At 38.5% G+C, this 536,995-nt stretch overlaps 1 protein-coding gene and 1 pseudogene across 7 annotated transcripts; both read right to left on the bottom strand.

Moving 5' to 3' along the window:
* Positions 1–72,941: 72,941 nt before the first annotated feature.
* Kif16b (kinesin family member 16B) lies at positions 72,942–376,945 on the bottom strand. Of its 7 annotated transcripts, XM_046434424.2 has the most exons (27): positions 376,777–376,941; positions 341,099–341,168; positions 338,374–338,487; positions 332,494–332,610; positions 330,557–330,654; positions 329,727–329,836; positions 326,370–326,512; positions 324,791–324,959; positions 324,478–324,609; positions 322,981–323,156; positions 316,736–316,801; positions 313,798–313,857; positions 235,665–235,784; positions 234,800–234,851; positions 232,977–233,114; positions 218,637–218,719; positions 216,922–217,010; positions 184,607–184,639; positions 184,216–184,269; positions 181,426–182,766; positions 177,431–177,583; positions 175,258–175,354; positions 174,494–174,544; positions 157,053–157,175; positions 137,027–137,116; positions 111,173–111,256; positions 72,942–74,249 (listed from the first exon to the last, which is right to left on the bottom strand). In XM_046434424.2, the coding sequence occupies exons 1-27, from the start codon at positions 376,821–376,823 to the stop codon at positions 74,091–74,093; spliced, it is 3,969 nt and encodes a 1,322-aa protein (XP_046290380.1). In that variant the 5' UTR covers positions 376,824–376,941; the 3' UTR covers positions 72,942–74,090. The 7 variants fall into 7 exon arrangements, with proteins under 7 accessions (XP_046290380.1, XP_046290397.1, XP_046290387.1 ...); XM_046434441.2 differs by lacking the exon at positions 137,027–137,116; XM_046434431.2 differs by lacking the exon at positions 184,607–184,639 and having other exon boundaries at positions 376,777–376,940.
* LOC124089560 (U6 spliceosomal RNA) lies at positions 346,049–346,145 on the bottom strand (annotated as a pseudogene).
* Positions 376,946–536,995: the final 160,050 nt, after the last annotated feature.

Raw genomic sequence — 536,995 nt, forward strand, 5'->3', positions numbered from 1 at the left:
TACCAGGGATTAAACTCAGGGGCAGTTGGCCACATCCCTAGCCCTATTTTGTATTTTATTTAGAGACAGGGTCTCACTGAGTTGCTTAGCGCCTCACTGATGCTGAGGCTGGCTTTGAACTAGCCATGCTCTGTCTCAGCCTCCAGAGCTGTTGGGATTACGGGGGTGCCCCACTGCACCCGGCTAAGATTCTGCATTTCTAACAAACTCCAAGGTGAGGCTGGTGCTGCTGGTCCAAGGACCATATTCTGAGGAACAAAGAGACCAGAGAAGTGGTTCTTATTCTTGGTTCCTCTGATGACTCCCAAAGGGAACTGCAAAAACCCAGTTGTCTAGGTCCACTTCAGAGATTCCAGTGTAACTGAGCTGGAGGGTGACCTGGCTATCAGAAGTATATATGCAGCTGGTACCAAAGTGTAGCTTAGGTAGCAAGGCAGTGGTCTAAGATACACATCCTGGATTATGAGATCCTGCAGAGAGGGGTCTATGGCTCTGACATCTCTTCCACCTGGAAGGCTTTACATAGAGACCATGGTGGAATAAGCTTTGTTAGCAACATGCTTAAAATAAATATGAGTCTAGGAGGTTAATTTACCAGTCTCCCTTTGGGACCAGCACATTTGAGTCGGTGGCTCCCACAGACACAAATGAGAGGTCCCATTTGTGTTTTTGATGTCTTATATCTCTGATCTAATTTAAACATCATACACAAACATTCTGGGAAGAAGAAGATACAGTCTTCTGCATTCTCCAGATAGGAGATCTAAGGCCAAGGTAGATTAAATATGGGGGTAAGGCTCTGTTTCTGGAAGGGAAAAAGTATTCTATCTCTATCATATGAAACAACATAAACACACTATATGCTTGGCAAAATCTTAACAATTTATGTTCCTGAAGACTTTGTGGGCAGCATGTGATTCTCAGAGAGCCCTAGAGTATTGTTCCCACCTTGGAAAACAGATACTGTTTGACTATCAAGGTTCTAACATATGTTGGAAGAAAATAAATACAATTTTTAAAAATGAAGTATGTTCTCCAGTTCCATCATGCTAAGGGAAATAAGCCAGACTCAGAAAATCAAGAGTCAAATGTTTTTCTCTCAAGTGTGGGATCTAGAGAGAAAAATTTAAAAAGAGAGATATCTCATGCAAATAGAAGGGAGAACAATAGAGAAGCAAAAGGAGATCCAGAGGAAGGCAAGAAGGAACAGAATAGTAAGGAACAAAATTGGCCAAATTATGTATGGTACATCCTTGATCGAATATACCACAATGAATTCCACTTTATGTATAATTATAATACACAATTAAAATAATAACAATAATGATAGACAGATTGGAGTCCAGTAGAGTAGGAAAGGGGATCAGAGGAGGGAAGAGCTGGGAAGGAGAGGAGAAGTACTGCAGAATGAGACTGGTCAAACTGTGCTATGTGCATGTACAAATAAGTCACAATGAATCACACTTTTATGGACAATTATAGTCTACTAATAAAAAACATTAACAAAAATAAAAGAAATGCAGAGTGGGCAACAGATTTGACTAAGGACACAGTAGAGAAAGAGCTGTTAGATGCAGTGCTTTCCTTGGGCAAAATAAGGCTTCTATTCCCCAGGCTTAGAATTGGTGACAGTGATACTCCTTTTCTGATTCACTTTTAGAAACCTATTTTAGATCTACAGTTACATTTTCCCACATAACAATGTATTGGCAACTTGTGAACTTTTATTATGCTGTTGAACTTCTATATGTGAAGTTATCATTCCCTCCACTTATTTCTATGCTGTCTATGACCTCTAGAAAATAATTCATGAGTACTGAATAATGAGATGACCTTGAAAACATCAAATGAACATCCCAGTGTCCAGATCATGCTGGGTAAGAAAGGATTGAGGATTTCCTGGTATAGCAAGCTTCCACTGCACACATTCTTATTCCACCACATTGATACATATGTTGATGAAATAAATCACTGTAAAAGGATCATTACAATGGGAAGTCCAGATCCAGAGCTCCTTGTAGGTCAATTTTAACCAATTGCCACCAGCATGTGAGTGCAGATTGGATTCACAATGTTGGGGTGACTGTCAGCTTGTACTCAAACTTCAGCAAATGCATTCCATGAATTTGGGAGACTCATAGGAAGGTTTTGATACATATTCAGATGTCCCAAAGGGCACTGTCATTGCTCTGCCAAATCCCACTCTTCTCTGACATTGAGCCACTAAGTACTACTGGTTTGCAATGTTGCACCAGGATACCTGCATGGAAGTAGGATCCCAGGATGATGGCCAAGAATTTCCTATTTCTGGGTGCATATTTGGCTCCCTGGAGTTTCCATGAATGTCTAGGACAGAAGTTGGGACCAGGCCAGCTACTTGTGCCCCAGTGTGATCCAGTATTTCACTCTCTTTGTCTAGAACCCAGGTACCATGGGGGTGCGGAATACAAACCAAATTTGAGTTCCAGTCACCATGTCTATTCACAGTGTCTACTCCACTTCCACATTATCTAAGATTCCTCTTAGACTCCTTGTTTATAATGAGTTTTCTTCCAAGAGAATCCAAACAAATAAATGTCAGCTGGGCTATCTCACTAGTCTATCAGTCACGACCAAACCTTATGGACACGCTCAATGGATACAACTGAGACCAAGGCCAAGATCAGTAAAAGCAGAAAAGTGTTCTGCCAGAGATCCAAAACGATAAATGGAAGAAAGACCATTAAGGCCTCTTTCTTTTTTTCAAGCCAGTGAGCACAAAATTTCTAGAACAAAAGGAATCTACCATCTTATTATAGATGTTTTGGGGATCACAATTAACTTGCCAAGTGGGAAAACCCAAATCAAATTATTATTCAAAAAAACAAACTGAAAATGAAGGCATTCCCAGATGCTTTTGACAAGGGGCAAATGGGCTACTAAATCAAACATTTCATAAATAAATTAGCAAAACGCATTATGTAACACTAACATTAATGACACACACCAGATTGCCAAGGTTCTTAATCAAATCTTTTCAATCTAAGCCTTTATATTGTGAAAGGGTCGCTTCTTACAGACAGCTCATAACACTAAGCAAGTCTCTCCAGTGACGTTCCTGCCATCACCAAATGTTTTCCTTCTGATCTGTCTCCAGGCCTGACATTTTTGCAAATTAAACTGGATTACATTATCCATGATGGCTTAAATTCAATTATCCAAATAACTAACCAGCCAATTCCATGACTAAATTATACACCTGCTGCCTGAACTTTTTGGGTTTGACAATGTACTGGTTTCATTTCTATTTTTAAAAAATGTAGAAGTAGATCTGGATTTCTCTTGGAAGAGAACCTAGGAATTTGTCTTTCCTTTTAAGAATTATTTTAGGGAGACAAGGTCAGATCCTCATTATAAGAGATTCAAACAAGTTAGAAATGGTCAGAGGCAAGAGACGAGTGTCCTTCTCTTTCCCATCCCTATTCTCCCAACATCCTTCCAGTCTGCTTTCTTGGCTGTTTACTTAGGTTTCCAATATTACATAACCTCAAACAAAGCCACAAAAACATCTTTCCCTTTGTGAACTTATCTAAGGAAGGCACATTCTATTTTTAAAAATACGGTTACATTGCCTTTCCCTATAAGACCTCATAGGCTTATATTCCAACAGGGTGCAAAGGTGCCATTCCCCTTCACACTCATCAAAATTTCATATCATACTTCATGTTATACATCTTTTAGCTTTTTTCATACGACAGATCAAACCTTCATTATATTGTATTTGATTTCCAGGGTTACCTGAGAGCATATATCTTTTCAGATTTATTAGACCCTCTATACATAGATTTTAAACTTGTTATAGGAAGTTAAAACTATTTTTTTAGGATATAAACAAAAAAATCATAAAATTAACAACTGCAAGCTTATGTGTTAGTAGAAAATTGAATAATGAATGAAGATGGTATCATTGATTTTACTACAAATAATGAACAAAGAATGCAAGACCTAAGAGAAATATGGTTTCAAGTTTATATTTGAATAAAAGAATAAGAATACAGAAGTAGGTCTTAGATTTGGAGGAAGCTCTGAAAGACAGAGAGTAAAGATGTGGAGAGAATGGAATGGTTGGGGCCTTTTGATCACCATATTAATTTTCTGTTGCTGCTATAACAGATTATCTCAAATTTAGCGGCTTACAGCAATGCAAAATTATTGTCTTATTGTTTGTAGGTCTAACCAGGCTAAAGTCAAGATGTCAGTAGTCTGAATTTCTATCTGTAGTCTCTAGAGGAAGCATTTTATTTTCCTGCTCAATTATTCTGTTGGGAGAGTTTAGTTCCCTGTGATAATAGGACTGAGTTTCCCATTTTCTTGCTGGCTGTAAATGAAGGGCTATTTCCAGCTCCTAGAAGCTGATGCATTCCTTGGTTCGTGGCCACCTTCCTACATCTCCAAAGTCAGCAATGACCAGTTGAGTTCATCTCATATCACCTCTCTCCGATCCACTCTTTTGCCTCCCTCCTCCTCCTCCTGTAAGCACACATGTGATTGGATTTTGCTCAACTGCATAGTCCATGCTGTTCTTTCTGTTTTAAGGTCAGCTGATTAACAACCATCCTTCCATTTGCAATCTTAATTTCCTTTTCCCATATAACATAACAGATTCACAGATTTTGGAGATTTGGGATAGATTGTGGGGAGGGGGAAGGCGGATTGTTCTGCCTACTATAATTGGCTTAATGAAATGTTCCTGGAAGCCTCCAAGCAATGATATAACACCATGAGATTTGTTGGCTTTTGTCCCTGACTGCTGAGTTAAAAGAAAAAAAAAACTTACCTCAAAGCTTATGGGGTACTTTGGAAGTCCCTCTGATTCAACAAGTTGCCATATGTAAACGATAGTCTCCCTTTCTGTTTCTCAAGACCCTCTTCCCTATCCTCCAGGTAGTGACGATCATCAGTTTTTTCACTGTGGTCTTCCAGTGTTCCAAAACCATTCCCTGCTTCAGGAGAAAGTAGAGAACATAGTACTCCCTCAGTCTGTGACATACTTCATCACCTGGGGCCCCAACAGCCCTCTTCTACTGCTAGGTCTCCCCATATCTGCTTCTTATGAGTTTTAGGAGTCTAGGGAGGAGCTAGGTACATAAGGATGCTCCTCTCTTCTCTCCTTTGGTGGATGAGGAAACTTGGAAAGATTGACACTGGACAGACCATAGCTCATCAGACATGTACAGATGAGTCTGATTCATATACATGCATGTACATACACTATACACACATATTATATGTGTATGAGTGTGTATATATATGCATATACATATATAAGAAACAGATACACACATGATGACTCGAATAATCTGATTTTCTTCTAAGGTGTTCAAAACCATATTTTTTTCCATTATTTATTCTGAATTGGTCTGCACTGGGTACATATGAAATAATAAAGTCTACACTGCAACATTTAGGTTCAAGAACAAAAGTCTCTTTCTCAAGTTCATCAGGACAACTGCAGCCATCTATGCTGGTATGCAATAGTCCCAGTCAGATAATTACCATCATCATGTCTTGTTCAAAGATCTTCTACTCTAAAGAGACAGCCTACACCACAGCAAGAAACACCTCGGCTGAGATGCTACCCTAGTTACCTTTCTAAAGAGGAGCAAGGAAAAACCCTTAGAAGTAACAAAGTACCCAGGGCTTCCTAATAAGCATCCTCCTCCTCCATATGGCATATGTTTCAATATGGCAGTACTGTTGGGACTTCCATTCTGGAGATGAGTCTCAAGGTTAAGGCATCTTGACCAGAAGCCTAACTTGACAGCTGTTCTGCCACATGTGCTGTGATAGAAAGCTAAATGAGAGAGGTCTTTAATCCAGCTCACCAAGGAAATGAAGTTAACTCAGACTTTGGGGGAAATTGAAGAACCACATGGTCCTTGATGGAGCTTCCAGGTTTACCTACTACTTTGTTTCTGGTTTACCCATAAACAAAGGAACACTCAACAAGAGGCAGTCACTTGTTGAAGGTTATGCAGCTGGTTCTCATCAAAGCTAGATCATGGGACTCCCAGTGACTCCCTCATCCTCCATAACATGCTGCTGTTTGTCACCCATGGGTTCCTATATTCATTAGAGATGTCACAAAGGAAATGTTAATTTGTTAAACTCTAGCAATCATTCATTAAGTATATGTGTATCAAAACATCACATAGTATATCTTAAATGTGTATAATTTTAAGAAGAAAAAAAAGATGGCACATGGAGTACAGTCTTTTAGAACCTCTTCTTCCCAAAACTCCATGGGAAGCAACAATAGGGAAATAAGATTATAAAATAATATACTCTTGAAAATAGATGGATTGGTGTTAATTAAATTTAGAAATCTGAATCCTTAGCCAAATATAATCTAAAATATGTCACAGAACGCCACAAAGGTTTAGGAATTGTTTACACCAAGTACCTTTGTAATGGTGAGTTCTTAGTGAAGCAAAGAAAAGAAAAAATAAGTTTGGTTTCAGGGTGATACTAGCTTCATAAAAGGAGTTTGGAAGGGTTCCCTTCTTTTCTGTTTCATGGAATAAATAATTTGAGGAGTATTGATGTAAGTTCTTCTTTGAAAATCTGGTAGAACTAGGCTGAGAATCCATCTGGTCCTGGGTTTTTTGTTGTTGTTGTTGTTGGTAGACTACTGATGTCATCTTCAATTTCATCCCTTGAAAGTGATCTGTTTAAATTTTCTATGTCCTCTTGATTTAATTTGGGTAGGTCATATGTCTCTAGAAATTTGTCAATATCTTCAAGATTTTCTGTTTTATCAGAGTATAGATTTTGAAACTAGCTTCTGATTATCGTCTGTATTTCAGTGGTATCTGTAGTGATATTTCCTTATTCATTACGAATTTTAGTAATTTGACTTTCTCTCTTTTTCTTTATTAGCATGACTAAGGGTTTATCAATTTTGTTTATTTTTTCAAAGAACCAAATTTTTGTTTCATTGATTTTTTTTTATTTGTTTCAATTTCATTAATTTGGGCTCTAATTTTAATTATTTCCTGTCTTCTACTTGCTTTTGGTGTTGATTTGTTCTTCTTTTTCTAGGACTTTGAGATGTAAAGTTAGATTACTTATTTGGTGATTTCCTATTCTTTCAATGTATGAAAATCAAGTTAAGAGGCAGTTAGAAGACAGATCTTACTTATTGGTACAGCAAAGCCAGTGGCCCTCCCTCACTGCAATGGGAGAATGGCAACTGGGAAGCGAGAGCTAAGGTTTACAGATGTTGCATAATAGATGTGATTGCAGAACTGGAAGAGAGTGTGATGAGACCAGGTGTCCAGTGACCATCATTAGTAGTATTAACAATTATTTACCTTAAATATTTGTCAGGTGCCAACTCCCAAAATAAGCATAAGATATAAACCATGAAGATCTACACCAAAGATGACACCAGAAAAATGCATAGATCATCCCTTTTTCTCCTGGTGATACCGAATTAATCAAAAAGCAATTACCCTGGTGTGCCTGAGTTAATCAAAGGAACTTTATAAGAAGGTGGAGCATCAAAGAGAGACTCCTACAGGGCTGAGAGAAACCAAGCAGCCAAGCTATGAACTATATATGGGGGCATGGGGCAAGGAACTGTAAAGTCTCTAGGTTCTGAGAGTGGTCCTCAGTTGGTATCTATCAAGAAGGGAACCTGGGAGCTGGGTGGTGGATTGGGATAGAGCACCTGGACTCAATACCTAGCAGAAGAAGGACAAGGAGAAGGCTTGTCACAAGGAAAGGCATTCTGCCACAAACCAGTGAACCTGGAAACAGACTCTGAGAATTGGTCCCAGTCAACACCTTGACTTCACCCCAATCAACCAGTCTGAGTTGGCTGATTTCTTTACTCAACTCAGATTTTCAAATCATGAGAACTGAGAAAAATGGATTGTTATTGTTTTAAGTCACTAAGTTTGTGCTGATCTGTTATAAGGCAGTGGAAAACCAATACTTATGAGAACTAGCAGTAGAAAAAAATAGCCAAAAAAAAGAATCAGGCAGATGGAGGGCACAGGGCAAGCCCATCGCTGCTGTAGCAAGAGAGCATTTTTCATCTTGTATTCTCCACATTTATCCCCCAGTTCTAATTAGAGAGAAAACTGCTACATGTTTGATTTTCCTCGCTCAAATGGAAATAGGCTTTGAACATTACTTCTCTCAGTGTGGGAGGGGAAGATACAGACCAGACTCTCATCCCATTGACTGACCCCTAGGTAGGGTTTGGTTCTATCAAAAGTGATCTTGCTGAAGGCAGGATGGTCTGTACAATATGATCCTAAAATAAGAGGGGACAGAAATATGAATCTGAATCAATATCCTAAGACAGGAAACTAAAGACAGAAAATCCTGGAGCCCTGACTACAGACTGGGCAAAAGCAAGGAACTAGAACTAGAGTCTGAAAGCAAAGGAGGCCCTGTACCATTTCTGAGAAGTGCCATGGCATAATGGGCACCTTGGTCACCACACGAATGGTGACTAGGTGAGGGCCATCCCAGATTGCTTAAGTACAGAGTCACTGTGGGACTCTGCCAAGCTCTGGCACACAGGTTTGGGAAATATACAAGGCAGGCCCTTATTAGTTCCATGGAACGCTTTCTAGAGGTCAACTTGGAATCTGCAGGTGGGAAGTAGGCCAAGACTTCACACACCATGGCTCGTATCAGTTGCGGGTAGGAAATGCCTCTCTGTCCCCAGAAGCCAATTAGTGTAGGTGGGCCTTACTAAAATACCCTGATGGAGGTCTCTGTGGATCTCCAAAGAGGTCTCCAAAGGAATCATCACAAAGACAATTCATAATCTTGGAAGTGTCTCTTGTGGTAAGAAAATCCATCCTTTAAAAACAATGAAATAGAAGATGGAAGGAACTTTACTGAGAACCCATCCTAACCCCCTCACCTAAGGAAAATTATGTTCAAAGAGGACATATGACTATGCAAGGACCCAATACCTACCTTAAACTGTAAGACGAAAGTTACAAAAATAAGAATAAGGTAGAGATCCAACTCCATGCTTTGCAGTGCTACAATCCCAAGCAAATCACTTCACATCTCTGAACTCAACTCTCCTCATCTGTAAAAATGAATATAATGAATACACCCATGATATCTCTATGAAAATTTGATAAAACCATCATGGAGTTGACCATATTACCTAAAGTGATGTACAGATTTAATGCAATCTCCATCAAAATGCCGATGACATTTTTCACAGAACTAGAAAAAATAAAAACAGTTTTAAATTTCATATGGAAGAATAGAAGACCCAGAACAGCTAAAGTAATTCACCATATCCAATTTTAAGTTATACTGTAGAGATATAATAACAAAAACAGCATGATACTGGCATAAAACAGGCACAAACTCCAAAAATGGAATAGAAGACTCAGAGACAAACTCACACAGATACAGTCATAGATTCTTGACAAAGATGTCAAAAAACATAGGTTGGAAAAAAGATGGACTTTTTATCAAATGGTGCTAGGGAAAATTGAATATTCATATATAGAAGAATAAAGCTAGATCCTATCTCTCACCCTGCACAAAAGTCAATTTTAAAAAATGGACCAAAGACCTAGTAATTAGACTAGGAACACTGCAACTGCAAAAAAAAAAAAAAAAAAAAAAAAAAAGGTCAACACTCCAACATATAGGGGCAAGGAATGACTTCCTTAATAGGACTCCTAATGCTCAATAAATACCAAGACTTTAAAAATGGGAGAATGTCATAAAATTAAAAAGTTTCTGTACCACAAAAGAAACAACTAAGAGCATGAAGAAAGAACCTACCAAAAGGGGGAACATATTTTCCGGTTACTCATTTAACAGAGGATCCAAATATATGATGAAATGAAAAAACTTAATGCCAAAAAAAAAAAAAGCCCCACAAATAACTCAATCAATAAATGGGAAATGATCTAAATAGATACTTCATGCAAATTACCAACAAATATAAGAAAATAAGTTCAACACCTTTAGCAATTAGGGAAATGCAAATTAAAACTTCACAGAGATCTCATCCAGTTAGAACAGCAATCAAGAATAAAATAATAATAAGTGCTACAGAGGATGTGGGGGGAAAAGAAAGAGTTTCACACTGTTGGTGGGATTATAAATTAGTAAACTGCCATGGAAATCAGTATGGAGGCTCCTCAAAAGACTAGGAATGGAACCACCATGTGACCCACTATACCTCTCTTCTGTATTTATAAAAAAAAATTAAAGTCAGCATACTACAGTGATACATGCATATCCATGTTTAAAGCAGTACAATTAATGGTAGCCTAGTTTAGAACCAATGGATGAATAGATAAAGAAAATGTGGTATATATACACAGTGGAGTTTTATTCTGTCATAAAGAACAAAATTATGTCATTTGCAGGAAAATGGATGGAGAACATTATGCCAAGCAAAATAAGCCAGACTCAGAAAGTCAAGGATATGTGTTTTCTCTCATATGTGAAAGCAAGAAAAAAAATGGGGGTTGGGGGATGCTAGCATGGAGTGAGCTCATGAAAATAGGTGACTTATAGAGAAGAGGAAAGGCACAAGGGAACAGAGTAGGGAAGATATGGGAGAATTAAATTGATTAACTTATGTGCATGTATAAATAGGTCACAATGAATCCCATTATTATGTATAATTATGAGGCACCAACAACTTTCTTAAAAAGACAATAATCATGGAGAAATCAGGGCATCATTCTGATAGAGAATGTTTCTATATGTTTTTTTGTGGTCTTAGAACCAGCTGTTCTTTCCTTTCTATTTTTTGGACCTATTCCCTAGAATCACCTTGGAAGAAGCTAACAATACTGATTTCTTTTTCTTTCTTTCTTTTTTTTAATCTGCCATCCTAAATCCTCATCCTCTCCTGGCCCAGAATAAAACATGGCTAGTTTTCCCAGTGTCCCACAATAGCCTCTGGGCCTTGTAAGAAAACTCGTAGCCCAATCTACAGAGTAGATGCAGGAAACATCAAAGCCCAAAGTCCCAACTCTGAAGACAGTGAAAGACAGGCTGTTTTGAAAGGATTGGTTTGCTAGATTGCAGGATGCTTCAAGCATGCTAAACAGGAACCCAACAGCAACAATGAGAACAAGACTCAGGGCAACAAAAGTGCAACCACTAAACCTTCATGATTTCGGAGCTCAGGACACACAAGTTTATCACTATGGCACTTTTTATGTCCATGGATTTATAATGAACCTAGCTGTTTGCAAATCAGTACTATTCATGGCCATCGCTTAGCACATAGTGCTGGCGTTTTCAAAGCTGTTATCAAAACTATTTTACCATAAAAACTAAAAGAACCTTTAATAAGTAAAGGAATCTAGTCTAAATGCCCCAGTACCACTGCCATTTTCAATAGACTAAAAATGGCTCATAGCTGTCAGCTAATGTGCTCTTATTATGGCACCACGGTGAGGTCACTTGGGCTATTTTTTTATTTTTTTTTTTCGGGACAGAACTCAATACAGAAATTCCAGTGATTTATTTAGCTCAAGTGTATTGAAATCTTAACTGGCTTCTATCCCCTATCTGCCAGTCCAGAGTAATTTTTGCAATATTTCATCTTGGATCCCAGTTTGCTCGCGCTCTCTCTCTCTCTCTCTCTCTCTCCCCACCTTCTCTCTCTCTCTCTCTCTCTCTCTCTCTCTCTCTCTCTCTCTCTCTCTCCACCTTCCCTCTCTCTCTCTCTCTCTCTCTCTCTCTCCACCTTCTCTCTCTCTCTCTCTCTCTCTCTCTCTCTCTCTCACACACACACACACACACACACACACATACATACATATATACACTATTGAAAATAAAAGGAACTCCCGAGGAGCCAACTTAGGTATTAATATTACTGTTACATAAAATGGTAGTATGGATAACAATCATATTACATAATTGTAATACTTTCTATCGTATTTATATTTTATAGAAAATCACCTGTTTTCTATCCTCTGGTAATCACTCTCACCACCTACTGGCACTTTAAGGACCCACTCCTCAGCTTGGAGTCTCCCAGACAACAGCCCTGAGATGAGGATTTACACAAGAATGATTTATGGGAAAAACACTGAAAAGGATGGGAAAGAGACCTTGATGGGAAGGCAACCGATTAAAAGGCCTTTCAAACAAAAGGTGTTTCAATGAACAGGTTACTGAACTGGGCAGCAGGGGCTCAATCCCTCTGGGGAACTCTGGGAGACTGCATAGAATACGCCTCCAAAGGGTGACAGAGCTGAGGTATTTATCTGCCAACTTCTTTTTGTCATGGGTTCATGGCTGCTCCATGTAAAGTCCTGTGTACTCTGGCGTGCTCCCCACAAAGACTATCACCAGCAAACGCTCTCAGGTACTGGCAACAGTCACAGCGATAGGGCAAGCAATATGGACAGGCACTGACAACATGTGTCATGCTATATATATAAATCTCATCATCTCCAGACTCTCCCAAGTGGCCCTTCTACCATTCATCTCCTTCCTAACAGTCCGACCATTCAGCACCTGGAAGATCTCACTGGTTGGCCTCTCTGTAACCTGCCCTTGGGCACCGTCCTTAACAGGGCCAATGCTGCCAAACAGAAGAGGGTCCAAGGCAGAGAGACTGTCAATGAGAGGCGGGGTGGGGGGGGGGATTTGAGAATATTTGCACATATATAAGGACAAGCCTTAGAGATGGGACCCATGTTTAAAAATGAAATTCATTTCTGTTTCTCTAACAGGGTCCCTTTCATGGAAGGGTCCACTCATGTATTGAATGTAAACCTTGCAGCTCAACCACTGGAGGCTTATTTTTAAAACTGACTTTTCTTTTCTTTATTCTTCTTCCTCACCCCCTCCTAACTGCAGGGAAAACAAGATTAGCATTCTCCCTGTCCTAAAGCTGAGTGATCTGTTCTTCTGCTTACTGTCCACCTGAACATTCCCAGAAAGGAGAAAACAGCTCTCTGAAGGGTACCGTTAAACATTAATTACATCTACTGATAATATCTAATAGCCCCAGTACCCCCTTTTTAAAAACCCCTCTGTTCACTCTAGCAGTTAGAATGGCAACCTCCATGACCTGAGTCTGTTGCGTTTCTCCTTTGCTAGCAAAGTCATAAAACTGTTTTCTTTTTGTGAAAGCCTTGTCCTTGTTATTGGCATGGGGACAAAGACCAAGCTTTCCGTATTATTTCCTTATACATATAGTCTGAAGATAATTGTATACAATAGTTTTTATAATTTTGTTTTATGATGAGCAACTCTCCACTTGAGGCACCTTATTGGTATTCTAAAAGTTGGAGGTTTTAGAGCCCTTTGTATTTTGATTTTCAAATTGAGGATGTTCAGCTTTTGCATTCAGTGGTTAATACTGTGGATACTCATGATCCACAGCTTGAAACTGGAGCCCAGATCTCCTATTTTCCACCCCAAAGTTATTTCAACAGTGGGTCATGATATTTTCCATGAGCCAAATCTATTAGCCAGATTCTGAAAGGAGTCCCCCCAAAAGCAGCTCCAAAATGTTTCAAGTTAATACTAGACCTTGTACAACCACCACTCCAAGCCCAGCAGGAGAGGCTGGGTGCTCAGAGAGCCAAACCATGCAGCACAAAATAGGTGGTTGTTTTCAAGAGGAGCCTGTCAACATTCTGGGAGGGATCTGCAAGGGCTATGTTCCAGCTTGGCACCCAAAAAGCAATGGCAGAGACACACAGCTTCATTATAATTCCACAGACCACCAGCCAGGGAAGGAGAGCCATGTGGAATTGATTGAACACAATCAAGGCCCAGAAGATTTTAATTTAAAAACAATTCGATTATAAAAAGAAAAGAAAACGAGATTTGGAGGGGAAAAAATGGTGGAGTGTGCATGGGAGCAAAAATGCTTGCATACGTATGACTAAGAAGAGAGACAATGTGAGAGAGAAAAGCATAGACAGAAATGGAAGGACAGAGAACCAAGTGGAAGAGAGAATGAAAGAACAAATATAAGGGGTGGGGAAGAAGGAGTGAGATAAATTTTCAGTTGAGATTTTTAGTTCTAAACAATAGAAAATAAGTGGGGTTCATTCAGATGGAAAATGACCTATTGTCAGAATGATTCAGATAATAAAAAAACAACAATAAACAAACCTTAGGAGAATACAGGAATGAGGCGCTCAGCCCCCCAGGTCTAGGCAGCAGGAACAAGTGGGCCATCTCTTCAGATGTCTGCACTCAGGACCCACCATTTTCTCTGATTACCCCACCAAAGATTAAATTCTTAGGAGAAAGATGCTCATCTATTTTGATTCTGTGACCTACCTCTGGTTGAGGGTTTAGGAGAAAGGATATTGACATTCTTACTTAGATGCCACAGAAGGAGGGTAGGGATATTAAGTCAAAGAGATTCCAGGCAGGAAAAATGCATTGCTGTTCACCATCAAAAGGGAACCCCAAAGAGAAAAAGGAAGGGGAATTCAAAGGGGGTTAAGAGAGGATCAGTTACAAACCTGGGGAAAACTTGGGAATGGGAAGAACAATAGGTGAATGAAGAGGAAAAAAAATGAGTAGAAGGTATGAAAATTACATATGGAAGAGAAGCTACATAAAAGAAGGAAGAAAACCAGCTTCTTAGAGGAAGTGAGGAGTCAGATAGGAGGAAGGCAAGGGGAGAAAAGTTGCATAGGATGGAGATTGTATGGCAGGGAATCACTTGGGGCTCACCCATAAACCCATCATTTCCCATACCTGAGAAGTAGATGGCAAGCAGAAGGGGTCCCAGGCCATCATGAGAGATTTGACGTACTCCAGTTGACAAGGACATCCACTAAGTGACTTGGTTCCTGTGATTGCTCTGGTTCCTCCTCTGCATAACAAAACCACCCAAAACGTAGAAGCTTGAAACAATTTATTATCACTTCTTATGGTTCTTTGGTTTGACTGGATTCAGCTGAGCCCAGGTTTGATCGGGACTGCATTCATCTGAAGGCTCAACTGGGCTGATATGTTCAAGATGACTCATTCACACGCTGGCAGATGATGCTGCAGGTCAGGTGGAAATGTCAACTGAAATATAACCATGTGGCCTTGGGGTCTCACAGCACGGCAGTTGGGTTCTGAAAGGCAGTAATCCCAGAATGAGCATCTCAGGGGCAGCGAGAGGATATTATCAGACAAGTTAAGGTAAGCCTGGAATAGGCATCACATATGCCATATGCTATTGGTCCAAGTAATCATGGACCATACCAGGTTCAAGAAGTGAAAAATAGATTCTTCCTCTTGCTGAGACTTTGGAAAAGTTACACTGCATAAGAGTAGAGTAGGTCAGATGACTCTATAGAAAACATAATCTGCCACAGATATCCAGCCTCTTGACTATGAAAAATGATTTCTTTGTCTCTGAACTGTTTTAAGCCTCTCTGAATTGTTTGCTGCCAATTAAATATGAATTGTGAACTTTCCATCCCATGTGACCTTCCAGAATGTCATCATTTCACCTGCAGTTTGGTCAGAGAAAATGCTATCTTTTGCTAGACTCTGTGACATCCTTGTTGAAAGTAGGGTCCAGTTGAGAGCACACCCAATCTGTAGAGAGCCCACATAAGACAGATGTTTGCAGTATCATCCTCTTTTCATTATTCATTCATTCATCCCATCAATATTCTAGTTCCAGGCACCATGGAAAGTGTTCAGGATGCACACATAAAAGGCATAGTCTCTTGTGCTCAAGGGTCGGGCGCCATGAGAGAGATTCATTCATATCTTATAGGAGACCTAGGGAATTGAGTTTAAATTCAACAAATAGGCTTAAAATTGCATATTTTCAAAATCACTCTTAAAAAAATCCCTTAGGAAGTCATCATTTTGTATACTATCTTGCAAAAAAAACCCAACACAGATGTTTTTCATTCATTGTGGGAAAATGATTGTTGTTTTATTTTCCTAAGCACCAAATAAAACAGCTTCTTTGCATGTATGAGGCGCTTTTCTCCTTCCCTTTCTCACTGCTCTCACCCTCTGGACTGAAATGACCTGCTAGTTGGTCCCCCTGCTTCCAGCCTTGCCAGCCTACAGCCAGAGCAATTCTGATTAAGCTGAAGTCAGGTCACTAGATCACTTTGCTCCTCTGTTGGAATTGAAATAATATCCAAATGCTTTTCCATGGCCTTACATGATGTGACTCCCATCTATCTCTGCAGCATAATTTCTCACCACGTTCCCTTTCACTCCTGATACTCCACAGACTGCTTCCTTCTCCGTGCCAAACTCATTAAGGCTTAAGATTTTTAAGTTCTCTGCTACTTCTGCCTGGCTCTTCTTTTTTCCCCCAATTAGTCCCATTAATCCTTTCACTTCATTTGATTCACTGTTTAAAAAGAATTTGGCAGGAAAACTCTTGCCTGAACACAGTATATAAAAGAGCATCCTCTCTCATCTTCTGTCCTCCTTATCTTACTTTATGCTTCTTCATAACATTTTTTTTTCTAACTGAAATTGAGCATCTGACTCCTTCACTGGAATGTAGCCTCTATGAACGCTGGGTTTTCATCGGCTCTGTATTTTGGTGTAATCCCAACTCCTAGTATAGTTATTGGCACATCTTATTCAATGAATGTGTGTTGAGTTAATGATAGGATGGATGGATGGATGGATGAAATGGGTAGATAGATGGGATGAATGGATAAAAAATGAACATGTACAGGAAGCTGTAGTGTGCCACTCAGATCACTTTCTCAGGAAAGAGGCACCCAGTTCTCTAGCTATAAGAAGTATTAACTTCTAGCTGTCCCTCTGCAGTAATTGCTGTTTACTTAGGAGAGCTACTTTGCCCAAGGTTAGAGCCTCTTGCCAGTAGCAGCTTCCTTCTGTGGACTGGTTTACTTGGAGGTGCACAAGTGCATAGGCCTGCTCCCCCGCCCGACTCAATCTGGTATAATCTTCAAACCTCAGTGCCTCACAGCACAGTTTAATTTCTTGTTATAAAATTCTTCTCTCTTATCTTCTGTAGATGTAGTTCCCAAGATCATTCCCCAGTAAATCTCCTAACTAAAAATTTTTATCCCAGGGTCTATTTTCAGAAGACCTGATCTAAGATGATGCAGTATATTGTATTCACATGAACTTTAGGGTTCTCATACCATAAGAAGCACATAGGAGTTGAGAAAAACTAAGATGTTTGCAGATTAGCATTTTCCATGTCACTTTCATCCTAACATACCTTCTCACAAGCAGAAATTTTGGCCACATCACATGAACTCTTGCCCCTCTTTCTCCTAAAATCTCCCCACGTCTCCCTTGATTTCTCTCTCCACACAGTTTGTAGAGTACAGCTTGATTATATTAAATGCAGATGACAATATAGTCCAACTGTGCCCACTTTGACCAGGAAAGGTATCTAACCAAAGGTAAATGGACAAGCTTATTGTAGAGTCCAGAAAAAAAAAAAAAAAAAAAAACTTCTCCCCAAGAGGAACATGTTAGACTCTGATTACTTGAACTTGGAACTGCTAATGGCAGAAAGGTCAGAAGGAACTGAAAAGATGCTCCAAGAGAAGCCAAGAGGCATTGAGTGAGACAAAGTCATGAAAAAGCTGAAGCATTAGAAAGCAGAAATACATGACAAGGAAAAAAGTTCCAAAATAGAGCAATAATATAAAGTAGAGTATAAGAAGAACTCAACTTTTAGAAGAGGAAGAACAAAGAAATAAAGAAGAAGAAGAAGAGGAGGAGGAGAAGGAGGAGGAGGAGGAAGAGAAGGAGGAAGAGGAGGAACAGCAGCAAAAAGAGTATAAATATTTAATTACATGATAGATAAGTTGCAGGAATCTAAAGTAGAGCGTGTTAACCATAGCTAGTAATGCACATTTGTTCACTTGAAATTTATAAGAGAACAGACTTTAAGTGTTCACACACAAACAAAAGGTAACTATGAGTGGCAATAGGTGTGTTAATTTGACTGGTAATCAGTAAACATATATATGCATATATTCAATCATTACATTGTCTGAGAAAAATCAAGAAATTTCATGTAATATTGTTTGTAGTAAACAATTACAAGAACTTATCAAGTGGTCCATCAGTAGGGAACCAGTTTTGGTTACATCCATATTACAGGGTGCTAGGAAGTCAATAATAAATCTGCCCTATATGTTCTAACATGAGCTATTTTAAAATAAAATAAATGACTGAATAATATTTAAAATAAAATTTTAGTTCCTATTAAAAAATAAAGAAGAAGCAGCAAAAATAGGAGACTCAAATTAACAGGGTATTAGAGAGAATGTACAATGCTAGGGAGTTGGTTGCATAAATCATTTAAAAATAAGTCTAGTCAAAGTGGCTAAACCACTTTGATTCAAAAACAGGTCTATTCTATTCTCATATCCCTAATCAGTCTGATACTTACACCTGTTTTGTTATGGCTGAGGTCTGCTCTGCAATCCTATGTCCTTACCATCCATCAGAACAAGACAGGGAGTCAAGTGGAGGGCCCAAGCTGAAGTCAGTGTCACAGTTTTACTCTTGGTTCCAAGTTGAAAGTCCCTGACTGATCCCTGGAGTACTCCCATAGTCCAGCTCTCAAGAGAGTTTGCTCCCTGCCAAACTCCTGTTCTGAGAGAAGGACTGCTGATCAGGCAGATCCTGAGGAAATCAAATGATTGAAAAGAAGAGTCATCTTGTCATCTGCTCTGCTAGGCCATATGGATAAACAGAAACCATCTCGCAGCAACTTTCCTCTTTCCCATAGACCATCCAAACATCCATTTACCTAATCGTGCTTCCTTTATGCACACATACATATATATTTTACTACTGTGCCATCTGTGTTATCACAGTTATGGTCCTGCCAGCATTTCCATAAAAATGACAGTAAATCTTTCTTTTCTGAGGTTCATAAATAGACTATAAAAACTGGGTTTGAGCTGAAACGTATTCCCAACCATTTCTAGCCAAGACACTAATAGGTTTTGTTAACAAATTAAGCAAATATCAATTTACTTGGCAAGCTAAAACTACAAAAGTTTATGAATTCCAAAGGCAAATATGCATTCATAAAGCATAAAAATAAACTAAATCCCAGCATAACTAAGACTATAGACTTACCCTTAATGTTAATAAGTCTGCAAGCCATTTATTTGATTGATTTAAAATGTTAAAAAAAATCAGGCTAGTACTGTATAATCTGCACATTTTTACTAATTGCATTTGCTAGAGATATTTTTATAATAAGCTATAGAAATGGACAATGGCTACCTTAGGCCATATGGAAACCCATCAGAAGGATTTGCAGAATCTCACAGTATTGCTGGGAAGGGAGGAGAGGATGCTCAAGAACATGGATGGGAAACAGGATTAGGGCTGTGGCTCAGTGGTAGAACGCTTGCCTAGCAGGTGAGAGGCCCTGGGTTTGATCCTCAGCACCACATCGAAATAAATAAATAGAATAAAGGTATTGTGTCTAACTACAACTAAAAAAAAAATAATAAATTAAAAAAATGTATGAGAAGCAGATCCAAATAGTCTTTGTAACATAAGAGCTAACTTGTCTGGGGTGAAGGCATTCTAACCCTTTCACCTTCTGCATAATTACAGTCTGGATTCAAAAATCCCAGGAAAGGCTGTGGCCCCACAGTCAAGCCTTAGTCACACAGCTGAACCTTGTTTGTACAATGCTCCTGGAGTTGCCACAGTAGTAAGCATCTCTAGCTGCGGAGTTTATCACTGCCAAGAAAGAAACAGAGACAGAGACAGAAAGAAGGGAGGAGGGAGAGAGACAAACAGAAAGACAAAGGCAGAATGGGCAGCATGAGAAAGAAAAGAGAGAGAGAGAGAGAGAGAGAGAGAGGGAGAGGGAGAGGGAGAGGGAGGAAGAAAAAACCACATGAACATTCAATACTGGAGAATCGGTTGAATAAGCTACCCTACAAATACACAATGAAATATTACACAATCATTAGAAGCTATTATTGGGCAAATATTTAATAGCTGGTGTTGAGTAACAAAGCAGGTTACCAAACAATGCAACCAATGTAAGCACATTTTAATAGTAAATAAGTAAACTAATTAATTAATAAATAAGCATGGATGCCTAGGGAAAAAAATCCATGATGGGATTTCAAGTTATTTTTAGCTTCTTGTTTTAGCTAATCCTTGTGATTTAAGTTTTTAAAAATAGATGTATCTTGCTTTTGAAAAGATGATTTTAAAATGAGTATACTTTACAGGTTTTAGAACCCTAGTCGGAACCATTGCAGGAAATGTAACAAAGTTGTAGAAGTTGGAGGTACAGAGTAGAATAAAGACTGGAACTCAGAGACTCAGTCTGAAAGTCCTGGCTGTCTTCTTTAATACCATGGGTGTTCTTGTTACCTAAGAAGGGTGGAGTCATCTGGATGTTACTTTTGACAAAGGGGGTAAACACTGGGGCACCCAGCATTCGTCTTATAAATCAGGCCAGCTTCCTTGCTTGCTATAGCTGTGACAGCTGCCTTTGAAGCCGGTTGAGCTTAGGCTTTTTCTCCTCTTTTGCAGGAGAGGGTAATTAAAGTGCTATTGGATATTCTGAGTATTGTATTGGAATTGCTGAATGTTATCTTTCACATGCCATTTTGAAGTCATCTCTGTGTCTGAAAGGTCACTACCGCTGGCTAAATAGCATTGATTTCCAGGCATTTACAGATGTACATGACAGCTTCTGAAAGGGGCTTTCATGGATTGAAGAACCGAGGCATTGGTAAATATCTCCTCTGAACAATGTGGGCAGAAATCATTATGAAATAAAATAAGCCTGGAGGCGCGTTTCACTAGCAGATCTGAAATGGAGACACGCTTTCCAGAGATGAAGGCTGTGGCTGCAATATCCTCAAAGCCCACCCACTCGGGCCACAGCTTAGAGGCTGACATATGGATGACCCGACACCAAGATTGCCATGAGAAATAAGCTCCTGCTTGCAGCTCCTCCCTCCATGTATCCAAGGGACTGGCTTCATAATAGACAAGTAAATTAGGCTTAGGGATCTGCAGGGGTGGGACAGAGGCTCAGGGTAGATAGATGCTGCTTTTTGCTGTGAATTCAGAAAGCAGTCAGATTTAATTTCAATGCTTTTAACTTGAGACACTTCAGTTACAGCCTAACATCATTTCAGAAAATCAGGTAAGCCACGAGTCCTAGCATCCAAGATGGTGGTATAAAGCCCACAGTGGTCTGTCTCATGGTGCCCCATGTATCTTTTTTTCAGGGATCAACCCTCATACACCACAGTCATACATTTGTTGAAAGCTTTGGCTAAGGATGACATAATGGATATTGCCCCCATTGAAAGGGCCACACTGAAGGACCAAGCAAGTCAGTCGGCTAATTCTCCAAACTAAATGCCAAAATGCATCAGATGAAATCTGTACTCCAGTGGATGTGACTCCTGCCGACCAACAGTATGGATTTCTCTTGTTTTGCTTTATTCTTAAGTGTTTGGGTTAGGGCAAAAATTGCAGAATTTTTCCTCGTGCAATGTCAAGTCTTTGATAGGGACAAAAGGAACCTTGGCTTTAGTGTCAGACCCGGATTCCAACACCAGCTTCTCATTTCCAGCCACATCCCCTCAAAAATGTCACTCAAACTAGTGTTTCTCAAAGTATTTTCCAAGTGCCCCCTTGAGGTTCTCTGAGAACCTTTAGGAGCTATGTGGAGTCAAAACTATTTTCATAATCATGCTGATATTATCTTTTTCACTCTCATTTTCTCCTGAGTATGAAGTGAGGATACAGGACAAATGATGCTGCTATCATTCTGATGACTCACAGGATGTGTGTTGATGAATTCTTGTATTTTAAAATTTTTCTGTTTTAGGAAAGAAGAGACCAGAATTTTGAGTGAAATAAGACTCAGAGAGAAAAGTGTCATATGTTTTTTCTCATATGCAGAAGCTAGAAGGAAAAATCAAAACAAACAAACAAGAAAGGGATTCCGCGAAATTGGAAAGGAGACTAGCAGGGAAGAGAAAAGGGAGCATGAGGAGCAAGGAGGAGATGGAGAGGTATTGAGGAGTGACATTCATCATGATTTTATATGTGCAAATACACCATTCTGTAGAATTAATACATACCAATAAAATATAGTTGAGGATAAATTCTGCTCTTCTATATATAGCATAGTAGGGTTACTATAGTAAAAAAAATAACCATACTCTTTAAAATAATGAAAAACATTTTGAACAAAAAATAAACAAGATATTCTGCCTTAATTTTTAACATGATCAATATTGGTAGAAGTAATCCACAAAAAACAAAAGCTCTTTTGGATCCTTAGTAAGTTTTAAGAGTGTTTTTGAGAACCACTGATCTAAGTTCTGTGCCTCTGTTTCCCAAGGTCATTAAGAGCCTATTGTGAGTATTAAATTAGAGAACGTACATGGCATTGGGAACAGTATACCAAAATCCATCCTTCCCTACTCAGATATGGCCTTTGTACCAAGTTGATCTGAGCACTCAACTTGACCCTTAAGGGAATGAGTACAATGTCCACTTAGAAACACCCACTGTCCCCTTGATAATACCTGGCCTTTTGCAGTCTCGGATTTAGTGCTCTGGGGACTTTTTCTTCATTACAATTTCCTGCCTCAACCTCCTACCCCTGGCTTCTCTGAGAGCCATTTCTGTAAGTAGTGAGGGCACTATACTTTATTATTCAAGTGTTAACTATCTAACAGTCACCATTAGACCACATTCCTATGGGAAGGAGGCAGGGTATTTTCTGAAATGAGTAGTCATTTCTGGCATCAACCATTCCAAGACGTGGAGAGGTCTTAGACAGCAACCAGGTCTTGCAGAGGAATGCCTCGGTGTCTCTCTGCATCTCACACCCATGGGCCAGGAGAGTTAGCAGTAGGCATATCTTTGATGGCTCCTAGAAGTGGGACAAAGATGGATCCTGGCACTTGGAGAGAAACGAGGAGTCTGGCAGAAAGGACCTTCAGTTGGCAGTTTTGTGCACTCCTATTAATCCCCAATCCCTCCATATTAAGTTTTCAGGGACTCATTGGTTCTTAAGAAAAATACAACCTGCTACTTGCCCCATCCTGTCATATTTGCAATCCTGACACATCCATTTCCTCTACAAGAGGTCCACTTTGTCATTCTGCACCAGGAAAAAAATTGAACAAGTCTGGAACCAGAACCCCACCCCCCCAGACATTACTCATTTCCAAATACACCATTCTGTATAATTAATATATAGCAATAAAAAATAGTTAAGAATAAATCCTGGTCTTCTGGATATAGCATAGTAGGGTTACTATGGAGGCAATGGAGTGGAGTCAGAGAGAAACTTTGGTCTCCATAGGTATTTCTTAAGCAAGAAGAGCAGGATATGTGATTGAGTCGGGAGGTTGGGACAGGGAACTGCTGGAGATAACCAGGGATTCTGCCTTGGAATACTCCTCTATTGAGAGGCCATTCATTGAGACAAGAGTAATGGAAAGGGAGATAGATAGGAAGGGAGGAGGGGGTGCTGTTAGAAATTCAGGTCTGCAGCTCCGGCTAGAGGAGTGTTAAGGTTACAAGATGGCAGCTGGATTGCACAGGGACTGGGATATCTGGGGAGAGATTTCTGAACCAAGGACATCAGAGCTTACAGCTGGAACAATGAAGCCAGCAGAAAAGCAGCATCTGTTTGGTAATATTTTCCAGAGTCTCTGTTGTTGATCCTCATTGTCAATTCTTTTCCTGACTGCATATCTGATGCTCTGACTTGATTTCCCTTTTGGCCTTCAAAGACACCTCCCACCAAAGCTTAAATCTCTCCTTCTGCTCTCTGAGCCATACTTTCAGTGTTGCCCTCCCTGAGTCCACCAGGGAACATTTAACACATCCAAGGCAGATACCCAGTGGCTGTTCTTGCCCCTTTGTTCAGCACACATCCTTTTTTTTTTTTTTTTTTTTTTTGCAAACTCCCAAGCCCAGCCCAGGAATCCTTTATTCTTCCTTTACTACATAGCTGTATTAGAAACTGAGGGAGCGGTGAGACCACACAGGGAGAGCATACAAACCAGAGGAGGCAAGGATCCCAGGAGAATGAAGACAATAAAGAAGCCATTAGCGAATGTGAAAAACCCTTCTTCTAGCATGTGCTTTTCCAAGTCCTGTTTTCAAGAGAATTATCTTAAACCGCTAAAGTAGAAAACTGTGTTGTTTTGGTAAATTTACATCAGAGTAGTTCTTTCACCCTCAAAGTGAATCAATTCAATGCAGCAAATGTTATTACATTCAAAAGTCAAACATAACAACAGAAACAACAATAACAATAATATCTGCAGCCTGCAAAGAGGTTTGTGTCTCTCTAACAATTATTTGTGCAGATGATTTCATATTCTAAAAATATAGATAGTCCCTTGTAATTCACTATTGACTAAAATTTGTTGCTTAGCCAGTATTTTCTAGGGAGATGAGAAATGATACTAATTGAGGTCAATAGTTTGTTTAGTTCAGATCACTTGCTAGTTTTTGCTAAATGATGAGTCAATCAAGATATATAGCAAAGTTTCTTTTTTTGCGTGGTATTGAAGAGTCAGAGTTCTGATTTATCCGTCAACTCTGACCTAAGTGACAATTTGTAAATTCCCTATGATGCTCCTTGTCAAGAATCTACTTGCAATGGATGGAGTTAAGTTATACTAGTCAGAATTGGCTAGATGATGCTTCAGTGACAAATAATCCTCAGACTTCAGTGGTTTGAACACAAAGATAGATATACAATGCACATGTGTTGCTTGTTGATGGAGGGGTTTGCTCCACATGTATTCAGAGACACAAAGTAGTACCAATAGCAGGAGTTACATATATGACATTCTATTCACATTGTAGTAACCCACGATTTACACAACTTGGTTTAAATTCAATAGGGAATTGAAAATAGAAAAGTATTTATGAGTGAGTGTAATATTGAACAAAATAGACATATTCTAAGCTTATCAGCAAAATATACTACATGAAGACAAAAGCAAGGACAGTAATAAAATAAAATGACTCCAGAACACACCTTGAAATTTTGAATTATATGTTAGAAATACGATATTAGGTGGGGGGAGACCACATAGTAATTCACATCTTATTTTACCAATGAGATTCAATGTGACTTGAATGTGATTTGCCCACAATCATATAAGCAGTAGCCTTCTCAGTTCTCATCTTGTAGTCTTTGAAGTAAAAGCCTACAATGGCTGAATTTTAAAACCACAACAATTATAAAGGCATACTCTACATGAAATTATTTTTCATGAAAAATTACCAATTACTTCTCCATTCTCTTTGTAAGGGGCTAGTTGCCACTTTTTCCAATGGGAACAAAATCAAATCACCACTCAGAGACTCCATGTGCTCCACTGTAAACCTGAACAATCTAAATAGATAAGCAGCTCCCTATGGCATTCTCTGTGAGCTTGTCCTTCAAGCAAAGCCTCAGGGTAAAGCCTGAACTTATGCTTGGATAAGATATTTGAAGTCAAGTAGAAAGGTTGGCAAATATTAAAGAGACTTAAGAGAGCCCTATTCACCCTGGAGTTTGCAATAACCATGTGTTCTTAATACTCCACAGAGGAAATGGGAAGAGATGGGAAATTAATTGCAGACCAAAATATCTTGACCATAAACTCTGCATAATTAATTTCCCTTCTGAGGCTGCTTAATAATCAAAAATAGAAATGTCAAGCTGGTGTACATGTCTTTGTCACAAGACCAATAACTCATGGAATCAAAGATATCACTAAGAATCACAAAGAAGCAACAACAATATAATAATATAAATCATGAGAAGAAATAACAGCTCTGTTATGAGATCTGAATGGTCATGGTCGCTCTTTTAATAATACTTTGATTAAAAAATCAAACTTTTCTGAGTACAGTAATAAACAGCCAATGAGGGATCACCCATTGTCTTCAATGAGGATAAATGTGAGTAATCTAGTTGAGAAACAGCCCTATAAACTCTCAGGGAGTCAGAGGCAAATTAGCAAACTATGACATCTTAGAATGACGTCTTAATCCCTCAGCACACTCAAAATTATGATCTCCCCTCTTTCCTTAACTTAGAATGTCATGATTTGCTAATTGGGAAATCATGCTCCAAATGCAATTCTGCTCCAAAATGGTCCCACTGAAGGGCCTTCTTCTAGACCATCTGTTTGATGGGCACTTTGACATAGGCCCTCTGATGGAGCAGCTCATAGGAACTCAACCTCTGAAAGTTAGCAGGCTTTCCTTTGAATGAAGCTGAAATGTGTCCCTTTAAAAATTCTTCTATCATTTGTTCTTAACTTTGTCCCCTAAGAAAAAGCCTTCCTCTTCTTTTACTATTCTTTTAAGTATTTTAAAGTGGTTTTTACATTTACACTCAAATTTTTATAATACATAAAGTGAGAGCCGTAAGAACCTTATGCATGTTTCAAGTGTAGTACTTGGGTAGCCAGACCATGGCTCTGTGGTTTACTGTCTACAGAGAGTTTGTCCTAGGAGATCGCACATGCTGTCAGATGTTAGAAGTTGACGCTCTACTTGGATGAGTGTGTTTCCTGGAAAAGACATTTGAGAAAGAGAAGAAGCAAATTTGGGGAAGCTGAGACGTTAAGGGTGCAGCTATTGTAGAAGAACTTTAATCTTCTGGATGTTATGAGTAGAAATTTGCCTGCTATAATAAAGATCAATGAGCTTACTGCCATGTTGTTTGTTTTGCTAGTTTTTTGGGGGTGGGGGTTGTGTTTGAGGAAATGAGAACACTGACCACAACAGGGAACTACACATATTATTTCTTGTTTAGATTTTATTTAATAATCATTTAATGTGAAGTCTAAGTAGACCTGAAATGAAGTATGAAAGTATGAAACCCAAGCAACTTTAGCAAACAAGCACCCAAAGATTATAGGATAAAAGAAAAGATTGCTTTCCTCACCTGAAGAGGAGATTGGAGATTAAAACAAAACACAAAATCAAATCTATAAGAGTTATCTGAATTGGCAATTGATCTTCCTGCTGTCTTGCCAAACCTAGACATAAAGCGTTCCATAGACTGTATTATTCATATCAAAGATCATATGCTTGCCATCCAACAAATCAATCTGCACAGGATAGATGAAAAACCAAACATCATTTGTGTTGGTCCCACCATTTATCATGAGTAAGATCCAATAACTCATATAATTCAGCAAGAATCAGTAAATTTCTTTCATGAATGGACTTGCCACCAGGACCATTATGACAAATGAAGTCTCCACCCTAGCACATAAATACAGAATAATTCTGTGAAACCATGAAACTTAGAATCAAATCCTTTCACTGAGGTACAAAAAGCAGTGACATTTTCTGCTATCTTTTGGAATTTGGACTGGAAACAGCTTGAAGGAGATATATTGTGGGTAGTGTGGGGGTCTCTATCAATGTTAATGTGTTGAATTATGCAAGGGGGTTAACCAAGTCAGGGAGCAAAAATAAAGTGGATGGGAAAGACTGGGTGCTCTGAGTGATGGCACCTACAAAATGGGAACCCACGCTTATTTAAAAGAGCAAATTTGAAAGTGCATACATGGAAAACTCTACAAGTACGTTAGTGCATTTCAGGCACATCCCTCACAGGAGTGAAGAATGAATATTATAATTGTACTTAAAAATATACTAGAGTAGAATTAGAAGTTGAAAGTATAGAATATCTTACACTAGGCATGTTTTACAGAATGCCTTTTCTAAATAGCAGCTGCTAATCTAAGTTTTGTTCAATTTGCAAGCAGGTAAATTAAGGTGTGAAAATATTAACCACCCTACTTAATCCCTCAGCACACTCAAAATTATGATCTCCCTTCTTTCCTTAAACATCTTCTAAACATGACTAGGGCCCATGGAAACCATGTTATCCAATCCTCATATCATTCTGACCCCAAGAGCTATATCTGTCTGGGGACACTTATTTTTTTGGCTTTTCTCATGGAACATACACAAGGAAATTCAGAATTAAACTCTCCACACACCTATATAACTTTTGATTCTGACTGAATCCCTCCCTGGAACATTCACTTCCACAAACAGGTGGTCTCTAAGCCTGAATATTGTCTTCATCGGGTTATTCTCCCTTTCTTGTCAGGGTGCTATGTGCCTCAAGTAAGCTGAGCCATAAAATTCATTTTCACTGAGATTGAATTCCATTGAACACCCTTTCTAATGAGTATAAACCATACTTTCATGTTTACTTGCATATCTAGTAATTTGTTATTGTATTCTTAATATCATGAATATTTTGTTGTAACAACACTGGATTCTGTCATGTTTCTCCAAAGAATTTTGTATTTATTGTAATTTTAATGTGTTTGTTTTATTTTAGTAGGCACTTAACTTGTCCATATTCAAACTCTAAACTCTTTTCTTTCTGAAGTGGGTGTCAGTCCAAACCTCAGATTAGTTCTTTTAATTAATGAAGATGGGATACCTGGATTCTCTCCCAGGCATCCAAGCTTGTGTGGTCAGCAAGAAAACTGGGATGAGTGTATATAAAGAATTTGGGTCTTCCTCTTTCTAGTTCCCATCTTGTCAGGACTCTTTTTTCTCTTTGAAGTGGCTAGAGTAGTCATGAACTTTGTCTTCTAGTTCTTCAAATTAGTAAAACTATAGGTTTTCATCAGTTTTTAGCCCACCCACACAGTGCTTCATGTGTAGAAAGAACCTCTCCTCAGGCTAAAAGTGGTATATATGGAACATTCACTCAATGCTGACCTCCTAATCCTTTCTTTCAAGTGTAGCACCCAATCCAGTTTTTGCCTGCATTACTGTGCCTTTAGTATGTATGTATATATTTATAATTCATGTTATATTACTCATGTTTTTATTCTTCATTTACATTTAGCTTCAAGGCAACCCAGATTTGAATCTCCACAAGTTATGCTAGTTGTGTGACTTTGAGACAGTTTTCTAAATTATAAAATGAATATAATGATTCCTATCCCATAAAATTATTATGAGTAATAAAAGTGAATATACCAGTCATACAATAAAAGTTTTTCTCCCTACTCAGCCATAAATGAGCATATATTGATTGCCAAATATTGATTATTGAATCTATCAGGATATGAGCGAATATTGAACACAACTGATCATATATTGACTATTGAATCTATCAGAATCACATGAGGGGATTTTTGTTTGTTTTGCTTTTTAATGAAGCATTGCAAGATCTACAGAAGAAATTCCAAAGTCAGGAATGGAACATGTATTTTTGTGGTATTTTTATGATTTTTCCTCTGGAATATTTCTTAAGACTGCACAATTATTTTTGTTAATCAAATTGATTAACAATGATGCACTTTTCTTTGTTCTGCTGAACATATTCAAGAATTTCCTGAACAACATTTATAGTCTATGAGTAAGTAATTTGCTATAGAAGTTCTTGTGTCTACTTAAGGATGAAAAATTAGAACAGTATCATAAAACTATCTATAATAGTAATAAACCTATAGGACTGAAATGCAACACCGAGAAATATTGTCAGAAATAATTTGGAGTTTGGAGAATACAAACAAAGCTTGTTAACAGGAGACCAAACTAATGTACAATGGATTATAGGAACCAAATTATAAATAGGTCCATAATTTCTTACTTTCTTTTGCTTGGAAGACTTTTCATATTATGTTCATAACCCCTAATGAATTGCAGTCATGAGCTGTGTACAATACAATGGAGTAATTTTAGAGTTGCTTGGTAGCTGCTGGTCATGAGGGATATATATAAAGAAGTGCCTGTACCAATAGGAATATTTACTGGAACTGGTTTCTCTCTTAGTCTAGTTGCTTTGAAAGTTCCATTAGTACTATAGAGAATGGCCACCAATAAGTGAATTGCCAGTGCCTTCAAAGTAAATTAGTGTTCCCTGTGCATTTAATTAAAGTGGACCTCATTTTATCATCCTCAAGGGGAAAATAATATAACAAAAAAAAAGTCCTTATGTGTAGACATTGACTCAAATATGTCTCCCACTTGGGTCCTTAGAGTGATCCAGTTGGCTGCAGAGTTCAGAATTTCTGGAATAGCATATAAATTCAGTGTTTTTTTTTCTCTCTATGGAATGGACATGTCAGCTCTGAGTGGGAATTCATATCCCTGATATGATATAGGACTCACACTTCCTTATAAAGTCCAGCTTGCAAAGCCATCTTGTTAAATTGTAAAAAAATATTCATGTGCACCTCAAGCTGATAAACTTGAAAAGGGAGAAGTCCAATCAGGATGTTATCCTAGCTCATCGATGGGCTCAAGTCATTAAACACATCCTCATCAGAAAATACCATCATGAGACTTGTTAGTTCCATAAACATCAAGAGCAATTATTTCATACATGGGCTGAATTACTGCTCTGGTCTGCAGCTGGGCTGACATGGTATACCGCTGATCTCACAATAGCAAGTATTTCAGTCCTGAGGCATTTTATGACCTGACCATGTACTTCCTGCCTGATTCTTTTCACAAGGAGCATAACAAATGACCACAGAACTCTGTACCTCAGAGGATTGCAACTATCACTACCCATTACCCCACCTGGGAAACAATATTAAAACTGCATGCTTGGACCTCACTCTCAGAAATTCTAATTTAGTCTGGAGTGGAGCCCAGGTATAATATTATTTAAAAGCACCCAAGGTAATTCTGCCATCAAGGTAGAGAGTCAAGGCAGAGAACCCTTGTTCTCTTCAATTCTTCTTTCTCTGTCTGGGGTTGGCAAAAATGAGCCTTCGTATGTTTCAAGAAGTTCTTTTTTTTTTCCTTGCCTTTTTGGGTTAATTCCTATAAAGACTATTTTTATTTAAATATAAGAGAATATCCATCACTCACATATGATTCCATCTCTTTGACTTTCAGAATGTCAGTGGACAGTGTGTGGACACAGAAATCCAAGGGGCAGAATACTTTAGAGGGGTGTCCAGGCTTACATCACATCTTCTGCTCAAATCTTTGAGCTGTGCAGATAAGTCAAGATAAATGACAGGGAAAGGGGAAGGTAATGGTGTCTGCAGAATAACAGGCATGGGAGGAGGAAATACAGTTATTAAGAATGATCAAGGGAAATATCTCTGGTTATAGAGTTAAACACAGGCTATGGACATTGGGTACCATATCCACTATAGGGACCAAGAAAATAATGGGCCATCTTTAATTTGTTGTTCTTTAATTGTTACAGAGTCATCAATGTCCAGAGGATTTTCTTTCTCCCCTCCCCTCAAGATACCATGATACTAAGTCTGAATTTCTCTTCATCATTTGCTTATATTCCATACCTATACATAATCTTTACCCCCAAAGATTTGGATTGGATTTCACAGAAGCTCCCTCGGTGATAGTCAAAAATCATGTAATGGGGCTGGGGTTGTAGCTCAGTGGTAGAGTGCTTACTTAGCACATGGGAGGCACTGGATTTGCACAGCACATAAAAACAAATGAATAAAATAAAGGTATTGTGCCTATCTACAACTAATATATTATATATATATATATATATATATATATATATATATATATATATATATATTTAAATCAGGTAATGCCTTATCCCTGTTGACACTTAAGAAAGCACAATAGCAACAAAAATGAGACTCACCTCAAAACCCTGGTAATACTGAGCATCAAATTTACTTCTGACTCTAAGTTTATCAGAAATACAGGTTACAGCCAAGTGGTGTTTCTTCAAAGAGGTCTAAAACTGTCCACAGCCTCACAAAATGTCTGTTCTCGCCTTCATGAGGATTGTTCTAGTTCAGGTTTCCCATATGAGGTTAAAGAACTACATATTGCACATCACCTGGAACATGAAGCCATTTCAGCCATGGAGCATCCCCTGTTTATACCTGTCCCTTTTTATATCTTACCTGTGAGGGCACCTGACACAGCACAAAGATAATGCAAGTGCAACTCAATGTGAATCACTGATCTTACTTAATTCAAATTTTAGTTCTAATTCAAAGTTACTAAGCAATAGCAAGACACACCAATGAACAGCATATAAATTACATGGTTCATGCTACATGTTCTATTGAGTCATGTCCCATGAATCCATGAAGTTCAGATTTATTTACAATAAGCAACTGACTCAGTCTAGGTATATCCTATTAAAAGGAGCTCATAAAAAGGATGCTCCTTTGTCTTTCAGCTAGTATATACTGTTTGTGTATTTTCCAGGAAGTTTGGTTATTAGTGATCTGCAAGGGAATTTGTTTGTTTCATCTCTTTCTTTTCTAGGTGTCCCAAGTAAAGGCCAAAACTAGAGAGCAGACTTGCTGCTCACCCTTCTCTTTCAAGTGTTATGGTTCAGAAAATGATCTCCCAAAATATGTTGCTTTGGGAGTCAAACTGAGAGTATCTAGGGGACCAGCAAATTCAGGAAGGGGCTTTCTCTAAAGCTCCCTTATTGACTTAAATCCTGATCTACCAAAAACCACAATTGCCTTCCATCTTCTTACTGAAATTTCTTTAACCAAAGAAGATTAAATTTATCATGGAGCAAAAAACTCAAGTCAAACACCACTCATGGAGTCCAGAGGAACTTTGTCCCAGGCCACTGTCTGTTCTTCAGACTCAATCATCTCCCCCAGATTTAATTTATTACCCCTCTAAAAGTGCCCACTGCCCCCACTTCCCTCTATCCAATGAGGAGGGTATTTAAGCTTCAACCATCTGGCCCTTCATTGACTCACATTTTGTGTGGCTCCCATACTTATGCACACATTGATAAATTTGGGTGCCTCATCTCCTGTTGCTCTGTTGTCATTTTATTTTATTAGACTTAATTGTTGAGGTTTCAGAGGAAGTTTAAGCTTCCCTGTATCAGCACTGATAAAAATTTTTTAAAATGTTTTATGTCTGATGCCATCTTAGAGGAATCAGGGCAAGATTCTCAAGTATAGCAGGAGAAATTGAAACTCAAAAACAAACAAAAAATGAAGTGACCACTCTAGAACTTTCAAACAACTTAGAATAAAGAAACATGAGAAATTCAGCTCTTGGTTCCTAATATTCTGATTTACACATTCCCTCTGGGTTGTGATTCTTTCTCAAAATAAGATGTGGACTACCCCTGATATATAGGTAGATATAGATATAGATAGATATATAGATATAGATAGATATATAGATATATATTTATATATTGATATGTATATATAACATATTATAATATTGCATATTTTCTATCTTATACATATACATATGTACATTTATATATATATATATATATATATATATACCTTTATATCTATGAAGAAATTATTTCCGAAGTGCTACTTTAAATGGTCAGCACTGGATAATGTACTACATGTTATGTTAACTACTAAGAGCAATAGGTTCTAGAGTCCTGAGCTGTGTGGATAATAGAGGGGCAGAGATATTTTTCCAGTCATCGCTTTCAGGGAGAAGGCACAGTTCTGAAGGTTGTAAATAATAATTATTTCTTTATGAAAACATGATGTTCCATCATTCAGGATGTGTAACTTCATCTTGCCATGTTCATCTTTGAATCCCTGCTTCCTGGCATAATGTGCCCTACACATAGTAGGTTGGGCTAAATCATTTTTATTTGGAAATCCATAACAAACCTTTGAAGGAGGCAGTTCAGAAATAGTTATCTTTACATTGCAAATGAAGGAAGTAATACTTATGGAAATTAAATGGCATTTCCAAGTTTCACAGCTGGTAAGTATCTAAATCAGAGCTTATGCCCAGATCTCAATGAACTCAGAAAGATTTTCTTTCCCTGCATCTGGGGCATGTGAATACTATGGCCATGACTTCTTGTCTCTTTTCACAGTTCCAAGGTCAGGAATTTTACTCAATAATCTCTTCATTGTTTATGTAACCTTTGCCTCTAATAATCCCCAGCTCAATTCTTGTTATTTGAGATGCAGACACTGAAAATGTTTTGGAACCTTGTAGTCAATGAGGTTGCAAGATGAGAAATGAAGACTGGGTGCTTAAAACAAAGGTTCCTGCCACTGCACAGCTGTGTGCCTGGAACCAGTCCCTTACCCTGCCAAGCCTCTTTCCTCAACTATGAAGGAAAGGGACAGAATAGTTTGTCATTATGTCCCCTTTGAGTTCTAAAAGTCTCTAACGACTCCCCTATTGCTATTTTATTCCTAAAATATTCACCTATTTGAGAGAGTATTTCTCAAAACATGGAACTTATATTTTCTATCTTCATAAAGAGACAGTTTCAATTTACTAACTGGAAGCTCCCCTGATGAATGCAAAGTCATCATCTTCAACCACTTTCTGAATTAATCCAGAGTAGAGGGATAAACCTCATCTTAACTCAGAAAATGACTAACTCGGTGTTGAATCCCTTCTGTGTCTTTCAGATGCATCTTCTTTAATCCAGAAATGCATGGAACCAGAAGACACATTTAATACAACTTTCAATTCAGGGTAAGACACGGTCACTCGGGGCTCCCATTAACAAAAGAAAACCTCTTTAAAGTCTACAGAGGAGAGCAAGGAACTGTCAAAGTATCATGAAAGAAAGAGGAAAACAGAGGGACAAGAATGAGATACAGGGCAAGGGGAAGGAAAAGCAAAGGAATAAAAAGGAAAAGGGAAAAGAAAGAGAAATTAAGTTCGTGAAGTGCCTAACCTATGCCGAACAAGTTATCCATGTGGTTGCATTAGTTTCTCACAACATCCCTGTGTAACAGGTTCCATGCCCATTGGGCAGTTGAAGAAAATAAAGCTTGTGGTGAGCTGTGTGGGAAATGGAGGGGTAGACAGATATTTGGGGTGGGGGACGGGTACCAGGGATTGAACTGGGGGGAACTTGACCACTGAGCCACATCCCCAGCCCTGTTTTGTATTTTATTTAGGGACAGGGTCTCACTGAGTGCTTAGCGCTTTGCTTTTGCTGAGGCTGGCCTTGAACTTGAGATCCTCCTGTCTCAGCCTCCCAAGCTGCTGGGATCACATGTGTGTGCCACTGTGCCCGGCTACACAGATATTTTTTTTTATTTATTTTTAAAATAAATAACAGCAGAAGGTATTACAATTATTGTTACCCATATAGAGCATAATTTTTCATATCTCTGGTTGTATATAAAGTATGTTCACACCAATTCTTGTCTTCATACATGTACTTTGGATAATGATGTCCATCACATTCCACCATCATTGCTAACCCCCTACCCTCTCCCTTTTTCCCTCCCACCCCTCTGCCCTATCTACAGTTCGTCTATTCCTCCCATGCTCCCCCTCCCTACCCCACTATGAGTGAGTCACCTTATATCAGAGAAAACATTCAGCATTTTTGGGGGGAGTGTTGGCTAACTTTACTTAGCATTATCTTCTCCAACGCCACCCATTTACCTGCAAATGCCATGATTTTATTCTCTTTTATGGCTACATAGATATTTTTTCAGGCACTGCTTCCAGGAAGAAGGGGCAAATTAGAGATACAGCAACACAAGAAATTTAGCCCTTGCTTCTTGATATTCTTCTTTATGCTTTCTCAAGAATAGTCAGATAACAGCAACAGTCAGATAACCCATGTCAATCAAGGAGGGGAGGGGAAGTTGAGGCAGCAATAAAGGGATGACATTGTGGTGAACTAAAGAGGGCTTCCTGCCCTGATGAGAAAAACTTCCAACACTGTTACCAGCTAAATCAGAGATGTCTGCTGGCCAAAGCCAGCCACAGACTGCCAGTTTTTGACCTCTGGTAAATGAAGGCTGGTATATAGAGGAACTGCACTTCAAATGTGTGCTTTGGCCACGATGTGCTGCATTTTTCATCGGCAGAGGCCAGGATCAATGTTGTCAAGGTTTATTTTATTTCTGTCCCTGTTCCTAGCCACCCAGTGGAATCAGCATTTCCAGATCCTGCAAGTACTCCATCATGAACTTGCCCAGGCACTAGGTAAGTGATGGGGATGATGGAAACACAACTACTATTTTTTTCAGGACCTTTAAGCACTGGATCGAGCATAGCTAGGATAAGATATCCAGAAGCCTTTGAGGGATCCTTGTTCTACCCACTTGCTTTTATCAGCTTTTTTGCCACTGTGACCAAACAAACTGACAAGAACAGTTTTAGAGGAGGAAAAATTTATTTGGTGCTTACAGTTTCAGAGGTCCCAGTCCATAGACAGTCAACTCCCTTGCTCTGGGCCCGAGGTGAGGCTGAGCACCATGGCGGAAGGGTATGGAGGAGGAAAGCAGCTCAGAACATGTCAACAAGGAAGCAGAGAGAAAGTTCTGCTCACCAGAGACAAAACATAAACCCCAAAGGCACAACTCTAGTGACCTGTCTCCTCCTGCCACACCCTACCAGTTAATCCAGGTCCACAGATTAATCCACTGATCAGGTTAATGCTCTCATAACCCAATCTAAATGTTTTTGCATTGTCTCACACATGAGGTTTAGAGGGACACCTCATATCTAAATCATAATACCATTTATGATGACCCCTAATGATTCAGGGGTTGGTTCTCCCAGAAATGCCTTTGCTTAAAATTATGATCATCTCTAATAGCTAGATGAGACCACCCTTTTGGAAAAGAGGGAAGACCCCAACAGCCCTAGCTCAGCCTCTATCTAGAGACATCACGGTCAACCCAGACTCCTCCCAGGTAGCCATCCTCATCAGCCAAGAGCACCTGAGAGGGGTAACATGCCCTCTACTGGTTTAATTTTTCAAAAATGTATACAACTGAGCCATTTGCCTTTATAATAAAACTTTAAGCTAAAAGCTACATTTAGATTTTTGAAGAACCAACCAACCAACAAATAAATGTCAGCATAAGAAATCCTGCATGGCTCAAGAAATTGCGATCGCACCCTAAAATTCTAGGCACCCAAGAATCCTGGAGGCCCTTTCTCCAAATTTAAACAGAGTAGTAACTATCAATCCACCTAGAGGTATCGTTTATGAATCATTAACTTGTGATACATACATGAGTGCATTTATGTATTCTTATAATCATCAGCAATTCAGGGTTGAGGAAAGAGACCTTTGAGTGTCCTTTGGAGTAATGCCAGTTTTCTTTATCCCAACTGCACAGCTAATGCTCAGGGCATTAGTTTTAAGACCTGGGCGACAAGACCAATTGGGCAAATACAGAAAATGAATTTGAGTTACCCTCACACCAATAGAGCCCAACCTTGCCAAAAAATTCCTGCTTAAACATTAACTATTAGTCTATAAATCTAAAGATGACATAACCTCACTGGAATATAAAAATTCAAAGACAAGTCTCCATGTTTTGTGCTGTCAGTATTGAACAAGATGTGGAAGGCGCCGTTCTATGAGAAAATGGAGTTTTCATACTACTGGTCTTGGCTTCACCTCCTCCTGATTACAGGCATAAAATAAGAACTATCTTGTGAGTGGGCAGAGTTTGCTAGACTTCAAGGATATATTGATATGTCAGCTATATTTCATACAATCTCCTGACCAACTATTTCCTCTTTCCTAATATAAGAAAAACCCACTTGTAATTAGGCTGTTAATTGAGACATAAGTTTTTGCTAAAATGTTAATGTGATCCTCGAATACCCACTATGTACCAAAACTTACATCAGGTCCTACACATGTATCCACAGTTTCTCAGGCACCTAAGGAAGGTCAGTGCTTGAGCCATATCACAGTTCCCCAAATCCATCTTCCCCTAGGACTAATCAGTTACTTCACAGACAGATAACCATAATAAGGACCACAACAGTGGTTGCTCGACCTCTAGCTACCAAAGGAAACAAAGACAAAGCAATGACTTCTACCTGTGATATTTCCCCCATGGCCAGCACCATGGAACGGAAGATACTTTGAGCACAGTAGAAACTGCATATCACCTACAAGATGGGTGCTCTTCAGGGTAATTTCAATGAGGCAAATCCATTAACCATTGGATATAAAGTAGAGCAAAACCTGAGTGGAATGCTCAGGTTTCATTCTTCTCAATAGTCAAGTCAGTTACATTCTTCTCAATAGTTATTGCTAAAGCGTCTGTGACTTGGCCAATTCTTGGTCCTATGGACAAGAAATTCCTAAAAGGGAACAAAAATATGATACTAAACATGAGCTTTTTCCTCTACATTTTTCCTACACAAACTTTCCCTCCTTGGAAATGGGCTCTGTGGAGGACAAAAGGAAGATGGATTCTGGAGCCAGAGAGGACTGGTTGTGAATCCCACCTCAGTCACTTAATCTGAGTGACCTTGGATAAGTAGCTGACTTCATCTCACTGTGTTCTTCAGTTGTCTGATTTACAAATCAGGGTTAATGTCTTAAGGCAGGTTTCCTAAGAGCAGATTCCACAATGAAGATTTGTATTATTAAGGAAAGTGCTCCCAGGGTAAACTGGAAATTGAGTGGGAAAAGTAGGAGGGAAAGGTGGAGAAATCAAAGCCAGTGTGGGACCTCAAGCAAAAGTTCAGAAAAGGGTAGCTTCAGCCTAATGCTGCAAAGGAACTCTGGACTAGAAATTATGCTTGAGTTGGCACTAATCAAAGGAACTGGAGCTTTTAAATCTCGGTATCTAGTTAGTCCTTGGCTAAGGGCCTTGGGAAAAGAGAGAGGATGTAAATTCTGAGGTCCTCCTGGCTCTTCAAAGCAAACACTACTAACCCAAGTGAAATCCAAGAGTCATCCACAGGTGCTTCTAGTTGGAAGCAAGAGCACACCCAAACCTGCAGGTGCATGAAATGGGTGAAAAGGAATTCCTGATGATCTGTGTGGACACCAATACATTTCACCAAAACTAGAAATACCTCTCTTGCTGCACCATTATTAGCATCTATGCACGTACATAGTGCCTGACACATAACAGGTATTTGATTTAAAAAAAAATGCATTAGTGCTATTCTTGTTATTACACAAAGTTGCCCTTAAAATTTTCCAAAAGATAGTCTAGCTACACTCTCAGCTGGAGGGCTTGAGGGCTCTTCTTGGTGACACATGCTGTATTTTGCCCACCACGTTAGCATTCAAAGGCCGGTTTCACATCATGAGCTTTCTCTAGTTGGAACCATGTTTGTTTCCCAGTCTCACAACCACTGTCCTTTTTGGACCCTTTCCCAGGGTCAACAAGTCCCCATTTTCTGCAGAGTGGGATGTTCTGTAGAGAGGTGGATAGAAGTCAACTCAGACTTGAGAGCTGACCACTCTCCCAGAGATGCCACTGGGCTTCCCGCTGGACTTTCCAGGGGCTTAAATCCTCCTCTCTCATTAAATAAACACTTGGCCTTTTCAAGTTTTGCCTATTTATCTACCTCCCCTAAGGGCAAGGGATTCCTTGGAATGACCCACAGTCCACAAAAGGGCTTTTTTTTCCCTTTGTATCTGAGATCTCACCCCAAGAGAATTTGTGCAGCATCTTCCTCTGTAGGGAGCCTAGGACACCCACAGAAACAATGTAGCCTGGGCTTGATTTAATTAATCTTCCTTAACAATCAGCCTTTTCCATGTGCCTGCCAGGGGAGCTCATCTATGAAGGGGCCTCCCCTCTGTGACTAATCCTCTATGTTAAAAGATTGTGCTTTGCTCCAAATCTACCTTTTATATACATCCATTCACAAGAGCTGCATCTTCTCACAATGCCAGACGAGCCCCCTTGGCCACACTACTCTGGAGCTTCATTTTGTGGACTGCCATCATCCCTGAAATTAATCTAAAAGAGGCCTCTTTTACAAGAGTGGCAGCAAATATCCGATTCAATTTACTTTCACCCAAGATTTCCCAGGAGTCATGCCGAATGAGATAATCAATGATGATTATAGGGCCTGGCCTGCCTCACTGAGCCAGTGTGTTAAAAGGAGGGGGAATTTCTGCTTCGGTGCTCACCCAAGTCAGGTGCTAATTCAGGCAGATCCATTATTTTTCTCATCGGCTCTAAACCATATGTGCTGCAATAATCATGCTGGGTAGGTAGAGATGATCAGTCCTCCTACCTAAGAAAAGAGAATTCATTTTTGTTTCTCCTCCCATCCCAGAACAACAACAACAAAAATGTACACAGCATCTGGCGCAAAAATGAGTAGGCTGTTCAAACCAATGATACCGAAGAGATTTAATTTAGATGAGCTAAACTTCCTTGTCTCAGCTGGACAGTCTAGTCAATGCCTCTGCTATTAATTCAATCAAAAGAAAGTATTAAATTACTTGTTGCTGCCATCTTAATCCTGAGATGACTGTTTTCTTCTTGACTGATCATTCTGAAAGAATACAAAGTCCAGGGAAGGAAAGCAGAGGCACATGACTGAGGAGCTAAAGATGTCCTTCAGACTCCCCACACCTCTTCCTGTCCTCACCTCTCTTTCTGGCCTCTGCTAGTCTTGTAACAGCTTTTTTTGGAGGTAGGGATGTTCTTGGGTTATACACATTTTTTTTTAACAAAAGCTGTCACTAAAAATGGAAATAAACACTAGGTATATTAGTTACCTATTGCTATGCAACAAATTACCCCAAAACTTAGCAACTGGAAAAGACAAGTGTGTATGATCTCGTCATTTCTGCAAGTTAGGAATCCAGAACCATCTCAGTTGTGTGATTCTGGCTGAATCACACCTCTCATGGGGTTGTCAGGGTAGCAGAATGCATTGTTGGAGGAAGACCAGCCTCTGAGCTCACACACTCACTCACATGGCTGGAGGTAGGCCTTAGCTCCCAAGCTCACTGTTGTCAACTTTCCCACAAGGGCTGCCTTGCAACACAGCAGCCGAATTCTCTCAGAGTAAGCTTCCCAAGATCTGAAGGACATCTTTAGCTCCTAGAGTAGGAGAGTAGGAGAGAGCACTCAAGATGGAAGCCACAGCCTTTTTATGACCTAATATCCAAAGTGACACCACATCATTTCTGCTGTATTCTATTAGTTAGAAACAAATCCAAAAATCCCACCTATACTCAAGGGAAGATCAAACAGGCATGAATACCAGGAGGCCAGGTTATTAGAGACAATCTTAGAGATGACTGTAACAGATGAGAGACCTGCTCTGCTGGAGAGATCATCTGAGCATGAAAACAGAGTAGTGTTGTTCTGTTTGATGCAGATTTGAGGCAACTCCAGTGGGGATTTCATTTTAAGGATGCAAAGAGTGCTGTATATAACTTCAGGGAAGAAGGAAGGGGTATTTTCATGTATACAAAATTGATCTGGATTCTTAACACCAGAATCGGAGCTATAAGCAGGTTTCTCCTTCCCAAAAATTTCACCAATGGAAATTAGCTAAGGATGTACATGTTGGACTAGGTGCTGGCTAGATACAATGCCTACATCACTAGCAAACCCAGGAACTACAGGTAAGGATCCAAAAAGGCCAATAGGAGAGGAGAAGAGAGATACAACCTAGGATAGAGAGAAATCAGTGGTGATCAAGGATTTGAACAGGGAATTGATAAATGCTGAAGAAACTGGGATGAAAGACCATGGGGAGGAAGTTTCAGCCACCCTAACTGATCCCAGCCCCAAGTCCGTCTCCCAGCTGAATCAGGGCTCCCATTTGAGACCAAAAGAAGAATCACACTGCAGGCCACAGAAATATAGTAAATCTTTGTCAAGGTCAAGATGAGTGTTACCCAAAGGTCTATTTTTTAAAACATGGTCTCCATGGAGGAAACATTGGGAGACAGTTGAGACTTTGAAAAGTAGGACCTTGTGGCTAGTCCTTAGGTCATTTGGTATGTGGCCTTGGATGGGGTTATAGGACCCTGGTCTCTTCCTCTTCCTGTCTCTCCCTGCTTCCTGACTGATAAAGTAAGTAGTCTGTTCTGCCATGCACCCTGCCAAGAAATGCGGCCTCTCCAGAGGCCAACAGAAATGGGGCCACTCAATTATAAGCTGGAGTCTCCAATTTGTGAGCCAAAATCAATCTTTTATCTTTATACATTAATTGCCTCAGGTAATTCATTATAATGATGGAAATTTGACTAACTCAATCATTTTTAAACCATTAAGTTTGGGAATGGTTTGTTTATTCTACCGTATTTAATTGACATATAATTGGTACCTGGAAGTGAGTGCTGGGCTGATGTTAAAAACAAAAAACCCTAAAATGTGTGACATAGGCTTGTGACTGGGCATGGGCAGAAGTTAAGAGAGCCCAGAAGAAACTATTAGTAGATCCTGGAAACATTTTGAAGAAACTGCAGTTAGAGTCTGGAAAAAGGTGGATTTAAGTGATGATTGAGGGACAATTGGCAATTACTTTTGCCTAAAGTAAATTGAAAGAGATAAAATGTATGATGACCTTATAAATATGGTTAAGGAGATGAGGCAGAATTCTGAAGATGGTGATTGGTTTTTTCCTAGCTGAGTATGATAAGGTATGAGAAGAAGGTATGAGAAGAACTAAAGAAGGAACTCGTAATAGGAAGAATTTAAAGAAAATACAGAAAGCCTATTACATGCTAAATTGACAAATAACATTTGTATTTGTCAAATGTTTTTTTCAACATTTCTAATCTTTTTCTTATAGGCAAAAGTGTCTCAGAAGAAAAAAGTGACTTTAAAATCATAATTGAATCAAGAGTGTGTACTTGATCCTACAAAAAAAAAAAAATGAGTGGTATTTAATAGAACTTCTCAACTACACAAAAGGGTAAAAGAATTTTAAGAGCCTCAACCTATAACACTTCAAACTCCATCCAAGTAGAGAGAACTATTTGAAATATAATTGTGGATGTGACTTTTTAAAAAAATAATTATGATGTGGTACATAGAAAACCTAAACATTTTTAAAGGAATTGTAGCAACTTAAAGAAAACAAACAAAAACAGGCCTTTGGCCCCCACGCCTACAAGTAGGAAGTAGGCTAAAAAAAATAGACTATCTCTTATGGAACAAAAATAAATAAATTCAATGGGTAAATCCAAGAGCTTAGAAGGTGAATTTAAAAGCCAAGCAAAGGGACTGATTAGGGAATAGAGCCAATCAAGAAATATTCCCTGCCGCAGGAGTAGAGAGCTCTGATAACATATTCTGTCTAGATTTTGGGATTTCTATGCACCAGTAACTGCTAGGTGCCTCTATTTTCCCCCTCTGGCTGTTACTTCCTCTGGTCCTGTCCCCTGAATTTTAGAAGCTTTGCATTCACATGTTTCTAAATCAAGAGTAGCTGTGCATCTGGGAGGCTTCATCTGCATCCAAACCAGTTGCAGATCACAAGCTCCAGGATTCTGAGCCTGATGCTGTAACTGGGTAAGACATTTGAAGGCCAGGAAGGATTTATTTTGCATTTAATGAGTATCAACAACTGTGGACAGAGGGGAACTGTGGTAAGTTACATATGGCCACAGAATCTTGGCAGCAACTCTCATCAGGAGGTGGAGTCTAGCCTGGCCTTTGAGTCTAGCCTGGGCTGGTAACTTATTTTGCCTAGTGGAACATCAAGAAGCAAAACTATGTGAGTGCCCATGTCTAGTCTTCCAGGTGCCTTGCAGCTTCCACCATTATCTTCTTTGAGTCTATACTGACCTTGGTATAATAAAGTGGATCCATGAGGAGAACAGAATACACACAAAGAAACATCAGGGTGTCCTAGCTAAAAAGTACAACTGCCAAACAGATGGGGAAAGCCATCAGGAACCTTCCGGCCTCACTGACTCTCCAGTTGGATACAGTCCCATGGGTGAGCTCAGATAAAACTGGCAGATGATCAGCTCAGACAACTCAGTGAATTATGAGAAGTTATAAACTGCTGTTGTTATAAGCTGCTAAGTGAAGAGGTGATTTGTTACACAGTAGAGTTAACTGGTATACCCTCATTATCACCAGAACAGTCAGACAGACAGACAGACTCAGGTAGGCAATCCTGTGGTCCCAAGAGGCCCCCAAGTCAGAAAACAACACCTGCCCAGTGCCTGTTGTTCTCTCTCTCTCTCTCTCTCTCTCTCTCTCTCTCTCTCTCTCTCTGTCACATAAGAACTTTAAAAACAGCTGGTATTTTTTTATTCCAGAGGCATCTGGACGCTGTGAAAATGGCTGAATTAACTACAGACAATTCTTTGATTTAAAGTGGCTATTCTAATAAATCATGAGCCCCAATTCCTCAAATCAGGACTTCCTAAGAACTAGGGGAAATTGAAATCATGCAGTTCCAGTGGATGATGCTTAGTACAGGGCTGTAGTCTTGTAAGTTCACCCACTCGGGTTGCCCTCACGGGAAACTGTTCTCACTTCATCAGCAGGTGAGCAGACTGGATGAATCTGGTGACTCACGTGTTCTGGGATGCCATCAGGCTATCCTTGTGTCTGCCAAGAGGGGTGTGCTGTCTGGACAATATGGTTATCACAAATAAATCCTCATCCATATTTCCCTGGGATCAAGTCTACCCCATGAATCAGTATGCAGCGTGAAAATCCACTGAGACGTGAGGGACAGCTCTGTCACCCTGCTCGGCTGCCTGGTAAAATTCCACTAGCTTGTCAAGATCCAGCCCCAGCACTGCCAACTCTGGGAGAACATCACTTGCTTTAATTCCACTCCCCCGTGTGGTAGAATAATAACTCCACAGACTGCATCCTTAACAGTGTTGTGAATCATGGCTGTACTGCCTGGGGGCTGTCTGTGCCTCCATCCCACTGACTTGGGGTCACTTAAGGAGAACAAATTCTGCTGTAATCTTGGTGCACCTAGTGTGCACCTGACACATGGAAAACAGTGGGTGAAGAGCGGCTGAATGCATTCATTCAGCAAATATTTATCAAATTCCTACTTTGTGCCAAGTACTTGTTCTGATATCACAGCAGGGAACAAAACACACCAATTTCTGTCTTCAGAGATCTTAATTTCCACTCGGAGGGGATAAACAATAAACAGAAAGTAATAAGTAAAATATACAGTTTATGAGATCACAAATGCTATGGAGAAAAATAAAACAGGAGAGGAAAAATGAGGAGGAGCTGTTTTAATAGAAGCTTAAATTTGAGTGAAGATTTAAAGACAGAAGGATTTAGCAAAGTGAGACTGAGAGAAGACTGCTCCAGCACAGGAAATAGTCAGTGCAGAGTCCTGGGGTCAGGATGTGTCTGGTTTATTTGGGGCAAGAGCAAGAAATTCAGGGTAGCTATAGCCATATGAGGTGGGGTGCTCCTGTTAGAAGATGGGGTGAAATTGGTAATGGGCGTGGGTGCTGTTTGTGCAGGGATATGTAGAACAAAGGCAGGATTTATTCTGAGACAGAAGTCACTGTAAGATTTTTGAGCAGAGGAGTGACATGGATTTTTAAAGGATAAATTTCACTATTAAATTCAGTAAAAAAAAAAAAAAGGATGATAGAGAGGTACAAGAGGAAGAAATTAGAAGGCAATCAGAATAACCTACATGAGAGATGATGGTGGTGTGGACCAGGGATGGCAGGGAAGGTGGTGGAGAGTAGTCAGGTCTGCGTAGAGGTCAGGAGGCCATGTTTGGATGTGTGGAGTTGGATGTTTCTGTCAGCTGGAATGTGGAGGAGACCCTGGGATATTTGATTCTGGAATCCTTTGAGAGGAAATGTGAGCCAGAGACATAAATTTGAAGGAACTAATAAACTTGAGCACCTTATTTTACTCTTGATTTTTATCTCCTCAACAGTAAATTGAGGTGGAGGGAGAAGAGATTAGATGAGATATTAGAGCAAACGATTATCTACAATTCTTTCCTGTGCGAACACCAGTCATTTATCTAAAAGACAACTCAATGTCCTACATGCTCCTGTCTTTGGCATTCTGCCTTTGCTGGCCTCTCCACTTCTGATTCCATTTTTCAGGCTTGTGCAAGATGTCACTCTTTCAAACAGCCCAGATGTAGCAGGAGAGCAGCTGGTGGTGATGGATGCACTGCACGGCTCTTAGGTACCCCAGGCTTCTGGCTAAAGAGACAGCTCAGTAGGTAAAGGGAGGTACAATTGTTCTATCACCAGAAGGCAGATGAGAGACAGCAGTGGTGCAAAGGGCAGGCCCCTTGTAGAGGAAGCTGGTGCTGCCCAGTGGGCAGAAGCACAAACGACTTTATTCTTTCCAATACCAAGCAGGAGGCTCTTTGCAGGATTGCCTTAAAAATATGTGTCCTGCTTAACCCAGAACAGTCTATTGATGTCTTTTGTTCCAGTGTATTAACAGCCTCTCTGTGTACTCTCAAAATCACCCCAGTTTGAAAGACTTATTTCCTGGTAACCATTTTATAAGCTTACCTCTTAATATCTTTTTTTTTTTTTTACCCCCTGAAGAGTCCTCACATACTCTTTCCCAGATGACCTAGAACTTTCTGACTTTTGAACATTTATGAATTAATTCGTTTTCCATGAGCCAAGGAAACATAGCAAAACCTCTAAATTCTCTTCTTATTGCTGCCCCCAATTCCCAACCCACAGGAGAGCAAGGGATGGGATCCAGGCAATGATGTGCATATGTGACTCTCCAAGAATCAGTGGGGGTCATTGTAGCTCTCTAGACTATGGTCTCACCTTTCCTGAGCCCAGCTCTCTTAAGAACCTTGAAACTGACAGTATAAATGTTTCAGGTCACCTACACAGTGAGGACATAGATCCACACTCTTAGTACTATATCCATTCATATCATTGTTCTGTATGCAACAGACCCTTAGAAACTTCCTCTGTGCACAACACTTATGGGGGATGCAGGAAAGATTCACACAGAATCCTGCTCCTTGGTCTAGTCCAAAACAAACATTTGCAGATATCACCATGACTTGATATAAAAAGTTAGACCAAAAAAAAAGGTCTAGCTGGTCACAAGGCAATCTAGTAATATAAAACCCTTCTGTGCTTTAAGCCAACATTGTGTGTATTGATTATTCACTCCACAAACATTTTTCGAGTGTTATTTATTGAGTACTAGCCACTTGACCCACTTCATCTCATTTAATCTTCAAGGCCATACTCTGAGGTCAATATTGCTATTTCAGCTTGGTAGATGAGAAGCCTCAGGCTCAGAGAAGTTAGATGACTCACTGAAGGTCGCATGGTGGCAGAACAAGGGTTGGAATCAAGGTCTATTTCATGCTCTTTCCAGATGCCATCTATGTGCATGGCACTGTCAAAGCCTTCTGAAGGCCTCAACTCTGCTAAATGGGAGAATCGTCTCCTCAGAACACATTGCTGGGATCTTGTAGAAGGACACACATCCACGTCATCTCTGGCTGAAAGTCAAACTGGCACTAGGGAGAGAGGAGTGAGGCATGAACCTCGGGCACAAGATCCAAGAGGGCACCAGAAAATTTAATAAGCAAGAAAAATCATATTTTAATGCCTTGTTTTAAAAAATCATCAAATAATAAGTTTGCATTCTTTGACCAATATAGCTCCATTTCTCCATCCCCCAATAAACTTGTAGATAGATACAAAATGGAAAACTTCTAGAGAGCTAATGAATAGCTCAGTGCTCATAATTAATAATAAAGTATACTTGAAATTTGTTAAGAGTGTGGATCTTACGTATTCTCATCACATGCATACACACACACATACACAAAAGGTAATTTTGAGGTGATGGATGCATTAATTAGCTTGATTGTAATAATCATTTCACAATATAGATTCATACAAATTTTTATTTTTGAATTTTACCTTTATATAAAAAAGAAATAAAGTTGGCAAATGACAGCCCTTAGGCCAGCTGCCTGGGCTTGTAAATTAAGGCTTTATTACATTTCCCATGTCAATGCAGGTCACATCCACTGGTCCCAGGTAACTGGTTTCACTTTCAGAAAAGACAGCTATCTTTGCCTTTTAAGCCTGGAGGACAGAATACTTGTCTGTAAATAAAGGCCACATGCAAATTAAGTTTCTGGACAATCACAAAGAGTGACACCAGGAGGCAGATTGCTCTTCAACTCCTCCTCAGAGGCAGAACAACCCTAAAGTGATTTTCAAACATGAATAGGAAACAAGCAGCCAGTGGTGGGGAGAGCCTGGGGAAAGGGACCAAGAGGTGAAGGACAGCACAAGGTGACTAGTCCTGATTCCCTGGAGAGATCTAGGCCTGCTACTTCTCCACCCATAAGTGTGATGTGAGCTGTGGCTGTTTTTATCGTGCATACCCGTCAGCAGCCTGGGCTCCACCTTACACAGGCAGTGTGACTCCCGTGCTGATGTTGAGCAATTATTAATGGAGAAAGAGAGTGCCGGGGCCCCCAACAGCCATTTTTAACTGTGGACATTATTGCTCAATTTTGAGCTGCACCCAGGGACTCATAAGAGGAAGACATAATGCTTGTTTGTGGAACTTTTATAGCTAATTGACATTTTTTCAGTGCTCCCCCGACAGCTGTAGTTACTCCTGATTGGAAGGGCCATGAAAAGTATCAAGTTGGGCACTGTCTCCAGATGGGGTCGTATTTCTGATATACCACCGGAAAAAAAAAAAAAAGGAAAAAAAAGAATAAATAAAAAGCCTTCAAAATAAACACACTCAGAAGTGATAAAGAGGATGCCGAAGTGATTGGCAAAAGCAGCTTTCTGTGTTCAAAAATAATGGATGCTGTTTTCATACTCATTGAGGATGTTTTATTACCTGTAGCTATCAGAATTCCTCCTTTTTGGGTAACATTTTCCTCCTTCTACATCTGTTCTTTGCTGTACAGAGAAAGGGGAAACATGGAAGGAAACACATTTCTCCCTTTCTAGTCAATGTGCCTCTTCTCATTCGGAGGCTCCTCAGACCACTATTGTTGGTGCTAGCAGCAGAAACCAGTACTTCTCTTTTCCTGGCTGCTCAAAGTCAAGTTCATCAGACAAACATGAATTGAATCTTACTGAGAAATCAAATGAATGCTAGAAATTTCATTTTCATCTCTGGAAATATTCACATACAGCTCATCCAGGATTAGTAACTAGGATTGCCCAAGATTCACCGACAGAAGAGGGGAATCCTTGGTATTAATGCTAGTTTGGTTTTGTAGAGACTGAGTATATATAGATCAATTTACTGTCATTGGCTCCATCCTAATTTTCTTGACTTCAAAAAGCTGCCTGTGCATTGAGTTCATTGAAGAACATTATTTTCAGGATAGTACAATATTCCAGATGGTTGGCCATCTATACCGATCAATTATTCTGGTTATATGGACGAATATATCACATCTCGCCTATATCCAGGTTTTCTAACCCATATGTTTCTTGATTGAAAACATATCCCATGACAAATCTAAAAAATCATAAATGGCTACATTTGGATGGCCATATTTCATACCCAATGTCTACATATCAAAAAACTTATGCATTTAACTCACAGAAAAGTCTGTCAGGAATTTGCTCAATTCCAGACCTATGTTCGCTGCTCTATAGAAAATTTGAATGAATTTTGAGATTAGATGTCCAAGCCAAGAGGAAGAGGGGCCTCTATAAGCAAGCATAGTGATGTCAGAGAGATGGCACAGAACAATAGCCTAGTAGCAATGAAAAATATATTTTATTCAAAATAATTAGATGAGAGTGCTCAGTGAGCCCTATACACCAAGGAACTCAATACAAATGTCCTGTGGACATCAAAAGAAAATGCCATTCAGTAAAAGGAATGTCCCTGAGATATCCAGGAAGAAATTGTGATTTCTGGAGCTGTTTAAGAAGCATAAAATGACACCTTTTAGAAAATTTTATAAATCAAAATATTTGTTCTTATTATAATTAGTGGAGAGTAATTAAAGGACAAATCCTCTGTGTGAGGCAAGTTTCTTTGGGTCTCAAATAAGAATCCCAATTCAAATTACTTAAGCAAACAAGGGAATGCGTTAACTCCCCAAATGAAACTTCAAATTTAATCTGGGTTCAGATCCGTGGTCCAATGGTGTCATCAAGGCTGTCCACTTTTTGCCCTGCTTTCCTCTGAAATTTTCTTTCATTCAGTCAGTTCAGCAACTCATGGACAAAAGAAAGCTTATTTGTCTCCACAGTTTCAGTTTAAGTCCTGGGGAAGAGTTCTTATTGGCCTAAATTAGATCATGTGCCATCCCTAACCAATCACAATGCCCCGATTGTACATTCCTAAATAATGTACCCACATGGGAAAGAAAGGAAGATTGGTCTCAATTCCTGTCTCATTCTTAAAGAAACAGGACAGTAAACACAGAAGACACATTAAAGAAACAGAAGACACCATGTGCCTGGAATGCCCCTTTCAGTTCCTAGGAACCTATTCAAGTCAAGGAACACAGAGAGCAGGCTCAGGCCAGAATGTCTCCATGTCACTGTTTCTATAGCCTAACTTTTTTTTTCATTTTTTTCCAAATTGTCTTTTTTTTTTTAATTATAATCTCTTATTTTTTTATTGGTTGTTCAAAACATTACAAAGCTCATGATATATCATCTTTCATACATTTGACTCAATTGGGTTATGAACTCCCAATTTTACCCCAAATACAAATTGCAGAATCACATCGGTTACACACTCACATTTTTACATAATGCCCTATTAGTAACTGTTGTATTCTGCTACCTTTCCTATCCCCTACTATCCCCCCTCCCCTCCCCTCCCATCTTCCCTCTCTACCTCATCTGCTGTTGTTCAATTCTCTCCCTTGTCCCCCCCCCCTTTCCCCTCACAACCTCTTATATGTAATTTTGTGTAACATTGAGGGTCTCCTACCATTTCCATATGCTTTCCCTTCTCTCTCCCTTTCTCTCCCCCCACTCGTCTTTGTTTAATGTTAATCTTTTCCTCATGCTCTTCCTCCCTGTTCTGTTCTTAGTTGCTCTCTTTATATCAAAGAAGACATTTGGCATTTGTTTTTTAAGGATTGGCTAGCTTCGCTTAGCATAATCTGCTCTAATGCCATCCATTTCCCTGCAAATTCTATGATTTTGTCATTTTTTAGTGCTGCGTAATACTCCATTGTGTATAGATGCCACATTTTTTTTTTATCCATTCATCTATTGAAGGGCATCTAGGTTGGTTCCACAGTCTAGCTATTGTGAATTGTGCCGCTATGATCATTGATGTGGCAGTATCCCTATAGTAAGCTCTTTTAAGATCCTCAGGGAATAGTCTGAGAAGGGCGATAGCTGGGTCAAATGGTGGAGCCATTCCCAGCTTTCCCAGGAATCTCCATACTGCTCTCCAAATTGGCCTCACCAATTTGCAGTCCCACCAGCAGTGTACAAGTGTACCCTTTTCCCCACATCCTCGCCAACACTTATTGTTGTTTGACTTCATAATGGCTGCCAATCTTACTGGAGTGAGATGGTATCTTACGGTGGTTTTGATTTGCATTTCTCTGACTGCTAGAGATGGTGAGCATTTTTTCATGTACTTGTTGATTGATTGTATGTCCTCCTCTGTGAAGTGTCTGTTCAGGTCCTTGGCCCATTTGTTGATTGGGTTATTTGTTATCTTATTGTCCAACGGCATTTCTTGTAGAAATAGATAAAGCAATCATGAAATTCATATGGAAAAACAAAAGACCCAGAATAGCAAAAGCAATTCTAAGCAGGAAGTGTGAATCTGGAGGTATAGCGATACCAGAGTTCAAACTGTACTACAAAGCAATAGTAACAAAAACAGCATGGTACTGGTACCAAAACAGGCAGGTGGACCAATGGTACAGAATAGAGGACACAGAAACCAATCCACAAAATTACAACTTTCTTATATTTGATAAAGGGGCTAAAAGCATGCAATGGAGGAAGGATAGCATATTCAACAAATGGTGCTGGGAAAATTGGAAATCCATATGCAACAAAATGAAACTGAATCCCTTTCTCTCGACATGCACAAAAGTTAACTCAAAATGGATCAAGGAGCTAGATATCAAATCAGAGACACTGCGTCTGATAGAAGAAAAAGTTGGCTACGATCTACATACTGTGGGGTCGGGCTCCAAATTCCTTAATAGGACGCCCATAGCCCAAGAGTTAATAACTAGAATCAACAAATGGGACTTACTTAAACTAAAAAGTTTTTTCTCAGCAAGAGAAACAATAAGAGAGGTAAATAGGGAGCCTACATCCTGGGAACAAATCTTCACTCCTCACACTTCAGATAGAGCCCTAATATCCAGAATATATATATATATATATATATATATATATATATATATAGCCTAACTTATGAAACCCCTCTCTCTTTAGGGACTGTTGTGGAACTGAGGGTACTGTATAAAGGATACATGCCACTTATCTAGATGGCTGCCTCTGGACAAAATGCCATGAGGAATAGGAGGCATTCTCTTCTGGGGTAATGTCATGAGGCACAGGAGGTGCTACTTGGTGAAACACCATGAGGGATGGGGTGTTCCTGTCCAGCTATCACCACTGCACTCTTTAGTAAAGTCTCCTATCCAGCCTGTCACCACTGATCTTCTCCATAAACGTTTCCCTATAAACTTTATGTCTACCCTCCATCTTTGGGGTGTCTTCCTTGGTCTCTCAGCAACCTATCCCACTGCCCGGGCTGTGGACATTACAGATCCATTGGCACATGGGCTGAGCAGAGGTGGTGTGGACACCCAGAGGCAAGTCTGGAAGCTGATAGAAGAAGGATAGAATTCTTTTTTTTTTTTTTGAGAGAGAGAGAATTTTTTAATATTTATTTTTTAGTTTTCGGTGGACACAACATCTTTATTTTACTTGTATGTGGTGCTGAGGATCGAATCCAGTGCCCTGTGCATGCCAGGTGAGTGCACTACCACTTGAGCCACATCCCCAGTCCAGAAGAAGAAGGATAGAATTCTATACTGATAAAAATGATTGATATTTAACAGACATGAAAGTACGAATTTCTAGAAATGACTCAGTGTGTGAGACTTTAGAGACACAGACTCTGAGATGGAGAATTAAGTGCAGGTGGATTCTTGAAGAAAGCTCTTAGTACAGCCTTGGAGATGAAGGAAAGCTGGACTGCCCAGAGGGAGGACTTGGGCTTTGTCCAGATGTAACAGCTTCAACCCATCCCAGAAAGAGCCCCTGAAACTGGCACAGCCCCTCCAAGTTACCCTGAGCTGAAGCAGAGGGGCAGACTTTTGCACCTTCTGCATTGACCAGTTACAACCAGGGCAGCCTGAATGCACCAAGCTCAGGAAAGGGAGTAGGTAGCAACTGTGGACCAGATGAGCCGTGCAGTACTCTGGAGCCCTTTGTGTTGAATTTATGGAGAAAAGGAATAACTATCACTTACTGAGCACATATTATGTGCTAGTTCCATTCTGGGTTCTTCTATTGCACATGGGAGTCTGTGAGTATAAAAGGGTGAGAATGAAGAGTCTCTGTAATTAATATTCCATAATTAAGAAAAGTATGAGAAACTTAAATGGTAGTTTGGGGATTTTGCCTTAAGAAATTCTCTCCAAATTTGGGTTACAGAACCCATATTAATAGCAAAGGGAAAAGAGACATGAGACTTCTATTAAACCAGTTCAAGGACAAGAAAAAGAGCTGTCCTTTAAATGTGAGCCCCAGGGGCAAGTAAAAATGTGTTTCTGAAAGTGTGTCGAGGGAAAATCAATTCCCAAGAAGAGGGAGGAAATTAAGGAAAAGTCTTTTAAACAGTGTAATCACAGAATTAGCCTAATTTGTGAAAGTTTCTTTTAAAAAAGAGAATCACAAAAAAATCCAGAAAATTGGATATAAAGAAAGGGAAGGAAAAAAATAAAAAAGAAGGTGTGAGGGTTCTATATAAAGACCAGGGAGATGAATATGGCAGGAGAGACCGGTTTTATGTACAAATGGTTTCTAAAGTCCTCTTGTTTCCCTTGCTTATCTTTTCTTAGAAGGGTTATTAGCCTGAAGTTCATAACTGAGCTGAAGAAGTCTCTGGATGCCTGAAAACTGAATATAAATTGTGTTATGTGGCCTCACCACATGTACATTTTTCTGGGGAGAGAATCTGTTGATTACAGCAGATCATTAAAAGTGACCATAATTCCACAAGTGTTTCAAAATCAATATTCCAACCCAAAAAAAGTGACTGTAGTGGGTGAGTAGTTTTAACAGAAAGAGCAAAAAGGATTTAGTAATATTTTATTTTCTTTCTGAGTAGATTTCTCATTTTCATGGTTCCAATATTAAAAATATATAAAGAACATTCTGTGAAAATTTTCTCTCTGGCCCCTGCCCCCTGTCCTCCACATAGTGAATACACACACACACACACACACACACACACACATCATTTATGGGTATATATGTATACTCACATATATACATATATATGTTATATATACATACTTATATATGTATGTGTATTTTTAACCAAAGAGTAGTGTGCTATGTCCATATATCAACTTTGATTTATTTTTTCACTTTGATTTATTTTTTCACTTCTGTACTAGGTATTCAAGGGTGAGTAGTAGAATATGTTATCACAAAATATGCCAGTTTGACATAAGCATTTTTTTGTGTTAAAAGCACTTGGAAGAGGCTGGGATTGTGGCTCAGTGGTAGAGCACTTGCCTAGCATGTGTGAGGCACTGGGTTTGATTCTCAGCACCACATACAAATAAATAAAATTAAAGGTCCATTGGCAACTAAAAAATATTTTTTAAAAAAAGCACTTGGAAGTAGAAGATATAGGAAGGGCATTTGTATCTTCCTTTCCTTTCTGGAACCCTGAGATGAAATTTCTTTACCAGGATAAAAGAAATATTCTTGGATGGGAAATGATACCTGAGAGAATTCTATATGAATGTGCCGCAGTCCGGCTGCAGCAAAATAACCGGGGGGTGACGAACAACTTGTGTAGATTGATACAGCAGGAGTGGAAGCCGTTTATTGTAGGACAACAGAGGTATTTATACATTCCACACAGCTTATCTTAATTAGCATAAACTAGATACATCAGTCAACCAATAAGAAATCTCCACACTTAATGGCTCGCTGGTGTTACTTCACAAACCACTCCCTCTGGCATTTTGCCAGGCGCCATCCTGACTTGTTTACAGACTCTAACATGAATGGACCTTGTTAAAACAATGCCAATCTTGCTGTAGCTCCCCACATGGTTGAGTTACTGTTCCACAATTGCCTCTCTTTGTTGTATGTGATATAAAATCATTTCAGTGTTGCCACCTCATTGGGTGTTCATTTCCTTATGAGGCTCCCATGTCACATAAACCTTATGTAAATCTGTATGCTTTTCTCCTGTTGATCTGTCTTATATCAATTTAAATCTCATCTGGCTGAAAACCCTAAGAGAGAAGAGTTACCATTTTGCCTTCTTTATAACATAAAGGTCTTCCTCATTATTTCTTAGTATTTCTATTCATGGATGTGCCATAATTTATTTAACCAGTACCTCAATGATAAACAACTTGCTTATATAAAAATATTTTACTTATATTGACTTCATTATATAAACTTTATTGTGCATAAGTTGGTACATGTGAAAATATCTATAAGAAAAATTATTTAGCGGGGCATGATGATATATGCCTATAATCCCAGTTACTACAGGGACTGTGGCAAGAAGATCCAAGTTCAAGGCCAGACTTAGTAATTTACTGAGATCCTGTCTCAAGAAATAAAAAAGGCTGGGATGTAGCTCAGTGGTAAAGTGACCCTGGGTTCTATCCTTTTGTTTTTACAAAACAAAACAAAAAACAAATAACAACAACAACAACAAAATCCCAGGGTAAGTGTTTAAGTAGCAATCAGGTTAAATTAGATGTATTTCTAAATATTTCAGTCTCATGACCTACATTTGTAGACTCAGATTCATAGCATTGGTAACGACTCCAATAATCGTACGCACAGTCCCTGAAGGAACAGTGTGCATCAACACAGTGGCTGTCAACGGAGGGCGCCTGTCTTGTCAGGAGATCTCCTTCTGAATTTTTAATTAGTTAATTTCAAATAGTATGTTTTACACAGAGGAAGTCATTAAAGCTGTATGTAGCAAAAGAAAACAAGTCCAGGCTATGGCTTGTTATGGCAGGACTGACATATGTGGTAATTATGTCCAAGTTACTGCAGGACGATGAACAAACAGAGACATTCTCCTGGCTTCTGCCTTAGCTCACTGCTATCTGCCTTTGTAGCACACAAAGCTCAGGAGCCACTAAGCAGGGATGCTAACTAGGTGGACTTGGTGAGCAAAGGCCAGGCCAACAGAAAGAGGGAGAGAGCAGAAAACTTTTCGAGGAAGCATATACTATGCATATTTCCTCACGCATGTTATATTTAACCTCCAAAGCAGATCTGAGAGCCCCTCATAAGCAAGGAACCAAATCTACATGGTATAAACATCTCTACAAAATACAGAATCAAAACAGGTACCTAGGGCTGGGGATATAGCTCAGCTGGTAGAGTGCATACCTTGCATGCCCAAGGCCCTGGGTTCGATCCCCAGCAAATAACAACAACAAAAAACCCCATGGGTACCTAATCCTTTCTGAACACCCCCTTGAGTATGAAGGTCACATGACACAGCCATCTAGATTATGTGACAATTCATCAGAATCTGAGGTGAAACTCCATTGTCACCTAACAGGAATATTTTTCCAGCAAAACACAGAAATATTTTCACTGAGAGGTATATGAATATTATCTAAAAACTCTGTCACTTCTTGTCCAGAGTATTTTTGATGCAAAACAGAAAATTTTTTTCCAAGAGAGATATGAATGTTACCAAAAGACTATGCCACTCTAGTCAGGTTTTAACAACTATTGAAATTGCATCAAACTTGAGCGAAAAGAGTTCTGATTTCAGAGCACTCTTAGGGTTGAAATCACGAATTAGAAATTATGGACCTTATTTTTTTCCCTTTCTATGTCATTTCCCATCATCCTTTCTTCTTTGATTCCTTCCTCATTCTCTTCCTTCCCTCAGTCCTTTAGTTCATCCACCTCTTATTTACATGAGTGTGTTCTGTGAGATAATAATAGGTCTTCTTTTTATTAACAATCACTTCTTCTCCCATCTCAAAGAAGTCAACAAACAAAAAGATTCCATGATCGTATCATTTGTGAAAAATTTGGAAAAAAAATTTCTTGACTGCAACACTATATACAAAATTTCAATGTCATAAAATGCCTTGCAAATTTCCGAAAAAGGAGATGTGATATATATTAGACTGTGGGCACCCATAGTGGGCTTTTGAAGACAGTGCCCCTCTTTCTTAAACCATCCATGACGTGAGTTCCCCGTGATCCTTCCTTATCCCTTCTCCATATCTAGAACCTCAGGGTTAATCTCATATATTAACTTGGGAAAAATTAGCTGAACCCTCTAAGGATCTCTGCTATAATGTTGAAAACTGATCCTTAAATTTATCTAAAAAGATGTCATATTTTAGGAATCTTTTCCTGCTAATATGATCAAATTCTTAATCATTTATCATAAAGTAGAAGTTCTTTATTAAAGGAAAAATGAATTCTTTATCCACATCTATTTTACATTTTATGCATCACAAATGACTAATCATTTTAAAAACTGGCATGTGGCATTTCCTTAAGCGATTTATCACCACATTTAAGTGAGACATGAAGCTCTAATAACACATGCTAGTTGGAAATACAGATTCGTTCTGTGTTTTGTAAGTCATATATTTAAAATCAACAATACTGAAGCTTGTCATCAATTGTGGGTCCATATTTTTGGAACTATGTGAGACATATAGATGTACCGATACACACATATATAAAGCCTATGGAAACTTTTTATGAACATAACTAAAGAAAATCATCAGAAAGTATAGAAAACAGAATGTGTTTTTGGTTTGGCTTTTACATGTAGTAATGGCTACAAAAATAACACATTGAACACACCACAGAAATTCCAAAAATAGAATTTTTACCATGATCTAAATAGTAGCTCAGTGTTCCAAGATGGCAAAATCAGGAACTGTCAGATATCTTACAGTCCCGATTTGAAGAGGCACCCTTCACCTCTGGTCAAAGCAAGCCTCTAGGTGAACCCAGATATATGATGAAAGAATGGAAAATCATACTCTCAGAGTGCAGATAGGACAAGAGGAATTGTTCTGGCTATGTATGGAAAAGATCTATGGGTATGAAACATTTAAAGGCATTTGATGGTAATGTCCCCCAGGGAGACTACACCAGTGACATTCCCACAGAGTAAGTCAGAGTATCTGTTCTTCAATGTGCTCTCTAGTTGGTTACCAGAAATCTCTTTAAGGCTTTAAAGATATATGGTGTCCCAAATGAGAGGCCAATGGTGACTTAATTTTAATTATTTAATTTCTAGTAAAGTAAGCATGAGTGGCATATCCATTGGCCACTTAAAATTTAACTGGTACTAATTGTATGTTTGTATCCTTTGTCATTGTAAAACTTAAGGAATTTTAAAAAGCTATTTAAAAATGGACGGGTACTCTTTTGTTAATTTCAGAGAGCTGTTTACATATAAGTTAATTCTTTATCATATGTTGCAATTTTTTTTCCAGTTTGTGTCTTACGTTGTTTCTGATGTAAAACATCATCTGCATTCTTGCATACCAACATCCTTGTCACTTTTAAGCCCATCTAGTCTAGATTCTTCTGTGCACTCTATCCATCAGGTATGCTTAGGGTGAGTTGCTTGACTGACCAGCACCCTGTGGAGTATCTAAAAATGTCAGTTTATGAAGCTCACTCAGGGGAGTGCGGGGTGACTTGGCTTACCATGGGCTCCATTTCTGAAGTCAAAACTTCCCACTAATCATGTTAGATACATTCACCATTTGGATTGGATCAGATTGAATCTAGGAAAAGTAAGTACAAGTTCAGGGTGTCTCAGCAGTTATCACAACAAAAGGGATTGTTCATCATCCTGTGAGGGATCAAGGTAAGCCTGTGGCTGAGTCCCTGGAGTGGCCCATTGCTGTTTTCATCCAAGTTTCAGAGCTGAACCTGGAGACCATCAGCTCTCTGTTTCCAGGTCCAGTGTCTAGCCCAGCACCTCAGAAGGACAGGGTTCACCTGGCCCATAGAGAAGGCAGGTCTCTCAGCATTTTTTCTAGACCCGAAGCAGATTGATCAGTGGCTTAAGGGACCTGTGAGGTCTGAAGGGCAATTCAGTCCTCTGTGATGTGTTTCACATGGTGAGGTGACAGTCTCCAGCTAGCCAATCAAATGCTAACCTAACCTAGGTGCTGTGATGAAGACTTTTTGTTGTTGTTTGTTGTTGTTGTTTTTAATGTAATTAAAAACTTCTAATCATCAGTTGACTCCAAGTCAGGGAAATTGGCTTGGAGAATTTTTGTGGGCCTGACTGATGCCATTGGAAACCCTTAAAAGGAGGACCAAGGTCTGAGAGAGAGAGAGAGAGAGAGAGAGAGAGAGAGAGAGAGAGAGAGATTCAGTTGGCAGCTTTGATACCCTACCCATGCTCTTCTTCTCTTCCTTGATGCTCTCTGATGGATTTCAGATTTGCTTAGCCAGACCACAGCTGGGGTCATCTCCCCACTGCTTCTGTAGTGGAAGAACATTAACCCTGAAGACTCAGCTTTACTCTACAGCTTCTAACTGTGTCCTCTTTGGGACATGACCTTCAGCTCCTGAAATCACGCCAGTGGCCAGGATTTCTTAGCACATCACTTGGGGATTCCATGGATCTTGATTTAAATTGTGTCCCTGGATGGAACAGCAGAGAGAACAGCAAGGAGAAAGGGAATGGGCTAACCGGAAGCCTCCTGGGGAAGTGGAGAAGGACTGATGGACTCACTTGTCTATCTGAGGGAGGGTCATATGAGATGCAGCTGGAAGAGTCAGGAGTTAAACTTGGGAACTGGGAAGAGCTTGCACCAAGCATCCCAGGGCATATTTTCCCTTGCCCTGCATCTGTTTTGTCATTTGAGAACCTAGACTATTTCTCATTCCACACAAACCTCTGGCTGAGAATCCCCTCCTGAGTCTGAGCCTCTGCCAAGCCACACCCTCGTCTCCCTCCAAAATCTGATTTCATGCTCCAGTGTGCCGTGACAGTCCCTGGGCTGCGCCCATCTGGCTGCAGTTTGCAGTTTCCAGACTTCCTAGAAGCTCAACTGTCTCTCTTCCATGTCCTGCAGACATGCACACACATCCGGTGCATCTGGAATGTCTGTGAGCCTCCAGTTGTAAATCTTTCTTTCCCTATTTGCTAGAATAGGAAATAGCAAATGCATTTAGGAGACTGGAAACCGTTCCCTCCCTTTGGGGGTGGCATGTCCAGTCTGATCCTACTGCCTCAAGAAGGGTCAGCTGCTCACATCTTCACTTTTCCTTTCCTCTCAAACACTGCCAGGGAGTTAGGCCAGATGGCTTTTACTTCAACTTTGCTTTGGAATCACATTTGATACCCATTCCATAAAATCTTCAGACCCTTGCAGATGCCCAACTGAGATGCCTGTCACTTGCTGTACCCTAAATTTTCTCACTTCTTCCTCTTTGTACCCTCTAGTCTGTTTCCAAGCAGCAGCCTGGGGGATTCTCTCAAAACGTTAAATCAATCACTACTACCCCTCACCCCCCAAAACCACGCACCAACTCCATTAAATAACCAGTGAGCATACCCAGCACTGCACTTGGGGAGCAGAGAGGAACAAGAAGAATATGACCCTGTCCTCCTAGATTTCACACCTGGGAGGGGGTGAGCCAAGAAAACAAAGTAGAACAGAGGGTTTTTAAATGTCATGGTATTTCTTTCTGAGTTCTAGAGGAAGTCCAACCTCTAACCCCAGGCTTTTCTGACTTGGCCCTGGCAATCCCAGCTCTCCCCCTTCCCTCCATGCAGCCCTGCCACCTGGTCCCCTGGTGTCCCTCACACAGGGAGGCCATGGCTTCAATCTCTGGAGCTCAGAACACCTGGCAAGACCCTCTCTGTCACTTTCTTGTTGCATTCCTTCTAGTGCTTCCATAAGACTTCTTCCTAGGATCTTGTAGGAGTTGGAAGAAATCCTTCCGAAACCCTTCTTTCTGTAAGAATCACTCTGATGTAATCCAAGTCAATGATCTTTACCATGAGATGGTGGAAACACTTTAGACACTCATAGAGATGGGCAGGAAAAGGAACAGGAAGAGAGGGGAGAGAGGGAGGATGGGAGCCTGGTGGGAGAGGGAAGAGAGCTCTGGGAATTGGCACGCTGGATGAGCCACTCTTTCCACCATGTCTTCTGCTACATTTATTAGGCATCTTGTGTATGTTGAATGGGTCAATGGAATGGTTCCTGGAGACAGATAAGTGAACAAATTCTTGTCCCCATCCCAGGCCAGGTCTAAACTTACAAAATGGGATTCTGGAAGCTGAAGCTATTTTCTCTTTTTTAAGACTAAGTTTTTTGTACTGCTGCAAAGAAAAAAGAAAGAGGCATGGTGTGGCATAGAGTCAGTCAGTCAACACACTTTACTGCATAGTTCACAGATGGCATAATTCACTCTTTCCCACATACAGTTCTGTGTATGTGGGCACAACAAACACATCTGGTTGTGTGATGACCTGACCAGACCCTCAGTCCCAAAACAGTCCCTCGGGTTGCCCCTTTGTGGTCAATCTCTTCCCCACCTCACCCCAACCCCGGGCAATCTCTGAAATGTTTTCTGTCCCTATGGGTTTGCCTTTTCAAAATTGTCACATAAATGGAAACTTACAGCAATGATATTAAATCATAATTATCAATTTATCGCTCTAGCCAGTTCTATGATACTTTTCCCCCACTTTTCTTTTGCTGCCTTTTTTCTTTAATCATTTCTGCATCAGACAATGACGTAAATCAAGTTCTTTACAGAAAAAAGAAGTCAGGCTGTCTTGGGTGTCGCAGCTTCTTACGGAAAAGCTGCAACTCCCGAATGAGCTTTTACCCTGAGGGCAGGTGCCCAGGCAGCACCAGCTCTGTGGCCGTCTAGCCCCTAAAGCATTGGCAGTGGATGTCCAGCTCAGCTAGACCCTTCCTCTCTCTGAACTCACTGCTTTAGCTGATGTGGGCAATGGAGGCAGCCTGGTGTCCCCAGATGTGGAGGGGGATCCCCAAACTGGGGCAAAGCTCTCTCTTGCCCACCCTTCCCATGACTGACTTGGCTGAAAGGACCTTGGAAACAGTTTATGCATTTGAGAAGCTTAAGCTTAAATGCCTTCATGGCTAATTTATTTCTCCCTTTACTTTTCTCCTAGGATGTCATGTGGGAGGTAGGAGGAGGGTTTCAGGAAGAAGCATTCCCCAAATTTCAAAAGACATTTTCTCCTATTCAAAACCGTCCAATATATTAGGGTGCAAAGACAGCGCTTAGGGCTGTTCTTTTGTGTGTCCTTTCTGTCTTTCCTGCTTTCAGAGAAGGAAAGACTTAAACTTAACTAGTAGAGAGTGAATTAGAGATCCGTCAACAGGGTGGTGGAAGAAGATGAACCTAAACAATGACACAAATTTTCTGAATCATCTGCATATCGCCATTCCCTCTTCACTGAGTGGGTGATGGCCAGTTACTGAAATCAAAATATGTTTTGCTCTATTCAGACTTCTTTGTCTGAAAAAACCTCATTTTAGTTGAGTTTCCTTGAATTTGGAGGTATGGTTTTGGCTTGTCTCCACTGATAAAACTTTGACAGTGTTTCTCAGATAATTGACAGACTATTACAACTCCTGGCTCCTGGCACATTCACTAGGAACAGGATGAAGCTTTTTTGTGATCAGATGTATGTATTCTCAAGTGCTTGTTACCCCACCCCCCAAATGATGGGCAGTCAGCGATACCAGGAAAGGTAAGGAAAACAGATGCAGTTCTTTGAGTTTCTTGAATACATCCATTTCAAGAGGAAGACAGACAATCACTAGCCCAGCTATTGTGGCTGAACAGAGGAGTGAGATACTAAAACAAACAAGTATGAAATGTTCATTTCACTTTGGCACAGATGGTCCTTGGATGGTTCAATTTATGATCTTTCAACTTTATAATGGTACAAAACCAATATTCATTCAGTAGAAACCACATTCTGAATTTTGATCTTTCCCTAGGCAAGCAATAGGCAGTTCAGCTGTCAACCAGCCACGTGACCATGAGGAGAAACAAGGGATTCTCTACAGTGGTCTGGGTGGCCAAGCCAGGATGTTTGGTAGGTTGGGTGTATTAAATGCACTTTTAACTTATATTTTCAATTTACAATGGGTTTACTGGAATATAACCCCATTGAAAGTCAGGGTGCCTTTATTTTAGATGTTTAAGCCAGAGGGCGTTTCTATGTCATCAGAATAATTTCTTGTGATACTGGAGTCTTTGGTCAGTTCTCTTCTAGAACTCCTTTCTTATATCACCCCTCCATTCCTGGCTCCCTCACTTCTCTGGGTATACTACCTCCTCACACTGCTGAGCACAGAAACTCAAATATGAAGACAGTTCTTGGATTCCATGATTAAGCAGAACTGTTCTGCACATTAGAAAAGTAGAAAGACCTGTCAGAAACTAGGAAAAGCCAGACCAAGAGTACATCTCCCATGTCTTCTCATGGGACATCAATTACCTTCAGGAAATAGCTATTCTCAAGTTCTCAGGCTGAGAACAATCAGGAAAGCAGCCACTGCAGTCGCTGAAGGTCAGTGTCATGGCTTAGTGCCAGGCTTGACATGGCTGATCCTGCATCTCATGGGAATAACCACAGGGAAGTAATTTCTCAGGTGAGTAGCACTTCAAATCACCTGAGCAGAAGAGATGAACCTGCTTACCTTGAATTCTGTGGGAAACAGAAACAATGTCAATGAAGATTAGGAAGGATACTATTGCCAACCTCAAAAAGAGTACAAGAAACTACTGCCTTAAATAAACAGCACATAGTCTCTGGGACCGCAAACCCAGGACTTTAAATTTTACTCACCTGACGAATACTCTAGAAATGTTCTCATCTTATGCCCTCAGGGACAATCTAGAGTGTAGCTATGCCAGCCATGGCCATGGAATTAGAGTGAATCTTCCCCAATCCATTTTCTTAGTCACCAAGGCAACTTTCTTGGTCCTTGAGGGAGGAAAAGAGGGGGGGGGGACACCCAACTATTGTTTTGACTCAGGAATGTGTGTCTAGGAATGCCTGGGTGTCTTGTCTTTTTAAAGCAATCTTTGAACACTTTTTACCTTCTCAGGAAACTTATCCTGTGGCAAAGTCTGGGTGGAGCAGGAGATGTCCATGACATTCTCCATGTGACTGGCATCACACTGCTCAGGTACCACATGGTCATGGATAGATACTTCTTCAAGAAAAGGATACATTCTCTTGAGCCACTGTTGTGGTGTGAACTGATAAATACAATCAATAAGACTGTAAGTTATAGGTTATAGATTAGTAAAAAATATAGATCATAGATATAAGATTTTCATAAGTGAGATGCGACAATTATAAAGCAAGAACCGTCATAAACAGGCCTAAGACTCCATTTTGCTGTCTTCTGTAAAAAAGAAAAAAACTGCTGTAAGAGCTATTTCTAAGAAACTGAAATGAAAGCTGTTTTCTTCTAAAAATTGTCTTTTTGTACTTTGTACCCCACAAATTGTACCCTACTCAGGATGCAGCGGTGGTCATGGTGAGCTACATCCTGGGTTTGAATGCCCTTGTGGGTCTACATGACTTTGAAGTAGATTTTCGCCCCACTGACCCCAGCCCAAATTCAGGATGGGACTGTCTAGCATCTGCTTAAACCCAGGACTGTGGTCAACTGAACTGCAAAAGTAATGCTTTTTTTTTTCTTCTGCTTATCACTTGCTTGCTGACTGGAAAATTCCAGTCCTGCCTAGAGCCCACAGGTCCCACTTATTAATGTTTTAATCTCTATGATTGGCTAGCTTACATGACAATAAGCAAGTCACTGAGTTGTGTTTTTTGTGCTTATATTCTCTTTGGATGGACCAGGAAGCTGCTGTCCTCCCCAGAGCTTGAGTCTCTGTGGTGGGTGACAGTACCTGGCCAGGTAAATAAAGCTCTCTTGTGATTTGAATTCAGGTTTAGAGTGCTGAAGACTGTTGGAGGATGAAACACGATGGTGGGCCACGGGTGGCAGGATGATTGTGGTTTTCTGGAAAACTAACAGGGCACCTGCCATCCCTGAGACTGTCAGTGAGGAGCCCTGCCTAGCTCGCTGAGGTCATAGTCCATGAGTAAGAGGATGGTGCATGGAGATAGTGCAGATTTAGATGCAGAGAACAGAGGTCCTGTGGATTAACTCTCAGGCCATGGTGTTCATGACTCAGCAGGTGACATACACAGGAACTTCAGAATGTCCAATGATGGGTTGTGGTGGGAGTTAGGGTAAAACCATAGCTTTTGGTTTCAAATCAATATTGAAGTTGACCAATAGTTGATGAGTGTTAGGTCCAGGTTTCCCTGAAGCAAAAGCTCAGTGTGCCAATAAGTAAGCCCTTCCCTCCTGGCTCCAAGCCCAGCCTTCTCCATTCTGCTCTGGGATGCTGGGACCGAAACCTGCAAACCTTAATTCTGCTTTGCCAGCTGCTCCCTGTTAGGCTCTGCCAAGACAGGGCATTAGAGGGACACCTCAGGGCCGGAGGAAGGAAAAGAGAATTGATCCTATTTGTTCTCTGTTCCTGTCAGCATCATCAATCCCAGGAACACTTCTGTTTGCTTCCTTTTCCTGATGAGATGGCTTCCTGTTCTCGTCAGTATCACCTCATCCTCACTCTTCCTCCCCACATTGGCAGCAGCCCTTACTAGAAGCAGCAGCTGGATCTAGTCTGTAGTTTTTCCAGTATTGACTGATAGATTTCATTGTGCCCTGGTGCTCAGAGAGGCAGCACCCCCTTCCCAGGGCAGCCCCACAGGACCCTCTTCCAGCTGAGACACTGATGCCAGCAGCCAGTACCCCCTTCTCTAGTTTCAGCACTACAGGGGCTTTTAGTCTTAGTAATTCCAACCTTCTTCCCACATGTTCCCCCATCTCTAAGGGAGACAGCTGCTTCCTTTAGTTACTACCTCTGTGACACTTTTGAGTTTCCTTTCATTTTTTATTTTTTGGCTAATTGTAATTATTTCAAACTCTTTTTGTGAAATCACTGGTGTGATTCCTGTCTCCTGTTTCTCCAGGAATGACGTAGTCATTATTTTCCTCTAATCCAGGTTGTGGTGGGGGGCCCGGATTTAACACCGGACACTGAAACTTAGGTTCCAATTAGCTGTCACTTGGGTGAGTCACAACTTCTTTCAAGCTGTTTTACCTTTAGTAAAACTAACAAATCATTTTAATCAGCAATGGAGATGGTAACCCCGTACAGAGTGTAGCGTGCAGATGTGCTAGGTGCAGCCTGGTGCCTGTGTGGGTGTTTCACAACACAATCTGAATTTCCTTCAGTGGCACGTGTGTTCGCCATTCACATTTGTATTCTGTTTAGCCCCTGAGTGGATCCTGGATACAGGTTGTTTCCAAGGCTCTTTCTAGTTCTGACACCCTTTAGTTTCTGGCCAGATACAGGGCTGTCCTGCTCATGACTTTTGGTTTTTCTGGGAGCTTGGAAGCTGTCCTATTAGATAGTACAAGTGATGACATCATCTCTGCCCAGTCACAGAAACAGAAAACAAATACCAGAAATGCTGCTGTCCTGAGCCATTCAGACTCCCTAATATTGTGCTCTTTGGGGTCAGCTTGCGGTGTAGCCCATTCCTCATCTGCAGTGGTGGCTGCCTTTCTGGAAGGTTTGCAGAAATAGATGAAGATTTTCCCTCAGCACTGAAGACTATTGGAGGATGAAACACGATGGTGGGCCACTGGTGGCAGGATGGTTGTGGTTTTCTGAAAAACTAACAGGGCACCTGCCATCCCTGAGACTGTCAGTGAGGAGTCCTGCCTAGCTCACTGAGGTCATAGTCCGTGAGTAAGAGGATGGTACATGGAGATATTGCAGCACTTTACCTGATTGTGAAAACTAGCATCACATGCAGCTGGAAAGATCTAAAGGGCCCACCTCCTCCTGCCTCTGGCTTTTCACTTAAATAGATTTGTACCTGGGCAAGAGTTACTTACAGAGAGTACTCTTGAGGAGTCCCCATCTCCATTAAAATCAACTCTTGCTTTAGCATACACATATACTTGATTCCAAAAAGGGGTTTGAGCCAGAAGAACACATGTGGGCATCTTCAGCATCAAGGGTAAGGTGCATGGGTTTGGCTGTTTGGGAAACACTGGGACCACTATGTACAACCTTTCTTCCTCTATCATGCTGCTCCTTGACACCTGACATTTGTCCTGGGTCCTGGGTCCTCTTGTTTTCGTGGGAGACTGTCATTGGTACAGCGGTAGCCAATAGTGGTCTATCCTCTATTGGTGATGCTGTCATTGGAGGGGACCAACAATGACGTCTCTGTTTGCATCAAATATCAAAGCTAGTTCACTAAGTGGCCCAGTGAATTCATGCATAAAGTCCAGTAGTCCTTTTGACTGACAGCATTGAATTCACACAAATTGGACCATACTGAAAGTTTCTGAAGACTCTAGGTAAGGTATCAACCTACAAGTCCCTGTGGTCAATAGAATCTGACAAAATTCACTGAACCATATTCTCAGGGTGGCTAAGAGGCTTTGGTATTTATTCTAGCAAAGGGACTTCCCTGTCAACCCCCCAAAATAGATTGAACAACCCATTTCTGATGGAGATATATACATATATATGTATATATATAAAATAAATTTTATATATATATATATATATATATATATATATATATATATATATATATAAAATAGTAATTTATAGGATCGCCTACTTAATTATAAATAAACAGTCTTTTAGTTGAGGCCCAGAAGGTGCAGAGATGGTTTAATTCCTGGACACCCCTGATTAAGCAGACATAATGTTCCTTGGCAATTGCTGCTTTCACAGCAGAGATCTATGACAGCGAGGTCTGTGTGGGACTCCCTGCTCCTCTGTTCACAAAGCAAGGATTAGGTAGGAGCCCCCAAACAGGACACACTTTATTTGGGCTTGCTGACTACTGGAGTACATAAGTTGGGCACCCCACAGTGGACATCTGAGGGTCCAGGAGACCATGCTTGCCTCAGGTAAGAGTTTCTGAATTCTTGGAAGCCTAGACACACAAAAGGTCCAAGCACAGGAGAGTCAGTCTCCAGATGGCACAAGGCAGCATCGGTCTCTGATCTGGTTAACATTTAAAGGATGAGTAGTGTATGCTTAGCACTTGGCCCTGTGCCAGGTCAGAGAAGATGCTCATGCATATGGGTTGAATGGACGAGGCTTATGGGGCACCAGTGATGAGCCTTCTGCTAACAAGAACAAAGGCGAACACAGCTGGCTCTCTATGCATTCTGCCTGTCACACTCTCTTGGTGAGGTCCTTGATACCAAGCATGTGACCAGGGGAGCTGCAACAATGGCCAGTTGGGTCTGACCCTTCACTACTTCTATGGTGGGAAGGAGGCTGGGGAAGTGGCCATGACATGAATTTGTATAGGTGACTTCAAGTAGGATAAGTATCATCCATACTTTATGAACTTGCTGAGGTCAACTTCAAATAACTTTTTCAACTTGTTGTGCTTGTTCCTCTCTCCAGCTCTGAAGGGTCTGGTGGGTATGGAAGGTTTGGGAGGAGAATGGCAAACTGTGCCACTAACTACAAGATGGGGACCAGGTGGGAGGTGTGCAGTAGTGCCTGCCTAGCTGGAGTGTTTTCTGGTTAGAGCCATGTGCATACGTAATAGGTCCAACAGAGAGCAAGCTCTTAAAATAAGTGCTGTGGGAACACTCCAAGCCCCAACCCCGGAAGGGAGTGATGTGCTCTTTGATCAGGATTTCTTCACATGTGGTTGTACTGGAGACCTGTAGGCATGGAAAATGCTTTAAAGACCTAACTATAACTTTCCCTATTCATTTGTAAAGGATAAATAGTTAGAATTTTAATTACTTTGCGACTGAAAATTTATAGCCATTGTGGATCAATTTTTCTTACAATACATGCCAAAAAAAAAAAAAAAAAGAAAGAGAAACAAAAAGATAAGCCAGGCATGGTGATGCACGCGCGCGCGCGCGTGTGTGTGTGTGTGTGTATGTAATCCTAGGAGGCTGAGGCAGGATGATCACAAGTTCAAGACCAGCCTCAGCAACTTAGTGAGACCCTGTGTCTCAAAATTAAAACCAACCAACCAACCAACCAACCAAACAAACAAACAAAAAAAATGGGTGCTGGAGGGTGTGGCTCAGTGGTTAAGCATCCTGGGTTCAATCCCCAGTACCCAAAATAAAAAAAGAAAATTGATTTACGATGGAGGCATGCCACCCTCCCCTTTGCCATGGCTTCTGGCTTTTATTTTTAGAGGAGCTAATGAGAGTTTAGACATCAACTCAAGTGCAAATTAAACAACAACAACAAACAACTCTTAATCACCACAAACTGGTGCTATTGTTCACTGTGATTCTTTCCTCTGAAGATAGTCCAGGCAGCTTTGAGGGAGCAGCTGCAGCCTGCCCTCCTGCCATCCTTCTTTCCTTCCTCTCTTCCTGCAGAAAGTAAGGAATGATGGAGTCTCAGGAATCACAACCCTGCAGGCTGTTCTTCAGCGAGACACTCTCAGGCACAGCTCTAAGTGCTACTGGAAAGACACAAACACTTCTGCAAATATTCACAGTGCATAAGGATTTGTGACACTTTGAGAAAAATAACTCTGCTTTCAAGAAGTTGAGGTTGTTTGACTATGTGTTTCACATATTGTTTTTTCTTCTAGGTTTAAATTCTGGAGAAACACGTCTCTCTTTCCAGAGACTTGCCTTAATGTTACCAGTTTTGTAAACTGACCCTGTGGGATTTTGACATTTTCCTTTATTCAGTTTTCCACTTTGTACCTCGTGTACTTCCCACCTGCAATGCACAACTTCTTGCAAACACATCCACTTCTGTCTCTGGGGGAGATTCTGCCCTTTCAGCAATGGGAATGGTATAAAACCAAGAAGTTGAATCCCAAATTTCCACAAAAGTCAGAGAGACCTTTGGATAAATATCTTATTATTCCATTTTCAAATAAAGGGTACCAAATTAGTATAGTCCAAGAAAGTACATTTTGTCAAGCACGTGGTGCATGCCTGTAATCCCAGCGACTCAGGAGGATGAGGCAGGAGGATCACAAGTTTGAGGCCAGCCTCAGCAACTAACTGAAGTCCCAAGCAACTTTGCAAGACAGACCCTGCCTCAAAATAAAAAGTAATGAAAAAAAAAGGGCTGGGGACATGGCCCAGTGGTTAAGCAAGCACCCCTGGGTTCAATCTCTGGTACCAAAAAACCAAACCAAACCAAAACGAACCCCAAAACAGAAGTACATTTTGTATTTGGTCCTTTTGTAAAAGACATAGAATACAGAGCCTGCTAGAGAGACATGGGATAGCCTTAGGAGACAGTACCAGAGCCCAGTGGCAGAGTTCCATAGTGGTTAAGTTCACAAAAGTGCTATCTGAAGGCTGCAAGGATGAACTCACATCCTTGAACCCTCTCAGTTCCGTCAACTGCTTTTCTGTCCTTCCTACCATTTTTAGAGTTTAACAGGATAATGAACCACCAAATAAACAATCATTCTGAAGGTAACAACCTGGTCATTAGCAACATCAACACTCCTACTCCCAGGTACTGTTCTAGGAACCATTTGAAATACGATGCTTTGGAAATTTATAATACTGGGTAGATGTTTTTCAACTTGGAAATCCCTGTTTGCAAAATTCAAAACTGTACTTCAAAATCCCTTTCCATCTAAGAAATTGCTATCTGAAAAAGCAGTTTCAATAGAAAAAAGAAAAAGTCAATAACAAGGCCCTCTTATTATACATGGAAAGAGTCTGTCGTTAAAAAGGTGGAATATACACACCTTAATTTGTCAAGAATGAGCCTCCCTAGATTAATGGTCTTTGTTTCCCCACAACGTAAGTCACTGCCATGACATCTGAAATAAAATTGAAGTGGTTATTTTGTCATAGTTATTGTACCTGAATTTCCTTACTCTCCTTTCATTTAAATTGGGGCGGGGGGACCTTTACGATAAAGTCTCATCTGAGCCACTCTTTCAAATATGTGTTGATATGGGAGAAGGTCTCCTGGGGCATAAGTGTTCAACTATCAACCAATGACCCCTTTAGGCAACTTTTGTAAAAAAAAGACTGTACCTGAGAACCTAATACTACTGTTTGGAGCAGAGATAACTGAGTATATCTTTGCTCATGTTATGCTTAAGTTGCTACCCACAATCTCTTTAAGAGGATGAAGTTTGCATTTTGGCAGGCTTGGAAGAATAGGAGTATGACCCACATCACAATAGAACACTGTTCTCCATCTCTCACAGCTGGGTAGAGGAAATAGGTCATGTGACTTGGGGCTGTGAGAGATGTCCAGAAAAAGAGAAAATCTTCTTTTAAAAGTTGAACCCAGGACACCAGTCAATGTGCTCCAATTCCAAAAATGGGAAATGTAGCTCCCGACAGCTCCTCAGAGGGGGCCTGTATCTTTTGAGTTCATGTGATATTGTAATCTGTGGAAGCGTTTGGTTGCTTCTGCCCAGATTCAGATGAATATGCTGTCTAGAGCTCTGAGTGGAAGCCAAAATTGAGCAGAACTAGCTTGAATTTGCATAAAAATGTAAATGTGTATTAAAATGTAAATTTGAAGTGACCTTGGGACCAGCTACCCTGTTCATTATCTTCAAAGTATCTCCACACTGTGCACCAGAGAATCTCCTAGATGCTAGTCATTGGTGAGCCAGCATGACTTGGTTATTCCCTATTACCTGCCAAAATTAATCACAGGGTTAAATTTGAATATAATTCAGAAATAGCAAGGTCTGAGTGGGAACTGGACTGAAGGTTACTATATTACTTGTGATTTTAAATAAGATTGGTGCAAGGAGGGAATGATAACACTGCTTGAAAAAAGAATTCTGTTCAAGCACCTTGGATTCATCCAACTGACTACAAGAGCCTAAGTTGATAGCTTGTCAATCTGAATTGCCTAAAGGGGTCAGGTTGGTATTACTGATATTTGAGGCACTCTGAAAGTACAGTAATGCAATACACAATTGCTAATTTTCATTTACTCCTTTAAATTAGTCCAAATGAAGAAAGTTTCAATTTTGTCATCCTAACTCACCCATCTTATCTTTATTTCAGAAGGAATTTATTTGTTTAGATGTGACTTTTCACTTGCTTTTCAACTTTCCCTCATGTTTTATTCAGACTCATTGCCTCTAAGATTGGAAGTATGCATCTCACATTTATACACTAGGAACTATAATTGGCCCTACTGAAATTGTTTATTCCTCTGCTGCAACCATGGGCCAAAATGGTATCTAGAGGTCATTCAGTGCATAGGCTGGCATCGATTTCAGATGCAGAGACCAAGGTCCAGAGAAGTAAAAGGACACATTTTTGTTTTCACTGGCTTTATCCAGAGATAGCCAGCACTTGGAACTCCAGACACAATTGTGATTTACTTCAGGTGAGGACTGGAACATAGGATCTTATGATTACTGCATTTCTTACAAATGCATGTCTATTTTTTCTTTCCAAATGTCCTGGGTGATTTCAACAAAATACTTGCCACAAGCCCAGCCACCAAAACAGGCCCAAAAGGGCAAAAGATAGATTATCTGGTCAGTCCATTGACCCAGCAAATGATGGGCAGATTTAGTGCTTGGGCTCCTTTTAAATAACTGACTTATGGTTAATTATTATCTCCCCAGCTTTTATCTTTAATCTTCAGTTTTAAATTCTTGGTAGTAATTGCTCCTAAACCTATGTGTATAATGCAGACAGAAGCAAGTCCTTCTGCAGCAATAAAAAAAAAAAAAAGTCCTCAAGTTTTTTCACACTAAACTATGATTTTTAATTAGTGCAATAATAGTTCCTCCTTATAGGGATAATTGCATCTTTAAGCATATTTGAGGTTGGAGAGCTCTGTTGTGCAGGCATATTCTAAAAGACTGAATGTAAATATGTTTTGTTCACCATTCATTTGTGACTTCAATCACTATTATAACTGCATCTTCTGCAATAAAAATGCTAAATTATACATTATATATCTTTCCAAGCACATTAGACCAATTTTTAAACAGCCTAGTAAGAATGAGCATGTCACAAACTTAAAGCCAAAGTGTAGATATTATCACTTCATTTAATATTGAGAGCAATTTAATTTAAATTCTGGAAAAGCAAATACCTTTAATAAAGTTGGTGTGAATGATTATATAGTTTGATATAACTATTGTACAGGAGTGTGTACACATATAAATCTATAGATAGAATTATGTACATTTCAATATATACCACATATATATTTTAATTTTGCCACTCATATTTTTCTCTTTAGTAAAACAAAGCGATTTTACTGTACAAGGATGTGCAATGCTACATTAAGTCCTGAGTAATTTAAGGGGTTAGTAATAAAGTACTCTAAATTCTAGTCTTCAGCTAAAGATCCAGTAGATACTGTAACAGAAACGTGAACAAAATAATATTTAAAAATATGCATCCAGTTTTGCACTTATTTTGTGCTTAGCAGAAAAAGCTTGAGAATGCACAGCAGCCATTGAGATTTGGGATAATGTCCTCAAACATTCAAGGTTAAACAGTGTCCTGTTTGTAGGGATTTACAGAAATTTTAAGTGATGTCACCTACATCCAATTTGTCAAGCATGGAAGAGTCTAGTTATGATTGGACCAAAAATTCCCTTTACAGAATATGAAATTCTATGTAAACATCAGTGTTTAGGTATTGTATAAAATTTCTGATCCAAATGAGGAAAAAGAAAAGGAAAAAAAATACAGTAAAATAATTTAAAATGCTTCTCTTGGGATATAGTCAGTCACACGGAAGTGATATAAAAAAAACCCAGAGTATATTTTGGTGATGGAGGAAACTAGAGGAAAGTCATTTAAGAGTGGTCTGGCAAGCCACCCACTCTGGGAGGTCCCAGGTTGGCTTGGCTCAGGGAGCTCAAGATAAAGAAGCCACATTCATCCTGCCACGGGGGACGGATGCTGCTGTGTAATAAGGAGGAAGCACTATGGGAAAAGGCCACATTCAAGTGCAGTGGAACAGTAACAGCTGCCTGTCAGGGTCACCATCAGCAGGCAAAGCGTCCCATTCCCAAACTGAGGCACTAGGTATGATGACGTGAGGCGTTCGAGTTGGCTGCTGCACGTCTGCCTTGGGCGGAGGGAGGCAGCCGGGATCCAGCCTTGCATCAGAGCGGGCTTCAAGGAGAAGGCACTGCGTTGGTGGTTCCTTTGTCATCCCGGCTTTACCCCGTCCCATGGCTGCTGTAGTCAAAGACTCCTTTCTTGAAGAATGGTGAGAACTCACAAATGGTGTGTTTTGAAAGGGTCAGTCCCACTTTGTTGATGTGTAGGGGTGATGTTGCAGATTGGAGCATCACGCTGAAAAAGTCCCTGAGGTATTTCTGAGGAAGAGACAAGAGTTAAGAACATGGTCAAGATACCTCTGGGTAGAGTCAAGGAGAGGAGAAGCAATGTCCAAAAACAACTTCATGTCTACCTGGATGCATATGTTTATTTCATAAATCAGACCTAGGGGTGGGGGTAGGGGGACTCCGAGGAACACCAGCATCCAAGGAAGATCCTTGAAGCCCTCAGCATCAGACCAAGAGAAAACAGATTGTGATATCCATAAACACAATAAAACATTTCTTTGGTTCAAGGCTCTGATTCATAGCAATGCCACCAGGTCTATCTGTAGACAACACTCAGAGGAATACAACAGTGCCTGGCCCTGGGGATCTGCTGTGCAGCAACAGTGTCATTAGTTAGTATCCTATTTCTAACCCCCTCACCCCAGTTGCTCATGAAATAGACAATTAAAAGGAAGAAAAAAAAAAAAAGAAAAAGAAAGGGCTGCCCGTCTGTGCAGTTAAATGTCTGGCTTATTGGCATTTTTAAATTGCACAATCTGTATCTGCTTTGAAGCCTTCTTATAATGTAAAGGGGAAAAAATAGGAGGATCAGCTCCAAGCATTGATATTTACAGATCATTTTGTAAATCCAATAATCATCAAGAAAAGGAAATTCTTTCTAAGGTGAACAGCTCAAGACCTCTTGTTCTTGCCCTCCCCTACTGTAGGTGATTGTCACATTATCTGCCTTTCTTGGCACCAAGAAAGCAAAGCAAAGCATTTAGTAGGCTCTAAAATGCTTAGGGTAAAATCAGACATGGGTGCTGAAGGGATGAGACTAGTTAATGTATTTTAGATCTGGCAAATCTCATCTATAACAGAACATGGGTGGAGAGAAGGGTTTAGACCTAAACCTTATTACTCAGTTTGTTTAGAAAATAAACTTAGAAATTAACCATAATTCTGGACTGTAACAAAAATTTTGTTATCTAAGAAACATGACCTAATCCTTGAGCAGTCATTTCCAACTAGGGGCAATTCTGCCTCACAGGGGACATTAGACAATATGGGGAGACATTTCTGATGGTCATACTTGTGTGTTGCATGATACATCTAGTGGGTGAAGGTCAGGAATGCTGCTAACAACCTACAACCCATAGGACAGTCCCTAGAACAAATAATTATCTGGCCCCAAATGTCAACAGTACCACAGCTGAGAAAACTTACCCTAGAGAAAGTAGAATTCAGCTATATCTATGGATTGCCCACCTGAAATCAAAGAATTTCTGAAGGAAATCACTCAGCTGAAGGAAAGTTTATTAGCTCTTTCTTAAAAATAATACAAGAATTACAAGTAACATTTGTATAACTTAGGTTTCTACAGATCTTCTAGTGTCTAATTTTTTATACTTTATAGAAGTAAAACTGATATACAATACACTGCATTCTTTTTTTTTTGAGGTGCTAGGGGTGGAACCCAAGGCTCATGCATGCTAGGTAAATGCTCCAAGCTATGTCCCCAGACTTGAAACTGCATATTCTTTAAATATGTAATTTGATGAGTATTGTTACAAGTAAAAAAAAAAAAAAACAAAAAAACCACAAACCAAGAAAATGAACATTTGCATCACCCCCAGAAGTTTCCCAAGTCACTTTATTTTATGTGGTCATCATACACTGCCTAGAATTACATGTCCTTCTTTTTTTTTTTTTTAAAGACTCAATTTTTATTTTTTTTTAATATATATATATATTTTTTTTTAGTTCTCGGTGGACACAACATCTTTGTTTGTATGTGGTGCTGAGGATCGAACCCGGGCCGCATGCATGCCAGGCGAGCGCTACCGCTTGAGCCACATCCCCAGCCCCTACATGTCCTTCTTATAACAGCTATTTTCTAGACAAGAGGCTGTAGCTAGGAGACATGAGAAAGGCTAGTAATCAAGAAGAGACCTGGAAGCAAGTGCTCTTCACTCAGACCTGGTTTACTGGCTCATTATTCCTAACATACTATTCTCAAAGTACCCTTTCTAGAAGGATCCTGAAACTGACACAAGGTAGAGGTGAGAAGTGCCAAAACCAGCTGCTGAAGAATGAACATCTATCTTAACCTTGGTAGTTATTAGCACCAGAGAGACAAAAAGGAAATTTGACTTCAACTTTCCTAGGAGAGGTGAAGCCAGATTTAAAATTAGGTAGTCAGTGTAGTTAGGTAAATCGGGTCTAATATCGAGTAAGATCTAAAATGGGGGCCATGTTGAGAATGAATTCCGGGAAACTGCAGGACAACTCATGGAATGTTAATGAAGTCCCGAGAAAAGCCCTAGGCCCAAAATCCATCTCAAAGAAATGTTAATGAACAGCCCCAGCAGATTTGAAGATAGCCCATCCCAAAGAAGTGTTAATGAAGTCCTTCCTGCCCAGATTACTTCTTTGGCCCACCTGTGTCACAACCCTCGGGCCTTCCAACCTACATTCCATCACTGAAAGAACTATAAAAAGGGGAAGCAACCGCACTTCCACGGATTCCACCTCTTGGGTCCCCTTCTTCCTCCGGGAGAAGTCTTTTCTGCTGTGCTTTAATAAACTTCTAATTTCTACTCTGACCTTGCCTGGGCATGCTCTCTGGTGTTATTCTTCAACACTGGGGAAGCAAGGACTCGTCACCGGTCAACAGCGGTAACAGAGGGACCCTGAGAATATCTACTTGTAGGGGACTCTGACTTCCATCAAACATGGTTAACAGCAAATACTGTAGACCATACTTGAGCAACCAAAGCTTGTTGAAATCTATGTGGATACTTGATTGTTTTTGGCAAACCAAGAGTGAAATGCTACAGAATAGGATGAGGAGTTCCTCACTTGTGCAAGGAGCTGTGACTCTTCCACAATTTAATGAGGGATGGAGAGAGACTTCTTCCTGCATAGGCATTGTCTCTGTAGCTCTTGGGTGGCTCCTGCTTCAGATACCCCAGGCTTTGCATTAACATGCAAACTAATGTTTACCACAAACTTGCCTTGGAGATGAACTCTGTCAGACAAGGAGGCAATTTAAATCTGGGAACAGATGTTGTATCAACATTTGTCATAATTAGTTCACAAAGTAGAGTCCCTTTAAAGGGCTAATAAAACCTGAAGGGTATAATGAGAAGTAAAAGTTAAAAATATAAATAAAAGTAAAAGAGAAGTATGGGAGACACCTTACCAAACACAGCCTGGCCATTAAAAGAGTACTATAAATCAACTGCAGGTAATGCCTTTCTCTTTAAATAAACTTATTAGCATGGCTTGATGAAAACTCCAGCTAGAAAGATCTGATTTGACCACTTCCAAACATTACAAAAGAGTTTTTCTCTGCAAAACAAATCTCTTGCTAGCATGAGTTTCAGGCAGCTTGGTTTCCTTTATGTGAGCTGCTTCCCAGGTGCAGAGAAAGCATTTGTCTAAAAAATAATCTCTGCAGTGACTCCATTTTGCTCCCAGGTCTGGAGGACCAGGCATGACCTTTGCTAGCTGTGTCCAGAGACAGCCACATGCTGGAGTGGGCTGAGCACATTCTGGTGAACCACTGAACCAAGGGACAGAAGATGGTGCTAAAATTTCAGAAGGTTCCTGAGGTCACAGACAGTATCTCATTCTTTGCAGTCTCTGATCATCCATGGCACACTGCCAAGCTTAGGAAAAATGCTAAGAAACCTTGATGATTGATTTCGATGAGTTAATTTTTTTTAAGTTGAAATACATAGATGGAAAACAGCTCACATCATGAGTGTAAGGCCTAATGATTTTTCACAAAATGAACATACCTATGTGATTGAAGCCAGATTTAAAATTAGGTAGTCAGTGTAGTTAGGTAAATCGGGTCTAATATCGAGTGAAATCTAAAATGGAGGCCGTGCGGAGAATGACTCCGGGAAAACACAGGACAACTCATGGAATGTTAATGAAGTCCCAAAAGGCCCTAGGCCAAAGTCCACCTCAAAGAAATGTTAATGAACAGCCCCCAGCAAAAAGGTGCTGACTCAGAAGTCCTTCCTGACCAGATTACTTTTTTGGCCCACCTGTGTCCCACCCCTCGGGCCTTCCAACCTACATTCCATCACCAAACCTATAAAAAGGGAAACACATTTGCCCGCCAACTGGATTCCACCTCTTGGGTCCCCTTCTTCCTCCGGGAGAAGTCTTTTCTGCTGTGCTTTAATAAACTTCTAATTTCTACTCTGACCTTGCCTCGGCGTGCTCTCTGGTGTTATTCTTCAACATTGGGGAAGCAAGGACTCGTCACCGGTCAACAGCGGTAACATGATCGGTATCTAGGTATAAGTAAAACGATCTCTCCAGCCCCAAGGCAGCCCTCCTCATACTCTTCTTCCATTTACAGTCCTCTCTCCAGGATGACCACTATCCCAATTTCTAGCAGCACAGGCTAGTTCTGCCAGTTTTTGAACATTACGTTAATAGAATATACAAGATATACTTTCCCCCCGGCATTAATTTATTTTTTAATTGGTACAATATTGTTATACATGAAAGTGGGATTCATTGTATATAGTCACACATGCACATAGCATAGTTTGGTCACTTTCATTCTGCAGATCTTCCTCTTTCCCATTCCCTTCTCCTCTTTCCCTCCTCCCTCTCCCTTGATCCCTTTACCTCACTGTTCTCCCTTCTATTTTCATGAGATCCTCCTTTTTAAAAAATTCTTTATTTCTCTCTAGCTTCTGCATATGAGAGAAAACATTTGACACATACAGTATATGATGAATGTCACATTTGTGAGATTAGTCCACACAACTTGTGTGTGTGTAGTGGGGCTTGTTCAGAAACCTTGTTTGGAGAGTGTTCCATATGTGGACATACCAACTGATCAGCTTTAATAGAGGGACATACAACAGTGACAGTTTGGTCTTTCTGTCTGACCTCTGCTTCAATAATGAAACCCACTTTCACCTATTACTGGTGTCTGGTGAGTCACATTTATCACTATCCTAATATCCTCATTTCTCATTAGGGTTTGAGGCTCAATTTAAGGTGGGCCAGTGTTCTAAATCCTGGCTATTGTATATATTTAAATATAGTAAAATTATATAAAAAATGCTAACACATATTTAATTAGTGATTTTTTTTATTGATTGTTCTAAGTTTTCCATAGCTATAGCTAAAGTAAGAAATGAAAAGTTCTCCTGTCAATTCTACCCCTTTTTTGTGGATCCTAAGAATTCTAGCTCTCCCTAGTAAGTGAGAATTATGTCTAGGAACTGAGCTGCATCCCTAGGGTAGCATACTTTATAAAAGAGAACCACAAAAATTGAAGGACATTAGGAGTTCAATTGACTTATTAGGAGTCAAGTGACTTATCAGGGCCAGAAATGGGAAGGTAGGAAAAGGGTTTGTAAAATCCATTCCCCAATTACTGTATCTCACTTTTTTTTTTCAGTTGAACACAATACCTTTATTTTATTTATTTTTATTTTTATGTGGTGCTGAGGATCAAACCCAGTGCCTCACATGCGCTAGGCGAGTGTTCTATGGCTGAGTCACTACCCCAGTCCTGTATCTCACTTTTGTTGGGTCCACAGCCTTCCCTTCCCCCTCCCCTTTCCATGGTGGCTGTGGGTGGGGACTTTCCACCTGGCTGAGGACACTGGAAATGGCCACTCAGAAGCTCACATGGGCAACACTGTGGTTCAGGGGGCTGAAGCAATCGCCCTGTTAACTCACATCAGCCCTGACTGACCTCCACCAGACATGATGTCCCTAAACTCAGCTCCACCAACCTACTGTCAGCAGCTGCAATTTAGATGGCCTAGGCCTTCCTACCTTCAGATTTCCTCATTAGAATTGCTCTTGCCTTTCCTGCTTGTGACTTCCCTGGCCCTCACCCTTTTGCAGACAGGTGAACCTTACCTGGGAGCTCCCCCCAATAAACCTTTTTTGGGTGCGCCTTATTCTTTTTTTAAAAAGAATATATATATTTTTTTGGTGTAGATGGACACAATGCCTTTATTTTTGTGTGGTGTTGAGGATGGAACCCGGGTCCCGCCCATGCTAGGTGAGCGCTCTACCACTGAGCCACAACCCCAGCCCCTGGGTGCCTTATTCTTGTTGCGTGGTTCCTGATCTCATGTGCCCTTTCTTCTTTACAACTTCCACAGAACATTTTCTCTATTATAAAAAGAAATAAAAGCAGCCATAATTAAATTTCTGTAGCCTGTTAGGGATCACAGAAGGCCTGCAACTTCAGACTACCCTGGTGGTGGGTGATGGCATCACAGCCCATTCTGTTAAATGCCCAGTCTTGGGGCCACTCAGAACAGCAATGGAAACCTTGTACAAGAGCAGAATAAGCAAGGGTCCAGTGAGGACCTGAGAATGAGTGATCAAAGGAAAGGGAAGAGGCCCAGAGTAAGGAAGCTACAGAGACAGAAGGGGGCATCTGGGGGACAAAAGAGGAAGGGGTGGGATGGAGGAGAGAACAAAAGAGGTGGGAGAGTGAAGGAGGAGAGCACGACAAATGGCCACAATTTATTTGTTTACAAGTTGGAAAAAAAGACTTAAGAACAAAAGAAATATATCAGACACATTTATCCAGGTTATTTACTTTTTGCTATTTGGACCAACATTAAAGTATAAAGAAGGCATTTTCTTATCAGTGCTTTCAGAAAATCAAATGCCCAGTAAGCCTAAACAGTATCCTAAAGTCCTGAGTTTTATAAGCTGAAGAGCCAGGACTCAGGGCCAAATCTCCCAACTCCAGAGCCTGATCTGATCCACCAGGCTGCTGAGTCCCTCCTCTGTTCAGCACCACTGTCTCTCATGGAGCAAGTCTGCCTACTTGGGGCATCTCACCTACATACGTCATATACCTGCCTTTCCCAGGCCTGATGGTGCTCCCATGGTGACAAGTGGGTACTGGGCTCTTTGGAGTTAACATTCCACAGAGACTTGGGGAAAGAGGTGAGATCCTATACTCTTCTACACAGGGTCATCACCATTCTGTTAATGTACTGATATGTTAGTGCCCTGGTGAACACTGGCCATGTCCTGACTGTCCTGTATCCACTTTTCCTTCTAAAAAAGCATCCAGGTCTCCTTCTGAATCAGGATAACTAGCTGGTGATTTTTTTGCCATTGTTATTCTGGGATAGCAAACAACTAATGAAGCTACCACTTGGAGTCTGCTAAAACCAAGAGTCCTTAGGGACAAGGTACTTCCGATTGCATAGCATTGTCATGGAGCATTTTCTTTCTTTTGTGTGTGTGTGTGTGTGTGTGTGTGTGTGTGTTGGGGGGAGGGGTACTGGGAATTAAACCCAGGACACTCTGCCACTAAGCTGCATCCCTTAAACCAGCTCTTTTTTTTCATTTAGAGAAAGGCTCTTACTAAGTTGCTGAAACTGATCTCAAACTTAGAGTTCCCCTACCTCAGCAACCTGAGTCACATGGGGAGGCTGTGCTTATATGTACCATAGTGTCTGGCCTTGGAGTATTTTCAAGAATGAAAGAAATTCAGAGACCTCAGTGGAAATCTTGAGAGCTTTAAGATAGCCTGTGATCTCTGTCTATTCCCCAGCCTTAGAGTTAATGAACACAGTTTCTTATAATGGCTATACTCCTTCATTTACAATAAAGCTCACTGCTGATGCTCCTCAAAGCATGGACAGGTGGCAGACACATGGTGAATCAGAAGAAACTATCCATGTACAATTAAGCTCCTCCAGGATTGGTCTGTTGTTGCATCAGGTCTATTGTCTCATATGAAGGCACCTGCCCATGGCACTCTTCCCTGGAAAGAGGCTGATCCTGGGAGGTTTTTTTGAATAACATTTAAGATTGGGGCAGCATTCCCAGTCAAGCCTTAGGAGGGAAGGTTCCTTCCCCAAACCCTCTGGAGGCTGAGGTGGGAAAACAAATTTGAGACCAGCCTCAGCAACCTAGTAAGACCCTTTCTCTAAATTAAAAAAAAAAAAAAAAAAGGGCCAATCCAAAATTCTACCGCCATTTGAAAATATAACTAAACATTATTAATCTTTTGAACCAAACCATAGGTTAATATAGTCCACTGGCTGTGTTAATGAGTTTGAAAGGCAAAACACAATCCCTCTAGCAATACAGGGTAATCCAGCAATAATTTTTATTTTCATTTTTTCCTGGATGCAGTATATTGATTAGATTTTCCAAGCTAAAGTTCTAGAATGTGCTGCTACATGCTATTTTATTTTAGAAATTCTTGATGAAGTTCATTATATTAACATGATCCATGTGTTACCCACAAATTTTAGTCTGAGCTCTGGCTGAAAAGAAACACACTGGAAATTATTGGAAAATTGTGCAAAATCTGGACTTTACACAGTCTTCTAGGATTTCCTTTTAAACTCTAGATCTTCTGAATGGAATCTAAGTCTGGTCACAGGTACTGATCACAGGTTCTATGTCCACCCTGGCAAAACCTCTGACATCAGCAGGGTATTTCATGGTGTGGCTCCTTCTTACAGATATTCCCTTTTAGATATAAAATTGGAAAGAATGGAAGGAGTTTTAGTCACCTTTTTCACTGCTATGACCAAAAGCCCTGACAAGAACAATTTCAGAGGAAAGAAAATTTATTTGGGGCTCAGGTTTCAGAGGTCTCAGTTAATAGTTGGCCAACTCCACCCTCTGGGCCCGAGATAGGCAGACATCATAGCAGAAAGGTGTGGAGGAGAAAAGCAGCTTAGGACATGGCCACTAGGAAGGAAGGAAGGAAGAAAGGAAGGAAGGAAGGAAGGAAGGAAGGAGGGAAGGAGGGAAGGAGGGAGGGAGGGAGGGAGGGGGAGAGAGAGGAAGAGGGAGAGAGAGATATGGATGCTCATCAGGGACAAAATATAAACCCCAAAGGTACACCTCAGTGACTGACCTTCTGTCTACAATACCACATAGTTAATTCATTCAAGTGGAATAATGCACTGATTAGGTTAAGAATCATTCTACCTCTAAGATTTCTTGCATTGTCTCACACATGAGCTTTTGGGGCACATTGCAACCAAATCATAAAAGAAGACTTGACACTAGGGGAGGAGGGAAGAGGGATGGAGTCCAACATAGCAAAAAATGTGCAAGGAAGCAAGAGCTGCATGTGTAGAGATCTTCATTTGTAGGGATGTGTAGGGTAGCACAGGATTGAAGCAGAACACAGAGGGCCTTGAATCTGTATGGCCAGTAAATACTTTGTAAGAAGTGTTTTTTTCTTTTCTTAGTTCATATGCACAGTGACCCTAAGATACCAGGGAGGAGGAGGGCCTGAATGAGTAGCTTTTGTTTACAGATGAGGAAACTGAGATGCCAAGAGGCAGTGACTTAGCCAAGGTCAATAGTCATTAGAGACTGACAAAGTAATGGGCTCTTCAAATCTGGGAGAAATTGAATTTTTTCAAGATTTAAGCCCTTATGCCTGAAATATAATGGGGTGTTTCCTCAGGACTGTCAATACCACACTCAGGTAGGCTCCTAGAATTTTCCTTGAATTTCAATCAGCTGCTATGTATGTATGCACACGCATGAAAATAAGAATTAGGGCCTTCTGAAGCATTTTAAAGATCTCAGCCTTCTTATCTATTGGCTCCCTCCCCTTGATTTTAATTAGCAGTAGGATAAAGTCATGATCATTTCATGTTATTAAAGTTTCTGTTTTAATAAGCCTCGTTTCTATAACTGTGGCCAACTGCTTATTTCATGTGCAATATATCACCCCAGCTGTGTCATTCTAATGATTTCCCCAGCCATCTCACTATTGTGGAACTTTCTACTTTTTATAAGATTTTAACATAAATCCATAATTTAATTTAAAGTTGTGGAAATTATTAAAATTGAAATGTTCTTTAAAAATGTAATGGGGCATTATCTGCCTTTGCGTTGTGACATATTAACAGGGAAGAGAGTTCGGTGGCATTCCTCATTCCCAGAAATCATTAACCACTGTGGCAGCTTAAAGACAAGCATCAGTCTTATAAAACTTAGAGGTTTCATTTACCTTGTAGCCTTTGGAAAATCCATCGACTGATGAGTTCTGAAGATTGAGCAAGTCTGAATGGAGATACCTTGGGATGTTTCTAGAACTGAGAGGGATCTGGTCACCACGGGCCATATGTCATGGATCGAACCCATGCGGTCAGTATGATTCACTCAGCAGTCAAGTCTTCCCAGTTCTAAACTCCCATAAATCCGGGACTGAAATCCTCTTACTAACTTTTTAAAAATCATCAAATTTGGCTGCATTGCATCAAATATGTCAGGCTATTTCTCAACATGTCCCCAAATGATCTCCACACACCAATGAAAGTAAGACAGTTTGATGCAGGCAACCCAAGTATCCAGCACAGTTACTGCAACCTAGTTGTTCTCCATGAAGCAGTGTGCCAGGCACAAGGGCTTGAATATACACACACACACACACACACAGCTTGTCCTCACAGGCACATGTGCTGGCCCTTACAATTCATTGTTCAGGATCATTCCTTGTTCGTTCCTGTGTGTGCTTTGCTCCCATCTTCTAATCCAATGTATTTTTTAATGATTGGGTCAAGGTTGCTTTTTATTGACTCCTTTCCCTTGACTTCATTCATGCACCCAACAAACTCTTATTGAAAGTTTTTCACATGCCTGAACTGGGCTAGGTGCTGGGATTCAAAAGTGAGTAAGACTCAGTTTTGTCCTGAGTAACTAAAAGTCCTGTTAGAGGGATGGGCAGGTAAAGCAATAATTAAAATATGGCCAGAAGAAAACAGGAAGGAGAAGCTTTTGGAGCACTTAAGAAAGGAACCCGCCTAGTCCTAGGAACTGGTATAAAACCTGAAGGGTAAGAATTCAGCAGGTGAATAAACTGGAGGAAGATACAGTAGACAGTTCCAGGCAGGGAGGAGAGCAACTACGAAGCCTAGAGGTGGGGAATCAGAGCTCTAGAGTCCTGGCAATAACCTAGCATGAATGGACTGGCCAACTGGCATGGCCTGTTCAGCTTGGGGGATGCACTCTGGACCTGGGACTGTTTCCTGGGTTAGCATTCCACCAGTCCTCATGCTGGGGTCCCATGTACTGTGTGCTGGAATCTCTCTTCTCTTTGATCCATGGAGCTCTGCTGGCTGCCATGTAAAGTGATGTTGATGATACCAGAGAACTCCCAAGAGCCTCAAAATACCTGCTAATTCCCAACTTCTTCCTCCTCTACCATCTATCTGAAGGTACCCTGCGCCACTGCACAACTTCATATGACACTCCCTGGGTTTCTTGCAGCATGACACTTGCACACTTTTTTCCACCTTTACTGGTTTACATCACCTTTTCCATGAAACTCAGGATAGTCTATGTATGTCTTTATAGGCTAAAACACAAACTAAAGCTATTTTTTAATTCCTTATATGATAAAAGAGAAACTTCCTGCTTTGCTCCACCCTGATTTCCTGGGATAGGCCTCCCGAGATGGTAGGCACTCTTTACCTAGTGCAGGGCAGGTGACTTTCACAGTAGGTTTCATTCTCTGCCCAGTAACATCTAATCCCTGAGTGCCTCTCTTCTCCCAGAGAGCCTGGCCATCTCAACTTTGACAGCTGTCTGGAGGTGAGGCATCTTCTTAGACTGAGACTATACACTGTTCAGTGACTAGCAGTTACCAAGAACAGAGTGCACAGTGTGTAGATGGTACCAGCACAGGCCCTAGGGAGCAGTGAGGCATGACTTCCAGCCAGGGTAGCAGGTACTGGGAGAACAGGCCCACTTGGTCTCTATACACAGTTAAAGGATGCTCCAGCAGTATTCACAGATAGTATGAAAACAGGCGGCAGGGTAGATAGGACCTGTGACCTTCTATTAGTTTTCTCTAGCTGCATAAAAATAACCACAAACAGTGGCTTGAAATACACTCATAGTTCTGCCAGTCAGAAGTTCTGGCACAATGTGGCTGGGCTCTCTGCTGAAGCTTTCATCAAGTGATATTGAGGTGTTTTGCCATGTCAGAGTTACTGACATAGATTGGGCTCTTATCTGGAGGCTCTGGGGAAGAATTGCTTTCAAACCCATTCAGGTTGCTGGCCAAATACAGCTCTTTGAGATTGTAGAACTGAGGTTCCCATTTGAGGCCCCGTTGCTGTCAGTTAGGGACTGCTCCAGCTCCAAGACCACCCACGTTCTAGGACTGTGTCTACTTTCTGAAACCAGAAATCATATTCCCCTCATGCTTCAAATCTCTGCTGTCTTCTGCTACAGGCCAGAGAAGACTATGCTTTTAAAGGGCTTTGGGATTAAATCAGATACACAGGAATGATCTCCCTTTTGTCATGTCACAGAGTAATCACAGGAGTGAGTGTATCTCATCAGACTCACAGGTTCTGTGAGTCTCAGTCAAGTGGGGAAAACTACACAAGGGTGAGGGTCATTGTGAATCTCCCCAGCATAGGCATGCAGTTTCCCCACCCTTGGTCTAAGTTGTAACTGGAATATAAAACACATGGCAGAAAGGTCACAGCAGAGCAGGTAGCACCTGGAAGAGAAACTACTCAAGAGAGCCCATTCACATTTGTTGGATGGGTCCGCAGCATGTGTACCCTCTCATCTCCCACATTTGTGCCCATACACCTGTGGTACAGTGTGTTCAGTGTGAAGTATTCAATAGAAGCATTGTCTGGTGGTGAAAAGATGGATGTGTCTACATCGTCTAATCCTTTGCCATAGGTTACTGTAATGAACAGCACAGCTCCATACTATAGTTGTAAAGTACAAATGCCTTCTAATGCTTGAGTTCTAAGCACAGAGCATACACTAATATTTGTTTTTAAAATTGACTTAAAATTTATTTTTCTTTTTCTGGTTGAAAAGTTTCACATACACATATACACACAAGTACAAAGAAAAAAATTTAATGTGTGTGTATACGCATGTGTGTACATTCACTTTAGTGAAAAGTCTCCCTTTCTTTTTCTTTTTTTTTTTTTTTTGAGAGAGAGGGAGGGAGGGAGGGAGGGGAAGGGAGAGGAAGAGGAAGAGGGAGAGGGAGAGGGAGAGGGAGAGGGAGAGAGAGAGAGAGAGAGAGAGAGAGAGAGAGAGAGAGAAAGAGAGAGAGAGAGAATTTTTTAATATTTATTTTTTAGTTTTCAGTGGACACAACATCTTTATTTTATTTGTATGTGGTGCTGAGGATGGAACCCAGTGCCCCACACATGTCAGGTGAGCGCGCTACTGCTTGAGCCACATCCCTAGCCCAAAAGTCTCCCTTTTAACTAACCTCTATCTTCCAAAATCTCCTCTAGGATCCCCCAAATTTTACCATTATTTACTGTTTTTTTTTAATGGGTGTTTTCCAGAGCATTTTATATCTACATAAGCAAATGTAAATATAGCTGCCCCCACTTCAACTTACACAAATAGGGATACAAAAGAGATGCTCTTCTGAACTTCATCTTATTCATTTAACAGTTTATACAAAAGATAATTCTCTACAAGTTCATAAAAAGTTATTCATTCTGCAAGTGATTTTCTAGCTCATTATTAATGGACAGGTAGGCTATTCCAATCCCTGTGGCAGTTCTATAAGATCATAAACCATAAAAGGGAGAGGATTTTTCACTACTTTATCCAAAGGATGCATACTAAATATTCAACATGGTGTGTGGCACATAGTAGGTGCTCAGTAAGTTTACCAAATGAAAGACTGAAGGATGGAGAATATTAAAAATAACATTTTGATAAATAAGATTTTATCTTGGCAAGTAGGTCACTAAACCTACAGGGTAAATTCTTAAAGTGAATTTTTGGGTTGAAGGGTATGTGTGTTTTTAAGATTTTGATTAATATTACCTAATTATTCTCCATAGGCCCTGTATCTATTTATAATCTCTCCAGCAATGTTGGAGAGGAGGCAGTCAACATTTCTGTTTGACCATACTCAAGAGTTTGAAAAAAAATCTTTGGAAGATCATCCAATCCTTTTTCCTGTCCTCATAAAATCAGCAATATTGTAGCTAAGGAATCTTAGCTAGATCCTTTGATTCTTTAACAAAGGAAGGAACTGCAGAAGGTAGGTTGGATTAGAAATCTATATATCCTTAAATATCCAGTCATCTTTCTGAAACAATTTATCCATGTCTCTGTGAAGGATCATGTCCAGTTGAGTTTCCAAATGCCCAGAATTCCCAGTTACACTTCAAAATAATCTTAATCTGAAAGTGGAATCCATTTTTGGGCAATATAAACTTTCAAATATGGGGAACAAGGTCAAGGAGAGGTAAAGGTGGCCCTAAAGGAAGTTGGTTGGGGAAGTGGTATGTCTAAGGGTTTGTTACGCTAGTGACCCCAATTATCCATGCTTCCTGGGACTCACATTCTTGTGTGGCTCTCCCTCTTGAATTTAGGTGAAGCCTATAACCTACTTTAGATAGTAGAATGCACCAGAGGTAATGCTTTGAGTGAAGAAGCCAACCTGGGTTGGATGCTCCAATACTCTGGCTGAGTACCATCCTTATTGAAGCAGGATTGGAATGTAGGCACATAAGTGGTTTGACTGGGTAAGAGCTGAAGTGGATCAAATATCCAGCTGATTTGAGAACCACCCAGAATCATAAGCAATAAAGTGGCGGTCATTTTGAGTCACTAACTTGTGAGGTATTTTATAACACAAGGGTAGATAACCAAAATATATGGGTTTGGGAGTAAGGCAGGAAGATGAGGGAATAAATGAAATCAGTCAAGGTGGAATGAAAAAAAGTTTCTTTGGTTTTTATTTATAATTTATGATTAGGCATAAATTAATGTCCTATTCTACTTCATGCCAATATCTTCCAATCCTTTTAGTATTTCTAATGAATAATTCTGTTTTAGCAGATACTTCTTTTCTACCAGCTACTTTTATTATCCTAGGTTTTAAAGTAAATACTTGAAATAAGTAGTCCTCATTTGAAATACAGCATTTATTTCTTGATGTCATGGAGAAGTCTGAGAGCTCCCAGTTAAAATTCATCAGGGTGAAAATGTTAGTCTGTGATTACAGAATCAGAACTATTCATTATAGCTATTCGGAGAACCTTCTTTATGAGTTTAATGACATAAGCATATTGTATTGAATTATTATGGTACTGCATCAATTGGATTCATAAATTTAATATACTCAGTCTGGTTCACACATTCTAATAAAACCCAGCAAGCTTTAAACATTTTATAAGGGATGTGTGTTTAAAGTCCATGTGATATTCAATTTTTACAGGTTGACATTCTTGCTTGGAGTATTAAATAGCTTTGATGATCATGATGACCCAGTGGGTGGCAGAAAACCTACTAACAGACCAGCCACATTAGAGAGACAAAACCTGCTTGAACATAGAATCTGACTTATCTCCTCTCCAGAGCAAATTCCAAGCCATCTCATTTTCCCAGCTCATAGAGGGGAAGAGTGGGATTCCATTTATTTGTACCTGTGAGCCAGGAGTTAGGACATGTGACAGCTGTATGGGAAGAGGCTGTGGGCTTTCTGGGATATTCCCATGAATGCCACTTCACTTGATTGAAAGAAAAAAAAGGCAGGGGGTGGGGGTGGGGGAGGATGCGTGGGAGGAGTCCAGTTCCCAGTGCTCACTGTAGGTCTTTAATTTGTTACTGTGTTTGGTTCTAGGTGAAGGAAAGGTTAACAGGCTCAACTTCGGTGTATAATAACTCAACAAGGGCAGTACTGAGGAGAGGGCCAAAAAGAGAGCCCTGGGGGCACACCCTGGCCTGTTTGGACTCTGGTTTCACAGTGTGAGCGAGCTCCTTGGACACTCAGCCCTCTGCAGCCACCGCTAGGCAGGGAATGTTATAGCACACGTATCTGGAGTCAGCCCTAACTCCTCTGCATCTCAGTTTTCTCATCTGATTATAGTATCTTCTTCTCAGGATTAGAAAATTAAATGAACTACTCTTTGTGAAGTGCTTGGCATAAGGTCCAACTCACAGTACTTAGGTAATAAGTATCTACATTATTATCTGTAATCTATGTTGCATTGTCCTTGGGGAGCCAAGAGGCAGATGTTCATCTTCTCCTCTTTCAGACATTTAAAACACATGGAATTAAAATGTGAAATATATGACTTAAATGTTTTCCCCTTCAAAGAATAGAAGAAGACAGTAAGAAATTGGATTTTTTCCCCTCCAAATCTCCTTATATTGGATAGCGGCAGACCCTTTATTTCAAGAGCTGCTTTAGAGCAACAAAGAGTTAACATGTTTTCAAAATGGGAAACTACATTTAAAAATAAATTGAAAATCTAAATCATACCAGGTAAATGAATTATCCCCCAAAAGTTGGTTTTAGGACAAATTTTAGATACAGATATTCTGAAAACTATATATATTTGGGGAACTATAAAATGTAAAAGCTACTATTGTTTTTATTTCCAAGCTCATGGCTCCTTCTAGCATTCTTCAGAATTTCCTGACATTCTAAGATCTAGTGACTGCTCCAAATGACCAATTTGACTGAAACAGACTTTCAAGTGAGAATCTTGTCCTGGGTACCTCTTGGCCACAATGTACTTAAACTCAAAATAATCAGGCACTAAAAGACTTGTCACTGAATCATTTGCTGGCATCTCAATCTCCCTTTTGGTGGAGCCACAGACAGACATGGATGCAGCTATACATGGATGCAGGAATACTGGATGACTTGATCCCGCCTCTCCCTGAGCTGTGGCTGTGGTTGAACAGAACAAGTCTTCCCTTTAATATCTGACCTAAGGTAGTCTGTATGTTGATGGCAAATTCCCTTTGGTTAAAATTCAGCTGGCCTTGGCTATCTGAATAACACTGAGTTCCTGAATTCAGGGCAAGGGGGCAAGTTTGGAGACTGGGGTGGGTTGGGGGAAGACCTGTTGCCTTCTTTTTTGTTCTTTGGACCAGGGGTGCCTGATGATCCCTGTGGAACTATTTGCCTTGAAGATTACCCTCCTGCTTTGGGGGTTATTCTTCAGTGTTAGGCCCTGCTCTATGTCCCTGGGGGAAGCCATGGTCAAGCCCCAGGTGTGCAGAGAACTAAGGCACTCAGTGGTGGGCCCATGACCCCACCCAATAGAGAGGATTAGTCAGGGGTCAGGATTATCTGCACCAATGATCCCCTTCAATGGGGACAATGACTGAGGCCTAGCCATGTCAGGGAAGACAGCAGCAGGGAGAAAGGTAGTTCAACTTCTCAAAGGCAACATGTCTAACTCTAAGAAGGATGAGATGAGGTGTGAATTTCACACAGGAAAATGCAAATAAAAACCCCTTTTCTAAACAGATATTATGTAGAGAATCATAGAGAATTATGAAGCTAAATTCAAAAATACACATTGCTAATGCATGTATATCCAGTATGGTACGATGCTCTTAAAGACACTATTCATTAAATGACTATGCACACAATGGCTGTGAGGTAATGCTAACAAGGCTCGATAATGAGTGGCCCCTCCTCAGGACCTTACCTTGTAGAGTACTTCACGTTCACAATATCTTCTTCTTCCTTCCTTTCCAAGGGAAGGTTACTGAATTACTCCAAAGAAAGAAGTATACTGAGTCATGATTTATGCTTTCAAATCAAACTTTGGAAACTCTTTAAAACTGTCCTGGCCATCTCTTAAAATTTGAGAAGCTGATTAAACATGTGCTTACTCAGACATACATGTTTGGCCCTGTTAAACACTGAAGCGAAACCCAAATCTGTGTAAGCATCCATTTTTCAGTCATCAAAACCTTGAAGACCAGTATCTGTTTTCACCTGCAATGTGGTGAAAGTAGTGCCAGAAAAGTTGGAAAGAAGCAATGGGTGGAAGTGGATAGAAAGAAGAGTCCAAATCAAAGGTAAATCTAACCAGTTGGAAGATCTTGGAAAAGGCTATTGGGCTTTTAATCTAAAACATAATGGAATAACTGGGGCTATGTTGACACCCACAGTTTCTGCCACATGAAAATTGCCCTTCAAAGTAAGAAATGTCAGTGTGTGTTAACTAAGCTATTACTTGAATGTGGCTTAGATTATTTCAAATAAAAAACTGTGAATAAGTACAATTTTGTGAACTGGAAAATAAACACTATAAATAGAAAAGGAAAGGTGAACATACACTAAGATGCGTAAGCACTTCAGATTCTGGAGCTTTTAAGAGCAGAAGCAGCCCTCCTGTTGTCACAGCATTTAATCAAAGAGCTCTGAATTTCAAGCCCTTCAATCCACTGGGGCTGTGTTTCCAGCTGGCTAAAAATCCATTGAGAAAAACGCAATGGTTTCATTTTCTACCATTTTCAACTTTGATTACCAAGTGCTTTTTTGACTCCAACATCAGTTTCTTAATTTTACTTATAAATAATATGAAACAGGTGATCTCAATTACAAAATAGATTAGGTAAAGCTTTAATTTAAAAAAAAATGGTTGCCTAGAATGAAAATTATATATGTAAATGTAAATGCATTTCAGGGAATTGCTGGGAACAGAAATAAATCTATTTAAAATTGGGTGGGAACTTCACACAGGCAAACAATAAAGCAAAAAGTTGCGTGGAATTGGAACAAAGTGATGTCCTTATCCATTTGTTTCCCTATAAATATTATCTCAAAGGGCTGCAACATATGCTGAGATAAATTAACATTATGAAACGTGACACACACAGAAAAAAAGTGATTGTTAGAGGGAAAATAGCTAACTGAATTCTAAAATAAAAACACAATTTACAAAAGCAACAAAGGACAGTATGAGGTTCACCAGCAAAGGCCATGACAAGCACCTTTTATCTACGGAAAACACAATTTATTTGGGAAACAAATCTAAATAAATGGAACTTAGGGGAACTGAAGCATCTGAAAGAAGCTTAATGCAAATTGGATAGGGCTTCATAAAAGAAAAAGAATGATTCCCAAATGCTGATATAAATAGTGAGCAGAGAATTTAGTGGAGCTGGGACAGAGACTGTGGCTCTTAAAATACATGAATGTGCAAGAAGAATTCTGAATGTGTCTGTTGGGCTGTTGCAACAAAGAAAATATATGAAGAGGACTGCACTGACATTAATAGAAATAAATAAATAAAATTGACTATTTCAGAAAGCAAGAAGTTTGGCTTTTGAGTTTATAATAGTACTAGATGATGCAAAAGTAATAACCAGAATCTTAAAACACACAAAGAAGAAATAAGGAGGACCAGGAGAGAGAGAGAGAGAGAGAGAGAGAGAGAGAGAGAGAAGAGAAGAGGAGAGGAGAGGAGAGGAGAGGAGAGGAGAGGAGAGGAGAGGAGAGGAGAGGAGAGGAGAAGAGAGAAGAGAGAAGAGAGAAGAGAGAAGAGAGAAGAGAGAAGAGAGAAGAGAGAAGAGAGAAGAGATACAGGGAAAGGGCAAGAGATGGAAAATAGAGTAGACAGGAAAATAGGAGGCCCAGACTAGGAGGTTCAATACTGAAAATATGGAATTCCAGAAACAAACCACAGAAACAACCTTGAGAGGAAATCATCAGCAAAGTCTCCCACAAATGAAGGCTATAATGAAGGATTATAAGGAAGACTGAGCATCATGGGATATAAGAGCCCATGGAGGTCCCACAGAATTGATGGGGTGCTTACAAAGTAGATTTCTGAAAGTTTAGAACATTGAGGAAAGAAATAAGCTCCTACATAGAAGCCTTCAAAGCTTCTGGTTAGAGAGAGGGAAAGAATATGGCATTCAGAAAGGATCAAAAATCAAAATGGCTCTGAATTGCTTAACAGCAGTAACAGAGTTAGAAAATGACTGGAGCAATTCTTTGAAATTCGGAAAGAAAATGGTTCCAACTAACATTTTACATTCAGCCAGTGAGTAGATAAATAAAGACATTTTCAGACACCTTGCTAGAAATTTCCCTCTTACACATCCTTTCTCAGAAAGCCACTAGAGATGAGTTCATGGAAATGAGGGAGAAAACCAAGAAAGAGGAAGACATGGGGTAGAAGGCTGAGGGGGGAATGGCGAGAGACCCAGTGGGGGCTACAAGTGAACACCACAACTGTCCACCCTGGCCATGGTCAAGGGAAAATAACACACAAAGCTTGTCAGCCTATGGATGGGACTTGGGTTATTGGTGGGTAGGAGGACCTCAGCTTTGGTCATAAAGAGGCATCCCTTGCTTTCAGTGCCTGCTAACCACACTGGCAAGACAGGACAAGGCAGGGAACAAGGCCTCTCACTCTTGGCTTCAGTTGCTGTTTCTTCCCCAGTGCTAACACATTTTGTTTTCATTGTCCAATTATATGATGAGGACTTTTTGATTCACAGCAAGCTTACATGTTTTCCAAAGAATAAACAATCATTTTAAGGGATTTAAAATGCAAGTTTTATTGCAATTTTAGGTGGTAAGAACTTGGGGGAATGTGGCTGATACACTAAGCCTAAGCAAATCCATCATCAAAATGACTTCAAAGCCTCTGGAGAATATAAAGAGAAGCCCATAAGCTCCAATATTGCCCACTCTCTTAGCTATTATCTGCCAGGCCAGTCTATGGCAGCTCTAGGAGGAGACAGGCATAGATGGCTGCCAGCTCTGAGGTCTCGGGGGGACTAGGCTACACTACCTTCATTTTCAGAACTTATTTTATGTTTTTACAACACAAGTGGACTCATATTTTACCTCATTGCAGTAATTATATAAATATATGCAATATTTAATTATATCTATAGTTGACATCTATACACACCTATAGACAGGTATAATCTATATTCATATACCTTTATAACTATGATTATGATTATACCTACAATTATATCTATGCAATATAATTTCTAGATAATTACATTTTTATATCTATATAATTATATTTTGTCATAATATGCTTGATCTTTTTTATATTTATTTTTTAGTTGTACCTTTATTTTATTCATTCATTTTTATGTGGTGCTGAGGATCGAACCCAGGGCCTTGTATGTGCTATACATCTTCCCTCCCAGTGAATATTCATCAGATACTGACTGTATTTAAAATAACTCAATTAGGGGGCTCTAAATGACATTTTGGTCATTTGATGGTGCCAGGAAAGGACTAAGAACCTCACTGGTGGGTGGGCCATCCATTTATCTACACACAGGATGGTATGTGTACCGAGAAAAAAAGAAATAGGTTCTGGCAGAAATGAGCAACTATGGCTGAATCAACAGAATGTCACTGGAAATGAATGGAGTAAGCATGATGCTATCATATACCTGATTCAAAAAGGGTCCCAGATTCTAAAAAAATTTTAACATACCTCAGGCATTGCTGGAAGGTGGCCAATGTTTTTTCCATCATCAGTGATTGCACCTCATATCCAGCTATTCTTTCCTCTACTTTTCAGCTGTTTTTCCATCTGACACTTCTCCTGGGGCCCAGGAGCTAATTAAGTGCTTCAGTTTAAAAGACCTTCCCTTCTCACCCCTGTGGTGCCACAGCAGGAATGTGGGATGTAAGGCACAGCAGAGTGAGAAAATATTAAAAGGGTATTTAATTAAGCAGAGTAAGCACTAAGGTCAACAGCAACTGGAAGCTAACATCCATCTCTGAGCAAGGAGGCGAGCCACCTTCAGGTGTGGGCGACAGGGAAGCAAGGTAGCCCAGGATGCTCCTTTTGTCTACCTGACTTGTGATATCTACTGCTTCAGAGGCAATGAAACATTTAATAAAAGAAAACAAATAGCAATGCCTCTCTGTATTTAGGAGGAGAGTAGGAATAACTTTCCTGCTGTTTAACACTACAATGCTCAGGCTTCATTTCATTTTGCTTTTAAAATTAAGCAGGGAAATGAAAAATACTCTACACTGAACTCATATAGAGATCATACACAGCTCTTAGTCTGCCATCTTGAGCTCTTCTGGGTTACTTTCATCTAATGCTACTTCCATAAATAGGAAAGAGTTGGAGAATCCCTATCATGTTTTTGCCAAGCCCCAAACACCTTGTAAATGAGCGAGGGAGCTGGGGAGATGACAGATGTTACCGATTTAACACTAGGGCTGCACATGAGGTGGGATTGTAATTGGGATTGATATTAGAATATCAAAAGCCCAACAAATGGAAAGATTACCACTGCAGTTCTATCTGGGGTGAAAAGAAATAGCTTCTATGATGGTTAATTTTATGTGCCAACTTGATGGAGTGCCTGTGTATTTGGTCAAACACTATTCTGGGCATGTTCATAAGGATGTTTCTGAGTCTGAATAACATTTAAAAAGGTAGACTTGGTAAATCAGACTGCCTTCTTCAATTATCTTCCAGTTAATTGGGTCTCATCTACTCAGGCTGAGGCCTGAATAGGACAAAATGGCTCACTTTCCCTGCAGTAAAGGGAGCACTTCCTGTCTGACTGCCTTGAATTGGGACACCAGTCTTTTCCTGCCTTCAGAATAGAACTGAAACACTGGGTCTTGAGCCTCTCGGCTTTTAACATATACTATACTCTCCTGGTGCTCAGACCTTCAGACTGGGACTGGTAGTGTATCATCTGCTCTGGATCTCCAATTTCTGACTGCGGATCTGGGGATTTCTCAGTCTCCATAACTATGTCTATGTATCCATTCTTTTTTTTTTTTTTTTTTTTTTTTTTGTGATTTTTCCAGAACTCCGACTAAGAGAGTTTCCAAACCACAATTAGTGAAGTGGTAAAAAGCACTATTTCAATACTATGGGATTAGTGGAGAAATATAAAATTCACAAATGCATTTAATTCTAGATTTCACTGTTTTGCTAAGATTCATGTGCAGGGTCTTGGGCATCCACCCCAATTTCATGACTATTCCCTAGGTCTCATTCAACTGAGTGACAAACCATCTCTTTAAGACTTTTCTTGTCTAAGCTGCCTCTACATCCTTGCTCAGGCCAAAATCATGTCTTACGTGGAAGACAGTAATAGTCCAGACATTGCTCTTCCTGCTTCCAGTCTCCTCTGTTCCCACCATCCTCTCCACAGGAAGACCTCACCCTCTAATCCTTGCTTTTAACTTTCCTTTGGCTCTTCACTGGCCTCTGGAACAGGCCAAAGTCAGGAAGATGGCTTGTGAGATCTGGGTCTTCCTTTCACATCTACCCTCACCCACCAACCTCATCTTCTCAGAGTAGATTCAGATTCTTTGATCCCACCCTAGTCATGAGGAATCAGAATATACTAGAATAAAGCCCAAGATTCTGTATTTTACAAAAGTTGCTCAAGATAATTTCAAATATTGGTCAGTTTTGGAAACCATGCTTTGGGAATCATACCCACTAATCTTACGAAAAAAAGTCTGTGACTATTGCTACAGTTATGACAATGTCTTAAAGTTACTTATTGAGTTGTCTGCTCTGAGAGGACTGTGAGTTCTCTGAAGACATGGTCCATATGACTGATTTCAGGCAGGACAGGCTCAGTGCAGGCATGGAAGAAGTTCTGAGCATGAACAGTGACAGTAATAGTCGCTAGCATGTTTTAATAAAGACAGTAAAGACCCCAGCAGAGAGAGACCACTATCATCAGGTGCTCCTGTGAAATGCAATGGGAAGTACAGCACCATCTGTAAAAGGCTCCTGCCAAGAAGTCAGACTGGAACCTGATCAAGCCTCTGGTTTAAAGAAATGCAGGATTAGAGGAACACAGGGCTGGGCTAAGCAAAACCCCAAACATGAGGAGTTTAACAGATGAATAACAAAGTGTCAACAATATATAAATGGGGAGAAAAACAGGGAGGGGACTCCTGAGAGATAAATCAACTAATGCCATGTGGATATAATTTAGGTCTTAGTTCAGACATGTCTATTTTTTAAAAATGAGAAAATTGGTGTGGCCTAACACTGACTTGTTTACACTGAGAGATTAATTTGGTATGTGTGTGTGTGTACATGAGATAATATAGTGCTTATATTATTATTTTTTAAAAGTTTCCCCGAAAATAGAGAAACAACATATTAAAATTTGTGGGACCATATGAAGGCAGTACTTCTTCTTCTTCTTCCTTCTTTCTTCTTCTCCTTCTCCTTCTCCTTCTTCTTTTTTGATTGAACCCAGGAGCACTTAACTACTGAGTCATATCACCAGCCCTTTTTATTGTTTGTATGAGACAGGGTAGACAGGGTATCACTAAATTGCTTAAGACCTTTCTAAGTTGCTGAGGCTGGCTTTAAACTTGCAATCCTTCTGCCTTAGCCTCCCAAGCCGCTGGGATTACAGGCATGCTCCACATTGCCTGGCAAGAAGGCGGTTGTAAGAGGAAAGTTTATAACATTGATTTCCTTCATTAAAAAATTAAAATATCCCAAATAAATCATCTAATGTTACACCCCAAGGCCTTAGAGGAAGAAGAACAATATTAATTCTAAACTCAGTAGATGATTGGAAATAATTAAGAATAGGACCAAAATTAATAAAATTGAGAATTAAAAAAAATATAAAGGATCAATACAACAAAGAGTTGGTTCTTCAAAAAGATAAATATAAGATTGATACACCCTTAGCTAATTAACCAAAAGAAAGAGAGAAAAGACCCAAATAAATTAGAGATGCAAAAGGAGCTATCACCACAGACACTTCTGAAATGCAGTGGATCATTAGAAACTACTTTGAAAATTTATACTCCAATAAACTGGAAAATTTAGAAAACACTGACACATTTCTAGAATATACGTCTTACCTAAAAGATAAGTAATAGCCCAGACATTGCTCTTCCGGCCTCCAGTCTCCTCTGCTCCCACATTCTCTCCACAGGAAGACCTCACCCTTCCACTCCTTGCTTTTAACATTCCTTTGGTTCTTCACTGGCCTCTGGATCAGGTCCAAAGTCTAGGCCAAACTTAATTAGAAAGATATAGAAAACCTAAACAGACCAATCTCAAGTAATGAAACTGCAATAACAATTAAGTCTTCCAACAAAGAAAAGCCCAAGGCCAGATGAATTCTCAGCAGAGTTCTACCAGACCTTTAAAGAAGAACTAACACAGTCTTTCTCAAATTATTGGGTGAAATTGAAAGGAAAGAAACACTCCCAAAATGCATTCTACAAAGCCAGTATAACCTTGATGCCAAAACCAAACAAAGGCACATCAAGTAAAAAAAATTACAGAAAAATGTCCCTGTTGAACACAGATGCAAAAAATCCTTAATAAAATCTTAGCAAACTGGATAAACAGTTGTAAAAGTTCAAAAATACATCAAGAAGATAATAAATCATGATCAAGTGGGTTTCACCCCAGAGATGCAAAGTCGGTTCAACATATGTAAATTAATAAATGTAATTCACCACGTAAATAGAATTAAGGATGAGAGAATCATATGATCATCTCAACAGATAGAGAAAGGCCTTTGATAAAATCCAACACACATTCATGTTAAAACTAGGGGCAAAAGAAACTTATCTAAACATTATAAAAGCTATGTATGACAAACCAAAAGCCAACATCATTGGAAAAATGGAGAAAACCTGAAAGTATTTCCTCTAAAATCAGGAACAAGAACAGGATGTCCATTCTCACCACTCTTATTCAATATATTCTTAAAATTCTAGCTAGAGAAATCAGGCAAGAGAAAGAAATTAAAAGGATATAAATAGGAAAAGAAGCAGTCAAATTATCTCTGTTTTCCTCCACCAGAAGATTAGTTCTAGAGCTGATAAATGAATTCAGAAAAGTAGCAGGAAACAAGGTCAACATTCATAAATCAAAAGATTTCCTATATTCCGATAATAAATCTGCTGAGAAAGAAATCAGGAAAAACTATTCCATTCACAAAAACCTGAAAAAAAAAATGCATCCTAAAATACTTGTAGATGGAATGATTACAATGCCTGCTATTTGTGTTAAAATAACTCTGTGTGTGTGTGTGTTTGTCTGTCTGTCTGTCTGTTGGTCTGCCTGCCTGCCTGTCAAGAGATATAAATGAAAAAAAGATTTGACACACTCTGATTAAAGTTACAGGCTGGGTGAAGGGGAAGGATACAATGGGGTTTATTGCATTGCACTTTCTGGTTTTGCATAATTTTTATATGTTGCCATAGAAAGTAAAGAAAAAATGTGTAGGCTACTTGTTTCTATAACAGGGTACCTGAAAGTCACTTTAGTCCAATAAAGCTTGGAAGGTTGGAAAGGTTGTATAATATAGTAGAGATCTGTTGGGAAACAGGAATGCATTCTTTGATTCTAAGAACTATTTTAGCAACCAATATTACCACATTTAACATTCTCAGGTAAAGGCAATGTCTCTTTCAAGCCAAGAGTTGCTAAGAATTGCCAAAGAAAGTCACTCTTGTACTAAAAGAACTGAAGCAATGTCCTTAAATGAAGATGGTTCTCTTATTCATGGGAAAATTCAAGTATATTTGGATGCTAAAATTAATATGCTCCTGAGTCTACATACTGACAAATTATTTTAACTTTTATGTCTGATAGTAGTAAGGGAAATCTAGTTTTAGTGCTGTAAAAATTTAAAAACTAGAGGCAGGAGCAAAATACACTGAGATTTCTTAAATGACCCTTGAAGAAAACATTTCTGCCAATTATGCTGACAGTGCAAATAAGCGTAAAAATAGGGGTCCCTTAGAATATCCTAAATGATATTACAAGACAGAAGAACATGAAGGTCCTCTGAAAACATCAAAGTGGAAAAAGTCCTTTTAGTAATAAATGAAAATGACAAGGGAAAAGAACTTTTACAACTATTTATCCAGTTATATCAGTATTCCACCTGGCCTTTCACCTCATTAATGGTTATGTGTGATTATAACACATTTCTTTGGAGCTGGGGTTGTAGCTCAGTGGTAGAGCGCTTGCCTAGCAAGTGTGAGGCACTGGGTTCGATCCTCAGCACCACATAAAAATAAAGAAATAAAGGTACTGTGTCCATCTACAACTAAAATATATTTTTTTAAATAATACATTTCCTTTTCAACTTCTGAGTTCAAATGTTTTAATTTGAAAAGGCAGTCCACTTGTTGGGCACTTCATTAACTTCTAGACTCTGAAAAGTATTAATTCACATAGATGTTGAACTTGAGTCTGGGTAGAATGAGTGAATACAAAGATTGCTAGGTAGAAGACAGATACACAGTGACTCTCAAATTTCAGAGTAATGAGGGAGTCACCCTAATGAAATATAAACTATTACGCATTAGCAGTGGAAAAACATGTATGAAGTATAACTTGTTTATAAGATGACTGTTTTCCTTCCAACAACAGCTTAACATGATACTTGCAAGAAAAATGACTTATAGGCTTAAGTCCTTCCACCCATCCACTCACCTCTCCATCATCATTCCCTTCTTTTTTTAGCAAAGTAATAAGACAATTAAAAAAACTGGATGAAGGATAGAAGTGAAGAGGGAATGAAGGGATAAAAGGAAGAATGGAAAGAGATTAGAAATGCATGATGACCATATATATATTTGTACATACAGGCTTATTTTAGGTCCACAGAAAAACTGAACAGAAGGGATGTAGATTTTCTATATACCTACATGCCTTTGACCCATAAATGCATTCTAAATCCCACACCATTGGATACATTGGTTGTATTTATTCGAATCAATGAGCCTACATTGATATATCATTAACACCCCAAAATCCTCTGTTCTCTGCCATTCATTCTTGCCTATCTCTGGAAACCCACTAATCCTTAGTCTCTACAGTTTGCCTTTTCAGAATGCCATATAGTTAAAATCATATAATATGTGAACTTTTCAGACTGGCTTATTTCACTTAGTTATATACATTTAAGTTTCCTCCATGCTTCATAGCTTCATAGCTCATTTCTTTTTAGTGTAGAATGATATTTAGTTGTCTAGCACGAAATATCATTTTAATTTAAAAAAATTTTAATTAAAAAAATTTTTCCACCTACATAAGGACATTTTGTTTACTTCCACAATTTGGCAATTACAAATAAATCAGTCATAAACATTCATATGCAGGTTTTTGAGTGAATATAAGTTTTCAACGTCTTTGGGTAAATACCGAGGATTGAGACCACTGGATTATACGGTAAGAGTATGTTTAGTTTTGTAAGAATCTGCCAAGTTCTTTCAAAGTACCTTTCCATGTTGCCTTTCAACCAGCACTGAATCAAAGTCCCTGTTGTGCCACATCCTCATCAGTTTTTGTTGTCATGATTGTTCTGACTTTTGGCCATTCTAATAGGTATATAGTGGTAACTTATGCAATCTGCGATTCCTAACGACATATAATAAGCATCTTTTTGTTTGCCATCTGTATATGTTCTTTGATAAGGTGCTGGTTCAGATCTTTTGCCTATTTTTAAATCAGGTTGTGTTCTTCTTTTTGAGTTTAAAAAGTTCTTTTATATTTTTGGGTAACAGTCCTTAATCAGATATGCCTTTTACAAATGTTTGTCTAGTTTGTGGTATGTGTTCTCATTTTCCAGAAAGTGTCTGTCATAGAGTAGGGGTTTTTAATTTTAATGAGGCCTATCAATTATTTATGTATAGAATAGGCCTTCCGTGCTTCATCTAAAATGTCACAGCTATACCCTTATTCTCTTATGTTATCTTTTAGGAGTTCTAGAGTTTTTCATTTTACGTTTAAGTCCATGATACATGTTAAGTTAATTTTTGTGAAAGATATAAGGGCTGCATCTAGATTCATTGTTTTGCATGTGCATGCACATGCTCTTACCAGTGCATGTGTGATTCCAACATCATTGGTTGAAAAGAGTAGTTTACCACCTTTGTTCTTCTATCAAACATCAGCAGATTATGTAAGTCTATTTGGGGGCTCTCTATTCTGCTGCACTGATCTTTTCTGTCTACTCTCTCACCAATCAAGATAAACAGTGTCTTGATTAATATAGCTTTAGAATAAATCCTGAAGTTGGACAGTATCAGTTTTCTGACTTAATTCTTTTCCTTCAATATTGTGTTGGCTAGATTAGGTATTTTGCTTCTCTATATAAACTTTAAAATCAGTTTAATAATATCCACAAGATAACTTGATGAGAGTCTGGAACAGATATAGTTGAATTATGAACATATTAACAATGTTGAGTCTTCCCATCCATGAATATAGAATATTACTCCATTGATTTATTCTTTGATTACTTTCACCAGAGTTTTTTAAAAATAGTTTTTTAGTTGTCAACAGACTTTTATTTTTATTTATTTATATGTGGCACTGAGAACTGAACCCAGTGCCTCATACATGCAAGGCAAATGTTCTACCCTGAGCCACAACCCCAGCCCTCATCAGAGTTTTATAGTTTTCCTCATATAGAGCATGTATATATTTTGTTAGCTTTGGAGGTAATGTGTTATTAATTTCAAATTCCACTTGTTCACTGCAGATATATAGAAAAGTTACTGGCTTCTGTATTTTGAACTTATATACCACAACCTTGTTATGATTATATCACTTTTAGGAGTTTGTTTTTTAATCAATTCTTTCAGACTTTTTACATAAACAATCTATTACCTGTGAGCAAACACAATTTTAAGACTTCCTTTCAATTGGTATATGTTTTATTCTTTTTCATGCTTTATTGCATTAGCTAGGACTTAAAGTATAATTTTTTAAGTTACTATATGACAACTACAATGCAGTTTAAAAAATAGTCATTGTTTCTAATATTTGTTATTATGTATCAGACACCTACCAATAATTTTACTTGAGTTTTTCATTAACAACTATATGAGGTGGGTACTCTTATTTTCACATTTTATGATGAGGAAAGTCATTCATTAAGTAACTTGTCTGTCCAAGATCACTCAGTCAGTAAATAACAGAGCAAGTATCAACAACCAGGATTGAAAGATTGTGTTGCCTTTAACCTTTATCTTATATCAATTATACTTTACCTTGTGTATGCCTTTAACCTTTATCTTATATCAATTGAGGATATATTATATGCTATGTTTTCTATTAGTACTTTTTCATACTATTCTTTCTTGATTACCTTGACAACTCTGAAAGGTAATTGTTTTAATCCTTGTTTAGCATTGAGAACAAGAAAGTTCAGGGTGGTCAGTAACCTGCCCAATTATATACTGCAGTGTGAGAGAATTAGCATTCAAACCTAAGTTTAAGTATGTGCTCTCATTTTAAATTTTTTGTCAGAACGAATATATGTCATGTGCTATTTTTAATACAGGTTTAAGTGGCCATTCAAAACACAGTAACTGAGGACCAGATACTGTTAAGGACCAGATACTGTTCTAGACAATGAGGAAGTAAAGGTAAACAAGGCAGTTGGAATCTGTCCTTACCAAATTATCTTCTAGTAAAATGTGCCCTCACATAAAAACATAAATACTTTAAAAAGAAGGACAATCAATCAATAAACATGTGCTAAGTGTTGTAGTAAAGAAACTAGGGAATCTGGTGGGGACTGCAGGGATAAGGACTGCTTCTACTTGGTGGTTAGAAAAGGCTTTTTCTGAGGAGAAGATATCTGAGCTGAGGGAGATAGTTCAAGCTCCTAGATGTTCTGGCTGACTTAAATCACAACCAGTAAAGAAACAAAGCTCCTGATTGCCAGCTTAGAGTTTTAGAGTGGGAGCCCAAAGATGAAGAGCAACTTTCCATTTATACATAAGTATATCTTATGTCCCCGAGCTATTAGTCATTATGCCAGTACAGAAAGCCATTTTACAATGGAGAAGGAGAAAAATAGCAGGGTAAAACTATTTGATGACATGTGGTGAGTCCTCCCTTTCCTACATCTGGGTTTGGAAGTTGTTATTCTCCTTGGAAATATTTATTTTAATTCTGCTATCCTCTAAACCAGTGACTACTCATGGAAAATGAAATGGGATTTTTCCCTTCAGTTGGAGACTTCTACTAATGGATGAGATCATAAAATCACAACTCAATGTGATAAGATTTTCATTGTATAAAATGATTTCTTGACATTTAGTAGCCCCAGGATTATACAATTTACAGCTTTTCTGATTCTGTGAAGAACCTTTTTTTTTTTAATGAAATAGCCCCAAATTCCAGCTCAATCTCTTCTAACACTTCAGCATCCACTTAACACTCTTTGAAAATGCTTTGCTACTGATGATTGTAGTAATAGACTAATAACAGAAAATAGTCCCTGCTAATGTGAATAAGCAGATAATCAGAAGAAAAGCCCAAACAAAAGAGAAAGAAAGTGGTTCTTTCTATGGAGTGTTTCTTTAATTGTGGACTATGTTTGATAATAGTTCTATTATTATACATTTTGCAAGATGAGTAGAGAATAGATGGAAAGAATGTTAAATTAAGCATGGAATTGCTAAGTATCTTTTTGATAGCTAAATGAATGAGGAAACTAAGAAAACCTGAGGAATTCTGCCTCCCAAAATTTACTTTGAAACTGAAAGGCTCATTCTATAAAAACGTCTAAGCCAAACAATTCTATTGTTGGAAATTCAAGGTTTGAGGGTAAAATGAAAGTGAAGCAGAATGAGAAAGTGTTGTTAAGAGAAACTAGACTGTGTTGCAAGTACCATTATCCAAAAAGTGAACCTTGACTGTGGAGTGTAGTGGGGATAGATCAATACTGACAGCCATTTCTAATACCTATATTTAGCAAATAAAGCATTTGAACTACTGAGACTTCCATGGACCATAAAAACATCTAAAGAATACCAATAATCCCATTCCACAGACATGCCTGAATATAGACAAAAACACAAATATTGTACAGATCATGAATATAATCAAACATATCTTTGTCCATGCTAATAAGGATAAGTACCACTTTTTGTCATATTTAAAACCTTACCCTGTTCCTGCTTCCCAAGTAAGAATTATTAATATGCTAATCACAGAATGACCCCAGCATTCAATCCAGAGCAAAGGCCTACTTTCTTGCATAATGTACCAAATCACCTAGGACACACTCAAATCCTCCTGCAACTTTTTAACAGTTTTTTACTGAGATGCACCTATGGTTCCCATGGTCCCCCTAGAAATCTTCAAAGATTCCATGACTCTTTATGAACAAAAGTCCTAGGAAGCATTTTAATATGATAGATAGAGCAATTACAGAATGGATTCTGCAAAAACAGGCTCCAAAAATTGTTGACCAGATACTATTTGTGGGAGTAGCTAATACAAGTTCATCAATAAGAGATCAAATTTATGTTCCTCCACTTATTTTATTTTCCTTTGTTGCAGGAAGTCAATAAATCTAACATTATTTTAAAAATAAGTGTATTCCTGGAGGTCTTTGACTGAAAAGCATTGACATTTATCTATTTTCTTCACATGCAGAAGCCCAGGGGATACACTAGGTCATCTGGGGATTCCACAGAAGGTAGCCTTGCAATCAATAACCTTGTAGATATGCAAAGAAAACTAGCTGTACACCACTGTTGAACCTGGAAATTGTTGAAGCCATGCAAATCTGGAGGAATTGTGTCCTTTTCATATGATGCTATGCCTCTCATTTTTTTTTTTTTTTCACATTGTACAATAGCTCCACCATGACCAAATCCTTCAAAGGAGCAGAACCAGGACTGAAGACTAGGAATCTGCTCCCAGGCTCACACTCTTAGCTATCACATTACTTCTGGCCTATCTAACAGTGCTTCAGCAAATGAGGTGAAAATGGGAAAGAAAAAAGAGGTGGCTTTGGGCTGTTGTCTGCTCTTGTACTTTGAAAATAAACTTCCTAGACATTTTTCAGGTTTTTACTTCCAAAGGTAAATGGATTATTCTGGAAAGCTTTATGGTTTTAGAGGATTTCATATGTTTTCCTTAATTACAGTTATTCCCTAAAATGACAGACTATTAGGATGATTAGTAGAATGTTTTCAAGTAGATAATGTTCTCTGAAATTAGTAACCCAAAATGCACCTCTCATCAATGAACAAAAATAAAACAAAACAAAACAACAACAACAACAAACCCTCATTAATTTGGAGGCTAATTTGGGCAGACTGAATGGAATGGCAGTGGAGCTTAATTAACATTGTGGTGATAATCTTAAAAGGTGGTGTTTCTGCAAAAGCGATGACTTTTTTTAAACAGAAAGATCCAACCCATTTAACACTTACAGGAGATTAGTCAAGAGAAGGGACTTGTTCTAGAACACACTTGATTGTGAGCTAAGGCTTTGCCACATACTAGCTATGGGACCTTTATCTTCTCTAAGACACAACTTCCTCACCTGTAAAGTGGACAGAACTCTACCTCATCATCTGCTTGTGAGAGGCAAATGGCCTGATATTATAAGTATTTTCACTCATGCTTTGCCCTTAGTAAATACCGAATAAGTATGAGAAAGCAAGTATTATACAGATATATATAAAATTGCTGATATTTCACCATTTCTGAACTATAGAAATTGCAGTTTCTTAACATTCAGCTAAACAGTTATTGTATCTACCTTCAAATACAGATCAAAATAACCTATCAGGCAGAGACTGAGTGTGTTAGGTCCCTGTTACCTACACTGCTTTGTCTGCTGACATGTGCCCTGGACGATAGCCAGGGACAGAAGGAATGTGCAAGCCTGGGAAGCACAGCACATGTGGTGTGAGCATAATCCTCCAATGTCTGAAGACAGGGTCTGCCCTCAAAGTGCACAGTCACCCTGAATTGGCCAAGAAGGCAATCTGAGGTCCATGCAAGCTAGAAATCTTCAAAGATTCCATGACTCTTTATGAACAAAAGTCCTAGGAAGCATTTGAATATGATAGATAGAACAATTACAGGATGGATTCTGCAAAAACAGGCTCCAAAAATTGTTGGCCAGATATTATTTGTGGGAGTAGCTAATACAAGTTCATCAATAAGAGATCAAATTTATGTTCCTCCACTTACCATCAGCACATTCCCACCCCTACTTTTGATGGTGCTATATGTTAAATGTCTCACTTCTGGGCCTCTGCACCATCACCATTACCACTAGACACACTACTAATATTCCTCTCTACAATGCAAGAAAATTAGTCTCTAAAGCGTCTTATGATATAGATTTTTGGTCCTGACCATCATTTTAGAAAATAATTATTTTAACAGATTTAACATTTATCATTTGAAAAGAGTCAGTATAGTGTCTTTACACTTAATGTGGCAACATTTCATACCTTTTTTCTGATAAACTCAAAACATAAGGTCCAAATCTTGGAATTATTTTAATAACAAGGAAGATCAAAACAGAATTAAATACTTGCTTAAAACACCACTTTACACAGATCCGTGAGGGTGACAAGGCTTATAAAGTTTTACTTCTGGACTTTAATAATATTTCAGATAATTCCTTTTAAGTAAACATCATGTATATTAGCTCGTGCAGATGAGTCCTACTCAGATTCACTTTTCTTTTTTTTAAATTTTTTTTATTGGTTGTTCAAAACATTATAAAGCTCTTGACATATCATATTTCATACATTAGATTCCAGTTGGTTATGAACTCCCAATTTTACCCCAAATACAGATTGCAGAATCACATCGGTTACACATCCACATTTTTACATAATGCCCTATTAGTAACTGTTGTATTCTGCTACCTTTCCTATCCTCTACCATCCCCCCTCCCTCCCCTCCCATCTTCTCTCTCTACCCCATCCACTGTAATTCATATCTCTCCTTGTTTATTTTCCCATTCCCCTCACAACCTCTTATATGTAATTTTGTATAACAATGAGGGTCTCCCTCCATTACCATGCAATTTCCCTTTTCTCTCCCTTTCCATCCCACCTCATGTATCTGTTTAATGTTAATCTTTTCTTCCTGCTCTTCCTCCCTGCTCTGTTCTTAGTTGCTCTCATTATATCAAAGAAGACATTTGGTATTTGTTTTTTAGGGATTACACTTTTCTACATGAGTTTATATTATACCTCCAGACAAAATACCATATAGGAATTTAAGCATGGTTTTAGAGGGAAAAAATGTTTCTGTTATATTTGTATTCTTTAAAAATATCTCGCCTTGTCTCCAGAATATATTAAGAATTAACTAAATGTGTGGTAAGTTATGTAAGAAGTTCAGGGAAAACAGCTATGTTAGTTTTCACATAAAAATACCCTAAGTCAAGGAGTGACTTCTGATACTAGAAGATCAAAAGAAAAGTCACAATAGTTATAGGAAATTAATGCAAGAATCTCAGATTAATTTTCCATTAAAGTGAAGATGAATTATGCTTGCTTCTTGAAAAGAAGATAATGTTCTAAGATTAACATTCAATAGTAGGTGAAATGCACTTCTCTTTAGGTGTGGAATTCTTTCTATACAGGATAACACTGCAAGTAAGTAACAGTCACAGGTGACCAGAGGGGATTGTTAGTACTTTTGCAGTACTATCATTTGGATAAGTGCCTATATATTATTTTTTTAAATTTTTTAGTTGTAATTGAACACAATACCTTTATTTTATTTTATTTATTTATTTTATGTGGTGCTGAGGATTGAACCCAGTGCCCCGCACATGCTAGGCGAGAGCTCTACCACTGAGCCCCAGCCTCAGCCCCTAATGCCTATATTTTAAAGACTTCGTGTCCAGTTTGGACTATGGGGAGGTAGCAGAACCTTTAAGAAGTGGAGTCTAATAAGAGGAAGTTGGTCATTGGGGGAGTGCTCTTGAAGGGACTACTGAGACCAGGGCCCTTTCCCACTTCTCTCTTTGCCATGAGGTAAACACCTTTCTTTACCATGTGTTCCCTCCATCATGTACCACTTTACAAAAGGGCCAACTGACAATGGACTGAAGCCTCTAAAACTGTGAGCCAAAATGAACCTTTCTTCTTTTTATATCTATTATCTCAAGTATTATCTTATAGTAATGGGAAGCTGATTAACACAAGGAAGGGTTTGCGAGAGCCCTTTCTGATGATGATTTTTAGAAGTGTGTAAAACTTCCAAAACTCAGTTCTGAAGTTTTGAGGTCTCTTCAAATGTATAACTCCACAGTCTTACTCAAATGCCTATAAGCATGGTCATACTCTGAAACTTGTACTTCCTTAGATCAGTTCTGTATTGTGGGTCTCAAAATCCTGGAATGTCCCCTAAGGACAGATGATTATCAGTCTTCAACTTTTCCAAGTGCCTTATTTTCCCCTCACTGGAACCTCCAGCTTCTAGATATTTTCCTAATCCTTTGGTACATTGACAGTAGTGGAAACCATGGTCAACCATTTTTACCCAGGTGTCATTAGAAGAATCAGCCTAATTTCTATGTAGCACTTCACAATTCAGAAAGGGCTCTTGCAAACCCTTACTTGTTGATTTCATTTCTAACACTGTAGGTCTTAGATTCCTCTTAAAGTAGTAGTGAAGGGAACTTTGAGAGGCCCCCTGAAAGCATGCAGACACAAAATTTTTGTAAGATATTTGTACTTTTGTCTCCTATCTGCTTAAACAGCACAATGGCCAGGGAGTGACCAATAATTGAGGACTATCTGTGACCATATCTCAGTGAAAACAGTTGGTCCATGCCTTGGCACAAAAACTCAGATTCCAGCCAAATAAGCAATTATGTCCCCCCAAAAAACAAATTAAATGAAGAAATCAACAATGTGTATTGGCAGTAAGGCAGTCAGAAAAACAACAGTTGTGTTAAATTGAGTTCTTATATGTAGTTGGCTTGAAAGATTAAGTTATAATAAGTCCAAAGAAGCCTAACTATAACTAAAATAGGAATGCATTTTTTTGCTTCCAACTGTCTTGAAAAAGTAACAATGATGCAATACTATAAATCTTCAGTTAATTAATTCCAAGTTTTCTGCAGCAAGCTTTGCACCTCAACCTATATTACATACCATCTGTCTATGGTGAATATTTAGTTCTCACTAACATCCTGCTTTTCTACTCTCAGTACAAATGTATCTTTTAAAAATCAGAAAAAATGTTCTGCTAGACCAGAGAGGGATAAGGACTTGTATTTCAAATAAACTGATAATAGTGGCTTTATAATCGATTGCTGCCATCTCCTGTGTTAACAAAGCAGCACCTTCATAAGCGTGAACAAAAACAAAACTGTTTAACAGGAATAATTCCTATCAATCAGAAGGCAAATTTTCTACACACAGAGAGGAAAAAAATGCTTAATTCTCTTACCTCTAAGTGACTTCGCCTCTCAGCAATCACACGTTCATCTTTGTTTCCAAATAGTTTCTTTGGGGGGAATTCAAGGGCAGCAAGCTGAAATACATATTTTACAAGAGCTGTGTTAATATTAAACCTAGGATCTTTGGGCTATCATTAAGTTATTATTTGGAATCTCTATCATGGGGAAACAAGAGGCTGAAAGGTTAAAGATGGTGGGTCTTGCATCAGTTTGCCACCAACCATGTGACTTTAGACAGACATTGCAATCTTGGGTCAGTGGTGGAACCTGATTTTTAATACTGTCTCATATCATGTATCAGACTCTGTGCCATATGGTGTTCTGCAATTTTTGTTTTTTAGAATACAAGTTTGTTCTTTCGCTCCTCTTCTTTTGTGTTGAGATGAGAATTTGAAAACTCAACCTACACACTACCAGAACATTTTGTAAAATAGCTCTGAGATGACTGCTAAGGTTCTCTAAACATTCTATACTGTCTTTTTTTCAGTTCCTATTGCAAATGAAGACTGCCCATGTGAAAAGAGGGCTTCTTGTGGAAGCTTTCACCTTATTTTCCCAAAAGTGAAGGTTCAGAATAAGTTTTAACCTAGTATTGAAATTTCAGTCATTTTTCTTATGCTTTTATTCTGGAAAGTATAAAAATCATAATAAAAAGATAAGTTTTATTATAAGCTCCCAGGCTACAAAGGACTCTATAATCTGGTCAGAAACTGCCCTACCTGCTTTGGCAGAATAAATGTTAAACAGAAAAAACTGCTCTGTTGATGGAATTCACCATTTCCTTCCCTTCTTACCTTGTCGAATCCAGACAAATTGAAGCCAATGAAGCATTATTAAGAAAAAAATGAACATTTGTCTCACAATGTAGGACATAACATGACACCAAATTCCTATTTTATACCTATGCAAATATATAAGTTGATTTATATTTATATGGCCACAGCAGGAGTAAAAAATTAAGGATTAACACCTGTATATGTAAGATTTAAAAAACATAGTACATTAAAATATACTAGACATACAGAAGAGTACATATATAATAAGGGGACAAATTGATGAATTTTCAAGATCTCGATACACTATGTAGCTAGCAGCCAAGTGAAGAAATGAAACACTGCCCTCTCCCCAGGAACCACAGGTACTCCTTCCAGTCACTCCCTCCCACCTCTGCAAAGTCAATGCTAGACTGACTGACTTCCAACAGCATAGTTTGATTCTTCCTATTCTTGAACTTCATGTAAATAGCATCATGTAATATGAAGTCCTTGGTGTCTACCTCCTTTTGCTCAAGATTCCGTTTGTGAGATTCATCTGTCATGTTATGTGTGGCGATAAATGCTCATTCTCATTGCTGTACAGTATTCCATTATGTGAACCTTCTACAACTTATTTGCTCATTCTGTTGTTATTGAGATCTTTGTTCATTTCCAGGTTTTGTCTCTTATCTATCTATCTCCCATCTACTTCTGTTGGTTATACTCTTAGGAGTAGAAATGATACTGGGCCATTTGTTACACATGTGTTCATCCATATTTGTAAATTTTGAATGTTTTTTTTCCAAACTGTTTTGTTTTGTTAATTAACTGACAATTCCTTTCAGAAGTGACTGAGAGACTCAGTTGCTCCAGGTCCTCACCAGGGCTTTTTAACTACTGTCTTTTCTATCTTAGCATTTCTGGTGGGTGTGGAGCAATTTCAATTATGGTTCACATTTGCATTTCTTTGATGACTACTGATGCTGAACATCTTTTCATATACTCATTGACCATCTTGTTAGTCACTTTGGGAAGTGTCCATTCAAATATTTTGCCCATTTTAAAATTAGGTGTCTGCCTTTTCCTTAGTAATTCTCTGTGTCACATTCTTTTTTGCTTTTTAAAATTTTTTATTTGTTCTTTTTAAGATATACATGACAGTAGAGTGTATTTTGACATATTATATATACATGGAGTTAACTTATTCTAATTAGGATCCCATTCTTGTGGTTGTATATGATGTGGAGTTTCACTGTGGTGTATTCATATACGAATATAGTAAAAATGGGAATGAACTGGATATAACTTTTCACACTCTTAGAGGTGCCCTTGATAACTTTTTCAAAGTTAATTGTCAGTTGGGCTAATGTTTGCTCCTTTCATACTCCAGTGCTTTTTATTTTTGTCTTGTCTTGGTACTATGGATTGAACACAGGGCTGCTTTACCACTGAGTTACATTCCTAGCCCTTTTTATATTTTATTTTGGGACAGGGTTTTTCTAAGTTTCCTGAGCTGGTCTTGAACTCGTCATGTTCTTGCACTGCTGGAATTACAGGAGTGTGCCACTGTGCTTGGTCTCCAGTGCTTTTTCTACCAAAACAGAGGAACACTGGAATAGGTGATGCTAACACTAAGGGATGAAATTCCTCTCCTCCTTTTCTCACCAATGTTCTGATTTTGTTGGAACTCTTGATCACTGCCTAGCAGCCACCTATTCATATTGCTGATTTAGAACCCTTAAAGAAAAGTTGCTTTCTTTAATCTTTATCCTAGATCTCCAAAGCCTTCACACCAGCTTCTATACACTGCAGATATCCTTTATCTCATTGTCATTAAAGACATAGAGTCAGTCCTGATCTATTCTTCATCTTGACTTTGCAACCCACAGGTAATTTTAAAATCAGTTTCAGATAAAATGCAAATTCACTGGCACTGAGATAAGACAGACTCAGTTTGAATCTCAGTTTGACCAACTAGCTAATTAACTGTATTTCTCTGAACCTGAGTACTCTGTTAAAACACACACACACACACACACACACCCCAAATCTGATGGGTTTCTGTGAAGATTTAGTACAGAATGGTGAACAGACCTTACCCATATTATCAGTTGTCAGAGATGGGTAACAACTAAGAAAGCATTATGCCTGTGTGCCCTCACTCCCTCTCTCGATCCACTGGGCTGGTAAGGTAGCTTCAAGGAACAGAGGGTTTTCTAGAAACTGGCCTTATTGGCACAAACACTTTTCCTCATGTTGTTGTTCAGAGATTACAGGTACATCAGGGCTCAACTTCTGAGCTTCATCCAGCCTCAATTTCATCTTATACAAATGTGCTCTCCCCTGACGCAGGGATGCTGAAAGCTTGACAAGCATACTTTTGCAGTTGATTGTTTTGTAATCTTTTATGTGGCTGATGAGGTGAATTATTTTGTGAGGAGAAATGGATGGTCACATTCATGGACTCAATCAGAAATGGTGCACTGAGAATTTAAGGTATCTGAACCAGGTAAGGAGCAACCATTAGAATTTCCTTGAGTGTACTCCCTGGATGGAGGTTAATATTTTGTCTATAAATAACAAACATATGAAACAACCATGTATACAACAAACATGTATATGAAGGTATATACAGTGTATAGAAACTGTTGATGTGAAGACTTTGGAGATCTAAGATTAAAAAAAAAACTTTTCTTCAAGTGTACTACACCAGAAATGGCTTTAGTGCACTTAAACATACTAAGTGACTAGCAGATGGGGAGCATGTACAGCATGGATATGAACATACGGCTTCTAGGCAGTGATCAACAGTTTCAACAAGAGCTGCCAATGGAGAAAACTGTACCCCAACAAGGGAGCAGGAGAACCACAGGGGCTGGCAATAGCAGTGAGCAATGGCAGAAAGGGAGAGGGGTCTAGAGATGAGCTCCCTGGAGGCCCATCCTAGGACATACAAACCAAGTTAGCTCCGATCACCTTACTCTTCTCTAGCTAAAAGATAAAAATAATGATAGCTCTCCTTATATGTAGTTAAAGGGAGGAAGGAAAGGAATAGAAGCAGAAGTTCTATGTGATTTAGGAGAGAAATGCAAGCTGCTGGACCCACATCCTATTAGTGGGGTTGGGACAAGAACAAACTAAAGCAAAGTCAAATCCATGATGCAAAATATATAGAAAAGAAATGCCTCCATTAAAATAACTATGTTTATGACAGAAATAGCTTTCTAGTTGCAGCACAAGAGAACAGATTCCCTCTGACAGTGTGGAAACTACCTACATTTCTCCCTTTCTGAGAACTTACCAGTGATGTTTAGGTCTTCCTATCTATTAATTTAGGTTGGGAGATATAAAATTTCCAATTCTCTTAGTTAAAAAGTATTGGGTATAAAGCATTTCATCTAAGTATGCCTTGATTAATATTTTGACACTTTAAAGTGACTACTGGGGGTCACTTAAATTTCCATCAACTGTATTTTCTGCTAAGCAAAAGTATTCTCATTTGTTGGGTTGCTGAATGACTATATCTAAGTAAATTTATTTCAAAAGAATACTATTCTCTCCCATATCTATAATTTTGCTTCCCATAGTTTCAGTTATACTCAGTCTGAAAATATTAAATGGAAAATACCAGAAATAATTAATAAATTTTTAAGTTTCATACTATTCTGAGTAGTGTGATAAAATCTCACTTCTTCCTGCCCAAGCTATGAATCATCACTTTGATCAGTGTATCCACACTGTATATGCTACCCATCTGCTAGTCATTTTGCAGCTATCTTGACTGTTACTAGATCAATTGTTCCAGTATTGCTTGTATTCATGTAACCCTTATTTTACTTAATAAAAGCCTAAAAGCACTAAAGTAGTGATGCTGGCAATTCAGATATACTAAAAAAAAAATCTATAAAGTTCTTTCTTTTAATAAAAAGTTAAAAATTCTTAACAAGAAAAAATGTATGCTGAGATTGTAAGATTAACACTTTAAAAGTATGTGAGAGAGATGGAGGGAGGGAGAGGGAGAGAGAAGAGGTGAGAAATTAAGAGCAAGAACACACATAAACACAATAATTTAACTTTTATTACAGTATATCACTCTAATTGTTCTATTTTATTATGTTATTATTATTAATCTCTCACTGTGCTTAAAAGTTAAACCTCATCAGGGCTGGGGATGTGGCTCAAGTGGTAGCGCGCTTGCCTGGAATGTGCAGGGTGCTGGGTTCGGTCCTCAGCACCACATAAAAATAAAATAAAGAGGTTGTGTCCACCGAAAACTAAAAATAAATAAATATTAAAAAATTCTCTCTCTCTCTTAAAAAAAAAGTTAAACCTCATCATAAGTATGTATATATAGGTGTCAGTACTATTTGTGGTTTCAAGCAACCATGGGGATCTGGAAACATGTCCCCCAAGTGTTACAGGGGACAATTAATAGTTGCTGACATAGAGCATTTATAGTCATATTCCTGATCCCACCCTTCAGCAGAAAAAAGAGACAGTCATCTTTATTTGGATTGGCTTTCTTGTTGCAAATAAATAAACATCTAAAAAAAATGGGGAAAGACAGAGGGCCGTGGTGCCGACCTGCAGTCTAACTAGAGTGGGAAGAAGGAGAACAGAAGCAGGAACTGCTGTTTCATTCTGAAAATGACAATAATACAGTAAAAATCCTGTGAGAAGCCCAGGGAAGAAAAGAAGCCTAGACTCTCGCCTTCTACAAGTGCAAAGGTATTGCTTCATTTGTTTTAAAACGGAACAGCAAAAGCAACCCTCTGTGGATTTCATTTATGAATTTTGAATTAATTAAACTACCTAAAATGTTTTAAAAATAAACAATTTATCCAGATAAAAAAGCAATTGGCCAGGACAAATAATTATGCCTGGAAGACCAAACAAAAAAATAAGAACAAAAAACTTCCATTTGTTGAACATTCTGCTGTCTAAAATGCAACATTTCCAACAAATTAAGACTATATGAGAGAAGTTTATACAGGGAGTGATCCTGAATTATCCTTGATGCCTCCACTCATGTCCCACAAACATTGTCATCTTTTGTTTGCTTGTTTTGGTTTCTCACATTAAATAAAAACTTCTAAACAAAATCAGCAATATTATCTGTACCTTTTCATTTCTTCTCAAGTACTTTGTATTTACACATTTTCACTTTTATTGCCTCATTTTTCTAATCTAGCAGAAATTATAGATTTGATTTTCATGAGAAGTACTGTTAGGAACAATCTGTAGGTGGAGAGACTCCTCTTTGATTTCCCTTGTAACCTGTGAAAAAGGAAATACAGTGTCCTATATATCAAAATCTTAAAGTCCCTGAAGTTCTATAGTCTTCTCAGGCATTCCAACTGCACTGGGATCACTCTGTCTTTGACTTTACATGATCATTCTGGGAATCTACCTATGTTGTCTCCTTCTTCCAAAACCATAAGCCCCATCTAATCATGAGAAAACATCAGACAAATCTCAAATGGGGACATTCTGTAAAAATACTGATCAGTTACCATCAACAGTGTCAAAGCCATTTAAAAAAAAAAAAAGTATGAGAAACTGTCACAATCAGGAGGGTCATGAGAAGAGGTAAGTAAATGTAATGTAGTATTGTGGATGGGATCCTAGAACAGAAAAAGAACATTCAGTGAAAACTAAGAAAATATGAATTAAGTGAAGACTATGGCTAATAATTATATACCAGAATTGGTTCATCAGTTATTTTAAAGGTACTCTTCTAATGATAAAATATGTTAATAATATATATTAATTATATGTTAATAATTAATAATTAATAAATTATTCTGCACTATTCTCATCTTTTTACTGTAGTCTAAAACTATGGATTTCTTGTTTCTGAACATATATGTAAGGAACTTGGAAGTCATCACTCCTATTCTTACAGCATGAAAAAAGCTGAACCAAACTGAAAATCAACAACTCTTCTCACATCCAGGAAAGAAGTGAAGTCACAGTGCAAGCTACTGACCCAAACTGGACAGAAAGATGGTGGATACAGAGAATTACAACTTATCTGGCATAGAAACCCATAGCCGGAGTCAATATTGGTAGAAACACTTTGAACTGTAATTCAGGAATTGCTGGAGGCTCAGGATAGACTTGTATGAATACTAAAAATGGCTGAGGGGGTGGATAATTTTAGGGGGCAGGTCTCCACACTTTTGTGAGTTTTATTTATTTATTTTTATTTTTTTTTATTGGTTGTTCAAAACATTACAAAGCTCTTGACATATCATATTTCATACATTAGATTCAAGTGGGTTATGAACTCCCATTTTACCCCAAATACAGATTGCAGAATCACATAGGTTACACATCCACATTTTTACATAATGCCATATTAGTGACTGTTGTATTCTGCTACCTTTCCTATCCTCAACTATCCCCCCTCCCCTCCCCTCCCCTCCCATCTTCTCTCTCTACCCCATCTACTGTAATTCATTTCTCTCCTTGTTTATTTTCCCATTCCCCTTACAACCTCTTATATGTAATTTTGTATAACAATGAGGGTCTCCTTCCATTTCCATGCAATATCCTTTTTCTCTCCCTTTCCCTCCCACCTCATGTCTCTGTTTAATGTTAATCTTTTCCTCCTGCTCTTCCTCCCTGCTCTGTTCTTAGTTGCTCTCATTATATCAAAGAAGACATTTGGCATTTGTTTTTTAGGGATTGGCTAGCTTCACTTAGCATAATCTGCTCTAATGCCATCCATTTCCCTGCAAATTCCTTGATTTTGTTATTTTTTAGTGCTGCGTAATACTCCATGGTGTATAAATGCCACATTTTTTTTTATCCATTCATCTATTGAAGGGAATCTGGGTTGTTTCCACAGTCTAGCTATTGTGAATTGTGCTACTATGAACATCGATGTGGCAGTATCCCTGTAGTACGCTCTTTTAAGGTCTTCAGAGAATAGTCCGAGAAGGGCAATAGCTGGGTCAAATGGTGGTCCATTCCCAGCTTTCCCAGGAGTCTCCATACTGCTTTCCAAATTGGCTGCACCAATTTGCAGTCCCACCAGCAATGTACAAGAGTACCCTTTTCCCTACATCCTCGCCAGCACTTGTTGTTGTTTGACTTCATAATGGCTGCCAATCTTACTGGAGTGAGATGGTATCTTAGGGTGGTTTGGATTTGCATTTCTCTGACTGCTAGAGATGGTGAGCATTTTTTCATGTACTTGTTGATTGATTGTATGTCCTCCTCTGAGAAGTGTCTGTTCAAGTCCTTGGCCCATTTGTTGATTGGGTTGTTTGTTCTCTTATTGTCTAATTTTTTGAGTTCTTTGTATACTCTGGATATTAGGGCTCTATCTGAAGTGTGAGGAGTAAAGATTTGTTCCCAGGATGTAGGCTCTCTATTTACCTCTCTTATTGTTTCTTTAGCTGAGAAAAAACTTTTTAGTTTGAGTAAGTCCCATTTGTTGATTCTAGTTATTAACTTTTGTGCTATGGGTGTCCTATTGAGGAATTTGGAGCCCGACCCCACAGTATGTAGATCGTAGCCAACTTTTTCTTCTATCAGACGGCGTGTCTCTGATTTGATATCAAGCTCCTTGATCCATTTTGAATTCACTTTTGTGCATGGTGAGAGAAAGGGATTCAGTTTCATTTTGTTGCATATGGATTTCCAGTTTTCCCAGCACCATTTGTTGAAGATGCTATCCTTGCTCCATTGCATGCTTTTAGTCCCTTTATCAAATATAAGATAGTTGTAACTTTGTGGATTATTCTCTGTGTCCTCTATTCTGTACCATTGGTCCACCCGCCTGTTTTGGTACCAGTACCATGCTGTTTTTGTTACTATTGCTCTGTAATATAGTTTGAAATCTGGTATCGCTATACTGCCTGATTCACACTTCCTGCTTAGAATTCCTTTTGCTATTCTGGGTCTTTTATTTTTCCAAATGAATTTCATGATTGCTTTCTCTATTTCTACAAGAAATGCCGTTGGGATTTTGATTGGCATTGCATTAAACCTACAGAGAACTTCTGGTAATATCGCCATTTTGATGATGTTAGTTCTGCCTATCCATGAACAGGGTATATTTTTCCATCTTCTAAGATCTTCTTCTACTTCTCTCTTTAGGGTTCTGTAGTTTTCATTGTATAAATCTTTCACCTCTTTTGTTAGGTTGATTCCCAAGTATTTTATTTTTTTTGAGGATATTGTGAGTGGAGTGTTTTTCCTCATTTCCGTTTCAGAAGTTTTGTCGCTGATATACAGAAATGCCTTTGATTTATGCGTGTTGATTTTATATCCTGCCACTTTGCTGAATTCATTTATTAGTTCTAGTAGTGTTTTTGTAGACCCTTTTGGGTCTTCTAGGTATAGAATCATGTCACCTGCAAATAGTGATAATTTAAGTTCTTGTTTTCCTATTTTTATGCCTTTAATTTCTTTCGTCTAATTGCTCTGGCCAGTGTTTCGAGAACTATATTGAATAGAAATGGTGATAGAGGGCATCCCTGTCTTGTTCCAGATTTTAGAGGGAATGCCTTCAATTTTTCTCCATTCAGAATGATGCTAGCCTGAGGCTTAGCATAGATACCTTTTACAATGTTTAGGTAAGTTCCTGTTATCCCTAGTTTTTCTAGAGTTTTGAACATAAAGGGATGCTGTACTTTGTCAAATGCTTTTTCTGCATCTATCGAGATGATCATATGGTTCTTATCTTTAAGTCTATTGATGTGGTGAATAACATTTATTGATTTCCGTATAGTGAACCATCCTTGCATCCCAGGGATGAATCCTACTTGATCATGGTGCACAATTTTTTTGATGTGTTTTTGTATCCGATTCGCCAGAATTTTATTGAGGATTTTTGCATCTAGGTTCATTAGAGATATTGGTCTATAGTTTTCTTTCTTTGAGGTGTCTTTGTCTGGTTTCGGAATCAGGGTGATGTTGGCCTCATAGAATGAATTTGGAAGAGCTCCCTATTTTTCTATTTCCTGAAATAACTTGAAACGTATTGGTATTAATTCTTCTTTAAAGGTTTTATAAAACTCTGCTATATACCCATCTGGTCCTGGGCTTTTCTTGGTTGGTAGTCTTTTGATTGCTTCTTCTATTTCATCCATTGATATTGGTCTGTTCAAATTGTGTGTATCCTCCTGACTCAGTCTGGGCAAATCATATGACTTAAGAAATTTATCAATGTCTTAACTATCTTCTATTTTATTGGAATATAGGTTTTCAAAAGAATTTCTAATTGTCTTCTGTATTTCTGTAGCATCTGTTGTGATATTGCCTTTTTCATCCCGTATGTTAGTAATTTGAGCTCTCTCTCTTCTTCTCTTCGTTAGCATGGCTAAGGGTCTGTCAATCTTATTTATTTTTTCGAAGAACCAACTTTTAGTTTTGTTAATTTTTTCAATAGTTTCTTTTGTTTCAATTTCGTTGATTTCCGCTCTGATTTTAATTATTTCTTGCCTTCTGCTACATTTGCTGTTGTTTTGCTCTTCCTTTTCTAGGGTTTGAGATGAAGTGTGAGCTCATTTATTTGTTGGTTTTTTCTTTTTTTGAGGAATGACCTCCAGGCGATGAATTTCCCTCTTAAAACTGCTTTCATTGTGTCCCATAGATTCCGATATGTTGTGTCTTTATTTTCATTTATTTCTACGAATTTTTTTATTTCCTCCTTTATGTCTTCTGTAACCCATTGATCATTCAGTAACATATTGTTCATTTTCCATGTGATGTAGGATTTTTCCTTCCTTCTTTTATCATTGATTTCCAGTTTCATTCCATTATGATCAGATAAAATGCATGGGATTATCTCCACCCCTGTATATTTACTGAGGGTTGCCCTATGGCATAATATATGGTCTATTTTTGAGAAGGATCTATGTGCTGCTGAGGAAAAAGTATATCCACTTGATGATGGTTGATATATTCTATATATGTCAGTTAAGTCTAGGTTATTGATTGTGATATTGAGTTCTATAGTTTCTTTATTCAACTTTTGTTTGGAGGATCTGTCCAGTGGTGAGAGAGGTGTGTTGAAGTCACCCATAATTATTGTGTTGTGGTCTATTTGATTCTTGAACTTGAGGAGAATTTGTTTTATGAACGTCGCAGCACCATTATTTGGTGCATAAATATTGATAATTGTTATGTCTTGTTGGTGAATGGTTTCTTTTAACAGTATATAATGTCCTTCCTTATCCCTTTTGATTAACTTAGTCTTGAAGTCGATTTTATTCGATATGATGGCCACCCCTGCTTGCTTACGAGGACCATGTACGTGGTATATTTTTTCCCAACCTTTCACCTTCAGCCTGTGTATGTCTTTTCCAATCAGTGCCTCCTGGAGGCAGCATATTGTTGGATTTGTTTTTTTAATCCATGTTACCAGCCTATGTCGCTTTATTGGAGAGTTTAAGCCATTAATGTTTAGAGTTACTATTGATATATGGTTTGTACTTCCAGCCATGTTTGATTATTTATCTTTTTTTTTTTAATTTAGTTTGTTTCTCCATGATTAGCTTTCCCCCCCGACCTCTGTCTTTACTGAGGCACTTCCCACTGATGGTTTTGGTTATTGTTTTTCATTTCTTCCTCATGTAGTGTTTTGCTCAAGATGCTTTGCAATGCTGGTTTTCTGGCTGCAAATTCTTTTAACTTTTGTTTATCATGAAAGATTTTTATTTCGTTGTCATACCTGAAGCTTAATTTTGCTGGATACAGAATTCTTGGTTGGCATTCATTGTCTTTCAGTGTTTGAAATACGTTGTTCCAGGATCTTCTCGCTTTCAGCATCTGTGATGAAAAATCCATTGTTAACCTTATTGGTTTGCCCCTGCTTCCTTTCTCTTGTAGCTTTTAATATTTTCTCTTTGTTCTGTATATTGGATATCTTCATAACAATGTGTCTTGGCGTTGGTCTACTGTGATTTTGTATGCTCAGTGTCCTGTATGCATCTACAATTTGTATATCCGTTTCCTTTTTTATTTCTGGAAAGTTTTCTGTAATTATTTCATTCAGCAGGTTACTCATTCCCTTGGTTTGAATCTCTATACCTTCCTCTATCCCGATGACTCTTAAGTTTGTTTTTTTTATGTTATCCCATATCTCTTGGATGTTTTTCTCGTGATTTTTTACCAGCCTTTCTGAGTTGGCTAGACTCTTTTCAAGATGATATATTTTGTCTTCATTATCTGACATTCTGGCTTCTACTTGCTCTACTCTGTTAGTGATACTCTCATTTGAGTTTTTAATTTGGTTTATAGTTTCCTTCATTTCTAGAATTATTGTTTCATTTTTTTTATAATCTCTATCTCCTGATAAAGACACTTAACTTCTTCTTTTATCTGTTTATATAATTCATTTTCAGTGTGTTCTTTCACTGTTTGAATTTGCTGTCTCATATCCTCTTTAAGGTTCCATTCCATCTGTCTAAGGTATTCCTTGAGTTCTTTATTTGACCATTTTTCTGATGACTCTAGGTCCTCCTGAATATTTAGGCTGTCCTGCATTGTTTGTACTCCTTTTCTTCCTTGCTTTTTCATGCTGCTCATGTTACTTCTTGTTCTGTTTGACTGCTGAGTTACTGTTTACTCCTATAAATTTATTTGATGCTTGGGAGGAAAGGTATTAGGAGGGAAGGGAAGAAGTCACTGTTGCCGCTGGTTTCAATGAAGTTATCTCCTCCGCCGCATTTTGGTGACGTCAGTTCTCTGCCATGTGTTATCCCATGCAAATGGCGACAGTTCGTTTCCCTTTGCCGGGTGACCAATGCAACGGGTGGGTCCTGACTGGCTCTCCCAAGCCCCGTTTCAATCCTATGGCCACTGCCTATGAAGGCTCCGTTGGCATTTACCTCCGTAGGTTCAGAAGGGCCGACCAGTTGTTTCAGCGGGATTGCTGAGTCACTGCAGTTTGTCTGCGAGAAGCAGGCGAATGGGAGCTTGAATTCAGCCGATCCGGGCTCGGTGTGTGTTCTGAGAGGCCCAGACTGTTCGCCCCAGATCCACGTCAGCTCAGCATTGCCTAGTGATCCTGAGCAAACAGCATTTAGACGGTTTACGACTCCCTATGCCCGCGCAGCTGAAGAGGTCAGAGACTGGATCTCTCCGTGCCTGCCGCCATGTTGGATCTCCTTTTGTGAGTTTTAACTCCAGTAACTACCATAAGGTTCTCACTGTGCAGATGGGAGAAAAAATCCATATAGCATATGGCAGGAGGCAGAAAATGCCGTTCAGCAATATTACCAAGAGTTCTGTACCAGAACCTAACCACCTTGGGTTTTACCAGAGTCCAGCTGATAGCGTGTGTGTGGTATGGCCAGTAAGATTTACCAGATTGTGGTGGGGCGAGAGGCCCAACTCAAGCTCACTAAAGACTTAGACTTAACACAATAATTTAGAGTACTCCCCCCACTACACATATATTACTGTCACAACAATAGGAATGCCATGTGACAGAGGATCCAAACTGAAAGAACTGCAAGTCTCAGACTTTATGTAAGGAGCCTCCAAGAAAGCCCAAGACCACAGAGGAAACAAAAGCAAAACACCAGAGGAAAGTTCAGCACCTGAAACCACAGCTACAAATAGTAAGCACAGCCTATACCTGTCAAACAAAACCTCACACTAAAGGCCAATCTACAATTCCTTTTCCCAATACATCATGGCAAGTTTTCAACACAAAATATTACATGCTTACGCTTAAAGGTAAAAATGAATGTTTTGCTTAAAGACAAAACACAGTCTAAAGTTATTTTAAGACTAAAAAAAAACTAACTGAAAAAAAATTGGTACTTTTGTACTCTGTCCCCCGAATCATCTATCCCCAACAAAAAGTGAGCAGGCAAAACTCAAGAAAGAAATGAAGAGACAAAAACATTAGTGGAATGAAAGCCCTAGCAGAAGGAACAAAAGCAATTAGCAAAATAAAAACACAGGATAGCATAAATATACAAATAGCAAAATATAATAATACAAAATGAAATGTGCTAAGAAACAAAAAATGTGACCCCAGAAATTTACAACTAACTAAACTGTCTTTCAAGTATACATGCCATGGAGAGACATTCTCAAACAGATAGGAACTCTTAATATACATCAAATGACCAAAAATATACAATCAAGAGACTGCACAGTATGAAGATCTCAGGAATGAGGAAACCATAGTAGAGTAAATACTGCTTCTATTTAAACTCATACTAAGAGGTAATTATGTATAATTTATTCAAAAAAGGACAAGAATTCTATATATTTTTGACAATGTAAAAATAATGACTTTAAAAAATGGGAGGTAGGAGTAAATAAAGCTAATCTTATCTCTGTCAGAATAGTCATGATTATGAAATATTAAACACATCATCTGAAAACCAGTGGATTTATAATTTTTAAAATGTTTTTATAATTTTTTTTCTTAAAGTCATACACATTTTAGAGGACATATCTTGTAATGGAGAAACTTTAATTTGAAGTTCAGCAAATTGTATGGTTTTACTTCATTTTCTTTCACTCTGTTAAATTCAAGTAAAATTAAATTTAATGTCTATACTTAAAAATAGCATATCTAAAATGAACACAATGTTTTAAGGTCATTTTATTCTTTTCCCCTATTCTTCTATCACTTTAGATCCTTTTTATCAATTTATGTATCCAACCTTTTATCTGTGCCTATTCATTTTCTAAATGAATACTTAAAATAATGTTCATTAAATGGTAACATTAATTATATTTAGAGAATGACTTTGGGTAATCTGCTGCTTTCTTCTTGTATTTCCTTGTATTATGTGAAATTTTTATAAATGAGCATGCATCACTTTTATAGAAACAGTAAAAAGTGATTATTCTTTTCCCAAATTTAATGGAACAGTTAAATTAACACCATATGTCTTTTTCTTTTAATAACCTGCGATTTGGGGCAATTGGATTTCAAGTCTCTGCAAATAACTGGTTGAACCATGTCGGGCAATGTGTAAAACCTCTCTAGTTTCTAGTTTCATCATCTGTCAAAGGGAAGAAACTGAACTGAGATGTTTTAAAAGTCTCCTTTCAGCTCTGAAATTCTGCAACTTGGATTCTGATGATTAAAATCTCTCAATGCTATGTTACAAGTAGCACTTAGATACTGTGGAGATATTTTACCTATTATCTTGGTTGTGCTGTATGGCTTTTGAGGAGTGTATCTTACTTCCTGCAAAATCTCCATATACTCATTTGAAGCAATGTTCAGATGTGTGCAGGGAAAATGGAGTTTAATATAATAACAAAACAGGTTACTTTTCAAGAAGTTATAGAACAGAAAAAGGACAGGCACAAAGGGGATGCAGTATTCATGAGAAAAACCTTCAAAATGGCCTCTTTTCCTGCTGTAGTCATTAACCTTAGAGCAGGAGTGGGAAATGATGTAAAGAGGTTTGAGTTCTTGTGGGAAAACTATATTTTAGCATTAAAAATGATGACTGAAGTCAAATAAATGGGATATTTGTGGGAGATATCATAAACCTAGAGAGTACTGGAAGAAATTTTAACAACAGCCCTATGGCCTACTTTGCATAATTATGAAATTTGATTATGCAGAATAAAACACAGGAAACAAACAAATGAGGATTAAAATAGCACTTTTTTTTTTTTTTGCTCTAAGAGAAACATAATGACAAGCTTGCTCTGCAATTCAGTAAATAAAACATATTCTGGAGACAAAAGGGCTGAAATAACAGCCATTGGAAAAATGAAGTCAGTAATTTTGAGGTCCACTCATTTCTTATGGAATTTGTCTTTCTCTTCTTCAATACACGTGGAACCTAAAAACTCAAGTGATTCACTTCTAAGTTTTATGTTGAAAAATAGATATGAAGAACTAGCAAGAGAGTAAGATAATCAATTAGTTACTTTAAACTAATGCAACCATTTTATATATTATTTGTGAATCCTGGGTTTAGAAAAATGGAAGCACTGAGAATCCATTCATCTAACAAGTTCAGTAGCTACACGTGCATTTATGCTTTTCAGAAATACTTTCAGCATATCCTCTGCAGTATTTCTTAATGATCCCGGAAACAGTGATATTTTCATCTACAAGTTGTTTCTTCTCTGATTCCCAGTGAACTGACATAGTCATCAAGTCTCCTGACTTCAATGTTTATTACATTAAAAGAAGTTTGCTGCCATTAAGAAGGCAAATTAAATATAATTGGAAAGTTTGCTTTCATTAAAAGCTTTTCTCTCTTAGCCAAGTTCACTTTTTAGTTTAGCTAGACCCTATATTAAGTCCAGGTGGTCTTGAAGGCAACAGACTGCACAGGTTTTAATAAATGGCAATGTCATTACTTTGGATACAAATAACAGCAGTCATAAATATAGAAAAGAAATTAAAATGAGGAACAAAAGCCTTGCTTATCTTCTAAGATTTTTAACAATAGCTAAAACTGGATTATAAATCACTGGAAAAAGAAAGATTGAGAACTAATAAAGTTGTGGAGTCTTTACTAATAAAAGAAAAATACCTGACTTCTGTTAACACTTGATAAAAGTGTAGTTTATTGCCATTCCTATTTACTAGTCATTTTCTTTACTCCAGTGATACATGGCTACTTAACTACTACTCAAGTTTTACAGAAGGGAGAAAAAATTTTAACATGACACTCTAATTGGTCACATCAGCTATAACCTGTCTTTTGCAAGTATATATACCTACATATAACTGGCAGTTTTTGAAACATCTGCACACTGCAAGTTTGTGGCTGTAAATTTCAGCCACTCCAGCTTCTGAGAAATGAAAATAATGAAAACTCATCAAAAGGCTGCCATAATTCTCACAGCTGACTAGATGGAAGCATTTTTGACTACTCAAAATTAATAGCAGCTCCCAAGGCCTTAAAAGAACAGCTGTCACTGAGAAATATACTCACAAACAATAAGCAATTCTCTTCTAAGTTTGATTTGTTAGTGGCATGAAGCAGCAATTGTTCGGGATAACCTAAATGGGTCATTAAGAAGCAATGAGTTACCTTTATACTATCAGAGGTCTAAAGCCCACACGGCATAATACTTATGAGCCACCTGCTCTGTGCCTCTCTTAGGACTTGTCACATACTACATTGTTCTGAAGTATGTGTTGTATGAAGGAGCAATGTAGAAATTTTTGTTGGTGGTCCAGGGAAATCAACAATTAAAATTAGAACACATCATTAATGCAAGCTGCTATCCTCTTCTCACCAAAGTACTAAAATCAAGTACCTTGGAATCATCCTAGGTATAAAATCATACTTGGAAATGTAGTTAGGATTGCATCAATTTCCAGTTATATTTGTATAAAGATTGTATCTTTTCCACATGAAGTTCTCATTCTTCCCAAAGCCAGTGTCAATTTCATTCAGGCATGAGCCAGTGAAAATAGATCTGAGAACATTCATGTATGCGGCAACAATTTTTGAAAGAACATCCAGATCTGTGAATATTAAATATTGCAATTTTAAGAATATGAAGTTGAACCAACTCAAAGGCTTATATTTTCCATCTCTTAGTATGATGCTAATTGTCTCTTTCAGGAACTGAGGCATGCCAGGAACTTGTCATTGTAATGACATTGAATAGAAGAAACAAAATTTCTAGTAGTCTAGTTAGCATCCATGGGGACTTGCTATGTAACTGATTTTTATAGGGAATGAATTTTCTCATTTTTTATTTCATCTAGAGCATTCTGTAAATTTCCCCTTGTAGAATGAATACTGTCATGAAGAGGAACACTGTCAGACAAAGAATAAGGAATCAGGAGACAGGAACCTTGCCCACTCTTAGGTCTTGAACAAAACTCTCTCTAGGTGTTTGGTCCCTCTTGTCTAAAATGAAAACCTAGACTACACATTAAGTCATTATGGTCCCTTGGCAGGTGGAGCCTGTTGCTGTACAAGTTTCCTTACTTGCTGCAAAGAAGAATGATAAAAGTCTACATCTGTGGTAACTGAAGAGACATTTCTTCGTCATTGTTCAGGTCTGAATGAGTCTGTTATTAATGTTGACAATATTCAAGATTATCTGTCTCTAGATATCACTTCTTTAGTTTAATGATCTATAATAATGAAAAATCAACTCAAGTTCACAAGGTGAATGCAAAAGAAAGGACAGGAAATATCTAATCAGTGGTCCACTGAGCATCCTTTGGGTGATGCTTTTCCCCAAATACATGGTCCTGAGACCCACCTCAGGTTTATTAAAGCAGAATTTCCTAGTTGAGGGCTTGAGTTGACATATTTTGGAAAGGCTTCCAAGGTAATTCAATGTTCTTTGCTCCTCCACCTATCCTTGAAAGTAGTGATTTAAATGCTGTTTATCTATTGGGTGGAGAAAATAGTATAATACAAACCACAAAGTGAGAAACCTGGGTCCCTGATAACATACCAGGTCAGAATGCTGGTGGCCTTCTATTTTTGGCTATATAGCTATTTGCTATTAAAAAATTCAAAGAAGCTGAGGGCTTGGTGTGAATAAATTTATCTAAGGCTTACCGGATGCTCCCTGTGGCTACGGTTGGTAGCGTTATAATTTGGGTGGTGAGCAGATTTGCAATTTTTATATTAAATTTGGAATGCTGGTTATAAAACAGTCTAGAATGCATTTCAATGAAAGATGGAAAATAGCTATCAAAGACAAATATGAAGCCAGTAGCCAGCTTTTTTTTTCTTGACTTTCTTTGGTGCTGCATTGGGGAAATCATTTGGAGAACATAGAAGGTGATAAATGGTTTCATCAGCGCAAACTGAAAGTCCACATACAAATTAAATAATCTCTTGCCTAATTATTTCCTTCCCTCCCACTGGTATTTACTGGGCACCCAGAGAATGCTAGCTGTGAGACAGAAAAATTGCTGTAACACAGTAATCTTCCATTTTCACTCGAAGGCTCTCAAAATATTTCTCTCACTCAGATTTGTAAGGAGAAGGAAGCCCCTTTAGGGATGCATCTGATTGAGGCTGACTGTGTTTGACACTTGGGTACTCTAGTGACTCTGATTTTTTCACAAATTGTGATGACTTAGTTATGACATAGGCAGGCAGCATGGACTATTCTAAGAAACATATACTCTCACCAGGCACGGACATTAAAAGTTCCCTTAGCACTTGTTTTGACCACATTTTGGTAGACAAAATGCCCCATTTTCATTGTTCATTCTTTGACCTCTAAGCAGACCAACACAAAATTGCTTCCAAATCACTTCTAGCTAAGAACATTATAAAAAAGTCCTCAATGATTAATTCTAAATAACCCCTTTCATTCTGAGAAGATTCTCCTGAGAAATTAGGCACTGGTCTTTGTCTATTCCTGCAACTATAACAAAATACCTTAGATGGGGTAATTTGTAAACAAAAGAACTTTATTGCTCCCAGTTCTTGAGGGTGAAAAGTCCAAGAGCAAGGGTAAAGCAGATTGGGTACCTGGCAGCTTCCATGTCCTCACATGGTGGTAGAGGCACCTTGTGTTAGGGCACTAATCCCTTTGATTAGGGCTTCACCCTCAGAATATAATCACCCCCTAAATACCTCATTTTAATACCAACAAATTCAGAATTAGATTTCAGATATGAATTTTTGAGACACACAAACATTCAGTTCATAGTAATTTCCATGAGGCTGTAACACTCAGAAGGGAGAACTCCTTGTTAAATGTACTAAAATAAAGTCCTTTCAAAAATTAGACAGCATTGCTGAACTTCTGAGAATCAGTAGCTCTTTCAATGACTCTTTGACTTTCCTGTCCCAAGTCATACTACTTTCTTAAAAACATTCAGAGCCTATAAGACCATTTATCCAAAACGCCATAAAGGGACACTAGGTCTTTACTATTTATTTTAATGGTTAAAAAAGGGATGTGGTTTTCAAAGCTTTCCTTTTTCTTTTCAACTTCTAGATGGGCTAGGTTTCTGTCTGGAGGACTCCCAGACACTGTGATCTGGATTCACCAGTAAACCTCATGGACACTAGACATAAATAGTAACTCTACCTCCTCCTCAGAGAAACAAAAAGGGAACACTTAACAGGATTTTGTTTCTGAGAACCATAACTTGATTGATATTTAAAAGGCTTATTCTCACTTTAATAAAGTCAAAAAAATACATAGTTTCCATATAGAAAGAAGAACACTATAGAAATGGTCAGCATGATAAAATTTCAAAGACATGCTAATCTGGCAGATGCTGCACAATACTTGATAGTTGATTTCAATAACTTATTTTATCTGAGACTCTCACAATCTTTTACACACTGGCTGTGGCATTATCATTTTACAGATGTGGAATTTGAAAACACAGGATTTAATTCGATTAAGATTCCATATGAGGTCAATGAAAGGCAGCAGAGAATGAAAACCAGAAGGAGCTATTGTCTTGCATAATACATGTCAGTATATCAAGAAAACAAATTAATTTGAAACAAAAGGAGAAGCCTATTTGAAATCTGAAAGAAACTGCTAAGGTCAAAAAAAAAAAAAAAAGAATAAGTAAAAATAAACCAACAATTTTAACCATCCAGAATAATGTAGCATTCCCAGTGGGAAGAACTCGGCCCACTCATACAAGCACACCTGAAAACAGAAAATGAGCATGCACTTGCAAACGAGCTAAGACCATGAGCAGCTAATTTGGTCTTCTGTATAGAGGGCAAAGAACTTAGTTTTCTTTTTTCCTTCATAACATTTTGTTACTATACAATATAAAGCATATTACAGTTTTCTGCTTTTTCCCTGCCCTCCATGCCTCACTTGTAGGTTGATAGAAGCCGGGGGTCTTGCCTTCCAAATCATTCATTTACTTTGCTTGTAATAACCCTAAGTTCCTTCTATTTTCTTCAGAGACATATATTATGTGATCGACAGCTCCTCACAGCTTTAACTGGCCTGCCACCCAAGTGTACATAAAGTGTCCCTGAGGGGTCTTCAGTTGACCAACACATTTTATGGAAAAAATTATAGCAAACATGAATCACAGGAATGTGAGAAAACAGGGAAATTAGAAGACTCAGTTGAATGGTGGCTAAGAAATTCTTAAAACCTTATCCCAAGGGTGATGATCTTAGGGCTCTCAGCCTACCCAACTCCTGTGTATTCATTCCTGAGCTTGGATTTTCATAAATTAAGTCTTTCAGGACATTTGAGCAATCGTTTTTTTTTCCTCCCCCACAGAGAAATTTTCAAATCAGAAGACATGTAAGCATGTTCAAGAATGTTCAGAGAAGTTGTCCTAACAGCAAAAATCGGAAACTACCCAAATGTCTAGCAAGAGGATTCTGGAAACTTGATAAGGTGAAAATGCCAATTTTGTTACTAGGCAATACTGTTCATGGAAAAGATTATCTCCCCACCACCTCTTGATAAAGTGCTTCTGGACAGGGAGAATGAGAGCTAGATGGTGGGAAGCCTAGCTGTAGGTGAGATGACTGATAATTCCATGTGCTTCTTGTAGAGGCTGCAAATTCTGCCAGTGGAGTTGTCACACTCCACTGGTAACAGTGCTGGTTTCCTGTGGCATGGGGAAACTAGAGAGGTTCTTGCACCTGCCCAGATGGGTCTCATCTCCATGCACCTAAGCTATTACTAGGGAGAGATGGGACGAAGGCTCCTGGACAACTCTGTAGAATGCTGCAGAATGCTGGGAGACCCTCACCAAGCCTCTGCCCTATTGGCAAGCAGTGGTCCCTGTCTTGTATCCTTTCCAGGGACCTTCATGCAAAGTATGGCTTATAGAAAGCGTGTGCTTCTGAATTTATAGTTGGATCCAGGAAGATCTCCTGGGAAGTGCTGCAAATGGTATCTCTGAGGGCTAGATTAAGGCTCACTTTCACAGTCCCTAGATATATCTTTGAATAATGTCAATCTTTTATCATGAACATGTAGTCTATTTAGAAAAAAAAAAGATTAGAGAAAGAAAAAGAAAAAGAATCTCCATAAAAGGAACTGTCACATCAAACTATTTTAGAGTATATCCTCCAGGAGAGAACATGGCTAAACTCCAGAAGAAAATGTGAAAGAACAGGATATAATTTCAGATAAAGTTGCAAAAGATTATAAGCTGTGACAAAAACTGAAGTTTTAAGGTGACAAAAGATTCTCTACCTTGGTGTGCATATTACAAATTCTTTGTATTTTGAATTTCACTGTGCTCTTCAGTATTTTTCCAACTTGATCTAAAACTTGAACCTTGTATGACTAGGAAAATTTAATACATATCATTTTTAAAAAAACACATTATCATCGAACATTTTGTTACTCTTGGTATGAAGAGAGTAAGATTAGTTCTCTACTTGCACAGAAATAATGAGCATGATCTGGTGAAGGAGCTAGGTAAAGAAATGATGTTCCCACCTGGCTATCAAAAAGTTGTCTGTGGGAGGAAATTTTCAGGATCCTTCTGTATCAACCCTTTGGCTTTCCTGAAGAGGTTATGTCTTTAACAAGTCAAGTGATTTCTAGGATGTTTTCAGGCCAAGTAGGCTATTTGAAAGTAGTTGATTACTTCAAGATTAACATTACACAATGACAGCAATAATACTTGACAAATTCCCAATAAGCACATTACTGATTTCAAGTCCCAACATACACTTAGCAAGCAAGATAATATGAATCTGAGCTGTACAAAAGAAACTCCAAATTTACAGAACAATATATGGATGATATTCAATTTTGTATTTCAACTTCCTTTTGAAAATGTTGAATCACAATGCTCTTCTCCTTTGAAATGTTTAATCTAGATCTAGAAAAACATGCTACTATGTTTTAATAGATCATGTGCATTTTAAAACCAAATTTTAATATCATTGTTGGTTTAGAAATGGGAAATGGAGTCAAACTGGTTTCAAAACTGGCTTCTACTCATGGTTGTGTGCCATGAAGCATGTTATTCACATCTCTCACTCTCAGCTGGTAAAGGCCCCTACATTCATAGTACTGTCAAGAGCACCATGAGATGCTAAGCACAATACTAGGCACAGGGTAAGCACTCAGGAAAGGGTGAGGAAATGGGTCGCAGTTGTGGCAAATGAAAGGCAAAACACCATCAGCAGTTTCTCAAGGGCTTAAACCAGCATGCCTTCTTTCAACACACAGTGTATTTTAGGAGCTTACTACATAGTTTCAAATCACTTATCATCTATCTTTTCTCTCTGAAATAATATGCACATGTGTGTCTCACAGTTCCTTTATATAACTAATTTTTTCTGTCCTTCTAATAAAGTAATTATAAGTTACAAACTTGAACTCCACATGAAAATGCAATTTTCATTCTTGGTTACCCTTTCAATTCTCAGTATGTCTTCAGGAAAAGGGACTTCTGTTAGTAGAAGTTATGAGTCTAATGGTTTTAACGCTGAAACTTGGCTAAAAATTGAGACAAAAATAAAAGAATTTTTCTCACTTATTGGTGATCTAAACCATGCCTTCTGAGAGATCATTCATAATATTCTCTTTAATCTGTAGGCATACTTCATTCATCTTCCTTGGAACTTCCAAATAAGTGTTTAAAATCAAATTAAATATCTAAAACAGACTTCTAGATGTAAGCTCTCAACTATCCCAACAATCTGTGTCTATATGGCCATTAAAATGATCTTTTAAAAGTAAAAATTGGATCACTTTCTTATTTGAACACTTTGCAGTGCCTTCCCATGCACTAATATAGGTCAAGGCCCTACTTGATAGGTCTCTACCTAGCCCTCTCATTCCTACTACCACTCTTGCCACTTTTCACAGGCGTTTTAGTCCTAAAACACACCAAACTTGCCCTTGCCACCATGAGCCTTTGTATTTGCTGTTATTTCTACTTAAAATGTATCTACCTCTAGATTTTCATGCTTGCTTCATCTCAACATTCAGGTTTCAGCTCAACCCTCACTTATTCAGAAAGGCCTGCCTGGCCTGTTGCCTCAAAAGTGCCCACTGTCCAGCTCTTATACCATATAATTAGACCCTGTTTCATTTTCTATAAGGCACTTAATATTATTTGAAATTGCCTTATTTGTTTATTCTCTTTACTTCATGAGAGGACAGAATGTGGCTGTCTTGTTCACATCTGTATACAAAGTATAGAGTTGCTCTTGTTGTGAGCAATAAATGAAGCCAGTTTAATTTTCTTCATTTGATGGTCACTTCATTTTTTAAAGTATGTTTGTTATACACATTTTCCCCCTTGAGAAAATTTTACATGTAATAATCTCTTCATTATTTTTTCCTGGCATCAAGAAATCTCTTTGATTTTCAGATTCACATCATTCTTAATCGCATAAGTTTTCTTCTATTATATCTTCAAAGATTGCTTATGTTATATTTATTTAGTTTTCTTTAAAAACACTAATTAGAGAAGTATACTGATGCTTTTCAAACTCTTTTGAATATTTCAATTCATACTGAAACTAGAATGCCATCTTGTCAAAGAGCCCAAACTGAAAAGAAATTATACTAAAATGCCCAACAACTTCTGCTCCATCACCCTGATATTTGTCATGGAAGGCAAGCAACTTACTTAAATTGGCAACTACAATGTGGAATGTTTAATTGTCAAGTATTAGTGATTATTTTTCCTTATTTTGAGGCTTTTTCCATATGATTTTAAGATATATAAGAGATTTTTATTTTTATCCACTACTATTTTACTGAAATCTAGAAAAGTGTGTTTATATGGGATAGGTTAAACTAATATTAGATTTGGTATGAATATAATCATAGGATGAGTGGGAGTGTATGTGTGTGTGTGTGTATGTGTAAAACTTGCATCCTTTTCTTTCTTTTTCTACCTATTACTCTGGGAATTCAGTGATGTTAATACAATGTGCAAAAACTACACATTATTAAAGAACTGATGTAGTAACTCATAGCCAGCTAGTTAATAAGCTGCAAAGTTCACTTTCAGAAAAAGCTGCTCTTTACATTTAATATGTATATAATATTTCTACTTTTTATTGTTAATATTAGTTTGAGACATGGAGGGTAAATTATAGAAATGAACTCATAGTTTGAATTTTATGTGTTTACTGCTGGAACTGAAGCCTCTTGGGAACACTAAACTGTAATTCCTACCTGAATCTTCTTCAATTTTATCAGAATACTAACTAGTGTGAAAGCTGAATAATAGAATTTAAAACACAACTCAACTTTACCTGAACTCAAGGTCCTTCTACACATCAAGGAACCTTTATTTATAGGTATTTCTCTTTGTATTCTAAGTCAGATAAAAAAGGGCAGAAGCCATAATGTTAAGGAAATATTATTTAATATGAACCAAATTAGGGACAAAAGTCTGACTAATTTATTTTTAGGATGTCATAAACTATAAAAATAGTGCTGAAAATCAATAGTGAAAACAGGCTAATTAGACAGTGATTATTCATTGATTTGCAGACAGTTAAACCCAAATTTTCAAAGAGATATACATATACAGACTTCCTATAGTCGAAGTAAAATCATTTTCATCCTTATCATTAGGAAAACACAAATCCATTCTAGGAATGCTTTTCTTTGCTTGAAATTATTTCAAAAGCTAATATTTCTCTAGAAAGGAAAAGATTGCTTATATCAATACACCCTGGCATCTGGTCTCATACATAAAATACTTTCTTGTTTCTAGATAAATTCATATTGCTATCTGTCCCCCTTCTCCATATTTGAAGGCAAAATAATGCTCATGTCTCAGTTTCTCATTGAGTAGACATCTAAGCATGGATGTAGTTTTCTTTAAGAGACAAAATGGAAAAATCTATACTAATTTATTACTATTTCGTTTTAATAGGTTTTATAGTTGAGAAGTTACAAATTGATTGAAAAATTTATTTAAAATTATCATAAAATTTATGAAAAAGATGGAGTTAATTTATTACTATTTTCTAAATCTTGTACTCAAAAACCTTTAAACAATGTAGAATATAAATAAAAAACAAAAACTAAAAAGATATATTTGATAGATGAGTAATTAAAATAAAACTTGGTGATACAAGCTAATACTGAGAGAGAGAGAGAGAGAGAGAGAGAGAGAGAGAGAGAGAGATATGGGGGACATTGCTAATCAATCAGCTCATTTACTTTATGAAATGAATGTTCTTAATTGGAGATAATAATTTCATAACTTACCTCTGCATACTTTAATTTCAATGTTTTATGCATTTCTCGAAAACGACTGTAACGCCTGAATACAGTCCATGTCTCATCTAGGACAGTAATCTATTAACCAGGCAAACAAAAATGAATCAGCATTAATTAGAAGAAAAAGTAAAAATTTAAAAACATAATTTAAAAATTAAATTAAAAGTGATCAGCATGTAAAATTCTCTAGAATTAAAAACATTAATCTAGTTGCATAAATAGAACTTATAAATAATAATTGCACTCTATTAAATGTGCATCTTTGGATCTCAAATATGGGTACAAGCAGCACGTGGCAGATGCCAGAGGGGCCAATGGTAACTTATTAATCAGTTACAAAAACTGTCCTTTAATTCTTCACTTGGGTTGGAGAGAGAAAATCCCATAGGATGACTTTTTTGGTACAGTAGTGTGCCCATACAAAATTTGTCACCAGAGTCTACTACAGTATACAGGAGGAGAAAAAAGCTAGAGAAGGAGACTCAAAGAAAAGAGGAGGGAGAAGAGGCAAGAGGAGGAGGAGGAGAGAAGACAAAGTGGTAGACAGGAGTGGGAAGAGGACAAATAGAAGGAAGATTATTACTGCATCTCTGTGATTATTCATTTAAATGCACAATATATTTTGCCTTCTTTAGAGGAACAATTATCAATCCAGCCCTCAGCTATCTGACTAGGGTGAAATCTCTGTAGCATATCAACTTATCATAGTAAGAGAGAGGCTGGCAGACGACATTGTCCTTTATAAACAGACCTAAAGCACAGGCTAATGAATCTTGAATTCCTAGCTCCATTTCCCACCATTCTGAGTTCCTGACCTATGTACCCAACCTGGAAGACACTCTTCTTCGGATGTTTCCAAGTTGCCATATTTGACATATTCTCCTATCTCAATTCTGGTGTTGTCCATCTCAACACATTTCACTACCATTTACCACTCCATGCCAGCCAAATGGGGATGCTGAAGCCAACCCAGAATACCATTCTCTTAACTTAGCCAATTCAAACAAGTGCTCGGTAGTGCTCCTTTTACTTCCTAAGAATTTCTTGGAGCTCTACCCTTCTATCCTTTGCCATCACTAGCATCTTATTCTAGGCTATTGGATCTCATGTAAATTTTGCAAGAGTCCCTCCTGATGTCTACATCTACATTTGCCCCTTCCAATCCCTTCTCTGAACAACTATCAAGGGATCTTTTTTTCTACTTCCTTCCTTAAGAATACTTAATAGCTTCACTCCTAGAAAAGACCTAATTTTTTTAAACCTGCTCTGACTACCTATAGCACACTCACTTTAGGGGTCTCTCTCCTCAGGTGTTTACACTCCTGCTACACTCCCTGAATGCACATCGTCTCCCACCTCAGGGCCTTTTAATCGGTTGTGTCCCTGTATGGGAAATCTTAACCTGCATATCAGAGAAGTGCCCTTCTTAAAGACAATAGTTTAGCTGAATTCTCCTGCATGTAAATCCCAGGGGCATCATAGGAAAAGAAAAGCAATAAGAGGAGAATACCCAGGCAGGTAGTTTTATGAGAAGGATCAAGTTTTGAATCCCAGTCCTTCTTTGGTTCACTCTTCCCAAAGTCTTAAATGAGATGATTTGGGGGTCATATGAGAATGTACATTTTTTTTTAATATTCATCATTCTGATTCTGTATTCATTTGCTTTAAAATAATGTTTTGATTGTGGCAGGTTTTTATGAGTTCCTTGAAAAAGTTATTTTCATAAGGAAAAAAAAAGGTGAACATATTCCTGTAAATTAGTAAGTAAACACATGAGTACATGTGCTCTGCTGCTGTGGTAAGTTTTCAAGGACTGGTAGGTTCAAGTTACTAGGGCTTGGGAAACATGGCTCTTGGCAGCAAAGCTGGTTGCCCTTCCTCTTCAGTTCCCTCCTCAATAGACCCAGAGGCATGGCCAGCACAACAACTGGGATGGGGACTTTCTCAAGACCAGAGCACAGCAATGCACAGTTTTAGCTGGACACAAACTAGGGATCCAAAAGGGACCTGGAGGTTGCAGGGGCCTTCTACCTTCCCATGTTGCTGGTGTTCTCCCTGCTGCCAGAAAAACCCTAAGAGTTGAACCTCAATGTACCCTGGGAGGAGAAAGATTCAGGATAGCTCCCAGGTAAGACCAAGCTGTATTGTGACGGGATTGCAAACAAAGTTACCAGGAGAAATGTAGGATTCTCACGTGACCCAGACTCTGATGCCCCCTGCTCCCTATCCTCCTTCTGAAATCTTTCCATAATATTACTTGGACTCATGGTTAATCATCTGCAAAATACCTTAGATACTCAGCCTCTGCTGTGAATACCCCCTTCAATTTCGCTTTAACTGAAAGCTGGCTCTTCCCCAAGGAACCACTTGCCCACTAGCCCTCTCAAATAGAAGCAATCAAAAGAATATTTCCACAAGCACCCTTGACCAGGTCTGCTCGTTTATCACCATCTGTTCTGTACTTCATTTTTCTCCTGTTACCAGGCAGAAGATGTACTAATGCTCCTAGTTAAGGTCGACCCTGAGGAACACTGGGCTCCAATCCTTTTGCCCTCTGAAAAGCATGGCAATTAAAAAAACTTAACCATTTTCTTTTCTCTTCATTACACAAACATGTTTCCTCTATTCCATTATTCCCATAAACATCTAAACAAGTTATTATTTCTATCATTTAAACTTTCTATCTTGATCTTCCTCTTCCTTCCTGTCATCAATACATTTTGTCCTTTCCATTAAAACAAAACTCCTTTAGAAATATTTATTCATGTCACCATCTCCTTTTTTTTTTTTTCATTATCACTTGGGTCCACTGCAATCTACTCACCATTCCACCCAAATTATTCTTACCAAGGTCATCAGTGATCTCCATATTGTAAAGTCCCCTGGTTAATTCTTGGTCTTGATCTTACTTGACCTATGGGGAGGGCTTAACATAGCTAATACCTCTCTTCTAAAATCTTTTTCACTTGGCTTCCAGGTTGCTACACTCTCTTCTTATCCTATTTTTCTTTGCTGGGATTTCTCATCTCCCTGACCTCTAAACATCAAAGAGTCAGAGTTTAATCCTGGAACATGTTTTATTTTCTACGTGCACTCCCTCCTTTGGTGATCTCATTCATCTCATAACCTTAAATTTACATGCTATGACTCCCTGGATACTCATATCTCTCCCCTGAACCCAGACTCATATATCCTACTGCTACTTAGATGTCTTATATGTGCTTCAAACTTAACATGGTACACTTATCAAAATTAATCTTACTCAAATCCAATTCCCTTCCTTGTCTCAGTAAATGAAAATACCATTCTTCTGCTTATTCAACCCCCAAACATAGCATTGTCCTAAATGTTCCTCTTTCTCACACCTCATACTGTCAGCAAATCCTTTCTGCCAATATGAGACTCTGGCTCTTTCTTACCACCATTACCATCTTTAAGTACCATCATCTTCGGCTCAATTCTTTTTAGCAGCCTCTCTGTTGATTCCCTTGCTCATGCTGTTGTCTCCCTTCCCACTGTTCCCTCATTCTTTTCTCAATACAGTCAATAAAGTAACCAAAGTGATCTCATTAAAAATTCAATCTGATGAAGCCATTTCTTTGTTTGAATGAGACACCTTCTCAGGGTCCCATCTCACTCAGGCACAAGTTCAAGTCACTGACCTAAAAGGATCTTTTCCTGACCTCATCTCCAATCACCATCTTCCCATTCTCTCTGAAATCCTTGCTTATTCTAGTATACATCAAACATACACACAGCAAATATGACCACAGAGACTTTGTGTGTGCTTTGCTCTTTCTGGAATGTTCTTTCTCAAGTTTTCATATGACTAGTTCCCTTAGTTCCTTCAAGTCTTTGCTCAAAAGTCACTTTCTTAGTGATGCCTTTCTGAGCTATCCTATCTCAAATTGCAACCCCCTTTTCCCATTTCACACCACTTTATTCTCTTCTCTAATTTCTTCTTTTACTTAGCACTTCTGATTACCAAACATGGTCTAGGTTTACTAAAATATCTTGATTTTTGGTTCTCCTCCCCCCTAGAATGTAAGTTTCAGGACAGGTAGCTTTTTATCTGTTGGTCACTGCTCCTTAGAAGAGTATGTGACACATAACTGGCATTCTGAATGAATAGTCGAAAGACTGAGCCCCATGATGGACTTTTCTTAAATATACTTCCATTCTTAGTGACTTGAACTAGAAATGTTCCCAACCACACACTTTTAGCAGAAAAGGCTTTAAAATGACGTCGAACAAAATTAGGGCAAGGTAAACTGCACACCTATCTTGTGGGGCTTTAACCTATAGGCTTCTTCCTCTTTGCTGCTATCACTGCTCATTAACATTGAACGATTTTTTAAAAAAAATCTCTTGATTACTGAAATGGCATTTCAAACCTACCTCACAATATTGGGAATCATTCTTCTTTCCTATGGTAGTCCTAGGATAGTTCCTTTACAAAGGACACCAATTTCTGTAACAAACCACAGGTGCCAAATACTAGGAAGGACAGGATGCAGCTAAGTGGCTGAATAACATTGAGGCATAAGAAGATAAGACAGCAAGAAGAAGATAAAATCCCTTTCTAAATAAGGTGTCCCCACAAAGCATTCAATACACCCCTTTCTGCTTTCTTGATAGTAGCCTCCAGTGCTTACAATAGTAGATGAGATGCTTCTATTGTCTGTTGTAGAGCTGGGAGGAGAAAGAAAAAGATGGCCCAAGGGTGAGAGGGCTAAGCCCATATGAAGCTTTGTAATGTATGTATTCCTTTGAACTGGTCTTAATGAAGTCAGGAAAGGTGCAGAGTGGTCTGTTGTACCCATGAGCTCAAGGAAACCTGCATTTATTGAATTGGAAAGGAAACTCTCTGGAACCATCAATATGATGAATGTAGTGAGTTCTCAAAAATATTGAATGATAAAGATCATTACAGGCGTATTATGGTTAATGAAAGATTTTGCCTTGTATCTTACTTAGTTTAATAACTTCACATACACATCTCAATGACTTCTGTCCTCAATATTTCAGTTCACTGTCTGAAACAGTGGTTCTCCAAGAGGGATACCAACAAGCAGCATCTGCTTCAATCAGGAACTTCTTAGAAATGCATATTCAGAAGTCTTACATTTACTGAATCACAGGTTTTGAGGAGGAGCTAAACAATTTGCATTTTAAAAATCTCCTATCAGGGATTCTGATGAAGGTTAAAATCTGAGCATCCTTGCTGAAATTCACTGCAAGTGTGGCTGCTCCAAAATTAGATAGCCATGCTCCAACAACCTCTCAAGTCCAAACCCTTAGCAAGGCATTTGGAGCCTTTTCTAGGCTGACCCCAGCTCCCAGTGCATTAAAAATCTCACACTCCAGACACCTTGTCAACACAGAATACAGCATATCTGTAGGTCTTTTGAATATCTTCCTACGGCATACATCCCTTTCTGCAAGGGGAGGGTCGCTGTCCAGCCTCCAGGGCAGGGTTCACCCCCCAATTCCTGTCTCAGCAGTATCCCAGCTCTTCCTCCTTCCTAAATCAGAGCCTAAATCACTGATTCCCTAATATGGATTAAATGAACAGTAGCAGTAGGCAGGTAAAGTGTGGTTGGTAGAAATCGGTTACTACAGGCATGCATCTGGGGGTTTATATTTTGTCCCTGGTGAATAGAACTCTCTGCTTCCTGTTTCCACAGGAGTACTTTGTCTCACCTCAGGCCTAGAGCAATGAACTTGGCCTAGAGCAATAAACTTTCACTTGTCTATGGATTAAAACCTCTGACCCATGAGTGCCAAATAAACTTTTCCTCCTTTAAAATTGTTCTTATTGGGTCTTCTGTTCAAGTGGCAAAAAAGCTGACTAAAACAGACACTAATTATATAATTAATATTGCACTAAATAATTTACATATCAAATGTTAATTATATGTCTTTCTACCTTACAAGATTTTAAGACTCCTAAGGGAATAAATCCTCTGCCTTTGGTAGTAATTGGCAAGGTGTGGGGGTGTGTGAATTCTCATTGTAGAGATAAACCTATACTGAGAACCTACTATGGAACTTAAGATTATTTTGCTTTTGAAATCAGATAAGAATTCAGGATTGGTTCAGATCATTCAAAGTGGAGAATGCGGGGGCTGCTGAAGTCTCGGTTGCAGATGCTCTGTTCTGGTAATCTCCTAAAAGTACGTTGTTGTGGTTTTTTTTTTTTTTTTTCTTTTTTCTAAGAATATGGTGTATTCTCAATAGATTTGTAACACAAATTTACAATGAAGCATAAAGAGATTTCCAAAGTCTTCACCTGAGAATTTCACTTGAGATTTTCACTTGGATTCAGGTTAAATACAGTATGAGAAAGTCTCAAGCTTCCTACTTTATATACTGAAGTCTTCCCTTGTCTATCAGCATATAAACAAGATGAGAACAATGATGATAAATGAAGCTCATTAGCAATCATCTCAGAAATGGAAAGTAAGGGAAATATAATTTCTCTGTAGGAAAATGGTCAAAATCCCATCTCTGTCACTGAAACTCACCATTTCTTAAGCCACAGAAGTTTGGAAAAGATATGCAGAAAGGCAAAATGTACATTAAAATCCTATTTTATCCCAAATTAAATCGGGCATGGGGTAGAATATTAGTCTAGAGGCAAGGGATAGCAGGTCAGTACAACTTATATATCAAACCTAAAATATTCAATTATTTTCTTTAATGTGGAGAATGTGAGTTATCATTACTGCATATCTTTGAGGAACAAATTCATTACTTCTCTCTGAATAATTTTGCTGATACAAATCCATCTTTCCTGGGTCATAAAATGATCAGCTGCAACTTAAACACCATAAACATGTCTAAAAGATGGAGTGCGTTTACTTATAAACAATTCTAGATTGAGTGCTTCCAACAAATTTATGTTACAGACATATTTTGCTGGTTTAAGGATTGTGTTGCTTTTAAGATCTGTCATCGATATATATTTGGTTGTGTGCATCTATCTGTGTGAAAAGCAGAATCAACAGCTTTTCATCCACAGGAAAACCTTCTGACTGGCCCCCATTTAAACAGTTACTTGTAGAATTCTCTTCAAAAACATCTTTTAATGACTTTTGGGGGTGCTACCTCAAGTACATATATTTTTAAAAATCTTTGTAATTAGCAATAGTTTGGAAGACATTGTTTAATACTGATCTGATATGTTTAAAAAGTTTCTTCAGACTTTTGCAAAATAAAGTTTTATGCAATGATACAACTATAAACATATTTGAGGAAACATAAAATATATTCCAAATGTATGTATCTGTATAGTAACAAGCATCAATGCATAAGATTGAACTAAAAGCTCCTCAGACATGGAAAATGAAAACTAATATTATCCAAACTCTCCCCAAAGTAGGGGAGGCAAGACGATTTATGGGGTGTGGATAGACTGAAACTTCTATTTACATTTATCTTAGTCTTTTTCTTTATTTCTATTTCTGAAAATGTATTACAATAAATAATAGGTACAATTAGTGAATGTTTGCTTTCTAAGCAAATAAAAATATATTGGCTGTGCCTGATCAGTAAAGTTATGGCTGCAAAAAGTTAAGTTCATGAAGTCCCCATTATTTTCAAGATGTCAGAATCCAATTTATTAATTCTACTAAATCTTTTATGCAGCAACAAAACTTTAAATGTGTTTGGAGAAACATAAAATATATTCAGAATGTATGGATCTCTATGATAACATGCATTAGTGCATTAGGTTTATTAAAATCTCTTCAGACAACTGTTGGAAATGGAACTAAGTCTGGTGTGATAAATGAAGCCAACATCCCATTAAGCACAGCAATATCCCATAGAGATGACAGCCTGCCATAGATTACTCCCAGTTTTGATCTATCTCCAAGATCACCAAATCTGTCATCAAGGACCAACAGCACCAATGCTGTCTGATTTCCAGTGTGTACACATATCCCATGGATCCTGAGTCTGCTGGTGTCTCTAGTGAAGTCTCCCAGGTTCCTTCTTTCCTTTTAGTTTGGACACTCATTGACCCAGGATGGACTCTGGACCATTCTTCCTGCCCTTGGAGTGAAAGCACCTCAAAATTCCTTCTGAGGGAGCCCATCAGAAAAATCTCCCAAGTCAGGCAGCCTATGGAGTACCTTGGCCTTCACTGGGAGGCCCAGCACTGCTGCAGACAACCCCTAAGGCAGGCAAGATGCAGTTTCATGAAATGTAAGCTATTTGACTCAGCACAGTTATACCTTGAAAATTCTTTCAGATTCTCTGTGTGATGAGCATTTCAAAAATGTTCTAGATTCTCAGTCATCACAATGGTCTTGTTTTACTGGAACAATTAAGGTCCCCAAGACCAACTCCCTGAGAATCCTTTCAAGACCTTCCCAAATGCTGCTGTTATGACATTCATTCTCCTTTCTTCAAAACCTTTCTATCTCCACTTAATTTCCTTATTTATTTCAGCCTGAGAGTCCCTAAGGTTAGCCTCAAACTCTATTACTTCCTGATATCAACATATCACTTATACTTTTCTGCCCTTAGTGTTCTCATGACCTAGAAGTTTCTCTCATCTCCACTCAATGAAATCTAGCAATTCCTCTTAAAGAAAAAAAAATATGTCTATCTTTTTAGTTTGTTCTTAGTTATACATAACCGTATAATGTTTTTTGACATATTATACATATAAAGAGTACAACTCCCCATTCTTTTGGTTGTACATGATGTGGAATTACATTTGTCATGTATTCATATATACATATAAGAAAGTAATGTCTGATTCATTCTATTATCTTTTCCTATTCCCAGTTACCCTCTATAAGCCCACCTGTTCTATGCTGTTTGATTTTTCTGCATGTGATTCTCTTCCCTGAATCAGCTATTCCTTGAATGAAGTAATTATTGATTTTCTCTGTTCCTCAGTATATTAATATATCTAATATGGTCTTTTAAAAAATTACAAGCATCACATAAATATGTGCTAAATAATAAATAAATGAATAATAGAGACAAGGGAGCTCAAGGTCTCTTTTCAGTAAACAAACATTTTAAAACTACATTTTCTAATTCCTTTTCTCTCTTGAACTATGTGCAGTAGAATGACCTGCATTTTTGTCCTTTTCTGACTTAATCTATAACTGTTTAAAGTTTTTAGCAAGTAGGCATTGGGGGAGATAAGGAAGAGGGCAAAGAATTGTGGAGCAAAGCATTTATCAAATTCCTTTTGTAGAGAACATTGTGTTGATTTAGAAGAAACACTGTGATAAATGATTTGGGGATAAGAATGGGTGCAGATGAGTATGAGGCTCATAAATGACACAACAAGAAACAAAAGGTAGTGTCTAAATTGACTTTAACAGCATGGATTTTATTAACCTAGACTTTCCTGTTCCAGAGTACCATAGTCCTTTAGGTACACAGCTTGGAAATGAGAGCCAGGCCAAAGGGGCTGGTGCTGAATTCCTCCACTTAGTAAGGCACAGTTGGGGCTCCCAGAAATATCTAGGAAGGATAAATGAAAAAGCTGGTACTATGGGAGGACACAACTGTCTAATGGGATATTTTAAGTTATTTGCTCAGACATGTGCAATGTATATCCCTTCTCACTCCCCAAGGGAAACTTCAGGAATGTTCACTTATTTTTCTTTCTGGTGAATCCAGAGGAGGGCTGTGCTTTGTTAGCCAGGTAGACACAAAGGAAAAGAGACTGTGACATCAGCCATCCAAGGGTTCTGGAGACAAGGGAATAACTGCCATCTGGATCATTTCACCAGCTGTATAACTAATTGCTGAACTGAGAAGGCATCCTCTCTCTTCTGCAGTGGGTCCTACCAGCTAGGAGCATAACCAGTTGCAGAAATTCTGTCTCAGGCAACTCAGGGAAGAGGCTGGTCCCAAAGATGGTGTACTGTACAAGCAAAGATGAAGCTAACTGCAACCCTAGATTTCCCCTTTCTGTTGGTAACAGGAGTGGGAAAACAATGGAGCTTGTAGAATAATAAAGCTCTATACAAATAGAAGCTCTATATAAATAAAAGATTCTTCAGTCATATTGTCCACGAAAATCTAGATATTCCTTCTGTGCAGACACTTGACAGACATGTATAGAACATGTTTCAGAGCATTGGGCTAGTGAACCTGGTCTGAATCTGTGTGCTATGAAGAAATGAGCTCAATGGCTGAGTACTAAATTAACACCCATATTCTGGACAGCTATGAAGTGGTCCTAAATCAAATAATACTGTGTTACTTTGGCTAAATTACCTTCTATCTGGCCTTTCGAACCCAGCCTTCTGCAATAACCAGAAATAATGACTTCTTCATGCTAGAATTTCAAAGAATTTCAGCATCTTCAAAATAGGAGGTAATACTGCTTATTTTTGTACACTTACTTTACAGGGTAGACTGAAGATAAATTTGCCAGAATGTACAAAGGCCCTGAAACTCTGAGAAGATGGACACCTTTCAAATCTATGATCATTACTGATAAAGTACTTCTCCCTCTAACACCTCTGTGAAGCAGGTGAGGAGTAGGGGGAATTATTCTACTTTAAAATTGTGAGAAATGGCAAGAATAACAGCCTAAGCGTTTTTCCTTTAAATTATGTAAATACTGAGAAAAAAAGCAATGGATGTAAACTCTCCATCAGTCATCACTGGAGAATGAAATAATGAAAAGCTCCGAATCAACACAAACTTGGATCTTGGCTTTATCCCAGTCACTTATTAGCTATGTTACTTTGGCTAAATTACTAGATTCCTTCAGGTCTCAACTTTTTCATCTTTAAAATGGACTCATGAACTTAACCTGCATATGAATCAAAAAAGTGTGAAGCAACTAGAAAAGTGCTATATGCTTGGAAATGGTAACTCCTGGCTCCGAGATCATGTTCCTAAATAAAGATATCAGATTATGCACCGTTGAAAGATAAGGGTTCTCATACACATCAACTGCAAAAGGAGGAGTTTCGCAAATGATTTTGTGATTTATTTAAAAACATTTTATTCTAGGAAGAGATGTAAAACTTCAAAAATTCTGAAGTCAAGGGAGACAGAATAAACATACTCATAGAAAACCAGAAATTCGAGTGAAGTAGAAAATTCAAAGTACAGCTATAAGCTAATGACTACTTTCTGTCTGTGCTAGTGACTCAATCTCATTTCTTCTTAGTCATTTCTCTTAGAGGCAGCATTTACTTTGTGAAGATAAACATGAAGGTCTAAGTAAAGGCAATATAAAAAATTAGTTGGTTTGGGTAAAAACCAGGGAAGGTAAAAACCACATTCTTCCTCATTTTTCAGTAGAAGACAAAGTGCTTAAAGAAATGAGAGGGGTGCTTAATAAACAAAATCTTTTAGATTTTAGAATAAAATGTGATCCCTCAAGTTCTAATGTAAGTTCTTTTGTTTGATTTTTATGTTTAAAAACAGCATGCAGACTAAATATTTGAATCTGGATGGGCCACAGCATTTGCAGCACGCCATTTGTCTCAGCTATGCTAATACACATGCAGGGAGGTAATCTATCAGGCTACTAATAAGCACAGATTCAGATGCCAGCACACTACTCTTTCTGAACATTTATATTCTATCAAGTTGGGAATAAGTCTTTCTCAAAGATATATGTGTATACAGTTTATCTAATAGACTGGAATGGCTCTTATTTCTGTTCTGCCAAATAAAGAGAAATGTCTCTCACTGTAAATGTGATTACTGCAACTCCCAAACTGCAAATTTCCTGGCCATTTCTTCTTCATGATTCCTAGCAGGTCTATCCACCATCAAATTCTGCAGGTCTGTCAAAGTCTTAACAATAGCCCCTCTTGACAAAGTAACTGTGACTTGGTCAAAATTCAAGATAAAAAGTTAAAACAAGGGGTTGAGGATGTAGTGCAGTGGCAGAGTACTTTTCTAGCATGTGTGAGGCACTGGGTTTAATCAAAATAAAGGCATACTGTCCATCTGCAACTACAAAAAAAAAAAAAAAAAGTTAACACACACAAAAATAACAGCCAATCTTGCAAAGAAACAGGATTTGAAAGTGGCTACCACATCTAGTGCAATACTAAAACATGTCCTCAAATTCTAAAAAAAATGTAGAAAGTATTTCTATTTGGAAGGTACATTTTAAAAAAGAAGGGGGCATTTGGGACCTGAATCTACTTAATAGCTGTGTGACCTTAGGTAAGTCACTCATAATTTCCTAATTCATGAAATATAAATAATACTCCCATTTTGGTACATTTTCCATATTTGTGGAAATGTCTAGTAAAATGCCCAAGGCATAGAATGTGCTTGACAGATGTTAGTTCCTTTCCTTCAGGAGGGGATCCAAACAACTGCACACAGAAATCAGCCAAGAACAAACTCAGAGAGGCTCAGTGAGTAAAAGGTAACATGAAACACAGTGTGCTATTATATTATTTGAGAATATCCAACTGTGCTGTGGAGCATGGATGAAGCTCCTAAGACGGGCCAAGCATGGTCACTAAATAAGCAAAATTTATAGGACATATCAGAACAGATAAGAAGTGAGCAGGAAGCTTGTGAGACACAACGAAATTCATAAAGTCCACTAAATTAAAGGCTGCTGGTTGTTAACCTACAAGACATATATGGAAGATAGATGAATTTACCAAAAAATGTGATATGATGGAACAGACAAAAATGCTACTCTGAGACAGAAAGGGAGAAAAGTGCTAGGTCATGATATGTCCCCTCTGGGTTGACAGTTGTGTCACTCCTGAATTGACCACCTTTGGTGATAACCAGCTTGATCTATTCTGCCTTATTAATGTTCTACTGGAGAAGTGCAGATAACAACCAGGGCTGTCCACGGCATGCCACTGGCCAGATGTATCTAAACCTTGTCCCCCATGGAGAGGGCACTAAATCTGGGGAAACTGTCTCGGCCATGGCTTCTTGCTCAAAATTCTGTTCTGGTCCTTGTAAGCAGATATCAGTGGGAAAGGCTGAGGTAGCAAAGAGAGACAGGATAGGGGTAAGGCAGAATGCTCTGTCAGCCAATCCCTTTTTCCTTATTCTAAGGGTGTTTAAACTGACTTAATAAACCACGAACAGAGATGGCATTTGGTCTTCAAGCCTTTCTGCACTGTGTGGGTGAACTTTTTCACATCCATGGGGGCTACCAGCTCGAGGTAACTTATTCCATGATGGGGGTCCTGAGGTCTATGGAGAAATAGGGAGCACAAACTGCAACTTCAAGAGAGCTTCTGTCCTTATAAGAATGTCAGCCTTGGTTCCCATGTTTTCTGACTTTTGACAGAAACCTGGCAGATCTGGATTTTTATGTCAAGTCTCTCATGTTTAAATGCTGACATCTCATGGAAAATTTCAAAAATCTCTCTAGGCCAAATAAAAAATATCTTCTGCCACATTTGCTCCTGCTACCTTAAGTCAATACAGTTCTTCAACTGTGTCACACCCTGGCCCTGTGGTCCTTGTCATGTGATCCTCAATTGCAAAAGTAAAATTCTAATTTGAACTGGCACCCTTCAGATTTGCAATTTACCACAACTCACTTTCAATCGTTTCTGTTCAGGGAGGGCTCAGCAGATGTGAGACCTCTCTTAGCTAAGCATCTCCCAGCTGTAAGGCTGGACAGACTGATTAGAAGGAAGGGCTCACAAATCTAAAGTCACATGACTGAAAGAAAAATGACTGCCACTGACAGGGATTCTTTGTAATTGTCTACAGATGGTCTACACATTTGGCTGGAATACTTCCTGGAGGTCATATTTCCTCACTGTCATTCATTATCCATGTCATCGCTGCTTCTCCCCACTTCTCAGGCCACCAATCAGAGCAAAATGAGGCAGCACGTGGGGGCAAGAGGAGACTGCTCCTATGGTGACTTCAGAATCAGATGATTAGGATTAGAGAAGGTTTTGGGTTGGACATTGTGTGTTTGAGATAAGTTGTGTGTGTGGACCTATAACCCTCTGGCCTGAAAGTGGACCAAAGTGACACCGGTCAAAAGAGCTTACCTCAGGCTGAGAAAAGGCAAGGGCCCATACTTTCCTGATCAACAGAGGAGTGTGAACACATTGTTCTAGATGAGACTAGAACATGGGCCTCTATATGCAAGGAGACAGAGAATGTCCAGGTGCCTAGGATAATATGCAAAGAGTGGACAGTGAGCCCAGAGGTGCACCTCTCTGTGAACAAGAGCCAAAACAAAACTAAATTAACCTATGGGTGCCGAAGACTGCCCAGAGCGAGGTTGTTTGTGTGCCGGTGAGCTGGAAGGTAAAGCTGAGAAGGTAGAAGGGGAGGCAGGAGAAAGAAAGTTGGGAGGGACCAGCATCCTTGGACCCGACACAATCCAGAAGCTGCATGCACCCACACTTTCACTACATGACTAAGAGCCAGCCGCCACGCCATGAGCAGAGCAATGGGCAATCAGTAACTGATGGAATCCATAGATACACATGGAGCCCAGGAGCTTATAGGGGGGCTGTTCACAAAGGGTACTCAGTCACTTAATCACTCCTGAAGCTCTGAGCAGGCCAAGCCTAGTAAGAACACCAGGCTCACATGAGTCACATTGCTGGGCAATCTGTCCTGGGTGACCATTACCAGTCAAGCGCTGTGCAGGCTGGGATTCAGTGCTATGCAATACTGACAAAGGCAGGTTATGCTTCCAGAGGAAGACTGGTGATAAACACAACAATGACAGGAAAAAACAGGACTGTGAGCTATGACACGGCTGCTAAGAGAGCACACTGGTGGTAGTTGGAGAATGGGGAACATTACTGCATATGTCACCATTCCAGAAAGGGGATGGGAAGACACCATCTTGTAAAGATCACCTTTTTTATAGAAATAGAAACTCTCAAGAAACAAAATATAAAAATTACACCAGCATTGGCTTATTTCTTTATACTACCATGTTGCTGTGTAAATTAAAATGCAAGGAATTTAAAACAATGTCATATTTCTACGACAAATGAGTATGACAACCTCTGTTAGCCTTAACTACAGATTTCCCTGGCTGGTGTTTTGTATCATGTTAAAATGTAATTTAAAAATTAAATTTTATCCACTCTAGTCCTAGCTAACTGAAAATGGCAAGTATAATGCATTGTAACTGATTTCATGTATCAATCACCAAAAAGTTTAGAAGAGGGAGTTTTAAGATGACAGCTGTCTTCAGTGAGAGGTATTACTTGTGGCAGCTGCAGTTTAGGAAAAACACATATTTTACAGATATATGCTACTGACCAGCAGGTGACATTCAGTAATATTCAGTGCCAAATGTCCTCAGCTCAGAGAAGCCAGACAGGGCCTTCTTCTGCTTCCTGCCTCATCTCTGACACCTGTTGGCAGGAGGTGCATTTCTTTATGTATATGGGGACAGAGTCCCAGAAGGATGTGCTATTAGGATTTATTGGACGGGTTAACTCCAAGGAAACAGAAACTGACATGACCTGGGGGGTTCCTAGGCACAGCTCCTCCAGGGTTCAGTAAAATAAAGGGAAGGACAACTTTCTGCATCATCAGGAAAGAACATTACAAAAAAATACCAACAAAAGAAAGGAATGCAACAAATTGGGATATATCCATACAGTAGGATGCTCTCTGGATAGAAAAATAAAAATGATCACTGTACTAATTGTATGGATGAATCTCTAAAACATCACGTCCAGTGAAAGCAGCTAGATGTAGAAGACTACTGCTGTGAAAGGCCACGTTCTGGCAGGCTGGATCAGGTTCAGTGAACCTGTAGCTGGAGAGAGCACATCAGTGCTTGCCTGAAGGCTGCATAAGGATGCTAACTGCAGAGAGGCATGAGAAATTCTAGAGTGCCTGAAATATCCTAAATCTAGATGGGGCAGGTTCCACAGTGTGCACTTTTCACTGAACATAAATGATGCCTCAATGGAGTAGATTTACAAAGTTAAATGAGACTGAACAATAGTAACCTATGTACTTATCTATCTAAAAGTTAATAAAAGAAAGCTGTTGTTAGTCCACCAAAATAAAGCAAATAAAAAAGACAGTCTTTTTGAATTAAACATGGTTTAATGAAAAGTTCCGTTATTCTCCTTTTAAAGATCAGTGACCAGAACCCCCTCAGGACCCATCAGGGATGAGAAGATGAGCATTTGTGAATGCCTGGTTTTCTTACTGCCCTCCCCTGTGCCTGACCTGGAACATCTCCCTAATAAGCTCATGACTACTTCATTCCACAATGAACAGAACCATGAAAAGTACCAAATTAGAAATTAAAATGAAAATGGCCAATGAAGAAAAAAAGACTAGTAAATCCTGGGGCTAAGGGATGTAGTTTGGTGATGGAGCACTTGCCTAGCATGTGCAAGGCCCTAGCTTAGATCCCCAGCACCACAAAATAGTCCAATCTAGGAAAGGGTGAACAGAAAAGGATAGGAAGCAGAAGGGATGCAGTGGGCTCAGGGAAAGCTGACAGAAAGAGAATACCAGCAGCCACCCCTCTGCATGCTTCAAGCATTTCACATACATAAACTCACATTCCTCACACCAACCCAGCTGGGAGGGTTTTATTATCCCCATTTTACAGATGAGGCATAGTGAGTCCTCTCTGTTTTATACCTGTCTTCTTCCCAGATTCTCTAGGGCCTGCCAAATCAGTGAGTGGAGGCTCATACCTTGTATGTTCACACAGGGGTTTCTAAGTGAACTGGCAGTGACCACCAGGAAGCCATGCAGTAATCAGGGGTCCCACATCAGCAAGGCATCAAGGCCCTGTCCCACTGGTCACAGAAGGCACAGTGGTTCACAGTGGGCACTCAGAACCCCAGACAGCCTTGAAGATCATTAGGGAAGGGTGATGTCAAACACAAATTGACTTTTTAAAAAAGAAGCAACAAAGATTGTTCTAAAGGATAAAGTACAATAATATAAAATATCTATGTACATTAACATCGGATTTTCCTTACAAAAGCCTAAAACTGTTGAGTCTATTGTCAAATAATACTTTTTACCTTTCAAATAATACTTTTCCTAAATGCCATTAACTCAACAAGAAAGAATAACTAGCATCCAAAATATTACCCATAATGAGACTATGTATTCTAGAAAACATGTTCTATACATGGTATATCTTAATGGATGGAAAAAGTTTGCAAACATTTTTTTTTTAAATAAAAAACAGTTAAAATGATTTTAACATAAGATCTTAAAAGTAAAAATTTATGAAAAAATACTCATAAAGTTGTTTCTTCAAAACTGTTTATAGTATTTCATAGTACTTCTTATATGGAGGTACAAAACTGCATGTCCACAGAACCACTAAAATCTCAACGAAGGGCTAAAGTTTCAGTAACAGGTGCAAGACAGCTGCAGTTCTATTTCAATAATGACAATGGATGAATTAATTATCTGTGGGTTTTCTTTTAGGCTTTCTTTAATTTTAAGTTCAGAATGCTAAGGGAGAATAAGATACTCCCCCCACCAAAAAAAAAAAAAATCCCAAAACTTTAGACATAATTGCACATCAAAAGTCACTGAGGGGATAGCAAGGGTTAAATCTTACACATTCTCTAAACTTTTTTGTTTCTATTAAATTTTAATAACAGATATTTATACAGCACTTAGTATGTGGCAGGCACTATTTCAAGTACTTTCATATATAAGATTACATACTCCCCACTCATCCCAGCCTAGTGGGTTTTACTGTTCCCATTTAACAGATGAGGCAAAGCTAGGTTAAATGACTTGTTGAAATTACTTGGAGGATACAAGGCACGATACTGGCACACCTAACCATTCTAATAGCTGCACTTTGTCCAAAGCAAGTCTGCACTTGCTCTGGGGAGGGATAGTATATTCACGTTTGTTTCTAATACTAAACCCTGATACCTCAGTGACAGGCTGTCCCCATGAGAATGAAGTCTCTGCTCAAGTGCATGTGTAGACATTAGGAGACCAGCCCCATTGGGAGAATTAGAAATTCTCCAGGCTAATGCTAACAGTCCAGCCTTCATGCCAATGATTATAATACCTAGGATGTGTACAAAAGGAAGCAGAAGGATAGCATACTTTCAGAACTGGCTTTGGTAAGTTCAAGAAAGCAGAACTCTTTGGATTTGGATTTTATGTATTTTAAAGTATAAGCCTAGACTCTGAAAGGCCCCATATGGTTTTCTGTATTTGGTTTCTCTAACTTGCTTTGACAATAGCATCATCACAATTTTGGCCAGATTTGCAAACCACCTGTGATAGTGTTTACTTCTAATATTTATTTAAGTCAACTCAGTTTTAAAAAAAATATATTAGTATTCAAGTTATATACATGAGGTCAATCTAATAGTTATATTTTATCCACTAGAGCAACATAAATATGCATGTAAACTAAAATCTTACATGTTTTCATAGCTATTAGTTCTATGATTTGGACAATTCTATAATTCTGGGATGGTGAAAGCCAGTCTTTATCCCCAATCAAAAATTTGGAAATAATAAAAACACCCTCAAAAACTGTCTATTAAAATTTAATATATAAAACTGTCATTATATATGAAATATGTATACATATATACATATCATAATATATAATTACAAATGGAACTTCACATAGATATATACATATAGAAAGGTTGAGAACAAATGTAAAGGAACTGTGTAGAAATGAGGCATTTATTAGGTTAGGGACAATAAAAAGTAATGGACCAAGAACATGGCATAATATTTGTGGTTTCTCAAATAAAAACCCACAACATTAGATCAATAAAGTTAAAAAAAAATTACACAGGCATCATGTCTTCTCAACAAAAATCTTGAATATATAAATTACTGTCCAGTTGCATTTTTTTTAAAAGGAAAACTCAGTTTGTAGAAATACATATCTAAAAACCTGATTAATAAGAAGTTTTACTGTTTCTTCAGATGCCTACCTAAAGGGAGGGATCCCCCAGAGCCCAGGGGCTCCTGAAGTCCATCAGGAAATGGGCGAGTGAGAAGGGGCTGACTCAGGATCCCTCCTCCCTCCCTGTCAGAAGCTCCAGGATTATCAGCTTTACAGTTCTTCCTTAGGATATTCTCTAAAGAAAGGTAAGATATGATTGGAGACCACTAGTGATGTCCAGTTTCCTCATTTTATCCATGAGAAAACTGAGTCTCAGAGGGGTAAAAAGACTGAGGGTCACTCGGCAAACAGTGGCAGAATCAGGCTCTACAGAACTTGGTGACCACATTCCGATTCTGCTGTTTACCTGAACAAAACTACCTCCAAGGACATCCTTATGTATCAATACATCAGTGACCCTAGGGGACTTCATTATATTGATACCTTTGTTTATCCTTGAAAATGAAGAAGTGTGATTTATCTTTAATTCACTGAGGAGGGGATGGTAGCCAGCAACAATTAATGAAGTGTTATGAGTCAATGGAAATAAATTAGAAATAAGATGAAGTCATTATTTTGGAAAGCATGATGTAAGGAAACAGGCACATCTCTTCTTTAAAAATATAAATCAAAGCACACCTGAGATAGATTGGTAACACCTCTTAATTAAAATCAGGAAACAACAATAAAAATAGGAGCAGTAATAATGACAATAGCTATAATTTGTGGTTTATTATATACCAGTCACCAGACCCAACATTTTACATGTACTGATAGCCCTGTAATCTAAATATTATTATTCCTATAATAAGCCCATGGGTAGTGTGACTGTCCTGGTTTGCCCAGAACTGTGGAGTCTCTTAAGAGTATAGAACTTTCAGGGCTGATACCAGGGAAGTCCTGGGTACCCTGGAATGAGCGATCATCCTAATATGAGACAGGTAGGAGGCAGAAACTCCCTTGTCTATGTGATGCCCCACTGATATGATCTTCTATAGGAAACCTTATCTCCTTATGGCACAATCTATAGAGTTTCTCAGACTGGTTTAAAGGGTGTGACTAATATCTTACAAAACAAGATATTTACATGAGCTTCATTTTACAAAAAAAGACAGAGAAAGCATTGTACAGCTTCCGACCTCCATTCCTCCAGAAGAGTAGAGAAGGGACACTTACCTTGACCTCAAACTCGAAGTGCTCATCCTTTCCTTGCCCACAGAGGACATAGCGTGGAATACTAATCTTAATTGGGTCCTTGAGGTCATCTGGATTTGCTCCCAAAGAGCGGGAAACCATTCGCTATCAAAGAAACATCAGATAGAGAGAACAAAGAGAAACCAACATCACTCTGCTGCAAATACCCTGCTTGGGCAGGAGGGAGAAAATGTGTTTCAAGTAGAGAAAAGAGCATCAAACCAGTAGTTTATTTAGAAAAGGGATGGTTTCCTTTGAAAGAGAAATGCAAAGCCTCTCTTGTAACAAAAGACCATTTTTTTAGGTATACCATTCCAAGAAGTTAGGGCAAAAGCACTTCAAAATGTTGTTTGTCTTTGAAGTTACTTCCAATTTATAAGAACAAGTGAAAACAGGAACAGATTATATATCCCGACTTTAAAAAAAAAAATCGGTATACACCAGATTCTTTTCTTAAAAGTTTTGATTATCTGACAAACTTTTTTTCTTCACTATCAAACTGCTGTATTTAAAGCCTCAAAAGCTGGAGATTTTATTCAAATTTATTTTATCTTTAACTTCTAGCCATTTTTATAAGGTACCGAAGTGTGGAAAGCTTTTAAAACACAATGAAATTAACCCCAAGTATTTTCTTTAAGCTTCATTTGATAAATAACTGACTTGGCTTTGACAAAATGTTAATTTTTTTTTTTGAAATTTTAAATTGGTCTTTTAAAAACTGTTTTTTAACCTAAATTCTATTATATTTTAAATTGCTGCACTATAGTTATACATAAAGGTAAAATCCATTGTGATATGTTCATACATAGACAGGGCATCATTTGATTAATTTCATTCTGCTGTGCCTTCTCTTTCTCATCCCTCCTCCCTTCCCTTCTTTCTTCTTCCTCTACTACACTGTTCTCCCTTCTATTTTTATGATGTATCTCTTTTTTTGTTAATTCCTTACTTACCTCTAGTTTCCACATATAAGAAAAAATATTCAAATCTTGACTTCTGAATCTTGGCTTATTTCATTCAGCATGATGTTCTTTAGTTCCAATCATTTACCAGTAAGTGACATAATTTCATTTTTCATTATGAATGAGTAAAACTCCATTGTGCACATATACCACATTTTCTTTATCCAATTATCTATTGAAGAAAACTTAGCTTGATTTCATAAATTGCTTACTATAGATTGTGCTGATACAAACATTTATATTCAGGCATCATAATAATCTGCTGATTTTAATTCTTTTGAATAAATACAAAGGAGAGCAATAGCTGGATCATATAGTGGGTCAATTCCTAGTCTTCTGAAGAATCTCCATACAGCTTTCCAAAGTAGATGTAGTAATTTGCAATCCCACCAACAACATATAAGTGAACCTTTTGCCCCACATCCTCACCAGAATTAATTATTTATACTTCTGATGACAGCCATACCTGGAATGAGATGGAACCTCTGTATTTTCGATTTGCATTTCCCTGATTGCTAAGGATGTTGAACATTTATCATATATTTGTTGGCCATTTGCATTTCTTCTTCTGAGAAATATCTGTTTAGTTCATTTGCCCATTTTTTGATTATTTTTAATGTTGATTTCTATTCACATATATATTTTGGATGTTAATCTTTTTTTGGAAAAGTAGCTGGCAAAGATTTTTCTTCCATCCGAGAGGCTCTTTCAGAAATTTTAAAAATTTGAAGCCATCTCACTTACTGATTCTTTATTTCATAAGCATTAGAATTCTTATTAAGGAAGTTGGTCCCTGTGCCACTACGTTGATTGTTGACCCTATGTTTTCTTATACAGCTGCTGTGTTTCTGGTATAACTCATAGGTATTTGATCCACTTTGATTTTGAGCAGGGTGAGAGACAGAGATCTAGTTTCATTTTTCCACATATGCATATCCAGTTTTCTCCACACCAATTGTTAAAAATGCTATTTTTTCTCCAATGTATGTTTTTGGCACCTTTCCCAAGGATAAGATGACTATACCTATGTGCAATTGTCTGTCTTTTATTCTATTGCACTGTTCTTCATATCTGTTTTGATGTCAACACCATGATGTTTTTATAACTATAGTTCTATGCTATAATTTGAGGATCAGGTATTGTGATGTCTCCAGTCTAACTATTAGTGCTCAGAATTGCTTAAGCTGTTCTGGGTCTTTTATTCTTCCATATAAATTTAGAATTATTTTTCCAGTTCCATGAAAAATGTTACTGCTATTTTTATGAAGATTGCATTGAATCTGTAAACTGCTTTTGGTAATACAGCCATTTTCACAACATTAATTCTGCCTATTCAAGAAATGGTAGGTATTTCCATCTTCTAATGTCTTCTTCAATTTCTTTCTTCAGCATTCTATAATATTCATTGTAGAGATCTTTTACCTCCTTGGTTAGATTTATTCCCAAGTATGTGTGTGTGTATATGTATGTATGTGTATATTCATTCATTCACTCACTCACTCACTCATTCATTGAGGCTATTGTGAATGGAACTATAGTGAAAGCAGCCTATTAAAAAGTCTCATAGTCAACAGTGGGAGAAAGATGAAATATAGGAAACCTAAAAAAGCAAATAAATAAAATGCCCCCCCAAATGTGTAACTCCTCAACAATTGAATCCTTAAATATCAAAGGGGAAGAAATGTCAAAGAATTCAAAATGCTGATGGTTAAAATGATCAAGGGAGTACAAGAAAATATAAGAAGTGAACTAACAGAAAATACAGGAAGTAGAAGATCATTTCAATAAAGAAATAGATATTATGAAAAAAACACTAGATATCCTGGAAATAAAAGAATCAATAAATAAAAATAAAAACTTCAATGGAAAGTATCACATTAGACCATGGAAAAGACAGATTTTTTAGGCCTTAACGTCAAGGTATGCAATCTTAAAACTCAAGTAAGCAATAAAAATAAGAAACCATGACCAGAATACTCAGGAAATATGGGACAACATGAAGAGACTGAATCTCAGGATCACTGGCATCGAGGAAGGAAGTGAGAAATAAACTAAGAGCATGCATAATCTTTTCAGTGAAATAATATCAGAAAAATTTTTAAACCTTGTGAATGAGATAGACATCTAAACTCATGATGTATTAAGAATCTCAAATGACAAGATCAAAAAATCCTCTCCAAAATACCTTATAATTAAAATATCTGATATACAAAACAAGGATAGAATTTTAAGAGCTGCAAGAGAAAAATGGCAGGTCACATTCACAGGCAAAGCAATATGAATCATTCATTGCTAACCTCTTAGCCCAGGATTTAAGAGGCAGGAAGGTTTGGAATAATATATGCCAAGCTCTGAAAGACTGCCAACCAATATTGCTTTATCCAGCAAAGAATTGAAGATGAAATAGAAAACTCCCTTGACAAATTGTTTTGTTTAACAAGTACATGTTTAACCATCTACTTTTTTATGTATATAATTTTTTCTTTTAATTTCTTTATTGGTTGATATTAGTATAACATTAGGATTCATTTTGACATAATCATAAATACATGGAATATAATTTGCTCCAATTCAGTCCTCAGTACTTACCCTTATCCTCCCCTTCCTCTCCTGCTGTTCCTTTCCTCTGCTTGACTGACATTCTGCAATTTACTTAATTTTTTTATAAAAATTAGTGTCTTGTGGATATGCATAATGGTAAGATTCACTATAGTATATTCATATAAGTACATAGGAAAGTTAGGTCGGATTCATTGTGTAGTTTTTTTTTCCCTTATCCCATCTCTCCTACCTTTCCCTCAATCCCATTTTTCAACTCCTCTCGTCTTTTGATTAACCATCTGCTTTTTATTTTTAATTACATATTGGTCATTTAACTAACTACCATTTGATTTTATAAATCATGCTTTGATGACCATCTTTGTAAATGCTTTAATTGGTACATTATAATTATACATAGTGGTGGGACTGTTGTAAATATATTCATATATGCACATAATTTCTGTAAGACATCCCCCAGTTCTTCCTTCCTCCCCTTCTCAGTTCTCCTCCCTCTACTTTTCTTCTATACACTCAAACACACACACACATGTGTGTGTATTCTATTGGTATATTATGATTTTGGTACATTTTATTTCCCCATTTTTCCCCTTTCTCTCCCTTCCCCTTTGTCTACTTTAGTGATCTCCATTCTACTTTGATGGTAAATATTTATGGTCTGGGTGGTGAGAAGTCAGAAGGGTCTGAGGAAGAAACATTATAAAAAAATAAATCTTCAAAATGAGTTCTCTTGAATGTGAACAGGAAGAAATCTCTAAACAACCCTCATTTCTTGCACTAACCTGGGGCTTTATAAAATATAAGAAAATATGTTTCTGAAGCAGTATCAGTAATAAAATAATTAAAATCATATAGTTGACTGTTATGGAACAATTACTGTGCCCATAAACTAAAGTTTATATGTACCAGCTTATTTAATCCTCATGATCTTCCTGTGAGGTACTAATGGCTATTACCCTTATTTATTAAATGAGAAGCCCAAGACTGCATGGTGAGGTCACCTGATGAAGGTAAGTGCCAAGATTTGAACTTGTTTCAACCAGAGCCCATTTTTGTCACAAAACTGCTCTTCTGCAATATGAAATTTTAAAATAGAAATAACAAATAATTCAGACACAGAGAATTTAAGAAGCTGTACAATCGCTCTATGATTATGCAGTAAAAAGAAAACAGTGGGTAATCAGCCCTCTTTCTCCCAGGAAGAAAAGAGCCCTGAGTCCCCAGACAAGTGTTAACATGGAAGGCCCCACCTAGCTACAGCTGTGAAAGCTCAGACCTCTATCTGCATAAGATGGACAATTTGGTTCAGAGTGTTGATTTCAATCAAACTAATGGTGTAAACATTTTGGCATGATGTGAAGTTACCAAAGTCTTTTAGAGCATCTTAATATTTTTCCCAGTGGCTAGTCACCCATAAGAACCACTACTGATCAAAATGGTGGTTGAAGACCAAAGTATAAATTATTAAAGGGTTTCTTGATATGAGCATTGTTAAAGTCCTTTCCATTCAACTTCAATGCATTTCCAAATTACTTTAAGCATAGGTTTTTCTTGAAACATGGCACATGTTTATGTATTTAAAGATAAAAAAGGGAGAGAAATAATTTAGTGGTTTTATTTATAGGAACACATTTAATGTTAAAAAATGTCTTTGACCTACAAATGCCATGGTTTAGCCAGGAAGTTTTTGCTCTGCTTCTTAATCCCTGGATCCCTTCTATGTCTTGCTTAATAATATATTTTTAAAGTAGGAGAATGTCCTTAGAATACAATCCTAGTTCTGAGATTTGGACTGGGAAGAAGAGTCATTGACCCCTCTGTACTTCAGTTCCTTATCTACGTTAAGAAGCATGATATTTATCAAAATCCAAGGGCATGACACAGATCCAACCATGAACAAGATGGGTGTCCTGCTCTATGGGACTTACAGTTGGAGGCAGATTCTGACAAGTCAACTGACAATAATATCAAGATTATAAAACTTTGGTGGGGAAAATAGGAGAGTGATAAAATATGTACACTGTTATCTAAATATTGTAAATTTTACTAATTAACAGTTGCAGACAAAACTTCAGAGGCATAGTTTGTGAGCTGCAATGGAAACTTAAACTTTACTTTCCAAATTCCTATGTTCACCTCTAGAATATGCAATTAAACATTACCATCTTCTACTTAAGAAGCATGAATCAAGCTAGGCACCACATTACAAGCCTTTAATCCCAGAGGCTCAGAAAGCTGAGACAGGAGGCTTGCAAGTTCAAAGTCAGCCTCAGCAACTCAGTGAGGCCCTAAGCAACTTAATGAGACCCTGTCTGTAAATAAAACATAAAATATAAAAAAAGCTGGGGATGTGGCTCAGGGGTTAAGTGCCCCTGGGTTCAATCTCTGGTACAAAGAAAAAAAAAAGGCACCAACTATATGTCACATGGAAAATGTGTATTCACATTGAATACAAAATGACTTTTGCAAAACATTTGCAATTTCTAAGACCTTCAGTTTCCCTCAACTCCATTAAGTTATAAATGAAGATTTAATGTTTCCATTCTAGATAGATTTTACTCTAAACATAGAATTTGCTACCTCAACTTTCTCTTTTTATAAGTGAATTTCCAAAATGGGCTAAAGCTGCAACTGATGGTCTGGTTACTACATGGGCATTTTATGAATGGAAAAGTTCTCTAAAAATGCATGTTGTGAAATCAATCCCTAATGAAAAGACAGTAGCCTAAGGCTCTGGCTCATACGTTGTCTATAACCCTACCACCACCCAAAAAACAAAAACAAAAAAACCTGCCTTGGACAATTTCACTGGGCATATTAATTGAATAAGGATCAGTTAATGGGAATGACCAGATCTACTAACTTCAATCCAGGACAGCCCTTTACACACCAGCACCAGCATGTGTACCTCAATGAATGGTTCTAGCTAGACTGGTCACTAGAACCCATCAGGATTAGATGAGGAAGTGCAGCATATTCCTTGCTGAGGAGATATTCCTGTTGTCATTACTCAGCATGCTGAAGACCAGAAAAATTGCCAGAGCCTCTGCTATCATCCTTGACTACAGTTTAGCTCAATTTCACTGATTTCCTATGAACTAAATATTAACAAGTATACAGAAACCAACTCCATCAAAAATGAACAGCTGAAATATAAGGCAGAGATCTGAAGATATTTGAGCGAAATTATAATATGGAAAAAAATTTAAAAGTATGAATTTCCATCAAATCATTGCTGCAGTGTAACTTTAAAAAATTATTTTAAGAAGTTAATTTCATGAGAAATGTAGAATTCTCAGAAAACAGTGTAAAAGGTTCTTGATATCCTACTAAACTATCTTTATAACGAACAGGAAAGTAAAGGAACATAAATGTCTCTGAAATTTATTCTTGATTTGAAAGTGGCTATATTTTTAATATCTTTAGTTTCATACTAGACATGTAAATATGAGCTATACCACATTACACCCCATTGTTTATGGGAGCTTTTAAATATCTATGACATTCTTTATTTTAGAATCAGTCAATTTTCCTACATGCAGCAAAGAAGATTCTTTGACTCAGGGGGAAGCTGGTGACGTCGCATCCTAGGAGAAAGTGAAGAAACAAGAAAGGCTGTCCGTGTGGGAACCACTCTGTGCAGCAGAACTGGCATTGATAAATTTGAAAGATGTTACAAGCAATTTTAAGTGCACTATGAAGTGGTTCTATTTAGAAATAGGAGGGGTACCCAACATAAGAAAGACCTTTTAAAATTAAATACAAATAAATATTTTTATGAGAACCTTAAAGCAATAACATCCTGTGTCAACAAATGTACTGTTGTTGTTGTTGTTGTTTTTGGTTGTTGTTGTTTCATTGTGGATCGAACACTGTAGTCAGATCCTTAACTCCAAGAAATAAGCAAAACATGGGGTACATTGTAATTATTCAGATTAGAATCTTCCTTTCCCATTCAGGGTGTCTCCTTCAAAAGCGATCAATTGAGGAAATGAACAGGAAGTGGATTTAATATCTACTTGGATCACTATCAGCTAGGCAGAGAGCATGGAACATTTCAGTCCTACAGGGAGTCATCAATAGTTCCCCCTAAACACTCTAATTATGTACCAGATGGTTAAATTCAGTTCATCCTTTGACCATGAAAAGGTCAGACCTAAGAACTGCCATCTAATCGCCTTGAGCCCATATTCAAGCTTTACTTCTAAAATACAGACAAACCAATTTTTTTCATTTTCTTTTTTAAAATCATATTTAACAAAATAACTGATTCCTAGCATAATGTTATTCCCACCTTAGCACATGTGTCTAATTACCCCCTTTTTTTCAACCACACATGACACAGTGATAGTTTGTTAGAACTCATGCATCAAGTACTTATTATACTCCAGCAATTGGAAATGGGGATTTGGATGGTAAGGGCAGTGACAGTAGGATCTCAAATGTGAGCCATGTTATGAGAAAGAGAATAAAGATAACCTGTATGAGTGAGTGCAAATCATGAGTGTGTCCTATAGCCAAGATATGTTCATATTAATTTCCCAAAGAAGCCTATCTGTGCTATAAAGGGTGTTGTCTTAATACTATGCTATCTCTGAAGGCTTACTTAGTACATGCATGTCTTGGATTTGGCCAAGATATATGCCCCACATGCTAGCTCCAGGTACATCTTCTTCATCCTTGTCAGGGACAGCAATTAATAGACTGGCATGAACAATGCTAACACCTTACTCACATCAGAAAACATAAATATAAGTTTTCAAATACAGGATAAATTCTTTAATTTTGATATACTCTTATGGACAAATTACCCAGAAAATGATAAACTGTGTTAGACAGAGATGGTTATGGAACACCTTGAGCTTAGCTGATATGCAAGCCATGATTCTTACTAGAATTGGATTTCTTCTATCCAGATCTGAGTTGACTAATATTGTTTCAAGGTATAAAAATACTGGGTAATCTGAGGAATGTTTCAACTTTAAACTATTAAAAATGGCACTATTTTGAGATGTCTAGATCACACAAGACTAGCTCCATTAAAAGGTCATCATCTTGGGATAACTCATAAATGAACAGTTATTAAAAAGATTATTAAATATCGGGTCTAGTACATCTGGCCAATAATATGGCAAAAATTGCTAAATGGCTTTCATCATCAAATGTCTTAAGTTTGAAATCCTGAGGAGGGAAAATCAGATGTCTCCCTTCTAGTTCTATTATATGTCTTTAATCATGAAAAGTGCCACTCATCTTCACTAGTTTTAGTTCCAAACTGCATTAAATTCTAAGGTCCAGGAGAAAATAAAAAGTGGGAGGGGTGGGGGCACTTTCCTTTTTCAGTTTTCTGCAGAGGATATTATTTAAATTTCCATCTAAAGGAGCAACATTGAGCACGTGAAGTTATCCTGTATCATATTCACATTATGCTTGTGTCCACACTTTTCTTTTATAGGAGCTAAAAGTACAGAAACAAAGAGATGTGAGGCTCATACAAGGAAACAATGGAATCGGAAAGAAACTTGTAAAGCAATCCTTAAAAACAAGAATAACAATAATAACAAAACTCAAGCAGAAAAAAATCTTTAATGTCTACATATTATAAGGGGAAAAAAACAGGTAAGAATCAACATAGCTAACACTGCTAACATAAACAAAAAAATAAAATACAAAACACAAAAAGTTTGCCCTCAAGAATAACAGTGACTAAGAGGTGATTTTGGCATTGTGGAAAAAAATATATGCTCTGGAATAAGAAGGTGTCATGGTTTAGATATTAGGTGTCACCTAAAAGCTCATGTGTGACAATGCAATAATATTAAGAGATGAAATGATTCCAGGAAGTTGAGTTTAGGAATAAAAAGGTACAATATACAGGCAAAAACTCTGCACTTAGTAAATCACAATATATGTAATAGTTGGAATTGTTTTCATAATAGTAATGCTCTACATCCTCAGCAACAGATTTTAACCAAATAAGGGCAGTGGATTAATTTACAATAGAATCTCTTTCCTTCTCATCAACTGGATTGTTCAGTTCTATTTCTTAAAAAGGAAGTTTTAACAAATTACAAAGGTGCATCCTTAACACAACTTTAGACAACAATGGTTCGAAAACTATTGTGCAGGGAACAGTGGGGACTAAGGGCATTAAAAAGAAGGAAGAAAAAATTAGCAGAGGCAGAGAGAGGATCATCCAAAGGGTTGTGATATAATACAACATACAGAATAGACTGGCTTTATTTGTTACAGAAGGTGCTTTGGCTAGACAAGACTGTGAGGATGAATAGCAGTATAAGGAGATTACAGAAAGAACAGCCTAGCAATAAGAGCAATCTGCCATGAATAAACTCAATCAGTGGTAGGAAGTGATCAGCCCATTTCATGGAGATATTCAAGCATAGACTGAATTAGAAAACAGTTGAACCAGGTAACTTTAAAGTTCCTAGAACATATGTTCTTCCCAATTTCTGAATGTTCCCAATAGGGAGAAATCGGATAAGTTTTAAGTTTTTTGAGCCTTAACTTCAAAAAAGCTTTGGGAACTTTGACATAAAGCATCGATGGCAGACCAAATTTCTGGTCCTAATTCTTTTCTCCTCATAGTGGTAACATCCATAGTCTTGCCAGAGCTTCTTAATGGATAGACTATACTTCCTTGTTTTTTGACTTTGGGTTCTGTTAGTAATTCATATTGGCCAACAGGAAGTTAGTAGACAATGATGCCAGCAGAGGATTTCATGGCTGCCCTTTTGTACTTCTTTCACCATCATGATGACTACTGTTCCCTCAGCACAAACCCCCAAATGAGACAAACGGGGAAGAAAAACCTTCACTGAGCTGAAGATGACTTTTATCCAACAGCAGAGCCACTTTCATCTATTTGCAAACCAGCAGTGGAAAAAAAAAAAACTTTTTGGTATGGGACTTAGTGTTGGAGTGCTGTTTGTTACTTGGCAATAGCTGACTGATAAAACATTTGTTACAATAGAAGTTTTGAGGAACAAGGTGTCTAAATTACATATTGGAGACTGTTCAACTTCATTAATAAAATGACCTCATCAAAAAGTGGCCCATTCAATAAGACTGCCCAGCTATCAAAAAAGCATGAATAAACTTAATTTAAATCTTTTTATCATACAAAGATTTAAATTGTCTGGGAAAAAGAATGTAATTAAAATTGCTGTAATTATTACTGCTGGAATACTTAAGTGTTCTCTTCCAACAGGAAGCATGCACATTTTTAAAGAAATGAGATTGGGGAGATAAACTGTTTTGAAATGTTTTTTCAACAAAGTCTAAATACATTCACTCTGCCTGTGAGATAGGCAGCTGTGAGCAAAATGGGTTTTAATCAAATTTAGATGAAATAACCATTTCAAAAGTACTCAAAGAGATCTTTGTCTAGAACGTATCAACAAGTCCCAAAATGCAAATGTTTATGCCTATATTACAACAATGCAAGTGCCACACAACCAAGTATGTATGAACCTATTACTTCCTGATTCAGAAACTCCTAACAACTGAGATGTTACATTATCAAATACCTAGAGTTATACCTGCTCTACTACAGAGTGTCTTTGGTACAGAACTCCTGAACAATGAGCCAGAAGGAGGTTGTTATGGCTGACATCTTGGTAGATAATGGTAAAAACAACTCCACTATTTTCTACAGGCATTATAACAATCTTAATACCTACTTCACAGATAGTAAATCAAACTCATTCCCAAGGACCATATTTTATCTCAAGGTACAGAGTATGCCTAGCTGAGAGATGTAATACATAAAATTTGAATGCTGTAGGTTGCTTCTATTATGTAGTGAGATTCCCACTGTAGCCTACTTGGATCATAAAGCAGACTGGAAAAGCCATAATGATTAACACAAACTTATGCAATGCTCATATTTGCTCTATGTTCCAGCTATGAGAAATAATAAAGACCTTTATTTTTAACATGGTAGAATTATGGTTTTGTACCTATGAGGACAAGCAAGTCTGGTTTGTTTAATATTTAACACTCTTTGTAAAAATAATGTATTACTGTATATTGCTACCTTTTTCAATTGTTAGCCCTATGCTGGCATTTTAAATTCTACTCTCTAGTCTTAATGATCATTAATTCTGGTTATCTTATCAGGGATGTATAAGAAAATATGGAATGGGACACTTTAAGACAAAGTAATGGAAAATAAATTAGTTGAGAAAAGTGAAAGAATACATGAAAATAAATTAGTAGAAATAGTGTTGATATTAAAAGGTATCCTGGTGATTTTAAGAATTTTTTCCAAGACCGAAAAAGATTCACCTTGTTTTAGTCAGGTTTTATGTTGCTGTGAACAAAATACCTGATAAAAACAACCTAGAGTCAGAAAAAGTTTATGTGGGGCTCAATTTCTGAGGTCTCAGTCCATAGACTGCAGACTCCATTGCTCTGGGTCCAAGATGAGGCAGAACATCATGGCAGAAGGACCCGATGAAGGGAAGTTGCTCAGCTCATGGTGAAGCCAGGAAGCAGAAGGAGGGGGAGGATAAAAGAGGTCAAAGGGAAATTGTCACCTTCTAGGGCATACCTCAGGGACCCTCTTATATTCCACCAGCCTACAATTACCATCCAGCAGTCCATTCAAGCAAGAATGGAATGGTTAGGTAATAGCTTTCATAATCTAATCACTTCACCTCTGAATATTTCTGCATTAATAGAAGGTTTAGGGGGACACCTCATAGCCAAACCATAACACCTCTATGTAGAGTTAAAAGCCTTCAGGTATGAGGCAATAAGGTATGCATGTATGAAAGAGGGGTGCTTTGGAAATGACAATAATCCACCTAAAAACAAGAGAATTCAACTGACTCAAAATCAAAAAGCCTCCATTGGTCTAGAGCAAACAAAGCTATAGCACCAGTCTGTGGATCATAGCATATTATCCAACCAAGTGCTTGTGTTCTCCTCTTCACTTCCCTAGAGACTAGAGGAGAAAAAATAGGTGAAAATGTAGAATCAGCTCAGTAACTTGTCATTAGCTCTGATGATGGAAGGAGGGAAGCTATGCACTTCCTGGTCTCAGAAGATGGTAAGTTTCAGAGTGGGTTAAATTTTGCGACTGTCCCTGTCATCAAGAAGGGGTACATTCGTGGTGCACATTTCCCAAAGATTTGACCAGAACAGAAAATGTCCTTTGGGTGCCAGGGCTAAAATGAGCAGGTGAGTAAAATCACTGATTCACTCAACTGTGCACCACACTGCAGAGTAGCTATCATGGCTGAGCATGATCCCAGCTGAGAATGGAAGTAGACTGGATGGATCAAAAGAGGCAGAGCTCCTCCCTTCTGAGATTCTGGAATTTAGCAGAGGTATGAGAACAATGGCCAAGCAACTAGGGCCAGATGAAATAAAAAATAAATATAGGATGTGTTATCCCTGGTTGCTCACAGTACTACTGAATCCTATAGACAGAAAGGGTGGGTAAGAAGAGAGAGAGATCTTGTAGGGGAGAGCTAGGAGCCTCTGAGAGAGGATGCTGACCACTGACTTGCTTAGTGGAAAGAAGATCCTCCTCAGGCAGGTAAAAATGTGAACTTGCTTCAGACCAGCAGAACACCTCTTTCAAATACAAATGATGGGTTTGGTGTGAGGCAAGAGGGAGAAAAGCCAGGGAAAAGTGCTGAATGCACTTTGGAGGCAACCATATGTTTATTTGACAAGACAGTAGAAAGAAGCCATTAGAAAAAGCTAGACTTTAAGATGACAAGTCTTTCTAGGACAGAAATACAGAAATTCAGAGAAAGAACTAGAATGTGATGGAAGTTGGGGTTGGAGACTAGGAGAAGAGTACTAAAAACTACTGACAAGTCAGGAGCTGAAATCACACTGGTTGAAAGAGAATAGTCGAGAAGGACGAAAGAAGGCAAGAAAAGGCAATTAGTTGGGGAAGACAACAGTGTAGGACAGGCACTGCTGGCTCCACTCCATGTCCCGCAGTGATGGGAGGACATGTAAAACCTGGGTCCTTACAGGAAGCATGGTGTAGCACTAATGTGTTCTGCCACATCACTGTCCTAATCACAGCTGGAATGGAGGATGTCAATGAAGGTCACTGCCAGACTGGGCACTTTTTCAGGCAGCACAAATTAGCCTGCTAGAAGCTAGCAGGCCTAGACAGATTCCAGTGCACCAGACTATAAATCAACACGAAGCCAAACAATCAGAAATGCTTTAATCATCTGACAAATGATGAGGTGGATGCAAATTTGCAAGCCTGAGTTTTAAGAAAACAAAGCAGGTGGTCATAAAGATATTTTATCAGTCCTCTGCAATCAGGTATTTTCATTTTATAGCAGATATTTCAAATATTTACATTAAACTTCGGAGGTCTGCTTTTTCCCAATTCCAATTTGATTAGCTACACCAAGATATTTGTATTCCCTTGACTGTTTTCCCTTTTATTAAAGATCTCAGAAAATGTACTGCATCTTTAAAAGTCTCCTTCCTAGAGTCTTGTCAAATGTGAGATTAGCCAAAGAGCTTCATCTTGAGAATTGAAAGTCAGTTTCCAGACTTCAGGTGCCCCATGCTGACTACCCTGGAGATGCAATGGGTTCATAAACGACTGGACACCTGGGCCTTCTTGAAAGGGTGCAGAAGTGCTATTTCCTGAAACTGATGAATGCCTAAGTTTCTGCAAGAAGACAAGTTCTACTGTTAATAAATTTTTCTTCTCTGGAACAACAACACACCTGAATTCACTTAAAGCACAGCATCTGATCACATCAAATTGTGTACGTGGAGGAAGTGTGTTCAGAGATGGTGTATGTGGATAAAACACACGATCTTCCCTCATAAGCACAATGTGGGTATTCAGAAGGACAAGTGACTGACACTGGTCATTGCTGGGCTCGCCCTCAACCCTGACCGTTGTGTAGAGCAGTAATTGAACCTCTGCCAGAGAAAGGATATTGACTCCCACATTTCCATGAAGAAAGTAAACCATGTCAACCAAGGTAGTCTGGAATTTGGATGACAAATGGACTCCATTTGCCAAAATTAAATCAGGGATTTCTGCTTTCCAATCCAGAGAAAGCTGAACTAGATCTTGTTGGAGTAGAGGATGATTCTCAAAGGCAGCAGCTTCAGACTTTGACATCAGGACACACAGGAGGTCACGGCATAACTGTTGAGAGAGATTTTTGTTGTAACTAAACACAGTGAGCAGAAGGGCCTCCGTGGATCCCAGGAATCGAATGCTTTGCCCACCAAAACCAATCTGAATTTCTTGTAGTCCAGAAAGAGATAGAACATGAAAGATGTCCATTGAGCCTGTGTGCTTATCTGACAGAACCAAAGAGTATAAAGTTGACTGAAGGAGGAGCAAACATGCTGGCTGGGGGTCAGGTTCTATGCAGTTAGCCACAGCAAGCCAGTAAATGCCTTTGATGTCCTTCACATCACCTATAGGTTCTGGCAGAGAACAAGTCACAACCTCAAGAAAGTCTTTTAAAGAGTATTCTTGAAATTTCAGCATTTGGTCTGGGAATTGCACAAGGGTCTGCTTAAATGCAGAGCTCTTTCTAGCATCTTCTGAGTCAAGGCAGAAAACTGAACTTGGCAAGGAACCTGGTAAAGCTGCAGATGTGAAGGTGGAGGCCCTGTAAGGCTCTGGGCTCTTTTCTGGCCTCAGACTCCTTGCCTCTTTGTTGCTGCTGCTGCTGCCAACCTGAGCTTCAGGAAAACAATGAGATCCGGATGGCACCACACGTGACTTCAAAAGCATGTCCAGGGGCAAGTGCTTCAGAAATGGCAAACTTCTGATGAATGTTGTCACATGGGAGGTGAGCCCACTTGGGTCACACAGAGTCCCCACATGCTTGGCTTGGTGAATCATCTTTGTGCCAGTCTGTAGCAGGTGACTGCTAGTATCTTTATAAAGAGCTGAGAACTTGTGGTAAAAATATCCCAGCCTGTTGTTTCCTTCTGTCCTAATAGTTATCAGCGATGACGGAGAGCTATTCTTTTCAGCAGATAACTCTTTCTCATCTTGCTGTTCACAACAAAACTCAGGGGCCGTTGTGCTCTGAGAAGCACTCCCAGATGTGCTCTCTTCATGAGAAACACTTTCAGAGAGGACAAAGCAGAGCACCCTGCTTTGCCTGGCCTGCTTGCTTCTGCTATTTATAGACACTTGTTGGGACTTCTGTAGCAGCAATGTCCAGCTGGACTCAGTTCCCAAGTTGTGTTCATCTTTGTGAGTCATCAACTCACTGAAATTATCTGACTTACTCTGAAAATCTTCTCCATCATTGGTTACGTTTTCCTTAAGGAAAAAGATTTCAGGTAGATGAAAACATTTTGGTTCAAGATGGCCAGAGTACTCAGGACAACAATATTTGTAACCACTGTCCTGCAGTTCCTTGGGTACTAAGGACTGATCCCTTCTTTCTTGTGATGTTGAGGAGGAAGCTCTAGAGCCTAAGATTCTCTGTTGCATGGGATGACTCCAGTGACTGCTCTGATCCTCCTCCCTCCTCTCTTCTCTAATGATGCTAGAAGTACCAGTGGCATCTTTGGGCAGAAGTGGGACAAGATATTGAGTGGGCCAAAACCGATTTTTCTGTTCAAGATGTCAAAAAAAAAAAAAGTTGAAATGGGGATGTGGCACCATTTCTGTGATTCTTTTGCACATGATGATTCCTGTAGTCATTAGTTTCATTGAGTGTATTAATTCAGAGTTTAAGTAGAAAGCCTAAGCTAGCTGTATTGATTGGTATGATTTAAGAATAGATGATCTGATTTATACATAGCACATTAATTTCCATATTTATTATTTATAAATTGCCAAGTATTTTGATACAAGCATATTGTATAGGATTGATTCACAGTATCCACTTGTTGGTCTAACATTTCATTTTCTCTAAAGCAAATCCTAAGACCTTATTCAGTGTTTAAAAGGTCATTTATAGTTATGAAAATAAATGCAAGACCATATGTCCAAAATGTAAAAATATTAGGGCATACTTAATTAGAATTAGAGGGCAAGACCAAAAGCAATTCACAAGTATTCCAACTCAGGTCTGATTTCTCTTTTTGGTTCATTTCATGAGAATCTTGTGTCCTCTCTGGCTAAGTCAGCATCACCACGGAAGGCTTACTGCACATTTGCTCTGTGTCAGGCACCACAGAAACAAAGAAATAAAAGGCTGCACCTGGGGTAACCTGCTAAGGGAATGGGTATTCAGAGGAGGGTAATATCACTCCTCAATGCTGGCAGGAGGGGGTGGCCAGGGCCACATTCACCCTCTTGCTCCCCATTCAGTAATGAATGTAAATCTTTGGCAGAGAGATTTCTACCACTTAGCAGGGTTTTGTTGTTGTTGTTGTTTGTTTTTATGGGAAAATGTGAAGGACATGCCCTTTCGGGGAAGAAAATACAAGTAAAATCTTACAAATTGTATGCCCCCCAAAATTGTTAGTTTGATAATCAACCAGAGAAATAAGCTAATTAACCAAGTGTATTTCCTTTATGCTGTTGCCAACTCACAGTCTACAAAACGAACAGGGTTTTTAAAACATTAAATAGTACTCAGTTTCATTTCCAAACCCCATATCTGATCCTGATTATATAATTCTGTCTTTTAAATGCAGACCAAGGAAAAGGATACTGTTACAAATGAAAAACTGGGCAAAGCTCCACCAAACCTGCGTGCTGTTCAAGAAAGTCAAAGCAGTTTTCAACCTGCAGGATTCCGTTTAATTCTAAGTCTATATAATAGCTTGCCTTCCCTATTAGCCATTAATCTCACTGGGACTTCAAAATTCTAATTATGCAACTAAACATTAAGAAAATTTAATCACACAAGCATGCCATAATTTAAGGCGACCCTATCAATCTGAAAAATCATTACCTACCTCATATTTTAGCTTACGTTGAATGGTGCCATTGTGAAGTTTCTCATTATCCTGAAAATAAATAAAAAGCCCTCTATATTAAATTATAGCATGTTCATAGAGGAGAGAAAAACTGATTTGATTAGACATATTTATGGGAATAAAATTCTATAGAAACATACTTGTCATTCAACAATGACAACCCTTTTACAGAATTTACGTTCCCAAGATAAACATGACTATTGATCGATCTGTCTGAAAAAGAACTGAACCTAAACGGTTCAATGATCTTAAAGTTCTAATATTGAAAGCAAGATTTCCTTAGGATATTTCTTAATTTGCAGGTTAGAAATGAATTGTCTTTATTTTGATAAAAATCACCTGTTGCAAATACTTTTCTTCTCAAGGGGAAAATATATTTGTCCTTGAATAGTTTACAAAGTAAATTAAATATTTATGGAAATAGGTTACATTTGAGAGAAAACAGAAAAATGTTACATCTAGGATGTTTATAAATCAAAGAATTAGAAAACTTTATATTCACTTAATAAAGGTTTTCTCAGAATCACAAAATTGCCAACTAAAATACTTGAATTAAAAAGATTCATAAACTGTTAAGCCCCATCCAAGCAGTATTAGTACTTTTTTTTTTTTAAATATTCAACATCTGAATTTTCTCTTGAGAAGTGGTCATAAAAGACCCCACCACCATTCCCGCACCACTCATTTATCCACAAGGTCATCTTGAGAAATGAATGACCACTAACTTAGCTCATTCAGCTTACCTTCATCATATCTGCAGATGTGTTGCTGGCATGACCAATAGCATGATGCAAATCCTGAAGACGTCTTTGGACCTCTTCTTCAATGTAAGCATTGATCCTGAAAGTCATGGAGTCAAGACAAATATAAATGCTTCTAACCACACAAGGTTGCTATATCTTTCTTTCCTAAGCCCCAAACAATAGGGAGCTTTCTCATTCTAACTGCCAAACAAAAAATCAATTTGAGACCTCACACAGTTTTTTCTTTCCAGGAAATCTAGAGCCATATGTTCACTGTTTATTTTTTTTCCACCAAATGAGAAAGAACTGGACAAATAACAGAGCATTGAGTCTGGAAAGGAGACTAAGCGACCCCATCCAAGTCTACTGATTTCCTTAGCGGAAACCTGCTGCAGGATGGGGGAAAAAAATCACAGTCCCTCACTTTAGGGACTCATCTGTTCCTAAGGCAGAACAGTGGGTTTCCTCACCCAGAACAGACTGACACAGATGATAATTATTTCTCAAGCACAAGGTCACTTATAAGGATTACAAAAAACAAACAAAACAAAAAACAAACAAAAAAAGAGGTCATAAGATCAATACTTGTTTATTATTCAGCATCTATGTGTAAGACAGCAATGCTTGACATTCTTGCATTATTTCTGGTCAGTCTTATCTCTCCAGATGGGTTATCTGGAGCTGTCCAGTAAGGTACCTTAAAGGTTTCACCTCCCCAAAACCTCCAAACAGGGCCAAGACAGAGAAGAAGCCACAAACGGTTGACCTTTGAAGAAGTTGTCAAGTCCTATCTGGTGTCCCATAGAATGTAAGTGAAGTTGTATTATTACTTAATACAACCATTAGCCTTAACCATCCTAGTGGATGCCAGCTCGATCTCTGGTCTGCATTTAAGTCATTCAATACAGAAGCACCAGAGAGAGTAGGAAATTTCAGCCACACCAAAGGTCTTTCCAATTGCTCTGTTATAGGCTCATCTTCTCCAATGCTACAGACACTGATTAGAAGGAATTTTTTAAAAAAATTAGCTGGTTTTGGCTGGACATAGTGGTGTACACCTATAATCCCAGTGCCTTGGGAGGCTAAGGCAGGAGGTCACATGTTCAAGGTTAACCTCAGAGACTTTGTGAGACTTTGTTTCAAAATTAAAAAAAAAAATTAAATGATTTCCATATTTACATCTTGGAACATATGCCAAATAAATTTACCTGATTTGTGTTTCTAAACATATGCATAATCCTGTCAATATTTCTGTACTACCACTCAACAGAGAAATAATTTTCTGAAATGCTGGACAAGAAGATTAATATTTTAGATAGAATGGCCTAAATAAAGTACAATATTACCTTTCAGTATTGAAAACAAAATCATGTGCAACTGAACATGACCCAAGGGTATTCACAAATTATCTCCCCTGACCGTCAATAAAATTTGAAACTAGCCCCATGAGGCAGATGGGGGACAGACCTACACATAAGGAGCTACAGAGGCTCATGTAATTCTGACTACATTTTGATATCCAAATACTTATTTCCTAATCCAGGCCTCAGAACTTCCCAGTTTGAAGTGTCCCCATGATACAGATGGGGAGAAGGAAAATGATCGCTGCTTTCTTTAAGGCAAAGAATGATTAAGTTGATTTATCTGGGAGCTCCACACCACAGAGCAATTCACAATGCCATCTATATTGAAAATCATTTTATTACAGTAACATCAGATATATATTTATTATATTCATGGTCATTCTGAATATACTAGTACAGTTTTTATAATAAACTCCATCTAAGTATAATCAATACTTATATAAAGTAACGGCCAGCACAAGGTTCTTCTCAGTGTAATTCAATGAATTCTGTTTTTGTGCTTTTCATCATGGCCTTGCATCACTCTGGTTCTGGATGATCTGGTTTCCCTGCACCTTCTCACACAAACCATCTGCATCAAGATACCTTGGATTTGGCTGACTTGGTTCTCAGGTGCTGATTTAAGTTCAAATGACACTCCATCCCTGTCCCCATCATCAGGCATCAGCTGATAAAGACAGAGAACTTCTCAGGCATAGGTATTACTGTAGCCTTTGATAGATCCCTCTACATGCAAAATGGCCAATGCTGGTATGTGCATCACTAAATCAAATAAAATCAAATCATTGCATCAGTTTAATATTGAGTACCTGGCATCCATCAGGGGAGCCAGGTGAGATTTTTCAGCACTGGGTAGCAAGCTGAAAGAAGCAGCCTTCCTCTCCAGGGTCCCATGGTCACCTCTTTGAACACTGTCTCCCTCACAAATCTTCTGCTTTAGTTGCTGGATTTCATGTTCTAACCTACAAAGATGGGAATCACATGAATTTGTTCATTAACAGAATTTCTGGAACACATTCCTTCTGCAAAGCATTGTTTTAAAAAACCCAGGGTATTCAGACAAAAACTCTACATGCAAAGAGCTTTACTTTCTAGTAAAGGTGCTGCACACTTATAAGACAAGGTATGAGGTAAAAATAAGTCATAAGAAAGATCGAAGACAAGTGCTGCCACAGGGATTCAAAAGTTGAAGAATCTGACCAAATAAGGGTAAAGATAACTTGTACTACCTTCCAAGCATATCCTTGGAAATAGCTGTGAAGAATTCTGATTCCTTAATTCCTGCTTCAATAAGAGCTGGTTGTGGAGTACATAAGAAATTCTGTTGAATACTTCTCTTGACAAAGAAATTTATGCTTCAAAGAGCTTTCAGAAATCACCAATTTAGGAGGAAATTCATGGTCAGGCAGTTCTAAGTTGACTTAAAAAGACAGGGATAATATGGGCATCTGGAGTGATGGTGGAAGATGTTCCAGGTGCATACAAAGCAACACAAATGAAGGAGCTATGCCATGAAAACCAACCACTTTTGTGAGGGCAGAAGAAGAGGGGAGATAAAGAAGAGAAGACAAATCTAGGAAAGCAGATTGAGTTCTTTGACAAATTAAAATAACTATGAATCTTGGTTATTTTAATAACAACCAAAAAATTATCTCCAGTGAAAAGTGATACTTCTAATATGAGGTCAACTATGTTTACAGCCATCCTCCCACTGATCTGGCCATGCTTGAATCCAGGGCCATCAGGCTAGACTAGGGCCAAGCTGGCCAATAAATCTGGCCCCAGGGAACATAAGACCCAGTCACTACATGAAGGTGGGCAAGTTATTTCAATCTAGATCTCAATTTCTTTATGAACCAAATAGGAGTCAATTAATCTTTCAGTTCATTCAGCTCCAAAAATAAAATGCTGACACACCAAGGTGCCGCCAGCCCTCTGAATCTAAATTTCAGTAGATAAGAGGGCAAGAAAGCTAAGAGATGACTGGGAAATAGATCCATTATCATTTTGCGTGACACAAGTCCTATGTGACACAAGTCCTCAGTGGCTACATAAGCAAAGCAGGTTCAATTTCCCCATCTGTTAACTGGAAATGATGGTACTCTCTTCCACGAAAGAGTAAACGACAATGCACATATGGCATTAAAACACAGTCTGTGTTAACACAGGATCATTCTTTCTGGCTGGCATCATGAGTTATATTTATCATTATGAAAGGACTCTGATAAAAATATGTGATTAAATATGGGTACTGACAGTTTTCTTCTGTTGTCCCTGCTATGGTGGCAAGAGGGTTTTTCTAGTGGGGCTGCATGATACATGTTATTGGGGCTCTCAGAATTAGCAGGTAGTAGAAAAGAAGACAGTGAAATAAATTAAACCTTGTTCATAAAGTACTGAGAAGCCAATGGGAAAGCCAAGCTCAGTGTTCTGTTGTCCAATCTGATCCCACATAAATTTAATATTTCACACTTGTGGAATTTCACAAGAGGCCAAGTCAAGCTGCACAGCTAATCCTGACTTAGTCACGAGAACCCAGAGAAAATAAACACAATGGAAACACCCACAGCAAGCTCCAGGGACAGTACAGACAAAGCACAGAATCCAGAATTCACTGGCCCGAATTAGATCTTAGCAAAGTCTATTTCACCAAAACTCATGATGCTCAGGGCCTCCTTTGTGTGGCTTCTGAAGGAATGTTGATACTAGGAAATCCTTCCATAAAAATCACAATCTTACCTCCACTCTTATAGAGAAGTAACACTAAATCGCTGGTTGACAAAGTCAGTAACTTCAAGCTAAAAACTCGTGATGCATTCTTATTGCAAACTGCAGGACACAAATTGAGAGCGTGCCCTCCACTACTTCAAATTTCCTGAGGTAGGAGCTTTGTCCAGCAATTTCATTTACATAGCACACCTGTAATCATTTTCTTAAACCATTCACCCATTTCTCTGAAATAATAAGCTTTTTTATTGTTATTTTGTTGCTGTTTTGCCTGAAGGGATTACCAGAGAGCTATTATAAATATGATCCACAGTATAAGCCAATCATTTGGAGGGAAGTTGTTTTGACCTTTTCAGGAAAGATGATGGGCTACAGTAACATTTTTTAGTAGATCTAACTTTGTCATCAGCAAGTGACCCCATGCCTTTGTCAAATGAAAGCTTAAGTCTTAAGGTAGTAGACTGCTTCAGTTGGAGCCCCTATCAGAAGGTGGCCATGGATGGGAGAGGGCAGGTCCAGGCCCTCTAACCTGGGCTTTGGTTAAGGTCTCAACTGCTCAAAAGGTTTGGAGCTAAAAGAAAATACACAGACCTCTGATCTCAACCAACCCCTTGTATAGGTCAGGACACTGAGGCCCAAAGATGAAGGACATTGCCCAACGTCATCAATGTCACCCAGGCAGGAAAGGGCTGGGCCAGGGTATGATGTCTCCTTATAAACCTCCAAACCAGGTGCCACTGGCCCCTCTGAGAATCTTAGCATCATCTGTACAGAATTCGTGTATCTATTAATTTTAAGAACCTACTGTCTGATAAGCATGGAGACAGGAAACAGGCACAGAAAAATAAATATTCTTTAAAAAATTTCTAGTTTCCTAATTCTATCTTTTACAACACCCAAAACAGTAGTATATCACCAAGAATGCTTGAATATTACACTGTGTTCAAAATCAGCTGGAGAGTTTTGTTTGGTATGGTTGTTTTTTAATATAGAGTCCTTGATGCCTCCTCTCAAATATTTGAATCCTGAGAAGTAGGAGAAGTACTGGAATTTAGTTCTCCTCAGGTTGTGGGAATCAGTACATTAGATGTAATGCAGGAATTTTAGGAATGTCACTTTATTGTAACAAGTGCTAGCTCTAGAAGATGTGATGACATTACTGAGGAAGGGCAGGTGTGGGAACAGGGAAGGACATGAGGGAGGAAAGCAAAGAAGAGGGAGAGAAGGAACAAGGGGAGGAAGGGGAAGAAAAGTGGGAAGGAAGGAGGAATGCAGGGAGGAAAAAAAGAGGGTAGAAGAAGGGACAGAGGGGGCAAAGGAAGGGAATGAAAGGGAGAGAAGACAGAAGGGGAGGAAGGAAGGAAAAACAGAGAAAGAGAGGGAGGGGCAGGGAGGGGGAAGTAAAAGGGGAATCATGGCAGAAGTTTTCTTTGAGCAGTTGAGACCTTAACCAAAGCCCAGGAGCAATGGGCAAGGAATTTAATTATGATTTTTTTAACTTTAGGTCTATTGTTCCAAAACAAGGATCCTACGAAATGAAAGAATGTTTAAGAATACTTTTCTCAGGTTTGGTAAAAATAAGTATTTGCCTATGTATCAGAGAATATGTTTAATAATGCTAAGTGAAGTTAGCCAATCCTAAAAAAACAAATGCCGAATGTTTTCTCTGATATGAGGTAACTGACTCATAGTGGAGTAGGGATGGGGAGCATGGGGAGGAATAGAGGAATTCTAGACAGGGCAGAAGGGTGGGAGGGAAAGGGAGGGGGCATGGGGTTAGCAATGATGGTGGAATGTGATGGACATCATTATCCAAAGTACATGTATAAAGACCAAATTGGTGTGAATATACTTTGTATACAACCAGAGATATGAAAAATTGTGCTCTATATGTGTAATAACAATTATAATACATTCCACCTGTCATTTATTTTTAAAAAATCAATAAAAAATTTTTTAAAAAAGAAATTATTATATAAAAAAATCACTTAAAAAAAGACAGAAACTCCATGAGGAATAGAAAATGAGCATGATTTGGTTCCTATTGTAACCCATGTTCTCCCTACTCTACTCTCACCTCTCCTGGTCCTTCTCCAGGACCTCCTGCTGAGCTTCCAGGACATCGGTGCTACTGTTGAGACTAGCAAGCTTCTGCCTCTGCTCTTCTGTCTCCAGGCCCAGGGTAGAGCGCCTCTGCAGAGCAGAGTGCCTTCTCTCCAGTCTGGCCACTGCACGCTCCAGTGCCTCTCTCTGCTGCTTTTCCCGTGATTCTAGAATCTCCTTTTCCTTCTTCCTCACTTTTTCTTCCTGTCGTGCCACATTGGCAGTGAATTCAAAGGTGGCCTGGAGCTGCTGCAGCTGGCTTGCACTGGCTCGGTATTTCGCGAGCTGCTCTTCTTTTTCTTCCATTTCTTTTTCTACTTGATAAAGAGTGTTGTCTAAGCCCAGAGGACCTCTGTCAAGGATTTCAAGCGCTCTCTGCTTTTCTTCCAACAGAGCTGGCAGATGAGTTTGCAGGAGGTACTGTAGCTGGCGTTCTTTATATTGTAGCCTGTACTCTGCTGGCTTTATTTTCTCTAAATCTCCAGCCACATGTGAGACACTTGTGACACTAGCATCATTTTTTGCTAACCACTTAGATTGCTCCTCATTTTCACATTTTAAGCGCTGGAGGGTTTCCTGCTCTGCTAGGACTTCTTTTCTCAGGAGGTCTTTCTGCTGGACCAGGTCTTTCTCCAAGTTAGCTAGTTTGACAAGCTGCCTTTTCTTGAACTCCAAGAAATGTAGGTGAGCTTTTTCCAGATGCTCATCATCTTCCTCCTCCCCTCCTGCCCCAGCTTCCCTGGCCCGCAGGAGGGCTTCCCTGATGTCTTCCAGGTCCCTCTTTTCCTCCTCTGCCCGTTGGACCTCACTGCATCGCAGCAATGGAACCATCTCTTGTTTCTCTCGCAGCTGCTCCTCCAAGTGGGTAACAAGCAGCACCTGCTCCTTCTCCTGCTCCTCCAGTCTCCTTTTCTCCAGTTCCAGCTTGGCGTGCTGTTCATCTTTTTCCCGCTGGAGACGGTCCAGCTCTTGGAATATCTGAATCTTCTCCGCCTGCTCACTGTTGTTGAGTTCTTGGAGTCTCCGGAGCTCCTCTTTGACACGCAGAAAGCTTTCTTCCTCTTGTCTCTTCTTCTGCAGCTCAATTTCCTGCTGCTCTCTCAGCCGTTCCTCCTCAAACTTTTCCTTCTCTGCTAGCAAATCCTTGAGCTTGTTCTCAATGTGGAAGCTGCGGCGTTTGAGGCTCTCCTCCTGCTTGCGGATTTGGCGCTGCACGATTTCTGTCTCTTTGCGCTGGGTCTCCACCTCCTGCTGCATCCTCTCCAGCTCTGCCTTGTCTGACTTCTGCTTTTCCTCCATTTCTTCTATGAGTTTCCTACAATGCAGACATTGACCGATCATTATTTGATCACTATGTTAAATGTTGTTCTAACTTTTCCCTAACTGGAATGTTCTAAAAATGCATACGCAACACAAAGCTAAATTCTCCATTAAAATAAAAGAGGAGAAAGTGTCCTTCTTTCAAATTTTCAACAGCATGTCATCTGTCCAACATATCTGCCTAGTCTCCTGAAGTAGCCTCTGATATAATTTCTTTGTGGAGCTTAGAATCATAATGTGTTATGCATGATATAATTTTAAAAGCCCCCTGAGCTCAAAGAGAAAGAACCATGTCCAATTTAAATTTAAATGTGAATAATTTTATTCAGCCCAATGACTAAAACTTAAGACATTCAGTAACAAGATGACATTAAAATACTCATGCTGTCTTTAACTCTTGGAATTCGAATAGCAAAGTAGAGATAATAATTCATTGTTTCAGCTCAAATAACTACTTGCTACATAGTATTTAATCACTAGTTTAGGTAAACAGTAATCATCAAATGGCCCCAAATATTTGCTTATTAATGTATAACACTGAAAATAACTGGAGTCTCCATTAGAATGCTGAAATGCACAATTTTAGGGGTTACATGTGTGTTTTCTCTCAGAATACAAAATCCTCACTGAGTGCTAAATCAGATTTTAGGCATTGGCTTTGGCCTCCAAAGCAATGATACAGAATAAGATTGTGTATACATGGGCCTGATTCTTGTCTCACCAAACATCTTCCCTCTATGTTGCTGGAAACTAAACTGATTCATTTGTAACATTTACAATACAGATTCTAGAAAATAAATGGCTAGTTTGAAGATTCCCTATGGCCTTAGCTTCTACTCCAATATTTATCCACTTCTTCAGTTGTTAAATAGGATGGTTAAAAAAAAAAGGGAGAAAATACAGTTTTATCAACAAAGACTATTTCAGAGCATATAAACAACTTACCAAATCAATCAAATAGCCAGAAACACACATCCCTGGCCACATCCCACAAAAGAAAAGTGAGCAAAACAGGCAAATTATAGATGGGAAAATACATACAGACAAACAATATAAGGAAAAGTGTGTGTAAAGTGGAGAAGTAATAAGAAAATTTTGATCTTGCATTCATTCACTCTTTGATTCTTTTGGCTTTTTAAAAATTCAAGGAAGACTATTGAGAGAAGACATGTTTTTGAGTTAAGCTGAAACAAATATATATTTGGTGTACTAACCTGGTATATTAAATCTGCTTTCTGACTCTACTCCCCCTTTCTTACAAGTATTTGAAGATAAACTGCTTAAAAAACTAAACATGAAGTAAACTCAAACAGTTAAAAAGAAACCACCTACAGCCATTAGATACGTAAACGACAAAGAGCAAGAGGGAGGGCTGAAGCAGACACATAGGAAGTCAGTGCAGGCAGCAAACACAGGAGTAGAACTCAAATCCAACATGCCTTACCTTTTACTTTCTAATTTTTCAAGTTCTTCACGCTGTTGTCGCTCAAATTCAAGTCTAATAACATCAAATAAAAATAAAGTCACTTTTCTGAAAGTACTTTTCTCCCTCTTTATACATTCACATAATACAAAGCATCAGTTTTCCAAGTATTATTTTTAATTACCATGGATTAGCAAGTTTAAAACACATTCTTTGCTCTATGACTATAATTAGAAATTAGATGTACTTTTGGGTGCTTGAACACAGATTAAAGAGAACAGATTTGACTTAAAGAAAAACAAGTGAAGCACCTCTGAATTTTGAAAAGGAAGAATTAAATGTAACTTGTAAATGATAAGCATGTCTACCCAACTAAGTCACTGATGAGTATGTAAAAATGGAGAATCTCTACCTTAGACAGATGGGTCCTTTTATGGGGAAAAGACTGCCAGGGAGGTAGAGAGAGAGAGAGAGCACAGACATCAATTAAGAAAATTTAGCAGGAGGAAACATAAGGAGAAAAGCAGTAAGTCACTTATAAAGACAAAAGCCATGCACAAATTGAAATGCCTTCTTATAAATATTCCACTTTCCAACAATTTTATAAAGTGAAACACTCCAAAAAGTTCACTGTTCTGTTTTGTGCACTTCTCATGCTAATCATAGTACTCATAATAACCGAGTAACAATAATCATTGTTAACAGCAGTTGTATTTTTATTGTTTCATAGATTGTTACAGTACATACAGGTTCATCAAGATCCTCCTATAATTAATGGTTACATGACAGACGATTTACTGGAGATTAGGAGCTTGTGACAAAAATTCACACTGTGCTAGAAAAACAAAGTAATGCAGGTTGTTGGGAATTTTAAAACTTACTAAAATATTGAGAGCACAGGTTGGCTTCTCAAATATTAATTATTGTGAGGTTTCACTATTCATATTAAACAGCATGAACTATAATTCTTAAACTTACACATTTTCTTGTTATGTAGGTAGCAGAGAAATACATTAAAAAACTGAACTATAGAAAAATTCATTATAAATTGTGTTCCTTGGATAACGTGTAAATCCAGATTGGCAACAGAGTTACTTTTATAATGATCAAACATTTCAAACAGATCTCTTTCCAATTTAATTTGGGCTGTTTTTGAATGTAAGATATGTGGTTGCTTTTGTAAGCAAGAGTTATCTATGATGTAGCAGGTGCTGTGCTGGTTTACACATTAAGTCCCTTTGTCTTCCCAGGAAACATTAAGGGAGGAGAATATCGCCATTTTACAGAAGAAGAATCCAAAGCTCAGATATGTTAAAGAACATGTCCAAAATTATAGTGGTAATATGTGGGGAGCCAAGATTTGAACCCATAACACCATGCTTCCAAAACACCCTCTATTGACTCATTTTAAGAGAAGTGTTCTATTTTATGGTATAAAATAAATACACTAGCTAGGCACAGTGGCACAAGCCTGTAATCCCGGCAACTCAGGAGACAGAAGCAAGAGAATCTCAAGTTTGAAGCCTCAACAACTTAGTGAGACATTAAGTAACTTAGTGAGACCCTGTCTGAAAATAAAAACTAAGAAGGGGTAGGTATATAGATCAGGTGTCTGTAAACTGCCCTTGAGTTCAATCTCTAGAACCAAAAACAAATAAAAGAATGAACAAAATATTAAATCCTTCTTTGAAACTTGGTAGAGTTACATTTATCCTAGTGTCACATGATGATAATCTGCAGCTTACTATAAATATTGCCATACAAAAGAAGTCAGTCACATAAATATGAAGCATTTGCCATCCATGGAGCCCAGTCTAAATTTCATTATATTACATAGGTACAAGGCTTCATTAAAATTAAAATATGATCATTCTCTTTTATTTAACAACAAACAGAACCTTGGTCAATATTTTCAGTTTAGTATGTATAGACATATTTATCAAGCAAAAATGTCTTACTGAATAAAATACTTTTAAAACCCAGAGAATTACCCTAATACAATTACCTTTATTCTCAATTTTTATTTTCTGTGAATAATAGCCCATCAGTACACTTTGACAATGTCACATGTAGGTGGCACTAAGCAAATGTTACCTTGAGAGATGAAAGTGTGGATGAAAACCTCCCATCTGAGGATTATTTCCAAGATGCAGGTACTGTGATTGACACTCATCATGCACCACCCTCATTTTGTTTTCTCAACCTTGAAAGGTTGATGCATTTATCACCCTTATTTTACAAAGCAGGAAACTGAGGCTTAGCGGATATGATGAGCAGAGTCCAAGTTTGCTAGTAAATCAGTGCTGCAAACCACTACCACTCTTGCTAAGGAACAGCATGGCCTCAAGTACTCAAGGAGATCATAAAAATCTGAGTTATAATAGCTAACGTGACATTTTAACTGAGCCCCTACTTTGAAGTTTTAGGCAATGTGGAAAGCCAGAGCGTACAGTAGTCTGTAAAAGAGATGCAGCCTCTGGCCTGGTCTGTGACAGTCTGTGTGTCATATGCAGAGAGAAAACTGATCCCAGAATCTAGTGGGACCTAGAGTCAAGGCAAGCTCCCTGCTTCTAAGTATTACCTGTGCCATTCTTTCTCTTTCATGATCTGGGAACTCAAGAAATTCTCAATAAAACCAGATCTTGGTTTGCTGAGGGAGAAGTGGAAAGAAATGAAGCAGAACAAAACAACAGAAGCCAATCAGGAAAGGACACTGAAAGTTATATTAAAGATTTTGAACTTAACCCTAAGGATGGTAGCAGAAAAATATCTCGGAAAAGGGTTGTTGAAGAACACATACACTGGCTGTTTTGTAGAGAACACATGGAAGGGGAGCAATATGTGAATTCATGAGACAAATGAAGAAACTTGTAGTAACTTAATAAATTAGGAGACTTCTATGAAGGCAGGATCCACTATTTATAATAAGGGATATCCAACTGGAATAAAGAAATGAACATATCTTTTGATATGCAGGAGGTCAAGCTGACAAAATTCAGTAACTGGTTGAATTTTGGTAGGGGTGGTGACAAGAAAAAAAGAGTAAAAGATGAGCCTCAGGTTAGTGGCCTGGATTCAGAAAGTGTGGAAAGGAGGAACATAACCACCAAGAGACTGAGCTAAAGGGTCAGCAAGTCTGAATACAAATTCCAGTGGTTGTGAGACCACACATGAGTTACTTAATCTTGGATGTTTCATTTTCTTAGAAGTTAAAGGAAAGAACAGACCCTACCTAAGAGGGTTGTGGCCAGGATCAAGTGAGAGGACACATGGAAAATATCTGTTGGCACCTGTGCATGTTAGGTGTTCTGTGTCACCATCATGCTACAGTCTACTCTCAATGTTACAGTGAACTAAGGTAGGAAGGAGAACTGGGGAAGGAGGCAGTGTGTGTTAGGGGAGGAGGGAACTGTAGTATGAGCAGTAGTTATGCTAGTACTTAGGGTAGATGAACCCAGGACAGTTGTTAATGCCCATTGAAGCTACCAACCAATTCCCTCCACAGTTAGCACTGCTCTGAGTACTTAAGACTTAATTCCCACAATGACCCTACTCTGCCTTCTGGAAGATAAGTGCAGTTTCACATATGTTCAATTCAACAATTCCTAAGGGTCATCCAAATGGAGATGTCCAGTAGGCAATGGAAGACCAACAAAGACAGCTCCTCAGGCCCTTATTAAGGATGGGGATAAAGACTTTGAATTTGCCAGAGTGGGCTAGCAACTGAAGCCACAAGAGGGAGTGAGGTTACCCAGAACACACAGCAGAATGAGAATAAAGAGGCTTAGTGCAATGTCAGAAAGACCACTTATACACACACACATACACACACACACAGTAGTGATGGGCAGAGAAGGCTGGGTCCTCAAATGAGGCTAGAGATAAGCAGTCAGACACACACAGACATCAGGAAAGAGGAGGTCCTTGAGAACACACAGAAGAGGGTACTTCCAAAAAGAAAAGGAATCAGTGGTATTAAATGTTCAGGAATGTCAAGTACAAAAGAACCCAAGGAGCACCCCTTGAACTTAGCAACATGGAGGTCACTGGTAATCTTGAAGCAACCTTTGTCAGGTTTAGGGCAGACTGAAGTGGGCTGAGAAATGAGGTAGAAGAATATGGAGGCTGTGAGTATATATGCGGTAGAGAGTTTTCTCAGTGATTTTGCTTGTAAAAGGGATGTAGTAATTTTAGGAAGATGGATGTTCATTTTAACAGATGAAAGAAACTTGTATCTGTTTGATCCTGGAATAAACAAGCCATAAGGAGGGTGGGGAGGCGGGAGGGGAAGAGTCAGAGAATGGGTGGAAAAAACTGGGAGGAAGCAGAAAATATCTGATGGTCAGAGGTTTCCAAAATAAGAATAATAATGACTATGGGCAAGGGATTTGGAATTACTTTGGTTCAGATAAAATCTTGGCTCATATGTGACCGTGGGAAAAATCTCTCAACCTTTCTAAACTTGTTTCCTCACCTACAGATGGACTAAGAGGGAGGATCCAAGGAGGAAACACATAAACACTAAGATGTTAAAAAATATTAACTATTAATCCCATAGGATTCACAGTACAGGTACGAAAGTTACCATGAGAAGGAAAAGGGGGTGTTCTGCCACTGGGACAGGAAGGGAGGGATGCAAGATAAATGTAAAGCAGAAATGGGATTTGAGGGTGTTGTTCTCTTAAGAAGTCTGTATTCTCTGCGCAGTTAGAAACAAGGTCCTAAAAGTGAAGAGACATAGTGATGGAGTTAGAGGTGTAAGGGTCAAGGACACTATTTATAATAGGTGATAGGGCAGTAGGTAAGGGAACTGATATAAAAAAATGAAGGAAAACAGGGCTGGATGGGCATCAGTCAAGCTTTGAGATATGGGGGGAGAAAGTTCAATGGTCCTAGAAGTGGGACCCAGGAAAGTATAGAACAGAAGGACCATCTGAGCTATTGGGAAGAGGATGGCCCAATTGTTGGCAGAAGAACTTGATTCGATATTAATCAGGAAATATTAAATGAGGACAAGACTTAAAGGAAAGAGTAGGAAATCAAAGACATATCCAGAATAATTACTATCTAAGAAAAATGTTGCAGGATGGGTAATCCATACACAATCATCCAAGATAACAGCAGGACATAGAAAGATAGTGAAAGACTTTGAAGGAAGTATATGGAAGGGGAGCAGATGACAGGTGTAAGGAGGAGCAAAGAGTGGGACAGGCAGATGCCACACAGATGAGAAATGCTCCACAGGGCAGAGGAAGCAGCTGGGAGCACCTGGGAGGAGGACCTTAGAGTCTCTGGTTGATGAAGTCACTGGCTTTCCTTAAAGAACACTTTCATTTCATAACACTTGACTGGGAATAGAAAGGGTGATAGAGTCTTGGATTCAAGGCAACTGCCAACCTCAGATGCTTGAGGCCACAGCTTATGGCCCCTCATGAAGGGTAAAATCTATTGAAATGCAAGATCCAGAGTTCAGAAATCAGATAGAAATTCCCATTTTAATTCTTAATGAAGAAGTATGACTTCATTTCTGAGACCTGTTTCTGAATAGGGAAGAATTTGGTTGTTTTCAACTGAAAGCAGTATGCCTTTGGTAAACAATGAGTAACATTTCCTGAAAAAGAGAATAACAATTAAAAGATACTTAGTCTTAACTTAAAACAAGTTCACAAACAGTATGAGGAGAAAGTCATAATTATAAAGTTAGGGGTTATATTTTTAAATATGAGGGGATATGAGCTGTGGCAGATATAATGTAAGTATTACATATTTACTAATTATACTTTAAAATAACCCATTAAATTATTTCAAACAGCATACCACAGTAGATTGTAAAATGTAAAAGTGTCAGTATCGAAAAAGTATATAAACTATAATTGTATTCAAATGTGACTTCTTTAAAAATAAGTATAATTCACTATCTTTTCTGGAATTAACATGGCCCCAAATGCTAATTTCCAAAATGGTATAATTAAAAGGAAAACAACAAAAAGATATAATTTTTGTAGCTGTTTCAAGCATTTTAAAATGACCGAAGTGCACATATTGTGTTAGGTCCAACAAAAAAGCTCAGCATACAACCTATTTTTATCAGAAATACTCTCTTCTTTTCATTAAAAGACATCTAGCATTTTTAGGTGTAACTGCACATCTTGCAATTTACATTTCTGTTATCATCGGCAATAGAAAAAACAAGGGGGGGGGTAGGAATTTCTCAGCTCACACCATTACACTGAAAGTGAGACTGTGATTAGGAAGGAAGGAAGGAAGGAAAGAGAAATGTAAATGAACTAAAAACATAAATATTTGCAACCTTGTGGTGTCCTGATGGTGGTTAATTTAGTGCCTCTGATACCATTTCACTTTCTAAAAATAGAAAGGTGACTCCCCAAGTCCAGCCAGCACTTCATTGAGGATGGTTAGGGAAAGTAATGGAGCTGAGCTCCAGCACATCAGGCCTGGAAGGGAGATCTCAGCTGGCAACAGAGAAGAGCTGAAGCAGTCATAGTGGTAAAGTCCCCTGCATGAACGTTTTACTCTATTTTCTCAGCAGATATTTACCAGGTAAGGAAAAATTCTTGGTCAGTGGATAGACTTGGATTTTCATTAGGGACTTTTAGGTTACAGTCAATGCAGGATAGATTTCATGGGTATACAACATGTGCAGTTTGTGACTGAGCTATATGGGTCCCCTACACTTGATTCTCTGCTGCTGCCATCTTGTAATTCTTAGTAATGGTGGAGCCAGAGGCTCCATGTTTTCATTATGTAGCTGTTTCTGACCACACACATGCTTTCTCTGAAAGAACTATGGGCCTCCAGCCTGGAATGCTTGGTGGGACTCCTCAGTTCAGATTCTGATAAGGAATCAGGAAAAAGTCTAGAATGCAATGGAAGATGGTTTATCTTTCCCTGATCCTTCACTGGGTCTAGGTTCTTAACACAGTGGATTCTACAATAGTTTAGGCCAAGATCACTGACCTTCTCAACACCCTATAACTCCTCAGAAACTTTCAATCAGTCTCAAATCATCTTACAATTGGGAAAATCCCAAGGAAGACTGAGATATCTTAAAGATTAAAGAAAAAAGTTTGGATTTCAGTGCTGGTGTTTGTGCTGGTACTATCCAGTCTGACCTTGAGAACCTGACATTCTATAAATGATCTAAAAGCTAAATAACAAGGCAGATACTCATCAGGGTAAGCTTAGGGAAACTGATCAAAGAAAGCACCTGGCCATTCATTCAGTTGTTGATTCTTTATGGAAAGGCTTTACAGTCCTTCCTCTGGGTATCAGCTCTTATGTTAACTTTCACTAGCAAGCTAAGAAAAGCTGCTTTGCAAAGATGACTACAATTTCTATACCACTCACTCTAAATCACCCTTTCACTGCCAGGTTATTTTCCATGTCACATGTCAGGACATACAACAGGAAACTGCTGACAACTACAAATCAGAGAATGCGAATCAAGATGTAGGGGGAGAGGAAGAGTTTTCAAAATGTAACTTAATATAGAAGATTGTGAAATTAAATCCTTCTTAGCTAAAATTTGATAGTTTATAACATAAATATCAAAGGTACTCTGGGAATAGTTTTCTAATGACTTTTAAATTTCCTACTCTAGAAAGTACTAACACTTGCCAAAGAGCTAGTCTTAAGTGTTTTGTATTTCAAATGAAAAGTACCCAAAGAAACAATGATTGCTAAAAAAAAAAAAAAAACAGTAAAATTTGATACCATAAGCATTTTAATTGAGTCTGTTTTCAGCCTATTTCTTATAATAGTGGTATCTTTCTCTAATAAAACAATCAGAACGGACATTCAGAGATATTTCCAATAAAGCCCTAATATCACAGGCACTTTGAACTGGATGGGAACTCGAGATCACACACTCAGCTCAGTACACATCCCTGTCTTCTACCCGCTCCCTCCTATTTTCCAGGCCAGGAGACTGAGCCCCACGTAATATCAGAGAGAAGTCTAAGGTAACTTTCTTGTTAGAAGAACTAAGAGTAGAAAAGCTCATCTCCACCTCCACTTTAACATCTATCCTAGAATTCTTTCTCACCTCCTCTACCAAACCATAGTATTTTCTATCCCAGAAAGAGCCTTCCATATATTAAAAATAATTCATCTTTCTAAAATATATGATTCCACTGGATGGACCAGAAGAATGTGCCATAGACAATATTCCTGATATTTCATCCAGCCACGTATTTTGTGTGTCCAACAAACCTTTATCAAACTCCTACTAGATACAAAGCAGGACTCTGGGGAGAACACAAAATGGAAAAAAGTGCCTTTGGACACTCTTATGAGAGTAACTATAAGTGAAAGAAAACATGACATACATGAATCACAAAAGGTGATGTTCCTAAAAGGCACAACTTTCAATGGAGGATGGGTTACAGCTTTAGGATGAGAGGAGGCCTAGTAGAGGAGGTTTTAGCTGATGTGGGCCTTAAAAAATGGACAGAATTATAATGGGCACTGTACACTGAATTGGGAGCAAAAGTACAGAAGAAAAATAAAGGAAGACAAATGAGAGATACAATGAAGGAAACAGTATAAAACCTCATTTGTCTACTTCTGAGATTAAACAAAGGAAGTCATGAGTAATGCAACTGGGAATTTGGACTCTAAGCAGAATGTTCAAGCTAAGTTCAAGCTAAATCTCAGGGGCAAGCTTCCCTTCTACTGCCCTGTGCAGACCTCTGTCACGGCTCTGGGAAGGACACTCAGGAACTGCTGAGTGTCCATTAATTCACTCATTAATTCACTTGTTCAATATGCCATTCCAGGCACTGTTCTAGGAACTGTGAATTCAATAAAAGAAACTAATTCTTTGCACTCATAAAACTTTTATTTGGTTGAGGGACAGTTAAGTAACAAATAATGAATATATTATGTCATAGGTGCTATGAAAATATAAAGCTAGAAAAGAGGGTATGGGGAAAAGAGAACATGAGGAGAGAGATGCACAAAGAAGGGTCATTAGGATGCATCTGTAGCCACCATGAGAGGGGAATCAGGCAAAAACCAGAAGAAGATATATGAGGCTCACTCGGATCCCAGTAGCACAAATACAGTGAAAGCAGTGAAAAATAGCAGAGGGGGGATATAGGAAAACAACTGAGCTCAAGATGGAGCTAGGGCCTTACAGGTCACAGAAGGTGGGAGCTGTCTTCTCCTCCACCAGGGCTCCTTGAGGACAGAGCCCCTTCCATACCTTGGGTGACTATGTATGCTGAGGGCTGTCTGCAAGGCACAGAGTAGGTGTTCTACCAATGTCTGCCATAGATAGAGCTCTAAAGTCAGTGGTATGAACTTCAGAGCCAGAAACCCAATCACAAGGAGTCACAGAAGACCTGAGAGGAGGAGATGGTACCAGCCAAGGCAGGCCTCCTTTTGCCTTGAGAAATAACAAATTGTAACACTCCTCATCCCCTCATGATGAAAACAATTCACTGCAGCAAGTTTAGAAAAAACGGGTAATTAAAACAGTCCTATACCAGGATTGTTCCATCTTGGTATCAGCCTTAAGCCTTGACAGCCATATATATCCACACACAGCCAAAAGCCTACAATAAAATTTACTTAGTCATCATTTCCTCCTAATACATGCCTGGGACAAATTCCCATATCATTAACTATTACTGTATGACATAGTTTAATATCATAAAATTCTATAATATAGATATACCAAGATTTATTGACAGAGTCTCATGGAGATGGACACAGCCAACCACTCTGATAAAAGTTTGGTTAGTTTAAGAAAGAGGTTAGTTTAAGAAAGAAAAAGCAGTGCACATTCATAGGCAGCAGAAAAAAAGAGAGGAAAGAAGTCTGAAAATGTAAAAAGACTTCAGATATGCCACAGTTCTTCTGTGGTGACAATATATCACAGAAGCTTTATAAGTCTGCTTTACATATTTGTACGCCTTTGACACTGCACCAAGAAAGACAACATGCCAACACACCTAACCAGACACTGCTAGAAAGGTGGGCCTCTGTCTCTCCCACAGGGCTGACAGCAGACTGGAAGTATTCTCTGCTCTGTGTGTGTATTCCCATTCCCAGATCCCTGTGGCCATGCCTTTACCCTCAGCCCTAAGGTCTTCAACTCAATGGCTCATGCCTTTCTTCCCTTATTGTCTCCCTGAAATTTCTGCCTTCAGTCCTCCCCCATGCTTTGATTTAAGCAACAACTGCCATCAAATAAAGAATTCTGGGTGTGGATTTAGCTGACAAAATATGAAAGTAGGAGATTTATATAAGAGGATTAATAGCAATATTATCAACAACTTAGATGGGAAAAAAAGCTGAAATAGTTTGATGTGTTCCTAATAATAAAGCAAAATTTAAATAAATTATGACATAAAGACAGAATGAAGAATCATTGCCAGTGGCCTGGGACAAAGTTTATGATAATATGTTAACAGAAAAAAAAAGCAGAAGACAGGCTTGTATTCCTAACATGACCTCAAAAATTTTTAAATACTCTATATGATGTGTGATGTATAATTAAATGGACATACTTTAAAATATAAGCAAATAGGGGCTGGGGCTGGGCTTCAGTGGTAGCACACATGCCTGGTATTTGTGAAGTACTGGGTTCAATTCTCAGCACCACGTATTAAACAAAACAAGATCTATCAGCAACTAAAAATTATTTTAAAATATATAGGCAAATATTACCAATGCAAACCAATGATTATTTCTTGGTGGAAGAATTATAAACATTTGTGATTATTTATTCATTTCTGAGTGTTTTACTTTTTTGGTAATAGCATTTCCTTTTATAATGAGAAAAAATCACTTGCATTTTTAAAATCTACTCTGATTGTAGTAAGCACTTCACATCTGTTTTGCTTCTAATAAACTACAGCACATTTCTATTTATTTCAAACAATGATGACAATTAACCTTCATAGGTCATAAGATATAGGGGTTGCTGATAGTGACCAAACATTTGAGGTCACTGAGTTGGGAAATTGTTATTCAAGGTTGGAATTATGGTCTCTGATAGAAGGATGGGGCTGGACATGCCTCACCGGGGAATAATTGACCCATACACATGTTCAGGAAAGAATTACTCCTCAAACACCTACTTGGAAGAGAAAAATCAAACCTTTTCACCTATCATTACATGCATAGATCAGGAACAGACACATAGTTGTACCAACAGACACAATTACCAACTGTTTTAAGTGGTAATAAGGAAAGATGAAGAATGGAATGAGTGAAGAGTCAAGATGAATTTTGGATTCGGGTTGGTAAATCCTTTTTGAGGAAGTGACATTTAAACTCAGACCTTAGAAACTAATGTAGGAGTACGCCCTGTGAAAGGCTCATGGATACCTGAACAAGTGTTCCGAAAGGAGGAAAAGGCATATGCAAAGACCTTGGAACAGGAATGAATGTGTACAATGGAGCCCTTGACAGAATCAGCAGCAACAGGCTCTAATCAAATGAGTTAACAAGGATCAGAGAGTTGGTAACATGTAATCAAGTTAATCTGTTACTTCAAAGAATAACCATGCTGTCATATAGGACTAATAGGGAATTCACTGTCTTCCATCCTTGCCCACAGCAACCATCCATTTCACTAAGAAAAGTCCCATTTGCTCAGGTGACCTTCAAAACTGACTTTGGACAGTGCGATTATAAAATGAATGAAGCACAAATGCAGCCCACTCCTCAGAAAAGGCAATCATAAGTAACCAAATAAAGATAAAAGTGTTCTTTGAATTGAACAGCTCATCTTTTCGCCTACTTTGGAAATAGAAAGCACATGGTGCTCATCATTTAAAGTGGCTCACAGTGGAGTAATACTCAGGACAAGCAAGAAAAACAACAACAACAAAAAACAGCCAAGTCAGTAATTAACACTAATTTCAGTTAATGGAGGAAGAAACCCACTTCTTTCAGTTGCTTTCACCACAAGTTCCCTGAGACTGTATCTTAACAAGCCATTTAAGACAATCTATAGCAATTGTAAAGTTAGTAAATGGTCCATAAAATATGAGACAACTGAGACCAAAAACTGGAGAAGAAACCAGCATTTCAGCAACTGAAACATAAAAAAAAATTGTAAGGCCCAATAAAATAAACCAACAGAGACAAACATAGTAAATACATATCAGCTAAAACTCAGGCTAACCACCAATTACCAGCTAACATAAATATTGCCAACAACATGTATAAAACTTCCATGCTTAAGGCCAGTGAGGAAAAAGAAAAAAGATAAAACAATTTACAAAGTAGTAGAAAGCAAGAGAGAAGTGTGGGTAGCAGGGTATACTGAGCTTACAAGAGAATGTTATCTTTCATCCCAAAACATGCAGGAGGGACCATTTGAAAGCAAAAAATTTGTCAAGAATATTTCCAGCTATGATCAAATTCTGTTTCTGAAATTTCTCTCATATTGCTGTGAAGGGGAAAAAGAAATACCTCTTAGTTCACATTAGATTTCTATTAAGTTCCAGGTAGGATGCTGGGCACTCAGCAAACAACAAACTAGATTCTTTTGTCTGTTTTCTAGAAACTTACAGTCATCTACCATGAAGCCAAAGCTCAAAACAATGAAGGATGCAACCCTGTTATTGATGTCTTCTTATTTTCTCCCTAATGTGATGCATTTGTCCTCTCAGATTAATGAAAGGAGGGAGAACAGGAAGAAGAAAAGGAAAATGGGCAGGGAGGTGATAAGGAAGAAACAAGGATAGAGTGAGAGATGGGAGGGAAAATTAAACTTTTTTTTTTTTTTAATGAGTATGGCCAGCTGGTGAGAAACTCTTAGTACCATCTTGGTGCCTTGGGCTTTTTGAATCTGAATCCTAGAACAGTTGGTTCAGAATCAGGTTCCTTCTAGCTTTACATTCCAGGACTCTGCTTCAGTTCTTGAACAGGAAGCAGCAGGAATGTTGGTTCCAAGCTTATACAGCATTCTGCAACATCAGGTAACTCAGCACAGAAGAATCATGCCCAGGGAATGTTTCTGAAGAGAACCACTGCTGCAGGAACCCTCAATTCTATTTCTTGGGAATGAGCTTAGAACTTTGCAACATTTTGTGTGTTGAGGGGGGCAGGGGGGCATCACATATAGCATCAATGGGGATGTGTTCAAGTACCATGTATAATAATATGCATCAAGAACATTAAAACCACATACATTTCTGACCTAGAAATTCCACTTCCATTCTTCTTTACAAATTTCTTCATCCCAATAGCCTATGATAGCAGAAAATTAGAAGACAAAATGCCTACCAAAAGAAGCAAAGTTCAGTAAGATATGAAATAGCCACACAGTGGAACATCCTAAGGATGTTGAATTGATATAGACAGTTATGATAAAATGATATAGAAGAAAAAGTAGGCCCTAATCTTCATCATGTGGGGCTAGGCCCCAACTTCCTTAATAAGACACCTATAGCACCCTATAGCACAAGAATTAAAATCAAGAATCAACAAATGGGATGGATTCAAACTAAAAAGTTTTTTTCTCAGCAAAAGAAATAATCTGTGAGGTGAACAGGGAGCCTACATCCTGGGAACAAATTTTTACCCCTCACACATCAGATAGAGCTCTAATCTCTAGGATATATAAGGAGCTCAACAAGTTAAGCACCAAAAAACTAAATAATCCCATCAATAAATGGGCCAAAGACCTGAACAGACACTTCTCAGAAGAAGACATGCAATCAATCAACAAATATACGGAAAAAAATGCTTATTATCTCTAGCAATCAGAGAAATGCAAATCAAAACTACTCTAAGATACCATCTCACCACACTAAGAATGGCAGCCATTATGAAGACAAACAACAAGTGTTGGTGACCATGTGGGGAAAAAGGTACACTATACACTGCTGGTGGGACTGCAAATCAGTGCAGCCAATTTGGAAAGCAGTATGGCAATTCCTTGGAAAGCTGGGAATGGAACCACCATTTGATCCAGCTATTCCTCTTCTCAGACTATACCCAAAGGATCTAAAAACAGCATACTACAGGGACACAGCCACATCAATGTTTATAGCAGCACAATTCACAATAGCTAAACTATGGAGCCAACCTAGATGTCCTTCAGTGGATGAATGGATAAAAAAAAAATGTGGCATTTATACACAATGGAATATTACTTATCACCAAAAAAGAATAAGATCATGGCATTTGCAGGGAAATAGATGGCATTAGAGCAAATTATGCTAAGTAAAGTTAGCCAATCCCAAAAAAACAAATGCCAAATGTTTTCTCTGATATAAGGGAGGTGACTCAAAGTGGGGTAGGGAGGGAGAGCATGGGAGGAAAATTACCTCTAGATAGGAAATAGGGGTCGGAGGGAAAGGGAGGGAGAAGGGAAATAGCTAGGATGGTGGAAGGAGAGGGTCATCATTATACAAAATACTTGTATGAAGATGTGAATTTGGTGTCAACATACCTTATATACAAACAGAGATATGATAAATGGTGGTATAAAGGTGTATTAAGAATTATATGCAAAAAAATAAGACAGCTCATGTATAATGGCATAATTTGGTGTGAACATACTTTATATACAGAGTTACGGATAATTATGAATGTAATGCACTCCACTACTGTCATGTATGTAAGAAATAAATTGAAAAAGAAAAAAATAGTTATGAAAGAAAAATAAATACTAAAGGCCAAAAATTCTTAGAAGTCCAGTATAAACACATCTTGGTAAAAAGGGTAAAATGCAAATATTCATATTTACATAGCATATAAACATATCTGCATCTATCTAAATATTTATAAATATCTATAAATAAATAGTGGAATAGCCAGGGGTATAGGTTAGAAAATACAGCACTATCTTAACTCTGCAGTAATTTCTTTTTGCTTTCTTGTGATTTCTAATTTGCTCATGATGGACACATTAAAGTTAATAATCCCTCATCCATCCTCTTCCTCTGACCACTGGTGACTACAGACCATCTTCAAAACTGAGGTCCTTCCATGGTTGCCAAGGTCAGTGTTGGTCCTGGTGCCATCCAAACCTGACCTCAGGCAGTGACACTCTTTGGACAAAGCTCCCTAGACAGCTTACCAAATATAGGTCTGACTCTGACTTCTGATATATTTTTTTTCATCTAACAAGGCTTGAGACCTAGGTGTTTCTTCTCTTCAGAATTTAATTATTCAAATTTATCCATTTAAATGGACTCACTACTGGTTATTGCTTAGAGGAGGCTAATGTGCCAGTAAAATATCTTTTATTTTCAATACTGAAATGAACTTGGAATGTATCTAATTTTGCTTCAAGCACTTTCAAGAAGCTGTGAAAGCTTCCACACCCTGCCAAATTAGCTGCCTGTTTGCAGTCTCAGAGCAAGGCAGAGGAGGCCCGAGCAGTCAGCTTGGTTTCTTCTTAAAGATGCTGTGCCAGCTGAGAAAGAATGTTTCCCCTGCAGGGAAATTATTTGCTGGCAAAGACCCTGGCTTGGCACTTCTCCAAAGTGGAGCTAACTCCCAAAGGAAGCCACCAGGCTGCTTTGCCCCATCCAAAGATTCTCTGGCACTAAGTATCACGCATGTGTGTGTACAAATTGGTTTCCAGGCAGCTTGAGATACAGGCTAGCAGTAAGTTCCAAAACTATGCCCAACTTTATATGCCCAGCTGGAAGGATAAAATATTCTTGGGTAGCAAGGACTTTACTTTTAAAACCTTCAAATCTTACTGTTTCAGAGTATATATTTTTTAAGACATGGGTAACTTGGAAAATTAATAGGTTTCCTGTTGAACAAAGAAAAAATGTTGCTTTGAAGAAAAGTTGAATTTTACTGGATATAATAATTTGCAAACCAGCTATAATTCTTTTGGAGAGCTTTGCTCTGGAAAGAATCCAATATTTTTTTATTTCATTGTAAAAAAATAAATACTTGGGCCTACAAAACAGCAAAGAAACCAAGAGATATGTTGATCTGTAATCATCAAGATAGCCACCAAACATATAGGAAGTACTCATAAAGATGGGGGAATACATGACCAATCTGAAGTATGAGGCACTTGGAGACTAATAAGCAGACACATCCTTTGGACTGAGGGGTCATCTGCTGGCCAAAACCTACAGCAGAAGGAATATGTAAGTGCCCACTAAATGAGAATCTCTCTTTGTGCACAATTCAAAGATGTAATAAGGTGCTGTTCCCACGTTCAAGAAACCTACAACAATTAAATGCACAAGTATGCATTAAATGAATTTGGAAAGAGTTATAATAAAGCATTGTTCTTGTTTAGATATGAGGTGTCTCCCCAAAGCTCCAAAGCAATGCAGGAATATTTTGACATGAAATCACTAGATTGTGAGAGAGGTAACCTTATCAGTCTCCCTCAGTGTGAATGGACTTACTGGGTGGTAACTCTAGGGAGACAGAATGTGGTTGAAATAGGTGGAAAAATGGGGTATGCCCTGGAAGGGTGCATCTTCCATGTGGCCCATTTCTCTTTCTCTGCTTCCTGGCTGCCATGAGCTGAGAAGCTTTCTTCCACTGTTCCTTCAGCCATATACTACACCATATATATTACTCTTGGGCCCAGAGTAATATAACCAATCGCTCATGGACTGAACCTCTAAAATCATAAGCCCAGAATAAACATTTCTACTTCCAACTTGTTGTCATCAGGTATTTTGGTCATAGTGACGAAAATCTGACCAACATAGGTATGTACAGACGCCCACTAAAGAATAAAGAGGAAGCATTTAGCTCAAACTGAGTATGCAGCACAGAAAGCTTCCTGAGGATGCAATTCCTATATTCAACTTAAATGATGAAAACTAGCCAAAGAAAGAGGATGTAAGGGTTTTGTAGATGGGTTTACAGACACAGAATCCTGGAGAGAGATGCAAAAGGTCTTTTACTCATTTAAACCAAAGGAGCAAGTTCAAGGTAGAAAGTGACAGAAGACCATGTTGGAGAACAAAATGAAAGATGATGACACTGGGACTTTTCACCTTGTAGAGACTAAGGGCTAGGCCAGATGCTGGGAAGAGAAAGGAGTCAGAATGAAGGGCTAAGGAGGCATAATGAGCTCCATCTTTAGGTTCAAGTTGGAAGAAAATTCCAGAGGCAGTCCATGAGCCTTCCAGAGAAGCCAGAAATCACTGAGAGATCAAAGACAGATAGAACCCTGGAATATGTGCCACTACTCCTCAGGAATGGTCCATATGGATCATTTAACAACAACAACAAATTATCCTACATGTTCTTCCACAGCAATGAGCAGTAAAATTATCAAGCGTGAAAAGGTCCCATAGATCTGCTCAGGACGGAAGTAAGGACAGCAAAAGGAAAAGAGCTAGAAAGATAGTCCCCTTGTGGAGTCAATTTGGCAAAAAAAGAAAAAAAAAGAATTCCCAAGGGATGAAGTGAGTAATGACTGCTCTCAAATGATAGAAAAGAAGGCTGGTGCTCAGAAACCTGGGGAAAGAAGAGACCTGTGAAAACTCAAGAAGAGACCTAGCATCTTTAGAAAAAAGTAGGCAGGAGGGCTTAACACCAAGGACGAGGAGAGGGAAGTGGAGGGGGGTGTATGTCCGAATGTTGGGGTTTAGAGGGATAAGGGAGAGCTAACATTCAAAAAGCATCAACTTTTTTCTATGTAATAATTAAGTAAAGACCAGAGGCTAGTTTGAGTGAAGGAGGGAATCTCAAAAGCAGCCTTGAACCAAGACTGTTATAACAAGAGGTGCCCCATCAATTCCTTGAATTCCTGTTTGTTAAAACTGGTTGTAGAGCTGGGTGTGGTAATGCATACCTGTAATTCCAGCAGCTCAGGAAGCTGAGGCAGGAGGATCTCGAGTTTAATGGCAGCCTCAGCAAAAGCGAGACACTAAGCAACTCAGTGAGACCCTGTGTCTAAATAAAATACAAAATAGAAGAGACTCCAAACCCTGCATTTATCACCAAGGCTTGTCACTGGTGATTTAAGAAAGTGAAATGTGGAGGACTGTGTGAAGACCTGGTGCCCTCTGAGGTGAACCAGCGTAGAGAGAAGCAGAGCTTAATGGAGCAGGTTGAACTGAACAGCTTCTTCTACTTCAAAGACCCCCAGAGTAATTAAAGTTTGGCATGTGCAAAGACATTGTCATTGCTGTCCTGATTTCTGACAGAATTTACTTACATGGGTCTTTCCTCCATACTGAATTATGCTCGAAGGTGACTAAGTCTATCTTCTTCAGTCAAGCCCCAGCACAAGGTTGGACAAATGACAGGTCCTTCAACACCAGCAGCATGACTAAGGTAAAAGTGGTAGAGCAATGACCATCTACGGTACTCAAACTGCATTCATCCTGCAAGCCAAGGAAGAATGTTTCTGAGGGGCCACACAGAGACCTTTTCCCACAGAGTGCCTGATTGCTAACAGAATATTCAAATGCATTGGCACTTACAGGAGGAAGTTCAAGGGCCCAGTTCTTCAAGGTTGTTCTCATTACCTTTTTTAAAAAATACCTTTATTTATTTATTTTTTTGTGGTGCTGAGGATCGAACCCTGGGCCTTGCATGTTCTAGGCCAGTGCTCTACCACTAAGCCACAACCCCAACCTATTCTCATTATCTTTCATGCCTCCTCATAACCTGTTCCTACTTTTTCATATTTGTTTTTCAGCTAAATAGCATGTACCATCCAATCAATTATTTAAGGCCAAAACTGGAAGTCAATGATCTTTTGTTTCATTATGTGCCATACTCAACAAATCATCCAGGACCCATGACTGCTTGCCCTACAGCCTACCCTTATCCTAGGTTCTGTTCTTTGCTGCCTCAGTTCAAGCCCTCACCTCCAGCATACTTGATGGTGCTCCTCCAGTGGCCTTATCACTCACTCATCAGAAAAACTCTTTCCATGCAAAGTTGCTCCTGCTGTCCCTTGTCTATAAACACATCCTGGAACCCTCCCATTGACTGGGTTTTAAATATGCAAATGGAATGGCTGAAATAATCCAAAAATCCATCCATATTAGATTTACATTCATAAGATATTTACTCTACTTAGTGGAGGAACTGGATTTTGAGATAGTCTTTCTAAATTTCTAAACACTATTTCAAAATTGGACATTCTTCAGAAAATAAAAGGAAAAAAAAAGATTGAAGAAAAACCACAATAAGATACCAACACAGATCTATTAGGGTGGCTCTTTATAAAAAAAAAAAACAAAAAAAAAAAAACAAAAAAAAAAAAACAGAAAATTATAATAGTTGGTAAAGATGTGGAAAAACTGGAACCCTTAGGCACTGTCAGTGAAAATGTAAAATGGTGCAGCTGCTATAGAAAATAGTATGATAGTTTCCTGAAAAATTAAAAAGAGAAATATCATATGATCCAACAATTCCACTTTTGAGCATAAGTTCAAAAGAACTGAAAACAAAGACTCAAGTAGATATTTATACATGCATGTTCACATCAGTATTACAATAGCCCAAAGCAGGATATGACCTGTGTCCATCAAAAGATGAAGGGATAAACAAAATGTGCATACATATAATAGAATATTATTTGGCCATAAAAGAGAAGGAAATTGTGACATGTCGATGTGGATCGGACAAATACCACATAGTTCCACTCTTCTGAAGTACCTAACATTGTCAAAGTCATGAAGACAAAAGGTAGAAAAATGGCTATCAGCAGCTGCATTAGGAGGGAATGAAAGTTTTAATTTAACTGGCACAGAGTTCCATTTGCAAGATAAGAACTGTCCTAGTCACTGGTTGCACAGTAATGTCAATGTACATAACACTGCAGTACTATACACTTAAAAATGGTTACAAGGGTAAACTTGATATTGAATGCATTCTACCACAACTAAAAATAACGTGAAGAAATTAGTTACCAAATGCACCTGAGTAGACAGAAAATAATTCTGTTGTGTTTTGGACGATGTATTTTAATCATTATCACAGATTCTGAGCATGCTTTAAAAATAATCTAACCAGAACTTATAAAAATAGTTCACATACACAATATCATGTACATGCCCGAGGAGCCTTAGCTGCACTTTCACTTCTACTTCTAATTCACACTGCCCAAATGCAAAGGCACATTTTCCCTAAAGTAGCTCTGTTCACTTATCAAAGCAAACTACAAATATCAGTGCTTAGCCTTCAGAGTTTCCCTCAGCTAATGCATCACCCCATGGATTCTTTTTAACTTCTCCTAACCTCAACAAGTCTTTCCCAGCATTCATCTGAGATATTCATGCAATTTTCCTCACCCAGAATATCTTCTCTCCAGTCTTCCTCTCCTGTATGGGTCCAGCATAGGACTCACTTCACTTGTGAATCTTGGAGGCAATTCTCCAGAGGAACTGAGGAAACTGATTTTGGGTCCACAAGGGGTGGGTATCCAGGGTTAAGTGTCTTCTTTTTGTTTTCCAAGAAAGACATTATTATAGACTTGGAACATCTTTATGTCCTCAACCATGGAGAAAAAGGCACCAGACCACAGGATTTAGAGCCCCTTTTACTTAAGGCTCTCTATAACTCTGCCAACCCCCTCCACATGGTGCACCCTACTCTTGACAAGGTTTTCCAGTAATTTACCACAGGCTAGGCATTGCTATACCATTGAGAATGAGCTGAACGAGACTGAAATTAGAGAAGATGTTGTAATAGAAAACATTACCTGGCTTCCACAAACATTGAGGACAAAAGGTTCTTGGGACTTAGGCTTATCACACAGATTCCATGATGGAATTATGTAGGTGATGTTGATATCAATAAGGATTCCTACTGGAAACCAAATACTGTTGAGAGCCACAGCTGAAGGGGCCCCAGCAAACTTCCAGCTGCCGGCTGATGATTGGCTCACAGCGGCCCCAGCAACATCTAGCTGATTGGCTCCTCTGCGGTGATGCTCATTGGGCTGTTTCCCTGCCCTTTCAGACCACGGAGCTGCTCACTGGGGGACTTTTTTGGCTCCGCCCACGTGATCCAGCCAATGGGCCTCAAGAGCAGGAGGATTGTGGGAGGTGGAGAGAAGCTTGTGTGGGAGAGAGAGGCTTGGGGAAAGCCGGTGGTGGCAGATGAGGCTCTGAGGGTTTTTCCTGAGAGGCTGTTTTGTTTGGCGTGTGTGGTTCTAAAAATAAAGTTAGTTTCTTTTGACAAGTGGCTCCTGATTGTGCCCAGCCAGACTGCGGCATTTGGTGGCTCGCACGGGGAGCGACTGAGGGTAAGTGAAACTGCTCGCCCCTGAGGGCAGGGCGAGAGGATGGGTAGCCATTTTAAGATTCCTCTTTTATTTTGCTTCACTTTTGTTTTAAGTTGCCTGTCCCTGGAGATGAGTGAGACAGAAGAAAAACCGCTCACATCTGAGGAAAAACTATTTACGTCTGAGGAACAGATAGGGAGAAAGGACAGATGCACATGTCAGGAGGATAGAAAGGCCATAATGACTTTTTGTTGTTCCCTTTTTATTTCATTCTGTCTCGGTTTTGTTTGGCGTCATCTTGTTTGGTTGTATTATAGTAGAAATACGGGATCAGAAATTAGCAAAAAACAAACTGAAAGAGTGTTAAGTAAATTGTTAGAGGAAGGAGGCATCTCAGTAAAATCAAGAGCAGTCAGGGCATACGTTGATACAATACAAAAATGTAGCCCATGGCTTTTTAAGGAGGAGTTGTTAAATATATCACAATGGAACCATCATGGTGAAGATTTAAAAAGAATAGAAAAGAAAAGCCCAGGGACTCTGCCAGTTGGCACATTGCCATTGTGGACGTTCATATCTTGTTTGCTTAGTCCAAAGCCTTCAGTTCAGACAATGGTAGAGGAAGAAGAAGACATATTGATTCAAGTAAAAGAGAAGGTCTCTCAAGTTAGTCAGACAGAGGGAAAGATTCAAGTAAAAGAGAAGGCCTCTCAAGCTAGTCAGACAGAGAAAGAAAGTGTAAAACAGAAAAAGCCATCAGGGGGAAAGTTACAACAGGAGACTGCTACTAACACCTTTCTATCACCAGAGGGTATAAGTGTCCAACCAACAGCACCACCTCTACAGGAGACTGCTACTAACACCTTTCTATCACCAGAGGACGTAAGTGTCCAACTAACAAGGCCACCTCCATATGCTGGGAGGTCCCCAACCCCCGCAGTTGATAGTTGGGATCCTGAGACAAGATCTCAAATATTAACATGCCCTGTATTTGAGGCAGGAGGGCAGCGATTTTACCAAGTTTTAAATTTCAAAACAGTGAAGCAGCTAAAAGAGGCTGTAACAACCTATGGTCCTCAAGCACCCTTCACTGTAAGCATGGTCGAATCCATTAACAACTTGAACATGACGCCAGCAGATTGGGCTAATATGTGTAAAGCTGTGCTAAATGGAGGACAATACCTGTTATGGAAGGTTGCCAATGAGGAATTTTGCAAGGAGACGGCTAGGCGAAATGCAGCAGCTGGTTATCCTCAGAGAAATCTAGATATGTTGTTAGGAAAGGGACCTTATGAGGATCAGCAGCAACAAATTGCATATGATCCTGGTGTATATGCACAAATTGCTGTAGATGCAATTAAGGCATGGAAGACTTTACAAGGACATGGAGGTTTACAAGGTCAATTATCTAAGGTAATACAAGGAGCTAATGAACCTTATGCTGAATTTGTAGATAGGCTTATTCAAACAGCTACCAGAGTTTTTGGGAATACAGAACAAGCAATGCCATTACTAAAACACCTGGCTTATGAGCAAGCAAATCGTTGGTGCAGAGATATCATTAGACCATGGAAACATGAAGATTTAAACACATATATTAAATTATGTAGAGACATTAATGAACAAGAGCAAGTCGTGGCAGCTGCAGTAAAACAGGCTTTAGATGACATTAATGAACAAGGGCAAATTGTGGCAGCTGCAGTAAAACAGGCTTTAGATGCCAGGCCAAGAACATGCTACAATTGTGAACAAACAGGACATTTTAAAAGGAATTGCCCCATTGGAGGAGGGTTTAACAAAACTAGGTATCAAAGGAGTAGAATACCAGGTATTTGCCCACGATGCCGTAGAGGGAGACATTGGGCTAATGAATGCCGTTCTCAAACCACCATAGAGGGTACTCCATTATCAAAAAACAAACAAGGACCAGGTGTTTATCCACGATATCGTGGAGAAAGGCATTGGGCTCCATTGCCAAAAAATGGACAGGGGGGCCCAATGCTCCGGGGCCCAAAACCACAAATATACGGAGCACTGGAGGAACCCAGCAACCCCATCAGGGTAGTGCCCAGGACACATTGTCCATCAGATCCCTCATCAGACAAACCAGAGGGAGCGCAGGGTTGGACATCTGCGCCTCCGCCAGAGCAGTACTAACTCCAGAGATGGGAGTTCAAATCATTCCCACAGGGGTGAAAGGACCTCTTCCCAAAGGAACAGTAGGCTTATTATTGGGACGCAGCTCTTCTACTCTAAAAGGACTTATGATAAGTCCTGGGGTAATTGATCCCGATTATGAAGGTGAAATAAAAATTATAGCCAGTTTTCCAAAGGGTATATCAGTAATTTCACCAGGAGATAGAATAGCACAGTTACTAATAATACCCAGGCTACATGATAAATTTTCCAGTCGTACTGTAGAAAGAAGTTCCAAGGGATTAGGCTCCACAGGTGTAGATTGGGTTATGCTTTCTTTAAATTTAGATTCTCGACCCATGCTAAAACTAAATATTCAAGGACATGAATTTAATGGGCTACTGGATACAGGTGCAGACCTTAGCATCATCTCTCGTCAAGAATGGCCAAAACATTGGCCATTACAACAAGCCACTCAAACGCTTCGAGGCCTAGGAGTGGCGACTAATCCCCATAGAAGTGCAATGGTATTAGATTGGAAGGATCCTGAAGGATGTGAAGGAACTATACAGCCATATGTATTGGATCATCTTCCCGTAAATTTATGGGGACGAGATGTCCTAGATCAATTAGGTTTGACATTAACAAATAACATCAACCAAAATGCACCCACTATTATGACTAGACAAAGTTTTAGGAAAAGAAAAAGATTAGAAAAACAAGAACAAGGTATAGCAGCACCAATACAAATAGATCAAGGAACAGAAAGACATGGGTTGGATTTTCAGAAAGGGCCACTGAGACAATAAAAATTACTTGGAAATCAGAAAGACCAGTATGGGTTCCTCAGTGGCCCCTGACTAAAGAAAAGATACAAGCAGCCCATGACCTGGTCAAACAACAATTAGCGGAAGGACATATACAACCTTCTGTATCTCCCCATAATATTCCCATTTTTGTCATCAAAAAGAAATCTGGTAAATGGAGATTATTGCAAGATTTAAGAGCCATTAATAATGAGATGGTTATTACGGGACCTGCTCAATCGGGGATTCCTCAATTGTCTGCTTTGCCAAAAACCTGGTATGTTTTAGTTATAGATATTAAAGATTGTTTTTTTTCAATTCCAATTCATCCTGAGGATAGTCCACGTTTTGCATTTACTATCCCTGCACTGAATCATGAAGGTCCTGATCAGAGATATGAATGGAAAGTACTCCCTCAAGGGATGGCGAACAGCCCAACTATGTGTCAAATTTATGTTAACAAAGTAATCCAGCCACTTAGAAATCAAAATCCTGAACTACAAATATTTCACTATATGGATGATGTATTATTAGCACACAAAGATAAAAACACATTGCTAGAATGTTATGCCACACTTACAAACTTATTAAAAAATTATAATCTAGAGATAGCAATAGATAAAGTACAATTAAATTTTCCAATTAATTATTTAGGAGTTCTATTATCCTCAACCATGGTCCGTCCACCAAAAATTCAAATACGAGTAGATCAACTCAAATCACTTAATGACTTTCAAAAGTTATTAGGAGACATAAATTGGATAAGGCCTTATTTAGGTATACAAACAGGAGAGTTGGGACCTTTATTTGATATCCTAAAAGGTCCATCAGATCCAAATTCACCCCGAATGTTAACGCCTGAAGCAAGAAAGGCATTAAAAATCATTGAAACATATATGGAAAATATGCATTTGGATAGAATTGATATAAGTTTGCCTTTATTATTTATTGTACTACCAACAAAAAATATTCCTACAGGAGTGTTTTGGCAAGAAGGTCCATTATTATGGATACATTTATCTTATTCTCCTAACACTATTCTTACTAGGTATCCTGAGGCTGTAGGACAATTAATACTCAAAGGAATAAAAGCAGCAAAGGGAGTGTTTGGAATTTCTCCCAATAAAATTATTACTCCATATACTATGGATCAAATTGATGAGTTAGCTAATGAGTTAAATACTTGGGCAATAATCATGTGCAAATCTAATGTTTCATTTGATAACCACTTACCATCTAATCCTTTATTGTCTTTTTGGTCATTGCATCCTGTAATTTTTCCAAAAATGACAAGAAAAACACCTATCATGAATGCTCCAAATATATTCACTGATGGGTCAAATAATGGTACAGCAGCAGTAGTTACCCCTGATCAAACTTTTACATTTTTAGTACCCAAACAATCAGCTCAAAAGGTAGAGCTTAATGCAGTTTTACAAGCTTTTGTGATGTTTAAAGATTCTGTATTTAATTTATTTTCTGATAGTCAGTATGTAGTTAATGCTATAGTATCTCTTGAAGATGCTGGTAGGATTTCCCCTTCTTCTACTGTTTTCTCTTTGCTTTCCACTATACAAAGTCTAATCTGGGACAGAAAAGATCCATTCTTTATAGGACATATCAGGGCACATACAGGATTGCCTGGAGCCCTTAGTTTGGGCAATGATTTAGCAGATAAAACTACACATGACATACATATTTTCTCTACACTAGAAGAAGCTATAAATTTCCATAAAAAGTTCCATGTCAATGCTAATACTTTACAAAAGCGCTTTAAAATAACTAAGGAACAAGCTAGACAAATAATAAAACAATGTCAAAATTGTGTGACCTTTTTACCACAAGTTAATCTTGGAGTCAATCCTAGAGGATTGATACCTAACCATATTTGGCAGATGGACCTCACACACTTGCCAGAATTTGGAAAATTAAAATATTTGCATGTTACAGTTGATACTTCTTCTGGATTTTTGATGGGCTCCCTTCATGCCGGAGAAAAAACTAAAGATGTTATAGCTCATTGCTTACAAAATTTTGCCACTGTGGGTGTTCCAAAACAGTTAAAAACAGATAATGCCCCTGGTTATTCTTCTACCTCTTTTAAACAATTTTGCTCAACATTTGGCATTACTCATATAACAGGAATCCCATACAATCCACAGGGACAAGGCATAGTTGAAAGAGCTCATCAAACTATTAAAATGTACTTATTAAAGCAAAAAGAAGGAATTGGGAAGGGGTATATATTCCCCAAAGATAAACTTAAAATAACCCTTTTTACTCTAAACTTTTTAAATTTGGATTCATCAGGACTTAGTGCTGCAGAAAGGCATATGTGTCCAAAAAATGTGCATAAGCCCAAGGTACTTTGGAAGGATATTCTAACAGGACAATGGAAAGGTCCTGACCCAGTAATTGTCTGGAGTAGAGGGTCTGTTTGTGTGTTTCCACAGGGAGAACAGCAGCCGATTTGGATTCCAGAGAGATTAACCAAGGTCCTGACCCAGTGATTGTCTGGAGTCGGGGGTCTGTTTATGTGTTTCCACAGGGAGAACAGCAGCCGATTTGGATTCCAGAAAGATTAACTAAAGCGATTTCTACAGACCAAAAAGAAGATGATTTGGCTTAAATCCATAACAACTGATATCCAAAACTCCAGTTTGGCTATTCTTACATCTGCAACAGAACCAGGATGCTTTTTTCAATATCTATTTTATTATTGCCCTTTGCCATATCATGAAGTTCTATTTTGTTTTTTGAGCTCATACAGACCTAGGTTAATGTTTTGCTGATCAGTTCTATTTTTTGACTATAGAGTTTTTAAACATTGCAATGGAGATTTCACCTGTAAAAAGTTATAAGGCCTTTACTATAATGTTATGTGTTGTATGTATTATATTATGTGTGCACACTTGTGTTTTGTGTTATATGTTTGAATGTATGTATGTCCATATATCATATATGATGAGGGCTCATGATAAAATGGATCCAAATATTTTTTTTTCACGTGATTTATATGGTTTAATTTAAATTGGGTAAACAACTGTTGAGGATTGTTTTAATACGTAAACAAAAAAGAAGGTTAACAGATCTGTTTGTTTACTTTCACCTTTCCTTTTCATTATATTTAATAATTCTCTTAAAGATAATGTAAATTGTTAAGAAAATTGTTTTCTTTTAGTGCCTTCTGTAATGTTACATAATTTTTTCTTTAGCCATTATTGCCAGAATTCCTATCTTCATCCCAGTGCTGGTGAAGTCAAAGATAAAACCAATCTACAGCTTCTACAATAGCCATCACTGAACTGCTTGCAGAACTTGCCTGGACACATTGTGAGCTCACCTGTATGCATTGTGAACTATCTGTTGGTGCAGCGACTTGTGGTAGTGTTGGGGTATTTTTGCTGATGATGTCATTGGTGGTACAATTTTTCCAAAAGGAGCCATCAATTGGCTTGATGTATCTTCCTCCCTTCTGCTTGTCATGATCGTCCAGCTAAAATTTGGGGGCCAACAGAGGTGAGGCAAAGAACCTCACCCCCCCGCTGGTACAAAGACCTCTCCACAGGTGTGGCTATATACTGGACCGGTAGTCAGTGATGGGTAAGATCTAATTGCAATGGTACCAAAGGACCATATGTACTATTGGACAACCTAAGGCAGGCACGGTCCCTAAGCCACATGCTTGTTGTTTAAACAGAGAGGGGGAGATGTTGAGAGCCACAGCCGAAGGGGCCCCAGCAAACTTCCAGCTGCGAGCAAACTTCCAGCTGCCGGCTGATGATTGGCTCACAGCGGCCCCAGCAACATCTAGCTGATTGGCTCCTCTGCGGTGATGCTCATTGGGCTGTTTCCCTGCCCTTTCAGACCACGGAGCTGCTCATTGGGGGACTTTTTTGGCTCCGCCCACATGACCCAGCCAATCGGCCTCAAGAGCAGGAGGATTGTGGGAGGTGGAGAGAAGCTTGTGTGGGAGAGAGAGGCTTGTGGAAAGCCGGTGGTGGCAGTTGAGGCTCTGAGGGTTTTTCCTGAGAGGCTGTTTTGTTTGGCGTGTGTGGTTCTAACAATAAAGTTAGTTTCTTTTGACAAGTGGCTCCTGATTGTGCCCAGCCAGACTGCAGCAAGATAGCCTCTGGCTTTCTACGAAACCCACTTCATCGTGGCATGGCTACCCAAAGTGAACATGGAACTGGGAGGAGAACCCTTTCCTAGGCACTTCCACTTGGATCATTCCCTTCCCACCAGACTTCCAAGAGAACAGGCCTCTAACTCCACTGTTTGGCCTTGAATCACATGCTATCTTGCTTTTATTTTGAATGGCTTCACATGCATATGTCCATCTTCCCAGGCACAGGGAATACTTTAAACTGTCAGCATACAATAGACCCTCAATAAACACATGCTGATTTCTTGAAGCATCTAAGTTCTACATTCCCATCTTGAGAAAGGAGCCCACTCTTGTTTCCAAGCAGCTTATTAGCTGAATTTAAACAACTATTTAGCTAGGACCCAAATGCTATCCATATTTCTTTCAATGTTCTTCTAGTTTATTGCATGGTGCTTAAGTTTAGGCTGAGGATATTTACGCCAGTAACATCAGAAAAAGGCATAAACAGCATGACTATCACTTTAATTCTGCTTTGTTTTGCAGAGTTGCTGGAGCTGACAACTTCACAACAAGGTGTCTGCTTCCCATAAATCAGAGTAGGCAATTTTTCTCCAATTATATTTTAATTCATGGATAATCATTCTCCATAGCAGGTGGCAAGTAGAAGGGGGCTGGAAGCCAGGGAGAAAGAAGGTATGATAAAGTATTAAATAATTTTTATTTGAATTTGTACCAGCAAGTATTGTAGGAATAGCAGAGACAAAATGCATCTGGTAACAGAACCCAGGTGAACAGAATGCATTAAGTGAATATTGGATGCATCCAGAATCATCTCCTCAGCCAAATGTAGTTCAGTCTAAAACAGATCGTTTCTCACTTAGATTCTCTGATTGCCTAATTCTTCATTTCGTCATAAAGCCCTCCTTCCACCTTTTGCTTGGGGATTCTGAACATGAACTTAAGATTGTTCTAAGAACTGCACTGTCATCTAGGACTTGATCTACACCACAAAAAAAAAAAAAAAAAAAAAATGCTTTCCTTTATCTAATGTGTCTTGTTCCAGTATTTGGAACACCCATGTACAGAGAAATTAATTAAACAAACCTTAAAAGGACCCATATGTCTTACTAAAATTGTACTCCTAATCTGTTTGCCAAATTTTTATTAACCACATTATGTGACAGACACTTTAAAGTACAGAAATGAGTAAGACACAAGATCTCGCACTCTAAAAGCTTCCTACTAATAGGAAAATCACTTACACAAGCAGAATTCTTATCCAATTGCCAGCTCCAGCCCATCCTCCCTGCCTGCTCCATCTCAGGACAGCATGTACCACCTGCCCTGGTGGTTTATACCTATACCTGGATATCACCTTTGATTCTATGATCTCATGTTGCTCCATCCTGATGGCTAAACTCTGATCCAAGCCACCATTATCTTTCATTTGGCTTAAGGAAACAGCTTTCCAAATGATCTCCCACTTGTATACTACATTCTCTAAGAGATATACACTCTAATTTTTATAGTAAATACACCTTTAGGCTACTCCCTTGATTAAATCTCTCCAGTGCCAGTGCCCTTAGAAAACTGACTCCTTCCAATAGCCTAATGGCCCTTCATTAGCTGGCACTTGACTACCCCCAACCTCACCTTGTACCTCTCTTCTTGCTTACTAAATCCCACTTACTCAGACCCTCTTTCCCCTTCTTACTTCAAAGTCACTGTACTTGCCTTCTTCTCTGCCTGGAACATTCTCCATTTCCTTCTTTCTTTCATAATTATCATCTCACTTTACTCAGGTCTTAGATCAAATGTCCTGGAAGGAGTGAGAACCTTTGAGCACATGGCTTAGCTCTGTGAGAAATGTCCATTCCTCAGGAAGCCTTCCCTGACCACTCCACAAACACTGCCCCAGGACATTTCATTTCATTTTACTTTCAGTATTTTTTTTTCAATTACCTGTTAATTGTTTCTGTTCTCTGACTAGCATGGAAACTGGTCTTGCCAGTACCACTGTCTTAGAATCACACTTGGTTCCCAGGAGGCACTCTGAAAAGGGTTTGCTGACATATGAATGGACATTACAAAGAAGAATGAAATGAGGACAACAGAAACACAGCAAGGTAGCATAATAAGGGGCATTTATTTTGGCTGGGAGGAGAAAAGTTGGGAAAAACTTCCAGAGGAGAAATCATTTGTATGGTGCCTTGGAGGATGAGTAGGTAGCCAAAAAAAAAAAAAAAAAAAAGCATCTCAGGCTCTGAAACTTACAAAGGAAAAGCTCCAAAGGATTTGAGGGCATGTCTGAGCAATAAAAACCAATTCTAACGTGGCCCAGAACATATGGAGGGAGGTACTGAGAGAGTTACACAGATGATGAACCACTCAATGGCAAGGTGTCAAAACTTTATTATTCAGACAATGAAAAGACCTGAGGATGAAACTGGTATACTCCAAAATGCCTTTTATAAATACTAAGAAAAACTGCTTGAATTTAAAAACAAATAACAAAAAATGGCATTACTTTTAAGAAGACTATATATTCTCCTGCATTATGGGGAGGGAAAAGGACTTCAATCCCATGTGTAAATGAAAAAGAAGGAGGAGCTCAAGACACAGTGAGCCTGTGTCTCAGATGAAAGGCTGAGTACAGAATACTTTTTGGTTTTCAAGGCATAAATAGCCACATTACATTTCCAGATGGTTTCAAGTTAAAAGGTGTCACTGCTGCTTAGGATAAGAAAGGTGGGATGTGGACTTCAGGATTAACTGGATCTTGGGCTCAGCAATCACACTTCATATCACAGAACAATCTGATTAGAAAAACAGTATTTAAGAGAAGGGAAGCATACTATTTAAACTGAAAATAACCTAAAGACCTGCATACTTTATTACATAACATACACAAATGAATGATTCAATCCTAGTCACTGTTTTATCAACAGGAAGTTGCTAAAACCATTGTAAGGGAATTAAGAACCTATGACAAAATATGATTTCTGTGCCCTACCCCCTTTATTTTGGTGATGCTAGGTCTCGAACCCAAGACCTTGTGCATGCTTGGCAAGATCTCTACCACTGAACTCCATCCCCAGTTCATAAAATATACTTTGTGAAGTATTGACTATTCAGTTGGGCTGAGAGTTCTCACATCTCAGGGGTCTCATTAATAGGATTTATCTCAGAAAAGAATTGTTTAATGAGCCCAACTTTCCTCATAAAACACGGCACAAGATAGAGAGGATGAATGATAAAGACAAAGGCAGATACAAGGGAGTGAACTGCTTGTGCTTCTACAAGTCTACAGACACACTGTTGGACCAGTTGGCTTTTTTCTTTATTTCTCCTTTAGCAAGGCTTAGGATCTGGGCATCAGCCCACTAGCCTATAAAAGGAGAAACCCAGAACTATGATCAAAGGTCTCTCCTGTGATGCTGACAAAATTCCTTGTAGGTATCTGCTTTCCACAAACCAGCGTGCTGACCCAATCTGAAGGAATGAGGACCTTTGAGCATATGGCTTAGCTCTGTGAGAAATGCTGAGTCAGAGGGTAAGAGGCCATGGAATTGGGCCCCAACCACAGTAAGGGGTAATGTGTTGCTGGAGTTAGAGACACCTGGATGCATACACTATAGCTCTAAATGAAAGTATGAGTGAACAAATGTATGCAAATTTCCCCAAATGTCACAGGAAAATAGCTGGCAAAAGAGAATGGATACAAGGTGCTTAATACAGTGGCTGGATGTAGTAAACACTAAACAATCAACAGTTCTAAAAGATGTTGTTCTTGTCAGTTGTATATACTTATTAATTCTATTATTTTATGTGAAGTTCTCTGGGGAAGAAAGATAAAATCATGCAGCCTCACAAAACTGGAAGGACCCTAAAAATCCCTTCATCCAGTTTCCTGTTTTCAGATATTTTTGTCATCACTGACTGTCACTTTCCTGATAAAGTCACCAGGAACTTGGGCAAATAGGCTGACCACTCAATTCACCATTAACCCCCTTTAAAATAGTCTTGTTTGTGTTCTCCATGATCCCCTAGTGTTTGAAAGTATTTCCTGGGCGCTATATTAGATGCCCTAAGAGTTAAGGCTGCCTCTGTTATTACAAATAACTTACAAAACAAGATGAAAGTGTATAAGCCAAAGGGATCATGTGCTGAGTAATCAAAGTGCCAACTCTAAAATATTAGACAGTTATGAAAATGATAATAAAGCTCATAACAACCCTTGCTAATGCATATTGTGTTGTTAAGCAAAAAATCAGAAAACACAATTCTATTTATGTTGTAATTATAGCTAAGTAAAAGTATGTGTGTATATGTATGTGTGTGTGTGTGTGTGTGTGTGTATAGGCTAGGAAGCAACTTGAAAAATGACTACAGCTAATGTACTAAGGAGGTGCTGTTGCAGAAGTTTTAAGTTCCAACTCGTGACTATAATGGAGCTGGCAAGGTGAATACCACAGCAGAGACAATCACAGGGAAGGAGGCTGTCCACTTACCCAGGGTTATACAGCATGACTGCGGACAGGTTCTCACAGGACTTTGAGAGGTCGGTCATGGACAAGCTGAAGGAGGACAGAAGGCCACTCTAAGAGCAGACACAGGGCAGAGTGGTTAACTTAGCAAGGAAGAGAAGGCCAGTGCTGCGGACTCACTGCTTCCAACTTGTAAGAGATAATGAGATGCACATGCTCCTGTTAGCATGCACAACAACTGGTCTATCTGAGGACAGCAGATCTGGAACCTTCAGGCCCTAGTTTAACCTCAAACCAAATCCTGAGTGAGAAGTACACAGGAGCCTGACATTCCAGTATAGGGGACATTCACCAGGAATTGCACAACCCAGATGGTCTCCTTTGAAGATTTTTAAAGTTAAAGTGGAGGAAAGAGGTCACAACCTCTTTGCCATCCTTCTCCCAGGCAGGCAGCATCACCCATTATTAGTGGCACTCACAATTACAGAATGATAAAGACCAGGGAGGCAGAGGTAAGGAAAAACCAAAAAGGTGAGAGTTAGACCTATTTTGCTTCCATGGAAAGCCACTGGCAAACAGGCTTTCTTTCCTCTGTTTCTCTAAGTTTATACCAAAAGAACCCTCAAGAGTGACTCTAGACTGGAACAGAAAAGAGGATTCAGGAGTGGGGCTATGGCTTAGTGGTACAGCACTTCCCTAGCATGTATGAGGCACTGGGTTTGATTCTCAGCACCGCATATAAATAAAATAAGTAAATAAATAAAGATCCATCAATAACTAAAAAGAAATTGAAAAAAAAAAAGAAAGAAAGAAAAGAGGTTTCAGTGGCCAGACCAGCAGCCTGGGGAAGGCTAGGGTCTATAGCTCTGTCCTCCATTCCCATCTTTGGTGAGTGCAACCCCAGGCAGTCCTTCTAGAAGAAGGCTGAGATGAGAGGCTATGTAACTTGATGGTTGAGGCAAAGGCCTCAGACTAGTTTCCTCATGTGGTGGTCTCAGAGCAAGTTAGAGAAAGTAAATCTCAGTCCAGTTTTTCCGCTCAGTTCTCTGGAACATGGGCACAATAACATCTGCTGTGCAGATAAAGTAATAGAATATACCCAGGATGTAAGCATAGTTCCTGGCTTAGAAATGTTGGCTGGGGTCTTTACTGTCTTCATCAGTCTAAGGACCAGCCATGACATCCCTAGCAGATTTCCTTCCCTCCCATCTCTTCTCTTCTTTCTTAGGTCCTCAGCTCACACCCCCCAACCCCATTCAGCAATTAAAGCACCCTCTGGATGGCCCTATCTAAGCAAGTCAAAGTCCCTCCCCATTGTCCTAAACTCCTTCCTGCTCTACTTCACACCTCAGTTAAAAACCTAATTTACTGTGGCTGATTTGGGATTTGATGAAAGGGATTCCAATATTGGGTTAATTTCTAAGACAGATGTGATAAGTGGAAGTCATTCTTCATTAATACAAAATGATACCCAGTTCCTTCGGGGGATGGGGGGGAGGCTGAAGAGAAAGAGCTGTAAAGAGCAGGTTCTCTTTGTCAGCCTGGATTCCACTTGCTTGGTCTCTTGCTCCAACACCCCATTATCTGCCTGGAAGCCAACAGTCTAGAGTCTATCCAGGGTATAGAACTTCCTCTCAAGAGGTTCTGTATTTCAGAAAATTAAACTGTTGGAACTACAGTGAACACCTACACTCCCATGCCAGGTCAGAGGCTCCCTCCTAGAGACTTTATACCCTCACCTTTCTCTTCTCCCGGAGCTTGGCAGCTTCCTTCGGATGGTTAAAGCGAAACATATTGGTCCTTCCCAAGAGTATCACAGCACCTGAAAACACACAAAAACACTGATGCATTTATAATAAGCAATGTGGTCAGCTGTAAGAAATGTAATTTTCAGTGTACTATAAAATAATCAGGGAAAGTATTAGTCACCAAAGTCCACTGACACAAGTAAGTTTATTTATGTGTGTGTGTGTGTGTGTGTGTTATTGGAGATTTAACCCAGGGGCACTCCACCACTGAGCTATATATACCCCTAACCCTTCTTTATTTTTAAGACAATGTGTTGCTAAATTATTGAGGCTGACCTCCAATTTGGATCCTTCCACCTCAACTTCCCAAGTCTCTGAGATTATAGGTGTGTGCCACCTTGCCAGGCGCACATGTTAATTTTAAACCAGGAAAAACTTTATTTTTACAGGTGGATATCTAAATACTTATAATAACCAAGGAAAAGTGACAAATGTAAGCATTACAACTATGATAAGATTTTAAATTTAATATATAGACAATTCCACTTTTGATAGTTTGAAAGCAGAACAAAAAACAGTTCTTAAAAGAGGTTTAACATCAAGCAAACATATGGTCACAAATTTAAAAAAAAATGTTTACTCATGATATGAGCAGAAATCTCAAAGAAAAGTGCTTTCAAAAGAAATCATAGGCAGAGTACAGGTAACTATTACTAACATCTCCCTCAGAATTTGGTTTGTATGGTCTATTTTCAAGGAATACACTATTTTCCATCAAAACCCCATTAAAATTTAGGTGGCCACATTAGACACTCAAGAAAAATTCCTTTTGACAACTAGAGTCCTCCTTATTTAGAAAACGACTGCTCAGCAAGCAAAAAAATTTAAGGAAAATGCACAAGGATAAAAAGTTATAGGTGAGCATGCAGGTGGATTTCAACTTGATTAAGCAAAAACCCTTTCTTTTCTTCTTTGTGGGGAGGAGGGGAGTACTAGGGATTAATATCAAGGGCACTCAACCACTGAGCCACATCCCCAGCCCTATTTTTGTATTTTATTTATAGACAGGGTATCACTGAGTTGCGTAGTGCCTCACTGTTGCTGAGGCTGGCTTTGAACTTTTGATCCTATTGCCTCAGCCTCCCAAGCTGCTGGGATTACAGGTATGTGTCACTGCGTGAGAGACAAGCAAAAACCCTTTCTAAAGTCAGGACTGTTCAATGTAGCAAAGGAGTCATGCAGGGTAGTGAGCTCCATGTCACTGGAGGTGTTTAAGAGAAGTGATCCTGCAGAAGACATTTACAATCCTATTTGGTCCCATCCATGCCTGCATGTCCATAACACCTCAGAACATACCCCATGTTCAAACTAGTCTTGCGGGGGGGACTTATTTGTGAAGACCAGATACACATAATGAAGAAAGTCAACCATGAAGGATGATGAGTATGAGTGTGTGGTTATGTGTGTAACATCAGAGTGACATGTGCAGACTAGAGTAGCTGGTAACAGACCTCTGTACCAAGAACCTAAGCTGAATCTCACTAGATAACCAGAGGCCAAGAGGAGGTGTTCCCTGTGAGGTAATAGCAGAGACAGGCTGAGCCTTAGACTGGAAGATGGCCTGCTATGCTGGGGACAGCAGAGAAAGCCAAGTCCACCCAAAGCACAGGTTGTTTAAAATGACAGCAAGAATCGACATTGGATAGAAGAAGCAGAACAGACTATGTACACCACAGGTGCCAAGACAAGAGTTTTCACCAGAAGTCAAGAACTGGTTGACAGCAATAAAACTCAGTCTATAGATAAGCTTTGTGTATCCTCTATAAGATTTCAAAGTCAAACTATTAATTGTCCAAGTTAAAAACTTGGGATTTCACATAAAACTATGTGTTTCTTTTAGCACTCCTAGGCAAATTAGAAGACACAGTGGATCTTGGCTGTCACTGCACAGAAAACTCTGTGGGCTGCTGGTGGCTGTCTCCTTTGGACAAAACACATAACCAGACTCTTGCTTGGGTCGTGTCTTTATCGGGACCCTGCAGGTGATATCATACCCCCAGATATATATTCTGGAGCTTCAGCCAGTGTTGTCTCTCTACCTATTTAATGTACTGTCATACTCTGTATGTCTCAAAGAAGTTTCAAACCAGTATAGTTAAAACCCAACTGGTTCAGACCATAATCACCTAAACTAACTGAAAGACTGGTTGTAGTTGTGGTCATTATTTAACAGAAATGGAGTCAGTATGAAAAGGAGAAGGTAGTTTTAGGAGATCCAGAAGGGCAGCAGTGGGTAGCATCCGTTCTACAATATATTTACCTCCTCATGTAAAATCACATTTGTATGTTTTCTAATAATGGAAAGGGATCATTAATATTATTAAGAAAGGTGTTTCCCATGCCTTTCACAACTAAGACTAGGTGCTATGGGCGGCAAATAAGTCAAAAGTGAAGCAATGATGTCTTAGGTATATGTATCTTTAATGTTCTTCAGATACATTAAAGATTAATAATGCAATCATATTCCAGGTGTTAATTACATCTAATCCAATTCCTTTTTTTTCCCTGTTAATCAAATGCCCAGCCATGCAAGTTGAAAATTGCTAAAATATGTTAATGGAAAAATAAAATAGCATTTCAGAGGCATATTTCAAATCGCTTTAAATCATTGAAAATAACCTTGCCACCCATGTTATTTGCATGAAATACACATAAAAAACCCTTTAAGGAGTTATAAAAGAAAGCAAAACTATCCATGACAATTCATTATTTCCATCAAAATAATGTGTGTCAATTGTATGGCATGTTAAAAGGGGCTCCATTATGAATGGCTTCCTTCTCTTTCCTCCACTGTACATTTTTACTCAACAAACACTGAATTTTAAAATGTGCTTCATTTTTACATGATGCTGGTTCATTTAATCAGTAAATACCTGATGAATGCTTATTGTATGCTAGTCATGGTGCTAAATATTACAGATACAGAGGTAAACAAATCAGAAAATGCCTTGCCCTTGTGGAGCTTAAGTAGAAAATAGGAGAGAGGGATAAATAATCAGATAATTGCATAAATGAATGCAAAACAGCAGCTGAAGAAAAGAAAATATGCTCAGGGAACCAGCAGCAAAAGAGGAGGGGATTTACTTTAAGGGAGGCTGGGGAAGGATTCCCTGAAGGAAGCAGTGCTCTGAGGATGAGTTGGGGAGAGGGGCATGTGCAAAGGTCCTATGACAGTAAAAAGCAATGATAATGATGAGTGATTAGAAGATAGTCAGATGGCTGTGGCAGAGGGAATAAGGGACATCATTGTGTAAGATAAGGCTTGAGAGAGAAAAATGGAGACAGTGGAGCACCTCAAACCTTTCAGGATATATAAAGTCTCTTTTGCTCTATGTAGTTGCAATAGAAAGACACTGTAATGGCACATGATTATGTTCGAGTTTTGGAAAGATCGTTCTTGCAATTGACTGAAGAATGACCAAAGTGCATGAGAGTAATGTGAACTGAAAAGCTAGGTGACTCTCAGGTTAAAGTGGATGGTACCTCAGGACTGGGTGACAGCAAAGAAGACAAGTAAACAAATCTGAAAGTTATTTAGGAGACAAAATCAACATGATTCAATGATGGGTTAGATACAGAGAGGAGAAGGGAGGTGAGGAAGCCGGATCCTGGGTTTTGGACCACATTGCTGGCTGGATGGGGCACCATCTACTGAGACCAGGAATACTGAAAAAGGACCAAGACTTGATTGGGAAAAGAGTCATGAGTTTGGCTTGAGACATAATGAATTTGAGCTGCCTTTAGCAAATGAAAATATGTATCTGAGGCCCTAAAAGAAAGGCCTATCCTATCTACCTACCTACCCACCTGTTAATTATTTACCGAACACCTGTACATGTATGTATGTGCACATTTTTATAAGCATATATACACATATACAAAGATATTAGATATATTAGTGTAAAAGCCTAGTGTGTGTGTGTGTGTGTGTGTGTGTGTGTGTGTGTATTTGAGAATTCTTTCTAAGAAACAAAGTCACAGATATGAGAATGTTATTCAAGGAGAAAAGAGGGAGGTAGAAGAAAAGAGGACCTAAGATCAGCACTTGAAGGATGTGGATTTAATGGCCAAGTAGAGAAGGATGAACGTGCAAAAGAAAAGGGAAGAGCCATCAGACAGAGAGAAGGAAACTCTCAGGAGCCAAAGGAAGAAGTGGCTATTGGTTCAGAGTGCTTCTGAGAGGTGGTGTGGTGGCCTTAGTTGGTAGTAGCAAGAAGCCAGAACAAAGGGACTGAGGGGTGAGAGGTAAGGGGTGCAGATCTACCAAGTGCACACAACTCACTGAGAAGTCATAGACAGAAAGATGGAGTTGGTAGTAGTCAGGATCCCCATGGGATTTTTGTTTTTTAAGAAAATTCCTGAGTATACTTAAAAAACAATAAGTGAACCGAAAGAAGCAGATGAATGAATGAATGAATGAATAAAAGGACAAATTAATGAGAATGACAATTTCTGCATGAGACCCAGAACATGTGTCTGGCCAAAGACAAGTCACTCCTTAACTTCTCTAGAATTCATCAATCTGAATAACTCCTAAGGTTCTTTCTAGGTCTTAAATTCTTTTTTAACTATGAACTGCTTCTTGCTCTGAGATTAATGTGATTAATCATAGCAGATGGACTTTCTGTGATACACTTAATTTGTAATTTTGAAAGCGTATCTAAACCACTTTGAAATATATGATGGCTTCTTTGAGATTACTTCAGAGCTTGTTAAATACCTGAAGACAGACAAATTCCAGATGGTCTTAAAAGTGAATGAAGAGAAAAATGACATTGTAAAAGGAAAATGACATTTCTAAAAAAAGAAAGAAAAGCTGAATTTATATTTCTGTGAATAAGAATCACTTAATGCTGGTTTCACATGAGATTTTCTTATTTTAATATTTTAAGCAAGCAAAAAAAGTATGTAAATATTTCCTGAGATTTCTAAGGAGTGTAGAGTAATAACTAATGTCACCATTAATTACTCTCCTCCTTAAATTTTAGATGAGATTTTCTAATTCTGTTACTGCACAAATACATACCCTTTTTTTCTACTAAATTTTGTCACAGAATATTTTGAATGATGTATGAAACACGTCATTCTGGGTTATAACTGATATACAACTGAAACACTTGGAATCCCTAAAGGCATGTAACAGTGAATTTGGAGGCCACTGCAGCAAGAAAAATAGGTGGCTTTTTGTAATTCTGCTTCAGGGCACCTCATTCTGTATTTTAATTACTTAAGAAAACATTCTCGGCACACACACAGAGACAAGAGATGACACATCTAAAGTATGCTCGGTGAAAGAGAAGTTTTCATTTTATATGTGACAGTTGGAGAAGCCAGACTTTCTAGAGGAACATGGACTTTTCTAAAATGTCGCTGAAGGACAGGTCAGGGTAAGGGAGGATGGGTTAAGTCCTTAGTCAACTGCCTGGTTCTAGTAAAAAGAAATTGCTTTTTGTGTAATAACTTTCTTCCAAGTGTCTTTAAAAATGTTTATATTGAAATACATTATGATGATGGCATCACTTGGGAATCCTGATAGTGTAATTTCTAATAACATATTACAATACATAGAACAAATTATAGAATATGCTCTGTGATTACCAGACACTTATAGCACTCACTTTGTTATTTAAGATACCTGAATTATAGTACTCTTTTTCCCTATTTCAAAAATGTGAAACTAGATGGGGAAGATTAAGATCTGACATGGTGCTTGCAATGGGTAAGAAAACTGCATGTAAATACCCAGTGATTCAAACAGGACACACAGTGTGGAATTGGGAGGTGTGGGAATGGATGACAGGCATTCTGCATCAGTCTGATACTGCAGCAGGCATCACTATGGAAACATGCCATCAGATCATGAGTTGGCATCTGTGAAGGGTGTAAATGCACAATGACACCTTACCCAAAAGCCACATAAGCCTTCCCTTGTCACCTTCCCTTCAATATTTACAATTCAAATATGGATCTACAATTTCTTGCATTGGATAAATCACTTTGACTCCTGTTTATTCTTGGTAAAGTGAAAATTGCCACAAACTTATATTCTGAGACTCTGGAGGAGAAAGAAAATTGATTTTCAATCTTTGCCACTTATGTTTCTAGCCAAATAATCAATCCATCGAGAATTACATGATGAACTGTGCACAAGCTGAGTGTAGAGCTTTATGAAACTTCAAGATGCTCCAATCCTCTTCTCAGAGAAAATTTTTGATGTGTGCATGGGTGAACAGGGCTTGAATTTTTTTTTTTCTTAAAAACTCATAGGACATGTCTCCTGTCCTTATTCAAAGAAAATGTGGAACGTATATGAAATAATTAAGAGGGCAATTCAAAACAGTGATGATAACAAGGGAAAGATTCCACAGACCTGATGGAAAGCATTATAATAACTGGTTACATTATTAATGACTTTTTTCCCATTGGCCCCTAGTAGTCTACATTTCTGTTACAAACAACCCTTTTAACTCACTTTAGGAACAACCTCAACTACTCATTTCTAGCCTTCCACACACTCCAAGCTTTCAACAGCTGTTACTTCCAAAATAGTTCTTACAAGATGGCCTCCATTGCCTGTCATCCCTAAGCTCTGACAGTTTCTTACCTTTCACTATTGCTCATCTACAAGCTACCCACTGGGCTACACAAATGCTACACTGTTCTTCAACTCTTGGCCTATGTTACTCCTTTACTGAAAGGGGAGCACTGACTCCCTTTGGTCTTCCACAGAAAACTCAATACACTTGTGTGTGAGGCCCCATCCTTGGATTCCCACTGCTTTTACTCCTCACGTTGCCCCTTTCCAGTCTCTTCACTACCCTCTTTGGCTGCAGTATATCTGTCAATTTTTCACCATATGCCATTATGATAAATGCATTCTTTCACTTTAGAATTTAGCTTGGAGCAAATTTCTCCCTTTTCACAAGTCTAAAGCCACCAGGAAGAGTTCTGGTTCTGTGTAAAATGGAACAAGCACATTGCCCTGTCTCTCCCACTGAATGCATTATATCCTGAATATAATGCGTGCAGCAATTATTTGAGGGCCCTGGAGAGTAAATAGTAGCAGGAAGATTGAAGAACAAAAGAATGTGAAGCACCATTGAACTGGTAGTGAATTTATTTTTTTTTTTTAATCCTCCAGTGTTTCTTGGCTTGATTTAAGGGAAAAAAACTCAGAAGTGGTTATTAGGGCAAAATGAAAATTCCATTAGAAGCCCTTTAGCTCAGATTAGAAGAGCAGGCAGAGGGTTGGTCCCTTGGTAGAAAGACCCAGGGAACTGGAAAGTTATTTGGGAAATAGTTAAAAGGGAACTGTTCAAGGAAAGTGATTTTAGAGTTATTCATGAACTGCACTTACCACCAGTAGTACACACATGGATCTGATCCTTGACAGTACAATGAAACTTTGAGAAATGAACTAAGAGACCACTGCTTAGGTCCCACCCTATACTCGTTGCTATTGGAACTACACTGCAAAGACTTGGAAAATTAAATCAATGTTGAAGCCAACGCCACAACCCACACAAGCTGACTACAACTCCTGGCCTGGATCAACCAGGTTAAGACCCAGAGTCTCTGAACTTAATATTCATAAAAACCATTATTATTACTCAGTGAAGGACGATTCAGGAAAATCTCAACTAGTATGGCAAAATACAATCAATGAAAAGTAATGATGAGATGACAAAGATGTTGGGATTATTTGATAAAGACTTCTGATTAGCTATTATAAAAGTGTTCCAACAAATGCTCTAACACTCTTGAAACAAATGGAAAGATAAAAAGTTTAATAAAAAAAATGATTAAAAGAAGTCAAATATTGCAACCAAAAAAAACAAAAACAAAAAAAACCCTCATTGAATAGGCTCAAAGCAGAAAAGAAGTGACAGAGAAAAAGTCCATAATGTGAAAACAGATCAATTGAAAGCCTAATCTGAAAATCAAAACGCAAAAAAAAAAAAAAAAAATACCAAAAAATAAAAATATGTAAACAGAGCCTCATGGATCTGTGGGACAATGCAAAAATATCTAAATTTAATGTTACGGGAGACCCAGAATGAGAGGAAAAAAGTTTATTAAACCAGGCTGAATACTTTCTAAATCTGGAAAATGACATACAAATTCAAGAATTCCAGAAGTTCAGCAAACTTCAAACAGGTAAATGCTAAGAAATCCATGCTAAGACATATTATAAAGCCACCTTAGAGAATTGAGGCTGAAAGTGTAATTTAAAAAAGGAACAGAAAGATCAAAGAAAATGTATGAAATGAGAAGAAAGGGGTAAAAGAGATTGACAAATGGCTGTCTCATGTGCTGAAGTCTGGGGCACTAGGAAACTGGTCTCAGTATGATTAGCTCTGGTCAGTTGTTATCACACTCAAGCAAACACCAGTATCACATACAGACTTAAAAAAACAGATCATGTGGGCCTCATACTTAGGTTTTCTAATTTTAGGATGGGGCTTGGAAATATGCATTTCTAACAAACTCCCAGGTAATGCTGATGTTGTTGATCTGGAGTCACACTTTCAGAAACACTAGCTTTGGGCTCAATCTTTAATAGCTAGGGCTTTGACATTCAAAAATGTCTGTTGACTCAGCCTCTAGGTCTCTAATTTGGTGAAGATATATCTGATGAGTGGTCAGGGACAAGCACAGTTGTGTCCACTGGGGAGTAGACACTAATATCCACTGCCTTTTAAAACATGTACAAGGTCTCTTTTACTAACTGGATACCTTGACTGAACCACTGGAAGATGTGTTTCCCTTTCTAGTTCCCCTAAAATTCTTTTTAAATTTGTCACTGAACAACTCACAGCAGCCCTCCAGCAGATGAAAATTTTATCAAAGGCTCCTCAGCTCCACTCCACAGACAATCACCTGTTCCCTCTTTCAGAGTACTTGAATAGATGCAAATATATTTTGGCACTCAAGCATAACACATTCAAATGCACCTAAGTGTGAATTTCCCAGATGCAGTTTCTGTAGCACTTCTAAAAGGAGAGATGAATGTTCAATGGATATGACAAACCAGCAAGAAAACCAAAGGAATACACTGATATGAATGGGAAAATTAATTACATTTAACAACTATCAGCTTTAAAATTACATTATCATAGAAGAAAAAAACAATTAAGAGGAAATAGTTCCTAAAATTGTAGGACAAATGATGAAATACCTTTTGAATTGCAAAGCAGTTGATTGTAGTGTGTGTGTGTGTGGGGGGAGAGAGAGAGAGAGAGAGAGAGAGAGAGAGAGAGAGAGAGAGAGAGAGAGAGAACACGAACAACCTATCAAGAAGAGCTCCAGGTCTATGGACAAGATACCAAGATATATCATGGTTAAATTCAAACACCTTCTTCTTTGCATGGAATTATTCTATGGAATAATAGTATGGTTTCATGGGAGTGAGGTGAACTAAGCTTTTGAGAATCAAAACAATTAGAGAGCATAGTGAGATGAAATGTTATATATCCTATGCACCCAAAAGAGACAAGGAGAAAACCCATATGCAAGGTTTTGTTTTGTTTTTTGTTTATTTGGTTTTGGTACTGGGCAACTGAAGTCAGAGATGCTTTACCACTGAGCCACATCCCCAGCTCTTTTTTATTTTTTATTTTGAGACAGGGTCTCACTAAATTGAGGAGAGCTTTGCTAAACTGCTGCAGCTGAATTGCTAAATTGTGATCCTCCTGCCTCAGCCTCTGGAATTGCTGGGATTACAGTCATGTACCACTGTACCCAGCCTGGTTTTGGATAATAGAGACTCTGTTATGATTTGGATGTGAGATGTCCCCCAAAAGCTCATGTATGAGACAATGCAAGAAATTTCAGAGGACAAATGATTGGGTTGTAAGAGTTTTAACCCAATCAGTGAATTAATCACCTGATAGAGATTAACTGAGTGGTAACTGAAGTGGTAGCGTGTGGCTGAAAGAGGTGGAAATTGGGGGTGTGACTCTGGGGTATATATTTGTATCTGGTAAGTGGAGACCTCTCTTTCTGCTTCCTGATAACCATGTGAGCTATCTCCCTCTGCCAAACTCCTCCACCCCATGATGTTCTTCCTCACTCCCAGCCTCGAGGAATGGAGTCAGTCTTCTATGGACTAAGACCTCTGAAACCATGAGCCCTCAAATAAACTTTTTCTCCTCTACAGTTGTTCTTGTCAGATCTTTTAATCACAGCAGTGAAAAAGCTGACTAAAACAGACACCAGCCCAAATCACACTAATAGCACTAACAAATGCTCTTTTTTATTGACAAATGTACCAGATGAAAAAAAAATTACTGTAATTTAATGTGGGGGAAATAGTTTATGCCATTTTAAAGACGGCAGTTAACTGACTCAGGTAAAAACTTGCCCTAATAGTGACATTGTGCTAAATTTAGATAAACTATTAGTTGGCATTCATGTGTGGTAAGTGATTTAGATAAAAAAGTGGTAATTACTACTTGTGTTCTTTAATAGGACACCGTAACTAATACATTTCCAACTTACTAATGAAAAGATGCATCTCAATACAAAATCAGCACAAAACTGGAAACTCATAGTGAAAAAGTAGGATGCTATTGGTAATGCCATATGAACCAAGAATCCAATCAATTGCGAAGTTCCCATGGTTATAACTGATTGTGCCTTGGGTTAACATTAATCTGAAATTTTGTTTCTAATATTTTTCTTCTACAAAAAAGGAAATATTCCTTGGATCTGTTTCAAAATTTTTTTCTCTCGTTATGCTTTTCATGAATCCAATCAATGGGCCAGAAATCAGTGAGGTCCATTCTGAGCACCAAGAGACAATGGGTCAGGAAGGGTCCCAAGCCAATAAGCACTCCAGTAAACCAGAAACTGGGGTTAGGACAACAAATGTGGGAGACCAGGATTGTTTGAACTTCAAGAGTCTAGGGCTGTAGGCATATATAACCCATGCCTGGCTTGGATGGCAAGAGATGAAATAGCATATACATATTAAGTTCCACAGGGATAAAGCACATAGTGATAATGAAAATCTGCTGTGACTTTTTGGTGCAGTGTTCTGCTCCAAAATAGCAGCTACACAGCTATTCAAAGATTCATCTTCAAGAGGCTGGGCTGTCATCTGTTAATCCAGAAGACCTGACTTTGCAGAAATCACCTAAATGAGAGCGGGAAAGCACAGAAACACTATACAGAATTTACTTTAAAAAAATTGCTTCATGGGTAAGAGCCAAGATAGTTTTCTGAGTTTAAAATTACTACTGTGATTAATCCTACTCCCTATTTGTTATGTTTTAATGATTTCAAACCCTGCCTGATCAAACCCCTTCCTTCCTCACCAGTGGTTAAACACTATTCTGAAGTAGGCGTATATCATTTCCACTCACATCTTTTTATTTCTGCCAAATATTTTCATAACCATGAGCAATAAAGCATATCATTTTGTCATAAAAATACGTTCCAAAAAAGGTTAGGTAGAGAAGTCTAATCTTAATTTCTGAAAGCTATAGATGTTTTACCTAGATAGGATCTTTCACAGTTAAAGCTTGTGTAAGTTAAAAAAAAAAAAAAAAAGTTACCATTTGCTCCTTTCAAGCACTGTCTTGAGTCACAAAGTCATCTTGCATTACACTGCCCTAGGACTTGTTAATGGCATTTATACTCAGTGCACAGCATTTTAACACCTTCAAACAAAGCATTTTTATGTCAATTTCATTAACAGTGACACTGAGGAAGCTGCTCAGCAGCACATCAGAATGCTAGAGTAACTCAAGTCCATCAGATCTGAAAATCATTGCATCATGGTAATAAAACACTTAAGAGCATGCCCCAGGGAAAGACAAATCCGACAATTAAATCTTCAATGCCAATTGGTACTACCACTTTCTTAGCACAAGTCATATTTGCAATGTTAAGATCAAAAAATTATTTCACTAACCAGAATAAGCATATTCTTAAATATATTTTCCAATTAGTTACAAGTTTAAAGCAAATAAATAAATAAAAATACCACATGGAAGATAAATTATTACTCTTCCAAGGTACGATTTACAAGAGAATTAGAAAAATAATCATATCTATGTAAGCAATTTCTTCAAATTAAATAAACTAGTAATTCCTTTTTATGGGCATGGGGAAAGTAGAGGATAACCCCCAAATTAAATGGCAAATTCTAGGCAGTGCCCATATTAAACAATCTCTAAAAGGAACCAGGGTTCCTTGGAGAACTGGCAGATTCCAGAAAAGTACAAGATGAACCTGGAATATCTTTGTCAGAAAGTAAGCAAGTGCTCACAGATACATAAGGAAAAGATAAAAGAACACAGGAGCCAGCCTGAAGAAGCTCTCACTGGCCAACCCTGGACAATTTGAACAATGAAATAAATAATGGTAAAATAGACCAAAGCCTACTAAATAAAATAGCAAGCTCTATGAATAAATAAGTGTCAAAGAGAAAGCTTTTTTAAAATGGTACTAGGGATTGAACCCAGAGGCCCTTTTACACTGAGCTACATCCCAACACTACTCCCACTTTATTTTAAGACACGGTCTCACTAAGTTATTCAGGGGCTTACAAAATTAAAGATGCTGGCCTGGAACTTGTGCTTTTCCTGCCTCAGCTTCCTGACTTGCTGCCACATTGTCCAGCTGAGAAAACTTACTTTTATAATAAAAAGCCAATAGATACAAAACAGAAGAAATGATAAAATATGACAGCCATGTTTGGGGAACCAACAGAATAATAATTAATTCAGAAAAAAAGTTGAATTGTAAAACCAGTGAATGAAACTATTATGCAGCACAGAACATTTACAATATCAAAGTACCTTCCCAATATACTTATTAATAACACGGTGGGGAAAGAATTTCACAGTGTAGAAGGCTGGCCAGCTCCATCTTAACCAAGGGACCAAAGTGAGCATCCCCAGCAATGGACAAATGAAAATCATGTAATGGGACAGGAGAAAAACACATAATTTTTCTCATTGTCCAATAAAAATGCATAAAAATAGCATAATCATGAGACAACATCAGATAAATCCTACATTTATGTAGGGGGTCACTGTACAACCTATCTGACCTGCCCTTTTCAAAATTGCCAAAGCCATAAAAGTCCAAGAAAGACCAAGGAACTACTCTGGACTGAAAGAGACTAGAGAGCTATGGAAACAAAATGCAAAACACAATGCTGGAAAGGATGCTGGACCAATAAATGACAAATGGCAAAATGTGAATGGGGTCTGATAATCAGACAGTGTTGGTATCAGTGTTAATTTCCTAAATTGGATGGTTATATTTTCGTTACACAGGCAAATGTCAATGTTTTAAAAAAAACCATACACACACACACACACACACACACATATATGTATAAGTGTGTGTGTGTGTATATATATATACACACACACACACACTTACTTAAGTATTCAAAGGTGCTAGGGTGCTGCTATAGTTTGGATCTTGAATGTTTCCCAAAGGTCCACGTGTTGAAGGCTTAGTCTCCAGCGTGGTACAAATGGGAGGTGGTGAACCTTTAAGAGGTGGGAGGTCTTCAGATAATCTAGGGATGCACCCTTGAAGGGAACTCAGGCTCTTATCTCTTCCTCTCATGCTTCCAGGCTATAAAAGGTGAGTGGTTTTGCTCTGCCACATGCTCCTACCATGATGTACTCCCTCACTATAGGCCCAAAGACATAGGGCCAATTGGTCATGGACTGGAACCTCTAAAACTCTGAGCAAAAATAAAGCTTTCTCTTTATAAGTTGCTTATCTCAGGTATTTGTTATAGTGATCAAAAGCTGACTGACACAGTCACCATTTACTTTCAATTAGTTCTGTAATTAAAATGTTCTATACCATTCTTATACCTTTTCTATAATATTGAAATTATTTCAAAAGAAAAAAAGGTATATGTATGCTATAATTATAGCTATTTATAAATAGAACATAAATAATGGAAATAAAACTATCAAAAGAAACCACAGTGGTAAAGTACTAAATTGAATGGGTACTATTTAACTTTTGAAATTTGTTTATTGTCATATTTCCATAACAGTAATAACTTTTAAGACAATTACACATATGTTCATGTTTAATTCAACAAGACAACAGATATTATAAAGAAGCCCTCCAGCAAAACAGAAGAAAATAGCATAATGCAGCCAACAGTCTTCACCCTATGCATACCTAAGTAGTAATTAATTTTAGTATGCACATGCTCCTCCACTGCCTAATTAACTTCCTTTCTTGAACAATATGTACAAAGAACTCTGAAAACCAAAAAACAGATACCTTGATTTAGATGTGTAGCCTCCGTAATTTGAACACCATTCACGGAGCACTGAGACCCACTCAGGGGTATGAGAGTCACGGTCCCCCCAACATTTTCAAAGACACAGTGCTCACTCTCTAAGTCAAGGCCATGAAGAACTAAGATGGAAAAACAAAGGATAAAGGTTAACTTTTTAAAAATTTTGCTTTTGATATATATGACAATGATTTCCAACCATTAACTTATTTTTTATTTTAAATAATCTTCCTTTTCCAAGAAAGTTTTGTAAAGTAGATATTTATGTTTAGTGGGAAAAAAAAAAAACAACTAAAATTTAGGAGTCCAGGGTATTAACTAATAGAAATAGAGACATACTCTAATTGTTACCTTGAAGGGTCTGCCCTCATCTGTATAAGGAAACAAGTTCCTAGATGTTAACTTTCTTTTTCTTTCTTGAGGAGAAAATAGTTGAATAACTTGTTTTAACTGAATTGAATTGCTCTGTTGGATAATAAATTAATTTCTTTTATCAGCCACCTAACGAAGGGCATAAGGGCTCTGTGCGTCTAGGACTACTTATGAATTCCATAATTACAGATAATGCATTCCAGGAACAGAAACCACAGGTGAACTGAGCATGGCATGGATCTCTGGAAGCTCAAGAAGATACCAGAAGCTATACTGAGATGCCTATCACCAAAACTGTGCAAATCTTAGACCACACAGAGCATGCAGTTGCTAAGGTTTATGTAATTATGTATCACTATCCTGTGTTCTTCTTATCTGAGGAATGGCCATCTGCAATATGAATGCCTGTCAAAAATAAACATACATGCTTTTAGGGAAAGTTCCTGGCAAGGTTTCAGGAGTACAGACCATGCACTTTCTACTCACTCCACAGAATATACTACTCAACTTCTCTGGTCACAGAAAATGTATTCTTATCACTTATCATCATTAATAACTACCCCAAATGTCAAACACATAGTTCAACCAAGAGGCCTGAGTCAAGGTCTACTCAAAAACACTTAATCCTGGGGACCTGTGGAATTGGTTTTTAGCTATTCCAGGCTCAAAGTAAATAGTAAATACACATAGGAATATGCTAGGCCTGCCTAAATAGTTTATGCTTTTCAAGAAATCGGGTCCATCCCATTTATTAATTCTTGATTTTTATTTCCTGCACTTTAGGAGTCTTGTTAAGGAAATCAGGGCCTAATCCAATGTGATGAAGATAGGCCTACTTTTTCCTCAGTTAGACGCAGGGTCTCTGGTCTAATTCCTAAGTTCCTGATTCACTTTGAGTTGAGTTTTGTGCATGGAGAGAGACAGGGGTTTAGTTTCATTTTGCTGCATATGAATTTCCAGTTCTCCCTGTTTCTCACAATGCACAAAACTCTAAAGTGGATCAGGAACTTAGGAATTTGTTGAAGAGGCTATCTTTTCTCCAATGCATGTTTTTGGTGCCTTTGCCTAGTATGAGATAACTGTATTTATGTGTCTATATCCTTCCTTGAAAAGGACTTAGATCTTTTATCTGTGTCTGTTAGTATATTTTCATTAACTGCTATCCCCCTGGGATAAGTATAAATGGATTTAAATAAATTTAAAAGAGTAGAAAATATATGTAGGATGACAGGAAGGTTTCATAGCTACATTTATTTACTAAATTAATTGTTCTATGTTATTCATCTGAGTTGTGATCAAAATTACAGATACATATTATGACCAATATTGTATTTGTTCTTTTTTATAATTACTACAATGTCAGTCACTCAAAAGAAGGTTCTTAATTAAATATGATTTTTAAAAAAATCATTGAGAAGAGATAATAAAGTATTACCAATATCCTGCTCTGTTGAAGCATCTTCTCTACCAACATATGTCTGACCTTCCTGGGAAGAAAAGTCAAAGAACACTTATTAGTGAAAACAGGAGAAGGGTTCCTCCACTTTCCATTTAAGCCCAGGGAACCTGATGAACAATGCTGGGGTAAGCCTCAGTGCAATCATGGCTCAGTCTCTGCAACAATACTGCAGTGGGGGATCCAGAAAATGATAACTTAGCAATGGTTAGGCTTCCATCTTGGCATGTATCAATAATTTGCTAGCATCAGCAATTTCATCAATGTTCCTGATCTAGGGAGCTTCTCCTCCAGTGTCCAGGGGGTTTCTTTACATCTAAAGATATGGTACGTGAGTAGGTCACAAAACTCAAGTACAGTACCATTCTCCTAAAGAGGGCATTAAATTCAAGATCACAGAGACAGCCATTGATTCTGACATGGAACTCTGCCATTCAGACATGATTAACCTCCTTGGAACCAAGTCCAACAATGGGCCACACAATTTTATAATTACAACTAGGAACCAGAAAACTGTATATAAAACAAACCCAATTATAGGAGCTTGTAACTCTTCTTCCTCTTTCTACCTTTTTGTTCCTCACTTCCCTTTTCCTGACTCTCTGAAGCAGAAGCCAAAATGAATGACTCATCATTTAACTTCAGAACTACATAAACATGGGAACTTCAAGTACCAGAGAATCCCAGTGAACTGCTGAAATTCCCTAAAGGGCTCAAGAACTTGTTGTATATTCTTTAATTTAATAGCTGTATTCATGGCCATAAAGCATTATAATAAACCTTGCTAGTGTCTAAAGGGAAAACTGGAAGCAAAATGAGAATGTTCCACTTAAGCAGTTTCTACCTTCAAGTGATATAAGATGATTCCAGTACTCAGAAGGTCATCATCAATGCCAATCAAATGAGGCAGTTCAGAATCCAAAACAACTCCAATCCCCTCCTTCCTAAGGGCTAGAGTTTGTTCCTGAAATCGGGAGAAAAGGAAAAGGTTACTTTGGGGAAAGAGAACATCATATTTCATATTCCTTACATTGTTAATTGATGTCTTATTTCTTATTAAAAAACTTCAAGAAAAATGGACTTTAAACTTCATGTTGAAATCCTGGCAGGTGGTAAGCAAAGTGAACCTGAAACATATAAATAAAAAGCTCAATTTAAAATTAATTAGGCTTATAACGTGATATATAACTTTTCAAGGGCAATCTCACAGCCCATTTTCCTTAGGAAAGATTTCAGGATCACCCTGAAAGATTACTACAAAGTAATCTTTCTTCCTTCTTCAGAACCTTTGCACTACTTAAATTCTGGAAGTTTCCTTAACTGCATGTTTTTCTCTCTAGTTACTATGGTGAACTATGTATATTCTTGAGAGCAACCCTTGCCTGTGCATTAGGTATCCCTGTACCACAGGTGACCTCAGTCTCCTGAATCAGCAACTTCTCCCACCTACTGGATCATTCTCGCACACATACAAATCTGCTATAGCTCTCCCACCAACAACCACTATCCTGATCACCTCCCTTGGCCCTACCTTTCCCTCTAACTACCACCAATCTCTCCATGCCCTATGAGAGAAAATCACCAGTCAAATTTCCTTACACATGTGGCTCTCCAAGTTCTTCCCATTCTCTCTTTTGAACCCAAGAGGTGGTTTTAGACCTCTACCTATACTGACACCCTTTATCTCATCCTGACTCTTGACTCTAGCTGCCATCCACATACTAGACTCTCAAAACTGCCAAGGAAGATCTCTCCCTTAGATTCTGTACTTATGTATGTGTATCTCCTATTCAATACATCTGTGGGGATTTCAAACAGGCAGCTCAAACTTAACACAATAAGAAATACAACACAAACCTGTAGACTACCACATCTCAGTAAATGCCTACCTTGAACCAAAAACCAGGGCTTTACTTTGCTTTCTTTCTTTCTCTAAACCCTATGTCTACAGTATTGATTCCTACTTTCAAAATATGCTTCATATCTACTAATACCAAACCACCTGCACCACTTCACCCTGGCCCAAATCATCATATTTCATCTGCATTACTGCAACAACCCAGGCCATCACTTATACCCCTTGTAATATATGCATAACCCAGGAGCCAAAGAAATAACAAAGCAGGTTACTCCTTTGCTCAGATCCCTTAAATCACCTCCAGTTTCACTGAGATACAAGCCCAAGTTTTCATAATGTTTTACAAACTCAAATGCTCTCATCACCCCCTAACCTGCATTTGTCTTCCATCACTGCCCTTCCCCACCTTGCTCACTCGTATCTAGGAGCCATGATTCTTTGCTGCTCCTCAAATTTGCCAGCCTGCCCCATCTTAAGGCTTGAATCACACTTTTACTTCTGCTTTTTTGACTACAGTTTCTTTTGTCATTGCTATCCCTCTCTTCCCTGAGAGCAGGGTCTCTTAATCTCCACAAAATTGACATTTATAATTTCTTTATTCTCATGTACTAGTGGATATTTAGCAGAATCCCTGGCCACTATCCACTAAATGCTAGTAACAAACCACCCTCCCCCAAAGTGGTGACAACCAAAAACCAGACATTGCCAAATGTCCCCCTGGGGGACAAAATCGGCCCCAGTTGAGAAGTGCTTCCTTAGATACATACATAATTTGACCCATCACTACTCTGCTCAAAGACACCTTACCTATTGCCCCATACAAAACAGTAAGTACCCACCTTCCACATGCTGATTTGTATCTCTTCTTAGCAATTATTACACATGTAGAAACTCCTCAACTAATATTTGCCAAATGAATGAGTGGATAGATCCATGGAATTCAGAGCATGTTACTAGTGTGACCCCTCAGGGAAGGGACCATATCTTAACATCAAACCCAACTGGCCCAAAATAAAAGATTTCCAAAATCAGGTTTTTAGGGAAGTCCAAGTTGGGAAGAAGACACAATCCAGAGACCAAAGGTAAAATTTCAGTCTTGATGTTGAACTCTGATGAATTCAGTCTGAGTCACACCTAAGAGCATGACAGTGTGCTCAGTGACTATGGAGCAAAAAGGAGCATGTTCCAAGCTATCAACAACCAGGGCTTCTGGTCATGCACATTTCTGGTGAACCTCTCCCCGGCCACCCACCATAGGACAACAATGACCAAGGCTCATCTCTATATCTCAGAACTGCACAAAACATAATTGCTATTCCTTACATTCCTGGCATGGAATAACATATTTTGGTGTCATTTAAATATTCAAACAACATGCAATCTGCCATTCCTTCAGTAAAAGAGTCAGAACTTCTCAAGCCAGTGTCAAAGCAAAACTCAAATCTTGCAGACAAGGGAGCTCCTATGAGATTCTAGGAGTGGGCAGTGAAGAGAGAAAGGGTCCTCAGGCCTTTCTCTCTACAGATATTTAAGTCTCAAATGCACACCCACAGACCTGGAGTCAATAGAATGAAGGCGATGAAATGAAGTGGCAAAAAAAAAAAAAAAAAAAAAAAAAGATGGTTTAAAAAAAATACACACATAAAAAGCACCACTTGAAAGAAAGCAATTTAATTTAACAACCATTAAATAGATACAGAGAAAATGACCACTGCATAACTTAGATTCAAGAAAAGGAAATGAAGCGTATCATTGTTCTTCAATTACTTCTCTTATCAGCCAGCTCTCATTCCATGGCTCAGAAGCTCAGGATCAGAGGTCAGAGACTTCAGTAACCTTGATTTACTATCCTAAGGCCTCTGCAAATCTTGGCTAAAATGAGCACTCTACATAAAACAACCCCTACTCCTACCTCTCAGACATCAGTAGAATTCATGCTTTTCTTCCTGCCCATAAAATTCAAGCAAAAGTGGGAAGTACGTGATTTCTTTTTCAAAGATATATATTATAGTAGAGAATTTAATCACACAGCTCCATTTTATGAAACAATGCCCCTATTGGAAGGTCTGGTCTCTCTGAACTTCTAGAATAGTGCACGCAAGCTAAGTAGCCCTGTGGCAATGAATTCTTTCAGGCTTCTAGGTCCATATAAAAAGGAGAGTGATTATTCTCATAAGTCCAGAGGCATATGTATTTTCCTTCTGAAAAAAAAAAAAGTGGACAATAAACCATCCCTTCCCCCCCACAAAAAAAAAGGCAATATTTTAAACTATAACAGTTCCTACTCAAACTAGACAAATTGCTTTGGACTACATCCACGTTTAGTTTAATGTTCTCAAAAAAAAAAAAAAAAAAAACCAACCCCACTGAAAAACACTTTTTTTCTTCCTTGATGTAAGTTTCATAGACTTTGAAAAGCACTGCAAATCTATAACTCCGGAGCCATTAGGTCAAAAGCATTATTTTTTCTGACCAATCCCCAATGTGATACACACACAAAAACATATAAAGCACATACTCACACACTCTTCCAGACATATAATAGGTAAAACATGAATTAAGAGAAAATTTTTCAAGATTGAGAGTGGGGGCAGATGAATTTATGATTAATGCTGCCCTAAAGCTCTATGACATTCAAGCTGCATTCAACTACGATATTATAAAAGTGTCACCTCATAAAACTGAGAATGAAGGTTTAAATCATTGCTCAAGTGAAAAAGTAATTTCAGACAAAAATATCTATCACGTATAAAATATTTATTGAGTGGCATCTACTGTTGTACATAATTTATGAAACACCTCTTGGATAAGATGGAATACTTAGCATAGTAGAGCTGGCCACCGTCCCCAACTCCTGGCATGCTGGATCCCAAAGAAAGAAAGAAGGAAAGAAAATACGTGGAATTGCACATATCTTGCAATGAGACAAAGCTTTCAGTAACCAAAATTAATTGAATAAAAAAAGACACTATAGACTGATTAGAAGTGTCAAAACATAAATATTATGTTCATTACATTAGCAAATAATATACTCATCCTGGAGCATGGTGGCACACACCTGTAATCCCAGCAACTTAAGAGGCTAAGGCAAGAGGATTACAAGTTCAAGGCCAGCCTCAGTAATGTAGCAAAACCCTCAGCAACTAGTGAGACCCTGTCTCAAAAAATAAAAAGGACTGGGGATGTAGCTCAGTGGTTAAATGCCTCTGGGTTAGATTCCCAGTATACCCCCCCCCCCAAAAAAAAACCACCTTTCCTTCTACCTCCAGACACTATTCAGTTAAAATACCCCTGAATTTAAAACACTTGTCCAATTCACAATAGCTAGACTGTGGAACCAACCCAGATGCCCTTCAATAGATGAATGGATAAAAAAAAATGTGGCATTTATACACAATGGAATAGTACTCAGCACTAAAAAATAACAAAATCATGGCATTTGCAGGGAAATGGATAGCATTAGAGCAAATTATGCTAAGTGAAGCTAGCCAATCCCTAAAAAACAAATGCAGAATGTCTTCTTTGATATAAGGGGGGGAACTCAAAACAGAGCAGGGAGGAAGAGCATGAGAAGAAGATTACCATTAAATAGGGATGAGAGGTGCATGGGAATGGGAGAGAGAAGGGGAATTGCACAGAAGATGGTAGGAGACCCTCATTGTTATGCAAAATTACATATAAGATGGTGTGAGGGGAAAGAAAAAAAAGAGAGAGAGAGAAATGTGTCACAGTAGATTGGGTAGAAAGAGGGGAGGGGAAGGGAGGGGAGGGGGGGATAGGAAGGGTAGCAGAATACAACAGACACTAGTATGGCCCTATGTGTAAACGTGGCTGTATAACCAATGTGATCCTGCAATCTGTACACGTGGAAAAATAAGATTACATACCCCATTTGAATCAAATGTATGATATGTCAAGATCATTGTAATGTTTTGAGCAACTAATAAAAAAAAATTAAAAAAATAAAATAAAACATTTGTCCAGTGCTGGGGCTGACACAAAATCACCTATGCTGCATTCTGGGGGCTGTGGTGAGTTGCAAACAGGGCTGCCTAGATTCTGGGGGTAATTTGACTCACTAGGAGAATCCTTTGTAACCACCATAACTACGCGTTTTAGTCATCTTTTGTGCCACTGTGACCAATATGCTTAATAAGAACAACATAGTGGAGGAAAAGTTTATTTTGCCTCACTGTTTCATTCCAGTCCATGGTTGGTCAATTCCATTGCTCTGGGCCCAGAGTGAGGCAGAACATCATGGTGGAAGGGTATGGTAGAGGAAAGCAGCCCAGGCCATGGCAATCAGGAAGTAGAGAAATTTCTGCTTACCAAGAAAAAAAATATATAAACCCCCAAAATACACCCAGTGACCTACTTTCTCCAGCCACACCCTACCAGCTTATAATTACTGCCCAATTAATCCATCAATGCATTAATTCACCAATTAGTTTACACCTTTCATGATCTCATCATTTCACCTCTAATAGTCTTGTGCTGTCTCACACATGAGCTTTTGGGGGACACCTCATATTTAAACAATAACACTGACTATTATTGCATTGAGCAGGATTCTACCTGCTCAATTATTCGTTTAATCAGAACTATATCCTTAGTATCTAGCACTGTTGCCTTACAAAACTCAATGACTTTCTTGAATAAATGAGTAAGTGAAAACTAACTGGGTTGGGCATGTAGCTTAGTGGAAGAATGTATGTTTAGCATGCATAAGGTCTGGGGTTCTATTCCCCAAACCAAAAAAAAAAAAAAAAAAAAAAATTCATCAAGATAAAAACCTATCTTATATATTTATTTTTTCCTTTTGGGAAGCCCACCTTAGAGCTAGATTTGAGTTGAAAAAACTAGGGAAACATTGGCAATGAGTCTGCTCTGCTTTAATTAAGAGAACTCTAAAAGTGGAAATTATATTTCCTCACACTGAGTATATTTGGTGAATACAGCTGCTGCAGGCATACAGTAATCATTGAATAGGTACTATTTACTTGGTACTATTATGAGTGATTTTTAAGTGTAAATTTTTTTTTTTTTTTTTAGTAAAAACACCCAGAAATTCAATGTTGGAATCTTTCTGTGGAAATTTATGCAATGGCAAATTATATATATATTGCACTAACTAGCAATGACTCACATCTATAAAGTGCATTTAACTTCTGCAACCCTGAGCAAAAATCACTTAGCAAAAGTGGGGGAGGAGTCACAAGTGGGTTAAATCAGCACCCAGCATGATGACCAGAGGGAGAGAAAATATCAAGCAGACAGGAAGACTTCTATAAAAAATACAATTATCCTGTAGCAGAGCTACTTTTAAGTTAAGTAAAAATTGCATGTGATTTTATTGAAATTTAACAGATGGCAAAGAAACTCAAATATCTGTCGTATTTCAATGAAATGTTTCTTTTTCACAAGCTATTCACTGTGTATACAAATTGATCACTCGAGTTTTGATTTTAAGCACCATTACCCAAGTTTGCACCTGTTTGGGAGTATTTGCCTCCTTTGACACGTGGATGACATCACAGCTGTGTCAACATGGAGCCACATGTTGGGTCATATTTCCTTTCCCTTGAGATGTTGAAGACATGGCTCTGTGGATTCACAAATTGAATAGTACTCAAGGAAATATTAAGCTAGTCTGACTTTTAGTCTATGACAGATAATTTGGTTTTCTGCCTGGGTGTTTAAAGAATTTTTCCTTTATCCTTGAAATTCAACAGCTTGGTTCAGATAGATCTGTGTTGAACATTTTGTACTCTACATTTTCCTGGAAAACAACACTTTCTCCTTATCTGTAGATTCAGTTTTTTTATTTTCTCTTTCATTTCACAAAGTTGTCTTATTTTATTTTCCATATTCTGTTTCATTTGTTGACTGTCTACTTTAGTAACACCAATTACTCTTCTATTATGCTTTGTCCTTTATATCTTTTAGCTTCTGATTGCTCTAATATCTTGATCATTTCATTTGTTTTCACTGACATTATACAGCATTTACTCTCTTAGTAACTTGATTTTCAGTGGCATCTACTCTTTTCCTTCCATGTTCCTAATTTTATTTATTAGTCCTATAGTGATGTTGTTTTGGACCTCAAAATCTTTCTTTAGTCTGCAATCTGCCTTTTTCCATCTCATTCTGCTTTTTATTATCATCTTGCTTTGTTTATTGAATTCATGTTTCTCATTAACTTGTTCCATGGAATAAAACAATTGTAAGGAACTACTATCCTTTAAGATCTGTTTTCATGGAGATTAGAATCTTCTGTCTTTTGCATGCTGTATTTCCTTTCTCTCTCCCTCCCTCCCTCCCTTTCTTTTTCTCAGTCTATCCATTCACCCATGGCTACAGTTAGATTTATTATGGTACTACTTCTTTCTTTACCTTGCAGATGCTTAGATATATCTTTCCAGAAAATCCCGTATGCTCTAACACAGGAACCTTGTCCAGTCGCAAAGGATCTTTCACAGTTAGAAGGCTGAGTAAGTCTGAGTTCTACCCACTTTTCTCTAGCCAGATGCAACAACAGAGAGCTAGGGGATTTCAACTAAGGAACTGTAAAGCCTTTATTTCAGTATCTGGGCTCTGCCCTCTTTTACCAAAGTTGTTAAATACCCTGACCAGGTGCCTTCCTCCTACTTGGGAAGAGAGAGGGAAGCAAGTCCACAAGCTTCCCTTTGTTTCACCAGGACTTGCTTCGAGAGAGCATCAATTCTGCCTTTCACTTTGTCCCGGATCCACCATCAGTCACTGATATTCCTTCTCAATAAGAATAGGAAAATCAAATTGTTCCTCCCAAGATTAAGGACACTGAGGAGGGTGTTAGAATCCCCCCAGACTCAGCTTATGGGGTGCAGGCTTAGAAGCATCACATCTAAATCTCCCCTTTCCCTCAGTGGCCAGCACATGACCTTCCTCATCTGCTTCCTCTTAATGATTTCATAGTCACTGCTGCAGGCTTATATGTTCGTTTTGCTACTTATCACTGTTTATTCCTTTCCTTGAATATCTATAATGTTGCCTCCAATGCCTCTTTAGCACTGAAGTCAAGAATAGTATCTTCAACAAGCTACAAAAAAGGAAGGAAACGGGGGAGCTTGAGATGTGGGAGATTTCTTAAGCAAAAACATAGAGGCTGGAAACATGAGCATAAACACAAAGAACCACTGGACATCCAGTTGAACTGATAAACCTGGAAACATGGTATGGAAAGCCAGGCAGATGGGTTACTACTTGATTCAAAGACTGGAAAACTACTGAGACTTCTGAAAATGGAAGTTGGCTGAGTCGTCAGAAGATGAACCTGACAAAGATGTGTAGGATGAATAGGAATAAAGGGAGAGGGGAAATGGTATTAGAAAGGAAGCAAGAGCTTAAGAGGCACTGCAAGTAGATGGACTGTGTGACAAACAGTTTAGAATTACTGACCTTAAGAAAAGGCATTTTCAACTGTTTTATTCCTCTTAATGAGAAATATGGAAATTGGAAAGTTGCAAGAAAATCTGATATACATGCAAAAGAGATTTATTGCTAGGGAAAAAAAAAAAAGCCTGACATTTCCTTGCAATACTTTCCATGTAGCTCAGTAAGTAGACAGTGTGTTTTTAAAGAAAAAAAAACAAAACACTAATTTGATTGGAAATTGTTGTCTATAACTTACTTTTAAAAAATAATATACAAATGCTTTTCTTGTCACAAGAAAAAAATTAGCCTGAAATCTTAAAAGCATATTACAAGCTGGCATTTTCCCAAAAACTATTGTTTCTTATGTATTATTTTCTACACAGAAAGACTTTTATCTCCTAACAGAGAAATGAAATAGTTGCCAAAATTACTGAGACTGAGAAGTCAACGAAGCAATCAACTGCCTCGACTATGAAAGTGCTTTCTACATGAAATCTGAGCAAGCCATAATGAAAAGAGATAGAGTGCCCTTCATAATCCTGCAGGAAGCAACTTTTTAATTTTTGATATGTCCCCAAAGAGAATGATGGAGTGAATACAAATAGCATTTGCAGGCATGTTCTATGTCCCTGTAAAGCTGATAGAGAAGAATCCTTCACTTGAGAATCCCCCCAGACTCAGCTTATAAGGTTCAGGCTTAGAAGCATCGCATCCAAATCTTCAAATGAAGATTCTTCAAGTAAAGGATTTGTTAATTATACCATTTGAATCATAATCATGTTTTAAAATAAAGAAGAAGAAATAGAACAGTTTATGAAAGTTAAGAACAAATGCACCAGGGATTAGCCTGTATTAAAACTAGGCTCTTGGAAGGAAAAGGCCCAGGTGGGAAGGCAATCCATGTGCTGAAAAAGAGAACAAAAATCAAGTGGGTCAACCTGGAGTCACCCTTTACCTCTCTCTCAGTCTCCAACCACACAACCAGACCATCAGTGAGTCAGACTGGCTCCATTTGCATGATGTGGCCTGAATTACCCACAACCTCCTGTCTCTACTGATGGTCTCGGCTAGCTCCCTCTTCTACCTGGAATCTCTACTGATCTTTCTGCTTCTTCTCTTGTTACCCTACAATCTACTCACTATATGGCAGCCAGAGACATCTTTTCAAAACCTCAAGAGACCAGAGGTAAAACCCTATAGTGGTTTCCCAATGCATTTAGAATTAAGATGGCCTCCACATCTCACTTAATTTTTCCCCACCCACCCCTCCGACCTCATCTTCCCTCCACATGCCTTACAATGCTCCAGACAGAGGCTCCTCATTCATATTGTGAGGCCCACCTCCAAGTGTAGTTCTGTTTACCTGGGCGATTCCCCTGACCCCAGCTCCCTGTGGCTTGTCCTTCTTGTTAATCTGCTCTTTTCACACACACTGCCTCTTCTCTTAGGGATCAGAGACACCAGTGAGAGAGATGAATGAGATCCTTACTCAGATGATGTTTACCTCCTTTGCAGGGACCCACCTCTATTCCCAGGCACACTCTATATTCTACATGGTTCACTATTTTCAGAGCACTCAAGGCTATCAAAATTATCTCATACAATGATTTACTGTCTGCCTGCCCCTCCAGAAAGCAAAAAGTGGGTCTAGATCAACATTTCAGCCCAGGGAAGACCGATCAGGATGTGGTCAGTGAGGAACAAACCACAGAACAGTCTGTTTCAGTAAGTGGCCAAGACTCTATCAGTCCTGTTTTCATTCTCCTTGCCAGGCAAAAGCAGCTCTTAAACCTCAAAACAATAGTTAAAATAGCCAAAGTTAGAATCTAATAAGGGAAACTTGCTTAAATGTTAACATTTGATTCTCAATGACTAGCATCCCAATTTAATGTGTCTAGAAAAATGTGTAGCTAGCATTGCTAAGGTGATATAGGATCAGCACCAACTGTATCATAGAAATTGAACTAGGAATGCAAAAGGCTTGCTTTTTCTATAGCTTTGAAACAACTCATAATTATCATGCCTATGGTAAAAAGAAGCACATTTGACAGAAGGTAACTAAGATTCACAAGGGCAAAACTGGGAAGGGAATGATCTGGCTCCCACATACCCTATGGTACTAACAAACCAAAATTCCTGGCATACTGGAAGTCAGCCCCCAACCAGTAAATATAATTAATATTGTCCTTTTAATGAACAGAAACTCTTGGGGCAGTTAAATTTCCACTAGAGTTCTCACTGCAAAAACATCATTCTTTATTTAAACACTACATGCTAACTGTTGGCATGCAGTTCAGAGAAGATGCTGTGTAGATCTTTTTGATGAAACAGTCCTCTTTGCTGAGCAAATCATCCAGATGTCGGTATTTAAATTATGCAAAATACATAATACCAATTAAAGAAATTATGTGTGAAAATATGCAGGAGCAAATTTCCTCACATTAATATTTAACTAGACTTTTTAAGTAGAGCAAGATCTTATGATCACAAGTACTTTAGTATATTTGACCTAAATGGAAGCTGAAAATATCTAGAAGGGTTCATCAGACAGTTCTACAAGGGCATTTCCTATGTAGTAGAAATTTTACCATATAGACAGTAAATGAAAGATTCTTTTAAGTGAAATGTTGTATCCCAGAAGGCATCAGTATAACAATGGCCTTTAACTCTGGTCTAAAAGCTGACCTGCTCTTATTTCTCACCTACCAAAATATGCAAGCTCATCTCTATTTCCCAGCCTTTGCTCCAGGGAAAAAAGTAGCTCTCCTGTTCCCAATCTGATCTTTCCTTCCCCTCCCTCAGGAAACAATTGGACTCTGTTCTGATCCACTGAGGCCCTTTCCTCTGCATTGACCACAGCTTCTGGCCTAATTACTTGGATTTTAGTTACACACAAACCAGTGACTTTATGTCCATACCTCGCTAGTTTCTCCTGCTAGACCAGTGGATTATCCAAGGAGCCCTGGTCCTTTAAATGAGTACCTCAAGGAAAGGGACTGGGGAAAAGGTTGGTTTTTGTTTTTGTTTTGCTTTAAACTCCCAGGTATTCTGCATCCAGGATTGAGCCATAAGTCTGTATTCTCCAAACAACCAACATGTCTATTCTGCTGTGTGCATTTTGTTATTCCTCAAAAGGACAAATAATGGGACATAACTCCCTCATTCCTCAGTTGGCCTCTTCTATGATTCACTCGACTAATGGCTAAAGAGCATCTGCTAATTGTCAGCTACTAAATTAGGGATATATTGATGTGTGAAACACACACACTCCTACAGGTTATCTATACCTACAACTTTAGATCTGGATCTATATCTACACTTATATGTAAAGATACACCCACGTTATATCAACATATCTATAGGTATATCTAGGCATCAATGAATTAATCTTTAAATAGACTTATCTATGTTTGCTGAGTTAGCTTTACATTGCTGTGACCAAAAATACCTGACAAGACCAACTTAGAAAAGGAAAGGTTTATTCTGGCTCATGATTTCAGAGGTTCATTCCATGGACAACTCTATTACTCTGGGCCCAAGGTGAGGCAGAACATCATGGCAGAAGTTTGTGGTAGGTCACTGGGCAGAGGAAGCGTCCTAGAAGTGTTCATATTCCTTGCAGCCCCTACACACACACACACACACACACACACACACACACCTCTCTCTCTCCCCCCCCCCCTTCCCCTCTCTGCTTCATGGCCAACATGACACAAACAGCTTTCCTCCACTGCTGCCCTTCTACCATGGCATTCTGTATCACTTCAGGTCAAAAGCAGTAGTGCACCAACCATGGACTGAACTTCTGAAACTGTGAGACAAAATAAACTTTTTCTCCTTTAAGTTGGTCATGTCAGGTGTTTTGGTCACACTGATGTAAACCTAACACACACAGAAATTGGCCCTGAGAAGTGAGGGCGTAACCATGAATAAACTGTCATTCAGAAACCCCTGGATCTGGACGGCAGGGGGAGTTTGGAAAAGTTCGGAGATACAGGTTAGAGAAGCCTTAGAATGTTGTAAAGAGAACTTAATGGGCAATTCTGGTGGGAGCTCAGAAAAGCAGAAGGCTAATGGGAGTGTAGGCAGTAAAGACTGTGCTCATGAAGTTTCAGAGGGAAACAAGGACTCTATTGGAAATTGGACTGGATGACATTCATGTTATATTGTGGTTAAAAAAAAAAACAAAACAAAAAACTTGCCTGCATTATGCCCATGGCCTGAGACTATATGAGGACAAATTTAAAGATGATAAACTAATTAATCTGGTAGAGGAAATTTCAAGGTAGCACAACATCCAGGCATGGCGTGGATATTGTGAGAATAAGGAGCAAACAGGAGAGAGAAAAAATTGAAAAGCTTGCAATTTGACCAGAAAAGTGCATGCATGCAAAACTGGGGCCGAGAAAGGTGTGGTTGTTGAAGAAATTACTTCTTAAGAGAAGTTAAGTACTTTGTACAGAGGCTATAGGAAAAATAACTTGAGAGCATCTCAGGAATCAGCAAGACCACACCCTCTGCAGGATCAAAGGAATAAAAGTGAAAACTCACTTAAGAGACCATGGAGGCACCCTGCTTACACAGGGTACCCAGAAAGTTGTTTCCTCAAGATTCAAATCACCATGCTCAACCACCCAGGCAATCAGAGGCTGCTGTAGCCATGGTCCAAGGGAGCCCAGGAATGCAGGAACAGTGTATATATTATATATATATACATCCATATGTATATATAATATATGCACATACATACATATACAAACATACATACACACATATATGTGTGAAATTTTCAGAGGTAGAATGATTAGACTATGAGAGCTATAATCTAATTGGTCCATCTTAGTTTGAATAGACTAACTGGATGGTAACTGCAGGCAGGTGGGGCATGGTTAGAGGAGGTGGGTCATTGGGCCATACCCTGGAAGGGTTCATCTTCCCTGCAGTCCCCTCTCTCTACTTCCCAGCCACCATGAGGTAAGCAGATTTCCTACAGAATCCCACATTCTGAAGTGAGGTTCTGCCTCACCTTGGGCCCAAACAATGGAGTCAGCTAACCATGGATTGAACCTCTGAAACTATGAGACCAAAATAAATATTTTCTACTACTCTAAATTGTTCTCCTTCAGCATTTTGGTCATAGAAAACATAGCATATCTATCAATGTTATAGATTGTAGATATTGTCATTAACATCCATCTCTTGTTATCTTTCATTAGCATAAATAATCAGAATTACCAAAAAACAAACATAAACCCTGAAATCTTCAGCCAGTATTTTGGTGCATCCAAAAAGCTAAGGTCCAGGTATATGACCATTTCAAATACTATTTAATTCAACAAAATCCTAAGTCATGCGGAATTTGGATAGACTTCCATAGCTATGGCAAAATTCAGCTCCACTGGGCGAGCCTAGACACTAGCAGACTGCCAATGTCTAGTTATAGATTGCATTTCCTTGCCCCTGAATTTCACTTAATAACTCAGTGAAGCACACCAGGAAATAAAATGGAGTGCCATATGAACACTGAGAGGAGTCTGTTTCCAAACTGTCCTAAGAAAAGCTATTGCTTTCTTCCTTTGGGCAATATAATAAATTAGTTTGATGTCCACTCTTCAGGGGACTCAGTACCATTAGATCCACCCTACAAAGGCAGAAGCCAAAGTCAGATGGCAATTCCAGTGTCCAGGACCCCAATTACACAATTATCCCACAGATTAGTATTTGGAAAGGTTTATAACCAGTAAGAAAAAGGGGGCTCAGTGTAATTGCCCAGAAATGTTACAGATGAAAAGCACACTGTTGGATTTCAGAGTAGTACTGTAGAGCAGGTAAACTACCAAGGCCCATTTAGACATAAGGCAACTGAGACTTTAAAGGAATAACATCATCTTCTGAAACCATGAGCTACTCAGGTGGTTGCTAAACTCAGAACAGTTCTTCTAAGTCCATGCTGCCACACTTCTTCATGCTGTCCCTATAGCCCACACATAAAAGCTCATACATTCTCATGTGCTACGCATATACTTACAATCATCCACATTTGAAAATCTCAGTTATTGTCTATTTTGCTGGGGGTGGGAAGGCAGTGCTAGGAATGAACACAGGGTCTTGTACACAGTAGTCAAGCAGTCTGCACTGAGCTACAAATATAGCTTTGAATTCTTTGTCTTCGGTGTCTACCACAAATGAAAGGGAATGTTAAAAGGTAAAGAAACACCACTTAAATATCAATAAGCTCTGAGGTATCACTATAATTTCCATGTTTAAAGCAAAGTTTTAAATCATGACACACAATAATGTTAAACTTGTTTCAGATGATTAAATATAGGAAATCAGAGGTTGACTTAATATAGTTAGGATAGAATGTGGCATATATGAAAAGGCACATGTCATGTTCTTCAAAAATGATTTTTGATAACAAATAACAATACAACTTAAAAGCATCAATCAAATTGCATAAAAAAGATCTCAATTTCTATTAAAAGTGTATGCATGCATGCATATAAATGATTCACATACATATATGCATGTTATTAATCTGTTTGGACTACTATAACAAAATACCAGAAATGGGGTGTTTTAAACAACAGACATTTAGTTTTCATAGTTCTAGAGGCTGGGAAGTCCAAGATCAAGGTGCTGACAAGGTGGGTTTCAATTGGAGGCCTCACTCTGGGCAAACAGGAGGCCATCATTTACTGGGTACTCACATGGCTTTTCTATGATGTTTGTGCAGAGAGGGTTCTCTCTCTTCCTCTTCTAAGATTACCTGTTCTCCTGATTTGGGCCCCATCCTTAGGACCTCTCTTAACCTCAATTACCTCTGAAAGGCCCTATCTCCAAATACAGTAACATTGGATGTTAAGTCTTCAGCATATGAATTTTGGAGGGAAACAATTCAATGTAGAACATGTGTGAGTGTATTTACATGTTACATGTTAATATACAGATAAGTATTTAATTTTTATAATGCATTTAACATATAGAATATATTAGAAATACTATAAATAAATATGAGAAAGAAGAGAGGGGATGAGACAGACTGAGCTTGAGTAGATATTCCAGAAAATACTTCAAAACAGAATCAGAGGTTATCTCTGGCTAAGGTTTCCTTTTATAGTTTTTTCATATTCCAAATTTCTTACAACAAACATACTTGTAATCAAAATAATATAGTGTGTTGAGAGCCACAGCCGAAGGGGCCCCAGCAAACTTCCAGCTGCCAGCTGATGATTGGCTCACAGCGGCCCCAGCAACATCTAGCTGATTGGCTCCTCGGCCCCAGCAACATCTAGCTGATTGGCTCCTCTGCGGTGATGCTCATTGGACTGTTTCCCTGCCCTTTCAGACCACGGAGCTGCTCATTGGGGGACTTTTTTGGCTCCGCCCACGTGACCCATCCAATCGGCCTCAAGAGCAGGAGGATTGTGGGAGGTGGGGAGAAGCTTGTGTGGGAGAGAGAGGCTTGTGGAAAGCCGGTGGTGGCAGTTGAGGCTCTGAGGGTTTTTCCTGAGAGACTATTTTGTTTGTTGTGTGTGGTTCTAAAAATAAAGTTAGTTTCTTTTGACAAGTGGCTCCTGATTGTGCCCAGCCAGACTGCGGCATTTGGTGGCTCGCACTGGGAGCGACTGAGGGTAAGTGAAACTGCTCGCCCCTGAGGGCAGGGCGAGAGGATGGGTAGCCATTTTAAGATTCTTCTTTTGTTATTTTGTTTCACTTTTGTTTTAAGTTGCCTGTCCCTGGAGATGAGTGAGACGGAAGAAAAACCGCTCACATCTGAGGAAAAACTATTTACGTCTGAGGAACAGATAGGGAGAAAGGACGGATGCCCATGTCAGGAGGATAGAAAGGCTATAATGACTTTTTGTTGTTCCCTTTTTATTTCATTCTGTCTCGGTTTTGTTTGGCGTCATCTTGTTGGGTTGTATTATAGTAGAAATACGGGATCAGAAATTAGTAAAAAACAAACTGAAAGAGTGTTAAGTAAATTGTTAGAGGAAGGAGGCATCCCAGTAAAATCAAGAGCAGTCAGGGCATACGTTGATACAATACAAAAATGTAGCCCATGGCTTTTTAAGGAGGAGTTGTTAAATATATCACAATGGAACCATCATGGTGAAGATTTAAAAAGAATAGAAAAGAAAAGCCCAGGGACTCTGCCAGTTGGCACATTGCCATTGTGGACGTTCATATCTTGTTTGCTTAGTCCAAAGCCTTCAGTTCAGACAATGGTAGAGGAAGGAGAAGACATAATGATTCAAGTAAAAGAGAAGGTCTCTCAAGTTAGTCAGACAGAGAAAGAAAGTGTAAAACAGAAAAAGCCATCAGGGGGAAAGGTACAACAGGAGACTGCTACTAACACCTTTCTATCACCAGAGGGTGTCAGTGTCCAACCAACAGCACCACCTCTACAGGAGACTGCTACTAACACCTTTCTATCACCAGAGGGCGAAAGTGTCCAACCAACAGCGCCACCTCCATATGCTGGGAGGCCCCCAACCCCCACAGTTGATAGTTGGGATCCTGAGACAAGGTCTCAAATATTAACATGCCCTGTATTTGAGGCAGGAGGGCAGCGATTTTACCAAGTTTTAAATTTCAAAACAGTGAAGCAGCTAAAAGAGGCTGTAACAACCTATGGTCCTCAAGCACCCTTCACTGTAAGCTTGGTCGAATCCATTAACAACTTGAACATGACGCCAGCAGATTGGGCTAATATGTGTAAAGCTGTGCTAAATGGAGGACAATACCTGTTATGGAAGGTTGCCAATGAGGAATTTTGCAAGGAGACGGCTAGGCGAAATGCAGCAGCTGGTTATCCTCAGAGAAATCTAGATATGTTGTTAGGAAAGGGACCTTATGAGGATCAGCAGCAACAAATTGCATATGATCCTGGCGTATACGCACAAATTGCTGCAGATGCAATTAAGGCATGGAAGACTTTACAAGGACATGGAGGTTTACAAGGTCAATTATCTAAGGTAATACAAGGAGCTAATGAACCTTATGCTGAATTTGTAGATAGGCTTATTCAAACAGCTACCAGAGTTTTTGGGAATACAGAACAAGCAATGCCATTACTAAAACACCTGGCTTATGAGCAAGCAAATCGTTGGTGCAGAGATATCATTAGACCATGGAAACATGAAGATTTAAACACATATATTAAATTATGTAGAGACATTAATGAACAAGAGCAAGTCGTGGCAGCTGCAGTAAAACAGGCTTTAGATGCCAGAGACATTAATGAACAAGGGCAAATTGTGGCAGCTGCAGTAAAACAGGCTTTAGATGCCAGGCCAAGAACATGCTACAATTGTGAACAAACAGGACATTTTAAAAGGAATTGCCCCATTGGAGGAGGGTTTAACAAAACTAGGTATCAAAGGAGTAGAATACCAGGTATTTGCCCACGATGCCGTAGAGGGAGACATTGGGCTAATGAATGCCGTTCTCAAACCACCATACAGTGTACTCCATTATCAAAAAACGAACAAGGACCAGGTGTTTATCCACAATATCGTGGAGAAAGGCATCGGGCTCCATTGCCAAAAAACGGACAGGGGGGCCCAATGCTCCGGGGCCCAAAACCACAAATATACGGAGCACTGGAGGAACCCAGCAACCCCATCAGGGTAGTGCCCAGGACACATTGTCCATCAGATCCCTCATCAGACAAACCAGAGGGAGCGCAGGGTTGGACATCTGCGCCTCCGCCAGAGCAGTACTAACTCCAGAGATGGGAGTTCAAATCATTCCCACAGGGGTGAAAGGACCTCTTCCCAAAGGAACAGTAGGCTTATTATTGGGACGCAGCTCTTCTACTCTAAAAGGACTTATGATAAGTCCTGGGGTAATTGATCCCGATTATGAAGGTGAAATAAAAATTATAGCCAGTTCTCCAAAGGGTATATCAGTAATTTCACCAGGAGATAGAATAGCACAGTTACTAATAATACCCAGCCTACATGATAAATTTTCCAGTCGTACTGTAGAAAGAGGTTCCAAGGGATTAGGCTCCACAGGTGTAGATTGGGCTATGCTTTCTTTAAATTTAGATTCTCGCCCCATGCTAAAACTAAATATTCAAGGACATGAATTTAATGGGCTACTGGATACAGGTGCAGACCTTAGCATCATCTCTCGTCAAGAATGGCCAAAACATTGGCCATTACAACAAGCCACTCAAACGCTTCGAGGCCTAGGAGTGGCAACTAATCCCCATAGAAGTGCAATGGTATTAGATTGGAAGGATCCTGAAGGATGTGAAGGAACTATACAGCCATATGTATTGGATCATCTTCCCGTAAATTTATGGGGACGAGATGTCCTAGATCAATTAGGTTTGACATTAACAAATAACATCAACCAAAATGCACCCACTATTATGACTAGACAAGGTTTTAGGAAAGGAAAAAGATTAGAAAAACAAGAACAAGGTATAGCAGCACCAATACAAATAGATCAAGGGAGAGACAGACATGGGTTGGATTTTCAGAAAGGGCCACTGAGACAATAAAAATTACTTGGAAATCAGAAAGACCAGTATGGGTTCCTCAGTGGCCCCTGACTAAAGAAAAGATACAAGCAGCCCATGACCTGGTCAAACAACAATTAGCAGAAGGACATATACAACCTTCTGTATCTCCCCATAATACTCCCATTTTTGTCATCAAAAAGAAATCTGGTAAATGGAGATTATTGCAAGATTTAAGAGCCATTAATAATGAGATGGTTATTATGGGACCTGCTCAATCAGGGATTCCTCAGTTGTCTGCTTTGCCAAAAACCTGGTATGTTTTAGTTATAGATATTAAAGATTGTTTTTTTTCAATTCCAATTCATCCTGAGGATAGTCCACGTTTTGCATTTACTATCCCTGCACTGAATCATGAAGGTCCTGATCAGAGATATGAATGGAAAGTACTCCCTCAAGGGATGGCTAACAGCCCAACTATGTGTCAAATTTATGTTAACAAAGTAATCCAGCCACTTAGAAATCAAAATCCTGAACTACAAATATTTCACTATATGGATGATGTATTATTAGCACACAAAGATAAAAACACATTGCTAGAATGTTATGCCACACTTACAAACTTATTAAAAAATTATAATCTAGAGATAGCAATAGATAAAGTACAATTAAATTTTCCAATTAATTATTTAGGAGTTCTATTATCCTCAACCATGGTCCGTCCACCAAAAATTCAAATACGAGTAGATCAACTCAAATCACTTAATGACTTTCAAAAGTTATTAGGAGACATAAATTGGATAAGGCCTTATTTAGGTATACCAACAGGAGAGTTGGGACCTTTATTTGATATCCTAAAAGGTCCATCAGATCCAAATTCACCCCGAATGTTAACGCCTGAAGCAAGAAAGGCATTAAAAATCATTGAAACATATATGGAAAATATGCATTTGGATAGAATTGATATAAGTTTGCCTTTATTATTTATTGTACTACCAACAAAAAATATTCCTACAGGAGTATTTTGGCAAGAAGGTCCATTATTATGGATACATTTATCTTATTCTCCTAACACTATTCTTACTAGGTATCCTGAGGCTGTAGGACAATTAATACTCAAAGGAATAAAAGCAGCAAAGGGAGTGTTTGGAATTTCTCCCAATAAAATTATTACTCCATATACTATGAATCAAATTGATGAGTTAGCTAATGAGTTAAATACTTGGGCAATAATCATGTGCAAATCTAATGTTTCATTTGATAACCACTTACCATCTAATCCTTTATTGTCTTTTTGGTCATTGCATCCTGTAATTTTTCCAAAAATGACAAGAAAAACACCTATCATGAATGCTCCAAATATATTCACTGATGGGTCAAATAATGGTACAGCAGCAGTAGTTACCCCTGATCAAACTTTTACATTTTTAGTACCCAAACAATCAGCTCAAAAGGTAGAGCTTAATGCAGTTTTACAAGCTTTTGTGATGTTTAAAGATTCTGTATTTAATTTATTTTCTGATAGTCAGTATGTAGTTAATGCTATAGTATCTCTTGAAGATGCTGGTAGGATTTCCCCTTCTTCTACTGTTTTCTCTTTGCTTTCCACTATACAAAGTCTAATCTGGGACAGAAAAGATCCATTCTTTATAGGACATATCAGGGCACATACAGGATTGCCTGGAGCCCTTAGTTTGGGCAATGATTTAGCAGATAAAACTACACATGACATACATATTTTCTCTACACTAGAAGAAGCTATAAATTTTCATAAAAAGTTCCATGTCAATGCTAATACTTTACAAAAGCACTTTAAAATAACTAAGGAACAAGCTAGACAAATAATAAAACAATGTCAAAATTGTGTGACCTTTTTACCACAAGTTAATCTTGGAGTCAATCCTAAAGGATTGATACCTAACCATATTTGGCAGATGGACGTCACACACTTGCCAGAATTTGGAAAATTAAAATATTTGCATGTTACAGTTGATACTTCTTCTGGATTTTTGATGGGCTCCCTTCATGCCGGAGAAAAAACTAAAGATGTTATAGCTCATTGCTTACAAAATTTTGCCACTGTGGGTGTTCCAAAACAGTTAAAAACAGATAATGCCCCTGGTTATACTTCTACCTCTTTTAAACAATTTTGCTCAACATTTGGCATTACTCATATAACAGGAATCCCATACAATCCACAGGGACAAGGCATAGTTGAAAGAGCTCATCAAACTATTAAAATGTACTTATTAAAGCAAAAAGAAGGAATTGGGAAGGGGTATATATTCCCCAAAGATAAACTTAAAATAACCCTTTTTACTCTAAACTTTTTAAATTTGGATTCATCAGGACTTAGTGCTGCAGAAAGGCATATGTGTCCAAAAAATGTACATAAGCCCAAGGTACTTTGGAAGGATATTCTAACAGGACAATGGAAAGGTCCTGACCCAGTAATTGTCTGGAGTCGAGGGTCTGTTTGTGTGTTTCCACAGGGAGAACAGCAGCCGATTTGGATTCCAGAGAGATTAACCAAGGTCCTGACCCAGTGATTGTCTGGAGTCGGGGGTCTGTTTATGTGTTTCCACAGGGAGAACAGCAGCCGATTTGGATTCCAGAAAGATTAACTAAAGCGATTTCTACAGACCAAAAAGAAGATGATTTGGCTCAAATCCATAACAACTGATATCCAAAACTCCAGTTTGGCTATTCTTACATCTGCAACAGAACCAGGATGCTTTTTTCAATATCTATTTTATTATTGCCCTTTGCCATATCATGAAGTTCTATTTTGTTTTTTGAGCTCATACAGACCTAGGTTAATGTTTTGCTGATCAGTTCTATTTTTTGACTATAGAGTTTTTAAACATTGCAATGGAGATTTCACCTGTAAAAAGTTATAAGGCCTTTACTATAATGTTATGTGTTGTATGTATTATATTATGTGTGCACACTTGTGTTTTGTGTTATATGTTTGAATGTACGTATGTCCATATATCATATATGATGAGCGCTCATGATAAAATGGATCCAAATATTTTTTTTTCACGTGATTTATATGGTTTAATTTAAATTGGGTAAACAACTGTTGAGGATTGTTTTAATATGTAAACAAAAAAGAAGGTTAATAGATCTGTTTGTTTACTTTTACCTTTCCTTTTCATTATATTTAATAATTCTCTTAAAGATAATGTAAATTGTTAAGAAAATTGTTTTCTTTTAGTGCCTTCTGTAGTGTTACATAATTTTTTCTTTAGCCATTATTGCCAGAATTCCTATCTTCATCCCAGTGACGGTGAAGACAATGTAAATTGTTAAGAAAATTGGTTTCTTTTAGTGCCTTCTGGAATGTTACATAATTTTTTCTTTAGCCATTATTGCCAGAATTCCTATCTTCATCCCAGTGCTGGTGAAATGAAAGATAAAACCAATCTACAGCTTCTACAATAGCCATCACTGAACTGCTTGCAGAACTTGCCTGGACACATTATGAGCTCACCTGTATGCATTGTGAACTATCTGTTGGTACAGCGAATTGTGGTAGTGCTGGAGTATTTTTGCTGATGGTGTCACCGGTGGTACAATTTTTCAAAGGAGCCCTCAATTGGCTTAATGTCATGGCATTTTGCATCCTCCTCTACTAGTGATGGTCTAAAATTTGGGGGCCAACAGAGGTGAGGCAAAGAACCTCACCCCCCCACTGGTGCAAAGGCCTATCCACAAGTATGGCTGTATGCTGGACCGGTAGTCAGTGACGGGTATGATCCAATTGCAGTGGTACCAACCTAAGACAGGAGGCTGACGCCTAGAGGTCAGTTCATCCGATGACGGGTAAGGACCATATGTTGAATTGGACTGCCTAACAGGCACGGTCCCTAAGCCACATGCTTGTTGTTTAAACAGAGAGGGGGAGATGTTGAGAGCCACAGCCGAAGGGGCCCCAGCAAACTTCCAGCTGCCAGCTGATGATTGGCTCACAGCGGCCCCAGCAACATCTAGCTGATTGGCTCCTCGGCCCCAGCAACATCTAGCTGATTGGCTCCTCTGCGGTGATGCTCATTGGACTGTTTCCCTGCCCTTTCAGACCACGGAGCTGCTCATTGGGGGACTTTTTTGGCTCCGCCCACGTGACCCATCCAATCGGCCTCAAGAGCAGGAGGATTGTGGGAGGTGGGGAGAAGCTTGTGTGGGAGAGAGAGGCTTGTGGAAAGCCGGTGGTGGCAGTTGAGGCTCTGAGGGTTTTTCCTGAGAGACTATTTTGTTTGTTGTGTGTGGTTCTAAAAATAAAGTTAGTTTCTTTTGACAAGTGGCTCCTGATTGTGCCCAGCCAGACTGCGGCAATAGTGCAATAGAGATTTGAAAAATAAAGGAGCATATTTCCATATAAAATTCTTTAAACTTATTTTACTTAATGTATTTTCATTCATTTTACTTAAAATATGTTTTACTTAACCTTAAGTCTAATTTCAAGGCTGAATTTTTTTTAACTACCTACACATGACAGTACATATTGTATGTTATACAAAATGTGGAAGCTAGAACTCTAAAATGATGAAATTAAAAAAAGGCAAACATGCATTAGCCAAAATTAATGACCAGATCGCTAAAGCACTCAATTAAGAAAATCTTCAGGTATCTGGAAGCAAAGGAATTTTCGGCCGCCTTTTATTAACAGAAATCACACTTAAAAGACCCATTTATGTTTTCAGGAAAAATCTACCAGACATCAGAAACACACTTGTTAAAATAAAATTTTAAATTCTATACATGAAGCCCTAACATTGCCTTGGCATGATGCTATGACATCACTACATCAGGGTGCCTAGCTCTACTAATTATGCAGGAAACAAACAAATAATAAAGCAAAGATCCTCCAGTTTTTTTGCAATCTGCTATTTAATCATTTTTTACATAAAATTGAAGGCAGGGGAGAAAACAATATTAGGAGACCTCCTTGAACAGGAAAAAGGGGAGTGGAAGAATGGAGGTTAATTCCTCAATTTGGTGATTTCATTTGTTTCTGGGTCACTTAAGCCAGGATCCTTATCTGAAGCAAATTTAGGAAAAATGGTGGAAGGGATGAAAAAGGAAGAAAATGGAAGAGACTGACTTCCAGTTTCTCACAGTTTGCTTCTAAAAGGGGTATGTCCCATGGTGAGGCATCCTGGTAAGGAAAGACCATCTCCTGATGAATGGGCTCCTTGCTTCTCATTAGTTAATCTGCTTCTTAAGAGGAAGCCAGAGCATAACCCCACTTACACTTTTAACCAAATATCCAACCCAATCATTAAAACCAAATTAGTATAATGAATCAAATTGTTTGAAAAGCTGCTTACACCATGAATAGGGATGGTATGTCAAGAACTCAGATCTGTAGAAAAGAGAGTTTCTGCCCCAGCTATGCAGTAAGCAAGGATGATGAAGGAAGGACCAGCACCATGCAGAAGCCCAAGTTGGGTACTTGATTGATGACTAAGTACACTGTCCTCTATGAACCCAATCAGTTAATACTTTTGAAAACTGTCTGCCGCTCAAGTCCTATGCCTTTGAGAGTTCATGTCACTTATATCACAGCACAACCCTTTATTATGAATACCAACCCCCAACAATCCCAAATGACCCAGAAAATAAATGCATATTTTGGTTGTGAAAATATTCTTGTGGTCAATCATATTTTACAAAAGTATTCCCGTAAGTGATACTTTATACTTGAAAACATGATTAATAAACCCTTGGCAAAATAAATTGTGTAGTAAATCAAAAGGGCACATTCACTCTGATTATGCAGGAAAGGATGTTTCAAAGTCCAAATACAATTTTGAATGCTGACTACACAAGGCCCTAGAAGTTTATTAAAATAAGAAACATAATCCATTTTCAAAAGAGAAATTACATTTGAAAGCTTTTTAAAAGTACAGCCTATGTGGCTAAAGTTATAGAACTTGTCAAGGAGACATGAAATTCAAATAAAACATAAATTGTGTTTGCTGATCTGGTCCATTAGTAGTCAAGTTTACAGATAAAAGGTGCACATGCAACATTTTTCAATCACACACTTCATTTCTTTTGGCTAACAGATGCAGTTTAAGTCACTTACCTAACCATCTAACTTCCCACAACCACAACCAGCCAAGAGTCAAAAGGAAGCAAGCTCTTGCCTAAGCCATCAAACACCGAAATCTTCATTGTTACATTCATTAAAGGTAACGGGGACACAGCTCAGTGGTACAGCACCTGCTTAGCATGCAGGGAAAACTGAGTTCAATGTCCCTGGCACCAGAAAAAAAAAATCTGAAAAACCTATTTACATATTGTAAACCAAACACAATCTCTCACTTTGGAAAGTTGTTTAGCAGTGTCATCCATAGTTAAATAATATCTATACCACGTGACCCAGCAATTCCACTCCTAGGCCACATGGCAGATGTGGGCCAGCCACAGCCACAAGCCAACTCAGGTTGGCTGAATATGTTCATACACATTTTAATATGGGAGTTAAAAAAGAAAAAAAAGAATGCTACTTCATGATTATGTAAACTTAGAAAATTCTAATTTCAATATACATAAGTAAAGTTTTATTGGAATATGTGTTTCATCTTCCTTCATTTATGTATTGTCTATGGCTTTTAGGAGAGGGGCTTTTTTTGTTTCTTTTACTACCACTGCAGAGCAGCTGTGACATAAGTGGTCTGGACCAAGAAAAAGAAACCAGGGGCTGAGGTTGTGGCTCAGCAGCAGAGCACTTACCTAGCACATGCGAGGCCCTGGGTTTGATCCTCAGCACCACATAAAAATAAATAAATAAGATAAAGGTATTGTGTCCAACTACAACTAAAAAATAAATATTAAAAAAAGGAGGAACCATTTACTGTCTACCTCTTTGTAGAAGCAGTTAGCCAACCTCCACACTACACATAGATGTGTTCACTGACAGATAAGCTCAAAAGCAGTGCTATTTAAAACAAAAACAAATCCCTGCTGTAAACTACTTAGATGTCCATTAAGAGTTTACAATGGGTAAATTGCTGTGTATTTACCTAGTGGAATAATATATGATCTGCCCTTTGTATGCATGTGTTCTACATCTGCAACTTCAACTAAATTCAGATCAAAAACATTCAAGAAAAAAAAATCTAGAAACTTCCAAAAAGCAAAAATAGAATTTGTAGCAAGCAGAGTACTACACTGAGTCCACACAAATGAAGTGACATGTAGGTGAACCCTGCTGTAGGCTCCCACGACTTCTTTGATTCTCAGTCTCTCTTCAGTGCTACTTAAGCATTGTTCATCTTGTATCTCAAGTACTATGTATATATAGTCAAGCCTATGATGGTTGCATCTGTACTGAGCATGAACAGATTTTTTTACCTTGCCATTATTCCCTAAACAATATAGAATAACAATGATTTATACAGCATGTGTAAGTATTATACATAACCTGGAGCTGATTTAAAGTACACAAGAGATATGTGTAGATATGTGCCTTCTTGGCACAACACCTGGCACAGGTACCATTTAATCCATGTTCACGGCTGTTTCTCTGAACATTCAAAAGAGACTTACAAACAAAATGCAGGGCAATAATAGGAAATTTGGCACTGAAGAAAGTACTAACTATGACTTCAAAATATCCCTGTATATGGGCATAAAATTTCCTAATAATGATAGTCTGGGTCATTATGGAACAGTTGAGGTACCCTGACACTACAATAAATCTCACTCATCACTCTTGGAAGTTTGTAGTTTTGGATTTTAAATACTTATACAGACCAAGAGGAATCCTTCTCCAGAGGTGTCCCCCAAAGGCTAGACCATTTTCCATGCTTGCCAAAGTATCATCTTTATTCCTGGTAATTATTTCACTATTCGTATTAACATGAAGAAGAAACCCAGCCACAACAAGTACAAAGGTACTGTTCTGCTATATTGTGCTTCAAATCATGAATATGTGTGTTGTCTATTTTCTGAAACATTTCTACTCCAAATGGGTAGTGTGTGTTTCTTTGTTCTAAGGGGAAAAAAATTCTAATAACAACAAAAAAGAATCTTATGGCAAATGCTTGACTCACAATAGCATCAGATAATGAGGGCTCTGCAGAGTCAGAAGGCAATTCCTTCTACTGATATTACACTACCACTGATTATCCATTCTGTGCACTGTTAGGTGAAAAACCAAAGCACATACAAATAGAAAACTGTATTAGTTTTGTTGGAACATAGAAAATGATCACACAAATAGTGGCTTAAAACAATACAAACATTATCTTACAGTTTCCATGGGTCAGGAGTCTAGAAATAAGTTACCTATGTTCTCTACTCAGAGTTTTATAGTATTATATCAAGGTGTGAGCCAGGACTGCAATCTCACCTGAGGCTTAGGGTTCTATTTAAAGTTCGTTCAAGTCATTGGCAGAATTCAGTTCCTTATGGTTGTAGGACTGTAGCTCCCCCACATTTTCCTTTTTTGTCAGCTATCTGCTAGGAAACACTCTTAGCTCCTTAGCCTGCAGGTGACAGACAATGGCCCTCACAAATGGAAGTTTATTTCTTCAGAGTCAGCAAGAGATTTTCTAGCTTCTATGGCAGAGTCTCATATAACATAGCCCAACAGGGTGATACCCAATCATCTTCCCACCCACACTCAAGGGGAGGGATGCTATAGGGATGTGAAAAGAAGAGGACAGGAATCTGAAGATCATCTTAGATCTCTGCCTGAAATAAAAATGAATAAAGTTTCATTTACTTCTTGAAGATACTGGTTTTTGTTGTTCTTATTTTTGTTTTAGGACCAAAGGATTGAACCCAGGTGCACTTTTCCATTGAGCCACATATTCAGTCCATTTTATTTTAAGACAGGGTCTCACTAAATTGCTTAGGGCTTCACTAAGTTACTGAGGCTGGCTTTGAATCTGTGATCCTCCTGCCTCAGCCTCCTGAGCTGCTAGGATTACAGGTGTCACCAACTGCGCTGGGCTTTGAAAGTATTTTCAACTTTAAAACTAGTATTTTTTTTCCTGAGATACTTAAAATCTGAAGTTTCATAGTATTAATGTTAGCAAAAACTAAACAAACATTTTCCTACAAAGTTTTCTTTCTAAAAACAAAAATGTACAATGTACATGCACACACACACAAACACATACACATCAGTTGCAGTGAAGCTAACATATTAAGAAATATTATTCAGTTGCAGGAAAAGATTAAGCCCTCATTTTTATTATGTCTATTATAAAAATGCCCCCAATCCTTCCCTCTTTCCTTACATTTTTCATTTAGGAATACACTCTGAAAAGTATAGAGGCAGTGTAATCTATTCATCGAAAAGCTTGTCCTTACCACTCCCTCAACTTTTCCTTCTGTACTAGACTAATAAAGACATTAGCCTGGCCAGGAAAGAGCATGAGATATGCTCTTTTCATTCATTTTATGCATAAATTTATGAAAAGTAGACAATTATGCAGAAGATACAACAACAACCCATAATATTCACCAATCAAAGAAAGGATGGCTTCCTTGGCTTTGCTTTATAATGTGCTTAGCAAAAATGAAGAAGAAAAAAAATGTTTACCAAATTCAAATCAATTCCATGGTAGCTAAGTGAGGTCACAATCATACCTATGTTCCTCTGCAACCATTGGTCTAGCACACACAGTAGCCATTTCATCAATATTTGTTTGATGAATACTGTGGGCTGTTATAAGACTGACAAATAACATGAGTAGGACCAGAGGCACAGGCTCAGTCTAAACATCTCTTTATGAAAAATAGTTCTTCTGTTCTAATTTTGGTACTTTTGTGGTTGTTTTGAGCAAGGACAATATAGCAATGTCCAACCTTAATGACGACCAGTATTTAATACAGACACAAAGATTGAATAAATGTCCTTGTGCCATGTTCTGTTTTGGACAGTGGTTCTCTTCCCAGAACAGTTCTGCACTTGGAAACTACTGGGTTTCAGGACATTTCAGTCTTTGTGGATAGGGATCATATATCGGGCAGGTCAGGAAAAGCAGGGTCTCACATTCTATTGTGTGGACTGAATCCTGGGCTCTGCTCATGGCTTGTGACCTTAGATGAGTTCTTAATCTTGCTCTATCTCAGTTTTTATAAAGTAAGGACAACAGTACTTATCTCAGGACGCTTTCAAGCTCAGTACCCTTCAGAACAGTGCCAGGAACCAAGCAAGAGCTTGGTGATTGTTGTATATCTATATCTTCATCACTGTAACACACAATATTTCTTGTCAGGGCCAAACTGCCCTTGGAAAAATCAACTTATTTCTCTTGAAATGGAGCCATCCTCTTGGAGAAGCCTTGTCTAGCCATAGACACAAGCCCAAAGATTTAATGCCGATGACTTTTTAAAACTTTGAACAGGTTGTATAATTTAAAATAATTTTTTGAATTGGTGATACATTCAGATACAACAAAATTCAAAATAAAAAGGAGTTTACAACAACAGTACTTTCTCCTATTCACATGCTCCAGCCAACCAGGCCCCTCCTTCTTTGAAGCTCTCGTGGCTCATTTCAAAGATATAGGCACAAATGCAAAAATGTTTATACGTTTTTGTATTTTTATATTACGCACACAAATATTAGTACTTCAGGGTAACATTCTATGCCTTGCTTGTCTCTATTTTAAAATATTTCTGGAGCTCATTCCATATCAGGATATACAATTATGCCTCAGGTTATATAGTTAACACAAATTTCCATTTGGGGATTACGCCCTAGTTTCTTTTAAACTAACCCTATCCATGGGCATTTAAGTCATTCAGAATCTTTCAATCACTAACTCTTGCCAAATATGCTGAGATAAATTACACTGCATATATGCTGACCCTTTCAGCAAGGGTTGAGGGAAAGAACAGCCATTCCTCACTGAGTATCACTTACACATCAGGGACAATGCAAAACCTCCTGGGGGCTTGGACTCTAAACAACTAAGTTCTGTATTAACTAAAGTTTACACACTCCTGTCTCCAGGAAGAGAGTTATTCATCATAGGTGTATTTATTATAGATTTTTTGAAGAAAAGGGACATAACAATACAGATGCTCCTTGAATTATAGTGGGGTTATATCCCAATAAATGCATCATTTGTTGAAAATACCCTAAATCAAAAATACACTGAATGCACTCAACCTACAGAACATTCTAGTGTAAGAGTATAATAACCTTTAGAATGTTGGTTGTTTTCCTAGCTGACTAAGAGCTGCAGCTCATGACTGATGCCCAGCACCCAAGAGAGTACTGTACAGAAGAGTACTAGCCTGGAAAAGGTCAAAATTCGAAATTCAAGTACAGGTTCTACTGAATGTGCAATGCTTTTGCACCATTGTACAGTCAAAAAAAAAAATCATAAGTAGAGTCATCAGATGTCAGAGACTGTCTGTATATGAGCACATACATTTATTCATTTATTCATTCTTATGTATACTTCCCCGCAAAAACAAAAAAAATCTATAATAAATGTACATGAGATAGTTAATAGTCCATAAACCAGAACCCTGGAAAGAGAGGAGGTTTTGGCCTCAGTAATAATTACATGTATGAGCATATGTATTTATTTATTCACTCACACTTATATTTATGTAGATACATACGTACACATTTTTTCAAACTCTGAAGTCATTCCAATAAAGGACTCTGTAAGAACTAATTTAATCACACTTTCAAGTAAGAGATCTGAATAACAAACAAAAGTCACAAGTGGCTTAGAATTCTAAGTGCTCTCAAATGTCCTGAGCCTTGGAGACTCTTTTCTGAAAATGTGAATTTAAATGTTCCCTTCATGTTTTTTGTCCAAGTCTGTACTTTTAGAAGGAGGACATGGGTCAGGTCCTGTTTCACACAATCCCACAACAGTGTAACTCAGAGTACAGTCTGTAAGCCATTTGTTACCATTCCATAATTGGTATAAATTAAACAGAAATGTTCAGAAATTTTAAGAATAATAGGGCAGGGTAATTTTAGGAGCATTGAATCTACTTTTATATATCTCCTCTTTCTCTTTTTTTTTAGTAATTCATTTCATTTTTATTATTGTATTCTATAGAAAGTCAGCATGAAAAGGATTGAAATTTGAAAAATAAAACAAAACTTGCATTTGACCATGGATAATGAAGGCAAGCTCCTCTTCCTGTAGGAGTTTGTCAGAATGGACAGCCTGTGAAGGTTGCTGATGCTGCCTTGATTTCTCCAGCACCTCATAAAGAGGTTGAGCGATAAGGCGGTGAAAAGAAGGTTGTCATCTTTAATAAGAACAAAATTTAACTTTATGCATCAATTAAACCACAAGAAAACGATCAGGAAAGCTAAAAATCCATGTCTTGGTTAAAAGGTAAATTCTGAAGTTTGGAAGAAACCATAAAGGAAATTCCATTGTGTTTTCAATAATAGCAATGTCGTATATAAAATGATTTCAACTGCGACAGCCCTGTGGTCATTATCAACCCACCAGATCAGAGTTAGTTTTTACTTTAATTAATCTAATGAACCGGTTGCCTGGCTTCAGCAGACATTTTTTAAATGTCACTGCATACCTTGGGGCCGTAACTGAACTGGTGGCATACTCTCCTGCACCATCTTGATTCCATTAACTCTTGCCCACGGTGACATTTTATGTCTACATCCTCATATGCCCTGATAATGTAGCCAATTTGTGCTTTATTAACCCAATTAAAATACAGAAATGTTAGGTAACGGAAATCTACAAAATCAAAACAATTTCTTAAAATAGACTATACATTTTTTTTTTAAAAGAGGAGAACATAGCTGCCAGACTTTGGTTACCTAAACAATCCATGGATGCCAAATGCTAGACAAGGAAAATGCTAATCTAATTATAAGAGAACAAACTATCTAAATCCTAAATATTGTATTAATTTGGGCTTAAGCATCTGTAAGCACACTAGGTAGAACTCCTAAAAGCTGTGCAGACTGAACAATAAGTGCCCCTACATAAAACCTGCAGGCAAAACTTGAGAAAAATATTAGGACTCAAAATAAAGTAAAATAAAATAAATCAACTCTATACTGGATCCGATCCATCCATAGTTCATTACCTCTTCTAAACAAGAACCGTAACTTTTCTAAATTAGTCTTCCTCCTACAGAGCACAGGGCAGGTACTTGAACATGAAACAAATACTTCCTTCAAAATTAAGTGAGCATTTTTAAAATCCTTCAAATCTTAGGCCAGACTTTAAAACAGGAAAAGAGGAAAAAGCTTAATACATCTCTTTAGGAGCTTATCTGATTTACCATAGATATGAGCCACTTAGAACATCGTTTCATTTTAAGTTCCTTTTCTTCTAAAAAAATTTTTTACTATGATCTAAAAATTCTACTTTTAAATTAGATAGTCAAAGAATGTTGCAGATAAGGAACAAATGACAGTGACTCATTATTCTGATATGGAAAAAAAACATTCCGGTGTTTTCTTTTTTTTTTTTTTTCATTCCAGTGTTTTCAATTGACTTCTTTCCTTCCTCCAACTGATCCTGGACAGAGGGGTGAAGGGGTTCTAGTAGGTGACCTTTGATTTCATTAGAAAATGAAAAGGCGTGATAGATAGGAAAGGTCTAGTAAAAATATCCAGCCCAAATTAAAAACTCTAATAAAATGTTCTGGTTTATAATGGCAACTGCAAAATCAATAGCAGCTGTTCTACCTTTATTTCTGATTGAAATGCTAACAAAACTAAAAAAAAAATGCAAAACCAATAATTATCTGGGACTTAGAAATCGAGGATTACTGGGCAAGATCCTAAGAGATATTTCTATCAATAAAACCATGAACAAGTAGGTGTTCGAGATACACAGCAAGGTCAGAAATAAGACAAACTTGTGACCATGCCTCTCCACATCCCCATTGCCAATTATTGGTAAGAAGAACCTCCTTTCTGAAGTAGATGAGACAATCTCACCACCATAACTCAACCATCCCCAAAGATACCTCCCTTTTCCCATCAATTTTCACTCAGTCATCAACACAGGAGGGTGGTAGAGGAACAGGACATGGTGCACTGTGTTGGCACATGGAGGAGATAACAGAAAGGGACAGAAAGAGAACAAAAGCTAACCATGTAGTGTCCTATAAGGAAGGAGTTTCTCATGCTGCATTTATACTGTTTAAAAAAACGTAGATGCTTCCATGTATTATGAATAAATCTTCCTTTAAATAAACCCACAAACATATACTCTCTTCAAAAAGACAAACCACACTGGACAAATGACTGGAAGATAAAAGAATTTGACAAAGGGCAGTCCACATAGACTAGTCCTTAAGCTTTTGTATGGTCTGGGAAAGATTTCTCATAGCAGAAAAGTAGATAGTGTCAGGAACTAAAGAAAATAGCCAAACCTGGACAACCTGCTCATTATCTAGTTGAAAGCAAACATCAAACCAAAGCAATACAGTAGTGACATCAATAAACACCTAGCAGCGTCAGTAACAACAAACAACACTAGCAAACATCACAGACAAGCAACAGCAGTCTACAGCAAGAGCCAACAGGGACTCTCCTGGCAATCTTAAGATTTTGCTTAACAAAATAAGAGGAACAGTGCACTTGAAATGTCAGAAATGAACATTTGATACACCAGAAATAAAATGTTTGACTCCATTCTCTTTATAATAAGAAAAAGAAGCTAATCCAAGAAAATAGGAGCTTAAGAAAAAAGAGAAAAAAAAGAGGGGGGAGAAAGATGAAACATCTGAATTGTGAGTATAAACTCAGAATTTACATTCTAGATTAGAGAAAAAGACAAAATCTACACTCGAAATAATCAAACAGGTAAAATCTAAAACAAGTGTGAAATGCAGCCATAGAATGCAAAGTGTCAAGAATAATTAGATTAAAAGAGTATAGAAATGACATACAGAGGAAGGAAAATGGATGAGAAGAGAAGTTGCAATGAAAGAGAAGTTGCAATCAGAGAGTCAATGGGAACAAGCTGAAGAGGCCAGGATCTAACAAAGAAAAGGCTCTCTGAATAGCAAGGCAATAAAAGGCAAAGAATCCTGCTGAAAATTCTGAATTTCAAAAATAAACTTAAAAATCCAAGTTATCAAAACAAAAAGGAAAAAAAAAAAAAAAAAAAAATATATATATATATATATATATATATATATATATATATATATATATATATATGAATGATACACAAGGACAAATTTTTCTTGGCAGTCTCAAACTCCTAAATATAACAAGTGACGTTCAGTGTTTTGAGGGTTAAAAGACCAAGAATAATTCTATACTCAAACAATTTTTCATTTGAAAAAATAATAAAAGCACCAAAAAGTTCTGCAAACTTATTCTGAAAAATATTATTGAGATGATAAGTAGAAAATAATCTAAACAAAGACTGCAAGAAAAAAGGGTGGGGCATAAGGGGTTATGATCTAATCCAAGCTGGAGTGAGCTTTGCAACCAGTTCAATGAAGAGTGTTCTCATAATTCACAAAAGTCAAACTGTGGAACCAAGTCTAGGTATCTGTCAATGGTTGAATGGATACAGAAAATTTGGTATATATACACAATGGAGTTTTATCCAGCCATAAAAAAATGAAATTAAGTCATTTGCAGGAAAATGGATGAAACTTGACAACATTATGTTAAGTGAAAAAGACAAACTCAGAAGGTCAAGGGTCATATGGTTTTTCTCACATGTAGAAAGGTAAAAAGAGATGAAAAATGGGGGCATGGGGTCTTATGAAAAAAGGGTGATCAATAGACAGAATAGGGACTTGGGGAGGGAGGAGGACAGGGAAAGGGGAAATATTGCGGAATGACATTGGTCAAATTATATTGTTATTTCATGTGCATATACAAATATGTAACAACAAATTCCACCATTATGTACAACAACAATGCACCAATAAAAATATGGGTGGGGGGATGAAGAATACTCTCAAATGTTGTAGGAAAAAAGACTTTATAGAACTGAATACATAGGTCAAAACAGTTAACAGAACTAAGTTGATGTGATTTGCTTCAATACACATTTATTGAATATTTCTATAACCAAGATACCATGAGACACGCAGTAAACCAGAAACATATTTTTAGTGAGAGTTACTAAGAAATTGAACAGCAGAAATACTAGAAGAAAATTTGAAAAATTAAGGGAGAAAAGAAAAGAAAGATAGTATCTATCTTTGAGAAAGAAAGCTATACAAATTTATATACTATGGGCAGGCTCAGCCAAGACACAGGAAGGACAAACATATTTTTTTTCTCTTTCTTTTTTTCTTAACTTTAAAAGTAATCCAGTCTACTTCAGTATTACCCCATGGTAAAATTTATAAGAGTCTGAGTTTTAACCTCTTGCTATTTTCCAGATCTTTGCTAATTTAGATCCCAACTCTCTCCCCCAACCGAAAAAAAAAAAAAAAATACCAAGCTAGAAGAGACATATATATGTACACACCTCAGTACTGGTCTTTACTTGAGATTGAATTCATCACAATAGAAATAAACTTTACCAACTCTACCATTAAACATTTACATGGCGTCCAAAGACCTACGAGGTGCCCTTCCATCTTAAATATCAAAATGTCAGATTACAGATTCAGGGTTGGTAAAGTTCTGCTGGAAAAGACTTTCAAGCATGAGGCAGACAAAGGAGGATGGGAAAGTCAAAGATCTGACAACTCTAACCACTTTCCCAAACAGGCACACGTGAGCATATTCATGGCATACAAATACACTCATCTCCTTGCCTGCCCAATAGGCCTGTGCCTGTGGTCAAGTTTTTTCATGCACCACTGTAGCACTCTTCTCCCTTTTTGGTTGTATTGTAATTACATGCTATTTCTCTTCCTGATCTGTGAGTTCTCTGAGAACAGGGACAGCTTCTCTATCAGGTTTGAAACACCAGCACCTAAAGGCACATGGTATAAGGTATATGCTCAACAAACAATGCTGAACTGAACTGAGCTCTAAACATGAGCACATGACATTTAGAAACAAACATTTTCCCATTTAAAATACATACTTTGATGACAGGAGTTCAAGACTAAAGAGACTTGAAAGTGCCGCTTTTTGGAGAGAAAGGAAAAGTAAAATGATGGGAGCAGGTTCTATCTTACCAGAGATAAGTACGATTTGTTTTAAGTGACAGGTAACCTGAGGATGTGAATAAAAGCAGTGCTGCATAGATGACAGCATTACCTTCTGCCCTTCTTTCACATTTTCAGGCAGGTTTGGATCAAACTATCTCAACGTTGTTTCCATATTATATAGAAAATAAGCTTGTCAGCACCTATTCTGCAAGCTGCCTTCCAAACTCACAGAGAATGTATATCTAAAAAATACAAATGAGAAAGATTAAAATAGAGCAAGTCATTTAGCATTGCATGTGGCTAATGTCTTTAGGGGAAACATTTCTATAATTGTAACTTCCTTATTTGGCCTTCTGATGGGAGACATTTATAGCACCAAATGTAAGATGCTGCTTGACTTGGGAGACATAAAAACACATTTCATAGAATAATGAGGGACAAGGAGAAAAAATAAAGCTCCTCTAGCTACTTGGAAAGTTTATGAAGCATACAAACTACACTTCTCTTAATATTTAAATTTTCACTAATGGTGATCCCTGATAAATCATAAATGGCCCAAAAGAGCTTTCCTAAGTAATTTCAAGATATTTTCCCCCTTTGGATCAGTAGACCATTTACATTAAACTGAAATAATTATTACCATGTTAAAAAATAAATAAGTCACTATTTCCCAAAATATTTTAGTAAATTACATTTAAGCTCTATCTTGTGAACTTAGCAAATAGAAGTGAGGAAAGAAGTAATTATTAAATAAATAATGTAATCATGCTCACCATATCCAGTTGTACTGGACTCATTGTACATTAAACATACACAATATCTGCAGAAAGGGATCACATTGTTTCATTCAGACCTTGGTTTCGTTTACCTTACTATTCGTTATTTTTAAACTAAGCTCATGTTTCTCTCTTTCAAAAGGAACTTGGGGCTCTGTCTAGTTTGTGGAAGAATGGAACTTCCCAGACATGAATCTTCCTACTTCTAAAAACCACAAATAGGAACAAGAATAAATAGAACCTCTTTGGATGTTCTGGATGTTTATTTCAAATAATATGAGTTCAGGGTACAGGTAGCAATGACTATGCTGGGGGAGGGTACAACAGGGAAGAATGGGGGAAGGAGGGGAGTGAGGGGCATTATTACTAGGGTCAGAAAACAGCAATGACTATTCACCATTAGGAGGAGTGGGCCAGGCTCAGTAGGAACTTCTCTGGGCAGTCTGAAAAGGAACAGTATAAAAGGAAGAGCACTGAGAGAGGCAGAGAGGAGAAGCCTAGAAGACGGTAGGAAAGCAGAACATTGTGCAAAGAAACTGCCCATGCCAGAAACAAGAGAAGAAGGTACATGCAGCCGGCTGAGGAACCAGGAAGGCTGCCCTGAGTTCTCCACCCTCACAGGACTCTCCTGCTAGTGATAATTCACAACACCAACAATTTAATGACCAAAAAGGCAGGTAAACTGCCAAGTCCACTATAAGAGAAAATAATAATAATTACTATTTCTCAGCAGAAAATTAATCAGAAAAAAAAGAGCTACCAAGCTAAAAAGTTGCAATAAAATATTATAAAAATTCAAAGACTTGGTTAGATAACAGAAGGAAGGGAGAAGAAAATGCACAGAATTCAGGAAGAATAAAAAGATATTAAAAACAAGAGTAAAGGGATCATAGCTCACCTGAGGGTGGCCTTCTCACTTCCATGCAGCCTGTGGCACTGGGTACTCCAAGGGCCAAGCTAGACTTGACTATGCGGCACCCAAGCTGACCTACTGCCCAGCTAACCTTTCCTCTACCCCTGCAGAGCTCCTAACTCTGTGGGCTGTACAGGGAGAAGGGCCTGGGCAAGCAGAGAAGCTAGCTAAGCTAGCTAAGCTAGCTAGCTGCAGTCAGGGCATGATAATCTCCCCTGTCCTTTCCAGAATTTTATAAGAAGAAACTTCTGGACTCCTTTTGGACTCCACCCATGTTTTGGCCCTAGAAAAGTTGGGGGTTCATGGCTGGAGGAAGGAATATTGGGTCTTGAAAATTGAGGGAAAGAATTGGTCCCTGACAATTTCCTATCCCAACACTCAAAGTATGTTTTCTTTTCAGGTAAGACAGGAGAGAAGATGACTGTGCTTACTCTTTTTGGAGTACTAGGGATTGAACTCAGGGCCTCATGCACACTAGGGTAGCTTCTCTACCATTGAGCTACACCCCAAGCTCTGTGCTTGCTTTTACAGATTTTTTTTTTAACTAAAAAAAAAAAAAAATTTGGAGGTCTTGTCATGTTGTCCAGGCTGGCCTCAGTTTCACTGTTCTTTTTTGACACCATGCACAGCAACTCTGATCATGGTTCAAGGGCATAATGGTTCAAGGGAGATAGTGGTGCCTTGCTCCCCTCCTCACCAGTGGGCTGCCTGAGGGCTTTCTGTATATGACCATGAATATAAACATAGAAATCTACAAATTTGAAATAAATAAATCTATTATCTCATAGTGCTAACACATAAAATTCAAAAGGACTTCTTTTGGCTTGGTAATGATACTCCAAAAAAAGTCCCAAATGGACTAAATTGATTTCTTTCTTTTTGTTCCCAACACCCTCCCTTCATCCCATTTATTTCTAAGTTTTTGTTCCTTAAAGTCTGATTGTTCAAATTCCTAGCTCTCTCCTGCCTTAGCCTCAGTCCTTTTAGACTAAAGACTGCAAGACCCTGGTGCTGTACCTGCTGCCCCTAAGGGCAGGCTTGGGAGCCTGATGACAGATGCTTAGGGTTTTTAATTTTACTTTTTGCCTCCAGGGGAACGCTGTTAGGGCCTTACCAGAGCTGGGGAGCACATCCCTTAGACTCAGATGGATTTTCCATTTCCTTCTGATAGCCTTTCCTGTGAATGGTGTGGGATATAGAGACAGGGAAGGGACAGTTAGAGAGCGAGACAAAAGGGGGCAGACCTTATCTCAAGCTCTTGAGCTTGGGCTTCATTTGTAATAAAGTGGAAACCCAGCACAAAAAAAGGGGAAGGGGAAGGGAGTAAAATACAAGGAAAACAGACCCTAGAGAGCATAGTGAAGGATAGAAAGAAACAAGAAGAACTTTGAAAATAAAACAGGACAAAAGTGATGAACATAACAACAAGTCAAAGGAAAAAGAACTAAATATAACCTACATGAAAATAAGAAAATTAAAACAATGGGGAAGATCAAATATTTGGGGCCTAATACAAGCAAACTTCTCTGAAATAAAGCAATACTTTCACCAGGGGCCAGCAAACTAAAACCCACTGGCCAAATCCAGCTCAATCCATTTACATATGTATCACCTAGGGCTATTTTCATAGAGCAAAAACAGAAGTGAGAAGATCTGACAGAAACCACAAAAGCCCACAGGCACAAAACATTTCCACTCTGAGTTTACTGATCCTTGCTCTAAACTGTAAATTGGAAGGTACACCAAATCCTGGAAACATAAAACACAAACTAGGGAAAGTGGTGGACATTGAAGATGAAAGGACCTTTTGTTCAGTTGGGCAAAAATACCAAGCCACTTACACAAGAAAGCAAATGAGTTTGGCAAGCAAGAGTGACATCAACATTCCATGCCAGAAACTGTTGGAGCAGTACCTATAAATAAAGGAAGAAAGAACCAGAAGTATGCATGCTTTAGGCAGTATCTTACCCTAAGCCCTTCCTTAGCAGGGGGCAAGCTCTATCTAACCAAGAACCCCAGAGAGGAGGTCTGACGGAGACCCTTAAGTATATTTCACTGCAGAATCAAGACTCCAATCAAGGAGTTGAAGGAATTGAACAATCCCAAAAAAACTAGAGAGAGATGGCCCAATACCATGTGAATGAAGTACATGGCTGCAACAGCACAGTCATACTCACAGGGAACAGCTCAGAAAAGTTGGAATGGAACCACCATTTGACTCAGCTATACCACTCCTTGATCTATACCCAAAGGACTTAAAATCAGCATACTATAGTGACATAGCCACACCAATGTTTACAGCAGCTCAATTCACAATAGCTAAACTGTGGAACCAACTAGATGCCCATTAAGATGAACGGATAAAGAAACTGTGGTATATATACACAATGGATTATTACTCAAAATTAAAAGAGAATAAAATTATGGCATTTGCAGGTAAATGGATTGAGTTGGAGAATATTATACTAAGCAAAGTAAGCCAATCCCCAAAAACTAAAGGCAGAATGTTTTCTCAGATTAATGGATGCTGCCTCTATGATGGAGTCAGGGAAGAAGGGAGACTTTGGATTGGACAAAAGGAAGGGTGGGGAGGGGTTATGAGGATAGGAAAGATGGTGGAATATGATGGACATCATTACCCTAGGTACATGTATGACTGTATGAATAGTGCTTCTCTACACAATGTACAATCAGAGAATTGAAATGTTGCACACCATATGTATATGATGAATTGAAATGCATTCTGCTGTCATGTACATTTTAATTAGAACAAATAAAAAATTTTAAAAAAGAAGCATCACATGATTAAAATGGCAGTGGAAGAGGAGGAGAGGAATCTGGAAGAAATTATAAGTTAATTTCATTGCTGTTCAATTTACAAAGCCAGTAGATACAGAATAAGCTAAAAGAACTGAGAAGTTTTTGTGAATCTACTGTCATAAAATTTACTAACACAAAAATATAGACCTCTGTAAACACAGGGAATACAAAAACCATTACTAAACAAACTATATTAAGAAAAAATCAAAATATGCAAACATACAAGTATATATATAAGCAATGTATAAGGTAACATCATAGAACTAAACCAATCATATTAGTCAATATATACAAAAAGTCTTAACTCAATAATTTTCATATTAATAAAGGAAAATCCTTTTCCATGTAAAGAGCCATATAACACAAAATTAATCAGAAAGAATCAAAATAGGTTAGGGTCAATGGTGTTCAAGAAAAATGGAAACCAAAAGAGTACATGAGTCTGTATTTTGAAATTAAATAAAGTAGAATTAAATAATGTAGACAAGTGACAGAGATGAGTGAACAAACAAAAGGGAAAGCCTAAAAGTTCAGAAATAGGGCTGGGGATGTGACATGGCTCAGTGAGGCCCTGGGTTCAATTCCTAGCACACACACAAAAAGTTCAAAAACATAGCTAACTACATGTGGGAACTGAACAAACTGATGGTATCTCAAAACAGTAAATAAAAATTAATTTGCAGGCAGGAAACATAGGTTCATTTATAGATAGAAAATTTTTAAAAATCCCAACACATAGACAAGATAGTATTTGAGGAGATAGATAAATCAATTACCCTAATTTCATCACTATCCATTGTATACATATATCAAATTATTATACCGCATCCCCTAAATAAATACAAATATTATACCAATTAAAAATAAAATTTAAAAAAGAAAAAGAAAACAATTTGTAAACAGATGTGGCATAACAACGGATAGCCATTTTGAAAAAGATAAAATAGATTCCATATTTTATATAGGATTAACTCTTAAGTGGAATAAAGATTTAAATCTAAAATATAAATAATGCTATAAAAAGTGTATGCCTTCATAACCACAAAGTAGAGTTTGTAACTATGATTCCAACTCCCGAAGCCATCAAAGAAAATATTAAATAACTTTTAAATGTACTGGTAACTGGCCATGGCGGTACACATCTGTAATCCCAGCTACTCAGAAAGCTGAAGCAGGAGGATTGCAAGTTCAAGGCCAGTCTCAGCAATTTAGCAAACCCTACCTCAAAGTAAAATTAAACAGAGCTGAGGATGTAGCTCAGTGGTAGAACCCTCCTGGGTTCAATCACTAGTACTAAAAAAATAATGAAATCCTAAAACTATTGTGTGACTATATTACATTTTAATATATATAAACACAAATCTATAAATATAAACTTCTACATCATTATGTATACAGACACATCTCCCAAAGACAAAAATGAAAACACAAAAATTGAGGGGAAAAAACTGTAATATATACTATAGACAAAGGGGTCAATATATGAAGGGCTCTAAATATTTGGGGAAAGGGGAGCAACCAAAAAGCAAATGAAAACATAAAATTTATGGAAACAAATCATTCACAGAAAAGGAAATATAATTAATTTGTCCTTAAATAAAAATTATTCTAATTTCACTTATTATCAGAGGAACATAAGTCAAAAATACTATGATCCATTTCTAATCTATCAGACCAACCAAATTTTACAGTTTGACCACACTATTGTGAGACTGAAAAAGCAAAATCATATAACTCCCGTGGAAAGAAATTCGGTGGCATCTTTCTAAATTAAGATTTATTTATCCTTGACCCAGCAGTCTCACTTTTGGAATTCTATCCTGTGAATTTTCAGGGCAAATGTGAAAGAACTTTCACACAGAAGTTTTTCAGTTACTCCTCAAGATTCTGAGTGTCAGAAAAAAAAGACTTAGACTTAAAAAAAATCAAACTAAATGTAAACACTATATTTAATGGCTTAAAAGCAATGAGCAACCCACTGTACAGAAGTTAAGTCTCTAGGTCCTTCCTCACTAACAGGAACCAGAACTCCCTAAAGAAATATCTGATTCCAACTCTCAGAAGAGATTCAACACATGCCTTGGACACCTTATTCTGACAGAAAGCAAGAAAGATTTCAAAGATTTATAAGGTTGTATACTGACATAGATTGAAAATAGCCATGAAACGTTTGTGAGAGTTGTGTCAAAGAACAACGATGTCTGTAATTGACTGAAAAACAGTGAATCTAAGGAAATTTCATGATTCTGCCATAATAATCAAGAAGAAAAAAGCCAAAGGGGAGTAAAAAAAAAAGTATCCATCATCATTTGAAATGGCTGCAAAACCAACTTCTTATTTTTAAAACTATAAAGGGGAAAAATTAGCTATTTACCCTGTCTCTTAAGGGGATCAAAATACACCCTGGTGATAAGGTGAAGCTCAACTTTAAAAAATAATGCAGATCAATACAAGAATAAGGTATGATATAATCAGAAAATCATCATTCTGAAATTTCTAATAATATAATTGATTCAGGAAGGAATTAATTATTGTCAAAAACAATAAACAGCACATGGGCTCTAAAGTGACAACACATACTCTTTATTACTTATACTCTGTTACCCAACAAGATGTAGCACATAATAAAGATAAACATAGAAAAATAAAATAAAAAGTAGCAAAAACAAAACAAAAGGACAGTGGGTTAAATTAAGAAGTGAGGACAGACTACAAACTGGCTCCCAGAAGTTCATATATGCATCTGCTTAGGGTGGGGAAACCTTTGACTCTGAGTGTACCCACCAATGTAAACAAGGAACTTGCCTGACTACCTGATGCCCAGTCTATAAGTTCAAAAGGAACCCTTTCTTCACCACAGTAGCCACAAATATTTTATGTATTTCACAAATACCCAGAGAATCGCCCCAGTCGGTTCTCCCAGTACAGTGACTTTCCTTGACAGTCCTTGACAACTCCTCCAATTATACAGGACAACCTGCTTTCTAGCACACATCATACAATGTCCTTCAATAAAGGTTAACAGTATTTTTCCAAAAGTTAGATCAAGAAAAGTATTTCTATGCAGAGATAATATGATCCAGTCCAGACATATAATTCTGATGATCTGGCTTAATCTAGGGAAAAGACTTCTGAATATATAGAATCCAACTCACCACATTTCACTCACATTAACACTTGGCAGAATCACAGTTCCTATGGGGCTCCAATTTGGAATACATAACTCTTCAATACTTAAATTCTAAAATTCAACATGACATTAATGTCTTTAGAGTAAATTGCTTTTCTGTCTTTGAAACAAAATGCGAACAGAAAAGGTCTTCAGTGATCCTGCTACAATAGTCCCACTTCTTATTTCTTTTAAGGTTCATGAGTGTGTGCATGTGCACATGTGTGCACAAACTTTTTGTTCTAAAACATTGGGTGCTCTCTAACCAACATGGAATGGATGGAATATAAGACACCCACCCTCTAGCCCCAAAGAGGAAGTAAACAGGCACTAAAAAAGATCACTAGCATCATAATGGCTAAAATATAAGTAATTTTGCCTAATCCACATTAGTAGTAAATAGTGCATACGACTGGACCTAAATGATCTGACTTTGGAGACCATAATACAATGGTACTCCTGGCTAATTCTCAATAGCACACACTCCACACTCCACACAACACATTTTTTCCCCCACATCTGGTTTGAGGAAGAATGTTAAGATGGAATCTGAATCCACTTGCCATGTTTAGTGAGCTATGAATTATGCACAGCAGTCAATGCTCATGCAGGACAGCAAGACCTGCCTCCCCACACAGCTTTAGATTACAGGGGACAGAACTGTATTTCCAATGCCTCAACATAAGAACAAATCTATGATCCCTGAAGAGCCCATTACACATCAAAACAAGGCACAGAAATACAAATCATAATAACCTTTCCCTCCTCCTTTTCTCTGACTACTATTATTTACAGGCTAGCCCCAGCAAGAGAAATAAGGAGTACCAGATTAGAATCCCAGCAATCTTTCAACTCTTGCTGAGGACAATGATAAACAACACTTTGAGTACATGTTCTGAGAGACCTTGGTAAAAGTCCACTTTAGAGATGCACTATGTTTCCTTTTGTGTGGAAATTTTTTTAAAAATCAGGAAAATGTGCTGGTAGCCCATGATTTCTACATAAAGTGAGTGGCTCATTGACAAATCAGACAGTATATATATTCCAAAAAGGATAGATAAAATATAATGTTGCACATTATATATTTCTATGATCAACATCCCTGCCCAAAAAACATACTAGGTATTGTTTAGCTAATAATGAAAGTTCAGTGGTTAACTATGCTTGAATGACATTATAAACTCATGACATAATGTCATTTCTGTTCCAGAAGATGTTACACAGTGTGTGTTGTTGGAGAAGGGAGTAGTATGGATAATTCCTGCCTTATGAACCATTCACCTGCCTCACCCATGAAAACCCTGAGAGTGGTTTGTAATCCCATCATCAATAGCAGAACAGGTCATATGTGAATGCTGTCTAGCCCTTCTCTTAGGTACAGAATGAAGCTGACTGTGAAATAATACCTTGAAAGGTCTCTGCCTCATGGAATCTTGAAGATTTGAGGCTCAATGTGTTTACAAAGAATCACAGTAAGGCCTCCCCAGGATAAGGAGTTCACCCTTGACATCAACAAGGACTTGAAACAGGACATCACAATAATCAAGGACAGCTTTGCAGCCTAGCTATGCCGGCACATTGGTACAAGATCACAGAAGAAAGATAGAAGCAAAATCCTTTTATTCTTGTGGGATGAAAAAGAAAAACTAACCTGCACTACCCAAGTAAAGCACAACCAAGAAAAAACTTCAGAATCAGTATTTTAGGAGATAGGAGAAATGGGATAGTTTTCTTTTGGCTTCATGAGGCCCTTCTACTTTAATCAATCAAGAAATCCATTAAAGATTCTGTCACAACTCAGATCAAAATGGTGTAGTTTTGCTGTGATCCACTTTACTGCCAAAATGCAGCTGCTGCGAGAGCAATCCACGAAGGCACTGATGGCTGCTGAAGATGAATATCAATTAAAGAAAATGACAGATGCAGCATAAACAACTGCCCAAATGAGCAAGTTCTGGCAAAGAAACAAAGATGCCAGAAAAATTAATACAGTCACTCTATATACAGAGAAAATGTTAAATTAGGAAGTATTTTGCCAACTCACTTTTTCTATCAAACACTGGCTTTTGTCACCTAGGCAAATGATTACCCAAAAATGGGCATGAAAATAAAGGCAATCATTAAGAAATCAAATATCATTTTAAAAGTCAAAACAGGAAGCTGCTGCTAAAATCCATGTCCTGACAACATTTCTGGTATCAATTTTTGATTAATGGTCTGATGTATATGGATAGAAGATGCATTTCTTTTCCAGAAAGCTCTTTCTTTATGAATAAACGTGTCTTAATATTCCAAAAATGGTATGCAACTTTTAAAAACATGATATTTAACAAAAAAGTCAAGTTTGAGCCAAGATTAAATTCAGAAACCAGCATACTTTATATCAAATTTTTGAAAATCAAAGGAAATCCACATAAAAATATGCACATGTGCATAAACACACACACACACACACACACACACACACACACACAATTCCCATCTCTCTACTAGCCATTGTACCAGAAAGCCAAAGAGATTAATGAGATGATTTCTGGAAAGTGCTTAAACTGTTCAGAAGAAAGGTGCTATATAAATGGAAGGTATTAGTTTTCTTATTCTAAAAGGCATTTTCATTCACTACAGGATGAAACATAATATAACTAATATCCAGTCTGCTTACTTTTAACAATGAAAATTAATAAAATCAGAAGTCTTTCTAGAACTTACATTGAGCAAACACGAATTCCCCATTCACCAACTCTAATGTTTATATTATTATCATTTTTTAAACAAGTGCCTAGAGTCATAATTTCTTCCCAAACTAATTCAATATAAATTTAATTACAGGTATACTGATATTTCTGATTTTTGAGAAGTATGCCCTCACCATTAAGACAGTCATCCACAAACATTTATTGACTAATACAGAGAAACATGAAATGTTGCCCCAACCTCAATAAGCTTACAATTGGAGGGAGATGACACATGGATAAAATATAAAAACTATGCATTAATTGTAGCTTAGTGATTGAGCACTTGCCTGGAATGTATGAGGCACTGGGTTCAATCCTCAGCACCACATAAAATAAATAAGTAAAACAAAGATATTGTATCCACCTACAACTAAAAAATAAAAATAAAAATAAAATATCATATTCAACCAACACTGTAGCTGGGGGAGTCAATGGGTGTTCTCTAAAAAATCTTCCCAAAAGCCTAGGCCCAAGCTTTTTCTACAACATAATTACAGGGGCTGGGGCTGGGGCTCAGTGGTAGTACGCTCACCTAACAATGGGTTTCAATCCTCAATACCACATTAAAATAAAAATAAAGGTATTGTGTCTACCTACAACTAAAAAATATATTTTAAAAAGTACATTCAAGGGAAGTGTTCCTAAAAGTAGTATCACACCTTCTTGGGCTCTTAAGTCGAGCACAGTGTCATCAATCCCTGGATCCAAAAGTAATCAATGCAACCTCCAAAGGCCCAAGTGTAGCAAAAGTCACTGCCTATCTTTGGTGGGACCTCTGAAGGCGGCCTTCATCCTAAACCAAAGAGTCATCAAAATGTTTGAATTTTTAAAATTATTCTCCCTCTTTTAAAATCAGCACATTGTCACTTATCCCCGATATCTTGGGCCTGTTCCTCACAGCTCCTAGCCTACTTATAATTTGATTTTTGCTAATCTCCCATAGGCTCAGAAACAAAAAATCCTATCTTAAGACTTATGCACTAAAGGGTCTCTTCCACAAGTTCCTAAACATTCCAGTACCTTTCAATCTTTCTTTGGCTTTTGACCTGTGCTCAAAGGGCTGGCTCTGTTTTAATGCTCCAGTATTTTCTAGGTCATCAAAGTTGTCAAAGGCATATGTGTCTTGTACTACTGGCAAATATCTACTTTAAAAGAGTAATGGAGAATTAAGTTGGGGAAGATAAGTAATATTGGGGAAAAAAGAGTATCTGTCCAAATGACATATATTTTACACATGTTTAAATTTATAGTATTTGCTATGAATCCAGACAAAATAAGACTGAATCGACCCATAGCCGCATACATCCTAGTAATGTACTTTTAAGATAACAAGGAAATGCCACAAGAAGCACAAATAAAAATTAAATGCAGCCTGGCTTCAAAGCAATAAAATCAGGTTGATCTAAGATTTCTCCTTAGCACTAGATGGGGGGCGGGGAGTGATGGGGTGAGGGGGGAACAGAATGAGAACTACATGAGAACAGAATGGAACATGTCTAAGCTTTAACAAAAACATCCTAAGTCCTAAAGACATTTAAACTGTCAAAGACAAAACTCAAGGTCATCTTGGGATGATACCTCTATCCCTCCAAGATACATTAAATGAAGAAGAGAAACAGTAGCCACAGTCCAATGAACTCATGGGAAGCAATGGAAATCAGAAAAAAAGAATGGAGTTCATTAATCCAAATACAGTCTAGATACAAATGGAAACAATTAAAAAGGAGACTTAAAAAAAGATAGAGTATATTGTAATCATAAATCAATAACCCAGAAATAAATTCCCAAATGTATCTAAAACTTTAGAAATTTAAAATATATATTTACTTTTAATCATAAACTGCTATAAAATCTAAAAAATATAAATATTTCATATCAAAATGTATAGGATGCTGCTGAATTCATACTCAAAGCAAAATGCATAACCTTAAGTCACTTTTCATTTTTATACCAAAGACCTAAAATAAAATTTTGGGTTTATTTTAAACCTATTTGAGATAAAAATATGAATATGCAAAATAGGTAATAAAATATATTTTAATACTAATAATATATCTTTTCTTTGAGTAGTAGCTTTCCAATCTTCTCCTCCTTCAATCCAGTTAGAATAAAGAACCCAGACTCCTCATGAAACCCAACAGCTCTACTTTTCCTTGGAAAAAGAATTAATAGGAAAAAAATAAAATCACAACTCTACTTAAAATAAGCCCCCTTTACATATCACTCCACATGAGAAGAGTAAACACACATAGCTACATTGAGCATAGTGAAGCCAAACTAAAGATGGTTTATAATTTCCACATCAAAAAGGCAAGAATATCAATGACTGAAAACCACAATTAACTCAAGACCACATTGAGGCAACAGAGAAAGACATAAGAGTTCTTTCTAAAAGTGAGACTGTTTTCTTATTGGAATACTGAATAATAGTCAATATTTTCCAGGATGGGACTTAATTAGGGTAAGCATGTCACTGAGAGTGTGCCGTTGGAAGAGTTTATCTTTTCTCTGTCTTCTTCCCCTGTCTCTCTTTCTGCTTTCCAGCTGCTGTGAGCTGAGCAGATTTCCTCTGTGAGGCCCTTCCCCCATGATATTCTGCCTTATCTCAGAACTGGAACTAAAAGGAAATATTAATTATGGGTAGTCTGAAGGGAATTAATTTCCTGATATTCAACTTCCACATGTACACTTTCGTAAAATGTATCTGAGAAGGCATCTGCAAGGCTTCAACCCTTACCTCAACTGGTTTCTTATTTCACACTTCTTTGTTTCCATTTTACAAGAGAAATGGAAGAGGAGAACATATCTGCTACCCATAAATATTTCATGGTACACTCGTGATGCCAAACAAAGAGAAAATGTGAATAAATGGTAAACTAAGCCTCCCTAATTAAGGCATATGACAGGACTTGTCTTTCCCTTCTTCTATGCATTTCCATTTTGAAAACTAATGTGGTAGTAAAATCTGGAATTTTGATCTGTGTGGGGAAGCTCTGAATTGAAATGTATCAGATTCCCTTGAGAACAACACACACAGAGACAACCACAAGACATAAAGTTATTATCAACCACAAGAAGATAAAGTTTATTTCAAGTTGGCAAAGTCAGAGGAAGGCACTGTACCTAGCTTCCAAGTATTTTAGCATTAGAAAACAGAAATGGCAGAGATGCCAGAAAAATAGTTCTTAGCAAATTTGTTTGAATTGAAGAGTGAAGTCAGATGTTCTCAAACAAAACACCTGATTTTCCTAGCTGAAATGACAGTAATTAATTCTACAATTCCACACATACATGCAAACACACACAAACACACATACACACACACACTCCCCTCTTCTCTCCCTCCCTCCCCCACCTCCAAAAAGAAAAAAATATCCATAAAATTCATGGTATAAAAATGCATTCCCAACCTTTCCAGAATACATGGAATTTAACAAGATGCTTTAAAGTGAAAAAGCAACAGGTATGATCAATAGTCTTCTGATAAGTCCAGGTAAAGCCTTTTTGGTCAACTTCCCAGAAAGTTTAAAGTATTTAATGATTAGATAACGAAGCCTGTTTTGGGAGTGAGGATGGGGGAGTAGGGTCAGATGGTTTTCAATTCTTGGCTTTCAACAAAACTGAAGGACAAATCTCAAGTTGCCAATACACAGAGTATTCAAAATAATTTCTGATGGAAGATTACTATGTGGCTTTTAGTTCATTACATAAAGACATTTCAAAAGAACTGAGGGATATTACTAAAGCAGTTCTTTATATCCCAACAACTCAATTACTTGAAAAGGTCTACAAAGGGTAATTCTGGGCCCCTCTTTCAATGTCCCTGGGAACAGGCATACATAGTTTCATGATTTAACTGAAGGAAAAGCCCCCATACCTTTTGTCAAATGATACTCTTGTAACAGCATATTTAAGGTTCAATAATTAGTTATCAAAATGTATAAAACATATGCTGCTTTGATATAGTGTGTGCCACTAATAATTATAATGATAATGCACTATGGAAGGAAGTTTTTAAATAATTAGAGCCTCATGGTTATAAGAAATATTTTAAATATATTTAAATTTATTTGCATGGTTTTATTGCAAGGGATTATAATAAAGATCAAAGAAAAACTTACAAGCATAAAAATATATTAAACTAGGAAAAAAAAATTGTGAGGCAAATTGGATATACAAGTTCGAGGAGAAAAGAGAATGATGTAAAATTTCCAACAGTTGGCTGGGTACAGGAATGTAATGCCTACAATCCCAGCGACTAGGGAGGCTGAGGCAAGGGTATTATAAGTTCAAGACCAGTCTCAGCAACTTAGTAAGACCCTATCTAAAACTAAAAAGGGATATGGCTCAGTTGTTAAGCACCTGTGAGCTCAATCTCAGTACTGATAAATAAATAAGCAAATAAATAAAATTCCAACAATTTAAAGAGACAGTATTAATGTATTTTTGTACTATAATGGTAAACACCAAACCTCTATGGATTTGGATTCTAATATACAAAAAAAGAGTGACATAAATTTTATTTTAAAATATTAACATGTAAAACCCACCAAAAATCCCATCTTTGTGCAAACATTAAATGTGTGAAGAATATATTCTGACACCAACTTATACATGTTCAAGGAGTTGCACAGCTTTGCAAAAACTCCTTCAGCCAATATTCAAGAAGTCTGAAGGCCTTGCCCTCTAATTCCTACCATAACTGCACCTTAAGACAGGCAAGCAGTTCAAGTTCTAGATTCAATTGTTTTTCTGGGGTACCCTGGCACCAACTGTGAAGTTCTTCTCCAGATGAACTAAATGCTAAATTCTCTTGTTTATTCTTTCATACTTGTGTCCCAATTGTCTAAAAGTGTTGGTTTTCAAAATGAAATAAAATGCCATTTGCCAAGGGTCAGAGATTAATTCCTTGCTCTCTGAGAACCTGTTCAAGCTGAATATTTATCAGACACAGGAGATCAGATAGGCTGAACTTTGGACTACATGAAGAGAGGCCAGAAGTTGAGTTCTAACTACCATGAATTCTGGAAATGACCTTTGCTTAAATCATTGAACTGTCAGATGCTTCATGCAGGTTCCCATCTATTGAAAAATAAATGTGAAAGAGATAAGAACTCTTGCCCTATTGCAAAAGAGGCCTCAAGAGGATTAACACATGCCTGGAAAAGCATTTCCAGCTCCTAAAAGAAAGAAATGCTTAACATTGGGGCAATAAAGAATTTTTAGTCGTCATTTATTCTAATGTATTCTCTGCCTCTAGATAAAAGCTGAACAAACCAATTCCACACAGGGCTAGGGGCTACAATGGTATTTAATTATAATGAATGGGAAGTCAAGAGGTTCTTTAAAATAAAAAACGGCTCTTTGCTAATGCAGTTTAGATCCACAGTCTCTCAAATCCTGGGAGGTGGTCAGATGATCTCAGTCCATCATGCAGGCTCTGCCCTTCAACAGTGAAACATTTTGCACCCCTCTGAAATATTGTGTGCAGACAGTGCAATGGTCCCCTGCACTACTCGTTAACTCATCTTAACATGTTGTTTTAAAGCATGCAGCAGTAGTTATTTATATTCTTATCGTAAGTACACAGTATATGCAAAATCTCTATATGAATTAGTTTCAATAAGTTAACAACTAAAGAGGACAGAAAAAAATCACTTCTAGAATCTCCAACAAGATTCTAAGACATACATTTATGTACACTCACAACACTCAATCACATCACATATTAAATTCCACATAGCAAGGCTGAAGAAGGCAGTTCTACTTCTCTCACTTAAAAATTAATAAATTAATAAAAATTTCTAACTGGAATTACTAATGGAAAAAATAGTCATTCTTTCTTTACTTCTCTTTTCCTCTTGAACTTAATGAATTTATTTAACAAGAGCTCAATGAGGACCAAGTGCTTGCCTTTCTTGCTCTTCATGCCCAGTTTCTCAGGCCTGTCTGGCACACAGTAGGCACAATCATTTTCTGCTAAACAAAAGGACCTAAGATGATATCTCACCACCATATCTTTCAGAAGTGCAAGGCAGGAAAAGCAGTTATTTCACAATTGTTTAAAAAATTAAATTTTAAGTGAGGTTTATTTAGCTTATTTATATGTAAATAAATATTATAATGGATTTAAAATTACTCAGCACAGATGAGGATTTGAATGAGAATCCATGCCTGGGGGACTGGGGTTGTGGCTCAAAGGTAGTGCACTCTCCTATCAGGGTGGGAGGTGCTGAGTTCATCCTTAGCACCACATAAAAATAAATAAATAAAGGTATTGTGTCCATCTCAAAGAAAAAAAGAAAAGAACTATTGCAAGGTTAAAGAGAGAGTGGGACAGAGGGAGGGAGAAAGAAAAGAAAAAATAACTGAGACTTGAGTTCCAGTTTCCAGTCCAGAGTACAAGACAATTAACAATTGTCACTCCATTCTAACCAGTAAAAAGCTGAACAAACACACTGAAGGATCAACAACTCTGCTTGGATCTGTCAGAGAAGTGAGGTTATAGGGCATACTGCTGCCCCAAAATTAGAGAGACAGGTGCATACAAAGAATCACAGCTTCCTGGAACAGAAGCCCACTAGCAAAAATCACTGGGGAACCCAGTACAAAGGTAGGAAAACCTAAATGGTAACTGCTGCAGAAAGTTTGGTGTGGACAAGTCTCTTAAAATCCTCTGGAGGTGATGGAAAACTGTACATACTTTTTTGAGTTTTATCTTCAATAGCCATACCAGGTTCTTAAAGTAAAGATGGAAAAAAAAATTTCCTCACACTTCCTACAAGGGAGAGAAAACTGAAATATTTTCAAGCATTCTGTTTTTGCTAACAACGCATGCCCATGGACAATCTCTTTTACCAGGGGTTTTCTCAGAGCCTGTCCTACCTGAGTTAGGATAACAACTCAACACGGTCTGCCTCCAGCATTTTGTTCCACCCAAAGGGGAAGGAGGAACTTTAAGATTCACGGACCAGAGCAGAAGCTCACCACAAGACTGAGACCTAATCACAAGACGATTCCCTCCCACAGTCTACCATCACACTACAAAAGGCCTCTTACCCACTGCAACAGATGGTTCCCTCTTGGTTTCCATACCAATAACAGTAACAACAATAATAATGTAAGTGCATTAAAAGGCAAAAACATAGTTTGAAGAGAGAAAACAATCATCAGAGTCATGATCTATATATATATATATATATATATATATATATATATATATATATATATATGATGGGAATGTTGGAATTATCACAGTAGGAAATTTTTTTAATTGACTAATATGATAACAGTATTAATGCAAAAGGTAGACAACAGGCAAGAAAAAAATGTATCATGCAAGTAGAAAGATAAATTCTGAGAAAGAATCAAAGAGAAATGTAACACTGTCACCGAAATGAAGATTGCCTTAGATATCTCATTGGTAGACTGGACACAGCTGAGAAAAGAATCTCTGTGCTTAAAATCAATAAAAATTCCCCAAACTGAAAAACAAAGATAACAAAGACTGGGGGTGAGGGAAGAAAAGAAAAGAATATCCAAGAATGGGAAAGACAACTGCAAAAGGTGTTAACATATGTATAATGAAAACAGAAGGAGAAAAAAGAGAGAAAGAAACAGAGGCAGTATTCAAAAACAATGATGACTGACAATTTCTTCCAGATTAATGTCAAACACCAAACTACGAGAACAGGAAGCTAAGAGCAGGCTGAATGTCAAGAAACTACACCTGGACGAATAATATGCAAACTTCAGAAAATCAATGATACAGAAAAACTCTCAAAAGAAGTCAAAGGGGAAAATACCCTACCTGTAGAGGAAGAAAGAATTACATCAGACTACTCAGAAAGCATGCAAGAAAAGAGAGTGGAGTGAAATGTACAGCGTTGACAGAAAAATCCCACCAACCCAGAATTCAATTCCCTGGAAATTATCCTCCAACAGGGAAGGAAAACAAAGACTTTCTCAGACAAACAAAACTTCAGGGATTTGTAGCCAGTAGACTTGCCTTAAAATAAATGTCAAACGTTCTCCAGAAAAAAAAGAGAATTACATGGATGAGAAACTTGGATCTACATAAAGAAAGGAAAATTACTGAAAATGAATAAATGAAGATAAAACATTTTTATCTTCCTCATTCTTATTTGAGCTAATAGAAACTAGTTTGTTCAAATTAACGGCAATAATGTGTTCAATCATACTTGTGCACACAGGCCTATGTGTATATATATGTGTACAGGTGAAATAAATGACAGCAATGATATCAAGGACAGAAGGGAGGAATTAGGAATATTTTGCTTTAAAGTACTCACTCTACCCATGAAACAGTTTAGGGTTATTTGAAAAGAGAGTTAGATTAGCTATAAATGCTTACTGAGAACTCTCAGGCAACTAAAAAAGAGGTATAATGGATACACTAAGGAAAAAAATGGAATCATATAAAATGCTCAGTTAAAACTACAAAAGGCAGGAAAATGTGGAAGATATAAACAGGAAGAAATATGGCAACAAATAGAAAACAGCAACAAATACAATAGATATTAATCCATCTATATCAATAATCACTTTAAATATCAGTGGTTTAAACATGCCAATGAAAAGACAGATCATCAGAGTGGGTCAAAAAAAAGAAAAAGATCCAACTAACTGTGTATATAAGAAAAGGACTTCAAATATAAAGATAAATCTAGATAGAAAGCAGAAGAATGGGGAGGGAGAAAAATATACCACAGTAACACAAATTAAAAGAAAGTGGGAGCAACAACTTTAATTTCAGAAAAAGTAGACTTCAGAGCAAGAGACAAAGAGGAACATACACCAAAAGGCAAACGGTCATCTCTGTGTATGGCATAACAACATAAAGTCAAAATATGTGAGGCAAAACTTGATAGAACTGAAGAACTAACAGACGAACCCATGTAACAGGTTGGATGTGGTTTATCCCCCACAGGCCATATGCTGGAAGGCTGGTCCGCAGTGTGGTGGTGTTCAGAAGTGGAACCCTCTCAGAAGAGGGCTCTAATGGAAGGTGATTAGGTCACTAGTGGTATAGCCCTTGAAAAGGATTAATGTAGTTCTCAGGGAATCCCAGTTAGTTCTCAGTAAGCAAGATGTTATAAAAAGAGCAAGGCTAACCACTGAATGTCTCCTGCTTCCTGTCTCATCAGGTGACTGTTCTCTGTCTCTGGCATACACTCCTACAATAATACCATCACAATGTTGTGACATGGCCAGAAGATTCTCAACAGAGGCCAAACAAATGTGGCTACTTGATCTTGAACATTCAGCCTCTAAGGCCATAAGCTAAATAGACTCTTTTTCTAAATAACCCCCTTTCATTTTTCCTAAATAAGCCCAGTGTCTATTATAGCAAGAGAAAAACAGAATAAGACAGCTCACTATTAGAGTTGGAAACTTCCAACACTTTTCTATGAGAAATGGACATACCCAACAAGCAGAAAATCTGTAAGGACAAAGTTGAAATCAACAGCAAAATCAATCAACTGAATCTAATTGAGTCTAGTTATACACTGCTTCATCCAGTAACAACAGATTACACATTCTCCTCCAGGTCACTTGAAACATTCACCATAATAGGTTATAGTCTGCATCATAAAAGACACTTTAACAAGTTTAAAAAAAAAGAAATCATATAATCTCTTCTCTCAGACCTCAATAAAATTAAACTAGAAATCAACAACAGAAAAATAGCCAGAACATCTCCAAATCATACTAGATTTAAAAACATATTTCTAAGAAACATGGATTAGAAAAGAAATCTCAATTTTTAAACATTCTGAAGTAAATGAAAATGAAAATGCAATTTATCAAAATCTATGGAATGCAACAAAAGCAGTACCTAGAGGAAAATTTATATCATCCTAGGCATATATTAGGGGGAAAAAAAAGAAAAATCATAAGTTAATCACTTAAGTTTCCACCTTAGGAAACTAGAAAAAATGCATTAAATGCCAAACAAAATATAAATTTTAAAAAAATTAAAATTACAGTAGAAATCAATATAATTGAAAACAGGAACTCAAATGAGAAAAATCAACAAAACCAAAAGTTGGTTCTTCAACAATATCAATAATAAAATCAATAAATGTCTAACCAGGATACCTAAAGGGAAGGAGGTTATCTAGAGGGAGGAAGGGAGGGAGGGAGGGACGGAAACGAGAGAGAAAGAGGGAGAGAGAAAAAGAAACAGAGAGAAGACACCAATTGCTAATACCAAAAATCAATCACACAGTTATGCACAAGTAAATCAGGGGTCCATTTGACCCAGCTACTGAGGTCAGATAACCCTCGGTAACTATTCCCATTCAGACCTCACTGAAAGACAGTTGAGTATGGCTGGCTTATCTATTATACTTATAAACTTTCTATATTAATTCTTATTTTCATTCACTAAATTTTGCTAATTATATCTTATGAAAATCTGTGATGATACAAACTCTGGAGGTAATGACATTATTTACTTAGTTTCTTGGTTACATATAGTTCAACATAATTGGGATCATTCAACAAATATCAAAATTCAAACTTCTATGCTTTGTTTAACATTAACATGAACCCAAGTGTAAAAAAAAAAAATGTATCAGCACAGCTTCTATCAACTACTGACATTTGATCTTCTAGGGCAGGGATGTGCAAACTAATGGTCAGAAGGTCAAATTTAGCACTCTGCCTTACTTTTTTTTAAATAAACTTTTACTGACACAGCCATGCTCATTTGTTTATGTCCCCTCCTGTCTGTGGTCTCCCTACACATGGTCTGAAGTAATTAAAACAGATCATGTGACCCTAACATACTTATTATTTAGTCCTTAGCAGGAAAGGTTTGCCCCTTGCAGGCACTGTGCTGAGCAACTGATACAGATTACCTTTTTTTTTTTTTTTTTTTTATTGTTGGTTGTTCAAAACATTACATAGTTCTTGATATATCATCTTTCACACTTTGCTTCAAGTGGGTTATGAACTCCCATTTTTAGCCCATATACAGATTGCAGAATCACATCAATTACACAGTGCAGTAGAAATGATTATTACCCATTTAGGGGGAGGACACTGAGGTTATACAGATCAAATGACAAGCAGTCAAGCTGAGCTTTGACACCAAATTCACTGGTTCTAGGGTGAACACCACACTGTGCTAGGTTTGAGCTGGGGGAAAACATGATTCTAATTTTACATAACTTCACTAGTACAAAGATGAAGGGCTTAAGCTCATCCCAGAAACACAGATACTCACACACTCTGAGGAAAAGTTTCCTGAATTCCATGATTATCAGTGACATCAGTGTACTAACAACATCCCCACAAGGGCATCATGCTGTTTGTTCCTATCCCCCTGAAGAACAGGTCCTACCCTTGCGAGTGGCTGCGACCAGTCAGCCAACTTTTCACTCTGCTCCTGCCCTGCCTACCTAGTCTATGTGCATTACCATGCCAATCCCCTCCCTAAATATTGGCTCTTTAACTCAGAACATATTATTCATTCTCTGAGTTAAACAGACTTTGGTGGGACAACCTTAGAGTTTAACCACAATGCATATGAATACTCTAGAGTATAAAAACAAGAGCCAAGTTCAGAGAAACTAAACAGTCATTTTTTAGAATGTCATTATATTTTAAGACAACAGGTTTCTTTAGAAGAAAACTTCTCCATTTTAATAATTGCCAAAGACCAAAAGACCAAAAAGCACTTATGTTCTAAGGAATCAATTCAAGATACAAGTTTTCTTAAGTTCTAGACACCACAACTGAAAAACACATTTGGCTTAGGACCAACTAGAAATCCTCAGAACATAATCAAGTCTGAGACAAGTGAACCCCTCCATCCATCCATCTTAAAACCACAAAGCACAAGAGTGTATTAAATGTTCTCTCGACTTTCTATAACAAGTCTGTTAATTTGCTTTAACCCAGTGTTTCCCAGACTTATTTAAAAGAGAATATCTCCTCCCTTTCCCTCTCTCTCTCTCTCGCTGTGTATGTGTGTGTACCACATTTATATAGGAATAGCTCATCAATAAAAATTTCCTGAGTGACAAGCCCTGAACTAAGAACTGGAACTAGAATCTAGAGAAGATACATATTAAACACATAATAGAAAAGTATAAAATAAATAGCATTATCCTGCAAAGAAAAATATAAGGCCAAAGAGAAAACATTCTGGAAAATGCTGCTATGGTAGATGGACACTGAACTAGGAATCAGAGCATTGTATTCTGATCTCAGCTTGGACACTAACTCTATGTAATCCTAAAGAGCCTTCAGCAAAAGATACACTGCATGTAGACCTTAGATTTCCCAATATGACATGACAAGGTTGGATAAGATCAGCTCTAAGATTCCATCCATTTTGAATATTCTGTCATTAATTCAATGTGAAATGAGAAATGAATAAGAAATTACAATATACTACTTAGACACTTCAAAAGAAATCCTGATGGCTCAGATAATGAAACTAAACGGGAAAAATGTCTTCAGAATATATGTCCAGAATTTAAATTAGCTCAGTATTTTTCTGAAGCAATAATGAAGCAATAAGAACTTTAATGGGAAATTTAGGTCTGCCATGATCTGATCCATTTTCTTTCCCTAGCCTTGGTACTTTTATCCCTGAACTCCCATGCTACAAGCTCACTCAATTTCCCCCAAAGCCCCAATTCCCCAAGAAGAACCCATTGGTTTTTCTGAGCTCAGGCCACTAGGAAGCCTTTCTTATCCAACCCAGGATTCCCAACATCAACTTAGTTCAAAGACTACCCTCAAAGCCAACCCTTCTCTGAACCCTTCCTGATATCCTCATCCATCTTCTGAAGACATGACCTATTGACCAAACCCTTCTTTGTATCTCCACCAATCATACATTGACTTCTAGTTGACCTTCTCACTTACTGGCTGTGTAACATGTTTCTTACCTACTCTAACCTCCATTTCCTACAAAAGAACAATGAATGTCCACATCACAGAATTATTATGAGATTCCAATGAACTATTACATGGAAAATGCTTAGAACAATGACTGGCCACAGCAGGGCTTATGGTCAGAACAGTCTCCTGCTTTTACTTCTTTCCTTATGAACAGAAACTTGGTTTTGTTAGAGACGTAAACATACCCAGGTGAAAAAACATCATGTGGCATACTTCTGCAAAGAACAGAGACCCAGGGCTGGGGTTGTATCTCAGTGGTACAGCACCTGCATCACATATATGAGGCACTGGATTCCATCCTCAGCACCACATAAAAATAAAGATTGTATCCATCTACAACTTAAAAAAGAAAGAAAGAATAGAGACCCAAGTTGTTGAGAAGAGCTTATCAGAGGAGTATGGTCAACTAATATATGCCCCATTGCCCTTCCTCATTCCTCCTGACATAACTCAGATGTGACAATGTGGTTGCAAAGACTTCTCAAAACCAAAGGGAAAGTCCAAGAGAATTACACAGACGTTAGCTCTGACAGACATGAACAACTAACCCCATGCCAACAGCAGCCAATCTCTGTATTCTCATTCAGTGTTAGGGCGCCTCTTCACTAGGTGGCATAACCTACAGCCACATGTACTCCCTGATCCAGTTAACTCCTATTAACTTAGCACCAATGACAACATACTTCATTATCTATTTACAAGTTTGGTTTCTCCACCAGTTGGAAAGTGTCATATTCATGTTCACACAACACCTCTCACAGGCAAGTGCTTGATAAAAGTTAACTGAACAACTGAAGTGACATCAATGGTCATCGTAGTTTGTTTCCAGTCCTTTTATAAGAGAAAAACATTACTTTGTTGTTTCAAGATTTTTATTTTTCCCTCTCAGATTAAATTGAGTATTCTTTACAGTAATGAGATATTTATAAAGTGCCACAGACAGCCTAAAACTAAAGTTATTTCTCTAACAAGCCCTCACAGAAGAGCAGCTGTCAATGTTTCCATAAGCAACTCTTATTTCTAACAACCCAGTGAAGTGGCACTAGTATCCCACTTCACAGATGAGGAAACTGAAGCTCAGAGAGGTTAAAGGAGTCACTCAAGGTCATATAGCCAGCATCTAGCAGAGCTAGGACTGGATTGCATACACTTGGGTTCCAGAGTCCATGCCTTAACTGTTATTCTCTGCTACCTCTCAATCACTATGGCAGCCCCTTCTTCCTAATTCCATATAAACAAGGAAAAATCTGGAGGAAATCTGAACTGAAAATCTGTAAAGATTCTTGACTCCAACGATCAGCTGAAACCAAGGAAGAGAATTCTACATCCACTATCCCAAGAGCCGTGTTTACTTTGCTAGACTGGACATTGTCAAATGAATGCATAATGAATGATCACAGAAACAGAAGTAATTGTCCATTTTAATTCTTTTAAAAATATTCTGAAGATGAGGGGAGGTAGAGATAAAAGAAGATATGTCATACAAAAAAGTCTTTTAAGTGGCAGATATAAGTAAATAACAAAGGAAGCTTTCTAATCGAAGCTAGTCAAAATGGCCACCCAAGACTCAGACTGGGAAAACCTCTTAGCTCTAAGTATTAGCCAGGTATTCTTCTCTCAAAGCAACCTTAGAAAACTACTTAAAAGGATGAGAAAAGAACTTCCAGGAATGTGAAGATGAATTTACATCTTCTGCAGCAATTCTCAAGATACATAGCTACACAGGACAACATTCCATCTGAATAATTAACTATACTTAATTCTTCACAATTTATCTCTTACACATATACAGCATAAGGAAAACACTAGTAACCAGTCCCAGATCCACTTAGCAATATCCGTCATGCTCTTTCAAACAACTTCACTACCAAGGACCCTGAAATTAAATATAGGCAGGGCTTGTTTCCCCTAACTACAGTGACATCTAGTGCTGAGAAACAAAAACACACCCTGTAACATAACATTTATCCCATTACCAGCACAGGGAATGCATAGTGTAAAATAGGAATATGCATTATTCTTCAAATAAATGACCTTTTCCATAATTTGGATTGCCCATTGTCTGTCAACTGTCTTCTAATCCAAAATTTAAATACTGCATAATATTAACCCATTGAGAAAATACACTTGTTTGCTTGAGGTGAAAAAGTCATTTTGTTCTTCAATGTTTTTATTTATTTTAAATGCAACTGCAGCTTTACTTATTAACAGCAGACAGAGATGCTAGGAGACTCTGCAGACATTAAAGAACTTCCTATTAAATTTAACAAAAAGCATCCTGGATTGATGTAATAATTTTATAAATACAAGCCATTTATTCAAAACCAACTTTCAAATTTTCTCAAGGAGAATAATTTAAATGCAAATGAAGCCCATTATAGAATGGATTCTGATTTAGATATATCTTATCTTCAAATTCTTCATATTAAAATATATTCTAAAAGATGCAGGCTAGCCATATCCTCTTCATCAAAGTGATGTGCCATTTTGGGTTGAAGAATATAGGTGTTTAGATACCATTATTAAATAATTAGAGTGCTAGATTGGGAGTGAGAAAATGGGACCCAGCCCTATTTCTACCTCTAAAACTTCAAGATCACATTACTTATGTTCTTGTGGCTTCCATTTCTCATTTAAAAAAAAAAAAAGTTTGGGGGATATGGGAAATGGGAGAAGAGATTAGTCAAGATTCTTTCTTGTGCCCCCTAATCTAACATTCTAAATTTTATTAAAAAGATGCTTTAATTATTGCCTGTCATTTATTTAAATCATACACAGTATCACAGCACTTTCAGGATGATATTGCAAAATAGATAAAACTCAGGCAACAAACCAGGTCTGAACTCAGTGTGGAATATGCAAAGATGTCTTGAAGACATTTAGAAGCTGACTCCTGACCTGGATCCAAGACATATTAAGTTGCATCCACTCTGAACTATACTTTCTGAACTAGTAATAACTGTCTAAAGCCTTTTAATAAAGATATTGAGAAATCATACTATGTAAGCGAGCTCTAGTGCTGAATCAGGATATTCATCAACATTCTAGGTAAGTGAAGTTTTGCTGACAGAATAAATCTTTGTTTAGGTTATAGGAAATGTGTGTCAAAAAAGATTTTCTAAAATGAGGAAAGAGCTCTAAGTAATTTAAAATACACGTGGAGTTTTTCTACTATAATTATGGATATTACTCTTATTTTTGCAGAAACAACTTCAAATATGTCCAAAAAGACACAACTGTGGCTTAGAGGCTACATCTAAAATGAGAGAAGTGGGAAGAGCAAAACCAGCAGAATGCGCAAAGAAAAAAGGAAGGAAGTAAAAAGATGAACCCAAAGACCCACCACATTGGGGATGACTCCAAATCACTGAACTGGTACCCCAGAAGGTCCCACTGAGCATTTGTGAGAAGCTGGTGACTGTGTGAGTGACAGCTCTTCAAAATGACTGAGGTGACACCTTTATATGTAACCAGAGTGAAATAAGCAGAAGAAAGCCAGAGGGGTGCTCAGTGACCCAGCAACTGAGGACATTAAGCACTGGGAAAACTCACTGATAACAAGGTCTGAAAGGAAGTCATTGGGAAAAGCATAATAATTAAAAATAATGTAAGTTTTATTCACACCGTCAAGAAATTCAAAACAGAACCACAATGAGATACCCCTAGACATTCACCAAAATGGCTAAAAGAAAAAAGATAAAGAGCCACAAATGTTGGTGAGGATGAAGAACAACTGGGCCTCATGGGAGGTGTAACTGTGACTGATATAACTACTCTGGAAAACTATTTTCAATATAAAAAAAAAAAAGCTGAACATACACCCACTCCAAGATCTAGAATCTAAGCATATACATAATAGAAACGTGCATACATTTGCCAAAAGACATGTATCAGAAGGCTCAGAGCAACACTAACTTCTAAATTAAAAAAAAAAAGTTAAAAAAAAAAAAAAAACAGGGAACAACCAAAATACAAAGAGGAAAATGAATAAACAAACTGTGATAGACCCACAGCATATAATACTAGACAACTATGCAAAGATATGGGTGGATCTCAGACATAATGTTGAACAAATGAAGCCAGTCCACAAAAATATACATTCTGTATGGTCTGTGTGTATAAAGGTCAAAAGCAAGATAAACAAAGCTAGAAGTCAGGCTAGACAACTCCTTTGAAGGGAAGAGGATAACACAGGTTACATGGCAGGGTCTCTGAGGGGCTAATAATGTTTGCTGGTTGCTGGATATATGGATGTGTTTAGTTCATGAAAATCCACCAACAGTACACTTGTAATTTGACAATGAAACACACACACACACACACATATATATATATATCACACATAACACATAAATGTCCAGACTAAACAAAGGCTCCAAGCAGACATTTGAAAAGAAAAATGGGCCTAAAACGAAAGCCCAGTGGCAAAGGACAAAAAAGGAGCCTTCAATGAAGACCACTCAAGACAGAGAAAAGAGGCAGAGTCCCTATAACAAAGATAAGAGCCTACAAGATAAATCTATACACTACCCTAGGAAACCCAAAGTCTTTCAGAGATAGAAGGAATCCTCAGAGCTCACCTAAACCAGGCCACCCCATTTACAATAGAATAAACTAAGACCAAGAAAGAGAGGACATAACTTGGGCAAAGTTACACAACTAATCAGTGATAGATCCAGGTGTAAAACCAGACCAGCTCAGTTAATAAGACTTAAATAATTATAAAAAAGAGTCATGATATCTCAAATAAATGAATTGTGCTACCACTCAGAATGCATGAGAACTCAAGAAAAGGCAAGCTTTTGTCCATTTCATTCAAATGAGAAAGACTCTGAAACACCAACACAATGCAGGTGATATCCACAGGGTGGAGAAGGGGACTGCAGAAGATGGGGGGGGAGTGGGAGCAATTGTACAGACATTTGGGAATATAGCACATGGCAGATGACACAAAGCAAAACTGTCACTGTTTTACTGTTCTCTACAGGCAGCACTCAATATTGGCAGCACTCAATAACACTTTGCAGAACTGGGCCATTTTTTCTTGTCCAAAAACACATTTCATATCTTTCTTTTATACAAACCATCATTGCAGAAAAGGGCACTAGAACAATTAACTGCAAGTAAGTTTCATATGAAGTAGAAAATCACCTATAAAAGTAGACAAGAACACACAACTGGCTGGATACATTTCGGGGGGTGGGGGGTGGGGAGGAAGGTTCCAAAGATGTCCAGAGATGGCATTAATATAAGAACAAACGTTAATAACATTAGAAAAACAAAATGACATCCAGGGATATAACCATGATACTTTGCTTAAGAAATAGGCTAGAAACAAGCCAAGACAAAAGAAGACTAAGCCCAACCATACTGGAAAGCCATGATTAAATAAAGAGCATTACAAAACACAAAGGGAGATCTGAGCCACTATTTCATGGAAAGTAAATCTTGTCTTGACATTTACGGAGAAAACAGCAGATGGGGCTTCCACAGTGGCCATCTTCTATTTTGGTTTTTAAATACTGATAAACAACCAAATTCACTACAAATAAAGGATCACTTTTAAGATCACTTTTTTGCCATCCACCTTTATAAGATAAAAAAGCAAAAATGACCAAACAAAAGTCAGTGCATTTGAAAATGAAAACAAAATAAACAAAAAAAATGGAACAGAGTAATTAAAGAGAAGTCAGTCTCAAATAATAAGAGCCAGACAGAAAAGATGTGGTCACAATCTGACAATCTGAGACCTCAAAATAGGTTCCAATGCCGACCTCACTTCATCCGTCCTTTACTGTGTACCTCCTCAGCTTCAGTTCCTTGTCTGTAAAATCAAAAAACTAAGACTACCATCTTCACAATGCTGTTGCATGGAATAACAAAGGAAATCCATACACTAATAAAAACTGTGCTGTGTACATACAGTGCCCAAATACACAAAATGAAGTTAATGCTGTGAGAAAACGGAGTTTGCATTTTAATTTATTGGATTAAAATTGAAAATTAAGCTACTGAAAAACTTTTAAATACATTTGCAACATACTTAGTATAGGAATTATTTTTCAGATATAAATTTTATAAAATCAAAATATATATCAAATATATCTAATGCAACTTTAACATCTAAATTGAGAAGAGCTGTAAATGCAAAATTCAAGCCAGTTAACAAAGACTTATTAGGGGAAAAAAATGTAAAATACCTCATGACTAATTTCTGTACTAAATATATATCAAACTGGTAATTTTTTTCATATATTAGGGTAAATAAAGACATTATTAAAATTAGTCTGCTATTTCTTTTACCTTTTTAATATGGCTTTTACCAAGTTTGAAATTGTGTATATTGCTTGTATTCTACTTCTATTAGACATTGCTGGCTTGGAACGATGGCCAACATGTAATAAGAGTGCAGTGATTTATTATCAGCTATTACTCCTATTAATATTATTATTACTAATTTCTGAATGCAAGGCAATTTGGAGAGCTAAAACAGAACACATCTCTACCCTCTGCAACTCAGAGTCTAGTGGTAAAAGGACATATAACAGTTTTACAGGGCATAATTTAAATATCTAGCTGTGTAACAAGAAGACTTATAAAGAAAAAAAATCCATGAAAGTATAGAAAACCTCTGAAACTGCCATTCTAAAAATCTGAAAAAAAAAAAAAAATCAGAATTTATGTTAATCACATCACCCAGTTGGGTAAGATCTAGATTAAAATTACACACACACATATACACATATATGAATGAGACACCAACTTAGAATGAAGGTGAAGTCTGTAGCTTGTGGATGGGTGGTTTGCTCTCTGCTGGGCCAAGACCTGATCTACTAGGGTATCTTGCCTTGTTCCCATGTAAACACATGCAAAAACTCATGAGCTGCACACATCATATCTGCACATTTTGTGTATTTTAAACCTCAATAAAAAAGCAAACTCAGCTGGGCATGGTGGCGTATGCCTCTATCCCAGCAAGACAGGAGGCTGAGGCAGAAGGATTGTTAGTTCAAAGACAGCATCAGCAATTAAGTGAGGCCCTAAACAACTTAGCAAGACCCTATCTCAAAATTAAATATAAAAAGGCATAGGGATGTGGCTAAGTGGTTAAGTACACCTGGATTCAATCCCTGGTATTAAAAAAAAATAGTTGTTTTTTTTAAGTTCCTATAAACAAATCACTATATTTTTAAAAAGTGAATTGATTCAGCTGAAATTTCATTGCCAATGGCATCACTGGATGGCTCCAAATGATTGCATCAGTATACAACTTAGGGGAGTGGGACAGTGCAAGAAGTTATGTAGGCATTTTATTCTAAGAGCCTGGGCCTATGCAATAAATACAAGACAGGTGCTTTAAAGATGATCTTCCACATACTTTAGAGCTTGTTCCCCCAACTCTTGTGAGACGCAGGGCAATTGTTTAAAAAGAGTTTCCAAAAATCAGCAGTGAAAGTGAAACAACTGTTTTTGTTTTTGTTTTGTTTTTTTTAAAGAGCTCTAAGTGATTCGAAGTGGAAACTACTTCTACAAGAAAAATCAACTTCTTATTACATGGCAAATAACCAATTTATCAGTTGTTTGGGATGAGAATCTGGACTTAGCAACTTAAAGAAGCACAATAGCAAATGCTGTATGTAGCTGGATGTCAGTCTGCTGGTAATACTAGTATAATTTTTACTTTAATGACAGGAGCAAGGAAGGCTTAAATATAATTCATTAATATAGACTGTAGAAGAAAACAACCATCTTCAGTGATATGTGTGTTGTTCAGTTTCTTTCAAGGAGATATCAAAGCCACTTGAAACTAACTCCCACCATCTATATGACATAGACAACTTGCTCAGGAAGGTTGCTTTTAGCTGGCAAAGCTGACACCATAAAGTACTAGAGAAAATGATAGAGATTTATAGCTATCTCCCTTTTGCAAGTATCAGAATATTCTGGTAATAAATATCCACAAGCAACCTAGGTCCATATTTCTTTTCTCAGCAGATGGCTACTTGCTAATTATACTGTCTTACAGATACATACTTCTTAAAACCATCACTTTTGCAAAGAAACTTAGAGCTCTGTTGCTTGGAGTTAAGGGAAAATGCTGCCATCCTTAAATAATGCAAAGGCAAAATCAACCAGGATGCTTAGGAAAAGTAATCTCTTAAAACCTGCTGTTGTGATATGAATGCAGGGCAGTGCCAACTTGCTGCTCATAGTAACTGTTGCTAGGTAGGCTGGAATAGGAAACATCAACCTAAAGGGGTCACCTGGAAAGTAAGCCAAATTGAAAACTATATATGAAAGGCTGTCAAAAAGAACACACCCATATTCAGAGCTCATTTTAAATCACATAATTAATCCAAAGGATAAAAAAGAAATGTGTTTAAATACATGGAATTCTTTGTGTGACATCTTTCAATTATAACACCAGAAGAAGCAGGTTTCTCAAGGAATTTTCACACCACAGCAGAGATATTAAATTGACCCTTTCAAACAATTTTCCAGCTGAACATAGGATTCCTATGTCAAAAAGGTAGCATTCAAACATATTTTAATTTGCATCTCTTGTTTGCCTTGAATGTATTTTACACTATAGTTCATTACCAGATTTAGTATCTACTGTGGAAAATATGACAGTTTCAACAAGATCCACACACTCTGTCCAACCCAGTACACACCAGCTATAGTGAATGGGTTGTGTACCTAAACAAGGTTTCATATACATATTTTTTTCTGCCCAACTGGGAAGACAGATATCAAAAATGGATGATATTACTACAATGTTCCCAATACTAAGTACTAACATTTTTCTCAATACTTTGCATGTACTCCTTTCTTTTCTTATGTAATAGGTACAATTACAGTTTGCACCTTCCAGTAAGAGTCTGAGAAACTAAAAGGTTTATGTAACCAAGGTTAAAAAATTATAAATGATGAATCCAGAATAATACACAAGCAAAAATCACTAGCATAGGAAGGCTGAGAACCTTCTTACTCCCAAGCTCACTGATACTCCACTACCACCCACTCTTCTACAAACTCATACTCTTAGAAATAATCCAAGGTGAGTTAAATGTGCACCTGGGTGACATTAACAATAAACCTATCTGTACCATGAAAGGGCTGCTTTTTAAGCTTCTTTGCCAGCAAAACCAAGTTCCTATAATTTAGCACCCAGTGAGTACAGGTATACATAAAGCACACTTCCATGACCAGGTAATCTTTTCCTCCCTGACTGTGACAATAAATATGCAGTAAGAGCCCTTCAGCACACATGCCTCACTGTGAAAGATCAAAAGAAAAATCCCTTATGTATTCAGAATAATTTATTGCAGAGTACCAACATTTAACAGGGTGAATTTGACTTATTTCTGAGCCTTTTGCTCCAGAAATGTTATTCAAAAGGAAGAACCAGCATACACTTGGAATACCTTTATTTATGAGCAATTCCTGCAAGGTAACAACTGCCATGGAAAATATGGTAGGCCTGCCATTATTAACAACATCAGAACTGGTTCTATAAGTAGCTCGGCATGGCCTCTGACCCTACCAAGTGCTATAGTGCTGACAGCCATCTCCCCTGTTAATTATCAAGTCCCAGTTGCAGAAAACAATGAACTTTGTTTATTACATTGCCTTTCATCTTAAAAAAACAGTTGCAAGAACAGAACTTTAGAAAAGGGAAAACATACAGTTTGGTAGAAATTAACAGCCAGAGTTGAACTTTAATGAGAGGTTGACAAATTAACAGCTGCATACTATAGAAAGTGCAGTAACATCCTTTTTTTTTTCTTGCCTTAAGATCAAGAAAGAGCCAATGAGATAGTATGTGTGAAGGCACTAAAAATGATAAAGCACCTTGCACAGGAGAGCAGGGGGGTATTGTCAATGACTTTTGTTGAGAGAGATACAAGGTCATCCACACTAGTCTGCAGATTAAAGCAAGGAGACAACTGGTATCAAATAACCCTCTCTCAAGTCATGTGTATTACATCCCCTCCACAAATCCTCCCTCCTTTTAATACTCTCATCTGTAGATGACAGGAGCACACACTCAACACATATAGTTGAAAACCTCTGGTATGGATGAAACGGTCAAGAGATAAGGAGAATAGAGGGGGGAAAAAGATGCTTATGGGAGATTTCTTTTGCAAAAATGGCAAGAATCCCCTCCCACCTTACTCTGGTTTTAGTCATAGGACTAGCTTTAGGCAATGAGATATTAGCAAATGAAATGGAGTAAGAACTTAAAAAGTGCTTAGACAGACTTATCCTCTCTTGCAGTTCTTAGGACCCTGAGACCACCATGTCAAACCTGTGGATGAGAAACACAAGGCCAAATCATCCCCAGTCGACAATGAGCCAACCACCAGCCATGTGAGTGAAGCCATCTGGAACCATCCAACTCCAGGGAAAGAAGGAGGGCATCAGAAAGCTGCTGAGCAAGCCTAGACCACAATGTCATAAAAAATAACAACAGCCTGTTTAAAGCCATTAGGCTTTAGGGCCATTTGTTAGGCAGCAAGTCTTCAAACTTGTCCTTAAACTTCTCAGAAATAGGAGGACACTACTGACTTCAACAATTATTCACTGAACACTTTTTATTTAAGAAGTATCATTATACAAGACAGTAGAATTTATGAGACATAAAAATATAAGCAAAACATAGGTCCTGATCCCAAGGAGTTTACAATCTAATGGAGAAAATAACAAGCATGGGACAGCTATAACACAACATGAAGGGGCAAACATGGCCTCCCCGCCACTCTCCAGGAATGCCTGTCATTCACATTACATATATGAACCCATTCCCCAAAAACTTCTCTAGTACTATACAGGGACTTTATAACCAATCAACCACCAGTGTTCAGATTTTCTGAGTGAGCACTGAATAAAACAAAACTTGTGTCTTCATGGAGTTTATATGCTAGTGGCTATAAATCTATAAAATGCTTAGTACGGTAAAGGGACTTTTCAGAGTGGTGTGTGTGTGTGTGTGTGTGTGTGTGTGTATGCATGTGTGCATGCACAGGTATACACATTTGTACTTAATATCTGTTTAGCCTAAATTATCTTTTTACATAAACCAAAATTTAAAAAAAAAAAAAACTGGAACTGAAAATAAGACTTACTGATTTGATAAACTCTGAGGTCTCAAACTCCAAAGAATATGGTAGCTGAACTACATTGTTTTATTTAATAAATTATTTTAGGCCTGTTCTATTAAAAATTAGAAGATGAGAGAAGAAACAAGACAACAGAAGACTATGAGAGTTTAAAAAAAGAAAACAATAGTGGGGAAATGTCTTTTAGCATTAGAATGTAATCTCCACAAAGACAGGGACTTTTTACTTTGCTCATCAGGTATACTCAGTAACTAGAACAATGTATAATAAGTAAGATGTTCCTGATAAACATGTGCTCAAGGAAGGAGGGGAAGTAAGGAAGGAAAGAAGGGATGGAGAAAAGTTTACAGAAATTCAGCAATAGGAAGTTAATGAGTTCCTAAAGGCACAACTTACACATGGCCTGCACTAATAAGCAGGTGTTGAACTAGAATGAATGAAAACCAAAGGAGAAAGAACACTGACTAACGTAATTCCCACTGCAACCAATCTCTTGTGTCACTGAAAGCTTGCAAAGTTAAAGCACTGTCTTCATGTAGATGAATGAACCACACAATCCTGTGAGGCCTAACAATGCTTTCGCCAATGACGGACTGAACACATGAAAGTGGCCGCATTACCCTGCAGTGATGTTCCATCATAGTTTGTGCTATGATGCTAGCACAATGTTGAAAGGACTTAACCACGTAGTTCTCAGAACGTGTACCTGTCATTATGTCACACATAGTTGTACTTTGCATTTTTGAAATGGCAAAAACCATATATAAGCAATACATGTGACTGCCTGAGGTCAAAATTTTCAATCAACAAATGCACGGACAGTTATTGATGACAAAACTTATAACCCATGGCAGAAACAGCTGCCTCATCCTAGATCGAAAATGGGGGGAAACCGATAATCATTAATAAATTCTTACCAGAGAACTATCTCCAGATTCAATTCTTAAACCAAAGAGAGCTCAAGATTAACAGTATTTAAAAGGGAGATATCACACACACACACACACACACACACACACAATGTTGTCTTCCCCAGGCTTTGTTTGTAGATTTTCCAGAACCAGAAGATTCAAAGCCTAGGGCAGCAGGAATCCTGAGGACCATAGGAAACTTGTTCTACAAACCTAACCCATCATGAGCCTGCTGAGCAACAGCCCCAGTTATTAGTACTGCTTCCAAATCCATTACGTTCCCCAATACATGTCCTCTCCACAAAATGGAAAACTGCAGACAGCCAGGGGAAAAAAAATCTTTTTATAGGTTGCCATAATCTTCCACAGACAAAAAGTTCAGCTGATTAATTCTATCATAAAACAGAAATAAGTTGGTTGATAGCATGCCTCTCCATGAAATTTAAACTCAGAAAATCTTAAGCCAGGAAAGGATTCCAATTTCATTTTATTATAGTTCTTGTTAGTTAAAACATTCTGAAAGAGTAAAAGGTTCTCTTCCATCAATGTGTTATCCATCCCTGCCGTAGACTTGTAGTACTCTGCCTTTCTATTTTTCCAGAGAAGGAATACCAAGATGCCAGAGTAATTTAAATCTAAATCATTTGCATTAGGATCCCATCATGATGTGAGTTCACAAATGCTCTGTCCTCCAAATTCAGTTCAACACACACTAGTTGTTTACTGTGTGTAAGATATGTAATAATTGCATATAATTAAAATCTGAAGGAAACAGCTTCAATTCAACTTACACTCATTCAAGTAGCTCACTTTCCAAGGAAACCTTCTCCTTGGATGTCTATGGCTTATGGTTTCTGTGTGTCATCCCTCCCTGATACAGTCAAAAGCCCTGTGCAGGGCAATAAAAACACACAAAAAGACCAGACAGATGCTGGAGCAATCCAAGGCTATGTTTTTAGCAAGAAAAGAGACCCTGTTTATTAAAGTGAGAAGAACAACCAAAGCTGGAGGGATTCAAAATGAGAGCACTCATGGGGCCACAAGCACTACAATGCAGCTCTGCTCTGGACAGACACTCATAGGGGCCATTTTCCCTTCAGCCACACCATCTGTCAGGTGGCTGCCAGCTTTATGCTACAGTCCTAACCGTCTGTGATTTATTTTGAAGCACAGAGCTCAAGGAGTTCTTTGGAAGTCAGATAACACACCTTGGGCATTTTTCTTTAACCATCTATAAAACGCTGGAACAGAGAAAATGAAATGTGTACAAAGCAGATAAACCAGAAAGAGGCATAAATGTGGCAGTAGAATAAGAGATAGTGGGAATAGAGAAAGAATTTTAGAATTCTTCCTTTTAAAGGATCATTTAAAAAATTCATCAGCAATAAAACATCAAGATTTGTAAAAAGTCAAGCTGAAAGGTATGTGGGAGGGGTGCTTAGCAGTCTCTTCATACATCACTTCCTACAGTAAGCAATCAGAACAACATCATGACTATGCCAAACGAGAACCAAAGCAAAGGCCCTGGAAGCCAAGGCTTGTAGAAGTTGGATTTATCACAACATTAACTTCCATGTCCCAAGAGAGTCACCACAGTGGAAGACAAATTTAACCATGAGGGAAGTCACTCTGGGACAGCATGCTGAGAAGACCAGAAAGACTGACACAAAAAGAAAAGAAGAGCATGTGAACACACCAGAGGGCCGGCAGCACAGTCGAGAGAGCAGATGTGGAGCACCACAGGCATCAGACAAGGTCTCATGAAATTGAAACCATTCAGTATTTAAACCTAAGGGACTTCAAAACAGGGAACTAGATGCTCAGCTAAAGAAAGAGCTGGAAAGCATTCTGGGACAAGGAGGACACACACACACACACACACACAACAGAGAGTCAGTACCACCATCAGATGAGGGGCAAAGAAAGAAAATGTTTCTGGAGATCAGGTCTAAGTCACCAGGCAGAACTGTAAGTACCACAATCACTCCTTGCTGGCAGGAACTAGAGCCATGGAGAAGACAGGCACCTGCCACTGAAGATTGTATACGAGGCCAGAGGGGAGGGATCTGGTTGTTTTCTCCAATCTCCCAAAGGGAGATTCATAGGACCCTAAGAAAGGGCAGCCCATAAGAGTCAGCCCCCACAGCACAGGGCAGAGCAAAAGAAGGGGAAGAATGGCTCTACCTTTCCCAGGGACATCTAAGTTAGCACTCAAACCTGAAGTAACAGATGCATCACCTGGAGACCTTTCTGAAATGCAGATTCTGCCCCAGGAAGTTTGGAGTGGGGACCCAGAGTTTGCATTTCTAAACAGCTCCAAGGTGGTGCTAAGGATGCTGATCCAGAAGCCACACTTTGAACAGACAAGGATCTAACTGATCTACGTGAAGGACAGTGCTATTATCAAAAGGAATTTAACCATAATTCTCTCAAGAATAAAAATATGCAGTCATATATGAAATTTTCAAATATAAATGAGAAAAATGGGATGGTGTATACAGAAGCATCACTAGGGTAGAAATGCTCCCCACACAATACTTCATGGTGTGTTGCCCACAAGGTCACCAGATCTGTAGAGTTCAAGGTTGTTGTTAGGGCTGAATTGTTTCAGACCAAAATACATGGTGAAGCTCTAAACCCTAGTACCTCACAATGTAACTGTATTTAAAGACTGGACCTATAATAAGTTAAAATTAATTGACTAAGATGATTAAGTTGAAATGAGGCCATTAGGGTGAGCCCTAATCCAGAGTGACTGTTGCCATTATAAGAGGTGATTAGGATACACAGAAGGAGACTGGGATGCAGACACACAGAGCAGGTCATGTGAGGACATGAGGAGGTAGCCATCTGCAGGCCAAGGAGAAGCCGCCTCAGGAGAAACCAACCATGCCAACGTCTTGATCTTGGACTTCTAGCCTCCAGATCAGTGAGCAAATGAATTTCTGATGTTTAAGCCATACAGTCTATGGTATTTTGTTATGGCAGTCTGAGCAGATTAATACAATTTACTTTTTGTTTACTGCTACTGTTTAATCCTGTAAATTTCCAATGTGTGCCTGCTAAGTTTGAAGCAGAGCCATAGAAGTTGGCTCAGAGAATGATGAAGAGATGCAGTCCAGGGCCAGCTCCTGCTCTTCTTTTCTGTTATGGACGTGTTGGCAGCAAGAGAGAGAAACCAATACTGCCTAACTCAAATGATGATGAGCACTATGCCAGATATAAAAGCAGATGCCATAAAAGTACAGAAGAAAGCAATATTTATCCTGAGAAGCAAGGGAGAGGAGAGAAGGGGTGATCAATGGGCCTCGAGGTAGATTCTGACAGAAGCACAGAAAGGCAAAAGTATCCCTAGTGACAAAGCAACACCAGCAAAAGCTAAGGGACTCCAAGAAATCCAATTCCCTACTGCACTCAGCAACCAGCATGTCACCCATCAGGTTGAGATGAAGAGAGAACCATGACAGGACTGCTCAGATGAAACTGAACAGGAGACACCTGCCTTTAAGATCCAACAAGGGAACATGAACTTCAGAAAATGAAGATTAATGAAAATGAGGAAGGTGGATTACAGGGATAGAAAGGGAGGAGATGTCGAGCACAGTAAGAGAACTCTCCCTCATTACCTATTGGCCTAGGACCTGCCTCTTTAAGTAAAATACATGTTCTGCTGTCAACTACTTTCAAAATAATGCTGAAGATTTTATCATCTCTTACCCTGCTAACTTGGATATAACAAAGAGGTTGCCATCCACCATGATTTCCAAGCTGGGAACCAAGGTATATGACATTTATAGATGAATGATACAGCTCAGTGAATCAGAAAGGAAATAGCCTAAGATCCATGTTCTGAGTTCCATAGATCAAAGCTCAGGTTCCAGCTTCTATCATCATGTTGCTCTGCTAAAACAGTCAGCACCTTTTGTCAGAGCACACATGCACCTAGAGGTCTGTCACTGTCCCTCCACCCTCATGCAACAATATTTTGGATTTTACTTATCTAGAACAAGAGAAACCACAGATTGGATGTAGAAAGAAGGGAACAAAAATACTCCTGACTTGAGCACCTAAGAGCTAAGGATACAGTGATGTCCAGGCAAATTTAAGGGACTTTCAAGAGTAATTCATATTTAAGGGTGTCTTCACCCAACACACTGAGCTTAGACTCCTCCCCCTACATGGGGGGAGGGAAGATCCCTATGTTTCTAAAGCTACTGCAAATGATACATGTTAAATCTCAAGACTTATAAAAACAGGCAATGTAAATATACAATAAAGATCATTGCCACTGATTTGAGATGAATTTCATGCAGTACTCTGTATTATGATGAAACACAGCAGAAATACAGGAGAGGATTACACAAGCCAAACAGATATATACCCATGGAATTGCAATCAATTCCAAAGAAAGTTTTCAATGAAAACATTCAAATTCTCCTCTTCTTCACTCCAGCCTGCATGTACAGTCTTCCAATAAGAGATGAAGACAACCCTTAAAGTACCAAAGGTGAGCAGAAACGACTATAGATTTAAAGCACAAATACCGGCAGAGAAATCTAAAACAGGCTTGCAAGATCGAGAGAAGGAAAAAAATCACGAAATAGCATTTGCCTTCCTCCTAACCTTTCACACCTAACATGTATCATATTTTTCCTTCTCATCTGAAAAATCTTTTTAAAAATAAATATAATTAGATTTAGGAAAAACTGGATTGGAATTAAAGGAAGATTTAGCTTCTGGCCCAGAATCACCTTATAAGGAAAAAAAAAAAAAAAGCCTAAGAAAAAGTTCAGAGGTTTCACCATTGTGACTTTCAAAATAAAATTTTGCAGGGCCATTATAAAACCCAGTATATTACTACAGTAAATGGGAATGTAGTTCAGTGGTAGAGCACTTGCCTAGCTTGTGCAAGGCCCTGGGTTTGAGCTCTGGCAACACACACACACACACACACACAGAAAAAAGAAAGAAAACCCTATAGTGTCAAAGGAGACACTGAAGCAGCAGCAGCAGATCAAGCTTATATCTTTCAATTTATTGCTACAGTGCTTCTGGTGTTACTGGGCACTGCATACAACAATGACTTTTCAAATAGCTGACTAGTGATAATTTCTTTCTTCCTTAAATGGAGATATTATTCCTCCCTCCTTGGCAAATTTTCTGGGGAAAAATACATTATACAATGAAAGTTCAAAGAACTGGGGCTTCAGGAGCTACAACACAATCTCTTAAGAGTAGATGTAACATCAAAAAAATATTGTACCTCTTTAAAAGTGTTTATTCCATACATATCTATTCTGAAATGTGAGTGAAGTCTTTGTTTGGTTTCACGCACTAAAATCTCTCAACATACCTGGGCTAAGGTGTAAATCAGTAAATCAGAGGACTTTCCTAACACAGGCAAGGCCCAAAAGCCCAGGGTTGATGTCCAGGGCCATATATATATATATATATATATATATATATATATATATATATATATAAATATATATATATATATAAAAATATATATATATATAAAAATATATATATATATATATATATATATATATATATATATATACATACATATAATCTAAAAAAGGAAATGTTGCAGAAGTACAGTATACATCTTCTGTACAAAATAGTACAACATTCTTATCATAATAAGGAGAAAGAAGGAAATTTGAATGTGAAAATTCTTACTTGGTACAGTGCTTCCTGAAACTGATAAGAAAATTACCAGGATCATCACAACCTGCTACCATTTGAAATTTGGGCACAACCTCTGACCTCATGAAAAACACTCTTATTATCCCCGATTCCCAAGATCTTTATGAAGTATAATGCTGGCTCTGCTCTTTGAGACAGTTGTTAGATACAGACAGAACTTAATTTCTAATCCAGACTGTCAAAAGTCTGCCTCCATGAACCAGTGATTGGATGCGCCATTTTGACGTGATAGGGATCCAAGTTAGGGTTCTGCCCAGACAGTCAGTTAAGCCTCATCTATCTAGACTTGTCAACATTAGATAAAGGTTTAACTCTTGAGATAGTCCTACTTCAACAGACCTTAAAACAAAGAAACAAATGAACAAAAAACTCAGATTCAATGGCCTCTGAACTGCCTTCCCTTGTGCTAAAGTCAGGCAGATGCCATCAGTGCACAAAATTTTAACCTGAACTTCAAACCTGGTGTTACCGGCCCTCAATACATGTCAGAGATTTTATACCCAAGCCGGCAAAAATACAAAAACATAAAGAAACTAGTATTTTGAAGCACCAACCATGAAAAATGGAGGCCTCTAAAAATTTTCACAGTAAGTCCTGCCAGAAATGCATACCATCACACAGTCTAGTCCTTGAGACACATGAAAAACATTTTGATAAGACATTACTAGTTTAGAAATTTCTGAAATTTAGTCATGACACACTCAAACATACTCTACAATGTTGTCAAGGAAAGTATATTTTTAATTTAATATATTGACTTTGGCAAAAGCAGAAAAACAATGTGAATGCCCCTAAAGAATAAAAAGAGTCAAGTAAAAGTAAATATCTTAAATATCAACATAATCTGTGCATGTTAAAACATACAGCTTTAATGTCTAATAAACTACTTACTTTCCCAATTCTTCAAAATCAACCAGTCAAACATAGTCACTAACTGGCTCCACTGACTTTACCTTAAGCAAAACACAAAACTGCCAGGTATGAAAAGGGGGGTAAAAAAAAAAAGGTTTACATACTTAAGCCAACACAGTAAGACTAAAACACCTTTTTATAGTCCTTACTTTCAAAATATTTTGGGTTTCATTCCACTTATTGGTCCATTCCTTGGTCAATTCTTGAACCTAAAAAGAAAGTGGTTATTTTTAATAATTAATAAGATTTTCTTATAGAAAGCTTCCAAATTCTTAGAACTTATGCAGAGATAAAGTATTATTTTTTAAATGAGCTAGCAATTTCTACAAAAGCTATATCACCAAATATAAGTCAAACAAGCTGATCTCATCCTACAACCTACATTTTGGCAAAGGAAAAAACTGACAGAAATTGTCAATCAAGTTGCCTAGAATTTTACAACAGTCTTTCCTGGCACATTAACTAAAGCTGTTTCTGTGGATTATTAACCAAAATCACAAGTTCAAGGATGACAATGTCCCATTAAATGGGTTAATTTTTCCTGACTATACTTTGGGTCCTAAGAAATAGTGATTTACTTTTCTTTCTAATTAGATGTAGTGATTAAATCACCTTGGATGTTGCATTTTCTTTTAGGAGATAATGTGCTTTTGTAGCTAATTAATGGGGTTTAAAAATCTCATTCTATCTTATAAAAAAAAAAAGGTGGTACTTTAATTGACTCTATTAGTGAAAGAAAAGATCTTTTGATAAAAAGCAGCTTCTTTCCACTCTGCTATATCTTTGGGAAGAAAACATTCCCATTGTTGATCATGGAGAAATTGTTTTTCAAAATTAGAGGACATTTCCTACTAGTTCCAGAAAAAAATTCAGATGATCCTAATGATTAATTCATTAGGAAGGAAAAAGTGATACCTGAATTGAGTGGAGGAGGAAAAAAATGAATAAAAAATGTGTTCTGTGAATAGGAATAGACCTAGGATAAAAGAGAGCCTTCGGAAAGGGGAGTCATCCTCTTAGGACCTCTTCCTTTCTGTGCCAGTGTCACTCCTGCCTCCCCTCCTTTCTCCCAGAGGCAGACACCTCACTACATAAACCTCCTGGTCTTCCCTCCAGTGAGCCACCCCACTTAACCAGGACACATGGACCCATAAAATACATCTGCCTTCACTCTCACTGCTAAAACAAGTGAGGGTGTAAGCAGCCATGAAGTACTACTTGGAAAGGGCATTCCTGTCAGCAAACTTAAGGAAAGAAAATGTGGTGCTAACAAGAACTGGAGGATCAAGATTGATGGTTTATCCAAGAAGAAAACCAAACCTCACCCACCTACACTCAATCATTCAGAGGCCATTCATTTTACTCCTCAGTTTACCTCAAGTAAGACTGTGGGGGTTACATTTTTTAAAATAATGTTTCTTCTTTTACTAGTTATTGGTGACAAACTCTACCATCTTCTTGGTGAAAAACAAAAGAAACAGAAGTGGAAGAATCTTTCTAGTTTCACTTTTTGCTCATCCCTAAAGCTATGAAAAGGCAATGTTGATTTGTCTGATCCTTCACTGATACCAACCCCAGATTCACAACAGTAATAAAAACCATGAAGATTTTAGGGTATTTTGTTTTGAAAAAAAAAAAAAAAAAAAACTTTCAGAGAAGAATATTCTTGGTATCCTCTTCCTACAGAAAAGGAATAGCCTGATATGTTGAGTTTACTAATTTATACTAACCAGAGTTTCTCACTGGCAATTAACCTGAGAACACAAAGCATTCAAAACAAATGATTCTGCATTTCACCAACAGATATATTCTCACTGCAGAAAAGCAAACCAATCAATCCTTTCCAAATTCAATCAAGTAATTCTAGCCTTAAAAAAAAAAAAAGTTTTAAAAGATGGCTTGGAATTATCTTTTCATTATATTTAAATCAAATAGTCATTTAAAACATTAATAAAAAATGCAAATGTGTGATATCACCACTAACAATGTGATCAGGTGATGAGATTTATAGCCAAGCAGATGGCAAACAATTAAAAAAGGTCAGCAAAAAACTCGACAAAGGCTTCAAAAATGTTACGAACAACAGAGGCAGTCATTTCTGTCACAGCATGTGTAATGCATTCAAATTAAAATGTTTATTGTTTTCTATTAGCTTACCAGGTATTCTAGAAACTATAATTGAGAGACAATTTAAGACTCTATCCAGACATTTCATAGCATTCAAAATTAGAACCTGAAGCACTAAAATACACATTTTCATGAGAAAAATAGGGATTAAAAAATAATTTTTTTACTACCGCTATTATCAGCTTATTAACCAACATAATTACCCAGGGAAGTGTCAACAAGTTTCTAAGTACAACCCAATTTATATCTTCCATATTGTGTATTCTTGGGTTTTTACCAACAGAATCCAATTATTTTTCTCAGTCTGTTTTAATCATTCAGCACTAGGAAGAAAATCCATTCCAAAGATTGTTCTTAATGTCTGTTTCTCTTTTCCCAGAGGGTGTTATTTTTTTAAAACAACAACAACAAAAAAAAGCATAGAACAAGGTCAGCCATGAAACTGGTTTCCAAAAAGCACCAGCCCACAAGTGTTGGCTGCAGCCTGCCTCGTCCCCTGAGAGCTGCTCTCTCTTCTGGTCACTCACTGCAACGCTTCGACTCTCAGCCAGCTTAATTAAACATGTGCTGGACATCCAGTGGAAACAAAGTAAAGAAATGACCAAAAGCAAAGCAGTGCCCATTGTGAAGTTGAGAAGACCACTGCTGTTTCATCTATTTCATGAATGTTGAGCTCCGCCTCCCTCCACCAGGGACTCCTGCCTGTTCAGATGGCCTGAGTGGTCTTACTGCTTTGTCAGGAAGGCCAGCATGTGCACTTAATCTCAGTTGACCATCATGTGCCACAGAAATCCTATTTACTAAATCACAGAGAAAAGTATGCAATACATAAAAAGGCAACTATTGTGCATCTTTAAAAATGATCACAGGATTGAGGTTGGGGAAATACAGTGTAATGAAGAAGGAAAGTAAGTACTAGAAAGCATGGACTTAAAAAATATAGCATAAGTTATCACTTACTCTTGCTTCATTCTGCTGAAGTTTTTCCTCCATACTTAAAGCTGTAGGGGAGTCTAAGAGGGCAATCTAAAATTTAAACCACAAAAGACATCAGCAGTTAATAAACAGCAGTAACATACTAGAAGAATTATTCCAAGAATATAGTAAATGATCAAAAACTTCCACAAAAAAACATGAGATATTAGTTAAAAGTGATGCCATACCTCCTCCTCAAAAAAAAAAAAAAGTGTCATTTACCACCAAAACTCTAATCCAGGGGATACATATCTCATAATAACCAAAGTCATGGCACCCTGGAAAATGTGTATTTGCAATACAAAGCAAAAGTGCAACAGAGACATTTTACCAAAATAAAATACAATCTAAATTCCTAGATTTTAAGGATTTGTCTGTTTGAACATGCAAAATACAAAATTCAAAAAGAAAGATGCCAAAGTTTTGTTCAACCACAAGCTCCTGAGGTCCATGCATGTTGAAATATGCGATAAAAACTTATTTATTTTCACTGCTAAATAGTATTCAATGTATGCCATGGCTACACTACAGTCTCTAGCCATTTCCTTATCTGTGTTGCAGAAGTGTGAAGATTGACAATGAGAATGATAAACACCAAAATCAGGTAAGAACTGGGGAGGGACGGACAGACAGACAGGAGAGAAAAACAGAAGCAGGCTGGGGCCTCATCTGAGCTCCCAACATGTCAGCTGTGACCTGAGTATTAGGAACACAGAGCTCCCTATCCTATATATCTTCCTCACTTCTTAAAATGTGACAGGAAGAAAACAGAAAGGGAGTTTCCTGCCCCACCCATCCACAATCTCTTTTCTCAATTTAGTATAAACACCTACTGTTTATTCTGGTTATATGAAAGCCTGTATTTGCTGTGTTTGTTTATTACAGGGATTGAACCTAGGGGCACTTAACCACTGAGCCATATCCCCAGCCTGCTTTTATTTTTATTTTGAGACACTGTCTGGCTAAGTTGCTTAGGGTCTTGCTAAGTTGCTGAGGCTGGCTTTGAAATTTCGATCCTCCTACCTCAGCCTCCTGAGTCACTAGGATTACAGATATGTGCCATTATACCCAGCATTTTTTAACAATTCCAATTCCATTGTATAGTTTTCTATTGTATGGACATTCTATAACGTAAGTAAGTACCCTCTTATTAATATAAATTCAGTTTTTTCTAATCTTTTGCTTTATCAGCAATGCTCTACAATAACTACCTTATACCAACCACCTAAGGTATATGTGGTTGTATCACCACAAGAAATTCCTAGAAAAGGGAATCTGTGAGTCATCTATATGTATGATTTTTTGGGGGGGTGGGAGGGATACTAGGGATTGAACTCAGGGGTGCTTTACCACTGAGCCCTTTTTATTTTTTGAGACATGGTATCACTAAATTACTGAGGCTGGCCTTGAACTTGGGGTTCTCTTGCTTCAGCCTCCTCAGTCATGTGCCAACAGGCCTGGCTATATGAATCTTCAATTGGGAAGCTCTCCTCTTCAGAGTCTCCAGCATGGTTTTCATGACTATTTACTTTTCAATTTCTATTCAAACAAACAAAAACACCCACAAGGGGCTGGGGATGTGGCTCAAGCGGTAGCGCACTCGCCTGGTATGCGCGGGGCGCTGGGTTGGATCCTCAGCACCACATAAAAATAAAATAAAAAGATGTTGTGTCCCCGAAAACTAAAAAATAAATATTAAAAATTCTTTCTCTTAAAAAAAAAAAAAAAAAAAACAAACACCCAAAAGGAGGCCTCAGTTAACAAGACTACTGTGGGCCACAATTGGCATCTGTGTACTCAACAGAAAGCAGAACCGGCCAGCAGGGGAGCCTAGGTGTTGATCTTGGTGAGCTAGATCCTTAAGATCCTTAAGCGCTACAGAGCTATCCAGCAGCAGTTATCTTTGACCCTCTGAACTACTTGCTCACATGTGAGGGATGGTCATTTCATATGGACATGTGTGGGGCCCACAGTGGTTTAAAAATCATGCACCACAGGACCCAGCATTCCTTGGTACATCCTCCAGGGTCCTGGCAAGGGACACACCCTGTTACAGGAGTCACTGCCCCAAGGGAAATCTAAAGCTATGATTTCTCAGCTGGCATTATATGTTATTCTAATCCTGAAAAAATTCCCTAACATGGGGTCTTTATAATTAGAGATATTCCCATATTATAAAGCTAGGATCCCACTTTAATCAGATTGACAGAGAATGAGGCCAGAAAGTTAACCTATTAGTCAAATTCGTCCTCCAAATTTGAATGAAACAGAAGCTTTATTATAATGTTACTACAAAGTGTCAATTGCACCTAGCAGGTTGTCTTACACACAGAAGGTACTTCATTAAATACTTTTCATTTAAGAAATGAATTAAAATTATTACCAAGCCTGTTTTGTTTATATAGGGTTGACATTTTTAAAAAAAATTAGCCCTTTATAATATGGCAAATTTTTCAGAATCCACCATTGGACTTTTTTATCTATAACTAAAGCTGAAACATTACTAATTCATTATCAGCTTAGTAGATAATCACTAACTGAGTGATATGCCTCAAAGGCTATTATGACCAAAAGCTCTTTTAGAAAATATGTATTTCCAATTTTTTTTACAAATTTTGAAGCATGTATAAAGGAAGACCTACTTAAGTTCTTCCAAAAGAAAACTAACAAACATAAACCACTGTCAATTCTTCTATGCAAGGTGTCTATGTTCAGGATTAAACAATATTTAGATTAAATTCATGTGTTATTAAACTGAGAGTGATGCTATCTCAAAAATACAGCAATATTGCCTCCCTCAACAGCATAATTAAGCACCTCTTGCCTCCCACTCTTGCCAATACACTATACAATCAACTGCACTATTGTATTTTGAACATATGTTTTGTAGGTTCAGGAAACCATTGGAAACTTTTTTTTTTCCTGTTAATTGTGCTCACATTCTTTCTTAAATTTTCTATTAGGTTGTGGTTGTTTTTATTCTTTTCTAGATGTTCATTTCATAATAAGGAAATCAGTCTTATGTTGAATGAGCTGAAACATTTTTTCCTGGTTTGCATCACACAGATTAGAGGAAATCTTCATGCTATTATGTACATATACATCTTCACTTACTTTTGTCTACCTGAGCTCTCACAGCTTGAGAAGAGTTCAAACTTTCTGTGGCAAATATGTCACTGTTTCCTGTTATTTCCAATAGTTTCATTGTTTTTTTCCTTTATGAAAGTTGACATCATATATCATTTTATTTGAGAATTTGTCATGACAAAGTGATCTTTTTTTAAGCTCATATATTCTCTTTCCTCATTGCTTTCTTTCTCCTTGAATTAACTGGTAGGCCCTTGCCTGTATTTTATTCCATTCTATTCTATTCTACTCTATTCTATTCAGCCACTGGGGATCCCAGGGGTGTTTTATCACTAAGCCACATCCCAATCCCTTTTTACTTTTTATTTGAGACAGGGTTTCACTAAATTTTTTAGGGCCTCACTAAGTTGCTGAGGCTGGCTTTAAACTTGTGATCCTCCTACCTCAGCCTCCTAAATCACTGGGATTACAGGCATGTGCTACCACACCCAGCCCTTTGCCTGTTCTTATACCAACAGATAACTGAGTTCTGCTTTGTAACCCTATCTCAGATGTATCAATATTAAAAGTTCTACATAATGATACTTCTATTATTTAAAATTTATCATTGGCTCCAGCTACAAAAATGAGCAATTTGTTGTTCTTCCATCTTCTCTTTCCCACCAACTTTTTGCTGTTTAACTTTTGTTGTTTATTTCATTGTTATACTGTTTAATTTACTTGTCTCCAAATATATACAAGAGAGATGAGGGAGTCAAGAGACATTCTGTCTCTGCCAAATTCAAAGCAGAAATACGTGAAAATATGTATTAATGTAATAAAAGAGAACAAAAACTTCATAAAAAAAAGGATATCCCAATATCCACTTTCATTACTAATCATCTGAGACGTGCAAAGGTAAAATCATTCTGTGATACTGGTATATGTCTATCAGAATGGTTGCAATGAAAAATGACAATAACAAATGTTGGCAAGATCTATAGCAATTAAAACTGCCATTTTCATACACTTATGGTGGAGAATAAATTAGCATAAACATTTTAAAAACCTGTTTGGCAGTTTCTACGTAACTACTAAAACTGAACATACGTACACCTTCTAGTGTAGTAGGTGATGCAAATACAATACATCCAGAACATATTATTTTATAAAATTATACTTTTAAAACTGATACATGACATTTGCAATAGCGAATACGCAAAATTATTAAAAGCAGAAACTAATTTTTATTTAGCTGTGCTTAAATAAATAACCATAGAACAGAATTTTGATTTCAGTGATATTCTGAAATATTGAACCATAGTAGTAGCACTTGAAATAGAATACTGTACAAATAGAACAATGTCCTCAGAAAGATTCATAGAGATTTTTAATGAGTATTTAAGTGCTTATTTTTTTTAAATAATATAATTTAATTATTTTAGAGTAAGCCTGGATTGTCTCACAATAATTTATAGCTTCAGAGTATAATAAATAACTTTTAATTGGACTCCCATTTCCAATGTAATTTATATCAAAGAATTTATCTTCAATGTGATGTAAAATAGACCATTCCATCCATTCCATACTCAGCCTCAAAACAACAGTAACAAAAATACTCCCTCAAGTACATCAGTAGTTGGGGTAGAGCATGAAATGTAAGGCACCACTTCGCATGTCAAAACCTCTCAAGACATTCCTTAGAAAATGTGTGAATGTTTTAAAAAATTAAACTTTTTCTGTTTGTTTAAAAGGATGATCTCTCCTTTTTTCCTTCATTCTCTTAAATGTTTAAGTACAAGAAGTTACACCTAGAATTTTTCAAATACTTCCTTGACATACAGTACTTTGATCCTATCAAATAATCTTTAAATGCTTACTTGAGAGGAATAATGCTTTTAAAACATTGAAAAGGGATCCCAGTAACAAAGTATATGTGGCTCAGGTTGTAAGTTTTTACATCACACGCAGCTGTACCATTGATTCTGACAACTTCCTTTCACACACGAAGCTCACATCATAAAGTAAAATGTGTGTGGAGATATTTTTAAGCACAATGAATGATTCCTATCTGGTTAATCAGGTGGGATAGGGCTGTCAGGTGTGTTTCAGGACACAGGAAGCTTGGTGAGCTTTTCCATCCTGGCAGTATTTTCATAAATCAAGCTATGTATGGGATGTCAAGAGCTTCAAGTGCTATATGTTCCTACATGGAAAACACTGCTCTGGAGACCACTTTGCAGTTAAAGAAAAATATTTCTTTTAATGATGTACTGAAGACACACATTCAGGGGTTAAGAAAATGGGATGAAATATATCTTTATTTCTAACTCCAATATAACTTGTTCTTGATTTTCTTTCAAGGGTGTCCTTTCTTCCCAGCAGTATCTAAGCCCACGTGAACTTAACTCACTATTCATCACAGAATGTAACTCTGTTTTTTTTTTTTTTGGTGGTTCAGGGGATTGAAGCCAGGGCCATGTGCATGTAAGGCAAGCACTCTAACAACTGAGCTATGTCCCCAGCCCACAGAATGTAACTCTGTATGTGTGTGCTTTGCAGACTTTAAGAAAGTTTGCTATAAAAATAAAAAAGGGATAAGGCTTCTTCACTAGAAACCCAAAAGATCCTGAAGTGAGGTCATTTCAATAATCAATAAAGACCCCAGGGACAGCAATACAGCCAGGTGACAGGTATAATGTCACACGTGTCAATGAATCACTATATCCACCTCTGTGACGGGTGATAAGAAACAGAGATTCCAGAAAGGTGTTCAAACAAGTCTTTCATTCTGCTAAAATACATTTTAAGGTCATAAAATGCATGGGTAGAATTTTAAATATTACTCTAAGCATCTCAATTTCTTTCCACTAATGGAGATTATGCCGCTAATCCTATTGCATGCTAAATTTCCATCCATAATTGATAACTATTAGATAGTTAATCATTTCAGGTTTAGTGGATAAAATCTCACATATGAAGCACATAATGAATGCAAAGGCCAATAGGAGGTTGATGTAAAGGAGAGACTGGCTAACTCATTCGAAGCTTTACTTAGCACTTATTTACTCAAATCAATACTATGAGATAATTGTCTCATTAAGATCTAGAAATAGATGCCATTACTCAAAGAAAATTATCCATAAATCTCAGAAAAACCCAACCTGATTCCCTTGAGCAAGCAGTGTTTTCAGTCTGGCTATTTCAGCTCGCAGCTCACGGATGAGTTTGACGTTGGCATCCTCATTAATGGTAGGCTTGTTGATGATGTTTTTGGCTCTATTTGCATATCGAAGAGTACTTAAGGTTTCTCCATAATTGACATCAGCAGGTGAAATAGCTGTGAAGAATGAATTCAAAAAATAATTTATCTAGCACTCCATGTTTCATTTAACACAAAGTTGGTTTGTAATTTAAAAGTCAGATTAACCCCAGGTCATTGGATAGACTAAATATTCATTGCCATAGTAATGAATATTAAAAATTATCTAAGATTTTATAGGAAAGGGTGTTCACCACACCAAATTAAATGTCATTTTGCTCTTCTCAAGTCTAGAATCAGCCATCTAACCAACTTTAAAATAGGATGAGACACCCCAGCATAGTTAAGGCAGTGGAAAATATAAAAAGAGGATTTTAACACTCTTTGAACTTCTCAAAATTAAGCAGGAATTAAAACACTTTAAATATTTCTGGTCAAGCCAACCATCTGGAAAAATCTACTAGAGCATGATAATTTTTTAAATGATTCAATAGACTAGTTAATTCTTTCTTTCTGGAAACTTTGGTTAATCCCAACCCACCCCCACCAAACCTTAAAGTCAGGATGACTGTGAAATTCATGGAGTTATACACCCAGGTAAGATCCCTTGCCTCTGCAGTTAATGCTTGGCAACTGGTAGGGTAAGGGATACATATGAAGGGGAAAGGAAGGAGAGAAAGAGGAAGGGGGAGAAGAAAATGACTATTCCCTCTTTCTACGTATTTTTCTCTATTCTGCTTCTTTCAGTTAATCAGACAAAATAAATAAGTTTCTTTATTGTTATCATTATTTGTTATATATATTGGAATTTTTCTCTCAATTTTCAATTTCAAATGTCGCATCTACTGCTTTAAATAGAAATACAAGGTTGGATTATTTTTTCCATTGTAAAAAATGATTTTCTTCTGTGAGTTAGTGAAGTTAAAAGTTTCTGCATTGTATTATAAGCAAAGAAAAACTAAGAGTTTCTGCATGATATCCCAACTTCTATAACATGGCCAGGCTACATAACAGTTAATACTATAAGATTACATATTAGGTACAGTAAGTAAATTTCAAGATTGATAAACCATTACTTTTTTAAGATATAAAAGGTATTACACCCCAATGAGACATTTCTTTTTTTTTTTTTTAATTTTTTATTGTTGGCTGTTCAAAACATTACATAGTTCTTGATATATCATATTTCACACTTTGATTCAAGTGGGTTATGAGCTCCCATTTTTACCCCATATACAGGTTGCAGAATCACATCAGTTACACATCCATTGATTTACATATTGCCATACTAGTGTCTGTTGTGAACACAACAGACCCAATGAGACATTTCCAACGTAAATATTTACAGTTCATTCACAGAAAATACTGAATGTTTAGAAAAACAACTGAAAACTCTTACTGGCAATCATGATGGTTTTAGAGTTTCCTCCAAGGCTATCTTTCAACAACCAAGTCAAAACAGAATCCCTGTAAGGCACAAAAACTTGCTTCTTTTTTACAAGAGAGTTTGCTGCATCCTGAGATAAATCAGCTAAAGGGAGGAAGGAAAGAAGGACAAAGAAAGGATAATTACTAAATATTTTTTCCTCTAATTTTGTTTCAAAAACCCTTGAGGATGTTGCCTCTGTTTGCAAGACAAACATAAAGCATAACTGCTTTGTGCTAATACAGCACCACAAGGAAAAAGAGGCAAATGGTGAGCATAAACTTACCTAAGGCAGAAATGACGTTTCCCAGAGTTACGAGAGATTTGTTAATATTCCCCCCTTCTTTGAGCCTGACCCCAGTGGCACCAGTGGCATCTGCACGCTCGCTTCCGGCAAGATCAACTAAGTGGATCTTACTCACAGTTTCACATGGCATTTCAGAATCAAATTTTGCCTGTAGTCAAATATGAAAGTAAAATTGGAGAGATACAAAGGGGCCTGATGTTTGTGATACAAATTCTAATTATTTCCACTTCTCATTGCAACTTCTCAGGGTAGATCTTTTTTCATTTTGTTGTCTTATTGGGATTACAAAAACTTCCAAAATCCAATTCCATATACAAGAAGTCTACCATATGTGATTCTTTAGCTTGCTGGAACCATCTCATTGCTCAAATCACTGTCATTCTCAACAGAGCCCCACTGAATCAGAGTGTGGCAGAATATGAAAGTAGGCCCATTCTCCTCTACAATCTGCAGCATGTCAAGCACAAAAGCTCCCCAAAATATGACAAATGTACACAATTATGTAAAAAATAATTTGATCATTATCTGATAAAACATTTTCACAATTTTTAATGTGAAATATTAATACTATATCCCTTGTTTAATTTTACCAAAATTTAATCTTTCCAAAGACTTTTAATTTATGCTTTACATTATGAACCAAAAGGCAAAACTAAACTTTTGATAAAAATGTAAACCCCTTAAAAACTAGAGACAACCATAACCCTAACTAATCAGAAATCAGGAGAAAAACTAGTAAACTATTATAAATCAAAGCAAAGGTCTAAGGAAAGATAAAGAGAGTTATTCTGACTAACCTTAGAGAATCTTTTCATTTTGCTACTCTGTGATCCCCTTCATTAATAAAATGCTGCCTTTGTTTCTGACATGTTGGTGAAGACATCACCAAATTCCTAACATATTCTTAAGCCCTAAGAGAACCCTGCATATTTTGATTCAAGTGTTCTGCTGGCCTCAGTTTTAAACTATATACGTTTGATCATTTCCCCATGTTCAAGGAGCTCTACATCACTTGATCATAATGACTCTTATATTAGTACTTAAAATGTTCGCTGTCCTTTAATATCATTCTAATAATCATAATCAACACTGTAGGGTGAGCACCATGGAGTGATAATGCACTGCACTCACTCACCTTGGCCTCCAGCTGGTCTGGCTCTGGCTCATAATTCATTATCTCCCACACAGCTCAAAACAACAAAAACTTTTCCTTAATTCAGGAAAGAGCAAGGTGTTCTTTTTTGTTTTGTTTTTGGGAATGCTCGTGTGTGTGTGTGTGTGTGTGTGTGTGTGTTTCTTTTTTCTTTTTAAGTCTAGAACATGATGGAAGCCTACTAAATATTTCTTACGGGTACACAACAGGACATTGAAAATTACTGTGATTGTAACCACGGAGAAACTCGGTGCACAGCACATGTTCAACTTTAATTAACCAGAAAATGACAGCCACCTTTGCTTGCTGTTGTTCCTGGTTCAACAATGATCAGTCCTCAGCTGGTGCTAATCAGCAAGTAAAGTCCTCAGGGATGGAGCCAGCAGGCCCCACAGCTGCCCTTACCTGAGTGAACTTGATGGTGAAGATGGCATGAGACCTGCTACTGACATCATTCATCCCAGTTGCTGCTGTGGTACGATTGATATTTCCTGCATCCATAAGTTCTTCCACATCACCATAATTCTGTACTAAATGTTTGGATAAATCTGGGGGAAAAAAGAGGGAGGTAAAGAAATCCCATTATATAGTAACTGAAAAAATTTCCTTCTATGAAATAATGCATGTCAACAAATCTGCTGAGCTATCTGAAGACCTTACCAGTTTCTACAGTTTGGTGGCATATAATGCACTCAGGAGCTGGACAAGTTGGTTAGTCTCACTGGGCCTCAATTACCCCATCTTATATTGTGTACCTATTACATAGGGTATTTAGGATGTTAGCTACTGACATAAATCTCTTAGCATTAGTAATAGCACAAAGAAGAAAAATGTAAAAGCACTGTCTTCACATAAAATCTGAGCATTTTAAAGCATTTAAAATATATGTGTGTACATATATATTTTTGAAGAGGGGGGAACATTCATATACTGCCAACTCCTCTGCTGTAGCTCCTTCCTTTTCTGTCAGGCAAACAAATATTATCAGTACTTCCATACCCTTCTAGAAACAGCTCATATGTGTATAGGCAATTGTGTGTGTGTGTAGGCAAGTGTGTGTGTGTGTGTGTGTGTGTAAATAAACCCACTTCCCCCACTTCATACAAATGGGAGCATACTTGGCTTGGGGTGTAGCTCAGTGGTGGCCCTGGCACTTGGCATGCATGAGGCCTGGGTTTAACTCAGAGAAAGCCACACAAAAAAAAGAAAGAAAATTGTATACCATAATATTATTTTTCACCCTGCTTGTCTTAATGTAATGAAAATATATTAAAGAATATTCTGAGGCTGGAGTTATAGCTAAGTAATAGTGTGCTTGCCTAGCATGTACAAGGCTCTGGATTCAATCCCCAGCACCTCAGAAACAATGCATATCATAAACATTATTTTGCAACCTGCATTTTTTTAATGCAATGATACATAAAGAACAGTCTGAGGCTGGGGGTGCATCTCAGTGATGGAGTGCCTGCCTAGCGTGTGCATGACCCTACCATTGAAAAAAAAAAACAAAAGCAATATTCTGTATCAGTTAAGGAGATTTCTCACTCATTTTTAAGGATTCAGAGCTTTCACTGAAGTATGTACTGTAAGCAATTTAACCAGTCTCCTATTGAGACTATAGAGGTTGTTTACATATTGTGTTCAATTACAAGTAATGTGACTACAAATAATCTCATACATAGGTCTTTTCAAATGTGTGGGAATGTTTCCACAAAATAAATTCTTAGAGATGGAATTGTTAAAACAAAGGGCATTTGAAATTTTGATACATTTTGCAAAACTGTCCTTCACAAAGGGCAATTTACACCTAACAGTGGCAATGTATAAAAAGGCTGTCTTCCAATACCCTCCCAATGCTCTTATCAGACTCATTTACAGCTGCCAAAGATGGGTGACAAATATCATCTCAAAGTATTTTTATTTTACTTTCTTCTATCATGAGTGAGGGTGAGCATTCTTTCTTGCTATTTAAAAATCACCAGTATTTCCATTTCTATAAATAATCTGTTTACATTCTTTTACTTGTTTGATTGTCCTTATTGATCTTTAAGTACTCTTCATATATTAAGAAAATTAATGCTTTATCTGAAATCTGAATTAAAAATATTTCCCCATTTTGTAATTTAGCTTTTTCCTGTGTTTACAGTGTCTCTGATTGTTTTTTACTTTTTACCATTTCAAATTTGACAAATTTGTTTTATGGTTTCTGGATTTTTCAAATTTTTAAATGCCTTCCCCCTCCAAGTTTCTGAAAAAAAATTAATCGATGGTGTCTTGTAGTTATTATATTATTTTTACATATAAATCTTTGATCCATTTACCATTTATCCTGCTGTAAAATCTGAAGTATGACACTAGTTTACTTTTTCTCCTCCCAGAAAACCTAATAATCCATACTCCTCCAATGTTTGTATATTTGTTAAAAACTAAATCCCCAGAGCTGGAGATGTAGCTGAGTGGTGAAGTGTTTTGCCTGGCATGCATAAGGTCCTGTGTTCAATGTCCAACATGTGTGCACACGTTCACACTCAAAAAAAAAAAACAAAAACAAAAACAAAACTAAATCCCCATAGTTATCTACATCAGGATACAGGATACCCTTTTTGATTACCAACTCTTCATATACCAGTTTTATAGGTTTTAACATTTAATAATGCAATTAAAAGAAAACATAAGGACACATGTTAAGCTAAAAACTATCAACCATAATAGCGATCATAAACCTCATGGTTGCATATATTACTGTGGGAATGGAAGGCAGAAGTGCAAATAAAAATTTAATATAATTCAGATGGGGTCCTTATGGTATACCTGGTATCTTTTTCAATTCCCCTGGAGATTAAACCCAGGGACACTTAACCTCTGAGCCACATCTCCAGCCCTATATTATATTTCATTTAGAGATAGGATCTTAATGAGTTGCTTAGCACCTTGCTTTTGCTGAGGCTGGCTTTGAACTTGCAATCCTCCTCCCTCAGCCTCCCAAGCCACTAGGATTACAGGAGTGTGCCACTGTGTCTGGCCACCTGATATCTTGAGGTTTAAAAAAAAAGGCAACCCAAAATAGGTATATCTTTAAACCCATAAACAGATCCCAGTCTGGCCTCCAATGAAACACACATGAAAAACTAAATCCAAACAAAAAAGCTTGTCTCCCTCTATGTGCAATGAAGACTCAGCTTTCTTATGCTGAGTGAGATTAGCTTCTTTACAAGGATGGCCTAAAAGCCAGCCAATTTTTTTTAAAATAAGAAGCCAAGGCCAGTTTCTTCCCCATCATTCTGCTGTATTTCCCACAAGTGACTGTGCCATACTAGTGTATCTCAACACAGATGCTGAGTGCCATGCACAGAAATCCTGTTAAAGCTCTTCTTAACAAACAATAGGTCTCACAATATCTTTCTTGCCATAAAACATCACTAGAATCAGTAAAGGTACACTGCTAAAATGCCACACTATGGAAAGATACAGGATACAGGCTTGCTTATCTAGCCTAAGAACACTGGAAAACAAATTCTGAGAGATTGTTTTAAGCCAAAGGAAATCTATTGGCAAGCCTCAGGAAATCAGTAAACATCTTGTGAAGTATGAATTCATTAGATGAACACTGTGTAATGACAGCTCATATTATTTTTACTATAATAAAATTCCAAAAGTAAACAAATTCTTAATTTTCACTATTATGCTAATTTTTTTTCGTCAAAAGCTTTATTTTTACACAAATCCTCAGGAAGGACAGGGATACAAAATATTCATTCTTACCCTCAACATAAGGTCCTTCTTTTGGATGCTCACGAACTCTTAAATTGAAGGTTTTAGATGACTTCCGTCTAAGTAGATCTCTTACACGTTCATTATAAATTTCTAAGTAGCTAAAAATTTTAAACAAAATGGAATTCAAAAAATGATTTCAGGCACTGATAACAATAACAAGACTCATAATAACAGCAACTTCAACTTATGAGAGGTAATTGTATCTCATACAATGCTAAGCACTTTGACTATTTCATTTAATCCCTAAAATAGCTCAGTAATAGGTACTTCTATTATCCCCATTTTATAGGTTAAGCAAAGGAGATCTAGAGTGATTTAAATCACTTTTCCAAAGCCCCAATACCACCAAAGAAGGCCAAACAGCCATGAGAAATACAAGTGACATATCTGCCCCCAAAACCACTGAAGAGACAAGCTCCCAAACAGGTTTAATTTCAAAGAGGAAAAGCACCAGGGCCACCAGGTTTATTTATAGGTTAGATTTAGAGTGATTTGGCCAACATGAAGAATAACACAAACCTTACTCAGCCAAAAGAATGAAGAAAGTAATTGGGTATATTCGTAAAAGTCAAAGGCTAACTCCATTTGAGATAAACATCAAATACTATAGTTTCCAACTGAGCTATGTTATTTCTGATCCAAACTGTACCCAAGAAAGTCATTGAAAAGCTAGTGTTTTCAGCTTCATTCACAACCACTATAAGTACAGGAGAGGAAAAAGCAGACTCTTTCCCTAAGAAAGGCTAGTACTTTAGCACAAACCAAGCAGCCCTGGCTACAACCAAGCTCTCACTTGCTCACGCCCCATCAAACCCTACCTGACTTCAGTCCGAAAAGATGCTTCATCCCATCTGGTGGTTTCATTTATCCGACTGAAGAGCCCTTCACAGATCCGAGGTATTAAGCCTAAATCACCCTGCAATGAGAAGGAAAAATGTCACAGCTGTCATTTGAAATAAAAATAACTGACAACTGAATTTGCATTTTGCTGGAATGGAACTGGACTCCAAGGGCCTGCATGCCAAAACCCAGCCTGCCACCCAGGGACCCTAGACACGATTTACCCTCGGCAGGACTGCTTATTCTCTGAAATGAGAGCATTAGAACCTTCTATTTCTACATGCTGAGACTTGGACAATATGTGATTATTAGAAGTGAACCAGTTAAATCATAGCTTGCAAAGATCTGGAAACTTATTCTCTATAAAACAAGACTTTGTCCAACTGCAAAATAAATGTTAAAAATATCTAGTTAAATGACACAGAAAGAGAAATATACATCAGGAAGAAAAGAAACACTAAGAAAGCTTTAGTAAGTCCTCAAGATTATTACTAGCTGTCTTAAAACATAGATGAGAGAACCATATTAAAACATGTAATTTATGTCTCATTTTGATGCAATGGCCTCCCTAGAAAAGATTTAATACATCATATCACTTTGCAATGTGGGTGTCATATTCAATAATCATGTTTTGGTCGGCATTAATCTGGTAAGCATCACAATGGTACAAGACAAGGCAAAATGTTCTCATGGAGTCCCAAACAACACCACTCCTCATGATTAGCGTGATACTTTTTTTTTTTTAAATAAACTATCATACCCTAAATATAGAAAGAACACCCAAGAAGTACTTACCTGTAAGGTCAGAGAAAAATACCTATCATTTATGAGCACTAGCTTCTAGGAATCAACAAAATTCATACACGGGTTTTTTCTCCCCAAAGGCATAGAAGGGAAGCAGGAAAAAAGAAGTGATAAGAAAAAGTAAATGCAAGATTCTTCAAATATTGTTTGCAGCTCTCATTTGTTCTGCTTTACTTTTCAGCATTGAGGATGCACAGCACGACATGTACATCATTCTACTTTAAAAGAGAAGCCTGAGTTTAAGATGTCACTCTACGTGCACTGAAGTAAGTTCATCTGGGAAGCCCTGCTCTCCTCCAACACACTACTTCCATGAACCACCAAACCTTTAGCATTGAAGATACCGCCACTCCTGCTGGCAGGAAGCCCTCAAGTTCTGCCAGAATCTCTACATCTAGAACACGTAACAGGTTTGGCAGTCACTGAATAGTGCTTTTGCTGTGACATAAGAAAACACACGCAAACACTGTCTAAATTTGGAGAAAACATAGGACAAGATAAAATTCCAACAATCCTGTCAACTTTTCATTCCTTCATAGTTTGGAGCAAGTGTAACATTAATATCTGTTAATTTACATAGATAAACTAATGAACTGTATAAACTATGTTGATACCCATATAAAGTATATGTACACTACCCTTATAAACTATATGTAGACTATGAAACTCTAACTTTTTTAATGTATTTACTGGATTTATGAAATACCTTTCAATCAAAAAGTTAGATTTATTTTTTACATTTTTTACTTGAGGGAAAATGTTCTGAATAATTTTAAAAAGAACAGACTTCAGTATTTTTATTCAAACTTTTGTGTTGGCAGAAAAGGAGAATAAATTACTTGTGGGCCCAGCATATTTTCTTGATAAGATTATAAGGCCTTTAAAAACAGAAAATGAACTGGGACTTGCATCCATTATTCATACTTATATACTTAAAACTATTTCTAATTTAAAATCTCTCAAAGGAAATTTAGTCCAACTTATTACTGACTTTTATTACACAAGAATAATCAGAACATGAAAAGCATGTTAGTACAGACCAAGTAGATAAAAAGATAATTCTATCAGTTCAGAGGAAGATAAGAAATTCCTTCCCAGGCAAACAACGTACAGAATTTCCCATCATAGTGTATGACTTTCCAGATCCAGTTTGTCCATATGCAAAGACACAAGCATTATAACCTTCAAATGCAGATTTCACCACATCTGTGCCAAGGGTTTTGAAAACCTGCAAGACAAAAAAAAAAAAAAGACACACACAAAACACAAAAGATACAATTACCATGGATTTTAATAAAAACCCCTGCAGTGCTGACAATGTTCTTGAATGCTACTTTCATCTCTTAAGGATTACACCATACAAATAAATCACTGCAGGACTGTTAACAACAGAATATGTATGTACCCTAGTTTTTAATCAAAAGTAAACTTCTAAGCAAGCAAAAAGCAACCCCATCCTCTTTCCTACTTAATCAAAGTAAACAAGCCAAAGTGATAATCATGTCTAGAAGCAAAAAAGATTTTAAAAGCATGATGATTTACCATTCATAATTATATGTTTATAAAGCTATTCATTCTATCAGAACTTCTAGAAACGAATATTCAAAACGTGAAGGTCACAGTAGCAATAAATTATTGCCTGAACCATGCTAAATCCAAGTCCTCATTTTTAAGGGTCCAGGTTCACAGAGATAAATCTCTGAAGGTTTTCCTGAAACTGAGTGATAGACGGGTATAAATGAGGCCAGGATGGCTGGATTCCCTCATGACAGAGTCCAGATGCTTTCTCCTGTTGGATATCTGCCCAGGACGGAGAGGGTGGTAGACAACCTGTGTGGGGATGGGGGTCATACCTACAATGGTCTGAGTCCATGTCCATGCACCACATAATTGCAATTTGGAGAGTAAAACAAGATGAAGTACAAATAATTCAGGAAGACAACTAATGTAAATTAGACAAACCAAGAAGTGAAGGATTCTAGTTATATCCAGCTGGGAAGGGGTGAACCAAAGCTTTATTTAGTGTTACTTCCTGTCTTCTAAGCCCAGTACACTAAGGGCACATCAAATTTTTCCCTGCTTCAAACATAGGAACATCGACAACTAAAAGATGTCAGTTATCTTCACAGCACCATAAAATGGTGAAGAATTCCTAGGTGGAATCTCCACAGTCCAAAGTGGGAACCTTACCCACTTTCTGAGTTAATTTCCTGCAGAAATGACCAGCCTGTGAGTGATGTCCATTAGCCAAAAAACAAGAGACCCAATTAGATTAACCACAAAGTCATCTCCAACTAAGGGCTGAGAGCAATATATCCTAACTATGCTACACCTGAGAATCACCTGGGACACTTCAAAGAGTTCCACAGGCCAGGCTGGTGACCCAGCTTAATGAAATGCAATCTAAGGGCTGTAAACCCAGGAATCAGTGTCTTATAATACTCCCCATGTGATTTCAAAATAAGCAAAACAGGTAAACCTGGCCATCTTCATCTCAAATCCACATTAGTAGTAGTAGTAGTAGTATAGTAGTACTAGTACCAGGAATTGAACTCAGGGATGCTTAACTACTAAGCTACATCCCCAGCCCTTTATATTTTTTTTATTTTGAGACAGGGCCTTGCTAAGTTGCTTAGGGCCTCATTAAGTTACTGAAGCTGGCTTTGCACTTGCGAGCCTCCTGCCTTAACCTCCTGAGCCACCATGCCTGGTTCATATCCAAATTTTTAAAAATCCTATTAATAACACCTGCCATCCCTGGACAAAATGAAAATATAGCCAACTGAACTTCAGCTTTCTCTAGATATCTTCCTCCCAGCATCTTGTTTGGACTTTGTTTCCTCGTTCTCAAGGAGGTGAAAGATTCACAAACTACCACTTCAATTGAGTCATTTCCACAGATGGCCAAGGTCATTCCTTCTGAGTTAATTTCTACTCATTTCAGCTTTACAACCTGATATTTTCTGACCTTATTCTCAAATTCTGATGCTGTACTCAATTTCCAATTATAACAGTGGCTCACTGGGCAGTTTCTATACAATTTCACGTGTTCATGTATTAATCCTCATGAAATTACTACAGGGTGAGTGGCATTACCAGACCTCAAATGAGGAAGGTGAAAGGGAGAGTTAGGGAAGTGAGCACCTGCAGGTGGGTGGCCAAGCCGGGACCTCACCCAGGTCTTTCAGACTCCAAAGGTTTTATGGTTATATGTCCTCTTCCCAAACCTCTAAATTGACAATGAAGTCCTAAACCCCTCTGGAAGCACTCCTCCTCAAACTTCTGTTAAGAAGCAAGACCCATAATCCCAGGGAGACTAAGGGCTCCAAACCATCAGTCTGAGATTCATTTTCATCACTACACTTGAGTAAAAACTCTAAAATATTTCTCCAATTTCTTCCTTCTAAACAAAAAAGAAAAATGAGGCAAGATCATTTCACTGGATAGGGACACCTTACAAAAAGTTCTCAGAGGATAGAAGATGGATCTTCTCTTACAGTTTGGTCTGGGGCTAAAACAATGTCATACTTATATCAAATCCAGACGTTACCACAATGAAGTTCTTCCCTAGGATTAAAATTAATACCCACCATTTTGTTATTACTTTTATTAGAAAGCTAACCCAAATGGTTTTCTGACAGACTCGAGGTATATGTGCATGAGTGCTTAAGTTTGAGACTAGTGGACATGACACCAAAAGGGGTCTAGAAATTGCAGTTCTGGAGGTGTAGAGATCAGGCCAGGCTCATTCTCAGTTTCAGGTAACCCACCCACAGCCAGCTGAGACCTGAGAAGCAGCAAGCACTAACTTTATCTCGAGAGGTCTTACAAGGAAAGACGATCAGGCTCCCACCAAAGACTAATCTAAAAATCTGCTACAGATGGGAAAAGGAGGTCAGCTTTAATAGACTGATCATTCCACTGGCAACAAAACTCTGCCAAAGTCCCTCACCTGGCCCAGGTTACCTCAAATCCACTTAGCTGCATATGGAAGCACAGACTAGACTTCACAGCTGATTTCCAGTGTAATCCAAGGCATCACCGGGCCTTGCTGGAGGAGAATTGCCCACAAGAGGGCGCTGCTAAAATAAAGACTCTCCCATCCTGCCTGCCCACCAGGAGATCTTTTAAGTATCAGGTTTCTCCAGGGTTGAATTAAGGAACAGGTTGTATGAGATCAAAGGCTCATTTTGGAGTTTTGAAGAACCATTAAGAAAATTAAACTTTATTTAATATTTTACTAATGTTTTTTATTTACATGACTATAAATTTTAATTGCTCTTTTTTTCTAATTCTAAAATAATGTTCATCTTACCTGGTATTTGTTTAATGTCAAAGGTCATCTTACCCAGCATTCATTTAACATCAAGGGAAACTTGATTTGAGCTCTGGTAATAGGCGTGATATATTTTCACAATACATTTTTACATTCAACTGATTAAAGAGAGAGCAAGTAAGCATCATGTTAATTTGAGTCCTTCCCTGATTATAGCAGGGATAGCTCACCTAGATAGTCTAAAATGTCAGCACGAACACTTTAGTCAATATTTAAAACTGGAGCCCTTTTTAGTAACAACAGGTGTTAAAATTAGGAATGAAGGGCATTCTCCTTAACAGAGTACTTTTTTTGATTCAGTATTTTTTTTATTTTTTTTATTTTTATTATAATTTTTTATTTGTTTTAATTAGTTACACAAGACAGTACAATGATCTTGACATATCATAAATTTGAATCAGATGGGATATAATTTCTCATTTTTTTGAGTGTACAGGTTGCAGAATCACATTGGTCATGCAGTCACATATATACACACAGCAATAATAATGCCTATTTTATTCTGCTGTCCTTCCTTCCCCCCTTTCCCTCCCCTCCCATCACTTCTCTCTACCCAATCTAATGTGATACAATTTTTTTACCCTCACACCTTCATACATGTATTCTGTATAACGATGAGGGTCTCCTTGCATCTTCCATGCAATTCCCCTTCTCCCTCCCTTTCCCTACCACCTCTCTTCCCTATCTAGAGGCAATCTTCTTCTCATGCTCTTCCTCCCTACCTCATTTTGAGTCACCCCCCTGATATCAGAGAAGACATTTGGCATTTGTTTTTTAGGGATTGGCTAACTTCACTTAGCATAATCTGCTCTAATGCCATCCATTTCCCTGCAAATGCCATGATCTTGTTATTTTTTAGTGATGAGTAATATTCCATTGTGTATAAATGCCACATTTTTTTTATCCATTAATCCATTGAAGGGCATCTAGGTTGGCTCCACAGTCTAGCTATTGTGAATTTTGCTGCTAAAAACTTTGATGTGGCTGTGTCCCTTAACAGAGTATTTTAAAGATAAATCTCGCCAGGCAAGGTAGCACACACCCATAATCCCAGTAACTCAGGAGGCTAAGGCAGGTTTAAAGTTACAGTAATTCAGGAGGCTAAGTCTAAATTCAAAGACAGCCTCAGCAAAGTGCTAAGCAACTCAGTGAGACCCTGTCTCTAAATAAAATACAAAATAGGGCTGGGGATATGACTCAGTGGTCAAGTGCCCCCTAAATTTAATCCCTAGTATCCAAAAAAAAAAAAAAAAAGGATAGATATCTTCCTGAATCTATTACGGCTTATTGACATGAGGTTCTACTACACAATGTTTTAACAAATGTACCTCAAAGCTTTCTTAGTTTTGTAATTGAATGGAACAATCTCAGGTTACTCACCTAAACACCTGGAAGTATTTGGGAAGACGTGCTGCACGTATACCTAAAGCACTGAAGTTATCTTTACCTGTTGAAAGAGTTTCATAATCTTGAACTCTTTTTAAACTCCAGGCATTTATTTTTAGCCTCCAGAAGAGCTAATCTTTTACCTGCTTCCCTAATCTTAACTCTTATAAAGCCCAGGAAATGTCATCTGTTCCGTAAATTAACCACCATCTGTAAACCAGTTCACTGGGTCACCAAATATTTACTTACCGTGCCAGGTCCTGCTGTCACACAATGCTCTATTTTTCTATCCCCAGGCTTTCCCCCAGCACAGCCCTCTGTCCATAGAACCTCAAATTCAGAATAAATGGGGAAAATCCAGCAGCTAACAATAAACAAGTTTAAAAAAGAGGACCTTTGAGGTTCTTCACTCATCCTGTTTTGAAGAGATTCTAGAGATCACCACACTAAACTGGCTTTTCCATTAACAAATTCCCTTTTACCGGCCCCTTTATTCCCATTCCTATAATAAAGCCTAAGTCTAGATTCCAATATCTATAACATTCAATCTCTCACCAGACTATCTACCAACACTGACTAAACCCGGTATTAACCAGTCACCTTGACACTAAGGTCATCTCCTCTCACTCACCCACTCTCATTTATTTGGCCAACATACCGTCCTATCCATTTGTCCTCTAGAACATGCCATTCAATTCCTTTCATACCCTAAGAGTTTCCAGTGGCTTCTCCACACCCTGTACAGGAGCCCCAGGTTCTCAACTCTGCTACTATTCAAAGTCAATTAAGTCTATGAACTTGAGCAAGTTACTCAAGACTCTAAGACAAAGAAAAATGGAGTTAAAATTTATCTCATTTGATTCTAATGATGATTAAACAAGACAGCACACATAACACCAGAGTGTCTGACACCAATGCAAACTAGAGCAACATCAGTTCATCTTTTCTCTCCCAAACCTCTTTCAAGCAGGCATCTCCTCTCTTTCTAATGGTTCCTATTCTCATCACTCTTGTCCCTTTCTGTTTTGCCCTGATGTTTGATTTCGCACAGTCATTCCAGTCCTCCAACTTCAATCCTTACCTTGCCTCAGAAAACCAAATCTCCACAAATCACCTATAAACCAACTACATTTTTCAAATGTTAAGGTGCATGCAAATCACTAAGAACCTTACTAAAAAAAAAAAAGCAAAGATTTTTTTAGACAAGGCATGTTTTTCTTTATATAAAAATTTTTTAAAAAATAAATATCTTGAAATATAACATCATACCATTTCTTGTGAAATGTAATCTGGACTCTTTGTATCAGCAGAATAAAAAGAAAAGTCATAGGTGAAGGTCTTGATCCGTTCTCTTCCTGAGTCCCCAGTCCCTCCTTCTGGTATCTAGAAAAGAAGATAATAATAATGATAAACAACAACAATAATAAAGAGAATAATAACAATGAAACTATAAAGAGTACTGTCATTTGACAAGTGACCCAAATTAGGAAGAAAAAAAAAAAAAATCTGTTCCTAAAATGATCACTCTCTTTTCATATTTATACCCTAAGAAGCATTTAATTACTTCTGACCTCCCTAAAAAAATTGAATAAATAAAACTTAAATACAACCCTCAATTCCCCACCCCATGATCCGAGTTCTCTGTGATACCCGCAGCTATTATTCTTGTATTTTTAAGATTAACCTACATGAACCCATTGCTCCAGTCAGACTCTGTTTTTCCATCTTCAATGATTTTTACTATTCCCTCCACCAGAGTTCACCCCAAAGCTGGGCTTTGCACAGCTCCAAGGAATGCTAGTCATACAAACTATGATGGGACTGGTACCCCTAGAGTTGTGCAATTTGGTGGCTCCTTGAAAACTCCAGGTCAGATGTCTCTCCTTCCATGAAGCTTTCTTAATGTGCTCTATACAGAAATAATTTCTCTCACCTCTGAAAAGCAAACATCTCCTAAGACATATCATGTTGTGAGTTTAAAACAGATGTATGCATATCTCTTGTCTGCCATGCTACATACTTAAATTGAACCCCGTTGTGAGCCATCCATGGGCTGCGTGAGCTATGCACATTTGAACATATGAGGGGACTGGTCTGGTGTTACACAGCCTCTTGGGCTGTGTGGTGCATGTATGCCTTTTCTCTTACTCTTCTGTGATCCTACACAGCACTTGAGATGGATGTGACTTGCCAAGATGTCAGTCAATCTGCTGACCACAAGACATCACCAAGCAAGACTCCACCCTTCAAAACCCAATCCCTTGCATTATTTGGGTGGAATTTTCTATTGAATGTCTTTCTCCTAAATAAATAGAGGGGTTTGGGTTGTGCTCTCTCTCTTGCCTCTTGCCTCCCTTGCTCCCATTGCTTCCAGCATGGGAACTGACACCTGAGGTCGTAGAGCCATCCCTGATCCCCCCAAAAGATATTTCTGTGTTTGAGTAATTTTTAGTTGCCAGCCCAGCTAGCTGGTGACAGAACCCAAAAGTCATATTTTAAAATCTCCAGGGGAGGGAGAAGGGTGGGAAGGAAGAGGTGGGGATCATGAACTGAAATCAATTTCCATGCATGTAATAAGTTTGTCGGGATGAACCCAACTGCTATGTATAACCATAAAGCTCTAATAAAATAAACAAACAAACAAATAAATAAATAACAAAAATCTTCATATGTCCCAAAAGTCTCACATACTTTATTGGACATACTCTAAATAACTTCACTAAGCACCATACTTTTCAACATGATTCACATATTACGAAGAAACAAGTGCTAAAACACTAACAATTAAAGTAATAAAACATTAAAAATCCAGGCATCCATTCTGGTTATTCAAACATTGGAGGAAGAAATGTTTGTAAAACACAAAAAGCAACAGGATGCATAAAGAAAGGAGGCGCACCAGAGGCCAGGGTCTTTTACCAAAGCATTGAGAACACAAACATGAAGCAAAGCCCAGGTTCCTAACAGCAGGGAGTAGATGAGTGATGATGGGTACAGAAAGCTGAGAGGCGCAGGGAGGGCTTAGTGTAGGCTAGAAAGGGCCAGGACACAAGAGAACTGTGCTAAGTGGAGGGGTAAAAAAAACATTCCAGTGGAGAATGCCTAGGGCAAAGGGACCCAGAGTCCCAAGGAAGCCTATCAGTTATCCAGAGCACTGCCTGACTGAAGACAGGAGCATCCCCAGCTTCCATCACTGGAGATCAAGTTGCCTGACTCTAAATATGGATCTAATAGTCTTCAATTCCTTGGACCACAAATTAATAGAAATGCATTCCTCAGACATGGCCTGGAGACTGATCTGTACTTGGCCACAGAGCAGCAGAACTCAGAAACCCAAACCTGTCTGTTAATGAAAATATCAAACGTGAAACCCATAAAGCACATTATTTCCTTATTATTAAGTCCACACCCTTGCTTTCACCCTGAGTAAAGGGCCCTCTGGGTCCTCAACAAATGGTCAAAGAAACAAACAGTATATTTTAAGGACAAAAGAAAGAATTCATCATTGGGGAAACTTGCTTTTTTTTCCTGTATGTTTTCTTCTAGAAAGTAATGCAAGTATTGTTTTTTAATCTTTCATCTCCCAAGTTTTGAATAATAGCATCAGTTCTTCTTCAAGGATTACAAAACATGATAATCTTCATTAAGAATGTTAACAAATCTAAGGGTTAAACTTCCTCAGTACTGCACAGTCTACAGCTCTACTACAAGTTCTCAGGATGAAAAGACCTGGCCTTGCTCCATACCCGGGAGCTCGAGGATCAGAGCATTTGATCTCTTCCAGATCAAATGAAACAGGGCATGGGGGAGGAAACGGCCATCCACTTTTCTGCTTCAGGGCCAGGCCCTACCCTACAGCATGCTGACGTGGCCACCTGACCTGAGAAAGGAGAGTGCAGAAATGACAGGCGTGTTGTATTGACCCACAAGCGAGCCCCACTGCAGTGTAAACATAAGCCTTCTAGAACTGGAGCAGGGCAAAGTCACTACTTGCCTTCAAGTTTGTGATTGTTGTTTTGCTTTTCTCCATTTGAATAATGAACTTGGCCTCCAAGTCCTTTTCCCTGCAACACAATAACAATATTGGTCAAGAAAAGAAAAGTTCATTTTTAAAAATTGTTTCATTAACTTTGTACAGACAGGGATTTGTTTTTAAACAGCATCTGAAAAGCAATCCCTCATAGCATTACTATCAAATCCTTATTAATACTATAAGACATGAAGACACACACAAGAGTGCTACGGTTAAGAACTACGTCTAACAATGTGTTATCAAAATCTATAAGAACTTCTGTGAAGATTTTAATGACAGAGAGAAAGAGAGAGAGAGAGAGAGAATATGAAATGACAAAAACCATGAAGCACCAAGCCTCATGAAAAACAAACAACAACAAAAAAAAAAAAAAAAACAGCCCTACCAACCCAGGTACAAAGAAAAAGATACTTTATCCCTCCGCCCAGGATGAAAACTAAGATAAAAACTACAGCAGTCACAACCAGGTACTGGGTACAGCCCCCTCCTCTCACCACCTTTTCACATTCTTTAAAATTTCATTTCCTAGAAAACAGCAGAACAAGAAGTAAAGTAATTGCTACAATTACAATTCTCCAGAATCAATGACCATACATCTATACAGTGGAGTATTATGCCACTCAAAAGGAATGAGGAAGATGTCAACATGCTGATATGGTGCAGTGGCCAGGATACACAGGTTATGAGGAGAACGTAAGGTGGAGAAAAGCACACAGATGGTCCTTGGTTTACGATGGCTTTACTTCCCATTGTTGGACCATACAACAGTATGAAAGCAATATACTTTCAATAGAAACCATAATTTGCATTTTTAATTGTGGCCCTTTCCTGGGCAAGCAATATGTGGCCCAAACCTCTGGCAATGCTGAGTAGCAGCAGCAAGCTGCAGCTCCCAGGCAGCCACTCAATCATTATGAGAGTGAAAACCACATAAAAATAAAAAGGATGACCTAAGTATTTTTCAAAAGGCTATCTATGGAGAAAGAATAAACTGGAGTATAAGGATGAGAACACACATGGTCTTCTTTTTGTGGTCTTCTCTTGTCCCCCAAGGCCCCTAAGTATCAGGGTGACTTCCAGGTTCATGTGACACTCCATCAAACAGCCTTACCCTTCCTGCCCTACTCAACATTCAGGTACCTAGTCTTGTCCAAACTAACACCTACTGACCTTGAACACATCTCCCCCTTCTGCAGCCACTGTCCCAGTCAAGTCACCACCACCACTTTCTAGTCTTGTCCCCTCCCACCTACACTCTATTCTCTGCTGCCAGAGGGAGCCTTCCAAAATACACATCTCACCATGAAGCATCTGCTTTAAAACCCATCAAGGACTTCTCAGAAACTACAGGATAAGACCAACTCTTATGATCATACCCTAACTCAAATTGTCATTTTAACACTATATTCTGCCTCACCCCCTTTCTCTGGCCAACTCCCAGCCATTCCTCTGGGCTGGGTTCAGACTTCACATACTCTGAAGAGCCTTCACCAAGCACTCTGCTTTATCCTTAGTTAGATGGCCCTTCTGCTCATCTCACCCCTGGACTGTGAACTTAAAAGCGAGGACTCTCAGCCTGTTGAGTTCACATCCTACACCCTTTGGCACAGTGCCTGCAACTCTGACATGGTCATAAATTGATTTCTGCTTGTGCTGGATTGACTGAATTATTAAATGAATGGCTCTTACCCCAGCCTACTCAGCAATGCTCATCCTCTACTACAGGGATCTCCCTACTGGCTCCCTCCCATTCTTGGTTCTTGCCTTTCCACACACTACGATATCTTCCTATCCACATCCTCAAGCAAGGCTTGCCTCAGGCTCAACGTGGCTCGTCTCCTCCTAATAAACCTTCAGAAATATCCCTCCTACCCCTACCTACCTAGCTCATCCCACTTATGAGGGTTTCATCTTTAATGATATCATGTCTCCAATTCATCCAGAGAAACAAGAACCCAGCTTCCTTCACATCCACACCTGATTCCGCCAAGCACAAGGACAATGCTCACAACCAGTCCTGAGAGCAATGACTTTTAATCCTTCAGCAGAGAACTGTAGAATACCAGGCTCTGAGAGTTCCATGGCCTCAGGTCAATTTCCTCTGACATTTAAGAAACATGGCAAATAAATCTTGACATTTTTCTTATATTGAGGAAAATAAATAATCCTAAAATATTATTTGAACATTGACTTAATAATAGAGCAAAATGAACTATGTCTCTCCTTGGCCACTTTGGTGAATTGGGTTTCTCAACCGAAAAGTCAATTATGGTCCCTTCATATAAATAAGTAATTTATTTGAAAGGCCTGGAAACTAGATCATAAGATGTTACAAATGAGCCTGCTGGAGTAAGGATACTGAGTTATAGATCAATATTGGAGGGTTTCAGGGAGGAAAGGAAAAGATTTAAAATATCCAATCAGGAAAAGAGATAAATTATGTCAGCTCTCAGATATGTGAGTAGGGAAATGTTTATTAGGAAAAAAAATACTATGTTAATCTAAATATTTCAAAAATGTTTTTGAATTATTCAGCAATTCAAATTGATTCCACCCATTCAGCTAATGGTTTTTGGTCACTCCATGATGCACAGCTAAACTGGCAATGCTGGGCTCTCCAAAGTGAGCCATTAGTTTATTTCCCCCAAGTCCTGAAACAAACCAGCATTCTTCTATTCACCTAAAAGTTAACATACTATGAACCAATATTTAACTGCCTCCAGTTTGGTGGCAAGACACTCAATAGCAATAATAAAATAAAAAACTATATTTTCAAATCAAGAGCTCCACTGGTAACAATATGGAAAGCAACCCAAGCAATACTATAAGTGGGAGAAAGATGAAGTGGTAAAACAGCATGTCAATGGTGATCAAGTTTGCAGCTCAATAAAAGTATAAACAAAGCCAAAAGAATATACACATCTATGCCTCTGAACATTTCTGAAAAGATAAATGGAAAGTCATTTGCAGTTGTAACCTCTGGAGAGAGAGAGAAAGCAGGACCTGGGGGATAAGAAAATAAACATTTCAGTGTTAGAAATACTTTAGCATAATTTGATAGTGCTTTTATAATTAAAATGAGTCATGTAACAATAAAACACCAGCAGTTCCTCAAGCTCTAGGACAAGTCCATGGGACACTCCTCACCTGACAGCCCACCCAGAGCCCTACAGAGGACAAGGCCCCTCTGGCCTTGCACTTCCACCCTCCCCCACCCCCAGGCCCTTGGTCATTCTCTGGCATTGCCTAGTTTTGCCCCTGCCCTTCTCTACCACTCTACATTCCCACCAGGCAAAATGATGCCCAAGATTCAAAACCACCCCCAAGCTCCTTTCTCAGAGAACACTTCTGATCCCTTAGGCTCAAAAAATGACTCAGTTTCTCAGCTCTACTCTATGACACTTCTTTTTATTTTTTTAAGAGTTACAGATGAAACACAGAATGCCCAATTAAACTGAATTTCAAATAATCACCAAACAATTTCTTTGTATAAGTCTGTCCTAAATATTGCATATTACATACTCACACTTCATTTTTGCCTACTAACTCAGACATCATCACCACCTCTCAAAGCCTGTGCACTCATCAGGACCTTCGAAGTTAGATGTACATATATTCACCTCCTACCCAAGCCCAAACTGCATGTGAGTGACACTTCAATACCATGTAGTAGTGGAGGTTTCAGAAACATATGTCACCTTTATCTCAAAGTCTGGCATCAAACTCAGGGAGAATCACTATATTCCCTGAAGCCCTTTCTTCCTAATGCTACACCTTGTCCTTTCTGGCTGATCCTCAGCACTTGAAACAAGATTATCAAGAGAAGTTAGTACACAACCAGGGACCGTTGACTACTCTTAGGTGCTCTCCATGAAATCATAAAAGCCTTCAGCTTAACTTCTGAGAAAAACCCAGGGGAAAGTATACTGAAAAAATAAATCCTGGAGCGGGTTTTTCAGGCAATCACCCTGACTTCATTTCAGTTTCTCAGAACAGGCCTCACCACACCACACCATGGTCAGTTAGGTCAGGAGCACCAGAACTGACATCCTAATACCAACCTTGGGTGGCAGCTGGTAAGAAGTTGGAACTGCCTCCACTCCATTGCCTATGGGCTGTCACCATGGAAGAGTCCAGGCCAACAGTGCTGCCATAGCTCACAGACACTATGAATGGCCTGCTAAATGAAATCCTCAGCTGACCCCTGCCACAGCAGAAGGGAGCTAATAAGGTGAGACTTTTATCACCTTACCAGGCCTGGGGAAGGTGTCATAAACCTAAAAGATTAGGCAAAGAGCCAACTGGTACCAGTTATATGTTGGGATCTGAAGAAAAGCCTCAATCTGAGGAAGTCTGGCATGCAAAATATTCATTAGAGTGTGCCCTTGGGAAAAACCCCTGGGAAAAGGTGGAGACAGAAAAAGGCAGGGCAGAGGAAGAAGCAGAACTGAGACACACACCCAACAACAGCCTCAACCAACTCCATGGACAGTTCTGGAGGGGAATGGCCCTTCAGAATTGCCCCAAGTGGGAACAATATGCTGTTCTTTATACCCCTGCAATGAACAGTCAGGGACTAGGCACTGCCTGGAAAAGGGCACACCACAGACCAGACCATCCTTGAGGGGCTAACAGCTGAAAGCTGTGCTAACATCACTGCAGAGGCTGGACAATAAGACCTCAAAAAGGAGAATCTGAACAGCAAACAGCATCTACCACACGGATTCCTCTTAGAAATACCATATAAGCTTGGATTCTACTCAAACTTGGGCGTCATCTGCCCTAATTGGAATGCAAATTTCTAGGGACAATTAGCTTATAATTAAACAAAAAACATCCTCTACAGGCAGCTAGCCATCTTTATCTATTATCATACTGGGACTAGACATTTTATTTCATCATCAGTATTATTAAAATATGAAACATTCACGAATTTGCATGTAGTCCTTGCACAGTGATCATGCTGATCTCTGTTTTGTTTCAATTTAGTACATGGGCCTCCAAAACCAGCAGTTTATTTTTTTTTAATTGACAAATAAAAATAATATATGCTTCAAAAAAAAAAAAAAGAAGAAAAAGAAAAGAAACACTATAGATGAACATGTGATGTAACATCAACAACTCCCCAGCAAAAAGTACCAAGCTGGGGCTACTGAGCAAGGAGGCAGATGGTTTTTTCTTCTTCTTCTTTTGGTTGAAGAAAGAATAGCCTAAGAATCAGAATTGTCTCAATATAAAATGCAACTGCCTTGAGATGTGCAGAATCATCACTGAAGAGATTTAGTCAGAGGCTAGACAATTCCTTATCTGGAACACTGTATAGAGAGATTTATATATTCATTCACTCACAAATATTTACTGAGTGCCTTCACAAGCCAGATAATACTCTTGGTATAGGGATAAAGTGGCAAACCATACAAAGGCTCAGTTCTCATGTACTCCGCATTTCGGTGAGACATTGGGGAAAATAATAATAATAAAAGCAATAATACAATGTCATTTTAGATAATAATAAGGGCTACAAGGATATAAGAATGGGTGCCTTGGAATAGGACTGACAGGCAAAGGGAGGCAAGCAGCCAGAAAAGAAGTCTGAAAGGGGGTGATATGTGAACAAAGAGTTGAATGGACAGAAGCCAGGGGAAGGGCATTCCAGGTAAAGACAATGGCAAGGAGCCAGCCAGAGGCTTTGGGGAAAGGATAAGAAGACCATAGTAAGTATAGAAGAAAGGCAAAAATGGAAAAGCCTTAAGGCAAAAGCCAATCATGTCAGATCTTCCAGACTTTGGCTAAAATGGCTAAGACTTTGAAACTGAAATGTGATAGGAGGCCACTGCACAGAAAGGCTTTGCATATAGCAAAAATCACATTTACATTTTTTTAAATACCACTCTAACAACTCTGCATAGACTCTAAAGGGATGAGAATAGAGCAAGGAGATCACAGCTACACATACAAGCGATGCTGGCCCAAAACTAGAGAACACAGATGTACTCAAGACAACTGGGCCACTTCTGAGATGCCCTAGACCTGATGACCAATAGCCAGAATCATCTGGAGAGCTTCAACTCAGACCTAACAAATAGAACTCTTTAACATAGGGATTCAGGAGTATGTTTAACCATCTAAAAGATTCTAATGATTCACCAGGTTTGGGAACCACTGCAGTGATTAAACTGCAGTGCTTCCCTGAAGAATTGGGATTTTATAAAGCTTAACTGCCTCTCAGCTCCTTCTGAGATGGTATTTCAGTAAACAGTGGTCTCATCCCCTCTTCTAAATAAAGCTCAATGCCCCTAACCCCAATTTCTGAACAAAATTTCACAACAGCGCCATGTCTTTTGGGCTCTCACTTTTGTTTTTTTTGTTTTGTTTTGTTTTTGTTTTTGTTTTTATTTTTAATTAGTGAATCTTTAATTCTACAAAATTATAGTAATGAAAAAAGTGGAAAAAATCATTCATCAGAACATTCAGCATATTAAACCAAACAGTATTTATATGTATCCTGATAATTTTATTTTTTTTTAATTTTTTTATAGTGCTTTTTTTTTTTTTTATTGTTGGTTGTTCAAAACATTACATAGTTCTTGATATATCATATTTCACACTTTGCTTCAAGTGGTGGGCTCTCACTTTTGACTTCCAGCTGGGGCTTCTCTTCTGGACCCTAGAGCAGGAAAGTTCTTTTAAAGAAGGTACACAACTATAACCTCTCTAAAGACCAAGAGAGAAGTCAATTCATTACATGTAACAGATGCCTTACTCAGGTCATGAGAACTTAATTCTGACATGGAACCCTGGTCCTAGTTGAAAAGAACTGATAGACAGTTAAAGAACTTTATATGTTACACCTAAAATTAAAAAGAATTAAATTTTGCTGCTCAAGGCTAAAGATGATATTTTAACAGGGAACTTTGGATACTCTTCTACAGGGAAGAAAACTGGGGGTCAAGATGGTAAAGGGTTTGAGAGTCAACATGAAGTTCAGGGAAATGGAGCATGTGAAATGAAATGGACTCAGAAGAGAGTAAGAGACTCAGCCTATGACCTCAACTTACAGAGAGTCACTGAAGCCCAGGAAAGTTGCATGACTTACTCACAGTTTGTTCCTATGGAGTAAGTGTTGCAAAAAGTCACAAGAATTAAGCAACTTCAAAGCCATAGAGAACTACTGAGGGTAAAGCTAGTGCCCCTCACCTGACTCAACTACATCATCCTGAAGGTGGGAGTTACAGCTCCCACAGGAACATAGTGGGCCAGTCAGTAATTAAAGGCATCACAGGAAGATTACTCCAACAGGCCAAGTCATCAAATGTATCAGGCCCTGGATGGGGAAACATGAAGCCCATGTAGCCTCATCTTCCACCACAAAGCCAGCAGCATCCGAGGTCCCACATTCCTAACTATTCCTTCTTGTCAGCCTCATGAAGACCTGCCTCTGGCCTTGCTCACTCTGGTCCTCCTGCCTGGAATGTACCTTTCTCCTCCAATTGACTTATACTTCAAAGCCTATAAATGTGTCTTCTTCTCCAGAAAGACTTCCCAGATCCCTCCCTGCCACTATATTTTGTGTGACAGTCCACAACACTCCACAGCAATTACTTTAGACCTGCTGACTATGGGGAAGCTATATGGTTGTCTTCCATTCTTTATTTACCAGGTATAGGAGTCTAGGAGCCTCCTAGATAAAGCCTAGTATTTTACACATCTCACGATACCAAGCACTATTCTGATGTAAAGGAAGCACTGGAACGAATGTATTTTGGTCGTTTTCTCTTATTCAGCCATATGCACTAGACACGGTCCCAAATATTAATATCTGACTCTTGAAAGACAGACCACATTCATGTAACTTTTGTTACCACAGACTGTTATAACTATTCTACTTTATTATTGGTTACTGTTGTTAATCCTTACTGTTTCAAATTTATAAGTTCAACTTTATGATGGGTATGTATGCATACAAAAAAATAGCATATATAGGGTTTGGTACCATTCTTGATTTCAAACATCCACTGGCTTCTGGGAATATATGTCCCATGAATACAGGGGAGATGGCTATATCTGGTAAATGAATGAAATACTCGTACTGAAAACAGGAGACTTTTCTTGAACTTAGGCACTTAAGCTAATGCTTTCAAAGTTTAGTGTCCTTTTAAAATTTTTAAATAAAGACACATTCTCCCCATAAGCATCAGATAACTTGGCAGATGTTAACTCCATAAGAAACAAAGCTCTTGCCTCTTCCTACAGATTCACAGCTTTGACCTTGACTCCAGGACCAAGTCATAGGGGATTCTGTCTCCTCTGGACTCACAAGAAAAACAAGGAAGCGCATATGCCCATACTACTCTGATATGCTCCCCCCAAACATACAAGCATCAACTCATTTCAAAAAGTGGAAGCTCAAAAGAGATAGTACAGATTTCAACACTTGAAGTACAAGAACACTGATTTCCAGTGTTCAGATATTAAATCAACTATTCAATGCCCCGAGACATCCTAGTGTAGTGCTGCAGTGCCATGAAACACAAAGAAATGTGTTTTCTCAGTCTTCATCCACACCATCACTACAACCTTCCTCCAAATTTATCTCTATTTTAGAAAAATGTTCTTAGTGACAGCTTTTGGGGAAAAAATACAATAACTGGCCTGTAAAAGGGAGACTGATTCCTTTTATAACATCACCTCCTAAATATACCAGTTAGGGGAGAGGCCCTGGTATAAATTCAAACTGAACTGAGGGACTTTTTCTTCAAAAGACTTCACTGCCAGTCATGGGGGAAGAGATGAGATCTTGGTTTCCTGTAACTTTTCCCTCCAGCACACCACCTAACATCTATGTTGCCAAGCACAGAGGTTTAACAATGGAGGAAGAGGGAAGGGCACTAGGTTTAGGGTTGAAACCTTAACTCTTAGCAGCTTTGGGACTTTGAGCACAATATATAACTTAGCTGGCCTTGGTTTTCTCATCTGTATAATGTTCTTGAATAACACCTATTACACACAGCTTCTCAAAAAGTACTCATTGCACAGCAGTGCTGTGGTTAATAAACTAGCTGATGTACACTTTTGCTGAAAGATGTGATAGAAGAAAGCAGGCAACAGGAAGCCAGGCACAGAGCAGATATTCAACCAATGCATTCATTTCCATCACGAAATCAAGGCCCAACCATTTATCCAACCAATGTTGATTGTGTCACTACTGTGTGCCAGTACTGTCTGAAGCAGTGGGGGTATACCAGTAGACAAAACCAACCAAAAGCCCTGTCCTCAGGGAGCTCACAGGCCAGCAGATACATTCATTTTAACATGACCTTTCCAAAAATAGGTAGAAATGAGAGGGAATCCAGAGAAAACACTTGTCAAAGTTTTTAGCCAAAGCCCTCATTAATGAAGAACCATTATATAGCTGATCTTATGAAGATCTTTCCAAGTTTTGTTTATGAAATGTCGTCTTCATTCACATAATCCTGAGGGCACAGTTCAAAAAAAAAGAAAAGATTATCAGAAACAAAAAGGTTCTTTATTTTTAAATACTTGTGAATTATGTCTGCTTGTTCTAAGTACATGCTGACTGTCCAATCTAAGGGCACATGATGCATACTACATCCTTCTGTCACTTCCCCAGGGCAAGCCTGCAGTGCTCACTCACATTAAATTAGAGAGAGCCACTGCAGCCAGAGGCAGGAACAGGTTGATGGACAAACACATATGTCTCTTCTTTATGAGACTCTGTGAGAATACAGAGGCATATAGTCATGGCCAGTGCCCTTTGATGGTCCATGATTACTCCATATGGATGAAACAAAAGGTTGGATGAACCTCTGAACTGGCTTTTGGGCATGGGAGGTCAGACCAAGGAGAGACCTGGCTTCTATTGGTTTCCAAGTGAACAAAGTTGGACCAAAAAGGAAGTCCAAGCACATTTTTTATATTAAAGAAGGGTAGGTCAGCAGACCTTTCCTTTATAGGATATTCTTTGAACACTGAAATGAACCCACTGCCTTCCTCAGTGCCTGATGGAGCACTGCTTAACAAAGACCTGCTCCTTGCCCTCCCCAGCTCAGCTTACACTCCTTTCAGATTATACCAGTCAGACAGGGAACAGCAGTTCTCACCAGAGATTTCAGAGGAGACTGCTCAACACAATAGCAAAAAAAAAAAAAAAAAGCTGGAGAAGCCACACTCTGCACATGTTCATCTAGCCCTCACCTGAGAAACATCAGGACATTACTAGAGGAGAGCCTATTGCTGCTAACCATTACCCAGGGATACCTGATATCATAGAGCAATGCAGATCCAGTTGCTTGCGCAGTAAACCAAACCTCAGCAAGGACTCCAACCCAAGAATTCTCCAACTCTGCTACACACAGGAACTTCTCGGGTGCTCTAAAAGCCCTGATGCCCAGGCTGCACCTCAAACCAACTAAATCTGACTCTGAGATGGGAAGCAGGCATCTTCTGGGAAGGCTGAATTCCAGTGTCCTGTCCTCTGTTTCCCTACTTGTCCTTTAAGTGTTTCAGAAAGACAAACTGTAGATCACTCTACAATCAGATGTCACTACCAAAGCCCACAGGAGAAAACTCACTGTGATATAGGCTTGCACAAAATCAAAGGAGAGAGAAAAAGAAGGACCAAGCCTGCAAAGAACAAGCTTCACAGAAAGTGCAGGGCAAGCTTCAGAACCCCAAGATCCAGTTCCAGTTTCCAAATCTCTAACTGACCAGCACTTTGACAGCCTACTCAGCCTGTCTACCTACCCCTAAAATGACAGCAAGTCTTGCCTAACTCTACCACTAACCTGACCAGGATGGGCAATGAATGACCAATCTTCCACATAGCAAACAGTTGCCCAGCATAACCAGCTGGTAACCAGCATGGTTTATGAAACTACCTTCCAGAGCTGTATCTTGGAGAAGGCCCAGATTCTTAGCTGTTATCTGCTCCCTAGAAATACCAATGTCTGGATCTTTGTGGCAACCAGGACAAGACCAGCTTTTCTACACATCCCATGAAAGGCTGCTTGTGTCTCAACAGAGGAAAAGCAAAGACCACTCAGAGAAACCTCACCAAAATACTGAAAATGCTAATATTGTAGGAGTGCATAAGGGATAATGACAAAAAGTAAATAAAAAGTTTAAATGAGAGGCATTTTAAAATATTCACTCTAAACCAGAAGTTTCAAAATGGCACCCCAGGACTAGGACCAATGCTTTAAAATGTCTATAATTAGTTGACAATATTTTAAAAGTCAGGTTTTACACAGAACCTGGGTTTCTGCTCTCTCTTGAAACACTGGTAACAAGGATGGTAGGATATGGCCCCCCTGTGTCCATGTTCCAAAGGAGAGTGGGGGAGGGGGAAGGAGTTGTACAGTGTCTCCCCAAAAGGAGTGCTCAGATCCCCAAGGCAACCTAGCCCACTCTGTTCTCCCAGTCCGGTACTCCAGACATGAGAGTGGGGGCCTCTACAGGAAACCCAGAGACAGGAGAAGGGACTAGTGCCTCTAATGGTAAGACACTACTTAAATGACTAACTGGCAGCATCTCTAAAAGATCTGACTGTGGTTCCTTGAGACCATCACCATGCACTAGCTGGTGGATTTTATTCTTTTCTCCCATTCATGGTGCCTGTAAGGGACAGAGAGCAATGAAAACACTGGCTGATGTGATAAAAACAATCAAGCTGCTTTTTACAAGATAAAATCCGATATAACCCAGTTGGAGCCAATAAGTTCAGGTTTTCTAATTTCTTATTTAGGGTTTATTAAAGAAGCCACCAGGGAAGGGGTGTTCTCTTTCTCCCTCATTTCTTTCTGTCTTTTCAGTGTGAGCTGTATCTCCCTAACTTTCACTCCATCTGAATCTGTGACAGTATTTTCACCTTCTGATGCCATCAAGGTGTGTAATGTCTGAAGAAGGAAGCTGCCAATCCCCTGGGGCTATAAATCTGAAACAATATTATCAGGTTCTGAACACTCAACAATTCATCCCAGATTCCTGGCAATTGAATATACTACCACAACTTACAGGTAGAAATAAAAGAAATAACCTGTCATCAAGCCAGAATGGCCTGAGGTAAGAAAGCCCTTTGATATCACCAGTGTTTTTTCCAATAAAACAGAGACCAACAGTACAACAGGTCTGGCCTCATTTCTGTGGCTCAGCTGACCAAATAGTCCTTGCCCAACAGAGCAAGACCCTTAGGACACCATATCAGGGCAAAGGAAGTCAGTCTCAAGTTGCACCTGGCCAAACAGCTACACCTCTACTAAGTGGACCTCATTTCAAAGGCAGGCAGGGGATGGAGCTAACATAATGTGTGGCGCTCATCGACTGAGGCCAAGAGGCCTCATCTTGAGATAACAGGATGACATCATATGCACAGTCCCACTTCTGTTGACTCAAGTCCTCAATTCTCAAGTGTCACCTTCCAGTCTTTTATGATTAATCATGCCTTTTCATTCAGCCTCCTTTCTCCTGCAAACCGACACTTGCTCTGAGCTCCCCTCATGCTTCAGCATTCCACTTCCTTTGCATTTTCTAAGCTTGACAACCCCAGTTCAGCCCTTCTAATAGGAAGCTCTCCAACACAAAGAGGTCCTTAGCTTCCTTCAGTTACACAGAAAAAGGACTTAAGAACATGGGCCTCTGAAAATAAACAAGCAGAGAAAATCACATCACATAGAGGAATCAAACGGCTGGTATCAGCCTCGCAAGTGCAATATTAATGTGTAACCAAAATGAACTTCTTTCAAGTCCTCGAATAAGGCCTCTGGACCTCCCCCAAACTGTCCCTCTACCACTCATGCTTTTTGGCTCAACCCCACTTTTGCTCTCAGCTAATATGTCTCCCTCCATGATCCTTCCCTGATGCTGCAAGTCTCAGACCCCAATTCCATGTTTCCACAAGACCTAGACAACAAAGGCTAGGCCTTCCTGGCTCATACTCCACTGTACCCCTGACTGCAGCACGGCAGTTTTTAAAGGTTTTGGAGGGCTCTCCAACATCAAAACTATTTTCATACTGATGCCTGGACACTCTTTTCCTTTTTCACTCTTATCTTGCTAATGGCAAAGAAACAGGTGCCTACGTTTTCCTGTGATTTAGTTTAATTTTTCATATGATAAACACAAATTTACCATAAAGCCAAAGTTCTTTAGGGTCAATAAATTTTGAGAGTTTAAGGGATCTCAAAATCAAAACTTTGAGACCTGCTATACTTGCACATACTCAGCAATGTATTTAAATACTTTGTGAATGATAAGTCAATCCATCAATCAGTCAATGGTAGATGGAACTTCTTTCTAGCAATTTTTATGAAAGTCACTTCTTATGAAAAAGAGAAAGAAAGAAAAGATTCCCAGGAATCAGTCCATTCTCTCTTGGCCAAGAAGGGAAAGACACAGAGTTGGGGAACAACATGTGAGAAAGAGCCAGGACCACCAATGTCCAGATTTCACACTGTCTGCAGCTTGTCTTGGTGTAATGAATTCTATACTCTGGATTGCTTAGAAATTGGCCAAGACCATTTTACCCAGCCAGCACCTCCAGGTACTTAGGAGTTGTCATCCGTTCCTCTACCCCAACTTCCTTCTTGGCAGTCACTATTAATTCGACCCCTTAATTCTCTCTGGAACCCTTCAGGATATAGCTTAGAGGTCCCTTCCTGCAGGCAGATTTCCTGGCTCCTTCTCCCCAGTCTGGATCAGGTCCCTCTGGTATAGGTTCTTAACAGAAGTGTTTGTTGTTGTTGTTATTGTTGTTGCTTTTCTATGATGTCAATCTCCCTAACTAGATTGGAAGCTCCAGAAGAACTAGAAAGTGACTGGTCTTGCTAACCATGATATCTGAGCACCCAGCACAGACAGGTGAGCTATGATAAAGGAGTTGATAAATGATATGTACATGTTGGGGTGTTTAGTTTGGTAGATAGATGACTGATGGGATTTGAGTGGTTAGGCAGTTGACTGGCTGGGTGAATGGTTGAGTAAATGGGTGGGTGGGGACAGGAAATGGGTATATAGATGACTGAATGAATGAGTTGGGCAAATGGTAAGAAGTGGATGGGTGAGTAGATTCATTCTGATGACAATGTTCTAGTTCAGAACTATCTTTGCTCAGTTTCATATCATAGGCCTCCCACACGCCTCTGGAAGCTGGTGGTCTCACTCCCAGGTTTTACATTATACAAATCTCATTGTGCTACACCTATTTGCAAAGTGGCTCCCGCTACCTAAAGAATCAGCTTACAGTTAAATAATTTTTAGAAGAATGAACAGGAACAATAATAAGGTCCAAAGTGCACAACTGGTAAAATACTCTGGAACTTCGTAGCTCTCCACTTTCCTCTTACCACCCACCTGAAGTTCGATACCTTGCATTTCTCTAATCACAGGCCAGTTTAGAGCCTCTGAATGTGTCCTCAGTCATGGGCACACTCTCTAGGATGTTTCTCTTGCCCTCAGAAGGAGCCACTAAACAACTCCCCACCCCCACACTGCCATGCCTTGAAAGCAACATTACTACCTAGAGAACTTGTGAGGCTTTCTTTGTTTCAACAAGATCATGAGCTACTTAAGAAACAGAAATCATACTCTTATTCATCCCTGGCCAAAGAAAAGACTCAGGGAATGTTCAATGGCTGGAAGATGACAAAGTCACCAAGAGAACACTGTTCTTCATCATGCTAGGCCTATTTGGACCTCAAAGCTCAACTTCCCCCATAACATGATGCATGCAGGCTTAGGCTAATACTGATCTTCCTTTTTCCAAAAACTCACTGTTCCATATCATCTACACAGCAGAACTGAGTACTTGGTGAGAAGTGGATTCTGTCCATTCTTTATTGTATTATGTAAGATTCTAGTCCACATAACCATAGTACTCATGAAAATCCTAAGAGACAAGACAAGATTATAATAGTTAACAATGACTGTGACTACTCTGTTCAAGCACTTCACAGTCATTAATTCCTTAAGCCCTCACTATAACCTTATAAATAAGGCATGAGTATCCTCATTGCACAGGTGAAGCAAGATGAGATCAGAAGATCAATAACACATATAAAATTATGTAGGTGGTTGGTACCAATGCCAGAACAAAACTTTAGAACCACCTGATAATCTTTCCTTTTCCATTCAGGCCTACATCACATCCTTCCCTGTGCATGAGCATGATGAAAAGTTTGAGATCACAGGGCAGTGAGATTCCCAAAGAAATTTCACTGATTTAATTAGGCTGCAGTCCAAAGTCAAAAGTAGTAGTTTCCCACAGGCAAAAAGCATTTAATGTCTGCTAAATGGATGAATAAATAAACAAATAGATAAGAAACAGCAAATCAATAACTACAAACATGCTTCAAAGGCTAAGAAAATGTATCAGGTTTATCCAGTACTGATTAATGATAGCTGCTCCTCAAAAATCAAAGTATACTACAAGGAAATAGAGGAAAGATGGCACAAGAAAAACAACCACAAAATTCTGACTCTTCAAAATCAAAAGAGAAAGGAATTACAGCCAAGATCAAATCAAAGACAATCAAATCAATATCACGAGCACTTGATGTGCCAGGAAAAGAAAAATAAATCCTTCCCACTGATTCATCAATTCATTTATCAGTCATCAGAAAATCTGAAAACTATTTGTTAGTAGAAGTTCAGTATAAGTTATACTGGAATTACACTGGTGGAAAGCCAGCCTTTAGACTGTTCCTACTTCTCTCCTTTACCATCCTCCTCCTCCTAACACAGGCCACTGACCTCATCAGACACTGATAACATCAGCCCACATCTCTCCAGCTCACCTTCAGTGGTTGTCCACTGCCAACAGAATAAAAGCTATTGTTCTCAGTGCCAAATGGAATTTACAGGTCACTTAGTTCTACCTCTTTCCTGACATCCTAGTCTGGTGATCAGCCCAGCAAAAACTAAGCTTCGCCAAGTGGCCTCACATCTTGCCTCCCCAACAAGACACATCCCCCACTGCTCCTCTACTCAACCCCTCTGGTCACTGGCTCTCTGGTCTAAGCTTCCTGAGGGCAGAAATCCATTCCATACTCTGTGCCTAATACGACACTCTGCTCTTTGTTTGATCAATAATGCTTGCTTAGTGAATTGTCATATGAATGATCATGATCATACACATTCACACCTCTTGCTCAAATCATCCTGTGTCCATTTTTTTGAGTTTTTTTGTTTTGTTTTGTTTGTTTGTTTTTGTTTTGTTTTTTGATATTGCACTCAGGGGCACTCAACCACTAAGCCACATCTCCAGCCCTCTTTTATATTTTAATTAAGAGACAGGGTCTCACTGAGTTGCTTAGCACCTCACTTTTTTTGAGGATGGCTTTGACCTTTCAATCCTCCTGCCTCAACCTCCAAAGCCACTGGGATTACAGGCATGTGCCATCACATCCGGCTCTGTGTCCATTCTCACCCGCTTAAGAGTCCATTACCCACCAACAGCCAAAGTGACCTTTTGACAACATAAGTTAGATGAGTGCACCCATGTTTATACTCCTCCAATGGCCCCAACATTACTTATAATAAAATCTAAGACCTTTCCATGGGTTATTAGGACCTACATGACCCACCACATGCCCCTCCTCATTGCACTCAGGACTTATGAGCCTCGTAGTATCCACTGAATATTCCATGTATACTGCTGCCACAGGGCCTTTGCAATTGCTGTCATTTCTGCCTAGAACATTCTTCCCACATACTCCCACAACTCACCACCTTACCTCTTTCATCAGTATCACCTACACAAGGTCCTTCCCTGACCACTGTTACCTATGGTTATCCACCCTTTTAATGTGCTTTATTTTCCTTATAGAACTCTGACCACCTGCTACTAAATTATAATCCTTTGTTTACTCACTAGGCCTATGCTGTCCAGCAGGGCAGTTATTAGCCACATGTAGCTTCTGAACGTTTGAATTGTGGCTAGTCAAAACTGAGTTGTACCATAAGTATAAAACATATACCAGATTTCAAAGGCAGAGAAAAAAAAGGAATGTAAAATATTTCATTAATACTTTCATATTGATTACATGTTGAAATTACAATTTTTTTTAAATACTGGGTTACATTAAATAAAGTTAATTTCATCCATTTCTTTTCTCTTTTTTAATGTGGCCACCAAAAAAAACTAAATTAGATTTGTGCCTTACATTGCAATTCTACAGCCGGGCACAGTGGCTCACCCCTGTAATTCCAGAGGCTATCAAGGCTGAGACAGGAGGATCACAAGTACAAAGCCAGCCTCAGCAATGGCAATGCACTAAGCAACTCAATGAGACCCAGTCTCTAAGTAAAATACAAAATAGGGCTGGGATATGGCTCAGTGGTTGAGTGCCCCTGAGTTCAATCCCCGGTACCCCCTTCAAAAAAAAGCACTATAATTCTACAGACTGGTATTTTACAGAAATAAGCTCCCCAGGGGCAGTCACTTTATCTGTCCTTTTCACCAATTAATCTCCAAACTCTAAACAGAACCCTATACACAGAGATGCTCATTAAAGATTGGATAACTGAAAGATCCTCTTCTTGCTGTGAATCTTCCCATCTTACAAGATCTAAGTTAAGCAACGTTCCTTCTAGAAGCCTCTTGGGATTGTCCAACTTGACACTTACCCCCAGGACCTAGGACAAGGGCCAGAACATTTGGACACTCAACAAGTCCATTAACTCAGCAAACGCTAGTTGAGCATCCACCACAAGTGGTTGTTATTATGTGTCATCTACCTCATTTAATTGTCACAGTAACATAGGAGGAGGAGGAAAGGAGTAGACTATCAGACTTGTGTTTTAAAAGGAGGATCTGAGGCCAAGAGAAGTGAAACAATATACCCAATAAGCAATACACAAAATGAGCAAGTGGCAGACCCAGAATGCAAATCCATGTCTTCCAGCTTCAGCCCTTGGCACCTGGCCTTCCACCCAAGGGCCAGGCTGGCAGCTGGCAGACAGCATCACACCCACAGAGATGATCTGGTTGGCCTACATAGTAGACTGTTTGCTTGTTTGTTTTAGCTATAATCTTTGCCAAAATCTGAGACTTTAGGGATTTTAACAGTCCAGGTTTCCATTTTCATTCAATACTTGAACACCTGCTACACGCCAAGTACATCAAATATAATCCAAGAACAAGATAGAAATGGCTCCAATGCTCATAGAGGGGTTCAGACAATAAAGCATCAAGTAATGAAAATATATAAGATACCAAATTGTGATAAGTACTATAAAAGAGAAAAGACAGAAATAGGGGATAGAAAATGCCAGGGGTAGAGGATGTCATTTTCAATGCGTTAACTGAGGAAGCCCACACTGAGGAGGTGACATTTGGATAAAATTCTAAGCAGGGAAAGGGCAAGATGTGTAGACATCTAGGAAAGAAAGACCTCCAGCAGACAGAATGGCAAATGCAGAGGTGGTGAACGGCACCACAGGTTAGAACAGAGAAACACTATCTTTCCAGAAACAGAGTACAGAAAAAATGGACACCTTCCTTTTGATGGTATAGAACTGCAGCTGGAAAGTGATTCCCAGTCAGTACTTACAGTTCCCAGCCTTCCCTGCATCCAGGCATAGCCATGTGACTAGGTCCCACCAATGGAAGGTAAGCATTAGGGAAGTATGTCTCCTCCATTAGCACAAAAAAGTGGGTGTGTCCTTTCTACCCACTCACCCTCTTCCACTGGCTAGACAGAGATGACAGTGAGGCACCAGAAGATGGAAAAAGACACCTGCTGACTGGGAAAAATTACAGTTGTGTGCTTACCGGAGCAAAAAATAAACTTCTTTGGTTTCTCTAGTTCTAAGCCACTAAAACTAAATTTGTAACAAAAGGTCTACCATGCCCTCTTACTTCGCCAATTCTGAGGCTGAGACTCTCCTGACATTTATCCTTTCCTCTGTGCTCAAAGCTTCTAATTAGGAATTACTCCAGGCATTGAGTTTGTGGCTTCTGTACTACAACTGGACTAATTCTGTCTGAATCCAATCCTTGACACAGGGCTGAGACCTGTCTTCCCACACTCACTCTGAACTCTAACCCTTTCCACCCATCAAGGATTAATCTCCACATGTCTTTTTCATTTGATTCATGAGACTGAACAATTAATTCCTCCATGGTGTTAACAGCTCAAAATGTCTATATATACTCCAACAAAGAAGGTATAATTCCTCAATCCTTTGAATGTGCAGAGCTATTCTGGGAGAAATATAATATTACATCAATGTAGGCAAAGTTGGCCTATATTGGCCTAATAACAAAAAAAGTTTAATTAAGAATGACAACTAAATGCACTGTGGAATCTTAGACTAAATCCTGGAGCAGATAAAAGGCATTATTAGGGCAATTTAAGAAATCTAAATAAAGTCTGTACATAAGTCAATAATATCATGTCAATGTTACTCTCCTAGCTTTAATCATTTTACTATAGTAACAGAAGATAATCATATTTGGGGAAGTTAGGCAAAAGGTAAAATAAAACTCTATTTTTAAAACTTGTAAATGTTTCAGAATGAAAAGTTAAAAACTTTCAAAAAGAAGACAACAACAACATGATAACTGAAAGAAAGGCATCTTAGTTAAATCATATCACATGGACACCAGGTGTACTGACAGTTTTCTCACAACTGCCCTTCTATTTGATGAAGTAGAGACGGCTCATATGAAAACATTAGCTTTAGGAAAAGGAAGAAAACAGACAAAAATCCACTTTCAAAAGCTTTATCTCCACAATTTTTTTTTTTCACTTTTGAGCTAGTCTTCATCACCTTGAATCACTGTCTTCAAAGTTCCCTAAAGAACTTTTTTTGTTTGTTTGGTACTGGGGGATAGAACCAAGGGGCATTTTACCATCAAGCTACACACCCATCCCTTTTTATTTTTTATTTGAGACATGGTATCCCTAAGTTGCTGAGGCTGGCCTCCAACTTTCAATCGTCCTGCCTCAGCCTCCTGAGTCACTTGCATATGCACTACCAATGCCTGGCCCTGAAGAACTTTTGTAAGTCTCACTCCTATGGAGCTCACCAAGACCCCAAGTAGAATCACTGTGATTACTTAGACTCTGTTAATAAGACCCAGAAAATAAGAATCAGCAGAGCAACCTGCCACAGTCTGGCTGGGCACAAAATAACCGAGCCACCACACACCTTGTAGATTCAAACAGCAACTCTTTATTCTCGAACTGTCACCGGCACTCTACACGCATGTTCTGGGGAAAATTCCACCTCCACCGGGCTCTGCATCCCAAATACTCTCTGAATCCAGCGAGAACTCAAGGGGAACTCAAGGAGCAGGCACCTGAGGCAGCAGGATACGCCCTATTCCCAGCAGGATCCACCTTAAACCTGGAACCGCCCTAAACCCGGATCTGCCCTGGTCCTTGAGCAGGGTCACCTTTCTCAAACATTCATGCAATGTCACTGCAAATGACCTGGATCCAAGGCAAGCCCATTTCCACAATGGAGAGTCCTCCCTCTAAGCAACATTGGGTAGGCTGACAAGGAAATTGCCATGCGTCATTCCTACTTGGCTATGGCTCTCAGCAGCAACCAGGTGAGACATCACAAGCCATCTCATAGTGGGTTCTAAACACATACTCTAAAAAGTTTAAAATTCTCATTCTAAGCTTGATTAATCCTCTTTGTGATCTCAAGCAATCTCCTCCAACATCACCTACCGCCCCACATTCTGCTTCCCAGAGGAAAGAAATGACATTCACTCTATACCACCCTAATTTTAGTGTCTCTCTTATTTTCAAAAATCAAATTTCCCCAACTTGTCTGGATAACAAATTCACTACACCAGTGTTTTTCAACTGCAGATCATAAAATCAATTTAGAGCGTAACAACCACATTTTTTAAAAAAATATAAAATAGTAGAAAGTAGAAAATATCAGTGTGCATTGACCTGATAAATGTCTTGCTGCTTCTATACACAGTTCTGTACAGCTTCCCAAAACACAAAACTCCTGCATTTCCAATAATATGACAAATCTTTTTGCACTAAATAAGAGGGGGCAAATATCTTAAATGAATCTTATATTCACAATAACTTTTATTAGAAAATCTGAGATGTATTTCCATGGGGGGCAAATCCTGTGGCAAACTGAAGTCAGAAACTTTTCCTGCAAAAGTATCCTTCCCTGAGATAATTAATGAGAAAAAAATAAAACATTGCAGTGCATAAACTAAGCAGATGCCACCTTAACAAAGTAAATCAAGGTCACTGTCACCTGTAATAAGATTGTGGATCAGTGGTAGAACACTAACATAGCATGTGTGAGACACTGGGTTCAATTCTGAACACCACATATAAATATATAAATAAAATAAAGGTCCATCAATGTCTAAAAATTTAAGGAAAAAAAAAAGAAACTAACATGCTGGTTTCATGTCACCCACTTCCCAAACCATATGAAGGAAACAAAATCACTTATCTGGTATTCTTGCCCAAACTGTATAACCTCAATTCAAAACATCAGAGAAATCCAAAATGAGGATCACGAAAAAAATCAAGTGACCAGTTCTCTTCAAAAATCAAGGTCATGAAAAATAAGGAAATACTAAAAAATTGTGACATACCAGAAGATACCAAGAGACATATCAACTAAATAAAATGATCCTGGACCAGAAAAAGGACAATAATGGGAACTTGTGAAATCTAAATAAAGTTTAATTTTTTTAAAAAAAATTGTACCACTATTAATTTCTTGATTTTGGACCCTGTGCCATGTAAAACATTAATATTAGGGGAAGATGAGTAATGGGTATATAGAACTTTGCATCATTTTTGCAACTTAAGTCTAAAATTACTTCAAAATAATAAAAAAGTTTTAAACACTTTTTCTGAGGCAAGGTATTCTATCACATAAATATATAAATAAACACAGCAGAGTGTTGTACCTCCAATTCTCTAACTCAAGAGATAAACATAACAGAGCATTGGGTGTGTAATGTACATGTAATAAACTTAACACAGGGAAAGAGCTGAAGCTGTCATTCTTTACCCAGGTTCCTCACCAGCTCTTCCATCTCTCCCTTCTTCTTGTATCTAACAGGAGGACTAGTAGGATTCCCTATTCCCCTCATAGGCAATAATGTGAGGCATACTAGTGCTGAGGCTATGGATTCCTAGTTTCTTGCAAACATCCACACAAAGTGCAAGGTGTACAGAGGGTAGGAGAGAGGCAGTTATTGAGGCAACAAATATTTCCTGAATGCCTCTGTTCTTCCAGACACTGGTTAGGCCCTGGGAAAACAGCCACGAACAAGATCCATGCAGTTACTGGCTCTCATGGAGTTAACAAAGAGGAGGAACAGGCAAACAAAACTACATACGTGTGTACACCATGTATAAATTCAGATAATGATAAATGCTGCAAAGCCAAAAAGCCAGACTAATCTGATACAGGCTTCTTGGAAGAAGTGACATTTGAGTCACGACCTGGTCTTTCTCTGATCCTGTTTCCTCATCCATAAGCCAAAGCTAATGATCGTCACCCTTGCAGTAGCTCATTTTAAGAATAATATTAGAGGGTTGCGGTGGTGGCTCAGCAGTAGAACACTCGCCTAGCACGTGTGAGGCCCTGGGTTCAATCCTCAGCACCACATAAAAATAAATAAAATAAAGGTATTGTGTCCAATTACAACTAAAAAATAAATATTAAAAAAAAAAGAATAAAATTAGTTAATGACCACATGGGATTTAGAATTTCTAGTAAGTGAATGAGTATCCAAAAATAATTATTAATGACCAAAATTACTTATCAAGACCATTACACTAAAAGCACTAACATTCTCAATTTATAATAAAGTATATAGAGCCCACTGATATTTATTCAAACATCTATGAATAAATCGATAAATGCAGAAACAGCTATTTTCCTCCACTGGGCAGCAAAGGAGAATAATGACTATATGGGGAGATGGAGAGAGCGGGGAACACAAATGCCCACACCAGAGCCAATAAGAATGATGAACCTCCCAGGAGGCCCTCTTTGGCAGTTGCCTTCTAGGTGCCTGACAAGATGAAGAGGTCCAAGTCCAAGGGGGCCAGCATGGACCCCCCCTGAAGAATTGACTCCATCTTTTCATAAGTGGAGATAACAAAGACATGGAAACAAACTGGAGGTTCTCAGTCCTCAGTATGGGGCCAGGTATTAACAAAACACCGTCCCAGCTTCCCTTGAGTTGCAAGTTTAACTATAATTAACACATTTTCTTTCACACACACACACACACAAAAAAAAAAAAAAAAAACCCCCTTTGGTAATATTGCATCCCACTTCTAAACCTGTGAACAGTAAAAAACTATTGAACTGATTTAGAAAAATAATCATGAAATAAGAGTATATAAAGTAAAACAATTTTAGATCAAAGGGCTTTATATTATGCAATTGGATATCTCAAATAACCTTGCAACAGTGGTCCACTTCATGCTTTGAATATAGTCCTTGCTGCTCTGCCACTGCAACTTAGTTTTTAAATGGACATTTCTTTCTCTTCCTTTGTCCCTACTCCTCCCTAATCTCTCCCCTTCCCTAATCTCGAGGGAAACAGAGCTACCTTTCTTCCCCATTTTAAGCAGATTTATCTGTCCTTGAGTACATACCCACCATAGGAACTAAGTAATCCAGCCTTTAGGGATGGTACCAGAAGATCTCAGAAATGGACTAACTCCCAAATTAACAAGTGAATTACAATTCCAACAAAGAACATGTGGAATGTAGCCTTTGAATTACCTCTTTAAAAGACCCCTGTTCCTGCTCATGGGCAGAATCACAGCCTCTGGGACAGGAGACCCCTATGTTTCTCCTTTGCTAGCAAAGCAATAAAACTACTTTTTCCTTTTTCTCAAAACCATGTTCTTGTTATTGGATTGGCATAGGGACAAGGACTCAGCTTTCCGTAACAAACTCTCTGATGGAAAGACACACATGGATTTATCTCTCTCCCTCTGGCGCACATGCTCTCTAGCATTCTCTCTCCCCCTATTTCTCTCTCTCTCACACACACACACACTCTCTCTCTCTCTCTCCACCTTTGTAGCAAAGCAACAGAAGTTTAATCTCAGATTATGTTTAGTAAACACTCTAAGTAATCAAAGAGCTTTTTTAAAATGCTATATGTTATATTCATAATATTTATACCTTGAATATTGTGCACACTAAAGATATTTTTAAATAAAAAATAAATAAGCCATTTATTTCACATTATTTTCAAAGTTCACCTAAAAGAAAGAAAAAATTTCCACATGCTCTGAACTCTAGGAGTCATCAAGAGCAACAGCCCTCCTGATGGAAGCCCACCCAAACCATCAAAGCTCTCACTCCTCATGGGAGAAACTCCCTTTTCTCTATCCAGCCAACCCCTACTTCCCTCCCTTGTCCCTTCAGCCTCCTTTCTCCAACCCCTAACTCCCTACCTGCTCTTTCTTTGTTAAAATAAAAAGACAGACAAAACACCTGTCCTCTGCCAAGCCTGGGTTTGCAAAGCCCAGGTGAGAGCTGGGATCTGAGCCAGACTGTGTGCCTCCAACAAGGAGTAAAGGAGTTTGAAAAGATGTCATTACAGGAGCCAAATTCTTCCCAGGTAAACAGGATCTAGGCTCTCTCCTTCCTTTCATCTCACCATTAATGGGAAGAGCAATCAACAGGTGCCACCTCCATGCCCTTGTGGCTCACACATATCCCCCAGCCTCCTGCAGTTGTGGCAGCACCTCACATAGCTCATTAGTCCCCTCCAGAGCCATTTAGCCTAATCTGGTGGCCTAACCCAGCCAGCTGGGCTCAGGCCTTGACCTGCAGAGCCTCCAACACTGATGAGCTCTCTCCTTCCAGAGCCTGGAACCCGGGGCAAGGCATGACAGTCTACTCTCCTGCTTTCCCCGCCCCCTGCCCACCCTCCATTGCTCAGTCCTCCACTCTTGCCTCCTTAATTGTGGCTGTTAGTAACAACAGTGATGGAAAGAAACAGTAACAGCAATGGTTCACTGATGGTACACAGTTCATCTTATCTCCCCAACAACATATGCAGCATTATTTTACAATAGTTCTCAAATGTGACCTCAGAACCCTTTTACACTCTTAAAAATTACTGAGGAGCCCAATGAGTTTTTATTAACATCAATCATATCCAGTGAAAATTACCATATTAGAAATTAAAACTAAGAAATGTTTTAAACAAAATGCACAGCCCACAGCCCCAAAACATCATTAGACATCATAGTTAATGTATATGGAAAACACTGTATACTGGTTACACAGTACTGCTATCCCCTTGCTCTCGTTTACTGTGGTCTTCTGGAAGACAACATTCACTTCCATCACAGCTGTCACCATCTTCAAGTTGGGACAGTCAGGAACCCCCATGAAAAGCAGCATTATGAGGACAGTAAAAACTCTTGAATAAAAAAGGCACATAACACCTTAGTACTACTGTGCAAACAGTTTTGACTTTATGAACCCCCTACAAGAGTCTCAACAATTCACAGCTGTCCCTGGAACACACTTGGGAGCACTGCTGTTTTATATAACAAGCAAGTAAACCTTACAGAGTAACAACAACTACCCAGGTCCCTCAGCCAGCTACTGAAGAGCTCTGGTCTCGACCTTGGTTACACAGTATTGCTATCCCCTTACTCTCATTTATTGTGGTCTTCTGAAAGACAATATTCACTTCCTTCAAGTTGGGACTGTCAGGAACCCCCATGAAAAGCAGCACTATGTAGATAGTAAAAACTCTTGAGTGAGGGAAGAGATAGTCAGGGCCCCCACCCAACTTCTCACCCCACCAAAAAGGGCAAATGCACTCCTGGACCTTAACTCACAGCCTGTTAGCTATTAAAAGCATGGCATGTGCTTTCCTCTGCCCTCCCACCTGCACTCATAGCTTGTTAGTTATTAAAAGCATGATATGTGCCTTTCCCTACCCTTTCAACTCTCAGTCTTATCAGCTGCAAAAACCAGGTGCATCATAAAGGCCAGGATTCCCCTGCCATGACTCTCCAAGGACAATCAACATAAAAGATAAAACTGTTGGGGAGTCACCAAAACAGCAAACTCCCAGAACCCTTAACTTGTTACATGATTTGTGTTTTCTTCCAGCCTCCCACCTACTAGTCTCTCAACAGCTACAGGAACTCAAACTATAGTGTAAAGATGTTTATGCAGGATGCAGCATCAATATGAGAGATGAATAATTGGTGCCAGGATGACAGCAATACTACCCTGTCCCTCAAGGTTGAAACACTGACCAAGGAAAAGAAAAACATCTTTTGAAATGCACCTGAAATTATTAACATTCTAAACTCTAGCCCAGCCCTACTACCCTTTCATTGGAGTAAAAATAGATCTCCTTCTTTGTCCCCAATAGCCAGCTTGACACTCTCTTGGTCATTGCTGTGTCTCCCTTCTGCTCCAGCAAGAAGTCTCAATAAGAATCTTGCTCCTGGAACTTTACAGATTCAATGCAATTCCCATCAAAATCCCAATGACATTCCTTGCAGAAACAGAAAAAGCAATGATGAAATTCATCTGGAAAAATAAGAGACCCAGAATAGCTAAAGTAATTCTAAGCAGGAAGAGTGAAATTGGTGGTATCGCGATTCCAGATTTTAAACTATACTATAGAGCAATAGTAACAAAAACAGCATGGTACTGGCACCAAAACAGGCTGGTAGACCAATGGTACAGAATAGAGGACACAGAGACAAATCCACAAAATCACAACTACCTTATATTAGACAAAGGTGCTAAAACCATGCAATGGAGAAAGGATAGCATCTTCAACAAATGGTGCTGGGAGAACTGGAAATCCATATGCAACAAAATGAAATTGAATCCCTTTCTCTCACCATGCACAAAAGTCAACTCAAAATGGATCAAGGAGCTAGGAATCAGACCAGAGACTCTGCGTCTAATAGAAGATAAAGTTGGCCCTAATCTTCATCACGTGGGGGCAGGCCCCAAATTTCTTAATAAAACACCTATAGCACAAGAGTTAAAACCAAGAATCAACAAATGGGACAAATTCAAATTAAAAAGTTTTTTCTCAGCAAGAGAAATAATATGAGAGGTGAATAGGGAGCCTACATCCTGGGAACAAATTTTTACCCCTCAAACATCAGATAGAGCTCTAATCTCTAGAGTATACAAAGAACTCAAGAAGTTAAACAACAAAAAAGCAAATAACCCAATCAACAAATGGGCCAAGGACTTGAACAGAAACTTCTCAGAAGAGGATATACAATCAATCAACAAATACATGAAAAAATGCTCACCATCTCTAGCAATCAGAGAAATGCAAATTAAAACTACTCTAAGATACCATCTCACTCCAATAAGAATGGCAGCCATTATGAAGTCAAACAACAATAAGTGCTTGCGAGGATGTGGGGAAAAAAGTACACTCATACATTGTTGGTGGGACTGCAAATTGGTGCAGCCAATTTGGAAAGCAGTATGGAGATTCCTTGGAAAGCTGGGAATGGAACGACCATTTGACCCAGCTATTCCCCTTCTCGGACTATACCTAAAAGACATAAAAAGAGCATACTACAGGGACACAGCCACATCAATGTTTATAGCAGCACAATTCACAATAGCTAGAATGTGGAACCAACCCTGATGCCCTTCAATAGATGAATGGATTAAAAAATGTGGCATATATACACAATGGAATATTACTCAGCACTAAGAAATAACAAGATCATGGCATTTGCAGGCAAATGGATGGCATTAGAGCAGGTTATGCTAAGTGAAGTTAGCCAATCCCTTAAAAACAAATGCTGAATGTCTTCTCTGACTCAAAATGGGATAGGGAGGAAGAGCATGAGAAGAAGACTACCACTAAATAGGGAAGAGAGGTGGGAGGGAAAAAGAGGGAGGAGGGGAGTTGCATGGAAGATGGAAGGAGAACCTCATTGTTATACAGAATACATATATGATGTTGTGATGAGAAAAAGAAAAAAAAGTGTGTCACATTAGATTGGATAGAGAGAAAGGATGGGAGAGGAGGGGAGGAGTAGAAGGGATAGGAAGGGCAGCAGAATAGAATAGACAATGATTGATGTATGTACATTCCATGTATGTATTATATGTCAAAATACATTCTGCTGTCATGTATGACTAAAAAAAATAAAAATAAAGAGTCTTGCTCCTGGAAAGAGAAAAGGGAGAGTAGTGGGGGTGAGGAACAGGAATTGAAATCAAATTTCATGCATGTATGATTTTGTCAAAATGAACCCAATTACTATGTATGACTGTAATGCTCTAATAACAATAAGAGACTTGCTCCTGTAGCAATTGTGCTTTATCTGATTCCTCTGATGAAAAAGTCCATCCAGTCACTAACACAGTGGCCTCCAAATGTGCATTTGCAGAGCTGATGATTCACCCAGATGGGTTATCTCACCTCCTAATCCCTGGATCTCCCATCAGCATCCTGAACCAACTCAAGTGGCCATCATGTACCTTCATCCACCCTAGCCAGCTCTGTGCCCAGCATTACCACCTTTGGGAAAAGTAGTCAGTCTTCCACTTGAGTATATATTGTTCCTACACAAACAAGAGGAAGTAAATACACTATTTGAAAGTAGTTATCTATGGATCGTGGAATTAAGAGTGACTTGCAATTTGATTTCATTGGTACAATCTTACACATAACACATCTTTTATAAGCATGTGTTATCTTCATAATAAAAATAGGTTTTGTTTGTAAATTTTGTTCTTTGATGCTGCCTTTCCTTTCACTACTCCACCTTAGTCTAGAATCAGATCATCATGGGCCATATTTCAGCTCTTTATGGTCACCAGGCACTTAGCCATCCTGAACTCTATGACACAAACAGTCAGGAAAATCAATGGCATGTATAAAAAGTATAAAAAGTACTTTGCCCAGCACTTGGCAAACAGTAAATACGTGTTCATTGTTGCTGTGCTGTTATTATTATTTCCATTAAATGAAACTTCTGAAAACACCAATTTTTATTGTGAAATAACACACACTTATAAAAGATGTGTTATGTGTAAGACTGTACCAAAGAAATCAAATTGCAAGTCATTTTTAATTCCATGATCCATAGATAACTACTTTCAAACAGTGTATTTGCATCCTCTTGTTTGTGTAGGAACAATATATACTGTATTGAAACCATCAGTAGATTCCGATATTTATTTATATAACTTTTACTTTGGAGCCAGGCACTGTCAGAAATGTTACTTATTCCATCACCATCTCAGCCCAATGAGGAGAGTTTTGTGAAGACCACCATTTTACAGATGAAGAAACTGAAGCACACAACTAAAGTGCCAAGACATGAAGCTAGGAGTGGCAGGGTTGGCATTCATCAAGTCCTGTTTAACCATACTGCCCAGAATTTTCCACAGTCGTAGGAATGTTCTATATGTAGGCTGTTTAACATGTGGTTATGGAGCCATTTGAAGTGCCTAGTGCACCTGAGTAACTAAAATTTTGATTTAAAGTTCATGTGGCCAATAGCTATATACTAGTAGTGAGCACAGGACTTTAGAGAAGAAAAACCCAAACCCCCATGTTTAACAAAGAAAAGCCCCTCTCAACTAATTCTACAAAAATTTCAACTGCTCTTTAAAATTACTAATAGACTAACTTTGTTCTTACCTCCCAGTCATCCCCTATCCTCCCCTCATCAAGTCTTATACCTCAGTGAAGAACTTTAAAGAGCTAGAATAAGGTAAGACAGACCTGGGTTTAAATCCTGACTCTATATGGTCCTAGTGTGTGACTTTGGGCAGGCTGGTTCACTCTTGAGTCTTTGTTCCTCATCTGTACAATGGGCTGGCAATAGCAACTTCCAAAAAGCATCCCCAAGTACTTACCAATTATTGTATCAGAAAATGGTCTCTGACAATATCCCCTCAGGACTCCATTCAAACTCCACCCTCTTGTCCCAAACATCCAGGAGAGCACTTCCCCCAGGCTCTAGAGTCCCCTAGAGGATTCATCACATCCCACCAAGTCACTGATCTGGCAGTGCCTTCAGGACCACTAAACCAGCATTTTCCTGAGGCCAAAGGCTCCTGTCATCTGTGAAACCAGTCAACTGTGAATCCTGAGGCCACAAGTACCCATACAAAGGGCCCTAAAGGGAACTGGAGCAGGCTCAGCCCAGCACTATTACCTGAGAGTTCAGTCTCCCCTTCATAAAACGAGGATTAAAAACCCTCTGTCAAGTCATTTGGCAGGAGAAGAAATGTAGCTGCCAAGCCAGAGCAATGAGCATGGGACCTGAAGGGAAGCATCTCCACAGATCCCTTCCCATCCTTAACACAAGAGTTTCTGTCATCATCACAGAACCCTGGCACTAACCAGGAACTAGTTTCTCTTTGCTACCACCTTGTTCTTGCACTGGGAAGACTTTACCTTCTGGGTCTTTGTTCCTCATCTGTACAATGAGCTGGCAATGCCAATTTCCAGAAAGTATTAAGGATACTGATCCCAGTCAGAATACCAGTGGCATGTTTTACTTTCTCTTTTGAACTTGGGAGACATGACATTAAATTCTACCTGAGTGGTTAATCAAGAAGAAAGGCTGAGAACAGGCAGAAAAGGGAAAGAATTAGGTGAATCTGACTTAGATGAGAAAACATTCACAAAGGTGGCTGGCCCACTGCCAGTCCTTGATAAATATTTTTTGGTAAAACATTTTTTAATATTTGTTTTTGAATAAAGGTACAGTCATTAAACTATAAAAATAATAATAGTAATAGCTAATTTTTAATTATTTGTTTGTTTATCTGTTTATTTATTTACTTATTTTGGTGGTGGTGGTGGTGGTGCTGGGAATGAAGCCCAGGGCCTCAACCATGCTAAGCAAACACTCTACTACAAGCCACATCCCTGGCCCAACAAGAAATCTCTGGAGCCTCTGCTAGATACAAGGTACCATATGGAAAGCTTGATCCTCAAGTATTCCCTCATTTGAATCTCACACTGCATTTTTTTTTTCACATTATCAACTGCAATGCATAGCTCCAACCTGAAATCTATTTAGTGATCTACAAACAGCATTTGTTAATGAAACAACAGAGTAAGGTAGAATAGCAAGTATAAGAATGAATTGCATATAATTCATGTACACCTCATGGGTCCTTTTTCCTCTCTACAAGATGTACAATTTAAAATGTATTTTCTCATTCAAAAACATGTAGGGAGGAAACCTCATCTTTATAACTTAGAAAGCTATATGTAACTACTATTACCATTTGATTAAAAAAAAAACCCTAAGATTTAAAACAATTAAGTCTCTTGCTCAAATTTACCCAGTTCATAAATAACAGGCAAAATTTTAGCCCAGGCACTCTGTGTTAAGACCCTAACCCTTTCAACATTGTCAAACCAATGGGGTGGAAGAGATGGCCCTGAAGGATCACCTAGATTTTTCCATAAGAAAACAAGGAAGTAAGACCAATTAGTTACCAAATTATTATTTTATTATCCCCTCAGAGGAAAATAAATTAAACCTATAAAATTGCAAAAATTGAACCAATTTTTTAAAAAAGACTAGACATAAATAAGAACAAAGAAGAAGTCACAAAAAATGTGTATAATAATATACAAATTGCTAAACTTCTGCCCCCCAAATTATGAACACAATTAAGTTTCTGCTAAAGATTTACTCATTTGAAAAGCATAGTTGTGACTTTGGGCAAGTTAACTGTGCTATAGTCTGAATGCTTGTGCCCCCTAAAATTCCAATGTTGAAACCTAGCCCACACTGAGATGATATTAAGAGGTGGTGCCTTTTCGGGGTGACTAGGTCCTGAAGGCAGGGCCCTTGTGAATAAAATTAGTATCCTCCAAGAGACTTTTTTTTTTGCCCCTCCCACCAGGTCAGGACACAGCAACAAGGTACCCTAACCAGATACCTTGTCTGCCTGACCCTTATCTTGGTCTTGCCAGCCTCCAGAACCATGAGAAATGTTTGCCGTTTTCAAGCTACCCAATTTATGGTATTTTTTATAGCCACCCAAAATGACTAAGCAGCTATGTTTCCCACTCTGTAAAATGGCATAACAATAAGTCTCCACCTGCTCAAAGCATTGCAAAGATTAGATTCTGTACCTGATACTCCTGCCAGAGAGTCAGGCAGAGAGCAAACTCTCAATAAAGGTGGCTGCTATTATGCCTAAGCAAGATAATTGCTCCTTTGCATCTGGAATGACTACTTCTGCCACATAAGCCATAAGGCAGTATAAACAAATAAACTCATCAAATCTTGGCTGGAACCATGCACTCCTGTTCCACACAAGGACAGATTACTATAAAGGCTCCTAAATCAAAAACTCAGTATCCTACCATTTTGCCCCCATTCATAAGATTCTGGCTACAACAGCATCCACACTGAGCTCCAGGCCCCTTTAATCTTGTTGGTTGCCACCCCCTGGCCTGAGGCTCCACTACTCTAAAAATTACCATCAAAAAAAATTTTTAACAACTTCCACTAATGGACAACCAACAGGAAGTTCTTTCTCCAGAACCAATGGCTCTTTTTAGGTAACTTTTAAAAATTACATAAACAAGTTGTTAATTATTCATTATAAAAGTATGCATGAGTAATGTGAAAATTCAAACAGTAACAAAGAAAAAACTTTCCATCTTTGCCTCACATATTCTTCATCAGGCCTCCTCTTTAGAGGTACTACTGTTACATTTCTTATGAATTGTCCCACACAGCTATAGTTGTGTGTGTATGTACATACATACAACTCATACACACACACAACTTTAAGCCGCTGTACTATGTGTGTATGAATGTGGACATCTTGCTTTTCTCAATCCCCTATTTTAGAGAGCTTGAAAGATCAATGTTTTTTCTAAGTGCTGCATACAGCGTTCCACCATAGGATTTAGACCTTAATTTTAAGAAATTCCCCACATTTTTACATTCACGTCATTTATAGTTTTGTTGTTACAAGCAAGCATCCTTATATATTCAGCTTGGTAGGTAGGAATATAATCCCCATAATAATTCTTAGAAATGAAATCCCCAGATTAAAGGGTCCAATTTCTAATCTTGACAATTACTACCAATTTTTCCAACATGAAAGTTTCAGAGATTTTGACCCTCTATCATTATCAACTTGAAAGTGTCTGTTTTGCCTTTCCTTTACCAGCACTGGTTCATATCTGCCAAGCACACTGGAAAAAAATTTTTTAGCTTATTACCATTATAACTTGCACATATTTTTTATGAATTAGGTCAAGTATTTTTTGGTTGACCACCTATATATCTCTTCTATTTTACTGCCAAATTCTGGATCTTTGACTCTCCCTGAAACTCTCTTTAGAAGGTTACCAGTATCCTCATCTCGAAGACCGAGGACCTCATCTTACTGTCATATCATCTTGGTAACACTTGACACCAAACACAGCCATCTTCAGGGGACCCTTCTCCCTTCCCACCATGACAGCCTGCTGGACTGGTTGTCCTCTATCTGCTGTAAGCCACTCTTCTCCCTGGAATCCTAAGAAGAGTTATACCCCAATGTCCAATTCCTGGCTCCCTTTCTTTCTCACCTAACATTAAAACTGTTGCCTATATGCAAAGTATCTCCCAGTGACAATCCTGGTCTAAGACCTAAAAACAAATCTCCAACCTTCTGATGAACACCTCTAGCAGAGATGAATCTTCTCCTTCAATATACACATAGCACTTTTCAGTGACACTTAACTATACTTCGTGTAACTCAACATATCCAAGATAGAAAGCATCAACTTCACCATGCATTCCCCAAATCTTATTCACCTCTTTGAGCATCAAAACTCAGTTAATGACTCCACATTTTTCCTCTAAACCCTCCTTCTGATCAGTGGAGCTGCCAATCCTGTCAATTATGTCAGTTAACTATCTTGGTATCTCTATCCCACCTTCCCATTTCCCCTCTAACCTAGACAACTGCTTCCTTCCGTCATGCCCCAATTCTGATGCCACCAATTGCCTGCTGAGCAAAAATGTCAATTCAATCTACCTCCACAAAGCACATGGTTTCTGGGCTTGTTTCCTGCCAGTGATCCATGAACCTGGGCTTAAGGTATATATTGTCAAGGCACTTAAATCACAGCACCTTTGCCAGAAGGCCCAGTTTTTTTAGAGTCATATCATTATACCATCCCTCCCTCACCAGACAGGGAACTCCTAGAAGACACTCATCAGACAAAATTCATTCACCTTGTATTCTGAATAGCACCCAGCACATTGCTGTGTATTTGGTAGGTGCTTAATAAATACTTCCTAAATTATCTAATATAGTTTTCTAGTATGTTTCATATTATTCCAAAGAAGAAAAAGAACAACTAATACATGAAAATCCATATTTTTAAATCATTTAAATGACTTTGGGGTCTGTTTATCTTGTATGACTGGATATAAAAAGAAACGTAAATGTTCTTTTATGGCTTAAGAAAAGACAAACTCTTCCCTAAACAGCTTTAGAAGAAACCTGAAAAAAATCACACATATTCCCTCAATAAATAAATAAATAAACTCACCCTGATTTCTAAAAGCACTTATTTTCAATGGTTCCAAATCAGAAAAATGACTTCCTACTCAACAATGGAGAAAATAGATTCAGGTAAGTCAAGAAGTATGGAAATCTCCTGATTTTATGATCTTCTGATGCCCTAATCAGCTATCAGAAGGACCAAACATTGACCTCCAGAGTTGTTAGTATGACTAAAAGGGAGAGGCCATATGGTAAGTCAAATGTCCAACAACTCAGTTTAGAAATTAATAAAAACAAATTGCTCTGTGTGAACCGTGCCTAACAATTTGCAGGACATCCCATTTAAGTATACTTCATTCTTTCAAGTTAAACCAATTTAAAAAGTAACTTTTCCAAAGTATCTTTCTTAACAGGTTATAAAGAGGTCATTGAAAAGGAAACACAGGTTCCTTTTCAGTGAATGAAAAGTGAAATAATTCTGAAAAGCATTACTTAGTAGAAACATAAAACAAGATTAAATTCTACACGTGTTCACAATTCTTGCCCTCAGCATTATTTCAAACAAGGGCAAAGTGTCCTTGACTTTTTTCCCCAGGAGTCAAAACTTTAGTCAAAGTTTTCCTATCCCCTCTTTTCATCCGAGGTTAAGAACTGCTAAGTTACTATTTATAAGTTAGGGTTCACATTCCGAAACTCTAAATCATCTCTAAGACATTAAAAAAGTAGCGTGGTTAATAGTTACAGAACTTCTGAGTGGGCACAAATGAGGGTTGCGCCTGACATCTCAAGGTGCCCCCTCACCATTCCCATGTTCCCCCCAAGTATCTCCGTAACCTTGATGCTTTTTAAGGGGAAACGAGCAAACTTCCCCAAGTTATTGGGTTGGGGACAGTTTATAGGAAATCTTCTTCCTGGCCTCTTGAACTCTTTACCCTTAGGATTCCCTCCAGGACAGAGTGAAAAAGGCAGCAAAACACGAAGTTCTCCAGGCCCCCAGAGGCCCCGGCCTGGATCAGGTGGGCCTGGAGCTTGCCCCTGACACTTAAATTCACGCTGGCCTCTCAGGAGAGCTAGAGAACAGCTTCCTCTAGGTGGGGGTAAGGCAAGGGTGGGGGACGAGCTGTCCCACTCACCTGCGATTCATGGGCCGGACTCTCACGGCCACCTTGACAGATGCCATTGCTCATCCCAGCCCGGCTCGGCCCGGCCCGGCCCGGTCCGACCCGCGGGGATTCCCACCAGGCCAGCGCCTCACGGCCGCCGGCGACTCTACCACTGAACCCGCGGCCCCCGCCCACTTCCCACTCGCCCCCGCCCCTCGGCTCGGGGCCGGACCTGGAGTCGCGCGGCGGCCCCACCTGCCAGGCCACTGAGCATGCCCAGAGCGGCTCCGGCCCGGAAAATCCGAGAACCGGGGTTTGGAGGCGGCTCCGGCGGCGCGAAGGGGCGGAGCCAGAATGCTTAGGCTGAGATGGGGCGGGGCCAGGATACACAGGGGCGTGGCAAATCGCCGGTTGCAGCCCTGCTGGCTGCAGCAGGGAAGTTTCTGAGAGCGATCATCCGCGGATGATTGCAAGAGAAAAACTCATCCTCACCCCTGAAAAACTCGGGAGGAGTCAATCACTGCCATCTAGGGTCACAATCCTGGAGACCGATTAACAAAAACAGAATTTTCAACCATTAACAAAGACCTGGCTTTACCAGCAGTGCATGAATTACAGCTCATCCGTTTTACAGAGGAACAAACTGAAATTATTTCAGAGAAGATGATGGTCAGTTTGTTAGCGGTGAACTCTAAGTCTTTCTCTGCTGGCTCTATAAATGTCCAAGCATGTGTTTTGGACCCCTCAATTTCGGGTACCAAGAAAATAAAGAGTATGAGATGTTTTAAATGCAGGAGGGAATGTTGTATTGGCTGAAATCAGATCTCAGTAAAAGTGCTTGCATTTATGTTAGTTAGCAATTTTGGTTTAAATCATAAAGGAGTTAGGAGAACCACCGTTATCTTTTTTAAAGGTTAGGACTTCCAGTGTAAGTAAGCTTCCACCTAACTCCCCTCTATTGTAAAATGAAATCTATTCATTTAATCATGCATGCATGTATTCTTTCACACAAACCCAAAAGACCACCAGTGAACCGCAGGGTCACCTGCTGGTCACATTAATCAAGGCATGACCTGTCTTCCTCTTGCTGTCCCTTTCAAGTTAGATGGGCACCAACAGCCCAGCCCTTCCTATCACTAAGAGATGGCAACTGGTAAGTCCACTAAATGCCCTGCCACTCCCTCAAAGCCAGTACCTGCGATGTGCGGGTCAACCTTGGCCCCTACATCCCTACCTGGGCCACAAAGGGAGGTTCTGCCCTCACACACTACATGTCCCCACTGGTATTTCACATTCCTACAGCATCCAGGAGTTGGCCAGCACTGGCCATTGTTCAAATAATGGGAGCCCCTCAAGAAGTGGTAGCAGGGATACTGGTAGTGAGCCCCAGCTCCAACACTATCTCGAGGCTTTTGCCTCAACTGAAAATCAGGAACTCCGTGGCCTTAATTAATGAAGTGAAATTATATGCCTCCAAACGCACAACCCACGGAGACAACGAATCATTATTCCATCATCTTCCCTAGAATTCTACAGCTAGACTAGAATCATAATAGCGTCTCCTTTGTTTCTAGAACCTTGGAAACCCTGAGCTTTCTTCCTAGCTGGCACTGAGCTGGGTGCAGATTCAACCAATAGGCGGCGGGAAAACTCGGAGTGCAGGTATCTGGAGCGGTCTTGCGGACCGGGCATGCGTAGTAACAGCCGGTTGGTTAGAGACGCGGCGGGGGGAGCCAGCGCGGCTTCCTAGCTGCCTTGGGTAGGGGCGGGGCCCGCCTTATATGGGAGCTGATGGAGGACAAACTTCGTGGCCGCCGACGCCCCCCCCATATACATATGCGCACACTTGCTCAAGGGTAGCTATTGTGCTCCTGCTGGGGACAAGACCCCAGGTGTTGGCACCCAGTTTGCAGAATACTCGAGAGTCCTACACTCGCATAGCCCGCCCGACTCTTAAAGAAACCAGTATTAAACTTTTCAGAAGGCGTTCTAAGTTACTTATGAAAGCGATTTTCTCTAACTGGGTTTTGGTTTAGTTTGGTTTTGATTAATTGTTTAGGAGGTTCCGTTCGTATATTTGTTAATTTTTTTCAAAAGGCCCGCACATGTTTAAAACTCCCCGCTCTTCCGTGACATTGCCAATTAACACAAAACAGACCATCGTAGCCGGACCTCCAACTGCACACCTGCAGCCCTTGAACAGAGGCACTGAGGTTTCATCTCACCGCAGTCCTGTAAGAACAGGCACTGATTTAATAGAATCTCTCTGTTACAGAGAGTCAAAGACGTTTCTGAAATGGAAGATTATAAGATAAGGGGTTTGCTTATCTTCTCAAACTTTAATGCGCATGCTTTCCCGTGCTTTGTAAACTTGAATGCTTACACAAATCACTCAAAAATCTTGTAAAACTGCAAATTCTAATTCGGTAGGTCTGGGGTAATGTTTGAGATGCTGCATTTCCAACCATTTCCGGGAGTGTGTATGCAGCGGATCCATGACCCACGCTTTGAGGAGCAAGGGAGTGGATGATCGCTGGCAATTTTGTGTGGAAACTTGAAAATACTGATAATGAAAAACTCACCTACGTTTTAAATCAGGGGCCCAAAAGGTCAGTGGATACCCCATTCAGGGTTCCATATCTTTTATGTATTGTTGAACGAATTGCCCAAAACTAAGCGATTTAAAAATCATTCGTTCTTTCTCACATTTGGAGATTGCTCATCTCACATGGCTGGGGGGTTGGGCTCAGTTGGGGGGATTCATGTTCATAAAGATTAGACCAGGTTTTTTTTCTGTAGAATTATTTTGCCTTCCAAGAGGGCACACCCAGCGCTTGAGCCTACGTAGCAATCAGATTACTCTATCCCCTAGGGCAGAGGCAGTCACACGGCCAATCCAGTGCCAGTGTGGGAGGGGATTCCCACCCGGAGGGCATTGAGACTCAGAAGAGACACAAAAGTAGCAGATCTATCATAAGGTCGAAGAACTTGTACAAGGAGAAAAAAAATTACATCTTTAATTGCCCCTAAGTGCATTAGTTTTAGTAACACCTAAGACTTTAATGCCACTAGAAGTCACAGATATTTGTGTTAGAACTGATGCAACTCCTTGAAATAGTTCTTAACACTTACTACTACTGTGAAGTTGTGTTAGTTGCTATAATACTGCCGCTAGAATTTGTTATTTAATAAAACACATATAAGATTCTCATAAATTCAGTTTCCAATATTTTGTTAGCTGTATTTCAGTCCTAGTTGATTTTCCTTTTAATCTTATGTTTTAAGCATTTAAAAACATTCTAAAACTTGCATTCACTAAACAATACAAAGGGTCCATGACATCAAAAGGCTAAAACCCATAATTTAGAAATTCAATTAAAGGCAACAGCAGAGTGGCAGAGACCTGTAATCCCAGTGACTCTGGAGCCAGCAGGATGATGGCAAATTTAAGAGACCCTCAGCAATTTAGACCCTGTCTCAAAAGTTCAATCGAAAGAGAGACAGAGAGAGAGAGAGAGGAATTCTACTGAACGCAAAGGGTATTTTCTATTTTAAAAAAAGTTGAATTGTGATGGAAAGGAGAAAAAGAGAAGATTTTGACACCTAAGAATAGAGCATTAAACTTGTCACAAATAAGGTAGAGTGAGGGGTGGGGTACATTCATGTGTATGCATTGGTTCTGTTTTGACATAATTTATTTTGATTTTCATTTATTGTTGAATTTTTTTCCCAGATGTTTAGCAATCTCTTTATTACCAAAAAGTTGTGAGTAATATAAAGTCCTTGAATCTTAGCTTCTTCATTTCCAAGTGAGATAGCACTGCAATAGACTGTTCATTCCACCTCAAAACATTTGAATCATCTAGAAATACTGTTATCAAAAGAAAAATACTATGTCCCCATCAGCAATGCTTTGTTTTCTTCATAGCCCCTGAAGAATAAAATTTATTTTCTCTCTCACAAACTTGACTTTTTAGAAACCTTGATAAACAGCACACTGGTACATTTAAATTGGGACTTAGGATACAGCTGACATCTCATAAACCCATCAGTTTTCCTATGTGCTAGAAGTACTGACCATAAACATTATTCACATGGTACACTTAACATCTCCTTATGGAGTGTCTTGTATCAAGGGACTTCAGTTGAATTTAGGAGATACTCAGTGAGCCAATAAACAAAAACAAGTGCTCTACAGTTTTCAAACAAATGACTCTGTTATGGTTTGGATATAAAGTGTTCCCCTTAAAGCTCCTGTGTTAATGCAGAAATGTTAATAAAGCAGTGAAACGATTTTGTTTATGAAAGCTGTAACTTTATCAGTGGATTAATCTATTAGATTTGAAAGTACTACTATACTAAGTGATAGCTATACACAGGGTGTATAAGGGTGTGGCTGGAGGAAGTCAGTGTGCCTTTAGGGTTTATATTTCATCCTCATCCCACGCTCGCTCCTCTCTCTCTCTCTCTCTCTCTCTCTCTCTCTCTCTCTCTCTCTCTCTCTCTCTCTCTCTCTCTCTCCTTCCGGGCTATCATGAGTAAAGCAGCTCTTCCCTGTCACACTCTTATACCATGATATTCTGCCTGACCTCCTGCCCAGAGCAATGAAGTCTGTCAACCATGGACTGAACCTCCGAAACCATGAACCCAAAATAAAATTTTCTTCCTCTAAATTGTTCTGGTCAGGTATTTTGGGTCATAGTGACACAGGCTGACTAACACAGTATCAGAGACAGAAATCATAGATAACAAAACCAAATCAAGTACCCTGTTCATTCTCTAAGTCATAAAACTCAAAGGTATATTGAGAACCTTCTAACATACTAAACATTAAAAGCAAAGATAATTTGAAAAGTATACTTTGGAGCCTGAGAGAAAACCTAAGCTCCAAAGTAACTATAAAAATAATCTTACTTAGCAATTTTAGTAAAGCTATAAGCAGGTAGCCATGAATACCAGCTTTCTTTTACAGCAAAGTGAATGAAAAAAATCAGAGCAGATTGAATTTAATAGAAACTATTACCATAAATCATAGTCATTTTATATTCTAAGATGAAAAAGATTATTTTCAATTGCATATAACTATATCTAAGGTCACAAATAGTTCAGAATTGATGGACTTTATAAAGTCTGTGGCAGCCTTTCAACTTCTTAAGAGGGAAAAATCAGATTTGGTTGAAAAGATAGGGAAAAATCTCATGGATTCATTAATTTTGGAGCTGTGCCTTCTAGGAGGGACAGAATTCAAACTGCCAAGAGGAGGTGAGGAAATGACTTTAGAAACAGAGGAAATACCTTGAAAAAATGCCCAGTTAGGAAAGCATATTCTACTTTTAGAATAGTGAGAAAGCCTCTTCACCTGAAGCAGAGTATGAAGAGTTTAAAAATAATTATAGGGACTGGGGCTGAAGCTCAGTAGTAGAACATTTGCCAAGCATGCACAAGGACCCAGGTTCAATCCCCAGCTCCAAAAAAAAAAATTATAAATACAGTTATAAGTTTCCCCCTGCCTTGTAATCTTTGCACTGTCACTTTGCAGATCCTCTCAACTGGACGTGAAATCTGTCTCTCCACCTCTTCAATATGTCTGGCCCTGTAGTTTGCTTTGGCCCACAGAATGCAACAGAATTGACTTCATGTTATTTCCAAGACTTTGCCTCAAGAGATCAAATGCTTCCAAACACCCACTCTAGGAACCCAGCTGTTGTCAAATGAGCAGCCCCTGCCAGACTGCTGAATGATGGTATGCATGAACCAGTCAAATCCAGCATGACAACCAATAACCAGCCAACCACCAAACTTGTGAGTAGGGCCACCTTCGACCAGCTAGCGCATGCAGCTCATCAGCAAATCAAATACTTGAGTGAGGGAAGCCCAGAATGACTAAGGTTGTCCAGACCAACAGAACTACAAAGGCAATGTGTTAACTTAAGAACAAAAACATGGATGGTTGCTGTTTAAACAAGGTATATGTGTGTATTACTTGAATCCCTCTCATCTCATATAATGAGAAAAAATAATTCAGGGGCCTTTTTAATCATGTAGAGCTGTGAGTGACATAAAAACATCTGTCATCTGGGCCCCTGCTCAAGGCTCTTTAGAGTTGAGAGTTGAAAGAGTCTTTATAGTCTTTGCAATGTGACTTTTCCCCATCCTCTGTGGAACCTGAATCAATGAAGTAGATTCACAGATGCATGTATGCTCTCTCAATACATGATCAGCATTTCCACCTCCAAATTTGGGCTCCAACTGTGCATCCAGCAAAATGCCTTCTCTCCTCTCCTCCATGCAGTTCTTTCTTTGACTCCTCTCTTCCCTAGTCCTCCTCAACTGCACCAACTAAGGTGATGGTTTCCTCATCTGAATGCTCTGCAGCATGGTTACCACTGCTCATTTGTGACTCATCAGAACATTTTAAAACTTGGTTTCCTTTTTCTCTCACAATAAGATTACGAAAGAACAAGTCTCACAGTTCTTTATTCTCCTACTAATGCCAGTTGGTAAATATTTAACTTGACAATTAGCGAAACCAACAAACTCTTTACACTATTCTGTTCTGTGTGTGGCCAGTATATAAATATGAATTTCTGCATGATGATTTCTGGCCTATTTTGTCTCTTTTTATTCCTTAAACCAAGCCATAACATAGAGGTTATGCCATTTGTTACTGTCAAGCTTAATTAAGCTCATTATAATTCATTAACCCTTGTGCTTGCTTTGTAATTAACATTGATTAACACAAACAAGTACAAAATAGGCCATCAGCACTTTCCAGAAGTGCTGATTCCAATTGTATTGGTAATTCAATACAGTATAGAAGATGGCAGGATAGTAATTTGTGCTCTCTTTACATAAGAAGATAAATGCTATGGTATAAAACTAAGCCAAGAAACAAAATATTTTATTCATCCTTTTCACCTGATTAAATCTTTACCCTTTTAACCCACCCTATGCCTGTTCAAACCTTTGGTAACATTACTGAAGGTACAGTTTCAAGTAACTTGCTTAATTGCATTTCTAGAACCATAAGAAAGGGGGAAGTGTTTCAAAACTGACAGATGGATGATAGAAGGTCCTGTCACAGCAAAGCAGCCCCTAAGGCTCATGACAGACAAACACAGGGCCAAGATTTCATTTTGTAGTTCTGGGATAAAGTCCAGGACTTGATGGCAACAGGTTAAACTGTGGAGAAGCTCCATGATGAGTGCCCCAGGGACACTGACTCTAAAACACTGAGTGACTAACCTAGAATTAAATTCCATCTGCCCAATCACGGATACCCCCTAAAAAAAAAAAATTCTGTATACCAAATTGTGTTTGGGTTCCCTTTGCCCCTGACCTCAGACATGGTGCATGTTCTGAAATCCATGTTGAACAGAAACCCTTGTGCTCACATGTGAATGTGATAGATTGCCAATAGGGCATTCGCACACATCTGAACTTCCGCATGTTTCCAGGAAGAAAGCTGGAATGCTTAGGAGCCGCAGCAATTTTTGTTCTGTATAAAATAAGTAAGTGGGACTCTGCCCTAATGCACTCCAGGGAAGGATTAACAGAATTCATATCATCCAAATCAATTGACCCTGTGCACATGAGTTGATAATGAGGTCATGGAGTTCTTAGAGTCACTGTTTCTGCCCCAGAAAGTATGCTAAAAATCGTTCAAATGCCAGAAAGGAGTTTTACTGTAGTAAACACAAAGTTATTACTGAAATACAATTCACAAAAGCCAAACTATGGAATCAGGCTAGGTGTCCATCAACAGATGGGATAAAGAAAATGTGGATGTTGGAAAGCTAACGTCACCATACCTGTTTTCGACTGACCGCAGCTCATTCAGCCATAGAACAGGTACTTTCAGGCTGCAATTCGCCTGCGGCTTGCAGACAGATTGCTAGGATTTAGTGCCTGGGTGCTTCTTAGAACCTGATCTTATCGGAGCGAACACCGAGCACAGGGCGGCCGAGTTCCGGCTCCCGGAACCGTCCCGGAACCGCCCTGGCCCAGGGCTGCAGAGCCTGCGGAGGCTGCTTTTTGGACCCTGCTCCTATCAGAGCATACACCAAGCACTAAGCGGCCGAATTCCGGCTCCCGGAACTGAGCCCGCGGGGACTGCTTCTTGGAGCCTACACTTATAGGAGCTTACACCGAGCACGGAGCGGCCGAGTTCCAGCTCCCGGAACTTCCCTGGCCCGGGGCTAGGAGCCCGCGGAAACTGCTTCTCGGTCCGGGTCCTACTGAGGGCCGGTCAGGACTCACCCGTTGCTTTGGTTGCCCGGCAAGGGGAACGAAATGCTGCCATTCGCATAGGATACCAACATGGCAGAGATCTGATGTCATCAGAAAGCGGCGGAGGAGAGAACTTCATCAATACCAGCGGCAACATAAACAGTTGGTCTCCTGGTAGGGGGGGTGAGGCACAGACACCCGAGTCTCCTCAATTTGTCGTCGAGCCAGAGGGGAAGAGACGGGCCGCCGCCAGCGCCCGGAGCAGGCCCATCGGCTCGCCAGCGTGGTGACCGCGTGACCCCAATTGGAGAGGTGGCAGAGCGGAGCCGCCACCCGCACCCGCAAGGTGGGCAGACCCGCGACCTAGTGGTACATGGGCGTGGTAGGAGGGGCAGGGCAGAGCCGACGTTCGCGCTTGCAAGGTAAACAGACCTGTGACAGCCTGGCGGGTCAGGCCCAGTGGCCTGCCAGTGTGGTACACACGTCACCCCAACTTGAGTAGGGGCAGAGCAGATCCTTCTCCCACGCCCGGATCAGGCCCTGCCAGTGTGGTGGTCACGTGACCCCAATTGGAGTGGGGGCGGAGCGGAACCGCCACCCGTGCCTGCAGGCTGAGCAGACCTGTGACCAACCTGCAGATCAGGCCCAGGGGTCCGCAGGCGTGGTAGGAGGGGCAGGGCAGATCCGCCACCCGCGCCTCCAAGGTAGGCAGACCTGCAACAGACTGGCGGATCAGGCCCAGGAGCCTGCCGGCGTGGTACACACACGACCCTAATTGGAGTAGGGGCAGAGCAGAGTCGCCGCCCGTGCCAGGAACAGGCCCAGCGTCCTGCAGGCGGGGTAGTCACGACACCCCAATTGGAGTAGGGGCAGAGCAGAGCCTCCACCTGTGCCCGAAAGGTGGGCAGATCTGCGACCGACCAGCGGGACAGGCCCAGTGGCCTGCCGGTAAGACAGACACGTCATCCTTTGGAGTAGGGGCAGAGTAGAGCCGCCGCCCGCGCCTGCAGGGTAGGCAAACCTGCAACCTACCGGCGGATCAGGCCCGGTGGCCTGCCGGCGTGGTACACTTGTCACCCCAATTGGAGTAGTGGCAGAACAGAGCCGCCGTCAGTGCCCAGAACAGGCCCAGTGACCTGCCGGCGTGGTAGCCACGACACCCCAATTGGAATAAGGAGAGAGCAGAGCCGCCGCCCGCACCTGCAGGAAAGATACGCAAGCAGTATGAAAAGACAAGGAAAGAAAGGACCACAAGCAATGCAGGTCAAAGCAACTTTAGAAGAGGTAACAGCTGCAGCAGATGGAACGTCAGATAAAGAATTCAGGATATACATGCTTCAGATGATCTGGAGTATCAAGGAAGACATTAAACAGCAAAATCAGACAATGAAAGATCACATCGACAATGAATTACGCAAACAAATCCAGGAAGCAAAGGATCAACTATACAGGGAGATAGAGGTTATAAAAAACAAACAAACAGAAATCCTAGAAATGCAGGAAGCAATAAACCAACTTAAAAACTCAATGGAGAATACTACCAGCAGAGTAGAACACTTAGAAGATAGAACATCAGACAATGAAGACAAAGTATTTCAACTGGAAAAGAACATAGACAGCTCAGCAAGACTGTTAAGAAACCATGAGCAGAACATCCAAGAAATATGGGATAACATTAAGAGACCAAACTTAAGAGTCATTGGGATACAGGAAGGTACAGAGCTCCAAACCAAAGGAATGAGCAGTCTATTCAATGAAATAATACGAGAAAACTTCCCAGACTTGAAGAATGAGACAGAATCCCAAATCCTAGAAGCCTACAGGACGCCGAATGTGCAAAATCATAAGAGATCCACACCTAGACACATTATAATGAAGATGCCCAACATACAGAATAAGGAGAGAATTTTAAAAGCTACAAGAGAAAGGAAGCAGATTACATTTAGGGGTAAGCCAATCAGGATAACAGCTGATCTTTCAACACAGACTCTGAAAGCTAGAAGATCCTGGAATAACATATTTCAAACACTGAAAGAAAATGGGTTCCAACCAAGAATTGTGTATCCAGCGAAATTAAGCTTCAGGATGGAAGATGAAATTAAAACCTTCCACGATAAACAAAAGTTTAAAGAATTTGCAGCTAGAAAACCATCTCTTCAAAACATCCTCGCCAAAGCATTACAGGAAGAGGAAATAGAAAATAACAATGAAAACCAACAGTGGGAGGTAGGACAATAAAGGGGGGGAAAATAATCAAAGAGGAAAACAAACCATGTTTAGTAACAGAAATAAACAAATATGGCTGGAAGAACAACCCATATCTCAATAATAACCCTAAATGTTAATGGCTTAAACTCACCAATTAAGAGACACAGGCTAGTAGAATGGATCTCAAAACAAGACCCAACAATATGCTGCCTACAGGAGACGCATTTGATAGGAAAAGACATACATAGGCTGAAGGTGAAAGGTTGGGAAAAATTATATCACTCATATGGACTTCGGAAACAAGCAGGAGTGTCCATACTCATATCAAATAAAATAGATTTCAAGCCAAAGTTAATCAAAAGGGATAAAGAGGGACACTACATACTGCTTAAGGGAACCATACACCAACAAGACATAACAATCATAAATATATATGCCCCAAACAATGGTGCAGCTATGTTCATCAAACAAACTCTTCTCAAGTTCAAGAGTCTAACAGACCACCATACCATAATCATGGGAGACTTCAACACACCTCTCTCGCCACTGGACAGATCTTCCAAACAAAAGTTGAATAAGGAAACTATAGAACTCAATAACACAATTAATAACCTAGACTTAATTGACATATATAGAATATACCACCCAACATCAAGCAGTTACACTTTTTTCTCAGCAGCACATGGATCCTTCTCAAAAATAGATCATATATTATGTCACAGGGAAACTCTTAGACAATATAAAGGAGTAGAGATAATACCATGCATCCTATCTGATCGTAATGGAATGGAACTGAAAATCAACGATAAAAGAAGGAAGGAAAAAGAATACATCACTTGGAGAATGAACAATAGGTTACTGAATGATCAATGGGTTATAGAAGACATCAAGGAGGAAATTAAAAAATTCTTAGAGATTAATGAAAACACAGACACAACATATCGGAATCTATGGGACACACTGAAAGCAGTTCTAAGAGGAAAATTCATTGCTTGGAGTTCATTCCTTAAAAAAAGAAAAAACCAACAAATAAATGATCTCATACTTCATCTCAAAATCCTAGAAAAAGAAGAGCAAAACAACAGCAAAAGAAGTAGAAGGCAAGAAATAATGAAAATCAGAGCTGAAATTAATGAAATCGAAACAAAAGAAACAATTGAAAAAATTGACAAAACTAAAAGTTGGTTCTTTGAAAAAATAAACAAAATCGACAGACCCTTAGCCATGCTAACGAAGAGAAGAAGAGAGAGAACTCAAATTACTAGCATACGGGATGAAAAAGGCAATATCACAACAGACACTTCAGAAATACAGAAGATAATCAAAAACTATTTTGAATCCTTATACTCCAATAAATTAGAAGATAGTGAAGGCATAGATAAATTTCTGAAGTCATATGATCTGCCCAGATTGAGTCAGGAGGATATAGACAACCTAAACAGACCAATATCAATCGAGGAAAAAGAAGAAACCATCAAAAGACTACCAACTAAGAAAAGCCCAGGACCGGATGGGTATACAACAGAATTTTACAAAACCTTTAAAGAGGAACTAACACCAATACTTTTCAAGCTACTTCAGGAAATAGAAAAAGAGGGAGAACTTCCAAATTCATTCTACGAGGCCAACATCACCCTGATACCTAAACCAGACAAAGACACTTCAAAGAAAGAAAACTACAGACCAATATCTCTAATGAACCTAGATGCAAAAATCCTCAATAAAATTCTGGCGAATCGGATACAAAAACATATCAAAAAAATTGTGCACCATGATCAAGTAGGATTCATCCCTGGGATGCAAGGCTGGTTCAATATACGGAAATCAATAAATGTTATTCACCACATCAATAGACTTAAAAATAAGAACCATATGATCATCTCGATAGATGCGGAAAAAGCATTCGACAACGTACAGCATCCCTTTATGTTCAAAACTCTAGACAAACTAGGGATAACAGGAACATACCTCAATATTGTAAAAGCAATCTATGCTAAGCCTCAGGCTAGCATCATTCTGAATGGAGAAAAATTGAAGGCATTCCCTCTAAAATCTGGAACAAGACAGGGATGCCCTCTCTCACCACTTCTGTTCAACATAGTTCTCGAAACACTGGCCAGAGCAATTAGACAGACAAAAGAAATTAAAGGCATAAAAATAGGAAAAGAAGAACTTAAATTATCACTATTTGCAGATGATATGATTCTATACCTAGCAGACCCAAAAGGCTCTACAAAGAAACTATTAGAGCTAATAAATGAATTCAGCAAAGTGGCAGGATATAAAATCAACACACATAAATCAAAGGCATTCCTGTATATCAGCGACAAATCCTCTGAAATGGAAATGAGGACAACCATTCCATTCACAATATCTTCAAAAAAAATAAAATACTTGGGAATCAACCTAACAAAAGAGGTGAAAGACTTATACAATAAAAACTACAGAACCCTAAAGAGAGAAATAGAAGAAGATCTTAGAAGATGGAAAAATATACCCTGTTCATGGATAGGCAGAACCAACATCATCAAAATGGCGATATTACCAAAAGTTCTCTATAGGTTTAATGCAGTGCCAATTAAAATCCCAACGGCATTTCTTGTAGAAATAGAGAAAGCAATCATGAAATTCATATGGAAAAATAAAAGACCTAGAATAGCAAAAACAATGCTAAGCAGGAAGTGTGAATCAGGCGGTATAGCGATACCAGACTTCAAACTATACTACAGAGCAATAGTAACAAAAACAGCATGGTACTGGTACCAAAACAGGCGGGTAGACCAATGGTACAGAATAGAGGACACAGAAACCAATCCACAAAACTACAACTACCTTATATTTGATAAAGGGGCTAAAAGCATGCAATGGAGGAAGGATAGCATCTTCAACAAATGGTGCTGGGAAAACTGGAAATCCATATGCAACAAGATGAAACTGAATCCCTTTCTCTCGCCATGCACAAAAGTGAATTCAAAATGGATCAAGGAGCTTGATATCAAATCAGAGACACGCCATCTGATAGAAGAAAAAGTTGGCTACGATCTACATACTGTGGGGTCGGGCTCCAAATTCCTCAATAGGACACCCATAGCACAAAAGTTAATAACTAGAATCAACAAATGGGACTTACTCAAACTAAAAAGTTTTTTCTCAGCTAAAGAAACAATAAGAGAGGTAAATAGAGAGCCTACATCCTGGGAACAAATCTTTACTCCTCACACTTCAGATAGAGCCCTAATATCCAGAGTATACAAAGAACTCAAAAAATTAGACAATAAGAGAACAAACAACCCAATCAACAAATGGGCCAAGGACCTGAACAGACACTTCTCAGAGGAGGACATACAATCAATCAACAAGTACATGAAAAAATGCTCACCATCTCTAGCAGTCAGAGAAATGCAAATCAAAACCACCCTAAGATACCATCTCACTCCAGTTAGATTGGCAGCCATTATGAAGTCAAACAACAACAAGTGCTGGCGAGGATGTGGGGAAAAGGGTACACTTGTACATTGCTGGTGGGACTGCAAATTGGTGCAGCCAATTTGGAAAGCAGTATGGAGATTTCTTGGAAAGCTGGGAATGGAGCCACCATTTGACCCAGCTATTCCCCTTCTCGGTCTATTCCCTAAAGACCTAAAAAGAGCATGCTACAGGGACACTGCTACATCGATGTTCATAGCAGCACAATTCACAATAGCTAGACTGTGGAACCAACCTAGATGCCCTTCAATGGATGAATGGATAAAAAAAATGTGGCATTTATACACAATGGAGTATTACTCTGCATTAAAAAATGACAAAATCATAGAATTTACAGGGAAATGGATGGCATTAGAGCAGATTATGCTAAGTGAAGCTAGCCAATCCCTAAAAAACAAATGCCAAATGTCTTCTTTGATATAAGGAGAGTAACTAGGAACAGAGTAGGGTCGAAGAGCATGAGAAGAAGATTAACATTAATCAGGGATGAGAGGTGGGAGGGAAAGGGAGAGAGAAGGGAAAATGCATGGAAATGGAAGGAGACCCTCAGAGTTATACAAAAGTACATACAAGAGGAAGTGAGGGGAAGGGGAAAAATAATATAAGGGGGAGAAACGAATGTCAGTAGAGGGAGCAGAGAGACAAGAGGGGAGGGGAGGGGAGGGGAGGGGAGGGGGGATAGTAGAGGATAGGAAAGGCAGCAGAATACAACAGACACTAGCATGGCAATATGTAAATCAATGGATGTGTAACTGATGTGATTCTGCAATCTGTATATGGGCTAAAAATGGGAGTTCATAACCCACTTGAAGCAAAGTGTGAAAGATGATATATCAAGAACTATGTAATGTTTTGAACAACCAACAATAAAAAAAAAACACCCTAAGATACCATCTCACTCCAGTAAGATTGGCAGCCATTATGAAGTCAAACAACAACAAGTGCTGGCGAGGATGTGGGGAAATGGGTACACTTGTACATTGCTGGTGGGACTGCAAATTGGTGCAGCCAATTTGGAAAGCAGTATGGAGATTTCTTGGAAAGCTGGGAATGGAGCCACCATTTGACCCAGCTATTCCCCTTCTCGGTCTATTCCCTAAAGACCTAAAAAGAGCATGCTACAGGGACACTGCTACATCGATGTTCATAGCAGCACAATTCACAATAGCAAGACTGTGGAACCAACCTAGATGCCCTTCAATAGTCGAATGGATAAAAAAAATGTGGCATTTATACACAATGGAGTATTACTCTGCATTAAAAAATGACAAAATCATAGAATTTACAGGGAAATGGATGGCATTAGAGCAGATTATGCTAAGTGAAGCTAGCCAATCCCTAAAAAACAAATGCCAAATGTCTTCTTTGATATAAGGAGAGTAATTAAGATCAGAGTAGGGACGAAGAGCAGGAGAAGAAGATTAACATTTAACAGGGATGAGAGGTGGGAGGGAAAGGGAGAGAGAAGGGAAATTGCATGGTAATGGAAGGAGACCCTCAGGGTTATACAGTGGAGGGGGTAGAGAGAGAGGAGGGGAGGGGAGGGGAGAGGTGGGGAGGGGGGAGGGTGGAGGATGGGAAGGGCAGCGGAGCACAACAGACACTAGTATGGCAATATGTAAATCAATGGATGTGTAACTGATGTGATTCTGCAATCTGTGTATGGGGTGAAGGTGGGAGTTCATAACCCACTTGAATCAAAGTGTGGAATATGATATGTCAAGAAATTTGTAATGTTTTGAACAACCACAATAAAAAATAAAAAAAAAAAAAAAGAAAATGTGGTGTATATATACACAATGGAGTTTCATGCAGCTATAATGAAGAATGTAATAATGTCAGTTGCAGGAAAATGGATGGAACTTGAGACCACTATGTTAAGCAAAATAATCCAAACTCAGAAGGTCAAGGATTGCATGTGTTCTCTCATATGTGGAAGCTAGAGTGGAAAAAGGAAAAGAAAGAGAAGGGCTGGGGTTGGGGAGCACTCACGAAAATTGAAGGGAGATGAGCAGAGTAGAGGAAAGGGACCAGAGGAAGGGAGGATGGGATGGAAAGAAGAAATACTAGGGAAAGGTATTGGCCAAATTCTATTGTTATATTGTGTGTATGTACGAATATGTAAAAAAAACCTGTCATTATGTACAACTACAATACACCAATAAAAATATGAAGAAAAAATTGTTGCTGAGAGATTTGTAATGCTCATGAAGACCCCTGAGATAGTAAAATTTATATTTACACGTGCAACTTACAAAAAAATATAACTGCCAGGTGAAAAATATGGAAAAATTGCTGAAGGCTATATAGCTTCTAAATATTACAGTCTGAACTCAGATATCAGTGTCCTTCGAACTCCAACCTCCTTCTTTAACTCTCCTCCTCGGCAGAGATGTGTTGGAGAAATTGCTAGAAATGGAAAGAAGCTCTCATAAGCAGAAGCAAAACTGAATTAAGAGACAGAAAAAAAAACACATGTATACAAAGGGTCAGCCTTAAACTTGATTGTGATTTTGGTGACATTTTTTTGGATGTCCATAGTGTTCCTTCCTGCCATTATCGACATTATCAAGCACTATACTCAGGGTCTCATATTATTTCCAACAAGATTGTAGGGAGTCACTTAATCCTAATCTTTTTTCCCAACATCCATCTCTCTCTCTTTCTCTGTAAGATATAAACTACAATAACTGGGATGCATAAATATATGAATATAAAATGTACAACTGAATAAATGTTTCATATGTATATACTATCTTTGTCTCTTTTGTTGCTATAACAGAGTATCCAAGACTAGATCATGCACAAAAAAAATAAAGATTTATTTTGGCTTACAGTTCTGGAGGGTCCAAAAACACGAAGTCAGCATCTACCTAGCTTTTAGTAAGGTCATCGCACTGCTTCAGTTCATGACAAAAATCCAAAGGGCAAAAAGCATTTCAAAAGAAACAAAATAGAAGGGGATCATAAAAATAGTTAACAACCCCCTCTGAAGGTAATTATTCCAGTCCTACCAGAGGGAGAATTCACTCTTTTAAGACAACATTAGTCTATTCATGAGTGCTCTGCCCCCATAACCCAAACACCTTCCACTAGGCCCCAACTCCCAGAACTGCCACATTGAAGAATTAGGCCTCAACATGTGTGGGTGGGGAATAAGACATATTCAAACCATAATAATAACCATGTGTTATGGTTTGGATATGAGCTCCCTCCAAATGTTCCTGGGTTCACACAGGAATATTCAGAGGTGAGGATATTGGGTTGTGAGATCTATACCCTAATTAGTCCACCCTAATTTGAGTGGACTGTCTTGGTGGTAAGGTGTAGTAGGTGAGATGGCTGGAGGAGGTGAGGCACTGGGGACATTACTTGGCAGGTTGCATTTTCACTGTGGTCCCTCCTCCTTCTTCTGGCTGTCTGCTTCAGCTGCCAAGAATAGAACAGCTTCTTTCCACCATATCCTTCTGCCATGAGGCTCTGCCTCACCTTTGGTCCAGAGCAATGAAATTGTCCTTCTATGGATGGAGACCTCTGAAACCATGTGCCTAAATAAAATTTTCCACCTCTAAGTTGTTCTTGTCAGGTATTTTGGTCAGTGATTTAAATCTGACCCATACACCATGTAACCACTTAGATAAGATTCAGAACATTTTTGCCATTTAAGACATCTCCCTCAAAATACAGGCTTTTCAATTTAAAGTCAGGCATATTGAGGTATCATATAGTAATAGTCATTGTTTTTAGTTTACAGTTCAATAAATTTTGGCAAATGCAGACAGGTATATATCTCACAACAATCAAGATATACAATGGTACTGTCACTCTCCAAAATTCCCATGTGCATTTTTGTTTCTTTGGGACCCCAGAATAAAACTGTCTTTATTCAGAGATGACATCATCATCTGTGTAGAAAAACTGAAAGAATTGCAAAAACACCTGGAACTAAAAAACAACTATAATATGTTTGTAGGATACAGAGCTAATATACAAATTTGAACACTTTCCTATATACCAGAGGTGAAGAAATAGAATTTTTGAAATTTATAAGCACAATATCATTTACATTAGGACCCCCCAAAATGAAGTACTTAGGTATAACTCTAACAAATTGTGCTTAAGAACTATATGAGGAAAACTATGAAACTATGATGAAAGAAATCAAAGAAGAATTAAAAAAATGGAGAGAAAATCCATGTTTGTAGATAGGAAGTCTCAATATTTTCAAAATTTCAGTTCTTCCAAATATGATGGTTATATTTAATGCAAACCCAATCAAAATCTCAAGAGTTATTTTGCAAATACCAACAAACTGATTCTAACATTTATCTGGAGAGGCAAAATATCCAGAGCATCCAATATGACATTGAAGAATTAGAGCAAAATTGGAGGACTGATACTACTAGTCCATGTGTACATCCTAGGAGATCCTTCCCTGTAACTAACCTCTGGCAATCACTAATCTGCTTTGTGTTCCTATAATTTATCTTTTCTAGAACATCATATAAATAGAATCACATAGTATGTGGTCTTTGGAGTTTGGTACTATGTAATACATCTAAGATTCATCTGTGTTACCCATTGGTTTTTAATTATAGCACAGACTGTTTATCTATTCACCAGTTAAAGGACATTTAAGCTGTTTCTAATTTTTGGCAATTGTGAATAAAGCCACAGTAAATGTTCACATACAGGGTTTTGTATGAGTCTAAGTTTTTATTTCTTTGGGGTAAAAACCTAGAAAGCAGAATTACTTGGTCTATGCTAAATGCATGTTTAACTATATATATTTTTTTTTTAAAAAAGCAAAACCATTCCCCCAAAATACACTGTTTTGCATTCTCACCAGCAGCGGGTAAGAGTTTTAGTTGTTCTTTATTTTTACCAGCACTTGGCATTACTAGTGTTTCTTAGCCATTTTACTATATGCATAGCACAGATTTTTGAAGCTAACAACATGTTCATACAGTTTATTGCTGTCTACAAAGACTTAAATTTGATCTTCAACATCCATTTATGAGAGCAACTTGGCTCTCTAATTGAGCAGTTGATATTAATGATTCTAACTGGAGTTACTTTCACTCGTTCAGTCCAACTTTGATTAGTGTTTTTATATCTCTAGCAGCATCTATGCCAATTTCCTTTGCACATTTATTAAAGGCAAAACTCCTCAACCTTAGTTGGTGCCACCCCACAGATTACACCTGAAGATTATAACCCTTCATTTCCTTTTGTAGTTTTAAAAACACTCAAGAACTTTCCTGGAATCGCTCTTATTTAAATGAGTTTTCTGTCCCTAAAAAAGGACAAATCCCTCCAGCTTCTACTTTTAAGAACGGATCTGTTGGGGTGAGAGGTGGGGAGGAATAGGGGAAGTACTGGGGAGTGATATTGACCAAATTATGTTGTTATATTGCATGTATGTACAAATAAGTAACAACAAACCCCATTGTTATGTAAAAGTATAATATTCTCAGGCTGAAAGAAGGGAGGGGGCAGAAATGCTTTACTGCAGCAAACAAATTGTCATACTCAGAGGCTTACTAGAGAATTCAGCCACTTTCCTTCTTTGCTCTCCATATGCACACAACTATGCATTGTAATTCTCTGATGATTTTTCTGTTTTGGGCAGAAGCACACATGGTCCGAACCTGGTCTTCTTGAATTCGTCACACAGATTCCTCCTGACCTATTGCTTCTCTCTGGATCTCATTGCTAATGCCTTATTCATTTGCATGTCTCTCCCATCTGCTGGTTCCAATAGAGTGTTATTAGCAATGAGACTGGAGACCTGTGCCACCTCCTATACAATATTTGTACCCTCCCTGGGCACTCCCCCACCAGCTATTGTCTTCTTTCTGCCTCATCAATAAACGAAGAAACATACTGGACAACTCAGCATTTAAAAAAAAACTTATTTATTTAAAATAGATAACACATGCACAAAGAACAAATTCAAAAGGTGCAAAAGGGCAGAGAGCTGAAAGTCTCTTTCCATTACCTTCCCCAGATCCCCAGCTCCTTTCCCTGGCCCTCCCAGGAAGAGATATTGATACACTTACAAACATAAAGTCAATATATTTTTATTCTTTGCACAAATGGTTACATGCAATTATGCCTTTTTGAAAAGTGCTTGTTTCATATAAAATATATATCATGTAAAGGATGCCATCTCCATAAGCCTGAATATACTACTAATATGCTTCAGAAGATTTAATTCATTCTTTTTGAGTATTACAATGTTCACTGTTGTGTGTACACTGTGATTTATTTTACCAAAACCTCTTTCAAAGTATCTAAAATAATCACTTAGTGACTTAAACAAGGTAGAAGTCTATTTCATGTGAAAGATGAGCAGAGTTAGGTGATACAGTGCTGGTATGGATAGCAACAGTCTCAGAAACTGAAGATTCTTCTAGCTCATTTTTCCTCTTTTTCTTTTCTTTTTTAGTTATCGATGGACCTTTATTTTATATATATTGCTAAGGATTGAATCCAGGGCCTCACACATGTTAGGCAAGCACTCTACCACTGAGCTCCATCCCAGTCCCCTTTCCTCTGTTTTGAGTATATTGATTTTTTCTTGTGTTTGGAGATAGCTGCTTAAGCTTCGGCTTTGATTCTGCATACCAGCCCCCCAAAATATCAACATATTTCCTCTCAAGAAAGATTCCTTGCAGGTTTCAATTATATCCTATTTTCCAAATCATACAACAGAGAATGAGAAATGTGGTCACAATATTAAAAATTTGAGATGGAAGAAGGGCGAGAATGGGCATTGAGGTAAAACGAGCAGTTTCTGCCCCAGAATTATTGCCAGTCTTTTGCTCTAACCTACAATGCTGAAGTAGGTTGTCTTTGAGAATGTTTCTATTCATACTCTGTGGGGAGGTCTGCAGAATTTCTGGGTCACAGGTATATGCATTTTAACTTTCATAGATATTACCAGTTGCTACCCTTTGACAAGGTACCAGTTCACATCCTAACCATTCTATAAAAGTGCATTTTCCCACATCCTTACTAGTCCTGAGTGCATTTGCACTTTTTGGTCTTTATCGATACGACAGTTGAAATCTGTCATTCCAAATTGTCTTGTTTGAACTTACAGGACTTTATCTTATTTTTGGTGAAGTCCAGTTTTTTTTTTCAAATGTCTAAAAAACCAATTGTATTTCCTTATCTCTGAAATTATTGTTCACTGGATTATTTTCTTATGACTCTGCAGAAATAGTTTATAAATTGGGGAAAATAGTATTTTCAGTAGTATGCATTATAATTTTTTTTCACAATTTTGGCTTTGTCTATTGTGATTTTATTTCCCTGCAGATTTCTTTTCTTGATTTTTGTTTTCAATCTGGGGTCTCACTGTGTTGCTCAGGTTGGTCCCAAACCTATAGGCTCAAGTGATCCTCCTGCCTCAATGTGTGAAGTCCTAGGACTATAGGTGCACACCACCATGCCCAGCAAGAATTCTGTGTTTTGGATTTTTTTTTAAGTTCCTTATTTCCCATCTCTCAAAGCTCACTGAATTGGTTGTTTTTTGGTGATGAGTCAAAAAAAAAAAAAAAAAAAAAAAACAAATCCCATATTTCAGCCACATTATCCAACTCTTCCTTTGGACCTGGGTGGGGCTGGGTCTGCAGCTGCATCAGGTATAAAAACCAGGGGGGCAGCAGTCACAAGTGCTGGTGGATTAGCCACAAAGGTCTTCACCTTCTCAGCAGGTGGGAAGATGGAATCAATTTCCAAAGACAAAGGATAGAGTACTGATAGTCAAATGGGTAACTGACTGGCAGACACACCCTAACAACATGGGTGGACACCCTTCAAGCAGTGAGAATACAGTGTGCTCTGTGACACCAAGCGCTCTGGCTACAGATGCTGCCATGTCAATCATACCAAATGATCAGCCCAAAGGAGAAGGAGAAAGGGAACATATCAGCATGTTTAGGAGTGTGGCTTTGCCAGCTTCTGCTTTGTCTCAAGAGCTTAATCAGCTGCATGTCACTCAGGATTTCAATGGTGAATTTTTTTTTTATGTAGTTGAATTTATCCCTCTTTAAAAATCACTTCTGGATTTCATGACATTTTTAGGAAGGTGCTTCCCATACCAAAACTATAAAATAAATTATCTCATGATTTTCTTTTTCATAGCAATAATAATTACAAGGAGCCAACAATTTGATTTATTTTAACATGACTTCTGGTTATCCTGGCCCCACATAATCATCCATCTTCCACCACTAAGTTAATATGTTGGCTGCATCTTAAAAAGTAGGCACAGGGGGAGAAAAGAGGCAGCAGTTCTTTTTCGTTTAAAATGAGCACCTCTTAATTTCACTTTCTATTTGATATATACTGACTAGCACTGATGTTATTCATTGCACTTTGGAGTTACTTATGGCAGTGTATCCAATTTGCCAGTGAGGAGAATTAAGCACTGAGAGATTCAAACATTGACTCATCTGATCAGAGCTTAGATACTGAATCATAAAATGCTCAACCACAGGGAGTTGTCAAGGATGGAATTCAGCCTTTGAGGGTTGCTATCAGCTGGTTGTACCCCCCCAAATTAATATGTTGATGTCCTAAACCCCACCCCCCAGTACTTCAGAATGCAACTATATTTAGAGATAGCATCTTTAAAGAGGTGATTAAATTTGAAGAAGACAGTAGGTCCTAATCCAGTGTGACTGGTGTCCTAAGAAGAAATTGGGACACTGACACATATGGAAAGAACATGTGGAGTCATGGAGGAGGCAGCCATCAGCAAGCCAAGCAGAGACCTTGGAGGATACCAATCCTGCTGACACCTTCAGTTCAGGCCAGAGCCTTCAGAACTATGAAACAATAAATTTCTATTATTTAAATTACTCAGTCTGTAGTGCTTTGTTTTGGCAGGTCTAGCAAACAAATACAGAGGCACATGCAACTGAATCAATTAGAAATCTTTGGTTGTAAGTCTTAATAATCTAGTCAAGTACACTGTTTTAGGTCACAGTCCCCGGACTCTGCTGCAAGGAGAGCTACATGCAATGGGTGTATTGAAAGAGCTCATGTGCAATGGGTATATTGAAAGAGCTCACAGAAGCAATATCTGTAGGGGAGAAAAGGAAACCATTCATGTTAATTTATGAATAATTGCAGTGGAAGGCTTGGTTGACCATAGAAGAATTCAGAGCTGGAATGACACTTCCAGGTTATTATAGGTTGAAGCAAAGAAGGCAGGTACCCTCTCGGTATTCTCAGAAAGAGGGTCTAACTTAAACAAGGAAGCTCTGTGTGACTGAGGGCAATTGCTGAGAGGGACTCAGCTGTGAGCCATCAGCAGCCAACTCCTCTAGCAGCAGGGTAATGAGTATGTCTGTCTTAGAGAGGAGATCTGAACACATCTACCTGAGAAGAAGGGAATCTATTGGAAGAATATGAGGGAAACTCACAGCATGGAGGAATATTCTGAAGGAGTAGGCCTCAGGAAGGACACGGCCTAGGACATGGGAAGTAAGAAGACAGGAAACAACAGGACAGTTTCTCTAGGCAGCAACCACTGAAATGAATCATCACCAACCACTGATACATCACTCCTATCAAGATTCAGATTCCCAGAGAGAGAGACCACTTGACCTGACTTCGGTTTCCTGCCTGCTCTTTGGATGGAGGTAGAACTAGCCCCATGATTGACAGTCCTGGAAGGTTATACAATGTGGGCAGAAGGGTGGCTCCTGAAGGGCCAGTTGATGCATCATTGCTAGAAAAAAGGAGATGGACAGCAGGCAGGCAAAACCAACACGTGTCCGTTGAGCCCTCTGAGTTGGAGTCTCAGATTGGGTATCCTTGGGTGAGTAGTCTGAACTCATAAAACTTTAGATACTTCATCTGTAGAGTAAGAATATTACCTACCTCCTAGAATTCATCAGGCTTAAATGCTGTATCTATATCTGTCTATATGTATGTATGTGTATATGTGAATACATATATATTATGTATTCACAAATTATGCACATATTCATGTATTTGCACACATATATGATGTACATGACATATATATACATATACATAAGCATATATAAAATGAGAGCTACCCCTTATTTGATTTGAATCTACAACTTAGACCCTCAGCAAATTATTTTGTATAATTTTATCTGTGTGCCTTTTGCTTCCCCACCTCTTCCTTGAGAGCACTTGAGCAACATTTTATTATTATTTTTTAATGTGCTAATATGCAAACTCTAGATCTGAAAAACCCTCTTAGAGATGTTCTTAATTTTTATAAAGAAAACAGTAGGGGTACAAAGATTCACAATTTTATATTCCTCATGTTAGATGAGGGAATGTATAAGATTTTGCATTTAGAAACTAAATAAATAAACAAACAAAAAACCAAGAATTAGTCATTAACGAAACAAGAAAACCAAATAAACGATGAGTTTTTCTGACACATCATCTCTCACAGGGTCTTTACAAGCAGAGCCTTCTCAGGATTTGTCGACATCAGCTTGTCCAAGTCAAGGGCAACATGAGAGCAGGATTGCCCAGGTGTCAGAACACTGAAGTTTCCCTGACAAAACTCCAGATGCTAATGAAAATCCAGAGTGGCACACGGTCCCCATTTCTTTCTTTGCTGGTCATAGAGAGAGACATTCATCATGAAACTGGGCAAAACTTGAATGGAGAAGGGGGAGGTAAAGAAAAGGGGTTGGGATTTTCTCTGATCCATCTATTTTTGAAAAGAGATCTAATTCCAGCAACCAAGTGTAAACTTCATTCCCCCACACAGCCACTAAGAGGGATGGCTTGTGCGGACGCTTCTCAGGTTGCAAATGTTTCCTCTCTGGGGTCGCAAAAATAGCTGATACATCCATTTCCCTGAAATAAATGCCATCATAGAGGTCTTCTTGTAGCTGTCAGAGGTTATGAGCAGCACTGATGGAGTGGGGTAATGACATTGCGAAGTGATTGAAAGGGTTTAGAATGTGATTTCCTATTTGGTTCAGACAAAATAAAACCATTATCTGTGCTTCATCTTTTTTAAAGAGATTGTTTCCCGAGCTCTTTCGTGCTTGAAGCCTGTTGCAGCTCCAAGGAACAATATTAGCCTGTCACAATTATAGATCAGTTCATCACCACAGTCAGCCTCCAATCTCCTTGAACTCTTTCCAGAGGAAATGACTTTTCTGGGTCTATCTTATTCCTGGTATGTCGCCTTTCAAAAAGATGCTGCTGCAGACATCTATTTAGCTGTGGAGACCTGCCTGCCATTATGGACCCAGGTAGACATTCATTTCCAGGTAGACACCTATGAGAAACCAACCCCCCTATTAGTCATGGTTAAGCAGAAATTAGAGACTTAGTCACATGGATATTGGGGCAAGTGATTGCTTAAATGGGTTATGGATATACTTAATGTTGAAGGAGTTAGAGTTCCCCAACACCTTCATATCTTTCACTAGGGCATGCTGGGCTCCATGGGATCAAGTGGCCAATCCTGCCTCTTCTCACACTTTTACCCCCTGGTAACCCAGGAAGCCAGGTGTTATATGTCTTGACCCCAGTCCACACTTTACTCAAACAGAGAAGTACCTCTCTCATTTTCAGGTGTCTGATTACTAGGTTCTGCACTTCAAGGGTTGTTTTTTTCCCATTCCAGGATTTTCTAAGCACAAGGCTTCATCCCAGCTTCCCACACCTGCACACAAGCAGTAGAAAATCCTATGGCCCTGTGCTTCTCCCAGAATCAATATTAATTCTCCTCCATAGGCGGGTGCAAATGTACAAAAACCATCAGCTTGTCCATTAGTGTGTGTGTTTTTTTTTTTATTGTGGCCAAATACAACATAAAATTTACCATTAATCTGTTTATTTATTATTGGTGTACTATAATTATACAAGGTGGTGGGATTCATCCATTTAACCATTTCAAATGTACAATTTAGTGGCATTTAAGTACATTCGAATTATTATACAACATCACCACTATCCACCTCAACAACTTTTGCTTCTTCCCGGGCTAAAATTCTATACTCACTGAACACTAAACACTCCTACCCATCCCCTTAGCAAGCACTATTCCATTTTCTGTCTCTATGAATTTAACTACTCTAATGAATCTCAAATAAGTGGAATCATGCAGTGCTTGTCTCTTTGCTTATTTCATTTACTCTAATACCTCCAAAGTTTATCTATGTTGCAACATGTGTGAGAAATTTATTACTTTCTAAGGTTGAATAATATTCCTTGTGAGTACATACCACATTCTCTTTATCCATTTATCCCATTATTCAGTTGGTGGGCATTTGGGTTGTTTCCACTTTTTGGCTCTTGTGAACACTGTTGCTGGGATCATGGGTGAACAAACATCTGTTCAAGTCCCTGCTTTCAGATCTAATTGTGTATATAACTAGATTTGGTATTGCTGCATCATATCATAATTCAACTTAATTTTTTGAGGAATCACCATACTGTTTTCCATAGTGGCTGCATCATTTCACATTCCTACTAGCAGTACACAGGATTCCAATTTCTCCACATCCTACTAAGATTGTTATTTTTTTTCTTTTTTAAAATATAATCACCCTAACAGATTCCACTGTTGTTTTTAAATGCATTGAATACTGTTCATTTACAAAGCTGCTATGAAGATGGGAAAGAGAAGGAGTATGCAAAGAAAACTAATGAGGAGAGGTCACTGAATACTGAATCAAGAAACTGAGGAGATAGCAACCACCATTACCATAATCTGCACCCCTTTTGATCTGATGGAATGGACACTCCAACATTCCTTATTTGTAGAATATGTCTTACATTTTCTCAAGTTGCAACAGGCTCAGGCTATTGTCATCCTCTTATTATATTAGCTTCCTAAAACTTATATTTATTAATAATAAGATCATTAAAACAGGCTTATGATCATCTGGAAAAAAATATTTGCAATACCTAAAAGTGACAAAGGATCGATGTGTAATCCCCCCGAAGTGCCTAAAAACAATAGGAAAACAATCAAGAAATCCAAGAGAAAAACAGGTGAAGAATATGCATATGCAGCTAACAGATGGGGAAAATTGAATTGTATAAAAAGAAAAACAAAAAAAAAAATTAAATGCACTAAAAGAAATCAGAACAGTAACAAAACAAGGAATCCCAATGTTCCCCTAAGAATAACAAAATTTTAAAAGGGTAATTTTTTTTTTTGAAAGTTAAGTTTGGGGAAGTTGGGGTGTTCCAAGAGCTTCGGTGCAGTGCTGTCATAAATGTAAACTCTTACCAGTTATTCTGTAGAGTAAACTGATGTTTCATCAATCTAAATGTATTTTAGTCAAAAGAAGCGAAAATTCTTGAATATCCCAGATAAATTCTTGGACAGATCTGCAAGAAAATGTGAATTATCTTCGCTACAACTTTGTGGTGCCAGAGTTTGGAGAGAAACACTTTAGTGTCCATCACAATAGGACAAGATACATGAAATTGGTGGATGTAGAATAACATATGATGAAACAGGAGCAATGGATTAAAGATGCCTTAAGCAGCCTGGAGATATGGTTAAACAAAATGTTAAGAGATATGGTTAAACAAAATGTTAAGAGATATGGTTAAACAAAATGTTAAGGAACAACAACAAAAACAACAACTAGGAAATATATATATATATATATATATATATATATATATATGATATATATGTGATATATATATCACATTTACTTTAATGACATTTGTATACATTAAAAGCTTACATAGATAAAAAATAGCACCAAGATTTTAGAGGAGATATCCATATTAGGGTTGTATATTCACACATTAGAATGGGTTCTTGGGAGTGGGAAATGAGAATGGTTATGAAAATGAGGAATAAAGAAGAAAGAAAATAAAATGAGAGGGGACTTACAGTAGACTGCTACTGACAGCATGTTGATGATAATGACAATAATAAACTAATAAATATGGTTAACTCATATTTACTTACCTGAGGGTCAATCAAAGAGTAAAAAAAGAAACAAACCCAAATGAAGAGCCAATGATCAACAGATGAGCTGCTCACTTCTCTTTCTTTCTTATATCATTATATCTTTATTTGTATCTATATTCTACAATCCAAAACATTTCAGCATAGATAGATAGCAAGCAGTTCTACTTAATAAAAATGAAAGTTTTCATTATATTTAATCATGAAAGAATGAATACTCTCCTCTAGGACAAGAGAAGTCTGTTCTCACCACTTTTATTTAAAGTGGATTTACATATTAAAGCCAGAGAAGTTAGGCAAGACAAAGAAATGCAAGGCAGTGTGATTAGAGTAAACTCTGTTTTCAGAAGACATGATCTTGTCTGTAGAAAATTCTAAGTAATCCACAAAAAATAATTAAAAACAATACATGAGTTGAGCAGAGTTGTAGGATATTAGATTAATAATCAAAGTCAATTTCATTTGTATGCACCAACAAAGAACAACCCGAAAAAGAAGTTATGAAAACAATTTCAGTTATAAAACCATTAGAAAGGGGCTGGGTATGTGGCTCAAGCGGTAGCGCGCTCGCCTGGCATGCGTGCGGCCCAGGTTCAATCCTCAGCACCACATACAAATAAAGATGTTGTGTCCGCCGAAAACTAAAAAATAAATATTAAAAAAAAATTCTCTCTCTGTCTCTCACTCTCTCTTTAAAAATAAATAAATAAATAAAAGCATCAGAAAGAATAAAATACTTGGGAATAAATGTAACAAAGTTCAAAACTTATGCTCTGAAAACTACGAAACATTTTTGAAAGAAATTAAAGAGGATCTAAATGAATGGACCTATATTCCATTTATAGAAAGAAAAGTAATAGATGAAAATATAAATGATATAATATAAAGATAATGTGGAAATACTCCCAAACTGTTCTACAGATTTAACATAGTCCTTATTAAAATCCCAGCTGGCTTTCTTGTAGAAATGGCCAACCTGAACCTAGAATTCATGGAAATTTGAAGGATTCAGAAAGCCACAACAATTTTAAAGAATAGAGGACTCACACTTGCCATTTTCAAAACTGTCTACAAAACTATAATAATTAAGTCAGTGTAATACTGTCATAAAGATAGATAAACGGAGCCATGGAATAGAATTGAAAATCTGCAAATAAACTCTTGTATTTATTTATTTTCAGCAATAATGACAAGACAATTAATGAGGGGAGAAAAAATCTTTTCAATGAATAGTGTTTGAAAAGTTGATTATGCAAATAAATGGAGCTGGACTCTTTCCTTAGACCTCATGCAAAATTAACTCCAAATGAATCATAGACCTGAACATTAAAGATAACAATTTTTAAATTCCTTGGAAAGAAATAATAGCAATTTTAGTGGTGTTAGGTTAGATGATACTTTTTTTTTAGATAAAATACCAAAACACTAGTGACAAAAGAAAAAGTAAATAAGTTGGACTTAATCAAAATTTAAGACTTCTGTGCTTTAAAATATGCCATTTAAAAAAAAATATGCCACTAGGAAAGTGAGATGACTACACATCATACCTGTTAGAATGAGAAATTAATTTCAAATATTTACAAATTATATGTCTGTAAAAAAAAACTCAGCCAATAAATTCAACAACAGAAAGTTGAATATCTTTATTAAGGAAATTGGGGCCCAATCCTACACGATGAAGATTAGGACCTACTTTTTCTTCTATTAGACACAGAGTCTCTGTTTAATTTCTAGGTCCTTGATCCATTTTGAGTTAAGTTTTGTGCATGGTGAGAGATAGGGTTTAATTTCATTTTGTTGCATATGGATTTCCAGTTTTCCCAGCACCATTTGTTGAAGAGGCTATCTTTTCTCCAGTGCATGTTTTTGGCACCTTTGTCTAATATAATTGTAGTTTTGTGGGTTAGTCTCTGTATCCTCTATTCTGTACCATTGGTCTACCAGTCTGTTTTGGTGCCAATACCATGCTGTTTTTGTTACTATTGCTCTGTAGTATAGTTTAAGTTCTGGTATAGCAATGCCACCTGCTTCACTCTTTCTGCTAAGGATTGATTTAGCTCTTCTGGGTCTCTTATTTTTCCAGATGAATTTCATGTTTGCTTTTTCTATTTTTATGAGGAATGCTATTGGGATTTTGATCAGAATTGCATTAAATCTGTATAGTGCTTTTGGTAGTATGGTCATTTTGATAATATTAATTTTGCCTATCCAAGAGCAAGTTAGATCTTTCCATCTTCTAAGGTCTTCTTTGATTTCTCTCTTTAGGGTTCTATAGTTTTTATTGTATAAATCTTTCATCTCTTTCGTTAAGTTGATTCCCAAGTATCTTTTTTTTTTTTTTGAGGTTATTGTGAATGGGGTAGTTTTCCCCATTTCCTTCTCAGAGGATTTGTCACTGATAAACCAAGAATCAATAAATGGGATGGAATCAAACTAAAAAGCTTCTTCTCAGTAAAAGAAACAATCTGTGAGCCTACATCCTGGGAGAAAAATTTTACCCCTCGCACATCAGATAGAGCACTAATCTCTAGAGTATTCAAAGAATTCAAAAAGCTAAGCACTGAAAAAACAAATAATGCAATCAGTAAATGAGCCAAGGACCTGAACAGACACTTCTCAGAAGAGGATATACAATCAATCAATAAATATATGAAAAAATGCTCATCATCTGTAGCAATCAGAGAAATGTAGATCAAAACTACTCTAAGATATCATCTCACTCCAGTCATAATGGCAGCTATTATGAAGACAAACAACAGTAAGTATTGGCGAGGATATGGGGGAAAAGGTGCACTCATACATTGCTGGTGGGACTGCAAATTGGTGCAGCCAATATGGAAAACAGTATGGAGATTCCTTGGAAATCTGGGAATGGAACCACCATTTGATCCAGCTATCCCTCTCCTTGGACTATACCCAGAGGATTTAAAAACTGCATACTACAGGGACATAGCCACATCAATGTTTATAGCAGCACAATTTACAATAGCTAAACTGTGGAGCCAACCTAGATGCCCTTCAGTTATTGTGTTATATGCCACATAAAAATATGTGGCATATAACACAATGGAATTTTACTCAGCAATAAAAGAGAATAAAATCATGGCATTTGCAGGTAAATGGATGGTGTTCGAGAAGATAATGCTAAGTGAAGTTGGGCAATCCCCCCAAAAAACAATTGCCGAATGTTTTCTCTGATATAAGGAGGCTGACTCATAGTGGGGTAGAGAGGGGGAGCACGGGAGGAATATATGAATTCTAGATAGGGCAGAGGGGTGGGATAGAAAGGGAGGGGGCAGGGGATTAGCAAGGATGGTGGAATGTGATGGACATTATTATCCAAAATACACATATGAAGACACGAATTGGGTGTCAACATACTTTATATACAAACAGAGATATGAAAATTTGTGGTATATATGTGTAATAAGAAAAGAATGGGAAGTTATACTCCATGTATGTATAATATGTCAAAATACATTTTATTGTCATGTATAACTATAAAGAACAAATAAAAACATTTTAAAAAGTTAAATACCCCATTTTAAAAACAATTGTGTCTTTTAAGAAGATACACAAACGTCCCATAAGTACATGAAAAGGTATTCAACATCACTGTCTCAGGGAAATGCAAATCAAAACCACAATGAGATACCACCCACAAAGATGGCTATAATAAAAATCATTCACAATAATAAGTGTTGACAAGGACATAGGAAACTTGAAAACTTTTATTCATTGAAAATTTTGGAAACTAGTTTGGCAGTTCCCCAAAATGTTAAACACAGACTTATCATATGATCCAGGAATTCTACTTCTATTTTTGAATTCACGAGATATGAATATATATATCCAACCAAACACACACAAATATCTAGAGCAGCATTATTTGATAATAGTCTCCAAAGTGGAAATAACCCAAATGTCTATAATTGATGAAAGGATAAAATGTCATATATCCAGACAATGAAACAGTACTCAGTAATAAAAAGAAAAGATATACTAGCTCATAGTACAATCAGAATAAACCTTGAAAAGAATATGCTGAGGGAAAGAGGCCAGTGACAGAAGGTCATCTGTGATTCTATTCATGTGAAATGTACATAGTCAAATCAATGGAGACTGTAAGCAGATTCATGATTTTTGTGGGGGTTAGCGGAAGAAAAAAGGGAGTGACCAGCAATAGGTGCAAAGTTTCTTTCTGGTGTGGTGAAAATGTCCTAAAATATGTAGTAATGAAGAATGCAGAGTTCTATTAATATACTGAAGTTCATTTAATTGTGCATGTTGAATTACTAAATTGTATGGTATCTGAATTATATCTCAATATGGCTGCTAAAAAAAAAAACCCATAAAACACTTTTTTTTTCTTTTTAACATGTCCCCGTTTGTCTTCTTATTCTAAGAGTTATAATTGGATAGGAAGAGAAGGGTAATTCAGTGCTTTTTAAGATAAATTCCAAATTCATTGCTTCAAATGATCAGTCCCTTAATGGTGAAGTGACACTCCCAATAAATATGGAAATAAACATTTTTCTCCTTCTGCTGCACAGCATGAACACACTGACTGCTATGTAAAAGAGAAAGAAAATTCCAATGATGTTTGGCTAAAATAGACAGTAATATTAAACAGCATGAGAAAAAGATTCAGAGCATTGGGTCTGAACACATACTGAAAGGCCCTTCAAATTAGTCATCAGACTTGGTGCTAACACTAGTCACTTCAATGAAAGTAAAGAGAGAATACAGTGGAGGCGGAGGAGGAAGCTCTTTTACATGCAACTTTGGGAGGGAATTATCCCCTGACTGAGAACATAGAGCAGCAGGAACCCATCATCAGACCGTGCTGCCTATCAACTTAACTGCAGTACACCCACAAAGACTGGATCCATTATCCACAGCAGACTTTAGTTATCTCCACCAAGATAACAAAAGAATCCTTTGTTCTATTTCTTGGATCAAAGAAAGCAATCTGTTATGCCTTATGTTGCATATGAAATTGCTCAAGTCCAAATCATTAGCCGTGTCATTCATTTACAGGAGCCATTTTCACCAGTTAATGTCCAATGAATATCTACATGGAGTGTCCTTTTATCAGGCTGGTGTTGAGCGTAATTATCCAACACATTTCATAATTGACATACTGGCCTTTGTAGAAGAATTCCCTTTACAGTGGTGATACGTTTGCCCAATTTGGTCTACAGTAAATAAGTAAGCATGTGGGGACACAGATCTGTGTATTTTACTAATGAGAGATCAAACAACATGTACTTAATAAGTTGGAAAGAAAAAGTACAGATTGGACTGGAATAATAGACTTCCAAAAATAGAAATGAAATGATGCAAGACATAACAACCATACTGTTGAGGTACTATGTTCCCTTATATCCCAGGGCCCTTTGCTAAGAAGACAAGAATTTGTTTACAGAAGTTCAACATGGTAGGTGTACAACATTATTTGTAGGATTAAAAAAAGCTTCAAATAATATAATTTAATATGGTTTCATATAATAAATTGACAAGTTTATTTTTCTTAGCCTGAAGAATTTCTAATTTTCATCTTTGGCATCATGTTATCTGGCTGAGAAGTCTCTGGGATAATCACAAATACAAACAACGCTGAAATTATTCAGCCTATCTGCTTTTGTGGTTTTATGACAAAAGCCTAGGGTGAAGATTGAGGAGTATCCTGTAATATCCCAATAGACACAAATAAAATAAACTGCATGGAAAAATGCCTGCATTTTTTTAATGATTTAAACACTGTCAAATAATCTAAAAAAAAATAAGTTCTCATTTATTTTTAAAATCTGAAGTCGGTCCACTCTGTGTGTATAACCAGTATCAAAATACGGGTAACTTATTCATGTGACCATCACGTAGACCAGATAATGTAAGACAAAGCACAAGAGAAAAAAAAAAAAGTAAGTCCTTTCTAGAAAGCAACCAAGCTAGAATAGACCCTGGATACGCAGCACAGTCAATTCTCTATATGTATGATTTCCTACAGATCTCAGCTACCCAGAAAGGCCACTGTGCTTCAGTACTGCAATGGCACGAAGTTCTCTTGCTGGACCTCTTCAGTCTGTTCCTCTCCTTGCACAATGAGTCACAAGAAGTTGTGGGGGAGGTGGAAGAGGAGAAAACATTCAGAAAGCAAATCATGGCTTTCTGCTTCCTAGACAATGCCAAGATGACACTAAGACAGAAATGAGTCATGAGGGAAGGTTGGACCTAAAGTTTAATATGACCAAATTAATATGGCTGATGAAGATGGGCACTTCATCACTTCAAATTGTATTCAAAACAAATAAAAATATTATTCTATATATGTGCCAGTTAGCTTTGCATGGTTGTGGCCAAAATATCTGACAGGAACAACTTAGAAGAGGAAAAGGTTCATTTGGGCTCACAGTTTCAGAGTTTTAGTCCACAGTCCCGTGACTCCCTGTAGGCTTAAAGCTAAAGTGAAGCATAATGATCAAAGGAAATGAAGTGGTAGGAGAGAGCTGCTCAGCTCATCGCAGGCAGCCCTGAAGCAGAGAGAGGGTAAGGGGCCACAGGGAAGTGGCCCCTTCCAGGATATGCTCCCAGTGACCCACCTCCTCCAATCATGCCCCACCTGCCTACAGTTACTACCCATTCAATCCATCTAAACTAGGATGGATTGATTAGCTTACAGCTCTCATAATCTAATCATTCCACTTCTGAATATTCCTGCATTAACACAGGAGTTTGGGGGGTTATTTCATAGCCAAACTGTAACAATAGATTTAAGTAATTCTTCCCTGAATACACATACACTAAGAGAACTTTCTGAGGCAATGATCACTGCTTTCATCTTCCACGTTGCTTGGGGAGTGGTATGGGTGACAGCTGAACAATTTCAACACGTTGGGATGGGTGCTAAGGTAACTGGATAATTATATTGGGATTCAAAGAAATCAAATTCTTCCAATTCATCTTTGAGATTCATGCCTGTCTAGTGAAGGAGTACCTGATTTGGCTGGAGGAAACAGTGTTTAATTCCCACATGTTAAGAAGTGGCAAATGGAACAGTCGGCCAACCTTGCTTAAAGCATCTTGTGTGCATTGCAAAAGAAAAACATATTGGGATTCTGATTTTTCCAATATTTTCCAGGATTCGTTTGTTGGCAAGAATTCACATTATCAGGGGAAGAGAATTCAATGCACCATAAATTAGCCTACAGAGGTTCAATTTTCCATTTCAGTAAATACTAATCACAAAGGTGAAGGCAGTTCAGGTTTATCCCTGAACTCATTGCTAATGAGCACTGAGAATGAATGTCTCAGACTCCATAATTGCAGGAAAGTACTAACACCAAACCTGAAACATGGCTGAAGTCTGGAGTAGGGATATCCTGAGAGGCTCCAAGATACACAGAGATGAGGAAAAGGGATGTATCCTTCTGAGGTCCAGGTCTACGTGCACATATGGAAGCCTAGGGGCCTCCCATCAATTGCTCTACCTAGTTACTTGAGTTAAGTGGAGAAGGGAGCTTCCAAAATCATGACAGAGGCTTTTTCAGGATAAGCCCTTCAATCTCATGGTCAAAAGAGATGGTCTACTTTATTGGATATGGTTCATTGTGATGTCTTCAAGTTCTATTTAAAAAAAAGTTTTTACAATCTGTCATAAAAAAAATCTGTCATTATGCAAAATTTCAACATTTGGGGATATTATAATTTAAATATGAGGTGTTCCCCAAAAGTTTATGTGTATGACAATACAGTAATGATCAGAGGTAAAATGATTAGATTATGAGAACTGTAACCTAAATGGTGGATTAATCCACTTGAACGAATAAACTGGGTGGTAATTGTAGGCAGGTACAGTGTGACTCGAGGAAAAAAGTCACTGGAGGGTATGCCTTGGGGTTTATATTCTGTCCCTGTTACCTTATGTGCTCTTCTCTCTCTCTCTCTCTCTCTCTCTCTCTCTCTCTCTGTGTGTGTGTGTGCGCGCGTGCGATTCCTGGCTGCCACTTTCTAAGCTACTTTCCTCTCCCATGCCCTTCTGCCATGATGATCTGCCTAATCTTGGAGCCTGAGGTATGGACGTGGCCAACCATGAATTGAACCTCTGAAACCCGGAGCCAAAATAAACTTTCTTTCTCTAAGTTCTTGCCAGGTGTTTTGGTCACAGTGACGAAAAGCTAACTAACACAAGGGAGGAGAGGCAAATGGAGACATGGACTTTGCTGCAATATTTATTTGCAACTTCCTCTGAATATTCAATTATTTCAAAGTAAATATTGCAAAAAATTGTTGGTGAATTTGGCATAAAGCAAAACTAATATAATAATTATAAGAAATGAATCTTCCTTCATTTAAAAGTGTACATTCTGGACAGTATTTGTCTTGGGTGTGTTTTACCTTAGATAATGCTTTAATGCAACCATCCTCATAACATTGCCTTCTCATTTATATAGTAATTCATTTACTTTCTGAATTCCTTCCTTCACTGAAGATTGATCAAGTACCTAGCATAAGCCAGGGTATTGCTGTAGGTGCTGGGTATAGAATGTTTAGTGAACACACCTAAGATTTTTTTTCCTCGTAGTTCTTATAGTTTAATAGGAAAGACAGCCATTCTAACAAATCTAAAAAAAAAAAAAAATTCACAATTGTCATTGTGATGAATACTCTGAAAGGGAGGCACACGGTGAGATAATAACAGCTTTCTCTGGACTTCTTACATGGACTAAATGAGATTCCATATGTGAAATGCTTTTAAACCCATTAAGTTTTTGGCAAATGCTGGTAGTCATTAATATTTGATGCAAACATGGAAATTAGTTTTCTTTTCAATTTAGTCATTCAAAAGGTGCCCCAATTATAGAATTTTTTAAGGAATCTCATCCCTCTATTTGGCTGGATGTACTTTTTCCCTACCCTATGCCCCGGGAAATTTAGATACCACCTGCCCACCCTCATAGGCACATATGTGCAGCCTTCTCCAACCCCAATCCACACAGCCTGAAACATGCACAACATAGAAGTGAAAAACTGGCTTTGGATTCTCTGAGCAGCTGGCTTCCTTTAGAGATTATTTCAGGACAGTTGGGAAGGCTGCTTTTCTGGATGGCCTACTAGCATGGCATTGGGGAGAATCCAAGTGCTTTTAAGGAATTGCCAGATTTAATTTTCAAAAAGTAGTGCATCTTCTAATGCCAGTGTCTAGCCTCAAAACTGACCCACGTCCCTGTCCCCAAAATCCCTTGGGATTCTCAGTGTGGCCAGAGGCATTCACATGTCAATCATAGACACAATTTTCAGCAAAACTTAAGCTGAGAGACATGGGACAAATATGTGGGCTGTCACACAGAGACTCAGAATTTGAAGAATGCCAGCAGAAAAAGACACACATCTTTCAGGGGACTTGGAGCTACCTGGTCATCAGATAAGAACCACAGGGTTAAATAATCTTGGATATGAGCAACTTCCTATTGGGGGAGGGTAGTTGAAAATGGATGTGAAATTCATGCCATAAATGGAGATGAGAGAACAGGAAGAAAAAAAAAAAGATGGAGTGGTAGTGGGATCATGAGTTTCATTCCAATAAGCTTGAAATGCTGGACCCTTTCTGGTAAAAATGTCTAGAAGATAGGCTGGCAATTTGAGAAGGGAAAGAGATAAGGGACCATCAGAACAGAAAAGGCTGTCAAAGTAATTATAGTAGTCAAACCAGTTGGTGTCAATAAGATTCCAACTTTGCTGCTCCTCCCAGTTCACTTCTTGTGTGGCAGATTGAACTGTCACCACATCCTTTCTCCCTGCCTCTCCATACAGATCATGCACATTTCTGACCTCCACAGGATCCATTTGCCTATTGTGTCTGATACAGAAATAGATATGCAACCTGTTACAGTGATCATAGACATGGTATTGAATCCACCTGGCCCATTTCCCCATCTGGAAAAGGCAATAATAGTAACTCCTGACTCATAGTGTCATTGGGAGTATTCAAGTCTTTAACACATGTCAGCTAGTGCTCAACAAATGTGTATTGTTAGCACCTGGGAAGCAGCAAGAGATGAGATATGGACAAAGGAAAGGTGATTGACTACTTTCATAGGAATGTTACATAAAAGTAGGAGATTGGAAAACACCCACACCAGCCCTGGGGGGCGGGGGGACCTACATTCTCAGTAGGCCTGATTCACCCCTCCCCCACAGGGCAGACACACACCAGAGCCTAGCCTCTGGCTCAGGACTGCCCCTTCTTAACAGCAGACCACTGAGGGAAGTCAAGTTCAGTGGGAGGTCAAGCCCTGAGGTCCAGATCCACCCACACCGGCCTGTGTGGGTCCCAGGCTCTCAGTAGGCTGGGTCCACCCCTCCCCCCATGGGGCAGACATCCACCAGAAACTAGCTTCTGGTAAAGGACTAACCCTTCCGACCAGCAGACCACTGAGAGGGGTCAAGCCCAGCAGCCCAGATCCACCAACACCAACTTGCACAGGACCCAGATACAGGATGCAGTAGCATTCATTGAGGGACACTAGCAGGGTCTGGAAGCCCAACATCAAGGTGAGGTACAGACAACATGCATGGGTACTATAAAAATATAGGGAAGAAACTGTAATATCTCAGATCCACACAACAAGAAAGAAAGACACATAGACAACATGGAAAAACAAGGGTGGAAAGTACCCCAAACAAACCAGGACACTATAATAACAGAACCCACGGACAGTGAAGCTGATGAAATGTCAGAGAAGGACTTCAGAAGGTTCATAATTAAAATGATCTGTGAATTAAAGAATGGCCTAGATGAACAAATACAGGCAAAAATTGATCACTCCAACAAAGAGATAAGACAGCAAATAAAGGTAGCAAACGATTACTGCAAGAGAGAGATAGAGACTCAGAAAAAAAAAACAGGCAGAAATCCTTGAAATGAAGGATACAATAAATCAAATAAAAAATAGAAAGCATAACCAACAGACTAGATCACTTGGAAGAAAGAACGTCAAATAATGAAGACAAAGTATACAACCTGGAAAATAAAGTTGATCACACAGTGAAGATAGTTAGAAAACATGAACAGAACATCCTAGAATTATGAGACAGCATCAAAAGACCAAATCTAAGAGTTATTGGGATAGAGAAAGGCACAGAGTTTCAAACCAAAGGAATGCACAATCTCTTAAAGAGATAATATAAAAAAATTTCCCAAGCATGAAGAACGAATTGGAAAATCAAATACAAGAGGCTTATAGGACACCAAATGTACAAAATCACTACAGATCTACACCAAGGCACATTATAATTAAAATGCCTAGTACACCGAAGAAGGAGAGAATCTTAAAAGCTGCAAGAGAGAGAAATCAGATCACATATCAGGGGAGACCAATTCGTATCTCAGCAGATATTTCAACCCAGGCCCTTAAAGCCAGGAGATCATGGAACAACATATACCAAGCTCTGAAAAAAACAATGGATGACAACCAAGAATCTTATATCCAGAAAAACTAAGCTTTAGATTTGATGATGAAATAAAAACCTTCCATGATAAACAAAAGTTAAATAAATTTATAACTAGAAAGCCTACACTACAGAACATCCTCAGCAAAATATTCCAAGAAGAGGAAATGAAAAACAATGATGAAATTCAGCACAGGGAAGGATTATACTAAAGAAAAATCTAATCAGAGGAGAAATCAAGTCACGTTAAATACCAAAAATAAACAAAAATGGCTGGGAATACAAATCATGTCACAATGATAACCCTTAATGTTAATGGCCTAAATTTACCAATCAAAAGACGTACACTAGCAGAGTGGATTAAAAAAAAACCCAAAAACAAAAAAACGGACCCCAAAATATGCGCTTCCAAGAGAGTCATCTCATAGAAAAAGACATCCACAGACTGAAGGTGAAGGGTTGGGAAAAATCATACCACTCACATGGACAGCAGAAACAAGCAGTGGTTTCCAGCCTCATATCAAATAAAGCAGACTTCAAACTAAAGTCAATCAAAAAGGATAAAGAAGAACACTACATACTGCTCAAGGGAACCATACACCAAAAAGACTTAACAATTATAAATGCCCCAAACAACAGAGCAGCTATGTTCATCAAACAAACTCTTCAGACACTACAGAAATACAGAAGACGACAGCACAATAATTTCAGGTGACTTTAACACATCTCTTTCATCACTAGATAGATCTTCCAAACAAAAGCTAAACAAAGAAACTACAGAACTCAATAATACAATCAATAACTTAGACTTAACTGACAGATATAGAATATGTCATCCTTCAATGAGAGAATACACTTTCTTCTCAGCAGCACATGGATCCTTCTCAAAAAATAGACCATATATTATGCCACAAAGCAACTCTTAGCAAATATAAAAAATACAGATACTACCCTGCATTCTATCAGATCATAATGGAATGAAATTAGAAATCAATGATAAAATAATAAAGTCCACTCTGACACCTGGAGACTAAATAAAATGCTACTGAATGAACAATGGGTTACAGAAGACACCAAGGAGGAGATTAAAAAAAATTTAGAGGTGAATGAGAACACAGATACAACATATTGAAATCTCTGGGACACTATGAAAGCAGTTCTAAGAGGAAAGTTAATTGCATGGAGTTTATTCCTTAAAAGAAGTAAAAGTCAACAAATAAATGAGTTAACATTACATCTCAAAGCCCTAGAAAAAGAAAAACAAATCAACACCAAAAGCAGCAGAAGACAGGAAATAATTAAAATCAGAGCTGAAATGAATGAAATTGAAACAAAAGAAACAATTGAAAAAAATTGATAGAACAAAAAGTTTATTCTTTGAAAGAATAAATAAAATTGACAGATCCTTTGCCATGCTAACGAAGAGAAGGAGAGAGAAAACTAAAATCACTAACATACGTGATGAAAAAGGAAATATCACAACAGACACTACAGAAATACAGAAGATAGTTAGAAATTATTTTGAAAACCTGTACTCCAACAAAATAGAAAATATCAAAGGCATCAACAAATTTCTAGAGTCATATAATTTTCCCAAATTGAATCAGAATGATATACACTATTTAAACAGATTCAATTTCAAGTGACCAAATAGCAGACGCCATCAAAAGTCTATGAACTAAGAAAAGCCCAGGACCAGACGGAGACACAGCTGAGTTCTACAAGACCTTTAAAGAGGAACTATACTACCAATACTCTTCAATTTATTTCAGAAAATAGAAAAAGAGGCAGCACTTCCAAACTTATTCTAGGAGGCCAATAACACTCTGATTCCAAAACCAGGAAAAGACACATCAAAAAAATAAAACTTCAGACCAATATCTCTAATGATCATAGTTGCAAAAATTCTCAATAAAATTGTGGCAAATAGAATACAAAAACATATCAAAAAGATCATGCACCTCGACCAAGTGGGATTCATCCCAGGGATGCAAGGTTGGTTCAACATACAGAAGTCAATAAATGTAATTCATCACATCAATAGAATTAAAGATAAGAATTATATGATCATCTCAATAGATGCAGAAAAAGCATTTGACAAAATACAGCACCCCTCTATGTTCAAAACACTAGAAAAATTAGTGATAACAGGAACATATCTCAACATCATAAAGGCTATCTATGCTAAGCCCCAGGCCAACATCATTATAAATGGAGAAAAATTGAAGGCATTCTCTCTAAAAACTGGAGCAAGACAGGGATGCCCTCTTTCACCACTTTTATTTAACATAGTTCTTGAAACACTGGCCAGAGCAATTTGACAGATGAAAGAAATTAAAAAGATACACATAGGAAAAGAAGAACTCAAATTGGCACTATTTGCTGATGATATGATTCTATACCTAGAAGACCCTAAAAGTTCCACCAGAAAACTTCTAGAACTAGTAAATGAATTCAGCAAAGTATCAGGATATAAAATCATCACCCATACATCAAAGGCATTTCTGTATATCAGTGACAAATCCTCAGAAAGGAAAACAAAAAAAAACTACCCCATTTTCAATAGCCTCAAAAAAAAAAAAATAAAACAGTTGGGAATCAATTTAATGAGGTGAAAGATCTATATAATGAAAATTACTGAACCCTAAAGAAAGAAATCAAAGAAGACCTTAGAAGATGGAAAGATCTAATTTGCTCTTGGATAGGCAGAATTAATATTGTCAAAATGACCATACTTCCAAAGGCACTATACAGATTTAATGCAATCCCGATAAAAATTCTAATGACATTCCTCATAGAAATAGAAAAGGAAATCATGAAATTCATCTGGAAAAATAAGAGACCCCTAGAAGAGCTAAAGCAATCCTTAGCAGGAAGAGTGAAGTAGGTGGCATCACTATACCAGAGGTTAAACTATACTACAGAGTAATAGTAACAAAAACAGCATGGTATTGACATCAAAACAGACTGGTAGACCAATGGTACAGAATAGAGGACACAGAGACTAACTCACAAAACTACAATTATCTTATATTAGACAAAGGTCCCAAGAACATGCATTGGAGAAAAGATAGCCTCTTCAGCAAATGGTGCTGGGAAAACTGGAAATCCATATACAACAAAATGAAATTAAACCCCTATCTCTCACCATGCACAAAACTCAACTCAAAATGGATCAAGGACTTAGGAATAAAACCAGAGACCCTACGTCTAATAGAAGAAAAAGTAGGTCCTAATATCCATCTTGTGGGATTAGGCCCCAACTTCCTTAATAAGACTCCTGTGGCACAAGAATTAAAATCAAGAATCAATAAATGGATGGACTCAAACTAAAAATCTTTTTCTCAGCAAAAGAAACAATCTGTGAGGTGAATAGAGAGCCTACGTCTTGGGAGCAAATCTTTACCCCTCACACATCAGATAGAGCACTAATCTCTAGGGTATATAAAGAACTAAAAAAGCTAAGCACCAAAAAAAAAAATAAATAAATAACCCAATCAATAAATGGGTCAAGAGCCTGAACAGACACTTCTCAGATGATATTATACAATCAATCAAAAAATATATGAAACAAGGCTCATCATCATTAGCAATTAGAGAAGTGCAAATCAAAACCACTCTAAGATTTCATCTCATTCCAGTCAGAATGGCAGCTATTATGAAGACAAACAACAATAAGTGTTGGTGAGGATGTGGGGGAAAAGGTACACTTATACATTGCTGGTGGGACTGCAAATTAGTGTAGCCAATATGGAAAGCAGTATGGAGATTTCTTGGAAAATTGGGAATGGAACCACCATTTGACCCAGCTATCCCTCTCCTCAGTCTATACCCAAAGGACTTAAAAACAGCATATTATAGGGACACAGCCACATCAATGTTTATAGCAGCACAATTTACAATAGCTAAACTGTGGAACCAACCTAGATGCCCTTCAATAGATGAATGGATAAAAAAAAATGTGGCATATATACACAATGGAATATTATTCAGCAATAAAAGAGAATAAAATCATGGCATTTGCAGGTAAATTGATGGTATTTGAAAAGATAATGCTAAGTGGAGTTAGCCAATCCCCAAAAACCAAGTGCTGAATGTTTTCTTTATTATAAGGAGGCTGATTCATAGTGGGTTAGGGAGAGGGAGCATGGGAGGAATAGATGAACTCTAGATAGGGCAGAGGGTTTGGAGGAGAAGGGAGAGGTCATGGGTTTAGAAATGATGGTGGAATGTGATGATCATTATTATCCAAAGTACATGTATGAAGACACGAATTGGTGTGAATATACTTTGTATACAACCAGAGATAGGAAAAATTGTGCTCTATATGTGTAATAAGAATTGTAATGCATTCTGCTGTCATATATAAAAAATAGTAGAAGATTGTTTAGATTGTAACTGTTGACTAATAAAATTCATGATACCTCAAATTCAAAATCAAAAGTAGGACTCTTGTATATACCTATATATTTATGTAAGCATGCAAGTATGTGAACATACACACATATGTACACCTATACATATGCCTGAATTCTTTAGGAAGACATCAATTTAGCTGTTTTTCTTTAGAGCACATCCTGTAATTACAATTTTCTGCTTTTTTGTGGGATTATTTAAGTTGATCCTTCCACTGGATTATAACCTCCATGAGGGTATAGGACATGTGAGTGCTCACACCTCATCATGAACCTATTGCCTAGCACATAGTGGGAGTTCAATGATGGTTTGGTGACTGGATTCATGGTGAATGGATGGAGAGGATGGTCATGAGGAGAGAGCAGCTTTAGAATTTTGGCTACAAAGAAAGTCTTCTCTAGATAAATATTATTCCATCATTAAATTAAAAAAGTGGATTTGCTTACTTAACTAATTCCCTAATTGACTTCTAATATTCCTAAAATTTGAAGAATAAAACGTGTCATGAATAAATCAGAATAGATTTCTAGAACATAAATTTTTTTAAAGAATGAAACTAACAGTAATTTCTCCATAACTGTGCTCCTTTCCAATTTTATGCTTGAACCAATTTCTTATGTGTCAGTCTGTTTTCTATTATTATTACGAAATACCCGAGGCTTGGTAACTTTATAAGAAATAAAGGTTATTTAGCTTACAGTTATGGAGATTCAAGGCATGGCTTTGGCATCAATTCAGTCCTTAGTGAGGTTGTCAAGGCAGATGACATCTCAATGGCAAGTACATTTGAAAAGGAGAGATCACATTGCTAGAAAGGAAGTCAAAGAGGCTGGGGAATAGTGAAATTTATTCTTTTTTTTAACAACCTTCTCACAAGAACTAACTTAGTCCCATAAGAACTACCTTATTCTCTTCTGAGGTCAAGTCCTCAATGACCTAAAGACTTTTCACTAGGCCACACCTCTTAAAAGGTTCCACACCACACAAATCATCAAACTGGGGACCAACTTTCCAATACACAATCCTTTGGGGGACAACCCACCTTCCAAATATAGTACCTTTAAAGGGGGTATTAAAGTTGACCACTTTACCAGCAAGTACAATTAATGACAATTGTGTACTTGTCATTGGACTAGCATTGCACAAAGAAGGCAAGATGTGTGTCCCCAAAGGAGCTACAATAGTCTAAGAGGTACAGATATGTTTTGAAAGTTAGTAAAAACTGACATTTATTGAATTCTGTTTCAAACAGTGTTCCAAGCAGTTTTCAAGGCTGATCTCTTTTGAATCTCACAACATTCATACCACTCTGAAATAGAAACAAATTGTCACCATTTTATGTGAGACAAGTTGAGGCACAGAGAGGCTGTTTCTAGCCCAGCATCACATGGCAGTCAGGGAGCCAAACCTCAAGAGCCTCTGCTGTTTATCACCACTCTCTGTTCCCTTTAAGTGCAGTAGCTGAAGATGAGAGCTAGAAGCATGTTTAGAAATTAAGTGTACAGAGTTTGGCTCATTTTTTTTTCTAGAAATTGAAATAATTTTATATTTGCCCTTAGACATCACACAGTCACCTTAGAAGTTCTGAAAGCAAGTAATTTTGGAGAAATTTTGAGAACAGAATGGAATATTGGCCTAAGAATTTTATGTTTTCATTTTTTTTTTCTGATTTGATCAATAGTCAGATGCACCTCTGTAAATCTCAAAGTCCAAAGACTGAAGAAACTGGTGTTCTGACGCCCATGGTCAGAAGCAAAAGGGCATCTCACTCACTCCAGAGGAGGGGAAAGGACCATTCTTACTTTTGCCTTCTTTGCTTTCTCATTTTCTATTTGTGTCTCCAGCTGATTGGATGGTACCCACCCATAGTAAGTGGATCTTCTCCTCACATGGGGAGCACGTCTCCTCTGGAAACACCCACCACAGACACCCAGGAACAGTGTTTCACCAGTTAATTAAGCAGCTCTCAATCCAGTTGAATTGACATCCACAATTGACCAACAGACCCTGCTGGGGCATACATACTTGAAGCCTGTCTGGCTCTAAGTGAGAATGAAACTTGCACTTTGTGGTCTGGGTTTGCTTTTAGATAGTGTTTTGGTGTTCTAGTCTACAAGTTCCCCAGTAAGTACAACCAAGAGGTGCTGGGTATATGCAATGTCTCCAAGACTGTGGCTTAGTCCATGGTAGTTATATACCTCTACAACTCAGTGGCCCATGTCCTGTAGGTGTCCGGTGCTAAGGAGCAGATTATTTTTAATGCCTGAAATTATACAGAATATTTAACACACTGGGTATGTTAGATTTGGCTGCAGTAACAAACATTCCCCAAATTTCAGCAACCTAATCCAACAAATTCTTTTTCTCATTCCCCTAAGGTCTAATATGTGTCAGTAGAAGGTTTCTGCTTCTTGTGGTCACTCAGGGATCTAAGTTGATGGAGGACCCACCTCAACATATACAGTTGTCTATTGTTTTGGATAAAAGACCCTCATAGATTCCCAAATCCACATATGTTCAACTTACACACATCCTCCTTTATACTTTAAATCATCTGTAGATTACTTATATTACTTATACTCAAAACAATTAATACAATATGAATTCTATGTAATCAGTTGTTATGGGAATGATTATAATTATAGGGAATAATGACAAGAAAAAGGTTTATATATGTTCAGTAACAGATGCAACTTTGAAAATTATTTTCCACTTATGGTTGGTTGAATACAGAGGTATAGAATCTGCAGATATTGAAAGCTGACTAGATTTTTAATTGCTGGGACAAGAAAAATGAAGTATGATAAATCACACACCAGTTCTTAAAATATCTACCAGAAGTGACATACCACTTTCACTTAAATTTTATTGGGGAACTGGGGATATAGCTCAGTTAGTAGAGTGCTTGCCTCGCATGCACAAGGCCCTGGGTTCAATCCCCAGCACCACAAAAAAAAAAAAAAAAAAAAAAAAAAAATTTTATTGGCCAAAGATGGTCACAGGGCCACAGCTGATTTCACAGGATGCAGAAGTTTGGCCTCTCATGTGATGAAAAGGAAGAATGTCCATTCAAGGTGCATGTATCCTTTTGTCCCTGTTGAAATGCAAATATTCTTGGGACAGGGACTCTACATTATCAATTTGCCATGGTTAATGATCTGTTTATTATAACACATTTTTCTTGAGAATAAGTCTTGATGTGATTAGGAAAATAATCTTGGAGAATAGACAGGACATGAGGTTGACTGAAGTCACAGCAGATGAGGTAGGATTATCAGAGACCCTTTACCCAGAAGGAAGCCTAGGATTTTAGCTGAAAAGAGAAATTTCATGTTAGCAGGGAAGAGACTAAGGCTTTTGAAATTATCTAGAGGAAATTCTATCACTAAGTAGCTAGAACTTCTTGGACAAAATCTTCTATTTCTCAGGCCATTGGCTCCCAGTTTATGTTCTGAGGCTACTATAGGATGTTATTTCTAAGTCAGAGGCCACTCTACTAGCAACAAGACTGTCACAGACACAGGAAAGAAGAAAGAAATAGAGACAGAGACACACAGAGAATCAAGGCAAAGCATTAGATTGGATGCCTATAAAGAGAATATCAGTGTATGTTTTAGAGGCAGGCAGACGGTGTCTCCTAACCCTCCTGGCTTACCACATTTGGGGGTGTGCGTACTGGGGATTGAACTGTAGATTGCTTAATCCCAAGCCGCATCCCTAGCCCTTTTTATTTTGAGACAGTGTCTCACTAAGTTGCTTGGGCTGGCCTTGAACTTGCGATCCTCCTGCCTCATCCTCCCCAATTGCTGGGATTACAGGTATATTCTACCAGGACTATCTTGGCTTACCACTTTCTACAAGGCTCTCAGTACTACAGGATTTATACTAGGGTCTTTTCAAATGGCAGTCTAGGTCTCAAAACATTTCTTCTGTCAATTTCAGAAAGAACAATTCTTCATTCTCACTGGGGAGAGAGAGGAGTCAGCTCTCCTTTACATTTAGAGCTGCCCTTGAAAATGTGAGCTTATTAACCTCTGCATGGGCTAGGGAAAGAATAAGGGGCTTCCTGGACAAAGCTTAGCCAAGAGAGACTCTGAGGGTAGTTTTTATGAGTAATATAACTTCTTCCTCCAGAAATTTTATGGTGAGCTGTCAGCAGCATAGACTTAGCAGCAGAAGCTGACCGACTGCTTGGTATCTAAAGGCCTTGATTTGAAAGCATATTCTCTGCAGGGTCTTGATGTATTTTTAAGAAGACAGGCAGAAATTACTTATTCCTCCTGGTGTATGATTTCTCATTTTTCTTCCAGCAGAAATGGGGAATGGATTGCTCTGGGATTTGCTGGCTTCTTGAGCATTCGGGAGGGTGGCAGTTAGAATGACAGTAATGACTTAGGTCTCCTTAGAGGGTGGTCCTTTCATTACTGGGCCAGCCTGAGCTCCAGCTCATCGTCATTCACACTCTGCCACTCGGCTTGCTCCACTTCCCACTCTGTTCATCACAGCTGGAAGCCCTGGAGGCTCCAGCAGCTGTACGCCCTGCAAGCTGGCTTGTCTCTTGCTAGGACATCCTGTCAACCACACCTGCCATCTTCCCCAAATGGGACACAGGCTGGAGGAAGCCCTAAAGAGTTTCTTTTCCCTTTTTTCCTCTACACACATGCAAACACACACACACACACACACACATACTTGCATGTCCACATATATGCACACACAGACATACAAGAGAACTTGCATTTAGAAGAACACTGGAGGCAGTTTGAGAAATGAATAAGGAGTTTTAAGGAGGGAGATGTGGAAATAGAGAGAGAGCCAGCCCCACTTACTTTGAATTTAGTGAGGAACCAAGGTTATTGGCTAATTACATGTACCAGGACTGCAGAGAGAAAGGAAAGGACTGATCTTCATAATCCATACAAAAGGCCCATGTCTCTGTTACATTGTCCTAAAGTCAATAAATGTCAGAGTGACTATCCACTGCTGTATAGCTGCAGTGGGGAAGAATTCCACAAATGTCATGTTGAGCAAAAGAGAGCAGACACAAATGAATACTATATGCACTTATATTACACTTCATGTAAAAAAAAAGAAAAGAAAAGATGGGGGAGGCAAGAGTCACGATAGTATTGACTGGAAAGAGCGATGCCAGGGGTTTCTGGAAGCTGGTCATGCAGGAGCATTAAATTTGTGAAAATTTATAATTTTTTCTGCTCAAAATAACAAACACCAAAATCTGATCATGTCACTCCCTGTCTTCAAGGAGTTTCTTGGCTGGTCATGGTCTAGATGACAGATTCTAAATACTCAGCTCAATTGTCCCTCCTCCATGAAGGCTTTCTTAGCTCATCCTTTACAACATAGACTATCTCGTGGTAACAAGTCTATCTGTGTGTTCTCCCATTAAATCATGAGAATTTCTAGGGCAGCTGTTGGGCCATTTTGGGGGGTCTTGGTGTATAACATAGTACCTGATGTAGAGTAGTCACAGTCCATTTGATAAACAGATATATGAATAAATAAATGAGTGAGTGAGTGACTTCTCAGTCACTGCTCATCAGAGCCCAGGTCATGAGAGGTGTGTTAGCACTATGCTTCCTGTGTTCATGACCCACCACTACCTGACACCCACTACTCACCCTACTTTGGCCTCTGGTGCCTACTATTCCACTGAGAGATCTCTGGCTTACTTAGATCAATACCAGTCTTCTAAAGTTCAATCCAGTGTACTTTTCTCAAACTTTATTGTGAGTGAGCTCTGAGACATTTGATATTATTGAGCACTTTCTCATCTTTTAAAAACTTCATCCTCTACTGACTTCTCAGATAATAGTCTCTTTGCTCTCCTTCTATCTCCCTGAATATTCTTCCCCAGGCTTATTGATGGCTCCTGGTTCACTGCCTCCACACACTGAAGTCTGATTCAAGTTCTCCTTTCACTCTGTTCACAATCTCTACATGTTGATTTTCCCCATCTCTGGGATGCCAAGTTGCAATGTCCTACTAAAAAGCTCTTCTTGAGCCCCAGAGACATTGCAAGACCCCATATCTGACTCTAAATTTACCATTTTTTCCTCTCCCCAACCTGTGCCTCTTTCTGAAAATCTTAGTTTTGGGGAACAATGTCAATGTCTACCTCTTCTTTCAAGCCATGAACCTGTTGTGATTTTTGGTGCTTCCCTGTGTCTCACCACTGCTAACAAATAAGCTCCACATCCTGTAGACGTTTCCTGTTTAATATTATCCTTAACGTGTTACTTCTTCTTCATCCTCATTACTATCACCTTAGTTCTGGCTTTTGCCATTGAGTCCTCACAGTTTTGCAATATTCTTTCAATTACTATCTCCATATCTAGTTTTCCATCCTTTTGATCCATCCTTCACCCTAGTCTAGAAGGATCTTCCTAATAATATTGGTCAGATCATATCACTTGTTTGCTTTAAACCTACATCGCCATTCCAAAGTTTAAAAAATGAACTATAAAATATGAACTATGAAGGCCTTCTACAATGTGGCCTGGCCTGTGCTTTCCTCTCCAGTCTTAACTCTTGCCATATTAACTTTGCTCATTATATTTGAGAAATTACTCCTGTTAACCAGTCAGGATGTTTGGTGCCTTTGCCTTTTCTCTGAATGGTCCACCTCTGTCTAGGATGGCATTCTACAAGCTACTTATCCAGTCTTGGTCTCTACGCCAGACACTGCCTACCCTGTTTTTCTGACATGCCCTGGACTCACCTTTTCAGGAATGCTTTTTCACAAGCCTCCATTCCATGGGTAAACCTGGTTGGCCTCCTTTGACCCTCACTGTCCCTGACATACCTTTTGGCACCACCAATTATAGTGTATAGTTCCACATTCATAATTCCCCTCTAAGCCTTAGTGGCCACAGTCATGTCTTATTTGTGCCTTTGTGTGTGCAGTGACCAGCCAAGGGCACTCAATGAAATGTGAAATGTTAATGACTCAGGAACTTGCTCTCTGTGATTTTCATTGAGGAAGAAAAAGCATGGAGTGGCCCAAAGTCTGAAGGAGCAAACCATAAATGCGTCAATATGACGTATGCAACGGGGAATCATTGTTTTTGCCTGCCTCTGGGGAACCAATCTCCTTCCATTGCAGAGTATTGCTGAGCTCTCAGGAATGGATGATTCAGACCTTTGAAAATGAAACTTGAATCAGTCTCACAATGACCAAAAGTGTTTCCTTCAGTCTGGAGTTCCAAAACCATTCTGATTCCTGTCCTATTGAAACATTGCTGGTCAGATTCTCTGGCTATCTCATGGAGGTCCAAATCCTTCTCATAAATTTCATTTGTCTATTTCAATGAGCTGGAGTTGGCTTCTCTTTTTTTTTTTCAGCATTAGGCTATATTTTTTATTTTTTTTAAATTTTTTTATTGGTTGTTCAAAACATTACAAAGCTCATGATATATCATCTTTCATACATTAGATTCAAGTGGGTTATGAACTCCCATTTTTACCCCAAATACAAATTGCAGAATCACATCGGTTACACACTCACATTTTTACATAATGGCATATTAGTGACTGTTGTATTCTGCTACTTTTCCTATCCCCTACTATCCCCCTTCCCCTCCCCTCCCATCTTCCCTCTCTACCTCATCTGCTGTTGTTCAATTTTCTCCCTTGTTTTCCCCCCCTTTCCCCTCACAACCTCTTATATGTAATTTTGTGTAACATTGAGGGTCTCCTATCATTTCCATATGCTTTCCCTTCTCTCTCCCTTTCTCTCCCCCCACTCGTCTTTGTTTAATGTTAATCTTTTCCTCATGCTCTTCCTCCCTGTTCTGTTCTTAGTTGCTCTCTTTATATCAAAGAAGACATTTGGCATTTGTTTTTTAAGTATTGGCTAGCTTTGCTTAGCATAATCTGCTCGAATGCCATCCATTTCCCTGCAAATTCTATGATTTTGTCATTTTTTAGTGCTGTGTAATACTCCATTGTGTATAGATGCCACATTTTTTTTATCCATTCATCTATTGGGGTTTATAAAGAACTATACAAGGGCATCTAGGTTGGTTCCACAGTCTAGCTATTGTGAATTGTGCTGCTATGAACATTGATGTGGCAGTATCCCTATAGTGAGCTCTTTTAAGATCCTCAGGGAATAGTCCGAGAAAGGTGATAGCTGGGTCAAATGGTGGATTCATTCCCAGCTTTCCCAGGAATCTCCATACTGCTTTCCAAATTGGCCTCACCAATTTGCAGTCCCACCAGCAGTGTACAAGTGTACCCTTTTCCCCACATCCTCGCCAACACTTATTGTTGTTTGACTTCATAATGGCTGCCAATCTTACTGGAGTGAGATGGTATCTTAGGGTGACCTTGATTTGCATTTCTCTGACTGCTAGAGATGGTGAGCATTTTTTCATGTACTTGTTGATTGATTGTATGTCCTCCTCTGTGAAGTGTCTGTTCAGGTCCTTGGCCCATTTGTTGATTGGGTTATTTGTTATCTTATTGTTTAATTTTTTGAGTTCTTTGTATATTCTGGATATTAGGGCTCTATCTGAAGTGTGAGGGGTAAAAATTTGTTCCCAGGATGTAGGCTCTCTATTTACCTCTCTTATTGTTTCTCTTGCTGAGAAAAAACTTTGTAGTTTAAGTAAGTCCCATTTGTTTATTCTTGTTATTACCTCTTGGGCTATGGGCATCCTATTAAGGAATTTGGAGCCCGACCCCACAGTATGTAGATCGGAGCCAACTTTTTCTTCTATCAGACGCAGTGTCTCTGATTTGATATCTAGCTCCTTGATCCATTTTGAGTTAACTTTTGTGCATGTCGAGAGAAAGGGATTCAGTTTCATTTTGTTGCATATGGATTTCCAATTTTCCCAGCACCATTTGTTGAAGATGCTATCCTTCCTCCATTGCATGTTTTTGGCCCCTTTATCAAATATAAGAAAGTTGTAATTTTGTGGATTGGTTTCTGTGTCTTCTATTCTGTACCATTGGTCCACCTGCCTGTTTTGGTACCAGTACCATGCTGTTTTTGTTACTATTGCTTTGTAGTACAGTTTGAACTCTAGTATCGCTATACCTCCAGATTCACACTTCCTGCTTAGAATTGCTTTTGCTATTCTGGGTCTTTTGTTTTTCCATATAAATTTCATGATTGCTTTATCTATTTCTACAAGAAATGCTGTTGGGATTTTGATTGGCATCGCATTAAACCTGTAGAGAACTTTGGGTAATATCGCCATTTTGATGATGTTAGTTCTGCCTATCCATGAACAGGGTACATTTTTCCATCTTCTAAGATCTTCTTCTATCTCTCTCTTCAGGGTTCTGTAGTTTTCATTATATAAATCTTTCACCTCTTTTGTTAGATTGATTCCCAAGTATCTTATTTTCTTTGAGGATATTGTGAATGGAGTGGTTTTCCTCATTTCCACTTCAGAAGTTTTGTTGCTGATATACAGGAATGCCTTTGATTTATGCGTGTTGATTTTATATCCTGCCACTTTGCTGAATTCATTTATTAACTCTAGCAGTTTCTTTGTAGACCCTTTTGGGTCTGTTAAATATATTATCATGTCATCCGCAAATAGCGATAATTTAAGTTCTTCTTTTCCTATTTTTATGCCTTTAATTTCTTTTGTCTGTCTAATTGCTCTGGCTAGTATTTCAAGAACTAAATTTAATAGAAGTGGTGATAGAGGGCATCCCTGTCTTGTTCCAGATTTTAGAGGGAATGCCTTCAGTTTTTCTCCATTTAGGATGATGCTAGCCTGAGGTTTAGCATATATAGCTTTTACAATGTTGAGGTAAGTTCCTGTTATCCCTAATTTTTCTAGTGTTTTGAACATGAAGGGATGCTGTACTTTGTCGAATGCTTTTTCTGCATCTATCGAGATGATCATATGGTTCTTGTCTTTAAGTCTATTGATGTGGTGAATAGCATTTATTGATTTCCATATATTGAACCAGCCTTGCATCCCAGGGATGAATCCTACTTGATCATGGTGCACATTTTTTTTGATATGCTTTTGTATTTGATTCGCCAGGATTTTATTGAGAATTTTTGCATCCAAGTTCATTAGAGATATTGGTCTGTAGTTTTCTTTCTTTGAAGTGTCTTTGTCTGGTTTCGAGATCAGGGTGATGTTGGCCTCATAGAATGAATTTGGAAGAGCTCCTTCTTTTTCTATTTCTTAAAATAGCTTGAAAAGTATTGGTATTAATTCTTCTTTGAAGGTTTTGTAGAACTCCGCTGTATACCCATCCGGTCCAGGGCTTTTTTTGGTTGGTAGTCTTTTGATGGCTTCTTCTATTTCTTCCTTTGTTATTGGTCTGTTTAAATTGTGTGTGTCTTCCTGACTCAATCTGGGCAGATCGTATGACTTAAGAAATTTATCGATATCTTCACTATCTTCTATTTTATTGGAATATAGGGTTTCAAAATACTTTCTAATTATCTTCTGTATTTCTGTAGTGTCTGTTGTGATATTGCCTTTTTCATCCCGTATGTTAGTAATTTGAGTTCTCTCTCTTCTTCTCTTCATTAGCATGGCTAAGGGCCTGTCGATCTTATTTATTTTTTCAAAGAACCAACTTTTAGTTTTATCAATTTTTTCAATGTTTTTTTTTGTTTCAGTTTCTTTGATTTCTGCTCTAATTTTAATTATTTCTTGTCTTCTACTACATTTGCTGTTGTTTTGCTCTTCCTTTTCTAGGTTTTTGAGGTGTAGTGTGAGTTCATTTATTTGTTGTTTTTTTTTTTTTTTTGAGGAAAGAACTCCAAGAAATGAATTTCCCTCTTAAAACTGCTTTCATTGTGTCCCATAGATTCCGGTATGTTGTGTCTGTATTGTCATTTGTCTCTAAGAATTTTTTTTTATCTCCTCCTTTATGTCTTCTGTAACCCATTGATCATTCAGTAGCATATTGTTCATTTTCCATGTGATGTAGGATTTTTCCTTCCTTCTTTTATCATTGATTTCCAGTTTCATTCCATTATGATCAGATATGGTGCATGGTATTATCTCCACACCTTTATATTTACTAAGAGTTGCCCTATGGCATAATATATAGTCTATCTTTGAGTAGGATCCATGTGCTGCTGAGAAGAACGTGTATCCACTTGATGATGGTTGATATATTCTATATATGTCGGTTAAGTCTAGGTTATTGATTGTGCTGTTGAGTTCTATAGTTTCTTTATTCATTTTTTGTCTAGAGGATCTGTCCAATGGCGAGTGTGGTGTGTTGAAGTCACCCATAATTATTGTGTTGTAGTCTATTTGACTCTTGAACTTGAGGAGAGTTTGTTTTATGAACGTTGCAGCTCCATTGTTTGGTGCATATAAATTGATAATTGTTATGTCTTGTTGGTGGATGGTTCCTTTTAACAGTATATAGTGTCCTTCTTTATCCCTTTTGATTAACTTAGGTTTGAAGTTGATTTTATTCGATATGAGTATGGCCACTCCTGCTTGCTTCCAAGGGCCATGTGAGTGGTATGATTTTTCCCAACCTTTTACCTTCTGACTGTGTATGTCTTTTCCTATCATATGAGTCTCCTGAAGGCAGCATATTGTTGGATTTGTTTTTTTGATCCAGGTTACTAGCCTATGTCTCTTGATTGGTGAGTTTAGGCCATTAACATTTAAGGTTACAATTGAAATATGATTTGTACTTTCAGTCATGTTTATTTATTTATTTATTTTAGTTTGGCTAGTTTTTACTTTTTGGTTATTTTCCTTCCCCTTTACTGAGATACCTCCCGCTGTTAGTTTTGGGCACTATTTTTCAATTCCTCTTCTTGTAGTATTTTGCTCAAAATGCTTTGCAGTGCTGGTTTTCTGGCTGCGAATTCTTTTAGCTTTTGTTTATCGTAAAAGATTTTAATTTCATTGTCAAATCTGAAGCTTAATTTTGCTGGATACAGTATTCTTGGTTGGAATCCATTGTTTTTCAGCATTTGAAATACATTGTTCCAGGATCTTCTCGCTTTCAAAGTCTGTGATGAAAATCAGTCGTTAACCTAATTGGTTTACCCTTGAATGTAAGATGCCTCCTTTCTCTCGTAGCTTTTAATATTCTCTCCTTGTTCTGTATGTTGGCTATCTTCATAATTATATGTCTTGGAGTTGGTCTGTTACGGTTTTGGATGTTTGGGGTCCTGTAGGCTTCCAGGATTTGGCAATCCATTCCATCTTTCACCTCTGGGAAGTTTTCTAGAATTATTTCATTTAATAGGTTGTCCATTCCTTTGGTTTGAATCTCTATGCCTTCTTCTATCCCGATGACTCTCAAATTTGGTTTTTTTATGACATCCCATATCTCTTGAATAGATTGCTCGTGGGATTTAAGCATCTTTTCTGTGTTGACTATATTCTTTTCAAGTTGATAAACTTTGTCTTCATTATCTGATGTTCTGACTTCTACTTGATCTAGTCTATTTGTAATATTCTCGTTTGAGTTTTTAATTTGGTTTATAGTTTCCTGCATTTCTAGGATTACTGTTTGATTTTTTTTAAGATCTCTATCTCCTGGTAAAGCTTGTTCTTTGCCATTTGAATTTGTTTGTTTAATTCATTTTCAAAATATACTTTTATTGCTTGGGCTTGCTGCCTCATGTCTTCTCTAATATTCCTTTCCATCTGAGTTAGGTATGCCTTGAGTTCTTTCCTTATCCCTGTTTCTGATGCTTCTAGGTCCTCCTGTAGAATTAAGTTGTCCTGCATTGTTTGTACTCCTATTTTCCCTTGTTTTTTCATGATGTTCACGTTACTTTCCAGCTCTATTTGATTGCTGTGTTTCTGCTCTCTTCTATAGATTTGTTTTGGTTTTGTATATCTCTGTTGTCTCTCCTTTGTGTTGGTAGACTATGCCTGCTAAAGTGGAATCTGCTGGGAAGGAATTCAGACAGCTGAGCTCCAGTGACGTCACCTCTCTGCTATGGCTGGCCCCAGGCTCCTTGCCGGAGTGTCCGAATGGGGGGGTGGGACTGGACTGTCTCTGGTTGGTTTCAGCTCCCGTTCACTGGCGGGTGGCCGGTCTCCAGCCGCCCAGTCATGCGGGCAGCGGGTGGGCTGTTGCCGGCGGGCGGGAGATCTCTAGCCGCCCAGTCGCAAGGGTCTGGCCTCTAGTCCCCTGGTTTCTCCTGCTAGTCCTGGTTTCTCCTGCTAGACCATATTTCCCCTGAGTGATGCCTCTCGGCAGTTCAAACTGTACTCTGGGCCTGCCATTTGTTGGGTATGGAGGGTGTCTATTGGGAACCCCAGCACTCTATTGTTTTGATTTTTTTTCTGCTTGCTCCTCCCCCATCGCTGGCTAGACAGGTTTCGTTTTCGCTGATAATGGGAGGGGGAGTTGAAGGTCAGGTGTCTCTAGTTTTCCCTGCGTCTTTATGCAGGCTCACTCTGATAGTCCCTCCCCCGGAAAGCCTAGGAGAGATTTTATGCGAATTCCCCGCTGTATGGGAGCTGAGCTGAGTAACACACACCTGTTTTATTGTTGCAATCTGTCGGAGAGTGGCGGTGGTTACTTCAGCTCTCCAAGATGGTGGCCGCTGGTTTCCTTGGTGGAGTTTCCTTTGTGGGGGATAGAACTATACCACTTCCTTCCCCGTCTGAAATCCCGAACTCAGCCCGCGGCTTAGTGGGGGTTCAGCCGGCAGGATTCCACAGAATCCGCAGCAATGTTTCTCCCTGCTTGCTGGTCGCTTCTCGGTGGTGCCCTGCCGTCTGTAGCCGCGTGGCGGGCCGTGCGGATCAGTCAGCCTGGATCTCCCAGCTTCTCTTAATTGCACTTAAAGGACATTTATAGATATAACAATGCAAGTCATCATAATCTTAATTTCTGCCTTGAGTCCTTCCCCAGCTGTTGCCTTCCCCCAAAGTCCTATCTATCTCAGGTGAGGTTCTACCTTAGCCGTCTTGGGTGATTTTCCTATTGGCTCCCTTTCTCCCTGAACACCTGCTTCTCAACTCGTCTTGTTATCCCTATTTCCATTATCCATTAGGCTGTGGTTGTAATAAGGGAGCTGTTGGGACAGCAGAGATTTTCGTCATTTGAAAATAGGTTACTATTTCTTGTTGTCTGACTTGGCAGGAGTGAGCAGGAAAAGAAGACTGGTGATAGGGTTGGAACTAGGGAATGGATGAAATTAAATGAGGCCAGAAGTGTATAAAAAATGTGTAAAGTATTCAAAGTATGAAAACTTGTAAACTACCATCTGGAGACAAGGTTAATTCTCTTAAGAACTTTCCTTGGAGGGCACTCTGGCTATCTGTTTTAATTTTATCAAAAGTGGAAGATTAACTGGACATTTATTCAGATGGACAAAGAACACCCCCAGCTCCTGAGTAGGTGTCTTCCAAAAGTTTGTTTGTAAAGAAGTTGCATGAAACTCAAAATGTTTTTCTGTATGAAGCAATATCATAAATTATGGCCATGAAGGATCAAGTCAAGCCAATTCATGACTGTGCCCCTCCACATGTGGAGCCCTGATTCCCTGGTTGCCCTGTGAATCTTGCTGTACCCTGTAGGGGGAGCCCAAGATTCAGACAGGCAGTGGAAAGGTAGAAGGGATGTGAAGTCTGGCTTAATTTTACCCCCTCAGTGGTTCGGAGAATGGAGATGCAAGTAGAATCAAGAGAGTCAGGGACACCAGAAGAGTGATGAGTCCTAATGATATCACTTGAGCATCTGTATCTATCTGTGCCTACTGTCCTCACCAACTAAGAAATTCATGATTATGCAATTCCAGCAAAATAGCCTCTTTTACAAAATCTTCCATAGCACAACAACCATAAGCATCATAAGTTACACCTTTCTCTCTCTCTCTCTCTCTCTCTCTCTCTCTTAGAATTTCAATGGAACTAATTTACCTGTAACTCCCAACTTAAATCTTAAAATTAACAGGTAACTTAACCATTGTAATCACATGTCACTATAAAACAAAAGTGAATGAAATACAGTCACCATTCTTAGCTCACAGTCTTATAGGAAACAGAAAACAAATACAGCTGGTTGATGAAGGAATTGAAGGACAGAGAAGTAAAATAGCCTTCCCAATGACACATGGTAATCCTTGGAGTTTGTATTCAAACCCAGGCAATCTTATTTTAGAGTCTAGCAAATTTAACCATTACTGATATCTCCTCTCTCTGAACTATGCATGATATTATTAAAGGATCAGTAGATTTCCTCTTGAAAATTGTCATTAGTTGGAGAAACATTTCCCAATGGCACACAAAAACCTAAGATGAGAGTGTAGACGGGGGAGGGCTTGTTTTTACCCAAAAATCTGTCTTTCATTGGCCTGAGGCTACATGGTGGTTCCTGGGGACCATTGTTTGTTCTGCAGGCCCAAATATCACAATTCAAGCAAATGTGCATGTTCAACTCCTGCTTTGCCTTAGTCAAGTTTGGCTGGCAGTGCAGTGGGACCATTTGCATTTGTGATGTGCACTCCAGCATTTTCCACCCCAGCATAGCTCCCGGAGGAACTGGGAGAAGCCCCAGCTGTTATCTCTGGATTCCCCCAGTTGCTGCCACAGCAGCAGTCGTTTAAAATTTCATCACTTCTCCAACATTTTCAATATACTCACTCCTGCCAACCTTGGAGTGTGTCATCTTCAGACTTAATGCAATAGAGACTGTAGATGCTAGCAAGCGGTGCAGAGAGGGAAACCATGCTGAGAATTTCAGGCTGGCAGAAACTTGGGGTCAAACTTTATCTTACAACCTCATTTCCTAAGCTGGGAAGAAAGAAGCCTAGCCTAAAGCAAAGCTTTCCTCCAAGCTGGGCCATTTCTCTATTGCCTTGACCTCAATTTTTAAAAAAATTAAGATACCATCCTTTATGGAGTGCCACTTGACCTTTTACAGGCTCAAGCAGCCAATTCCTTGATTTCACTCTATAAAAACTGGTTCTTTGCTGGTTCAACATCAGCTTGTTCTTGTCTATACTGTTGCTACTCAAAGTGTGGCCAATGCCTGACAACAGCAACACCCTGACAGCTTATTAGAAATGTAAGCTTTCAACTTCAATTTCATATCATCGTATCGGAATCTGAAACTGAAGAAAATTCCCAAGTGATGCACATTTAAGTTTGAGAAACACAGATCTAGATCAGTGGTTCTGGTTTGCATTTATGTTATTACTATGACTGACAACAGCAACAATAACTGACATAAAATGAGCATTACAAAGTGCTGGCTCCTGAGCGTTTGGCACACATTAACTTCTTTAATCTTTGTAATATCTAATGGGTAAGTCTGTGTTATAGTTTAGATATGAGGTGTCCCCCAAATGGGGACAATGCAAAAGTACTCAGAAGTGAAATGTGTGTGAGACAATGCAAGAATGCTCAGAGGTGAAATGATTGGGCTATGAGCACCTTAACTTAATACATGCATTAATCTTCTGATAGGGATTAACTGAGTGGTAACTGTAGGCTGTTAGGGTATGGCTGGAAGAGATGGTCCATTGGGGACATTCCTTTGGAGTACATATTTTGTGTGTGGTGAGGGGAGGTCTGTCTCTCTTTTTGCTTCCTGGTGTGATGTCCTGAACTTCTTTCCTCTACCATGCCCTTCTGCCATGATGTTCTGCCTTACCTCAGACTCAGAGCAATGGAGTTGGCCATTGTGAACTGAGATCTCTGAAACTGTTAGCACCAAATAAACTTTTCCTCCTCTAAAATTATTCTTGCCAGTTCTTTCAGTCACAATGATGAAAAAGCTGACTAAAACACGCTGTTAGACCCTTTTTTCAGAAGTGGACACTGAGGCAAGGGAGTTAGCCTGCTCATTGGTGGGGAAGGGATGATTTGGGCCCAGAGAATCTGACTCCAGAACATATACTCTTCACCATCACACTGTATTCCTTTTATAAACAACTGAATAACTGAGATATAGGGCTGCTGACAAGTTGACAAACACCACCCGACGTTACATGGTTTTATCTTCTACACCATATGTGTTGTCTGCAAGGAATAGAATGCATCCAGATGTTTGCTACCCAAGGTATGAGGGTGAGCATAGAGATGCTAGGTGGAGGACAGAGGTGCTGAAGGGGTTCAAGGAGTTGTAATGTTGGATGAAGGAGAAGTGAATAATTAAGTGAATAATTAAGGGAGCAGTCGTGCACACCTGTAATTCCAGCAGCTTGGGAGTTTGAGACAGGAGTATTCCAAGTTCAAATCTAGCCTCAGTAACTTAGCAAGGCCCTAAGCAACTTAGTGAGACCCTGTCTCAAAATAAAACAAAAAAAAAGTGCTAGAAATGTGGCTCAGTGGTTAAGCACCCCTGGGTTTAATCCCTGATACCAAAAAATCCTGGGATGGTAGGAGCTGCATCCAGTGCACCACTGGCTGTAACCCAGGCATTGACCACCATGATGGATATATATTAGGCATCCTATGTGTTCATACGTGGAGTGACTATTACAGGCTAGCATTGCAGGGAGAATTCTCTTGGAAACCAACTAAACCCCATTATTCGTAGCAAACCTGGTTGGTTACCTTTCCACCTTACTTCTCTCGTATCCTTGCTGTTCTGACATCCCTCTCATCTGACCCACCTCCTCACTGCCCTGAGCCTGCCAGACCTTTCCATGAAGCCACAGAAGCACCATTCCTGGTATACAAAGGATCATCCAGGAATGCTCCCCCCACTTCTGGCTTCCATGAACCCTACTTGTCTCTCCCACTTGACAGCCATTATCTGAATGTTCCCAGATGATTGTATCTCCCTCTTGTCTAACTTTAGTACTTGGGGGTATAGGTGATCTTTTCTTCCTTCTCATACCACTCCACACTCTTAGGAAAGCCTTTCTATTCTCCAAGATGCCACCTCCTCCTTCTTCTGGAGCACAGTACCAGTATGTTTCACTCAACCCTCTCATGCCTGTTTACTCTCCACTAGAGTAGTACAAGTACTCATACAAAAGTGTAAATTAAAATGCTACATTATCTTAGGATAAAAATCTATCTTCTTACTTTGGATATAGATTGAGATTTGCACCCCCATCTCTTCGCAGTCCTGCCCTCTTTTCATGCTATTGCCATTCTGTGCTCCAGCCATTCTAAACTACCTAGAACCGTTCACAATTTGCATCTCTTTGTATCACAATTCCCTACTTATTATTCATGATTCAACCCAGATATTGTCTCCCTTAGTAAGTATCCTCTGATCCCCATCTCTTATCCCTTGTCCTTGTATATATACACCCAGAGAACCAGGTTTCTCCCCACTATACTGCTAATAGCAGTGTTTATAATTACCTGTTGCATCTCTGCTCTCTGCCTATACATAGGGCAAGGAAGTCTTTCTTCCTCATGCTGATTCCACAAACTGTCCACTATTCAGAGATGGGAAAGGATAAAGAGCCAGTTGTCTTCAGTGAGTTTACTTCTTACCACTCATGGCCTCTCCTAGTTGCAAGGAAGGTGGAAACATGTGCTTTATAAGAGACATACTGCTATGCTGAACAAAGTGGAGATGTTCTTTACAAGGAAAAGGAGAGAATGGACATTGGGAAGCAATTTTTGATATCTGACACATCCCAGAATCTGCAGAACTTAACAGAAGGCCTAGCCAAACATAGGACTCAATAAATATAGATCAGATGAATGAATGAGTTACAACAGAGAAACAGAAAAAAAAAGACATCAGAAACAGACAGGTAGTGGTGGTAGGGATAGTAATTGAACTAATCTATGCCTTGAAAGTGACGGGAGACCTCTCTCCATGTACTCTTTCTGGGCCTTCCCCTTAATCTTTATGCTCTCATCTCTCCAAGGCCCCTTCTTCCCTAGGCCTTTGATGCCTACCTGGTGCCCATTTATGGGGGTTTTATGGAAGCTCAAACCAGCCTTATCTTCCCCAAATGCTCTAGGCTGTAAGATAATCCTTCTCTAGGCTGGAAATTTTCCCCTTCAGATAAGTGTTTAAAGTGATACCAATTCTATTATGCAAATGTTTGAAAATTCACAAGTACAAAAAAGATGAAAAGCAAAGCGCTATGGATTGGATATGAGGTGTCCCTTGAAAAGTTTAGATGTTAGACAATGTGGGCATGCTCAGAGGCAGCCTGGTTATATTATGAGAGCTGTAATCTAATCAGTGGATTAATTCATTTGATGCATCAATAATTCGAATGGACTACCGTGTGGTAATTGTAGGCTAGTGGAACTTGGCTGGAGGAAGTAGGTCACTGGGAGTGTGCCTTAGGGGGATTATTTCTTATCCCTGGTTCTTTGTGTATGTGTTTTCTTCCTCTCCTTCCTAGATGCCTTGAACTGAGTAGCTTTTCTCTGCTGTACTCTTCTGCCTTATGTTCTACCTCATTTCAACCCAGAACAATGGAGTTGGTTGACCATAGACTGAACCTCTGAAACTATGAGCTGCAAATAAACTTCCTTCCTCTAAGTTGTTCTTGTTAGATATTTTTGTCACAGCAACAAAGAACTAGCACACAAAGCCTTCTATAATCCAGCACAGACCATTCTCAATATTTTTCTTTGTCTGTATATTTTCCCTACACATTTGGAATACATACTCTGGGCTATCTTGTAATTTCTTGATTCACTCTGTTAAACATTTTCTCATGTTAGCAAACAAATGTTTGCTATAGTTTTTGTATTGCTACCTTGCATTTGTTGTCATGTTTTGTTTATACTTGATCATCCCTTTCTATCCACAACTCTGCAAATCAGACCTCAGGGCTCAGATTCAGTATGTTAGCTTGGGTCCTATGATAAGCAGATGCCAAAATGGAATGAGAAGTGCAAGAGACTTAATGGGAGAAATGCTTGTTAAGGGTAAACAGAAGGAACAAGAATAGGCAGGGAGAATCTTCAGAGCAGATGCAGGCCTGGACCCTGTGAAAGAGAAAGGGAGGGAAAAGGATTGGTAGAAGGGGCCTTAGGCTGCAGTGCCACTCTGAGAAAGTTATAACCAGGCCCATGGGGAGCCTCAGAGTAAGGATTGCCCTTTAAGAGAGTTCTGATGTGACTGGCCTGGCTTTAAGAACCCTACCATGTTTAATCATTTGCTGGCAGCCACCTGGAGGGAGCAGTGTCTCAGTATGAAGCTTGCTGTGACTCTGAAGTTGAATCAGTTGGAGGCTCTTATCCACTGACATTCCTCTCAATAGATTCTCTTAGAATCTGCATGGATGCCTTATACATTCTTATAGAATATGCAAATGGAACATAATCTAATTAGTTTAAAATAACGGGTTAGCCATCCTGTGCCCAGAGACTAAGCTTTTCTACAAGGGCAAATGTTGAGAAATCATCCCCACACATTGGCCCTTTCTGGCAGCAGTCAAGGGTTAATATTAGTTTTATAGTGTTGACTATTTATCTTTGTTGATGACAAAGGAAGGACATCCAAGTAAACATAAGCAGTAATTAGGAGATAAGTAAGTCCACAGTGCATTGGATAAAATATCATGTGCTTGCTCAGAACAATAATTCTTAGAGGAATGCAGCAGTGCATTCTGGGGCTCTCATGACACCCATCAATCTGACAGTCTGTATCGATCTCTAAAGATTGACTGTGACTATTTGAAACATACCTATGCTGGTCAGCACTGCCTGGTGGAGAAAGTCCATTTTAACTGTTTCAGTACACTTTGGCTTTTCTTCTAATCTATGAATTGAAAACTCATATTTTACAAAACTCAGACTAGAAGCTGAGCTTTGTAGGAAATTTTGATGCATTTGATTTCTTACAGAAATAATCTTAGGAGAGAGAATGAGGAAAGCTGGATAGAGCAGATGAAGAAACTGAGCTAGGATATGGCCATGACTGGAGTCATGCTTTAAAACATGAATTGTAGTACAGAGTTGGTCCCACCTTGAGGTAAAGAGGTCAGCCTTGTGCACATCTGTGTCAGGCAGTCATTGGCAGGGGTTGACTTTTGTGGGAAAGATACATAATCTCCCAGGGAGGCATTTCCCATTAGAGTGAGAACAATTGTCTGTAGAAGGGGAAAGTTTTGAACTGGGGTTCATGTAGAAAGTGGAGGATGGAGCACTAGATCAGGCTACAGCCAACATCTTCTTAAACATATTTGAATCAGGCATATTAATAGTTAATTTTTTAAGGAGTGAGGGGACAGTGGCAAATGGAGACTTCATGGGACCACCTAGAACTCAGCCTGAGCCAATTATGGTTGGGTCAGCTTTGCTAGGTCATCTAGTATTTTGAGAGGAGCTGGAAGTCTGGATTTTTATGTGAAATGTCTGATTTTTAAATATTGGCAAATACTGGAAAGACCAAATAAAACCTTCACATGGGTCTCCTGTGCACCACCTCTGTGCACCTTCCTGCTCAGCAAACTGAGGAGCTTTCTTAATATGCTTGCTTCATATCATGCTAGGGAGCTGGATGTGAACACAGGGTAAAACCTTGCATTTGTTGAGTTCTGGATTGTGGATTCAACCAACAGTGAATAAAACAATAATCAGAAAAAAATTTGCATCTGTACTGACCATGTACTTATTGTCTTTGTCATATTTCTTAAGCAATATAATGTAACAACTATTTACACAGCATTTACATTTTACTAGGTATTGTAAGTAGTCTACAGATGATGTAAGAATATATAGGAGGATGTGCGTTGGTTATAAGCAAATACGACCGTATTTTACATAGGGACTTGAGCATCCATGGGTTTTGTTATGCACAAGGTCCTGGAACCAATCCTCTGAGGATCCTAAGGAAAAACTAATTGCACGTTGAATATGCTAGAATTCAATTCTGATACATGTGGCAGAAAACCAAAAATAACAACTGTTTAAAAAAAGATAGAAGTCTTTTCTTCTTCAACGTAAATGAAACCTGGAGATAAGCTGCCCAGCCTTGGTAGGGCAGCTCCATAATCTTCAGGGACTCAGGCTGTTTCTGCTTCGTTGCTCTGTTACTTTTGAAGCATGGCTTGCTTCCTGTGATCTAAAACTGTGCTCTCCCATGTAGTAGCCATGGTGCTCTGTGGAAATGCAGCTAGTCCTAACTGCAAATTGCTATATTAAAGCCGCATCAAATTTTAAAGATTTATAAAAAAAAGATATTACTAAAAGTTAATTTGCCTATTTCTATTGTTTTTTAAATGAGGCTACTAGAAAATTTAAAATTCGATGCCTTCATTTGTGGCTTGTGCCATATTTCTTTTTTTCCCCTTCTATTTGTTCTTTTTAGATATATAGATAGTAGAGTGTATTTTGACATATTATGCATACATGGAGTGTAACTTATTCTAAATAAGATCCCATTCTTGCGGTTGAACATGATGTGGAGTTTCATTGGTTGTGTATTCATATATGAACATAGGAAAGTTATGTTCAATTCATTCCACTGTCTTTTCTATTCCCATCTCCTCTCCCTTTCCTTCATTCCCTTTGTTTCTATTGGATAGTGCTGCTCTTAGATAATAGCTCAAGCTCCATCTATCTCTTCCATCCAGATTCCGGATAACAAAAAGGAGAAAGTTCAAAGAAGAGCAAGAACCTGTCTTTTTTCCCCACATTTTTTTATTGGCATGTTTTAGTTGTACATGCACACAATATAACAATTTTATTTGGTTAATATAGTTTTCCAGCACTTTCTCTTTCCCTCTCCTCCACCCATCCTCTACTCCTTTTCCTCTATTCTACTGATCTCCCTTTGATTTTCATGAGATTCTCCCCACATCCCCACTTTTTTCTGTTTCCTTTTTAGCTCCCCCATGAGAGAAAACATTAGACTTGACTTTCTGAGTTTGGCTTATTTCACTTAGCATAATATTCTCAAGTTCTGCCCATTTTCCTGAAAATGACATAGTTACATTTTTCTTCATGGCTCAATAAATCTCCATTTATTGAAACTGTTGTATACATACAACATTTTCTTTATCCGTTCATCCATTGATGGACACCTAGTCTGGTTTCATAGTTTGGCTATTGTGAGTTGAAGCCTTTTAAGAATGTTTCTTGAAAGTTGTATGTAGAATTTTTAATCTATATCTTATTGGTTAGAACTTAATTACATAGCCACATTGAAGAGCAAAGAAGATTGAGACATGTTGTACACATTTGGTCCCAACTTATATTTCCCATTTATTGCCTACTTTCAATCTGCATGGATTTGCTTATTCATTAACTCTCTCACACACTGCCCTACACTTACTCCTTATGTATTTATTAGACCTTATTGTGTGCTGACCTGGTGCCACTCACTCAGTATTCAGGGGTAACTCAGCGTCCTCATACTCAAGGAATTTCCCATTAAATTGTCTTGGGCAATACTGTGAAATGAGTGAGAGCAACAATTATTATAGGGGATAGGATGGATTTCTGTAGCAGTAATAAAGACTGGACTAGTAGATTTTTGCTTGGGGAAACCAGAAAATACTCATCAAGGATATGTGGAAGGTGGACAAAGATTTAATTAGATATGTTGGAAGACATTTAAAAAGGGAATGGCACGAATAAAGCCTTGGCATTATAATACAGCATGGCCCATTTCAGAAATGTCAAGTGTCTGGTAAATTGACAGTCTATGTTCAACAGTAAGAGGTGCTGGTGGTAGCTGGGGATTGAGGATGTAGGCAGGAACTGAACCAACTTACAGCACCAGTTATTGAGCGCTTCCCAAGCCTTGGCAGCTCGTTCTGCACTTGTGTGTGGCAAGATGGATATAATGAAGAATTACCAACCTCCTCTTCCCCTACAAGCAGGCTTCATTCAACCAATGATTGAGAGGAATTGGTGAATAAAGCCTCCAGATCTTTTGCCCCTCATTGGACATAACTCTGAGACACCTTGTCTTGTGGAGTTCCCTGAGTCTAAATAATCACTTGCTTAGCAAGTCCCCATCCTCCCCTTTTTATGTTTTATTTTTTTTGGTTTTCATCTCTGCCCTCATTCTCTTTTCCCTTTATGAGTATTTTCTGGGATCAACACCCAAATACATTTCTTGCACTAGAATTCCACCTCCAGATTGGTTTCTGGAGAAACAATACAAAAAACAATTAAGTGTGTGATTTTGAGTAAAAGTAATATTGATTAAAAAATATAGGGACCCATTGTTTTGAATCAGGCTTCTCTCTAAGTCCTGACAAACCAAACTAAAAATCAAAATGGTTTCACTCACCCTAGAGTTTCCTATCACCATATTGAATCTAACCAATTTTCTGACCTTCCAAGAAACCAAGAGAAATGAAAGATAACAGCCTAATTTCCAAGAAAGACTAGTTTCGAGACAATAAATTTCCTGCTGTCTTACTCCTTATACAAGAGAAGTAACCTAATAGAAACTGATGTAAGCCAATCAGTGATATTTCTATTTCTTATTCTGTATCCCTGTCCCCATCTTACAAGGAAAGTAACTTGGAAATCACAAATTCGCTTTTTGTTCTTAATTTGTCCTTTCTTCAGCTTCTCCCTGTCTAACCAACCTTCCTGTTCAGCCCATTGAAACACTAATTCCATCTTATAGAATGAAGTGTTGCCCAATTCTAGAATAGAAAATAAAGTCAAGTAAGGTCTTTAAATTGTAATTTTGTCTTTTCACAGTAAGTTTAACTTAGTGGGATGATTATTTACTGACAGCATTAGCAAGAAAGCTCTTCAAATCAGGACTTAGTCTCTTTCACCCTCTGCCTCTAGTTCATAAAAGGTACACAACATACATGTGTTACATAGCTAAATAATGATGACTTTAAGGCTAAATATTAGAAATCCTGTACAGGGACTTTCTTACCAGTTGACTTTCTTGCAAACTTTTCTGCTGCCCTCCTTCAGGCTGTCTGTCCCACCCGAAGATTGTACTTGTCTTTATTTCTCTTCCATCTTTTCCCTGATTCTCCAAATCTCTCCCACTTCATGTGCAAAACTATCTACCCAGATCTCTGTTCATTTGCCTTAACTTGGTCCTATCATAAATTTTATTCACTGTTAGTCAGAAGCCTCAAGGTATTTTTCCAAATAAAGACCAGTTTCAGACCTGGATTGATGGTACATGCCTGTAATCCTAGCAACTCAGGTGGCTGAGGCAGGAAGATCTAAAGTTTGAGACCAACCTTAGCAATTTAACAACGCCCTAAGCAACTTAGTGAGAACCTGCCTCAAAATAAAAAATAAAAGAACTGGGGATGTGGCTCAGTGGTAAAGTGTCCCTGGGTTAAGTCTCCAGTACAAAAACAAACAAACAAACAAAACAGAACTTCTCTTATGGAGGTTGTCTTAAAATTGGGTATGTTTCCCTAATCTTGGAGTGAGTTAGGGAAAGCAGATGAAAAAAGGTGAAATAGCTTTGGCCTGCACATTTAACTTTTGTGTATATATAATTGTCCTTTCTAAAAAAACAAAACAAATAACCACAACAAAATAAAAAATTTAAAAAACCCAGAAACTACACTAATGGACAGTTGTTTTGATTCTGAGTATAAACTGACGCATAATGAAACAACAGAAAAGTAGCTTTTTTTTGCAATTAGAATCTATCCAAAATAATTTTCTGTTTTATCAAATGTTACTTAGGATCAAAAAGCTGATTATTAGTGTATTTCTAAGGGCAAGCACCTGGGTGCTTGATAAAACTCCTCAGAGCACTTCTCAGGCAGCAAGGAGTCCAGTTGTTTGTGAACATTCTCTCCCTGGCTACAGATGGCTCAAAGGTGGCTTCACCTCTAATTTTGAGATTTTAAACGAATGTTTTCCAACACATATTTCAAGGATAAGTTTCCAAGTTGAGTTATGGATATTCTCATAACAGAAGATTCTATGGTCAAGGATACTGACAATTGTGTTAGAATAAAAATTTGGGGACTTGTTTTGGGAAGTTTAAAGGTTGATTGGTGTTTTACAATTATAATTATGATATATTCTATCTTTTGACATGCAAAAGATTAGACACATTTTGTCACCTGAGCTCAATTCCCCTTAGGATAAGCCAAAGGGGGTGGGCATGGGTATCGTCATTTATAGCTTTCTGTCTGCTTAGAATTGAGCCAAATAAATTATACTCTTTTATTTAAAAAAAATTGGGGGTGTGTAGGGCATGTTCAACTTTAATAGATTAGTGCATTATAAATCTACAAAAGATTAAACTATAATTTGCAGTAATTCATATGAAATGAAAGATAGCACGTCTCAGAGAACCAGTAGTCATTGGACACTCTTTGGGAAATGAAGTTCTAAATACTGGAATACTACATAGTCATTGAGAATTATGCAAGTGGATTTATACATGATGTCTTAGACAGCTGGCTACCTATGAAATATTAGGTAGGAACAAAAATTGTTCAATGATATGTACAAATTATATTTTTTTGGAAAAGTAGCAGGTGGCTGAATTTAAATATGTGAAAAAACTTATGCCTGGTAGACATAAAAAGGGGTTGGGGGCTTGTCAATTATAGTAGACCTGTGTCCCCCTCAGGGAGGGTCAATGTGTATGGGGAGTTAATTTTGTTGTTTGTAAATATTAAAGTGAGAAAGTTATGAATGATTTTTCTTAACTTTGCATAAGTTTTCTGTATTTTTTAAAAATATAAATATATCTCAAACATTCACAATGTTCACATCTGGTGGAACTCCTTGCTCACTATACCCTTAAGCTTCGGTTGACTTTAAGAATTTAGGTGAATTGAAAAAAAAATGTGTACCTCATGCGGGAACTGTATTCTTATGAGGAATGTTTGTCTGTCACTTAAATTTGACCATTAGTGTTAGTTTCCTGGAAGGAAAAAAGTGTACCTCTCTCAGCTTTCCAATTTCAGGTGCAGATAAATATGTAAGGGAATAATGAAGAATAGGTGCTCATAGCTGACATCTAATTGCTACAGAGCTTAGGGAGTAGGAAAAATGAGAATGTCTATAAGGAATTTCTCCCTTCTTCTCCCACCTCACTACCTCACATCAACTGAAATGGAGCAATTTGTTGGTTTTCTTTTTCAACTGTTCCAGGGAGATGTTTTAATAACTCTTTGTTGGCAAGCTCTTAGTACCACCAATATATTTTCCCCATCAGCCAATTTTGTCTCCATTGTTTGTAGAACTGTTTGCCATGTCTTTCAAGAAATAGGGAAACTCTTTGTGGTTGAATAATAAGAAGATAATGCTGGGTGATCAATGCTGTGAAAACAGGAGTAAGAAAGATTTAGCGATACCAGTGAGTTGTGAATATAATCCTGTTTTATATTTGAGACAAAATTGGCAGCAGGTACCCTGTGACAGACCTTCACTCCCTTTCTTCTCTTTCTACTTTGGGTTGCCTGGTTGCTGAATCTTAGCCCATGACAGTGAGGGACTGCTCTGAATTTGAAGGTGTTGGGTGGGTGGGGGAAGTGTGTTAGTTTGAGTTGGGTTCTCTGGAAGCAAAAGCTGAGATAAAGTGTTGATGCCCCAGTAGGGTCGTGGTAAGTGAGATAGGAAGGAAGAAAGTCAATCCAAGGTGTGTCAAAGATCAAGTTACTTTTTCACATGCAACTGGGGCTCAGTTCAACTGGGAACAGCTAGCAGACCTAGACTTCTGAGTTGATAGATGGAAGAGGGAAAACTGAGGCATGTAATCCTCCAACTCTCATTTCTCTTTTGCTGAAGGCTGCTTCTGGGGTGTCTCCCTAGCACTGCTTGTCAGTCCTGTAAGTGGGCTGAGCATACCAGATGGGTCCTTAGAGCATCCTAGGTGCTTGGAGCTCATACCTGGAAAGGTAAGTGCCAAGTGGATATGGATAGAGTGTGGGTAGTATCTTTGACAGGTCAAGTGTATAAGAGTGTGCTGATTTTATTTGGTGCCCATGATCGGACCAAACCACCTTCCTATTAACATTGGAATAGAGCGCAGGAGAAGAGGGTGAAAAAAAAAAATGAAGAACAGAGAAAGAAACCAAAGACGGATGGAAAAAGAGTGAAGAAAGGAGAGTTGGGAGGGGAAAAGGAAGAATATTAGGTGAAGTGTGCTCCACATGGTAGATGGTATCAGCAAAAAGACTTTGTACCATAGGCCAATTGTCTTGTCAACACTGGTGCTCATTTACCCAATAATAAAACACAGGTACAGCTGATCAAGGAGGAGCGTAGACAATGCTTACTCTAAAAATGACTGCTGCCACTTAAAAATAATTAGGCCTCCTGATGGTTGTTTCACATAGATTAATTTAAATTTTAATTTATTAATTGTGATTTTCACAAGAAACCTGCAATATAATATTTTTGTTCCGTTTTGCAGATGAGCACATCAAGGCATGGAGAAATTAAGTGATTTGGAAATCACCACTTGTTAAGCATAAAGACTAGCTCCCAAATCCATGTTCTTTCCCTACGGGATGTTACATTACTCAGAATCATCCAGTAGAGAAACTTCTAAAACTAAACTTGGAGTAAGCCCAGAGATTGGCTGAGCATCCTCAACATTAAATATTAGTACTCCACACAGTTTGGGGATTCAGTGAAGGCCATGTGGTAGAACCCCAGTGGTATCCAGTTTGATTGGAAGGAAATTTATTTCCACTGAGGATGGTGAACAGGGTCCTGTGTGAATGTAAGAGGGGTTACTAAAGCCAGAAGATATGTTGACCTCAAGGTAGAAAGTCAGCAAAACCAAACTAGTGTAGAAGCTGAATAATGGAGTCAAATAAACACATTTATCAGACTGTTGCATGAATATCTGTACCCGTAATAAGCAAAAAGCTACTGGACTTTTTATCTTTGTTTTGAAATAAGTCTGCACTTTTTAGACTTTCTTTCTTTTCTTTTCTTTTTCTTTTTTTTCTGGAACTGCAGAAGACCCAGGAGTGACCTGACTACTCAGGAGCCAAGACAAATTTGGCAAAATGTCTTTGGCTAACAACTCTATGTAGGACTCCTTCCAGGCAACTCAAATTGTCTAATTTTGCTCATCTCAGAGTGACACGAAGACATCAGGAGACTGCATAGAGTACATTATTTCCCTGGGAAGAGAGCCAGTGTCCTGGTGTCATACTGAGCGATGATGTGCTAACTCTACCAGGAGGAGATTACTTCCTCTGGGAAACAGTCCTGTATCTGATCCCAATATCTAGCCTAATCCATCCTCCAAGACCCCTGCTTAGCTTGCTTTATTTTACTTTATTTTTACTTAGTTTCAGCTCCTTAAGACCAGGGACTTGCTTAGATGAGTTATTCAATTCCCAACAAATCCTTACCAAATGAATGAGGGAGTATGGTTTATGCTTCTGCCAGTTATTAAGTTCTCAGTCCCAAATCCACCTACGTTTGTTTGTACTGCTAAAACGGCTATAATTCCAGAAGCTATATCCAGCTTTGGTACTCACTACATTTGTTAACACAGACTTCAGTTTCTTCTTCTGTAAAATGGGGACAATAATGGGATCTCTACCTTAAAAGGTTGTTGTAAAAATCAAATGAGTTACTACAGGACAAGTACCTTAATGTGAATTATCATTGCTGTTATTTTTCTCAGTGCTGGATTGCGATTCTTGGTTATTTGATAACCAAATTTTCAGAAAAATAAAGTTGAAAGGTCACACTTCATACTCCAACGACTAGATCTGGAAGCTGGTCAGTTTGCGTCTTTCATCTTCTCAAATCATCGCACCACAGTTATTTTTAGAATCTATTCCATATATAATGCAATGCCTACCCTCATTTTGCAAAAGTCCAATTTTAAAGACAGCATTTGAACTTCAGTGATTAAAGAAAGCTTTTGAATTGTTATAGATTCCCAACTCCATCTAAACAATATGTTTTTAATAGGAACACAGCTTGTGATTTATACTAGCTCACTTTGATCTGCAATGCGGTCGGCATCATCAACATTAAGATGAAATTACCCTGCAATCACAAACAGGGAGCTCATACTTGTAGTAACTGCACAAAGAAAACCTCATTATTCTGCAATACACACTTCAAAACAAACATACAACCCTTTCTCCCTCTAGTGGCCCATTTAAAAAGCAACCTCAAGAATCACGAAAGCCAACCTGGCTTATTAAGATCCAGGGAAGAACAAAACAGAGAGTTTACACAAGACTTGGGAGATTCATAATATTTGTTTATTATTGATTGTGATAAAAGTTCGCCTTTTATTTATATAAAATGATATTGCTGTCAAGTTAACAGGCTGGATAGCAGCCACAGAAGTTTTGTGATTTATCCTCACTTGGCACTTTATTTTTTATTAAAAACAATAAACGAAAGTCTAAAAATACTGGTAGCCAGGGATTCTGTTTTCTGACTGCCTCTTAGAAAAATGAAACCACTTTACCCTCTGGCCTTGTGCTTTACATATTTGGAAGCATTAGAGCCGTATAACGATGTCTTACTGCTGTGGATTAAATGGTTTTCCTAACCCCAAATTTATCCCCACCTGGAACCTCAGAATGTAACCTTATTTGAATACAGAGTCTTGGCAAAGTTGAAGTCATACCAGATTAGGTGTTCCCTAAATCCAATAACGATGTGCTTATATGACAAGGGAAGGACACACAGGGAGACAAAAATGAAGGGAAGAAGTCCACATGGGAATGAAGACAGAGACCTAGGAGGCTAGATTCTGAATCTCCAGAAGGAACTGACTCTGCAAACACCTTTATTTTGGACTCCTGACCTCTTGAACCAGGAGAAAATAAATTTTTCTTGTTTTAAACTACACACTTTGGCTGAGGATGTAGCTCAGTGGCAGTGCACTTGCCTAGCATGCACAAGGCCCTGGGTTTGATCCCCAGCACCACAACAAGAAAAAAAAATTCTCTAAACCACTCACTTTGTGGTAATTTGTAACAGTAGTCCTGGAAAACAACTATATATCAAGATGACTCTCCACAATCATGATAATTTTATGTGAATTAACTCATTTCTTTCTCACCATATAGCACTGAGTTAGATGCTATTATATATACCCATTTTACAGATGAGCATAACTCAGTTTCAGAGAAGATAAGTAACTTGCTTGAAGGTATAACTTGATGATATTTAGGTGTGGCTGCCATGGGATCTTTCATACTTTCTAAGTGCCTGAGATTGTTACACCTTTTCTCTGCATAAGTTGTTTGTTAGTTTTAAATTTTACTTTATTGCTAGGTGCAGTGGTGCATGCCTGTAATCCCAGCGACGCAGAAGACTGAGGTAGGAGGATTGCAAGTTTGAGGCCAGCCTCAGCAACTTAGTGAGACCCTGTCTCAAAATAAAAAATAAAACGGTCTGGGGATGTAGCTCAGCAGTAAAGTGCCCCTGGGTTCAATCCCTAGTACTTGAAAAAAAAATTACTTTATTGAAGAATAAGCTACATACAATAAACTATACAAACCTTAAATATATCATTTAATGATTTTTTACATGTGTAAATGCCCATGTGACACCCCCAGAAGACCTGCCATGACTTTTCCCACAAGATGTGGTTTCGAGACATTTTAACATTAAAATATTATAGAAAATAATATAGGTTATTTACAAAACTTTCAGACATTATGAAGCTGTAATTTCTCTCATACATTATATCTTACTCATATACCCAGAGTTAATAATTGTTAATGGGTGGAAAGCATATCCTTCTAAATATTTTCTATGTTTGTACTTACATATCTGATCCATCCATAATTCTTATATAAACATGTTTTTGTACATATGAGTATATGCACACATGTACAAAAACATGTATGTACATGCACATACTTTTTTGACATGTAAGTTTATTTAATGGAAATTTTATATAACACATGAACCTTTATAAGGAAATGAAGATATGGTCGGACAAAGGAGGTATGATCTAATAGTAATAACCTGAGGGGAGATTTAACTTGACCTTTTTGCTCCGATTCTTCTCTGTGTTCCTGTATCTTCTGATATCAAGATATTCTGCCACAGACTTGGGAGGACACCTGTCCCATGAGAGCTTTATGACCTGCTTCAGGGGAGAGAGTGGGGGAAGGTGAACGTGATCTTCCTCTTCTGTTATTCTCTCATATTATAGGGTAGCGTGTCCCAAACGCCTTAAAGTTGCTTGTGTGTTTGAGTCCCTTGTGTGTATTATGGCTGCGCATGCAGGAGCATGTTGTCCTGCGGAGGTCTGCTGTTCTTCTGTCACATAGTCAGGTTGCAGCAGTGAGGAAGTATGGTGTGGACACTGAACTGTAGGCCCTAAGCTGACTGAATACTTCTGTGCTATTTAAGGACAAGGGGTTGGAAATATTCTTTCTCTGAAACCTTTAAGAGCCTCTTTTTCTAAATGTAGACTGCTCCAAAATGAGGAAGGTGTGTGTATGTGTGCATGCATACTTTTTCTAATGTGGTATGATTTTTAAATATCTTCCTGAAGCTTACTATTTTTTTCACCCAATAAAAAGTCATGCCATTTTTTTTTTTTTTTTTTTTTTTTAGATTTCCAATTCATGTTGGTCTACCTGGAGAGACCACTTTGTCCAGTATCAATCATTTCTACTTTAGTGTGAAATAAGCTTCCGAATGAAGATATGCTTGAGTATCTGTGAAAAGTGGAGCACGTATTCCCACTGAGCTTTCTCCACTCCATTCCACCCTCTCACAGCCACACTGCTAGAGACGCAAAAAGGAAAGACTACATTTACCAGATTCCCCTGCATCTTGAGGGTCCATGTTTCTTCCCAGCAGTCATCCACTGGTTTGGAAAGCGATAATGAGACAGACACTCTTCATCTGCTCCTTCACACCCTCTTGTGTTCCTGCAGGCCACTGTAGTCATGGCAGATGGTGACTTGCCTGCGGAGGCTTCAGGCTCTCAGAGAAATCCATTTATCAGGACTGACTAAGGCCAAGGTGATGTATTTCTGGAGCTAATGTGACAGTGGCTTCCTGTCCCTTGGGTCACTGTTGAGCCTTTGTGGCCCAAGAGCCAGGAATAGGGTCTGAGACTTCTTGTCTGGAACTGGGGCAGCAGCTGCTTTGAGAGGCCTCTTCCAGGGTGGGTCTGGAAGCTTTTCCCTAAAACTCTGCCTACAGTCCTGTGGCTGCCTTCCCTTTCCTTTTGAAATAGGGTGGCTTCTGCCATTGCAATGAAACCACTACTGAATTGGGACAAAAATGAGGAAGGACAGACAAGGGCAAAGACTGGAAAGTTGAGACAACATCTCTGAATTATTTACATCCACTAATGAAAATGAATCATCTCAATTAATTAATTGATAATTAAATGAATAATAAGTAACGGAGGAAGATCTTAAACATTTCTATTTGACTTTCTTTGTTTTGGTTTTGGTGGTGGGGATTGAACCCAATCCCCAGCCCTCTACCTGACTTTTAATATTGTCTTTAAAATTCTACTTTAATATGGATGGTTTATGCCCTGGGAGTACGTAGTGCTGATAGGAAATCACCAACTCACACTTGGAACATGTGACATCTTCTCTTCTAACACTCACTGAACTTTTTCCTGGCTGAAGGGGACCAAAATCATCCCTTGCACTAAGCTCTAAGCTCCATGAGCTTGTAGCAACATTTTCAATAAACATGGTGTGCTAGCCAATTTTCCATTGCTGTGACAAAATACATGAGGAAACTCAACTTAAGGGAGGAAATATTTATTTTGGTTCATGGTTCAGTCCCTGGTCACTTTATTTTTGGGCCGGTGGTGAGGCAGAACATCATGGCAGGATGTACATGGTAGGTAAGTTTCTCACTTCATAGAGGCTGGGAAGGAGAGAGGGAGGGAGGGAGGGAGTGGGAAAGGAAGGGGCTGGGGACAAGAACATATACTTCAAGGGCACACCCCAAATAACCTATTCCCTTCAACTAGGCTCCACCTCCTAAAATTACCACCACCTCCAATAGCCCATTAAATTATGAATCCATTGATGGATTACTGACATCAAAGTGCTAGTGATCCAGTCTCTTCCCAGAGACTCCACCTCTTAATACTGCTTTACTGGGGACCGAACTGTCAACACATGAGCTTTTGGGGAACATTTCAGATCCAAATCTTAACACATAGTATGCCAGGCTTGGCCTAAATTAGACCAGTGATTGGTTAGTGATGAGTTAGTGTGTGTCTGTTGTCCTGAAGAGACTTCATGAAAGGCATTAATTTGGAAGTTTTGTTCCATGGTGCTTGCTGCCCAGTGACTGGATATTTTGAAGGACTAAAGGCAGAGAGTTGCCTTGTTGTGACCAGGGTCATGGCTCTGATCTCTGCTGGCTTTATTCATTTGGAAGAGTGACCACTACTCCTGGACTGACCCTGATAGAGCAAGGCCTTGTAGGATGTCCATGCACCATGATATGCCCATGGCAGATTATGCAGGATTTGGACATTCCGTTTTTCCCTTTCTTGTAAGGATGCCCTGAATACTTGGGATGTCTTTGATGTTCCCTGTACCCCTCTGTACATGCCATTCTGAGCATGCACATAGCTCCCTACTTCCTACTTACACATCTTGGACTCTTCCCCAAGGGCTTTTTGTTTTGTTTTGTTTTTGGCTTTAGGGGCAGTCTCAGCCTCTATGCAGGGTCAGGTGGAAAGTGCTAGGGAGCTAATGCCCCAGGAGTAGCCCACAGGCAATAAATACCCCAGATTTCTTATTCTTTAAATGCAGCACCTCCCAGTGTGTGTTCGATACAATCTCCCAGAGCTCACTAGTAGTTTTAAACTCTACTTGACTATGTCTGTAAGCTGTTCATTAACCCTTGTACCCTGAATTGACAGCTAAAGTATCCCTGAAAGTAAGGCTTTCGGATCACTGATGCATGCTTCACTAATGTCCTCTGAAATTCGTCACTGTGTTGGTTCTGCATCTGTACTTCCCATTGACTGTTCCCTGCCAACCCCTCAGTGCAGCAGGCACAGTAAGACAGGTTCCTGTTTGTGAATTACTGTGAGCTCTGCTGATTTTGGTCCAAGGTCTCCCTAACCACTTTGAACAAAATTTTCTTGGAAATGCAATGCAACCTGAGACTTTCCCTACTTGACCCTTCTTACTTTTCTCTCCTCCACAGAGTAAGACTTGTGGCTCCATCTGAACAGCTCTCATATTTCCAGCTCTCACGTTTTTTACATTACCCTTCAAATTTCTTGCATGAAAATCCTGTCTTTCTCACAGAAGTCTACAAACACAGCTTCCTTCCCTTCTGGTCTCATTCTTCCCTTTTCAAATTGATACTTCCTGCCTTCACCTTCAAAATACCCAAACAGCTTTGTCTTGGAGTTAGCTTCTATGTGATCCCACCTAAATCACATTCCTAGGCTTTTCTATTTAAGAGGTAAGCCCAGGTTGACCAATAATGCAATTCCTATACCTTGAAAGCCCAGCCCAGGCTTCTGTTGGGAAAACCCACATTTTGATGGTCTTCGTATAAAACTTTTTATATTTTTGTTCAGAAACAATAAAAATAAGAGCAGCCTGAGTTCTAATGTTGTAGTGTTTCCTATGGCCTGAACTTCAGATACAAATCATATGTTATGGTCATCTTCTCACATGAATTGAATACCAACCAATATCATCAGTAGTAGACTTGCAAATTATTCTCTTCTATGTTACTTCAAACAGATTGAATAACAATAATCCATTGTCAATATTTGCCTTGCATGAAACTCATTCTCAAGGAGCATAAAAGTAAATATTTTCTACATGGGATAGGCCCAGAGGTATTAAGATTTTTAACAAGTCTCAAGAGACTCATGATTATGTCCCCACTTTAAATGTTCATATAACCCTGGTCTAGTTACAGACATTATATCAAAGTGGCCAAAATAGGAATTGGTTTAATTGCATTATGTTATTTACTGTTGACATTGAATTTCTTTTTAGACTACACCTGTGTGTTTGTTAAAATCCCCAATACTTTAAATAAACTAAAACATAGTCAGCAGGAGTATTAATCTTGCATGGTATATAAAGTTCTAAATAGAAGAGGATCTTGAGTTTATGAGAAAAATGGTATTTATGAAGATATTATCTGATATTAAGTATGTAATTTTGCAGCTATTTTTAATTCTCAAGCATTTAGCTTTCCTAATTTAGAGAAATCATAATGTGATTCATTTTCTTATGCAAGAATCAATGTAACTGTGAGTGAAAACACAGGTCTTAACATGGCAGATTTTTCTCTGTAAATTGGCCTCATGGTTCACCTAACTGGCTTTTCCATGGTGAAAAGGTTATATCCTCAAGGATCAGGAATATTCATTCCATAAGAGTTGACAGCTAAGGGAGTGTGTGTGCATGCCTGTGTCTGTGTTTGGGGGTGTGGTCTTTCTCCCATTTTTTGTCAAGAGGGCTGAGGTCTAGAGAATTATAATAACTTCTTGAAATACTCCCCAGTTCCATGTGTTCCTTGGTTCACTGTTGGGCTTACAACCTTTAACTTCCTTTCTTCTAGCCTCCGTATTCTGTGCTGTGACCTAATTGCACTATTCAGTACTGTTTTTACTTCCTGAAGAAAGTCCATTTTCATGGCTGAAACAAGCCCTTTAGAGAAGAGCTAAAAGCTGAGGATCACTGATGGTTTGATCTCCAATGCCATATGTCTGTCTGAGCCGGGTAGACATCACAGAGTAAGAGTTAGAACTTCATCCTTTGTCAAAATGTTTATAAATATACACGAATGTGTTGTTTTATAAAGGCATTGAACAAAGGTTATTATTGAGAAGTAATCCTAATATGTTTTCTTAAAATTCTGTGGGATGTTTGAATTGAAATGTATCTTAGAGTTATTAGCCCTTATGTTTATTAATGAGGATACTGAAGAGTTTTTGGAATTTGTCAGGAGGATGAATTTTTTTTTTCCTCTGAACTTCAAGCTTTGGGACCTGAATCTTGTGAGTTAAACTGACAAAAGACAGAACAATAGGACAAAATTACAACTTTTATTGATGTTAATATTTTTACTCAGAAGCTTGACAGAAGAGAAGTGAATATTCAAAAAATCAGTTACATGTGGGGGTGAATATATCATTTTAACAAAGGACAATAAATTGTATAGAAGTGACTAAACAGGAAAGAGGATTTGGGCTTCTAAGGTTAATAGACTATGGGAAAGTGACTAGAAAATATGTGAAACTGATAGAAAATAGGATTATCTTAATAAGAACTCTATGCTGATTTATCCTGGTATCACTCATCTCTGGTGAAGAGCTTTAGTCCCCTCTTCCTGGTACAGAGGATCATCTATCTCAAAGGAAAATTCATCTTTTGCATTTAGGCAGATGTAAGACAATTTTTTTCCCTATATCTATTGTTTCCCAGCTGTCTTCAACTCAAAATAAACTTATGTCAATGTGGCATAGTTTGGGGTGGCATGTTCTAAGAATAGGTTATTTTTTATCATTACCCATTAAATTATCACACACAGAAAATTTTATTCAAACCTCAGAATTGAGGAGCAAAGGAGGAAATTCACTCAACTTGACTTGAGAGCACAAGAAACAAAAATCAGAATGTATTAGGGGTTTCTTTAGTACAAACTACAAAAGAGAAATCAGAAATTTCAAATGTCCAGATTAAAAGGCTGAAAACCTTTCCTTCAACTTGTCAATTTTAAAGATGAAGAAATAGAGATGTAGAAAGGTTAAATGATTTGTCCATAGTGACCCAAATAGATAGGTAGAATAGCCAATTGTAGGGCTAGATCTCATTATCCATATATCTCAGTTAGGGAAGTCTTCTAGCTACAAAGATCAGAAATTGCATCACAAAATGGCTTATTTGGCAAGGAGATGACCTCTCATAATAAGTGTCACTGAAGAGCGGCACCAGGCTTGATTAACTCAGTGGTTCCACAAGGTCATTAAGGATCAGCATTCCACCTCTTCTCAGCTACCTGAATTTTAGCAAATCTTTAAGTTAACTCCTTTGTGGTTCTTAAATGACTCCCTTTGTTTCATGTGTTGTTTGTAAATAGGTAACTGTTCAATGAAAAGAAATTGGTGCATTTACTCTGAATTTAGTTCCTTTTGTTAGTAAAAAACTAACAAAGACTACCTATAGACTTCTCTCAGACATTAGCTAGGATTATGTCAATCACCAACAAAGACGTTTCACTCTCTACTATTTCCTTGGGCAAGAGAATATGTCACCTGCCATGTGTGTATAATCTTATAGAGGGGGCCAATGCCTGGTGAAGAGTAAATACAGGAAGGATTTCCATAATGAACCAACACAGTGAGTCTGGAACCTAACACCCAAGACTTTTTGGAATCCAAAGTAGGCTTACTCCATAATCTGGGAATGTTCAATACAGGCAACTGGAAATTAAGGACAATGTTTTGGATGCAGAGGCTGAGATGTTTCTTAAATTAAGAGCTCAAGACTGTACCTAGACTCTCATCAAGAAGGCACCAACTAGACGGGAGGAGGAAGCCCGGCGCTAGCCCAGCCCAGACCGGAGGAGGAAGCCCGGTGCCAAGCCAGACCGGGGGAGGAAGCCTGGCACCGGCCGGCCCGCCCCACGTGCTAGTCCAGAGGAAGCCCATCAACCCTTAAAACCCATCAAAGGGGGTGTGGCTACCAGCACGGTTCTGCAGCTTATCCAGATACCCGGTTTCCAACTCCCCCACCCTTAGCTGCGATAACTCAAAATATTTTCCACAAGCTTTTGGGAGTTGTAGCTATCAACACAAAACAACAACTGTACAGGCATCTGGTTTCCACCTCAGAGACTAGAGTAGGGAAGATACAGGTGGAAGCTCATGTCCTTTCACACTGGCTATATCCACCACCATGAACACAGAGACTCAAGCTAGGAATAGACAACGCCACCTACTGGAAGCAAGGAGAACAGTGTTTTGAGAGACTTTTTTTTCTCTCTCTCTTCTCTCTCTTTCACAACCTTAACATATGTGAAACCAAGAAGTATGCATGAACAACTGAATGACCAAAATAATATAATATAGACGAATTGCATATACCCCACCTTTCCCCCATTTTTTCTTTATTTCTATCTTACTTTCTTTTTCCTTCTCTCTTATTTCTCTTTTCTTCCTTGTTATTTTTTTCTTTTCTTCATTTGTATTCCCTCTATCCCACTTTTAACCTCCTAACTTTTGCTATCTATACATAGGGTAACTATCTAAATACAGATAGGACTTTGAGTCTATACATTCTTCCATAAATTACCAGTCTATTGGTTAGAGTTCTCCAAAGTTGCTAAGTTAGTTTAACCTCATAACCTCACTCCTTTCCCTCTAAGTATAACATCCTTCGTCTGAAATTAAGTTTTCTATATGCCACCAGATATGCTATGCCTTTTATGAAACTAATGACTATATTCTTAAAGAATAATTAAAACCAATATCTGTAGATTTAGAATCTTACTATAAATGTATTAATAATGAAAACTTGTGCTTAGATGATGTACTGTTGATATTGGGAACTGTTAACATTGTCTTTCTCTGCAAAAGAGGGATTTTGGAGCTATACAAGAACAACATAAATATATAAGGGGAAAACAATTAACACAACAGTTTCACAAAGCTAGAAAGAAGCATGAGCAGTATGAAAAGACAAGGAAAGAAAGGACCACAAACAATACAGGTCAATTCAACATTAGATGAGGTAAGATCTGCAGCTGATGGAATGTCAGATAAAGAGTTCAGGATATACATGCTTCAGATGTTCTGGAGTCTCAAGGAAGACATTATACAGCAAATTCAGACAATGAAAGATAACTTTGACAATGAATTACATAAACAAATCCAAGAAGCAAAAGATCAACTCTATAGGGAGATAGAGGATAAAAAAAAAAAAAACAAACAGAAATCATGGAAACGCAGGAAACAATAAACCAAATTAAAAACTCAAATGAGAGTATTACCAGCAGAGTAGAACACTTAGAAGATAGAACTTCAGACAACGAAGACAAAGTTTTTCAACTTGAAAAGAACATAGACATCTCAGCAAGAATGTTAAGAAATCATGAGCAGAACATCCAAGAATTATGGGATAACATAAAGAAACCAAACTTAAGAGTTATTGGGATACAAGAGGGTATAGAGGTCCAAACCAAAGGAATTAGCAATCTATTCAATGAAATAATGCTAGAAAACTTCCCAGACTTAAAAAATGAAAAAGAAATCCAAATACTAGAAGCCTACAGGACACCAAATGTACAAAATCATAAGCGATCCACACCAAGACACATAATAATGAAGATGCCCAACATACAGAATAAGGAGAGAATCTTAAAAGCCGCAAGAGAGAGGAAGCAGATTACATTTAGGGGTAAACCAATCAGGATAACGGCTGATCTTTCAACACAGACTCTGAAAGCTAGAAGATCCTGGAACAACATATTTCAAACGCTGAAAGAAAAAGGGTTCCAACCAAGAATCATGTATCCAGCAAAATTAAGCATCAGGATTGAAGATGAAATAAAAGTCTTCCATGATAAACAAAAGTTAAAAGAATTTTCAGCTAGAAAACCAGCTCTTCAAAACATCCTTGACAAAACATTACAGGAAGAGGAAATGAAAAATAACAATGAAAACCAACAGCAGGAGGTAGTACAGTAAAGGAAAAACTAATCATAGAGGAAAAACAAATCATGTTAAGTAACATACATAATCAAATATGACTGGAAGTACAAACCATATCTCAATAGTAACCCTAAATGTTAATGGCTTAAATGCACCAATCAAAAGACATAGGCTAGTAGAATGGATTAAACAAAAAGATCCAACAATATGCTGCCTACAGGAGACTCATTTGATAGGAAAAGACATACACAGACTGAAGGTGAAAGGTTGGGAAAAATCATACCACTCATATGGACCCCGGAAGCAAGCAGGGGTGTCCATACTTGTATCAAATAAAATAGACTTCAAGCCAAAGTTAATCAAAAGGGATAAACAAGGACACTATATACTGCTCAAGGGAATCATACACCAACAAGACTTGACGATCATTAATATATATGCCCCAAACAATGGTGCAGCTACGTTCATCAAACAAACTCTTCTCAAGTTCAAGAGTCAAATAGACCACAACACAATAATCATGGGAGATTTTAACACACCTCTATCACCACTGGACAGATCTTCCAAACAAAAGTTGAATAAAGAAACCATAGAACTCAATAATACAATTAATAACTTAGACTTAATTGATATATACAGAATATACCACCCAACATCAAGTGGATACACTTTCTTCTCAGCAGCACATGGATCCTTCTCAAAAATAGACCATATATTATGTCACAGGGCAAATCTTAGCAATTACAAAGGAGCAGAGATACTATCATGCATTTTATCTGATCATAATGGAATGAAATTGGAAATCAATAATAAAATAAGAAACAAAAATTCCTGCATCACATGGAGAATAAACAATATGATACTGAATGAACAAAGGGTTACAGAAGATATCAAAGAGGAAATTAAAAAATTCTTAGAGGTAAATGAAAACTCAGACACAACATATCAAAATCTCTGGGACACTATGAAAGCAGTACTAAGAGGAAAAATCATTTCATGGAGTTCATTCCTTAAAAGAAGGAAAAGCCAACAAATAAATGACCTCATACTACACCTTGAAGCCTTAGAAAAAGAAGAACAAATCAGCAGCAAATACAGTAGAAGGCAAGAAATAATTAAAATCTGAACTGAAATTAATGAAATCGAAACAAAAGAAACAATCAGAAAAAAATTGACAAAACTAAAAGTTGGTTCTTTGAAAAAATAAATAAGATTGATAGACCACTAGCCACGCTAACAAAGAGAAGAAGAGAGAGAACCCAAATTACTAGCTTACGGGATGAAAAAGGCAACATCACAATGACAATTCAGAAATGCAGAAGATAATTAGAAATTATTTTGAAACCCTATACTCTAATAAAATAGAGGATAGTGAAGGCATCGATAAGTTCCTTAAGGCATATGAGCTACCCAGATTGATTCAGGATGATATAAACAACCTAAACAGACCAATATCAAGTGAGGAAATAGAAGAAGCCATCAAAAGACTACCAACCAAGAAAATCCCAGGACCTAACGGATATACAGCAGAGTTTTACAAGAACTTTAAAGAAGAAATAATACCAATACTCTACAATCTATTTCAGGAGATAGAAAAAGAGGGAGTACTTCCAAATTCATTCTATGAGGCCAATATCACCCTGATTCCCAAACCAGATAAAGACACCTCAAAAAAAGAAAACTACAGACCAATATCCCTAGTGAATTTAGATGCAAAAATCCTCAATAAAATTCTGGCAAATCGGATACAAAAACATATCAAAAAGATCATGCACCATGACCAAGTGGGATTCATCCCTGGGATGCAAGGCTGGTTCAATATACAGAAATCAATAAATGTAATTCACCACATCAATAGACTTAAAGATAAGAACCATATGATCATCTCGATAGATGCTGAAAAAGCATTTGACAAAATACAGCATCCCTTTATATTCAAAACTCTAGAAAAATTAGGGATAACAGGAAATTACCTCAAAATGGTAAAAGCTATATATGCTAAGCCTCAGGCCAGAATCATTCTAAATGGAGAAAAATTGAAGGCATTCCCTTTAAAATCTGGAACAAGACAGGAATGCCCTCTCTCACCACTTCTATTCAACATAGTTCTTGAAACACTAGCCAGAGCAATTAGACAGACTAAAGAAATTAAAGTCATAAATATAGGAAAAGAAGAACTTAAATTAGAACTATTTGCTGATGACATGATCCTATACCTAGCAGATCCAAAAAATTCAACCAAGAAACTTCTAGAACTAGTAAATGAATTCAGCAAAGTGGCAGAATATAAAATCAATACCAATAAATCAAAGGCATTCCTGTATATCAGTGACAAATTCTCTGAAGTGGAAATGAGGACAACTACTCCATTCACAATATCCTCAAAAAAAAAAAATACCTGGGAATCAAATTAACAAAAGAGGTGAAAGAGTTATAAAAAGAAAACTACAGAAACCTGAAGAAAGAAATAGAAGAAGACCTTAGAAGATGGAAGGATTTACCTTGCTCATGGATTGGTAGAATTAATATTATTAAGATGGCCATATTACCAAAAGCACTTTTCAGATTCAATGCAATTTCCATCAAAATCCCAATGACATTCCTTGCAGAAATAGAAAAAGCAATCATGAAATTCATCTGGAAAAACAAGAGACCCAGAATAGCTAAAGTAATTCTAAGCAGGAAGAGTGAAATTGGTGGTATCGCGATTCCAGATTTTAAACTATACTATAGAGCAATAGTAACAAAAACAGCATGGTACTGGCACCAAAACAGGCTGGTAGACCAATGGTACAAAATAGAGGACACAGAGACAAATCCACAAAATTACAACTACCTTATATTAGACAAAGGTGCTAAAACCATGCAATGGAGAAAGGATAGTATCTTCAACAAATGGTGCTGGGAGAACTGGAAATCCATATGCAACAAAATGAAATTGAATCCCTTTCTCTCACCATGCACAAAAGTCAACTCAAAATGGATCAAGGAGCTAGGAATCAGACCAGAGACTCTGCGTCTAATAGAAGATAAAGTTGGCCCTAATCTTCATCACGTGGGGGCAGGCCCCAAATTTCTTAATAAGACACCTATAGCACAAGAGTTAAAACCAAGAATCAACAAATGGGACAAATTCAAACTAAAACGTTTTTTCTCAGCAAGAGAAATAATATGTGAGGTGAATAGGGAGCCTACATCCTGGGAACAAATTTTTACCCCTCAAACATCAGATAGAGCTCTAATCTCTAGAGTATACAAAGAACTCAAAAAGTTAAACAACAAAAAAGCAAATAACCCAATCAACAAATGGGGCCAAGGACTTGAACAGAAACTTCTCAGAAGAGGATATACAATCAATCAACAAATACATGAAAAAATGCTCACCATCTCTAGCAATCAGAGAAATGTAAATTAAAACTACTCTAAGATACCATCTCACTCCAATAAGAATGGCAGCCATTATGAAGTCAAACAATAATAAGTGCTGGCGAGGATGCGGGAAAAAAGGTACACTCATACATTGCTAGTGGGACTGCAAATTGGTGCAGCCAATTTGGAAAGCAGTATGGAGATTCCTTGGAAAGCTGGGAATGGAACGACCATTTGACCCAGCTATTCCCCTTCTTGGACTATACCCAAAAGACCTAAGAAGAGCATACTACAGGGACACAGCCACATCAATGTTTATAGCAGCACAATTCACAATAGCTAGAATGTGGAACCAATCTAGATGCCCTTCAATAGATGAATGGATTTTAAAAAAATGTGGCATATACACACAATGGAATATTACTCAGCACTAAAAAATAATAAAATCATGGCATTTGCAGGCAAATGGATGGCATTAGAGCAGATTATGCTTAGTGAAGTTAGCCAATCCCTAAAAAACAAATGCCGAATGTCTTCTCTGATATAAGGTGGCGGGGGTGACTCAAAATGGGATAGGGAGGAAGAGCATGAGAAGAAGTCTACCACTAAATAGGGAAGAGAGGTGGGAGGGAAAAAGTGGGAGAAGGGGAGTTGCACAGAAGATGGAAGGAGAACCTCATTGTTATACAGAATACATATATGATGTTGTAATGAGAGAAAGAAAAAAAAAGTGTGTCACATTAGATTGGATAGAGAGAAAGGATGGGAGAGGAGGGGAGGAGTAGGGAGGATAGGAAGGGCAGCAGAATAGAATAGACAATATGATTGATGTATGTACATTCCATGTATGTATTACATATCAAAATGCATTCTACTGTCATGTATGACTAAAAATAAATAAATAAAATTTTAAATAAAAGAAGGCACCAACTTCATAATCAATTAAAGATAAACTATTCTTGGCGACCTCGAGCAGGAGCTGTTTGTGGCTGATAATAATACAAATTGAAAGTGAGAAAGCAAACATTCTTCCAGTTTCCACCCATATGATGGCAGGTGGGTATCCTGCCTTACCTGCCCCAATTTTATTCCTGGAAAGAGACCGTCTATAGAAAAGTTCACCAGCTAGACTGCCATGAACAGGACAAATGATTACACAAAACTTCCCATCTCCTTTTATTCTAGAAACTCTGCCTCCCGGAAACACCTGCAAGTGACCCTTTAATGATTGCTTTGTCTTTTCAACTCTCTTTATTCTGGGAAAAGGTTCCTTACACACAGAACTTTTAATATTGAAGTAGTATCTCATCCCCTGAGAGCATATGCCCTGGCATCATTCTGACACATGCAAACTAGTTTTTGATGGGTTGGGCTTGTGTACTAGTCCTTCTGATCAGAAATGGAAGAAGAAATAACGTAATCATGGATGTTCATAGATGAGGCCAAGACCAAAGCTCATATTGTCCACTCCAAGGGACAGTGCCTCAGGAGGCCCTGTCTAGACAAGCATCCTGAGGATCAAAAATCTTAGCTCACTCCTCTCCCTTTTTTCCGCTTATTGCTTGGTTATCACTGTACCTCTGGGCAAGCCAATAGATCAAAATTGAGGAAGCTGCTCATGGGGAATTTTCCAAATTTTCTCCTACCATACCCCCTGTGTAGTCCTGCTGCCCCATCTTCATTCAGACTCTCAATTCCCCAGCCTTCCCCTTGGGCTGTGCAGACACAAAGATTGATGAGTGCACTGGGCTTCGGGAAGCTCCACAGAGTTCTGGCCTCCTGGAGGACATCAATTTGGCTCCCTTTTTCCCCTTTAGTGGTAATTGAATGTCAGGATAACAGATGGAGGGGAGGCAGAATGAACCACAGCCTCACTTTCAGCAAGTGGGGCAAAGAGTGGAGGAAGGAAGGGTTAAAATGTCAGTTCTGAGACTTAAGTTTTTAGGTTCATTTGGTGTTTGTTTTTCTAAAAGAGTTTGGAGGGAATTTGGCAAGTAAAAAAAATGCAAGGACATCTTAATTTCTTAACAATAGTTACTAAAGTGTCTCTTTGTAGGATGTGACATAGACCTGTCCAAGGAGAGATCTCCATGACTGACAATGAGAAACCAGAAAAAATTTTGAGATAGTGATTAGATCATTTGCTCAGACATTTATTCACCATCAAGTCACTTGAACTTGTCCTCAAATACTAAAATACTTGTACTAACTACATTACCAGATTGGACTTTGGTTAATTGCATCTTCTCTTCCTCCACCTCCTTCCACATGGAGCACCCTTTCTTTTAGGAAATAATCCATGTCTTCATTGAGTTTCAGGTAAAGATGAGTCCATCCATTCCTGGCTTTAGCCATGATCAGATGATTTAATACTAGAAATCTGAGTACAAATCTGCAAAGAAGCTGGTCCAGCAATGGGAATAGGATCATTACTTTATTCTGAAATTCATTTTTGACCACTTAGAAAAGAAAAACCCTCTTTCCTCTTGCTACCTGTAAGGTTATAAGCCTGAAAATACTGTGAGCAACCTGAGATTTATGTCAATATAAAGAAAAGCAGAAACGTGCCATGAAGACAGAGGAAGAGGGCATGATGAGCTGTGGAATCCAGCCATGCCTGTCATCCTGTTATGAGAGTCAGTAGGTCCAGTTGGAGGACTCTCATTTATAAAAGAGAGAATTCTAATGCAGTCAAATTATATCAGCTTTAACTTCAGATATTATCCCAATTAAATCCATTACTTGTCTTCTCTATGCCCTCTATGCTTCTGGATGAATCTGAGCCAGTACAATGCTCTGCTATAGTCTTCAAAGAATATGCTTTTCTGCAACACTGTCCAAAGAGTAACTAACTATTCACCTTTGTTTTTAGAGACTTTGTTATTTTTAAACTTCTCATTGAAATGTTATAAAATTTAGTGAAAAAATTTGCAGAATTAATATAAAGAATTCTTGTGTTCCCTTCATCGGTTTCTCAAAGTACTGACACATTATTAATTTTTAGATGAAGCATGAATACTAGGAAATTAATATTGATAATATGTTAGATAATCTATACACCTTGTTTAAATTTTACCAACTGTTGCACTAATATTCTGTTCTTGGTCAAGTTTCCAATTTAGGATTATAAATTGCATTTGATTGTTTTTTTTCCCTCTTTAAATGTATCTTAATCTGAACCATTCACCAATCTTTGTTTTTCATGGTCTTGACACATTTGAAAAGGACTGGTGAGTTATTTTACAGAATTTCCTTCAATCTAAATTTTTCTGATGTTTCTTTATGATAAATTCAGATTATGTATTGGTGGCAAGAATGGAACAGAAGTACAAGCTGTGGTGGTGCACACCTATAATTCTAGTGACTCGGGAGGCTGAGGTAGGGAGATTGCAAATTTGAGGCCAGCATCAGCAATTTAGGGAGGCCCTAAGCAAATTAGTGGATCCTGTTTCAAAATAAAAAATAAAAAGGGCTAAGTATGTGGCTCAGAGGTCAAGTACCCTGGGTTAAATCCTAAGGCAAAAAAAAAAATGGCATTGAAGCCATATTGTATGTTAGTGCTTCATATCAGGAAGCACATGATGTTGTAGGAAAGGAATCAGCAGATATTTTTCTTTTTTGTAAAAGACCAGATAGTACATATTCTGGGCCCCAAACACAGTCTCTGAGACATACTTTTTTTTTAATGTGTGTGTGTGTGTATTAATAATATCTTGAAATTGCAAAACCATTCTTAGCTCCTGGCTATACACAAATGGACTGAAGATTCGACCTTGCCCTTGGGCCAAAGGACCCCAGTTATACAGGGATGCTTTGAAAATATGTTGGGTAATAGCATCCTCCTTTTCAACAACCCCACCCTACAAACTTGGGAGTAAAACATTTAGATCATGTACTACCTTTTTGGAAAAACAGAACCACAGAACAATTTGTGTATGTGTGTGTGTGTGTGTGTGTGTGTGTAAAGATTTATTTTCAGGATTTGGCTCATGTGATCATGGTGGTTGTCCACAAATCTAAAACCTGTAGGGTAGACTGTCACACTGGAGATCCAGGTAAGAATGGAAATCTGTCTGCTGGCCGAATTTCCTCATAATAGGGCAAAATCAGTCCTTTGTTTTATCCAGGCCTTCAGCTAATTGGATAAGGACCACCCACCATATGAAGGGCAATATACTTTACTGATTTAAATATTAATCTCATCCAAAAATACTCTCAGAGAACATCTGGAATAATATTTGACTAAATATCTGAGAACTGTGGCCTAGCCAAGTTGACACATAATCTTACTATCACAAGACCCTATCAAAACCTGTAGGACTGTACACAATCAAGTCATCATTAATTTCCCAATCTCCCAGCACTTTCCTACTTGATAATTGTGCTCTGTGTAGATCAGTAGGTCTCAAAGTTTCTTGTGAATAACATTCACCTGGAGGGCTTTTGGAAATCAGACTTAGGTCCCCATACCCAGAACTTCTGTTTCAGTAAGTCTGGGATGGGACCCAAGAGTGTGCGATTCCAAAAATGTCTCACCTCATGTTGATGCTGCTGGTTTGGAATTTTGGAGAACAAATGTTATAGACATTCTGGTATTCTTTCTGAATAAACAAGCAAAGCTCCTTTGCAATTCAGGTTGCTCATCTGGATGTCCTTCTGCCAGGATGAATCTTTCTCTGGGTATCTGCTTATAATTGGCTGTTGTTAAATGCTTAAGGACTGATGCTGGTGGAGAGGACAATGTCCTGGTTCATAGCATTTGCTGGTTTCTTTTGTGCCACTCCTCCTACTTGATTTTTTGTCCTGTATAAATATATAAAAATGTACATTTTTACATATTGATATATGCTTTCCTGCATTTAATATTTCCCTTACAATATATATTTTTAATTTTTCTCCTACCTGATTTTGAGCTACCAATGGATGTCCCTGAACATGAACTTGAGAAGACATGCCCCTACTGGTTCTCAGGAATCAATGTAAGCTAGCTCAGAGCACTACTGTTTTGGCGACACTTTTGCATATCTGCTCACTTCCTTTGGGAAGGCTTCCCAGACCATCTGATCAAATAGCCCAGCTCTTCCCCAACCAGTCTCTCTTATTTTAGTTCATTGCATCTATTTCCAGCTAGAATAGGTTTCCATTTTTAAGTATTAAGTAGAAATCTTTTTAAAAGGCAGACTTTTTTTTTTTTTAGTCTCATTCCATGTTGTATCCTTGATGCCTACAAGGATACTTGGCACAGAACAGGTGATCAATACCTGTTTGTTGAATGTATGAACAAAGGCAGGAATTGATCTGTGCATTTGTTCATTGTCTGTCTCCTGCGTATACCACTGGTACTTCCAGGAGGGCAGAGATTCTGTCTGGCTTTGTTCACCATTGTTCCTTCATCCCTGGTATATAACAAATATGAAATGAATAATTTTTAATGACTTAATGTATTGAGTTGTGGTGATGATAAGATGAGAGAGTGTATTTAAAAGTACTAAGGAAGTAGGAAATGGTGATACAAATATAAAAGGGGCTGCGTACCTATCCAGCCTCTAACTGTAAAAAAAATTCTGGCCCTGTCAGGGAGGGTGTACAGAGAGTGCAGACATGAAAGATCCTGGAACATCTCTCTGATTTTAAGAATCCATTAGCCAACTCACACTTTAAGTTGAATTTTTGTCTCAAGGTTTGAAGCACAAGACTTTCTTTTTCCTTTTCTTTCTTTCTTTCTTTTTGGCAATACTGGGGCTCTAACCCAGGACCTTGTGCACACCAGGTAAGCTGAATTACACCTCTAGCCCATCATGATTACTTGTTTTGGTGTTATTTTTCAGGAGATTACAGTCGAAGAAGCTATGACCTTCATACAATTATGAGAGTATAAGATTGGCAGGGCTGAAGGCCTCCAAAGAAGTGCATGTGACAAATATTCGGAGCTAAATATAATCCACGAAGCTCAAACTTGGTAAAGAATTTCAAGAATCAAGAGCAAATACCCAGTTCCTTCTACCCCTTTATAAGTTGGCTTGTCAGATGGTGCCCCTGAAAAAGCAAAGCTGTTCAGGGGACCTGGTAGGTGTCAGCCCAAGAAATATGGGCAACTCATCTGCATATCTTTTAGTGACCTTCCAGAATGACAGCCAAGCCACCAACGCTTCCCTGTTTGCAAATGATAGAGATCTTATTTCTGGGGACAGCAGGATTGATGTGGCAGCCGCAATGCCATTAGACCTGGAAGATGCTCTGTTCTCATTACTGTCTCCTGGCAACATAGCACCAGATGCCGCTGTGAATATTAACCATCCTCATTCATGTAACCTTTAGTGACTTCCCCCAATATGCACAGGCTGCAACCAGAGACGGCTGCTATCTGCTTCTGCAGTCTCCATCTCAGCAAATCTTTCCTTCTCCTCCCCTTTGGAGAAAAGAATCATTAATGAAATTTTTATCTAAGGACAGGATTTCTACTTCTCTATGGAAATGCTTACTTTCCAAGTCACACCCTATTTTCTAACAAAGATAATGGTGTTCACATCCTGCTGGGGCTCATCTGTGATCGCTTTTGTTGATTTTATCTCCTGGTTGGAATATGTAATTTGTCTAATATCTTCACTTTCTTACGTGTGGGGTTTAAAAACAAACATGGAATTGGGCAAAAGGAGAAATCAAATATTACCAAAATCTCAGTGGGTTTCATACTTCTTATCAACTTCCAACAACCTTAAAGATGGAGTCATGTAATAACAGGTCACTCCAGATTCTGAAGTCTAGTTCTTTGACTTCTTGTGCTAACACATACCCTTGGAAAGGGAAGATGTATTAAATTGTTTCAAGCTGGGATGACGAGTTCCTTAAGCTTTTTGTCTTATTTCTTTAGGTCTCTTAGACATTAGCCAGAGGTTATTCTTGAGGGCAATTGATGCACTGCAGGTAACAGAATCTTCCCGTCTTTTCCTTCCACCATCCTTTTTCTTCCCTTAATACTTAGTGAGAGGTAGTCAGAGCTAGGTCCATCCTGAAGCCTGGCTGTGTTTACTTGTGGGATCCTGGGAAAGTTGCTTAATCTTGCTGAACCTCAGTTTCATGCCTATAAAATGCAGATACAGGCACCTACTGCACCCAGGTTGTTGACAAATTAAATGACATAATATATATGACATGCTTGGCCCAGTGTCTGGCACATAGTGAGAACTCAGTAAATAGTAGGTTGTTAAAATAAATAGCCCTTAACACAACAGACCTCCTGGTATAGGCTTGGCTTACTTTGATTTAAGAATTGGCCATGTGACTTGTTTCCAACAATGGTATGTCAGCATATGGGACTGAAGTAGAGGCTTGATAAGGGATATTCTTTGCTGTTCTACCTCTGGGAATGTTGCTGCCACTATATGAGGAAGCCTAGTCTATCCTCCTGGAGAATGAAAGGCCACACGGAAAGAGACTCTGCAAACTCAGAAGCTGAATAAAGCTGCATGAGTGAGCTCTTACCTAGCATGCACTCATCTGGGGCAGCAGAACTCCAAGGTCAACCACACAATCTTGAGAAATACAATTTTCATTTTAGCTATTAAGATTTGGAGACATTTATTATGCAGCAAAGACTACACTGATGCTGGTGGCTTTTGTAATTCTCATCTTATTTAAAACACACAATAATCCTGTGAGAAGGGTACTGTCTCTCCCACTTGACTGACAATTAAGTGGACACTCAAGGATATCAGGTGGGTGTCTCTCTGATTGTCCAGATGCTTAAAGTAGCTGTTGAAGAAGTACAAGATGCAAAGCCTATTTAAACAGTCTTAGGGGAGAGAAACTTTTCACTTAGAATCCTATGTTGGATCTCTTGATATTCGTAAGGTTTTGTAACATACAGTCAGGAAAGCATGACTGAGCCAAGGAAAGGAGCTTACACACCAACCCAGCTCTCCTCTCCTCCTTAAAGGAAGAGACTGGCTACAGTTTCTCATCTGATGCTGCTGTCCCTGTTGGTGGCTTTATGGGTGTACTGGTGTCACCTCCTAGATCAACAGAGGAATAGAGTCTTCTAGAAACTGCTGCTCTTGAAAGCTTAGATGCAGGGCAATCTTTCTGGTGTCCCCTTAACCCATTAAGGACTGATTTTGTCCCTCAGTGGAGTAAGTTACTATACAGCTTCTAAATTTCAAGCATTAAACAAACAAACAAACAAACAAAAAACCCATTACATTAACTTAAACTTGTAGATTTTAAAAGTCTCCTAGAAAATTCAGGTGTCCTCAAAAGAACAGCGTATCAATCCAGTTAATTGCTCATTGTGAAATAGATCACAAGGCAGATTTATATTGGAGGGTGTCTAACATTGATGATCTTAGGTCAATACTATCCAATAGAAATATACCGTTAGCCACAGATGTAATTTTAAGTTTTCTAGTAGCTGCATTAAAACGAATTTTAAAAAAAAAAGAAAAAACAGAGTGGGGGATACAGTTCAGCAGTAGAGCTCTTGCCTAGCATGCACTCATCTGGGTTCAGTCCCTAGCATGGAAAAACAAAAAGAATTAAAGTAAAACAGGTGAAATTAATTTCAATATTTTTATTTAAACTGATTTCCAACACTTAATTTCAATGCACAGCCAATTGTTAACAGTTATTAATGAGGCCAGGCACAGTGGTGCATGCCTATAATCCCAGGGTCTCTGGAGACTGAGGCAGAAGGATTGCAAGAAAGTTAGCCTGTGTAACTTAGCAAGGCCTTAAGCAACTTAGTGAGACACTATCTCCAAATAAAAAATAAAAAGGCCTGTGGTTCTGGCTCAGTGGGTAAGAGGGTTAAATCTCTGGTACAAAAAAAAAAATTAATGAATTATTTTACATACTTTTGGGGGGCATCAAATTTTCCAAATCTAGTATGCATTTTTCATTAACAGAACAATTTAGTCTAGGTTCACCACACAGGGCTAGTGGCTACTCTGTTGGGCAGCACAGGTGTAGAGACAGTTCACTGGACTGTAAAGTGGAGACAATAATACTGTCCTTGTAGTACGCTGTGACACAAAATGAAATCACAGGTGAAAGTTCTGTGTCATCATACAGGACCACAGAGATGTGCCAAAAGTCTTTGCATAATTTTAAACTTTAATAACTTACATTAAAATTCAGAAGTGTAAATGCTACAATTTTATTAAACATAGAATTTGAAAATGTTTTAAGTTTGCTTTATACATATTTACTTTCATAAATTTAAAATGATATTTTTTAAATTTAATTATAATTTTTTTCTATGCTAGGGCTTGAACCCAAGGCCTCAGGTACTCTATCACTGGACTATATCTCCAGGCCTAATTTAATTTTTTATGTGCAGCAATTTCTAAGATGTCACTCGCAAGTCCTCTTTTTTGGCCATATCATCATTAAATCTAATGCCATTAGACTGTTTCAGTGTAGAAATCATATCAAACTGTCATGTATGTTTTGGACACTCACTGAACAGCACCTGATGAAAATTTATAACATTAAAAAATTGACTAGAGTGACACAACACAGAAATTTGAATTTAATGAGAATTTGTTACTATTAAAAATTTTAATTCACCTTTAAAATGTTATTTGTTGTAATATTATAGTATTTAAAGTTTAAATTTGCACTAGCCTTCTGGATACCATATTTATGTTACCATCATGTTGTAAAAATTGCTTTGCACCTATCAATTCTAGCCTGTCACTAAAGAATTATCCTCAAAAGGGCTGTGCTACAGAGGTTGTTATACCAGCACTGAGGGTCAAGAAATCTATGATGATGGACAGGCCTCATATGACCTGGAGAATGACTCACCCCAATTTGACCACAAGAATAAGGCCATTCCATCCACCTCAGAGAACTGGTAGTCATTTTTCTCGTTCTGTATAAGAGCTAAACTGCTTTGTATTTTTCTGGAGATATTGAGGGGAAGGTCTCTGCAACTCTGCACAGTGATCTGGGATAGTATAATGAACTGCCATGTCTTAAAGCATAGAGTAGAATTGGTAATAGTGAAAAACTTACCAGGAATACCTGAATAACTTGGTTTTAAAGTCAGAAGTCTCCCTAACTTTTGAAGACTATGATCATGACTAACATAAATCCATTCAACTAACTTTGCATTTACTGAGAAAGGAGCCATTTCTGAGAGAGAAATGGGAGAGCACATGGCTTTATCTGTGGAGTGTGGCTAGATTTCAGCCCCAATACAACTTTCTGATTGGACCTCATAGACAACCTCTGCAGCTCTACATGGTGGTCTTAGCTACTGTCTATTCACATAGTTTCTCAAGATAAAAATGGTACAAGGAGTGAAACAGCCATCTAACTGACTCATGGACTAGTTTGGATAGGTTATGGTCCATTGGCTGTGATATTACCTGCCTTTAAAAAGTAATCAAATAAAATACTAACATTTTTTAAATTTTTAGTTGTTGATAGACCTTTATTTTATTTATTTATATGTGATGCTGAGATGCGAACCCAGTGCCTCACGTATGCCAGGCAAGTGTGCTACCACAGAGCCCCAGCCCCAGCCCCAGCCCAAATATTCACCTTCTAAGGAAGAGAATACAAAAAGACTCCAAATGTCTTTGGTGTTGTTTAGAATCAATGGAAATGAACTTCTGAATTCTGCCACCCTGCTAAAAGACATTTTATTTTATTAATATGTTTTGCCCTTTCCCCACAGCAACTGAATATATCACATGCCACAAGACCAAATTACATTTATTCCCAATAATTTAAAACTGGTGCTTGATCCAAGAGAACCCAGAAAGGAAGAAATGATTTTTTTTTTGCCACAGTCTAAATAAATTTGACTCTTCCCAAGTGGGGCCATGGCCCTTCAGACCAAAAGAGTACACCTATTTACCCAACGAATGAAGAAATAACACTGAAATTATGTCTAGTTCATTCTCTCTGGCTTCTAATCTTCTTTGATTAGAGATTAAACAATTCCCAAAGAATGGAAAAAATGAGAAGATACACATTCCCCATGTGTTCGAGCAGATGGCATATGGAAACTCAATGAACTGATGATAAAAATACATACCCATAGTATTGACACTTATTGGTGTAAAGAGAATTCTAAAAATCTAATTGGCCTTGATGATGAAGAGACAATCATTTGGCTTCATTATTCTAAATGAAAATGGAAACAGAACTTGTTCCCTAGTTTCAGAAAGAATTTCAGAACTACCCAGACTCTTCCTATAATTGCACTGTTACTTTTAGTGAAAATGACAGGTCAGGCAATCTTCATTTTCTTATGCCACTTCTGAAATAGTAAATACTGACTTTTCTTTTTCTCTGTCAGATACACTCACAAATAGGCACCTTTCAGTGTGTCATAATTTAATGTAACAGTTCCTTTCAGCCTAATCCTCTACTTCATAGCCTGTGGTCATAATCTGGATTCAACCAGAGACATGAGTAGAGAAGAGATGCTTTTTCCTCTAACCTCGCTTTCAAGAGTTCAGAAAAATCCCAATTTCAGCTGTGGAGTGCAGCAGACTCCATTGGTCACCTGCCCATATCCTATTGCACTATTTCTTGCTGATGAGAGCTTTTTTCTTACAAGATCACTACTCTGTTTGATGACCTTCTCTCATCTTATGATTGAATCAATCTAGAAATATCATCAGGATCATGACTTAGTTGGTAATGGATAACAGTTAGAGGATGAGTACTCTAGCTTCCTCACCCCTTGAGTGGGAAAACTTTCAGGCATATTCTAGACTATCTCTTTCTCCTTGCGGACTGCAGAGATGGGTTGCTAGGTAAAACAGAGGCTGTCCAATGATAATTTTTTAGTTACATGTATCTTAAATATTGCACAGAACAGTTTTATACTAAAAATTATGTGTTGCTCATCAAAAATTCAAATTTAACACGGCATCCTATATTTTTATTTGCTAAAATGACAACCATACTCCAGAAAGATTGAGCCCCAGTTGCCCAGGGTGATCTATTGATATTGCAGCTTGCTTTGGTGTCTTTCCCTATATAATTTCTTCTACTGATGGTTCCTGAGATTCGCTTCTACCATAGATCAGGTTCTCTAGAAGATGAGCCTGAGCTGGGGATTCTTACACAAGTGATTTATCAGTGAAGTACTCTTAGGAGAAAGTCATAAGAATGTAAGAGAAGCAGGATAGGTCAGAGGAAGGAGTTGAGCAAGGATGTAGTTTCAGAAAACTGATTTCAGCCTGCTCCCATGGGGAGCTCTCTGGTATGATTGACATCACAAAGTTGCCACTTCTTAAGTTTGAAGAGACTGACCTTCGCCCCATCCTTCCTACTCTACCCATTATTTAATTACTGGCTGAGGTCTACCTAGATGGGTGCAAGGTAGAGGGGTAGGGGCAAGGCACCAACAACCTACTGTAACACCCTCAAACAACTTGACTTCATTCTCTTGTCTTGGGGTTTGTTTCTGGGAAAGTTGAACACTGAACTACTGGTAAAATCTTTGATGTGTCCTTAATTACTTTAGAAGTAATCATTCTTTGAGGACTAAATTCTATAAATTCCTTGAGGGCTGGGACTGCAAGTTGCAATGCTTCACACATGGCCAACAAATACTTGGTTAAAGTAAACTGTATATAGAAGCAAAAAAGCAAAACTGAGACACTATAGTATAAACATGAATAAAATTTGTAAGATTAATTAGTACATAGTGAAATATAATAAATTAGGTACTCTATTAGATTATTCATTTTAAAAATTCAATGAACAAAACCACTGCAATCATGTCTCCAAAATACCTTGGAACTAGTCCCAACCTTGTTAGACCCTTAGTGAATAAATAAAATACAGGAACTCATAGAGTCCTGCTGAATGTCATTGAAACTCAGATAGCAGTAGCTAAGAGACAGAAGTTGGGGGATGATGAAAGATATACTCTCCCAAAATGTTTCCCCTAGTGGTCTGACCTTTTTGGGTAAGCAGCTAACTATATCAAATAAATATGTGACACTATTGGAACCCTTGGTGAGGGCCAGAAAGCTCAGTTTTCAAAGTTGCCATTGCTTGGATCTGAAGATGCTACCTCTCTGAAAGAAGTCATCTGCCTAACTGATAATGCTTATGGACACCAAATCTTTCAGTGATGGATACCGGAAGAGGAGAGACAACATCTGGGACATTGTAGCAGCAAGTGTTGAGGCACTCAGTTTGAGCAGGGGCAATGCAATCCAGGTCTTGTAGAGAGAGTTTCAGAAGGCAAAAGACAGAGGAAAAAAACTTAAACTTGATAGAGTTCTGTCAGCACCAAATTGGGTCAGACACAAAAGAGAATGATCAGAGGTCCAGACATGGGAACCACAGTGGGAGCCTATACAGGGTGCCCTTTAGTCCATAGTGCCTCTGTTAGAAGGCAGATTTGGTTCTAGAGTCATTTCATCCATCACCTTGGGTACTAAAAGAATAGAGGCAGAATTACAGAAAAAGTTTCCTTTTCAAAGAAAAAGTTTCCGAATATTTGATGCAAGGTCAGGGTGGGAGGGCGTATGAACATTCAGCCAAAGCCTCATCAATCAAGGCAGTAGGCAAGCTTTGAGGTCAGGGACATGAGAGGGGTGGTTGAAACAGGAACAAGGGAGCATTATAGAGAAAACTAATGGAAAAATCTTTAACACTGCCCATGAACACTAAAGATTTGAATACTCTATCATATACCAATTCCATTCTTCCTATCTATTCAACAGAAATGTGTGTGTGTTTTCAGTAAAAGTTACACATGGAAGGCCATAGCAGCATTATTCATGATAACCCCAAGCTGAAACACGTTTATCACACTAGAATGGACGATTGTGGTATATGCACATGATAGAATACTAGTTAACAACAGAAATATATTGTTAAAAGTAACAATGTGAATGAACCTCAAAAGCAAAATGTTGAGTGAAAAACTCTAGGCACCAAAAAGTACATACTCGTGTTAGTTAGCTTTATGTTACTGTAACAAATACCTAAAATAAATCAATTTGTTAAAAGAGATTTGTTTTTGTTCACAAGTTTGGAGGTTGTGGTCCAAATGGTTGGCCCTGTGCTTTGGGGCCTGTGGAGAAGCAGCACATCATGGCGGAAAGCACATAATGGAGCAACACTTTTCACCTGGTATCTAGGAAAGAAAGAAAAAGAGGAAGACAAAGAGATCAGGTCCCATAATCCCCTTTGATGGCACATCCCCAATGACTGGAAAACCTCCCACTAGGCCCTATTGCTTAAAGATTCCACCATATCCTCATAGCATCATGGGCTGGGACCAAAACTTTAACACATAAACCTTTGGGAGATATTTTAGATCCAAACTGTAGGAGTACTTTAGGATTCATTTGATAATAACTATAAACATAGGCAAAACTAATCTCAACTGTTAAAGATTGGAAGAGTAGTAATCTTGGCTAGGAAGGGGTTATTGACTGAAAGTAGATACAAGGGAGCTTCTGGTAAACTGGTGATGGTCTATTTTTGACCTGGTTGCTGGTTACTTTATACATCTATGGGTTCAGTTTGTGAAAATTAGTCAAGCTACATACACTTAAGATTTATTCTATATGTATTTGATTCTTCATGAAATCATCTAAAAGATAGAAAGAAACACTATTGAATAAAGAAGACAAGATTCAATTATGTCTTAACTTTGCCAAAGTCACCTCCCTATGTCATTGTTTTCTATAGAACATGAAAAGGGGGAATGAAAGAATGAACATAGGTAGAACAGTCCTTGACTTTCAGAGTGCGACTGGGCAATAGTCAGCTTGCTCTGTCTTATCTTGCTCTCCAACAGATATCTCCACAATTTCATTCCTAACAGGTCATTGTAAGGTAGGTCTTGTGTAGTTTCAGTGATAATCACTGGAAAATTGCACAAGTGGAAATGTAGAGTCTTGAGACAGCTCCCAAAGCACCAGCAACAGGGTTCCTAGACCTTTACAGTGCAATTACCATGTATGCTAACGAACCTACTTCTTACTATCCGTAATTTTCTTCAGATTGTCTACTCCATTGTAATTTCTGCAGAATGTGACTCAGTAAGACTTCCTCTGCCTTAATTCTATTATGTAAAATGAGTGTTCCAATTTTCCTCATTCAAATTCCAAGCTCAACTTTTCATGACATGCTCGTGCAGATTGGAGGTTGCATTGGATCCAATGGCTTCTCTTGGAATCATCAAACATGGTGCTGGTGACTGAGGTCACGTAATAGAAATCATTTGACTACTTCAGAGGTAAGGGGCTATGGACAGATTTTTTCTGAAAGAGAATGGTATCCCAGTACACAGATCTACCACTTTTCCATCCTCTCTTCTTCCTTTAGTCCCCAAAGTCAAATTCCCATTCACTTGGTGTAAACTTATTTTTTACCAGTTTGTTTCCAAGCTTTGCCTCCTTTCTGATTTCAGTATAGTCAGGTGTCAAATTTCCATCCTAGACTGTGATAAAATGAGTTCTTAAAATTCCCAGAGTATCCTGAACCTTCCTTTAGGTCATGAGTTTCTACCTCCTGTTTAGCCCAATCATTTGTCAAGTCTGTTTAGCAGTAGCAACAATGGTTGGTTCATGGGTATTTCCATTCATTTCCTCTGCTGCCCACCTTCTGACAGCAAGTCCAGCAAACAAGAAAATGGCCAAATGATGGCAGACTGGTGTGAGCCAAGCAGAAGTAGAAGCCTGAATAATAAGCCTTTGAATAGCAATAACGAAACCTGACTGAACCAGAGGCTTCCTGAGCAGACTAGAAGGAGAACAAGGGCCCCTGTTGGCTGGGAGCATGGATGCTTTCCATGGGGAGACGCCACAGGATTCACTGGCTTTGGCAGGATTATAAAGGCTCTAGTTTCACTTGAATAAACTCTTCTTGAACACCGTCTCCAGTGTATTTCCACAATTCTGTTTTCTTAGAGTGTTCAGAATTCATTCCTTTTTGGTTTTCCTGCTGCTCAAAGCAAAGAGGAACCCAAGGGATGGAGCTTCTCAATGCAAAATAAACACAATTCTTTTTGGACCAGCTAAGCCAGAAGAAAAAGAGGACAAAGAATGAATAAGACATAAAGCTAAAGCAAATCAAATTGTTGTGAATGCTCTCTTGTTCCTCTCTTGCCTTGGTTGAGAGAGTGAATGAACATATCATATTTACTTTCAGCTGCCAAAAGTCCATCTATATCTTTACTTATGCATTTTATTCTAGTTTTGCTTTTAAGAGCTTTCCCATCTGAAATCATGGGCCTTGTCTTTCATTGTTTGTAATCTCAGTGATGAGCTAATAAACTTTTGTAGACAAAGGTGCCTATGACAGATGATGCTATAAAAGGTTACTGCTTAACTTTCAGCATCTTGGACGTTGCCAATTTATATAAATGAATGGCCTCGACCTTCCAATCCAAGCTAAGACCACTCTAGTGACTCAGATGCTCTGGACAAACCTCACTAAAAATATACCCATCAGCCACAGCTGGGATTCAGACCTCAACCAATCTCTGAGCACACATGCTCCCTCCAGAAGTCGGAGTATCTTCCCTTCACCATGGTGAATGCCTGAGGACTGACTTTAATTTCATCTTGTTTGCCTCATGAATGCATTGAATGCTAATGTCTGGAATCTTCCAGTGCAGCACACCTGTTCCTTAGACAGTTTTGAACAAGGATGGGCAGACAGGCTGTTATTAGCTATATACCACTGTAGGAGATGAAAAACTTCCATTATCTTCCTAGGCATTGGGCCTAGGAAGTAAATTGACATAAGACAGACTAATGAGAGAAAAGCAAACACGTTTTAAACATTTTTATGTGCACATGGGAAGGAAAATGAACACCCAAAGAAGCAACTGGGACCAAGAACTTATACCCTTTTTAAACAAAGAAGTGGATCAATTTGTACAGAAACTACAAGACAAAGGGGTTTAGCTTGGGGTAGTAAATTGTGGGAAAGCAACTAAGAAATATACAAGAGAACCAATGGATGAGAAGGTTTATTTCAGTAGGTTTGTTTATAGAAATCCATTTTGTCTTGGATTCCCCTCTCTGGTGATAAGAATGCCCTTCTCTTTCTGCTCCAGGGAGGGTACCTTTCCCATGGGTAGAAATGTGGGGAGTTAGTCCTTCTTCCACCTTGTGTTTCTCAAGTTCCTCCAGTTCAAAATATGCCAAAGCAATATATTTTGAAGTTGCATGTTCTGAACCCATTCACCACCAGGAGCAGGTGGCTGATTTTGCTGTGTTGATTTTTTTGAGGTGGCCCAGCCTCCATAGTATGTGCCATGTGCTTCAAATTCCAACAAATGTGGAATTCCCTGGTGATTCAATTGTCAGTTAAGGAGAGATTCATCTGCCCTCATAGAGCTCATCGATATAAAATCTATCTAAAACTCGTGCTGTGAGGGGAAGCATTAGCACTGAGATCCTAGAATGGAGAGGACTGTTCTTCTCATGGAGGTCAGAAGTTGCCTTCTTGCACTAGTGGAAACTGATCTGAAGTCTTCACAGAAAGAAGGGTTAATAGAGGATATTGGTGGAAACAGTGTAAGCAGAAAGAACTAGAAGCTTTTCAAGAAGCTGAAGGAAACCACACTGGTTGGTGCACCTAGAGAAAAGAAGTGGAGGTCCTACCAGGGAGGGACTTTCTTTCAGGCATCATAAAGTCTGGCCTTTCTCATAAATGCATCGGGGTTTCACTAAATGGAGAAATACAGGGGACAGGGAAGTTTCAGATATATGCAATGGGAGGTAACATGGAAAAAGAGGGAACTAAAGCAAAGAGGAGGCAGATAGGAGAAAATGCTCCCACAAAACAGAAATCTCAAGGAGTGAACTGGAACGATGGCACATTTTCTGGGCTGCACTACCAGGAATCTCCTCCGGGATTAGAGGGATCTTGGGTTGTGGGCTTGAGAGCCAGATCTGGGAAGATACAAAATGGCATCAGGAAGTGAAAGATCCCCAAGAAGCTAGAAACAAGGGAACTAGGAATGGGATCCATCTACTTGACTAGAAGCAGCTAGGAACATTTAATATTTTTCTTATTTTTTAAACATTATCTATTTCCATGCAAACTCTATTTTTGATTTATTCTCTCTCTCTCTCTCTCAACCTGAGAATGATTTTTTAAAATGATTTTGGAAATAATATTGAGCTTAAAAATGTTGAAAAAGTAGAAATGTTTCAAGGAATATCCATATGCCTTTTACTAAGATTCACCTATTATTAAAATTTGATCCTATTTTTTTTTTGTGTGTGTCCTTTGCTCACTCTAGGTAGGCAGGTAAATAGATACACAGATAGATAAATAGGCTTTTTTTTTTCTCCCTCTGAACCATTTGAAGTAAACTGCCTATATCACGTTCCTTTGCTCCTAAACAGTCCAGGGTGTATTTTCTAAGAATAGAAATATTGTCTTCTGTAACCACAATAGAGTTATTAACTTGTGAACTTACCTGGATATAGAACTTTAATCTACAATCAATACCCATATTTGTCAACAGTTGACTCAGTAACTTTCTTTATGGCACTAGTTTTTCCCCCTAGTGCAGGATCCAGTCAAAAGTTAAATATTGCATTTTGTTGTCCTGTTTCGTTGGACTCCGTTAATCTGGGTAATTTTCACATATTTTTGCTATTATTTTTAGTGTTTCAGTGTTTTCCCAGTTTTCTTTCTATTTTGTTCAATTATTGGAGCAAAGTCTATGAGTATCTTTTGTTAGACAGTCTATCATATTTTTCTCTCATATGTTACATGTTTCTGTTACATGTACTGTTCAACTACATCTATTTCACCACACATTTTACAGCAGTGGGTGTTAACCACGTCTGCTTGGTGATGTCCATTTAGCAGATGTAAAGTGCAGTGTTACCTCACTCTTACTCTGGTCTGCGTTTTCTTCCACACAGGAACGTTTTTCCTCAGTCTGTTACTAGATTCCCTCTTGTGTGAATCTCTTCTACATGAGATTTGGTCTTGAGAACAGAAACTGGGTTTTGTCTTTTGGTTTCATTGCCACCTAACCATCTAGCCAAGTGTTATGGAGTAAGTGTTCTTGAAATAAGTCTTTTTAGGAACTATTTTTAAGTTTTTTTTTTAAATAAAGGATAATAGGTGTAGAAAAGACTGCAGAGGCTTTTGTGAATAAAAAATAAAGTCCCCAAACCAGAAACATTTTCCAAGTAATCAAACCTCAACTGATCTGATCAGCTGATGTGAGTTGGTAAATTTGTAAGCAAAGTGGTAGAAAACAGAGAACTCATAAATTTATAGAAGTGTTATATATACACATAAAGATTTTTTCTTTTAGTAAAAGAATTTTCAGTAGATTCTTTCCCAATAGAATTTTTTTCACCTGTTTCTTCAAATTTCATAAAACTCATTTCCTCAGGATCCTTGAAAAGGATTATAAAAGAAAATCAAGATTACATGATTAGAGAGTGGAAAAAGGGGCTTACCTTAAACAACTTCTCTTGTGATAAGTGAAGAAGACTTATTGAATAAATGCTACTTTAATTCACAGTATTCCTGGAAAATGAAATTTGAATGACATAAAATCAGCATCTCTAGGATGAAAGCTACTTCTCTTGGAATTAGACCACAAAGGATGTTCTACAAGCTTTCTTAGCCCCACAACTCACATCCCTGCTCAGTTTCCTCTTGCAGAAGGTTTTTATTTATTTATTTTGGCTGTTTGTTTTTAAAATGCATTTGTACAAACAAAAAAGAGGGAGATGATAAGTGATAACACACTTGTATTGTGGGCTTTTATTTCTGTAAGACTGAGTCAAAGGGTACAAGAATTTAAATTTTAATAAATGTTCTAAACATTTTTTTTTACTTTTCCCCAAATTCATGGCAATTTATTGTTTTATCATACTTTTTATTAGAGTTTCTGTTTCACCATACTCTTGCCAGAGCTGTATGCTTTAAATTATTTTATTTGATAGAATAAAAATTCATTCTAAATATTGCTTTAATTTTATTGGTAAATTTGTTAAATACTAACTAATAAGGGTGCTAAAATTAAGCAAGACACATCATGATCATTCTATCTTATGTAAGGTAAACTACCTTTCTGATGTACAAATATTTCAACATAATAGTGTGCCTAGGATCACCAAATCAAATGCCATTTACAAATTTAGAAAATAAGGAAAACAAACTTGTAGGCAAGTTCAGCATGAGATGGGATTACTGACTGCTGCTACTCCAGGTGATAGAGATGCAACAGAGACAGGTGGCATATCTCTAATTAGTAATTAAGGGTGAGTCAGACATTCAAGGTCAATTTGAAACTATTAATCATACTTAAAGCTGTTTATCAAGTACCATCCAGATATTCAAGTCTATGTGGTACATAGGGTCAAGATAAAAAGATGTCAACTGAGGAGATGAGTTCATGTCACTGATAAATGTAATCAACTATTGACTCTTGGCTTTATTTTTTTTATTACTTTAGTAATTTCAGCAGCAAAAAGAAAATATGGCCAAGGGATGTTGGCTTATTAAAACAATGTCAGTGAGCTTATTAGTAAGTACAAGTTGAGTCTCCAAGCCACCAGGAAAGTATACTCTTTACAATCTTAAAACATATATATTGCTTGTTTATATTTTATTGATTTTGCAAATGCATCATGAATTATTTGTTTATAAACTTAAATGTCTTATTTAAACAGTTAGCAGTGTTTCAATATATTAAAATGAGATTCTTTGTATCAAGTTTCCAGAAAAATGGAACAAAACAACAGATGCCAAATTCTCCCACATTTCACAGAGACTTTCTAGGTCATCAATACAAATGAACTGGTTGGTGATTCAACCAACACCCACCTCTTGGGTATAAAAGGGACATAGCTTTTTTTTTTTCTATTTTCTTTTCACCAACACTTTGGAGAAAGGAAATGGGTTGCCTACCCTCATCTCTAGACTGAGAGGGGGTGTTGAGGGGGATCCTCTGAAAACTTGAAATTCGTCTTTTGGATTTAGAGGGTAATGAGCATATGAACTATGAATTTAAAGCCCCACTTCTGACAACATCTCTCTATCAATTCATGAGAGCTGCCCCTTCTCCTCACATTATCATCTTCCACTCTTACAGTTGTCTGGTTTACAAATCCATACTACCTCTTCCAGTCTGGGACGGTGGGTGACAGAGCCCATATCTCACTAATAATATCTAGACACAGGCTTGACTAATCTGAATACATCCAATGCTAGCAAGGGTGTGAACAGCAAAATCATTGGGAGAATCAGTTACGGACAAAAATCCCTAACACAGAGAATAAGAACCACTCGTATTCATGGCTCAATGCCACACTGATATCACTAGAGGGTGTTGCTATTACTCTGCTTCCCTAATGCTGGATGGTTGAGTTGCTGGACAGAAACCCTAGACCTCATTTGTACAAAAACCTTTGTATAAGATCCAGTCCACAGTGATGGCCTTGATAGGCACCAGGGAAAGTGTAAGCATCCATACTAACAAGGTGATTGATGGCCCTTGTTTGGCCCCTTAGATAATAAGGCACTTTGTCTTCTACATCTATCCCAGTGAAATATGTATGTGCATGAATTCACAGGGAAGATTTACCTAGCTAGACTAAAACTAAACCATTCTTTAATGTATTGAATAATGCAATCAAAAAAGTCTTTTGAAAAGACTACCTCTGGTCAGTTCCCATTCACTATGTCAAAGGCAATAGAACGACGGTGACTGCTTATCATTTCACTGTAAGTCTTGAGCCTAACAACTCTGACAGACAAGCCATGTCCCACACTGAGAAGGCTCCAGGCTGAAGGTGGAAATGGGAGCTTTCATCTTGGTAGAAAATTGCTCTAGTGGCTATGTCAGCAAATAAGCAAACTTAAGGTGTAGAGAGCATGCTTCCTGTGGACAGAGGGTATCCACTGAAGTGACTCTCCTGGGGTTATTGCAGAGGGAGTGACTATCCTGGGGTCTTTAGTTGTTAACTAAGTAGATTTAGTGGCAGAGGTACAGCTAGACATGGTTCCAGGTGTATCTTCAGATGCAGAAGTTAAGAAGGGTTTCACAAGGGGCCAGTTGAAGAGAGGTAGGCTCAAATAGAGAGCTGTACCTTGTGCCCCATGTGGAGGGACCTCTGAGGAACTCATGAATGCACCTCTCCAGACACGAAGTCAACTTTGGAACTCTACCCAGGCCCCACAACAAGGATGCTATTTTGGTTAGCTTTTTCTGCCCCTGTGACTAAAGGATCTGACCAGAACAACTACAGAGGAGGAAGAGATTATTTGAGGGCTCACAGATTTTAGAGATCTAGGTATATAGAAGGCTGACTCCATTTCTCCGGGCTGGAGGCAAGGCTGAATGTGGTGGAAAAGTGTGGTAGAGGGAAGCAGCTCAAATTAAGAGGATCAGAAAGCAGAGAGAAATTCAGCACAGATACAAATAAATACACTAAAGCCACTCTCTAATTCCCACCTCCTCCAGCCACACCCCATCACTTCAGTTACCACTCAGCTAATCCCTATCAGGGGATTAAATCACTAATTGGGTTAAGACTCCTACAACCCCAATAATTTCTCCTCTGAACCCTCTTGCATTGTTTCACACATGAGCTTTTGGGGTACGCCTCATATCCTAACCATAACACTGTCTTAGGACAAGGCAGGGAAGGAAGAACTTTATCTTCCAAGACAAATTTTCCTGAGCCCATCTCTCCGGAGTGGCTAGTAGGCTGAAGGTGGAGGATGGAGACCAAAGTATAAAGTGAAGAAGGTTTGGCTATATCCTGCTGTTCCCACCACAAGGGCAATTTTAAATGAAGTTCAGAGTTTTGATCATCACACCGGATTAAGAACTTTATTGTACAGACAATTTGAATCCCCAAATCCTGCCTTCTCTTTATATTCTCAGTAACCCCCAAGATATAACAGATCATTTGTTTAGGCAAATAATTACAGGCAAAGACTCAGATGTGAGAAAACCCACACAGGAGCATATATAATAATTTTGGTTATCACATCTGTTCTATATACTTGTTTTTCTATTAAATTGTGATCTTTTTATTTTTTAAAAAGTGCATTCATATCACTTAGATGGGAAGATATTTGTTTTGTTCTTGCCATACGTGTACATCTTTAAGAGATTATATGTTATATGGAAGAATTAATCATGCTAATTACATTAAAAAGCATGTTGAGATGCTATAATTGATTTTGAAGGGCATATTGACAAAAGGGAAAAATACCCACTTATCTAAATTTTTATAAATGTAATGTGAAAGTTAAAGTATCTGTGGATACATGTTATACATACATGTGAGTGTGCACACGAGCACACCCAATACATTATTGGCAAAGTCACCCCTAAATTTAGGGGTTAAAAAAGTTATATATAGTGCCTCCCTCTCTACCCTCAGTAAATAAGCAAAAATAAAGAAGACAATGGTCATTACTGACAACTAAATTGGTGGTTGAAAAGATAAGGTACAAAATGAAAAGCTTTCTCCTAAAACAGAAAGAGCAGCACAGAAATATAAAATCACAAGGAGAAAAAAAAAAAAAAAGATTTGGAGGCCTGATCTGGGACCTAAGTGAGACAAATAGGCATTCCAGATGGAGAATATAGAACAGATGGAAGCAAGTTAATCACACTCATAATTGAAAACTTGGCGTGTTTGACAAAGGACTTGGTTTGTTGATAAAAGTATTCACAGCGTTCCCAATGTGATTAATGAAAAAAGACACACACATTAGCACGCCCTGATAAGATTATGAATTAAGGATAAACAGTAAAATGCTCCTTTTCCAAGAGGATAAAAAAAGATATCATTTGCACCAAAGGGTGGCTTCATTCCCATTACCAGCCAAATTCATATTGCCTGTTTCTGGAAGTCTCAAGATGTTCAAGAGAATCTGGATTCTCTTAGGCTTCATGCTGGTATGGTAGAGTGAAGATGACTATAAGATTCTTTGCCATTCTATTAAGAGGTGGAATATATTTTCCTTCCCCTAGAATCTGGACCAGCCCAATGCCTGCTCAATAGAACCTGAGAGAAGTGATACCATGCCAGCTCCAGGCCTGGTTTGTAGGAAGACTAGGTGTTTCTCTTTCCTGCCTATTAGATGCTTGTGCATTGGACACTTGTTTTTGGCACTCAGCTGCTATGCTGTGAGGAAGCCCAAGCCTCAGAGACAGGCCGTGAGTGGGCTTTTCTGTTGATGGCTTAACTGAGTTTAGTGGTCAGAAGCAGAATCCTCTTTAGTGGACTGCAAGAAAAAATTCTAGAATATATAGACTTTAATAATCCATCAAACTTCACTCCCTTGGCCAACATCAGTGGGCTCCCTTAAAAGAGGTATTTAATAGACCATAGGAAGAGAATCGCTTCCCCTTCCAGGGATTATATATAGTTTTTATTGCTATTGTTTTCTGGTGTGCCTCTGGAGACCTTGTGATAGTATTTAATCTTTTCCATTGCCAAGAATTAAATTATGCCTGGGTACCATAAAATGTAGTTTGGGGACAAGCAGCCAACAGATGTCCATGATTATCTAAGATGAAGAAGATTGTTGACCTATGAGGACATGGAATGTCAGGGGTTATGTGAGGTGGATGACTGCATGAAGATGGTTAATATATGAGATCCAAAACCAAAACAGAAACAAACTCAAAACTTCCCCAAATAGGACGTGGACTCTACTGCATTTCCTGTATTCTGATGCTTCAATATCTGGAGTCTTGCTGATCCTCAGAGGGACTTCCCCTCCCAGAGTTAGCAAATGACCTCCTGCTAGAGCCCCTTTAAAATGCAAACCAACTCGTCCTCTATCAGGCTCTCACACTCCAGGCCACTGTCCAACTGGCCCTGATCACACCAGGTACCAGACAATCAGAGACAGCCTCCATGTCCCAGAGCCACCTCAAATTATTCAAAATTGCCTATCCTAAACCCATTTAAATCTAATCTTGATTTTTTTTTTTTTGAATGCCTCCCGCCACCCCCCACCATGTCTCCTCCTCTTGGGAATTGTAACTAGCAAACTGTCTTTTCAATGGCAACTTTCTACTGATCTGTTGGCCTTACTATACCTCAATTTTCTATTAATAGGCTATATTTTAAGGCAAGTGACCTCAGACTTCATTTCCCTCTAGATATTGAAAGATCTGTATCTTAGTCATAATGTAGATGGGGCAGCTCGGTTACTGCCCATTTTATTATCATCTAACATGCTGCAGGTGATCTGTGGCAGATTATAGATTTCAAAGACATTCTACAGCACTGTCTTCCACCCCACATTATCTTCTTCTTGTAAAGTGTTCTTATACTCCTTTCACTTGTTTCCTTCCTGTGAATCTTGTGTTTATGGCAGAAGTGATTTGATGTCTTCTCAGGCAGTTAACTTGTTCACCTTGCCCAACTAGTGTCTGGGATTATGGCTCCTTCCAGCTTGAATGCTGCCTTCCTCCACACATCCTTGAGAGTTTTCAAAGAAGAGGTGGCAGAACAAATGTGGAGAAGGCCACCAGATTCTTAACCACCTAGGCAGGATCCTTGGCTGAAACTTGTTACATGGACCCACTAGCTGCAAAGGGGTCTGAGAAATGTAGTTCCTGGCTGGGTAAATCTCACAGTACAATATTCTATAAAAGAAACCGGACACAAAATTGTACATCTGGTATGTTTCCATTTAAATAAAATAAAAAATAGATAAAACTATTCTGTTAGGAGTTCAGGTCATTTACTCTTAGGTGAGGAAGTAACTAGAAGGGACGTGTGGAAACTTCTTGGTCTCTAATGTTATTTTTCTTGAGCTGGTTTCTGTGATCAGGGTGTACTCATTCTGTTAAAATTTCCTGGGCTGTATACTTCTGATTTATGTGCCTGTCTGTTTGTAAACTATACTTCATTTAAAATGTTTATACTAAAATAAAGTGACACTAGATAGCTTGTTTGGAAAATGGAGTGAAAAATAAACTCCTAAACTCACTTTTAACTCTTTTTACAAGGATAGAATAAGGTACTTTATATCTCTTAAACTCAGTTATCCTATGTGAAACAAAAAGTTTAAAAATAATTACTTTGCTTTGGCTTTTTTGAGGAATGTGATGCAGTAAAAAACTGTTTAGATATGTACTAGAGCTACCGTGTGTGTGTGTGTATATGTGTGTGTGTGGTTTCTAAAGGCTTCTAGACAGAAAGGGAGGTGAGGAAAGGAAGAGGATTCAAGGCAAGTTGCTTTGCAGAATCTTGACTTTGAGTAACATGAATTAAATTAAGATTATGTTAAGAGTGCTTATAACCTGAGAAAAACCCATAGTACATAGAAATAACCACCATAATATAATATAATAAAATAGATGCTACTGTATATCATATTTGCATTTAACTGATATGAATTCAACTATCCATATTTGGCCAATGCACACACATTGTCTCCCTGGTTCCCTTTTCTTCCTCTCTGTTTCCTAGCCACAATGACTGAGCCACTCCTCCACTGCACCCTTCCACATGCACACACCCCTCCTGAAGGAAGTAGGGATTAAAAGAAGTGCATTGTTGCATCATCAGTTCCTCAAATCCACTTTGCTCTCTTGTGAGATCTCCAAGCAACAGGTATAATTTTACCTTTTAAAGAAACAAGTATTTTCATACCATGCAGCCACAGCCCCTAAGTGCTTGCCAAAAACTATATTTCAATCACTGAACAAGTATATTTCAATTAGGTGGCAGTAGTCAAATGGGTATCCCTGTTGGGTGCATACATTAAAACTTGCAGAATTGGTAGATGAGAGAGTTTCTTTCTATAGAAACTTTCCAGTCTTTAAGTGAAGAGGAATTGCAAAATTGAAATATCACCTTTTTTCAGCTGCTAATGACTAATGGATCTTGGCATTACACATCAATGGCTGCTAACATCACAAGAAGAGGCAACTAGACACGACTTTTCCTGACAGAAGAATCAAACACTACCTGTGAAGTGTGCCTGCCAAAAAAAATCAAACTTATCTAAGATCAAGCCTCTAGTTCAAAAAAACACAATTTACATGATATACAAGGAGAAAAGGGATATTTTAAATTACACCACAGGGATGAAATCAACAAAATTCAGAAAATGACAAGCTCTCTGCATGGGCAAACAACCTAGTTTCTTCAAGAAATAAATTGCAAAGAAACAAAAGAGTGAATTTGACTTTTATAGTTTGGATATGAGGAGTATCCCCCAAAGCTCCTGTGTTAATTCAGAGGTGAAAGGATTAGTTGAGAACCATGACCTAATAAGTTTATTCTAGCGTGAATGGACTAACTGGGAGGTAACTGTAGGCAGGCATGGCTGGAGGAGGGGGGTCCTTAGGGGTGTGCCTTGGGGATTACATATCTTGTCTCCCTGGCTCCCCTTTCTCCGTCTCTGCTTCCTGGCCACCATGAGCTGAGCCACTAGTCCACTATACCCTTCCTCCTAGATGTTCTCCCTCACCTTGGGCCCAGAGCAATGGAGTCAGCTGATGCAGACTAAATCTCTGAAATTGTAAGCCAAAATAAACTTATCCTCCTCTAAAGTACTCTTGTCAGGTAATTTGGTCACAGTGACAAAAAGATGACTGACACACAGAAAATGAAGGGGAAACATAGAGTAAAAGAAAATTCAAAGACATATCAATAAACCATGTTATTATTTGGATCCTTTTTTTTTGACTGACACACAATATTTGTACATAAGGTATAATGTGATGTTTTGATTCATGTGTATATTGGATAAGGGTCAACTCAGGATAACCAGCATATCTATTATTTTAAAATCTTATCATTTATGGTGAATACATTAAATATTCTCACTTCTGTTTTAATATTTATAATGCATTATTGTTATTGTCTTCACTCCACTATGCCATAGGGTACTAGCACTTATTCTTCCTATCAAACATTGTACCCACTGACCAGTCCCTCCCCACCTCCTCCTCTGTGCAACTCCTGGACTCTGAAAACCACTATTCCACTCTCAGCTTCTATGAGATCAACTTTCTTATTCCAATTATGAGTGAGATCATGAGATGTTTGTCTTCTTGTAAAAAAATATACTTATGAGATCATTGGAACTCTGAACATTGCTTAGATATTTAAGGATGTTAAATAATAGTTCTCTTGAGGTTTGAAAAAGTATCAGGGTTATATTAAATGATCCTAGTCTTCTAAAGATATGAAATATTTATGGATGAATGATATGTCAGACATATATCAGAATGGCATGTCATGTGAAATGATGCCAGAGGTTTGTTTTAAAAGTATTCAGAAAGAGAGAAAATGGATGAAATAATGAGTAGGAATGAATGTGGTTGATGGCTGTTGGGTGATGGGTATCCAGGACTGTGGTTCATTATTCATTATTCTCTTCTGTTGCTTTTGTATTGGTTCAGAATTCCCTGTTGTTGTTATTTTAAAGGAAAAGGAGAAGGAGGAGAGAAGAGGGAGAATAAAAGGAGTAAAAGAAGAAAAAGAAAAGAACCTCAAATGGTTTATATAATAATATCTGGGAAGATAGTACCACACATATTTAGAACTGCCATATTACCCATGCTCCTGTTACCAAAGATAGTATTGACACAGTTACTGGTGACACTGAGTTGAAAGTGATTCAGAATGAATCTATGAATGTGAAGATGTTTTAAGAATACCTTAAATGATTTTTCCTAGGTATTTCCCTTTTCTAATGTAGATGAACAATAGATGATTTAAAAATATATGCTAACATGAATCTCATTCATTTAAGAGGGATAAAAAATTCAATAAGGAAAAAAATTCTCTTTCATTAGAATAAAAGTTCTAACTAATAAGAATGCATTATGGCTGAGTGGGAATTGGTGGTTGTTGTAGTCAGCTTTTTCACTGCTGTGACGAAAAGACCTGACGAGAACAAGGTAGATAGAGGAGAAAAAGGTTATTTAGGGCTCATAGCTTCAGAGCTCTCAGTCCATAGCCTGCCAAACTCAAATGAGGTGGGGAAAGGTGTGGAAGAGGAAAGCAGCTCAGGACTTGGCAACAGGGAAACAAGGAGTTCTGCTCACCAGGGACAAAACCTATACCCCAAAGGCATACCCCCAGTGACCCACCTCCTCCAGCCACACCCTACCTGTCTACAATTACCACTAAGTTAATCCATTCAAGGGGATTCATACACACAGTTTAGGCTCTCAGAACTCAATCATTTCACCTCTGAACTTTCTTGCATTGTCTTTCATAGGAGCTTTTGGGAGATACCTCATACTTAAACCATAATAGTGGTATTTTCTCTTTCCTTCTCTCTTTTCCTTTCTTGCTTCTTCTATTCCTCTTCTTTTCTTTTCTTTTTTATTTTTTTCCTGTACTGGGCATTGAACCCAAGGGCCTCATATCTGTTAGGCAAGTGCTCTACCACTGAGCTATATCCTATCTTTTCAGTATGAAAAATCTCAGATCAGATATTTATGTAAGGAAAGTGCCATTCAGTCAGTAACCCCTCCAAACAACAACAACAACAAATGGATAATGCTAGTCATATTTTGCCTTTCTGACATTTTCTAGGAATCTTCAAGAACTTTGTCTTTCCTCTCTACCAGTAAGACCATTTAACACAGTTAAACAACTACACAACTACAAATAAAAAGTTTGGCTAAAACCAACCATAAAAAAATTTAAAAAAATTCAAAATAGTAGGGTGTCTTATCATGGAGAACTTTTTAGTTTCAACGAAATATAAAACTTCATCTAATGGTCAAGTTAGCTTCCAGGATTTGTGCAAATGCAGGATAGAAGGAAACAAAACTGGACTTACTGGATGATTAACAATGTTCCTGTGCTAGTCTTAGTAGTAATTTTATAGTTTTTAAGGGATTTTTTTTCTGGTTACGGATGTGAGCAAAGCAAGGGTTTTGTTTCAGGTGCAGGCTGCCTTAGCCTGAGGGAGCTCTGTGCACCTGGCAGAGTGGAGCTCTGTGCACCTGGCAGAGTCAGATCCTGAAGCTGGAGGGATGGCCTTGTGAAACTTAAATTAGCCATGAACATTTTGTTATGGGCTAAACTGTGTCACTCCCATTCCCATTCATATGTTGAAACCCTAGCTCTCAGTACCTCATGACTGTATTTGAAGGGAAGAGTAACTAACCTGGATAATTAGGAAAAAAATATTTATTTTTAGTGTTATGTCCATAATTTATCTTTAAAGAAAAAGAAAATAAAAGCATTGCTTTCTTCAAGTTTGTTCTGTAATGCCAACTCTGAAATTATAAGAAGGTCTGCATTAAACAATTCTTCCTTCTCAGAACAAGATCCATAGTAGGGATTAATTGTTAGAGGTGCTGGGGTTATAGGCCAAAACTAGGGCATATGCCTGTAATCCCAGCAAATCAGGAGGTTGAGGCAGGAGGACCACAAGTTTGAGGCCAGCCTCAGCAATTTAGAGAGACCTTGTCTCAAAATGAAATAGAACAGCCTGGTGTGTAGCTCAGTGTTAAAGTGCACCAGGTTCAATCCCCAGTACCACAATAAACAAACAAACACCAAGTAAGTAAAGGTGCTGGCTGCACTCCTTGAAGGATTCTTCACAAAATCATTTAATCTCTGAATACCTGACATTCTTCCTTTACTAAAGTGAAGAGGACATTCTTTGTTAAGTGCTGAACTGAGCTCCCCACAAAATTCATATATTGAAATCCTAAGCCCCAGTACCTTGGAAAGTGATTGAATCTTTGAAGAGGTAACTAAATTAAAATGAAGTCCTTAGGCTGAGCCCTAATCCAATATGAAGGCATTTTTATCTAAACACACACACACACACACACACACACACACACAGAGAGAAGGAAGACCATGTGGAGATATGGGAAGAAGACAACCATATACAAGCCAAGAAGGGAGGCCTCAGAATGAATCCAAACTTACCAACACTTTGGTCTTGGACTTCTAGCCTCCAGAACTGTAAGAAAAAAAATTTCTGTTGGTTAATTCAGCCTGTCTGTGGTATTTTGTTACATCAGCCTTTGCAAACTCATACATCCTTGATCAAGGAAAATTCTCCAGAAAAGGAGCAGCTGTGATATCATGTTAATTCACAACAACTGGGGGAAGGATACCCTGGTGGAAGGAATCCACTCTCTAAGATTACAGAGTAATGGCAAGGGATTTCTTAGGTGCTCCATTAAAAGCCAACATTGATCTAGCTTCTACTATGGGTCATCCTAAGAGGACACAAAGGAAGAAGGGAGGATGGGGATGTATTACTTAATTGCTAGGATTCTAGCTCAATGTTTTCCTATTTTACCAAAAGCAAAAATGAAAAAAAAAAAAGATGAAGCAGGGGAGGGGAAGGAAAGTGTGGTTTGTTTCTCTTAATTAGAAGCATAGCAGGACCAGTTGGGAAGACAGGGACATCACAATCTGCTCTCTCTCTTCAGAGTTCCAAGTGAAGCATGAATCACATTTTGGGACAGACTGCCTTTCCTCATTACCATAATCTACTCTATTCACTAATGTTTTTTCCAGATTTTTTACTCTTGCATGCTGGGTAAGAAATTGTAAAGAAAGCTAATTAAATTAGTGTTGAAGTTTATCAAGCTGATTTTAATCTCCCTATCACATTCTGTACTTAATAAGGTGAAGGAAAGGTTATTGATTGGAAAACTTCTGCAGGATACTTTACGAGCAGGCTAGCAAAATGTAATTTTTCTTAATCGAAAGTTGGCTAGGCATGGTGGCATACATCTTGGAGGGGGGCCGGTGGAGAGGGCTGAAGTAGAAGAATCCCAAATTAGAGGCCAGCCTTCGTAATTTAGTGGGACCCTGACTCAAAAAAAAAAAAAAAGGATTGAGAAAGTAGTGTTCCTGGGTTCAATCCCCAGTTACCACTCTCCCCAACTCCTCCCCTAAAAAAAAGATTGGTTACCTCAAATCTGCAATGTGATTTTCATTAGTGAAACAGAACTCACTCTTTCAAGTATTTATTCCATCTTACTTTCCGTGAGCTGTAGTACATTCCTACTAAGCAGGAAAAAGTTCTTCCATAATCTGGGTAGCATACTTTCAGGTAAGATCAGATAAATCTTGGTGTAATGAGAAAGTGTTGGTAGCCATCCAGGAACTACATGTGAGGACCTTTTTAGCACTGTAGCAATTGAGTGGGGAAGTCTGGTATTGGGAACTTCCCGTGGCAATCCCACAGGGTAAGACTGCCCAAATATATGTGAATTCCCCCTCAGCTCTGCTCAAAAAGGTCCCACACAGCACCAGAGAAGAGGTAACCTGATGTGGTCACACAGCCTCTCTGAGATGGGTGGAACCTGCCAAGATGTCAATCAACCTGTTGACTGCAAGACATCATGAAACAAGGCTCCATCCCTGAAACCTTATCCCTGCTTTTGATGTACCCCCTTAAATAAACCATGGGAGCCATTTCCTAATTGTTCAGCTCCAGCTTATGTATGGGCTGGACCTGTCTTTTAAAACTATTTTTCTGACTCTGTGTCTTGTTGTTTCACTAATTATTCTGACTTATCTTCTCTGGTGGATTATACCCTTCTGGGCAGGAAGAAGAACTCCAGTGAGGCACTGGTCACCTCCCAATAAGGAAGCCCCCATCACCCTTATATATACAGGTTATGATAAAAGAGAAAGTAGTTATGCTACCTGAGTATGGAAGAATGCCAAGTGACCACATTAAATGGAGTTGAAATGCTATGTGTGAATAAAACAAGGCAGAATTCTCAGATCTTTACTTTGTTCAAAGGCAATCTACAGTCAAGCAAATGAAAAGTTTATGGATTCCTAAGCTTATCTTCAGGCTTGTACCTAATTTTGTGTTCATAGATGTTTTATATTCCTTTTTTTTCTAAACTGGATGCATAAATGGAATCATCTCCAGGCTTCAATAACCTGGAACAGCAACACAGAATATAATTTTGTCCAGAAAAATTACTTTGGGTAGGATATTTAGGCCAGTTCCCAAGAGGCATCACAGTGACAGCCTAAAAGAGAAAATATTCAGTAAATTGACCTGTTGTTTGAATACATGAGATAAACATCTTTCATTTAAAATTTCCCAAAGTGACAATTGTGTAGGGCCTCCTATCAGCTGTCCAGCTGATTCATGTAATGGCTCTATTTCGGCAGCCATGTAGAGACAGCACTCCATGAAATAATTTTATGATGACTTCATCTATCTGTTGATCAGTGTTTCCAACTGGAGTCAATTTTGCCTTCCAAGGGATATTTGGCAAAATATTGTGTTATTGTTTGGATTTGGAATGTCCCCAAAGGCTCATGTGTTAAAGGCTTGGTTCCCAGCTGGTGGTGCTATTGTGAAGGAGTAGAAAATTTAGGAAATGGATCCAAGTTGTTGGAACTAGGTTATTGGGGGCATACATTTGAAGGCTATATTTTGTCCCTACTTTTATCGATTTTGGTCACCATGGGATGAACAGTTTTCCAACACACCCTTCTACCATGATGTACTGTCTTACCACAAGCTCAGAAACAATAGAGCCAACTAACCATTGTGAACCAAAGTAAATCTTTTTTCCTATAAGTTGATTTTCTCAGGTATTTTGTCACAGCAATGGAAAGCCAACTAACACAACTGGAGACATTTTGATCATCATAATGTAGGATATGCTATTTAATAGGTAGAGTCTAGATTTGATTAAAAAGTCCTAAACGGACACACAAGGGTGCATCTTCCTGGCAATCTCTAAGTACTAAGCCTGCAGAAGTTGGTGTCTGCACATCTCCTCCTCCTAAAGAATTATTGCTTCCAAATGTCAGTTATGCCATACCTGCAAATTTCTACAGACAGTCAAAGTTAAGATTCTGCTATTAGGGTCAACAGAGTTCTTCCATCTACTAGATCTTGAAGCCTCAATTTCCTCATCTGAAAACAGAGAAAATATGAGTATCTATCTCATAGAGTTGTTAAGAGGATTATGTGATGTAACAGAGGTAAGTTGCTTAACACAGTGCCTAGCAAATTATAAATGCTCATGATGGGCTAACCATTACTACTATTATAATATTTATAACCTACTATTTTATATACTTTGAATAATAATGTCTTCACTTCTTTCTAAGGATTAACCTCTTAAGTACTCCCTTTATCTAAAATAAGAAGAAGGAACTTGGTCATTGGTATTTAAACTTGGCTTAATAAAGTCAAAGAATTGAGTGGTAATATCTCTTATCTTCCTTCCCTAGACTTCTCATGGTTGGGGTATGGGGTATGGGGTTGCCAGTAAATGGAGATAGATATGCCCACCTATAATTCAGATAAATCACATCAGCTTTTATCTGTTTTACTATTACTTTGAGTAAGGGATTTTAAAAATTATTGAATTAAAAAGTTCATTCCAACTAAAACATTTTATAATTATGTGATAATTTAAAATAGTTTCAACATTGAATGCCTGAAAAAATAATCGGAAACGTTGGAGTAACACATAGTCTATGACGGATATTTTTTTCCTGGAATTTCACCAGGGTTTTATTTGAAGTATAATCAGTTCAGGCAGCAAAAGATTTCATTAAAATTGAATCTGAAGTGGGTGTTCTTAATCTGGATTTTCCCACTCTTGGCCCAAATCGTGTCCACCTGGTCCATGTATCCGTGCATGAACACATGCAGTGCATCATTGACATGAAGATTTATTGTCTGGATCGAGAAATGTGTACCTTGGATTGAATAAACTTATGCCATTGTGTTGGCTTTGTGTTTCCATGACTAAAATACATGACAAGAACAGCTTAGAGGAGGAAAGGTTTATTTGAGGTTCCTGGTTCTTAGTCCATAGACAACCAAGTCCATTGCTCTGGTTCTGAGGTGAGGCAGAACATCATGGAGGAAGAGTCCAGCAGAGGAAAGCAGCTTATTTCATGGTGGCCAGAGGAAGATATAGAATGGGGAAGAGATTGCCAGGAAGATGCACCCTTCCAGGGCAAGGCCCCAGGCACCCACCTCCTCCATCTATGCCCCAGCTGCCTACAGTTACCACTCTGTCTATTCAAACTAGGATGGGCTGATTCTAGCTCTCAAAATACAATCATTGTACCACTGAACACAGAAGATTTGGCAGGACACCTCGTATCCAAATAGTAACAGCCACTAACCAAAAAGGTCCTCCAGTGGGTCCTGATATACATTTTCAGTCTTTCACCAGAGGGAAAAAGGTACACTTTGGGACTGAGCAAAAGAGGCCCATGCAGACCTCTGAAATAGGTTCTGAGCTTTTTGGGCAAGAAATTTTAGGTTGCCAAGGCCTACGTGGCCACACAAGTTCTCTGGGTAGGCATGTCCCCCAAGGACTGTACATGCCCCCTCTGTAGAGAGAGGGCAAACTTGGGAAAGGGTCAGAACAGAACCCTCTGAAGCCTAGGTTGAGGGCAATTCTCTAGCATTTCCCCTGATGTTTTAGCCTCATAGTTCTGGTGTATTTTGGAATGTCTGCATTGTACTGCCTACTGTCCATGTTGGGGCTGTGCCCGTGACTCCAGGAAGTACTAAGCCTGCAGAAGTTGGTGTCTGCACATCTGCTTCTTTTTTATAGTGATAACTATTCTGTTCTAGGGGCGGCATCTTCTCAGTGTACATACAGCATTCTAAAGAACTCCCTGCTGGAAACAAATCTCTTCTGACTGAAGAATGAACAGTAAAAGAGCTGTACATTTGGCAGGAGCTGAGATCTCCTGCACCCAATATTAAATACCTTTCCAGAAACACTTTCTTAGAGTGTCCTGATAAGTGGCCCAATGCACTATGCCTCTAGGTGTCCAGCTTTTTGTGTTTGTGGGACCAGGGCAAGAATAAAAATAGGAGCTCTCAGCATATGGCCTCCCTCCTCTTCTTACCCCCAATTCCACCTCTCATAGCAAGGTACCTTATGCATGTACACGTGGACTTCCCGTTCTTTCAGTTCAAATCCCATTCATATTCTCCACAGTAACCCCTTGGCCTCCCTTTGGACCTAGGGGTATATAACCTGGCATGGTTATACTTGAGAGGAAAGACCAAGAGAAGAGGCCCATGCTGACCTCTGGTATAGGTTCAGAGCTATTTGGGCAAGAAATTTTAGGTTGCCAAGGCCTAAACGGACACACAAATTCTCTGGGTAGACATGTCCTCCAAGGACTGTATATGCCCACTCTGTAGAGAGAGGGCAAACCTGGGAAAGGGCCTGAAAAGAACCCTCTGAAGTCTAGGTTGAGGGCAAGGTATCCTCTTGCCTGGGTCCAAGGATGGTACTGAACTCCAAAATAATGAGATTATATTATATCTATGTTCGGCTTCCTATTTAGTCATTTATAATATTACCATAAGATCCCTATAAATATCTGGTATAGCTCTAACTTGTTCTCTTTTAAGAATGTAAAACCTGCTATGGTGTATGTGATGATTAATTTTATGTCTCAACTAGATTGGGTCAAGAGGTACCCAGATATTTGGTTAAGATTTTTTCTAAGAGTGTATCTGTGAGCGCGTTTCTGGATGAGATTAACATTTGAATCTGTAGACTCAGTAAAGCAGATTGCCCTCTCCAGTGTAGGAGGGCCTCGCCCGATCTGTTACAGACTTGAATAGAATGGAATGGAGGAGTAAGGGAGAATTAATTCTGACTAGGATAGTGGTCTTCTCTTGCTCTCAAGCTAAGACTTATACTATCATCTTTCTTGATCCTCAGAACTTTGTATTTGGACTGGAACTTATACCATGGATTTTTCTGGTTCTCAGGCCTTCAGATAGAAACTATAGCACTGCTTTTCTGGCTCTTCAACTTGCAGATGGCAAATTTTGAGACTTGTTAGCCTCCATAATTGCATAAGCCAATTTCTTATTGTCTGTCTATCTATCTGTCTATCTATATAGCCATCATTCACCTTATTTGTTGTTTTCCTAGAGAACCCTAATACAACATGAATGTGTCATAATTTAACTAGCTCTTTCTCTAATAGCACATATTGACTTTATGTCTGTGTTCTAGCTATGAACAATGCTGCTATAAAGACATTTTTACATATCATGGTGATATTTCTATGGCATGTATTTCCAGGAATGGAACTGCTACATCAAGAATATATAATTTAAACCCTAATGGATCCTGCCAAATGAATAACAGACATATGAAAAGATGCTAAATATGCTAATCATTGGGGAAATGCAAATTAACTTAACAGCAAAACAGCACACCCATCAGATTGGAAAATTGTAAAAAACAACAACAACAACAAACTATGCTGTCAATATAACTCCAGGGCAAAGCACAGCCTCATGTATTGCTGATGGAAATATGACATGCACCAGCCTTCCTGGAAGGCAGTTTAAAGCTTATTTATAGGGTCACAAAAATAAAACAGAAGTTCCTCATCTTTTCATATTTCTTTCCACTTCTGTCACACTAATACATACCCGGTGACACTATGAACTCAGTCCCTTTTAGATTATCCCCTCCCCTCACAGGGAGTAGAACAGAAAGGCTGAAGAATTATGGATCTTGTGTGCCTTCACTTGAGCTCTTAGAACCTCATCTCCTAGCTGTGGCTGATGTTGTTAATCTTGGACACAGGTTGTGAAATGAAAGTGAAGAGCTATTGAGGAATGAATGGAGAGCCACATGTAAGCACCAAGGAAAGACCTCTTTTCCTTGATTTAGTAAGTTTTCCATTTAGAGGTCCCTAACTCAGACTATATATCCGAAGTTCCCATCCAGAAATGCATAAACCTATCATTCTTTTACACAGGATTTTCTCCAGCTGACTAAGAAATTTTTAGACATGATTTAAAGGTATCTCATGTCAGCAAAACAGGCTGCTGGGAGCCTTGGCCACCCCCACCTTTGGAGACACTATTGATTTTCAGCATGGTTGATAAAACAGAGATAAAAGGCCCAATTTCTCTTTTTATGATAGATATGACCAATTAGCTATAAATGTCAAGTATCCACAACTTAATTAATTCCAGTTCATTTAACTACTGTAATTAGATTTCTTTCCCCCCAAACAAAGCAACAGTCTGTTTTAGAAGGTCATAGACTAATAGTGCAGTGAACTAGCCTGAAAGACCTGCACTTTGGATGAAAAGTTGATGGTGATGCTTGTAGGGGAAATAGACCACACAAAATGAAAAATAATTGGCAGGCTGATTAATAGAGTTGATTTGAAATGTATACATAATGTATCTTTGATTAATAGCACCAATGAGCACTTGAAATTAAACATGCAAAATTTGTAGATTTTTCTTGATCATGAGAAAATAAAAAAAAAATCTGACTGGAGTTTGGGTCAGCTAGATGAACAAGAAGCAAGAATTCCAATTAGTGAAAAATGTCTCTTTTATTTAAGAAAAGCAAGTTAAATAGGCACTTTCTATTACATAAATCAAGTATTCCAGGCACAATGTGAGAAGGGAGAGATTAAATCAAGGAGGGGTTCATTTGTTTATCCTAAAAAATAAAAAGCTTTAAAAAGTTTGAAGAGGTTGGTAGGGACTGTTGGTGGCAGGAGAGGAGTTTGGAGGGATAATATAAAAGGAGTAAAAGAAGGAGAGACCCAAACCATGTGGATGGTGGCAGGGAGAATCTGCAGCAAATGGGAGAACTTCCTCAAGGAGGGAGTGTGAAACTTCAAACTTAAAAATGGAAATGGCTGTTATCAGATTTTAATTTATTATCTGTACTTCTTTTTGTCACCCTTTCCCCAAGAGTTTGGTAAGTCTTGAAAATGAAACTGTCTTGTGACAGCGGTGTTTGGGAGGTGAGAGAAAGAATAGGCTCTATCTAGCGTGGACTGAAGTCATTCAGAAAGAAGATGGCGGCCATGGGAGCCAGGAGGAACTGGGTGGAGCAGTCAGGGTGGAGAAGGAAAAGCAGCTGGATCAGTAGAAAGAATACCTGTGAACAGCTCTCAGAGTACTGTACTGTTGGTTCAGGGGATGGGACATGAGATTTTTATTGACTCCTTCCCTTTATTTAACAGTTTTCAGAGTGGTAAATAGGTTCTCCTGCATACTCCAGTGGGTAGATGTTCAAAACCTGTAAACTCATGTATTATTTAATTATTTTCTTAAATTATTATGAACACATGTATTTAGACACATGTGTTAGATCCCCCCCCCCACTTTTTGCAGTTATCATCATTATTAGTTCAGATTGTTCCATCTGTGGGCCCAAGGGAGCTTCCTCAAGATGGGTAGGCTAGTGATAATATAAAGAAAAAGGGTATCCCCAGAAAGCTAGAAGTCTTGAGGTTAGTAAGGCAGCAGGGTTATCTTATTTTTCTGAAAGCTGAAATTCTTCCAGCTGTTTCTTCCTGTCTCTTCCTTTTCCATCTCTCTTATTTTAAAACTACACCACTTAGCCTTAATTCAAGCGTTTTATCAACCTAAAGAAAATTCATGACTCAATTTCCCTTGTGTATATTTATAAAGTGCCTACCACAGTACCAGGCTATGTGAGGCAATGCTTCTTTCTCCAGTGTCTGGGGTTTTGACTCCCATTTTTGGACATTACATTGTTTGTGAAGGAAATCACAGTGGTGACATTCTTAACCTGGAGTGGACTGTAACATTCAAAATGGGAGTTAGTATATCAGATTAAATTGGGGAAGTGTCAACAGTAAAAGCTACTGTGAAAGGCAATCAATCTTCAACAGTTGGGGTAAAGCTTTCTCCCTAGAATGGCTTGTTGTGATTGATGTATAAGGGAACTTTGTCCTTGCTGGGAGTTTCTGAGCATAGGTTATTAAGTTCATGGCCATAACCAGAGTGGGCAAATGGAGATGTCACTGTTGATGGCCTGGCTGACTATGTTATAACTATGATTAAAATGGTAAAAGCTGAGTAGAATTTCATCCCCTGAACTCAAAGCTGTTCATAAATGTAGCTACTCAGACTGGATTCTGAGATATCAACATGTATCATATTTTGAGTTTCATAGAAGACTTCCTGCAAACTCTTCTTGGATTTGGGGGAAAGGCATCAGTCTGTCATGGTACTCACATCTATCATGTCCCATATGATCAAGGGCCAACAAGTCTTTCTGTGGCAACAAGTCCTTCTGAGGGGCTGCTGTCTTTGGGAGGATCAATTCAAAGCACTGGAATATTAATATTTCCAGACTATGACTGATCACAGGTCATTGAAATCTTAGAAACTGAAACCAAGGATAAGGGAGGAGCTACTGTATTGGTTTTAGCATTTGTTTATTATGTGGACTTAGGTTGGGTTTGCTCTGAAGTCAATTTAAATTTTGAAGGCAAGTAGTTTATTAGGGAGATGATTCTAGGAAGCACTGATATGGGAGTGTGAAGTGAGATAGGGAAGGAAAGGAAACCTATACAAGACATATTAATGAGCAATTTAGTTCTGTGAGGTACTGGGTCTCCTTCCCACTGAGGGAACTCTGTGAAGCTGTGCCTCAGCATTGTCGCACACAGAGTCAGAAGAAGCTGGGTGTTTATCCATTGATACCCATCCATGGAGGGCTGAGGATTGTTCCTTGGGTGCTTCAGCAGTCCAGTCTTCCCATTCTCTTCTGTGTAGGATCTGAGCTTGCTTCTGCAGCCTGAGAAGGTTCCAGGAAGAGGATAATGGGTACTTGTTGTAAAGAAGCCACTGTGGTAAATGGGCATGTGTGAATGGAGATTCTGTTATAAACATATTAGCTAATATCTCTAAGCCATGGTGTCCTCACATGAAAAGTGGAGATAATATGAGCTACTTGTCAGGGCTCTTATGAGGGTTAAAAAAGCTAACGTGAAAGGGAAATGTTGGGTGCTACTTCTTTCTTTCATTCTTCCTTTCTTCCATATTTTCATGTAAATACTCCATAGTTATCACAGCAAATAATCAAGCAGACAAGATTTCTGTGTTAGAGAATTGGTGGTAGGAGAAGCTTGGGTGTGTGCAGCGGGTCGACAGCAGGCCCAGTGGTGTTGATGAATAGTAATAAGAGCATCAGGTGCAGTATTGTCTCCTCATCCACGGGGACACTTCAATATATTCACACACAAAGATAAGATTTCTTCAGTTTCTTCTCAGTTTTCCCCAATGGCAGCCTTTTAGTGTAATATTCAATGTGTTTCAAAAGTGAAATCGTTGCCTAGCATTTTAAAATAGAATTTTTGCTTTGGGATTAGGCAGCAGAATATGAATAATTTTTATCTATATATCTCCTTCCATTCTTCAACCAAGTACTTTCTGTCATTAACTCGACATATTCCACACTTCCTTTTGGGAAGAGAAAACATTTCATCCATGTGTGAAATGGCTGATGTTCTTTGTGTTTCCTTCATTTTCTAGTCAGAGAAATCAAGACTCAAAATACATTTCTGGTTAACAATATATGAACCCATTCCTAGAAAATCCAAGTTCCAGTTTCACCTACTTCAATCCTAATGAAACTGTACTATCCAAGCCCTCATAAAAGAAATAATTGCACTCTGGTTTCAACCTGGGCTGTGGTAAATGGATTATAGATGGCTCTGAGTCTTCTCTTGGCCAGGAAGTAAGGCAGAGCAGTTTGAACGCACTTGTGGGCAGATAGGAGTCTTAGTCTGTTTTCTGTTGCAATAACTGGATGACACACACTGGGTAATTTATAAATAATTAAGATTTTCTCAGTTCACAGTTTTAAAGACTGAGAGTTGCAAGGTTGTAGGTTCTCATCTGCCGAAACCCTCTTTGCTGGTAGGGACTCCTTGCAGAGTCCCAAGTCCAGGGCACCACATGGCAAGATAACAAACTTGCTAGAGAGAACTTACTTCTATAACAAAGTCATTCCCTCAACAACCCATTAGTTCATAAATGAATTAATCCATTCATAAGGGCAAATTTCTCATGATCCAATCACCCCTCACCAAAGGTCCCACCTCTCAAATACTATTATCACATGACTTGGGGATTAAGACCCAACATATGAAATTTGGAGCACACATTCAAACCATAGTAGTGGGGATCTGTGCTATATCCTTTTTTTCTGTTCTATTTTTATTTTATTCCATGTGCACATAGATGTGTGTCTATATTATATATATATATATATATATATATGTGTGTGTGTGTGTGTGTGTGTGTGCGTGTGTGTATGTGAGATATCTCATGTGTGTGTGTGTGTGTGTGTGTGTGTGTGTATGTATGTATGTGAGAGAGAGATGAATATTTGGTGTAAGACCAAAATAACAGCCCCAAATTTCCATGGCTTTTACACCAACTGTTTTAGTCAGGTTTTTTTTTTTTTTTTTTTTTTTTTTTTTTGCTGTTGTGACTAAAAGACCTGACCAGCACAATTGTAGACGAGAAAAGGTTTATTCAGGGGCTCAAAATTTCAGTGGTCTCTGCCCATAGACAGCAGCTTCATTCCTCAGGGCTTGAGGTGAGGCAGGACAAACATGGTAGAAGAGTGTAACAGAGGGAAGCAGCTCTCAAGATGATCAGAAAGCAAAGAGAGAGGTCTCCACTTGCTGGATACAAATTTGAACCCAAAGCCACACCCCAATTCTCACCTCCTCCAGCTACATTCTACCACTTCAGTTACCACTCAGTTAATTCCTATCAGGGGACTGATACACTGATTGGGTTAAGACTTTTATAACCCAATCATTTCTCCTCTGAGCCTTCTTATATTGAGCTTCTCAGGACACCTCACATCCAAACCATAACACCAACAAGGTTGATTTCTTGCTCCTTCTCATGTTTATCAAGAGTCAATCAGATGGAGAATGAACTGGTCTGTGTAGTTCTCCTTATAGGACCTAGGCTGATCCACAGCCATTACTTAATATATTGCCATTAACTATAGAAAAATAAAGAGAGAGCCTGGAATGACTTTCCACAGATGATTTAATGTTCAGCCTGGAAGTGACTTACATTATTTGTGCTCCCAGATCATGGACCAAAATTGGTCATACATTCCCAATCAGCCAGAAGAATTCTAGGTAATGCAATGCTAATGCATTCTGGGTATTTTGCTAATACCCAGAAAAGAAGGAGAACTGGAATTTATGGTGAGTCACAGTAATGACTATTACAACTTAAGGTTAATACTTTAGAATCCTTATTAATTTTCTGTTTCTATATAGAAATGCCCTTACTTCAAAGACATATTATCATCATATCCAAAATATAAAACTTCAATGACTTATAGCTAGATCAGCACTGTCCATGAAACTTCCAGTGGTAATGGAAATAAGTCAGTCATGTTCTTCCTTGAGTTCATATCAGTCAGGTTAATGCATAGGTTTCTTTTTATCTAATGAATTTGTGAGCTTCTTTTTAAGTTTAGAAACTTGTCTTTCTCTGTGACTTCCTCAGTGCCCCAAATTATTATCAATTATCCCAGTTTTCCTGAGACTAGTGGCTACCCAAATGCAGAATGTTCAGTATCAAAACCAGGACATCTCCAGGCAAACTGGGAAAGTTAGTCACCAAGATGCCCAGCACAAGGTTGAGTTCATGGTTTGTCCTCAATCAAATATTAAAGTACCAAAGCTGTGTTTCAATTGCAGCCCTCACCATACACATCTGAGAACTGTGGCCACACCATAAATGATTAAATCCATGATAAAATACAGTGTAATAAATTTATATATACTTTCTTATGTCCAAATAGCATACTAAACAAGTGGATTTTGGAGGAACTGTGTGATGCCTGCACCTCTCTCTTTTTATATTTCCACATTCAGTTTTCTTATTTCAAAGTCAAAAGTAAAAGGAAATTATGTATTGCTGATCTTGGATATAACAGATATTGTTAAAAGCATGTGCATAAACCCATCCCCCCCCCACACACACACACTATTAGATGATGGACCATTGACTTAAGATAGCTATTCTAAAGTTCAAATGTTTATTTTAAAACTTTTTGATGGTCTCTCCCTCACTCCTTGAAACATAACCTTCTAACTCTTTGGGGAATGTGGCCAAGTTCTTGCTGTGTGGATTTTCCAAGTCTCTACTCTTACAAGTGGTGCCAGAGCTTTGATTCCGATCTGTGGATTTGAAGCGGGGGAAGGGGGGCTCATTCTTTATTGTGCCTCGAGCCTCTGAATGCCTCAGTCACTACAGCATATTGATTTTCTCAACTTCTTCAAATGAGAAACTGCCTTTTGAATAGTAATAAGGTAGCTCTTTACACACCCCCTGAATAACAATCTCCATCTGCATCTGTGTGCAGAATAGCAATGTTTTGAGTGTTTCTCATTATTGCAGGGAGCGTCATCATATTTCATATCAACGTTACCTGGTCAACTTCACAATGGCCTCAGATTGTGCATATGTAACCCAATAGCTGTGTTTTTGAAAAGCTGGGGTGGGGGTTAAATTAATTTATGCAGATTAAATGCTGGTGGCCACATATCTGCTTGGATCATGTGGAGAAGAGCTCATGCAGGGAGAGAGAGATCAATCCAAGGGAATCCCTTCCACGGCCCAATATCTGAGATTCTGTGAGTCCAGGGCTCTCTTCATTGTATATTTTACTGATGGATAACTTTAGAGTTTTTTGTGGTTTTTTTTTTTTGTACCAGGGATTGAACCCAGAGGCACTTAACCACTGATCCACATCCCCAGCCTGTTTTTATGTTTTATTTTGAGAAATTTTCCTAAATTGCTTAGGGCCTCACTGAGTTGCTGAGGCTGGCTTTGAACTTGAAATCCTCCTTCCTCAGCCTCCTAAACTGCTGAGATTAAACATGGGTGCCACCATGCCTGTCGAGATTTTTTTTTTTTTTTACTTTCACTCCTAAGTGATATCCTAAAACCTGAGCTTCCAGACTTATTCCCATGACAGTTTCCAGAAGACTGCAGTTAGCAATGTGTCATTCACGCATGCAGGATAGCTGACATAAAAAGAAATAGCTTGCTTGCTATGGAGTTCGTAGTGTCTAGGAACATAATTGTGGAGATGGGAAAGATAATGAAAAGATGGTTAGGGCACCTTTGGGCCTAAGTCACACTGAGGTGCAATCAGAGTGGAATTTTTTTATTATTATTTTTAAGAGAAGTAGACAAGTTTACTAAACATGAGGCATTTACCCCAAGGGAACAAGAATTCTTCACATCCATCTTTTCAAGAACATCTTTCCCCTACCTCCAATTTTCCAATATTTCCAGCATACTTCTGTGTTTGGTTTCAGAACCTAATGAATAAACCCACCTCTGGTCCCAAGCCCACCCCTAATCTTGCAGGAGTGTGGGACAGAATTACAAATGGAAATCCACAAACCATATCAAATAACATGTTACAGCATCCTTCCTTGAAAAATATAACTTCATAGTGAAGGTATGATACCAGGTTCCAGAGAGTGGAATTTTCAAGCAAAATGAATCTAAGAAGTATACAGAGTTGAATTGAGAAATCAAATTGGGACTCACTTAAGAGGATGTTAAGTCCTCAGTTTGTCATTTAAGCACTTGCAATCATGACTTATACCCTTCTTTGAGGTCAGTGGATTCCCAGGCTATACCCAAAGCTAAATGATCCAGAATCTTTGGGGTAGGACCTAGGCATCAGGAATTTGGAATACTCTAGGTAATGCCTGGACTAGGGCTCTCTGCGTGATACCACACTGCCTCTCCATGCACACCTGAGGAAATGCTATAGCTCTATGTATAACTCAGCCAGCTGCTCAGAAGAAATCAGACTAACAGGAGCCTGTGAGCTTGATGATGGTCTGTGCACTGCCTCTTAAATTTCTCTGCCTAGCAGAGGCATTGTGTAATTCGAATACCCAATAGAATAAAGGCCACTTGCTATAAATCCCAGGGCACTGAGAAAAAGCCTGGGAGGAATGCTTTTTTACCACCACAATTTTCAGTCTGTTGTAAAGTACTTTAATTGCTACTCAGTGTAGGATTTTCCTGTATATTTTTGTAGCATAGTGAAGATTAACAAGGAGCAAGGGGCTGAATCCCAGCACCTTCGGTCTGGTGGGGATAGGGAGAGCAGAAGCCTTGATCTTTCAGAGATGGATTTACAGAAATGTGAACTGAAGACACAGCAGGAGATCTTCAAAATAACTCTCAAAGAAGCTTCTTTGATGAGCCAGGGCAAGTCAGCAGCTTCTGCACTGTGCATTCCTGCTCATAAATCACCAGGATTTGCAGGCGCTGCAAGATATCTCCCACTATGCAATTTAAAAAGTGTTCTTGCTGCAGTAGCATTAAAGATCTACTACCAGTTGTTTTGCTCAGGTACCTTGAATCTTAAGAGACAATTTGATTTTAGTTGTTAATAATTGGGTACTCACAAGTTTAAAAAAAATCTTGCACAGTCTGAAAAGAATCTTGGGAAAGTCATTTTCCATGAAGAATATGCCCAGGAAAGCACTGAAGACTGAAACACATACTTTAACCTTCAAAATCAAGATATGGACCCTTGCTATTCAAAGTGCAGTCGATCCATGGACATCACCTGAAAGCATGGTTAAAATGCAGAATTTGGGACCAGTGTAGTGGTGCACACCTGTAATTCCAGCAACTTGGAGACTGAGGCAGAGAACTGCAAGTTCGAGTCCAGCCTCAGAAATGTATTGAGGTCCTAGGCAACTCAGTGAGACCCTCTGTCAAAATAAAATAAAATAAATAGGGCTGGGGATGTATCAGTTGTAAAATGTCCCTGGGTTCAATCCTCAGCAAAAAGAAAAAAAAATCACCCCAGACTCAATGAATCTTTTGCATTTTAACAAGCTCCTCAGTGATTCAACTGTGCAGCTGAAGATGAAACTGTCTGGAATCTAGGAAAAGAATGTAAGAAGCTGTTCTTGTGAAAGACACCACACCATCTTCCTTTCTTTAGATTAGAGGTGATTTTTCTCTTATTCCTCAGATCTAGATAGGTACCATGTCCTGCTGTTTTTTCATTCAAATCAAATCTCTCATTTGTCTCATGATGTTGTTCAGAATTTCCTGACATCTGACATCCGGGTGGTTACTGCAGCAGCCTCTATCTCCCCTTCAGGTTACTTCTGGAATAAATCCTTTCCTTACCTCTGCTCCACAATCACTCCCTTTCCCCCCTCATCTCAACTGTGCATTTCTCTGTCTGACTCCAAGGCTGTTCGGCACCTGGCTCGGATGACCTGTCCAAGCCAATTTCCCACCGTTTTGCCTGTGTGTCTCTCTGGCTTTTCACCAAGCCACAGGAAGCTGGCCCAGCCCTCTGCCTCTGGGCTCCTGGAAAATCATTTCCTTTCCATCTTCCCTCAGCCTCTCCAAACCTTCTTTATATTTCAAGGCTACGTTCCTTTGCTCTGATACAGAAATCAAATGTCTCCAGCACTTAGGATTTTAATCACTTGATAATTAATTGCACGTCTTCTCAAACTGGTCACCAATTTTCATGGACCTAAGACTGAACCGAGTATGGAACTCTCAAACAGGAATGAACGTAGCCTGAAGATGAACCCAGCTCCTCCACTCAGAACAGGCCTGGTCTTCTCCTGACTCCCCAAAGGCAACAAGATCGGTGCTCTCCCATGACCACATATAAGATGACCTTTGATACCCAGGACTCAGGTCAGGCAGGGTGGTTTACCTCTTTCTTCAGACTAGGGGCCCTCGGGTTCAGTTCTGTAGCCTCTCTGGGGTCAGCACTGTCAACACACCCAGCAGGCAGATCCTGGTGCCACCTAGGTGCTAGATGGAGGTGGTGGCGAAGATGGGTGAGAGGGGGCAGACCAGGAAGTATTAATACCAGGAAGCTACCCTGTGTTGCTGGTGTTCTATGAACCAAACACTGATTCTACATGTTTTATGTATGATTTCTTATTTTTTAAGGTTGCTACTGAAAAATAAAACAGATTCAGAAAATCAAACAAAGCTAATCATGAATTATTATAAGGCAAATGCTCTTGTAAATGTTAGCCAGAAACAGGACCTTATTAGTCATCCTGAACCCTCTTGATCAGGACCTCCTACTTCCTTTCCCTTTTCCCAAATAAAACCATTATTTTGACATTTTAAATTTTGGGAATGGCTCTGCCATGCTTCCCAGGCTAACCTCAAATTCATGGGTTCAAGTTATCCTCCTACCTCAGCCCCCCAGATCATTGGGACTACAGGAATGCACCATGGTGTCTGGCTTATTTTGACTTTTGTGTGTCCTGGGGATGGAATCCAGGGCCTCATGCATGCTAGGTAAGCACTGAGCTGTATCTCCTGCCCTTTTAATTTTATTTCGAGACAGGGTCTAAGTTTCCCTGGCTGGCCTCAAACTTTTGATCCTGTTATCTCAGCTTCCCAAGTAGCTGGGATTATAGGTGTGCACCACTATACCTAGCTAATTTTTATTTTATTTTATTTATTTTTTTGCTGTGGTAAAACTCATATAACAGAATTTACCATCTTAACCATTACTATTGTAAAGTTTAATGACATTAAATACATTCACATTGTTGTACCACCACCACACTATTCATCTCCAAAACTTTTTCATCATTCAAAAATGAAGTTCTAGCTGGGGATGTGGCTCAAGTGGTAGTGCGCTCGTCTGGCTTGTGTGAGGCACTGGGTTCGATCCTCAGAACCACATAAAAATAAAATAAAGTCACTGTATCCACCTAAAACTAAAAAATAAATATTAAAAAAATGAAGTTTCATACCCATTAGATGATAGTTTCCTATGTCTTCTCCTACCATCAGCCTCTGGTAACCATCATTTTGTTCCCTATCAATAAATTTGACTAGCATTGATACCTCATATAAGTGGAATTATTCAGTATTTATCATTTGAGCATGTCTTTGAAGTTCATCCATGTTGTAACATGTGTCAGAATTTCCTTTATCAGGCTGCATAATATTCCATTGTGTGTATATTTCATATCTGGCTTAGCTATTCATCTGTTGGTAGATATTTGGGTTGCTTTTAGTTTGGGACTATTGTGAATAATGCTGACAGTCAGCTATGAGTACTGGGACATGGTGGCATCATGACAGTAGATTGTAGACTTCTCAAGGTTTTCGTTTACTGTTCACTAACTTTGGTCTATAGGTCCAGTGGGTTCAGTTAATTGTGTTCTCAGATCACAGGACAGATGTATGTGTGAGTTCTTTGTTTTCTTTTACTTACACTTTCACTTCCATTCATCTTCCCTTAATTGCTAGAATTATCTCTGAAAGTAGCTAAAACAGAGATAAATTCAGTTATCAAAGTCAAGGCAATGGTATTCATCCTGACTTAAAATAAATTGCCTCTTTCAGTGTTGGTTAGTTGTTATCTGAAATCATTCTTTCCTTGAGCCAAATAGAGCATTCACTCCAAACCAGACACCATTCTAGAAACTCGAGAATTTTCAGGGAGAGAGGTAGACATGACCCTTGCTTCCACAGACATGTGCCATAGTAGAGCTCTATTGGAATTATAAACAGATGTACAAGCAGGATAAATTCAGAAAGAAATTTAGAAGACAAGTTAGAAGGGGGAAAAAATAAAACAGGAGGTTGTGACTGGGCTAGGATAGAGGTAACTTTAGAGGACGTGATCAGAAAAAACAAACAAACAAACTCTCTGAGGAGTAGTTTGAGCTAAGAGCCAGATGATGAAAAGAAGGAACCATCATGGTTGAGCCAAAGAAAGAAGAGTTGAAGCAGAATATTGGCAAGTGCAAAGATCCTGTGGTGAGGAAAGGGACCTTCTCAAGGAACAAAGAGGTTGTCCTGACTGAAACAGGCTGAATAGATGCCAGAAATTGATGTTGATAAGGGTGACATGAAAGTGGTAAGGAATGGGCAGTTAATTATTCCAACTCAAAATTTTTTTATGACCATGAGTTTTCAAAAACAATGCTTTTATTTGGCAATGAGTTTTTTTTTTTTTTTTTTTAAACTTCATTTATGGGCAGAATGAAATGCCAAGTAACGTTTCAAGTAGATTTCACCTCTACTTTCTTTAGGAAAATTAATGCTGTTCAGTAATGTTGTTATGGTGAAATTAAAAAAAAAATTAAAAAGCCCAGGTCAGTGTGCTTTGCCCTGGACAGAGAATATGCTATCTATGCTGAATATGCAGGCAGTTGAGCACCCTGTCGACTGAGTGACCTTCCCATCTAAATGTGTGTTCTCTTTTGAGGGCTTGCTCCATGTCTAATTTAATGTCATTTAACATTTTACTCCTTGATTCAAAAAAAAGCATATTTGACAGGATTCATACCCCATAAAAATATTTGTGATTAAAGCCACTTCACTTGGACACAACCTCACTTTTGTGGTACTCCTGCCATAAATATTTAATGACTCTCATCCTGAGAAAACACCAGACAAACTCATCTCAAAGGACAACCAGCCTGCGCTTTTCAAAATGTCAAAGTCATGAAGAACAAAGAAAGACTGAGGAATGGTTCCTAGATTAAAGGGGAATAAAGAGAAATGTCAACCATAGGCAATCTTTGATCTGATGCTATCGTTTAGATCTAAATATCATCCGAAAGCCCATGTACTAAGGGCTTGGTCCCAGGGTGGAACTGTTGGGAGGGTCTGGAACCTCTTAAGAGGTGGAGCTTAGTAGGAGGTCTTCAGTTCATTGTTGACATGCTCTTAAGAGGGATTGGGGAACACCAGTCCCCTTCACATTGACTTCCTGCTTTCTGTCCATGATGAGGTGACATCACATTTCACTCCACCATGTGTTCTCACCAGGATTTGCTGTCTCAATTCAGGCCCAAAGCAACAAGGTTTATTGATCATGGACTGAAAATTCCAAAGCTAAATAAACCTTTTCTCTTTATACATTGATTAGATCACATATTTGTTATAATAGAAAGTTGATTATTACAGCGATTTGGGAGGTTGAGGCAGAAGGATCACAAGTCTGAATCCAGCATGGGCAATTTAGCAAGACCCTATATCAAAATAAAAAATAAGAGGGGCTGCGGATGTAGCTCTGTGGTAGAGTGCCCCTGGGTTCAATTTTCAATGCTGAAGAGAGACAAAGAGAATAGGGAGGGGGGCTGAATTTATTCATTTTTATTAGGAACTCATCCCCACAATAGCCCACTCCTAAATTAACAACACTAATCCAGAGCCCACACAACCAAATCACCTCTTGAAGGTCGCACCTCTTCATACCACCACAATGAAAGTTAAATTTCACCATGAGTCTTAGAGGGGACATTCAAATCATACCATTTGCCAAAAATACCTCTTGTTTTCCAACCTGATTATGTGTTCTTAAATTCAGTCACACGTTGCTTAACAACAGGATATATTCTGGGAAATGGCTTTGTTAGGCAATTTCATGATTGTGTAAACATCATAGAATATATTTACACAAACCTGGATAGCATAACCTATTACACACCTAGACGATGTGGTCTAGACATGATGAACACACGACATGAGAACAAATCAAGCACAAGAGAAGATGAAGCCATCAAGTGATTGGGTAAACACAGAGACAGTAAACTTGTTCGTAAGTAAAAGGAGTATACACTAAAATGGTGATAAAAAGTATACTACAGTAAGTACATAAATAACATAGCTGCTTGTTATCATTATCAAGTATTATGTAGCATAATCACATGTGCTATGCTTTCATATGAGTAGCAGTGTAGTAGTTTGTTTACACCAACATCAAAACAAACATGTGACTAAGGAGTTGCACTTTGATATTACAACAACTACAATGTTAGGAATAGGAAATTTTCAGCTTCATTATAATCTCATGGGACCATCATCACGTACACAGTCTGCCATTGACCAAAATGCTGTTCCGTGGTGCATTTCTAAGTGTATTCCTCTTACAATTTCTAAGATTTTGCAATGGAGTGGGAGAGGTCACTGACTAGCCTCAGGGGCCTATGTCTTTCTGAATAGACTTGAAAACTGTTTTAAGTTTTGTCCTCCAAAAGCACAGGAAACAGCGTTGCATTTATTTATTACAAAGAGTTATCTTTATATTCTATCAGGGTTATATTTCAGTCCTTGAAAGCGTATTGCATTATAGAGACACTTTTGTTAAAAGAGAAAGATTTGAAGGATGCCAAGGGTTATCTTGGCAAAAATCCATAGTAAACAACAGAGCTGGAGTCTAAGAGATCACAATATACAGCCTCCTGGATAGATGACCCTGACCTCTGGCAACTGTGTGTGTGTGTGTGTGTGTGTGTGTTTATGTGTGCATGCGCCTTTAATAGGAAAGTTTTACTTGCAGTTTCATGTTAGTAAGTGGATAGTGATTGGCTAGAACTTTAAATAAATTAGGAAATAGTGTAATGAGAACTTGTATCCATCCCATGAGGAAGTTTCTCTTAGGGGGGAAAAACCAACAGATAAAACTATAATTCTGCCTTTTCTTCCAGAAAATAGCAAATTCAGCATTAAGTTTCTGTTCTGTGGTATAAAGTTTACATTTCAAAAAGCCACTGATCATTTACTATACAGCAATGTGCTCTCCCTGCGAACTTGCTTTGTCTATGCTGAGCATTCATTCTCAGATTCACCAGTTTAACTGTATTTTGCTTTATAATCGATCACCCCAAGTATCAAGGAGTCAGGGAGGGAAAGAATCTGTGGTCCTTTTGCAATCTACCAAGCCATATTTTAATCAGTTCTATTAATCAGTTTATTCATATACATTAAAAAAAGATTCCATGGACATGTGACATTCTACTAACTACCAGTCTGCCTCAACAAGGTCAAAATTAATGTAGCAAGGAGAACAACATGGAAAGGAAAGAAGATAAAGCCCATAGCCATTTGTTTCACCTCTTAACAGTAAATCTGGTCATCTGGTCAAAGAATTAGTGATCGAGTAGAAGGTTTGAGAGAAGATGAAAGTTCTTCAGGAATTAAATATCTAAAGTCCAAATCTGGGAATACTTAGAGCTCATTTTCTCAGAAAAGAAATTCTTGTACTTTGGTAGGTTCAAAGAATATTTTGGTAAATTCTTCCAGATAAAGCTCTTTGCTTTTATCTGTCTTATGTCCAATTTTTTTCCTACTAATAATAAAGCAATAAGAAGGAACTCAGAGATCATCCAATGCTTTCATTTTGAAATTTAAAACATCTAACATCCAAGCTAAATTTTTCACCCCAAATCACATTGCTACAAAACAGCAAACAATATCTAGAACTCAGTTTTCCCAGAAGTTCATAGAATGTCACATTTCAGTGATCAATAAACATTACTTGAATGAATTAAATGAAGTCGAACTGCTTTTCTACACTGATTAGCAGAGAAATATGTTTACTTGAAGATGATAACAGTGTATTTCTGGGGAAAGTGGAAAACAGAGGAGGCTGTACTTACAGCCAAAGGTACTTTCTGTACCTTTAGCAAGAAATTGGTTTGATTTGGTTTGGTGGCAGGAGGGGAAAAGCAAGGGACTTGGTTCTGGTGCTGAAAGTTTTGTTCTCCGGGAGGCAAATCAGAGGTTCTATTCTGTTTAAAGATGGCAGTAAATAAATAGATATTTGTCCACCACCTGGCATCACTGATCTGTAACGATTAAGGCCCTGAAACCGCACTGTGTAAGGTTGAGCCTAGAACTGGCCCCATCTCTCCCAGCAGAAGGGAAACAAATCCACCCATGCAGTCCTTTCATCTACATATGCATGCTCCATCCCATCTCCCAGTAACACAGTGAGACCAGGAGAGAGGCAGGGAGGAAAACAGCTTTATTATGTTCACCTTAGAAAACCAGCATTTGGATAATCAGCAGGTAATCAGAGATTTTTTTTTTTCATTCATTGACTTTCCATTCAAGGTCTGTCATTATTTTGTCCTGTATTTTGGCTGGGATTTTTTTCTGAAGACAAAAGATGAAAAGCATCAAATCCATATTACACTGTGGGATTTCTTCCATTTGGCATAAATAAGCAATGAGGACAATAACAAAGCATTTAAATAATAAAGAAAAAAGTCCTTGTCATTTTCCTTAATTCACAGTAGTACTACTAAATTCAATGCAAGATGTTTTATTGATTAACTCAGTGAAGTAGGCACTAGAAATTAGTCTTGCAGGGGGAAAGAATCTGATTTAGGGAAAATTATATTCAAGAGATTCATGTTCATTTTAAACCTCAAAGGGTGACTGATAATGAAAAATTGAGGCCTTAAGCTTCTGATTAAAATTGATTTAGGAGTGGCCTTAGCCAAAGCCAAGGAAATGCAGAAATCCTCATTATCTCTCTCATGTGGTTGTTCCCCAATTAATTAATTAACCCTAATTGTTCCACATAATCCTCCTGCGGTAGAGGAAACTGGTGGAGTTACTTTCATCTTAATGAGAAGGAACTTGAGGCAATGGGATGTGAAATGATCTCTTAGGACAGAGGGAGTCCATGCTGGAACTCAGGACAGGTTGCAGAAGGCTGGGAAGCATCCTGTCCTGCACACAGAAAGGCTTCTCACAGATCAGCAGGTGGCTGCTCTTTCATTTTTTATTGTTTTTAATTGACATGCCATAATTGTACCTATTTGTGGAGCTGATTGTGACATCTCAATACATGTACACATCATCTAACAAGCAGATCAGGGTAATTGGCACATCCATCATCACAAACACTTAAAAATTTCTGTATGCTGATAACCTTCAGAATCATTTTGTGTTATTCAGCTTTTTGTCACTGTGAGCAAAACACCTGACTAGAACAACTTAGAGGAGGAAAAGTTTGTTTGGGGCTCAAGGATTCAGAGGTCTCAGTCCATGGCCGGCCAACTCAATTGCTGTGGGTCTGAGATAAGGCAGAACATCATGGCAGAAGGGTATGGAGGAGCAAAGCTGCTCAGCTCATGGCCTCTGGGAAGCAGAGGGAGTAAGCAAGGAATCTCTAAAGGCATGTTCCCAGTGACCTACTTCTTCTAGCCACAATCTACCTGTTTACAATTATCACCCAGTACAGTAGTTATTAATTATTAATCTGTCAAATGAACTAATCCACCGATTAGGTTACAACTCTCATAATCTAATCATTTCACCTCCGCACTGTCTCACACATGTGCTCTTGGGAAACACCTCATCTAAACCATAGCACCTATCTACTTGGTATTTCAAAATATAGTTAATTATTGTCAACCAGAGTTATTCTACAGGTTTAAAGAACCTTACAAGCTATTCCTCTTTCCAACTGCACCCTTGTACCCATTAATAATCTTCTCTCCATCCACCCATCCCCAACTCTTCCCAGATCCTGGTAACCACTACTCTATTCTCTACTGCTAGGACGTCAACTTTTTAGCTTCCACACACAAACAAGAACATGTGGTATTTGTCTTTCTGTGCCCCAAGTCAGTCTTTTCAATTTAAGGCAGGAGGAAGTTAGACTGCACCAAATTATCTGCTGGTTTTTGAGACAAACAGCCATGATGCCATGTAAGAACCATATTTCCAAATATTGAATATTTGCAATGGGTTTCAAAGGGAGATAAAAACATGGAGACACACACATGCACAGAATGATCTTTATCTTCCTATGAATGACTGTATCGAGCTGTTTATTTCCTTGCCTTCTAAAGGAATCTAAAAATGTTCAAAACATATTTTCAAAGCATTATGCAGGCAAGGTATTGAGATTGCTCAGCCACATTCACAAATACTCTCAACATTTTTAAATGGTTCTTCCAAGCTGTCTTGAGGGATTGAACTAAATGAATGTTTTGGTAAATATAATACACTACTGGGTCCTAAAGCTCTTTATTTTGAGATTAAGGAGACCGAGAGAAAATATACTCAGAATAAATTTGGAAAACTGGAAGGAATAGGTGCTCTTAATAAGTTGGCTGATAGAGCGTAAAATCCCATCCAAAGAGCAGGAGCAACAGGGCTCTGCACTGTTATCCTCATTCAAATTCATGGAGGAATAAATCAACAGCATTTGAAGTGCCTGAGAGCAAGTGTGAACGTGACAAGCCCTGAAGGAATCATCGAAGGCATGAAGTCAGCTTTGTGTGGCAGGGTTGTTGAAATCCAGTTTACTTAGTTTTGATCCATTCAGAGGAGAGGAATGCGTGTGCGCGCACACACACACACACACACACTTTAAGCAGATTTTTTTTTTTTAGAATTTTTGTCAGATACTCGGGCACTTGGCTGCAACTGCTTCTGTTGGTCCACACGAGCCATCACGGTACTGTAGCTGGTGAACTGTTGGGTTGCAAACAACATGGGCAGATTGCTTCAGTGGTGTTGTCCTCCACTGTACCCCGTGAGTTCTCAGGGTTTAGACCTTGAAATCTTCCCCCTTTTTGTAAGTATGATGCTGCTGGGCGAAAGAAACCTTTCAGCTCCAGTTTAGAGGAATAAAGTTAAAACCCGGCGACACTCGTAAGGAATACAACTGTCCTCCCAGCTGAATTGTGCACACTCCTCCCCCGGAAATTCATATGTTGAAGCCCTAATGCCCCATGCCTCAGAATGTGTCTGGGGAGATAAAGTTTTAAAGAGGTAATTAAGTTACAGTGAGGAACTTGGGGTGGGCTCAAATCCAATCTGACAGGTGTCCTTACAAGAAGAGGTGATTAGACACACAGAGGGAGCTCAAGGGCACTGCATCTGAAGGAAAGGCTCTGTGAGAACACTACAAAAAGGTGGCCACCTGCAAGCTAAGGAGAGAGGCCTCAGAAGAAAACAGACCCGCTGACACCTAGCCTCCCAAACTATGAGAACTATGAGAAACTAAACTGTGAGAAAATAATTTCTGTTGCTCAAACCATCCATTCTGTGATATTTTGTTATAGCAGCACCAGCAAGTTAATACATGTTCCTGACCCTGCCTGCTATTTAGCATACATTTAGAATTGAATAGACTTCTTATATCTATGTAATAGGAGTTCAAAAATATTTGGGGAATGAATAAATGGCTATTCCTCTCCTTCATAGTTTCCTTATTTTCTAAATGAGGCATAGTCATCCTACCATCACAGGGTTGGAGTTGGAAGAGACTATAAAGAATTTAGAATGTTAGCAGGCAAATGGTAAACTCCATTAAAAAGTTTGTTCTTATGATTTATACTATGAAGCTTTATAATAGTTTTCATTTTTTGGTGGTTTTATAGGCAGCAATCCTTTAACAAGGCAGTGAGACATTTTCTTGAGTGCTGTATTTTACTTCATGCTGTTCCAAAAGGCCCTAGGCTATTTTTCTCTGAACTGGTTTGCCTATCAGAAAATCTCAGAAATCAGAATGGATGAAGTTGGTCCTGTTGCATCCGGCTCATTCTTTAATGGCTGGATTAGGTTGTTTTACAATTAGTCAGGCATGGGAGTGGAGGGTGGAAGGAGAGAACTGCTATTCTTTACCTTCCCCTGTCTCTCCCTCTTGGAATCGCTGTTAATGCATTTGACTCAGAGCCAGCAGGACTTGGACTTGGATGTACTTCAGACTGAGAAGGAGAGAGGCCAAGTTTCCACAACGAAGTTTTAAGTACAGTGAGCAAGAGAACATTCGTGAATTTTGTCTTAACAACTCTTCTGCTATGGACCAGATTTTACCTCTTGCTTAAAAATTGCCTTAGTTTCATGTGATAACCCTTAGCTATTCCCCTTTTCCTCAGAAATAATCTTCCATGGTATAAGACCCCAAGTAAAGGGCACAGGGCCAACTTTTCTGCTCTCTATATTTCATGATTATGAAGCCAGCCTGCTGCATGCTCCATTAATCTCTCAAACCATTCTCTCAGACTTGGGTTGTGCTGAAGGTGTTTCCAATTTTAACCTGTGTGCCTTCTGTGAGACTTTGTTATCAAACTATCCCGGAGTGCCCCAAGGCCATTTGGTGTCCCTTGTGTCTGTTCCATTTCCTCACTGCATTATTATTAATTTGGGGTTTTCTTGTTGATCATATATGCATTTGCCCATATCTTACGTCCCCTATAGGTCGGGAGCTTGTGGAGAGCTTGCTGGGTATTGGTTGTGCTTCCTGTAACCTGTACCCAGATATGAGTATAGAGTGCTTCATGACGAAATGATGGGATGGGAGCAACTGGTCCCCTGTCCATCTCCACCTTCCATCCTGTCTGTAGTACTTTTTTCTTTATTTTCTCTCTTAGAGTATTTTTTCCTGAGTAGTGTGGTACATCAAAACTGACAATTATGCCATTGAAAGGGAAGGCAGATAATAAGAATGTTTAAAAATTTTTAATTTTGAAATGCTGTGCACTACCAGAAATAGCAAACCTGGCAGGCTTAGCTATTAGGGGTGAGGAACACACCACGAAAAGGATGTGTGAGTTCACAGCAGTGGCTGTACAAGGGAAAGTTAAAACAGAAACCAGTGAAGAAAGAGAAATACAGGCATTTTTCCCAACCAGCTAGCACCCTGAAAGCAAAGGGTACCAGCCTAGAGAGTTGTGAACAGGGTCAGGAAAAAAGTGAATGCAGAAGAAATATAGTAAGTACACCAGCCTTTTGGCCTTTCCCTCTGTAAAAGATGCTCTGCCCTGAAACCCACTGATTGCCCCCAGGACTTGAAACACACAGGTGATTGTGAGCTCCAGAACAGAGGGCCGGCTTCCCCAGAACCCCTTTCTAGGCAACTGGAACTTCCTCCAATGGCCTAACATCTTTTTTTTTTAATGTGATTTTATTAGAATCTTCAAACCATAGAATATTAGAGCTGTGAGTTTGGAGATTTTCTTGAGAGTCTAAAATCCCCTTTTTACAAGTGCCCAGTAACACAAGGTGATGTGAAAATGGGTGATTGCCTACATATAATAGCTAGAGCTTATTTATCTTGTATTTGTTTTCAAGTAAGCTTTTTATTAAGGTACAACATACTCAGATGAAAATGCACAAACCATGAGCATACATCTCACTTGTTTCACAAAATGAAGACACTGAACCAGGTAACTAGAACTCAGATTACAAATAGAAAATTCGCAGCACCTTAGAACCCCTCACTGTGCATCCTTCCCCTCCCCAGCTAGGGTAACAGCTATTGTGATTTCTAATAGGACAGACCAATTTCACCTGTTTTCAAACTTACATAAATGATGCATACAGTAAGATTTATTTTATGCTTTTCTCCTGTCACTCAACAATATGTCTGTGAGATTCATTCATGTTGTTTGCATGTGAAAATAGTTTGTACATTTCTGTTGTTGTCATATAATATTCCATTGGATGAATACACTACAATATTCGATTTCTTTATCGATTATACTGTTATGGATCTATGGGTAGTTTCCAGTTTGGGGTTATCATGCATATTTCCTTGAACATTCTAGTGAATTTTTGTTGTTGTTTAAATATGTATGTATGATTTCTGTTTAATATATATCTCAGAGTGGGGTTCCTGGGTCACAAAATATGCGTATGTGCAACTTTAATAGGTAAGTTCAAACAGTTTTACAGTGGTTAGACAAATCAGTGGTGCACACCTGAAATCCCCATGACTCAGAAGGCTGAGGCAAGACCATCTCAAGTTTGAGGCCAGCCTCAGAAACTTAGTGAGACCCTGTCTCAAAAACAAAAAGAAAGAATTGAGGGTATATTCACAGTGTCACTGGGTTTAATCCCTAGTACCCCCATCCCCCACCACTGCTGAAAGAAACTCCAGGAAAAAAATATGGGCCAAGGACCAATCTCAAAGAACTCAACATGGGACACAAATAGGTCACAACTCAGTACTGAAATGTTTGACAGTAATGTGAAATGTTGGCTTAATGTGTGTTAAATGTTGGTGCTAACTGTTAAATACAAACAGTCCCTAAGTACAGAGAAGAGAGAGAAGGCAGAACATAGGTGCTGCGGGTGGGGGAAGCTTCAGAAAAGAAATGAAACTGCTGCTGGGCCCCTAAGGGTAAGATGTTTGCAGGTGGAAAAATCTAGAAGAATATGTCATAGCATTTTCAGTCATGTGCATTCATGTATAACACTAAACAAATATTTTAACATTGACAATGACCTAAATTTCCAGCTTCATCACATACGATCAGAAACACACAGTACGTGGACCAGCTCACTAAGTGTTTCAGAGAGTTAGTCCCACTCTTTGATATTTCAGACTGTTCTCTTATCTCTTGAGATGGCTGTTTCTTTAGTTGTTTATACCCAAAGAGTGAAATATGCTTTGAAATTAGGGGAGGTTTAAAACACAATTTGTAGAGTGGAGAAATGGATTCAACAAAATGTACTTTCTACTTCTGATTTCAAAATATTGAAATAAATCTATTTTTTGTAGTCAATTAAAAGAAATGTTATACAATTAAGTATCACTAGAAAGGTCTTTATGCTTTACTTAGTGGGTATCTTTTTTTATCTGTTAAGTAGGAAATATGACAGAGAATGCAGATTGCATTCAAATATTAACTTTCACATTTTGTCTTTAGAAACCAAAGCCTTGGATAACATCTCCCATTAAGAAACTATATCTCTCAGCCTTGTTTGTAACTTAGTGAACCCATGCAACTGAGTTTGGGCCAAAGTGATATAGATACAAGTTTACTTTGAAACCTACTTAAAAGGCAGTGGGTGAAGTTTTCTTGCTCATTCATTCCTGTAGCCTAAGATATGGCTGAAATTCCAGCAGCCACCTTGGACTGCTGTGATCTTTTGAATGAAAGCATAAAAGCAAAGCAAGAAAATAGATCACAAAAATGGAAACATTTGTGCAACTGCCTTGGACTGTTGATCTTCAGTTGTCTTTTACATAATAAATCTTTGTGAATTTCAACTATTGCCAATGACTCATTATGTTCACAGCTGAACACAGCTCCCCACTGATGCAGATAGTAGAAATATAAAATTCATAGTTTCCCAGTCTGCAGATGAAGGCCAATCAGCGAGTCCTGATGTGTTTCCCTCTCCACGGGTTTCCCAATGGAGAATCCCATGGGAATTGCACCTTCCCCCACACATGGCTTCCTGCACTACTCACAAATGTCACTATTGATTTAGTTCTACTTATTTCCCCTTCTCTCAGTTCTGGATTGCTCTCTCCTTACATAAAGATCACAAACTCTGTTATGACCGCCATATCAGAGACATCCTTGGCAGAAAAGGATTGAGGCACCTTGAGGAGATTCATGATTATGCTAGCTCAATGTTCCTAAGGCCAAGGACCAAGCTCAAAGAACTCAACATGAGTTGAGTGAGAAAACCATTTTCCTCTAGAAAGCCCACGTGTCAGATTGTATTTTCCAAAAGTGGCCATGAGAATATCTCTGGTCCCACATGAACTTCCAGAAATTTTTCATTTCCCCCACCAAGATTGGAGACCTCCCTTTGAACCTTGGGAGTTCTTTGTGACCATCCCAATCGATAAAGGATACCAGAAAAGATCCTATGTGGCTTTTCAAGACTGGATCATGAAAGGCCATAAAATTTCTGTCTGATGCTTCCTCTAACTCTGAGTTGCCATGTAATAAGTATGCTGCTTAAAATCACCATGCTGGGAATACCACACAGACATATAAAGAGATGTCTCAATACCTAGATGCTCCAGTCCTGCAGCCACTTTGGGTTTGGTAGCCTAGATGCCAGACATAGAAATAAGAAAGTTCTCAAGACAATCAGAATTCTAGCCACTGTCTGACATGAGATCCTGAGCAAGAACTACTTAGCTGAATGCAGTTAATACTCAAAACTGTGAGATATAATAATAACATGTATTATGGTTTAGACATGAGGTATCCCCTGAAAGTAATGTATGAAACAATGCATGAAAGTTTAGAGGTGAAATGATTGGTTTATGAGATCAATGCATCCATCCACTTGAATGGATTTGCTGTGTGGTAACCTGTAGGCAGGTAGGGTATGGCTGGAGGAGGTAGGTCACTGGGGGCATACCTCAGGTCAGGGTTCTCAGATGCTTTCATTTCTGCCCCCCATTCCATGCTTAGATCCATACAGAAATGTGTCCAGTAGGTGGTCCTTCCCATTGCACTTGACCTCCTCCTGTAACAGAAATTTAACTACCCATGAGACAACCTGGAAAGTCTCAAGCTGCTTTAGAAGCTGGAGTTCTGTCACTTCCCTGTGACTTATACTTCTTGGTCTTAGCTTAGAGCTCTGGACCCATATATCCAGCCAGTTTTCACCTCCACAAGTAACCTTTAAGCTACTTAAGACACCTTCCTTGCTTCTTGTAAACTTCTGATTCTCTAAGTACTAAGTGTTGTTTGGGGGATGAATGTGGGGGTAGGTTATTAATGTCTTCCTGAGCCCCACAGAGATGCTACAAGTGTGAGGAAATTATGAAGTCAAAACTTTGCAGAGAAGTCTTCAGTGGGACATAACATAACAGAAGGTTAAAAACAAGATATAAAATTAGAATTGTGATTATGTAAAATAAACATAAAACAGTTTGCAAGGAAATATCTCCTGATAGAAAAATTATATTTAAAGGGTGATTTTTCTGCCTGATTTTCACAATATTTTATATTAAAAATGGAATTAAATTGTTTTTATATAATGCACTTGAAAACTTCTAAAGAGGAAAGTGGAGTTTTATGGCTGAAGGAAGATAGAGATACTAATGAAGGAGGCATACTGGCTTCCTAGAGAAAGGGCTTACCACTAAGGTCATACTTAAATTGTCAAGAACCCTCCCCCTAGCCAAAACAAAATAAAATGTATTCTATTTAATGCCCAGTCCACCTGCTTGAGCTTAGATAGTTCAGTTGATCTGTTAGCCAGTTTATCCAAAGCAACCAACATTCATTGTTCACAGAACATTCAGTTTTTCTCTTCCCCTTTTCTCCTTTCTCTCATAAATACTGTATTTGCTTTGGTTCATTGATAGTCCATGGATCATTTCCTTTATAAGGTCAACTTGAAAGCAAAAACTAATTAAAAATCTCTGAGTAACTTCTTTGACTTTTTGTTTAGTATAGAAATAAAAACAAACCTTCAATGACTCATTTTTCTAGCATCAAAAATAGAAGTTAGTCACCAATATTTATTTTATTTCTTATTTCTTTTCTACACTAACATTCTGATGTAGCTTCTCATTTCCCCTTGAATATGAACTACATCTGCCTTATCTTTATCCATCATGAGGTTATTTTTTGTGTTTTTTTGTTGTTTATAATAGAATTAATATCGATCATACAATGCAAAGTCTGAGAAGATATGAACAGATTGGAATATAGAAATATAATTTGTAAAAAACATCAGAAGCAGACATAAGTATTCTCTGCAGAGGGCTCTGTAATGAGGCAATAGCTAGGGGATGTTCCTCCTGGTGTAAAGAATGTGTTGCAGCATCTCTAAGGACTTACATGGGGCCTTGCTCAGATTGAGAAGAAAGTGGACTTACACTGCTTGCCAAGGTTGGAGCTGCCTTGAGATAGTCTGGGGTGAATGCAGATACTAAGGCAAGAGGTTTGTGGGGAAGCCAGGACACAGACAGATCTGATAGAAGGTAATGGTCCTCAAGCTTGCAGAAAAGTAGACATGCCTGGGAAGGTCAATCAGCAAGTCCTGATGTGTTTCCCTCTCCACCGGTTTCCCAGTGGAGAATCCCATGGGAATTGCACCTTCCCCCACAGAGAGGCTGTGGATCTGGGAAATGCACAGCTAGCTCAGATGAAAGCCTTGGTGGCTTTATTTAAGAATCCAAGCTTCAAATTCTCCCACTTCTCTGTACTCCACAGAGCCAACACAAGTATCATTTTGAAAATTTCATAAATTTTGGATATTTACACTTTTTAAGTGTCTTCTTTCTTCAACAAGCTTGTAACACCTACCAAAGCACAGAACAAAGATACATACCTGTGGCTTCCACAATATAAAGACTATATTTATCACATATATTTATTTTTAATTATATATTTTCACATATATCTAATATATCTTAATATATTTTTTGATTACATATTATACTTAATACATAATTTAATATATTTAATCAATGTGCTCTTTTTAGTCAAATATTATTTAGGGAAGAAATGGAAACCACTATTTCTAGCACCTACTATGTGCCAAATATGTACTAGTTTCTTTCCTATGATTTATCTCAGAAATTGATATAAAAACCAGGCATTTTTGACAGTATTACCCTTAGACAAGTAAGGCTGGAGAAACCCTGGCTCTGTGTTTAGAAGTTTACCTTAAATCCTTCTCCAGCCATGACCCACCCAGTACAAAGGGTCAAGCAGAAAAAACCACCAGGACCTGCACCCCTTCTCTTACTAGATATGTTCTGAGTCCAGTGACTTCAGAATCCTTTGCCTTAATGATAGTGAGTCTTATTTTAGGACCTTCCTGGGCTCTTCACTCCTAGGGGCAGGCTTTGACTGAATAGTAGCCTATAGGTCACTCCTTAGGACAGCGACCAGTTGAGGGAAAGATGAATAGAACTTGGACTTGCCATATGCTTTCTTGTGAAGTCCCTGGGGTTTGGGATAGAGAAGAAGAGGGCAGGGACCAGATTAGGGTAGGACACTAGTCTCCCCTTGTACTCTGCATGGGGCTGCATGTATTAGGAGTAGTTCTGAGTTTGTTTTTACTTCCTCCATTTTACAGAAGAAAAAAGCTGAATCTTAGGGAGATCAAGCATCTTGTATAAGTTTCATACCTAAAAAGTGGAAAATAAAAGATTTTTACTCACCACTTGGTCTAGTAAGAATCAAAGTAACTGATAATGATGATGAAATGGGCTATTCAGAAAGCTATTAGTCAAATGTAGCTTTTAGAATGATCTACCTTTCTAATTGTTTTTGCTGATAAAGAGGATAAATACTAGCAGTGTTGCTGAAAAAGAGAAATACTGCGTTTCACTAAAGACCCCTACAGATAAGACTACCGAAGATGAGAAAGCCTTTTTCAGTCTTCCACCTTCATGTATTTGAATATGAATTTATAAATCGGGAGCTGATAGTCAATGAACAGGAATGTCACTACCTACCTATACAGTACACATTCAACTATCAAATTAAAAAGAATCATATATGCTGTACAAAGAACCTTATTATCAGGATAAAACAAAAGCTTTGCAGTTGGGATTTAGGTTATGTAAGACCAGCCACTCATTTTATGATAAAGATGTCAAGGCCCACAGAGGATAAGCTAATTGTTTAGCTTAAATAATAAGTACCATGAAATTGAACCTTGACTTCAGAGGTACACTATAACTAGTCTGTACTAACTTGAAAGAGACAATATTTAAATTTTCAGGAGGTTTTCAAGTCAGCTGACCATGATCAGAGTATTTATACCACAGGAATTGGCAAACTCTACAAATCAGGGCTTTCCTCTTCTACCCACGGAGAACTGGTTGTTCAACTTTCACCAGCACACCATCAGCCAAGTTGTTTTTTTTTCCTCCTATGTCTTGAGAGATTGAACATTAGGTTTCTTGGACTTGAATTTTTTTCTCTGTTCTTATCAGTTACTCTGTTTGTTTGTCACTCCGTAGGGCACAGTACCCACAACATCTGCCAGATTTTCGTTCTGCAACCTTCAGACTTCCCAATTCAACTACCTGCTTGATCCCTCTAATCAGGTGTCTCAGAGTCAGCTGGAACATACCCTAGGTAAAATGAAACCCTTGATTCCTGATTGCTTCCTGTAGCTTGCCCTTGCTTCTACAGGTATTTGCCCTGGTATACTGGAAGGTATAGTAGATTATCCCCATCTTTTCCTCATATTGTGTGTTGAATTGTGTGCCCCACATTCATAAATACCTGTGAATGTGACCTTATTAGGAAACAGGGTCTTCCAAATGCAAGCAAGATAAGCTTATATTGGAGTAGGGTAGATCCTTAATCCAATAGAACTGGTGTCCTTAAGAAGGGGAGAAGAGAGACAAAAACAGTTACATGGAGAGAATTCTATACAATGACAGAGGAAGAAATTGGAATGATATATATACAAGATAAAGGATGTTGGATTTCCAGCAACTACAAGAAGCTGAGAGAAAGGCATAGAACATATTCTCCCCTATGGCTTTGGTGGGAGCAGGGGAGAGAATAGCTCTGCTGATAGCTTGGTCTCTAAAACTGTTAAGAGAATAAATTTGTATTGTTTTTAAAATACCCAGTTTGTGGTGATTTGTTACAGGAACCCCAGAAACTAATATACCTCACAACCCTCACCCCTCCATGTTCAATCCACCAAAAGGGATTGTCAATTATGGCTCGAAATAGAACTCTAATATATCTACTTCTCTGCTGTCACATAAATTCAGGTCACCCTCATCTCTAGCTTGGACTGCAATTTTCTAACTGATCTAGACTTGACCCCACCAATCCATTCTGAAAGACCCATAAAAACATTAGGTCATGTTACCTCCTGCTTAAAAAATGGATTTTTATTACTCCCAGTATTACATTCAAATATCTTAACATGGTTTTCAAGATGCTATCAGACCTTTGAAATCTCACTTTAGAAAATCAAATTCTCCCTGACCCTTTGGGATCCAGGTACATTGGTCTTTTTTTTTTTTCTTCACCTTCAGTTTCTCCTCTTCCTTCTTTCTTCCACTTCCCCAAATTTAGCAAATTCCTTTCCATTTTAGCACCTTTTCAGGAAGTACTTATACTCTATAACTCCTCCTACTACTGTTCTAACCAGCTCCTTCTTAACTTTATCTCTATGAATTCCCTCCTTCCACCATAAAAAGTATCTCCCTTTCCAGAGCTGTCTACAGTGGGAATTTGCCATTCCCATATCTAGAAATGGAGTCTGATTTTCCTCAATTTGAATTTAGGCTGGCTTCCTAACTTACTTGTAACAAAAGAACTTGCTGAACGTTTTGCTGTGTGACATCCTAGATTAGGCTCCCAAAGTTACAAAGCTTTCACTTAATTTTCTTGAGATACTTGATCTGGGGGAACATGGCCACTATGTAAGAAATTCAACTACCCTCAGACCACCAGGCTGGAGATACCACGTATGGATGCTAGAGTTGACAGCCCCATCTGAACTCAGTCTTTCAGCCATTCCTAACACCAAACTTGTGAATCTTTGTATCCTCTATGTCATCCAGTCCACCAGCTGAGTCCCACTGAGTGATTTTAGTCACTCCAAAGAGTAGAAGAACTGCCCAGCCACACCCTGCCTGAATTTTTGATTCACAGTGTCCATTAGACATAATTCAACAGGTATTGTTTTAAACTATGAAATGTTGGGATAATTTGTAATGTAGCAATGAGGACATCTCTATAGTAGTTATTCACATCTCACAAACATTCACTCATTGTTCTGACATCTCTGTGAGATCAGAAGCTCTGTGAAAGCAGGTATTATGTCTATCTTGATTATGATACTATCTCAAGCAGCTAAAATAGGATTTGCTATGTTGTAGGTGCTCAATAACAAAAAGTCCTAAAGTTTCAGTATAGCAAAGTTGGGCTACTTAAAGCACAAAGACTTCTGGGATACCCTACGTTGTATGAAGGAAAAAATGAGCTCTTTCAGTTCTGGCCACTTGAAATGAAATCTGACATTTGCAATTTCAGTCACAAAGAAATAACTTGGAACTAATTTCTTCCATGCTTCTAAACTGACCAGTCTTATTCAGAATCTTCTACTGAGATGACAAAATGTATTATAAGTTATATTAATATCTTTCAGGAGCTGAAGTAATTTGATACAATAAAGGTCAGAATGTAGCTTCATATGAAAGCTGAAAAGACTATGATTTAAGGGAGACTATCCAATATCAACAAGACACGTACTCTTGTTTTTTCACCATCAATTTTAATAAACTCATTAACCCATGTGATGATGTTTCTGCCAGTAAATATTATAGAAACTTACAATAGTTAAACTGCCCCACATTCACCTTAAACAAAATAGAATGGGAAGTATCAGCCTCATTTACATAATTGTTTTGGATTCCCTAGACAGAAATAATTTTCAGGGTTGTCTTGTCCGGACATAATCTGCAATTCAAACTAGAGGTTTCAGAATTTTTTCATTCAGTTTCGTTGTGATAAGAATCCAACCTGTCTCTTCAGGTTAAATCTTGCCTGAAATGTTTTACACATATCCTGGTCTTTTGTTGCAAGATGATTCTGACCAATCTAAAATTAGAGTGTGAAAACACTATCTCTTTATTTCTTCCACACCCATCCCTGAGATGTGAAAATGCCACCAACCAGATTTTCTTCTCATCTATGCCCTAATGTATTTTCTTGTATAGTCATTTTATATTGATGGCTCTACACATACGACAATTCAACTTTACATTTTTTGACTTTATGATGTTGTGAAAGTACCAACACCCCCATTCTGTTTCTCACTTTCAGTATAGTATTCAATAACTTAAATGAGATACTCAATACTTCATTATGACTTTGTCCAACTAAAGGATAATGTAAGAGTTTTGAGCCCAATTAAGGCAGGCTAGACTAAGCTGTGATGAATAATAGGTCATGTATATTAAACACATTTTTTCATTTATAATATTTTCAACTTAAAATAGGTCTATTGGGACATAAGTCAAGGAGTATCTATATAGTTGCTTAATAAATACAAAATTAAATTACTTAATAAAGGATGCTCAAAATGGATCATATAATTACAAACTGATTACTTTGATTTCCCCTTCAAAGTATATGCATCACCTCAGATATTTAACTTCTTACATTCTAAAAACAGTCTATAGTTGTAAAATAGCTTGCATACAATTCATTTGAACTTTCTAAGAATTATTTCTCAGAGGTAGTTTTAATTATTGTATAAAGTCAGGATGGGTTAAGCTATGCTGCATTAACAAGTATCTCTCAAATATCAGTTAATTATTTATCACTTATGTTACATGGTGTTTGGGGGCCTAAAGGACGGGGGGGCTGTCTATAACTCTTATAATCACTTAGGGACCTAAGTCTGATAGAGGTTCTGTATTGGGATATGTTTCCAAGATCATGAAAACAGGAAACAGGGTTGCTGCCAAACTGTGCACTGGCTCTTGATGTTTCTACCTGGAAGTACTACATACCTAATTTTCTCACACTTTATTAGCCAGAGAAGGCACATGGCAGTGCCAATTTTCAAAGGTTGTAAAGCTTTTAAAGCCTTCCAGAAGCCTGGGGAAAAAAAGAGACAAGAATTGGGATATTTTGCAGTGCTTTAATGAACATCATAAATTAGAAAGTGACTTACGGCCTCACAATCATTTGTTGAAGGCGAACAAAAATTCCAGAATTTTTTACTCTTACCTGTAAGAGGATAATCTACTGACCATGTATTTCCCAATGTCCAGTAGAAGGCAATTAAAATAAAGGAAACTGCCAGATAAATATAATCATTTTTGAGATAAACAGTTGATCTGTGTTTGTATAAGAAAATTGTTGCTATGATTTGGATGAGGTTTGTTCCTTCTAAAACCTATGTTGAAACTCAATTCCCATTGAAGCAGCATTGAGAACCAGGATATTTGGCCTACATATATCAGGGAATGAAGGATCTGGATTATTCTATTCTTGGATTAATGAATTAATGGGTTATCATTGTAGTGGCTTTGTTATAAACATGAGCTACAGCACGCTTCCTGTGTTTCACCATGTGTTGCCTTCCACCATGCTATGATGCAATAAGAAAGCCCTCACCAGATGCTGACTGGATTCCAGTGGCATATTCTTGAACTTTCCAGCTTACAGAATAGTGAGCCAAATAAACTTGTATTCTTTATAAACTGCCTAATCTTATATTTGCAATAGAAAATGGGCTAAGACAATAGTGTTCCATATCTTAGAGTATCTCTGTACTTCTAGAACTAACTATTGTAAAACAATGGGATAATCTACTGACCATTCTTCAAGAGGAAATGCTTAGGATCTTGGTACCCAACAGCGTAGGCATCACTTAGGAGCTTGCTATAAAGGCAGCTTCTCAGGCTCTATCCCAGACCTAATAAATAAAAATTTGATTTTAACAAAATCTCTAGGTGAACCACATGCACATTAACATTTGAAAAGCAGTGAATTAGAACTTCTGGAGTATACCCATGAAATAATATGTCATGGTTGAAATTACACAAATGGTGCCCAAGGTTTAAAAAAGGTTTTCTTTTTTAAAATTTGAATTTTCAAATAGTCATAGGGCTTATGATTAAAAGAAAATTAGAGTGATGAATCAGAGGAGAAGAAAAACCTGCTGTACTTAAGAATTTTATCTGTATAACACTTGCTTGGTAGGTGGCTCTCCTGGGAATGGCATCTTATTTTTCTAGTCTCCAAGGGAATGGCAGGTATGTGATGTTATTACTTTAGCTGAATTCCAGGGAGAACAGTACAGTATTGGCAGATAATACTATACTGAGCACAACCTACATATCTCACAATACTAAATGGTCATAAGTTGTCTTTGGATTGGATATAAGGTCCTCAAAGGCAAATTTCTGTTTCAAACTTTGTGGAATGAACACATTTTCAGAGTCTTTCTCAGATTCCACCTTTTCTGGGAAGAAAGTTTATTTTAGTATATATGAATGACACTCTACTACTAACATTAACACAATTGTATGCATCAGAGGTAATACTCATTTGTTTTTGTTTCTGTTTTACTGTCTCTAAAAACAATAATATGTTCACAAAGAATAAAACAGTAAGATTGAAGTAAAATAAAAAGAAATTAATTGCACAAAATTATTTGCTCTCTAAATGGGAGTTGCTTTTTAGGAAGTTTTAGCCAACATAATTCCAGCCACCTGGGAAAATGCAAACCTGATTTGGTGCTCAACAATAATGTTTAGAATTGTTTAATGCTTCTTGTGAAAATAATTTCACTCTACATAAATTTCTTAATGTAATCACCACCTGGGGAGAAAAGGAAGATACAAACAAATTGCCATACATTTGGTGGCTCTATCTAACATAAATAAGACACATATATCCACCATGGTTTTATGATACATTTTCATTTATACAAGGCCCCTTCTCAAAACTAGTGCAACAAGATACTGAGAACATTTAATGAGAAACATAAAACACGTACAGATAAGGTAGGAAAATGTATGTGTATTTGGAATCACTTGGAGACACCTAAGTTATCATCCTTATAATTCAAATGTCTTGACACAGTTTTATTCCCACCTGGTTGTAGTAATTTTTCTGTTTCCCCTAAAATAAGCAAGTTTTATCATCAGCAGGTACATGAAACATGGATAGGGTGGTTATTGCACTGCTTCTGGGTTTAGTTCGATAAAAAGCCTGTTTTGCAGGAAGGTAAATCATGTTGTCTACCTGAAATATGAGTCCAAACTGAGAACACCAAGAAAACACATTTGCTCTTTTTACTTTAAAAAGTGTGAATTTTTGACATCTGATTCCTGCAAGAGGTCAGATTTTGTAGAGCATTTGGTTATAGAGGAATGCTAATTGTTTTACAGTACATTTGACCAGAATTTGGATGCTATAATGTTCATAACATTGCAGAATTACATAACCCGATGATGGAAGGTTTCTCACAGGACCAGTAAAGCTCCTCTCTTCCCTTCATTTCCTTCCACCCCTGCTTCGAGTTACTGGTTTCTCAAAATCACTCAGGAAACCACTGAAGACGGTTAACAGATTATTCAAAACCCCCAAATGACTACCCAAGGACAGGAAAATGCACTTGTTTTTTTTTTTTTTTTTTTTTAGAAATACCTGGAAAACAGCATGCAGACCACTGCCAGTGAGCTGGCATCCTTCTCACAGTAATGAATAGTAGCCATTAATTTGGTTGTTAATGGAACACAATGTCCAGTCTATCTTTAGACCTCTAAGGTTCCTGTGGTGTTTTCTTCCAAGCTGGAGTGGCTTTGCATGGGTATATATATCTTCTTTTCATAGTTAATGAACTCTTGGATTTACTTATTTGTTTATTCATTCATTTATTTATGATTCTGGGGATTGAATTTAGCTACATCCCAGCCCCTGGCAGGATCCATTTATATAATACAGTTAAATTAGAGTTTATTTCCAGAAATGTATTTTAGCCATTCTCATTAGTATCAAACAGAATTAAGTCATTGCTCAGATGCCCTTACTAGTGAGTAGGGCAGCTTGTCCTTTATTATGTAGAAATTATTTCTGTTGTAATTTGTTAAGGATACATTCATAAGTCTTTGAGATAAGATTACTTACATTTCTCCTAATTTTTATGATAAAAGAATGCTTTTCTCTGATCATTTAAGATTAATTCCTATCCTTATGTGCCTCTTAATGATATCACATTTGCTTTAGTGTTGCCTAATTGTCCATGAAGCATCTTTCATTCATTCAAGATGTATTTGTTATCAGTCACTTTTCTAATTACTTGAGTGAGCAAAGCAGACAAAACTCCCTACCCTCAAGACACACACAATTTTCAAGTTGCATCTTTAGATGATCTTTCAAAATAAAAGATCCTAGCTGGTGAAATCAACTCATTTGGTCCCTATGTCCAAATCATAGCTAGCATTTAGTAGCTAGCTATGAACATTTATGAACCATTTATTTTATGTCTGGAAAATGGATAATCACTTTATAGTTAGCTCATTTAATCCTCACAATAACTAGAAGGAGGCATTATAAGATGCTTATTTTACAGGTGAGGAAAGTGAAGGTTAGAGATATTAAGAGGGGGACACATGATCAGATTCCTTTGGCTCTTAAAAGCCTTCCCATATTCCAGTGATGCCTTACACACATATGATGAATGTATGAAAGAATGGAATGAATGAATGCACTGTTTGGACTTACCACTCATCATAACATAAACACTAACTCCTTAAATTACTCTAGAAAGATTAGGCATTTTGTAGGGGAAAGGAGAGAGTAGGAGGGTTATTAGGGAATTAGTGGGTTTGATTTTGAGTGAGTTTAGGCAGTTGATCTTACCATGATTGGGTACCTCCAGAGCTGAGGCATGGTCGCCTTATTTCCTAAGGGGGCAGATATACCAATTCTCTTT

This window comes from Marmota monax, unplaced genomic scaffold (assembly GCF_021218885.2).
Source record: "Marmota monax isolate L192 unplaced genomic scaffold, Marmota_monax_Labrador192_F-V1.1 WCK01_AAM20220418_F8-fsc00005, whole genome shotgun sequence".
In the NCBI taxonomy this organism is placed as follows: Eukaryota; Metazoa; Chordata; class Mammalia; order Rodentia; family Sciuridae; genus Marmota; species Marmota monax.

What these genes read in the sequence shown, in the direction of transcription:
- Kif16b (XM_046434411.2), bottom strand. Translation starts at nt 376,823, where the DNA reads ATGGCATCTGTCAAGGTGGCCGTGAGAGTCCGGCCCATGAATCGCAG. An exon ending in AGAAGGACCTTATGTTGAGG is followed by an intron (nt 326,513 to 329,726) that starts GTAAGAATGAAT and finishes TTTTTCCCCCAG; the next exon opens with ATTTATCCAAACATTTAGTA. An exon ending in AGCTCCGGGAGAAGAGAAAG is followed by an intron (nt 217,011 to 218,636) that starts GTGAGGGTATAA and finishes GTCTGCTCTTAG; the next exon opens with AGTGGCCTTCTGTCCTCCTT.